At 38.4% G+C, this 558,446-nt stretch overlaps 21 protein-coding genes and 1 long non-coding RNA gene across 39 annotated transcripts; 11 read left to right on the top strand and 11 right to left on the bottom strand.

The window, feature by feature from the left end:
- Positions 1 to 25,082: 25,082 nt before the first annotated feature.
- Positions 25,083 to 53,688, top strand: itga4 (integrin alpha 4). Of its 4 annotated transcripts, XM_042001662.1 has the most exons (30): positions 25,083 to 25,099; positions 27,226 to 27,465; positions 28,226 to 28,423; positions 28,865 to 28,983; positions 29,241 to 29,338; positions 30,059 to 30,191; positions 31,516 to 31,583; positions 32,003 to 32,135; positions 35,862 to 35,947; positions 36,096 to 36,158; positions 36,233 to 36,373; positions 36,597 to 36,705; positions 39,426 to 39,520; positions 39,889 to 39,979; positions 40,102 to 40,147; positions 41,018 to 41,172; positions 41,263 to 41,417; positions 41,526 to 41,678; positions 42,119 to 42,195; positions 44,248 to 44,389; positions 44,783 to 44,887; positions 45,561 to 45,637; positions 45,902 to 45,991; positions 46,211 to 46,298; positions 49,724 to 49,831; positions 49,991 to 50,116; positions 50,366 to 50,491; positions 50,941 to 51,039; positions 51,282 to 51,401; positions 51,841 to 53,688. In XM_042001662.1, exons 2-30 carry the CDS (start codon positions 27,434 to 27,436, stop codon positions 51,949 to 51,951), a joined length of 3,144 nt encoding a protein of 1,047 aa, XP_041857596.1. In that variant the 5' UTR covers positions 25,083 to 25,099; positions 27,226 to 27,433; the 3' UTR covers positions 51,952 to 53,688. The 4 variants fall into 4 exon arrangements, with proteins under 4 accessions (XP_041857596.1, XP_041857598.1, XP_041857597.1 ...); XM_042001664.1 differs by lacking the exon at positions 25,083 to 25,099 and having other exon boundaries at positions 27,097 to 27,431; XM_042001663.1 differs by lacking the exon at positions 25,083 to 25,099 and having other exon boundaries at positions 27,097 to 27,441.
- An 8-nt stretch (positions 53,689 to 53,696) lies between these two features.
- cerkl (ceramide kinase-like) lies at positions 53,697 to 90,539 on the bottom strand. Its single transcript, XM_042001665.1, has 14 exons — positions 90,235 to 90,539; positions 88,970 to 89,079; positions 79,034 to 79,264; positions 68,777 to 68,908; positions 68,130 to 68,193; positions 65,298 to 65,428; positions 65,133 to 65,207; positions 61,070 to 61,247; positions 60,752 to 60,817; positions 60,588 to 60,613; positions 60,368 to 60,476; positions 60,140 to 60,236; positions 56,006 to 56,202; positions 53,697 to 54,093 (listed from the first exon to the last, which is right to left on the bottom strand). Exons 1-14 carry the CDS (start codon positions 90,390 to 90,392, stop codon positions 54,015 to 54,017), a joined length of 1,653 nt encoding a protein of 550 aa, XP_041857599.1. The 5' UTR covers positions 90,393 to 90,539; the 3' UTR covers positions 53,697 to 54,014.
- Positions 90,540 to 93,540: 3,001 nt separating this feature from the next.
- On the bottom strand, positions 93,541 to 99,015 carry neurod1 (neuronal differentiation 1). Its single transcript, XM_042001321.1, has 4 exons — positions 98,908 to 99,015; positions 97,221 to 97,494; positions 95,955 to 96,184; positions 93,541 to 94,614 (listed from the first exon to the last, which is right to left on the bottom strand). The coding sequence occupies exons 2-4, from the start codon at positions 97,481 to 97,483 to the stop codon at positions 94,055 to 94,057; spliced, it is 1,053 nt and encodes a 350-aa protein (XP_041857255.1). The 5' UTR covers positions 97,484 to 97,494; positions 98,908 to 99,015; the 3' UTR covers positions 93,541 to 94,054.
- A 7,172-nt stretch (positions 99,016 to 106,187) lies between these two features.
- Positions 106,188 to 152,877, top strand: itprid2 (ITPR interacting domain containing 2). 4 transcript variants are annotated; one of them, XM_042001319.1, is made up of 22 exons: positions 106,188 to 106,320; positions 121,395 to 121,499; positions 121,927 to 122,056; positions 123,736 to 123,785; positions 123,961 to 124,014; positions 128,192 to 128,231; positions 128,363 to 128,458; positions 131,494 to 131,641; positions 132,795 to 132,855; positions 140,960 to 141,067; positions 142,144 to 142,495; positions 142,801 to 142,993; positions 143,525 to 143,576; positions 144,879 to 144,958; positions 145,288 to 146,622; positions 146,695 to 147,063; positions 147,695 to 147,754; positions 148,559 to 148,683; positions 148,797 to 148,911; positions 149,016 to 149,081; positions 149,189 to 149,518; positions 151,126 to 152,877. In XM_042001319.1, the coding sequence occupies exons 2-22, from the start codon at positions 121,433 to 121,435 to the stop codon at positions 151,231 to 151,233; spliced, it is 3,939 nt and encodes a 1,312-aa protein (XP_041857253.1). In that variant the 5' UTR covers positions 106,188 to 106,320; positions 121,395 to 121,432; the 3' UTR covers positions 151,234 to 152,877. The 4 variants fall into 4 exon arrangements, with proteins under 4 accessions (XP_041857253.1, XP_041857252.1, XP_041857251.1 ...); XM_042001318.1 differs by having other exon boundaries at positions 145,294 to 147,063; XM_042001317.1 differs by having other exon boundaries at positions 145,288 to 147,063.
- A 2,198-nt stretch (positions 152,878 to 155,075) lies between these two features.
- Positions 155,076 to 181,008, top strand: cwc22 (CWC22 spliceosome associated protein homolog). Of its 2 annotated transcripts, none has more exons than XM_042002051.1 (20): positions 155,076 to 155,178; positions 156,351 to 156,407; positions 156,529 to 156,728; positions 158,931 to 159,286; positions 159,788 to 160,042; positions 160,250 to 160,378; positions 160,622 to 160,790; positions 163,671 to 163,724; positions 163,829 to 163,964; positions 164,414 to 164,620; positions 164,732 to 164,794; positions 164,878 to 164,973; positions 167,050 to 167,131; positions 167,504 to 167,564; positions 173,772 to 173,849; positions 175,000 to 175,152; positions 175,277 to 175,404; positions 175,746 to 175,847; positions 177,130 to 177,302; positions 179,941 to 181,008. In XM_042002051.1, exons 2-20 carry the CDS (start codon positions 156,353 to 156,355, stop codon positions 180,795 to 180,797), a joined length of 3,354 nt encoding a protein of 1,117 aa, XP_041857985.1. In that variant the 5' UTR covers positions 155,076 to 155,178; positions 156,351 to 156,352; the 3' UTR covers positions 180,798 to 181,008. The 2 variants fall into 2 exon arrangements, with proteins under 2 accessions (XP_041857985.1, XP_041857984.1); XM_042002050.1 differs by having other exon boundaries at positions 158,925 to 159,286.
- A 9,430-nt stretch (positions 181,009 to 190,438) lies between these two features.
- Positions 190,439 to 254,341, top strand: znf385b (zinc finger protein 385B). 4 transcript variants are annotated; one of them, XM_042002795.1, is made up of 11 exons: positions 190,439 to 190,686; positions 218,101 to 218,232; positions 218,326 to 218,469; positions 218,635 to 218,744; positions 244,559 to 244,696; positions 244,847 to 244,957; positions 249,609 to 249,780; positions 249,868 to 250,236; positions 251,681 to 251,865; positions 252,243 to 252,338; positions 252,992 to 254,341. In XM_042002795.1, the coding sequence occupies exons 2-11, from the start codon at positions 218,103 to 218,105 to the stop codon at positions 253,259 to 253,261; spliced, it is 1,725 nt and encodes a 574-aa protein (XP_041858729.1). In that variant the 5' UTR covers positions 190,439 to 190,686; positions 218,101 to 218,102; the 3' UTR covers positions 253,262 to 254,341. The 4 variants fall into 4 exon arrangements, with proteins under 4 accessions (XP_041858729.1, XP_041858730.1, XP_041858728.1 ...); XM_042002796.1 differs by having other exon boundaries at positions 218,632 to 218,744; positions 252,995 to 254,341; XM_042002794.1 differs by having other exon boundaries at positions 218,632 to 218,744.
- A 6,581-nt stretch (positions 254,342 to 260,922) lies between these two features.
- LOC121649813 lies at positions 260,923 to 271,776 on the top strand. Of its 3 annotated transcripts, none has more exons than XR_006012175.1 (6): positions 260,923 to 261,004; positions 265,852 to 266,077; positions 266,214 to 266,311; positions 267,361 to 267,429; positions 267,808 to 267,954; positions 271,459 to 271,776. XR_006012175.1 is itself a non-coding variant. In XM_042000892.1 (6 exons), the coding sequence occupies exons 2-6, from the start codon at positions 261,291 to 261,293 to the stop codon at positions 271,498 to 271,500; spliced, it is 777 nt and encodes a 258-aa protein (XP_041856826.1). In that variant the 5' UTR covers positions 260,923 to 261,004; positions 261,238 to 261,290; the 3' UTR covers positions 271,501 to 271,776. The 3 variants fall into 3 exon arrangements, 2 of the variants coding, with proteins under 2 accessions (XP_041856826.1, XP_041856827.1); XM_042000892.1 differs by adding an exon at positions 261,238 to 261,349 and having other exon boundaries at positions 265,852 to 266,311; XM_042000893.1 differs by having other exon boundaries at positions 265,852 to 266,311.
- A 7,347-nt stretch (positions 271,777 to 279,123) lies between these two features.
- On the top strand, positions 279,124 to 289,209 carry LOC121650480 (solute carrier family 22 member 4-like). Its single transcript, XM_042002015.1, has 11 exons — positions 279,124 to 279,766; positions 280,669 to 280,887; positions 282,427 to 282,530; positions 282,742 to 282,896; positions 283,027 to 283,198; positions 283,853 to 283,979; positions 284,062 to 284,150; positions 284,466 to 284,680; positions 286,444 to 286,626; positions 286,944 to 287,076; positions 288,893 to 289,209. Exons 1-11 carry the CDS (start codon positions 279,557 to 279,559, stop codon positions 288,987 to 288,989), a joined length of 1,704 nt encoding a protein of 567 aa, XP_041857949.1. The 5' UTR covers positions 279,124 to 279,556; the 3' UTR covers positions 288,990 to 289,209.
- A 2,436-nt stretch (positions 289,210 to 291,645) lies between these two features.
- sestd1 (SEC14 and spectrin domains 1) lies at positions 291,646 to 316,813 on the top strand. Its single transcript, XM_042001516.1, has 19 exons — positions 291,646 to 291,916; positions 294,473 to 294,542; positions 294,643 to 294,751; positions 297,714 to 297,804; positions 297,898 to 298,011; positions 302,764 to 302,877; positions 302,989 to 303,083; positions 303,177 to 303,232; positions 305,454 to 305,525; positions 308,179 to 308,336; positions 309,972 to 310,094; positions 310,435 to 310,629; positions 310,711 to 310,825; positions 310,917 to 311,082; positions 312,881 to 312,962; positions 313,053 to 313,175; positions 313,321 to 313,512; positions 315,161 to 315,264; positions 315,387 to 316,813. Exons 2-19 carry the CDS (start codon positions 294,473 to 294,475, stop codon positions 315,658 to 315,660), a joined length of 2,253 nt encoding a protein of 750 aa, XP_041857450.1. The 5' UTR covers positions 291,646 to 291,916; the 3' UTR covers positions 315,661 to 316,813.
- Positions 316,814 to 317,420: 607 nt separating this feature from the next.
- dnajc15 (DnaJ (Hsp40) homolog, subfamily C, member 15) lies at positions 317,421 to 321,734 on the bottom strand. The gene is made up of 6 exons (XM_042001517.1): positions 321,596 to 321,734; positions 319,852 to 319,903; positions 319,598 to 319,671; positions 319,299 to 319,375; positions 319,141 to 319,211; positions 317,421 to 318,674 (listed from the first exon to the last, which is right to left on the bottom strand). The coding sequence occupies exons 1-6, from the start codon at positions 321,695 to 321,697 to the stop codon at positions 318,604 to 318,606; spliced, it is 447 nt and encodes a 148-aa protein (XP_041857451.1). The 5' UTR covers positions 321,698 to 321,734; the 3' UTR covers positions 317,421 to 318,603.
- Positions 321,735 to 322,545: 811 nt separating this feature from the next.
- LOC121650507 (CD209 antigen-like protein C) lies at positions 322,546 to 328,665 on the top strand. Of its 2 annotated transcripts, none has more exons than XM_042002061.1 (7): positions 322,546 to 322,723; positions 322,806 to 322,913; positions 323,298 to 323,465; positions 325,374 to 325,498; positions 327,073 to 327,176; positions 327,533 to 327,668; positions 327,789 to 328,665. In XM_042002061.1, exons 1-7 carry the CDS (start codon positions 322,657 to 322,659, stop codon positions 327,804 to 327,806), a joined length of 726 nt encoding a protein of 241 aa, XP_041857995.1. In that variant the 5' UTR covers positions 322,546 to 322,656; the 3' UTR covers positions 327,807 to 328,665. The 2 variants fall into 2 exon arrangements, with proteins under 2 accessions (XP_041857995.1, XP_041857994.1); XM_042002060.1 differs by having other exon boundaries at positions 325,356 to 325,498.
- Positions 328,666 to 330,261: 1,596 nt separating this feature from the next.
- LOC121649729 (asialoglycoprotein receptor 2-like) lies at positions 330,262 to 341,939 on the top strand. The gene is made up of 5 exons (XM_042000728.1): positions 330,262 to 330,281; positions 331,926 to 332,051; positions 333,290 to 333,432; positions 340,081 to 340,178; positions 340,993 to 341,939. Exons 2-5 carry the CDS (start codon positions 331,970 to 331,972, stop codon positions 341,135 to 341,137), a joined length of 468 nt encoding a protein of 155 aa, XP_041856662.1. The 5' UTR covers positions 330,262 to 330,281; positions 331,926 to 331,969; the 3' UTR covers positions 341,138 to 341,939.
- A 1,674-nt stretch (positions 341,940 to 343,613) lies between these two features.
- Positions 343,614 to 366,632, bottom strand: LOC121650609 (CD209 antigen-like protein 2). Its single transcript, XM_042002176.1, has 6 exons — positions 366,518 to 366,632; positions 366,334 to 366,438; positions 350,596 to 350,817; positions 347,530 to 347,672; positions 344,608 to 344,711; positions 343,614 to 344,112 (listed from the first exon to the last, which is right to left on the bottom strand). Exons 1-6 carry the CDS (start codon positions 366,585 to 366,587, stop codon positions 343,959 to 343,961), a joined length of 798 nt encoding a protein of 265 aa, XP_041858110.1. The 5' UTR covers positions 366,588 to 366,632; the 3' UTR covers positions 343,614 to 343,958.
- Positions 366,633 to 370,425: 3,793 nt separating this feature from the next.
- On the bottom strand, positions 370,426 to 378,770 carry LOC121650219 (CD209 antigen-like protein C). Its single transcript, XM_042001607.1, has 6 exons — positions 378,588 to 378,770; positions 378,392 to 378,493; positions 374,289 to 374,450; positions 373,830 to 373,972; positions 372,036 to 372,139; positions 370,426 to 371,542 (listed from the first exon to the last, which is right to left on the bottom strand). The coding sequence occupies exons 1-6, from the start codon at positions 378,655 to 378,657 to the stop codon at positions 371,383 to 371,385; spliced, it is 741 nt and encodes a 246-aa protein (XP_041857541.1). The 5' UTR covers positions 378,658 to 378,770; the 3' UTR covers positions 370,426 to 371,382.
- An 8,143-nt stretch (positions 378,771 to 386,913) lies between these two features.
- LOC121650218 (CD209 antigen-like protein C) lies at positions 386,914 to 394,371 on the bottom strand. 2 transcript variants are annotated; one of them, XM_042001605.1, is made up of 6 exons: positions 394,287 to 394,371; positions 394,106 to 394,207; positions 391,946 to 392,122; positions 391,502 to 391,644; positions 388,524 to 388,627; positions 386,914 to 388,030 (listed from the first exon to the last, which is right to left on the bottom strand). In XM_042001605.1, the coding sequence occupies exons 1-6, from the start codon at positions 394,354 to 394,356 to the stop codon at positions 387,880 to 387,882; spliced, it is 747 nt and encodes a 248-aa protein (XP_041857539.1). In that variant the 5' UTR covers positions 394,357 to 394,371; the 3' UTR covers positions 386,914 to 387,879. The 2 variants fall into 2 exon arrangements, with proteins under 2 accessions (XP_041857539.1, XP_041857540.1); XM_042001606.1 differs by lacking the exon at positions 388,524 to 388,627.
- Positions 394,372 to 406,304: 11,933 nt separating this feature from the next.
- LOC121650220 (perlucin-like) lies at positions 406,305 to 422,436 on the bottom strand. Its single transcript, XM_042001608.1, has 6 exons — positions 422,363 to 422,436; positions 422,171 to 422,272; positions 415,461 to 415,622; positions 414,978 to 415,120; positions 407,088 to 407,191; positions 406,305 to 406,589 (listed from the first exon to the last, which is right to left on the bottom strand). The coding sequence occupies exons 1-6, from the start codon at positions 422,430 to 422,432 to the stop codon at positions 406,436 to 406,438; spliced, it is 735 nt and encodes a 244-aa protein (XP_041857542.1). The 5' UTR covers positions 422,433 to 422,436; the 3' UTR covers positions 406,305 to 406,435.
- Positions 422,437 to 442,926: 20,490 nt separating this feature from the next.
- Positions 442,927 to 448,578, bottom strand: LOC121650215 (CD209 antigen-like protein A). Its single transcript, XM_042001600.1, has 6 exons — positions 448,065 to 448,578; positions 447,881 to 447,985; positions 444,669 to 444,845; positions 444,202 to 444,344; positions 443,714 to 443,817; positions 442,927 to 443,213 (listed from the first exon to the last, which is right to left on the bottom strand). The coding sequence occupies exons 1-6, from the start codon at positions 448,132 to 448,134 to the stop codon at positions 443,060 to 443,062; spliced, it is 753 nt and encodes a 250-aa protein (XP_041857534.1). The 5' UTR covers positions 448,135 to 448,578; the 3' UTR covers positions 442,927 to 443,059.
- A 5,038-nt stretch (positions 448,579 to 453,616) lies between these two features.
- On the bottom strand, positions 453,617 to 489,816 carry LOC121650217 (CD209 antigen-like protein C). Of its 2 annotated transcripts, XM_042001604.1 has the most exons (8): positions 489,706 to 489,816; positions 487,510 to 487,618; positions 487,318 to 487,419; positions 485,766 to 485,942; positions 485,308 to 485,450; positions 480,000 to 480,103; positions 479,457 to 479,506; positions 453,617 to 453,744 (listed from the first exon to the last, which is right to left on the bottom strand). In XM_042001604.1, exons 2-8 carry the CDS (start codon positions 487,577 to 487,579, stop codon positions 453,704 to 453,706), a joined length of 687 nt encoding a protein of 228 aa, XP_041857538.1. In that variant the 5' UTR covers positions 487,580 to 487,618; positions 489,706 to 489,816; the 3' UTR covers positions 453,617 to 453,703. The 2 variants fall into 2 exon arrangements, with proteins under 2 accessions (XP_041857538.1, XP_041857536.1); XM_042001602.1 differs by lacking the exon at positions 453,617 to 453,744 and having other exon boundaries at positions 478,932 to 479,506.
- LOC121650216 (CD209 antigen-like protein C) lies at positions 455,412 to 468,152 on the bottom strand. Its single transcript, XM_042001601.1, has 6 exons — positions 468,038 to 468,152; positions 467,845 to 467,946; positions 464,511 to 464,687; positions 464,067 to 464,209; positions 456,924 to 457,027; positions 455,412 to 456,428 (listed from the first exon to the last, which is right to left on the bottom strand). Exons 1-6 carry the CDS (start codon positions 468,105 to 468,107, stop codon positions 456,278 to 456,280), a joined length of 747 nt encoding a protein of 248 aa, XP_041857535.1. The 5' UTR covers positions 468,108 to 468,152; the 3' UTR covers positions 455,412 to 456,277.
- Positions 489,817 to 502,549: 12,733 nt separating the features above from the next.
- Positions 502,550 to 503,153, top strand: LOC121650304. The gene is made up of 3 exons (XR_006012231.1): positions 502,550 to 502,645; positions 502,904 to 503,015; positions 503,095 to 503,153. It is a non-coding gene; the product is annotated as an uncharacterized LOC121650304 (long non-coding RNA).
- A 6,319-nt stretch (positions 503,154 to 509,472) lies between these two features.
- Positions 509,473 to 528,926, top strand: il1rl1 (interleukin 1 receptor-like 1). 2 transcript variants are annotated; one of them, XM_042001758.1, is made up of 12 exons: positions 509,476 to 509,632; positions 513,119 to 513,185; positions 513,542 to 513,788; positions 513,934 to 514,117; positions 515,007 to 515,157; positions 515,973 to 516,038; positions 516,334 to 516,460; positions 516,722 to 516,870; positions 516,965 to 517,102; positions 520,165 to 520,329; positions 524,906 to 525,051; positions 528,627 to 528,926. In XM_042001758.1, the coding sequence occupies exons 2-12, from the start codon at positions 513,122 to 513,124 to the stop codon at positions 528,873 to 528,875; spliced, it is 1,686 nt and encodes a 561-aa protein (XP_041857692.1). In that variant the 5' UTR covers positions 509,476 to 509,632; positions 513,119 to 513,121; the 3' UTR covers positions 528,876 to 528,926. The 2 variants fall into 2 exon arrangements, with proteins under 2 accessions (XP_041857693.1, XP_041857692.1); XM_042001759.1 differs by lacking the exons at positions 524,906 to 525,051; positions 528,627 to 528,926 and adding an exon at positions 522,176 to 522,422 and having other exon boundaries at positions 509,473 to 509,632.
- A 12,168-nt stretch (positions 528,927 to 541,094) lies between these two features.
- LOC121650302 (interleukin-1 receptor accessory protein-like 1-B) lies at positions 541,095 to 548,745 on the bottom strand. 2 transcript variants are annotated; one of them, XM_042001761.1, is made up of 9 exons: positions 548,059 to 548,745; positions 547,092 to 547,158; positions 546,489 to 546,735; positions 546,160 to 546,343; positions 544,865 to 545,015; positions 543,985 to 544,050; positions 543,598 to 543,724; positions 543,188 to 543,336; positions 541,095 to 543,093 (listed from the first exon to the last, which is right to left on the bottom strand). In XM_042001761.1, the coding sequence occupies exons 2-9, from the start codon at positions 547,153 to 547,155 to the stop codon at positions 542,945 to 542,947; spliced, it is 1,137 nt and encodes a 378-aa protein (XP_041857695.1). In that variant the 5' UTR covers positions 547,156 to 547,158; positions 548,059 to 548,745; the 3' UTR covers positions 541,095 to 542,944. The 2 variants fall into 2 exon arrangements, with proteins under 2 accessions (XP_041857695.1, XP_041857694.1); XM_042001760.1 differs by having other exon boundaries at positions 548,065 to 548,745.
- Between the last annotated feature and the right edge of the window lie 9,701 nt (positions 548,746 to 558,446).

The following is a 558,446-nucleotide window of genomic DNA, read 5'->3' as shown; positions in this document are numbered from 1 at the left end:
GTCTCAGTTAAAATGTTTGCTTTTGAGACTGAATAAACATTACATTTAAACAACTAGATGCATCTACAGATAATGTTTGTATGGTTTAATCACAGGGAAAATATATCCCTCCACAGCAGATTTTAAGCCCCATAATGGTGTGTCAACTTCAGATTTGTATGTGTGTTGTGTTTCCGACATGTTGGAGTCACAGCGACCCTCAGAGGGAAGCAGAGGCCCTTTCCTTTTTCTTCAAAGAGGGAAGCTGGAGGATGCGTAGGAGGGCTGAAGGAAGGCAGGAAGCCAGCTGTAGAAATGTGTGCGTGTGTTTTAGTTAGTGTGTTCAGGATGTTATTTTATCTCACTGACAAAACAGGTGAAGGGCTCAGCTCTTATTTTGACAGAAGGTCAACATACAGTACTTTTATTTTGATGTCCTTGATGTAAGTGAACTTCCTGTGATTTCAAGGAGAGCGTTTGGGAGAGAGCTTGCCAGAGGCAACGGGTACCAAAACCTCCCTCCACACTGTAGAGGAGCAAAGAGGAAGTTCTGTGAAGTTGCCGTGGTTACCAAAGAGTTTACAACCAAAAGGAGAAAGCAGTAGTTTTTGACTTCTGAGTAATTCAGGTTGGGTTTTTTTTCCAACCACAGACACTTTTCCTGTGACTTTCTCGGACAAAGTTAGAAACACAAAAAATTCTCACTATCAGACCAAAACGTTAAGTATCACTATCATTTTCAACCACAAGATTTACAAATGGATTTACATTAATATATAAATGGATGCTGGGATTGAAAATAAAGTAATTCTTTGCCATTTTTCATGAAGTATGTTTATGTAGTCCAACAGCTTTCTTGTTGGCTCCCTATGTTTCCCTTTACACAAATGTCACATCAGATTAGTCAAATGATTCATTTAGGAGTCAGAAATGAGTTAGCTCTCCAAGTTATTATTTAGCTTCACCCATTTATGAAGGCTACAACTTCCTCATGCAGCCAGCCTCCCAGCCTCGGGCCCTTTCCTGTTTCATTCCTTGTGCTCTCAGACCCCCATCAAGCCACTGTCAATTAAAGGCCACAAGAGCCCCCAAAAACTGAACAATAGGAATAAAAATCAAAGCTGAATTAGTGCGTAGACCTGCGATATGTCTCCACAATGCTTAGTAAATTTAAGAATCACACTCTCCTTCTTCCCTTGATGTTGTTTTACATTTAAGTTTAGGTTACCCCATCCAGAGAGCTCCTTGATTAGCAACTGTCATATGTTGAATCCAGGAAGTGCCCCTACACAAACAACTTTTTTTTTTTAACATGTTTTAGTAATTTAAAGACAGAGAGCTGAAAATTATGTCTGCTCAGTAGGAGAAACCCCACAAAAATTGTCACTGAATTCCAGAAAGCTAAAATAGCTGGCAATAGAAACATAAAATGATACCAATTCCCAAGCAAGGACCATGCCACAACAATGTCAGTGGTTAGCATTGCAGCCTCACAGCAAGAAGGTTGCTGGTTCAAGCCTCAGCTGGGGGGATGTTCGATCAGTGGCCTTTCTGTGCGGAGTTTGCATGTTCTCCCCGCGTATGTGTGGTTTCCCTCCAGGTCTTTATCCAGGCTTTATACCACCATCCAAAGACATGCATGTTAGGTTAATTAATCACTCTTAATTCTCCCTCGGAGTGAGTGTAGGTGGTTGTTTGTCTCTCTAAGTTGGCCCTGTGATGGACTGGTGTGCCCTGCCTCTCACCTGTTAAATGCTGGTGTAGGATCCAGCCTCCCCATGACCCTTAATTGGACAAAGCGGTAGAGAAAATGAATGAGCTTGGCACACAGTATGTGAATACATTAAACATCCCAACTCACAATGTTATATGAATTTTCGCATTAAAGGGGCAAAAAGCCAAATTTTCTACCTCTTTCCCCATCCCCAACACACTTCATCTGCGAACAAAAGTGCAAACACACTGAGCGAAACAATATGACCATTTTGTGGAACATGCCGAAGCAACTTATTACGTTTATGTTGTTAATTACTGTCCAGGAGAAGATCTAGCCGAGGTCTCAGACTGGAGAGAAGCGATACACATGAACGTACATGAAGCCATGGTCGGACTGGCTGGTAAACACGGGGCTCGAAAACAACACAGAGAGACGGTAACGTCTTGCTATACTCTAGATGAAATTACACCTGTAGTTGTTCACATAGCAATGTTTTAATTCTTTCAATCTAGAAATGATAAATTTATTACTCCTTTAAAGATGAAACCATATAGTTATTTTATTAACAACTGGAGCATATTTGTGGATGGTAGCACCATTTTTAAACTCTTTTCTACATGGAATCATATTGCAAACTGACTTGCAAACACACACAAAAACTTGATTTAAGAACAGAGGGGTGCATTCCTAAAGGGGCAATGAACCATTGTTGAGACTCATAACGCACTTTGTTTTGGTCTCCAAGCAGTGCATAACAACAAACCATGTGGTGAAATGATTTATCTAATTGCCCCTTTACCATATAAATATTACTCTTGAAATGACATTACTATGATGTTCTTGGAAGAGGGAATGAAAAAAAACTCATCTAATTTTCTTTTCTCAGTAACAAAAATACACCATTGTACTCCTGCTTTAAGGGAATATGTTTTAAAATTTTTTTTAAGTTTTGGGACACCTGATATCAAATGTATTCAAAAGGTTATTCTGAACTGATGTGCTCATTTTAAGACTGAGTTACTCAACAAAAAGAGCAGCCTCCTTCCTGGAAAGCTTTTCGTGTTATTGCAAAGCTAAGCTGCAGATCTTCCTGTTGTTGTCTGCTGTTTAAGGTACAGTCAAAAGGAGAAAAAATGCAGAAAAACTCAAATTATAAAATGTTACTGTTGATATTTTTACTTCAGCCTCTAAAGGTCATTGTGAAAGAATGTTGAACCCAAGTAAGTTAAAATCCCTACACACATCTACCATTCTGGTAAATAGAATAGAATAGAATAGAATAGAAATACTTTATTAATCCCTTCGGAGAGCCCTCAGGGAGCACTGCACATTTGGTCTGGTCATTCCCCATTTCTTATTTATTTTTTGTGCTTCCTCCAAGTTGCATCAGAAGCAAGATGACAGCACAGTCAGCAGGTGGGGCAGTACTGATCATTTGCTGAACTGCCCGTCCTGAGGCTGTATGCTGCTTTCCTGAAAAACACAAAAGACAAAGGTCATTTCATTACTGAATTTCTTTAACACAGTAAGAGAACCACAGTCTGTATTTAGTCACAGATTTAATGTCTGGGGTGGTAACGGAGTGACATAGTAGGATACACTGACTTGCCCTGCATGTTTTTAAGTAAAAAGAATCAACAATCACGGAATAAACATGGTAAAAAAAAAATTACTAAAAAAAACATTTATCAACAAAACACATGAGCATATTCTTCATTTCAAAGGGACAGAAAAATTACATTCTTGATAATGTGGAGGACAGTTTGAGCTTCGTGACACAAAGAAGCACCAACAAATGACCCTGAGCAGATCAAGATGGGCTGGCCGAAGTGGCCAGAAAACCTTGTGGCGTTTCCTCTGACTGGACTAGATTTCATGATGAAATACAGCTGTGTGTCAAAACACAACAACGCAGTGTAGTGTGGAGGACAGACAGTTCGTTAACATAAACAGCCACATCAGGGGGAATGGTGCTTCACCTCCAGCAGAGTCTGTTAATGAATCATCAGCAGTTGGAAGCCAGTCAGAGCGCCGTGGGAGACAACACAGCTGCTAATGTGAGAGTACTGTTAAAGTCACAGTAAGCCGTCTGACTTTATGCTGAAATTGTCATTTTCTGTCCTAAAGAAGACTGGATGGTGAATGAGTAAAAGAGAAAACTGAATGGTGGAAATGTGATTCCAGCTCCATGCTGTATGCTGACACTGTAAACTACGTACTGTGTAATGAGGCTGACGGCGCATTCTTGCAGCTAATTAACATCCTGTTCTGCTTTTTGTATCAACACATTATACAAGGTGTCAAACTGTGATCCTCACATGTTATTCTTGTAACAGATGTCATGTGAGACTTATATTTTGGGGTTTATCTGTGTAATAGTAAGTTTAGGATTTCTTTGCCAACATAAAACAAAGACTGTGGTCATACTTTCAATGTTACCATGATCGATTTAATGTTGATCTGATTACAATGACTCTGATTTGCTCCTGTAACTCTTGCATGTTTCGGCTCACTGTAAAATTGATTTTAAATGCAGTGCAGTTCATTACAAAGTCAAGTTTTGCAAACTGGTGCAAGGCTCCAGGTTAAATTGAGTTTTTTTTCACTGTAAAGACGATTTTAAATCAGCCCTAAAATTTATTTTACACAAAGTAACAATTAAAGATTGGAAACATATTTTTCAAACAGCACAAAATGCCTAAAATTGAGTGCAGACGGCAACAGATGAATCCAAAGTGTGCATGTTGAGTCTTAGGCTGTGTCCGAATGTGCACCCTACTCCCTACATAGTGCTCTTTATAGGGGTCCCGCCATTTTGTAGGGGTGTCTGAGTGTCGAGAAAGAAAAAAGTAGTGCACTCATATTTACCCACAATGCATCTTGAAAAGTAGTGAGCATTGATGGTCACTAGACGGGTCAATATAGACCACAATGCACTGCGGGCAGAAGCTCAACATGGCGCAAGGAAGCAAAAAAAACATTTTTTTTATTGGATAGATATGCAACAAAAAATAACATAGAACTTAAGGAATAAAAACAAAAATATTTACTCACAACTTTGGATTGGATTTGGAATGACGTCTTGACGCGTTGTGGTTGCCGTGGTGACGGCTGGTAGTCATGTGGTTTGTGGCGAGGAAAAAAAATGGCAGCTTCGTGTCCGAATCCCCAAGAGAATGAGTCACTATGTAGTGTGCTATATAGTGCAGCCCTATGTACTGAAGAGGGGTTAGGGAGTCGGGTGGGCACTCGGACACAGCCTTAGAGTTTTGTTTAGAATGACTGATTATCATAGGTGGGACTCAGATAATAAAATATTGTCAATAAAACTTTATCTATATAACATTTATTTTAAAATATGTTTTATATATCAGCAAATGAAATTACAATAAAATAAAACAATATAATAAAACAACAGGGCTTCATTCCACTAAATTAATTTCTCTACTGCACATTAATTTGACCATATTTAAGCTACTGTTCAGACTTTTGGGGCAACACATACATAACATCACTGCATCCATTAATCATACAACAAAAGAGAGCAGGCAATATTCAGAAAATGTTAAAGAAAGAGAGGGAAGATATCATTTAAAGGGCAATCTAAACATAAAAACGTAGAGTGCACGTACAACAAAGGGAACTTTTTGTGTGTCCATATGTGGTGTTCGGCTGTGGAATAGTTTGAGGAACTGAAGCAGAGTAGAAATTTAACCAGTTTAAATTAAAGTATAAAGAAATGGTCTTAGATCAATATAGGAATGATGACAGGGCTTGAATATTATCCTGGGTATATAGGATTTATGGTTGGACAAATATTTATTTATTTATTGTTAAAATATCACGTTTTTACTTAATTTCCAATGAAAATCATTGGTTGTCTTTAACATTACTGTTATTTTGTTTATTATTTTGATCCTAGAAGAGTTCTAAAGAAAAACTGACTGACACATAATTAAAAATGGAGAGGGGGTGGGATTTCAAAAAGATGTGTACTTCTACCCACTACTTTTCAGACTAGAAAGTGAAGCCTAACGAGCTGATGGAACATCTTGCAGGCTTAATTATTTGTGTTTACTTGTTTTGTTACATTTGTTTCATTGTCCCCCTGTTTGACAGGGTATGTCCTATTTTATGTTTCGCTAAAGTGTTATATATGATGAAATAAAAACACTTCAAATCGAAATTGAAAAAAATCATGATTAATCAAAAAAAAAGAAAAAAGAAAAATAAAAGAGAGTATATATGGAGCCTGGTATGTTGGCCATTTTCTTAAACACCCTTTGCAAGTCTAAAGCAGCACCAGCCAACTGTCAAATAGTAAATAGTGTTTGTTCTTCGGTTAAAGGTGCTTTTTATTAAAAATAAATTAACAATTTAACTACAAAAAAATCTATAGCTATGATGTTTTATCAATTAAAAAAAAAGATGTATTTTTAAGTTTGTTTGGTGCACCTCAATCAGTTTAAGTCCCATTGATAGTGCAACAAAGGCGTTAACTGAGCTTCATCCACATTATCTGGGTGTGTTGGTCCTGTTGCCTTTGACTTGGTCTTGTGATTACCTCTGCTCAGAGATTTATCAACTCTCACTCCCCCATTCCAACTGCAATCCAAATAAGAAACACAACAAGCCTCAAAGAAAGTCCCAGTAGGCTGCATGGGATGGGCACTGTGAAAAGGGCTTAAACAGACGTCAATATAGAACTCGGTATCATCCACTTTTTGATATGCATGTAAGAAACTCTATTTTATTGTTTCTGCCAGAAAACAAGCAAATCCACCCAATTAAACAACAAACAGAACAACACACACAAACATTTTCTTTAAAAAAACCATCATTATAAACCGCTCCTAACAACTTCATTGAGGTTAATATTGGGGGAAATCTAGTGTGGATTAAAATGGCTGCTTTGTTGAAGTCATACATGTTAGTCCCATGTTTTGTTTACCCATCTTCCTTCATGTATTATAATAATATCACCCAACTCCCTCCTCTGCTGCTTCCAAAGGAGCCATACTTCCTGTGGCCTCTGACCCCTCATAAGACATGTCCTCTGAACAAGCTCTTAAGACCTTCTATTGGACTGTGTCATAAATCAAAAATCAAATAGTGTTTCCTAATAGGCAACACTGAGTTGGAGGCAGGGATGATATGTAATGTAGTTGCTTAATAATCTGCTAATATTTTCACATGCTCTCCAGGGATTTATTTATCATGTTGGACTGGATTGAACAGATGAAGAGTGTTGTTAACAACAAGGAATAAATAGGAAAAGGGAGTAAAAGAGTAAGCGTCGAGTCGCCTGTCAGACGGGAGGAGGGAGTTTCTGCTATCAGACCATCTGACATGCAGTTCAGATAAACCATAAACCCAGCTTTAACTTCAGTCATCACATACAGAACCTTCATCAAACCTAACCTGTTCTCAACAGCTAATAAAAGTGGGTATTTCTTTGTTGGTTTAAATAGTTGTCCACATAAATCTTATCTCCCTTAATTGGACTAAAATGTCCTCCATCTGCCCGTACCTTCCTCTCTGAGCACACACTCCAGCACATGCAGGGGCTTCATCAGGGATGATATTAGTGTGAACCCGTTATAGCTTCCTTCCCCCAACACACATACGCCCACCACAGGAGGTCACAGATATGAAGCCAACAACTGGATCCGACACACACACAAACACACAAAAACCTTGTTGCCTGCCAGACAGGAAAAGATCTGACTCTCTCTCTCTCTCTCTGTGTGTGTGTGTGTGTGTGTGTGTGTGTGTGTGTAGTTACCAGAGATAAGCAGGTCAGGGCCAGAGAGAGATAAAACTCAGGATGACCCCCCCCCCCCCCCCCCCCCCCCAACTCCCCTTTACACACAAATACACATATACAGACAAACACACACACACTTTCTGTAACGGCTGCTTGAACCAACCAAATGGTCTCTCAGCCACCAGCTCGTTAACAGGCTATCTGTTTCCCTCCAGGAGAGAGTTTAACTTCAGCTCATTAACATTATTAATTGGTGCTCATTAGCTTAATGAAGCTTCAGGTTAATAGACAGAACAAAACCCCCAGTTCGCTGAAGTTTATGATATAGCCAATGAGTTTAAATGGCACTTTCACTCTGCACTGTAAATAAAAATGAACATTCAACAACGTAACCATGGCTGCAGAAAATGTGTGTATTATTAATGTCTGTTATGGACTGGGGAATGTTTTGTCTATTAAAGTACTTTCAGAAAGCAAGTGGTGGCCGCCGCTCCCTCCATTGTTTCCAGTCTAAACACAAATCCATCTGGTCATCAGTCCTGGCAACTTGTGGGCAGTTAGATGAATCTTATCCAAATGGACTTGACAGAGGTCACAGAAACTGCCTCTGAAATATAGCAGCACTGATTCGGTAGAGCTCCAGATTACATTTTAAGCATTCTTTTAATATCTGCTGATAGCACTTGAACTTCCACACCTTTGTAATCCACGCTGGTCTAAGGAGGGGGAGACTGAGACAAGAAGCAGTCCAAAATTCTGACATTTTCCAAATTATTCAGTGAGAAATGAACACAAAGATTCAAGTTTTGAGAAAAATTTGAATCAAAAATGTTTAGATAAAACAAAATTTTTAGTTCTCCACTCATTTCATGACAGTCTACCAGCTTTAATGCTTGAAATTAGAGGTTGAAACCAATCACACTCATTTTTCACTCTCCTTTTGCTAATCTGTTCTCACTCACAATTATTAGGGGTTAGGAGTTAGAAATACACGGATAGGTTTGGATATTACTAAATGCACAAAAATGGAAAGTATACATAAAGATTTTCTATTCAAAGGCTGTCTCACAATCTAACATGCATGCAGCCTTAAGAAAACGGAGGCAATAACATCTTGGAAATTTGTACTTATAATTTAATTTTATATATACAAATATATATATAAATATTTTATGGTGAAATTGAGCTCAGAAACATTGGCATTAAAAAATGTAGATGTTAATGACTGTTGGTCAACCACTCACTCTGTGCAAAGTAAGCAACTGTGCAAAGTAACTTTCAATTCTGGAAGCTCGTTGTTCATCGTCTTAATTTATTTCCATTACAATGTTGTATTTTAATAAACAGATGGAAGGACATCGGTAGGTACATTTAGTTTTTCTTGGTGAACAGAAAGTGTTAATCACAATGAAGCTAAGAATAAATATTGCAGATTATGTCAGTGTGTTTGCTGAGTTATAATGTAAAGGGAAAATATACTTCATGGCATTGATTTGAGAAATGCTTGTTGGAGACATTTTTGCTTTTATTCGACATGCTATTAGTACTCAGGTCCTTATGATACACATAAAATATAGTCTTACACTACCCTACCTCAAGTTTAGGCCTCAGATTTGAAATATCTTTTACCTTAAGCTATCAAAGTGTTAACAGATTAATATGTTTAAATATATAGAGGAAATTATTTTCCTATTTGTATTTAACTGGCACATCAAGGAATAGTTAGCATTGCTGCAGCTGCTGTAAGCTGTTCATGGAGTTAGCTTTAACCTCTTCATGCATCAAGTTAGGTTCAGCAGCTCCTAGCGTTGGTGTCAGGCCCCTCTAAAGGGTTATCGGTTATCTGAGGGATTGTCAAATGATTGATGGGAGTAGAAATTAGGAACAAAATAAAATTCTTATACAAGATGTTTTTGTTTAATACGATTTCCCTGCAACGCATGCAAATAGCACATCACCTTATATGTGCCATTTATTTACATTTGAATCGTATTACAGCATTACAATGAAACATGGTGCAAGGTGTTATCCTCTCAACATGTATAGCATGAAATAACAGTGAAACTACAACAAAATATAATAATAATAACATGACCTGCTGTGCTTTTTGAAGAGTCCAAGCGGTTTTAGTTTTTTTGTTTAGAGCTGTTATAACCTTACAGACTTTGCTTTTTTCTTTTATTCCAATGGTTTCATAAAATTATTTTAATCTTTAGCAACATGCTGTATTTTAGATGCTTCTGATCATGAGCTAAATGAAGAGGAGAAAATAACTAAACCTCAGGTCATGAAAAATTAGCATACTTAAAAAGTTTGACTTGTGTATATTTAAATGATTTATGCGAAACGACAGCATTACAGTGTCTTTTTATTAATAATTCATCATTTGATGTCTTATCTTTGATTCTCTGTGCTTTTGCTTATGTGCTGGGAAACCCTAGCTGTACTGTGACCCATGCAGTCACAAAATATCCTAAAACACCAGAGGCTAAAATCAGAGCAGTGAGCTGCTGTCCTGATGTCAACTTATGAGGCATAAATTATAGTCTTACCTGTCCTGTGAGGCTACACCGAACAACTGGGGGTGTTATATAAACGCAGCAGTGTCTACAGGTGACTGGTTATTAATTCTGAGGTTTCCTGTCAAACAGCAGCATCAGAATCAAGCTGCACAGAACGACCTTTAGCAGGAAGAACAAACTGTGTGCCAGATGCTTCTCGCTTCCTGTGAAGCACAATGGCTGTTGTTCCAGACAGGATGTGACATCATCACTGAGGACTTTGGGACAGGAAGTGGCTGAAGTGGATGACACTGTGATGTGGAGTTATCTGTGCATCTGTCTCCTGATCGGGTGACTGTCACAGCTGAGGTCAGAGATCAATCTGAGCAGCTAATTCCTACGTCGGAGTAGGATTTAAATATGTTCATGGCTGTATGTCCACCACAGACCCAGACTGAACGCTGAACATTACCAGGGCATGTTGTGTAAGTCAGTTTACAGTCACAGAGTGGATGAAAGGAAGTGTCACAATGTGTGGAAGGTTTGAAAATAGTTTACCAGAATTCCAACCACTGAATAAAAAAACATCATAGATAAAACTCTAGAAAGATTAAATCTTTTTCTTTTATTATTTTTTCAGTTAAAACAAAAGGTCTATTTTGGTGCTCTCAAAGTCAGAAGACCAGTGATTTCCAGAAGTGATCCTGAGCGCATGCAGTGATTTCCAGTAGAGAATCATACCCCTTTTTTAAATGTAGTGCTGAGGGCCAAAAGATCACAAGCATCTAGTTTTGATCTTTGGGCATTTCCCATGCACACAGAGATTCCTTCTGATTCTCTGAACCTTTTGATGATATTATACACTGTAGATAGTGGGATCTTCAAAGAATTTGCAATTTTACAATTGTTCCACAACTTTTAGATATAGTTTGTCACATATTGTAGAACCTTGGTCCATTTTTGACAGACAGATCAGTCATACTGGCCTATATGCAATTATCTTCTTTAGTTGTTAAATGGCCCTCCAGTTCTTTTTATTTGTGCCAATTACTTTTTCAGCCTCCTGCTGCCCCTGTTCCAACTTTTAAGAGATGTGTGGCTGACATCAAATTTAAAATGATTTTTTTTTTTTTTTTTTTTTTTTTAACACAGCAGCCCAACTCTTTGGAACCAAGATGGCTACCCCCTGCTCTGAGTCACCATCACCCAGCTCATCACAGCGCAACCCCAGATGCCTACTTCTCATCCTTCTTCCCTCAACTTCAATAAATCACTAAAGCTTACATCGTTGTGGTGTGGTTCATTGCTCTTGAAAGTTACGTTTTTAATACTCTGCTAATGCCTGCTGTTTTTATTTAGGTTCTTGAGACCACAGAGTCATAGAGTCACAGTTTCAGAGTGTCATTGTAATAAAGGAAAGTCCTGATTTGCAAATATTTTAATGGTGTTTTCATACATTGAATCCACATTCACATTTAATTTTAACCTTCTGGAAAATATAATTCACCTCAGCTGTCAGTAGTTTTAATTCTGTGGTTGATCCATACAAGCTACAAATATGGGAAATCATTATTTATGGTTAGTGTTAATTTATTTGGATACATTATTACTTGTAGAAAAATAAAAATATATACTTACAGTATAGTAATACAGTCTTTTTTACAAACTCTATTACAGTCTCTTTAAAACAATGTTGTATTTTTATGAACCTCCTTTTCTAAGAGGTTTACTTTTTAGGCATTAATATTACATGTGTTTTCTTACATCTAGTTCATGACATCCTGATGTTATACAAAATATTATTCCAAGTATTAAATTGAATTATGTCAAATCAGAAGGAAATGAGAACTTTTCACCCTTATGAAATACTTCTTATTTCTTATAAAGCTTGTTTAAATGGTTTGATCAGAAAATGTATTTGAAATGAATATATAGTAGATACCATTCAAAGAACAGCAACAGAAAAACTTACATTAACCTGTTTTAGCACTGAATGGTAAGATATCAGACCTCATCATATGTGGAAAATAATTTTGTTTTCACCATCTCTGCTGCTCATTTGTCACCGATCTGAGCTGAAGCAGAATAAATCCACATGTGTTTAGTTAGAAGTGTGAAGGCTTATGAATTGCTCCAATTGTTCCAACCATGAAAGACTGAAAAAAAGCCTGACTGAACTCACCACACACACCAGACTCCCAAGTCATGATACCATAACTTATCAGACTTACACGTATCTTCAAATTGTAAGTAGACCAGATAAGAAAAAAGATAAGAACAATCCATACAACATGCAGGATAATTGTTTTCACATGTCTTTGACATTTCTATGACTCCCAGCATCCAAGTCCTTTTCAAATATTTTGCAGTTTTATGTGATTTTGTCAAAGTTACATGAAGTCTACACAATCACAAGGTTTAATGTAAGTAAAGATCTTTATAAAATAAGAAAATACAACAATAATATCAGTAACACCTCCAAAGAAAGTAAAGCCAGTTTATCAATTTTTTTTGTTGTGCTCATATAAACAAGGCTTACGTAAAAGGAAATATCATGTTAGACCCTTAAAGGAAAAGTAACTCATACTTAATTTTCTCGTGACTTGCTCTACCCAACCAATAATAGTTTCACTAAACAAAAAAGCTACTGATTATTCCTGGATTTGTTTTTCTTTCACAAAAGATCTGTTATCAGAAAAAAAAATCCACAGGCTGCAAGGCAATCCCCATTCTGACAGTTCACGTTATTGTTGGTCTTTTGTTTTTTATATGGAGCTGTTAAGAACTATTAAGATGCCTCCAGGACATGAAGCTACGTAGAAGCAAAATAGAAGAAGTCTGTTAAAGTTGGTTGTGGAAAATGATAGCTGAAGAGCTCCAGACTGATTCAAAACAATCTTTAGCTGATCAGTGAACTACAGCTTGTTGGAAGCCATGGAGGACACTGACACATGCCAAAATGCATGACTAATGTTTAAAAAAACGTAGATAAGTGACAGTATGTCTGGGATGATCTTCAATGATCAGTAGATAGATTTGGCATTGCAGCCCAGAAAGAAAGTCCAACCAACAGTACAACTTGATGGAAGATCTGTCATGCTGTGGAGCTGCTAGTGCTGCAGACATGTGTTTACTCAAAGAGAAGGCAACAAGGCATTTTCCAACAAAATGTGTTAGCCAGTTAACAAATGGCAGGGAAAGAGTGAGAGAAACTACCAGCAGGCAGGGGCAAACAGCTTCTACATAGCTGCAAGAAATATTTAAAGACTGCGAAAGGTTTTGACACCATACATTCATGAAGGGTTCAAAATGTTTTTACAATTCTGTTATTGGATATCTTATCAAAAATGTTCAGATTATATAAAATTAGCTCACATAAAGAACTGTAGAATGATCAGGACTGCACAAACTCTGCGTTATGAGACTGAACTTTTAGATGAAGGTATTTGTGAATCTTAGTTTAGCTCAGGAGACATTTGACTCCATACAGAAAAAGACTGCTGAGGAGTCTGTCTCTTCAGTCAGTAGTGTGTGTGATCATATGTGTCCGAAGGCATCTTCTTTAGTAACAGCTTGTGCTGCCTGTGGGACAAGCACACACACATACACACACATGCACACACACAGTATAAATGCTGCAGGCCTGTAGCTCATTAAGGATTCAACATATGGCCACACAGACACAGACAAACACAGCAATCTAACTCTATGATCTTGTTATTAATTACTGTTATATTAAAAATGAGACACTCACAAAGTGATCTCTGACCCAGTTCACTAGACCGAGTTTATTTATGTTGAGTGTCACATTAAGGACTCCTGCAAACAGAGTTTAGATCTGTTTTCTGTTGTCAGGATTCTATTTAGAGTATTGAGGCAAAGCCATCTGAGTATGCTGTGTTACTCTGAGAGCTGTTTCTCTTCTCAGGATCCTCTTGAATTCTATTATAGTTCTTTCTATTTTGGGTCATTTTTCCATGTTTCCATCCAGTCCTCTAACACTGAAGACCTTGTGTCAGTCTGCAAAACCCTCATATATCCGGATGCAGTAACCACCACTGCTGGTGCACTGCTGTAAGAAGGCCTGTTAACAGTTCATTTTTGAGAAGATTCATGCACATGGACATCCATGTGCAGCAATGTGTGATACAACAGAATTAGAGTCTGACGATGTAATTTTTAAGTAAATGGCTTTAACAATCCGGAAATGAGTCACAAAGCATTTTATCGGCTGATACGGTTAACACACTGATAATAATGTAGATTCCATTAATGATAAATGACCATTTTTATGTGTCACATGCTACAAGATCTGAACAAATTCTTGACAGATGAGCCAGAACTTGATGAAGTTTGTGCTTTGAAAACAGCACACAGCTGAGGTATGGACCCAGCAGGGTGTCTGAAGGGGGCTTTTTATAACCAAGTCTGTAGCAACAAATCCATTAAATCCTATAAGTGATTGTAGGAACCAGATCAGAGATGTTCTAGCACATCTGGTGACATCGTGGTGTTTGTACATGGTTTAATCCTGCTCAGACCGACTTGTGCCGTTTAACTGTCCATAATAATCTGACTCCAGTTGAAGTTTGTCAGGTTGACCTGATCTGTTTTTTCATCCAGCACAGTAAAGTTAATCTATATGTCCCAGAGAAGAACAGTTACTCTTGTTGAATTAATCTCTTTATCTGACAGTGCAGAAAAATTTTGGGTTCAGCAGAACTTACTTTAAGTAGCACCAGAGAAGTTTTTGTTCCTGGGTTTCCCCTGAAGTTATGAAATAAAACACTACTGTTATAAAAACATGTTTCTGTTTGAGCCCTGCACATGGAAAAGCCATACGCCTGAATTATTTGTAATGCTCAAAAGAAAAGCAAAAATATCACAAGCAGCCACCAAAAAACTTAGGCAGTAACACAATTAAAAGTCAGTCTGATGTTTATCCTTTCCCTTTTCTTGCTTCTTGAGTCACTTTGCCCCATCTGCCATGGTGTACCCATGATAGCAAAACTGATATAGTTCTGTTTTTAATTTCTTTTATAAACGTTAATTACAAACATGGGTTTTTATGTGACTTTTGCAACAGAGTGGTTGGAAACGGATTTTGTGAATGATGCTATCTCAGCTCTTGTGTGTCGATAATAAATGTCAGATGCACAAAGTTTTAGATTCACACGCTTTTCTAGTGCTGCTTCAAGACCCAGCCAGAGGTACATCATTATGGAGAGAGACTGTTGATTTTTTCAGCTAAACAAACACACCCCTACTTTTAGTTCTCTTATCCCATTTAATGGACATGCAATCACAAGACACTAACAATTTAGATCCTTGACCACAGAAATGCTCCTGCAGTTTTACCCAGTCTAGAAATATCTTTTGAAGTAAAAAAAGTCGTTAAGATAACTTTGAAGAAAATGTTTTTCTGACTGCAACTCCTATTTTCACATTGTAGTATCACAGCTTAATATACACACTGTACATAAATGCTGAAACCACTCTTTCTCAGAGTTAAACTCAAAGACTCAAAAGTCATAACAGGGTACCATACTAACTAATTCATAACCAAAATCTATTTCTACATATTCATAAATGTGTAACATATGTGTAACAGATATCATCTGAATATTTGCAAAACTATTTTAAAAATGCACATTTTGCAACCTGGCTAGTATACAGCGAGGCACCATCTCTTTGTGGCCTGACATAAACTTACAAACTGAATCCCTAAAACACTGCACCTATAGATGGGTCCCTAACTCCAAAACTATGAGAGAATTTTTGAGGGTTTTTTATGCATTTCATTAGAAATTTTTAATGGGTAATTACAGTATTTAGTAAATAATTTGAGAAAAATTTTCAGTATTTTTTTGCTTTGATGGTAGAAAGTCATAACAGTCAAACTCTTTATTTCTTTTTTAGACTCTGGGTAGTTTTTTCAAACTTTTAAGGTGTATATCAGGCTCATTATGCTTTTGCAGTATGAATCATCTTCCAAAAAGATCCAAACCAGGTGCTTCCAGAAAGCAAAGGCCACCCCAGGCTTGGATCTTCCCACAGTGTTTTATGTGGGTTTGAGCCACTATGGTTTCACTCCCTTAGTTTGTTTCCTTAAATACACCCTTCTGTGACAGTCATAAATCGTTCACTGGGGTTCATTATTTAATAGGAGGGTTTTTCCATCATGATGAAATGCTGTTTTAACCCATCCCAAGGATTTGACCAAAGCGTGTCTTCTGAGGCCACTGCAAGACAGATCTCTTTTGGCTGGACTAAAGCTGACTTTTGAGTCTTTTGTTTAGCTCATTCTGTAACTGTGATGAAGTTTACAATCAAACCCTACTTAGTGAGCACTGCTTCTCTGGAAACATGAAGCACAGGTGAACATTTCCTCAAAGCTTCAGATGAGTCTATCGAAATTACTTTCACCAGCTGAAGGATCCAACTTATATGATCAACTCCACACATTTGCCTAAATTCTTTTTGATTTACTGAGGTTGCAAAAATCTTTCATGTAATCTTTCATGCTTTCCTTTCTGTTATTGCATTTTGGAAGAATTTGAAAGAAATTTACTTAATTTGTCTCTGAAACACATTTGCAGGCTATGTGTTACTGACTGCAGGATGTGCCCCCACAAACACCCAAACACACACACAGCGAGGCCTGATGGAACCAATTAGCAGACGTTATCATGGCCTGGAGACGTCACAAGCTGTTCACATACCCCCACCCTCCCCTGCTCCTGCCGGGGGGTCTTTCCTTGTATATGTGTGTGTGTGAGTGTATGTGTGTGTCACTTTACATACATCACTGCTAAAATATTTACAGTCCTCTGTTTTTTACAGTTTATATGACTGACCTACATTAATCAGTTTTTTTTTTTTTGTTTTTTTTTGGTGTGTGTGCATGTGAAATCATGGATAACTGTCAATGATCTCAGTCACAGGAACCTCTCCATATATGGTTGGAAACACAGTGCTTCACATTTTCTGTCTGAGAGTGTGTTCACACTGATGTCAGTTTATTTATATAGTGCATGTATAGACAATGACCGTTAACCAAAGAGCTGCACATCATCCCCACTCAAATTAAACAAACATTAAACCCGTGAGATTTGTCACAGCACACCTAATGTCACTCCCCCACAACTAAACTGGATCTTACTTCAAGATGTGAGACTGTAGGACTTTTTGTTGCCTTAAAATATCCCGTTTCTGGATCCAGAAGTGAAGCATCCCTCAATTATCCCATAGAAAATGTTGCATGAGTCACAGTTGGAGCAGCTCTTTCTCAGTTCAGTCATTGGTACAAATGACTAAGAAGCATGGTTCAGATTAAGACCTAAACCCACCTCTTGAGAAGAAAAACTTAACTAGACTTGAACTGAAGGATTTGCCTTGAAACAAAATAAAGACATTCTGATAGTACAGTGCTCAAAAACATCTTTAGGTGTTACATTGTGGATTTTGGTGACAGATGAACATGACAGCTTTTGAAATCAGAACATACATTTCTGTTGAGCCCTATACTGTCCTGTTGACAGCTGTGTAACAAGATATCTGGTGCATTGTACATGTTAATGTACATAAAATTAGCAGGAAATATGATTACTACAATTTCCAGCTTCTACATGTGTGAGCATTATCTAGTTGTCAAGCCTGAGATTGTATGTTAGTGGCCTTTACAATCCTGTTTTTTTGGGTCCAAGCTGTTCTTTTGTGACTTAGGCTTATTTAAGGCTAGTCAGCATCCTAAACTGTCACTTACTGGCTTGATACCTGTCACACCCATCTTTCCTAAGTGATAGATGATTGTATAAGGATGTTCAAGTAACCTGCCATGTAGTTTTAGAAATTGCCCCTCATTTTCCTGACAACTTACCAGATTGTTACCCATATTTTTCTAGAGAATCTTCATGTGGGGATATCATACACACAATTTATATATACATCAAAACATAAGGTGCATTCACACCTAATGGTCTGCTGGACTTGGTATGACTAGGGGTTGCAACATTCTTTAGGTACAAGTATGCTTTCACACTGCACTTACTGAAGAGACCGGACCTTTTGAATAATATGTTAGTCTTCTGCAAAAGCAGCACTACATCAAGCATTACTGAAGGAGAGGACAGGACAAAGAACGAAGAAAAAAACTCAATCACTAAGACATTAATGCAGGACAGCTTCTGTGTCCACCACATAAGAGCAAAACATGGAGCGGCATCAAATCCTAGAGGCCTTTGGTTTCACCATATTTTTGTCAGAATTTTTACCACATTCAACCACAGACTGCAAGCTATTTCTCCCGCTTATAATCCTCCACATGTTTTTTACTCCCCACCTTCCCTGTTGCGTTGTAGTCCACTTCCTATACTTGGTTCACTGGCATCAGACTGAGATCTACGTTTGTAGGCGGACCAGAACTCCCTTCTTTGATCCACATCAGAGCTCGGTCGTGCATTCACATCTCCCCAGTTGTACTGGACTTGAATCAGAAGGGCTTGTGAATGTGAACTAATGTATTTTTGCTGTCTTTGGGACAATGCAACTTTCGTTGCAATTTAGAGAATTTCTCTTCAGATTTCGAAGTTAAGTGACTTCTTTAACCTGCCCTGAAAATGTTATAATACACAGCACATTTATGAAAAATATGTGTCAAGGATACAATGCCGCTCATGGTTCAAGAATCTTTTTGATAATATTTTTGCACAATAAATGTTTAGCAGTATTTCTAGTCTGTATAAAACTAGTAAACACAAACATAAGATTTTATGAGCAGATTAAATTTGATCAAGCAACTGTAAGGATCTTGATTTGTTTACATCTGCAACGAGGAATCTCACTTAATTTCCACATGTGTGTTTTGGAGTTTTGTCGTTTTAGTTCTTGGGCTTCATCTCAAATATAAAAGACACTTCTTCAAGGACATTAATATGTATGGAGAAGATATAGGATTTGATAGAGGTGTCAAAGAAGTCCTCTGAACAGAGAAGGTGGGCTCAGGTATCACCTTACAATGGAACCTTGATTTGACTACAGACGATTTCACAACTTTTCACATGTTTGACCTTGTGACCAAAACTATTTTGGTCATGCAAAAACAACTCCCATGTGACAATGACTTGAACGCCCCACACAATGGTCAGGTGAGTACATTTCACACTTCACCCTCACTGATGAGCCAGAACTGAATTAGCATTTTTGGTAAGAGGTAAAATGTTTCAAGACCCAAAAAAGAAGATGTCCTGTTGCCTTTATTCAAACTTAGAATTAAAAGTGATGTTTACCGAATTGACTTGGGAAAACAATCCGAGTGTAACAAATGACAAGTCACAGCTTATAACATTAGCATGGCTTCGTTTTGATTGTATCAGTAATTCACTCTGAGTGTCCACAAACCCCTAGAGGAGGTCGCTTTATGCTGTGGCTGGTCCTGTCCAGCAGGAAACCAACAGCCAATCAAATGCATGTATTCTGTATTATGTTTTTTTATGAATCAAGTTCTTTTGTCTGCATTGGACCACTAAGGGAAATGTGGGCACGGTCAGTTGTTTCATGGAATAAACAGCCATTTCCTTCCATTTTCAGTAATGTCAGCAGCTACACCCACCTCCTCCACCCTACCCCATGTAGAGTCAACAGAGACACACACAAGCAAACATTCACTCTGAGATCAAAGCTTTGTGTCTGGTTCTGATCAGAGTAATCTGTAATCAATTGATGTAAACACAGATGGGGTCGTCTCTATTAGCGTGCCACAGATAACACATGCACGTCTAGATCAGCTAAACAAAAATACAAACACACTAAACATCACAATTCACTTGGAAACAAACAAATAATTTGAAATTTATTTGATGGATCAAAAACAGTTAGGTTGTAGCTTAAATAATAATGGTGTTCAAAATTTTAATAACTTCTTAATTAAATTGAAAGAACAACAGTTAAATAAATACATACACTTCAATCAAATTAACATCAAAACTTTTTTTTTTTTTTTTAACAGCCCAGTTCACAAATTACGTTAAACAACAACTGTCTTTGTTCAGATGCATAGTGAATAAATCTGATTTCAATTTTAGCTAAGTCTCTGTATATTATATTCTGTATATTCTCTGTGTTTTAACAACCACACATGTTGCTGATAGACATTGTTTTTATGTTGTTATGGCAACTGGACCTCTGTTGTTAAGTGATCTAATATCAGCTTTTAACAGGAAGTAGATTCTGTGCTGGTTTATTAGAAAAGTTGTTCTCTTGATATCACTGGAATACAGAAACAACCCTCTTACTCTTTCCTATCCAAAAAAAAAGTTGATCTTTTTAGAGTTTGCACACTCTAAATCAAAAGCCACTAAGATATCTGATTCCTCTTCTCCGATAAGTCTGATGACGATTGTTTCACAACATAAAAAGCATCTTGAGTGTTCAAGCAGATGCATGCACATTATTTTTAACACCTAGAGGTGGAAAAATGTTTCCTTATCAACAATGTTTCTGGTAAAAGCTACACATGCCAGTCTATTTCTTTAAACGACACAGGAGGCTGCCTTTCAATTTCACTGTGTTTCCAAAACTTAATAGGCTGTTGGATCTATTTCATTTCAGTCAGGTGTGTTGAAGCAGGAAACATTGAAAACCTGCAAGACAGCGGCCCTCGGGGATCAACTTTGGACACCCTTGTTTAAAGGCATCTGTAATTTCATGCATACAACAGAAATCTGGGAAAACAACAACAACTATAGGGAGCGTAATTTCAGCCAGGTTATAGTTTGTGTTAGAGGAAACAAAAAAATAACATGAAAATAGTCTTTCTCCAGAATGCACTGTCAATCATGATAAAATTTCACAGAACTCCTCCTAAAACTAAAAAAAAAAAAAAAAAAAAAAAACTAAAAATAAAAAGAGGGAACTGAGAAAGAACAGAGGAAGTATGAGCTGTTAGCTGTCAGCAAATTCATATCTGAAAAACACATGAAGACTGCAAGACCCACAAACAACATAGCTGTTTTCTTTATGTGAAAAAGACTAATAGCTCATCTTGGTTTTCTGGTTTCTCTCTTGGTCACTGATGGCTATCCACACAGACCAGAAAGTTCATCTTTATCTTACAGCAGCAGCTTACCTGCTTCAGATCTTCTGGATTCTCATCTACTGTGGTCTGTGACCTCTGATGAGTGGAGGTTCACAGCGACCTCAGTAAAGGGACCACTCACCTAAACAGATGCTATCAGGAACCCTGAATGGGCAGAACTACTATATTTATTTTAGTATGGAGGTTTGGTGGATACTTTGTGGCTTGTTTTTGTGTAAAGATTTGCATCTATGCAGAAACAGATGCAGCATAAATCATGACATTCTCATGTGGCATGAAAACGAAGAAGCAGTAGGTCACATCCTTTACCTGAGCTTAAATTACCAAACTAATCTTAAATAAAATTTGCAATTTTGAAAATGAAAGATGTTCAAACTGCCATACAGGAACAAGCGTTGCACAAAGATGCTGATGCATGTTTCCTTTTTTAAGAAAGATAACGACCTTTGAGCGATTTCAAGATCAGAGTTTTAGTTTGAATGGTATAATAGTATAGTAGTATAGATATAGTGGGCTCGCAGGATATTTTTATGAAATTTATGAAACTTAACATCTTGTTGTTAAATGGGATATGCTGAAATGTGAATCTTAGTCCGGGTAAAGTACCACATGTTGAGTGCTTTGTGAGACAGTAAAGTGCTACAAAGCATAAAAACCGCTGGTAAAAACATGTGAACATAGGCTACTTTTCACATTCTGTGGCTGTATTTTCTGGCTGCTTAACCATCCTATTTTATGTTATTAGTGTAATTACACTGTCACTGGTTACTGAAATCATGCTCTCTTACTTTATAGGCATGGTTTCATTATTGTCCATATTTTCTTTCATGTTATCTCGTGCTCCTGTTAGTTCCTTCGGTCTAATTCCAAAACTGCATTTATATTGAATTCTCCAGACATTCAGTGAAATTTATCAATGAAATGCATTTTATCTTTTTTAAATTCTTTTTTTTAAATATGGAAATCCAAGAAATCAGTCAGGTCTTTTATGTTTGGGGTGAAAGTGATGGATTGCATGGATTAACAGCAGCCTTGTACCTAGTAATAAATCTAGCTTAAAGTGTTATGTTTTACTTCAGTTGAACCATGCTGCTATCTTTATGAGTTCACAAGGTCAAAGGTCAACTCCCTTAATGTGAATTAGTGAAATAAAACCCCTTTCTAAAATTAGCAGGCAGCTGTTCAGTGAAATTTGCACATAAGGAAAAGCAAACAAAACAAAATCTGAATTGCAAGAACAAGATATCTGCTGGTTTGAGTCTTTCCAGTACTTCTTCATTTCTTTAAACATCTTTCCAGTGCTTTTTATTTATCACATTTAGCCTCAACTTCTCATATTTAAGAACAAGCACATAAGGATCTAATGAATCAATCAATATGACATATGAAATTAAATCATCATAAAATGAAAAAATAGATTAGCAATCCTAGTGCAAAATTAAAAAAGTATGCAGTCATATGGACCAGTGACAAGCCTTGCAGGGGCCCCTTGAATCAAAATCTTTCCTTGTCTGCACTAAAATAAAATGATGACAATCCATTTAACAGTGAATAAATTTCCCCTTTTTCAGCCAGTCAGCCCAGACAGAGGACTCCTTTAGACCTTTGAAAATATGTTGTCGTCAGCAGCTGACCTTAAAATCTAGGTGAAGATGAGAGATGAGGCCTCCCTGGATTGAACTGGTTGGTCCCGCACGTCTCAGATGCTCAGCTGGACTCCAGTCAGAATCAAAATCCAATTTATTGTCATTGCACAGGGTACAACAAGGTTGAGGTAGCAGTTCTCATTTGAAGATAAATAAAAAAAAATAGGACACAATATACAACACAATAAAAACATACACTACTGATAAAACAATAATAAACAAAATGAAATACTTTTAACATAAATATGGAGAATTTGGAGGATTTACTCCAATTTACTCAAATTATTATGTTTCCATGAATAGGTGTACTGGGTCAGTAAAGTGTTAAAGTAACACCCATATAAATAGGACCCACGGTTTCCCAGCTTAACGTTACCAGAAGCATCAGACTGCTCTTGCTGGCTTGTCCTCTTCATATACAAACACCATGTCTTTCTCAGGTAAGAGACATTATCCTGGTCACCCATTTAAAGAAAAGATAATCCATAGGACTGGATTCTCCAGTTCTGATGCTCACATGCCCAAGGTTAGTGCTTTTAGTGGTGGTCAACATGGTCACACTGACTGTCCTGCAGCTATGCAGCCCCATACACAACGAGCTGCAATGCACCATGGGTTCTGGCAAGTTTCTCAAAGAACAGCCTTAAAATTTTTAAGCAATTTGAGCTACAGTAGCTTTATATTTCCCCAGACAACATGAGTCAGCCTTTGTTCCTCACATGAATCAGTGAGCCTTGGCTGCCCATGATCCTGTCTCGGTTTCACCAGTTTTCCTTTTTTGGACTATTGTCGATCTACTCCCAGAACATCCCTCAAGTGCAGTTGAGGAGATGCTATGATCCAATTGTCTAGTTATTACAGTAACACACTTCTTAAATGCTCTCAAATCCTTACGCTTGCTCACTTTTCTCACCTTCAACTCATTAATTTCAACAACAGAATATTTACTTGGTTCTTATAATATTCCAGGTGCTATTGTTATGAGATATTCAATGTTTTGAAGGTTACCTGTTGTGTTTGCCTGCTATGTACATATTGATGGAAAACTGCTTGGCTTTTCTTGTCTTTGTGTGACAAGTCAAAATGACTACAAACATACTTTAAAACATGGAGGAGGATTTAGACTTCTTATAGTTCATAATAGGCAGAACGGACTTCCCCACGTTGTGATCAAACAATAACAAACTCAGAGGAGGAAACATGCCTTCCCCCCTTTTTTTCCAACACATGGACACAGACTAAGTGGGAGGGTGGGAACAGTAGCCGGCCAGATTCCAACATAATAACTGCAGGGTCATTAACAGGAAATACCAACAAACAAACTGAGTGAATGTGTATGCGCATGTGGAGCAGAGTTCCTGTCCGACATTCACCAAACCAGCATGTCTGTTCCATAAATGTGTTCAGTGTGTAGCTATTTTTATCATATTGGTCAAAATCAGGCTGATAGCAGATGTAATGCCACCGATTAATAGAGATGTTTTATGTAGAACATTCACTGCTGAACTGAAAGAAACCTCATTAGATTTTAAAATATAGTTTGTTCTATTTTTTTGTAATAATTTTTTTTGTTTTTAGTTTGTTTTCAAGATTTTTAGTGGACTTATACACACTAACAAGGAACAAAAATAAAACAAAATTCCCCACTTGTCTGTTCTTTGTGTGTCTGGTTTATTTATTGATGCCTGGTTGAAGGTCTGGAATGAATCACAGAGTGGTTTGAGTGCTTCAGTGACTTTTTCAGGACAAATATTCCTCCCGTGAACTTTAGCTAAACACAGCTAACACCAGCTGTTCATCACTTCAAGCTACTCCAAACTACTTATACAGTCATTGTTTACTGAGTTCAGTAACACCGAATGAGAACAGTTGGAATTAAAACACATTTCTTTAGCATAATTTATTTTTTAGCCACTATTTATACAAGATAGCTGGATGGATCAGTTGAGTAACTGCTGTTTTAGGTGACCTTTCAGTTTCCTCTTAAACAGACAAAGCAATTTAACAAATCTAACAGTGTACAAACTTTCAAACACCGTTAAAAGTGTAGATTATGTTTGAATTGTTCACCTGTTCTATTAACCTGTTGTTGTATGTGCAGATTGCTAAAGATGAGTGTCATATTGCTGCTTTGAGGAATCTATCCCAGCTAGACTCAACACAAATAACTTTACCAAATAAAGCATGTTTTTATGTTGACTTCTATCTCTGTAGACTGAATTGCTCAACTTCCTGTGACATGCACATATTTCAAGCTTTAACCAGTAAGTGAGACGGCATCCTTCCACTCCACTGTGGTCCACTGTGACACATCTCAACCAGTACTGGATTAACCTAATCATTTATTATGGGCTCTACTACAACTGTATCCAGTGAACACATTCTTCTTATAGGGTAGGTTCTTCTGATAAAACTAAGTCTTGGTTTCTTTGAAAGCTGAATAAAGTTGGGTGTTTCATTCAGATTTTAGTATCTAACATAGTACAGCTCAGCTAGCTCAAGATATTTAGACTGCTAAAAAAAACACCTAAACCCTGTTACCTTGCATCTGGTCAAATTGGTCCTATGCTGCCCCTACTGGTTACTCGCAGATAGCTGCTTGCGAACGCATAATGTTAATTTCTGAGGACGTGAACAAGCAACGCTTCAAACAAATGCAAAATATACGCGGTAGCCATGACAAACATAGGCATGATAGTTAAAAGTAAGTATAATTTTTATTTTTAATCTCAACCTACATGATTTAAACATTTTAATTTAAACTTTGATTTCACATACTTAGCTAAAAATGTTAATCATCTTCAGCCTGCTTATTTTAATGATTTGTCTAAAGTGTGTCAAATAGCAGGCCATGAAGTCTGCTGTACTAACTCTTAACAATGTGGAGATCCTACCAGCCATTTCTAATGCAGAACTCTGATGTAACGCTCAATGTTCACTGCTAGCAACAAATTATTGCACCAGTGCATTTAACACTTTTTACTTAGTATATTTACTTTTATTGTTCAGTGTGATATCTGAAATAGTTAAGCCTAAGGCTGTGCACAGTACTTTGGTCAACTATGTTGTTTTAAAAGTGCTCTACAAATAAAGTTGGATTGGATTGGAACACTTCTGTAATATAACAGCACCATAAGTCATTGCAGTGGTCAGAATTAAACTTTGATGTTGAACCCTGCACCAATCTGCATGTTGCAGTAATGCTGGCTGTCACTTTCTAAAACAATATTGATTTTCAACTGACTTCATCTTCTCTGGATAGTTTGTGATACAATAAAAGTTTTCTCCAAGCCACCCTTCTGAGCACAAACTTAACTAACTGGGGATCAAAATAAAAACAAAAACAGGACAATTCTGCCAGAACATCAGAAGTGATTATAATAACAGTAAATAAAACCCTTCCTTGTGACAATGAATTGCTTTGTTTTTTATGTTCAGTTTCCCACTTAAGACCCTGAATACAAAGTAAATATGAAAACAAATCAATAAACATGTATATTTAATAGAAGTGGAATTAAAAAAAAACATTAAGTTCCAAAAAATATAATAATAAATTTTCCTATCATTTCAAAGAAATTCCAACAATGAAAAGTAAGCTGACACTGATATTGCTGCTTAAGAACAAAATATCAATTCTGTTTTACTAATGATTTTAGAGGAAAACTAATCTGATTAACAGATTCATCTATTTCTTTCTTTCTTTCTTTTATTTTTTTTACACAGCTTTCTGTATTACTGGGTTAGTGAGAAGCCAAGCAAGATTACAGACCACACAATGGCTTAGACATCACACTGTGGCTTACCTCCATGTTGGTTTATACTTCTAAAACTATTTAGATATAAATAAAAAGTACGTGATTTCCGTTATAATTATGTACTATTTTAAATTAAGAGAAAAACAGCATTACTTTTGTTTAGAACTGTTAAAAAAGTAAAAGACCCTCCTGCATTATTTGTCTGTTCAGCTACACTTGAGAGGAAACCTCAGTGTTATTTGTTAGTTCATTTAACCAATTTCTTTATTAGTTAATAAAAAAAAACATATCTCTTAACTTCTTGTCAAACATAAAAAATAGCTTAAGATTAAATGTCTACGTTCTGACGTACATTTTATGTACGTTGTTGATTTTTTTGTACTGCATTTTGTTGATTACTCGTGTGCTTCAGCGTTCAGACAGTACAATTAAATTACAGCCACTCTCACTCCATTAACACTCTAGTGGTAAATGACGAGGAAACACCCATGCACGCGCACTGACGTACATTAGATGCATGCTCACCTCAGTTTGGGCGGGTCTTTGCAACAAGTGGGAGAGGAAACACCGTTACACGCGCGCGCTCACACGCTCTGAGAGAGAGCAGAGAGAGAGAGAGGGAGAGAGAGAGGGAGGGTCCTCGCGCGCTCAGTCAGTGCTTAGTGTTCATTCAAATGAAAGAAGTTTACTTTTCGCTAATTATTTCTTCTTTTATTCTGTTGTATTTTAATTTTTATCTCAGATAAAGTTTCTCTCTGTTCAAAGGATATAACAGCCTCGCGCGCAGCCGGTTTACGCACGAGACAGCGAAGAAGTGAGGAGCAACAGGAGGTTTTATGAAAGTCACGCTTTGAACGAGGAGGGTTTGAGGAGAGTAGCCCAACAAAGTGCGGCTCTTTTTAAACCAAGTGGACGCCCGGTCTGACCCGGGAGACCTGCTGTCTGACACCGGAGAAGCTCCCAGCTGAGCGGTATGATGACGTCCGAAACTTTGACCGTTAGTCGGTTAATGAATTAGTACATGAGCAGAAAATTGATACTCAACATGTTCATGTTCTTATATTTTATGTTTATCTGCTTATTTGGACATTTTATAAGATTGAAAAAGCAATTTTGAATGTCTTTTGTTTTAAATAAGAAATTAATTTTAACAGTGTAATCATATATAAACTGTAAATGTGTGATAGTGACTCAAGCTAGGGTTGATAAATAAACCACTATATAAAAATGGATCGTTTTAAAATTGTAACTCTTCAATTTAAAAAAAACGTGAATACTAAGAACAGTTTGATGAAACAAGCCAGTTCATAGGCATGATTTTATCAGACTAGTTTGGTTAGTCTGCATCGGTACTATCTGTACACTTTTTTAAAATATATTTTTAATTCTGACAAGAATTCATGTTGGATTACGTTTTTTTTAAAGAAGAGCTACAGCCCACATGTTTCTCAGAATCATGGTTGACAAGAGGAAATGAAATAGAAAATGTTGACAAAAATGTTGACAGTTCACCATTTTGGAAAAAATGCTCAGCTAATTTTTTAAAGACTTGGGGAATGCTAAGGGACAATGAGGTTTAAATCAGCAGAAACAGGATAAGTCTGACTGACACACTTAGACACACTTTCCCATTACATGTAATGAGAAAGTGTGTCCAAACTTTTGACTGGTACTGTATGTGAAGATAGAAACAACTTCTCAGGGTTTATAATCTGTGTATTGATTGTAATTGACTGATTACAGTGTCCTCTCTGTTCTCCTACAGTTTGTCCACTAACATGCGCTCCACAAGGGACAGCGTGGTGCTCTTTAACCAGATCCGAATCCTGGTTCAGGTCCTGATCCTGGTTTGTCCTGCCACAGGTTACAGTCTGGATCAGGAACACAGCCTAGAATTCAACGGCCCCCCTTCTTCCATGTTTGGATATTCAGTACTGCTGCACCGCCACAGAACTCACAGCTGGTCTGCATCTAAACTTTATTTCCATTATTGATTTACAAATCTCATATTGGTTTTTTACGGGTTTGCAGGTGGTCCTGTCAATTTGTTATTGAGTTTCTATTTATCTTCCCTAAAACATCTATTTGGAGGCTAAACCATATTTTAAAGCATGATGGTTTTTAATATTTATGATGGACCCTTTTTGTCTTGAACTTTGAATTTTAAATGGAAGATTTAAGGCTGCTGTCCTTATAGAAAAAATTGTAAAGTTAGACTTTAATTATCATATTAATGGTCTAAGTAGCCATCTTTGCACAGTGCAACCCTGTGTGTGTTTGTGAGCGTGTACACACTAATTAGCCAATTCTTGCCACTGAGAAGAGCTCTTTGATGCTTCACACACAGCACTCCATTCAGACAGAAAAACACATCAAGTCTTAACTGTCTGAACTTTCCTCTCAGGCTGGTAGTCGGAGCTCCAGTTGCAAACCTGTCTTCAAGGCCATCACTTCGATCTCCAGGAGCTGTTTTTCGCTGCAACATCACAGCTGAGCCCCATCATTGCCACCCTATGCCTGCTGGTCTGTTTGTGTTTGTGTTAAGTGTTTTCTCCATCATTACTTCTCCAAATTGCTCCAGTTTTTCTTATATCTGTTTATATGTGTCAGTTTTGTTATAAACTTTCTGAAATATGCAAATACTGCTTAGAAAATTAGGATTTGGTTGATGAACATATTGTTTTAATGAAATATGCTGTCTCACTGAGAGGTGACTGGGAAGATGGGAGTAAGTGTCCTGTCAAACATGATAAACAGTTTATTTATTTATGTGTTTGTAGAAGTGTCAAACTGTGGGAAGACATGTGAAGGTGAGAGTGATAATCAGTGGCTGGGCGTCAGCTTGTCAAGACAACCTGGAGAAAACGGACATGTCCTGGTAATGAACCCTACATTCTTTCTCTGAATGGTCATTAAGGCTACCTATGCTTTTTCTTATGACCACACATACACACACACACACACACACACACACACATATATATATATATATATATATATATATATATATATATATGCTAAATTTTACCTTTTTCTCACCACTGTTGGTGGCACTTAACTACTCAAAGCCAACACCATGAATGTTTTTCTGGAGAGAATTTTACTAAGACATTTTATCCATGCAGTCATGCTATACCAGTGCAACAAGAACGTTGGCAACAGTGCTGTTGGCAAGAGCGATGTGCTAAACTGTGCACATATTCTTCAATGCTGCTCAGTCAGTACCTCTGTTTAGGGTTCGGATGTGTACCATCGGCACCAAAACTTCAGCCCCCCATAGGCATCTAAGTATATCAAAGTGCATCAGTTCTTTCTTGAATGTGATATTTGAAAAGAACTTCTCTACTTTTGCTCCTACATGAGTAATAAGAATGGTGCAGCCTCTGTTTATTCTCTGTTTTACTGTTTTTCCCGGCTATAGTTTGCATGGATACAGCAGGGCTGAGAATGTTATACACACAAAAAAACAGTCTCAGTCATGAGTCATGAGTGCAACAACACTGCTGCTAACGTGTGACTTATTAATGAGTCCTTGTCACATGTTGTCTTTTTGTTGCATGCTGTGTGTGTGTGTGTGTTTTTGTGTGTGTGTGTTCAGGCATGTGCTCACCGGTGGAAGAACATCTACTTTTCCAGAAAAGATAGCCAGAGCAACAAGCTGCCCAACGGGGTCTGCTTTCGCTATGGCAGCGACCTGAGACACTCACAGCCCTTCATCCCTTGCTATAGAGGTAGAAACTCACAGCATGACTTCATCTACAAGTTTCTGTTGGCTAAAGAGGGAAATACTGAACCCACACATACCCATATATGCACAGTTATATGAGTACTGGGTAATTCTTGCAGTAAAATTTCCATTTATAAATGAATGTGAATGTCACTGGTTCCAAGCAGCTCAGCATTTCTGTAAAAAAGTTGTTTCTACTTTCCAGGCATACAAACAATACCTTTTTCTTAACTCTGACACCTCTCCTGAATTGGGCGCACTTTCTAATTTTGCAGTGCACCAGTCAGTACGCACTTCATGTTATAATGGAAAGAAACTTTAAAAAAATAATAAAAAACTGAGCACAATTTAATAAGTAAGATTAAAAGTTCAAAGAGCTGCAAGTAAAGGATGTCCCGTTGGCTGGAACTGTGACAAACTTGCATTTTCTACAAATGTTTGTACTGCGCCTGCAGATGAAAGGATTCATTCATTTTTATTGCAAATATATAAATGTGTAGTTCTCCAAAAATCTGCAAACAGAAAGCCAGCAGAACTGATGGTATACGATAATTGAATGTTAATTGACTTAAAGTTAACTTTAAGCTGAGAATTCAAATTCAGTTCAATTTTATTTATATAGCACATTTAAAAATCAAACTTCAGTTGACCAAAATGCTTCACTATAACAACCTTGTTGGCCAAGGTTGTTGAAGACCCAACTTTGGCCAGCAACATCCAATTTCATAACAAAAAAATAAAGCACCAGAAATATAATGTTTTCTATCTGTGATACTTCTAAGCAGTTTAAGTTTCACAATGTGTACTTTCTTCACAAAAGCTAATGAGCTCTTTCTAGCTATTGCTTTCAGAGCTGAAACACACAGCAGGGAAAACAAAACCAAGTCAACACTATTTTCAAGTTTTTCCATATTTTGAGTACCAGTCCAAATGTGCCGGTGGAAAGCTAAAATTAGTAGTCACACAGAAACACAGTGCAAATGTACTGTGCGTTCCAGTTCTTAGTCAGTAACTTGGCTGAGAAGGTAATTTTGGAGTAACATTTGTGTCAGCTTCAGGGGGTTGTTTGAGAGAAAAGACTTTAGTTTTACAGCTTAGGTTAGGATAAATTATTTAGAAAAATAAACAGGATAGAGTAAGGAGCTAGGGAGTAAATGTCATTGAATGTCCTCATAAAGATAAACAAACTTGTTTGTGTGTGTGTGTGTGTGTGTGCATTTGGGTGTGAAACCTGCAGCTGTTGAACCCCAGAAGGAAAACATTTAAATTTTCTCTTTTTCTTTGTTTGTTGACCTTAACCTTTTGGCACCCCTGTCTATCACTTACAGACCACCACAAGAATTTTGGTAAAGATTATGGATCATGCCAAGCGGGTATTTCCAACTTTCTAACGGAGGTCAGTAGTGCAAAGGCTAGTCTTTCTTATATCTGGTTTGTCTTTCCTGAACCATGAGCAGACTTTATGTGATCCATTCAGATGTGCATGGTGTTTTTGTGTACAGGAGCAATCTGCTTTGTTTTTTTTCATGTTCATCTTTTGCTGTTTAAATGAAGAAATTTCCCTTCTCTTGAAAATAGAACAGAGTTTGTTAGCTTATTGATTCACTGCTTCTACTTTAAGTCTGCTCATGTAAAACTTTGTGTGAGCCACTAACATGTCCAACTACAGTATGGTCAATTTAACATTTTGTTGTTATCTGCTCCATATTCCTGTATGTACGGGATTTTCCTGGTTAAGTAAAGGTTAAATAAAAAAAAAGTAACATAACTTTGGACAAAGAGTATATAATAATCCAGTAGATCGTTTTCTTTCAGGATTTGGTCATCATGGGGGCACCAGGAACATCTTATTGGACAGGTTCAGTTCTGGTCTACAACACATCCAGTAGAGGGATATCAGCGTATCTGGATGATGAAACTGGAGTTGTCAGCTTTGGGAGCTATTTGGGTAACTAATACACTTCTCACTGCACTTATATTTATAATGGTGTTTTTACAGTCCTGGAGTTTAACTACATTGTTACAGTGTGTTTCGTACTTTCACATTTTTACTGTACTATTGGTTCTCTAAAGTAGAAAAGAGAACCGAAAAGAAAAACAAAAGGAACCACTAAGAATATTTCATCACTTAAAAAAAACTACATGTATTACTAGTTAGGTCTGGGTATCACCACTAACTTTCTGAATCGATACGATTCACAATAACCTGATTAGTTTTAATTTTGATTAAATCCGATTCGCTTTGGTATTGATGAATTTACAGATATTTATGTAACAACACCAATTTTTCTTGAATAATAGACTCAGATAACTTTTTATTAAACACTGAGTCCGTTTACATGACCATCAAAATCATATATCTGGAAGTAATCAGATAATTGTAATCTGATATGACATGTCTATATGTACTTCTGAAATACAATATCTGAAAGATTGCTTTTCTATATTTACCAGTCCATTATCAGATTTATTTTGGATATGAATAATTTGGATGACTTCACTTCCTGTTATTTTCAAAACATGCCATGTTTGTTGACCACGGCGAAGCCCATGGTATTAGAGTTAATTGCTAACGTGAGCGGTAATAAGCTGCTAAAAAGTTTACGGGTAAATGAAAAAAATCTGAATTTGGCATTATCTCTGCGAGAAAAGCTGATTTGGGGCATTTAGTTGCTTTGTCATAGCTGTGAATATAATCCACCAAAAAGCATTTATGTTTCTTATTTATGAATTTTCTGATAGTTTTCTAGTGCAGTGTACCTGCACATGGTTCTTTATATAAAAATAAATAAATACAATAAAATAAATAGTCTTACATTTAGAATTGTTATCATTGGGTGTTCAGAAGCAAAGTTATTATGAGTGCTATTATAAAAATCCCAATTTGACATTATCTTGGCGAGAGAAGCTGATTTTGAACGGAAGCGAGACAGGCAACCTTTCAGTTGTGTACATTTGCTAAGATCTCACCAAACTTTGGTAAGCTAAGAGTAGTCTCTGTTGTCAACGGAAAGGAATTGATATTGGACTGATTACATTTGTGTAACTTTAAATTGATTAATCAATTATTTTCACCCAGCTCCATTACCCCTTATCACAGTTATCACAGTTAAGACCTGATCTACTTTGTGTCATATGTTGTGGATGTTTTTAGAACAATTTGGTCACAGAATAAGTTTTAACCATGTGGTTAACAGTGAATAACGCTGCATGCATGAAGCCACAGTGAGCTGTCTAAGTAAAGATACTATTAGATCACTAAGTGAGCAAAGGTGCCGTGTGAAAAAAAAAGTGTGACGTCTGTGGTTTCTGTTGCTTTAGCTTTCTCTGTTAATCTGAGGAACTTTGATAACACACTGAGCTGAGGAAGGAGAGTTTTTTTCTGCATATGCACATCTGTTTGCTACAACACACCACAGTGTATTTTCACAGGGTTTGTCTCATTTCACTTGCTGTTCTTTTTTAATTGTTCCATCTGTAGTCATATCCTGTTTAAAACAAGTCAGTGTTTACGAATGCACTTTCCAATGCCAACCAGGGTGTCCATCACTGACTGCAAAGAGATTTGAAAACACTGTTTCAAGCAGGTTCTGTTCAGCCCTACTAGGATTATTTTAATTCCTAAAAATATAGAACAATGAGTTCTGCTACAGTAGCACCAGTTTTTCATGGCTGGCCCAGCACCTTAGCAGCCAACAGTGAAAGAACTAACTCAGGTTGTGCTTTGAACCAGCTCTTGGAACTTAGTCCTGCTTTACTGTTTTTTCTGTCCAATTTTGTCAACCGTTTGGTTTGAATTGGGTCAGAACTCACAAATTTAAAAGAGCCAAAGTGTGTTTAAGTGAAGTTAAGTTTAAGAAATATTGTCATTTTATTTAGCAAGAAGACAGATAAACAATGGTCAGGTTTGTGCTGCATTTGCACACTATGCAAATTTAAGCACAATGTCATGTTTACTTGAACTGAACAGGAAGCAATGCAGAAAGCTGTATGTTTTGAGGATAGTGTTTTCTGTTTTCTGCCTATTCAAAAGAAAGCATCTTCATTTTTTTATGATTGCTCAGCCAGCACATATTAATACTGATATGTGGGTTACTGTCTTTTGCAAACACTGATGTTGGATTCAAGCGTTATTCCCTTGCAAGGAAAAATGTGCAGGTATTTAATTCTATGTTGAGTAAGGAAGTAGCAAACAGTTACAAGCCACATCACACCACACACTTCAACCAAAACCGCTGAATGTCGAAGCAACTTCAAACTAACAACCAGATTTGGTCACATAGTATCAGCCCAGTGAGTCACATTTCAACAAATTTATGTTTTGCCATGTAAAGTTTGATCCTCTCCAAACAGGGTTTAGATACCATGAAAGTGTATTAAAACAACTGAGTTTAAGTCAGTTTGAGTTGATTCATATGTTGATTTACAGTAACCAGAAAGTTAGCTGGAAATGGGGAAACAGTTAACACTGTGTTGTCAAAAGGTAATGGAACCAGGTCAGCTCCTCTAAAGCTCACCCATAAAACACATAAATATAAAGTTTTTCTTCAACCTTTACCAAAGACCATGATGTAAAAAATATTTATTAAAGGCAGATTGTTTGAGAGTTATGTGACTGCCCACATCTTGGCCATGTGACTTAACTGGAGTCTTGTTGTCACAGAAAAGCAATTTTTTACACAAAGTGGCATTTATTAATTTCATTGAAACAAACTTGAGAAACTAGAGTCTAGTTGTGCTGAGCCCAGTGATACACAAAGCTTTTCAGATAAGTGTTATCAATATGCATGTCAATCAACAGCCCATTATCTTGTTGGGGTGGTTTTAGCTCATGAGGAAGAGCAGTTGCCTTCCAACCTCAAGGTTGGTGGATTGATTTCCCTGACTACATGCTGAAATGTCCTTGAGCAAAAGTGCCAATTAGGGTATGAGTGTGTGTGTGAATGTGACAGGTAGTGTGTGAAGCACTTTGAGTGGTCAAGCTGACTGGAAAGCGCTGTAGTACAAAGCGTTATAAAGTACAAGTCTGTACTGGTGGAAATGGGCTGAAACACTACACAACATGATTAAAAAACAATACTAATTATAATAAAAACACTAGCATGTATAATCCTACTTATTGGTGCCATGTAGAATTTTCTTGGACGCTAATAAAAATTCAGTTATCTATCTCACATGGAAGAGATTATTTTTAAAAGCTGTGTAAAGTCAGAATTAGTGTTTGGTATTTATGGTCTGACCTCGTGGTTCACAGAAAGAAAACAGGAAAGTCACTGTATAGTTGTAAGTGACAAAAACCAACTTCCCCTCAAAGAGGAAGCTCTAACACTTAAAGACTAGATTCTGCAGCAGGGTTGGTGTTATTAAAATACTGTCAGCAACAATGGCAACTGTGAAAGTTAGCAGTAGTCTGCGCAGGTTTGCACAAAAAAACCTGCGGTGAATTGATTTTTGTTTTTTTTTCTCCTATAAACACCTGTCACAGTTTCCTTTTGAAATTTATCTATCTAAAAGCCTTCAACAAAATGCTTTAATATAACTCAAAAGTAGAAACAGTAGAATAAAATGTGCAGCATTTCCCTGGTGGAGTAGTATTTATTAAATCCAGTTTGTTTTTGGTATAGGAACTTTAATAAACATTGCAAAGGTAACATTGCCTCCTACTGTTGTTTAGGTTACTCTGTTGGAGCTGGTCACTTCCTGGGCCCTTCTTCTTTGGAGTTGGTGGGTGGAGCTCCACAATACATCCAGAGAGGCAAGGTAAGATCAGAGACCTTTTCTGTGTGTATACCAACTTTACTCAGTGTTTGTGTTTGCAACAGCAATACAGTATGTCTTTCCCTTTAGATTATTTTGTTAGTTATTACTAAGCTTCAGCATGTGCTTGTCGCACGTGTGCTTCTTGCAGGTCTTCATCTTTACAATAGACAAAAACCTGCTGCGTATCATCTCTGAAGTGTCTGGAAAAGAAGTAAGAAACCATTTGACATTAGCTTCCTCATTCAGAACGGTGAATCAATAAGCAACTAACATGTCTTTTTGTAGCTGGGATCTTACTTTGGCTCCAGTGTTTGTGTGGTGGATCTGAATGCTGATGGCCTGTCAGACCTGTTGGTGGGTGCTCCCATGGCAACAGGCACCATCAGAGAGGAGGGAAGTGTGCATGTGTACATCAACCAGGGGCAGGTAATAGCCTATATAAACTCAAACATGCATATTATTGATGATGAAAATATATTTATGACAATAGTGAGATCAGGCTTTGCTTTTTGTTGTTTTGATTAAACCTAGACAGCAGTGGGACCCTAAAACTCCAGTTGCTAAGTTTACAATTTTACTGATTTAACATGGCTTCCCTGACATTTCTATATGACCAAGATTTTGTCTCTTTCCCTAACAACTGGCTTAGGCAAAACTAGTGGAGACAGAGTTTCAGCTGAGAGGCAGCAATGCTTACGCTGCCCGGTTTGGAGAGACTATAGCAGACCTTGGAGACCTGGATGATGATGGTTACCCAGGTAACAATCACATTTAACCTATGATTTTTCTATAGTATTAAAAACAAAACTAACATAAATACAGCTGTTTGTATTATTGTAAATTTATCTGTAAGTCAGTCATTTTGCTATAATTTCTACAATGCTGCTTCTCGTATTTCTTTTAGTATAAATAATTTCATTGTCCAGTTAAACACGTAGTAAAGGTAGTAATGGATGCTACCATAAAGGCGGATGTAGTGGAAAAGGCAAAAATTGATAAAAAAAAAAGACAACCCAAAAATGTTTAGAACAGCAAAATAAATAAATACAATAAAATAATAATTCTGTTAATATTTTCTTTATTTTTTAGTTCAGTTTTTAAGTGTCTTTTTTTTTTAATTATGAGTCTGAAACATGTCACAACACTTTTAACTTTTTAAATATTTTTGTCCACACTCTTCATTAATAGACATTACTCTGACGGTAAGCTAGCAGATGATCATCCAGCAGCAGCTTTGTTAGTTTCATTTTCAGCCTGGTCATGAAACAGAGGTGAATGTCTTCTGCTCTGAATGCAGCTGCTGCTGCAAGAAGACAAAACCTCGTATGAGAGGGGTCTGCACAGCACCCACTCCTCATTTGGAGGAGTAAACTGCCTTGATTCACATCAGTCTCTAAAAGTCTCCAATGATACCAGAAAAACCCGCTAGATTTGTCGCAAGTCGCTTAAAAAAATCGCTAGAGGGGTCTGAAAACTCGCTAAATATAGCGACAAAGTCACTAAGTTGGTAATAAATTTCCCAAGACGCCTCTTTCCACATATAAGCCAGTCAGTCACAGTGGTCGTTCGTCCTCACTCACATGCACATTGGCTGTTGTCCTCTTCGTTGGTGTTCGTCTCCTTTTCTCGTCTTGAAGTTAGATTGAGTCGACAAACCAGCAGCTAAATTGCGCATTACTGTGAACTACTGGGCGGAAGAGGGGAGCAGAAGTTTGCGACAAAATAAATTCAATTATAACTACTACAAGAAAAAGACTGGCAAATGTATTGGTTGCCATTGTGCGAGTAGGTGAAAAATTCACTTGCACTGTCTCACATTTTAGTCACAAAATGCGACTATTTGGTTGCAGTCTGGAGCCCTGCTATCACACTATTAGTTCTGTCATTACTGATGCTACTGCTACCAGATTATACCCAACTGATCAGAAAGTGGCTCACGTTGAGCAGCTATGGGTTAACTTTTCTCCTCTAGGGCATTTCGACAGGGGTAATTAGGAAGGTTTAAGTGCTGCTTTTTTACTCTGCATAGATCTCTGGTCTCACCACAGTTTAAGGAAATATCAACTAATTTCTTTAGGGACTACTACTGTGGTTGCAAGTTGCAACTCGGGGCTCCAGCCCACCACTTCAACAGTAGCTGTCATAACTGTCAAGTGTCCCCTTTAACTCATTGCACTTATAAACAACACCATCAGTGTGGGTGTGTGTGAAGGGTGGAGTGTGTTATTAAGTTCATTAAACGGTAATGACAAACTGTTGCTGCTCTGTAACTAAACATGCCCTGTAATCTGCCACAGCTAGATAAAAAGCTGTGTGCCTGTGTTCATATTATTCATGTTGTGGGGACATTTACGTTTAGAAAGTCTCATGTGTGGGCTTGTCTCCCTTTTGGGAAGAAAAAAAGCTAAATGAACATCAGACATTTCTAAATGAAGACTCAGTCAGGTTTTGGTCATGGTTAGGGTTGAATGTACAAGTCAGTATAATGTCCTCTACAATGATGAAACCATGACTAAGCTGAAACGGTGTGTGTTTTAGTAATTCCTCCTTCATTAAAAAAAAAAAGAAAAAAGACTCAGACGTTCACCCTTAATTCCAATTAAGGAGTTAAACATGTTAAAAGTGACAAATGTTGAAAACAAGTGCTTAGGAAATTAAAGGTTAAAAACCCTTCATCTTAAATACTTTCATATATCCGAACATTTTTCAGCTGGAATGTAGCTCTAATTTAACCTTTAAAACTCTTTGAGATGGCTGACGCTCCTGAGCGCTATCACTTGTGAAACACTTGAGCTTACCCTTTGTTGATCTACGCACGTTTCCCAGGCATTTTAATCCCATCTGGGTAGTTTAAAATCCAGACTCATAATGTAGTGCTTATTCACCCTTTATATGATAAATTGACAATGATAGATCAAATTTTCATAATTAAAATTAAAATTGTTATTAGTTTGTTATAATTGTCCATTTTGATGCAGAAACTATGATGAAGCCACTTCCTGTCCTACTTGAGACATATAGCCTTATTTTTGCTATATGTATTGATACAATTTTAGATTGCAGCCATGCTACATTGATGGCCTATCTATCCATCGCTGTAATCCTGGCTTAAATAACTTAACTGGCTAATACATTATTGTAATGGTCTTTACAGATGCATGGTTAATTAATTAATCCATATTATTTTGTTTGAGATTTAACATTTTGTTAAGCGTCTCAACAGCGCTGAACTGTTGACTGGAGGATTGCTTGCTATACTGGAGACCACATTTTTTTCTGCAAATATGAAACAAATAGATAACTACACAAAACACAGTTGTTTTATTTTAGCAATCATTTTTTTTTATTTTCTGCAACAATTTTCTGAAACTATCAATTGTGTGGATGTAAATTTATCAAATATTATATGCAATTATGAGATCAGGGACAATAATACGGTAACATAGACTTTTGTGTGTTTCTGTGTGTGTGTGAGTAGATGTGGCCATTGGTGCCCCACAGGAAGATGATCTTAAAGGAGCCGTCTACATTTACAATGGCAGGAAGGAGGGCATTTCACCAACTCCGTCTCAGGTACAAATTTCAACAAGCGTTTGTGTTACTTTTGTTAAGACTTGTGTTATGTATACACTTTTACAGACACAATACAACATGCTTCATTTAATAACACTTAAGGAACTCAAAGGTTTGTTGAACACACTGAAAAAAATGCCAAGTGCTGGTGTTAAAGGCAACTTTGATGTCAATTTAATTTTATTTAAAACGTTTAAATATTGGACATAATTTAAAAGACTCTCTCGCTGTTTACTTTTAGGAATTAATAAAGTAGCAAGTAATTAAAATACTCTAGCAGATTTAGTATTCAAGCAATTCACTTGAGCAGATGTATTCTGAGGAATGGCACTGTATTATCCATATTATTGATTTGTGTGGTGTTTCAGAGGATTACTGGATCCTCCCTGGGTCGTGACCTGCTGATGTTTGGACAGTCACTAAGCTCTGGCACTGACATTGATGATAATGGCTACCAAGGTAAATAATTGAAATTATAAATTATTTAATGAATGAGTTCAAATATTAAATACCTTATTATTTCACTGCATTTGTGTAGTGAAATGTCTGTTTAATTCTAGTTACACTCTGTGTCTCTGCAGATGTGGCGGTTGGTGCTTTCCTGTCCGACTCAGCTGTTGTTCTCAGGTGAATATACTGAAGAATGTAGCTTCCTGTTCAAGCAACGCTTAAAAATGTCCTGTTTTTAAAGGGGTAGTGCATCCTAAAATGTGTTTTTTGAGCTGTAAACAACAGTGTTATTTAATTCAGATGAAAACCGCCCAAACTGCTGTTAAAATTAGTAATTTTTTATTTCTTTAAAAAAAATGGATTTTGTGGGTCAAAAATTACTTAGAACTACAGGGTAAAACCAGGTTTTGTTTTCATTACGTAGAGGTAAACTTGGTGCTCCTTTGCGTCACAAGAACATTTAAAAAACTTCACAGCCTCCTCCCTGCAGATGCAACAAAGGCAAGTCTTCGCCTTGCAGGCATAGAAACCATACCCACCGACACATATGTATGGATGTGAACTTTTTATCTGATGTAGATTCACTAGATTCAGACTTTTAGACTTTTACAAATTGTGGCAGCGGCAACTTCAAACAACACTTCCTGCACCTGCCTTAACCTGCCCCATGTCACCACAGCTTGCCACATCCTGCCAGAGCTGTTGCCACTGGCCAGCGCAACAGCGCTAGTGGCTCAGACTGATACAGTTTAGGACCACCTCCTTCCACCACTGCGTTGTGTAGCGGAGGGGGTTCTGGAGGGGAAAAGTCTCCTACCACAAAGACTGCTCTGTGGCTTAAGCTTGCTAGTGGCCACAGAGCTGCTATCTATCATTCAATAATATCTGCCTTTGTCTTTATGACCTGCTTAGTTGCAGTTGCAACCCTTGCAGTTTGCAAATTTTGGCAGTGGGTGGATTACCAGAAAATGCAGGGACTTACTTACGATATAGAAATATATTTTCCTTATTTTATAAATTCTATTTTTCTCTTGTGGTTCCCTCTAGGACCCGTCCAGTAATACAGGCGAAGGCATTTTTGATGCTTCCTGATCAGATTGACCAGCAAGTAGCACTGTGCCAAGACCATAGACCTCCGACTGTCTGCTTCAACGTAACTATCTGCTTCAGTGTCACATCCAGACGTTTCAGAGGAGCTATAGGTACTTTATATCCAGATTCTAACAAGACTGACAAGATTATGTTAGAAGCTAGTTTGAATCACTCTTTTGTTTTTCCACTTTTGTCCTCAGACCTTCAGTATAATTTGACTTCTGATGTCCTCCATAAACCGTCCTTCCCTCATCGCTTTTATTTCCACGGTAACGGTTCATCAAATAGCACAAGGGGCCGTGTAAGAGCTCGCCATGGCCATCTCACTTGTGCCACACATGTGGCCTATCAAAGGGTAATACACTCAAACATAAGCAAAAAAAAAACATGTTAATAAATGAGTGGATTAACTGTAGAGGTGCCAACATTGTTTAATCCTCATCTGTATCTGTTTCTTCCACAGAAAGATGTGAAGGACATTTATACTCCAGTTAAGTTTGAGGTTTCCTATGGTCTCAGAGAAACAAGCACCCATAGAGTCTCCACCAAAGTCTTCCCTCCACTGAAACCAATTCTGCAGAAGAGTGCGGGACATCACAATACCATCACCAACCAGGTACCAGCTAATTTAACTTGTTTAACGTGTTTGTCTTGTTCAGCACCGTCTGTTCACCAATAAATCAATCTTATTTAAAGGGAAGAAAACCAGCTGGTCTGAAGTCAGACACACAGCACCCAGTGAGAATGTCCTCCTGCTAATCCAGATGTGTTTACAGCTGCAATGCCTTTTCTGCAGCACATTGACTAACACGCTGCTCCTGTGTGTCCACCCCTCGCCCCCCCTGCCTCATAAAAGCAGGGCAGGAACAATTAACAAGGAGGAATTCACAGCTGGAGTTAGTCATGAGGTCATTATTATTAGTCATCTGTAACTGTGAGGTCAGGAGTCAGGGGTCACAGGAGCTGTGTGTAATGTCATCAGTGAGGGAATTATGACTGTTGAAATCATTCATTATCATCGGTGTCATAAACCGTCTGCTTCTTTCGCTCTGTTAGACTCAGTTTGCTCGTTCCTGCTCCCTGGTGAACTGTTCAACCAACATGCAGCTGAGAAGTGAACTTGTGCTGTCAAAGTAAGAACACACACACATTTATGCATACACACAAACATGACACCCAGACAGCAGGGATTCTGTGTGAATCAGAAGAAATTAACAAACAAAAATTGAACTAAAAAGAATATTAAGTTTTAGCTGGAAAATGTAAGTCACACACAGGTCACTAGAGTGATGGCTTTACTTCAGCTGTTTCATGTACAAGTTAAACAACACAAGCCATTTAGCTCTGATGGGAAAAAAACAAGGAGGTTTTTCCCCTCACAACACATGATAGTAATTAAGCTGCAGGCACACTGAGGAGAAATCATTTACAATCTTAGTCAGCATCTTTGCTTTTGTCTTTGTTGTAGCAAGACTGCTGGGGTTTTTATTACTTTGTTGATAGAGGTAAAGCAAAAAGACTAGAAATATAAAATTCACTACAGTATGAATTAAAATCGCAGTCACATATTTGTACATGTTCATAGCGTTTTCTTAGAGTGAAGTTAAGTTAAATCAATCTCATGTCTAAGAGTGCAGCAGAGTATTCAGCTTAACTTTGGCACACCACCACAGCAAAATAAAAGCCGCCATGCCTTCATAATTATTGTGATTATTATTATTAAAATTATGATTTTTTCAGATGTTACAAATGTAATTTATATTTTATGAATGGATCTATATGAACAAAAAGTATATATTTGAGCTGATTTACGGACCATAAATAAAATAAAAGAGTGACATTGTACTCAGGAAGTGTGACACAAGTCTCAAGTCCCTGTCCGGTACTGCTTCTTGCTTGAGAGTGGCGGCAAAGAGATGATAGAGCAGAGTAATTGTCATATAGAGAAGTGAGAACTTCTCGAGGCCACAAGAACAAGACAAAAGTTTGTTTTGATACAGTCAATTCATACTCAAGGAGAAACTTTGTCCACAACAGGCCGGGGATTACTGCAGGGGGTCTGTGTCATTATGTGCAATGAACAATTGACCTGGTTATTTCATATTTAATGTGACACTGTGTCTATAGCAGGGCAGGGTTGTGCACAGTGTTTGTGTCTTTAAATGCCAAATGTAATCTATACATTTTTCATACTTTCTCAGAAAGCATCTCAATCAGCTCTTCATTAAATAAGTCTCATAAGGAGACAAGTGGGGGGGAGAAAAATGGAGGGGCAGAGTATGGCTAGAGAGAGCAGCAGGGAAGCTATTGCTGACGTTCTGTACAGCAGAACCAGCAGAGCTCTTCAGAATCAGAATCCGATGTACTTTATTAATCCCAGACTTAGAAATTTCAGTGTTACTGCAGCATTATGAAATGACAGAAAAAAAAGAGTCAAAATAAACTGTAGGATGCAAAAATATTATATATAGATGGATATTTCTCCAGTTATCTGTTGGAGCTACTTCTGCAGTGTGGGGACCCGGCCACAGTAAAAAAAGAAATCCTGGAGGAAACCCTGTAATGTCATAAGGACTAAACACTGTTCCAGAGCTACAGGGGATGAGAGTTATTTGAATGGAAATCTAATTTCACCACCGAGATCTTCACCATCCCTCAAAGATATTTTTGATTAAATGTTGTAGCTGCTGCACCTCTTTTAAGTTGTGTTTTTAACTACCTCTCAACAAAGTCTCTCATCCCAAAGATCTCCACTGTCTTCCACTGCAGCTGATATCTGTTTTTCTCTGCAGCTTTGATGGGTTTCTTTTTTTTGTGTGTAGAAATAAGTGAACTAGTTCTTCAGTTGCTGCAGGCTCTGTTTGGAGCAGACCTCCAGCATTTAGCAGATTTGTTGAGAGTATTGTGTACTCAAGGACTACCATCACCAGCTGCAATCAAGGATGGTGGAGGTGGTGAACATACATGTTATGAAAGACTCACTGGCTGGCTGAAATAAAGGACCACAACTACACTGATCTGTATAAAACAGATTGTAGTCTGGGAGAAACACTGTAACTGAATGTTGATGTCATTATCTGTGATGGGAAAAGAAGTAATTATTTTTTAAAAATTGCTAAAATGTGTTTTCAGCATACGTTGCTTGCCCTGATTCTAACTCCAGCCATCTTGTACTTTATCATCAGTCAACAGGATTACTTTGCTCTGGGCTCTTCACAAACGATCATACTTAATACCTCTCTTCTGAACTCTGGAGATGACGCCTTCCTGCCTCGACTGACACTACGATTTCCCAAGTATATTCACTACATCAAAGTTCTGCAAAATGTGAGTTTAAAACTGTATACTTATAGTCTGCCTTACCATGTCAATCAACCCTTAATCTAATTTCATGCTACAGGTAGTTTTTGACAAAACAGCAAAGCACATCAATCTATTGCACAATACCAATATTAAAGAAAATGTTCTATTTTCTATGCCAAATATAATGTGTTTCTCATGATTAAAAACCAGCTTATTCTCCTCATGTTGCATTTATTCAGCTCTGACATGTTTAGAGGAGAGTGAAAGTCATTGATGACGCTGATATCAGTAACATGAAATTACAATTACATGCAGCATAATGTCCTGGAAATCCCCATTTTGGTCTGAGTCCAGCACAGGAATAGATAATTATGCTACAAGCAATATGAAGCATCATAAACTTAATGTGTGTATCAGCAGCAGGAAAACGTGGTCAGTTGTGATGTTACAGAGAAGATCAACTCTACAGAAGTGAGTGTTGACTGCAGCGTCACCAGCCTTGTACTTCCAGCCCACTCACAGGTAAGCCCCAACCAACCACTTGTAGTTATCTAAAATGTTTTATGACAACAATCAGACTGAAACATCAGTAGCTGGTCTGAGAGTCTGCACTTTAATGCAGGGCTGCGTTGAGCTGACTGGTAATGCCACATGTTTACTGGTCATTTTTATCCCGATCCTCAGGTTAGTATTGGCTGTTCAACATTACGCTGCAAAAATTTCCCCTAATGACAGCTCAGCCTGAGGTCACAGTTACACCATTACGACCAGGTTCCCCTTAAAGGGAAAAATATGTGTCAGTGCACAAAGGTCAGGATCAGTGTGACTCCAGTGTTGTTTAAAAAAGTTACTTGGTTTTTAATCAAAACGATAAATCATTGACAACTACGAATATTTACACAGAACTGGAGTATTTATTGGTCCTCAGCTCAGTTTCAGAAGGAATCTGGAGGTCAAATTCAGTGTGCCTGCACTTTCTGTTCTCTGTTTATTGTCTTTGTTTTTTTCTTTGGGGTGGTAAGGCGGTCATGTCTTCAAGTTTGTCAAGGAATCTGTTCTCAAATTTACTGCAGAGAAAATACAATATGGAATTTTCCTCACCATGAAAAACATTACAGTAATAGAACTATTAAAACTGAGAGTAAAAGGAATTAAAACATTTTTTAAAAATCTGCTTTTCTTATATCTTTTGTAGCTGAATTTGAGCTTTCTGTTGGATGTCAGTCAGAACAGCACACCTGGTGATATCAGCATTTACATCAACACCAGCAGGTAATGACCTCACCTTTTCCAGAGGTGAAGACAGTACTTTTCAACAAACTACTTCTTTTTCCTATTGAAGTCAAAGAGAGGAAGCTTTCAGAGTAATGCTGACACAGATTTCATCAACTACAATTTTTGTTGTGAGGATTTTTTTTTATATGTAGTGTAATATCACTGTTTCAGTTTTTGTAAGCAATTGTAAGTTCAGTCCAAAAAAAGATAATTAAGTTTGCAGGTTAAGTGTGATGAAAGATTAAATCTGTTTCTCTGCAGTGATAACTATGAGCTGGAGGAGTTACGCCATGACAATGCGATGAGGCAAACCCTTCGTCTCAAATACGGAGTCAGTGTCAACATCCATGGGTGAGTCAGCGTGAATAAACTAATACTTATGTACAGTATCATTTACTCATTTTATACTTTTGAAAAAGAATTAAAATCCCTGACAACACCATTAGATAGATTATAGGTGAATCGCAATGTAAGGAAGTTAAGAAGAAATGAATAAAATATTATTCTATGGTAAAAACAATACAGCAGTGTTATTGATGTCACCTCTAATGTTTGTCATTGTGTTTGCAGTTTTGTGACTCCCACTTCTTTTGTATTTGGAGATGAAGACGTGATTCCAGCTGACTGCTATCCCGAAAAATTCAACTACACATACAAGGTGAGTCAGTTTTGTGCAAACGTTTCCGTGTGTTACGAAAATGTTAAAGCGAATTCAGACTGGCAGCCAAATATGTAAACTGAGAGTTGTGCATGGTTGTGAACAGTGAAGATGGATGCTAGGTGGCAAAGTTCTTGCTCATACAGCACTTCTCAAAACTAGTAGTACAGATTAAGTTACATTTCAAACGCTTAATGCCAAACAAGCAGAATAACCATAAAACATAGGATACATGGTGACTAAATAAATGTTTACATTCAGTTTAAATGAACCCTTAACTACATGTTTTGACTGTTAAGCAACAGACCTTTGCCACAGCAGGTTGGCACATTTGTCATAGTAAAAAAGCACAGGTGTTTCTAATTATTAACTAACTGCTCCTGTGTTTCTCAGTATCTTTAAGCACATTGTCAAGTATCAAAACACATAAAATATTAATCACAGGGGTGATGGGAATCCGACACTGTGCAATTCCAGCGTGTGGCAATTGGTGATGGGAGAAAAAAAAAGCAGGATACATCCGTGCAAAGAAAAACAACATACAAAACAAATAGCCATCATTTAACCGTTATTGTTTCTCCGAACGCTTTCCCGTTGTTATCCCGTTGTTAATGACACTTCTGTGTTTTTCTGCTACCAGTTTGACAAAATTGTAACACTGGCTTTAGATTAGTCCATTAGTGGCATTTATGGCAAGCCTTACGGGAGCTGGTGCAAAACAATAAAAGAACCGGATACGTGTTTCTGCACATGATGCTTTTGAAAATTGATATATGCCGCAAGTGGAAAAAAAGTGTTTTCCCGGCATGAGTCAGACACCGTTCATACAGCAGCTGTGGGAGCTTTACATGTGACTTGTTTGCCAGGGGCTACAGTCACCTGGGGTATGTGGGTGCTTTGACACCCACACTTTTCATGATAAGAGGGTCCAACACCCACACTTATTTTGTTGTTTTGTCTTTTTAAAGTTTTGTGCAAACGTTGCTGCACTGACCAGGAAATAGGTGGCCCAAATGAGAACTATTTGTTTTTTTAAGGCTTAGAGTTTAGTAAATAATTAGCTTATTATCACAACTTAAGTGGTCATCAGACGTTAAATTTGGGAAATTATATATATATATATATATACATATATATATATATATATATATATATATATATATATATATATATATATATATATACATGTATATATATATATTGCTGTACCGTGTATGTAATAATGACATTTCAGATCATTTATAGCGGTGTCCGTTGAGGAACACCTTAAAAATGTTCAGCTCAAGATTTTTTTTTTTTTTTTGCCATCACCCCTGTAATCAAAATACTTTAAGTTATTAAACAGTTGTTGTTTTTTGGTGGCAATTAATATAATTTATCATATTAAACTAGCATTGAGTTTAACTGAAATTATTACGAATATTTGTTTCTAAAATATTCTAGACTCCTCTCTAATTTTCACTTGTTTGGGGCCTAGAAGACAAGTTTTGTTTATCTTCTTAACATCATGTAAATGCTTCTAATCTATATATTATGACCTTTCAAAGGTTTGCTTTAAATTGTTGAGCAGTTTATGTGGAAATGTAACTTCTCACATCACAGTAAGCCACCTTACTAAGAGTCAACATGCACAGTACTATACCCCTGAAACATTCATCATATATTTAATTCTTTGCACTGACTTTTACATCCACTTCTACTATTTGTCAAAATTAATTCCAGCTGGCAGCCCATTGCTGACCTTTTGAGGGAACTGAAACTGGAGATGGAAGAAGCTGTTGCAGCTCATATTCCAGTTGCCACATCCACTTTTATTAGGTTGCTATAAAAAGAGCAAACTTGGCTCAAAGGCTTACACAGTTTTAACACATCTTTACTTATTACAGTAATAAAGACTCTTGAGAACACAAAAGGAATTAACCCTTAAAAATTTAGTTTTATTAACTAGAAATAGCATTTCCAGGCTCTCAGTTGTGTTATTAAGTTGCAATCTGTTAATGAATAATCCTGCCTGCAATCGCGACACTAACACCCACTTCCACAAATATGTAAAAAGTAATCAAACCGGGGAAACTTTGTCATGTGATCGTGTCGTTCTTCTGTGTACATGTGCCAAATCAAAAATTCTTTTCTGAAACTCAAGCCAGAAGTTTGTTTTACTCTTCACTCTACAAATATGTTATAAGCTCCCCTATACTGTTTCTCTTTTCATCCTTGATTGCATGATATGTCCGTCGCAGTCTCGAAGTTTAATTCCACTCTTATGTGTCGAGCTGGGGCTATAAGGTGGCAAAGTCTGTTCTAACTTAACTGAATCCAGATGAAATACATCTTTCCAAGAAGAAGTGAGAAAGCTGAAGAGCACAGAAAGAAATCTGAAGCAAGAGGTGAAGGGTTACACAAGTGTTCATAAAACAAGGGAACGTTATTTACTGCAGTTTGGCTGCTATCTGTTGTGGAGGGTTTTAAATCTAGACAGGCGGGGGGCAGCCAAGTGAAGAATGTCATAAACTTCACTAAACAAAACCAAACAAGCCAGTGTAGCAAAGTGTCTAAAGAAAGAATCTAAAAACACAGAGATGAACAGTCATCTGGCAAATTTACTAACAATATATAGAAACATATTAACACTCATTGACCTTAAGCCTTTCATCTGTAGTGGTCATACAGTGGACACCAATTTAACCTCTTAACGCCTGAATGTAGTTAGAATTATATAAAAAAAATAATAAATACAGAAAAAAATCAGGGAAAAAAATGAATTTAACTAAATACATTTAAATATCAAATGTATTGATTAAAATTGATACTTAAAAGGAATATCATATAAAATATAAACATAAGTATGACTGAGTAAAAGCAAATAAATACATTAAATAAATTAGTTAGATAAAAAAGATACAAAATAAATAAAGGCCAGAAGTGGTTTATCACAAATTAGTGACAACAGGTGTTAAAGGGTTGAAAGTTATTTTATGGTATTTGGGTCAAAATGGCTAATTTGTTAATGAACCACTCTAGTAGACATTACTGACTCATCCAATACAATGCCACTCACTAAAAATAAGTACATTTATAATTTAGGATATTTGCATACAATATAATCACCACATATTCTTCAGTGATAGACAGGAAAAGAAAATGATACAGATATATCTTTGTGGAATTTTATATTATATAAATATGACAACATATTATATTTTAAAGATTTTTAAAGAATAAATAATAAGTACAAATAAAAAAAATAGTCAAATATGGTTAATAAAAAAATCACTGTGCATGTACAATTAAAACAGTGTATGTTAAAAAAAATGGCACTATTTTTTAATATTTCATTAATGAAGGGGTTAATACTTCCTTTCAGCCATTATAAAGCCCTGAACTAATTTTACTTGTTCTGGTTTGTTGGTGTTGTCTTCCTGCAGGTGTTAAACTCTGGTCCCAGTAGGTCAGTGGACACTGTGGTTGAAATTGGGCTGCCCAAGACCCTCGCCCCCTACCCACACAGGTTGTTGCAAGTGGTTGACTGGCAGGTACGGACATATTATTATTATTATTATTATTATTATTATTATTATTATTATTATTATTATTATTATTATTATTATTATTATTATTAGTAGTAGTAGTAGTAGTATTTAGTAGTAGTAGAGGTGGTGGTCTCATATTACATGTTCTCTCTCTTTTTTTAGACTTCACATGGTTCATGTTCGATCAGTGGCACGACTGAATCAGTTATCGACAACTGTGATGTCCCTCAGGCGTCCTTCATCAGACAACTCCTCTTCTTCTTTTCTCCCACCTCCACCCGCACAATGGTACACACTCAGAAGTTGAACTTCTATGGCTTCTACTGTACTATACTTCTACTAAAACTATGTAGGAAGCAGTTGTAGTTATAGTAAAGCTAATCGATTTTATAGTACAAAGGATTATGTTGGTGGCAATAAAGATTGGTGGAGTCATGACTTGGGCATTATGACTTCATTCAGATCCTCTTTAAATATTCATTGTGGACTGATCACATTTATTTGTAGTCACAAATTTCCTGTTTTATGTGTGTGCAGTTTTGTATCAACAAAGATCCGCTGTGTGAGTGGTTGGTGTGTCGTCTCGGCAACCTGGATGCAGGAAGAGATGCTACCATCCAACTGGAGATCAACCTAAACCCTGCTGTGCTGCTGCAAGCTCCGGTACAATACACACACACACTCACACACACACACAGTGTGACCAGAGAAATGAAAATGTTATTTCTTGAGTAGAGCTTTCTGCACAGGCAGTTTCACAGATTCATTCTGGTTTTACAGCACATGTTTTTTAATTAACTGTTTTTTACTTTAGTGGACAGAATCTGGTGTTTAAATTAATTTGGGTTGATCTTTACTCAGACACTCAACATTTCCAGTAAGACAATCAGTTTTGATTTAATATTTTATGAAAGCAGAATATCCCTACTGTCGAGGACACTCCTGCTCTCATGCAGAAACATGATACACATTCCTGCTCATAATTTCACATTGGGCTGATCTACAGGTGACAAAAGCAGGAATGTAAAAGTGAATCTGCCGAACCCTTGTGACAAACTAAAAAGTGAATATGAAAGCTCATCACTAACTTGTCTGGATTCTGTCTCTGTCAGGGTCGTCACGCAGTCATGAGGTTGCAGAGCACAGCAATTATGTCATCTCCCAGAGAAGACCCTCACACCCTCCTCATCCAGGATCAGCCAATCGCACAGGTAAAATGACCTGCAGCCAATCAGAACTAAGATCAGACAGCTTGGTTCAACGTGTAGGGGGACTCAGACTGAACCACGTGGCTCATGAGTTTGTTTGTTGTTCTCAGAGCTGATAATCAGAGCGTGATTCAACCTGGAGAACTCTACATTGTTTTACATCTTTTACTGCAGGCCTCCATCGAAGCCTTGTTTGAGAGTTGTAGATGTTAAATGTTCAAACATTTTATGTGTCGGCTTTCCAGGTGGTGGTGGAAGCTGATTTTACCCAGAAACCCTCAATGGCTGTGAAAATCTTCATCATTGTCATCAGTTTAGTTTTAGGGCTGATAATCCTGACAGCTCTCATCTTTTGTCTGTGGAAGGTAAATATGTGCTTTCAACACTTCAAAATCAGCTCTTTGTGCTGCAGGTATTCTCTTTATCCATTGTGAAAAAAGATTAAACCTCTGTTTATGATATGAAATCATCAGTAATAGCAGACCATCAGAAATGTGTCATAGGAAGAGATTTTGATATACTACAAGTAGGCTCCTTTATCCAGAGCTACCATCCTGACAGTTCAAGGAAAAGGATTTTACACTTGACTTAACTTAATTTACCGTATCTACCATGTAGCTTGTAGAAATGCTGGAAACCCAGGACTGAAATAATTTTTATATAAATATCCTGGGCCATTTAGAGTTCTGGGTGCTTTACCTCTTCAGTAAACACTACAATACTACTCCTGATAAACAAAAATGTCTTAGTATTAACCCTTTTTTAACACAGCTTTATGTCTCTGTTTTCTTGTCTGATTAACAGGCTGGTTTCTTTAAGAGAAATTACCAGAAACAGATAGAGGAGGAAGAGTTCAAGAGAGACAGCTGGGACTATGTTCCAAAACTGGACAAGAAAAGAGAGAGCACCATCTAACCCGGACTGCTGCCTCCTGTTGTGACCTCTGACCACAGAATATGAGGTGGAGTTTACATTGTAACTGAGCAACAGTTTCAGTGAGGCATTCAGTCAGTGCTGATGACATGGCTGAGACGCCGTTTACTGCAGATGAACATCATTCACCCAGAAGGTTGGAGTGTGACGGACAATTGCACCTGAATCTGACCGTGGCCTTTCAGTCTATTTTGTCTGATGTGCCTTTACAACAAAATAACATCATTTTGTTTGTATTTAACAAACAAAATAGCTTAAATGTAAAAAAAAAAAGACTGCTGCGTTGGATGGATGGAAAAAGTTGTGCAAGAAACATGAATTTGAAGCAGTCGATTCTGGACCAATCAGAAAGGTTTGGGGCTTGGGAGATGTGAATTTCACTCTGAAGAGAAAACAAACCAAAGAAAAAGACTTTCTGGTAATGTCAGAGGATGGAAACCTAACTTCTGATTGGCTCATAACTCTGGAAAACTTTGTTTTTGTCTGTATAGATTGACTATATTTTGTTTACCTGCTCACCAGAACACACACAGCGAAACTCACTGGTTGTGTTGCACCATTTGACACCTACAGGTCCCACTGGATGTTGTCCAGACAGAAGGTGATGACTAAAGGTGTGCAGGTAGCAGAACACAATACAACTGCTGTGCTCTGAAGGCTGGCGAAGTTGGAGACAGAAAATCTTTTCCCCTTTAAAGGGTCATAATTTAAACTCAGAATTTTATGGCTCATACTTATGAAAGTCAGTTAAATCTATGCATATTTTTTCTAGTAGTCACTCAGATTCAGCTGTCTCGGCAGCACCAAGATCTCCAATGTATTTAGTACAGAAAAGATTGAAATTGTAAAGAAAACACCCCTATAGGCTGATCACCAGCACTTGATATGAAGTAAAAAAAATAAAAAAAAATAAGAGGGTGATCACACCAACAGACTGGATGTATAGGAACAATGAGCAGCTACAGATGTTTTGAATCAAAGTGGGAAAAGATTACCGTTAGAAAAGGTTTGCTTCTTGAGAAGCTTCTCTTGGGAAAATCATGTCAATACAAGAATTAATTTTTATTTAATTTATATGGTGCTTTTCAAGATAGTTTGTGTGAATTTCAAGCTAAACTTCAGGGTGAAAATGCTGTAAAAGATGCAGCAGAATCAACAAACCACTTGAGCCACAGGGTTAAATAATGGAGGGTGACTTGATATCAGCATTTAAAAATATGTTTAATAGAAATGTGTTAAAATTATGGTTTTAACCTTTTGCATTCTGTGAATGCAAGCTGTTAAAAGAGATATTACCCCTTCCTTCAGTTTATGTAGTAGAACTAGTGATCACACAGACAGTTGTTCAGTGTTTTAAAATTTACTTTTTTCTTTTGAGAATTTTTTTATGCACTGGAGAGTCACACTGCTTTTATAAAAACTTTTCTATTGAAATTAAAGATTTCTATTTAAAGAACAAGTTTTTTTTATTATTATAATCACATCATCACATAAATAATAATAAAAAAAAGTCTTAAAAGAAAACGCTCAAAAACATTCAAATAGAAAACTTTCACATAAATAATCTATCCAGTCTGATTGTGGTTGGAACAATATTAAATGAAAAAGAGCTGTTCACTGGTTTTATTTAATTATTAAGAATTAAACTATGATGTCAGTCAAAAAAATAATAATTTGATCACATAAAGAAATAAATCTTTGTTTTCTGCCACTGAATTACACACTTCTTAAGATTAAACTGATTCAGACAAAAATGAGCTGTTAAAATATGGGTAATGTAAACATTGATGTCTTTTAATCTTTACTGGCCATTGTTGTAGCTAATTAATCAATCATAAAGCACAGTTTGTTTCAGAGATGAGGTTAAAGCTTGTTAGATTAAAACAAATAAATAAAAGAATTTACAAACATAAAGCTGTAAAACTTTTACTATTTTTCTATCGTGATAACATTGTGACCAAAAGGGGGCGCTGTTGAGTCATCGTGGTTGTTATGATGGTCTTTGTCTTTTTGACCTGAAAAGAAAGCAGCAGCCCCTGTTGTTTTCAGATGCAGCTGCATGAACTGGTCAACTCTGCCTCATCAACTTCTTCTCCATACAGTGTGATGAGTCTTGAGTGGACCCTGAATACACACATACACACACATACATGGTTACAGGTCGTGTTGGCTTTATGTAAAAATAAAGTAATACTTTATGTAAAGGGACAATTCATCCCAGAAACAATCCTTCAAATTTTAAAACTTCTTTTCAGTGAATAGCTTGCTATTATTTGAAGGTACAGCATGTGTGAATTACTGACCTCTCGCGGTAAAAATGGAAATAGAAATTACTTCAAACACACAGTTCCAAATGGACAGTGGCCAAAATTCTTCCAGACATAAACATGTTTTCATCTACAAGTGGATCCAGTGGCCTCAGGTGCAGCAATGACTGCACCACAGGTAACTACTGCTAAATTGTCTGCATGTACACCGTCTTCTTCTATGTGCCTTTCAAATGTCATTTATGCTCTAGCAGCTGCCAAGCAAAGCCGGTTCTGCAGAAATTTTAAACAGAAATTTCTGATGAAAGATGGAAAACCAGTCATCTATTGATGTGACCAGACCATTTTCATTCATTTACCTTAAAGCCTGTGGATGTCAGCAGGCAGACTGGAAATTTGGATTCTTAATAGATAAACATTTTGTTTAACCATTATTCGGTTTAAGTTTCAGATTATACTGCATTTGGATTTTCAATAGAGTGAGTGAAAGGGAGAGGAGCCATGTCTGTAAAATACATCTGCATAAAATTTAAACCATATGTTAGTCATTACATCATTTACATGCACAGTGAAGTTGAATTATCTTTATTGCTCAGTTGGCACATACTATCACACTATTTATGAACTGATTTATTGGCCAGAGCAAACCCGACCCTGCTACAGAAAGTGGCAGTGTGCACCTTTTCAGATTCCGATTACAAACCAAAATTATTTCCAGCCAATTGGTGCCATCTTGAGTGTTTAGTCAGAAATACTTATATTTCTTTACATTTAATACGCCCTTTACATTATTTAGTTTCAAATTATTTATTTATTTTTGACAAAGGAGACACAAGCCATCTCTTGTGGTTTTTCTATATTTTTGGACAGGCCTTTTTCATTACTTATGGATTGAAGCCTAGGATGGGGTAACATCCTAACATCAACTTTATATGGTGAAGTAATCTGACTTTGAACTGCATTTATCTGTGTGTGCAAATTATACTGTTAAAAATTATTTTGGTACAATTACAGTCAAGTAATATTTTTACATGATCAAGAAGTCTGGCTTTAGTCAAACTAACACATTAGTAAATAGAGGTTAAATAGTAAGGGTCCCAGCAAAGAGCTTTGTGGAGCTCCTTTTTATTTTTGTACAGGCTGGTGGAGACTAACAGCTCAGATTTTGTGTTTTATTCAACAAATATGGATTAAATAAAAGGAAAATTGCGATTCAGCTTTATGTATAAACATGGATATTCTTATATATTTTCATATATAAACAATACACTGCAGACACTGTTTCTAATTGGAATTTTGTACAATTTTTATATCAGCTAATATGTATGATTTCTGTACAAAATTAATATCTTCCAGGATTTCAGTTCAAGTATGCTTGTAATCTTCATTCCTCTTCTGTGGAGCTTAAGTGTGACTGATGAGCAGGACGCTGAATGCCAGCCTAAAGTAGGTCAAATAGAGGCAGTGATGAGGAAGAAAAAAACTTGTTTGGACTCACTCTGCATCTAATCTGGGATATCTTTTTTCTTTTTTTTAATTGAAGTAGAATTTATCAATCCAGAAAATACTCCAGAATCTGTAGTCTGGGTGAACTGACCCTTTAATAAAGATCTTCTGCTTTTCAATGTATTGATCTTTAGTTGAATTTTCAGTGAGGCAATTTAAAAATCCAATAAATGAATAACTAATATAAAAATAACTGCCCCCCTGGTAAATCCAGTGCATTATTATTTCAGCAGAGACATGACAGAAATAACAGATCATCCCACCTGATGAGCACTTCATTAGAGATCTCCACCAACTCTCCGTCGATGTTCCAGGGGAAGGTGGCTCCATCTGATTGGATAATGGGTGTGGTTTTGGAATCTCCCTCTTCCTCGCTGTCCTCCTCAGACCCGCCGATCAGTGAGCAGGGGCGGATCCTCACTGCTGACACAGCATGCGTCTCCACAAAGGAGAAGCTGAACTGCAGAGGGATGATCAGATGGTCAAACTGTGTGTTTGTATTTGTTTTTCCCACGGGATGCTGATCAAAAAAAAAATCAAACAGCATCGTTGAAGTTGGTCTTATTCACGGTTCATTCAATGTGTATTACCGTAACTTTGATATGTTGAAGACAAAACATTTGATCACCATAAGCTGTGTACCAGATAGAAGAATAATGCAAGGACAATCAATGGCGTTAACTGTTAACCGTCTGTGTGCATGATGAGAGATCCACTTAAACACAATGTAACAGAGAGAATTTCTTTGAGCCTGAATACCAGAAATGCTGAACTGCCTTCTGTCATGTACGCTCACTGATTAATCAGTTTTATAATAAAACACATAAAGACAGTTGTTTGACTCACTACGTTAATGATGAATAATTTCCTCCATAGCATCAACCTAAGGGGACTTCCTGTAAACGTAGGACATCAAATTTGGCCATAGTGGTAAAAAGTGATTTTAAAGGGTAAAGACTCAGTTTCAGGATCAGGGTTAAAGTTATGTTACGGTTTGGTTTAGGGCAACAGCTAGGGTTATACATTCAGTTATGATGGTAAGTGTTAGAGTAAAGGGCCAGAGAATGAATTGTGTCAACGGAGAGACCCTGCTGACATACAAACTAGACCCATATATGTGTGTGTGTGTGTGTGTGTGTGTGTGTGTGCGTGCGTGCCTGCAAATATCTGTGTGTGTTTACGTGTCAGAGCTAATCTGTGGAAGACATATAGGCTTGTTAAGATCCTCAGTAAGCAGCTTGTAAGTGTGACTGAGTTCCTTCCTGTTTGCGTTCTTCTGCTGTTAGACCATGGAGCTCCAACAGGGGGCAGCAGAGACCAACAGACTTTCTGTCTGTAGGTCGGTCTGTCTTTCCTTTCTTTCTTACAAGAGTCCAGTAGTGAAACTAAATCAATTTTCTTTTGTGCTCTATTTAAAAAATTTGACATCTAAGATAGTTGTGTTTATGTAGTATTTGAATTTCTTGGCAGATGTTCCATTTTTATTTTTATCTTTTTAATTTGACTATAAAAAAAAGACAGCAAACTGTAAGACAAAACCAAAACAAACCTGTCTGAAAATCTAGGTTAAAGAGATAGAGGCATTTATAACATTTTCTGTGGCTACGTATCGATCATGAAAACATTAGCATATTAATTCAGAAATAAAGCTAGAAGAACTCAGAGAGTGCAGACTCTGCAAAGCCTTTGGAATTTGCATTCATGGAGTCATTCCGGGTTATAAAATAAATATTTCCAAGCCAAAAATATTAAGTTTTAACCACAAACCTAGCCAGTGATTTAAATTATACATACATAAAAAAACAGGGATTTGGTCCATATCCAACACCTAGTAGTGATTAGAAGCACTTAGCATTCAGAGAGCTCAGACCTCTGTCAAGCCATTCTCTTTTATTTTTCTATTTTTCTTTTTTGCCAGTGAATTTTATTATTTATTATTTTATTTTTAATTAGAAGTGGGCAAAGTTATCCCTATCTCCCCAAAGTAAAGAATTATTTTTAAAAATTCATTGATCCAGGCAGTGATCTGGATCACTCCTAAAATCTAATCACTTGTTCCCTATTCCAATCAATCAAAATCTAATCAAAATCCATCCATAACTTTTTGAGTTATGTTGCTAACAGACAAACAGACAAATAATAATAATAATAAGGTAATAATTGCAGCTCTGTTTTAAGCTAATAAATTCTTTCCAAAACACAAAATTGACTGTAAATAACGTCCTGAGCCCAAATATGTTATATGTCTATCAAAGTTAGCAAGAATTTGTACTAAATGTTTATACGCTCCTCCACAGATACTCGCAAAATGGACTGATTTTGATAAAAAGTCACATTTGTTATTGTTTTTGTGTTCAGCTGAAGTTAATACAAAGCTATGTTTTTGTTGAAATATGTCTCTTTTTTGTTACGATTCATATATCTAGCAAATGCGTGAAGAAACAAATCCACAGAGATTCTGCTATAACTTTGGAAAAGTCTGACTTGACATGTCTGTCTTTTTGACCTCTTAATTGACAGACTGAAGCAGACACAATCCACCATGCAGACAAACAGGTGAGGTTCAAAAGTGGGATTCAAACCATAATAGATGCATGTTGGCAGGTTCACCCTAACGATCCAGCTTGTCATGTCCTCCACGTCTGTCGTTATCACAGAGGCTAACAGGATGTAGGTCAGTCAGTAAACAGCCTGTTTACTCTGCTGGACAGTAAACGGCACACTCAGTATTTTTAGAAAGTAGGTTAGTGTGTGGTCTCTCAGGCCATACTAGCCTGTGCTAAATCTGGCTAATCTACTCATTAACTGTCTTTTTCCTTTGCGAGAGGTGGATCTTTAAAATGGACCTGTCACGGGTGAGACACTGACTCCACACTGGAAGTTGTGGTTTGTAGGTGAACCTTCATTGGCCCTTTTCTGGCTCAAGTATGTTTGTGTCTGAGTTAAAGTAGAGATAATTTGCGTAGGAAAATCATGAATCATGAAATTAAAAAACACGTTTTTTTGTTCCCATTATTCATTAGACATTTTTAAACTCTTTACCTGCTAAATTCTCCACTTTGTTCCCCAGTTGGTCATTAAAAATGCACCTACTACTGGATTAACTAACTCTTTCCTCAAAGCCAGAAACATCTTGAGGTGTCCTTCAGCATCAGTGTTTTTACTAACTGGCCATGGCAATCACCTCCCAACTGGTTTTCTACAAGGTCTAAGGTATAAACTGTTCAAGCCTAGCTGGCATTTGATTCTAAGTGGCTGCATTTGTATGTTTAAATGTGATTAATAAGCATTCAGTTCTGTTTCAAATTACTGCAGTAGTTGGAGATTTTTATTGGCTCTGTCTCCAATCTGCATCAATGGGAACATAACACCTCAGTGCACATGCCAGGTTTAACTGAAAATGCTCCTGTCAGGGCAACAAGAGTGGGTCCCAAACACATTTGATTTGATTATACATTTGATTTGATATGCTAAAACTGGCAATGAGCTTTTAGAAGGAGTTTTCATGTAAACAAACAAACAAAAAAGCTGGTATTGTTTGCATATTTCTAAGTTTGTTTTTGTTATAGGTGCTCCTTATGATTCTCCACTTTTTTTTTTTTTTTTACAGAGGCCATAAGATGTTTTCTGATAAGTTTCTTTACAGGTGTAGCAGCTGGTTGTCTGGTTTTTCTGTTCAGGTTTTGATTGTATAATTGTTGCTGTGGCTTTCAGTCTTTTGTATCGTTGTCTTCTTTTTATTGTCATCAGTGTTTCTCTCTTCTGATCACTCTACCCCTTTCCATGTTCCCTCTATCCGGTTCAGCTATAACAAAGTTAAAGAGTAAAGAACAATAATCTAGTGTAGGGGTTGGCAACTACATTTGGCTGTAACCACATTTTTTCTGACTAACTGAATGGCGGGCCTCCACTATTGGTAAAAACTCCTGACAGAAAAACAGCAGAAACAGCTGGTAAACTTTCCACCTCCACACCAAGCCCAGGAGGCAGAGGAGAAGTGATTACTCCTGGATGAAGCTGCAGCTAGCTTCAGGTTTAGCTTCCTTCACCTCACCCTGCTGGAACTAGAAGAGCTGTGTGGTGTTTATTGCTAAAGCTGGTAGCAAAACATTCACCGCTGAACAGGAAGTATCTCTCAGCGACTTTCTCTGCTCCAACGTTCCCCCTTCCCTCCCCTGCGCTGTGCGTCTCTCTTTCTTATTGAGCTCGACCATTTTTAAAAACCTCGTCTCCACCAACGGGTCCGGGTCAGGACGGTGAGGGTGCGAATATTACTTAGCAAATTATCAAAGTCAAACATAAAAAGATTTGATAAATGAAACCGGACCAAACGTGACATCACCTTAATGTGCTGCAGAATTTACTGTGTGCAGATTGATCTGATTAATTGCTCTTACCAGTCCACTAGAGCTACTGTATCTCTTCAGGTGTTTGATGAACTCTGACCTGGATGCATTTCCTACTGTAATCAGTGATGCGCTGCCATTTGCCAAACTGTCAACAGGAAGTATTAGCAGAGATTAGCAGAAGCAGAAACATTATGAAATAACCAGCTGGGTGGGACGTTCAACCTCACAGCTCAAACTAATCAACTGTTTGTTGAACAGTCCTGTTGAACACTGGACCTGGTGTTTGGAGCCAATCCTTGAGGTGCATGTGGACTTAAACAGGGGATGGACATGATGCTGATGCTCAGATACAGGCCCTGATTGGTTCTCCAGGATTCCTCCCCTTCTGCAATGACGAATGAAAGAAAGCCAAACTTAAATCAGCCTAGTTGACAGCAACGGAAATCTAAATGGCTTGTTTTTAAAAAGTTTTTAATAAGAGAAAAATCTCACCAACCTGACTCTGGGTCTTGGTCCTGATCTCTGAGAGAGAGAGAATGGAGGAAAGAGAAAAATAAATTAATCACAAACAACTAGAGTCTGTCATCTGTTGAAACAACAACACACTGCCTGTATTTATACATTTACCGTTTACTCAAAATCTGTGTGTGTGTTTCTCACCGATGTCTAAACAAACTACTGTTTGACTTCTTTGCTGGTAAAAATGACAGCTGACAGTCCTCCGGGCTGAAAGACAGAAAAAGAAATGAGAGTTCTTACCCTGCAGTACTTTGAGTTAAATGCTGAATGTAAAAAGGTAAGACATTTTGTTTGTTAGCATGTTGAAAATACACTTATGTGGATCTTAGTTCAAGCCAAATAAAAAAAAAAATCATGATGTTATCTTTTAAAATTTTAAAGCCTGAACAAATGAACTGCACCCTGTCTGTATGACCCCTATCCCTTGACAACAAACAAATAATTACACTTGTATATCACCTTAGTTTGGCCAGTGTCTTCACCAGAGCGTATTCTCGCCTCCGGGACGATGACATCCACCTCTTCTTCTCTGCCCGTGCTAAGCTCCGCCCACCAAAACCAAACATGGCGGAGAAACCAAAACGCACCAACTGACCGAGAGACCAGAAGCTGCACATGTCCACCTGCTGCAGGTGACCTGCAAAGAATGTAAGAAGGCCTGCACTTAGATTCTAAATATTCAAGAGGGAAACACTCCAAATTTGGGCATAAGAGAGAGCCCTGTGTGTCTGTGTGTGTGTGTGGGTGTTTGTGCACATGTGTGCGTGTGTGTTTGTATTGATATTGATAAAGCATTTTGAAAGAGAGTGACCAGTTTCTGGTGATTAATGCTTCTCAGATTTTAATGTTAATTTTACGTGACCACTTGTGGATGTAAATGCATTTTCATGTGAATGGACATAACTATGTGTTTAGTTGCTATGAGGGTTATGAAAGTTCAAATAAGGGTTGAGTGTTAGAAGGGTGGAAATAATAAAGCCTCAATCATAAATACATGACTCAGTCAGTCATTATCTATTTTTTGATAGTTTTAGCTCTTGAGCACCTTTTATGAAGGTCTTCAGGTGTTCATTACATGTAAAAGCACTTTTTTAGTAAAGCAAAAGCGTCTTTCCTTCCATGCAAGTTTGTATTATGTTTTCATAAAATCTAAATGTAATGTTGATGCCATCATTGCAAAATCTAAATAAGGTCTTTAGAAATCTTGAGAAGGTCAGTGACATAAAAAAAAATTCTCAAAATATTTGAATAAAGCTCCAATGTGATGAAAAGTGGTGTTGCTACATTGAACCGAGACTAGCAGTAGCAGCAACTTTATCCCAATAGTGGACTGTCTGATGTAAAAAGAGACTTAAAGAACCATAAAATCTTATCACAAGATTTGCAAGAGTTGCAATGCAAGTAACTCTTTAAGCTGCTGGTGTCAAAGTGGGTGTGTCTATAATCAGAGGCTGTACTAATCTGATGTGCATGATGGCAAAAAAAAAACCCTTACTGTACCAAAAACAAACAAATTAAAAAAATAGAAAAATACAGTTTTCCAGTAAATAAAAAAAAAACAAAAAAAAAACAAACAAAACACACCTTTTGGAACTTTCACTCCTCTGGAGTGAAGAGGAGAATTTTATTTTTGCAGTTTCAGGGCGTGGGAAATGTGCTGTGCAAGAAACATTTTGCACAAAAAATGAAAAGTTCTGCAAGCAAATATTAAGAAACTGGAAGAAAGTTTTGTAAAATGTCCATGTTAGGTTAATTCTGTTACTGGTTTCTGAGGCCAAAAGAATCACCCACTTATTTATTTGTTGAATTAATGATTGAAAAGGCTGATTTAGGAAACTAAAATGTAAAATTATTCTAAACTTTATTTAATCTGTTCACAGATGCACTACACGTCCATTTACAAATAACACTGTTCACTATTTCCCTACAGCCTGTAAATGCAGCTTGAAGTACAGTACTAACTAGAATCAACAACAACCTGATTTCACCATCAGAACATTAAAGAGATGCTCGATAAGCTTTTAGACAAATATGCACAACCTGTCACATACCCAGTGCCGCACACACAAACACACACAGAGTCAGCATGCCATCTGGCCACATACCTGCTCTAACCTACTGAACTGCAGTGTCTGTCCAACTCACCGTCTCACTGACTGCCTGTCTGTCTCTCTGGACAGAATCTGATTTCCTCACCATATGGCGTGCTGTCAGTGTGTTTGCGTTTCTCTGTGTGTTCTGTAGGATTAAAGCTGGGACAGCCAGTGTGTTACTGAGATTAAACCTGCATCACTTCTTAATGGTCCAACTCCTGTTTATGATTATTCTTTAGTTAATAGTTAGGAAATAATTGGGTTTATTCGCTTTGTTGATGCCAGACGGGCTGGTCTGAGTATTCCAGAAACTGCTGGTCTACTGAGAGTTTTTACACACAACCATTTTTAGAGTTTACAGAAAAGGGTCTGAATAAGACAAAACAGCCAATGAGTGGCAGTTTCAGCATGAAGATGGCTTGCTCATGTCAGAGGTCAGAGGAGAATGGGCAGAGTGGTTGGAGATGATAGAAAGGCAAGAATAATTCATATAACCACTCATTACACCAAGGTATGCAGAATACCATCTCTAAATGCACAGCATGGCAAACTTTGAAGCAGATGGGTTACAGTAGCAGAAGACCACACGGGGTCCCACTCCTGTCAGCTAAGAACAGGAAACTGAGACTGTAGTTTACACAGACTCACCAAAACTTTACAATTGAAGATGGAAAAATCTTGCCTGGTCTCATGAGTCTCCATTTCAGCTGCCAAATCCAGATGGCAGGGTCAGAATTTGGTATAAACAACATGAAAAATAGATGAATCCTGCCTTGTATCAACACTTCATGTTGGTGGTGGTGTGTAATAGTGTGAGGGATATAATCTTGGTACACTTTGGGCCCTTTAGTACCAACTGACCATCATTTAAACACCACAGCCTATCTGAGTACTGTTGTTGACCATGTCTATCCATTTATGCCCACAGTGTACCATCATCTAGCAGGATAATGCACCATGTCACGAAGCTCAAAACATCACCAACTGGTTGCTTGAACATGACAATGAGTTTACTGTACCCCAGTGGCCCCCACAGTGACCAGATCTTAATCCAAAAGAAAACCCTTGGGATGTGGTGGAACGGGAGATTCTCATCATGGATGTGCAGCTGACAAGTCTGCAGCATCTGTGTGATGCTGTCATGTCAATATGGAGCAAAATCTCTGAGATTTGTTTTCAACACCCTGTTGAATCTATGTCGCAAAGAGTTGAGGACGTTCTGAAGGCAAAAAAATGGTCCAACTCGGTACTAGCAAGGCATACCTATTAAAGTGGCCAGTGAGTGTATATCAGGACAATGTGGTGATCACAGCTAATCTCACTTGGCATTTGTAATAACACCTTCCTGTCTGAGAATTTTAATTCTTACCTATTATTCAGGTGTTAGTCCTGTTAGTTACACTTAATATTCCAATCTGTCGTTGCTCTGTCTCTCTCTCTCTCTCTCTCTCTCTCTCATACACACACACACACATACACACACACAGACACTGCAGCTTCCAGTATCTAACAGTTACAATGAATCATCTCATCACAGTCTGTAAAACAAAACATCAACACATCCAGCTGCCAGCTGATTGTATGGCAGGTTTGCCTGAGAGGAGGTGGATAAAGGTGAGGAGGGTGTAGCTACTGTGAGCAGACTAAACCTGTGATTTAGTGAAACTGATCCTGCTGTTGGACATCTGTCTGCTCTTTTCAGAATCCAGTCTACCACCGTCTGTTTACTGGTTTGATTGTTGCTCTGTTGAAACAACAGCCAATCATATCATAGTTTAGTTGGATCAGAAGCTCTTGGCTGATTTCCTCTTAACTAAATTAAATTAAAATATAGATCTATTACATGTGGACGGTACAGAAATGGATAGGTGAATATGGATACACAGAACCCATACAAGGTTTAGAAAGCACCCCCAATAATGTGATAACAGATATAGTTAAGTAGCAATGATTCAGAATGACACCATTTTCAAGTCGCATTCATGCATCCCCTTTTGCTATTAAAAACCTGTGCATGCATACATTGATAATACATTGGGGACATGTATTCTCCAAAGACATATAAACAGGATTGCTGGGAAAAAAAGAAAAAAAAAACATAACAAACTTTAGAACACAAAAGTGCTCCTCCTACTGAAAAACATCCACTCTACAAGCCTAGAGTATTTAAACTCAGACAATTTTTAATAGATTTTTATGTTTTTATATAAATTACAAAAGGCCTGGCCCAGGGTATCTTAAAATCCAAGTATAGAGACTTACTAGGAGCAGGTAGAAACAATATGATCAATATGCTAATTAAATGCTCACATTTATTTATAATAATTCTGTGTAGATACAGAAGGTGAAGATGTAAGTTTAGAAGAGGCTAAACCCCTCACAACCAATGGCACTAGCAGGATTTAATTAAAGAAACAAATAGTCTGTACCTAGGACAATGTGAAGGGCTGCAGTAACAGGATCTCTAACTCCATGAACTGAACAGGAAACCACATCTGTAGAACCTGCAAAAATAATATGTATGTGTTAAAAGCATATCACATAATGCCCAGATGCCTTCACGCTGTGGATCCATAAAACGCTTTCTCTCTTACCAGCAGGTATGATTCCAAGTGGAAGCACTGGTTTCACTGGGTTTTCTGGAGTATCTGCATCCAGCTGAGCTCTGAGGACCAGAGCATGACACATCTCTGCCACCGATCCATCCCCACCAACACACACCACCCTGATGGACGGGTGGAAACACACCAGTGTCAGACAAGTGGAAAGGCAGGCAGGTGGAGAGAAACAAAGCAAAAATCCTCTAAACTTTTATGGTGCACGTGTAGCTATTCTCCTAATCTTAAACCTCAAAAAGAATAAATAAGAATTTCTTACCTCATAAAAAATGTAGTACAAACCCTGAATAATATTTTTGACCATTTAAGTATATATGTTGTGTGTAAATGTGTGTATTGTGTGTAATCTGAAGGGAAATCGTTTCGAAGGGAATCAAGGTCATGGGAGCACCATCTAACAAACTTTATGTCTTCAGACAAATCCGTTTTAGAAAATAAATCTAGCAATATTTAAAAAATAAGTTTTTCAATGTGTTTTCCTTTTTCATTAGAGTTTTAATCAATCTCATATCTCTCAAACTTGCTTGGATAGAAACAGCCCCCAACATTTTTTATTCCGTTTCCTTCCATCTCGTATTGCACAAACAAAAAGGACCCTCAGATGGGCAGATAGATAATAATCCTTTAGGCACAGGACTACAAGTCTTCCTGTATTTTTCATCAACTTAAGAGTCTGAAATCTTGTTTTTGGCTTTCATCTCATATATACCATGATATTAATTTCCATTCTTTTAATTTTTACCTCCGCCAAGGCGGAGGTTATGTATTTGATGGCACTGGTTTGTTTGTCTGTCACCAGCATAACACAAACTGTGGAACAAGTAATTAGATTTTGGGGGTGATCCAGATCACCGCCTGGATCCAGAACTTTTTATTAAAAAGGATTCTTTACTATCGGGAGAATAATTTTGCACACTTCTAACTCGAAAATAATGCCACATTCACTGGCAAAAAACAGAAAACCAGAAAGGCTTGGCAGAGGTCTGAGCTCTCTGAGTGTTTCTAGTTTTTCTTTATTCAGTCATAAAAATCTACCAATTTTCTTTTAAGAGATAATCACTACTAGGTATTCCATATGGAGCACATCCCAGTTTTGTTGGATATAAAATTTTAATATTTGTTGCTTGGAAATATTTACTTTACAACCTGAAACTGAGCTATGTCACAAGCAAATAACATTTATTTTTTCTTGCCATGCCATTCTTATACCTGTAATGGCTTAATTCTGTTTGATCCCCAGATTCAGAGCTTCGGTGGGTAAATAATAAAGGGGTGATCGAGCAACTTTGTCTGATTCCCCGTCCTAAGGTAAATGAGTGTGATATGGCTCTATTGACTTTAGTCATATACTGATGTAAAAGTTGAAAAAAAGGGCTTGTGAAACCTACATTCCTCAAGCATTCTGTACAAGAATTTCCAGAAAATCTTTACTTTCACTGTGAAAATGCATTAGATGACTTTACTTTAGGAAATATACAAAAAGACATGAAACATTTTAGAGTTATACTTATGCTCCACATGTTGAGTCTGAGGCTTTCGTCTAAAAAAGTTTGAGATCAAAGATCATAAAAGTTAATAGCTTTTGCTGTGTACATATACACAACAATAGCAATAGATGTGCACTTCTCAAATAAAAAGGTTGATTCTGAAGACAGCTTTGGAGCAGCTTTTAAATCATGTATTATTTACTTTAAAAATAATCTCACTATTATCTGCTGCTCATGTTGTGTTTATTATTATGGATTCAGGTTTTATTAGATGTTGTAGAAGATGAGGGGAGTTTTTGTTTGTATTATTAAACCAAAGCGATAAGCTTCATTTTCAGAGTTTGAGTTTGCAGTAAACTGGATACGAGTAGGACCCCCCCTCTCTCCTTGTGCATGGGATTACCTGGAGCTCTGGTCGCCACGGTGACAGCCAGCCTAATTGGCAAATGTAGGTTTCAACCAAATCCTCACCAGTGTAGCTTCACATACACACATATGCACATACACACACGCACACACACCCCCCCACACAAACACACGCCAAAACATTCAGCAGCTAGCTTAGCAACGCGGAGCTAATCTTCTCTAAGCACATAAAGCTTTATGAGAGCTGAGCACAAAAGCTGCTTACACACACACACACACACACACACACACACACACACACACACACACGCACACACACACAAACTCTCATCACAGATAGTGTGATGAGAGTTTGATCAATGCTTTAGTTAAGTTTTTTTCTTCAACAGCACAACAACTTTTGTACAAGTCTTTAATATTGCTGTTATTGTCACCTGATGGTGTTTCCTCAAATCTGTGCAGATGTGCGTGTATGTCTGAATGTGTGTGTGTGAGATCAGTCTGGGTCAGTGTGTTTTGGTGTCAGCCTCTTACAGGAAACTGTTGTTTGATTACATGGCTGACTGTGATCAGTTTTAACTTCAACCTTCAATGTGCTAACTTTAACCTTCAACTGAGTTTACCTTTGAGCTAAATTACCTTGAACACATCCCACTGTAACAAGATTTTGTTCAGTCACGCAATCGTGTCCAATTTATTTTAATTTCCTATTTTTGTTCATGATTTCAATCTGTCATCCTCCTGAAACATTTTATCTTCATCTAGTAATATCAACAAAATACTAAATAACCTGTCTAGATTCTCCAAGACACAATTTATATCAAAGAATGACCTCAGCATATTAGAACAGTGAACATGTTTAGCTATATCTTCAACTTTTTTCTGTAAGAACAGCACACTTTCCAAAATGTTTTTGCTTAAAAACAAGACATAATATATGACAGAAACAACTAACCCATCAAATTCATCCAGTTTGCATTCCTTCATCACTGAGAGAGCATGACCCTTCCTTTCGGTTACTGGAGAGACAGACAGTCAGACAGACATACAGACAGACAGGAGGACAGGTAAAACAGAGAGAGAGGGAAAAGGGAGATGTAAGCAGATGGAGAGACATCGAGATGGACAGAGATAAAGTGTTCATGCTTGTGTGTGGTCAGATGTACACAAGTGTGTGTTCGATAGCTGCCAAAAAAAGTGGGACAACGGATATCGCACCATCTGCTGAGAGGAGGAAGAGGAGGAGTAGCCATGTGAAAAAAGAAGAGGGGAGAAAACAACAGAAGAGCGAGGAGAGGAGGAAACAGGGAAGGAGAGGAGAAGAGAGGAAGCTGCCTCCCTCTGTCACAACAGATGGGCTAAGCCCCGCCCCTTGTATCAGGTTACCTAGCAACTAGAAACTGCCATTAGCTCTGACCTTTGCACTTCCATGTGCACACACAAACGCAAAGATTTTATATTGTCCTCTCTGATGCCCATAAAAAAATCTATGCAACAATTTTATTATTGTTAAACAGAGTTTTATTACATTAAGGTGACAAAAACTAATAACTAAACCTGTATGTCCATATTTGCTGTAAGTAAGTAAACAGACAGACTGACCTGTGATGTCAGTGCGGATGTCAGCCATCTTGAAAAGTGGAGCCACATGTTCTCTGTAGATGTGCACGGCCTCTTTTTTGTGGCTGCTGGGGTTGATGAACACCTTTAGATACCTGGGACGACTGCTGAACCCTGCGGACACAAACACATTCATCATGAAAGAATACGAAGATTTTCTTTCAGTTGTCAACATTGGATTGTCTGACTTCAGCGATGCTGGCAACACAGCTCTCAGGGGAAACAGCAGTGTCCAGTTCATAGGAAGCAGTCAGTGACCATGTTCAGTCCTTGGACTGACTTCTGAAAGCAAATCAACAGGAAAAGAATTGGAGTGTGAAGACAAAGACAAGGCAGGTGTGGTGATTAGTGATCTAGAACCCACTAAGAAAAACCTACTGTAAGATGTGAATCTGGTTCATTAGATGCAGTATGTTCATAATATCCTTTGCATCTTTAACATTGGTTGCTACAGAGGGTGTGTGGTTTAATAGTATCAGCTCCAAAATGCACCCACACAGACCCCCTAAACAGCTCATCATTAGGCAGATTTAGAGACCGCATTATGAATCCCCATAGACTCTCCCAGATCAATACACACACACCAGCTCCATTATCCAGCTCATGACTATAATCTGCTCCCAAAAGGCTGTGACCTCGCCCTGTTAATGACCCCACATGCAAACACAAAGTGCACCTCCTACTATCACTCCACCCTATGGTTCTGACCAGGTTCTCTAGAGATCCTGCAAAGAGCCACCCGACACCTCCAACACACTTCCCTCCAGTGGACCCCCACCACTCCACCCCACTGTCACCCCAAAAACACAGCTCTACCCACCTGCTGCAATTACTGAGCGGCAACCTTAATATACACTGATTTACAAATGTCACAACCCTGGAAATGGTAAGATAAAAATTGTTCACTATCCCTTTACCCAAAAAGTGTAATATGCTCTCAATTCAAAATCTAAAGACACAAAACAGTTTGAATTATGAGAGTTTCTATAGATAGTTAATGAAAGATGTCAAATAAGAGCACTGGGATAATCTATTATTAAAAGTGTTCATGAACGCATACGCATCAGGCTCAAACCAAAAAACATCTAGAAATTTTATAGGGTTCTGCAACAAATTAAAGGTAACTCAGTCCTTGTAAAACAGACAAGGGAAAAGAAAGGAAACTTAGTTCTAACTGAAGACGTTTGGGAACACCTATGTGAGATACAATGGAAAATTCAACACTATGGAGAGTTTTACTGGAAAAACCTTATTAGATGTTTCATCACTCTGCTCAGAATTATTTTTAGGCAGGAGGTATATAAAGCTTAAAACATTCCATTTGAGTTTATATCTTAATTCTTAGAAACTCTCCTAGCATTAAATTTCACCTCTAATGATAAATATTTGTTTCAGACCCTAAGTGCTGCTTGTATGAAAACCAGAACAAGGAAATGGTTAAAACCAGAAAAACCTACGGTGGATGAGTGACATAATTTATTAAATATTTAAGATGTAAACCATAACCTTGGCTATAAGAGGATGTGTTTCTAAAAAGATGGGAAAGATGGATTATATATGCTAACTCGGTTCAACAATCCTTTATTTAATGCTAAGTTTCAAGCCCCTACTTGCTTCTTATTTATTTATTTGTTTGTTTGTTTATATTACTTCATGACCCTTTTGGTGTACTTTTTCTTTAAAATCATAAAGATACACTCCAGTGTTGATGTTCAAAGGAGTTTAGTTCTTTCTTTATATTTTGTAGGTTCCAACACTTACATGATAGTGGTCATTTAGCTCTGTGTTATTTACACATTGCAAATACACTGTTGTGTGAATTTTGCAGATTACAACTAACATGCTGATGAATGAGAATGATGTAAGGCTATGTTAATGAACATGTGAACCATGGAAATCATAATAAAAAGAAAAGAGGCGTGACAGACAAAAAAAGGATTAGTTAGATGAAAAGATATTTGCATTTGCTCTTTGTTTAAGGACCCATAATAGCAGTCACAGTATGAAGGCGCACTAAGACTAAACAGTTCCAGCATCTACAGAACCCGAGGCAGTAAGTATCTTATTTGTTTTCAATTCATCTGAAGATGAAGTAGATATAAGCAGCAGTTTCATTTCCTTAAGTTCATTAAGTAAAAGTGACTGTTTTGGACACTTAATGATGCTATAATGGTATTATGGTAATTCTATTTCTAAGTGAATTTATGGAGTGAAATTTGTAATTGACATCAAACAGTTAGAAAACTGCAAACATCAGGACAAAACTGATCAAAATTACTCTTATTGCTGTTAGTTTAAGAATGTAGAAGAGTAAAATATAAAGCATTATTTTCAACATTTAAAGTCAGATAGGAAAATGATCTTTGTTTCTATTAAATTTAGACTGCAAATATGAAGATAATAACTATGTTATAGTTTGAGGACCTCAAAAGATTTGACCTGAAATTTTCTGACAATGTCTCAGACCTTTGTTTACCTGTTGTTCACATTTACGGTTAGCAGAGGTGATGTTCATTTCTAAGCTTTATAAGTATTTCCTTGATCCTGTTTTGACCACAGGAACTTTTTTCAAGGACAGGGAACCTTAGGACAGTGCTAGTTTCTAACCAACTCTGTTCCCACTACACAAGCCTCTCCAACAAAGCACTAAGAAGATCATTTCCATATTTTCCTATAAATGTACACAGTGTTTGAACCATGTACTGTATATCAACCTCACTTTTACCTTTTTAAAGAAAAAACAAGTACTGACAGTCCGACATGACGCAAATGGATCCCTTCTCTCTCTAACACAGTCTCACAGGGGATGATGTCATTGGTTTGTTGATATGTTTCTCAGAAGAAAGGCAAGCACACACATAGATGTGAAGAGGTCAAGTATCCATCAGGTCATTTCCCCAGTTTCAATCAGTGGCAGGTTGCCACAGAGCTGCTGAAACGTTACCATGGTAAACAATCCTGGCATCAGCAAGAAGGAGTGTTGAGTTTCCGACGGAGGACTTTAGTCTGGGTTGCTGAATGTTGTTGACAAAAACTGGGAGTCCATCTGAGGTCAGTGGTAACGTTTGAAGTGTTTTAAACATTTACTAATTTGATCCAGCATGACAAAAAGTTAACTAGCAATTACTTTGAAATTCAATGAAAAACTAAACATTTTTTTAAGTTTATATTGAGATATGAAAACTATATATATATATATATGTATACTTATATATAATGCATTTGAGCAGGGGTGGCCAATGTCGGTCCTCGAGATCCACAATCCTGCAGTTTTTCCATATTTCCCTGCTCCAGCGCACCTGACTCAAATTAAATGGATCCAACAGCCTATAAGGATCGGCACAATGACTCATTAGTTTAAGTCAGGTGTGTTTGAGCACGGAAATTTGGAAAACCTGAAAGGATTGTGGCTCTCGAGGACCGATGTTGGCCACCCCTGCATTTGAGCCTTACAGTGTTAAGGGTTTATACATAAAAACTATAATCAGGAGTGTTTCATGTAATTTGTCTACTGTACAGTGTAATCAATCAAACTCATCAAACTTTATTTATATAGCACCTTTCATGCACATGGCAACACAAAGTGCTGTGCACGATAAAAACAAATCATGCATATTCAATACATGATTTAAAAGCCTTCACATCAAAATTATAAGAAAATGTTTTTTTAAAAAAAGGCACACGTCACAATTGTACACACAGTCGCACACAAACTCACACACATACAAACCAAGCTTCATGCATACTCGCCCCGCCCACCCAGACCCTATTTTGTACAAAGATGAACTCCCATCACTAATAACTGTCTGAACTTATAATCATAAAAGTAGTAATAAAATGCAAACATCTGGCTCGACACTGCTGTGAGGAAACAATATCTTGGGGATCCAGTCACACCGGAAGCTGGCCCACCCATGACCACAGAGGGCGCCACCACAGGAACCCCCAATTTGTAGCAAAGAAAAGACGGTAAAATGAACTAATTCAGTGAGACAAATAATCTGCAATGAATGTCATGCCAGTCTGCAAAAGATCTGTTGTATTAGTTCAGTTAAAGGTCCCATATTATACACTTTATTCCCAATCTGAGACCATTCATTAATATCTAAATGAAATATTTCCGCCATGGTATGGACAAATCGACCCTCAGTTTGAGTGCAGCGGCTTCTCTTCACCTCCCTCTTTTTAGCAGCTTCAGAAATGTGCCGTTTATGGTGGGCGGAACCCTGGTGGAGCAGCTCAGCTGTTGGCTCCGCCCATCGCATCGCCCGTCATGAGGTGATTGACAGGTTAGGCCTTAGCGGTTACTAGACGCTGATTACAGCGTAGTGAAGGATAAACAAACGCCGGAACACCGGAACCCATTCCTGAAGAAGTTCGAGCAAGAAGACTAACAGGACGTTAGTGAAAGGTTAGTGTGACTTTTACTCGTCCAGCCAGTAAAATTTCAGCCATTCCATTAGTCCCTGTCTTGAATTTTTTCCCCCTTTTTTGTAACTATGTTCATGGATGATGCCCGTTCATGCCGCTCTCGTGAACAGCAGCGTTATGGCAACTGGTAGAGACGCTGTCGTTCTCCCTTACCAGTTTGAGCCAGAGTCGGACCCAGAAGGAGAGATATCTGAGGAGGGTCAAACTCTGCGGCTGCAGCAGGGAGTTTCTGCATGGTTAGTTGTAAATATTGTCTCTAAATATGTTGTCAAGTTTTTTTCATATTTGGTACAATGTAGCTAACGGCAGCTTTTTACTGTCACAAACACATACTGTGTCACTTTCTGAAAGTTTTTCAATATATTGTGGATAGGTGCACCTGTGGAAACTGTGAAACCATGCCAACAGAAGCTGAATGTGTTTGTTGCTTGGAGATCCCACAGGTAAGAACGCCAATACTAATATGAGAGCTAACTCGAGCCGGTAGGCGGGTCCATCGCTCTGTGGGGAGTGGTTATTGTCCCTTATGACGTCATAACGTACACGCTTTCAAACAAGCTCATTTCAGCGCTTACTTCCCTAGAGGTGGAGCAGGGGGGAGAGAGAGCGCCTGAAAGAGTTTCACACTTACGGGTCTCCTACACATGCGGGGGGACCAGTATGACTGTTCCAAAACCATTAAAAAGTGAATTTTGCATAATATGGGACCTTTAAGACAAAAGTTGTAGGCTGACTAATAAATGCCTGACAGGTGCTAGTGGATGAGTAGGAGTAAAAACAAAAATTTTGAAGTGATCCCAAGATCGCAAATATAAGTGACCAAAATGAGTTTGCGCCATAGGGTGGCCCAGCTCACAGTAGAGTTGCTGCTTCTCTGCATTGAGAGGAGCCAGATTAGGAGGAATCGCATGCAATGATGTAACTGTGTATATTTCTGGTATGCAAATAAATACACTAGCTAATGTTTTTTTCCCCTCCTCCATGAATAACTTTAACTAAAACAAAGGCAGTCTCCAAATATTTGACCACTGTTCAGCTGTCACAGCATTTTGCTGTAAATAACAAAGCAAGTTTCCTTACAAGCTAATAAAGTTTTCCCACTGAATATGAATATGAAAGAGACAAAGGATGGCAGGCAGTCTGTTCATCAAGACACTACAGAGGCACTTGGGTTTACAAACAGACCAGTTAATATATAACGCAAAGCTGTACACAGACACACATAGAAAGGGTCATAAAGTGGTTTATGGAGACATCCCCTGACTAATCTCTCCTTACTGTAAGAGACAGACTGAAGGACAAAAAGAGGACAATCTTTGCTGCACATGGATTTTGAGTTCTAAGTGCTGCTATAAAATAAAAGATTATGAATTAGGATGCATTTTGACATCAAATTACTGAAAGTTACCACATATCTAATGGTATTAATTTTAAGTACATTCAGTGAAATTAGTGGCATATGGATACTACCACAAACCCAGACATGTAGATATGCAAAACACCTTTGAAATGAGAAAAGACAAGCCAGCTGATGTGGAAGGAGTATCAATGGCACCTGCTGGCTTTGCTGAGCACAGTTTGGTGGCCCTGAGAGTTTCAGAGCCGCCAACTTGTCAGTCTGTCGAGCTATTAAACAACTGCAGTCAGTCTATCTCGCTGTCTGACCCCATGCATTCAAAGATTTTCTAAACAGCATAAATGCTCTCCTTTTGTGACCCTGACTGCCATTCACTTTCTGCACAGCACTCTGCAGCTGCTTTGCACAGCAAACACCAAAGAATGACGCCCTGAGTACAGGAAGTGGCCACTTTCTGCTTACCATTGTGCAAATGAATTTTCAAACCTCAACATTAAGAAGTGGTTGTAGTGTCAGCTACGGCTAGACTGCCCGCTTCGCGACGCCACAGTTCCCACAACAATACGCTTTTCACACTGACCTCTGGCTGGAAAATAGGCTTAATGTCCGCACAGCAGCGGAGCAACTGACTTTGTTTACCTTTCACACATACACACACATACGTGCAGACTTCTCTGCCGTGGTGTGTAAAGTCACAAAGGCCATCACAGTTTGATGTGCAGTGTGACCACTTGAGCTGACACACGACCTGTGAGCCATTCACATGTGAGTTTGAGGCCAAAGACACCCTCCTGAAGAAGTTGTGACTTTGCTGCAGAGCCTCATGGGTAATCTGATTTGATGGACTGACAGATGCACAGGCAGACAGGTGACCAGCGATAACATGTCAGACTGATGTCATGGTAAGAGAGCGACGGTAGCCTGAATGTTAACTTTGACCTCCTTATTTAGCAAAACTTGTAATGTCTCTGTTGAGGTCGATGTAGCTGGACGAACAGAGAGGAGCTAAAATGTAAAGTGAGCTTTCGTGAGTTAAATCCATACACACAGGACTCCAACATTTCTATTGTGTGTTAACTGTCAGCCAGGCTCTGCCCACTACAGTGCACCTGGAAACCAGTGCCTGGGAACGTCAGTCTGTAGTAACATCCAGGACTTCATTAAAAAGGTCCTGGCAGCAGGTGGTTGCTAGTTAGCTGACCTAATAACAAAGAAAGTTTAGCCAAACATGGACTATAACTGGTTCTGAAAATGATATTAACAAAGGGTAAGTATTGCTACTTAAACTCAGTCACAGACCAACCAAACATAGTCCAAATATGCATTTTCTTTCAGCTTTTGAACCATGTCTGGACTTCATACTTGCTTTAACCTTTGTCAAGGCCAGCATATGACACTTGGCCCATATAACAGTTGCTGTTTCTTTACCTGATCCATATATGTCAAAAGTAAGCAAGGTTATGGAATCACCACACACTAGGAGAATTCTAATTTCAGTATTTTGTAAATACCCCAAAAAGCTGGATGAAACTTTGTGTGTGTTTTTATCAGATCAAGCAGAGGAAAAAATTATTAAATGTAATTGCAATAGTAAACCACATGTGCATGTGCCTAAATTTGCAGATGAATCTATAATTAAAAGAGAGTGCTTGCAGAGCTCACAAAAGAGCAAGAAAAAGATGAAAATGATTACAAAAGTCTTTAAGAAGTTAATTCAACCTGGAGCGTGGCAAAAGATGTTGACCGTCCCCATTCTCCTGTTAACTAAACTTTGGGGCAAACACGAAACAAATGGGAAGTTTGTAAAATAGAAACATACAAGAAGATCTCAAGGCATCAGGACCAAAAACCTAAAGCAGTATCCCTGAAAACAGAAAAATGCACAATGACAGATATGAAAAACAAATAGAAACAGAAGTCAGTTTGCTTTGGGCAATGAGTTAAAGACAGAAATTTTGTTTGGAGCGTTTAAAAAAAACAGAAACAGAAAATCACTGCTAGAAAACCTGTCAGATTTTTTTCTAACAGCTTTTGAAGCTTTAAGATTAAAATAAAACATTTCAGTTCAATATTTCTACACTGCAGTGTTGAGGTGAGGTAAACTATAAAACTGGATGACAGCTTTACCTCTGCATTAAATATAAATTAATCTTACTTTTCCAACAATAACGATATGACTTCAGATTTATGTAACATATTAATCTGTATTCTCTTTCTTTCTTCTGTTCAATACCACTTTAAGCTCTTGTTATAAGTGTGGTATAAGCCATTTTTATTTACCTAAATATTTGATGGATACACACACATGTTCACATAGTCAGTATCTTAGCTAATCTCTTTTGCAGACGACATGATTCAGCTGCTGACAGCATGTTAGTAAGTACTGCTGAGCGTGTGTATATACGTGTGTGTGTGTGTAATCTGAATGTCTTTGTTCCTGTGGATTAGCAGATTAACTCTCTTGTCTGATGTAACTGTGACTCACTTCATTAAACTCAGTGATAGTCTGATAGTAAACTTTGAAATTTTATCTGAGCAGCTATCATAGTTTGTAGTTAAGAATAGGTTAACCCTGGGGTGTGTGAAGATGCAAGTGAAAGTCATCTATAGAGCTACAGTATGGAAAGATTGTGTTTTCATGTATATCTCAGCTTGCCTCTTAGAACAGCTACGGTGCTGACTCACCTTCTACAAAGAGCAGTGCTTGAAAATACTCAAAGAGCTTTCAGCCAACTAGCATTTAATATAAAACAATGCAGTATGGCAAGCTGACCACCAGCAACCTTTTGCATACCTCTCACTGGTTTAGGGTCCAAGAATAAATGAAAAATGTCGGCCATTTTATTGGACAGGATTTAGACAAGATAAAAAGCTATTTAATTTCGTGATGTAAGGGACATGAATAACAGCATTTGCAGATACATTTCACTAAAAATCACAAAAGACTAACTCACAGTTGAATAAAAAGACTAGACAACAGAATTTATTCTCTGGAGACAATGAGTCTCTGGACAAAATTGAATAAAAATCTATAAATAAAGGAGAGATACTGCATTTCTATTTACAACAAAGTGGCATGCCAACCGACCAGCACTGCATCCTCGAAATACTACTCAATCTTAAGTACCTAATTGTACTTTCATAGGTACAAAGGCTTGTCACTGGGGTGGATCCCTCAAAGCTGCTGCCATTGTAACCTCAACAATGCAGTTAATTCCTTACTGGCCTTCATAAGGTACAAACTGCATTGTTGAGGGTACAACAGCAGTATCTTCAAGAGTACCAACCCAGTGACAATCTTTTTTACCCCTAAAGGTACAGTTAGGTACTTTGTTTATTAAGAGTGCAAGTGCATTGGGTCTGTGTTCCTGCTACCCTGGCGCAGGACTTTGTGAACATGAGCAAAGACTTTAACCAGTATCAACTTTTTTAATCTGGATATGATGAAATAAAAGAAGAGGGAATTATTTTACTTTTTTTTTCACATGTATTAACTTGTATTCGGGTTACATCATACTACAAACTATCAATAGTAATCAATACAGTGTCTGCTATGCATTGTAACTAAAGATTGACTGACTGTATACAGTCAGTAACATCACATTCAGAAGTTTTAAAATGATGATACTAATGCTAAATTATGAATAATTTTAGAACTGGTGAATGTGATTTAAGAAGTCTTTTAATTTAATTAAATCTTGTTCAGGCTTTGGTTTCATGGTACACGATCCTGCACACCTTCAGGCATTTAAGTACATAGTGTAAGCAGGTTTTATGTCCAAAATGTGGTTTTGTAAAATGTTGTGGTGTTTTTGGTTTTGCTTTTGTGTTTCGTTCAGTTTTGAATGTCAGGGTACACGTCATCATTCCTTATCAAATAAATATAACAAACATAGTAAGTGTCTCAACAGTTAGCATATTGTGTCTAAGCCTCTTACTAAGTTCACTGCTACTGGTTTGACTGTAAACAGTCTTTAGAACAATTTCTTTCTCAATATTTTATGAAATATAACCTTTTAGTCATTTCTGTTTTTTTATTTCATCTTAGAAAATTGATGTTTAAATAGCAGCACAATCACCACAGACATGAAATATTTAAAGAGGTATTGCACCTTTCTCTATCCATCTGATGGGAACAGTGATTGTCCTTATAATAACAGCATTACTAAACAGTGTGTGTCTATAATCATCTTACCAAGTGACACTCACAGAAGCACTGAGTCATGTTTCCATTGTTCCATCTTATGTAACATAAACCGCCAATCTTACTATCAGCCAGGACTGTCTGACAAACTCTGTGTGGAGTTCAGTGCCTTTTAAATGAATACTTTCAAAGACCAGTGGAGGGTAATGGCAATCCCAGCTTCAAAACAGACAAAAACACATAAAACATCTGCTTTATTTATGCTGACGCTTAACACTGCACAATGATCTGAATGTGTGCATGTTACCTGAGAGGATCTCCTTCAGAGTGTTGAACCAGGTGTGTGTGTGTTCTGCAGAGGCGTTGTGCAGGTGCAGCGTGTCTTCCTCCAGCTTCCTCCCTCTCCTGCTACAGTAGAAAAGGGCCACACCGAGCACAGCGCCCCCCGACTGCTGGCCCGCCGCTCGCCGCCGCTTCACCCTCACTGCAAACACGTCCTGCAGATGCATTACACCTGGCTGCAGGACACTTGCTTCACCTGGAGAGACACACAAAGTTAACATCTGAGGAGAGATCAGCTAAAAACAGATAGGCAAGAATGCACCTTAGTGCTAACATTAATAAAGACTTAATAAATACACCATATAAAGACAATAATAAAGACAACATATTGTCAAGACTTCAACAGCCACATTAAGTTTAATAATATTACTGAGCAATATGTACTATATAGTTAAATTATCACAACTAATTATATATTTAAACTTTTTATTGGTGCCACTTGTAGGTTGGTAAAACATGAATGCTCAAACTGCAGCTGGTTACATAACATCATTTACAGTCTTCCTCACTAATCTATTGATCAGTGCAATGCTCAATGGCACCTGTCAATCATCATTGTAATCAGGATGGAATTGTGAAATCCTATTGGTCAACGTCAGAATAATCATCCGATCCTCTGAGGATAATATCAGCAGAGTTCAGATGGTACACTGAGTTGCATAACTCTCACACTCGCAACTTATCCATAACATGCGTGAGCCAAGATAGCACAATGTCACAGAGCCTGCTGGTCACCACATTGTCCAAATAGCCAACGGTACTAAAACAGAAGCGGAGATCCAAAAACAAGTTCTCAAAATTACAGATACAACTGCAAAAAAAGTTCCACTACCATTCGTTTTATGACAACATCTGAGTGAGACCAAGATTTTAGTCATTCTAAAATTTGCTCAACCTGTAAACTTCTGTTTGTGTGCAGGGCTGAAACCACAACTAAACTAGTTATTAAAAGAATTACCATCAAGCCTCATACTCATGACAATGACAACATATCGACTGCATCCAGGTTTTTTGGTAAAACATTTTTAACCTTTTTAGAATGATTAGAAATTGCTCAAACTACTGCTACCAGGCTTCTGACAAAATCCTCCAAGGTTTCTCATGTGACTCCAATCTTGATGCAACTGCACTGACTTCTGCTTTATTTCAGAGCACAATTCAAGATTCTTTTACTGACGTGGAGATCTCTTCACGGACAGGCACCAGCCTTTATCAGAGCGCTTTTGAAGCCATGTCTCCCTGGAAGATCCCAAAAGTCCTGTGACCAGGGCCTGCTGATGGTGCCCCATACAACGTGTAAAGTTTAAAGCTAAAGGAAACAGAGCTTTCTGTTCAGTGGCCCCCAGACTTTGGACCTCTCATCCTTTGGACTTGAGATCAGTGGACTCTGTGGTTAAGTCAGATAAAAAAAAACAACTTTTTAAATCTTTTCAATCTTTTTAAATCTGCTTTTTTAAAGTTTTTTGTTGCTTTTTACATTGTTGGCTCTTGTGAAGCACTTTGTCATTTTATATCTTGAGAGGTGCTATTTAAATAAAGTTTTACTTACTTTAAATAAATGTTTATTTAAAGACAACAGTTTGGCCTTTTCTTACAGGTTTCATACCTCTTGACAATTAAAAGAGGTAATCTCTCATTGGTCGGAAACAAAATGGAGACCATTTAACAGGAAGAATAACTACAATAACAGAAAATGGTTTAAACATCTGACTGATGATTTAAGGCCAAAATATAGCAATCTTTTTAACAGCAGACCAGTTCCTATAAGTATAAATTGACATCTAAAATAAAACCTTACATGATACATTTTAAAGGCTATCAAATACAGCTTGAGTGAAATCCTTAAATAGGAGTAGGACAAATAAATAAGAAATATAAAATAAGAAAATAAAATTAACAGTGTTGGATCAACGTGGGCATACAAGACTTCTAAAAAGGCTGAATATAATCTATGAAATTGAAATTTGTCATGATCAAAATTTGTTTTTAAAAGATGTACAGGCTTAAATAATAAATATTTTTTTAAATGCTCTATTGACCCCTGTTAAACATACATTCATACATATTATTCATTCATAGCAGTAAAACAGCCTGTACTGTTTTTTTTTTTTTTATATAACTTCCTTCTATTTTGAAGCTCAAACTAGCTTCAGGGCAGACAAATGCCACAACAGGCGGGCAAACATCTGCACAGGAAAGAAGTAACTCCTATGCGAGACATATTAATCCTCTTTAATCATCATCAGTAATATTTAAATCCAACTGATGCTTTTATTACAAATTATTCATCCTGATTTAAAGCATCAGAGGTTTTACAGACTGTACAGTTATGTAGAAAACACTGAACAGATGATGAAGCCCAAAACAAAATATAACCCATTTAATTAAACGCTGTTTATACTGTAACACATGCAATCTCATTGAAATGGTTCAAAGACCAGCTATACTAGGTTTCTACTACTAAGTTGTATATAAGATTTTGCTTTTATAGCACAATTTGTATTTTATGTTGTGTTATTTTATATTGCCCAACTATACATTGGTAACAAATGTAGTTAAAGTCTTATAAAAACACAACATAAATGTAAAGCGCTATGTTGGTCAGAGTTAAACACTCCTCAATGCTAGAAAACGAGACATTTAGGTCCTGCTTTGATTGTTTTAACCAACTAACGGTAATCAATAACATCAGCAGTAAAACACACAGGCAAGCATCTGCAACAGTGTAAAAGGCAAACATCTCAGGGCAGATGGATTTATCAGGAAACAGTTATAAATGATGATAGCCTAATAACCTCCCCCCTATGAAAGACCCTCCTGCAGCTATCAAACGCCAAATACTCCAAACCAGCAACACTTCTTCCCCCAGAGAGACCAGCTTCCATATGTCGAGGTCACAGCTATGTGTGGCAGTGCTCTGTTGCTTCCTTCTCCATGTTCTCTATGTATTCTGCTAATATTGTACATATTTCATGCTATTTCCTGGTGATAAATCAATACCTCTGGAGAGAAATCTAAACAGAAGAAGGGCTATGTCTTCAATTTAAATCACCCATACAGGCATGTTTAGTTGTAACGCTGCAGCTACAGGAGTGTTTGTTAGCTCTGAATACTACTCGTTAGTGAGTAAAAGTATTTTCAGTTAGGACTCTGACTCTGCCTCAGCAGTCATTGGATCTTTCTGTTTTTGCCCTCACATTTCTTTTTCCTTGTCCCTGAACACTTATTTTGGGTTTTTGTAGGAGAAAAGGTTTGTGCTCCAAAAATGTAAAAAAAATGGTTTCATTGTTTACATGTGCAATTTCTGCAAATCTGCATTTTGTCCTGTGTTTCTGTATTTTTGCCAAAATATCAATAGATATTCTGACAGGATAAAACCAAAAAAAATGGTAAAGTCAAGTCTTTTATCTTTTGGCCGACTCACAAAAGGCATAATTTTTACTGAGACATACTGTGTCCTTACACTGTGGGAATTATCGCTGAAACATAGTCAAACCACACAAGATACTAATTTAAAATGTTTTGAGACAAATTCTATTCTATTCTACATGCATTTTGCAGATGCTTTTCTCCAAAAAAACTTACATAAATTGTGAAAATATTGTTTTATGATATGTTTAGCAACTTACCATTGTCAATCCATCATCCAATCTGTATTAAGACAAACTAAAACAAGACAGAAATACATAATGATAAAAATAATAACACTGGTCACAAAAACAAGTTGGGATATTCATGAAATATTTATAAAAGACAAAAGAAGTAGTTAAAACCCAGTTTAGATGAGTAAAATAAGACAGAAACACTTCATGAAATTATAAATACACTCTTTTATAGAGATATATGTTTTAAGCCTGACGCCAGAGAGGATGTTAGAATTTCGTTCATACTGCCAGCTGGTTCCTCAGGAGACGAGCATGAAAACTAAAAGATCTTTCTCTTTTCTAGATTTTAGGAACAACAAGTAAACCAGAAGACCTTGAGCGAAGAGATCTGGTGGTATCGTAGGGAACCAGGAGATCTTTAATATAAGAGAGAGAAATGTCATTTAGGGCTTTATATGTGATGAGGAGGATTTTGAACTGTATTCTTAACGTAATTGGGAGCCATTGTAGGGAAGCCAAAACAGGTCTTATATAGTCTTACTTTATCTGAGCAAAGTTTCACTTGTATTTGCTAGCAGTGGAGGGGAGAGCAGGTAAGTTTGAATGCAGCACCTGTAAACAATAATCACATAGTGTACCTTTAAATTTCATACACTCTCCTTTTAGGTCTGGTCTGTTCTGGACAAACTCTTTGGCAGAATGTCGGCCATATTTGTATAATAAAAACATCTAGTGCAAAGAAAAGATTCGACAAAAGGTGTTGAAAGATGTGAGATAAATGCAGCATTAAGCAACCAAAACAAGGAAACAAAAAAGGCTAAATGAGCTCTGAGGTGCTGCAGACTAGGACTACTGCCACCATAGAGAATAATAAATACTAATCTCTTTATCTTTGTTTCTTTCTCTGCATTTATTTGCAATTAAAAATATCTGACTATGCAGATCTAAATTAAATATGTGGAAATACAAAAATCCAACAGAAATAAAGACAGATTTCCTTTTTATTTATTTATTTATTTTATCCACTTCAATAGAGATGATCTGTCCTGACAGGACCAACAGAGATGCTGCAAACACTTACACATACACACTCGGTTGGTTCCAGATGGAGGTAAGTTTCTCATCATGACCTCACAACCCACTGTGCCAACACACACACAGACATACATACACACTCAGCGGCAGTTCAGTCTCATGGTGACCAAACCATGTGGTCACTGTAGGGAGTTATAGATCATAGTTCACACACACACACACACATACACGCACACACACACACACACACACACATAAGACTTTTGCTTGTGTCACTCGAGAGAACGATTCATTCATTTCCTACAGACTAAGCCCTAAATCAAGCCTCCAGCACATGATTTAATAATTAATGTGACGGTTTCTTGTGTTTTGTCCCTAGAATGAGGTGGATTCTTAGTTGTATCTGTTCATTTATGACTCCACAGTATTATTTATAAAAGTACAAACATTAATACTCAACACAGAATTTTCAGTCCTGTTCAATGACTCTGCATTAGACTTGGCTCCGGCACCTCAGATGCAGCACCTCAGAGTTCAATAGACTTGGCTACTTAATGGCTCGGGCTCCGATTGGCATTAATATGAACACAGTATCTGGTTCCACATGCTAATTTCAGTCCAATTGCTGTGCTGCAAGGGTGGCATAGCTTCCTTTTTTCATACTGAAATATCCTTTACCAACAGTGTTATTTCACACTGAGGCTCTGAAACTGGCAGCAAAGACAATAAAATTAGTCAAAGTTGGTCAGTTTTACCTGTCCTTATAACCAGAGATTATTGTCCAACACAGTGTACAGGATAAAATGTAATGCCATCTTCTCATGTTGTTGCTTACTGGTCAATTCCCTGGAGAGTGGTAGTTGTTACAGGATGTAACTCGCAGCTTTCAGAGCACTGCGGGATAAACACACTGCTACTTTGGGGAAGGCTTTAGTCAGGTTGCTATCTGGTGGTTGTACTTGCTTTAAAAAGTTGTTTCAATGTGGTACTTCTTGCTGTCAAAGCTGTTTATTACAACATCTGAGCAGATAGAGATTCAGTGTTGTTGAACTTGTGTACTGTGTCACAATACACTGCAATGAAGGAAAATCTGGGGGAAAAAAGCTATTAAGAATATTTAAATATTATCTTCCTGAGGTGCCATTTCTTAAATATATAAATAATAATAATAATAATAATAAAAATAATAATAATAATAATAATAATAATAATAATAATTAAATATGTGTATTTATCGACAATTACTTTATATATAAAATAAAGGTTAATGGATCATACAAAACTGTTTTGTAACAGATTTTTAATTCAGAATCGGAAAACACAGCCTCAGCACAGTTACAGTTTTAGTAAATGTCACTTGTTTCCAGTGTAATAATATTCACCTGCATTATAAACCTGCCCACTCTCAAATTGTGGCCTTTAAGGGGAGAATCCAGTGTGGACAGAAATAGGAAAGGAATGGCAGCAAAAGGTTATGTTTATCTACAAAAATGTAAACTATTCATAAAAATATGAACTTTGCATAGCTGACAGTATCAGTAGTGTAGATGTGGATGTATGTCAGTGCAGTAAAGTATGAATAAACCAAACTGTCCACCAGTGGGGTGGCTGCTAGCAGGGGGATGAGAGCGAGCTGAGCCTTTTATAACCTGGATGCTCAAGTTCTCCAACCAAAACTAAATACCCACTCAGGTACACCAACATATACACAGAAGACACAAGCCAGTACCCAAACACCAGCAGGCAAAGCCAGGGCGTCAGAAGTTGACAACAATGGATCAGGCTCAAAAATGAATCATAAAACGGCAAACAAAATTTTAAATAGTATCCTATCAATCAAAATGTTTTGGTCATAAGCGGCATACAAGAAAAAGATCTTAGATAGATTAAGATGATGTAAATGGAGGGGACCTTACCAAGTTAGCAGGTGTGGTTTAAAATGTTATTTTACATCTTGTAGAACATCATCAGTGTACTTAGACATGACTAAATCTTCTGTAAATGCTTTTTTTTAAAAAAAAAGAAAACCTGCAAAAGAAAATAAAAATTTTGTAAATTTCCAACCATTACAGAAGGCTCTCCAGATAAACAGTGATTGTAAACTTTAAAACTGAATATTAACTCTTCTTCCTCATATAAACACAATATAAAATAAGTAAATAAAATACATTTTCTGTGCGTTCTACGGATTTCTATGTGTTAGCTTTGTTTGTCATTTTGCTGATCAGTCTTCATTTACAACAAAGTATTTTTAACTTCTGAAACACAAGTCCTCCCACACCAAACTGTACTGAAATCACTCTGCTTCTTTCAGTTTTTTAAGTTAAAAAAGCAAATTATTTTTCTTGTCTGCTGACAGTTTTGGCCGAGCATCATGTGAAATTCTTTCATTCTGCTCCACTGATTAAAAAAACACAGTCTGTGTGTCCAAAAACTCAGGTTTCACTTTTCTGACAGAGAGAAAGAGGATAAATTCATGGATAGAAATAAACAACAACAGTTGATCCATTTATATAGAAATATTTTATCATCAACACACACTCACACAGCATGCTGACAGGCTGGCTATGTGTATGTGTGTGTTAATCTCCTCACACTGAGAGACTCTAATAACCCCCCACGGGCTGAACCAACTGCTCTCTACTACTGCCAACACACACACACACAGACACACACACACACACAGTTCGAGCTTAATGACATTAACTTGGATGAAATACAACAAAACAGATTGGCTTCAGCCACACACACACACACACACACACACACACACACACACATACACACAGTGAATTTACACCTTCATCCTGCTTCACTACCCACTTCTGTTCTGTCTGAATGGATTTCAAACAAAAATCTACCAAACAACAGGACATTACCAAATAATACCGCAATGATACCAAGATATTACCACAACATGAGCAAACCAGCATCTGTTGGCATGTTAAGGATCCATTAACAAGCTCATTTTCAGCTTCTTCAGCTCTTCAGCTGCACATTTCCTCATACAAAAAGAACTCAAACAGTATCTATTTACATTTGTTGTAAGAAGATGGGGATGTAGCAATCCACAGTGTGAGAGATGGTGAAGGAAAAACTGATATTCTACAATCAGGAGGATTATGTTGACCAAGTATTCCTAACAACAAGTCCTAACAGCTTAAAAATATGTCTGTAAACTTTGCAAGATGAAGGCCGTGTATTTTTCCTAGACACAGCATTAGTGTACTGTAGCATGGTACATAAGTTGGGCAAGCTGATGGCAGAGAAGTTTGGATGCATTTCAGTTAGGTGGAAATGTTTTCAGCAATCCTCAGCTTGACTCTCAATGACACAGACTTACATGCTTCTCCACATATTTCGTGTCAATCTTCTCAGGATCTGTCCTATAAAACAAAATCACCCCTCCCTGTCAAACACAGCTGGCAACAGCACATGAACTAGACAGCAAAACCAAGCAGTGCACGTGTGACACAGGTAAACGCTGATCTGGTTAAAATATTTAAATCTAAAACATGCAGTCTAAAAGTGAGATGATTGCATATGTGAGACAAAGACAGCACTAGTTTACAATCTTATAATCATGAGGGGTTAATGTGGTTAACCCTACAAAGGACAGGGTGATGCTGTTTCATGGAATGAAATTTTAAGAGTCGTGCCATTAAAAAATCAGGAACTGGAACATCCATGGAAATTTGAAATTGCAATTTTCAAGGCTGAGTCTAATTTCTGACTTTTGTAAAGTTTGGACCTGCTGATCTTTTATTATTATTATTTTTATATTTTTTTTTTATAAAAATTCAACAGTAAGCAACAAGATTGACTATACGGGGCTATTACATTCTCTCCAAAACTGCAGGAGGTTTCAGGCCTTTCTCTCTGTCACTGCCAATCTAAAACAAAGTGCTCCATGTTATTGGACAAAGGGATTTGTACAATTAAAATTCAACTGAAAAGAAATCGAGAAAGTATACCCCTGTTAATTCTTTTTCACACACAAGATTATTGGTCCTTAGCTTTTTTTCTATGTTCTTAAAGATCTCAAAATAAAAAAGTAATTTTTTATAGACTTTGTTTTCTACAAATTTTCAACCTAAAATAATGTACCTCGATGTTTAAGATTATATTTACAAAGAAACTCAGAGTAAGACAAAAATTCAAATTAATGTTAGAACTTTGAGATTGTTAAGGGTGTACTCTGCAAACAAACACAGAAGTGTTACCTTTGTCAGCACATATAGTGCATACACCACTTTTCATGTGTAACATGGGGAAAATCAGCCATCAACAACTCTAGCTAAACATTTTCGCTTTTGATTCAAAGTAAATAAAAAAAATAAATGAATCAGATTGTCAAGAGGAGCCTTACCCATAGGCCTCCCCTTGGCAGAGCAAATTTATTCAGGACGATACAGCAACCAGATTATCATTTTGCTTGCTATGATGCTGGACAGGACAGGTTAAAAAAAATCTGCAGAACACCATCTACACTCAGAAAGTTGAGAAAAGACCACCTGAACGTTCTACGTGGAACACTGGAGTAATCAATCATGAGCAATTGAGTTTCTTTTTTTGTTTTGTTTTTGTTTTTGTTTTGTTTTTTGAGGTTGGACATGAGGTACGCAAAGAGATGAGGGCTCTCTCAGTGACTCTGCCCATGGTGGAGGGCTAGGCTGGCTCAGGAACAGCGTGAGTGCAGGAATTGCTAATTATCATTTAAGACTATCCAGTGTTCCAGTTGAAACAACTTCAGTTTTCATCATACAAGCAGCCTGCATTGACTCCCAGCTATCACAGACATTTAGCTCCAACAAAGACCAGTCTGCCCTGCTTTACTTTGGTAAATGAGACCTGGTGTTGATGACATCATGAAAGCTTGCAAGTCTCACTCAGTGAGTTAGTTTTTATACCTCAACACTATTTCACTGCTGTTTGGTATTCATACTATGAACATAAGGTTCATGAAACAACATGATAAGACCATATTAGGCAGGTTGTGTCAGAAGTGGGTTTATTAACACTTGCGAAGTCTAGACAGCTGTCCGCTACCGCAGTCGTAGACTTAGCAGAGTTTTTCATTAGAAGGAATCCAATTTGTGTCATATAGTAGATGTGTGTGCGTGGGTGTGTGCATGTGTCCAGATGTCAAGAAGAAGTTTCAGGTTGTCTAAACCGGACAGAACTTCTCTATTACATCCCTAGCTGCCCTACGCCAGCAGGATTACTGAGCACCATGACAACCTGTCCCCATGACAACTGACCTGTGGGGGTCTCCGGGAGAATGGGGGTCCAGGTCAATCTAGTTCTCGTGAGCAGGACGTCATGACTCTTCTTTCCCACTTTGAAGATCCCACGCAGCAACACAGTCTCACTGATACACATAAAGAAAATATCAACACAGTTTAGACATTTATCAATAATAAAACTGATGTACCAAACACCTGGCTGCAAAGTAGATGAAAGTGAAAATTTATTCATCTGGAATTTATATGTTCAGTCAATGAACAGCTTGATCAGTAATTTGGGGGAATAATATATTTTTTAAAATATGCATCTTATACTTTAGCATTAAGATGTACAAAAAAATTTGTTTTATTTTTACATGTGACAAAGAAGACCATTAAATTTAGAGATTTTGACACCAGAAACTATTTTGTTGTTGTTGTTGTTTTTAGGTTAAATGCTAAAAATAGATTATCATATAAAATTTTTCATTCAGCAAATAGACTTATAGAGAAATTTTTGCAAGCATAAGAGTTTCTGCTCAGTCAAACTGTCTGAATCTTCTCATAAGTGAAGAAACTAATTTGTAGTACAATACAGGAAAGTTTTTCTAAGAGAGTACAGGCTGTGTTGAAGAATAAATGTGGTCATACTAAATATTGACTTTTCAAGCTCATTAGAATTGTACAAACTCTGTTTTTGCCTTTTAGGTTGTTTTTCCATTGATTTTTGCATCCGATGATGAGGCTCTCTTATTGTTTTCACATTAAACATCTGCACCTTTGAGAATGATGTCAACATCACAGCAGCAGCAATTTTGGCTTTTCTTGTGTGCAGCAGGAAGAATCAGTGATGCACGGTGACAAAGACATTGGTGTCTTATTTATCATGTTGTCCTCTTCCTTTCTTTAGTTGATATTCTGTCTTCTTTCAGTCACATATTTTCACTGTAATGTTTCGAAACTTCAATATATCCAACAGCATGTGTGGTAGAACAGGTTTTTGTGGTTTCAATGTTTTCTGTAGAAACTGCACTACAACTCGGGCTAAAACATGATGAAAACAAAATATGCATTTTAAAATAAACTTGTGGCACATGTGGTATCCAGTGATAAGAATGAAATGCATTTTGGGTTCATTGATTGTGGTATAGCCACATGTAATACATTTCTAAATAGTACATTTTTATATTTGTTCAGGGGATTTGTGTTGGACATTGTAAACTCGGGTATTTCCGTCTTTATAATCAGTTTGTTTGAACTATTTTATGTTATTCTGTGGATGAACCCGAAGAACTACTCACCTCTGCTCTTCCTCCACCTGCTCCACTTGTTCCGACTTCTCCTCCTCCTCTTCCTCCTTCTCCTCCAGTCTCTTCTCTTTTTTCTTCTTTTTTTTCTTCTTCTTCTTCTTGCTGCTGTCTCTCTGCTCTCCCTTCAGCTCTTCTTCAGGCTCCGACATGTTCGATGAATAAACAAACAAACAAAGCAAACTCGGTGATTATGTGTTTGTTCCTCTCTGATAAACATGCAGTAAGCTGATCACGGTGTATTTCCGGGGTCTCGTCACTATGGCGACGGGTAGCGGCTTTAACGGGCTAACAGCTTGGACACGAGCAGATCCGCCATGCGCGCTCCTTTCAAGCAGGACCACGCGCACCGTGAGTGAACTAGTCGGTTTATTGCTGTGTCATTCTCAGTTGTTTGGTTAATATGGTAAGTTTATTTGAGGAAGCAAATACATTAATTTGCTTCCCCAAGATTTGTGTTTTGCTTTCGTAAAAAGAAGGGAGTAAACTAAAAAGTTTGCTAATAAATTTGTCATTTGTATCCATTGTCAATACAATAAAACATTATCCTACCTTTTAACGTGATTCAGGTATTCATTTTAAATATTTTTGCTTCTACAAGTTTAAACATTAAAATATTAGGACATGTGTTTTTATCAATTAAAACATCTGCCAAGTTAAAGTCAACAAAAAGCTATTTAATATCAGTTTGAGATACTATAAAATACTACTACAATGTGAATAGTTAAAGCATCTTCATAACTATCAGCATTTTAACCATCTGCACTAACAGTTGTTCTTTTAAAAAATGCATTAATACTTTTTGAAATGTAGACATCATTTATAGAAATGTAGATTCTCTAAATTTCCTCTGGAATTTGAAGCACTGAAACAAATGTATTTCTTCCCACATTTGCAGAAGATGTCTGGACCTAAACTCTGCATGAGTTCACATTTCACATTGTCCACAGTTTATTACTGCGCTTTCTTGAATTTGTTTAACATAATGTACATTTCTTGAGTGATTCTTAGAGAACCTGAGCGATTATGGTGCAAGTGTTGTGTAGATAGTGGAACATCTACTGCAAGGTGGTGCAGAAAACATGGCTATATGGGACTGTCACATGATGGTCGCCTGATTATGCCATCACTGTCTCTATGTTTCAGTGAATTGAAATGACATGAAAAAATACGTTATTAATCCCAGAGGGAAATTTGATTGATACTGTAATCCAAGAAATGGAGGAAATGTGGAGGAAAAGATATCTGCTGTACATGTTGCAAAAGGTTTATTTGAACTGAAATCATATTTTTTGATCAACATGACCAAATAGTGTCTAAACCAAATCAAACAGTAAATGTAAAAGTATAGCGTTGTTATCAGTAAAAGTTGCTGTTATGTATCACCACTTTGTGTTCAGAATAAATTAAGTTCAAAGGCAATCTTCACCAAGCATCATGACAATGCTTTAATAAAAAAGCCAGTGGTTGGCTGGCAAATCAGAATTCACTGCAGACTCCCCAAATGTTCATCAAGAAAATATGAAAGAACAAAGAACAATGATGGAGAAAAACCTTTTAAACTGTGATTATAACATGAATTTATGTTATCATAGAGACGATGAGCCCATGGGAGTTTATCCTGTCTTCAGCTACATCCACCAAAGACAAGCCCTTTTTATATCCTCCTTCGTGCTTTACTTTCTGAGTCAAAACCACTTCAGTCAATTTTCTGTACTAGGACTATGAAGCATCGCTCTTATTGCTATGACTACCTAGTCTAATATATCTATCATGATAGTTATGTACCCTTTGATTAGATTTAAGAGACACCTGCCAGCCAATCAGAGGGGAGGGCAGCTATGGTATAAATACCATGTTATGAGCTACACACAGCGTGTGCGTTGCTGACAGATGGCTGAGTTTAAGCTGCATTAATCAGTGTTATGATCAGCCGACAGACTGAAACACAAAACCGCATTCACAAAAGCAGCTGATGATACTTTTATTAGTACTGCTTTTATTTTTGCTTCTACTGCAATAGCTTTGTTCTAAGTATGATGACATGATCAAGACCCTCCACTACTGACAAAAAGCAGTTAATATTTTCTTGACAGTTGTCTATTATTTATATGTGAGAAGCAAGACACCCTGATACTAATTCTAGGATTAAAATTGCATCAATAAAACAGCCACCATGTATGATGATGCAATTCCAAATCTGTCTTGCTTGTAGTTTCAACTCCTTTCTTTATGACTACTTTACAATGACCTTTCTAATGAAGGAAAAAATTATTATTGTCGAATAATTATTGCCAAAAGGAAACTTTTAACTTCACTGTGTTTGACAGGGATGAATCTTTATGCTGCAGTCTTTCTCTCATTATTATTCCACTTTAACAGGGAGGCTAAATGGTGGGATATGGCCACCATATTGTCCCAGTTGACTTGCACACACACTCACGCACACACACTCAGCAGGACAGCATTGTGTATGGAGGGGGCTCTCATGCATAAACGAGATCATTTTCATAAATTAAAATCTCGCCTGCAGAACGAACATCTGTGCCCTTCACACACACACACACACACACATACAGTAATCCTGAATTTGTCCTTCAGACAGTGTGATAATGTTGTTAACGGGGTTTTATTTGTAAGGAGATATGTATCACTGGCAAAACCTGAACATCCCTGTCACATGGAAACCTTGTGAATACCTAACTCATCAAAGCTTGTTTTCGCTCATGGTGTGAATTCTGACATGGATGCCTGCACATATGCGCCTTGTTTTAAAGTTTAATACCTCCAAAGTTACAAATGGTCTTATTGCCATTTATTCATCCCCATAACAGCCCTTTTTTTGGAATATCAAATCAGATACTCAGGCTCCAAAGCAGTAAATCATATTTTTGCTAGATTTCTTATTTTCATGTCTAAAGTCCAAATATTTTTTAACATTTTAATGAGAAAAACAAGATATTCTGTCAGTGGATGAAGTCATCAGCCTTGAAATATAATCACATTTGTTAAATATTAATTACAAATAAGCACTCATCATCACATAATTGGTTATGTCTATTTTGTTGCTCAAACTGATGTTTATTTTGTTTATAGTTGTAATGTCTTTAAACATTTTACTACATTGTTTAATCTGTAAATTTAAATCTCCATAGATGTGTTTTATGATTATTCCTTTTTAAATCATGCCCAGTGTTTTTAAAAGAGACTACAGTGGCCTAGAAGCAGTAAAATGGTCAAAACAGAGGTGTTTTGGTCTGTGGCTGTGGTGTTGCAGATGAAAAGAGTCTTGCAGGGGAATCACGTGAATTTCCTTTTAATAAAAGGCCTTTATAAACATCTATCTTATAAAATATGAACAAGTCACATGAAATGTTAACGCTACAGGAACGTTATAAAAAGCGAAAAGTAAAAACCACAGAACAACATGAACACTTCAGCCCAACGCCGGCCCAACGCCGGCCCAGTGCCACCTCACACGCTGACCCAAAAATAGAGAAATCTTTACTCTTTCAACATTTGGAATTATCTGCTGAGCTTTGCTCAAGTTTTAACAAAATTGCATAGTTTTCTCCAGATTATTGCTCATTGATTATTGATTATTTTAAATGATAATATGGTTAATAGCAAGACATTCAAAGAGCATTTCAGTGTCACATTAGGAGTCACAGAGCCTGACGCAGACAGAAAGAAGAAAAGCATGGACAGACTGAAAAACGGCTATGAAATGGTAAAGATACACATGACTGTCCATCTCCCTTTATAACGGTCTCTCTGTCTTCATCAGTCTGTCAGTCCTTCATCTTCCTCTTTCTCAGGAGTCGTGGAAGATGGCATTCAGCTGGGCGTTCATCAGCCGCTCATGGTGAGAGTGTCCATCAAATCCCATCAGCTGTTCCACCTGCAGCTCGCCGCACCGTGGATTGGGCCCCCCGCTGCCGTAGATGGCGTGTCCTCCAGGTCCTCCACCCCCATAGTGCACGCTGAAGGAGAAGCTCTTGTCGTAGTCTGAGGCTGTGACACCCTCATGCTTAAAGGATGAGGAGAAGTTCCCGTTGATGCTGAGTGGTGGGCTGAGGGGTGGGTCAAATGCTGGACCGTCTGACACCAGGACGCCATCAAAGAAGGGCTCCAGGGGACCATAGGGCTGACCTTTGACCTGGTGGAAAATGTGGGAGGGGTCCATAGTGCCATAAGGGGGGCTGGGCAAGCCAGCCGTCAGCCCAGGGTTCTGGTAGGAGAAATGTCCGGGATAGGCGGCAGCACCAGTGGGGGGAAGATGAGTCGGGAGGTCGGGTGTCTGCTCTGGAAGGAAAGTCCGAGGGTTCAGCTGAAGGCAGCCTGCCACCAGGTTAGTGGTTGGCTGAGACAGACCTGAGAGCAGAGAGGAAATGATCAATCACTACTGATCAGGACGTATATCATCATTACTTCATAAATATCAATCCGTTATTACCTGTTTATGATTGTTAATAAATATGAATATTAGTTAATCAGTACCTCACTACGTTAGAAGGTGCCATTAAATACCAAATCATACTTCAAAGATTACTTCACATTAAAGTTTTAGTACAATAATCCATCCGTTAATGTTTTCCATGAATGGATGGACTTATATAAACAGTGATTTTTAATACCTGTTAATGGTTGTTAATAGGTAGAAATACCATTAACACTTAATAATGACAATACAGATGAATATTGCTTCACCAGTTAATATCTTTTCTTAATAGATGCTTTTATATTCCAGTACTTCTTAAGAAATATTAATGCTATACACATGAACATTTCTTATTATAACATATTTATTACGTCAGTTTATGATAAGATTATATCTGTTCACTGATTAGTACTTTTAAAATTTTTGTCATTTTTTTGTAATTTTTAACTTTTAATAAATACCAGCTATGTAATATATTCTTAAATTAACACTCTTTGTGCTTGTCTTAGTGATGATATTAAAACTCTGTTAGAAATTTCATTTTTGTATATTTGATAATTGCAAGTTGAATGTAAATATATAATTATAAAATAATAGTTGTGATATAACTTCTGATTAACATGTATCAGTTATAATACCTTGTTGATTAATGTATGTAAAGTGGTCAGTGTTATTAATTATCTTTAAGAAAATGTCAATACATTGGAGTCTAGAAGTTTTCCCACAAACTGAACCAATGTGAGGTAAACATTTCAGAAGTTTAAGCTCTTTTTACACTTACATCTAAAGTTTTACATCACATTTCATTGTGGTAATGTGCTTGTTAAAATAGACGTGTGACTTAGAAGGTTTAGACTTTGGAAAATGTGAATTTGTTTTTTGCATTTCACACTGAAGAAAATAAAATTGTATTTTTAAATTTTTTTAACAAAAATGAACCCTCAGCCAAGTGAATTATTCTCATACACTGAATAATCTCAAGAGGTTGAATCCTTCAGGAAAGCTGACACCTTTGGTTTTTTTACTCAGATATTTTCATAATTCCTGGATGCATTGTTTTTCAGTTTGGCAGTTTGGTGGTGGCCTCAGTATGAATATAGCAGAACAATAAGATGCTAAGCATTTTAGCATTTGCACCACTATCTCCATGCTCATGGCATCACAGATCCACTTTTAATTCTATAGCAAAATAAATAAAAGTGTTGTTCTACAAAGACTCTCCTTCTTTTAGTCTCTTATCACCAAAGACCAAACTCATTAAAGTGGTTTTTACCTTTGCAGAGCGCATGGACGAAGCTCATGAGGTCGGGTGCCTTGCCAGAACGCAAGATCTCACTCAAAGCCCAGATGTAGTTCTTGGCAAGGCGCAGTGTCTCGATTTTGGACAGTTTCTGGGTTTTGGAGTAACATGGAACTACTTTTCGCAGACTCTCCAGAGCATCATTCAGCCCGTGCATGCGGTTCCTTTCCCTGGCATTAGCTTTCATCCGACGGATCTTAAACCTGCAAACAGAGACCGCTTTCATTTAGCCAAATGATCATTTTATTATCAGATTTATAACTTATTCCCAATAATAACCTATATTAAGGAATCACGTGAGTGAGTGAGTTAGTGTAGGTTAATTAACAATCAGAAACTGTAACAAGTAGTACGTTAGCTCTTTTGCTCCATGGTTGCTGTTGTTTTTTCTAAGTGCTTGTGCTCCAGTTTCTTAATCAGATGGAAGTAGTCTTGAGTCATTAAAGGTATTTTTAGTTAAACCTCTAACATGTGAGGGGAAATCAATCTTACAACATCTGAATGCAAATTTTGAATAAATTCAAGATTTAAAGAAAAAATCAAATTAGATCACTGGTGATAACTTGTTTTTTATTTATGCTTTCCTAAGTCTATTTACAGCTTCATCCTGAGGCTGAATAATACCTGAGAGACTAAATCCAAGGGGTTTTTAACTGATTAAGCTGCAAATGTAGGGACAAGGTAAAATTACCACATAATACTTTAATACATTTTCATGACATAACCATAAATTAAACAGCCTCATCTTTATTTTTCAAGGACTTTAAATGATGTTTGTGTCTGGGCCAAGTTTGCAGATTTCCACCTATTCTATGCATTATAGGAGGATTCTACACCCATTTTCACACTGTTTGGCACTTTGTGACACTGGCTGTTTGTAACAAAGATGAGGCTGAACATACTTACATTTATCATATTAACCATTTAAATAAAGTGACAGTTGCAGGAAGTTTTATCTGTATGAATATTTCTTCTCAGTGGTCCATGTCTCCGAATTACAACTTACTGGCTTCTTGCTTAACTTTTAAAAAGTAGAAATTCTGTATCACTTTAACGTGTTTGAAATTGTAAAAAGAGCAACATTTAGATCTTTAAAATGTTATTTTTCTCTATAACTACATAACATGGCTGTATACAAATATGCTGTCTCATTAGATTTATGATAATGTCAACTCATCCAACATGTTTTTATGGAGAACTGAGAACCTATCAAACTTGTTATCAGAGGTTAAACCCTACCGCTGCAGACGAGCCTTCGTCATCTTTTTCTTCTTCGGTCCTCGTCTCTTGGGCTTGTTCTCGCCCTCTTCCTCCTCCTCCTCTTCTTCTTCTTCTTCGTCATCTTCCTCATCGTCGTCCTCCAGATGGTGGAGACGGTCCTCGTCCTCTTCCCCTCCTCCTGCTCCTCCTCCCTCCTCCATCTCTCTGTCTGAGGGGCTGCAGAGCTCGTGCTGCTCCTCCGACTCCGCGGACGCGTGTTCCTCCCGCACGGACCTGGTCATGATGCTGATCTCTGATAAACAAGAAATGTGTTTGTTTGAAAACAACATTTTAGCCTGAAACTGCATCATCATTTCTCTTTTGATCTGAGTAATAACAGCATAAGAATAATAACAGCATAAGAATAATCTTATATTCTTTCTTTGTGCAGTTAATTTGGAATATTTCTAAGTAGCAATAAAATGTTTTTTTTTTATCCAATGTTTAGCTTTTATGATTTTTGAGATATTTTTTTAGTTCAAACAATTGGGAATCTGGTCAGTTTATTTAAGTAAACATAATAAATCAATGGAGAAACTTTTTTCTTTCAGAATAAAATAAAAATTATCCAAGGAAAAAAAAAAAGTCAGACCGTGTAACATTTAACGAAGCTTGTTTTACATTCTCATATACCGGGCCTGTTTGCTTTATTTTAATACATAAAAATAACGTTAAATTAAATTTGTGAAGATTCGAAACATGGACTATAATCGTTTTCTTTTTTTTTTTAAATCTGCTGATACAAGAGACGGTAAAACTAATCGAGTCAATAAGCTAGAAAGCTGCAACGAAATAAAAATCTGTTTAAAAGAAAAACTACTTTATCTGCTTTAGTTTTTCTAACCTATGACCCTTTGGTGCTTAATCAGGCATTTAAAATATCATGAACACGTCGTAAAACACAGTAAAAATAGTTTAATCCAAAAAAAGGATAAATACCATAATTTTTTTGTTTTATAAAATCAATTTTCCCAGAGAAGAAAATAATATCGTCTAACAAAATCATTAGACTATAACCTGGTAAGACGTTAAATCTCATAATGATCAAATAGAAAAAAGAAAATAAATAAAAAAATTTCAGCCACCAAATTAATTTTTTTTTCTGGATAAAGATTTCGAAGATAAATTAAGCTGTAGGAGACGCTGTATAATACCAATAACAAGAATCCGTTCTTTTTTTCCCCTTCTCCTTCTGAGGACTGGTCGCGGACAGTCGGACAGACAGACAGACAGGTGAAAACAGGTGACGGAACAATATTCATATTGATTACAATTAAGCTAAAAAAAACTGATCAAAGTTATGGGAAACGCGTGTTTAAAACATTTGTTATAATTAAAATCACAGAAAAACGGCCGTTTTGAGGAGAAAAAGTGGCGCAAGTGAACTAAAACAGTAAAAGAATAAGGAAATGACAAGAGGAAACGTATCAAACTGATTTTAGATATGGATGATCAGGATTGTTTTTTTTTCCAACTCTGTCTTTGATATGAACCAAGACGAAATGTCCCGTTACTGAGGAGTTCAATTAGTTTGGCGTTAATTAATGAATAATCAATTAATGTAAAAATCAACCTAAAAATCTATTTAAAAATTCAAAAAGTCAGAAGTCCGTGAAACCGATCAATATATTTACAAATATACATTATTATTCTGTAGAAAACCTACCTGTTGTAACAAGCCGGAATCTGTCAAATTGCAGGCATCCCGCGCGCTCTGTCTGTGTCTGTGCGTGGCTGTACGTAATCTGATGTGAGCCCTCTGAATGATGTGTGTGTGGGATGCTGCGAGTTTTATACACGGCATCCTAAACGCACACACACAACACACACGCACAACAAGGACTGGGGGATAATTAGCATATAGAGGCCACACCCTAGCGGCACGCGCCATATGGCACCTACGTCATTAAAACGGCCCCGGGGATCACGTGACAAATCTTCCATTTGTATTAGCCAGGGACTCTCTCTCTCTCTCTCTCTCTCTCTCTCTTTATCTATCTATCTATCTATCTATCTATCTATCTATCTATCTATCTATCTATCTATCTATCTATCTATCTGAAAACACCTGAAGGGTTTGTGTGTGTGTGTGTGTGTGTGTGCGTTTCATTTGATGACTTTAAGTTTAAATAAAACAGGTGAGTAAAAGTGCATCATTTCAGTCATTGTGTTGTAGTGTGAAATGATAAAAAAATAAATAAATGAATAAATAATAATAATAAAAAAAGATGCCCATGATGTCCTTACCAGTGATGAAGATCAGCATCAGCTACGTCATAGTGTTGACAATGACTGAAGGTGATGATGATGATGATTTTGAAACCACTGATAGGATTTTGGTGGCGATTTTGATAATGACTGATAATTATTATTATGTCCATGACATAATATTGATATTGATCCTGATAGTATGATGGTGATTATCATGACTTTGTGGTTGATTTTAAATAATAAAATTGTAATGAACTAAATCAAAATGTTGAAGCTGAGTTTATTTTAATTCAAACTTCAAAACAGTTCAGCTTAACTATTTATATACTTGTCATTGGTCCACATACATGGCAGCTGCCATTTTTGTGCCAACGTTTTTACTATGGTGTCACTGAATGGACAAACAACTCTATGTGAGAAGGATAAACATTCTGAGCTTTAAAAATGCTGTACTGGCTTTGTTTGGTAGATGCTACACACTGCTTTGAATAAATAACACTTTAAAAAAATCCATAAAAGAGGACAGTTCAAAGGTACACAATTTAGAGGTATTTACCAGTGTAGTCATCACTGCACCTGAGACCACTGGATCCATTTGCAGATGAAAACATGTGTATGGAAGAATTTTGGCCACTGACAGCCACCATCAATTTACAACTGTGCTTTTACCACTTGATGTCAGTACTTCTTATGCAATGTAGCTTTTAATTACTTCAGTTCACAACTTAAGTAATCTTAGGCCAGAGGAAAAAAATGAAGATGATTATGTTCATTTTGATTATTCTTAAGATGCCAGCATTCATGATCAAAATAGTCAGAATAACATGTCAGCGAAAACGTTGCCATTTCCAGCTTATTGCAACCAAGAAACCAAACAATCTTTTTCATACAGCAAAAAAGCCCTCTGCATCTGTCTTCTGCATCATGTATATGTATAATTTGATCAGTTTTTCAGGGCACTTGTGGATCTGTTCCATCACGGAGCAAACAGAGTACCACCTGAAATCATGGGGGCAGCGTTGAGCAGTATAGTTGATGTGCGACCTGCAAAAGGAACAAAAAAAAAAAAAGAAAGGAAGAAGAGGCGATTTTTAACCCGCCACACAGAGCAAAGGCGTCTACTGCGCTGCGTCTTTTGATGTTTCTTTCTGAGAGCATTGTTTCCCATTATCTGAAACAGACGTCGAGGTAAACTCTGAACACTGGCCCGCCCTCTGGTGGATCCATTGGCAAACAACTGAAAACAAAAAGGACGCATAAAAGTATGAGGGTCGTGATGTTTGAAACAGACGTACCAAACATAAAATATCTCAAGACAAAAATAAGGCATTACTAAATCATGTTAAAACAACGGAATCAATCTTTATTTTGCTCTTCTTTGTGTCACTGTGATATTTCTCTGTTACACATAAAAAAAAACCACTTGGATGAGGTTAAAAAAAACATTGTCAGTCATTGAAGACACTATAACTGTCTTATAATAATTTTTATTGGTGGTACAGATATTTTCAACATTGTGATCCATTGCTAGATTACCAGCTCAGGTAACCCAACTCATCCAAAAGTTTTTGGGACAACTTATGTGTTAGCATGTTAGCGGGTTCCTGACTGAACATCAGTATGTGAAGAGTTCAGAGTGCGAACAAGTCGAGACTATGACTGCACTGGACAATCATTTGAGAGATTTTACTGAACCGACAACAGCCCCCAAAACAAGCAAGAGTAGCCTACACCTTAGGTTGCGCAACATATCCCTGGGAACAGTTGAATATGTTTGCAAAGTAATGTATGGCAATAATACAAAGTAGACATACAACCATTGGGGAGATTTTAATCTACAATCCCAGAATTCACATGTAAAAATCTTTGCCTGTTGGATGATGTTTGGCACACAATCGTGCATGTTATCAGAACATCTTCTGAGGAAAGTTGAGATTATGTATATATTGGTGTTTAAAACATAAAATGTTTCCTCCTAGGCTACTCTGTAGAGGGATATGTTGACATCATCACTCATCATTGCACTGAGTTTTGATCTAATTCCAGTAAAACTTGAGTAAAAATCAAGTCCTTCAGTCCTGGGACATCATCTCCACACTGGAGATAAGTTGCCAAAAAGCCATCAACATCTGATTTATGATTTGAAAAGATCATGACCCATTGCTGCCGCGTCGCTGTGACAGTGCCCTCTAGTGGCTGCTGTAATTACAAAAGGATTGTGTAGTTTACAGGAGGAGGTAGGGGTAGACAAAACGTTGTCATTGTCAATTAATATTGAACATTCATAGCCATAACAGGGTCATGTTTGGACATTCTGAATGTTCTCTAGAACAAGCTGTTTGAGAGTGACCATCTTATCCTCAGATACAAATTGACTGCATCTGTTGTACCATTGTGTAACCTCAGCTTTGTTTGATAATTATCATGGAGTTTGTTTTGACTAAATGCTGCAAAAATTTTGCAAGCAGAAAAAAAACTGAGGGGAAAATAGTTGTATTAAAAAAGTAAAAAAAAAAAAAAGCAAAGGTAGTCTTACCAACTTCCTCACATTCAGACAGGTAGAACTGCTGCATCAGTTCTGACCATTAGGAGAGAAACTGTGGACTTTGGGCCAGGCTGTTCTGCATTTAGAAGGTTGTTATAGCAATGTCAGACTGGTTGCTAGGTGGTTACCAGGTAACTCTGGAGGACTTGTATGTCTGCCCATCTATGTGGGGCCTTCTGACAGCTAATGGTTAACAGAATCTATGTCTCTGTTGCCCTGTTGCTCAGACTGATAAACATAAAGCTTCAGGTGTTATCAGTCAGATTGATATGATTTATTTCAATGGCGGCAATAAAAACAAGCTATATTATATTGCTTAAAATAAGCAGGAAAATTATAATTTGGGGGTATTTTAACATCTGGAAATGCAGTGTTGGAGCACATGTTTAAAAAGAGACAGGGGGAAAAAAGAGCAATAAATCAATGTTCCTTCTTTGTATTTCAAAGCAAAGTTAACAGCTTTGCAACTCACTGTTGAATAAGAACTGTTACTCTATACCAGAGGTTGTGCTTATGTTTGTGTAGAGAAGGTCAGGTTATCCTATTCATAAGGACACACACAATAGAATATCTAATAACATTAGACTCCATAGTAGTCACTTAACTAATCAAATGTATTGAAAAGCTTTGACCTAACTCCCATTAACAGCACCATAACAGCTTTATTTTGGCAAACAACATGCCATTTATTTAATTATGTATTTATTTATTATAAAACTAATATCTAAAACAGTTAAACTTGTTTATCAGATCAAAATAAACCCTTTATTTAAAAAAATCTGGTCATCAGTTTGGTCCCCCCAAAATACATGATCATAAAAATAAGAATATTCTTTGTTAAACACAAATACTATAACTGAATAGGTGAGCTATAAAAAAATTTTATATAGGATATTAGGACAGTCATTAAATCTGTGGGATAATTATTAAATATCTTTAACAGCTCAGATCAAGTCCATAAATCTGTAAATTTCACTCTTTTTTCATCTTTTGTTTGGAAACATCCCTCTTGTAAACAAATAAATACCAAACAGCACCAGAACAAGTTGTCACGTGACTTTAGGAGCTCTGGCTGTCTCATGTCCTTCCCAGTTTGACACCTGATATATTTTAAGTGTGTTTGTAAGAACTGGAGCTGCACCACCAGCGGCTTGTAGAAATGTTTAACATTTTATTAGAGTTTGGTTTCCATCTAGTGGTAGAATCTATGTACTGCAGGGAGGATTTTTTTGTTTTGCTTTGTTTGGGAATAACATCACTAAGGATATTTAACATAAAAATAAGTGGACTATTTGTAGTATAAGTAATCAAACTTCTTAATTTCTACAATTTACACAACTACTGCACAAAACAAAAAAGTAAAAAAAATCTTGAAGAAAATTATATGTATATATATATATATATATATATATATATATATATAATGCCCAGATTTTTAATGTATATATTTACTTTTTCTTTTCTTAATATTTAAATTGTTTTAAAGGGTTTTTTGGGGGGTCTAGTGGCCTTTAATTAAGCAGTAGCTGGACTGAAAGCTGGGTTGGAGAGAACGGGAAATGACCTGCAGCAAAGGTCCCCAGGCCGGCATTCAAACCTGGGCCAGCTGCAGCAAGGAGTGGTAGCCCATGTACATGCGGTGGCTACTTAACCAGTTACACACATCCTCTGTGATAATAATTTTAAATACAGGTTGTTGTTTTGTGTTGTTTTGTTTTGTTTTTTATTTGTCTGCTTAAATTTTCTATCTATCTATCTATCTATCTATCTATCTATCTATCTATCTATCTATCTATCTATCTATCTATCTGTCTGTCTGTCTGTCTGTCTGTCTGTCTGTCTGTCTGTCTGTCTCTCTCTCTCTCTCTGTGTGTGTGTGTGTGTGTGTGTGTGTGTGTGTGTGTGTGTGTGTGTGTGTGTGTGTGTGTGTGTGTGTGTGTGTGTGTTTGTGTGTGTTTGTGTGTGTGAAAGAGATCACTGCTATTTATTCTTAAAATCAGCATTTCTGATTATTGCTACCAACACTAATACAATACTACCAATGCTAGTTAAACTCCCACACAAGCACATGTCATTCTGCTTTATGAGGACAACAAAGATCCAGTCTGGCAGAGGGTGAAAACAACTATGAACTGAAAGGAATGAAAACAAACTCATCACTCGAAACCATAGGGCTGACATCAGTTGTTAAAGTTATTACAAAATTCTCAGAACTAAAGTCAAACTCTGTTAGACTCGTGGAACTGGTCTGGGTGTGTACAATTCCCAGTACCACCCACTGCTTCTGCCTGTAATTTTATCTTACCTGTAAGACATGCAACCACTGCCTTGCTGAAAAGATTGGGTGTGTCTGTGTGCTTCACTTTCCTAGAAAATATACTAATAAAAACTTCAATGCAAATGTGATCTCTGTCCCCATTGTCTCTGATCTCCTGTCCATCAACTAGTCAAAATTTCATTTATATCCATAAATCTCCAGTCTGTCAGAGGATGAAAATAACTTTTAACTGAAAGGGATGACTGCAAACTCATCACTCAAAAATCAAAGGCTGACATCAAGTGAACATCAAACACAGTGGCAAACTGAGACTGGGCTGAAGTGCACAGCAAGATCAGCTGGAAACAGGCTCCTACAGGCAGGACGAGACATATAAAACTAACCTTAATCAGTGAGAAGCAAAGACCTCAGGCTGGGGTGTGAAAAAGACCACAGGAACTGGACAGTAGAAGACTGGAGTAAGGTCATCGTCTCTAAGTCCAATTTTCAGCTTTGCCCAACACCTGGTGCTTTTATGGTTAGATAGAGACCTGGAGAAGCTTACAAGCTACAGTGTTTCGCACTGACTGTAGAATATAGAGGAGGATCAGTGATGATCAAAGTGTGCTTCAGCAAGGCTGGAATCAAGCAGATGTGTCGTTGTGAAGGATGCATTGATAAAAATACATACAAGATCCTTCTACAAAAACATTTCCTTCCTTATGCTAAACTGTGCTCGCCACCTCAGAGGATTACAGCAGGACAATCCTCCAGGCGAACCAAGGTCTGGATAGAGGACCACCACATCTGTCATGGCCAGCTCACTCTCCAGATCTGAACCCTGTTAAAAACTGCTGGAATGACATCAAAAGGAAGGTGGAAGGTCACAAACCATCAAGCAAAGAAGTTAGATATTTTTTCTTGTAAAAAGTAGAGTGGTAAAAAGTTAGCAGTGGTCTCTTATTTTTTTCCAGAGCTGTATAATAGGAATGTAACGATACATCAGTCTACATTGATACATTAATCATAAGATCAATGACCCAATGACAATGATCCAAAATGCAAACATCATTCAGTATTCAATACAATAACCCTTTATAAAACACACTTTATTTTTTATTTTATTTTTTAACTGTCCTCAGGTCTTCAGGAAGGTGATTCCCCAAACATGGACCACAGAATGAGAAAGTTCTCTCCCCATGCATTTTAGTTCTAATTTTGGGGATTATTAGAAGACTCTGTCTTAAGGACCTGAGGTTTCTTAATCCGGACGACCAAGATGACAAGAGCCGGAAAGCCAGTGAAATAATTTTAAGATTTATTATGAAACTGACAGGAAGCCAATGCAGAGACTTTAAAACTGGTGTTCTGCTTTCTTGCAGGGGCGGCAATAGTTTTATGTGCCACATCTGTGGTGTGTGTATACGTATCCACATACACACACCACTCATCACTCTGTCTTATTTGTATTAATTTGTCCTTGTCTGTCCGTTTTGTTTTGTTTTTTTTTGTCATGTAAAAAACATATGTCAGGATATAAGCAGCTGAAGTCTTTTCGTGTTTTATGTGAAATGCTATGAGCTTTGCTGATTTTTCAAGGTTTTTATGTAAAAGGAAGTGAAGAAACTTCACATTGCAGCTTCGCAGAAACATCATGCCATCTGAGTTAAAATGACACAAAGCACTTGTGATAAACTAAATCTTATCAAATAATTTGACAGAAAATTAGATCAACGTAACTGATTCCCTCAACAAGACCAGAACCACAAGACGTCGGAGTTGCTGCCACATGATTTATCACATAAGAATGAAATTAGAGTTCATCTGCACGACCCTCGTTTGTCCAGCAGGTGTCACTATTTCTCTTCTGCAGCCTGCAGAGGACACACCTCCTTTCTCCCTCCTCCTTCTCCTTCTCCTTCTCCTCCTCCTCCCTCCATGCTGCTGCTGTTGCTGGTTTCAGGAAGCGGAAGCAGGAATGTTGTGTGTGTGAATGTGTTTTTACAAAAGTTTGGGCAGTTTTGACAGTTTGGGATCAGAGACGCAAACGGCGGAGAAAAATGAAGGTGAGTAATCGGAGCTGCCGTGTTGCTGCTGTTCGCGTCCGTGGAGAATTAACTTTTTTCTTTCTCTCTTTTTTGAAAGTGTGGCTGCTGTCAGCGTGTCCTCTGAGTTAAACAGCTGAGCTGCAAGCTAGTCCATGTAGAGAAGAAAAGTTTGATGACAAGTCAGAGAGGCTCAGCATGTTTTAAAAACAGGAGTTAAAGAAGCCATACATGATGAAAGACGTGTTTTATTGAGCATATGTGTGTGTGTGTGTGTGTGTGTGTGTGTGTGTGGGTGGGTGGGTGGGTGGGTGGGTGGGTGGTAAACTGTTGTGTTGACAGGCTGGAGCTCTCCAGCAGAATTTCATGCGGACACATAAAACTCTTCCTGCTGCTGTTGGTTTTCTAAAAGTGTGTTTCCTCCGCCACTTGGTTTTTCTTTTTACACAGTTTTTCTATTTAACTGTTTGTAACGCACTATAATTCAGAGGAAAACATTTTCAACTCAAAATAATTATATTTTTTTTATCATTATATTAACTAAAATTCCTAATACAGATGGATAAGTGTGAGAAAAATAACCTTATCTGGCATCACGAACGACTTTACTTTACATGTGGCAAAGAAAATGACATTTTGTGGTTTTCTTCTCCATCAGCTCTTGAAATCTTAATATACAATCAGAAATTTGATCAAATGATAAATTTTCTTAAATGAAAAGCGTTATTTATTTGATATTAGGTGACATGTTTCTCTGCAACCCAGATACGTATGATACAATCTGTTGTGATAAAGGTTTAAGCCTAAATTTATTAAGTTTGTCTTATCAGTTCACATGTGATTATAATTAGGCTTGTTTGTGCACATTGACATGTGAAGAAATAGTTCAAGCCGATTTTAAGACTGCATCTCTCTTTAAGACCAGAACCATGAAATCTTAGATTGGAGATTAAATATTTAACTGTCACTCAGATTGTGTGATTATGTAATTGGGTCCATGGGAGGAAATTACCCTTTTAAAATGCAATAATCTACACAAGCAAACACAAATGTTTAGTTACCAGTAACTCAGAAGTAAATCATCCAGTCAATCTGACATGTTCTCAGAATTAGGCTGTGATTAATTTTATTGTACCCATTCTTTTAATGCAGTATAGTCATAAGCTGTAAACAAAAGATGGATGAAGTTAAACTGATGTTGTACATTAGCACGTAAATTGTTATTGTAGTCTCATGTTATTTGTCGTCTTGTTTCCTCTCTAGTTTGTGAGTTGGAAATTGCTCCCAGACAGTATTTTGGTGGATGTCTAAAGTCCTAAAATGCAGGATTTTTTGACTGGTATAAAAAAACTCTGACTTTGAAGTCTGAAGGAGGCATGGCATGTTAATCCTACACTTTAGATTGAATTAAAAATATCTACTTTGTCACAATCTAATTTAATTCTTATCTGACAGAAATAATTCAATAGAGTGTAATTTTTTAAGTAGACAATATTGATGTGTCACATGTCATTTTAGGTAAAGCAAGGAGGACATCTCATTTTTTTAAAATGCCTATTACCTCAAGTTAGAAAGTTTGGCATTTGACAGTTCTTGGCCTTTTTGTCGAAAGCAACAAGCATATTTTTATTGGGCAAGAGAGTGGGGCTGGAGAGTGATCATTGCAAGCCCAAAGGACAAAAATGTGTCTTTGAGGGCAAATATTAATTGTATTAAGCAAGTATATTGCAGTATACTGAACAAAATAAGCAAATCTTGCTATCTACTCCAGAATCCTTTATGTGAAAACATTTTTCACTGAGCATTTCATGAGAGAAATTGATATGTTTTTGAACAGGAGCCTATTTAATTTAGCACTATATATCTTTCTGACTTTAAAACTCCATGCTTCCGACTCATTTTGATGGCACAGTGATATTTGTTATGTGTCCCAGCAGCATCCCAAAGCTGAGAAACAGGCACTTTACAACTTTTTTCTCCCATTACAACACTTTGCTTTACAGCAGCATTTCACTTTATGTCACCGTGACATGCACTAGCAACTGGGTATCAACACACTGGCTGTTTTAATGTGCAGCATGAAAAGGACATTATCAGAGGAAGAGAGGAAAAGAAAGAGAGAAAGGGACAGAGCAAAAGATAAGATGAGTCAACATCAAACTAACTTTTACTTGTTGGAGATAGCTCAGAGAAGAGGCAGGATGCAAGTAAGATGCTGAATTAGTTGCCATTAGGGGGTGCCTCTGGGAAAATCTGCTGGTTCAGTAGTGGGGCTTTAAGCCAGAGATGTTTGGGAACCATCATGTAGTGGCCATCAATGGTAATGTACTTTATTCACTTTGGCCACACCTGAGTAAAGTATGTAATAAGTATGACCAAAAATAATTCTTTTAAGTGTAGAAGTATTCACTTCACACCAAAGAGGCCCTGTGAGGGCTCTAATTTTTCCACTACTGGCTCATCGTCACTGATGCGATAAAATACAAGCAGAAGTCAAATGACTGTCGGGTGACTTAATTTAGCGTAAAGCTGTAATGATACCCTTCATGACATTATGAGGATTGTTAAGGTCTTGTCTGCTGTAAAGAAATTGTCAGATAAATTCTGTGCAGGATAAAGTTAATTGTTTTCCTCTGAGTCGAACAGGAAATTACAATAATCTTAAATATTTTGAAATATTTCTGAAAAAAAGTAGAAATATCTTTGTGTGCTGCATCAGAGAATGGGTATAATTTAGTGACTTCATTGGTGCTTGTAATATGGCACTGATTCTTTTATTGGGGTAAATTATTTAAGTATTTCTTCCACCTCTGAGTTTGATCCCTGTCTGGATGTTGTCTAGATTTCCTTTTACTTTATTTTTTGGCTGCTATCTGTGTACTCATGTTTCTCAGGAGCACATTGGTACCTGAACCTGATTTTGGCTTATCATTCAACCTGTATTTGTTTTAGCACCTTTAGTAAAGGTCACTGCAGTTCAAAGCATTTTACAGGAAACTGTTCAGAGGACGGTAAAACAGTTTGAGGCAAACGTACATGAGAAGGAAAGTCTTTAATAATATGCAAAGGCTAACAATAAATGAAATCTGATCATGAAACTGTTTAAAATACAAAAACAGTAAATTCAATGTAGATCAAATGCAGACATAAAAGTTGTTTTAAATATATTTATCATTGTCACCTATTTATCTGATGGCTGCAACAATTAAATAATGATTATTTTGACTCAGGAGCTAAGATCCTTTAAAGAAATACTGTAACAATAAATGTTGAATCATTGTAGGTTAAGATATTGCATTCATAATCCAACTTTAGTTAAAGTATAGAGGCAAACTGTAGTTTAAATATAAAAAATAATATGCACCGAGTGTATTTAGTAATAGCTCATCGGGTTAATATATAAGCAAAAGAGGATGAATTTGCATACTTGAATGAATTTTCTGGAATTTTTAAAATTTTTACATTTTTTAGAGAAATATGAATAAGGGGGAAAAACAGGTCTGGGCAATATATCGAGATTTTCAAATATATCGAGACTTTATCAGACACAATATAGAAGGAGGGAATATCGTTTATATCGAGATAGCTTGTTTTAAGTTAAAAGCATCTTTTCTTTTGCATTTTGCACAGCTGTATTTTTGTTATGGTCATTGAAAAGAATTTTAATTTATTTTGTTTTAGAAGCATTTAATTTAATTTAATATAAATCTACTTTAATTTCAGTCAGCTGTTTTAATGCACATGTGCTGCTGAACCTTAATAAAAGTATTTTTAGCACTGAAGGCTGTAAATTAGTTCTGTCTCTTTGGATACATGACCCCCAAAAATAAAAGAAACAAAATTTTGAGACATATATCGTATATTGTGATTCAGGAAAAAAAATATTGAGATATAAGATTTGGTTCATATCGCCCATCCCTAAAAGATACCTACACACAGGGCCCCTGATTACCTTTCATGATAACGAAGCACCCAGAAAAGCTAAATTAAAAGTAAAAGATACATATCTGTAGTCGATGAATAGTAAATCCTTCTCACCATGTTTGATTTGTCTGATGTCTTTCAGAAACAGAATTTAAATTCTTGTCTTTTACTGTTTGGAGACATTTTAGGGAGTAAAACACAAACAACAGAAAATCTAACAGAGTAATTAAAGGGAAATTTATAATGCAGATTATCAAACCTCAAAAACAACATGGTTTAATAAGAGCACAGTATTTTCATTTTTATTTTAAATGTAAAAGATCTGAATCTTTACAAAACTTTGATCCAAAGTGTAGTTTCCTCCTAAATGTCCCAGAGAAATGAAGCTGCATAAACTGGAAACCACTTACGTTTGTATTTTGTAATTCAGTGCAATCTTCTAAGTACCGACATTATGTAGTGTTAAAATTTCCCCATGAGGAAACTGCTGTCTTCAAAGCTGAGAAAGCATAAATATATACTTAACTGCTGAAGAGTATTTTCATGTAACAGCTAGTTAACCTGGTTGGTTGATAACATTAGTCACAGTTACAATAAGCAGTCATGACAAGGTGTGTAGGTGTGTATGTGTGTGTATTCATGCTGATTATGATGATTCAGTAACTCAAATGGCCAGAGTTGTTTTTGTCTCCTCTTCATGATGCTCCATACATTTCCATTAGAGGCAGATCCTGACTGCAGGCAGACCAGTTCAGTTCAGTTCAGTCCGTGTCTACAAAGCTTCGTTTTTGTCTGTTTGCCATTGTTCTGCTGGAATACCCGCGTGTCCTCCAGAGAAAGGCATCACCTTGATAGTAATACAGGTGCATCTCAATAAATTAGAATATCACCAAAAAATAGATTTTGTTCTGAAACTAAATCAACTAAAAAACGTGAAACACATCTTTATATATTGAGTCATCACTCAGAGATTTTCTAGAATTCCTGTGTGTTAAAAATCCTTTTTTTTTTCTTTATCTTAAGATTAAACATTTCTGACATACTGAACTTTGAGTTTTCATGAGTTATAATCGTCATAAAATGTATCTGTGTGGGATGAATTTATATATCACGATGTGTTTCTCTTTTTGGATTGATTTAGTGCAAAACTATATATATATATTTTTTTTTTGGTGATAATCTGATTTATTGAGATGCACCTGTATTTGTCTTAGGGCTGCTCGATTATGGGAAAAATGATAATCACGATTATTTTGATTGAAATTGAGATTGCGATTATTTAACACAATTAGAGAAAGAGAGGGGGTGGTGTCAGTGTGACATTTGAAGTGTTGTCTGTGGTAATACAGACTAGTTTCTTTCCACCAGGTTTTTTAAATCCCGAGTTGTTCACTGTGTCAACTGAGAAAAAGTTCTGTTTGTTTATAACGTTTATCTCTCTGTGTCTCTGGATTATTTAGTCGCGACTCACAAAAATTGAACATTTTTCTATTTTCTCGTGTCGGGTCGCAAGCCCCCGTGAACGAGCACAACATTTCACTTGCGGGAATGTCACCTGCCGCTTGGCTGGAGGAGGGCAGCGATTTCCGTCTCATCACTCAAGTTTAATAGAAAATGAATGGAGAAGGAGCGACTTCGCCTCCCGTGTGTCCAGCCCATAACTGGCGAGATGTTTGCAACTGGGGCTGAATAAAACTAAAGCAGACGGGGCTGTGGGAGGAGGCTGTGGGAGGAGGCTGCAGCAGAGCGCTGCAATGTCTGCTGTGCTCGATTTGCAACTGAAAACAGCACAAGAGGAAACTGCGAAGGACAAAAATAATCGGATCCTTTCATTTTTATGATCGTTGAAAACCCAGATCGTAATCGCGATTAAAATTCAGTTAATTGCCCAGCCCTAATTTGTCTCTCCTAATTTCCAAATATGCATCTGGTATCTTAACACCTATTAAATTCAGCCATGCTACTTGGCATTAGTGCACCCCCTCACCATAACCCAGGCTGGCTTTTGCACCTTTTACTGATAACAACCTGCATGATTTGTCTCATCTTTAGCATGTAGAGGAGGAGGAAAGCAGATTAAATATGGGCTCATCCCACCACAGAACATTTGTCTACTGTCATTCTGTCCATCAGATGAGCTTGTGCCGAGAACTCTGCAATGTTTATGCACAGAATTGAAATACAGTTTCAGGTTACATTTCTGGTTTCAGCTGTGGACTGTGTTGAGTGAAAATGGTGATTCAAGGTAGTCCTGAGCATGAGTCATTATAATCATCGGCCCTTCTGTTATGTAATATCATGTGATATAATGTCAGTTAAGGCCATTATGACTGCATTTCTAAAACCAATCAACCCATCAATTACATGTAGTTTCTCAGTTATTTGCAAGATGGCTTGCACTTCCCCACTTTGGAAACCTTAATAATATTTTGAATGCATTGTTTTGCAGCCTGAGGTCTCAAAGGTCATGCACATTCACCAGTTTTATGTCCTTGGTCTGTACACACTGAGATTTCTCCAGACTTCCTAAATCTTTGCACAGTGTTCTGCACTGTAGTTGTTGGGATACTAAAATTCTTTGCATTTATTTAAACTTTATAGATAAATTTCTAAGCAAGTTTGTTACAAAGTGGTGATCCTCTGATCAACCTTACTTGGAAAGTCTAAAGCTGAATTTATACTCGCACGGCGTCTGCACACAGTTTGGCTCTCGTACTCGAGCACATGGTTACGGCGTCATTCTCTTCTGTGGTAACCACACAAATTCAACAAGAAGCTCTAGAAATCTGGAAACACGTAATCACAAACTGACCAATCCCAAGGGAGTACTTCCGCGTAACACATCAGGTCTGGAAGAGGTGCGCATCAAGCCTCTTTGCACTTGGTGCGAAATCAAACTAATGACTAAAATGGCTGCAAATAGCTGTGGAGGTGCAGCCATAACGTGGTGCATATGCACCCGGTAGAAATTGGGGGTCACGCAGATGCAGCTCGTGTATAAATCCAGCTTAAGTCTATGATCTCTTCACCTTTTTTATACCCAATCCTGACACCCTCATCTCCCATCAGTTAATCTGCTGATTGTAAAGTTTTCCAGGTTTAACGATTCACAGAAGTTGACACTTTATTTATTGGAATTTTGGGCCACATTTTTTGGGAAATTAGGTACATACATTATTGTTTTTTTAATGAAGCAAAGCAAAAAAACAAAAAAAACAAACTGATATTCCAGACATTGTTCAGCTGTGTTTTGGTGGCCAAGGATCATACTGAACATCTGAATAGATGTCAAACCTTAAGTGTTGTCCTGCATTTAGCTGTTATGGTGAAGCTGGAGTCTGTTCACAGTGTTACATTCGTGCAGTCCTGAACACCAAGTCTGGCTTCTCTCAGAGTCGACAGGTTAACTCAACAGTCAGGCTGAATATACTCAAGCAGTCATTGGGTCATCCTCTTCTGTCAGTGACATCCAGTTTACAATGAAATAAAACACAGAACAGCCAGAAAGTCCTCACATTTTCATTTTCAAATAGTTTATTGCGCTAGTGCATAACATAGATTTACAGCTTCTTACATGTGATAGTACTCAGAACATTTTTATAAATATTATTGGCGGAATTTACATTTATTTCTTTTTGCCACATCTATCTTCCCCCTAATAATAAATTCTTCAACAAAGCAACACACAAGTGAAAAACAGCATTAAACATCCAGTGCAATAAGAGACCTTGAGCTCCTCATTAGGTGTTGAAATAATTTCAGTCTATTTCTGGCAAAGCACAAATAGTAATAATAATAACAATTAAAATAAAAAAGTAGGTTGTGAGAGTTAGTCTTTTGGGACAGGAGATGTTCCCTGAAGAGATGAGTCATACAGAGATTTTTGAGATCATACCATAGTTGAGAAGAGCATGGATTTAAAGTGCCTTGGGATGGCAGTACCAGAGGAATGGAGTGGTTGAGATGTAAGTGAGGGCTGGGCAATATGACATTTCTGTTTGATGCTTGCACTGCAAGAACTGGTTCAGGTTTCTTGCAAACTTTGTTAACCACTAGCTTAGTTTTCGACAGGTGTAGTTGAAGGTGAACTCCTTTGATCCATATGGATATGTTAGATCAGGGATCCTCAAACCTGGTTCTTTACACCTGTGTCCTACATGTTTAGAAGTTTCTTTGCTGTAACACATCTGATTCAGATCAAGCTCTGAACAAGTCTGCTAATTACCTATTGATTTGAGTCAGGTGTGATCCAACAGGGAAAAACCTACAGGACACCAGCCCTCAAGTACCCCTGATTCCTTGGTAGAGAAAGCTGAGATTGGGAATGAAATCATGGGGTCATCTCGCTGGGAACACTGGTATATTTGGGTTTAATCTGCATAGCAGCGTTATGAGAAGCCATGCAAGCAGATGACTGGGGCTAAGTAGGTGACTCAAATGGCAAAGAGGTCCCAGTACAAAGGCTCAAAGCACCAAAGTAGAGAAGTGATGGGTTTAGGATGTTTAAAGGAACACTATTTACCAGGTTTGATCTAAACCCAGAGCGGGCCATGCCTGAAATCCCCAGCAGCTTAGAGTATACACAGAAAGATGCTGTGATTTACTGCGTCAAAAGCTGCAGAGAACGAGATGCGAACCAAGGATTGTGCATCAGTTCTAGATGCTTTTAGAGTCTCAGTTTAAGAAGGTAGAACCACCCCTGTTGAGTAGCCTTTCTTAAAGCTAAACTGATTTGAATCAAGGAGATGGCTCTACAAGAGGAAGCCTAAAACCTGTTTGAAAACCACCTTTTTGCTAATCTTAGAATGGAACAGAATTGGCTAAACCGTCAGATATTTCTCAACTTGACTTGTGGTCAGTGGGCTTTTTCAGCAGATGTGTTACCTGAGCCTCTTTGAATGTGGCTGGAAACATGCCTGAGGCTAGTGAAGCACTCATTACATGTGTAAATGCAGGTACAATGGGAGGAAAATGGCCTGAAGAAGGTTGTCCAATGGACATGCAATAGGAGTGTCAAGAGTTATGATACCCGACTCTGAATGAGAAAGGTAAATGATGAAAATGATGCTTCATTGACCAGGGAAGACTGTGGGATATTTGGGCTTCTTTGGCTTGTGGATGCTACATAGAAAGATAATGTGCCTTTAGCCAAAAAAGAGTGGTTATCACTAGTTGAATCAGAGAATTGACAGCTGATTGTCATCACCTCTTTAGAAAAGAATTTGGCAAAGTTGTGAGCGGAGAGGTTTGTGGCTGGAGGAGGACTGAAGAATGTCAGTGATGGTTCGGATCCTATCATTGTAAAAGAAGAGTATCATGGTTTGGGACTGTTTTGCTGCATCTAAGTTAGATTCTTCACCATCATTGATGGAACAATGAATTCTGTATTATCTTATCATGTTATTTTGTCAGCTTTCTAAGACTTTGGATGGTCATGGAGAAGAAACTGTTGATTGTACTGTGATTTGTAGCACCTGCCAGGGGGTAAAAGATCAAAAAAGTGATATGCAGGGTGTAAACACTCATACGATGGTTTTAGCTCTGGAGAGGTGGCGTAAGCAATGTCTTTCACAGAGGAAAGGGAGCAGTTCATGTAAGGAAAAACCCACCAATATCCCAGAAGTGGAATTTTTTTACACATGAATGGGACTTAAATTATTTTAAGCTGATGTACAGCACTGATCAACACTTTCTGGAAACACTTATTTGCAGTGATGGCTGCACAAACAGCATAGTTGTACATACTTTTACTGCTTTCAGATGTGTTGTACAGCATAATTTTATTAAAAATCAAGTATACCATGTTTGTTTTATTGCCTTCTCTTTATCTGCTTTTGGTATTCATGTGAGAAGCTTTAAAGGATCAGTTTTTGCAGCAATTGCTTCACTGATTGTCGGTATTTTTGCATCGATGGAGTGTAGAGAATATACATTCCAAAACAGTTGTTTGTATTTATTAAGTCAGTGGCTGGATGTATCTGTGTTTGTGTGTGCACAAACCAAACAATAATTTTTCTTTTATTATATAACAACAAGTTTAACAAATAAGAAAAGGGCAAATATTGGATTTTGATTAAACTAAGTAAGTTTCTGCACTGATATGATTAATTATCTGATGGTATCAATGTTAAAGTGCTAAACTGTCTATGCATTAAACATAGGTCAGGTCAAACCTCATCATTATATCTTCAGGTAATCAGTTAACCCCAGAGCCTCACACAGAAGCCAGAAGAAGACAGAAAGGAGTATCCCTCTAACATGCTTACAGCTTTGAATTTTCTGTAAAAATAAAAATGCTTGAACAATTAATGAATTGCACAAAGCATTAGTTGATTTGAGAAATTAATTTGTCAGTTGTTTAGCAGTCATCAGGTCTCAGGTCATGTTCACACTAAAGAAAGCACTTCACAAAGTGTGTTCCTATCTATACTTGTACGACAGTAAAAAGTTAATTAAATCAAATCTTTTATGGTGAGGCCTTGTTCCACCACTACGGTCCTCGACTGTGGAACAGCCTGCCAGAGAACCTCAGGTCTGCAGAGAAAGACGATGTTGTTAAAAACAGGCTCAAGACCTTTCTTTTTAGTGTAGCTTATAGCTGAATTTTATTTGATTTAGTTTAGATTTTCGCTCATTTAAACACATATTTTTCTATTATTTTAAATACCACCTATTTATGTGGCTTTCTGTTTTATTGTTTTACTGTTTTATTGTTTTATTATTTTGTTTTTACCCAGGTACACAGTTTTTATAAACTGTTTTATTTTATTTTATTTTATCTTTTTCCTGAACTCTTTTATCTGTATATTTATTCTTGTCACTCTAAAGCCTGGTACACACATAACGATTTTTTTAATCTTATGAGATTTTTTTATCTGGTCGAGACCTCACACGTGAAGATAAAAAAAAACTCAGTTTTGATCATAATGTGTGTGGATTGCTTCGAAAAATGTAATCACAGAACAACACACACGACTATGCTGTCCAGCAACTCATCTACAATCTAGTCCTCCGAGTCAGACAAACGTCGAAGCTTAGAAGAAGAACCATAGCAACAACTGGAAAACATGTAAGAGGATATATAGGACAAGGGAATGATGGTGGTCTTGGGACTGTTGTTAACAGACAAATACAGAAATGAATAAATAACAGACTGGAGACGGCGTGAACACGGACTTTATTTACTTCCTTGTTCCCCAGCCAGCTCGCTCTCTGATTGGCTACATTCCGTACCACGTCACCATCCACGCAGTCACAATGCATGAGTTGTCGGCGTTCCTCAGAAATCGGCTCTGAAATATTGAACATGTTTAATATTCCCAATGTCGGCTACGACCCGTTTCTGAGCGGATTATCGGGACAAATCTGCTCGTAACACACCTTAGACCAAATGATAATTGTACAGGGAAATCTCACGATGATCGGGCGTTTGTTATTCGTGGTCGGGAAGAGGCTAAATCTGGACAAAAACAGCCCAAAAATCGTTGTGTGTGTACCAGGCTTTATCAGTTATCAGTTCTTATTGTTTATAAGTTTATTTATTCTTGTTGTTACTTTTTAATTACAGTATTTTCCTCCTGGGGATCCTTCACACTGGTAGCTTTACTTGCTCTGTCTGCAGAGTTGTTGCCATGGTGACTGCCCTTGTCTGGGTGGCTGGGGGTCCTGCAGCCCTGTGGCTGTGGTGTGGACCGCGGCCTGCCCTGACCCGGGTGGTTCCGGTGGTGGCGCCCTCTGTGGTCATGGGTGGGCTGGCTTCCGGTGTCATTGGATCCCCAAGATATCGTTTCCTCCCAGCAGCGTCAAGCCAGATGTTTTCATTTAATTATTTCTTTTACTTAAATTCAGTTCAAAGACAGTAACTAGGGATGGGAGTTCATGTTGGTACAGAATGGGGTATGTGTGGGTGGGGGGAGTGTACATTCACTTTGTTTATATGTGTGAGTGTGTGTGCGAATGTGTGAACTATTATGAGGTGTGTGTTTTATCTTTTGTTCTATACTTTGGTGTGTGAAGGCTTTTAAATTTTGTTTTTAATATGCATGATTTGTTTTTATTATGTAAAGCACTTTGTGTTGCTTTGTGCATGAAAAGTGCTCTATAAATAAAATTTGATTTGATTTAAAAAGTTAATAACAGTTTATGCATTATAATGTGTAAAATATACTATGAAGTCTCAATTCTAAATCTGAAACACTCCCTGAATGTGCTCCCAAACAGTTACAACGTTGTTGTTTTTATCAATTTGTAGTGATTTCAGACACCCAAAATGTTTTTTTCAAGCTCAAAAGTGTTCTTTAATGTCTGCTGTTACAACACTCGAACCTCTTTAAGCCCTCTCTGAGTTTTAATAAGGAGTTGATGTGCTCATCTCTAATAATGGCGAGCACTTTGATGCATGTGTCAACTGGCTCCCTGCACGTTGCCTGCATGCATGTTTTTGCTCTCTCCAGTGTTTTGCATTTGGAAGAGAAAGGTCTAAAAATAAATCCATCCCCCCCACATCTCTCTTTGTCAGACAGGAAGTTGTTCTGTTTTTCACTCTAAACACTCGTTTCCTGTTTCACACGTTCTCATTCAGATTTGGCCGCACGCTCCTATAACTTTCTCCCTCTTCTTCTACCTTCCTCCTACTTAACCCAGTGAATCCGTCATGCTTCAGTTTTTTTTTTCTGTTCTTTATGAGGGGAGCTTATAGAGTCTTATGTCCAGTCAGTTGAATGCAGAATTACTCTTTTGCTCTCACGCTCTCCCTTTTTGCATGCAGTGAAAGGCTCTGCTGCAGAGCTGGGCTGACATTCATTAGAATGGGGACAAACTGGCAGAATAAAGTAAAGAAATAATAAGCATGTGTTCATTTTATTTAATAATCTGTGATATGAAGCACAGACGTCACCCATTTAAAGTTGAACTTTACAGCCCTTGTTACCTAGCATAATAAAGTTAGTTACATAACAATTAAGTACTTAAAGTGCAGAGTCCTGCTTTAACTCGATGATAAGTGTATCAGATATGGACAGTTATTGACGTTTTCCTTAGTATTGCTTAACATGCTGTACAAGTCAGAGGTCTGGAGTCGATTCCAATTCCCCATGCACTTGAGTCTCAAAAACAATCTGATTTTCTCTAGTTGTTCATTATTCATCCATTAGTCACACAGTAAAATTTTTGTTTGCTCGGATGAATACTTTTTGAGAAATGACCAATTTAGTGAGGGTGTATGTGTCAATTTTTGACATGATTTTCCTGCATCTTTATTTCTCTGCCATTTTCATGTGACAATATCTCACGAACTAAACCACACAGGAAGCTGATATTTGGCACAGTAATACACCACCTTCTCTCCCAGTATATACAAAAACATCAGTCATACGATGTGTCCCCTACCATTATATTAGGAGGGCGGTCCGCCCCCGCAAGAAGTTCAAGTAAATTTCATCTTCTCTCTAAATTTCCCTGAGGGCTCTCTGAAGGGATTAATAAAGTATTTCTATTCTATTCTATTCTATCGCGCATGGCAATACCCCCCTCCCATTCTAGTTTAAAGTTCAGTGATGACTCTTTCCCGGCATATAAAACAATTTTTATTTGGCAAGTTCCTCATTTCTAATTTTGATAACCAAATATGGGACAATTTCACCACTGATTATTATTGAAATTCCTCAATATTAGACCATTCTAGCTTGCTTCTGTGTTTTATTTGTTCATTATTAACCTAAAATATAATGACCATTCCATCAGAAATTCACATTTATTTGCCACAACATCAACATTGTCATGAACTTTTTTTTCCAAATCTCAAAGGCTGCACATTCACACAGTTCAGGAACTCACTTCTTCCAAATGGCTATTTCCAAAGTAAAGCCCACTTTCTATGAATTTTACCTTTTTTTTCAATTTTGAAGATAATCACACCAATGCACACGCACTTTACTATGGAAATAGCCATTTGGAATCAAAAGTAGAATTAATCCGATCAGGTATAATATCAGGTTCTCGTTGTCCAGTCTATATTTTCTGTTTTTTTTTTTTTTTTGTCAGACAGATATGAAAAAAGTCTTTTTGTTACCGTGACATGTTTCGACTACATCTGTAGTCTTCCTCACTAGAAATGTACAGTGTGCCTGTTGGAAAAAGGAACATCTGGGGATGAATTTTCACCAGATGTGTGTGGGTCATTTGTTGAAATGACATGGAATGACCCAGCTGCTGTGAACTCAACATGGCATCCTTAGGATGCAAAAACAGCATTTTCATAGGAAGTGGACTCTCACAGTCCAAAGGAAGTAAAAAAAAAAACATGAAGACTTCACAAGAACAAATACAGATCGGTTCACAACGAAACACAAAGAATAGACAGGATACTCAGTAAACATCTTAAAAAGCCAACCAGTTCTGGAGTAGTGTGTTCAGATGATACAGTTTGGGTAATCAGACAATTTACAAAACAAATAAGTGAATCAACAAGGATTTGACTAATTATAGGTCCTTTATATGTAAAATATAATGTGGGTGTGACAGTGTCAGTCAAGAGCAACATTTTTATATAAGTGAGAGGCTGTCTTTTACCTACATTATCACATTAGGGCCCTGGGGTTGACAGCTGTCCAGTGTTCATGGGACTTTTCCAGTTCAGCACGGCTTCTTTTTAATGCTGACACATTAGGACAACAGAGTGCTGAGTCACTGGTTAAATAAGTTGGGAAGCAGGTTCGTTCTAGCGTACATGTTTGCTTTCGTTGTAGGTAGATAGATAACGTTGTGTTGCTCGATTGATTGTAGCAGACCCAGAGAAACTTTTCAAACCAATGCTGTAGGAATTTCCTTCACTCATTTCAACACATTGTCATATTTTGGTCGCTTTTTACCCATTTCCATCAAGATACTGTACTACATTCAACTGGTGGCTTGTGCTGCATGTGTGAGACTGTATATTTTACGCTATTAGAACAACACACGGATCTGTCTACAAGACATGAACACAGTCTGATAAGTAGACTTGGCATGAAGCACCATGGATGGCTAACGATAACTGCATGAAACTTTCCAATTGCTCAAACACAGAGTTTAGTTGCCCTACTTAAGTGTTAATGTTGAGGCCTGTGTTTATTAAAGTGTGCGGTTCATGTTAAATACAGAAACAAAAAAATGCTTTTCTTTTGTTTCTTCAGGTATGTTACCTATTGCAGATCATCAGTCCTCTGGCTGAATGACCACATCTACACAAGCAGACATGGAGAGCGGAGTTCTGGGAATGGAAACTAACACCACTACGGGTTGGTAGTCTTACTTTTACATACTTAATCTGCTAAAATAAGCCAGTAAGGAAAAAGAAAATCGCTTGAATCATGTGGATAAATGGCTATACACTACCAGTCAAACATCTGGAGACACTTTTCTATTAAACCCAGTGGGTAAGTGTGTCCAAACGTTTGACCGGGTAGTGTATATAAAAGTTAACCTAGCAGTTTACATTTACTAAAATTTTATAATGAATACTGGCTTTTCTGCATCTTTCCTTTTTAACCTGGTTGATAACAACACTCTATTATCTGGGCAAAATCTCGGAGCTAATCTTGACTTTACTGCTATGTGTGTTTTACCTTAGTTTAGTTTCAGTTTGTTGGGTCAACTAACTATCAGACCGGATTGGTGACATCATAGCAGTCATCCTGACCCACATTTCACTTGATTGATCCTCAGATCCTTTAAAGACAGTCAGCATGGCTCATAAACGGCGACAGGCCTGGGCCGTAAGCAAAGACTCCATTGGACAAGGATCAAAATCAGAACACTGTGACCTCGAGATCGCCAGCTCGCTGCCTGAATGCAGGTATAGTATTCATTTACCACTTGATTAAATTATATCATAGTCATGTTTTATATCAGGTTTAAGCTGTTTTCTAAATGTCAGCACATGCTAAAGCAGTGCAGTCTTCTCAAGTGGATCCATACTGGTTTCTTTAAAGTAAAGCTGATAATATGTTTTTGTCTTAGACATTAATTAAATGAATTATAAAACTGATGGATGTGTAAGAAATGATCAACATAACTGAAAAAAGTGAAGTATGAAAAATGGGTAATATAAGCTTTATATCCTAACTAACTAGTTGATTGATAGCCAGGTTAACTGTGTTTGTTGTTCAATAGTTTTCCTGGTGTCTGGAAGTGTTTGTGTGCTGGAGAGGTCTTATCAGGAGCTGATGTTGGACCAATATACAGCCAACGCCTAGTCGTACAGCACACAGAACACGCACATAGGGAGCAGACTTATACCCAGCGATAGGGCACATAGAGCTGCTGAGGCGAATTGAAAGGCAGAAAGGGAAAGGAAGAAGCTGACAGAAGACGGAAAGAAAAGTAGAAAAAAAGGAGAGTAAACAGAGGAGTTCCTCTTGCTGAGTCAACACTGTTATCACACACATGCAGTTTTTACCGCTGTCGCTCACAAGCCTGTATGGCCCTCTGATTCGCACGTCACAACATCTCCACACTCTCATTACCAGTAGAATCTGAATCACCGGTTGCTATAGCAACAACTACAGGGCAGGGCCTGAAGCCAACATGGCTGCCAGTGGAAAGTAGAAGGACTAGCAAACACTGGTTGCGCATTGTTACACAACTTACACAACCGCGTGTGTGTGTGTGTGTGTGTCTGTGTGTCTGTGTGTGTGTGCTAAATAGTGGCATAAAGTTTGTCCCATTGATAAGAGCCACAGGTTGTATAACAGCTCAGTGTTACCAGAGGCTGGCTTCAGAGAGCAGTTTAGACCCGATAACTCACTGCTACTGTCAACTAGCCTCACCTGCAAGTTAGTTAGCCCGAGACAACTAGTCTGGTCAATAGAAGACCTGGGATAGATTACAAACGACAGGGATTTAGTTTGACTGGGAATTAGATTGGGTTACTTGGACTTAACCTAAAATGCACTTTGTCTTGGTTGTTAAAGCTAAATCTGACAGGCTAATGTTACTTAACTTTGTTTAACAGATAACCTAACTTACTGAACTTAAATTTGAGAGGCATGAAACTGGATTTATTATCTTGAGAAACTGTTAACTTGGATTACCTGGTCACAGCTTGGCAAGCAGTGAGTACTAGTGCACCAATATTGTGCCATTAGCCTGACAGTTAGCAGGTAGAGTTAACATTAGCCAGTTTAAGAGTTTTTAATTAGCTTTTAGTTTTTAATTAGTTAGTTTTTATTAATTTAGCTTTGAGATAGTAGATAAACAGTAAGTGTGAAAGACAGTCGCGAGCTACGTAAAGATACACTGCAGTGAAGGTTGACAAATAATGACGATCTTAAACGCTCGATTTCATCTTGATTGCGTCTTTTGGCAAATTGTATTTTATGATACAAAATACTGATAGATGCAGCTTTACGGTTTGTGTCATGTTTGCTTTTAACAAATAGTGACTGAACCAATTTTACTAAAAGAATGGTATGTTTGATTATGCTTTAAGTTAATGTATAACTCATACTTATCCTCTTTATGTCTGTTGTCCAGGACACCCCTCAGAGCCTCTCTAGATGATCAAAGTGCTTCTCCCAACAAAGGTAATCCACATTTTTGGTATGATCTTTATTACACTTTGAAAACCCCAAAATTTTAAGATGATTCAACCTCCTTTTTCTACATGTAAGTAAATAGTTTTCTTGAGTGCTTATGTGCTAAATGGGTTTCACAACTGTACCACTTAAAGTGTGTTTGTGTGTCTTTGCATGTGAACAGGAGCACCGAGGAACGGCTGCAGCTTTGAAGATGACCTTTTACTGGGAGCTGAAGGTTAGTTCAGAGGAAAACACACAATACAAATAAGATTAGCTATTTCTGCTCATTGTTTAATGCTTCCCTTAATTCTGTAATTTAATTTTGATTAAAATCTGATTCTCATCCATGGCACGTAAAGGAGTGTTGACATTTTGGTGTAAAATTTGTTCCCATTAAATTTGTCATAGTAATAGAGGGCAGCACGTGTGTGTAGTGGCTCCACCAATTATATAAAAAAAGATCAATTTCGTGAGAAGTACTATCTTTGTAATCATATAGCATATTTGTATAGAAAACATTCAGCGTTGTGCATGTGAAGTAGGGTTATGACTGTAAATGAAAGACGAAGCTGTGACAAACAAAACATCATCAGCCGAATCAACAGAGCATCTTGTGATGCTGCACTTCATTTTCGTTCCTAAGTCTTGTTTCTTCATGAAAAGTCAACAGTCATGAAGGTGTGGACACACACTGCATGCATGACTGACTCTTCTCTGAAAGCATGCGTGCTTTCATCGCGTCTGCGATCTCCTGTGAACACATCAGAAATGGAGGTGATGGCTACAAAGCATATAAGCTATGGGATTAACAATAGTAAGTAATGACCTGACTTTGAATCTGTGTGTGTTTGTGTGTGCTGTCAGAGGTCAGCTGGTGAATTCAGAGACTGAATAGGTGCTAATTATTTGATGGTTGGAATTTATGGAATTATGTAGAGTTGAACTTAAACAACCTGCATAGGAACAGATGTTTTAGGTGGATTTTTCTTTTATTTGTAGGTAAACAATGTGAAGAAATCTTCCACACCGTCTGAGTTTATTTTCTGTGATTGTTTCTAATGCAGCCGAAAGGCTAAATTACGTGCCGCATGATTGCAATTTTCCGGCTTTTCAATTTTTACCCTTTGTTTTCTGGTTTTATAGTCTTTATTTTTTTTCATTTTTTTTTTTAACTTCAGTCAGAAGAAACGTCTGAAGGTACTAAGTAGACATATTTGCTGTCAAAACGCCACTCTATGCTAGCAAATTTTCAATATCCACCAAAAGGAAGCTCTTTCAGTTACTTTGACAGAGCAAGTTTTAAAGACTGCATGTTAAACAGATGAAAGAACAAATAGTACAGCATTTAAACTTGAATGGTGTATTTTCTCAATACTCGAGCAATCCTATGATCTTTAGCCTGTTTTGTTATATTCTTACAGTGAGTACCTTGGTTGTTCTGAGCTATATGTGCCATTTTCTCATACTGTATTCACATACACTATAAGAACCAGAGGGTAAACAGATTTCAGAAATGATCAGAAATACTCCTGGAAGGGAGGTGGTATTTTTTAGGTTAGCTGGAGCTTTCATGGTAAGGTTTGCAGTGGTAAGCCTTTCTGATTGGTTGCTTATTCATAGCTGATAAAATCTATTAGCATTAAATATTAAATATTGAAACTCAGATATTCTTGCCCCTTTAATCAGCTGGGAATGGACTGGACAGGCCCACCGCAGACTGGCATTCATTGAGCTGCCTCTAAAATGATGGAGGAGAGTAAGCTCTGATTGTAACAAGAGAGGTGAATCTGATTGCATGGACTCTGGTGAAGACCAAAGAAGCAAACTCTGATCCCTTTGAAAACCGGGATCTCAGTTTGCTTGCAAGTGAACTCCTGTGCACTCACAGTGTGAAAGCAAAAATATATCATCCAGTGGACCAAATAAAGGAAATTACGTAGGAGGCAACGTACCATGTGTCAGATAACTGGCTGCCTCTCCTGCTGCTCATACTGAACAGATTTAGGTGAAAACTGCATTTGTTTGAACACCAAAGTAAAAACAGAAACTTCAACACTGAATAAATTTATTGTTGCTCCAATGTTTACTTGCAGTGAACAACATGTATTTATGGTCCTGGCCAGTCAATAAGACAGATTTTCTTCTACTTTTTTCTTGGTCAGTGAGCGTTTCAGGGAATATCGCCCCCTAGCAAGCAGTCGTTGTACCTGCATGACATCCAGACTTTCTGGCCCTCTTTAGTAAAGTGCTGTTTGAAAGCAAATCAAACGAAGGTGCAACAGTTTTCAGAAATTCCCACCCAGTCAAACAAAGTCCCCAAAATTATCCTGGTGTGAATGCGCCCTGAGCTAATCTCTGAACGCCTCACAGCTGTTGCATTCTAAGGCACAAATAAAAACCCACAGAACCTGTAGAAACATGTAACACTTCTATATTCTAGGTTTATATAGCTTATCAGATTTCCTTCTTAGATCACTTTAAAGGCTGAATATTTACCAGGATTCTGAGGACTGTCAGGAAGGAGCAAAACACTCTGGTGGGCCTAATCTTCCTACTCTATACTGTGCTTTAGACCCCATAGAAATGAAAAGGACCCAGGGCTGAAATAACCTTTAGCTTTTAAATGAATTCCCAGGCTCTGTAAGATCTGGGTCCTATTGGTCGAAATGTGCCTAGAGGTGGCTTTTGCTCTTGATACTAAAGACTTTAGAGATGTTGTGTATGAACAGTTCCTAATTGCTCATAATGATGTCAAACATTACCAGGAAAGAGTAAGAACAGAATAATGGATGAATGGGATGGAAGTAAATTAGTGAATTAAATAGTCCAGAGTGAATTTAGGTGAATAAGTATATTTGTCTGTGGGGCTGTGCTGTCGTCAGCTTTTGCTCCTTTAATCCAGCTGTCTGTCAGAGAAGAAAACATTGTGGATTTAAAGCCGTTCAGTGGAAATGAAGTGGAACAGAGAGATGCAGGAATGGTGGCAGCAAGACATGTCCCAACAGGTTCTTTGTAAATGTAAAAGTAAATATATTAGTCATACCTCCATTTGGGGATGATTTTCAGGTCTGTGACAGAAGAAAAGTTGACCAGCATCCAATTTAAACTTAAAAGCTGTAAGTAGTGGCAAATGAAAACATAAAAAAAAAACAACTGGTGCCTGATTTCAGACTGAAATAGAGGTTGTGTCTTTGTTAGCTGACGCTAGTTGTTTAGGAAATTGCAGCTACACCTTGCCCTTTTTCTGCTTAAACTAGTGTTAGCTCCTTAAGCTAATTGAAAACCTTCTGTAAGTGACTTGCAAATGAATGAAGGAGTAATATTTTGAAACATGTAGTCCCAAGTCATGGACTAGAAATCTTGTTGCTTTTGGATGCTCTCCTGTATTAAGTACAGAGAAATTTAAAATCTGCCCATGTTTGAATAAACTAAATTATTTGGCTGCTGAAAATGCATCTTTCCTGTCTTTAGATGGCTTTTAGCTCCTGGTAGACCGGATATTACAAGGAAGTATTACAATTAAAGTGGAGGAACAATATAAGCTTAGCTGTTTTCTAAGTAATGCTTCTACATTAGCAAGAGAAAATGCATTAAGGATGACAATGATCTAAAGAGTTTGGGAAAGAAGTAACAATGCCAGGCATTGAACAGTCTTGAATTAAACTAATCAGATTCTCCCACTAGTTTAATGGAACTTACATTAGCCTTAGATTTTCTAGTTTTTTGGTTTTAAGATCTTTGCAGAAGTACGAATGGCTGAACATGCTGTAGATTAAGCTAATAATCTCACTATTAAATTTATTCAGGCTACTTTTTTCCAGTTTACTCATGGAAAGGCTTACAAACACAACCCCAGTAACTCTTTTTCTACAGATTATTTTCTCCTTTTATTTTTCGATGCTAGCATGCTAGTTTGCCATTTAGCTGATCAAAAAGGTTGCAACCTCCTGCCATAAGACAGATTAGCGATTAAACTAAATTAATTAAATATATTAACCACAATTCATTCCTTTTACACTCATGCACAGATTATATAAAGGATTGTTGGAACTCTCATGCTAACAACTGCAGTTAACATTATCATCCATTATAGATTTTATTTGCCTTAGTTTTCTTGTGTTTTTATTTTTGGGGGATGGATTACAAAAAGAAAAAAAACTTTCTAACTCTTTATTTAAATTAAGTTTGGCTTTTGCTATTAGTAAGCAGCATACAGAAGCCAAGAGGTTTGTTCAGTCTGTTTTCCTGTGTCGTTTGTTAGATAAAAGGAGCAGCTTTAGAAATTCACCTTAAGCTTAGGAAGGAAATAACAAAGGCAGTTTTATTCATTTTATGGTTTGTTACCACAATGCAAATGTAGCATGTTAATGTTATAGAGACATGTTTCTTAATTTTTCATTTTGTCTCTGCAGCCAATAATCTTCAGTTCACTAACGATAAAGCTGAAACCTGGTGAGTTCTCTTGTATTTCATCCCTAACATTCAGTAAATGAAGTAGTAGCTGGTTGATTTTTTTAGATGTTCTCTCACTCTACCATGTCCTTGGATGCTAACGTTTCTCTTTGTTCATGCGTTGTGTTCAGTTTTGGTCTTCCAGCGGATCAGAAGAGGAGTCAGTTTAAAGAGAAGGGGAGAAGTATGAACTCCACTGGATCGGGGAAGAGTAGCAATGTGTCCAGGTCAGTTCATCCCATCACTTCTAAATCACAATCACTGAGGTTTCTGCAGGATGTAGACCAGTGATCTCAGGTGCAGAATAGTGGATACTGAGTGGGCTGTTGCAATAGTTAAAATCAATAAAATGTTTTGATACAATTCTGAAAAAATTTTTACGTCAGTTTTTGCATCTAAATTAGATTCTCATTTCTCTTAAAAAAACAAAACTTTGTATTTATAGTACACACACACACTAAAACTGAAAATTCAGTCTAGTATTTATACATTCAAACCCAGTCCAATTTGGATATTTATCTAATCTATGTAATAGGAGGATACAGTGGATAAATGGACTTATCAGCTATAAAATGTAAACTTTTCATGTTAGTCGTGTAGAACATTAGTAGTGGGAAGGAAGTTTAAACTAAGATCATATATAATAAAGCAAAAGTAGAACTTAAAGTATTTCTACCTATAACAACTATTTTAAGCAGTGAAAAAACCCTAAAGACTTGCAGTCATTTCTGTCCTACTGCACATTGATATCATGATGTGTGATCCTCTATCAATGGCATTTACAATGTGAGTGGAGTAGCAAGATGGTACCCACAAAACCAGATGCAGCATCTAGATCAGGGCTACTCAATTCGGTCCTACAAGGGCCTCAATCCAGCAGGTTTTCCATGTATCCCTGTACCAACACACCTGAGTCAAATTAGGTGGCTCTAACAGCCAATCAGGTTCTACACAATAACTCATTAATTTGACTCAGGTGTGTTGGTACAGGAATACATGGAAAACCTGCTGGATTGCGGCCCTCGTAGGACCGAATTGAGTAGCCCTGATCTAGATCAAGGGTCTCCAACTCCGGTCCTCGTGAGCTACTGTCCTGCAGGTTTTAGACTTCTCCCACTACAACACACCTCTGCACAAGCCTGTTAATGACCCAGTGATTTGAGTCAGGTGTGTTGCATCAGGGTAGAATCCAAAACCTGCAGGACAGTAGCTCACGAGGACTGGAGCTGGAGATCCCTGATCTAGATGTTATATATCTATACCTGTTTAAGGAATATGTCCTCATAACAACTCACCCAGATGGTGAATCCTTTTTTTTTGTGGCACATTTCCAAAAATCTTTACCAAAGTCATGGGGATAACTTTCTAATCCAAGACTCTTGTTTTTCACAACATATAAAACAGGTTTATTAGTCTTATGGTTATTATCCCTTGAGTCCATTCATAAATTAAATGGCCTTTGAGGCTCTGTCTCTTTAACACTGTGATTTTTACAAAGATAAAACACAGTTTGCATTTCAGCAGCTAACCAGTGATTAGGCTCTTTATTTACAATTTTCTTTTCATTCTGATAACAGGATGTTAGTAGAGAAAATGGGAGCACGACACCAAATAAAATAACAAGATTCTCAGGCTTTCATTTCTGTAACCTTGATAAGATAAATACTTGCACAACTAATTTGGCCAGTTAAGGTCATCGCTAGATTTATTCATTTATCTGAATTGTTTGCTTTTCGTCATTCAAAACAGCATAATTAAGTTTATACTAGTTTAGGTCATTATCTACCATGAGTCTGAAATATATTACCCCCTTTGGAAAAAAAGGGCAGTATTGTGGATTTTGTTTGCTTTTTGTTTAGTTGATTCTTATTATGTTTTTGCCTTGTAATACACGAGATACTCTTTAGATCCGTAAATCTTTTATGTCTATATTTTATATCTTTTATGAAATTCATATTAGCCCCAGGGTTTAGTCTCCTCTCTCCTACAGTTATAATTATATATGATCTGTATTACTTTTTTTAAACTACTGTAATATTTACAATTATAATACATAAAATGCCAGATTGGTGAATACCCAAATAGATTATACAAACAAACTAGTAAATCTGTTTCTGAGAAGTCTGTCACTTTTAATAACTTGTTAAAAGGAAATTCAGGTTGTCAGTATCGTAGCATCCCTCCAAAAATCCCTAGTCACAAGAGTTGATGAAAATCCAACCAATTCTTAAAGCACACAGTTATTTCCCAGAAAAGTAATTAAAAGTTCTACCAACCACCACAAAGTTGGGTATAAAAATAATCCACAGCTAAACAAATCAGATCAAATCAAATCTTACAAAAATCACAGTAACTATGTTGTGCATGACTTTGATTTTCAGGATAATGAAATTTCCACTTTAACTCTTGCTTTTCCAGTAGTTGCCTCAGATAAATAATCTTTCTTTTAACAGTCACTAAATTGGTACACATGAAATTATCTCCACTTATATCAGAGTAAAGCCTCGTTTCCAGCACCGGGTCAGGACGGTTAGGGTGCGGATATGGTTTGTAAACTGTAATCCTGTTGCGTTTCCACAGCCAACCGTAACCTTACTTGAGAGGCGGAGTATCAGCAGGATGGTGATAGATGCCTCAGCTATGTAATAGCATGATGCCATCGCAGAGCCTTCCTTGAAGTGGAACCAAAACACGGCTCAGAAACAAAGGTGGTCATCCAGCAGTTTGTGTCCTTCTTGGCGGTGCTTCGTGACGCCATTTTAAACGGAGATTTAATAAAACAAAGATAATATGTTGCTCTAAACAAGGAGCCGTTTCTGCTTTGTTTTTATGCCAGGCCACACATGAAGTGACTTTTTTTTTTCCAACCAATCAATGGATTGCATTGTGTCAAGCTCCACCCTTTTGGGTCGGTTTGGTTTGTACCCCAACAGAAGGGTCCCAACAGAGTGAACAGTAGTCCAGACTGAGCTTCACTTCATCCATAAAATAGCAGGATTCCCTGCAGCTGCTCAGGTTTCTTTGGGGCTCCAGCTGGGTTAGTTGAAGAGCAGATAGTGGTAGAAACCATTTGAAATGATAACTGCCTGAATACTGAGATAATTAACCTCATTATGAGACTCAACCCACTAACTGCATGCTTTGTATGAGATGTGCCAATGGGCTATTGTTTTAGATATGCTACAGCATTGAGACAAGGCCCTTCCTCCCCTGTGGACAGAGTGACTAAGTGGTGTACTAACTGCTGTGCATCTGTCCACAGTGTTTCAGAGTTACTGGACTTGTATGAGGAGGATCCTGAGGAAATTCTCCTAAATCTGGGTTTTGGTCAAGAAGAGCCTGACTTGTCTGCCAAGATTCCCTCCAGGTTCTTTAACAGCACCTCCTCAGCACGAGGCATCGACATCAAGGTACTACTGTCTTTAAAACAAATGTTTGGTGTTCTTTTAATATACATAGAACTGCACACAGTTTTAACAGGTTACGTTACACTGTTTATTAATATGAGGAAATTAAGGACAGAAACTAGGCTTTTATGACTAAAGAAAATCCACAACAAAGGTGCTTCAGATGCAGGGAGTTCAAAGCTTAATGAAAACAAACCAGATGGTCTTTACAGGAGCTGAGAACCCAGTTTCAAAAACAAATAGTAAAGAAGACTACAATACACAGCATAGAAATTCAAAGAAGAAGAGTAATACTAAAGAAAAATACAGTAAAACCTATGAAAAGCCTAAAGCCAAGGTTGACATTTAAACAAGGAAACAAAAAATATATATAAAAAATCTATTTACCTTGACAATAATTCAGTCACAATGTGCTTTTTTTATTCTCTATGATCACAGATGTGATACCAGAGCACCAACTGCTGCATGAAATTGGTCATACCCATTATAAACTAATGCTTCACAGCCATCAGTTTTACACGTGACCATGGCCATAGTCATATTCAGAGAGAAACAACCTGTTTCGACCAACTTGAATATCTCTCAGGATGAGAGCTGGTTCAGACGTATGCTTGTTCACAGTTCATGGTGCTCTGACCTGCCCTGTAGTCACAGTTAAAAGTCATGTGTCTATTGTACATAATACTCTATGATGATGCAGCTTTGTCTTTCTCTATGGATCAGAGGAAATGCAAACATTTTTGCAAAAAGTAACTCCCCTTAGGGAGCCTTATTGGCTTTGTAAGCAATGACTGTGTCCTTGTACTAACAAAAACAAGCCATGACTTTGACAGTCTGTCTCTTGTGTTTCACTACAATTTTTAAAATTGATCGTGTTTTAATAATGTTTTTCCCCACACTGGAACTTTATTTCTTGCATTTTATCTACTTTATTTTAGCCTTTTCTTTATAGAATATCTTTTATTTCTTTAAAAGTTTGTTTTTTTAATGCACTTGTCATTGCTTCCTGCACCCTGCTGTAATACTTTAAATGTTTTATGTATAGCACTTTGAATCGTCTTGTACATGAAATGTGCTATAAATAAATTTGCCTTGCCCTATCTTTAATCACTGATAATGTGTTCTAATGACATCACTTCCTGTTTTTTTTCTGTAGGTCTACCTAGGAGCTCAGATGCAACGCATGGAACTGGAGAACCCCAATTATGCTCTTACCAGTATGTACCTCCATACTATCTGTAGTGTCTGTGTGTTTACATGGTAGATCCTCAGCAGCTGAGCTGCTCAGTTAGCAAGTCTTTGTAATGAAAAGCTCAGTGGTTCATGTCCTAAACTGTAGATGGAGGAAGTGAAGCACAATGATTGTGTGCGTGCCCTTTTCCCAGTATTACTGGGCTGTTTTGTGGGGTCCTTCAGCTTTTTTTAGCTGTTCTGCCAACTGCCTGGACACTGCCAGCAAGAACAAAGATCTGTTTGTCCCAAAACACCCACAAACACACTGGCAGACACACATGATACACACACGCAGACCTGCCCCCCGACATCCTTTTTGTTTTCAGAGTTGTGTCTGCATGAAGCTACTGGCTCACTAATTGAGCACACACACAAACGCTCGCGCACACGCAGCTGATTCTCTTCTTCTTGACAGTTTAATGGTTCTGGTGCTTTAAAGCTCCTCTGTGTGTGAGAACAGGAATTACTACATAACTGAAAGTAATTAATGTCAGCAAAGGTTTGATTATTTTCACTTCTAAATGGCTGCTTGACCAGTTTGAAACTCATCAGTAGTCTTTGTTATTCGGAAGGGAACAGGAATTTTAATGAGTGTAAACTGATCTAAATATTTAGATAAAAATGGGATGAAATGCATGGTTTTCAAGCAAGCACTGGAGATGTTTCAGAGAGGATGCAGTGTGAGGATAATGCTGAACGATGTTCTGAATTTTCTAGAGTCTGTGATATTTTTCATTTCTGATCACATGTTCATGTCTCCCTACTTAAAAGCTTTAGTTTTTTAAGTTTAGTAGCTTTTTCAGGTCACTGGTGATCCAGGGCTTGTTGTTGGGGGGAATGGATGAAAACTCATCTAACAGTTTGTTTGTCCTGGGTACAGATCTTTTCCTTTACAAGTACATGTCCAAGATGACACCATCTGCTGCTGACGAGCACTTATATCTCCACCTTTGTTTATCCCCTCACTTCATTATCTTGATCTTCTCTAACAGACTTAAAGCAGTGTAGAAACACATTTTAATCCTAGATGAGTTCCTGCAGCAATGTTGCGATGTAACATGTAACACTGCATTCTCTGTATTCCTTTTGTGTACTTGTTGGCTAGCAATCTCACATTTCCAGTCCGAAATGTTGGAAGAATTATTTTTTTTTCTCTGACTTGGTCCTCACTGTTTCCTCTTCAACTCGTGCAGTATTTGGTGTGTTATTTTGCTCATTAGTTTGGTTTGGAGAGCATAATTAGTTAATCCTGGTGGTAAACAATTTTTTTTTCTGTTGCCAAGGATGCTCATCCTTAGAGATTCTGAATATTATTCAATGTATGACAAAAAATTACTTGAGCAGCATGTGTTTTCTCATCTACACCAGTGTGGAAAAAAATCTCTAAAAATTAGCGTGACAATGGATTATCCTAAAAATATTGACGGAAATACGATCTGATTCACTACAAATTGCTGCCACAGATGGTCCATTTGAGAATTGAAATTTATGAAAATTTGAAAAGATATGCATGCCGATAAAAGTTGCTGCTCCAGGCTCTTTTGTTGACCTGTGTATTGCTTTCCACTCACTGGTCCATATTATTGAGGCTTATAAATATACAGTAGCACTGATTTCCACTGTGTGTGTACCTTTCGCATCTCTCACTCCACCTATGCTGGATTTCTGCGTCTGAATAAGATCGGTTACGGCATCACTGGCATAAACGCCGCACAGATCCACAGACACGCACCTCTTTCAGGCCTGACGTGCACAACTGCTACGCAGACGGTTACGCGGAAGTAGTCTCTTGTAAATGGTCAATTTGGGATTACGTTTCTCCGCATTTCTGGATCTTCTCACTGAATTTGTGTGGTAACCCTCATTTTTAAAAACATCCAATAGATCAAGTAGATGAGAGGCTGATCGAATTATTTCTTCGTTTGCTTCCACAAGCTCATAAAAACGCTGTTTTGGACGCCATTGTTTTTAAAACAGGAAATACGTACTGGAACTGAAGTGAACCATCAGAAGAACTCCATCCTCTTGAGTTTACCAGCCGATACCACCCCTGCTGCCACCTTCAGATTAGGAAGAGAAACGCAACACGACACCAAAACGACGCGTACCCCCTACGCTCTAGTGCGAGAGCACTCTCACCAGCGTCATCTACTCTGTAACTAACCGCATGCAGACGCTGCACGAGTATAAATCCAGCTTTAGGTGGCACAAGTATTTTGTTCTTCTTTTCCGATTTTCTGGTGTTCATAAACAGATTTAGGTTTGACTTGAATTTGTGTTTCCTCTAACAGACCACAGCTCTTTTTTTCCGTCTTTTCGTTCTGTCTCCTGGCTTTTGCTTTTTGTTACTGGCTGTAGTAAAGGTATATAAAAATACACTGACCTGTTTAGTCTGCTCAACCAACCACACATTTGTTAAAGTTAGAATCACACATTCGACCACTACTACCACACATATTAGATTAAACACTTTTTGACACAAAAGTACTATCAAGCTCAAGTACATCAGACTTTTAAATACTTTAAGCTGACTTATCAGTGTGATGATGCAGATCATCAAGTAATTAAGATTCCTCACAAACTGTTTTTTACATTATAAGTCTACAAGGTAATTTATAAACGTCATGAACCATCTGTTCAGGGAACAGTTCAGTTCACTGGTCAAAGGTCACACACACACACACACACACATACACATTAACCTGAGTGTTGGATTCCTAAAACAAACACCCTCTCTAATGTAGGGCAGACAAGGCGTGGCTGCTGCATACATACCTCATGTTTTTCATCTTATCTGTGGATCACTGCTTTATCTTTAGATAACTTAATGACTTACAAGCTGTTTGGTGGCACAAATACCAAGATGTAGTGATTCATTTGACTCAGCAGAAGAGCAGAGGGAGCACATTTAGGCAAAAAAACAAGGCTTAAGGGCAGAAAACAACACAATCATTGAATGAAAATACATTTAAGGCCTGCTGAAAGAAAACAAAAGAACAGATTAAGAACTGCATCTGTCCCGCAAACACACTGGGGAAAAACTATCACTGTAGTTTTCCTTGAAAGGCTCTTTGGTCATCTATTTGAGTTGGAGCTATGATCAGTGTTGATCGTGACAGAATGGCCACGTTGCATTTAGTTTAATAATATTTACTTTGAATAAACCCATATGAGGTTTTGGAGTGGTCTTTAGCCACCTCGATCGAGCTGCTGTAACTCTCTAACCAGAAATAGCAGCGCACTATGTTTTGAAACTGATAAGTCATTGTTCCAGTGAGCTTTATATTTAGTACATTATCACACTACTGCACTACAAAGTCTCTCACGCACTGCCTACACGCTGTAGTTACTCATTTTTCACCTCACATCTAAAATGTGAGTGTATTTGCTGGGAACCAGAAAGGTAAGATGACCATTATCTAAATTTGTGATACTTGAGAGCTAATCATGTACACAAGGAACATTTGTTTAGTCATGCAACAGCATGAGACTTCCTCTTTTGGTTGATGGTGCAAACAAACCACCAGAGGACCTGTCTACATGAAACTAAGGAGGTCCAATTTTCTTTCTAAGATGAGCATTTAAACATACTGTAGTTTTATTGGGCTGCAAAAGGAACTGCATGTCGTCATGGATTAAATTATTCAACCCATCACACAGCAGTTAATGCTATTTTTGACTGTCCGATCACAGAAAAAATTAAACTCTGACATAGTTGTTTGCATGTTGCCAAATGACTTGCATAATCTTGTAAATTGCTTTTACAACTTGTTGTGAGATTGCCTCTTGAACTGTTCAGTACTTTGAAAACATACTTACCCACCAAGCAATCTGCTACAATTGGACTGAATTAAGTTTAAAAGTTTTTATTAAAGCCGCACAACTGAACTTTGACAGATTTTCTCAGTGAGCTGTAGGGCTGGGGCAATATATCGAGATTTTCAAATATATCAAGACTTTATCAGACACAATATAGAAGGAGGGAATCGTTTATATCGAGATAGCTTGTTTTGAGTTAAAAACATCTTTTCTTTTGCATTTTGCTCAGCTGTATTTTTGTAATGGTAATTAAAAAGTACTTTTTAAATATATTTTGTTTTAGGAGCATTTAATTTAATATAAATGTACTTTAATTTCAGTCAGCTGTTTTAATGCACATCTGCTGATGAACCTTAATTAAAGTATATTTAGGACTGAAGGCTGTAAATTAGAACTGTCTCTAGGTTACTTGACAAAAAAATATATATCGAGATATATATTGTATATCGCGATTCAGGTAAAACAAAAAAAATCGAGATATAAGATTTGGTTCATATCGCCCAGCCCCAGTGAGGTGCCCCATAATGACGGCTAATTTGGCTTCTATCTTGCATCCTACCTGTACTCTGAGCTCTCTCCAGCCGGCAAAAGTCACTCCAATGTTGAGTCTTGCCTCTTTCTCTTTCTTTTCATCTTTGTGATGAATTAGACATGGTGCATGTTCAAAACAGCTGGTGTGTTGATATCCTGTTGCTGACGTGTGATGTGGTGCTGTAAAGCTGTAAAGTGTAAAATTACGCAGTGTCACGGAAAAAAATATGTTCATAATACATGTTACTTTGCTATAAAAACAAGTCAGAAACGTACATTTTTAAAGTCGAAAAGTTACATAGTTTATAGAAGATATGCAACATCTTGGTGCAGATATTGAATGTCAGCCAGGGTTTGAATTACACTTTTCGGGGAAGCCTTATTTTCAGGTGTGCACCGTGACTTTGCAAATCAGCTTAAGACAAAGAGATAAATGATAAATTATCTAGAGATAAATTATGTGCTTTGTAGCAGCTAAATGTCTCTGATTGGATGTTATTTTGTAACTGATAATATATTTCTCAGTAGTAAAGAAAAAAATACAACTGAAGGCAGCAGCTTTCTCAATAGTTATTTAAGGACTGTGTTTGAAGAAATCTGCCTATTAGTGCTTTTGTAGACATGGAAACTGATGAAACTTAGTAAAGAATGAAAAGAGAGAATGAGAGAAAAGCTCAAATGCTGTTTTCTCTGCTCCAGACTCCTGCCGTAAATACTGCAATGCTACAAAGTTACAACCTTACATTTCCAGCGCTCCTGATGGAACGGGTTGTAGCATGTTGTTTAATAAACACTCCACATACTAAGAGCAATGTTTTGTCCTCACATCACAGTTGATTTAAATATGGTTTGATTTAAAACTATCTATTAACAGTGAAGTGTCAGACCCGTTTTTTTTTTTTGTGCGATTCCTGGAAGGGTTTTTATTTTTTCTCCCCAGAACATTCCCATACTCTTCCATTGGTTCCCTGGATCCCAGACACACACGTGTGTGTTGTTGTTTGTTATGTAAGCTCTGTTCTCACCATCAGAAAAAAAATTCTCCTGGGATGAAAAGAGAAAAAATATGGAGTATGCACCATTTTTGCTTATCCCTCACTTCCTGTTATAGGATCCTCGGAATGAGCATTAATGCAGAGTCAGCAGGAAACACACTTACACACAACTACTATCATCACACACAGCTGGCTGCTTTAATAAGAGAGTCTGTGGTCACGTAGAAATGGAAGTGACCTAACTATAATGTATGAAGGACAGACTTCTTTGCAGCTTCTTTTAAGTGTTCATCCACTGATCTTTTTCATGTAACAAAAAATTGGTTTCTTTAATTTTGACTTCTATTTTTGTACTATTTGTATTATATCAATTAACAAAAAAGCTTTTTTAATGCAGATTATTTTCATTAATTTACTATTGCTTCAGCTCCTTTAATGTTGTAATGATGCATCATGCTGTATTGCTTCCTCACCTATTTGCTGTTTTGTTTTGTTTTTTTTTTTTTGCATCTTTTTTAAAGCTGTTTTCGGAATTTCATGTGCAGCTTGGTTGTCTGAAGCTGGGCTGTTTATGGCTGCACAGAATGCAACTGCAATAAGCTGTAAACATACCATATCTGTCGTGGTTGCTTAGTGATGTAGAAGCAAACTTTGTAGTCACTTACACACTTAGTTGACTCTGTAATCACCTTTTGTCTTGCCATATTTGCTGTCTGTTTAAAATGTACCGATGGTTTACATTCCGTCTGTCAATGTCATTTAATGTTGCAGACGCTGTTATTATAGTAGTTTACTCTCATATAATAATTACAAGAAAATCATTCAGTCATTTAGCCTCTAATGAACTAAGAAAGTGCTTTTAAAATTCATGACCTGGAAAGGTGAAGAGGTGTGAGAATATGGTGAGGGTGCTGCAGAGCTGTATTTCAGGTGATGACACAAAAGTAAGTCAGGTGTTTACAGAGCAACAGGCAGAAGACTGAAGTCTGTGTTTCATAACGACTGACAAGTATTTAAACAGCGAGGGATGAAGGAGAGGTGAGGAGGAGGAAGAAGGAGGGCAAAGCAGGAAAGCATGCAAGTCATTATCCTGTTAGAGATGACACCCACAGCACAACTTACACAACCACAGAAAGAGGAGGAGGAAGGAGGGAGGAGCAGCTCTGACGTCTGTGTTGACTCTATGTGAGGCTTTCGTGTGTGTGTGTTTTACAAGAGAAGGTTATTAAATCACAATCTTTTATTTAATAAAACGGCATATCAATAGACCAATGAGAGAGCTCAGGTTTGCAATAGATTCTGTACCGAGATTAGTTTTCTGCTTCTTTTACTTAGTATGGTTGAAGCTAATTATTGCTGCTAACTTCTTGTTGCAACTTGTGTAATAAGCCCTTTAAAGTTTACAGTGAGTCTAATTTATATTTAAGACATCTGTTAAAGTTCTTTCATCTATAGCCCTTCACAGCAGAAGGTCACAAACACCTTTAATTTCTTTCCTTCAGGTCTGCAGGACAAAACATTTGTTTGACAAAGGTCTCCTGCAATAAAATGTATTAGAAATCCTGACCTTAAGCTTTTATTACTTCTTATCTGTTATTGTTTTACTAGTTTGTTGCAAGTAGAAGTAAACTCTCATCTGGAGCTGCAAAAAATTTCATTATCTAGAGACACTGTGATAGAAAACTGCTCGTCCAGTGTTGCTGCAGTTTAACAGGAAACACATAAAGCGGGGTATTACTGCAAGTCTGACTACATCATATAACAAAATTATATCTGGACTGGTACTGGTGATGTTTCTGGTTTTCTGTGGTGTCATAATGCTTTGAATTGTTTTAGCATTTTGCTGAAGTAACTCATATTTGAAATATATTTCCGGTCAGAATCTACATTTTAATTTTGGTTTGAGTGTTTCTAAGATTGTAAATCACCTGGACCTTTCTCCTGTGTCACTGCAGAAGTCAAAGTAACTCAGATAATCACTCTTTACAACCATGCTGAGTAAAAATGCATCTCCATTTTGCAACCTTGAGGTGAATGAACTGCAAAACACACCTACAAGTCCTGTGAAGCAGAAACGGAAATCTGATGCTGCAATTTACCAAAACCAAACAGTTAAGACTGGAAAAAATGCAACACTGAGGCTGCAGATGGTAGTTCATGGTCTTACACCAACAGCCTGAAACTATTAACCAAACCTGCCTCGAGTCCTCAGTCCAGGCTGCTGCTGGTGCTGTCATGGTGGGAGGAATGCTTTCTTGGCACACTTTCGGCCCCTTAATATCAGCCCGTCGTGGCTTAAATTCCTCAGCTCTTCTGAGTATGTTGCTGAGCATGTGCTTCGTGGCCACAGTTTACCTATATGTAAATGGATACTTCCTGCACAATAATATGTGATGTCACAAAGCAAAATTCATCTCAAACTGGTTTCATGAAAGTAAGAAAAACTTCTGTGCGGTTCAGTGGCCTCCGCAGTTACAAATCTGAATCCAGTGGAACATTTTTTGGGATGTAAAATTAAATATTGGCACCGCGACTTCAACACAGCTATAAGTTATGGACCAAGATGTTACAGGAGAGTTTCCAGGATCTTGCTGAGTAAAACCCTATCATGTGCTGCAACAGTTTGACAGCAGAGTGAGGTTTGATAAAGTGTGACTTAATGTCTGGGAGAGGGGGTCTGTTCTGTTTCTGTCTGTCGTTTTTCTGCTTTAAAAGTGAAGCCCTTTGTTTCTGTCTTTCTCAGGTCGTTTCCGTCAGATCGAGGTGTTTACGACAGTTGCTAATGAGTTTTTCCAGCTCTACAGTCAGGTTTCTGGACAGTCTGTACCACAAATCACCTCCAAGGAACAAAGTAACTATGGCAACCACACAAAAGGGCTGTCTGTCAGTAGTTTATGTTGCTGAAGAGCAGTGTTGTGCAAATTCATGCTTCTCGTGAACTTGTTCAAAGTTCATTTCATTCAGTATAAAATGAATCGTTCATGTTCATAGTTCAACATTTCAATTTTGGACTAGTTCATAGTTTATTTTAGTTGTTATAACCCTATATATATATATAATGAAAATGAAAGATTGTAGGAAAGGTCTTGCCCTTTCCTAGTGGCTTTTCTTTTAATGGCAAGGACTTGCAGCTATCCTCTCAAACTGGATGGATGCTTCAACTCCACGTCTCTTTAAATTAGAAGTCGATGAGGCCGATGTTCTAACTTGCTTTTTAAGTGCAGGCAATCATAACTTGCATCGAAATGTTAGGTTTTTACTGTCAGTATATTCAGCAGGCAGTACATAGTACACAAAGCATGTGATGCACGGGCTGCTTCTTTCCTTCCACCTCTGCTTGCCATTTCAGAGCAGGACTCCCCGACTTTGCGTTGTTGGTTTGCTATGCTAGAGTGTGCAATGCATGGTGGTTAACGTAGTATGAAGTCAGCGTAGCACCGGTAAAAATGTAGGCAGTGACTGTTACAGTAGTGTTCCCCAACCCTTGTCCTCAAGGTCCACTATCCTGCAGGTATTAGTTGTCTCTCTGCTGCTACACACCTGATTCAAATTAAATGGATCTCTGACAAACTCTACACAAGTCTGCTACTGAGCCATTAATTTGAGCCAGGTGTGTTGCAGCAGAGAAACATTGAAGTTGTGCAGGACAGTGGACCTTGAGGACCAGAGTTGGGATCCCTGTGTTACAGGACCTTACATAATCCGAACATTCACTTTCTTTATTTACAAATGCGTTGCGTTCAATTCAGCGTCCACAGAAAAACTGACTTATTCAATGAACGTGTTAATGCACAACACTGCTGTAGAGTAACTTAAACCCACAGGCAAGGACAGCTGAGACTGTTAAATAGCAGAATATACTTTGGTGAAAATTAAAAATGATAAAAATCTTTCTTTTTAGTAATCTTTGTTCTGTATTTCTCTTAGGTGAGGGAAAAGAAGGAGGAAGTGGTGGAGAGGAGAAGCCTGCTCCCTTAAAGAGAAACAACTCTGCTCTGAACGCCGCCACTGTCTTCAAGAGAAGAGTCAGCAGACGTAATCTGCTCGGGTCGACCTCCGAGTCACCTGACGCACCTAACCAGCACACGCAGCTAAACGGACATGCAGCCAGCCCTGACAACGCCAAAGGTTCAGAGCAGGACAGCCACGGTACAGACTCTGACCATCAGGGGGATACGGTTAGCCAGAAACACTTCCGCAGGAAAGACAACGTTGCACTACCGACGGTTACCGAGGAAGCCAGCGGGGACAAAGAGACAGAGCGACTGGTAGACGGCAGGTAGATTAAAACTTGATATTATTGAAATGCTGGAGCTGCTGGAGTTGGAGCTTCTCCTGATTACTTTATGTATGGTGGTCACATCCAAAAAGTCAGTCAGGGGTAAATCTGAGGTGTTGTGAGATGATGGAAAACAAAACAAATAATTTAGTTACACAGAATTGTAATTGGGTCATAAATTTTAGAGAAACCATAAAAATTCATATTTGCAGGTTAAGTTATGATTTTATAGTGGGTAAGAAATTAATATAAGAAATCGAAGTACCACTCACACTTTCCCACCTTGACTAACATCCATCGATCAGTTCTGAACAGAGCAGAAGGGGACCTGAGTGTCGGCTACAGTTAGCTGATCACCAGTCAGCCAACCAGAAACCAGAGGCGGAAGGAGCTCGGCTCAGCCTCCCCTTCACCCCCGACAAAGCTGTGTCCACCCTCACGCCGCCCCAGCTGGCCCAGCTCCGCACAGAAAACACCAACTCTTTTGACATGGAAGAGGTGAGGACTTCTCCAGGGATCTCCCACGTTTACTCATACTGATACCGTTTTTGATTACATCAGAGGGTAACCTCTTCTCCACCCACGGGTGTTCCAGTGTCATCACTGTCAAACCATTTCAGATAATGTTTAGTTTTGTCTGCTGTACCTGTAGTCAGTAAACATGCAGTCTGCTAGTCAAATTCATGCAAATAAAGGAAAAATCTTCTTCTGCTTATTTCAGAATGCCAGAAGGGAAATATAAGTTAATGTGTTTAGTTTATGCTGCAGCTTTGCAGCTTAAAACCAGAAGCACACAGCTGAGCTTGAATGGCTATTAAAAAAAACATTTATTTATGTTTAATGGATAAATAGCAATAGTTAAAGAACAGCTATCCTCATGGACGAGCATGTTGACCCATTGTCTCTGCATAATTCAAACAGTTATATGAAGTGTTTCTGAAAGGACACAGGTTTTTATGGTTAATGATGATACTAACCATGCACACCTCTTTGTTTCTTTCCTTTAAAGTGCTCTTATTTGTCTTTTAGATTCAGACTAATGACGATGAGACTCTACCAGGCAGAACATCCAGAACCACTGGTGAGTCTTCATTTAGGCTATGTCCACACGGCACAGAAGCCGGTTCAGGTGTGAAAACGGTGGCGAAAACTAGGAGAAAGGCTTCAACGTCTGCATGAAACCGCTGTAGTACATACTACAAGGCTGTGGGGGGCGCTACGATGATTAAAAATTAACACTCCAGAGCTAGAACAAGATGGAGCGCATGCGCAGATAATGACACATCTGCTTGCTCCCGCTGTTGATGGTACAGTAGCACAATACAGTGTGGTAAAAACTGTGCATTTTGGTGCTAAATCTGTACACAAGCCAGGACTGTCTGGAGCAGCACCACAATGCAGATGGTCACGGACGCCAATATTGTTGTTGTGTTTGGTCAATGTTCATCACACTGACGTCATATCCTCTTGTTGTGTGGTTACGCTGTCCACACAGTACCACAGACGTTAGAGGTGTCAAACCTATCCACCTTGGTACCAGGTTTCAGACATGATCGGTTTCATGGAGTCTAATCCCTGGTTTCGTAGGGATGAAAGGGTAGATTGCTAAAATACTTTTGCGGTTTTACTGCAATTCGGCGTTGTGAGGACGGCCCCTTAACTGTCTTGAAATGGTTTTTGTCTCACTCAAAGCAACAGCGTGTAGTTGGTTTATATGTTCTCTTGTTAGCAGAAGTTTACATTCAGCACTTTTCTTCACATCATGTAATATTATTATAATATAATATTATTAAAATATAATATTATTGTCAATGTTTACTGTACCTTTATGCATTTCCTTACTTAATCATCAATATTAAACATTTCATTTTCAAATAAATCCTCATTGATGTAAACATTGATGCAAACATTGATACTTTGGAGGGAATCCACTTATTTACAGCCAGTTACATTGGCATCCAAATGAGAAGGTCAGTAGAAACAATTGCAGTGACAGCTGTGGTTCAGCTTGAACACATTCATGCACATCCTCATGTTAGTATTGCTTTAAGGTAGACTCTAAAGAAAAACGAACCTCTGCTTAAATCTTTAACAAGCAGGGGCTGTTATATAAGCTGTTGTGGTGCCGCTGGGTTCCAAACCAATGTCCTTCTTAAATTTCTTCAGACCTAAACTCAATACTTCTTCAACAAATGAGATTAATGGTCTGAATTCCATAAATGTTTTTCTGTGTTACCCCTTAGATCTCAATGAGGACTGGCTTTTCTGCTTTTATGTCATCTTTTCATGTTCAGTATAAATGATTCTTCTCTGCCACCTTCAGGTTGTATGAAGTACTGCCGAAATAATCATGTTTCATTTGTTTTCTGTCTACACCTCTCAGACCTTTCAAGGACTGTCAGTCAGCAGTCTGACAGCAGTGGTTTTGCTGAAGAGCCCTCTGTCGACAACAGCTACCTCAAGGTTGGTTTGTGTTTTTGGTAGATTTAATCCCACCTATCATTGATTTTGTTGCATGGCTCCAACTCAGCACTAAAAAGCTGCTAACACTCTGCTGCATTACTGTAAATAACCACACATTTTCCTATCTGTTATGTCAGGAAAAGGTGCCATATTTTTACTATAGTTGTAGTATAAAAGAAATGATAATTGCATATTATTAAATAAAAAGTAGTCATATTTTTATTAGAGTTGTCTAAAGTACCGAAAAAATAAAACTCTATAAACAATTGTGTTAGGAGCTGAGCACCATTTACAACAATGAAAATGAACTTTTAACTAATCATACTCAGTTGCAGGAGAGTTGTGACAGCTGTGACAGCGAGACCACTGTGACATCACACCCTTCACAAGATGTGGCAACGCCTCATGCACTGGACCAACCCATGTTCGAGCTACCAGATGGCAGACAGGAAGAGGCGGAGCCTGCTGGTGCTACAGAGGCTGATGGGAGAAGAAACTCAAGAGAAGAGGACGTGCATGAAGGGAGTTCAGAACAGTTTCCACAGTATACGGCCCACCATCTCCCCACAAACAGACTTACAGGAGACCAGCAGGAGGAGACTCAGGAAGGGGAGCAAGTCGAGGCTACGGACAGGACTGATCCCAGCACAGAACCACAAACAGATGGTACCCAGAGTATGTCAGCTTCTGAGCCAGAACAACAACATGAATTAGAGCAAACAAGGAATCAGTCAGAACAAGAACCACAACACACAGAGCATCTGACTGAGACCATGGCAGACATGGATGCACCCACAGAGGGAGATAAGGACAAAGCCCCCACAGAGCACAAAATCCAGGATGATTTTTGTTCACTTTATCCTTCTCTTCCAGCCTCACCAGTTTTCAGTGCTCTAAACCGAGCCAAACAGAACCAGCTGAACCGGTCAGGCCAGCAAATCAGTCCCCAGATCAATGATGCACACCAAGCCCCAGGAGGGGGACGAGGAAGACGTGGTGTCTTTCCCATGCAGAGGTCCTCCTCCCTGCCCTCATCACTCCTCTCACCCAGAGTTGTGTCTTCTGTCAGGATCCAGTTTGGACGAGGACAGACATCCTGCACTACACCTAGTTACACCTATAAATATGCTCAGGATGGTGTAGATGGCACAAAAGAAGAGGAGGCTCTTAAGGAGGAGGAGGAAGAGGACGGTGGGCAAAACAACTGTCTGTCGACTCTGATTATAAACCCCAGCTATAATGAGAAACTACCAGCTTCTGTCCCTCCTAAACCCATCCCTCGCGACCTGATGCGGTCATCCTATTCCCTGCAGAGCTCCAGCCCTCCTCCTGATCTTTCATTGGGAGACCAAGTCCCTTCCCAGAGTGTTCCAGATCTTTCATTTAGCCAGCGGCAGCCTAACCAGTTCCCACAGAACATAGGCACCAACCAGAGGCAGCAAGGGTGGAATCCAGCGCAGATGATCTCAAACCCCAGCCCTTTAGCAGTGTTCTCTGACCCCACCCCCAACCATAGTCCAAGCTTTAACTCTAGCCCTTACCCCTTCAGTCTGAACCCTCATCTACAGCATCATTATGCAAGTCCTCCTAACCTCCACCACAACAATTCTTTGAACCACTACTCTAGTCTAACCAGTCTGCACCAACCTACTACTTCCCCAGCCCCCACACATGGCAGCCTCACCAATTTGCATCAGCACCATCCTTCCCTAGCTCCTCACTTACATCCTGTAACTCCCACAATGCACCACCAGAGCTATAACCATCCATATAGTCATCACTCACCTTATCACACACCTCCTCAGTTTGCCTCACCTTATCTTGGATACCATGGGTACACCATGAACCCCCACTTGCCGTTCCCCCACCCTGTCACTCAGTATCCACCACCGGCTCTAGAACCCAGCCTCCATCCGGGCTTAACTCATTCTGCTCCAGGCTTGCTTCCCGGCCTGGGATCTCTCCACAGCCCGGCTCAGAACTTTCACCCTGGTCTCACTCCTGCTGCTCCAGGTTCAGGACCTAGCCATACTCCATCCAGCACAGAGATGCAGCTGAGGAGGGTCCTGCATGAGATCAGGGGAACAGTTCAGAGTCTGAATCAGGTTGGTCTTCTTGAGTCACTTAACTTGCCTTTGGTTGTTGTTTACATTCTTTTTGCCAAACTTTATTTTTATTGCTCTAGTTCTTGTCATGTTGCTGTAGAAATAATCCCCCTGTAAGAAAAATCAAAGACCACAGAAGCTGTGGGTGTTGTAAGATTACTGGAGGTAACATTAAATTGGTTGCACCCATTATGCTACTGATATTCCCTTACTGCATCAGTAGGGGTAAAATCAAGAGGCCTTAATTCAACGTGGTAACTAAAGAGCTTTAGAGATCTGGTTGCTTTAGAAAAGAGACAGGTTAGCCATTTCCAATCTTTTGCTACGTTAACATCAATGACTAATTATAGCTGTGGAAGATGTTTAATTATTTAGTTTTTCTGCTTTCTCTAGAGTTTGTTTGAATTTTTATGGTTGGCTGTCTTGGTTGGTCATTAACATTTATGTGTAGTACTGTCTGTTTGGTGAGTAATTCTTAAACAAACTGAATCAGTTGACTTTTTAAAATCAGGTTTACAGTTTTATGTTAGACAACTGAGTGTAGCAGTCATGACATTCCTAACTATGTCATGTCTAACTGTCACCTTGATGTTCCATCTCTTGTCTTGACCTTGTTATCTTCACCATCTAGAGCCAAGATGACCCTCCAGGTGTGTTCGGTGACCACAGAGCAGCTGCTCCCACCCACCAGGTACTACAGCTGTATTCATGTCTGGAATAACAATTTCTGAATCTGAAGAGATTTTTTATCTGTTAGAGACCCCACACGAGAAAAGAAAAAAATCAGACTTTTACCATCCTTGGTTGGGAAGGGGCAAAATCTGGACAAAAACAGCCCGATAATCTTTATGTGTGTGCCCAGCTTTGGTGGTAGGGCTGGGAGATATGACCTAAAAATAAAATCTCAGATTTTTTTTAAACTAAATCTGATTTTAATAGATTTCTTTAGTTTTTCTTTCTTAAAAACATATTGAACTTATTAAAAACAATAGTAATCTTTAATGTTATTTATTTATTTATCTGTGATGTTTTTCTATCAGGATCCTTATCATATGGCATCCACTGTGGAAATACTTGAATCCAGAAGCAGTTGATCCTGAAGTTTTAGTGTATTTAACTTAATTCCATTTAAAAGTGACCTTCTTTCCCTGGGTCATTTTCAAGCAAAAGTAATAACCCCCCTGTGGTTCAACACTTGCACCCCCCACCTCCTACAGTACTCGCACACATGCACGCACCCCTCCACAGCCACACACACATTGAAGAGTAACACCTGTTCTTTTTCTTATTTATGTGTGCTTAAGCCGAGAGACTCCTTAAAATTTCATTATGCTTTCAACATGAGTGATGTGAGTTATGCACTTTAAGACTTCAAAGGCATATGCCATAAGTTTTTTTTGTTTGTTTTGTTTCCTTTCAGGTATCAACAGAGTGGTCTGTTGTTGTTGCTTTTATTAGTAAAGTGTGTATTTTTATTATTATTTTTTTTTCTCAGTCTTTGGCAGAGTTTCAGCAGAAGAGGCAATGTCTGAACGTCTTCCGCAATCAGATGACGGACCTCGAGATGTCAATCATGCGACAACAGGCTCTGGTGTATAAACACCTGAGCCCCGCTGACAGGTGACACATAAGGACAAGCGTACACGTGCTGCACAGTTACCTGGACCCAAAAGATACATGACACCGTGAAGCAAATGAAACCAATTTTGTGTCTGTTTCTGTGTTTTTTGCAGGCTTGAGATAGAGCATCTTCAGTCTCTGAGATCAGCGGTAAGAGAAGAACTCCAGGAGCTGGAACAACAGCTGGAAGACAGACTGATAGAGCTAACACGGCACTCGCGCTACAAAGTATGTCTAAGCATCAGAGATGTAAACATTACTCATACAAACCTGCCTATGCAACTCTTTATGACATGATGTGGCTGTAATGTAGTGCCTGCTGTCTACCTCAGGGTCTTCATAGAGGCAGTAGTGTTGACAGTCTGTCCACCTCATCTGCACTGAGAGCCATGGAGCCGGTTAGCAGACACACACACACTACCACACACATCAGTTATATAAAGCTAAAAATGTCAACATGTGTCTAATATGCAGCCTTTTCCTATGTCTCTTCGTGTCTATCCAGATGTCAGACCTCCTCAGGGAGCAGTTTTTCCTCCAATCAGAGCTCAGCTATGACGGCCGCGCCCCCTCAACAGACCCTTCCACTCGCTCCTCCAGTCCGGTCAGAGGAGAGGGAAGAGTAGATGTCAAGCAGAGGCCAGAAGTGTATCGGGCATCAATCAGCATAACCCCTGCTCCTCCTCCTCGTCCCAACATGAATACAGAGGAAGAAGAAGGGGAAAGGAGGAGGGACAGCGAGGGCGTTGAGGGAGGAAAAGTGGGTGGGGAAGAGGAGGAGGAAGAAGCAGCCGGAAGATTCAAAGTGAACAACTTTCAGCAGCTCATCCAAGAGGTAACCATCTAAAATAGGAGCAGTCTAATGCAGTGTATGGCTGCCAAGGCTGGGTGAAACATCTAAAATCCAGATGCATCCATCACTTCTAAGTTAGACTAAGCCCCTGGTAATAATTCCCATGCATTTTTCCTTACTTGATGAATTACCCTGCCTCAAACCTCAACAAATGTATTTAGAATTTAGTATAGCAATGATAAGCATGGCCCTAAATATGGTTATTTTCAAACATTTCTTTCCAAACTTTTATTTAACTAGGAGCGATTACTCTTAAGGTTAAAAATCTCTTTTGCTTGAATGTCTTAGCTCAGCCATACTTACAACAAACACAAAAATACATTAAACAATTACAAAGTTCCATCACAACAACAAGAAAACATATTGGTCAAATCTATAAACACTAGAAATAAAAAATAAAAAAAAGATATCAGACTATTTACATGACAATTCATTGCAACAGTTATCATAAATTTGCAAAGCAGTGATCAATAATAATATTTACAGCTGCATTTATAATATTTTATTCATTAAATGAAAGCAGCTCTTTAAGATTGGGGCAGTTTTAGAGCTTACTCCAAGTGCTGGAAGCTGCATATTTAAATACCTTTTCCCCTTGACTCAAGACAGGCTCTAGGTGCCGGTTAAAGGACCACATCTTTGGGGAGTAAAGGCAGTAACTTCCCATACTGTTTTTGGAGGACATAGATCTGTAGGTAGGATGGAAGGGTGCCAAAAGTAGTTAAATCAATGAGAATATGTCAGTTTTTAGCCTGCAGGGATGACAACCCAGAGCATCCAGCCTGAGAAAACAACATACAGTGAGTAGGAGTTTGAAGGTTTTTAATTAACTTCAGTACTCCATGGTGTGGCATGCATGTAAATGAGATTGCTATAATCCAGCACTGACATGAACATGACTAGATTAATTTTTGGCCTCAAACAAGAAATAATTGCTGGGTAGTGATAGCCTAATGTTATTTTACCTTAAAAAGTATTTAAACAATTAAAATTAAATAATTATTTGGAATTGCATTTATTTCCAGAAACAGACAAAGTCAATCTCAGCCCATAAACTTCACCTTTTAGGTCTTGATCTCACCACCAGCCCTCTTTCCAACTGGCAAATCTCACACAGAGCTCACTGTTTACACTGCCAGAGTCATGGCTGCCCTTGTTGCCCTCTCTTCAAGGTGCTCTGCAGCCCACCTGCACCCCAGCTCTGTTTCATGCTGAGTCAATGTCATGCATGTTGACATGTGGATATGATAATCTCTTTGACTGAAAGTGATCTCTGCTCAAAGTTAGATCTGTTTTAAACAAATCCATCATGTCCTAATATAAAGAAGGCTTCACTTTGTTTTTATAATAAAGTAATGCAATTAACTTTAAACTTAAAGTTTGCATCTTCTGGCATGTGATGTGGGAATACTCCTTAAAATTCTCTATCTGTGGCAGTGCACAAAGCTGAACCTGTGTTTACTTAACAAATTCTAAAACAATATTGTCCCATTTCTTTTTTTTATTCTTTTTTTTACATCCCTTTACAGAAAAAATGGCTCTGGATGTTGAAATTTTTTCTTAACCAGTTTTACTTTTTGTCTCCCAAGATTCGAGAGAGCGTTGCAAAGGAGGTCCGACGAGAGATCTACAACGAGCTGCTGGCTGCCGCATCTCCACGGAGCTCACCCCACCCTGCCAGGCAACCTCACCCATAGTCCTGACAGCAGCAGAGCACCGCTCCTTTCACATCCAGCCTTAATAACCACAACCTGATCAACACCACTGTCTTGTCTGTAACACTGTATAGCGGAGTAACACTGTGGAACACTGTGTCTGTAACACTGACGATGAACCAAACACGCCATCTACATGTGATAAACCCCACCCACTCCACCTGTGATTCCCCCTGCTGCTGGTAAAGAGCTTGTAATTAGTGAGAGGAATGAGGAAACATGAGGAATCTGTTTCCTTTTGTTGAGGTGGTGTGATGCATGTTGGGAAAGCCAGTCTGGATGATGAGGCATTTTCTATTTCTCATATCCTGTTTCCCTCTTTTATAAACTCTTGTGGACAAACTGGTACTACTGCCACTAATACTACTAGTGCTGCTGCCGATGCCCCTCTACTAATCCCAGTCCTGTGAATAATGTGCTTCAAGTTATTTTGATCCCAGTCTCCTAGATCAGGAACAGAGTCCATAATATTATAAATAGTAATCAGCTTTTTTTTTTTTTTAAAGTTTTTCGAACTGTATGTTTTGCAAGTTTAGGAGAAAATTATTGTTTAAAAAAAAACCAAAACAAAACAAAAAAAAACAAACCACACATATCACAAACTGAATGTAGCCAGTATTTAAAAGTGCATCAAAGAAAATACTGGTTCATCCTAATTTAAAAGATAAAATATATAATTGCTCTCTTCCTGCTGTTGTTCAGATTTTAAGACCTCTGTTTCTTAAGATTTGTGCTTCTTGCTCTTAAGTATTAAACAATACACTTGAATTTATTATGGGCTCCTCACAGTAATGAAAGTTGGCATTTGAATGATTTTACTGTCGCGCTAAATAATCCAGTTTTTAAAAGCACAATGCAAGAATAAACTGAAAACAGTGTGGCTATTGTTGGGAGGTTAATGCATGAAAATAAGGGTTAAGTTTCACAATGAGATAAAGGATTGTATGTTCATATCAGCTTTTAATGCTGTGAGCACCACAAAAGGATATTATGTCCCACTTGTTGATGGTGTTGGTGGTAAAGGTTGTAGAGACATATTTATATTTTCCATTAATTGAGCCTGTAACATGTCTTAAGACCTTAAAAAAGCCTTAATTGTCCCAAAATGTCTACACTTGTGCCTTCTTGTGAGGATTTGTATTTCTTAATCTGTGACAAGCCAGATAAAGTCAAACAGGGCTTATTTTTCCATTCAACGCTATTCATTCCATACCCATTTCAACTTAGTAGAAAAGGGTTAAAGATAGTTTTAAAGTCAACATTTGCATTACGATACATCATCATCACCATCATCATTATCATCGTCATCATACTTCTGCTCCTTTCATCTCCTACCGGTTGTCTCATCAAACAATCAAAGGATTTAAATATTTAAAGTACAACAACTTTAACATTTTAAAACCTGCGTTAAAATTATAAAACACTTTGGATGAATGGATGGATGAACAGAAGTCAGGACATAATAATTTGACCAATAGCATTTGCATCTGCACCTGCTTAATAAACAAGATGTAGCTAAGAAAATCCCATTTTTAAATTAATAAAAGGTGCTTTGTTTTCGGTTTTGAAATTATTCTAGCCGTTTCCCCTTATTTCCAGTCTTTGTGCCAAGCTAGGCTAAAAACCAGGTAATGTTTGCAGGTTAGCCTTTGCTTGGTCTGCGAGTTTGTTAAAACTGAGCAAGATATGGAAGGTAAACAGTGTGTGATGTCATGAGATGCTTGGGTTAAGAGGTTTCAGTATGTTGTGGTGACAGTGATGATGAGGACGATGATGTGACTGGTCAAACAAGCAGCTTGCTAAGCTAGCTTTAGCTCTGTTAGCATGTTAGCTTCACTTTAATGAAAAATGCATGCAATAATGTGAACACAATGATTTTATACTGAGATGGTAGATTTTTCAATAGATTACAGTGAACATTTAAGATAGATTTAAAACAAATGCTCTAGCTTGTTTGTTTATTGGGAGAAGATCTGTTGTCTTTGCACAGAATCTGCTGAAACACATTTTTTTAATCTATAGTCTTCAACATTTGTGCCTATGGGTAGTTTATCTGTGTTGCCATGTGATCATTTAAGCTTCCACAGACTCCCATTAGAATTTTGTTTGCTGGGAGCTGATCTGTGTGTATGTGGATGTTTGGAAACTAACTCAAAGCTCACAGGTTAGCTTCCTGATAAAAAGAAAGCATCCAGATACATTTCACAGTTTTCATGCTGCAAGTGCAGTTCCCATCATGTCACTGAAATAACTAAAAGATTGTATCTTTCATTCGTGAAAATGCCCAAAATTGTTATTAATGGGACCTTCTGAGCTTAGAGTAACATTTTTGCTTTCACTGATCACTAACTTCACCCTGTTGGACCAACACTCACATTTTTTGTTTTAGTTATTTAACTGATCAGAATTCTAATTACACTTTACTGTCTGAGTGTTGGTGGCTATTAATTTCTATCATTGTCTTATTTTGATGATGTTTATTTTGTACTGATGTGTTATAAGTGGGATGTAAGGAGGGTGTAGGGTCACTTTGTAGAGAGACGAATAATAAAGATGTATTTATTTTCAGTACAGATGAATGTGTGTGTTTATGTCTGGGTTAAAGAGATGTTAAATATTAAATCATGGTAAGAAAATCCAGTGAGGTTTATTCTATAAAACCTGCAAGAAAAGCAACATTTAACAATAGTTAAATGCGGATGTATTTCCACTTTATTTTTATTAATTTACATAAAAGTTATTTTCAAATATTTGTCTTGTTATATTTGTCAAATCATGGCACAATCTATATGTCAACTTTAATAAACTCTGAAGTGCTTAATATAGTCAAATATCATTGATTTCCCTCAAATTTTAGAAAATAAACTTGTGAAAGAATAGAAGAAAAATTGCTTAATTTGCACAGGAGCATAACAACATTAAAACAAAAGAGAAAGGAAAAGAAAGAACACCGGGTAAAAACAGTATTAAAACATGATCAAGTTTAAAAGAAACCGATGCAGATAAGGACTTTTTAAAATAAAAACTATTCAAATGCAGCAGAGAACAGGTGCGTTTTTAACTTGGATTTAAATAAACTGTGTTTCAACCGATCTGAAACACTCAGCCTATAGCAGCATAACTAAAGGGATGGCTAAGGGTCACCCAAACGTGTCCTAACAATAAACTTTATCAAAAGAAAGCTTTAAGCCTAATTTTAAAAGTAGAGATGGTGTCTACTTCCTAAACACAAACCGGGAGCTGGTTTCATAATTGAGGGGCCTGATAACTGAAGGCTCTGCCTCCCATTCTACTTTCAGAAACTCTTGAAATCCTAAATAAACCTACAGAACAAAAACCTCCACTGGGAAAATTGGGACCTGTGAAATCTTTAAAATTCAATGGAGAATTTAATGGAGTTTGGTCATGAAGAGCTGTATATGTATAAGTAAATGTAGCTTGTTCTTTTAAAATAACTCCAGGGATTCCAAATGTATTTAAAAAAAACGTCATTTTTTTAATTAAAATTACATTATTTTACATTATTAAACAGAAACTGTGGGAAATATTGAGGGTCAATGTGGGGTTGGTTGCCTTCCCCAATATGTCAACCTGTAGACTCAGGATGTTGTGGATCAAACAACTTTTTGGATTAGTTTAATCTTTTACAAATGGCATGAAGCAGTTTTTTTTCCCTAATTTATTGTTAGTGAAGTGAGACATTGAATTGAAGTAAGACCAAGCTATAAAACTTATCTAGCTTAGCTGTTACCCTGTTCACATCTTTGGAGGACCTAACAATTACGACCACTAGGGGGCGAAACGGCAAAAAAACGTTTAAGGTGAAACCCGGATACAATCTGTGACCCGGAAGTAAGGTTTGTAATCGTAGGAAGTTTTCCGCCAGAAAACGACACTGATTTAAGAAAAGACGAAATACAAAGACAGGTAAGATGATACTTATTATATCGAACATATCTTAATACAATTGCGAAAGAAGCTTTAAATTTATAGAAAGACAAAAAAATAATCATTGAGTTTTCATTAACAGACAATTGAAAGGGTCTTTTAGATTAGCTAGCCGGGATTTAAGTCGCACTAGCAGCCAAGCTAGCTTTAGCACATACAGAAACACATGGCGATAAAACTTGAGATGTTTGTCAGAAATGGTTGTGGTTGTGACTGACATTATTTTTAACATAACATGTCCACAGAACCCTTTAGTTACCAACTTAGACGCAAAGACCTGCTTATTTAGTTATTTACGGTCTAAGTTGTGATCACTACTGACATTGGTGCCTGCATTAGCTTTAGGTAAATCTAAGCTAGTTGAATAACTTTACATTAAACTGTCTTGAAATTTTATACCATTAAAGGGATAAGCAATCTCGTTGCTATCATTCTTATTAAATATCTGATTAGCTCTGACACAAAACAATTTAATATAACAAAAGGGACGTTACTTCCAGAAAAAGCCCTCGACAGCCATTTGGACTCTGTTAATGTTTATTTAAATATTATTCAAGTACAAATTTCCATTACATAATGTTCCACTGTCTGAAATTATTTAATCAATGTAGTCGTGTCTATTTTCTATTATTACCTGAGTTGATTGTGCTTGACTCGACCAAAACATGGATTCGTTAACTCACTCCGATCTAGTTTCAATTTATCTGAGTCATACTAATGCCACAAATGTTCAAACCCTATTTTTCAAATTGAAACTGCTCATAACTAGAGAATATATATGTATGACTTTATCAGAGTTTGTGAATTACTAAGAAATTAAAAGGATCGTTTGAAATATTGATCACAAAAAATAATCATTTCAGCATTCATTTTATTTAGTCACTAGAGCGGTTTTTGTGTGTTTTTAGTTGTTTTCAAAATGAATCCCTGTAATTGCCACCCATCCTTAAACATGTATCTCTAAAGTTGGAGTTTTTTTCCTGACAGACATAGACACTGAAAAGACATTTTGAAAGGTTTTTATGGCATTAAGGGAAATATGGGGTCGTTGACTACACACAAAAAAAGGCTTCATTGCTTGTTAGCTGAACTTTCCCGTTCTTATTAATAATGCAAATGATGTCTATGTGTGTTCTTTTTGTCTTTTTCAGGCATGGACTCTCCAGGCAGAAACCGAAGTCCCAGTCCTGTACCAAGAGAACAAAGTGGTATGTAAAACTTGCCACTATCATTTTATGTTTCCTTATGTGTAGTAAAAGTTGTTAGTTAGTTCTCCAGTTATACTAGCATTGACAATTGACTAAAATCTTTCGTTTTCTGATTCTGCAGGGTCCTCAGAGGATGAGTCCAGTCCATTAGCTGGGAGGCCCGAGCAGGCCAATGCAGCAGAGAGAAGCCCCACAGAGCAAACATCTCCTAAGGGCAAGTCTGCCCCCTCGAGTCCTGCCTCAAGCAGCTCAGACAGCAGCAGTGATGATGAGGATAAACAAGCACTGAGGAAGATAAGGAGCAGTGTGGCTCAGATAAAAGTAAGAAGACATTTCAGCAGATGTTTAAATCTGACATGTTTGCAAGCACTGAGGAGTGTGAAATAAGAGCTGAAAAGAGAAAGACTTGGACACTCCTGATCTCCAGGATTTGGCCTCTTAAATGGAAAACGTAGCAGTGGCTGGACTGGAGTAGAGCAGCATGTTTGGTCATCTGATAATATTTCCTTTTGTTGAACAGAACTTCCTAAAAAACAAAACAAGAAAATAAAACCAAATTAGTCTATTCGAAGCCGAGACACCCATTTTTATGAAAAAAGTACTCAGACAAAAAAAAAATATTCAGGAGGCTTATAATAATTCTGATACACACAGACGAGGATTGGGTGATAAAACGATTTAAAAAATTAGACTGCTAATAAAATAAAATCAATCTTGGTGAAGTAGACATTTTTAGTCTCTTCATTTAAAGCGTGACTCAGTTTGGTCCTGTGAGGGCTGCAGTCCTACAGGTTTTCAGTGTATCCCTGCTCCTCCAGCACACCTAAATTAAATGGATACAACACCCTATTAAGTTCTACACAATAACTCATTAATTTGAGTCAGGTGTGTTGGAGCAGGGATACACAGAAAACCTTGGACTGAATTGAATAGCCGTGGTCTAGCAAGCTGTGTATCCCTCAGCAGACTCTATTCCATTAGCCGATGGAAATTCACTTCTAAGTTGGTAGCTGACCACCAAGAAAAACCCGAAAGGGTTTTTTAAAAAAAAAAAAAAAGTACTTAAAAAACATTGAACTTCCAGCAGACTGAGGAAGGAACCTGATCAAAGGAGGAAATGAGTGTTGCCGAAGGGAGTCACAAAAGTGGGGGTAAGACAGTAACTGAACTTGAGAAAAAGGTGCCACTATGTCTGTAATATAGAAGTGGTTTGAATTCAGTAGAAAAGATGAAGAAGAGATTAAAACAATCTGCAAAGTTTGTCGTCTGTTGGTGAACACCAATTCAGGAAATATGGTAATGTGTTTGATCATCTGAAAAGGTATCACCCTGGCAACTACACAGAAAACATAAAATGCAGCCAGTGTAACTTGGTGCACCAGTTCCTGCAGTCTAAAACAAAAATAGAACAGCCATGTATTTTCGGGAAAGAGGAGCGCCATGGTGCTTCTGGGGTGTTTCAGAAACACTGTGCGGTGCCACTTGTGGAAGCACTCAGATTGACTAGAGTTGCTGCGATCAGCTGCGAAACTGCACATTAGCGACGTTCTACGTTCGGTGGAACTGAAGGGCTAGTGTCATTTGTGACTGCTCCCTCATGACAAGCATTTCAAATGAAGCAAAGATATTACAAAAGTACTAAACTGTTTTATAGTTTTACTATATTTGCTCTGTGTTGCAGTCAATATTATACTTTTGAAATTGGTCAAGATCAGTCAGTATAAAAAATAATAATGTTATATTCTTTTTTTCTTTTACGTTCTTCATATTGGCCAGCCCTAAGATATACATGCCTGGTTATTTTAGTAAACAGTTAATAATTATTTTATGTTTTCTAAACCTCTGCTCTAAGGCTCAGTGACTTACCAGTCTCAGTAACAGTCACTGGTGTTGTAATGGGTTTCGTTTATGATTGTGGGATGGTTTGACCTGAAACTATTTGAAATTTTAATGGAAGAGCTGGATTCTTTGGCAATTATGTCCTGGTTGCTTTTAGTAACCATTGTTTAGATGAGTTAAGGCTACATACTAGAGCATCAAGTCTTAAATGATGAAAGGGTTGTCACCGTGGTTTTGCACAGCCCAAGGTGACATCATTATCTGCGTATTGTTCAACCAATAATCCATAAAAAAGTGATAAGTTTGTATGATGACAACATGCCTGGATGGAGGCCTGGAAAAAATCAGCTGGTCTAATTCTCAAGGAAAAAAAAAACTCTGAAAAAAGATGCAGCTTACTGACTGACAGAATCACAAATTGAAGAGGACTTTCTGTCGACAACTGTCATCTGAGACATGAGCTCCTCAGTAACCTGCAGGCTTTTACTTAATGCAGGAGCTGAACCAGACCCACTCCACGCTGCAGGGTTGTTGCTTTCATTCAGCTTAAATCAGACTTAAAAACGGCAGCTTGGTTTGTGGTAGTCTCATTTTCTCAGAGAAGTCTTGGTTCGGATGGTTCCCGACCATCTGGAAAGAAAGAAGTAACACAAACACACCACTTATTTGTTGTTTCAGAGATCCAGATCCAGATCCAGAGAGCAAGACAGATCCAGGTCCCGGGAAGAAGACAGATCCAGTTCCAGAGAGAGAAATCGATCCAGATCCAGGGAAAATAACAGATCCAGGTCCAAAGAAAAAGACAGATCCCAATCCAGAGGAAGACACAGATCAACATCTACGGGTCGTGAAAGATCAAGATCCCGGTCCAGGGGACGAGACAGATCCAGGTCCAGGGGACGAGACAGATCCAGATCCAGGGGACGAGACAGATCTAGATCTAGAGGACGAGACAGGTCCCGGTCAAGAGGACGGGAGCGATCCAGATCCAGAGAGAGAGACCGGAACACAGACCACTTTGACAGAAGACGCTATGCTCGGTAAACCAGACCAACACAGTGTCATACATGCTGCTGACTTTTTATGTTAGTGCTAGGAAAGCCTGCAGCCTATACTTTAAACTGTGTTTAGGACATGGATGGATGGACTTCTTTTTTGTTCTTTGTATAAAGTCAGTATGATAACCTCCTTAATTAAAAACGCGGTACATGCTTGACTTAATTATTGACAAAATAAGGAAGATAAACTGATATAATCCAAAATTAAGCAGACACAAAATCACAAAGCCAATCTAAGTTAAATTGATAAAACTAGATACCTTCTTAATACATCTGCTTCGTAACAGCTTAAAACCTTTTTGATTAGCTGATTTAAATGTAATAGACAATGATGGATGAGATCAAGAGGTGCAAATTGAAGGTTTTTTTAAAAGCCCAGAAAGAATGAAACTTGCATGAAATGTGACCAGATTTGAGCTGCTAGGTGTTTCTCAGCTTCACAAAAGCCAGACATCAGTGATTTTTTTTTAAATTGTTCCATAGGAATCGTTATGATGATCGGCGTGATGATAGGGACGGGCGTTTTGACCGGCGAGCAAATCAAGATGCAGTGTCGGACCACAGGAGACGTGGTCGCTCAACCTCCCCTCCCACTGACAAGGAGCCAGTTGCAGCTGATGAGCCACCGGTTAAGAAGAAAAAGGAGGAGCTAGATCCAATCCTGACGAGGACAGGTGGCGCTTACATTCCTCCTGCCAGGCTACGCATGATGCAGCAGCAAATCACTGACAAAAGCAGGTAAAAGGGTGTTTAATCACTTTTATTTTAGGCTTTTAATTACAAGTAGTGTTTATTGCCTGCTCCTGTTATCCTTTTTTCATGGCAGCTTGTAGAGAGTTCATTTATGCTTTGAAATGATATAAATATTCTGCAGCCGCTGCAGTGAAATCTCAGCAGTTTATTCTTTACGTCAATTTAACCGCTGATATTCCGTTCCCTCTGCAGCCTGGCCTACCAGAGGATGAGCTGGGAAGCTCTGAAGAAGTCCATCAACGGTCTGATCAACAAAGTCAACGTGTCTAACATTGTCAACATCATCCAGGAGCTGCTGCAGGAAAACATTGTCAGGGGGAGGTGAACATTATCTCACAAACGCCTGCACAATTAATGCATATTAGTATTTGTGGTTTTAGCAACATGTAAAGTTAAACTGAGTTTATTTGGCTTGTCTATCCATTCTCCTTTAGGAGTAAACTTGAAAATAAATTATCAAATGGTTTAGATCAGATGAAATTTGTTCCCACAGTGTCTTTAAAGAGGAATAAAGTCTGGAGCTTGCATGCAGCCTGAAAAACTCCTCCCTGTTTGTCTTGTCAGGGGTTTGCTGGCTCGTTCAGTGCTGCAGGCTCAAGCAGCTTCTCCCATCTTCACTCATGTGTACGCTGCAGTTGTCGCCATCATCAACTCAAAGTTCCCCCAAATCGGAGAGCTGATTCTCAAACGCCTCATTCTGGCCTTCAGGAGGAGCTACCGCCGCAACCTCAAGGTACCTGCCTCCCTGTTATTGCGTCGTACATCATAATAACGGCAGTAACGACTAAAGCTGTGTTTTGATAGAAGGGGGGGGGGAGTATCTTAGGTAAGGTATCATTAACTGTTTAAAAAACAAATTCTGCCACAAGAGGGGAAATCAGACAAGTGTTTATCATTACATCCTGAAGTTTTGATTATGTAGTGGAGATGTATGGTTCACACCTGCTTAGCAGATCACTTTGACCTATAAAGCAACGTAGAAACTTTTGGGTTGGGGGGGCTGAATGTGTAGGATGGGGTAACATGGGACAAAATGGAGCCCAGAGAGATTGCTAGTAGGGCTGCACAATATATTGAAAATTTACATACAATCGTAAATGACAACAGCTGTGGCACTAGAGCACATGGAGTGAGCGTTTTAAACTCAAAAGGAACAAGAGGAGCGAGGAAAATGTGAATTCAGAAGAACTTATGGTTAAACAAAACTGCACATCGGCTATTTCGAACTACATTGGTTAGAAGAGAGATGACACTACAAACACAGCTACTCTGCAAGACATGTTGAATACTTGTGCCAACCACCGTAGGACACGTTTAATCTCCACTGCCACCTACAGGACAACCACAAGGACATAGATGAATCCAGCTGACGTTTTGTGTCTTGCGGTGCCTCTATTGCGAGTCCTAATTACCGTGTATCTGTTGATAAGGCAGCTCTATGGGTATCTGGACTGATGACATTAGACAGTGGTCCACTGTTACCAATGAGGACATCTTACCTGGCGTTATCAATGTTATTTTGTTTTTCATATTAGTCATCGGTCCATTAATGTGTAAAACTCTGCTTCATCTGACAGAAACTGCTTTTGGCAATCCACACTTAAATATAAAACAAATCTCCTTATAATTGATCAAAAGTTAGAAAAGAAACTGCTTCAAATTTTGTGAATTTTTATTCTATCTCTAGTATTTATACTGAAGGACTCCATAGTGCATAATCTGTTTGTTTCTGACCAAATGATTTTTAATAAGAAGACGGGTTACTAAAATCTAGCATCAGCTAAAACAACACTAACTGTGTTACTATAGCACAAGCTATAAAGTTCAGCAGACACTATTGTTTTGGTACTTCTGAAATACATGTAGATGTGTCAGATCAGATTATTCAGTAAAAAGGTTATCCGAGAACATCTTTAAGATAAAAGAAAATAGTTGATGTTACATAATTAACTGTAAATGAATCGATATCGAATAGGATTTAGTCGAAATTGAAATAGGCTTTTGTGAATTGAATCGATTCAGGAAATTAGTGACGATACCCAGCCCTATTATTTATTTTATCGCATATCATATCTTCATCGCAACTTTCAACAGTGTTATCACATATCTCATGTTTTCCTAAAATCGTGAAGGCCTAATTCCTACCTTTCTGACGGGGCCTCAACTTTGCCAGCAGCTGCCACTATTACGTGTGAATGAGTCGATAACGATGGTGGAAGCAGATCTACTTGTTTGGGCTTCATCTCTCCCCCGGAGTCAGGTCATTCATTAACTGAACTTGTACTATAAGCATAAAGTTCAGCTACATACTGGTGTCACAAACATGATCAGAAAGAAACATCAACACCTAAAACAATCAATTTACATAAAAGGTTTCCCTTAAAGACACATTTTCAAGTATTCCAGTGCGTACATTTGAAAAACATAAATTTAGTTTTTGAAGCCCCGATTTAAAAGAGATTCTGTTCTTATTTTAGTTTGTATTAAACAATTATTAAACTTTTAATGACTTCAAAATAATTTCTGTGGTAATGTGGTTCTGCATTGCTTGGGTGAGTGTTATTTTTCTGTTGTAAGGACAGGGAACCTTTTATTTAATTAAGTTGATTAAATAGAGTTTCCTGTTAATTATATTTAATGGTTCAGACTTTTGCAGTCTTCACGGTAGCAGGAATAAAGACGACTGCTCTGGAGAAAGGCAGCAGTGCTGCTAAATCTGCCTGTTATCAGTGACTTTGGGCTTGTTGTTCTGTTAAGTCTCTTGCAAATATCGCCAGTTGTGGGTTTTTGGGCTTGTTTTTCTCTGAGTGTAGTTGCTTATTTGGGCTTGTCCTACTTCTATTATGAAGGCCCCCTAAATTCTCTCACAGCTGTCCTAAATATCAGCTATTATGTGAGTCCAGACTATAAGAGGGGTGATCTAGGTCACAATTTCTGATAGCCATCAGAATGTGCCACCAGTCAGTCGTCTTCTAAGACATACATGCTAACTGAGATAGGCAGGCTAAAGCTAAAGCATGCTGTTAGCCGGCTAAAAACCAGGGTTGTGCTACACTCTCCCGTCTTGCCGCGGATATTGGATACCTGCCAATCATAAGGATACGCTCCTAATTATGCCAAATATCAAGATTAAATAACATCCAAATGGATGAGTTACAAAAAAAATTCACCCCCCCTCACAGTTGTCATGAAGGTAAACTTGACCTATTAATCCTGATTTATAAGGTAAAACGAATGAGAACTATAATTAGTGCTTGTGTTGTGAACAGACAGTCATGTTTCAGATATTCCTTGAAATGGGTGAAATCTCTAAAAATACCAGTTCTGTAAATAGAGGATCAATTTTAATCTAAGAGTAACGGCTTCACCCTTCTTCACAGACATGGAGATCTTCCAACTTAAACAGCTTGAGGCAATATGAGCTCAAAGTACCGAGATGAGAAAGAAACTGGAGCTCAATAAGAGAAATAACTGGCAGGACTGGGAACTTTTGAAAAAAGTCCAGATAGTTTTTGCAATCTGTTTAGCTGTTTGAGACAAATACATTTTCTTCTCACTGATTCTACGTGTGTTATAACTGTGTGTTAAAACTGGTAAATGTCTTGTTTTCCAGCAACAGTGCCTGACTGCCTCAAAGTTTGTGGCTCATCTCATCAACCAGAATGTGGTAGGTCTAGCTGCTGTGTAGACTGCAGGCTTGGGAGTAAATATCCAGCTCTAAGTAAGTGTGTTTACATCTGTCTTATGTTTTTACTCTTGGGTCTTTCTCAGGCCCATGAGGTTTTATGTCTGGAGATGCTCACTTTGCTCCTGGAGCGTCCGACCGATGACAGCGTGGAGGTCGCCATCTCCTTCCTGAAGGAGTGTGGACTCAAACTGACCGAAGTTTCCCCAAGAGGGATCAACGGTATGTTGTAGCAGTAGCAACTCTTCATCATCCTCATTGTCATAGAAAGCAACAAAAACTGATAATCTCAGTCGGAGCCGAAGTGCTGGCTGATCTTATAAATGAAGATTATGAAGGATTATTGTCTGGCAAACTTGAATTAAGTCCCTTGAATCATTTGAATCATTACAACAAGATAAATAGTTGATCAGTAAAAAGAATGATCATTTAGAAGAAGCTGATTTTTGGGTAAAATGAAAGTGTGAAGGCAGAAGGAGCTACTGTTTGTATGAGAACTGTCTTCCCCCGGAATAAAACTGCTTTGTGTCGCTTGGGACCTGGAAACTCCTGCAGTGGTTCCGGTTATATTTAAAGCCAGTGATTCTGCCATTCTGTGAATGAGACTAGGAAATATTACCGCAAATGACCTGAAAACGTCAACAAATTCCTTCTGTTTTTGTTTTTTCCAGCCATATTTGAGCGTCTCAGAAATGTCCTCCATGAGTCGTCTATAGATAAGAGAGTCCAGTACATGATCGAGGTTATGTTTGCTATCAGAAAGGATGGTTTTAAAGATCATCCAGTGATCCCAGAAGGCTTGGACCTGGTGGATGAGGACGACCAATTCACCCACATGCTGCCACTGGAGGATGAGTACAACACCGAGGATGTCCTTAGTAAGACTTAGAGAGGCATGGAGAGAGCTGGAGATTAACTTGGCTGCAAAATTCTCTGCAGAAATTAGTATGCACATATAGCAGCATTAATGTGTATGCACATGTTTACAGACGTGTTCAAGATGGACCCAAACTTCCTGGAGAATGAGGAGAAATATAAAACCATTAAAAGAGGTGAGGAAACATCAGACTCCGTACTTTCCAGTGAGCCGACACCTCCTTCACAGTTTAACCAATCATCTGTCGCTTCCTGTCAGATATCCTGGATGAGGGTAGCAGTGATTCAGGGGAGGAGGGAGACGGCAGTGACGAAGACGAGGACGATGAAGAGGAGAATGAGGAGGAAGGAGAAGGTAAGATTGATGAGGTTTTCTTACCTTAAAGTGATTCCACTCTATACACGATTCGACTAAAAGGCCAGAGAAACTGCTCTAATGTCGTCTAGTTGCATTGTGGGAATTGTAGGAGTTGGTGTTTTTGGAGCTTTATTCATTACTAGAAAACATAGATGTTTACAGTTTAAAACATTTGTGAATGTTGCTCTAAGCAGCACACTGAACAACATAAACAATCAGACATTGGTGAGATTTTAGATATTAAACAGGAGAATTGGAGGAGCACCAACCTCATGTTGCACTGATGTTGAGTGGGAGCCATGCAACATGAACGATCTTTGCACATGCTAGGAAGCACCATTGCTAACACTAAGCATGCAAAAATAATAGGGAAAAACTCAAGTTTACTTTTTTAGGTTCTACTTTTGCACATTTACTCATCAGATATTATTTTACATAGGACTGGGCGATTAATCGATAAAATCGATAAATCGAATTTTCCATTTGTGGAGATTTATTTTTATGAAAATCTGGATTTTTTTCCATAGTTAGTTAGCAGCTAACTTAGCCCTTCCTCCACACCAGAACGGTGTTTGTCTCACAGATTTTCAGTGAAGTGACCCTTTACTCATGCCTGGGATTTAGCTGTGTGTATAACTGCAGTGAGAAATGCTGCTCTCTTTGAGATGCAGAAGTCAACTCACAAACCCTAGTTAAGAGACAACTTTATCAGGGGAGTTATTCCTGCAGTGGATCCTGTATGATAAAGATCCGGATGGAAAGAGATCACGTGTACATTGTGTCGCATATTTCTATGTAAGATATTAGGTTGTTTATATGGTGGAAAATTTATGACATTATATGCTTTATTTTTGCTGGCATTCATCTATATAAACAAATGTTTTTAATAAGTTTATGTTTTGTAAAAGAAAGAAAGAAAAAAAAAAAAACTATTAAAATCGGATTTGGGTATAAAAAAATCAGAGATTTTATTTTTAGGCCATATCGCCCAGCCCTAATTTTACACAATATTATTTTTCAGAAGTTTAGATCATGATTCAAAGGTTATTTTTACTATAAATGTTTTTTCTTAGATGAAGCTAAAATAAAAATTTTCCTACTGTGTTCCAGGTGAATTTATTCTGACACAGTAACACACATCTTAATTTTGACCTGATTGTCTGTAATAATCTCACATGTTTCAGCTTTCTTTTGAGACCAAGATTATAGGCCAGGCAAGATTATTTGTATAGCACAGTTCAACAACAGGCTGATTAAAACTGCTTTACAGAATACAAGAAGCATAATTTATAACATTAAAAACAAAAGAAAAAGGAAAAAGGACAGTGGATTAAAAAAAAGTATTAAATATGATCCAGTTTAAAAATTCAAGCTTATACATACAGCCACTTTACTTGTGAAGATATACTTCTTTGGTATTTATTTTGAACAAAAATAACAAATAAACAGCAAAATTGTTTAAAAATAAAAAAGCGCAGGATGAAGTAATAAATGATTTATTTCTCCCCCCTTTCATTTAATTTGGGTATGTCATTTTGGACAGGAGGTCTGACTTCATGGCAAGGTTGAAGCTCAGAGTTTTATTGCTTTCTGGTGGTTTAGGCTGCCCACATGCTGCACTGGCGCTATGTTTTTTAAGTTAGTCTGATTGGCTATTATAACTCTGTTCTCTGACATTAATAGATTACGCTTTAGCCAAACAAAGACTTGGAGCCAATTTTCTTGGCTGGAAGATGATTCTCTGGCAGAATCGGAAAGAACTGGCTCTAATTTAGGCTCCGGCTTAAAGCCGGTGCTGGAACCGCTTTAGTGGAAAGGATGTTTGTAGATCAGCGCAACAAAAATCTATTTCAATGGATCTGCATCAGCAAAGCTTTTATTATGTAAAAGCAGTTTGAGTTTTTTCAGTTTTGCGACGACACAGAAATTGAGTTGCTGATTAAAAACAATTTGAACAATTAGAACTTAAAAATGTTCATTAATCTTATACAAATTATTTGTCTTATTCTATAATGAGCTTGATATTAACCAACCATTAAAGATGATGCATCTCTCTGGTTGTCTTCCCCTCAGATGAGAAGGTCACAATCTTCGACCAGACAGAAGTCAACCTGGTAGCTTTCAGAAGAACCATCTACCTTGCCATACAGTCCAGGTATGCATGGGCACTCAGAGAAAGACACACACTTATAAATACACGTTGGCACAGTTGGTGACTCAGTTTTCTCTCTGGGTGTTTGGCAGTTACTTACAGCTCCTGCTATATTTGATTGAGCTGGACTATTATCTAAAGCTGTGTTTAAAGTGCTGAGAGATGATCTGTCTTTGTGAGGACCAGTTTGAGTTTTAGGCATCAGGAGGGAGGGTTTTTTTGTCCAGTCCTGACACACCTACACATGGCTGTTGGCAGCTGTTAAGCTCTTTCAAGTATAATTATATTATGGTCCTCACAGCCTCGTTAGCAAGTCTGAAACAAAAACCTCCACATTTACAGATTGGTTTATTGATCTGTTTATTGTTTTTGCAGCTTGGACTTTGAGGAGTGTGCTCACAAACTGATTAAGATGGACTTTCCTGAGAGCCAGACCGTAAGTCCAATAAGAAAACACACACATATACACAATGATTACCTTCGTTTACCTCAGTGTTCAGTCATGAACCAGTGGTTTTCCTCTTAGAGTGAAGATAAAAACAATAGCGACACTAAAGTATGGGTGAATAAAACAACTTGACAACTGTTGTTAACAAGTTCTGTTAAAATGCAATGCTCGAAATGAGTGTGGAGAAGAATTGATCGAGGGAGTTAATCGCACAGCAATGCCCGCTATATTGAGGCACTATTAGCCATCTGAGGGCTGATATCCTCAGAGTGGCTTTATAGTGGAAGACAAAGAAAAGATTCTATAATATAGAATATATTTTGCTCAAGTTTGCAGTGACTTTGCTGATTCTGCACACATGTACCAATCTTTCTGTTGGATGAGTCCCAGTGAAGCCTTGCTGCACATTGACGTATCTCTGGGCAACAAGCTGAAGCTAAACCCTACATTGCCTTCTATGCATTCACTGACGTGATTGTAGTAAAAAAAAAGTTGTATTGGACTTTTGTGAATGAGAAATCCATTGTAAAGTGGCTTGTAAAACTTAGAAAATGCTAAAATCTGCTATGTAAGTGTGCAGCGACAACATATACCTCTTAGTCGGTAGTTTACACAAGTCGCATACCTTCTAACCATTGTGACACCAGATTGATATTCTTCAGATCAATCAGGAGAGGTTGAGGTTTGTTTAAAGCATATCCAAGTCTCAGCAGTACACATTCCTGAGATCTGCCAACAGATAGAGCTTAACAAAAGAAATAAGGCTCAACGTCATATCAGCCCCCATGCTTAGTTATATTCCTCTGTTTTGCACCTTCATGATCAGGTTTAGCCAAACCAAGCCAACTTTATTTATAAAGCACTTTACGACAGCAGCCACTGAACAAAGTGCTGAACATAAAATAACTAAAAATAATAAAAGATTAAATAATAAAAGACAAGACAATAAAATCAATACAATATAAAACAATACAAACAATAAAAGCAAACTCATACTCAAAAAAGGTTGTTTGTTCCTCCCAATGAGGAGTAGGAGGATGGAGTTACGGGGAAACCTGGTCCTAAAACTGATGATGAGAATTTGTTTGTAGTTTGTCATTTACGTTTTTAGTCAAGGGTCTACAGAAATGGCTTTTTCCTGGTGCCATCACTGAACTCAAGTTGTAGCTTTATTTTGCATATTTGTATTCTGTTTTCTGCTATAACAGACATTATTATCTGTTTGGTTGCATTAATACAGGTATATATTAACCTAAACATGAACTGACAACATAAGCTGATCCATCTACATTTTCTGATGTTGAAGACAGACAACTCTAAACTATTTAGTGGCATTACAGATGTTTACACGGGGATGTCTCATTTTATAGGAAAATACCTCAGCAGTCTTAATTTTCTAACTCAGGGCAGGGTTTTCCGCTACATAAATGATGGTGGCGCACCTCCATGCCTTAAGAATTATGTGTTTTATTTTTGTTTCAAATGTTACAAATGTAAATTATACTGTATGAATGGATCCATATGAACATAAAATCTATATATGTGCATATTTACAGACCATAATAAAAGTGTGAAATTATACTCAGGGAATATGACACTGCTCTGCAAATAATTTCATTTTGAAAAACAATTCTCAACTTCCTGTCCGGTTCTGCCGTGGCTCGCTCGCGATTGGCGGCAAAAAGATGACAGAGCGGCGTGATTGTCACACCCTCCATGAGAAATGAGAACTTCTCGAGACCGCAAGAACAAGAAAATTGTGCTATAGTCATAGCTATGATATAGCTATGTTATAGCTTCACTGGGGATTACTGGGGGGGGGGGTCTGTATCCTTTTGTTCAATTAACAAATTGACCTGGTTATTTCATATTTAATTTTTATTCATATTGTTATTCATATTTAATGTGAGGCTTCATCTGTGACAGGGCGGGGTTGTGCATTCAGTGGTGTCCATGTCTTTAAATACCAAATGTGATGTATACATTTTCATACTTTGTCAGCACCTCAGTCAGCTGTTCATTAAATAAGTATCATAAAGAGACTAGTGGGGGAGAGAAAAGTGGTGGCAGAGCCTAGAGCTCATCAGAGTCAGATGTACTTTATTAATCTGAGAAATGTCAGTGTTACAGCAGAATTATAAAATGACAGAGAAAAAAAAAGAGTAAAACTAAGATCCAAAAATACTATATTCTTGGCACACTTCATGCAAAACCCTCCCCCACAGTTCAAAAAATCCTGGAGGAAATCCTGCTGTAGGTAATTATTAAAGCAAGTGACTATAAGCAAGGCAGTGAAGAAATTCAGTTTACTCTTTGCTAATTACCTTGAGTACCTTGCAAATTCAATCATATAATACATGTTCTGTTTTACTTTCAGCAACAATAGAGCCATGCAGAGCTTTTTGTGTCATAAGAGTCTCATGAGCAAGTTAAAAATGAAAGATGATTGTGTTTGAGTTGGTTGAATAGCATCTTAAAACAGACCTTCCTCTCTGTAGCTTCAGTATTTGTCCAGCAGTGAGTCTCTTCACATCAGCAGCACAGAGGATGATAGAGGAGAGGATGGATGATGCCACAGGGCTGTCAGACAGGCTTGTAGCTTTTTTAAACCATGAATCCCAAAGCTGCACCAGTGATCAGCTCAGTGAGGCTGTTTTGAATGTTTTGAAACCAGTTTTCCATTTATTAGTCTACATGTCAAGAGAATAAACAAAGATTATTGGAAACAAGTTTAGCATAATTATCCCCTTTGCTGCAGGCATGCGAAGACTGTTGCCATTTTTGTATTTGCAAGGCCGATAAATTTGGTAATCACATTTCGTGTTCATCACAAAGCACAGTTTATGAATTAGTTGCATATTTATGACGAAGATGCACCTCTTTTTTAATCCACTTATCGTCTGAAAATGCCAAATTGGTTCAACTTCCTGAAAATGTGGTTTGTGGTGCTGTCTGACTAGATGACGCTGATAAAGTGACTAGAGATTAACAGAGGAAGAGACGATTTTTGCCTCTGTATTTGTGTGAATTAGAGGCTGACATTTTTTCAGGAATCCCATGGGTCACGGGATTCCCGCGGGATGGGAGTCAATTTTACTGTTAATCACGTGATTGGGACGGTACAGAATAAAAAGTTAACAGGAGTAGAAGGGAGAAGGAACCAAACGAAAACAAAAGAAAGAAAGGGGGGGGGGGGCCCGCAATTTTGTAGTTTTTGCTCAATAAACCCACACTGTAACCAAGTAAAAAACGAACTACACTACCCAGAAGCCAACACTGCTTACCGGTGTTGTGCCATAAACTGAATGTCTGATAGAAACTGATCAGGCGGCTGCCCAGCTTGTTAACGCTGCATCACACAGTTTCTCTCTCTGATCTGCGGCTGTTCCTCTCTTCATAAAACCCACATAACACGCAAATGCAAGTGACAGTGTGTCCATACTAACAAAGAAAGTCTGCTTTTGCAAGTGCTTTAACAGATTAATTACAGCACAACATTGTCCCATCAAGTGATTGTCTGCCAGAAACTGATTATGAGGTACTACTACGATACTAGTTGGTCAGTAATCTGTACGTTAACTCCTGAATGAAAGCGGACCACTTTCATAGATTCTGCATTTTATTGAAAAGAAATGTACTGCAATCAATTAAAAAAAAAAGCCATGACCAGTGGAAATGAAACTTTGTAATAGTTTCTGATTACAGCACCTCTGCAGCTGCAATTTATCCGTGTTATGTTGGTTTTATACCGAAAGGAACAGCCGCAGACCAGAGAGAAAACTGCTGCTCGGCGGCCGTCTCATCAATTTCTGGCAGACATTTAATTTATGGCACAACACCGGCCGCTGCTTCCCCACCGGAACTGAAATAAGAAAAGGAATGGAGTTAGCAAACACCCGCGGAGAAACCGATGTGGCAAAAAATGATTTACAACGCAAAGTTAGAAGTAATGACGTGTCTATTAGGTTGGTAGAACTGGTTAGAAAAGGCGGATATGTTAATGAATTTCACAAGAGTCGAGTGCGGCGGTGTCAACACAGTGTATGTCGCTTGTAAAACCTGTTTAGATAATGACATTTAGAAATGAGCGAAATACAATTTTATATGTTCTCTTTGGGTTTATTCAACTTTGGTAGACATGGTGTAAACCATGTACTGTTTTATTGTTGTTCCCTTTTTTTTTTTTATTGTAACTAAACTCAAAAAAAAAAAAAAGGAAAGCTAGAAACACTTACCAGCTGGTCTTAAAAAGGTGAGAAGCGGAGCCATTCTAAACGGGAGCAGGATGGGATCGGGAGTAATTTTATCAGGATTGGGACGGCCCAAGATTTTTTTCTGTGGGAGTGGGATGGGACAGGAGTGAAAATCCACTCCTGTGTCAACCTCTAGTGTGAGTGTGCTGCCATACTGTCTTCCACTTTTTAACAGCTTCACATCTGTGTGTGTGATCCTGAGGTCGAATGTAACAGTAAAAGTTGGTTTCAGACGCTGACAGCTGCAGGTCAGCTGCGTGTGTGAGAAACTTCACACGTCAGAGGAATATCAGCTGTTGTATCTTTATGAGGACACAACTGTGTGTTTGACAGCTTGTTGTGTGATGAGCAAAGCAACATCTTGTTTCTTGCCTGTCACTTTTTATCAGCAGTGTCGGAGCAGGTTGAAAATTTTTGTGATTTGCTTTTAAATGTTTCCAGATGACTTAAACTGAGACTTGAGAAATAAATGGGCTTAAATATGCACATATGATGAAATGCAAAGGCTCATGCAATAAGCCTTCATCTTCTCAGATGGGAATAGGAACGGTCACAGTAAATAATGAAACCATGTACACTATACTTGTACTGCATATTAGGCTTTGTATGAAAGCTATGACAATGAAAAGTAGTCCTGCACAGGATTAACCATAACTAAATGACTTACAGAGCCTCTAATGTTTACATGAACTTGAATGGCATTCAGAAGCGGCTTCTTTTGCTTTTCAGTTTGTCATGTTTATTTTTTGCTTCCAGCAGATTACAAGCCCTTTACTGCCAACTTCAGTTTGTCTTGTTCATTCATGGCAGTCATCCTGTCTTAAACATTAAATGTAACATCTCAGCACATCTTGGACTGAAGTTTAAGACATTATTTCAGCGGCTTGTAAACATGATGAGAAATAACACACACAATGAATATTTAATGCTGTAGAGGTGTTGTGATTACGAAGTTGTTTAAATACTTAGTTAATAGAAAGTTTAGGGCAGGGTTCTTCGACTCTGGTCGTCGGAGCCCCTGCCCTGCAGGTTTTAGCTCTTTCCTTGCTGGCATTCACCTGGTCCAAATTAACAGCTCGTTTGTAGGCTTGTGCACAAGCTGATAAAGTGTTTGTTTGAATTGGCTTTGTTGAAAAAGGGAAATAACTCAAAATTGCAGGGCAGTGGCCCCTCAAGAAACTTGAAGAACCCCGTTTTGTTTTTTTTGTATCGATTCAAGACCCTATTTGTGAGAATTAGCTTCTTTTGGCTCCATCAACTCAACTCTACCCAACTTTATTCACTGCCTGTGCAAAAGTCCTCAGCCACATCTAATTTTATATTCTCTTTATATTTTGCTTCTAAGGAGCCAAGCTTTGCTTGAAATATTTCAAGTGTCCCTGATTACCACGGCAGCTCTCCAGGCTTTGCTGCCTTTTTACTCATTTTCAGTCCAGTTCTTGTATCTGACCATTTTTTTTAACAAAATTTCTTGTTTAATTCATTTATCACTTTGAAATGATACTTAGAGATGCCACTAGTGCAGACAGCTGATGCTGAAGGGAATAATATGGTTTTGAAGTTTTTAGTTTCTAATTTATGGATTTGTTTTGTTTTCTAGCCTTTTTAAGAATTACATGATTTTTTTTCCCTTTATTTATATGCTTTATAATTTTGTCCTTGTATCACCTTACAATGATAAAATCCAGTTTGCTTGTTTTTCTGAGTACATTTTCTTCACTTTTTTTTGCTCTGTTCTGTGTCTTTTACTTAATCATCTCACAATTTCTGGTCCGCTCTGTAGATGAACTAATTTAACAGTTTGGTAATATTGTGGATTAAATGTGCAACTTCGTTGTATGTATAGAAGTTGTATCGAAGTCTATAAGTGTGCATGTCTGTATGGAACAATGATAGCTGATCTTGTCTGTATAGGTGACATGTTTTGTGTTTGTGTGAACAGAAAGAACTGTGTAACATGATCCTGGACTGCTGCGCTCAACAGAGGACCTACGAGAAGTTCTTCGGTCTGCTGGCCGGGGTGAGAAGCATCAACACATTAATATTGCTGTTCCTCTAAAAACATAATGTTGATTCAAAGGTTATCTTTTTTTGCTGCATGAAGCAGCAGACAGATTTATGTAATATTGTAACTGGGACAAATGGAAATTATTTGTCTCTTCACTAAGCTTGAATCTTCCTTGGGGTCCATAACCCAGTAAAGAGTGTCACAAGCGATGCCCCAGACCTTCTTTTCAGAGAGGTTATAAGAATTAGATTTCTACATGCTAAAAATCTTAGCTCATCTTGTAGATCATCAGAAGTCTGTATGAGAACGAACCATTTCAAACTCTGTTGTTACACAGAGGCTGGTTTTGGGTTTTCCTGGATTGCAGGAAGTATTTTTGAATGAGTGTGTCTATGACTCTGTACAGACAGTTGACTGATGCGTTTTCGATTTAAATGGCATGCCTCACAGACACATTCACTCAGTTAGAGCAACAAGCAGGTGCAGAGTCCCGACCCAAACAACAATCTGTGCAAAGACGCCCCCAGTGTGCAAACTGGAGGGCAGAGTTGGAAAAATTTCACTGTCACTGCAGATAAAACAGTCTGGTGGCACTCTGTAATGAATGTTGGACCTCTGCGTTCTCTCTCTTGCATCCATCGTTGAATGTGGAATTACTCAACTGTGAAGATGCCCTCATTCACCTAACAGCTGATTCTGTGTCAAAAAATACTTTTAGGAGAACGCACCATTTCTGCAGTCAGACAAAACATGCAATGCCAGGTTGCTCGCCCTCATACACAGCCTCCAGCAGTAAAGAAATTAGTACATAAATGAATGAATCAACCAACGGCTGGAAAGCCTTGCTGTGAGGGACCCATGTCTACCCAATTAAAAAATAAAAAAAAAATAATTCCATAACCATTTAAATTTTCTTCTCTGACCTGCTGATGTAATTGTACACAAGGACAACTAAGACCAGGGACCCCCAGAACTTTTAAAAGTAGAAGTTTGTAAGGGACTTTTACATAAGCTCAAAGTAAATAAATGTAATGAAAAACTTCAGCTAGACCAATGTGCTCCATCTTTCTCTGGTTTCTGGTTTTACCTATTTTTATCTTATCTACAGGAGAGCAGAGGGTAACATTTGAGTGTGTGTGTGTGTGTGTTTGTGTGTGTGTAGAGGTTTTGTCTGTTGAAGAAGGAGTACATGGAGAGTTTTGAGGCGATATTTTCAGAACAATATGACACCATTCACCGCCTGGAGACCAACAAACTGAGGAACGTGGCCCGACTGTTTGCTCACCTGCTCTACACAGACTCTGTACCATGGAGTGTAAGGACACACACAAACACTTTTAAACACACTCCAGCATGACAATTAAATCCATCCCAGTCTGAGTAAACTCAAATTAAGTCCAGTCTCATCTTTTGTTTCTATTTTCTTGCTTCTGGACCAGGTGTTGGAGTGCATTAGGATGAGTGAAGAGACCACGACGTCGTCGAGCAGAATTTTTGTGAAAATCCTTTTCCAGGAGCTCTGTGCCTACATGGGCCTCCCGAAACTTAACCAGAGGCTGAAAGACCAGTAAGAGGAGACACAGACACTCATTTAGAGACATGTTTTGTTTTTTAATGTTGATATTTTCTGTCCATTGAAAGATGAATAAATCTGCTGCTGTTATAAACTGTTGAATGTGAATCCCAGTTGAAGTTGTTAAGAAACTTCTTCAGGAATCTGGGGACATTCAGTGGCATGTAGAACCACGTTGGTTATAAGTGGCAAAGCAAAAGTCTTCTCATAAATGTTCAGAATTTTTTTAATATTGCAAAATAAAATACAGTGTAACCCAAATACGAACCAGGAATTGGGAGCAAATAAACAAAGCGGTCATACACACTGATTTAATGTGCCATCTTGTGTTACAGGACACTGCAGCCGTTCTTTGAAGGTCTCTTTCCTCGCGATAATCCCAGAAACACTCGCTTCGCCATTAATTTCTTCACCTCTATTGGTCTGGGAGGACTGACGTAAGTGGTACATGCCAACACCCTGATATTTTTATATTATTCAGTTTATTTTAAACTGACAATGCACATTTAGGACATTTCAGTTTGAGTTTAAAATGTAAATGTGCCATAGTAAGCAAATGAGCCTATTTTCAGCTGTAGTCCTTGGCAGTTCAACATAATATACAGTAAATGCATTACAAAAAAAACATTAAATTGTTAGCAATATAAAACAAGTACATTAAAGTATAAGATATATGGTAGGCCTGTTATTCGTAAGTGGAAGCTTGATTACTGAAATTTAGTTTTAAAAATTGGATAGCTGGTGCTCTTTATTCACTGGGAAGACTCTTCAGGTAGTTTTTGGCCCTTACTGAGTAAACTGGTTGCCCAGATTTACTGCGTCTCTAATGTACAACATTGTCTCCTCTGGAGCTTGATGCTGCTGATATCCTGCTTTTCAAACTCATGGAGTGGGGGAGGTGCAAGCCCATGTAATATCTTAAAAATAAGACGGACATCTAAAAATGTGAAAGATTATCAAGATTTTAAGTAAATTATATATATTTACAATATGACAGTGATGGTTACTGATGGGTTTTTGATCCAATGCCTCCAGTGTCTGTTTATAAAGGGCCTCTGTTAGTTTCAGAGTTGTCCTGTTTGCTTGAGACCAACTTGTAAAACAGGATATGTGGGAAAAGATCATGGCATGCAAGAAGAGGTTAGCTGCCTCTGCTGTTAAATATGGTCTGATGTTTTTTTTAAATTACCTAGGATAAATTTAATAGTATTGACTACCTGCTTTTTGGAGGTTAAATTGGGGTCGAAAATAATCCAAGGTATTTAAAATCAGATACAGCCATGAGCTTTTCTCCTTCGATAAAAACATCAGGTTGGTCCAAATCCTGACCCCTGGGGTACTCCAATATTTCACTTAATACATGTAAAATATATGTACTATCGATATGTATGCTTTGTTTCCTGTTAGGTAGATAAGAGCTCATCCATTTGATGGCATGTGTTGAAAAATTATAAAAATAGGATAGTTTTGTCTGATGGTTCACTGTATCAAAAGCCTTTTTAAGGTCGAAGAACTCTGCACCTGCCTCAACATCTTTATCCAGTTTTGATTTGATATTCTCTAAGAAGTAGCAGTTAGCTGTGTGTGTTTAGTGGTTGGTGCGGAAACCAAATTGCAGTGGATGTGGAGGAGTGTGGTCTAATTGTGAGCTATGTGTATCTGCATCATGGTGCGGATAGTGTGTACAGTGAACATAAAAAAACCCCTTTTATTCATCAGGGATGAACTGAGGGAACATCTGAAGAATGCACCAAAGATGATAATGACTCAGACCCAGGAAGTTGAATCCTCTGACTCTTCATCATCGTCATCATCCTCTTCCTCGTCCGACTCTTCCTCATCAGACTCTTCTAGTGAATCAGATTCAGACTCCTCCAGCAGCAGCAGCTCAGGTTTGTTCTCCCCCCCCCCGTCTGTTCACTTTGTAACCCACCCCAGTACTCCTGTATTTGAAAACACAAGGAACCATTTTTTCCTTTCATTTTTTGTCTTTTTAAATTTTTATCTAGAAAAGTCTTTGCACTGAATCTAAAGCTAGATACAAATGAGGAAGATTAGGCACTGTGTGGCTCTGTCAATGTAAGATTTTGGTTTCTTGAGCTCATATTTGGCTGTTAAAAAGATTTTTTTTGAGCTTCATCTGGGATGTAAAATACATACAGAGAACCTCTGATTTATCTTTAGAGCACAGAAGCTGTTGATTCGGACTAAACTGATGAGACATGTATGTTTAGGGTTGATTAGCTGTTGTGTTGCAGCTGTGGCATGATCACCAAAGTTGAACATGACCACTCCAAACATTGCTTATGATTTCAGTAGAACTGAAACAACACATGACAAAAACTGAACTGGCTCGGTGCTTGATGTATTTTCTAGCTGAACAGTGCAGATACACACAAGTTTGAGTTAAGCTAGTTTGACTTGGTCTTGTCTGAGTAGGGCTGGGCGATATGACCTAAATCTTATATCTCGATATTTTTTACCTGAATCACGATATTCGATATATATCTCGATATATTTAGGCCTGTCGCGATAAGCAATAAGTCAATTAATTGAACGATAAGAAAATAAGAGCACGATAAGTTTGCCGGCCGCGATAATTTTTATTAGTCCCCCCTTTACCATAGACTGTGTATGACAATAGGTTTCACTATGGAGTATTTCGACTAAACGCTCTGGTTTCTTGCGGAGTGATCTCTCTGGTGTCATACTTGACAGCAGCATGTTGCAGCACGAGCCGGTAAGCCGCATTTGTTTTGCAGGGCTGCCAACACGCAATGGCCGTGAGACTTGCGTATTTAAGTGGCTTCTCACGCTCTTGCGCTAAACCTCCGATTCTCATGCTGAAATATGTAAATAAGTCGAATGGAGAAATAATAGATGCAAGCACCTCCTCTTTTATCATTTCGCTGCTCCCCACATGTAAGCAGAACACACACATTCTAGCTTACGACGTCAGTACAAAGCCCCCACTTCCTGGTCTACCGTAATAACCCCTGTAATCCGCAGGCACATTACGCAAATAGAGTCAGCCTATATACTAGCGTATTTGACAAAATACACATTAAGAGCAATGCCAGCTAATCGAGAGGTTTGGGAGGATTCCCAGTGGGCCGCATTACTTTTGGGCCGGCGTCCCGGCGTATGTGAAAAGGCGCTTTTATTTATTTAGTTTATTGATCTTTGAAAATGTGTACTTGCATTATTATGGCATATGTCATTATATTAGTTGAGAATGGTCTCAAAATGACACATTAGAGCTTTGCGCAATATTATCGTTTATCCCGATAATTTCTGAGAAAATTTATCGTACAGCTAAATTTGTTATCGTGACAGGCCTAGATATATTTATTTTTGTCAAGTAACCAAAGAGACAGTTCTAATTTACAGCCTTCTTTGCTAAATATATTTTTATTAAGGATCAGCAGCAAATGTGCATTAAAACAGCTGACTAAAATTAAAGTACGTTTATATTAAATTAAATGTTCCTAAAACTAAATGAATTAAAAATACTTTTCAATGACCATAACAAAAATACAGCAGTGCAAAATGCAAAAGAAAAGATGCTTTTAACTCGAAACAAGCTGTCTTGATATAAACGATATTCCCTCCTTCTATATTGCGTCTGATAAAGTCTCGATATTTTTGAAAATCTCGATATATTGCCCACCCCTATGTCTGATTATACTTGAACAGGACAGGAGTTAATCACAGTATGTCAGATGCTGCGAGGCTGTCCACAGAAAATTTTTGCCATTTTTTACCTTTTCTGTGGGAGATTATTGTACATGTATGGGTAGCCAAATTGCATTCATGAGCATCTTTATGTTACTACTATGGTCATTTTGTCAGATGACATTTCAGCTGTGAATCAAGCTTTTATGAGCAGAGCAGCAGTCTGGAAATAAGTACAAAGCAACAAGTTGAGAAAAGCCAGCTTTTCAGTCATAGTTTCTGATGTGTTTAGCTTACTGCCAAAACCTCAGAAAAACTTTAATAAAGCAGCTTTATTGGGAATTTGTTTTTACAATAATATGCACGCTGTCACTCAGGATTATTCTGTGCAGTGAGCATCTAGGACTGTTTGACTCTAGTTGAATGTAAACATGTAGGAATGATGGGATAACGTTGATGCAGCTAGTCAGTGGAAAGAAAGTGACGTTTTATTGACCAGTGACTGCCTACGGGAAGAAACTGTTCATGATCATGCAGTGGTAGAAGTTGAAGTTCATTTTAGACATCTAGTTTTGGTCTGATTTTGCTTAACAGAAAGTCCTGCAAATAAAAGTGAGAATCTGAAAATTTTCCAGTTGTAACCTGAAGCTGCATGAACAAAAGAACCAAACCATGTTGCAGCCATAGTCAAAAAGTATCTGTGGCGTCATGAAGTAACTGTCTTACTTCCCATTAAGACATTAAGTCCCTGGTACTGTCATATGGGGAAAAATGAATGCATTCTTATTCATTATAAAAATGTCTAAACATTTTCTTATACACTTTGTCTTTGAACTTTTCTCATTTGTCCTCTAGACTCTGACAACAAACACCGCAAAAAGAAGAGGAAAGGACAAAGTGAGGAGAAGAAGAAGAAAGAAAAGGACAAAAAGAGGAAGGGGAAACCTGACAAGAGGCAAGGAGGACACAAGAATGACAAAGACGAGGACGACGGTGAGAAGCAAATCAGGAAGGACAAGAGAGGCCGTGCGCATGATTTTGACGAGCATGTGCGTGAGGACACCCGGCGGGGCAGACGAGACGAAAGGTCAGACAAAGAAGAACGCCGGGAGGAAGAGGAGAGGAAACGAAAAACAGGCAGGCAAAGAGACGGTGAGACAAACAGAGAGCCAGCAAGGGAGAGAGAGAACGAGGAGACGAGAGACAGAGGGGGGGAGCGAGCAAGGGAGAGAGACAACGAGGAAAAGTGGGAGAGAGAGAGAGAGCGAGCAAGGGAGAGAGACAACGAGGAAAAGAGAGAGAGAGAGCGAGGAAGGGAGAGAGACAACGAGGAAAAGAGGGAGCGAGGAAGGGAGAGAGACAATGAGGAAAAGAGGGAGCGAGGAAGGGAGAGAGACAACGAGGAAAAGAGGGAGCGAGGAAGGGAGAGAGACAACGAGGAAAAGAGGGAGCGAGGAAGGGAGAGAGACGACGAGGAAAAGAGGGAAAGAGAGAGGGAGCGAGGAAGGGAGAGAGACGACGAGGAAAAGAGGGAAAGAGAGAGGGAGCGAGCAAGGGAGAGAGACAATGAGGAGAGGAGGGAAAGAGAGCGGGAGCGAGCAAGGGAGAGAGACAATGAGGAGAAGAGGGAAAGAGAGCGGGAGCGAGAGAGAGACGGAGAAAGGAATAAAGAAAATAGAGACAGGAACAGAGAGGAGAGGAGGAGGAGATGAAACTTCATCCCTGTGGCAGCAGAAATGATGGACTGATGACTGACAGATGAGTGAAGCCTCCATCTTTCTCCTCTGTCATCCCTTTTTATCTCCTGTTTCTCTGCTGTTGTAAATTTTGGATGCATCTTTGTCCTTCTGTCTTTTTTCTATTGTTAATATTTGTTGATGAAATGAGTTTAAAAAATTAAAATTTGCTTTAGATGTTTTGTAATCTGTTACTCTTTCTGACTCTTAATCAGCCAAAAATTTATTGTGTGTTGTCTTTAAGTCAAATATTAACCCCTTCAGATCTTAAGATTGTCTTAATAAAAAAAAAAAAACATCTAACCATGCATGTGGATGCTGCATTAGACATTAAGCTCCTACTTTTCATTTGACCACTTTCTGCAGTCCCCACCTATCAGTGCAACAGCATCCCCCTGGAAAACAGGGAACCAACAGCTGAGGAAGAAACACTACGGAGCCTGAGGTGTTATTCCAAACATTTCTGGCCTCCAAACACCCCAAGCAACACTCATTAGACTTCTGTGAGAAGTCAGCCCAATCTACAGAGACCCTACCACATAACCTATAGGGTCCAACATATCTGTTGCTAATGACCTTGTACCAGATGCTCCAGGATACCCTCAGATTGTTTTCCACACCCTGACTGGTCAGAGCCCTTTGAGGGAGTATGAGGAAGACCTACTCCATTTCAGGTTCTAGTTATACATATGATTGTTATATGCTTACAAACTGTAGTACACACAGTTAATAATCCTGTTGGAATGAATACAGTAAGTGGGTAGAAGAATAATTTCAATCATTTTCAACATTTTGATTTCCCCCCTCAGATAAAGTTTGGAAAAAGACACCACACCTACTCCATCTTTTTGCTTGGTTTAATTCTTGGATACCAGTAGGATCATGAGTGTGTTGCTTATTCTCCTACACACTTGGCAAGGGAGCTAAGATAACCACATATTACTGTTTTACACATCCAGACTCAAATAAATGCACAAACCAATTGTATGAAGGTGTTTATGTAGTTTCTGAATTATAAAATACACTAAAATTGTTTAAAGCTCATCTGAGCTCTTCAACCACACTACACCCTCTTCCTATAAAGTCTCAAACTGTTTGGATTGTTGTTACATTTTTGCGAAATAGAAATAGTTTCTTAAAAAGAAGATGATTGCAAACAATCAAGTCAAGAGAAATGCTTGTCTGAGGGAATGTGTACTGTGAAAGCCAGGGATTAAACCACAGAACTTTTAATTGAGGCATAATCACACTTCCTCCTAAAACACAGCTCCTCTACTAACTTTGGATAACTTTTGTGAGCCTTGGTCTAAAAATCTTAAATTCTTGGTGATAAATGAAAAAAAATTGTCCTGTGAAAGATTTTATTTAATAAATATTAAGCCCCTGTGAAGTGGAAGATCCAACATGATCTTAACTTTACCAGAGGATTTGTGTCCACCTACCTCCAAGAAACATTTCTGAAAATCAAACGTGTGCATGAATGCACCTCCATCTGTAACATATTTGTTGAACTGCAGACACCTAAAAAGAATGGGTGCATATGTTTGTCCTCCACCTCTCCAACTTCCATGAAAATGGGTTGTTTTTGCATAATCCTGCAAACATATGAACAAAAAACAATTCTTTGGTGGAGGTAAAGAACAGTTGGAGTAATTTAGGTAATTTTTTCTCCCTACTTGCTGATTATATACATAAACATCTCCATGTAGAGAGGGTGGAGCTACATGGTGGGTTAATACTGAACATGTGTAGAATTAAAATCTTTTTTGATGCCTCTGAAGCGAATTACTCCCTCCTATCTGAACTGGTAGATGTTCTATGTCGGGTGTTACTTGAGTCTCTTTAAGAAGTCCTCAGAACTCTGTAGGACACACATACGTGTGATATTGACTACATGACTTCATTATTGTACTCTAAACATGCATTATGGTTTTCAATATTTTCAGTGTTTAGCTGCATCATTTATCTGCGTTTTGCACAATATGTGTGTTTTTATCTTTGTGTGTTTTCATACTGGTTTAATGGTCTTGTCCTTCAGCTCCCTCCAGCTGTATATTTGTCAAACACACACTGTTGTATCCTTGTACGACCTTGATGTGCAAGGTGAAAAGAGGAGATGTGAACGTGTGTGTTATGTGTAAGTGGGTCATTTCAAAGCCACGTTGTGATTGGCTGAATGTTCTGAGGAGTAGAGGGGTGTAATTGGTTTGCTTCCACAGCAAATACAGGAACAGATCCACGGGGACCTGCGAGGAACTCTGGGAAACCCACAGCAAGCCAAGCCCCTTATGCTGCAAAATACAGAGGGAAGAGGAGAAATGGGGGCGTGGATGGAGGATCAGTTTAAAGAGCTGGACTCCTTATGATTCAGCTTTGCATTTTTTAAATCGGAAATTATTTTAATCCTTCAGAAACTGAAAATTTGGCCACATCGGGGCAGCAAAATCAAACTAAACTCACAATTTGAAATGAAGAGCTCATCAAAAAGCAGGTGCTTAACTGTGTTTACATATCCAGCAATTTCAGAAAATCTTCACTTACAGATTTGTACAACTTCAAAATGAACTACTTTAGCTGTTTTTGCTCTCAGCAAAATCCAGAGTAAAAGTAAGAATACACACTTCAAACATATGATATTTTATATATATGAAACAAAATGGAAATGTAAAGAAATAAAAGGTAGTCAGTGCACTTTAGGCACTGTTGAATGAGGGCAGTTCTTCGAAAACAACCCTAAGATTTGCTGTTTAACCAAAAATAAATAAATGAAAAAGACTAAAGTGATGTTCTTAAACAGCTGGTATCTGCAGTTTTTTAGGAATGTTCTAGAGAACTATTTTTAGGGGAGGATTAATAAACAGTTGGTGTTCAAGTGAGTATGTAGGCCACATGGAGAGTATGTGAGGTTGAGTAAAAACTCTTTGCAGAGCTGCACCATGAGACAATGATATTTGAGACTAACGATGTGATGGAAAAAGACTGTTATCAAGCCTTAAGTTGTTTTTTAATATGCACCTGAAAGCCACAAATTCAGTTACATGAATCTCCTTAACTGTGAGTCCAAACAATGGTACGCTCTCATGGAATATACATTCAGTTTCTTCCAATAAAAACTGTAAATATCAGCTTTACCTGTTATAAAAACCATCATCACCAGTACATCATACCACAGTCACTGTGGATAAGGCTTAGCTAATCAAACTGAGTTAGTTCATCAGTTGAATAAATTAATATATAATTTGGAATAAATCAGGAAGGGGGAAAGAAAGAACAAAAAAAAAAAATATTTAGATTAAAATGTAAGCTAAATAAATACTGTCTGTTTTATCATCATATCAGACAGGTTTTCCAGTGGTAGTGCAATGCTTAGGAACCTTCCTAAACCAAACTCTGATCCAGTACACAGATGTTAGGACTGACATCATTAGAATTTACCTGTCTGTTATATATATGTATTGATTGTAGTGCACAGGTGCCACGCTGTGATTGGTGCAGCAGTTAACAGCTGGATAAGGACTGTCTGTCAAAGAACATGCTCAAAATAAAGATCGAAGATGTTGCTGCTGCAGGAGGAGGATTCACTCATCTTCTTTCTTATCAGCCACATACACACCCAAAAGCTCAGTAGTGACTGATGTAACTTGGTTTGCTGATAACAAGGAGTGTGTGGGGATGGGCTGCCAGTTCTGTTCTTTTTCTTCCTCTTTATGTTGGCTTGGGAGGTAAGTTATTGTATTTTAGTTTACTTAGGATAGGTTATCTTGGTTATATTTTAATTTTTTTGTTACTTGGCCTTTGCTCTACCTGAGGTATAATTGAACTCATCTATGAATATGAAATTAAATGAAAAAATACTTTATTAATCCAAAAAAAAAAAAAAAAGAAAAGAAATTGCAATTATATTCTGTATAGACAGCTTCTTTTCAAAGTGGTTCCAGGGTGGAAAAGGGAGTAAGTTAAACTTCGGAAGTTTCCAATCATGCTTTGGGTTTGTAGGGAAGTTGAATCACAGAAAGACCAGCAGGCAGAAGAGCTTTTCTCGCCACTGCAGTGTGAAATTTTGCATCTCTCTGGCGTCATGGTACTTTTCCATCAGTTTGAACTGAAGCATCTGTACTCATTTAATTAGGGACATTGAGGCTGTCAGGAGTTCATTCACAAGGTTGCTGTAAAGCTCTTTTGAGTTTGTGCTTTAAGAATAAAAAATGCTCTCAGATATTTTATGTATGAGTCTATAATACTAACACTTTATAGACTGTAGATCCTCTTCTGCTAAAGTAAGAACCTTGTAGCTTTCTTAATTTTTGCAGCAAATATGACACTACTGGACAAGGACTGAGAAAAACATGGATATTTACCAATATTCTTAATTAAGTATAGGTGTAATGGCCTAGCAGAGGGTGAAAAGTAGTAGGCCTACTCGAGTCATGCCAAGAGCTTGATATGTCAAATTAATTTAGGTGGAATGTAATCATTTCCAGATCAACAGCAACATGTTTTATTGTTTGAACTTCATGATTAAGCACATAGACTTGCACATAAAAGATGGTTTTCCTTGTTAGCATGGGAGCTATAGCTATCCATTTAATGGAAGCCTCTTGAATTTGAGGTTGGTTGAACATAAACATCTTCAATCTAAATGAGCTGTATGAAATGAAATGAATGAATGAAAAATACTTTATTAATCCCAAAGGGAAATTCAATATTGTAGTAGTAGTAATTTTTTAGTAAAAAAATCACATTAATTAATTAAGGGCTTTGTTCTTCAGCCTGATAGCTGCTGGAAGGAAGGATCTTCTGTATCTCTCTGTCTTGCATCGGACTTGAACAAGCCTCCCACTGAACACACTCTGTTGTTTCGTCACGGCGTTGTGTAGAGGGTGTGAAGGATCTTCCATTATCTTCGTCAGCTTGTACAGAATTCTTTTTTTGATGATCAACTCCAGCGGCTCCAGAGTTACTCCAAGCACAGAACCAGCTTTCTTGATCAGTTTGTTAATTCTTTTCAAGTCTCTGGTTCTGATGCCGCTGCCCCAGCAGATTGCTGCAAAGCTGATTGCACTTTCAACAACAGACCTGTAGAACATTTGCAACATTTTGGTGCAGACGTTAAAAGATCTCAGCTTCCTTAAGAAGTAGAGTCTGCTCTGACCTTTCTTGTAAATGTACTCAGTGTTGCTTTTCCACTCAAGTCTGTTGTCCAGCTGAACTCCAAGGTACTTGTATTCCTCCACCACCTCCACCTCCTCTCCCATGATGGAAACACTTCTATGTGTGTTCTTGTTCCTCCTGAAGTCAACAATCATCTCCTTTGTTTTCTTGGTATTCAAGATGAGATGATTGTCACCGCACCATTTCACAAACTGACCGACCAGTTCTCTGTACTCTGCTTCTTGTCCATCACTGATACACCCAACAACTGCTGAGTCATCAGAGTATTTCTGCAGATGACAGAACTCAGAGTTGTACTGGAAGTCTGAGGTGTACAGCGTGAATAGAAATGGTGAAAGTACAGTCCCTTGTGGTGTTCCAGTGCAGCTGACCACCATCTCAGACACACAACCTTTCAGTCTCACAAACTGTGGTCTGTTTGTGAGGTAGTCGTAAATCCAGGTGGTTGTGGAGGGATCCACCTGGAATTTCTGCAGCTTCTCACACAGCAGAGCAGGCTGAATCGTATTAAAAGCACTTGAGAAATCAAAGTGCTTTTAATACGATTCAGCCTGCTCTGGAGAGAGATTCTAACTTTAAGATGTATGGAAACATGCAATTTGAAACTGTGATAACAAAGATTGTGGAGGATTTGAGACCTCTGGTGAGTAGCCTAATTTGCCGGCTAGCTCACCAGCTAACAGCATCTTTAACAATGAACTGTTATCTTTAAAACAATAAAATAAAATAGTCAGCATCTCAGGTAGATATTATGAATTATAAGGAAAACCTGTTCCATTTAACATTTGCGTACTGGATCATTTTAGTTAAGGAAGCTGTGAGATGTTGACAGCAATGTTGATCACTGTGAAAGCAAAGATGGAGACAATAAGACATTAGGACCATTATTATCTGCAAGCAAAGCTGTTAGACAGATTCACCCTGTCACACCATGCCAGGTTCTAGAGGCACCCAATGTCAACATATCAGTGCCTCGTGAAACTGTTTTGACAGAGACACAGGACATGAAATTTATTTGTGGCTATGCCTAGAGTGGCGGTTCCACTGTGGATGCTTCAATACGCTCTGAGTACAAAAATGCCAGACATATTTTCATAATAAGCAGAACAACTGTGAGCCACTGAGCTTGTCTAGGACCAGCTGAGGGGGAAAAAAGGTGCGTGTAAAACCGAGCTCTCCGATTAGTAGTCTGTGCACACAGATTTGCAAATGAACTCTTTGCTTTGAGAACAAGAAATGGTGCATGAGTTTAGCACTGCTGCATTGATTTATTTGGTATGAATGCATGTGAGGATTCTCTCTGATCAGTCAGCACTATACTTTTTAAATTTTTTTTTTCTGTAGTCCAACTCACTTGGAACCTCAATTAAGAGGGTACAAAAGAAATACCATGCCTCAGGTACCCTTTACAATGGAAAAGACTGAGTTGTAATCCGTTTTCCATCTAAAGAATTGGGGACTGTAGGGAATTGCCACTGTCAGCCATTCAGATGCTGTTTTTGGGTGCTAGATAATAAAAATGTTTGGGGTTGCTGATGGGTTATTCAGCACGTTTCTAGCCAAGAATGATGTGTGTCTCTCAAACATGAACACATTCTTTCAGTTTGTAGGGTCACTATGGTCATTAAACTCTTACAAGTGAGGCAAAAACAAACAAATACTGGCCAGTTTTCAGAGCTTACCTCTGTTATAATAAATCAAATTACCTGTTTTTATTCTGCAGTATTCTCCTGGCTTGTTAGATGTCAGGGTAAACACAGCGATTCCCAGTTTGCCACATACTGATGCTTCTATTACCCAAATACCAAAAGATGTTTGGCCCAAATATAGCCCAAATGTACATTTTTATTTAGCCTGAATTTGACCAAATGTGTGTGTGGCTGCCAAAACTCAGCCACATGATCACCACATGTGGCCCACAGGAAAATTGCTGAAATCTATGTCCAGGCAGCCATCCCATATTGGGATCACTTCTGGCCCACAACATTCTTGTTGTAATCCAGTCCAGGCAAACATCTAACATCTGGACCTCATGTGGCCCACAGGAGACTTGTCATAATCCAAGCCAAGCTGGCAACTGATATCTGGTCCACTTCTGGCCCACACAACACTTGCCAATGCCATGACTGAGCCTTAAGTCCCAAAAGTAGCTCAGGTCCAGACGAAAAATGTCTGAAATCTGGATAGTTTTGAAAGTAAAGGGTAACCACTTATTGCCATGTTGTGATGTACACAATACTATTTAAAAGTAGTGGCAGGCAGAAGGGGCGGCAGTGGCTCAGGCGGTAGAGCAGGTCGTCCAATGATCGGAAGGTTGGCGGTTCGATTCCCACTCCCTCAGTCATCTGTCGTTGTGTCCTTGGGCAAGACACTTAACCCTCCTTGCCTCCAGTGTTGGCATCGCGTGTGGATGAATGTTCGGTGATGGTCGGAGAGGCCGTAGGCGCAGACTGGCAGCCACGTTTCCGTCAGCTTGCCCCAGGGCAGCTGTGGCTACACACGTAGCTTACCATCACCAGGTATGAGTGAGGAGTGGATGAATAATGGATTCACAATGTAAAGCGCTTTGGGTGCCTTGAAAAGCACTATATAAATCTAATCCATTATTATTATAAAAAAATTTCTATTTTCTTTTAGCAACAGTTTGTGAACATCTGGGACTTAAGAGATGAATTAGTGGACATTTGGAAAAAAGATTGTTTTCCATTTGTCCTTTTTGTTGTGTTTTGTATTTCATGATGTGCCAAAGCCAACACAGCATCAGTACTCTTCTATCACAAAGCCATGCTGTTCTTATAGGTGAATATCCAATTCAGTCTTGTCTTGCTGAAATATACAAGGCCTTCCCTGAAAAATACATCTAGATGTTGCTTTAAAATCTGTATACCATTCAGCACTGATAATAGATTTCCAGATATGAAAATTCCCAGTATCACAGACACTTCAAGTTCCCTCATATCTTTAGATATCCAGGCTTTTGAACTGACAGGAATAACAAGCTGGGTGCTCTGTCTCTTTTTTAGTCCAGAAAATGATCCATGATTTCCCCCAAAAATTTCATTTAATTAAATTAAAACAACCTAATTTTGATCCATCATCCACAAAGTAGTTTTCTACTTTCCTAGTATTTGTTAGAAACGAAAGAGAAAATTGCACTTTATATTCACATGTGGCTTCATACGGCATCATGAAGAGTTTTTTGCACATTGTTTAATTTTTACTTCTGAGACTCTGCCTCTCTAAGGTGCTCTTTTTTTTTATAGCTAATCATGCTGACCTGCCAATTAACCTAATTATTCATTAATCTTTCCAGAAATACCCACTATTAATTTGTTTTATTGTGAATAAAATGTTGGTTAATGAGTTTTGGAAATCCTAGAATTCTCGTTTTATTTGTAATTTACCCTGCATCCTAACTCTTTTGGATTTGGGGTCTTGAAATATTATCACCAGCAAAAAGCTGTTTTTTTTCCACTTTTGAAATCCAGCATGTGTGCTGTAAAATAGCATTTTGTGTTATTTTTTTTTTTGTTTTGTTTTTTTCTAAGAAAAAGAAAGTAGTGACAGAACACAAACCGTTGGGTGACAGATTAAAGGGAAAAACTTGAAACCTTGACCTCCACAGCGAAGGGCTCTGTTTTGCTGACTCCACTCAACTCCTCAGAAGGACAGTGGGGTCAGTGCTAATCAAATTTTTCTGAGTGATCACCTTTATCTTGATAAAACATTTTTATCTCGATGGGAGGGCTCTCTTTTTGGTTGATTTTGCCCCTATCCAAAGAGAGGTCACTGAATGGTTTGATGGGTCAGAATTCTGCAAATATTCTAAAAAGTCACGACATTTCAACCCAGTTGAAAAGGTCAAAAGTGACTTTAGAGTGTCAGTTAACATAAGTCTGTCCTGTCAGATACAGTTATTGTATAGGTATATAGGTAAAGGGTATAACCAGTAATTTTGGGTTTAGAGAGGCTTCATCTGTTCAGCCCCTGACTCTCCAACACCTGCAGATTAAGTATTTGACTTACAAATATTTAAGCTTATAGAAACCTGCAGACTCCTGTAACAGTAAGCTTCTTGGGGCTGCAGTTGCCAGAGTTTCTGATCTGGCCGGAGAAAAGTGACATGATCTTTTAAACATGACACCTCTTGACGTCAAGACCGGTGAGTTGACAGTAAATACAGCGAGGGGGTGAAAAATAATGTGTGTGTGTGCCAGCTCCACGTAGTGTTTATAGTTTTAACATAGATTTTTACCCCACCCCAAAAAAGACAAGGGAAGGAGGGGGGTGGGGTGGGGGGGACACCACGCACAGATGTGCAAATACTTTTTATTTAGTAAGAATTTGTTTATTATTTACAGTTTGTGCAGCCTTCTCTATGTGTGTATTGTTTGGGGAGGTAGATGGTACGCATGCGCAGTACCACCACTCCACTCTCAGCGCAGCGCGGCGCGCGCGGCTCTCTCGCTCTGACAGAGTTCGACAGTGTCCAGATACCTGACGGATGACGAGCTGGACGATGGATGACTGATCAATCAAACCACGCGCGGATTGACAGACTGGAGACACTGGTTCGCTCAGTATCGATTATTGGTGATTGATTAACAGCTGCCAGCGTGCTTGACCGGAGTTGAGCGCTTTAAACCAACAGGACTCTACTTTCTTCATTCATTCATCACCTCCTCCTCCTCCGGTAAGTCACCTTGCTCCCCTGTCTTCGTCTCTTTCACCCCCCTCGTCCTCTTTATTGTCTTTGTCGTTTCTTTTTCTCCGCTGGTTGAATGTTATGAACCGAGCAGCTGCATCAGCGGCTTAAACACACCGCCGCACCGGGAGCTGCCTGCCCGCTCGTCCGGATCACTTTCAGGCTTCTTTGTCAATCAGAGGAGAATCAAATCTGACTTTTTCCGATGTCGCTTCTCTTTCCGCTCTTCATCATTTTTGTGACTTGTGGTTTGATTTATTTATTTGTTTATTTTATTTATTATTTCCCCCCCATCATATCGTATTCTCTGTATGCCACTGTAAGATTAAATATAGTTAAATATAGGCTACATTAAATTTAATCTCTTGAAGCTGCCAGCAGTGAGAGAAACCAACACCTTTTACTTCAGAAATAAAATACAGTTGATCAGTCTTGGGGTCTGAAATATGCATATCCTTAAAGATGACATGTAAGAATATTCAATTTCAAGTAAAAATCATGCATTAAAAATATGACTTAAATATTTCTAAGTAACCACAGAGAGAAAAAAAAAAATCACAGTACTGATCTATTTAATACAGATGGTCTGCAGTTGGTACTGTCATGAGATATTGTTCTGGCTTTAAGCTGTTTTTAAGTTCTTTATCTTGAGGCAAAAACTAAAGACTTTATATAAAACCGATTTATTGATTTAAACATTTATGGTTTGGCTTGTAAAACCTTGATTTTTGAGTCTGAACCTCTAATTACCCCAGTTCATTGTAAATGTAAATGATATGAAAGGCTCTCACCAGTCAAGTTTTATTTAAATCTTTATGGAAAAAAATTAATTGTTTGCAGTGCACTAGCCATATTTCTTCAGTTTGGGGTGATTAAATAATCAAAGCTATTAAAGTAACACGGGAAATAATGTAAAATTGAAGTGTGCGAGGAAAATACAGACAACACACATCTACTGTACATAAAGGAGGTTGATAAGTTACAGCATTTGAAATGTAAACTAGATCTGATAAACAGATGACAAAATAATTAATTGATTTGCTTCTGAAATTAAATAAGAGTATTTATTTAAAAGAAACTATGCTGTGGTGAAAAAGTATCAGATCAACAGTAACTGAAGGGAAACATGGTCTGCCAAGGTCAGTACCTTCTCTCATGTCTTATAAAGACAGTGATTCAGTTATGTAGCAAAATGTAACTGTTCATTTTCCCTCATGCTCCATCTCTCAACCATGTTTTATAAAAATCTGCTCCATAGCTTTGCTGTGATTTTACTGACAGTCAAACCATATCCCACCAAACGAGAACAGAGACAGAGGAAAACTTTTCCATCACACATTTAAGACTCGCTGGAATACAGAAATAATCAGTAAAATAAAGTATCATGTAAAAGTTTGCATGCCATAAAAATGTCCTTATTTCAGAAAATAAGACAGTGGTTATTTATATATATTTTTTTTAATTGAGTGCACACTTTAAGTATCCTAAGCAAATATCAGAGGAAATTTGGGCGGTACGGAAACTACACGTTGTTGGTCTTTTTCCACTGCTTAGCAGTTAAGTCTGTCTAGGTATTTGTAAACAGAGACGAGAGAAGCAGTTGATTATCTAAAATTCATCAGCTGTGAGCACTAAGTGGCAGTTGTGGTTGCTATGGCGATGATGTGGCCAACATTAGTCTCCCTGAAATTTAAAGTCGATTCAAATTTAGTCGCATACCAACTTTTTTTATTTTTTATGTTTTACTGTAAGCACGTCCAAAGCTTTCTTACACTCATCAGTGTGACATTTGTGTATGGAAATCATAATTTTGTACTGGAGTCTAGGGGGACTGCTGGTATTCCTGCCATTTGGAGGCTTCTAGTATGTTTAGTATGGTTAAAGAGAAATGATTCTGCTAGATTAACAACTGTGGACACTGAATTTTTTGAATACCAGTTACACTCTGGCTCTAAAACATTTGGTGGGATTATTTTTATTGGGATATATATATATATATATATATATATATATATATATATATATATATTTGTGTGTGTGTGTGTTTGTGTGTATTTTTTATAAGTCTTTGAGAAGTCATATGTTTTTTGGTGATTAATAGTTTCTTGACAAATGAATGAAGCTTATTGTTTGCCATATTTCACATTTCATTACAAAATTTAGTGGGCTTTTATTTTACAGCAAGGATGCCCAGTGTCCTTAAGGGAAGCAGTCCTGTAGGTTTTACGTTTTCCTGACCCAACACACCTGATTCAAATTAAGCGGATCTCCACAACAGCTTGTTCTGCTGAAACCTGTTAACAACCCAGCAATCTGAGTCAGGTTTGTTGAAACAAACATTGAAAACCTGTCGTACAAAAAGCCCTCAGGGACAGGAAGTGGACATCCCTGCTTTACAGTCATCCCTCCAATAACTGCACTTTATGAGATATCACTTCAGTAATTTATTGTCACTGCAGAAAACACTGAGATAATATTAAAGTATATTTGACAAAACAATGAAAAGTGCAAAAAACCAAAGAGCCATACATTAGACCAGTGTTTCTCAATCTTGGTCCTCAGTACCCCCTGCTCTGCATGTTTTAGACTACAGCAAACCTGGTTCAGATTAATTGAACCGGGGGGGATGTTGGCTGGAACAGAGGAAGGGGGTGTACAGTGCAGCACAACCTGGTAATACAGACTGTGGTTTAGTCTACTAGTTCTGGCCTTGATTGACGTGCATCTCCTCCCTGAGGGGCAGCAGCTGAAGTCAAGTGGTTAAATCTGTAAGCTCATGAAGAGAGTAACTAAGAACTTTCTTCAAATCCTCTAAAGATTATCCTAACCACAAGGAATATAGAGTTTTTTCAGTGGTAAAATGACTAAGTTATTGAATATTTTCCTTAAAATACAAATATGAAGTGTGATGCAACAGAATTTACTGCTCCAAAGTAATAAAATATTGAGATCAGCCCAAACGTAATCAGCTAAAGCGATAAATTTTCCTCTCAAGTTCACGCATCAGTAATAATAATGATACAGTTTCTTCGAGTGCTTTAGATTTGTCTAATATTGTTACTTTAAGAGTTATAAAGTTTTTACAGTGCAATGATGCCTACATTTAAGAAATAAGCACAACATGGGGGAGGTAAAGCTGATATTCTTATATCCAAACGTGATTTATTTCATTAGTTTTTATGCTGCAGATGGGATTCTTGCCGATTTTTAGGCCCTGAACACACTCACACTCACAGCCTGCCATACTGTCCACCTAGGTGAAAATGAACAACATCTCTATGACAGATGGAGAGGATGAATCCAGACCATACAGACTCTGTGTGCGCTCATGTTTTTAGGTTTTGGTCTAAAGCCTCGTTCACCAATAGGAGATTTTTAACCTGGATTTTTCATGGTTGACAAATGTTAGAGGCTGCAGATAAATAGTACAGATCTGATTAACGTTCGCAGTTCAGTTGGCGGTCATCAATTTTTATGTGTAAAAGTTTGAAAGATGTGATTTGAAAGGCTCACTGAAGCCTTCCCAGCCTCTGACTGAACATCTAGCATGTTTGATATTCTGGAGCAGTTTGCAGGGAAGGTGTTATAACTGAATGGTCAGTGAGGAGCTGCAGCCATTCGAGCATGTGTTATACAGAGTCAGGTGACATGAGGTCCGGGTTAACCTGGAAAATATGGTAAACGAAACTACTGTGTACTCAGAAAATTAGGTAGGATTTGGTCGGTGAGAAGCCCATGTTAGTGAGATATAACAAGGAGAAAAGCTGATGCGTTCTCTTTAACCACCTGGTAAGCAAACAAAGTAAAAAATCTTGTAATGTGTAGTCACTGCTGCAGATCAGCCATGCTAGAGGAACACTTTATATGACTTTAAGAGGCCTAAACACAAGCGAAACACATTGTTGTAGTGTAAACAGCGTGACCACCCAACAGCACTGTGGTCTGAACTGGGTTTAGAGGTGTGACTTGAGTTAGGCTTAGTTTAGGGATTGACATGGAACTAGGTAATGATCAAGCTTAGAGGCAGGGTGAACAAATGGTAAAAAAAACAAACTTTTAGTAGTGCAAGTTCCTGTGCATGTGTGTCTGATAATGATTTCTAATCAGCTTGAACTCTTTAATCTCTGGATTCTTTAGCAGAAACAGACCTACAAATCAGCTTTTCCCGCAAAAGCTGCTCCATTCTCATTCTCTTTCCTTCTTTTTCTGCTTCTCTCAACTTTCCTTTTATTGTTGCTTCTATGACCTAAAAAGCAGAATATTCCATCTTTTCATTACTTATCTCCTCCATTTTTCTCTGTTGTCATTTCCTCTCTGTTCCTCCCTTCCTATTCCTTCCCTCCTTTAGCTTCCCATTTCCCCCCCCTCACCTCTACTTCTACTGCTTCTTCTTTGTGGCCTGAAAACTGCGTTTATATAATGTCTCCCATGTGGAATGAGCAAGACATCCATCCCTCTGTCCTTTTTTTCTTATTTTCCCTTAATTCCTTCCTTTGTTGCTTCCTTCCCTCTGTGCTTCCTTCTGTTTCCTGCTGTGGCCACCGCTGCTCTCTGATTGGATGTTTGGACTTTCTCTCAGTTTGTCTCCAACCTCTTTGTTTCTAATTAGAGCTTTTCAACTTGATTAAAGCAGAAAATGTTCTGTCAAAGACAGAGGAGGGATGCTGACAGGTTGATGTGGGAGCAGGAACATGTCACACTGAGCTAAACATCCAATCAGGAGAACAGGGAACAGATTAATGGGGGTTTAAATATAGTATGTAATGAAAGTTTCAATTGGTAAAAAAAAAAAAGTTAGCTATAAGTTAATACTTTCCCAGTAATGGATCCTAGCTACTCAACACATGTCTGTTCTCCTGAATCTGTTCAGGTTTTCAGTTTCATCCTGTTAAAAGGGAGTTTTTTCATCCTATTGTTGCCAAGTACTTGATTGGATGAAGCACGACAACCTCAGGTTAGCTTTTTTCAAGGAGGCACAGTAGAGGTAAGATGAGGTGAAAGTGAAGGTGCAGCTGTTTTCAGTCATCATTCTACCATACAATAACTTATACTGGCATTTCTACCACAATCGACAAATTTACAGCAATTAATGAGGAAAAAAGCGGCTTAAAACATTTATGGTTGTGCTTACAGAAAAAAAGAGCTGCAGCACGTTCTGATGAAAATGAGGCAACATTGGTTGATGCAATTGCTTGATTTCTATGAAACTTTGTGTAGGCCTCTGAGATATATCTGCTGCTAACCATGCACATTTACAACAATTGGACCTGAAAAAGGAAAAACTCATGTAGAAGTCATGATGTGACGCAGTGTGTGATGTTTTAATGCAATGGTTTCTCCTATATATCAATACAGATCTTTATTTTTCATGTTTTTGTCAGGGAAACTGAACTGAAGTGGCCAGCCAAGTTTAAGGTTACACTAAAGCTTTTGGGGAGGATGCCATCTAGTTGATGGAGTATTAGACACATTTGTCCAGTGAGAAATCAATGCTAGGCATCTCCTGTTCTCTAGGAGAATTATATTTAAATAAAAGAAGTTCTCTGTTCTCAGATGCTGGTACTGAATCAGTTTTGTACATCGTGTATCAGTTTTCCCCTCATAAATTATAAAAGAATATCTGACTCTTCTAAACTTTGCTTGATGCTGCACAATTTTCAGCCTGATTTTCAAACTTGCCAACACAGACAAAAGCCCCAAACCCCAACAAATCTGTTCAATTCCACCGATCACTATGTGTAAATGCCTTGTGTGGCTTGCTTGACATGTCTCAGGCTCTAACAGAGTATCTAGCACGGTGGACATTTGAGAGGAGTCAGAAAGCGGGGGGAACCAATGACAGCACAAGAGGTGGGTAAGGAGAAACAACAGCGTTCAACAACATAACAGCAAGCATGATGGCACAGAGCATAGCAAAGAAAGTACGGTTGGCCTTTGTCTGTGAAAAGCAGGATGCGGTTGGTATTTTGCTAAATCACCCGTGTCTCATTAATGACTCCAGCCTTCAACATCCTAAAAGACTGAAAAAAAAAACAGTGAGATGGCAGTGTAGTCTGCATCTTCCATCCTTTCCCCTGTTACTTCTTGCTTGTGTTTTCTTGATGATGCATAGTCTGGAGATCATTATAAACCCATTACAACTTCAAAACTCACAGGGCACGCAAATATGTGTAGTATACACTTTACAACAATACAGCAAATCAGAACATCTTGTAAAGTGAACTTGACAAAAGGAACTTCATTTGATATGAACTTCAAGCATTGTAACTCTGGCAGACCTTTTTACAGGCAGAGAAAAGCTATAATGCACTAAAGCAAGGGAAAGCACCAAGAGGATTAATGTGACCCCTTTAATCTTTATGGTGTTTATTATCTTTTATAATGCTTGTTTTTAAGGCAGGACTGGGCTTGGGCAGCCACAGTCTTTTTACTTTAAATGAGGCCAGATAAATCTGTCAAAGTTTAAGATTTTAAAAACCCTGGACACTTAGATGAATAAATCTGCTTCTGTGCTGTTGGACTACATTAAGACTCTGTAACAGTGCACTATTTTAATATATTAGCCTGCTGTTAAAGTTAAAACTTCTTGGATGACGCTAACCAAATGCCTAAAACTCAGCATTTACCAGCATTAACAGTATACAGTCTGAGGGGTCACTGGGATCACAGGATCCTACTTATTAAATGACTAAACCTCACAAAAGTATGAATAAAAGTCACACAAACAGGACAGTTAGGTAGGTTTGTCCTCCTGTAACACACTCACTCTTTTTCTCCTCCACACAAATCAATTTTACCTATTTATAGAGTATGACAGCATTACTACACACAGCGTTGTATGTGCATTGTTTGTGCCAGACTCCAGCAGTGGGCAGATTGAGAAGCAGCATGTTGTTACGTCAGGGCAGATTAGTTTGGAAACCTGCAGAGCACACACACAAAAGCACAGACTGTGGTTTCTAGTGCTAAATCTGTTGTAGCTCTGTGTGTTTATATTTGTGTACTGACAGCAGGCAGGTGTAATGAGCTCAACGTAACCTCTTTATACTTGTTATGTTAGAGCAGAGATTTACATCACAATTTAATTAAGAGTCACATTACATAAATATTAACTTTTATCAGTAAAGAGAAACAGTTGCTGACATTAGCGGTCGCTTAGCTTAGCTTAGCACCAAACAAAGGGAAAATGATCTACCTATCTCCACTGTTAAAGTTCATCAGTTAACATTATTTCTGTAAAACCCTACATTTAACAATGACAATGATGCAGGATTACATGTGGGATTGCTTTGTGGTTAAGAGTAGTATTTACAGTCTTTGTTAAGCTAAATTAGGCTAAGCTAGCATCTGATAACAGACACCAGATCCACCCTTGCCTCCATAAATCCAACTAAACTCAGCCATCAGCATTTTTGTTTGACTCATACTACCCACTGCGTAAATAAGTTATTTCTCTGTTGATTTTTTTTTTTTTTTTTGACGGACGCTGTCCAAAAACCGTGTTTGTTTTGACAGCAGCATAAACATCCTTATTTTCCTTCACAGTTCTCAGTCACTGTGCAATAACCCTGAGAGTATTGCAGTATGTGGAGTAGCTAGTTTGCAGTACAGAGTGCTAACAGCAAGCCACTTCATTACTCCCATTCTGTCCGGTGTGATTTATGAAGCTACCTGTGTGTGAGTGTGTGTGTGTGTGTGCATGCACCTGCTTCCTGTGTTGTCTCAGGAAACTTTTAATTAATGCCCTGTCTTATGACAAAGAGGAAGTGGTGACAGTAATGGAATGTGATTGGGTGATTATTATAAAGAAGAACATAAGATGCTTATTAAGGACCTGAACAAATGTGTGTTTGTGTGTGTGTCTGTGTGTGTATGGACAAAGTGCTTAAAGAAAAAGTAAATAGTGTTTGTGTGTGTGTGTGTGTGTGTGTGTGCGTGTGTGTGTGTGTGTGAGGGAGAAAGTGTTACATAAATGGGACGGCAGTGATGAAGTGTTTGCTCGTGACTTGTGTCTCTGAGGTATTACACACACATAGAGGTTATGAAGGTCACAATGAAACACACACTCTTACACACTGTACCATCACTTGGTAGGACACTAGAAGTTTAGCTTGTGAGACAATTAGACCATGTCCCCACCAAATATGACATTAATGTTAACTTTCTTTTTTTAGCAATAGCTAAATTTGCTCTACTCCATTATTTTCTGGTGTTTGTATCCATTGAAATCGTAGTAAATGACAGCCAGCCTGTGTTCTCTGCTGGTGAAACCTGAAAACAAGATGAAAAGACTGGCGCTGACCTTATATCTCCCATAATTGCCACCTAGCTTAGCACATGTGCACATGTCCAAAGGGCAAAAGAGAATAGACTTTCCGCTCGCAATCTCATTAGTTACATCCACTGGCTTTCTTTAAGTGGTTAATGAGAGTCTGTGGCTTATTAGGGTTTAGATGAGAGCACAAGACTAATGGTACAGTACCTTGTATGTAAGAACAATAGATCAGACACAATGAAACCACTTGCAGATTAAAGGAATAACATTAATGAAATATTCACCTTTCAATTATTTGAATGAAATCATGGTCCTGTAAAGGTCCTGTGATAACATTACGCAGATGTGTGCAACCTAAAAATTGTTCTTTAGGGAGTGTACTTCTCCCTTATTAGACAATGTTGTATGTGTCTAGAGACATGGAGTAAGATACATTTCAGGGATGATACATTTTAAATTCGATTCATGTCATCTCATTCAATTTGAATTGATTTGATGCTGTCTAACTCAGCTCTTAACATTTCTTTAACATAGATATTGATTATTTGTAAATGAGAACAAGCTATTTCTATGATTGTGGCAGTGGTAAGTTATCTTCAAACAGAAATATTTACATCTCTTTTTATATAGACTTCACTCACTCAGTGTGCACCAGCATTAGTAATGGTGCACACTCACTCCTACGTTTGCTGTAGTGTTGAGGCAGAAATTTTACTTTGACTCTGTGTAAGATGTGCAGCAATACCTTATTCAGTTTTATTGGTGGAATAGGTCAGTTTATGACACATTTGATCCATTAGACTTTCAGGGCTAAAATCAGTTCTGATTTGTGTCTGTTAATCGTTACACCCCAGTTCTAGGCACAGCTGGGACATTGAGGGGGTCCAGTTTGGTGGACTCAAGATTGGGTCTGCTTTTTGGAGGTGATATGATCCCATTTGCTTTACTGTGTCATTATCTTCAACTCTTGGCTGCAACAGTTTGCAGCCAAGTGTGAAGCAACTGGGTGAGAATCTGCATCTCTGAATTTGGGATAATAGTCCTCAGCTGTGAAAGGGTGGAGTATCTTATTTTGGTCAGGAATGAGATCCTGCCCCAAGTGCAGGAGTTCACAAGTGAGGGAGGAATGGATCGGGAGATCGACAGGTGGATTAGTATGGCATCTGCAGTGATGCAGACTTGGCATTGGTTTATCATAGTGAAGAAGGAGCTGAGCCAAAAGGTGAAGCTCTCAATTTACTGGTCAACCTACGTTTCTACCCTCACCTATGATCACGAGCTGCGGGTAGTGACCAAAAGAACAAGATCACGGAGACAAGCGGCCAAAATGAGTTTCTTCTGCAGGGTTTTTTGCACTCTCCCTTGGAAGCTCAGTCATCCAGGAGGGATTCAGTGTATAGCCGCAACTCCTCAACATTGAGAAGAACCAAATGAAGTGGCTTTGGCAACTGATTAAGATAAGGTGTCCTAGTATCCATCCATCTGGTTAAGACTGAACTAAAAGAAGTGGGCAGGGAAAAAGAAGTCTGGACTTCCCTGTTACAGCTGCTGCCCCTGAAGTCTGAGAACAGTTAAGCAATAGAAGGTGCATGCATGGATGGATGGATGGATGGATGGATGGATGGATCGATGGATGGACGGACGGATGGATGGATGGCATAACTATAAATCTGAGAGTATAACTTCCTGACTGTATGTTTTTTTTTAACTTTTGTCAAAAATTCCTCAATCACAACTCTTCAAAATTTCTAGCACTAGAAATAAAGCACAATAAATACTTGATCCATATTGCAGTTCTCATCAACCCCCTCAGTTAACATGCCACTCTTTGCTGCCCTTTAAGAAAGTGCTGCTGGTTTTCTCCCTACAAAATGAAAGGGGTTAAACCTCTTAACTCTCCCTCTTTCCACTCCCTAAAGGAGCTTTAAGGTTGTTAAAATCATCACAGTATCGGCTCGTTCCAACTCAAACAGGAGGAAATAGTGCATTTGTTGGGGATTAATCCACATTTAGTGCTTGGGTGATCATTTCCAGCAGTGGCATGGTGTAAATTGGATTGAGTCTAAATAAGAAGTGTTGAGCTCATGAAGATTGAAATTGAACGGTGCAATTTACTCCGTGATGTGTTTTATTGATTTTTTTTGTTGTGGCTCAGTGACACACATAGATAAAAGAGATAAATTAGATTGGGATGTTTACACAGTTGTTAGTAGGATCACTTTGGTATGGTATAAAGAAGACCAAAAACAGAAATTAGCTGTGAAGACATGACATGACAAACAGCTCTTGTGCGGCAGTAGTAAAAGTACAGAAAGTTAATCCAGTCAGCTACAAAGTCACTGTGTCCTAAATGTGAAGGTGATGGTTGTTCTTTTTATAGACACCGAGACACAACTTTACGCTCCACGTCCTCTCCTCTGTGATGTCACTGCCAGCTCTAAACTTGAGTTTGTACTCTGAGATAACTCAGTGAGAAGACAATTAAACTGCCCACCAAAGGTGTGTGTTTGTCTCGTGTTTCTTCTTCCATTAGTTGAGTGGAGCAGCTGTTGAATGTTTGATGAGTCAGCATGTTGAGAAGGAAGTGATGTCATAGCCATCTTCTCGTCTTTCGGTCTGAGTTCATGTTTTCTGGCTTCAAGTCCTTCACTGCTGCTGTGAAGACGGCTGATGTGCACAACGTAATTTCTGTTTAAACTCAACTAACAGATATCATGAATGTAGTAATTTGAGTCTACAGTTTTTTGCAGACTTTTCCTAAATAGTTCACTGACCCCAAACATCAGTCATGATCTATCAAAAAAACACACAACTGGTATGTTTCATCCTCTGGAGAATGTCGTTACTAATTTAACTGATGCACAAGCGAGCTGGTTCTGACCACAGGATGTCTACCAGATTTGTCTCAGTTGTAGACAAGCCGGCTTTAGATCAGCAGAGAAACACAACCTTGATCTGAATAATCCATTCATGTTGTACAAACATCTTCTACACGTGCTTCAGCTGATTAGGGTCTTCCAGGGCTGCAGCATTTCCCAGCAGGAACTGGGCTATCTATCATTTGCAGTAAGTTCAGGTTCTACAGTCTAATAACTATCTGCGCCTTTTTACAGCACACATCTTTAAATACGTTATCACCTCTTTTATTTTTATCATGCATTATTGAGTTAATCATTTATAATTATACATATATAATTCTCTCTTTAACTGTATAAATTGTTTGTTTTGTCACAGTGATAGTCTGAAGAGGAAAAATCTGATTTGTGAAGTGCACTGAATGAGACCAAAAGCTTTCTTCTGAAATACTTTAATTGCATTTCACCAGTGTTAGAGCCAAGAATGGTTTATCTGAAAGAGGCTAACTCTTAGTTTTTAGAATTTGCAGATCTCATAAACTCATATTTTATTCCCAACAGAACATGAACAACATAGTAGATATCACAACATATGAGAACTGAGACATTTTACCATTTTATGGAAATTTTTAGCTCATTTTCAACTTGATGGCAGCAACACAACATGCAGGATTTTAGATGCTCAACAGTCCTGGACCTTTGTTGCTGGACTTTTTGTTTCACGGTATGGCAAATATTTTCTATTGGTAAATCGTTTGCACTACAGACAGATCAGTTCAGCTCCTGGGTTCTTTCATGAAGCCATGTTGTTGTGTTGGATGGAGTATGTGGTTTAGCATTGTCTTGCTGAAATATGCAAGGCCTTCCCTGAAAGAAATGTTGACTGGATAGGAACAGATGTTTCCCTAAAAGCTCTATGTCCTTTTCAGCATTGATGGAGCCTTCACAGATGTGGAAGCAGCTCATGCCATATGCAGTTATGCAACTCCATACCATCAGCGATGCAGGCTTTTGAACTGTCCACTAATATCAGGCTGGATGCTCCTTCTTCTCTTTAGTGTGCAGGACAGAGCTTTCATGGTTTCCAAACAGAGGATTAAAAGTATTATTGATGCATCTTTTTTTCCCTGTGTGACTACTTGACGACTACTACTATCCAAGTAGAAACGTGTAATGTTATTCATTTAACGTGTAAGGGTTCTCATATTTGTCATGACAAACAACAAAGAAGAAAACTTGCTCATCTATTGGTTAAAGCAGGACAACTTCTGTTTTCACAACATAAGAGCAAAACATGAACCTGCGTCGAATCCCAGTGGTTGTGGGTCGACCATATTTCTACCAGAACTTTTACTGTGTTCTTACCTTGTTCAGAACTTTTACCTTGTTTTAACCTCCCCACAAGAACCGGACTTTCTGAGCAAACAAAGTTACCCACAGAATGTAAAGTCCATTCAGACGCTAAGTTTTAAAGCCGAGGGTACTAGTCGGATTACTTGCACAGCCATTGTGTCTGTTATATGCACGCCACAGACGATCCAGGCGCTGCACACCTGCAATATCGAGTTTTGACTTTCGTGTACCTCCGCATTGTGTTATTTAAGAAACAGATTTTTAAACATATAATTCTGAATCGTCTACATCCACATTGCGATGCATCTAAAAATGACTTTCCCCCCTCAACCCTTGTCCTCACATGTAGCTTCTTCTTTGCATGATAGAGTTGTGTTCACAGACAGCAATTTCTGGAAGTGTTCTTTACCTCACGCAATGATTTCCAGTAGAGAATGATGCCTTTTTTAAAATACAGTGCTGCTTGAGGGCTTGAAATTTACAAGCATACAATTTGGACTTTTGGGCTTTCCCCTTCACACAGAGATTCCTTTTGATTCTCTGAAACTTACACGACAGAACTTTAGCAGATTTTCTCAGTGACTTGCCCACGATTGACGGCTAATTCGGCATTCATCTTACATCCTACCTGTACTCAGAGCTCTTTTCAGCCAGTTAAAGACAGTCTTATCGTGACTCTTGTGTTATCTCTTGCTCTGTGCCTTTCTCGCTTTCTTTTTTTCTCTTCCTCCAGTAATACCTTTCATTTCTTTGCTGAATCAGTTGTGGTGCAAGTTCAAAAAGGCCGGTGTGTTTATATCCGCTTGGTAGCGTGTGACTTGGTGCTTAAGGGGAAATTCGGTTGCAACATTACGTAGCATCCTGGAAGAAAAAGTTGTGTAGTATGGTTTCTCAGCCGTGGGATACAGCTGGGAAGAAATTGTTCCAGAAATACACATAATAGATGTTATTGTACCATCGAACGAGTCCGGAAAGCAGAGTTTTAAGGTCAGAAAGTTATGTAATATGTCTTTAAAATGCAGTTTGTCAATGTGAACCTCTGCCCAACTTCACATCATAGAGGTTGTCTCTCTGAAATGCTCTTTTTTTTATATCCACTTGTGTTACTGACCTATGGCCAATTGCTCCAGCTGACCCACCAACGGCAACCCCTGCACTCCCAAGAAAGTCAAGTTAATTTTATCCTCCCCTGTTTATATCGCGCATGGTTATATGCCCTCCCTTCGCCCTTGCCACAGCCGTCATTTGACAACACCCGCCACCCGCCACCCGATTGCCAAAACCTAGGAGTAACACTGCAATATGTTTCACATTTAGGTTATGCTTGTTTATTATCAACAACCTCTGGTTATCTGGAGACAACACTATCCATGTGACCAATCTCAGCTCTTGCTGTGGCAATGTCATGTCTGTAGCTGCCAAAGGCCTGATGGGTAGTAAGCGGAGGTGCATGTCAGCTTATATCAGTGTCAGGCCCAGAGGCCCATGGGTTTAGGGGTCCCCTGGAGCCATATTTTATAAAGTGTGTTTATTATATGTGTTCAGAGGAGTGTCAGCATAGAACTGCTGTGGTAGGAAGCTGTCAGCAACTCCTGTGTGAACTTTCTGCTGAAGTTCAAACAAAAGCTGAGAATCCTGAAAATAGTTTGAAAATGTCTAAGAGAGGAAAAAGCTAGACATTTACAAAGACACAAAATTACTTTAAAATAAGTAGATCCAAAGCAACTGTAGAGATGTATACTGACCATAGATTCAAATAGATATAAAGACAGGCAAATGAAAAAGTGCAAGCACCAAACCAATAGTTGGCCGTTGGGCACTTCCCAAATATCCATACATATCTGCCTCTCTTGTATATTTAGTTTGTGCACCCAGTTGTCATTGTCAAACTTCGTTGGCCAGTTTTACATGTAGTATTAGAGTCCTGTCCATCACTAGTAAAGTCTTGACTCTGATTGGCTGTTTAGAGTAGCCAATGAGTGCAGGAGAAGGCAGGCTGCAGTAACTACAGAAAGCTAACAACTAATTTTAAGACATCACAAACTCTTCTATTTTGCCATCTTCAGTTCTCCAAAGAAGCAACACTTTCATGACGTTGACTTGCTGAGTAAAGAAACTGAAGATCAACTGAATAACATGACCATCTCTCTTTGACTTTGCAGAAAAACACAAAGCACATGCTTCGTTAACAAAATAAAAACCAAAACTATACAGTCTTCTGCTTCCTCTTGTATAATTTACTCTACCTCCCCCTTCTGCACTGGCGAATTATGTCTTGCCCAGATTGTATGTCTTTGGTGACAGTATCGTGGCCTGTTTATGTGCTGTTTTCTTCGATCTGTTGTGGTTAGGGATGGACCGATATGAAAATTTTGGCCGATACCGATATTAGTATTGTTGTTATGGCCGATAACCAATATTTACCAATGTCGATATATATATATATATATATATATATATATATATATATATATATATAGAATAGAATAGAATAGAATAGAATAGAATAGAAATACTTTATTAATCCCTTTGGAGAGTCCTCAGGGAAATTTGGGTACCAGCAGCTATACAACACCAACAGTAAAGCAGGATAAGCACAAGACACAATATATACAGGTTCAAAGCAAAACAGAGGCAACAAGGTGCAAGAAAAGCACAAATAGAATGCAATAAATAAAAATAATAAGTTAAGTAAGTTAAATAAAACAATATAAACAAGCATTGCACACAGTAGAGGTGGTACAGATTCCCAGTTCACTATTGCACATATAAGTTATTGCAACTGTTTGTATGGGTTATTGTGCATGTGTTGTATCAGGCGGACTACACACCTCCCTCTCCCCCCTCCTTCTCCCCCTCCTGCCTAATGCAGAGTTTGATGTACAGTTTGATGGCTCGGGGGACAAAGGAGTCTCTGAGCCAGTTGGTCCTACTCTTGGGGAGGAGCAGCCTGTTACTGGTCAGGCTTCTCTGTGCACTGATGACAGTGTGCAGAGGGTGACTGGCATCATTCACAATAGCCAGTAGTTTTTTTAGTGTTCTCCTCTCTGCCACTGTCACCAGGGAGTCCAGCTTCATGCCAACCACAGAGCCCGCCCGCCTGATGAGTTTTTCCAGCCTGTTAGCACACCTTTTTGTCATGTTACCCCCCCAGCAGACTATATAGTATATATATATATATATATATATATATATATATATATATATATATATATATACATATTTATATTTATATATATAGTTTCAAAGGTTTAAGATTAGCAAATTCTGTACAGAGTAAAAATGATGCAAACATTAAGGGTCCTAGCTTCCCGCCATTGTTTGTGAGCTTCTGGATGATGGTTTTTCAGATGACATAAAATTTGTGGTATTGAATGATTGCATCGTCCTCGCATCACTTCGACTTTGCAAATACTACATACTGCTTTTCAAGTATCTTCATTTGACACCATAAAAATTACCACACAGCTGACATTGCTTCTAGCTTCAGTTACATCCCACTACGTGGTGCTGCATCGCTGTCACATGTCCAAACATGGCCACATGGCCAAACCCCCCTCCTCCTCCCGACACACGTACACAAACAGCAAGTAGATGAAAATAAATCTTGGCTGTTAATATCGGTCCAGTTTTGCTCATCAGACCAATACAGATAGGTTAAAAAAATTACTAACATCGGCCGATACAGATATTAATGCCGATATATTGTGCATCCTTAGTTGCGGTGTGGAGACCCAGTAGGGAATCTGGTCACTGCTGGTCCTTCACATCAGGTTCAAGTATAGGAAGCCTTAAAGACATTAAAAACGACTAAAAGATGTGCCACAAAATAAGAAGGAAACACAAAATCTCAAAGCTAACTTTATGCTTGCTAGACCGTGCAAATGGTGGCACTTACTGAGTGATTTGTGTTGTCCATGGAGTTCCTGAATTTTGTACCTGCTGCATATTATAGTGCTGCTGCCTATAAATAATGAAAGCGTTGGAGGAAAGTGCAAGGAGGTCTGTCTTTACAGGCATCTACTCAACCGATCAAAAGCAGCAAAAGTTGCTTATTGCAGCTATTTCAGCATGCTTCAAGCAGAACAATCGTTCTGGTGCAGCACTGATATCACAATTTCCTGATGTATTGACTGCACTTGGAAGGAGTGGGAAGTCTCTGTCTCCTGATCAGTCTTATTGGACATTGAAGACTTGAACCAGTTCCATTACTTAATGAAAATGGCATCACTCCTTTGCTTTAGATTAGTTTGTCACCTCTTCTGTTTCAAAGGAACATCCACTACAAAGTTTGTGTATTCCGTACAGTGATGTCCACTTCAGTAACCGAGGTCAGAGGTAAAGAGAATTTTCTGAGATTTTTCAGGAGGGAGGGGGTGAAGTCAGGCAACAGAAACTCAGAAGAGTGCAAGTGCTAATCTCTATTATTAGACCACAGATTATACCAACTGAACTAAAACTCACACACAGACACCAATGCACACTTATCTGTGGATTATAATCCCAATCCCACAATCCCCTTCTGGCTCAACCAATCATGTCCCACCAAATCCTGCACAGCCTGCTGGGTAACCTACATGCAGCTAGTTGTGTGCTTGTTTGTGTGTGTGTGTGTGTGTGTGTGTGTGTGTATATTGTGTGTGTTTGTGTTAATCCTTGACTGTCTGTAATAGAGGAACATCTGGTTTATTTCTGATTCTGAAGTTCTCCATATCGAGCAGGAAACAAACAGAGTTGCAGATTTTTTGGTTTTATACACTCCTGAATGTCTTCACCTGAATTTAAAAAATAACTTTATTTACAATAACTGAGTTACATTTTTGTTTAAACAACTCTCCATCAGTGCTAAACTTAATAAAATTATTTTAAAAAAAACAAAATTGTTTTGGGGGATTTATCTACTTTTTATTAACAAATAAAAACCAAAAGACAAAATTAAAGATTCATTCATTCATTCTCTGTACCACTTGGTCCATTAAGGGTCGCGGGTAAGCTGGAGCCTATCCCAGCATTAACAGGTGAGAGGCAGGGTACACCCTGGACAGGTCACCAGTCCATTGCAGGGCCAACTCATAGGGGACAAACAACCATTCACACTTGCACACACTCCTAGGGAGAATTTAGAGTAATCAGTTAACCTAACATGCATGTCTTTGGACGGTGGGAGGAAGCCGGAGCACCCGGAGAGAACCCGCGCATACATGGGGAGAACATGCAAACTCCACACAGAAAGGCCACTGCCCTCACTGTTCGAAACTCCCCCCAGCCAAGATTCGAACTAGCGACCTTCTTGCTGTGAGGGCGACCTACTTGCTGTGATTATTAAAGATAAATTGTTGCATCATTATCAAACTACAGAGCCTGATTAGTAATAACTTATTCCACCATCCACAACAGCTGTTGCTCAGCTGAACATTTAATAAGAAGAAGTATTATGCATTACTCTCAGCCCTAACCTTGCCAGTTCTTAAATGAACCCAATTTAAAAGAACTAAATGAAACTAAATCAACATGAAATTACAACTAAGGCAAACTGTGAACATGCAATTAACAGCAACATAAAGAAGATGAGTTATTATAAGATTATTATGAGTCAGTTTCACAGTTAAGGGTTGTCTAGACACCATAAGCAATAACTGGAGCAATATGAGCATCCACAAAGCTGAGAGTTAACGTTCTATAAACAGGGATGTCGAGTAGAAGCCCGTGTATATTGATGGGCTGTCAAATCTTTTAAAACTTATAATTAGATGGTCTTGAATGTTATCTTAGCTATGTTTATATATGTTTGCTACTATTGTTATAGTCTGGGTATAGATGCTGCCATCAACTTTAATTAATACACAAACAATTAAAACAAAATAACAATAAAGGGGACTACAAGAGATGCTCAACCTCAACATTTTCATCTGTGCAAAATCGCAGGAGGCTGACAGTCTGATCCCACTTCATGTCTTCATTACTCCTCATATATGTGTCAATGAGTCAATGGGATTTACAGTTCTCTTGTACATCTCTGCCTCTTTGAGTGCAGGGAGGTGGTTCATTAGTATCGTGGGCCCTTGGCTCTTTATGAGCAGTTAATGCTTGCAGTTAAGACCTGGATTTTAGTAGAAGAGTCAAGATTCACCTTGAGCTGTAAGAGTCAGATCCTGATGGAGCAGAGGAGCTATTTAAAGACAGAACTGAAGTCACAGTGTCCTGTAGTGAAGGTTAGACAGAACAAGCTTGCTGTGCCTCATGCTCTCTGCATGTGTGCGTTTTATCCCTGCTGTGGTATGTAAACCATTAAACATGATGCCACATTAGAGGATTAAAAAACACAGAAATGTGCGCTACACCTGAGCCTGATCCATATTAAATCTCAGATTCTGTCAAAATGTTTTCGTTTTTAACAAAAGCAGTGAACACAAACACTCAACCACATTAAGCTAGATTTAATTACATCAGCTAAAGCTGGATAATTAGCAGTAACTCATGCTGCTGATCCAGATGCAGGACTAAATTGTGATTCTGATGTAGACTGATACCTCCCTTAATCAGATGGTGGTGGTGGGGGAGAGTATTTAAATCCTAGCGGCTGTTGATAAAAGTGGAAAAAGAAGAGAAACCCAAACCTGGACAGATAGGTGCGAGTGGACTGAGAACAGAAAATCTGCAGACTGCTTTTCATCTGTTGTGGCATGAGTGTATTACTGCCTGTAGACTCAGGAATCTGATCTCAAACTAACATTGTGGAGGCTTTGGGGAACAAGAAAAAAAAACAAAACATGAAAAGCCATGGTGCTGTCAGGGTAAAGACTGAGGGCAGGTCGAGGTTAAGGTTTCGGACAAGTCTTCAGGAAATCCATGTCTGTCATCATAATGTCGTCTATAGTGATGGAAACACAGCTGTGTGTGGATGAACTGACCACAGTGACATCAGAGTTGTGTTATTACTATGCATGGTTTCCATGACAACCAGAAAACAGACACAGAAGCCTGGATTGTCTGCAAACCTGTCTTTCCACCTGTCTGACTTGGGGTTTTACATTTTGTTTGTCTGTTCCTTCCATCCTATAACTGCTGCAACAATGATTATAGGTGTGCTGTAGCATCAGGAAATGTGACTGAAATAAACAATTAATTGTTACAAGACCTAAAGAAGTGTGAATACACTGTGATTGTCCTTGAAAAGCAGCCGTTTCATTTTCTCTGATTGCGCCAACATGCAACAAATCTCTAAACTAGAAAAGATTAAGAAAAAGAAAACATATTTATATCATGTTTCATTGTTTAGATAAACTACTCATGCCTATTTTATGAACTACCTTTTCTGAGTTTTTCTATCAAAAAATAATCTCATTCCTTGATATCCTTATCTGTGTCACTGTCTGAAGAAAGTGTAATAATCTGAATGGAGATCATGCATCCTCTTGCAGGGTTTCAGATTCACTACAGTGTGAAGCTGGTTGTTTTTAGCACTGCTTGTTTGCTTTATATACACTCACTGGCCACTTTATTAGTTACACCTTGGGTTGGACCCATTTTTGCCTTCAGATTTGCCGTATTTCTTTGAGGCACAGATTTTGTTCCATAGTGACAGTAACATCACAGATTTGTTGGCTGCATCCATGATGAGAATCCCCCTTTCCACCACATCCCAAAGCTGCTCTATTAGATTGACATTTGGTAAACTCATTGTCATTTATCATGTTTAAGAAATCAGATTTAGATGATTTGAGCTTTGTGACATGGTGCATTATCTTGCTGGAAGTAGCCATCAGAAGATGGTGCACTGTGGTCAAAAAGGAATGGAGACGGACAGCAGGAATAGTCAGGAAGGTGGTGGTCTTCAAATGATGCTCAGTTGGTACTATTGGCTGGAAATCTGCCAAGATAATATCGCCCACAACATTACACCACCACCAGCCTAATTTGTTGATACAAGGCAAGATGGATTCATGCTTTCATGTTGTTTATGCCAAATTCTGACCCTACCATCTGAATGTAGAAATGGAGACTCAGCCCAGGCAACGTTCTTCTTTTGTCCAATCTCACATGAGTCTGTGTGAACTGTAGACTTAGTTTTCTGTTCTAAGGTGAAAGGATTGGGACCTGGTGCGTCTTCTGCTGCTTTAGCCTATCTGCTTCAGGGTTGTATGTATTCTGAATTCAGAGATGGTATTCTGCATAACTTGGAGATAACCAGTGGTTATTTGCTTTTTAATCATTTCCAACTAGTCTGCCCATTCTCCTCTGAGCTAGAACCATCCATCTTGGTCCAGACAATTGTTGCTCATTGGATACTTTCTCTTTTCAGACCATTCTCTGTAAACCCAAGAGATGGTTGTGAGTTAAAATGCCAGTAGACCAGCTCGTTTGGCACCAACAACCTTGCCATGTGCAGTGCCCCCATTCTAAAGCTCGGTTTGAAGTTCAGCAAGTCTTTGTAACCATGTCTTCATGCACTGAGTTGCTGCCATGTGACTGGTTGATTAGCTATAAGTGGTAACAAGTAACTGAACCCTCATACCTAAAAAGGTGGGTGTGAGAATGTAATGCTGTTCATCACAAGGTTATAGAGCTGATATTTGGCTTTATTTCCACCATGCACCTGTAGTGATGTACAGTGTGTGTGGTGGCTCAGGTTTGATGGTTTGGTCTCCTGTTCACACATGATTCGGTAAAACAATGAATCCCAGATTGCTCTCTGTGGTTGCTGCCATGAGCAAGTGTATAGAAAGTGAAATATAAAGCTCATTGTGTATTTAAGAAACATGTATATTAGACTGGCTGCACATATTCAGATTAGAGGAATACTTTGTCCTGTATCACTTCTGGAACATTTATGGATTCATGATGTTGCTTTTGGTCCTGTCATGCCTTCATGGAATTTAAAAAAAAAAGACAAAATAGCCAAATATTTTAGACTAAGAGACCAAATCTTTTCTTTTCTACACATTCTCTCTTGTCAATGTCAGACTCAGTGATAACCACTAAATAAAATAGTTCTCTTCTGATAGGAAATGTTGTTATTTCACAGTATCCATGTCGTGAATAAAGAGCTGTTTGACCTGAATTTAGCCTGACAGGTTGGTCCTCCTCTCAACAAGCTCCATAAATCCAACCTTAAACTTACGCTTTCAGGTCAGAGCTGCTCCAGTTTAGGTTTTGAGGTCAGAAATTGAATAATTTCTTTAGATTTGACCCTGGAGCATGTTGGAGGTCATGTGCAGCTTGTGCAGAGGTACCACTGGAGAAACTGAAACATCTTCATTTCATATTAAGACATTTTGGAGTTTTGTTATACTGGTTTGGTTTTATATCAGAATCATGGCTGGTTTAAAGGAAAAGAAGGTTAAATGAAATATATGTTTTCTTGGTTGCTGTTGTGTTAAACCTCTTTCTGCAGAAATATGTGTCCACTGTCCCAGAAACTGCACAGCATGGGGTAATAGTTTGCCAAATAAATGTTTTACGAACTACTTTTTATGCAAATAAGACTAATAATAATCTAATGTCAAACTGGATGGAGACAAGACACACCTTATTATATATCACAAAAAGGTGTGAAACTGTATAAGAAATAGTTCAATATTAACTAACATGGAAATGTATTTATGTCTCCAAACACATTTTTAGGACGTTTCTGTTGATCTTGGGTCTCAGATTCTTGCCAAACATCAAACTGTGTCTCGCGATTTGTTGCAGCATCTCTGCTGCTGTTGGCCACTACCCTGTTAAATGTGTGTATATATATGTGTGTGTATTTCTTTGGTCACTGTTATTACCAGCTATTGGCCTCAGGGTGAGAGAGCCACTCTCAGACCCCTCTCTGTCTTTTCACATTTCCATTAGTTCCTTTGTCCTGTCGTCCCCTCAGGTTGCTGCATTTGTGTGTGTTTGTGCATGTGTGCGTGCGTGTCTTTCAGGGAATGGTGACATACATTAGTGCCCCCTGTCCCTTTATCTTTAACACTAGCAAGATTTAGGGCTTTCAACAATCGCATGAGACTTTCATTTGTCCACTCGCTGACATGAAGACTATAAGAACAAGAAAAGATATCTGAGGAGGAAAACCTTGTATCTTGGTGAGTTCCACTGTTGTCACATACATTGAAGGGCATCTTTGTGTTGAGTCGTGGCTCATAAAACATTTCATGGTACATAGATAACACATGTCTGGCAGTTCCTGAAAAGCTGACACACATTTTTGCACCTCGAAGTGTTTTAGTCTGCAGCAGAATAAAATAAACGCTGGACTGTGAGTGGATGTGATAACACCTAGATTGAAATGAGATACTCTTCTAACTCCGTTAACAACCTTTAAGAAAAGTCTTATCTGCCCAGGAAGTGTGTCACTTCATGCTGGCTATAGCTTTATCAGGTCGGTCTCACCAGAACATGTGTAATAGACACATTTATCAACATGTGCAAAACATCACAGCGTCACAATTGATGGGTATAAATTGTAAGATGTCAGTATATCCCCAAGGTTTTATCTTCTTTAGATCAGGATTCATTTAACATGATGGAAATTACAACCCATGAAGAGGAACATCCGCAAGCCTTCATGGTATCGATTTTTGTAATTGTATAACCTCTGTAATCTTACTAAGATCATGTACATGACTTGTAATTGGTACATTTACTCTAATCATGTCTGCAGGAGAACGCAAAAGATAAAAACTTGTCTGGGAACAGTGTTAAACAGGGAGCTCATAATGAAAAAAGTAGAAGACACTATGTTTTGCTAGGTGAGATGCTTAGCAAGTGGAAAGCAGCACAGACTGTTATAAATACTCTGGAGCAGGAGTGCCCAGTCCAGTCCTCGAGATCCTGCAACTTTTAGATTCATCCCTTCTCCAACACACCTGAATCAAATGAATGGCTCATTACCAGGCCTCTGCAGAGCTGAATATCATGCAGAAGAGGGAATTCAGCCATTTGATTCAAGTATTCAGGTGCGTTAGAGAAAGGATGGTTCTAAATGTTGCAGGATATAAATCTCCAGGATGGGACTTGGGCACCCCTGCTCTGGAGGATCTCTGGCTACGCAATACTAACTCACTGATTTTCAGATTTCTGATTTTCTAAACTCATTTCTAAGCGGCTCTCCATAAAATGTCAAGATGATATATTTCAGATGTTTGTTTGTGCCTCCAGAATTTGTCCGGAATTTTTTAGGGCTTCAGTTTATGTACGAAAACAGCTAAAGAAGCCGTTTACAGCTGGTCCTATCCTCTTGTGATTTCTCTGCTCTACATACAAACAAACAGCAAATCTTCAGCACACAGTTAGCTCTGGTTAGCAACATAAAAAGACATTGTAAAGTGCAAAATTGAATTTAGTCATTTAAATAACACCCTTATAGATTCACAAACGGATACATTTCAGATTCAAGTTTTGTTTTTCTTTTTTTTTTTTTGTTTCTTTTGTTTTGCCATCATCTGAGCAAATTATATTCACAGGAACAAACATCAGCTTCCACTCAGCAGTCCAGATGTGCTCATATATCCATGACAGCTCTGCTCCTCTGGATTTAGACGTCAAGGCACGGTCTGAGTTCAGCACTTTGACAGAGATGATGAACTCTCTTTCACCACAACATGAAAGACTCAGGTGTTTCTTTGAAGTCTTCTGGTCATTGAGAACCACAGACAGTAGACATTTCTCAATCTATTTCTTTTCAGTCAGGAATTATATTGTTGCTTGACTGCTGGATGTGTGTGTGTTTGTGTGTGTGTGGGGGATTATCACCCACAGCTGGCCTTTCTGATTACTGACTGCCTGGTCAGCCTGGATTAGACTCACACATTCACACACAATGTTATAGAAAGGTAAATGCACACATTTTCATTTTTATGTTGAACACTCAGTTCACTAACTTACTTTTTCTTTGTTTGCATTTTACTGTGTGCATGTGTGTTTGTGTGGGTGTGTGTTTGTGTGTGTGTAATTCCCAGCTCAATAGAGCAGATATATTTAATCCTTCCCCTGCTGAAGCTGATGTCAGCATCAGCTGGCTCTGTGTGTCTGTGTGTGTGTGTTTGTGTTTGTGTTTACAGGTGAGTGTACGTGTGCATTTTGCAGCAAATTCATCACTGTGACAGATTAACCAGCTGTTTGTGGAATTTAAAGTTGAATACTAACAACCAGCTGGAACACATTCAGTATTATGAATATCTATATACTTGCCTTAAACAATACTGCAGGTTGTTTCGTTGTCCTGCCTCAGAAGTTGAACATTTTTCTTTGTTTAGGTTTATGGCTTTGATCACTACAGTATTAATAGACCACAGTGCCTATTGTTGAGTTTTCTTTTTTCATGATTTTGGAGTGTCCGAAACAGTTGCTTAAAAGCTAGGTTTGAGTATGAAAAACAAAAACCGGGTGGGAACCAGTATGGGGTAATTTGAGCCTGTTAATCCTCAAAATCGCCCTTTTTTATTATTTTTTTTAGAAAATATACAAAAATGTCCAGACTTTTTCTTCAGTTGCTGCTCTTACATGCACATACACACAGCATGATATTTTCTACTGGGGATGCACACAAAGAGCTAGAAATGAAAGTGATGATTGTGAGGGAGAATTTGTCTTTTTTATGTCATATTGACATTATTGTAAAATGAGTAGAGCGCAATGTACAGAAAAGCATACGTAGCTCAACTCTAGCCAGCACATGCACTTGCAATAAACACTCCACAAGATTTTTTGCTGCATTTACACATTTTCTTACTCACTCATCTTTTAGAAATTTTACTACAGCTCATTTTGATGTCCACAAGAAGTCCAGTGCTACAGATATTCATGTTCTGTCATGCCACCTCTCTAGAAGATCTGTGGAAAGCTTTAAGTCCTCTAAGTCTTCTGTGTACTTAACAATTTGTTGTGACCTTGTTTAAAGTCTGCTGACTTTAAATGTTGTACATATGTAGAATACCTCTTGATGTAATTGCTGATCTATTGCAAAGTGGTCCTTCATACAAAAACTATAGTGGTAAAATGTGCACTGCCTCTGGAGTCAGGATTTTGGGGGAGAGAGAATTAGCAACTTATTATAACCAGCCCTTGTCTGAGAGATGTAAAAGATGGCCAGTGGGTGGTAGATCAATCAAATCCACTCTCTATGTCCTTCTTTACATACGAGGTGAATTAAAACCTGGAACTCATTGTCAATTATTACTTTTTCTTACTTATTTATTTTTACCCACCCATGGGTAAATCAGAGGTTTTGTAGTGCTTTTTGAAAGTTCAAATGGCTTCTTATTCACCATATAATGCACTAAAAACCCATCATATGGTACACCAAAAGCAAAGTGCAGAAACTACGCAATAAATCGGTCGACATAGAGCCAGCAGCTATGCCGTTACAGAGTGTGCTAATGCTAGCTGGTTTCCACTAATCCTAGCTACTGATATCTCTTGCTAACATTCGCTGCTCGTTATAGAACATACAAAGTTAAAGTCATGGATCCGCATGTCTAGATCCCTTTTTATATTCTTGTTCATTCTGAGGCTGTATTGTATAATGTTTCTAAATTCAAACTGTATAGAATCAAACCTTGGGCCTATAACCGCTGTTTACAAACTGTTTATTGAGGATTATTAAAAAGTTTTAGGTACAGTCAGTGTTTTCAGTGCTTGTGCAGCTTGACACAGTCCAAAAAAGCACACACTGATTAAAGTTAAATGCTGGTATAGTGTAGAGAATTGGTAATTGCAACATGTTCTCAACCAAAAGGAGCAAATGTTTCCTTTTTATAACCTCAGATTAGTTGTGCACCATCCCGTCCCTACTTTTTTTTTTTTGCTGAAGTGAACATCTAATGCATAATTAAACACTGCTGCAAACAACTACAGTTTGAAGTGCATCGGCAGCTGCCTAACTTTATCCCCCAGTGAACTCTTTTTACAGTGAACACTACTTAGTGAGTGATGGTGTGATTGTATTAATCACTTCATAACTACTTCACTGATCTACAAGCTACACCGGACTATGAGCTGTCATCAGTTCCTGCAAAGCAGCATATATTTGTAAGGTTTTCTTCATATTCAGTACCTCTCTGAAGCCATTCTACCATTCATGCACAAAATCATGTTGATGTTAGAAAGTTAAGCCCTCATTTGACTATTGCATAACTTCTGAGCAACATCTGCTATACTAGCGTGTGAAAATAAAAAGCCATGAGGGTTTCTTTCATGCCATTAAGGCCTTAATGAGCCGATCCCAATCCGATCCACGAGCCCAGAGTGAATATAAATGTACAGCTGTAACACATGTCACGACAATAAACCAAAACCAAAAGAGAAGAAAATGAGTGGATGTGTGTGTCCTGTCAGTGATCATGTGACTTGGCAAAGCTGTCAGGACAACAGATGGACGAAGTCATGGACTGACCTACACACACTGTATGCTAGACACACCAGCACACACACATGCATATGTCATCCTTCCTCTCTCCTCTTACTCATTACTTCATCACTCTCCCTGTGAGCATTTGATGCATCCGGTGTCATTCAGGTCTCACTCATGTCCGTTCGTCTATCTGTCCTTTTGTCTCAGAGAGTTTCTTTAAGGTCTTCTGTATATTTGGTGTCACCTTCACACTGGTTCTGTATTCAATGTCTATGTGTTGGAGAACTGATGTACAGTATTTGTTCCTTCTTGAGCGTTTTTGGTAATATTTCTTTTGTTATATATTCTTTATTTTCCACTAAATTCCGTGATGTGTTTTTTAAAATTGGTTTCTTTGGGTTTAAGGACACAACACTGTGTGGTTATGCTTAATTAAAAGTGACAAATGTATCAGAGTTACTATTCTACAATAGCCCCCACTTTCGAACTCTTCAGCTCTTTCCTCCCAAAAAGGAACCATCACTTTTTTATTTTAAAAAACTGTTTTTCTTAATTTTCTTCTTCTTCTTTTTCTTCAGAGATGAAGACTCCTGTCAGCCCCTCTCAGCTCCTGGATAGTGGGCAGATCTTTGCCTTTGGAGGAATGTGTCCGGAGCTGATGGACACACCCACAACCATCAGTCTCTCCATCCTGCAGACCTCATCTCCAGGTGATTGACATGCCTCATGTTTGACAATGTTTTAAATTTCCTGCTACGTCTCGTTCAGTCAGACTTATCCCTTCTTTCTTTTTTTAAACCCAGGTCAGGGCGGGGCCTACTCGCTGTGCGAGGTGTGTAACCTGCAGCTGACCTCAGCTGCTCAGGCCCAGCTGCATTACAATGGCAGGTCTCACCTCCGGAGGGTGAAACAGCTTCAGGCCGGAGAGCCAGGACAAACAGGAGCAGGTATGTTGCGCCAACCATGGAATTGTAGCATCAGCCATAACTCAATCCCTACGAGAGGATGTTAGAAGCAGCATTAGCTGCCATACTAACGGTATTAGCAGCAGGGGATTATTACTGCGGCTTCATGTGTGTTCATATTGATCTTATCGTCTTTGTCTCCAGCAGGGCCTCAGACCAGGTTGCTGCCCCAGCCCACAAGGCTCAGCTCCCAGCCTGCAGGACTAACTCCAACTCCTGGGTTGGGTCCAGGTCTCAGTGCTCCCTCCACCACGACTGCAGGTAGGACCACAGCTTCTACTGCTGCTATTACAACTTTTAGTGCCTTTTGCTGATGGCGAGCACTTAATCAAACATTTAATGTTGCCTTATATTTAAAATTAGCACCTAAACATGCTTTCAAGAGCACGGTTAAATTGCTCAATCCAGCCGCCATCACTGATAGACATGCAAATTGTCATGGTAACCAGGAGTCTGCAGCATGAGAGCGACTTTGGCTCATCCATCACTAACAGCTGCTATCCCCCTGGGAGAGGTCAGAGTGTGTGTGTGTGTGTGTGTGTGTGTGTGTGTGTGTGCATAGGCTCTCAGATTGGGCTTTAAAAGGAAAAACCATCTCTGCATTAACTCAGATCATTACTGCAGTTTTACTCCCAGCTTCTGAGTGTTCGCTCCGCCTCAACACCTGCCAGTCACCGTGGTGATTTCGGCAGTGTTTTAGCTGATGTGTGCTACTGTTTTAGAGTTTTTTTTTTATGTTTTCATTTTTTTTTGTTGTTGTAGAAAATCCTCATGCAGTATTTTCCATTGTTCCCTGATAACAAAAACCACTAAGTCTGATGATCTTCTCATCTCGCACCAGTAACCAGTTTTTTTATGTAACTTGTAAATACTGTATCTAATAATGTACTTGACACATTGGTACAAAATTCAGAATAAACAGACAGGCTTTGCACTGCCTTTTTCTTTAAAAGACAAATTCACACTATGTTGGATGCATTGGTTCAGCATCTCGTCCAAGGACACTTCAACATGTGGTCATCCAGTCACCCACCTTCCAACGGAAAGAAGACCAACCACTTTACCACATAACCAATTATTTTTGCACCAACTTTTCTACTTTTGTACATTAAATTTTAACACACATTTGCTATTTATCTACCACACAAACATCAAGATTGATTTGAACCTACATTGTTGGGACAGTATCACTTTCAATGACTCCTTGGTGTATCCGTCCCCACACAGCAGACATAACAAGATGTAATGATGTGACATAACTAAACAGAGAGAGGCTCTGATGTAATGTTGATGACAAAAATAGCCAGTAACTCACCACATGGATGGATGTGGGGCAGATAACGCTGCAGACAGGACAGATTCAGATAAGTTATTCCTTACAGTGGAAGTTGGAAGATATTTTCTAAGAGTACAATGTTTTGGCAAAAAGTGTTGCTTACATTATGCTGTAAGGATCATTTGACTGCATTTGTCCTTTGAGGAGTTATTTTTCTTACTTTTATCCTTTAAGTATATTTCAGAACCTACACTTTAAAAAAAACCTTTAATTAAGTAAAGAAGTTGAATTATTACTTCTTTTTTTTAACATTAAATATTTATATAAATTTGTACTTGAGTAAAAATTGTATGTACTTTTTCCTCTATTAATCCCCCTAAAAAACAAACAAACAAACAAATAAACAAACAAACAAACAAACAAACAAATAAATAAATAAATAAAAATAAAAACTGGCATCACCCCCCTTTGTTAAAATATACTATTGTCTTCAGCTAGACTCCAACTCCAACACATCCCTGCCTCCAACAGACAGCCTTTTAAAAAAAAAGTAGAACCGTCTACCTACTGAAGAAAAAACTAGCTCACTGCATTTTTCTCCAGAAGTCATTATTCTGTTCACTCTGTCTGAACATATTTAGTTCCTTCTATCCATCCATTGGCTATGCTGCAGGAAGGGCTGGAGCCTTTCTCAGCAACCGGTTGCCAGTCCATCACAGAGAGAGATAAACAACCACGCTCACTCCAGGGGAAAATTTAGAAACAGCAATAACTTAACATGCATGTTTTTGGACTGTGGGGAGAAGGAAGAGTATCTGGAGAGAACCCACTCACATAACTCCACACAAAAAGGCACATTCGATGTTTGAATCAGGAACCTTCTTGCTGTGGGGGGATGGTGAGTGTGTGTGTGTGTGTGTGTGTGTGTGTGTGTGTGTGTGTGTGTGTGTGTGTGTGTGTGTGTGTCATTGTGACTTGCAGTGTAAAACTACCTTGAGCAATGTAAGTACAGTCAATTTACCAGTTGAAGATGACAAAATCTCCATGAAAAGAAGAATTATTTTCTATAAACGTCCATAAACCTCCTGTTCCATAAACCATTTGACAGAATTAAAATTTAAGGCCCCTCTGCTTTTGCTTCAGTTTAAAGAATACAGATACCTCCATCTTTTTTATACACCGTCTGTATCCATACGCCAAAAACAGCAGCACTGTGAGTGTTTCCTGCTGGTGAAATTACAGCTGAACATCTTCAAATTTCCCAGTCCTCTGTTATTCACTGGTTTGGTGTGACTGGAACAGCTTCAGAGCATCATCAGCTATTCAGACCCAGTTTTTTTTTTTTTGAGTCAAACTGGTGGTCAATAGTGAGAACATGCTGTGAGATGTAGAATACTTAAAGTGGAGCAGGCAGCAGCAGGTCATTAAACTAGGACACGGTGCTGCTGATATTTCTCAAACATATTGCTCATATTTGCAATTAACCCAGTATCGCATTAGTCTGCACACAAATCTGCTGTTGTGACATCTTTATCATAATCTTCTTATACGACTATATTCCGGATTGTAAGTCAAACCTGCGATGCAAAGCTTTCGTTTGAAAATGCTTGTTTTTAGGGCCTGACTGAGGTTTTCTTCCATGCTTCAGAAAAAGAAACCTACACACAGTTTATTTCAGTACGTTGGTGGATGGTGTTAGACGAGACGGAGGAAACAAAGCGACAGTCTCACACTGACACACACACATACACCTGTGTATGCTAGTGTGTGTGCAGCAGCAGCTGTAATTACATACTGTGTCTCCATATCAGTGTGCAGGCTGCAATGAAACTGATTAAAGATTAAATCTCTCTACTGGACACACACACACACACACACCCCCCCCCCCCCCCCCCCCCCCCACACACACACACACACACAACTTAAGTGAGTGTGTCTTTCTCTCTGTCCATTATGTGACGTTTGCTTTGCCATGAAAAGCTCTTTGGCCTGAGCTCAGTTTTCCTCCAGGCCAAGAGGAGTGCTTGTGTGTGTGTATGTGGTTGTGCATTTGCACATTTGTGTGTGTGAAAGAGAGACTGAGTGCATGTGACAATGACCTGCCAGAGCAGCCTATCAGCAGTCAGGTCAGATGACATCAATGCTAATACACACTTTCATGAACTTTCACTTTCTCTGTTCCTCATCCTTTTTTTTTTTTCTTACATGAAATTCATGAAAATCAATAGTTGTGTATTGATTATTGTGCATTGTTTGACCTCTAGTTATCAATCAGTTGATTGTTTGGAAATCTCATGGCTGGTTTATATCTATGTATTTTTTTTTTCCTGGTTAAAATTATTAGCGTAGAATTTAACTTAAAGGGATAATTTGGGTTTATTGATGCTGGTTATCTAGCGTACTTTCCATTAATCGGGGCAGTAGACAGCAGTCAGACCACACTCAGTTTAGAGAATCAGAAAGTTTAGAGGTGAACAAAAAGCTACTTAGAAAGGGGCAACAATAAAAGAGATTTTTCACCTGTTTTTAAAAGGTGGGCTAATTTCAGCTGTGGGGTAGTTTAACAAAAAAATACAACTTCTCTGTGTTATGTGTATCAAATTACTCCTAAATCATTACATCCTGAAACATCCGTAGGACTTCTCAAATGTATCACATTACAAATAGGTACAGTTTTGCATCATTTTTCATTGTTTAAGGTTACTTTGTTGAGTTGTTTTGGTGCCTAAACAGGAACTTGCAAACCTGTAAAAATATTGGTTCGACAGGACTTAAAAGCCACTAAAACTGCAGAGTTTAGAGCAGGTCAAAGAGAAAATACAGCCATGTTGAGAAAGGAAGCACATTTTCTTTCAAATATAAGATTTCATGCATCAGAACATGTTTAAAAATCTTCTGATTGTTGTGAGCTCTTAAGATGAAATAAATATACTAAATCCAGCCTGAGATGAAAAGCAACACATGGAATAGTCACATCATTATTAATTAAATCTAAGCCAATAAGCGGAAATAGTGTGTTAAAAACATAATAAACTCCATTATTTAAAAGCTTACCATCACTTACCCCTCCTTCTTATATGGGCTTTGTTGCCTGTTTATAAGAAGTAACTGTTCTCAGTGCCAAATCTTACCACAGCCCACGGTGTCACAGTACTGACACCAAAGGGCACCTAATGTGTGTCTTAGGGACGATACAGACTTGACAGAATACACTAGCTAATACCCAGAGAGCTAGAATGAGTCAGTAAAATCATCATCTGTTAAGCCCCAAACACAGCTTTCACTTAAGTGTTGTTAAATGTATAATGTTGATCAAGATAATAAGATCAAGAGAAGTACCTTCTTCTCTTCGGCCCTGAGCATTCTTTCATTTTCAAAATTAATTTTGCAGTTTGGTTTATTAGACCACAGTAAGGTTTAGCACATTGCATCAGTCCATTTTAAATAAACTAAGTCAGGATTAAGACAGAAAGCAGTGTTTCTTATTTAAATGGTCTTTCCCTTTTTTTTTATTCTTCTGAAGCAGATATTTAACATAGTTTAGTAGACAAGCCTATCTATCTATCTATCTATCTATCTATCTATCTATCTATCTATCTATCTATCTATCTATCTATCTATCTATCTATCTATCTATCTATCTATCTATCTATCTATCTATCTATCTATCTGTCTGTCTGTCTGTCTGTCTGTCTGTCTGTCTGTCTGTCTCTCTAAGATGCTGCTGAACCATTTTTAAAAATGCTGGTATCATATTCACATTGAGTGGGAACTCCTCTGGAAAAAGGTTTGTAAACATAAAAATGGAAAACATTCTGACATTCACTTTTTACAAACATACTGGGTTACACTGTAAACTTTACAGTGGAAAGGATGAACGCCTTCTCTCTGAAGAGACCAGTTTTCATGTTTTTCTCAGTGACCACCAGGAGGCAGCACACACACTCTTGCACATGCTCAAGCAGGCACACACACTCTTAAACACACAAACTGACTTGCTAATGAAAGAAGTGAATTCCCATGATCCACATGCTCACTACAAGTTAAAAGATTATCTCACATGAGACTAATAATGTTTTCAGTATTATAGCTCCTCTTCCCTCCTCCTCTCCTCACCTCCTCTTTCTTTTTTTCCTTCTCCTTTCTCCTCTTCTGTATTCTCTTCTTTCATGCTTAATTTCTCTTCCCCCAGAAGACCTCATTTCTCCTGACTGAACGCCTCTTTCTAGCAGTGAAGACGCAGCTCACCTTTTCTCTTCTTTTTGGTTTTTTATGGGACTGTGTGTGTGAATATGTTTACACTAATTACCTCTCTTGGGCTGATAAAGGTCAGCTTGTTGTCCTGCTCATTCCCCATTCATAATGAACTGTGAAATACAGTTATTCATAGGCACAAATTGCAACCGTGTGTGTGCGTGAGAGAGATAGATGGAGGAGATTGAGCAGGTGTTGATGTGTGGTCCTTCATTGATGTATTCTGTAGTGTATGAATAGACCCTGCTGACGGATTCTTGCGCTCGTAGTGGCGTATGGTGATGACAACATGCTCAGTGGGGTGAGGGGGCTGGATGAGGGTATACAGCCCGACTGCATTTGAACGGTTGATGCTGTGCCCGCCTTACCCACGACCTGCACAACTAAACTAATGAACATGTCAGCGCGTTCAACACTATTCTAAGACACAGTACAAGACTCGAGATAACTTCAAGAGCTTGTACAGGGCTTTTACGACTAGTAGAGCTCTGGGAAATGACTGCTCAAATTCCTGAGAGATGTCACAACCAGTTGTGTTGGATTAGATAGATGAAGGGATTCCAGACCTCCAAAACTGTTAGTAAACTGGATTGATAGAGCATTTGGTGGTAGAACTAGTGGAACTACTGATGGATTACTACAACGTTGGACCAAGAAGGGTCAAGGTCTTGCTAAAGTTTTAGATGACATTTTAGTGATGGCGACCAAGCTGAAAAAAGTCTGTTGAAAAATGACCCACACAGACATGTTGCAGCTTTTATTGTGTCCCTGAATGTTGTTTTCTGGCAACCTTTGAAAGGAGTTGCAGTTAAAATCTTTAACTGGACAAAGGCTTTTGTTTAACCTAAACCAGACCTGGGACTGGGGTCCTTTATTCACTCTGCTGCTGTCTTGAGTGGTTTGTGTCATATCTCATCAGCCTCCCTGTGCTATAGCTGTCTGATTCAGTTGTGACAAAGTCATCCGCTGGCAGATATAAGGAGAAATGTCCTCTGTTTAAATACAATCCAATTTAGAGATTAATGGTAACATTGCTAACACCAGCAGCATTTTTTGCTTATAGGTTAATAAATGTCTCCTTTAGGGTGCGCCTCTTTAAATCAGCTTCACAGTAACAAGCAAACAAAAAATGGGCTCAACTTAATAACCTTTTAAACTTTTAACTTTAGATTACCACAGACTGAGCTAGTAGAAAAATTCCTGGGTGGTTATTATGTATTTGGCTGCGTTGGTCTGACTGCCTGTCAGCAATATAACTCAAAACTCATGGACGAACTTTGATAAATTTTCAAGAAATCTCAGAAATGGGATAGGTAACAGGTGGTTAGATTTTGGGGGTGATCTGGGTCACAACCTAGATACAGGAAATTTTTTAATAGTTCTTTACTATTGGGAGATAGGGATAATTTTGCCCTAAGAGCTTCTAATAAAAGAATAATGCAACACAATCATTGCCAAAAACAAATAATTACAAAGACAATGACTCGGTGCTTCTAGCACTGTTATTAAATATTATATATACTATATTAAAAATATTATAATATTTACTATCAGCACTACTGAGTGTTACTATGTAATCCTTGTCTTGCTGGACCTAACTACTGTTTTTAATACATTAGACCACAGTATTTTACTTTCATGCTTATAATACCAAGTAGGCATTTGTGGCACTGTTTTGGAGTGGTTTAAGTCTTATCTGGCTGATAAAATTTTCATGGCATGAATGCTTCCCTGCTTCTTTGTCATGCAGGGTCCCCCAGGGCTCAGATTTAGGGCCATTGCTTTTTTTCATATTTTCTTTTTCTAGGGCAGAGGTCCCCAACCCTGGTCCTCAAGGCCCACTATCCTGCAGGTCTTAGATATCTCTCTGCTCCAACACACCTGACCTAAGATTCTGTAGCTAAGGATCCCACCTCCGCTCACCAGCCAGTTTACACTGCAACTGACCTTCTCCTATGGATGGTGAGCCCATGTTAAAGAGAGGCCATGTTGCCTCTTTGGGCTGTGCCTTATGGGTCCGGGTCCCGACACCAGGTGCCTTCCATTGTGCCCTAGCTTGGTCCTGGCTCCAGAGAGGGGGTCTCCATGATTCATAACCCAGTGAGAGAAAGCTAAGTCCACTATTTTTCTTCATCATAGGTGGTCTTTGTCTGGTCCCTCACTTAGGACCTGTTCATCTTGGGTGACCCTACTAGGGGCAGAAAGCCTCTGACAACTGAGTTCCCAGGATCACTGGGATGTGCAAACCTCTCCACCCTGATAAGGTAGCTGCTTGAGAAGGGGAACGACCTGGATGAGGTGTCTTGTGCATCCGGTCAGAATCCCACAGGGCACATCTCGCTGGCAGGCGGCCCCGGGCAAGATCCAGGACATGCTGAAGGAATTATGACTCTCAGGTGCCCTGCGAACACCTTGGGATTCCTACAGATGAGCTGGAAGAAGTGGTGGAAGTCTAGGCTTCTTGGCTTAAGCTTTCGCCCATGTGACCCGACCTGGGATAAGTGATAGAAGACAGATAGATCGACAGCTGCTACAATCCTTCTGCCAGGCATAATCTTAGTGTAAGTCATACACCGAAGCGGCTCAGGTCTGCAAGACAGATCAAAACACTGGAACAACATAACATCCAGCCAGTGAGTGGTAGATGAGTCATAATCATGTTGTGATCCCTCCAATGTGTACAGTGTTAAACCTCAGTCTTTGTTGCTTTTCCATTTGTCTGAGTTTAATTAAAATATTTTAGAAGCTACCATTAATAACGATGGCCTATATGGATGTTCCGAGACACTTTTTTACATTTTATTCCATTTTTGGAAACACAGACTGGTGTTTTGCTTGAACATGGCTACTGATGTGCCTCCTATTCTAGTTGTCCCTTAACTGTCCACTATCTACCTGAAGTAGAAGGATATTAGCAAGTTAGGGTGTAACAAGGCATAGGGACAGTTCAAGGTATGTAATGTAGATAACTGATATAAACAGAGGATCTTACTCATTTCTATCTATAAGAGGGCTAAGGGGCTATTAGGCTATTATTATTGATTAATGCATCTTTGGTTGGAATATTTCAAATGTGATATAAAACTGGTCACCAAACAGGAACAAGTGAAGAATTCATAGTACCTGTAAAGTTTGAGAATTAATGGAACAGGTATGATTACAAGTTAAAGTCAAAGGTAGTAAAAAAAATTGTTTTTTGTTTTGGAACTATGGTGGGAGTAAAAGTCAAGACCAAGTGGAAGTATTATTATACAAAAGGGTTAAAGAGACTTGTCAACAATTGGTTAAGCTGGGATAAATACAACTAGTTTTGATGTAGTACAGCAGTTAAAGAAAAAAAATCTAAGAAATGTCTAGTTGAAAACTAGGAGAGGTAGATGAGATGTTAAAAAATACAGATGTTTATTTCTTTTTTCCTTTCCTTTCCCCCTCTTTTTTTATCGATATGAACTGGCTGAGAGTGTGAGCCACACAGACGGAGAGAGCAAGAAAGGGATTTCCAATGAGACAGAGGGACTGTCATCACTGTTTACCCTGAATAGCATCACCTCAGTGATTCACTCACACTGTAGACTCCGTCTCTGTTTGGCTGTGTCGGTCGCCCTCCTCTGCTCTCACACACGTGTCTCTACATTCACACACAAAGGCGGCGACCCTCCGCAGTTTGTTTTGAGTTTTCTCTTCGATGGTTTAAGTTATTGGGGGAACAGATGATTGAGCAAAAAAGGAAGGAGGAGGAGGCGGAGGAGGTGAGACAGCTGTCTTCCCGTCCATGATGTGGGGTAGTTTCCTGGGTCGAGGTAGGAAATCCTTCTGTTTATTTCTGTTTGAGCTACACATTCAGCCACCTAGAGTCGCAATTAAATTTTATTTTATTTTTATGTGGCTTCATCATTTCATTCACAATGTGTGCACACAGGTGTGTGCCATGTTAGTTTGTTTGTGAGGATTGCGTGTTCCAGAGGCCGTGACCTTGATGGGAACCTTAAACTGAGGTTTTAGACTGATGTTCAGGCTGAAAATTAGCACATAGTTGCCAGAGGATCAGAGGATGATGATGATGATTTTAGAATGGTTGCATACAAATCTGGACCAATGAATCTCATTTCGGGAGCTATTTAATCTGGAGTGCATAAGACTTCTGAATTAAAACAGCAGAAACTAGATAGGAATTGAAATGTCTGATAAGAAATTTAGTTGACAGTTTGAGGAGAAGATGTTATGACATGTGAAGAAAACTGAGTCTGACAGCAGCCTAACTGGTGATGTCTTGTGTTTTTTTTTTTTTTTTTTTTTTTTTTTTAGTATTTTCATATAAATTGAGCTTGTTTAAATATTTTATGGTGATAATTTTGTCAAAATAACTGTTATATAGTGCAATCAGACATCAGATAATTTTTGAAAAGCAACACAAATGTGAGCTTCTTATTGCTGTTGAGACAATTCAGGGGGTTTACACACAGAAAGATTCATAAACATCTTTTCAAAATGGGTTGATTAATATCTACAGGATTTATAATCTTTTTTTATTTCAGGAATTCCCATTCAGGATGTGCACAGTAAAAACGGATGAGATTTTTTCGGCTGTGGATATTTAGTATTTAAACACAAAAATTTGCTTTCTTCAGATCACTGCTACAAACTCTGCGACCGGCTGCGCTGCCTTCCCTTTCTCACTTTCTCGCTTCCTATGATGATCGTCTTATGCGTGCTTGACCTGAAAATCTGAATTCCTTGGCTCTCTTAGAGGAGGATATTTTTCCAGGAATGCCAGCACCAGCTATAGATTCTAGCGCCTTGTTCTTCCAGAAGATTCTTGGGCACAACTACTTTTAAAATTTAAGGAAGGCTGCAATTGGACAACTGAATCTTTTGCTTCTTCCTGTCTGCTTCTGACATTCCTCTCATTATAGGTAGCGTGACTGCTGTGATTACCCACACACTGCTGCTCATCTCCACAGCGCAACGTGTGCATTCATGAGACCCACAAAACGCACACAGTGGATTTCCTTGTACTGCGCTTGTCTCTTCTTATTTAAACTGATTAACCTCTTTCAGTGCGCTGTGGTGTGTGGACCACAGTTTGTTTACATGTGCCACAACTCTGCATGAGACAAACTCGGCTGTTTATAATACAAATGCGTCACAAATACAAAACATGTATCTGACCCCAAAGTTAAGTAGCAGCCAGCTGCTGCTAATTAAATGGTTTCAATAAACTGATTATCAGTCAGTATGAGCATATCTATAAAGATAGAAATTTGTCATTTTTCCGTTGTTGGACATTCAGCTGAGGATGAAAAACATTAAAAAATGACATTAGAGAAGTAATTATTGCTTTCTATCTGTTTTTGAAGGGTAGTAAGGCCATTTCCAAACAGTTTGGAGAAATATTTTTCCAGGCTGAAAATATTCAAGACAGCTGTTAATATTCCCAAGAACTGTCATCTTAAGAAAATACACTTGCTTTTTGACCTTGTATTCACGTAGACAACCAGCTCCATTGTGAGAGTAATTGTTTACATACTTGCTTTTGTATCTTATTACCACAGGATTCCACTAGGGGGCACATTAGAGAACGTAGGGTGTTAACAGAATTATAAACACAGCAACAGTAGACGAGGTTAATATTTGGTCATATTGAGATCACAGCAGATTGAAAGCAGATGTATAGTAAATGGTGTGTAAGGCCCCTAAAACAAGTATGCTGTGTCTTTGAAACCTTCCGCCATTTTTACAGCCATGCAACCTTTTAGTCGGTCGTACTGGTTCCTACGCTCTTACCCCATTGGTTACTCGCACATAAACATCAAAGCCATTGTTAGGCACGGTGGTGGAGGGCTGATGATTTGGACTTGGTTTGCAGCCACAAAACCAGAGCACCCTGCAGTTATTTATCCAGCCACGAATTCCTCTGTTTACTAAAATGCTCTAGTGTCAAATCTGAGGTCATCTGTCTGACAGTTATAACTTGGTCAAAACTGGATCATACAACAGGTTTTATGACCCAAAGCAAATCACCAAATTAACACAAAAGAATCAACATGTTCTAGTCAAAGTTTAGATGTCAGCCTGAATGAAATATTTAGTAGGTCCTTATGAGATATCTGAATAAATTAATGTGTGTAGATCTCAATGGACTAAGGCAAAATCGTAAAGAAAAATTACCAAAATTCCTCCATCAAGATGTGAGACTGACACAGAAATTTTCATTTCATCAGTTTCTTGCTGATAAAAGACTTTCTAGAAGATATTTAATCATGGGGTGTCAATTTTGTTAAAGAAATGTCAACACTGTGTACTATGTCATGTATTGTTGTTCATCTAAGGTTGTTTTTACTCAGTTTAAGACCTGGTAAGGACCAGAAGATTAATTATTATTTCTTACATAAAACCGTACAATTAAAAAAAAAAAAAAAGATTCACTTTCTTTTTTTCTTGTGACTGTAGTATTTCATAAACATTATTAATACTTGGGTAATATGAGACAAACACACAATGGATCAATAAATATTATTTATGATAGATGGCCCTTTAAACCATAGAAATTCAGAAGAAACAACAAAATAGGAAACTGGTTTCAAATATTGTCCTTTTTTAAACCATCCCAGATAGACTTAGACTTTAAATTTAGACTTTACATATATTATTTATTCTATTTTTTCTGTTTTAAATAATCTTGCTGCTGTTTCTTTAATCTATGCATATCTGAAGTCGAAGCAACAAAGTTTAATTCTGACAGGCGCTGTATCAGTGTGAATCTGAATGACACTAAAGTCTGTAAGTCTAATAAGTAGTTTGCAGTGTTTAACATTTTTATATACGGTTTTAACGTTGTTCTAATGAAATTTCTACTGCAAGTGATTGCGACTGTTCTACCTCTATTTTTTTCTACTGTTTACTACTGGGACCCAGACAGGAGGGCTCCTGCCTGCTTTCATATTCCTGATTGGTCTACTGTGTGTGTGTGTGTGTGTGTGTGTGTGTGTGTGTGTGTGTGTGTGTGTGTGTGCGCATTTGTTCATTTTGGATGAAGAAGGATCTGAATGTGACCTACTTAGACATACACACATTCGCATATACAGGCTTGTTATGCTAATGTGTGTGTTTCTCTGCATAATAATAATGCAGTGTGATGTCTAACGCTGCCATCAGCAAATCCCCTTTCTTTCTATGTTGCTCTATCATTCTCTCTCTCTTTGGGTAAGAAATGTTTAAGAAGCAGATGAAGGTAGGGAGATGGGTTCTCCTCCCTGTAGGATCACTGGTGTATTAATATCCCGTGTTCTTCCAGGCTTCATCTGTAGCCGCAGTCATGTCAGCTGCAGACTTTTCCGCATTGGGAAGCAGGTGAAGAACTACACTAAACTAGACTCCCAGAGGCAAAACAGGGCACATCAGGGCTTCACTTGTACCCACCTGAACCTTTTTAATGGCATATGTGAAAAATGAGGATGAATTTATGTTACTGAGTTTCCTCTGATGTTAATTATAATGGAAAATATACTGACAGATGATCTGCGTAAATCTGCGGGAAAATGCGGGAAAATGCTAGGATGTTATTAGCGTTGCTTAGCTTAGCTTAACAGTGGACGCAGAAAGAGAAAAGCCTAATGTGACTCTGCTTTAAGGTTAAACATGTAACTTCCAGCATAGCTAAAACACAAAAACTAGTAGTATATTCATATTCTTTTTCTCCTTTTTAAAGTAGATTGAGTGAAATACAGTATGTAGGATTTGTTACTATCTACCCTGAGTAAAAGCAGTCAGAGTGCTGTTAGTTATGCTTCCTTGAGACTGTGAAGGGAGCTAAGCTAACAGCTAATCGGAATGGGGCGGAAGAGTAATCTTCTTTATCTAAAATAACTTCAACTTCTGAGCAAAAAAAAAAAACAAAAAAGAGGAAGTTTTTGTTTAAATTATACACTCCAGAAAGTTGTTTAGCAAGGAGTTATGTTGGGCATATCTGTGAAGATGCAGAAGAACTTGGTGGAGAAAATAGTGACAAATACATTGAATTCAAACACAATGAATTCAGTCTGATTTTTCCTTTACCTTAATGTTATTTAAAGGTAAATTGTGTACCTTCAGCTATGAATGAGAGGTTTTTTTTTTATCTTTATATTTAAGGAAAGGTTCACAGTTTTTACCTGAGAGGCCATTTCTGGCTCTTACTGGGTACTTTTTTGCAATATTGGGTAAAGAAATTATTTAATACCTATTGTAATTTATGAAAGTAGGTAATGCACAAGTGGAATTTGTGATGACTGAGTTCCAATAAAATGAAAAATACATGAGCAATAGCAGGAACTTCCACAAATGGAATTCTTTCCTCAAACAAATTTTTAAAAACTTGTTGTGAAAAAGTATAAACTTTTCCATGTTAGATTACCTTTTTACCAGTAAATAGGACAGGGCACCCCATAGTGACTGTAGGGATGGTGTCACCTTGAAGTTCATTTAGAATGGAGAAGAAATTGATGATGAGATGAGTGGGGCTCCTTTTCCCCAGCTGTGCAACACATTATCATTTCTTCAGTAATTCCCTCTTGACCCAACCTGCTCCTGCTGCTAATCTGTTCTGAAACATGTGTGCAGTAGCTTCACCAAAAGAAACTCATAGCTCCAAAAAAGCCACAGATGTTCTTGACATTTGTATATTTGTTTTTATTTTAATTTCTCCTGGCTGCAGACACAGAGGTAATTAGTAACTGCCTTGCAGTAGTTTCCTGGTTTATGTTGTATTCCAGCTTAAATATTCAAGTTTCTCATCACATCTTTCATCCTTGTTTCTGAAATGTGCATGTACAAACAAAAAACATAGCATGCAAAACCATGCAAACTCACTCACTGACCTACTTGAATCCTCTGGAGACTTATTCTGTAGTAACTACTACTTCTTATCTTTGACCATAACTTTACCCTAAAATAAGATGTTTTAGAAATTTAGGATTAGCTGTTTGTCTCCAGCAGGAGGGGACATCCTCACAATATGAGTGTGTTCAAAGATCAATGTCCTCGCAACAAGAGTTATACAATATAAATATGCACACACACATTGTAATAGGAGATGTGTGAACCAACAACTGCTCTCTGATCTCATCGCATACACACAACAGCAAAGTAATTTAATCTTTAAACCTCCAGTATAATCTGTAAGTAGTGTGTGGACATCTTTTCTCTCTCCATCTCTTTCGTTCCCTGGGGATAGAGTTCCCTCTCTCTGGAGGAAATGGCAGTAGCGGGATTAAAAAGTAACACACACACATTCAGAGAAACACACATCTGATGCTGGTTCGTGGGTTCAGATGGCGATGACACATGCCACTCTTGCTCCGGTCACCTGATACATTCTCTCTCCCTTGCACACACAAACTCAAAGTAAGCGGTGGGTGTGTGTGGCTGTTCTTTGGTTCGTAAAAATACGACAGCTGTGGAACACGGTCGAGTAGAACCGAGAGATACAGAAAGAAGAGGAAGAAAGGCGGAAATCTGAATCTGGATCAGGATAAAAATTAAAAAAAGACTTTTGGTTCAGGTAGGACCTTTATTTAAAATCTATATCACCGTCTTCATAGACATCATCCTCTTCGTCAGTCTTCATCAGCTCATGCTGTCTGTATTTCTGTTGCTGTTGTTTTCACTTTAATTCCATGTGTTTGAATGATTTTACAGTCTGATTAGCAGCACCAGATGTTTCTCTTTATTCTGTACAAATTGGATATAAGCTCAAATAAATGGATGAAGATAAACTGATGTTTATACCACATCAAACACTGTTCTTCTCTAAACCAGGCTGGTAGAAATTTGTGTAAAATAGTTTTTAAAACAAGGAATCAGTCCAGATTATTCTCATTCTTTATAGATATATATTCACATCATGTGGTTGGATGAAATCTTAAACCGTTCAGTCCATCCTACTTAAAAATGTACTGTGCATACTGATGCTTATCTTGGATGTTTCAGTCTTCTAGTGCAGAAGAATGCATGTGCATGAGTTTGACACTAGAAGACAGTTTTTAACATGCTGCAGCAACCGCAGCTGGAAATCAAGCCCTGTGGCGCAATCAGAAAACTCATTGGTTATCAGTTGATTCTGTGCCTCTAATAGCACAACAAGTTATTTTGGGCTTTGAAATAGCCAGTGAATATAAGTCTGTGAATATAAGTCTTTTTTAAATCCAGATAAATTTTAAAAAGAAGTTGACAAATGGCTTAATCCTCATCAGACCATAGCTAATAATTTTCAAGAACTTGATTTGGCCTCTGTAGTAAGCCTCTTCTGCTCTCCAATTGACCTGCATACAACCAAAGCCTGCAGTGACGTGATTGGTCAATATAACTCAAACTATCAATAGACCAGAAGGTTTGCTACCAAAATCTTGTTTCTTGCCTACAAATGAATTAGATTCACACTACCTGAAGGTACAGTATAACCGTGGGGTGCTATCCCATGCTTATTCCAAAGAAGTGTCTCAAGTTCAAGGTAGTTCAAGTCTTGCTTCTATGCGGTATTCACACATTCTTTCATTCTCTGACCGCTTGGTCCATTACGGGTCGCGGGTAAGCTGCAGCTTATCCCAGCATTTTAGCAGGTGAGAGGCAGGGTACACCCTGGACAGGTCACCAGTCCATCGCAGAGCCAACACATAACACATAAGAAGCAATAACATTCTTGCTTATGAGGGATCTGCTGAACCTGGTTTAGCAGTAATCATATGAAGAGGATCCTGTAATGCCAAACAAGAAGACAGTACTAATTTAGTTGGTTATGTCATTATTAGTTTTGATTATCTAAACTCAGACATTCTTGAGGGGGAGCAGAACATTTATTCTTTAGTTCACAGTAGCGTTTTGAGAAGAAGCAGCACAATATTCTGACTCTGACATCAATAAAAGAAATACGAAAAAATATCATGCTCTTGTTTAAAGAATTACTTCCATTTGGCTGGTATCCTTTGCATTTTCAAGCTACACCACTGAACTATAAAGGTTTTCAAACTTTGGTGCTCCCTAACGAAGACTCATTTGGCGTTATTGTCAATGTCTATTAAAAAGTGAAGTACAAATAATAGGGAGTAACAAATGGAAAACCTTTAACAGGTCAGCAGAAAGAAAAATGAAGCTGCAGCTTTTATCACTGTGCACACTCGATCAACTAGCTTTGTTGCTGCAAATACTTGTTGTTTGGACTTGTTCTGGAGATATTACAGAGGCCTGAGTAAAATCTGCATTTGTTCTGCATTCCCTAAAATTTTTAAAACATTCAGAATCCAAAGAATGTGTGAAAATGGCTAAATTAAAATCTATGTGAATGCCAAAACAAAGGCTTTCCAAGCAGGTTTTCCCAGGAGAAGATAGCTTTGCAAGTCAGGTAGTTTACAGCAGATGTTTTATAGTATAAGCCTGTAGATTCTGTTGCCAAAAAAAGACTAAAAGGAAACAAATTCCCAATGCATTGTATCTCTGCAGTTCAGTACAGAATCCATCAGTACTTAGCAGAACGATGTCTTTGGTTATATGAATTGTACCCCATAAGTTGGTTTCCTTGATCCACCACTTGCTTTTTTGTCATAGATGGTACCCCAAGCAAACACATCTGCAAGTCACATCTGACCCAAGTGCCCTCTAGCCATTTAAATTATTACCTGAGGATGCTGAGGATGCTGCTCTTAGTTTCATTCATTCTCAGCACTCCAAAGCATGTTTGCAGCTAAAGTGGTACAACAATTTGCTCCTGTTGCCTCCTCCAGGGACAACTTAAGCTCAGCAGCATTTGCCGTAAATAGTTGTTTGGTCCACGTCTGACCTTTTAAAACCAAAGCATATTCAAGAAACAGATACTGCTCCTTTTTCAGCAGAAGTTCTTCTTTGTCATCATCTTCAACTTTATCGTCTGCTACAGCTTTACTTCTGAAAAATTCTCCAGCCATTTTTACCAATAAGCATCTCCAGTAACACAGGTGCTCTGCTGCATGCGTGTTTGGTGGTGAAAAGGGTCCCCCCCCTTAAACTGCTTCCCATTGTTCTACTTTCCTAATGTTATTTCAGCTGTGTAACCCAGTGTTTGTCATAAAAGTCAAATTCATAAAAAAAAAAGAAAAGAAAACAAAAAACAAAAAGAAAAGAAAAACAAAACTTGCAGATAAAGCATGCCAGGCACAAAGCATTAAATGTAGATAAGTATGAATGGCATCTGTAAAGGCTGCAGCAATGCATCATTATAAGGAAAAATGTAGGCTATAACATAAAGTGCAGCAAACAGTAAGATCACATTGAACACACACCGCAGCTCTTCTTCACACTAAAAATAAGATGCTCTGTGTGCCAGTTTTATGCTGCTACTGTAACTGAAAGTGTTGTGTGAAACTCAGTATGTCAGTTTTTGATGTATACTCCAGGAGGCCTCAAGTGATTAAATATCAACCACGTTTCTAGTTACCACACCCACTAGATACTGATCCATGCAGGTCAGATTGGTTACAGGAGGCTCACTCTGCAACTCACAGTGCAGCAGAACACTGTGTGAGATTTTCCTTCATGTGGGCTTCCAAGCTGAGCTAACTGTGAGTGTAAATATGTGTTTCTGGTTGTGTGTGTGTGTGTATGAGAGAGAGAACGAAAGGTGTGAATGCCAGAAATGACTGTGACTGCTGCCAGAATCATAAATCTGACCGCTGCAGAAGAAACTGGACTGACCAGCAGGACGCTTGATGCTACAAATGAGAGGAAGGATTAGAATCAGTTTATAGGGCATTTAATCCCAGCAGCTGCTGATGTCAGGAAAAGGACACACAACGAAAGAAGCTGGGATCATCTAAATGTGTGGAACTTAAAGTAATGATGATTAATGCTTCCCCATGCTAAGAAAGTAATACTATTTGAACATTTCTAATCATATATTAAATATGTATCATGTATTCTTGAGAAAGACAAAAGTATACTGTGAAAAACTAATTAGCCAGGTGAGCTGGGATGCTAGCAGCTAGCTTTCAGTCATGTGAGTTTTTAAAAGTTGCCTCATCAGCTTCCACGGGTTTCCTGAATGGATAAATTGGTTTTCTGCTTACTGCGTCCAGGTCTGTAAGAATGGATATCAACTCAGTTCTAGTATCCAACTAATGTGGAGTACACATCCAGTATAAATTTGTTAAAATCCAGCCGTGGTGGTGTGGTGGTGGTGTGTCTCTATCTGTGTTGGCCCTGTGATGGTGACCTGTCCAGGTTGTACCCTGCCTCTCACCTGCTAAAATGCTGGGATACGCTCCAGCTTCCCCGTGACCCGTAGTGGACAAAGCGGCACAGATAATGACTGAATGAATAGTCTAATCTACTGAACCTATATTTAACTGTAAAAATTGTGCTCTTCTATTCTTATATCTGACTGACAAACAAGTCAAAATTTAAAAACAATATATTGCAGTATAGTGCTGTCTTTTATGAGTTATTTTTATATCTAACTGTTCCATTATGAAACTGTCTACTTCAGACCTACATGACTCTTATAACAGATAGATCTAAAGATTGTTGTTCTCATCCCAGGTATGACTAACTTTAATGTCTTTTGCCAGTATGACAATATAAACTTTATATTTTTAACTTTAGGAGGCCCTTCCGTGAGTGGTTTAACAAGTACTCTATGCTCCTGAATACTGCAAAGATGAAGGAGTGGGTCGTGGATTTTTACAGGACAAGGTCCAAGAGTCAGCCACTGTGGATTCAGAATGCAAACATTGAGGTGGTGGAGAGCTACAAGTATCTGGATGCCCACTTAAACCACCCTGGACTGGTCTAAGAATATGGAGTTTCTCTACAAAAAGGGACAGAGCCGTCTTATTTCCTCAGGAGATCGAGGTCCTTCATTGTCTGCAACTAGATGCTCCATGTTTTACCAGTCTGTGGGGTGCAAGGTCACTCTTCTATGCTACTGTCTAACTGGGGAAGCAGCATTAAACAGAAGAACAAGACGAGGCTGGACAAACTGGTAAAAAAAGGCTTCTGCAGTGGTGGGTCTAAGACTGGACTCACTATGCACTGTGGTGGAGAGATGCACATTGAAAAAGGTGCAGGCAGTGTTGGACAACAGAGTACATCCTCTTTGCTGGTCAAAGGAGCAGTCGCAGTGAACGCCTTATTTCTCTCTGGTGTAGGAAAGAGAGATTTAGGCACTCGTTTGTCCCTGCTGCCATCCAGCACTTCAGTCTTTATGTTTGGCCCTTCCTACACCTTTTTTTCCTCCATTTATTGTCTGATTGCACTGTTAACTGTACTTTTTATTTTGTGGTTGCACAACTTTTAGTGAATTTTTATCTACTTATTTATCTTTTTAACTGTGCGTCTGACTAATTTTGATGGTACGCTCACATTCATTAAGCACATTCCAGGAGTCATCGTTACCCTGCATAAAGTGAGAAAGTTCTCACTTTATTCACTGGAGAGAGCTCAGAGAAGAGGCTGGATGTAAGATGGATGCAGAATTGGCCTTTGTTAGACGGCACCAAAGTTTTATTTGTTAAGAGTGTGTTCCTCTTGTGATTAACTTTCTGTCCTTGCTGCTCTCCTAGTCTTAGTGCTGACTGCCACACAAGTGTGTAGCTGCTGTCATCAGTATGCTTAGTAAATATATTGTCTGGATTCCATTGCTTATTTGCCTGGTTGTCGTCTTAGTTTTCCTCTTGGTTCCTGCCCCATGTTTACCTCAATGTTAGATTCCAGTCCTTTTTATGGACGTTATGGTTTTCCCGCCCTACACCAGTTTTGGTTATCAACTTATAAGTTGTAAGTAATTTTTCTCTCTGCCTTTTAATTGGCCGTCTTCTGCTTTGTGTTCTGCATTTGGATCCTCCACCACCTTTCACCTTTGATAGGTCTGTGTATAAACTGTATTAAACTTGCTACAGTAGTTTTAATTAGAAACTCTCCAAACCACTCTACAGTATTATACAAATTCAAACCAGTAGATGCATCTTTTGTGGTCTGAACCAGTTCGTACCAGTGTAAGACCAGTTTAACTGTCTTACCATATCTGTGTCAATTGTTCTTAAAGGTACAGTGTGTAAGAATTACTGACATCTAGGGGTAAGAATGGGCATAGGAATTACTTCAAATGCCAAGCACAGTTGTGAATGGACGGTGGGCGTCAGTGGCCAAAGTTAATTTTCTTCTCTGAATATTACACTGGACCAATTAGTCACTATGTAGATAAGTATAACTCTAAAATCTAAATGAAAGTGTCATCTAAAGAATCTCAACGGAGAGTTTATTTACACTTAGTGCTGCCAATAATAGATCGTCTGGCCAATCACCAACAGCCTCAAATAAGTGCTGGATCATTGCTTTGATGTTAGCTGGTTTTCATGCCAGTTTATAGACTTTTTCCATGTGAAGCAGCATTAGATCAGTATTTATAGCAGCTTCTTAGAACAGAAACTTACTGTAAGAGAGAAGGGTCACCATGTGTGCTTGTGTACGTGTATGTGTGGGTTGTAACCAGATCTCATAGGACAGAAGGACAGAATTAAGACTACTCTGTCACCATGCTATTCATTACTCTCACACGTTCTAAAGGATATCTTCAGCTCTTATAGATCATAAATAAAATGAGACCACGCTGAAGGGTAAACGTGATGCTTTTCAGTGTGCAAATTTGATTTTGGAAAATTATCAGTGTTCAGAATAAAATCTGTGTTTGAGTGTGGTGTTGATGGATGCTAAAACATTCACTGTGAAAAAAAGGTCAGACAGTAGTGAGACAGCTTAGGATACAGGGTTTGTAAAGGCTTAAAGAGTTTTGAGGAAGACATAAATAGTCCTTCAGGATGTTAAAGGGGTCCTTGAAGTGGTTTAAGATGTCTTTAATCAGCTTTGAGGGGTTCCTGAAGAGGTTTTAAGGGGCCTTTAGTCTCAGTGTAAGGCTGTAACACTTTCAGTCTCCCAGAATTCAACAGCCAACTCAAATATGGTGCTGATAGCTTGAAGAAAGTAAAGGTGTTTATTGCTAGTGAGGTCACAGGGAAAAGGGGAGCTGGAAGGTGTCCTTGAAAAGAGTACTCGGTTGATCTGCCCTTCTGGCAATTTTCTTTTAAGTAGTTTCATTGTTGGTTCTTGTGCTATTTAAAACTTTTAAGCTTGGGCTCAGTTTGGTCTAAATTGTGATTCATTGTTTATACTCTTTAAACAGTGCCTTGTTGTCTCATGTGTTCAGGGCTTTTAAAAAGTTTGATCACACTAAAAGGCTCATCTGAGACAGGAGACTGGACAAAATATTAGATTTTTTTGTCTCATCTGCTTCACTGATGAAACAGTTCCAGCTGTTTTTGCTCACCTGTCCCTCAGTGGTCTTCTCTCCTGAATCTGTCACAATACTTCATACTAGATAATTAGTCGGGGATTGAGAAGTGTTTGTGAGCCTATACGAGTTTGTCACAAGCATTCACACACTGGCAGCTGATCGAACTTCTGGTTTGTCTCTGATATGGGTCATTTGTTTGGGACGTGAAAATTAGACTTAATCTCTTGTAATATGAGCTGGGCTTTAATAAAGGGCCCAGTCTTAGTAAGAGACCTCCAGTGATTAGCCTGGATCATTTTGGTATTTTGGTGGCAGGTTCAGCTGGTTCTCATAATGTCTCAATGATGTTTTGGAGCACTTTAGGGTAATTCATGTGGTCTTCATTGTGGTAGCTTGAGGATGAAGTATGGTAAATTTTGAGCTGTGGTTCTGCTTTGATTCTTGTGGTTCTCTCGAGTGTTTTTAAATCTTCTTGTAGACGTTTTAGTCGTTCAGCTGGTTCTTGTAATGCTTGAGTTACTCCTTGAAGCATTTTAAGTTGATTTGAAATGGTCCACATAGTCATTTAATAAGATTAAAGTGGTGCTAAAACTTTTAAGGCTTCATTACGCCCAAATTGAAGTGCACAGGTTGTTTGTGGGAAGTCCGAAGGTTCTGTTGTTTCCAGGGTTCTTGCAGTGTTGATGTTGGTTTGTGATATTTGTTGAGAGTAGTCCTTCAGAAGACTGATTTTTAAGAAGTTGTTTAGGTTTTACAGGATTCTATCTATGACAGGACATTTTTTAACATGGACTTCTCTGCTAAAACTTCTAATTCAGCCCAACTCTCCCCAGACTCCTTTAACCATCATCCACAAATGCTGAGAGCGTCGTATCATATTTCAAAGCCCTAAATGCTACTAAGTACACACAGTGTAGTAATGCTGACAGTGCACCCGTTAGTGTGCAGTAAATCACCATCTGTACTCACTTATTACAAGCTGTCAGTCCAACAGAAAACTAATCCAACATACTAAAATAGATTAAGAATTAAAAGGTGGTGAAATGACTTTTTGTTTAATTTATTGACTTTATGAAGTAATGACAGATTCAGTAGTGTTACATCTTCATCATGACTACAGGAGGCAAAGCTTTCATTCTGGCAGATCCACCAAGCTGACACATAACGCCATCATTAAAAATAGACACCACCCTGTATTTACTATCACAAATAATCTCCCAGCTAATAGCAGCTGATCCGGGCAGCTATCTGAGCTATTGTGTGTCCGGTTTCATGCGCTCGATTACAACACTGTGTTGTGTCATGTTGTTCTGAGCTTTCTAATGAGCTGTAGACGTAAATACAGACACTGACTCACCGATCTGTTGTATGAGGATAAACTCAGAATGCAGCAGAGGGCTGCACAGCTCATCTACAGCTACATCTCTCTCACACACTGACAAACAAATTTTTGGGGGTACAAGTAAGGCAGATCTTTTAATCCAGTTAATTCAGATTATTTTTAAACTGTATTTGAAATCCTCATCTTCCAGAATTAGAACTGGATTTCATGCACAGGTTATAATGCATTTAGATTGTGTTGGTATGGATTGTAAAGTATTAAGTTTGGGTAGTGGTAGGCTATGGTGAAATTAAAAGTGATTATAACAGACTACTGTAAATTTAGACGATTCATGAGGTAAATATAGGATTTAAAAATACCTTTTAGAATGGATTATTGTTAGATAAGTGATAGCCAAATGGATCAGAATTGGTTTGTAGTGGGTTGGAATGAGCCGTTGTCAATTTAGATGTTATGAGGAATTAGCTGTGGTTTAGCATTGGATATACACATTTGAATTGGTCTAGAATGGATTAGTTTGGGATCCAGTTCATTTCAAATGTATATCAGTGAGTTAAAGTTAATTCTGGATGGCTTATAAAACAGGCCGGTGTGAGTTATGATGGGTCCTGGATGGGTTGGAATAAAATACCAGATATTCAGAGTAAATCACAATAACTTCTCATGGATTTAGGAAAGGTGCCTAGAGTTTAATTGGGTTGAAAGATTCTTATTTTATGTATGCGGTGGGTTGCAGATAGTGCATTAAAATTAATACAATTGGTTTAAAGTGAATACAGAATTGTCTGAATAGGTTATAGCTCTTTGAGAATGGATTAAAACTGGTCATAATGTGTACATAAATTGTATCAGTGGTTTATTGTACAGTGATAATGAACACTTTAGATGGTTAAACTGGTTTATGATGTTTGTAAAATGGAATATAATGGGTTTGACGAATATACAATACCAGTAAGACTCCATTTTTTTCATCCACCGCCTTTTCCATCAGTGCCAGGGCTGATTCAGTTGTCGTGTTTCCACCCACACCCTGTTGTTATGAAAGAATTCTCTGCAGGGCCTCTACAAGCTGTGAGTATAGACACGCACAGATTTATAGATGGCAGAAATGCACTCATGTTCGTTGGATACAAACTGTTAGTCACAATATGTACTGTTCATGTAACACCTCCTCGTTTGAGGAGGAAACAAACGCAGCCGGCGGCAGGTGGATTCACACTTTGGATTTTTCAGTCTTTTGCTCAAATAACTCACTATTCACATAAATGTGCACAAACAACGTGCTACTATTGCAAATAAAGGCCGAGGTTGTCATCACTTTAGATGTAATTATTTCTTTTTATTGTACAACCATTTTGTTGTGCAATAGTATCTTGATGTGGTCAGTGTGGGTCCTGTTTTAGGTGTCCTGGTTTGTGCACTTTTTGCCTCTTTAAATGGAAATGAAGAGCATGGAGCTGCTCTTACTGGCCCTGTGGCAACTGGACACAAACTCATTATGTCAGCCACTTATGCACCTTCCTCTTCTCCCTGGTCTCTCCATATTATTACCTTTCTCTGCCTCCAGCAGCTGCCGCTCCACATGGCCTTTTTCCATATGTTCCCCATAATTTTGTAAAGCAGAGAACCTGCTCAGTTCTCCAGGTTGTAACATCATGAGCACAAAGGATGTTTTTTCTCCATTTGTTTTTTCCAAGGCTTTGTCAAGAAGTGTTCATATCTCTTGGATGTCTGAACATCCAAACCACCAGATTTTAGAAATGTTTTCTTTCTGATTATTGACCATTCATCTTCCAGTTTATGATGCTTTGGCTCAGAGATTAAGTCAAAATAAGATTATGTGAGATGAAGTCATCCATCCATCCATAGTCATAGTCAGATTATATCAAAATCTTTTGAAAATCAATTCATGGTTATTTTGTAAGGTATCAACACCAGTTTGTTGATACTTTGAAAAAAGTACCAATAACTTATTAATCAAATGGCTCCAGACCTTCGGCTGTTTCATCAATGATGTCTGGAGATAAAATGCAAAATTTTCATTGTTATAATACTAGCGATATGTAGCACAGTTTAAAAACAAACAAATAAACAATTATTTACAGTTTGTTATTAAAATTAGTGGGTTGATTATCTTGGAATAATATGTAAACACTAAGGAAGGTAGGAAGGTGTGCAAGATAAATAAGTAAACAATTGCCTGCAGTGATTCTTACATTTACTTTCTGCATTATTTCTCTGGAGACAGACAGGAGCAATTTAGTGATATTATTTATGTAAAAGAAAGACTATAGAAGCAAAGCTGGGCAGAAGATCTCTCGTTTTTGTTTTTGTTTTTTTTTTAAATAATGCGTAAGAACATTTCTGAACTGTTTGTAAATGACATTCCTCAAAGAAAAAATGAAGCTTATGTTGACCCTGTTCAGAGGTGACATCAACATGTCTGGGCTCAGGAGCCTCCGGGGTGAACCATCACAGCGTGAAATTGTGTACTGTGGTCAGACCAAACATCTTTTTTTCTTTTGAAGGAAATGGATGCTGTGTCTGGGATAGACCGATAATCTGTCCATTATGTACCCTGCCTCTCACCTAACAGCTGTTGGGTTAGTGTAGATGGATGGAGGGATGGATGGATGGACAGACAGATGGATGGATATTGTACTCTGGGCTAAAATAAAAAGTACTGTCTTCAGCTAAAGGCTCAAAGGACAGTGATGGTTTCAGACTGTATTAGTGCTCTTGGCAAAGTTCATTCACATTTCTGTGGTGGCAGCATTAATGAAGAAAAGTTTACAGAATGCTCCAGAGCACAAAGAAATTCTGCTTTCAGTTTTTTATATAAGTAAAACTCACTTGTTTTATTCTTCAGAAAACTGGCTATTAGAATTATTCCATCTCTCTGTTTCCAGGAAGTGGCGGCGGTGCAGTGGGCGGGGCATTGCCAGGGCTCATAGGTGCCACTGGTCCCTCGGTGATGATGAAACCGTTCATGCCATTTCCAGTTGAGACGACGTCACCAGTTGGACTTTTCCCGAACTTCAACACGGTACATGAGTGTGTGCATTGTGTGTTTGTTTATCAGCAGTGTGTTGTAGCTGCAGGGTGTACATAGTGACTGTAGAAAAAAAAAAAATACATCTGTCATCACTGTTGCTGCACAGCTGGTGACTTTTTGACATATGTGTGTCTTATGCAGATGGACCCGGTGCAGAAGGCTGTCATCAACCACACCTTTGGTGTTACCATGGTACCAAAAAAGAAACAAGTCATCTCCTGTAACGTCTGCCAGCTGAGGTTTAATTCTGATGTATGTATGTGTGTACATTATGTGTTGTTGTTGCTGGTAAATACAAGCATAAATTAATGCTACATTTTAGAGGAGAGACACAAAACACATTTTCTTAGATTTAGCTTAGTTGAAATTATTCAACCTACAGCTGAAGTTAAATTCAGATGAAAGATGTCTGTGCTTGAAGAAGACAGACATAAAACTTATCAGTTTGAAAAAAGTGCCAGTCAGTTAGCCGAGACTCACAAGTACGTGTCTCAGGCATTAACGCCTTCACTCCTCATTCATTTTGAATGCAGTAGTGTTTCGCTTGGCAGAAATTATTTCTGGGCTCTTTGTTAGGAAGTTAGGCAGGTTTTTTTCACTGCAGCAGAAATGCCAGCCAATCAAACGGCACGACATGTTGCAAAGTTATATTATTCTGGTAAACATCCAGGTGGTTTTGGTCACCTAAATATAATAGGAGACAGGCTGGATAATCCCTCGCCATCACTGAGCATCACACCATCTGTGTTGGATGTGTCTTTTCTGCAGACCAAAATATATTTATTTCTCATGAACAATTAAAAATCAGATCAAAGGAGGAGGCCAGATCATCCATTTCTGTCTTTGAAAACTTTTACTCTGGTTTTTAATATTTACACTGGTTTGAGGCGTTTTTGCTCTCTCACTTTCCTCCAGACTGTTTTTATATTGGGCCTTTTAACTTCCTTGGCCATTTTAAACTCTGTTCCATATAAATGCTTTATGCACCTTTCATTTGATGATGGAAAAATATTGATGGAAATGCTCCTTGATCTCTAATGCAGCATGAAGTAGATATCCAATGTCTTAATGATGGAAAGCAAAACCAACAGTGTAAGTCATTCTGTCTCAGTTTTTTCTGCAAACGTGGGCAAAACATCTTGGAGTTAAATGTAATCTGGACTAAAGCAGTCAGTAATTAATGACTTTATTGAACTGGCGAGTTAATGTACTTGCAAATTATTCTATGAGTGTCTATTTGTTTTTACACATTGCATTGTTTTGAAAACTCAAAAGTTCTGAATAGTAAGAAAATTATTCAGTGTGACTTAAAAATTAAAAGGTGGCAATGTAATTGATTGAGGCTTATGTTTAGCTGTTATTTTAAAAAAATGTCTGCAGAAAACTACCGTAGGAAATATGATCTTATTGGTTTATTACAGCTGAGCTAGTTTGGGAGTTACTGTAGCTGTTCCTTGAGCACATCAGGTGTTAACACCTGCTCCTCTGCTGTATTATAACACAATAGTTTGTAAATGACACTCGTCTCATTCATGACTGCTGAGAGGCAACGAGCTTCCTCGTTAGTGACATGTCAGTCAATCATGACTAATGTATGAGCCAGTTAAATTATTCATGAGTGAACTTGAAAACAGGAATCAGTGCAGATGAGATGGGGGGAGGGAAAAAGAGAAGCATTAACTGTATAATAAGCTGAGTAAAAGTTGAGTCATGCAGACTGTAGACAGTCACATAAGGGCAGTACTCTAGTGAGCTCATACACTGTTTCTCTGCATGGAAACACCTAACACACTGCATGAGCTCATGAAAAGGTCACACTCTTCATTACACATTAATGCAGGTGTAAATACATACACATGATCGGGATCAGAAAGCTTTCAGATCACCCAGACCACACCTGGAGGTGAGGAGTTGGTGTGAGGGTGTGTTGTGACAACCAAATATTTGTCGTTGAGAGAGGAGAGGCCAATATTACCTCTATAGATCCCACACACTTCTATGACTGCTTTGCACCTGCAATGTTGTGTTATTTAGTCCTTATTGGGTTTATGGTAAAGTCCTACTGATCCTTCCTTTTATTACTGATTCTCAGTCTTTGTGACTTTGGAAGAATCTCAGTGCCGAAGATTTTTAACCAATATTTGCCTCAACTTGCATTGCTCATTGTAAATATGCTACAATTGGCATCTGTCCATTGACTTGTGTTACCCTCACAGTTTACTTCCTGTTTATTTTCAACATATAACAATTATCTTGGCTTTGCTTTCTGCTTTCTTCAGTGAAATTCAATTAATTGATAATTGCAGTAATAGGGGCATACCCATCAGTTTTAATTGGTCTTATTTGCCACCATAATCTCTAAACAGTTCTTGGTTTTGGACCAGCAAAGAGTTGGCATTTCTCTTGAAGTATTTTTCCTGGCAGATAGCTGGTTGGAGCTTAAGCAAAGGAGCCTTTGGCTCCAAACCAGGACTAAAAACCTGCCTCTGCGGGTTATTGTTTTCCTGGCCTCATTGTATTGATACACCTTCTTACTTGCAATGCATAAAGATGGATGCACTTTTTCTTGGTTCATCACTCTTAAGTGCAGCCCTAAGACAATCTCATGACAATTAAACAGTGGAAATACTTCCCCATTTTAATCAGTCCAGATGTCCACTCAGGTGGTGTGACAGCTGGTGTCTCATATGCACTATAGCAATCGCCTGCAACCACAACCTGAAACCTATTTTACGCTTCGGGTCTGTTTTCCTTCTTCTGTGTGTGTGTTATTACAGTGATTATGCACCATGGGCTTCCAAAACACAGATGACCTATACCCAGTGCTGTGCCTCAGCACCCTTAGCTTCAGAGCTGCTGTGCTGCTTGTTTGTTAATGTGCTGTTCATACAGTACCACATCTTCAGACACACAATGTCAGTCCTATTTGGACAGCAGCAGCAGCTAAAACTTAGATGGATGTCAGTGGAGTGGAGCAGGGTTGAATACTATAACTAATGACAAATAGCTGGGCTTTTTATTTGAAAATAAATATATATATATATATATATATATATATATATATATATATATATATATATATATGTGTGTGTGTGTGTGTGTGTGTGTGTGTGTGTGGGTGGACAGGATCTTACCTACTTGTTTAAGGAATACAGTTTTAGTCTTCAGATCAGCGTTTTGACTTTTGTCCTCTTGTTTTCTGAAGCCCAGCGATCTGGGTCTGACTGAGAACCCAAGGACACATGTGTCCATGTGGCTCTGGTTGCTCTGCTCTGAAGGATGCACTGCTTTGTTCTCTATTTGACTCTGAATGAGCCCAAAACAAGATGATGCTGATTTAAGATTCAAAACTAGTGGCTGACATAAAATGAATATGAATTTGTTCCTTGAATTATTAGATAAAATGAAAGTAAGAATTTTTCTTATCATGGAGTCGCCCCCTGCTGGTTGTTTCTAAATATTGCAGTTTAATTGCATATCTATGGTTCACTAAAGTGATTAAGACTTTGCAGTTGTAAATGAATGTTTGCAAATAATTTTATAGTTTGTATTTGTAGATTAATCTTTATCACGCTGTAAAAATAATCTGCCTGAAAAAGGATTTGCATGGTTGTAAAAGATTTATGTCTGTAAAGAAAAATAGAAGTGTTTTTGCAAACCCTGACTTTCAGCCTTTTTTACAGGGTGACCATTGATTTACAAATACAAATTGAAATATTTGCAAAAATTCATTTACAACTGCAAAGTCTTTGTGACTTTGCATTGAGCCCATACACACCTGTTTCACTTTTTATACCCAAAGTTTATGTCCATCTTTTACAGTCTAAGACCCAAACATAGTATAACTTAGTAATAAGCTGTCAAAGATTCAGTTCTTTGAATCGTATCAGATGTGTCCAAATGAACACCAAAACTAAACTGAGTTAAGAAGAAAAACTAAGTGAAAGTCAGCAGCAGTTTAGACAAGAAAGTCAGTAAAAGACAGAATAATCCCAGAAAATCTGAAAATGGCAGATAAGTAGTAACTGGCTGAGAACACAGGTGGGATGATGAGTTCACAGTTGGCACAGGTGCAAACACTCAGACAGTCACACAGGTGAATTCAATCAGATAATAACAAGGATCAGAAGTAAAACAATATGAGACAAAAAATAAGAAACAAGAAACTGACTAAACCCAGAACCTTTTATACCAGCTTTTTTTATGTTTGCTAAATCAGGAAAGTAGTAAAGTCTCTGTTGTAAACAATTAAGAAGAAGATGTGGAGGAGTGTAAAAAATGTTGCCTCTGATTCAGCTTTGATGTTTTTTGCCCATCATGAGTCAGACTGTGTTGTAATGCTGAATTATTGGTAAAAATGGCAAATGGACTTGTACTTATATAGCGCTCTTCCAGTCAGTTTGACCCCTCAAAGCGCTTTACACTACATATTCACACACACTCATACCTCGATAAGCATATCGGGAGTCAACGTAAGTGTCTTGCCTAAGGAAAATCCGACATGTAGTCAGTGGAAGCCTGGAATTGATCCACATACCTTCCGGTTGGAAGATGACTGCAAGACGACATGTTTTAGCAACATGCTGCTGAATAGTTTTACTATAAGAACATGTCATTTCAAATTAAACCTTTGAATTAGACCCACAATGAGAAATTATAGTCTGAGAATCTAGTAAAAGAGTGAAAACACAGGAAATGACATCAGCACCAGACAGTAGAAAAGTAAAAACAAACCCATGGATGTTTTGGTTTACTAGCCTTCGTCTGGGTGTCAAACCCTCGGATTTATGCCTGTCCTATCCAAAGAGCACCTGAATAAATATTGTCTAAATCCAGGAAGTGATCCAACACAAAAATACTTTTTGACACAGTAAATAAAACGTTCCTGTCTGTGCTTGTTCAGTCTCAGGCTGAGGCTCATTACAGAGGCAGCCGTCATGCCAAGAAGCTCAAATCTCAAGAAAACAAGGCGAAGGCCAAGCTGTCAGTCACTGCAGAGACCAATGGGAGCAGCTGTGGTCATGCTGGCCCCGCCCCTCCTACCTCAGCGAACAGCAGCACCAATCAGCAAACAGGTTGATTTTTACCACCAATAAAACTGATCTGAAGACTTACAGGTTATGGTTTTAACTCTAAAACGGATTTATTTCTTCCTCCTATAGAACTATTATCCAGCTTTGCCGACTCCTCATCTCCTGTCAAGCCTTTCCTCCTCACCTCCACCTCCCCTCTCTCCTCTTCCTCCCCCTCCTCCAGCAGAGCAGGCAGTGAGCCCCCTCCATCCAGCCCCCCGTCTGCTCTGCCAGCCCCTGGCCTCTCAAATTCTTCCTCTACGTCTTCTTCTAAATCTTCTCCTCCAGTTCCTGTCACTCCCTCCTTTTCTTCTGCTCCTCCTCCTTCCAAGACCTCCTCCTCCCAGGATACTCCTCTCTCAGTGGAGTCAGAGGAGGAGAAGGCGAAGAAGCTGCTGTACTGCTCTCTGTGTAAAGTCGCCGTCAACTCTCTGTCACAGCTGGAGGCTCATAACGCAGGTGAGGAGGAACCAGATGTGAAGCCATCTGGGTTGTAACTTTAATACCTTTGATTTTACACATTATTATTAAAGTTTAATATTTCACTAAAAATCCCCAAAATAAGGAGTTTTAAAGAATTTCCACAAAAAATCAACCTAAGCCACAACTGCGAGGTCACTTTGGGATCCTTATAATACATCAATCAATTCAGATTTGGAGGGTTCAAGCCTCATCTTCATTTCCACCCAGTGATTCAGATAATGTTGCCTTCACTGTACTTCAGCAGTGGGAAGCCAAAACTCTTTCTCTTTCTTTTTGCTTTGCTGTCAACAGTAGATTCTAATCAGCTGATACATGATACACACTGTATAAGGTAATAATAATGCTCTGCCTATAACATTTCCAACATTTAAGGTGTCTACTTAATCTAAATTCTTATTTTTGGTATCTTTGATTTCACTCCCAGTCATAATAGTGGACATTTTTAATTCTAATTTGTGATTAAATTTGGCATCCCTCTTGCCTCTTGTCTCTTCTCTGAGCTCTCTTCATCAACTCAGTCTGATTTTCACTCGTTTCTCTTGCTGTTACTTTCTCTTTCTTTTCCTTACTTCCTCCAGTAATGTCCTCTTTGCATTTCTTTGCTGGATCAGCTATGGTGTACGTTTAAAACGATCATTGTGTTGAAATCCAGTTTCCAGTCCTAACCTATGTCTTGGCGCTTTAAAGCAAAATGCAGTTGTAATGGGATGACCTGGACGCTGCAGGGGCAACGACAACTCCAGGAATGTACATAATGACTGTCGGGGTGCCATCAAAACAAGTCAGAAGCACAAAGTTTTAAGGTCAAAAACATATATGTAAACATCAGTGAATTATTACCCATTTACGGTAAGCAATAGCTTTTAATGTCAGCTGCTGAAAACTTAAAATACAGTCAAATGGTTTGATGGAAGTCTAAGGTTTAGTGAGCCTCATCAGGTCGCTGTAATGTTACTAAAGTTGTAGCGTGAGCTCTCAGGCTATGTACTGCATGCTATCTCATATGGTCTCAGGGTGCTGCAAGGATTATTGAGAGCAACTTGTGTCCAAATTTAGGTTTGCATGGCAGCTCAAAGCTTCAGGACAAATCTCAAATAAGACACGCCCAGCAGAGGAGATGAGTTTCTCACCTCGCCCTCTAAAACTGACTGCTATAACCAGAGGTGTAAAGACATGATGGAAATGGAGATGCTGTATCTTTGTGGTATTTTGACTAAAGCATATCATGGACACTTCATGAAATGTATGCCAAGTTGTAGTAAAAAAGAGGGTGGGGAAGTTATATGTCACCTTTTTATTAATCCTCAACAGGCTCCATTTCCCTGCAGGTTGATTACCATAGTTAAAACCTGAAATCAGTAGCTGCTTGTGACAAACTAGAGTTCTTTCTCATATTTCACAAAATTTTCTCCTTTTTCAGGTTCAAAGCACAAAACTATGCTGGAGGCTCGAAGCGGCGCCGGGCCGATCAAAGCTTACCCTCGACCGGGAGCCAAGCTGAAAAATGGCAGCAGCTCAGGACTGAAGGGCTCGGGCCTGCAGAACAAAACCTTCCACTGCCAGATCTGCGACGTCCACGTCAACTCTGAGATCCAGCTTAAACAGGTAGCAGCTCACAGGTCCTACCGGCCTGCTGCATCTGCTGCTGTCTCAGTGTGTCTCATCAAAACAGAGCCTCTGCTTGTTAGGAAGCAGTGTGTTTTCTGCTGGAAAACTAGTAAATGTGCTATTTTAATAGTAAAATATCTTGTTTTATTATGTGATTTCATTTTAAAGAGCTCACATAAGAACATCAATTAAACATGAGCTTGTTTCTGGTCACTGCTGATACTTTGTTGCTTTCAACATATTTTGTCTAAAGTTGTGTTGAGTCCTGGTTTGATGATTTGCCTTGCACCGCTAGCAGTCAGACAGGACACATCTCTCTGTCTGCTGTCTGGTTTCTGTGCTCAGCCTTTTCTGTCTTGTTGTTGTTGTTGCAGCACATCTCCAGCAGGAGGCACAAAGACAGAGTAGCAGGAAAACCCACCAAACCCAAATACAGCCCTTATAACAAACAGCAGCGTAGCTCACTCACTGTAAGTGTCTCTCTCCCTCTCTCTCTCTCTCTCTCTCTCTCTCTCTCTCTCTCTCACACACACTCACACACACACACACTCAGATCAATCACTCAATCAGCACAATACTTCAGATTTAATTTTCTTTTTTATCTCTCCTTGTCACATTTCCTTCCCTCCCCCTTCCATCCTAACTCTTTCTTCTCCTTGTCACACAACCTTTCTCCTGTCCTTATTTTTCTATTTCTTTTTTCCTTGTTTCCTTGTCTCTTTTCCTCTAATCTCCACATTTTCTTGTCTGCTTATTTTCTATCGTCTGTTCACTTCTTGTCCCATCATATTCTTTCCCGTCTCGCCTCTTCTTGTTTTTTATTTGTCTTATTCAACCTCCTTTTCTCCTTTCTTTGTCTAATCTCCTTCCCTCTTATTCTGTTTCCTTGCTTTCTTGTTTTCTCTGCCCTTCTTTCCTTGTACTCTCATCTATTTCTTGTTTCCTTTTTTATTTATCTCCTTTCTTTTCCCCCTCTTTGTATCATCCTGTTTCCTCGATACCATATTCAATCTCACCAACTTCCTTTGGTTTCTTTCCTTGTTGACTCTACATCTCTCTTAATATTTCTTAATTTCTTCCCTTCCTTTTTTCTTCTCTCCTTTCCTTATGTCCTTGTTTTCAGAAGGATATGGCAAAGCCCTCCATGTCTCCCTCCTTCCTCTCTGCTCCTTTTCCTCCTCCTTCCTCTCCTCTCCCACCCACCATCTCCCTACCTCCCTCCTCTCTGTCCTCCTCACCTCTCCTCTCTCCCACCTCCTCACCCCTCACCCCTGCCATCTCTCTTCACCACCGCCCTCCAGCATCCTCGTCCCTCTTTACCGCCTCCTTCCTGCGTCCAGCTCCTGGACCTGTCAGAACAAACCAAGGATCGATTCTCTTCGCACCGTACTGATGACTGCAGAGACTTTGGGGAATCGAACCACCAACCTTTGGCCTCTGGCCTGCTATTTGTTGGAACTTCAGGGGAAGCATCATCTCTCATGGTTTCTGCCTCCTCACCTGACTGAGGCCTCACACAGAGACATGAGAGGACAAAACCTCCTCCTTCTCCTTCTGCCTGGATTAGAGTTCTGTAATTCAAAGCTGACCCAAAGCAAGCGTGGAGGTGGAGCTGTTGCTTTAAATGAACCACACAACTCCATCAGTAGCTGAGCGGTTCATGTAAACATGGAAATTTTCTGGAAAAGATACAGAATTATCCAGCATTGTCTAGATAGCAATAAGTGAACATTTCTTATATCGCTATGCTCAACAATCACTCGATACCAGTGGTCCACCTCAAGGAAAATTTGGAGAAAAATTTAAACTTGTGCGAGAAAAATAGGGGATTTTCATGCTAGTAGCCGCCTGAAAAGCCAAGAAAGTTTTTTTAATTGACTTGAATTGATTGAGATGATGAGAAAGAAAATGTAAAGCAATTCTAAACCTGCACTCTCAAAAAAGCTGATAACGACACACTGGTGCCACTCAGCTATAGACGCCTCTTGTTTTACAAAAACATGGACAAGACAGTCTGGACCCTGAGCCCAGCTCAGGCTGGGCCATCAACATGAAGAGGAGAATGATGTTCTTCCTCATTCTGAAGGAGCAAACCAGCACAAACATGATGTCCCTGCTTCATCTTTCTAACATGCATCATCTTGAGATGGAAAAAATAAATAAAAGATAAAGGATATCCATGAGGATAAAGCCGGCAGCATGTCATATTTTTCTAATAGCCCCACTGTGGATGTAAACCTGTAGAAAATTATTCATTTTAATTCACTGTTTGAAAACATTTGGCAGATTTGAAAAATGCACATTTTCAAATCTGCCTTAGACCCCAGACATTTTTAATGGATTTATTGCAAATGAAAAGAGACAGATTTATTTTTAACTTTATTACAAAGCAGTCTAAACAGGGTGGATAAATATCTGTTTTCAGCTTGTCTGGTTGGGTTACAGTCAGTGATTCGATATTACTATTGGAAAACAAATATATATATATATATATATATATATATATATATACACACATGATAATGATGATAAAGAATAATTGATGTCATATGACCCAAAAATATACCTGTGCCCCCCCCCCCCCTGCATTCTTGATGGCAGCTACAGCAAAAGTGGGAAATAACCTGAACTTTCTTTAAAGATTGCAGTGAAAAAAGAACAAATAAGCTTAATTCCTTAAAAGACAAAAGAAAGAAAGAAAAATATATAAGCAATAAATTTTAAAACCACAACAGAAGAAGTGATCCAGGACAGTTTTATTATTCTGTCACTGCTGATTTAACCGGTGGTATATTTGGACCAATGACCTCTGATGTCCTCTCTGTCTGACATCACTGACGTTGTCCCTGTTGTCTCCTCAGCCTGAAACTGACTCACTTGGTCCTGGATTACCTCCTGGTTTTGTAGTTAAAAAATACGACTTATATTGGTTTTGTTTCCCTGAATCTTCCAGCTGTCTCTGTACCTTCTGGAGCTTGAAGCATCTGAGCAGAACCTCTACTAAGAACTTTTCCTAAACACATAAATGCACACACCACTTTTCCCTTAAATAAGATTACTCACTTTCCATGGTCAAAACAAACTACTGGGTATTTTTTTTTATTTAAATTTTTTTTTGTTTGTTTTTGTTATTCCAATACTTTATTTTATCGTATATGTTGTGACTATAAAAGAAAGTTTTTTCCCGACTTTCAAACATCTGCTGCTGAACAAACATCTGGTTTATATCTCAAAGCTTCACATCAACAAAACCTTTAGAATTCAACGATCCAGTTATTTTTCCTTAAGTCAAACCAATGTAACCAAAATAAATAACCTTAATATCCACTTCATAGCTTTATTATCAGTTTTCAGCTACATCTCAGGGGTATGGGTGAACAGGGATCACAGTTAGTTATCTTTGTTGTTTTATTGTCCGTTAACCTAGTATACCAGGTCTTCTCACCCTTGTTACCATCTAACAAAATGCTGTGAAAGATTAATGTTTTTGCAGAAAGTACAAAAGACTTAAGTTGAAATGCAGTTTTCAGCTTATATTGCCATTTTAAATGTTACGCCGGTGTATTAATTTTCATTACTTAGTAAGTACATTAACTAACTATGCTGCTTTTGTGTCTTTTTTTCTTATTTATGCAGGCATTAATTCTCTTTATTAAACTTATTATCTCCTCCCTCTCTCTAAAATAGCTCCATGAGTTATTAGCAGTGAAGAAACTACCTAAAACTACGATTAAAGAATAAGTGACCTCTAGTGGTCATGAAAGGAACTGCATGTGACATGTAAAAGTGGCATCCACTAAGGTGGTGGTGGCATTTTCAACTTTAACCAAGTTGTTACAGTTTCTAATCTTACCTAAATAATTTTACTCCCTTACTCCCAAAATGGCATCCATATTTGTAACAGCCACATTGTATAAAGAAGCTCTTACCAGCATCCTTTTCCAACCCTGACCAGGTAGTTTTGATTTCAGACTTAGTCCAAGTGATGTTATTGTCAAAGCCCATCCAAGAAGTGGCAAAAATGTAACTCAGAAGTGGAAAAAACTGTAGCAAAATGTAGGTTTCAAACATATGTCCCACAGTTTAAGATGCATAAAAGGAAGGTGCAGTCAAAAATGCAGTGCAGCAACATACATTTAACATTCAACCACAGATTTCTGAATAAAAACTAAGTTAAGCTAAGTTAAAAAAGAAAAGCAAAAAAAAAAAAAAAACAACAAAAAAAACCCAACAAATCTTCCACGCAGTCGACCTTATACTTATTATATTGCCCATATTGTATGTAAACAGAGGTAGTATTTATTGCTGTGTGTAAACAGACGGCAAAAAAATTATTTGAGGTTGTTTAGTGTGGTTACAGCCATAGGATAAAAACTGTTTTTCAGTCTGTTCTAGCTCTGATAGATCTGTACCTCCTTCCTGATGGTAACAGTTCAAACAGGGAATGTCCATGGTATGATGTGTCCTTTAGGATATGTTGTGCTTTCCTGAGGCAGCGGGAACTGTGTAGCTCTTCCAGTGTGGGGAGAGGGCATCCAATGATCTTCTGGGCCGTGTTTATGACCCTCTGGAGCGCTGTCTGCTGAGCCACAGTGCAGCTGAAGAACCAGACAGCTTTCTTTGGTGCACCGGTAGAATGACAGCAGCAGTCTCTGGCTGACATTGTTTTTCCTCAGTACCCTGAGGAAGTAGAGTCTCTGCTGAGCCATCTTCCGCAGCTCATGGGTGTTTGTGCTCCGGGTCAGGTCCTCCTCAATATGGACCCCCAAGAGCCAGATGTCCTCTACCCTCTCTACACAGTCCCCCCTAATGTGAAGTGGTAAAATGTCCGTTTTATTCCTCCTGTAGTCGATAACCAGTTCCTTAGTATTTGTGGTGTTTAGGAGCAGGTTATTCTCCTTTCACCACACTAACAGCTGCTCCAACCCCAACATCAACCAGTCTGTCTGTCCAACTCCAACTGGTGGGAGTCGAAGCTTGGAGGCAGGAGTGATGTGATGTGACTACGAACCAGTTTCTCAAAACACTTCATCACCACTGGTGTGAGTGCTACTGGCTGGTAGTAACTCAGGCTGGAAGTGTGAGGTTTCTTTGGCAGGGGGACTATAATGGAGGATTTCAGACATGGAGGGACTGTGGCCTGGGCCAGGGACTGGTTGAAAATCCTGGTAAAGATTCCAGCCAGCTGATCCGCACAGTCCTTCAGCACCCGTCCCGGGACACCATCAGGTCCCGCGGCCTTCCTTGGGTTGACAGCCCCTCAGTGTGCACCTAACCTCACGTTCTTCAACATTGAGGGTTAAGCTGCTGTGGACTGTGAGGTATGGTGTGGCTGCCTCTGAAAACTTCACCTCAAAACGGGCAAAGAAGAGGTTGCGCTCCTCTGCCAGCACGGCAACTCCTTCAGCAGCTCCAGGGCTGGTCCTGTAGTTAGTGAGCTGCTGGACTCCCTGCCACACCTGCCTGCTGTTGTTGTTGGCCAGGTGTTCCTCGATCCTCCTCTTTTAGTCCTGTTTGGAACCTTTGGTGGACACGAGCAGATGGTTCTCTTCAGCTCTTTTACAATTTGGGTTGTTTGACACTCATGAAAAGCTTTACATACCTTCAGAAACCATAGAAAACAATGGTGACAGTGAGGTGTAAAGGTCTTTCTCATTGAACAGGCACAACTTTGGGACAACTACCTTCTCAGACAGTTAAGACTCATTTAAGGAATTAAGCAATTCTATTAAAAATCCAGCTGGTTGGGAGATGAGAGTGCAGCTTTGATCATGGTGACCAGTGAGTTAAAGGAAAATATGATGTTTTATGAAAAGCCAGTATGAGCAAGAGGAACAATTCCACTGACCAATAATTAAGAAAGATAAGAAATGGGCATTTGATGTTTATGTAAAAACTAAAGTTAAAAAAGGGGTATTTACCTTTAATGAGGAATATACTTTTCTTTGTTCATGACTTCATTTGAACTTAATATTTTGCATTTTATTGTTGTTTAAATGGCTATAAAAACTTCTGGCCAGAGGACAACAGTAAAAGTTCAGTAATGTATTTGTGTCGTCGGGCTGATTAAACTATATCTGCTAATAGGATCCACCAGAGTTTTTATATGAATATTGCTCATCTTGAACAGGCATTTCATTGTGTAAATGTAGCCTGCTTTGGACAGTGCTTTGCAGAGCTTGAACACCATAACAAAAATGCTAAGAACATGAGCTGAAATCCTATTTTAACTTCTCAAATGATGTCAGCATCAGTAATATTTTTTTAAGCATTAGATGTTTTCTATTGTTTCCCAGAGTCACTACTTTGTTTTCTGTTTTCCTGCCTCTTCCTGAGTAACTTGAAGCAGTTCTGTCTTCCAGTATCGAACAAACAGGTTAAGGACATAGTGTGTGTATGTCTGTGTGTTAATCTATGCACAATTCACTCTCTCATGTCTCCAATCAACATGTATAATAAAAAAAAAGTGTCAAATCTGGGTTGATGCTGATTAAGCTTGATTTAAAGTTTGATTTATGGAAAATGAAGCTCCCAGCTGTTAACACGAACTTCTTCTTATGTCTGATGATGTCATTTTGATGCAATAATGTACAGATCAGCTGCTGCTTTTATATTCTCTCTGCTTCAGTGACCCTGAGGCCTGGAAGGCTTGAATACTGCAACCCTAGAGTGACGTTAACAGAGATGCACTGTTTAAACTAAGATTGTGTGTTTGCGTGTGTGTCTATGTTTGTGTGTTTGGAATAAGCGTCAACTATATGATTCAATCACGTTGCTTCCAGAGTAACTCGAATGCCATGTAAACGCTGAAATAATGCAAATTTCACACACGCTATTCGATACAAGGCTTCTCACTGGACCTGGCAGAGTGGGTTTTGTATTTTTAACACATCTGAGTTCAGTATGAAACATAAAACTTGATGTTATTTACCTGGTCACCTATGAATTGCTTATCTTTCAAATTTGAAACTGTAGAAAGAATTTAATTAAAAGATTAAGAAAGATGAAGAAAGAGTAACTAAAACACAAGTTTAGATTCAATCAATTGGCCAATTCAAACTTTCCAGAGACAATTACAAGCTGCTTGGTTAGGATGGTCAACTTGAGACAAAAAACAGTCCTTTTAAGGTATTTTTTTGTATTTCAGCTCTGAACTGATCCTTTCTCAAATGTGTTAAAAAACAATACTTCCTGCAAAAGATTTATGTACAGTATTTATTTAGCTTGTTTTTTTTTATGAGAATAATAATGACATGCAAATATGCAAATGAAATTTTGTCAGGTTAAAATGTAAAGTAACATTTCATTTATCATTTCATTTCTGTAATAAATTGTTTCTTCTTTTGTTTGTTTTAATTAAAAATGGCTGTACATCCTAAATGGCTGGTGGGCTATTGTTTCACTAATTCCCTGTGCATCTCAATTCACTCGCTATCACTCTTTTATCTTCCCTCTTTACTCTTGTATTACTTTTTCCACACATACTTGTTCACTTATTTAGTAACACATTGATATTAGCTCAGTTTTACCTTTACAACTGTTCTACATTCATGTTCTGTAGTTGATTTATTCATTACTGCCATTTAAAAAAAAAAATCTTTACTCAGGAGCAGCAGGCAGGAACACTGAAATCCATCAGTTTGTCATTTTTCCTTCCCCAAGGTTTATTTTTTTATCATTTCATTATGCACACTGAAACTGATTTACTTTATTGCCTTGCCCTGTTGTCTTATGTCGATAAAAAGTTATTTTATTTTTAAAGTTTTCCCTTGTTTTCTTGTGCCTGTTGGTGCCAGTAACACCAGTAGGTCAAATGAGTTTTTAGTTAAACCAAGTAGTTACTCAGTGAGACGTTTCCTTTTACATTCAAAGCAAAGCAAGTTTATTTGTACAGCACAATTCAACAACATGGGGATTCATAGGGCTTTACAAAGACATTAACAACATAAGAATATATGAAGCATAATTTAAAATTAAAAGACAAAAAGGGAAGAACATAAACTAAGCATAATGAATTTTTTTAAATTCAGCTTAAGAGAGACAGTCCAGATTTGGATTTACATACAAACCACTGAAATGCAGAGAGAGAGACACAGTACTGTCTAATATTCGGTGTTGTATTCATTGTTGACTTTAAGTACTGACATTACATGCTGCATGGCTGGCTTTAATAATTAGATGAAAGTAAGCCCTAACAAGCTAATCATTTAACCTTACAAAAGTGAATTGTATGGGTGCTTATCAGTAAGAAATATAGAGGCTAATGAGGAACACAATGTCCGATCTTTAATAGCTAGCCTGTTGGTTGAGATGGTGCTGGTTACACTTATTTAATCAGTCAAACATGACTTAATCGTCACTTAAATCAACATTAACATAACAATGCATTCACTGACAAAAGTATATGTGCATAAAAATTATGTGTTTATTTAGTTTTCACCCTCAGTAATACGATCGCTGCTGTCTGTTCCGTAGCAGAGTATGGCAGCGCGGGGTTTGTTTGGAACTATTGGAGGCTCCGCTCTTACAACGAAGTCAACGGATGTCGCAACTCTGACAGCTATCGACGGCTCTGTATTGGGCGCGTCATGAAGCACGTGACTTCCGCATTCCATTCTTTCTATCGGAGTTAATGGAAGCGTCGTCTCTCTGTAGACCACTCCTAACGCAGCTATTATTTCCCGCCATTGAGCCCTGAAAACGTCAATCCATGAAGACTCTCCATGTTATTAGAAACAATAATAACTTAAGCCCATATGTTTATTTTATGATATTGTCCCCCCCCCCCCCCCCCCCCCTTTTTTTTTGCTGTATGTTTATTTAATTTCCATTAGGTTCTAGCTGTCTGATGTTATACTATTGGATTTTGACAATATTCATACAGTTCAGTTCTCAATGTTTTTTTTTCTTGCTTTTTTATTTCTCTTCACTTGCTGTTCGGAGTTATTGGAATTGTTATTCAATGTTTTATTATGCCTTTTTGTATTTTCGAAAAAGTTTAATAAAGAAAGAATTAAAAAAAAAAAAAAAAAAATTTCCTGCCATTGAGGATCTGAGTTCAAGATCAAAAGACGTTTAGACACTGGACAGTGACCGTTTTTTATCATTTCATCACTGGACTTCAGAAATTAGCAAGGTAAGTTTGCTTATTAAAAGGGACATTTCATGCAAAAATAAATTTTTAAGTGTTAGAAAGAGTCTTCTATGCTGTTCTAAGTCACCAGACCAATAACTTAAAAAAAAAAAAAAAAAAAAAAAATACAGAGGAAAACGGGCTGTCTGGATTGACTACATATGTCAGGGTCATGTTCCAGGAAAAACACAGAAAAATAATAAATAAAATAAAATAAAGAAGCCGTTGGTCTGCAGCGCTTTGGACTGTTTTACCAACCTGAACCCGTTCAACCAGAACTCTCCAACAAATGACACCAAGAAGAGCCTCAGCTCCAGAGGCTGTGGACGAACTTCAGACCAGGAGAATGTAAGTATGTGGGAAATTATTCAGATTTTTTTCTTTGGTATCCCCCTGAGTCTGAAATAAAGAAGAAAGAAGAGTATTTGTCCTTTTAAATATCTAATGCTAACAGCTAATGTTGATGCTAGCGGCTTTAATGAAACTGTTATTTTTACTCTCTGAACGTTCATGTTACAGTTACTTCATTCATTTGTTACTCGGTGATTTTGAGTGAAAACATTTGATTCTGTGGATCTGAAAACCTGCAACTGAACAAGGTGTGGTTTCTAGATGCTTCCAGTACAGAAACTCAGCATTAGCGGTCTGTTAGCCGTTAGGCCTCTGTGTGTATGATCCACCATCAGAACGATTGGTGGAAAATGTTCGACTAAAACAGTTTTTATTGACCATAAATGCAAATAATACAAATCCTCTGTCCCTGGACAGAAGTACTCATAGGTTATTCAGTATAATTAAATAAAGGGCAGGGCTGGGCAATATATTGAGATTTTCAAGTATATCAAGACTTTCACATGCAATATAGAATAATGGAATATCGTTTATACTAAGATAGCTTGTTTTAAGTTAAAACTATTTTCTTTTTTGCATTTTGCACAAATGTAATTTTTTTTAAATTAATTCTGTTTTAAGAGTATTTAATTTAATATACAACTACTTTAATTTCAGTCAACTGTTTTAAAGTATATTTAGCACTGAAGTAGAGATGTGACGTTCATGAACGAATCGATTCTTTTGAACGGCTCTGGTAAATGACCGATGAGAATCGAGTCACAGTAGTGAGCCGTTCGTTTGAGATCCGTTCATTTTTATATACAAATTGCCCACGCAATGTGACATGGAAGTCTGATTTCCGACATGCTCAATTCACCTGAATGCATCGCAGAGCAGCTCTAGGGTGGAGCTAAAGGTAATGCGGGAACAACGAAGTAAACACTACGGTACAAAAGGGGATTAATTAATGAGCATTGCCGAACTCGGGGGGGGGGGAAAGAAAACAAAAAAACAAAACAAAACAAAAAAAACTCTCCAATAAGATGCGCAAACGGAGCAGCATTTGGATGCACTTTTCTGTTGAAAGCCAAGGTAAGGCAAAGTGCAATATTTGCCAGAAAAGCCTATCTTTCAAGTCAGTCAATTTTGCGTGGAAGCTAATTGTAGCCAGCTCAGTTTTATTTGTGCCACAAAGTCTTGTTAAGTATGGGGATATGGGGCTACGGTAACCATGGAAACACAAGCCAACTTAAATATAATAACCAATATTTCAAGATAATTCCCACCAACAGAGTCTATATTAGTGGGGTGTGCCAGTTTTAATTTAAATTTTACCATATAATCACTACCACTGATTATTCCCTTTATAAATATGAGTTACCCTGCAATCTTTAAAAGAAAAAAAAAAACAAAACAAAAATGAACGAGCCAGTCTTTTGAATGGCTCTTTGGAAGGAACGGATCCTCAAGATCCGGCTCCCTTCAAAGAGCCATAAATCCCATCTCTACACTGAAGGCTGTAAATTAAAACAGTCTCTTTGGTAAAAAAAAAAAAAAAACAACAAAAACCAACCAATCAAACAAAAAACAATTATATCAAGATAAATATTTTATGTCATGATTTAGGTAAAAAAAAAAAAGAAAAAAAAAAACATTCAATTTGGTTCATATCATCCAGTCCTCATACAGTTACACAGGAAATTTTCGGTAGCCTTATTTTCTGATGTATATATCAAATGCTATTCTTTTAATTTAGGAAACCCTGGGAAAATTAAAAGTAACATGAAAATGGACTATTTTTAGAGCTCCCCTGTAATTCTAACCCTGATTAAATATTTTTACCCCAACATCAACCAGTCTGTCAGTTATTAAGGCTTTGTGGTCAGGTCAGGGATTAACATCTACAATCTCCACGTTTATCTTTCAGGCTACCTGGTTGTCCTGAATGTTAACAGTAACAGTCAGTGTAAATACAATTTATAAATGAATATAGTAAAGGAAGTAATTATAGTTGTAATTATAATATTATATAGAGAGCATAATAAGTAAAATTTCTTCCACATTGTCTCCAACCAGCAGCATCTTCTGCAGACCTGATTAACAGAATGAATTTCCTTCAAAGAGAGGATGATGAAGAGTAAAGTGGAGTCAGTCTTCAGTAAGTTTTAAATCTTTAGTAAGTTTTACCAGCCATTTATTGACTATAAACTAATAATTTGCATTTATATTCTACAATATACTGTTCTGTAACAAGATAATTAAACACAAAAGAAGAGTCTGAATCATGAATGGAGCACTAAATGTTCTAGTTCAATGACAGCTTGTACCTAAACGGTCCTCTTCATCATCCTGTTCACATTTATACATCATCAGACCAAGACCACACATGACAAGTTATTGACACATTTTATGTTGTGGTTTACCCACCGCTGTTATTAGATTTTGTTTAAATAAATAGCTCAGAATCACCATCACATGATGAAACACCCTACATTCATGTTATATTATCAGTAGCATGAACACAAACTATAGAAACAAAATCTACCAGCAGTGGTGGTAAACCAGAATATAAAATAACTAGTCATGTGTCAGGTGTGGTCTGGGTCTGATGATGTCTAAACATGAACAGGAGGAAGAAAAAAACTGTTCAGGTAAATGGTAAATGGTCTGTATTTATATAGCGCTTTTACCCAAAGCGCTTTATAATATACGTCACATTCACCCATTAACACACACATTCACACACTGATGGCGGAAGCTGCCATGCAAGACCACGACCCATCAGGAGCAATTCAGCTGTACAAGCTGTCAGTGAACCAGAACATTTAGTGCTCCATTTAGGTTCAGACACTTCATTTTTGTTTTTTTATTTTGTGGTTAATCATCTTGTTGGAAAAGAGCACGTTGTGCAATAAAACTTCAAATTTGAACTGTTGTACATGTACATGTTCACCTGTAGACGTTAGTGGATTAAATTCTGACATACAGCCAAATTCTCCCTAACTTTAAGTGAGTATGTGTGTATGTGATGATATTTTCTGTAGGACAGAATTGGAGGATGACCTGGATCTGATTTTAATTTATTTTACCTTCTATGATCCAACATCCAGATATGGAGGAGCTGATGGAGAGTCTGATCCTAGATGATGTCTCCGCACAGGCTGATCAGCCTGACAAAGCTGGAAGTGATTACGTGTCCAGGTTCATTTCAGGACTGGCCTGAACCTGATGGATCCTGAGGACAGAACCACTCATTCTTTGGGCCAGAAAGCTCCAGCAGCAGCTAACAGAGCTCCTGTTGGCCTGGAACAGCTCAACAAGCATATACTGTTTACCAGTAAATGATGATCCACATTTCTGTCACTACCATCCCCTTTATTCATCCTTCTGTTGTGATTAAATGTGAAAAAAAAGATAGCTATTTAAAGTTAGGTTTAAGGGAGCTGATTATTTCATTAAAAACAAGGCTGTATTTGTTGGTGAAATACACGGTTCTATTTCTAATTTTGTTCATTTAAAATAAAACTTTGGTCCAAGTATTCAGCTGTCTCTTCTCTCACTGGCAGGAAAGAACTGTTTAACAAGATGAAAAACCTAACTACAACAGGGAATTGTAATTTATTCTGTTTACTATATTTGATAAATGATATAACACGTACATATAGAAGGTGATGCTTTTTCCTCTGATATGTAAATGGGCCCACCTGGTTACTAATTTTAGCCATTTCCTGTGTATTTTTTAGTTTTATTTTTAACCATTTTAAATAGAAGCCCATAATGCCACTTATAAATAAAGAATATTGACAAAGTATCTCATATTTATGAGATTCAAAATCACATGGTTAATGGACTGTACTTGTAGTGCTTTTCCAGTCATGTTGACTACTTTACATGTCACATTCACACACACACACAGTCATACCCAGATAATCACATCAGGATGCAACATGGGTTTTAGTGTCTTGCCCAAGGACACTTTGGCATAGAATAGAATCGATCCGCTGACTTCCTCTTGAGCAATACACACACACACACTTGTTGTTACAGTATCATATCAGTTAAAGTTGACCTTATTCATCAGTTAAACTTTTGTCTCATTAAATTATAATTCTGTCGTGTTAAAAAAAGTTATAATTAAGATTAAACCTAGTTATCAGATGAAAATTCATAATTGAGAGAAAAAGTTGGGATATTGAAAGTAATTTTTATTTTTTAACCTTATAAAAAAAATCTGAATTTTAAGATAAGTTATGAAAAAGAAAAAAAAAGAGATTCAAGATCATGAAAAAAGTTGTGATACATCAGTTATGATGAGTCATAATTATGAGAAAGTTATTACTATGAGATTAAATCTTGTAATTATGAGAAAAACAATCCTGATAAAAAGTCATTCTGAGATGTCATAATATAACATAACTTAATTATTATTATTTTAATCTCCAAGGCTATGTGCCAAAGCTCAGTTACTTGTGAATATTTAGGTAATAACTTTATCTCTGTTCTTCTTGTCTTTGCAGGATGGCGTTGAAAGGAATACTTTCCCAGAAGATCCCTGGGCCGTTTTTCAAACCTCCCCCCCTGTTCATCCATGTTCTTTGCAGTAAAGAAGACAAACGTGTCATTAGTTGGGATTTTATTGACGGCTCTGCAACCCCTTGTTGCACAAAAATAAACAAATGTATTGCTGTTACAGATGGCCAATTTGTGACCAAAGTTACCCTTTTTGAAGAGCTGGCCCATAAGGTAGTTGACAACAGAAATTATTACCTTAAAGGATATGAGCTCAGGGGAACATCACCTCCCTACACCTTATGGGTAACACGAGAAACAAAGTTTTATCGTACGTCCCCTGTCCACGTGACACCTGATTTGTTTGCAGAGGGCGAAAAGCTTTTAAATCCTGAGTCAAGGGCCATCCCTCTGGGAATCACTGGAGAGGTCCAGGGTTTCCTAACCATTGAAGGGCGAGTCGTTTTGGTAAGTTCTACATTAAAATGAAAAATATTTACCTAATACGCTGACATTAATCAACATCACCACTTATCAGTGCATTCCTGATCCTGTTTTAATTGTGGAATAAAGATGAATAAAATCAGTGAAGAAAAATGTTATTTTCCAGAAAAAACAGTATAAAAACTGGTTAGCCCAGTGGTTCTCAAACTTTATCTACTATGCCCCCTTTGCAGGAATGCCTATCACTGATCCAAAAACAATAAAGTTTGATAAATATAACAAAAAAGTGCATGTATTTTGGCATAAGTGAGCTCAAGCTCAAGCTTGCAACGTGCTGGTGGCCTGCTGAAAGGATGCTTCATCAAGTCGAAATTTAACAGATGGAGGCCGATCACAGATGAGAATATATGGATTGGGTCCAGATTTGGCTGGGAGAATCGCGTGGGTAGTGGGTTTATGCTGATTATCATAACGGGTGAGGTGTGGGTTCAGGTTTCAAAAATTGGACCCATGCAGGAGTCTGCTGAAAGATAGAAATTTAATTCATTCAGCTCTCAAACTACGAGGCTGAGATGGGCCAGTTTAACATCATTCACAATTTCTTCTAGTTCAGGGGCAATACGACTTTTTATTTCATTTCCTGTTTGTGGTAACCAAGCATGTTTTCATCTTTCTTCCTAAAAGTTTTATCTTCAAAACTGGAGTCTTACAGACGTGAGGGAAATTTAATAACAAACACATTTACTGTTAAACCAAGAGCAAGATTCTCCATATCTCTCTCACTCTTTGATGCAGTTTGGTTCGGTAAACCCTGATCTCTGTTCTGCAGTTTTTCTTCTTATGTCTTTTGGTGGTTGGGAAAACCGATTTAGTGCATTACTGTCGCCGAGTGGTCTGGAGTGTGGATCAAAACGTTTCCAAGAACCCAAGTTTTAAAAACATCAGTTTGTCTGCTACATTTTCCCAATCACATGCGGGGCATATGTCATGTTGCCGCCCCCCAGTTTGAAAACCACTTAGTTAACCTAAATATGAATGGTGTTATGGACACTTTAATCTGTTTTGTTATTTAGATGTCAGAAGTCAAGAAAATAAGCATAAGAAGAGGGGATGTACCAATGAGGAGAGTACAGATTGAGGAGGTAAGAAGGGACCAAAAAGGAGGCGTGGGTGAGAAAAAGACATCTATATGGCTTCTTCCCTGTTGTTTCAGCAATGGTTTTAATGCAAATCAGTATGTAGTAATATTAAACATATAAGATTGAACGAGTTCAACAGAGCATACATTTGCATTGCTTCCAAACAAGTCAACTAGTTTTCTCTGATTGTTTTAAATCCCACTAAGTTTAAAGTTTGTGGACAGTGGAGTTAAAGCATGTGTTAAATTTACCATAATAAAAACTTTAACATTTTTTACCCCTATAACGTTTTTACCCGTATCTGAACTTAAACTACTTATATTAAAATTATTGTGGGTAGTCTTTGAGAAGTATAACATTATTAAAATATTTTTTGTACAGAAAGATACACAGGTCACAGTAACTCTCTGGAGGGAGGCTACCATGGAGAAAATTGAACTCGGGAAACGTATAAAGATAACACACCTGAAACTGTCCAGTAGGCCCTATAGGGACCAGCTTCAGAGTACTAGGTATTCAACATTGGAGGTAAGTATTTAAATAGCCAAATGATAACATAAACCAAGTATAACAATGAAGGCAGAACAGTAAGGAGTATTTATTTTGCAAATAAATCAACTGAAGCATCAAAATACTTAAACATTTTAAGTTATTTGTCACATGCACATACAAGATGGCAGTGAAATGCAGTCGTACATGGTTCCGAGGCTGTGCACACCTATTTAACACCAGTAAGAAACAACAAGGAATAAACTGAAAAGACATAAAAATTTTAAATTTAACAAGCCACATTTTTGTCATTATCCCCAAAAAAGCATTAATTATTTGTGGGTGCAAATGTAATGTTTACATACATGCGGCTCCTTCAACAGATCATAATTCACCCAACACTGACTTATTATGCCATAACAATAACAAATAATAATATGAGGTGTCCTCTGAACCTTGTACCTTGTATACATACCATATTGTTACGAGGACGTAACACATATATATGTGTGATGTATTATATATAGGGATGCACTGATATGAACATTTTGGCCAATATCCGATACTAATATTGTTATGACCGATAACCGATATTGTTACAAAGTAACAATTATGCAAACTGATTTTTTTAATGTCTTCCTATATTTTTAAAACCGGTTTTACTTCCAATCACTCAGGTAGCCATGCACCTGCAGGAAAGTAGACAAATGTATAATGTCTGATAAATTACCAGCAATCTGGACATTACATTATCTTTCACCTCTTCAGAGCTTTGTTGAACTTTGCTCTGAGCAGATGACCAATGCTAAAGGTCAACCTTAAGAGTGCAGTGAAGCATTACTGAAAGATTAGTATGTTTTTTCATTTAAGTAATTCTGTTATTTTACTAACTCTATAGAATTTACAGCACATTAATAAAAATTTAAAAACTCTTTTCACAAAGGATCTTAACAGGCTTTGGTTATTAAATAAAAGACGGTCTGATATTACTATAGCTGCACACTGCATCTGCTGTTGTATCATCAAGTTTTCCTCCAGAATTTCATCATGCATGTTAAGCAGCAACTGTCCACCCTTGTTGTTTGCTCTAATCTTCTTATGTAGCTTTGTTGCTGTGTGTCATTTTTCTCCACTTCCTTCTGGTGTATAGTTATTGTTGCTAGAGTGGTCTTTGTTGTGCAGAATCCTGTCGGTGTCAGCTGCCTTGCTCAACAACCATTTTAGCGCCCCAACAGAGGGAATCAAATCTACTGCAGTAGCCAAATGTGAGCCTAATACATTTGTTTAAATTAAGTGAAAAGCACAGTCGTGTTTTAAACAAGGGTCCACTGGTGTGCATTTAAACATGCAGGAAGCTCGTGATCTGCTCCATACACACCAAGTGCATGCTTCTGATCCAGTAGACTTTTCATCTTATAAAATGTACTATTCCATCTGGTTGCTACATCTTGTTGTAGCATCTTGGTTTTCATGCCTAACTGTTGCTGTATGTCTTTTAGCCGAGAGGTGGCAAGTTGAGAATGGCGTAAATGTCTGACTATTTTCCTTCCAGCTTGCTTTATTGGGCTGTAACTGTGGCTGCTGCTTTGGTTTTTGCCTGGTGGTTAACATTGGGGGGCGTTAGCATCCCATCATTGTTTGTGAGCTTCTGGATGGCAGTTTTTCAGATGACATATCAAATTTGAGGTGTTGAATGATTGACTCAGCATCCTCGCATCACTTTGACTTTGCAAATATTGCTTTTCGAGTATCTTCTTTTGACACCGTGAAAAATGACCACACCGCTGGCATTGCTTCTCCGCAGTTAAACACCCCACAATGCAGTGTTATATCACTGTCACATGTCCAAACAAACGCCGCATGGCCAAACCCCCTCCTCCTCCCCATACACATATACAAACAGCAATCAGATATAAATATCAGCTGTTAATATCGGCCCAGCTTTGCTCATCAAACTGATACTGATATGTTAAAAAACGACTAACATCAGCCAATACCGATATTAATGTTGAGATATCATTCATCCCTAATTATATATATATAAATAAATATGTAATTGAATTAGTGGCATTATTCATTCATTATCTCTACCTCTTTGTCCATTACGGGTCACAGGTAAGCTGGAGCCTGTCCCAGCATTTTAGAGAATGAGACAAACAACTGTTCACACACAAACACACACACATTTATTCACTCCTAGGGAGATTTAGTCACCAGTTAGCCTCACATCATGTCTTTGGACGGTGAGAGGAAGCCAGAGTACCTGGAGTGAACCCAAACATACACACGAAGAACATGCAAACTCCACACAGAAAGGTCACCGCCCCCCAGGTTCAAACCTCCCCCCAGCCGAGGCTCGAACCAGCCTCGAACCTTCTTGCTGTGAGGCTGCGGTGCTAACCACCACGCCACCGTGCTGCTAGTGCATTAGTCGCATTAGTATTTGTATTTTGTATGTGCCACCTTATTTCAACGCAGTTACCAACATGTGATGTGTTGCGAAAGAGGTTTTACTTATTTTGTGTTTTATTGTGATTTTGTATTGTGTTTTATTTCTAATTTATTGAATTTTGTATTCTGTTGTGCAAACATACAAGACATTTCTAATTGTTCTCTTTTTAAATGATGACTTATAATGAGCCTAATGGATAAACAAAGAACAAACTTAAAAATATTATGTTACATCGTCGACTTGAAGCCTTCAGGTTTCATTTCATTTCAGTGTGTAAAAGGAAGCTGCTGCTATAGTCGAAGTTTCTAAAGGTTAAGGGGCAATTGGAAGAAACTGATCATTAGAGTACAAAAAATCATTTTAAAACTAAAAGTCACTGACAGTAATATTGATGCACCTCCCATGAAACTACACACATTGTCACAGATCTCACTTTAAACTGACATGACCTCTTGTAGAATTAGACATGTTTGAGATAACTCAGGCCTGTACCAATATCAGTGCATACTGGTGAGATTTGTCTTTGTCTTGATTGTAACTTGTCCTGACACAGTTTTCATTACAAATGAGTCCAAAAGGCAGTATGAAGAAACAGCTCTCAAATGCTCAAACATTTTATTCAAGAAATTATTCAACTAGAGCTTTAATGGTAGTTCAAAAGGGAATACCTAGAAAAAAATTCTCAAATACTTTTATCATGTTTTACTCGAGGGGTCAAAGGAGAAAAAGCTGATGCAATCTGACAAGGAGACACAACAAACTGTTATACAGAGAAGGGTTATCAGCAAAACTAACAGATGTGAAGCAATCATCAGACTGAATACAAATGAAAGCAGGGAACGCATGCAAATAAACAAAAACAAAAACTTGTTCTCACCAGGAAACATCTAAAAAATGAAGCAGAACATCCATCGTAATGCTTATTGATGAAAGCATAGACCACACTTTATTTTAGTTGATGGCCCCACACTGTTGCTGATGCACCTGATGCTCACTTTATACGACTACTTCTACTGTCTGTGTCATGTCTAATCAACAGTTTAAATGACAGATTTTTAGTTAAACTCCTCTCACCTCCCCTCTTTCCACAGGTCTGTCCCGTTCCCTCTGTTCTCCCTGCTGGGAGGAGCTAAAATGCATATAGAGTAGTCGAGTGGAAGAACTGTGTGTGTTCAACATGGTAAATGAGATAAGGGAACAGTGTTTCACTATATGGTTGTCAGATTATCTTGTGCCTTGGTGTCTCGCTGTCTGGCCATTTTGTTTCTCAGGTATGCCTGTTGTGTTTTTGTTCTCCAGTTTGAGAACTCATATTGTTTATGTTCCTGTAGTGTTTCCAGATTTTGCCTGTTTGCTCACTGATTGAAGTGCTTTATCTAAGCTTTTTAAAATAAATCTCATCTTATGGATTTTCTCTTTCTGTGTCCTGCATTTTGTTGTAACTTCATCATAGATATAGTTTATTCTCAAGCTGATATAACAGAGAGCATAAAGACTCAAATCTCATAATCTCACCAAAATTTGACAAGTTTTTTTTTTTTTGTAATCCATTGTTTAGCTATAAAGAGGTTTGTTTATTAGCTATAATGTTGGTAAGTCTTATGAGACTAAACATATGCAGTTGATGGACCTTTGTTGACAAGAGGGCTCAAGACAACCAGTATGGATAATGAAACCTGCAGACAATGTGGAGGGTGAATGTAAAAAGGAACCACACAAATTATTAAATCTGTTTAAACAAAACGCACCAGCTACAGAAACCATTTACTTTCTCCGCCCCAATAGGGCATTGATATTTTATATACTTTCAGTGTGATAGGGCAACAACCTTGGATGAATAATCCTGACGGGAAACTGCTCCTCCTTTTTCTGGTAACACATAATTTACATAGCTTCTAAAAAGAAACAAAGAATAATTTGTGTTTCACAGGTTTATTCTTAGCCTGAATAAGCATCTGAGTGGATGTTTATTTAGAGCTGCAATTTAATATTTTTAGTAGTTTTTCCTCCACAGATACTGTATTTCCACACATCTTGAACCCCTTGAAGACAAATAAGGACGGTGAATAGTTCAGTCCTGAATAAACTGGTAATACAGAGGCTGAACAGAAAACTGGACTGGACTGGAAGCTGTTAACTGGATTGATCATTTACTGCACACCAAGGATCTGCTGCTCTGTGGAAATGAATTATAAGTCCAGTTAAATTTTTACAAGATGACGGTGTAATCCTGCTCATACGTTGCTCAAACCAGTGAAATAATTGATAAGTAGCCGACTGCTAAGTGATTCTGTGTGACTTTTACATACAAATCAATCTTAATTTATAAAGTGCTTTTTATGCAGAAAGCAACACAACATGCTTAACATTATAGAAACATATAAAAATATGTTACATAAAATAAAACAAGCCTCACACATAAAATTTAAAGCCACCCACCTCATTATAATCTCTAACACACACAATCACATTCACACACACACACCCACATACACAAACAAAACACGTTCATTTTTACTGGAAGCAAGTCCACAGAGGGCCTCACCACAGGGACCATCCAGACTAAGGCAGGCCAGAGTCTACGGCTGTGGTGTGGACTCCCAGCCACCCACACAAGGGTGATCACCATGGCAACAACCTTGTGGACTAAGCAGATGTGGAGGGTCTTCATGAGGAAAACACTGGAATTATAAGTAAAAACAAAATCAAATAAACCTAAAAACACAAAGAACAGATAAGACAGCCAAGAATAAAGATATAGATAAAAGAGTTAATAAAGATAATAAAATAAAACTTCCACAGTTGAGGATCACAATGATGGAAAGAGGCCTTCCTATAAGCTTTAGTTCTAACTTTTGGAACAATTAAAAGTCTGGTACCAGAAGACCTCAGGGCTCAGGAGTTAAAGTCAGGTCAGATAAATAAGAAGTCCCAAGACCATCAGGACATTTATAAACCACTAAAAGAACCTTAAAATATAAATAAGAAAACAGATTAGAGGGAAGAGTTGTATTAAAGCAAAAAGAAAAAAAGATGAGGAAAGCAGACTGAAGAAAAAAAGCTTCTCACCAGTTCCTCTGCAGTCCATTATTCTCGCAAATAACTCCCCAGATTATTTGTTTGTGTGGGAAATAATTACCTGGAATCTGATCTAAGGAGAACTGCACATGAAGTATAAACAGGTTTAAATTCAAACTTTAAACAAGTTATGTAATTTCCCAAACTAAACCAAGAAGTGAAAAGGTTTTGTGATAACATGTTGTTGAGCATGTGTCCAAGACAACCAGCCAAACAGTGTTCCTTTAGGTGACGGTAGCCTCATTAAACCCGTCTATTTCAGCCCATTTTGATTTCTAATCCCATCTAAAAGGCTAAACTCGTTCTGAAGTGTTAAACTGTTGCTGTGAGAAAGGACTGAGTGTGACTGTGCCATCCAACCCCTCCTTCCTCATGAAGGATTTTAATAAAATAATTTTGTTGGAAGGATTGTGTGGTTTGTTAAAGAAAAGACATTTGCTCTCACGTGGAAACGTTCATAACGTAGGGTTTAATGTAATGGTCATTTTGATTGGAAAACTTTTCCCCTAAAAATATTAATTTAGTATTAATAAATATAAAAATGAAAAGAAAAATGACAGCATTTTAAGACAAATAATAAATGTTTCTCATTAGACGATTAATGATGAGTCTGTGTAGTTTAACCTTCATTTGTTGCAATTATATAGAAAATAAAAATATAGTGATATTTTGCTAATTATTAAAAGTTTAAGTTAACATAAACTTTAAAATAATAAACTGCTTTTAAAAAATGTGTTCACAAATTTCACTATACGATTAATTAACAAAATTTTGTTAAAAAAATGGACTTTGGTCATCTATTAAGTTTTAATCAGAGAGATCAAATTCTGGGATCTCACTACAATCAGTATTCAAAGTTACAATAAAATTAGCAGGCATTTAAAAAAACTGTTTTACTGTAGAAATGTTACAGTATATGCTTTTAAAGAAATAAAAAATTCTCAATTGGTCTGTAGCTATTTATTAAAGAATAAATCTAACACAGGACAAAGATCTAGGTTAAATGATGAAACACAAGACTAAAAACTGTAAAATAACATTTCAGTTTATATAAACCATCCGTGTATAAACAATTACAATGAACTCTTTCTATTATACAATAAATATAACAATGTTACTTGCTTGTGCAGCAGCATCTATCCATTTATAACTTTGTGTCATGAACTGTTTATGTAGGCTTTAAACAGCGTGTTTGCTGTAAATAAAGACATTATACTGTCTCCTTTCCTGAATCATCTACGGGTGTTTTTATTGTTTCAGTTCATACAGCAACAAATAGTAACAACTGTTAATGAAGAAAAGGCAAAACAAGTTCATTTAGCAACAAGTTATTTTAAATAGAAGCACAATTTAAATTCTAGTCGGCTCTCTGAAGTTTCCAAGGATACTGAACATATCAGGCTGATTTCTTTCACACTTAATGGAACAATGGAAGCACCTTTGAGAATGCATTTTGTATTCTCTGCTTCTTATAATCTCTCACAATATGAATACTCTCCTTCACTCTGTCCTGGAGCTTTGCCATAGTTGATCCCTTTGTTTGCATTAGTTTTGTTCCAGTTTTTCCCTGGTTTTCCATTTTGTGTGTAGTTTTGGATTTTGGATTCCCTGCTTTGACAGTGCCCTTGGTTTCCTGTCTGTGATCTAAACTCTCAGTGCCTTTATTCAGTTGCTTAAGTCCAACTCCCTCAACCATGGTACGTGACACTTTAACCCACTTCAAAAGACACACAAACCCACTTTCCATGTTTTCTAAGCATGTTTCATGTTTAACATCATGTGATTGACCCAGACAGTTTAATCTATTTCCCCTCTAACTCCTGAAAGGCTGCTTAGTTGCTTTAACATTATAAATGTTTCAGACTTTTGTGCTACTAAGTGATGATACAGCAAGCTGCTCCCATATGTTCATCCTTCTACTTCTATTGAAGACAAACTGCCATTTCCCAACTAAAGTCATCTTCTAGACAACTAAAGTTACATATGAGAGGTCCATTTTTGCACCAGGACTGTACAGTTTTGTTTTTGGCTGTTTATTTATTTATTTATTGCAATCTGCATCCTGTTGTTAAATTGCTTCAGTTTTTTAATTATTGTACTTTTTTTCAAGTCCCCTCTTGATTCATGACAGAACTGCATATTTGCCTGAATCTTAGACATCCTGGAATCCTCTGAGCTGTTTTGCAGCTTTAAAAGGATCTTTGCCATGGCAGTAACTATCTGCCCATCAGCAGCATATCACTTACTTCTCATCTTTGGAGCTACAGCTGTTTAAAGTTGGGAATAAGAATACTTTTTTACTGTGATAAGGTATATCATCCAACTGGTCCAAACTGCCTGTTTTGAAAGGAGCTCAGTGATTTTTTTGTTTATCTTCCACCATGAATCTGTCCAGTCTGGTTATAGTTGGTGGTTTCAGTATACATATTGATGATGGCTCTGACCTCTGTGCATGTGTCTTGGCCCCACACATGCCAAAGTTCAAACCCTGGACCTCGTGTTTACTGTACGTTTGACTATTGACTGCATTAGCTCTGAAGACATTTCTTTTTAATCTCTGATCATCACTGTATTCTTTTAACTTGTCCTTTCCTGCGTTGCTCTCTCCTGTTTGTCCTGAGGTCAGTTCAGCTGTTTTTCTGGTGCTTTAAATACTGCCTTATGCTGATGTTGACTTTCAGAAGATCTTTTTAATACTTCTTATTTGTGCATTTCAGAAAAAGTCTGTCCAGTTAAAACTTGGCTAACTGTTTTAAAGTCTTCTCCCTGGATAAATGAAAGTATTCACTGACTTAAATGTTTTTGTGGGAGAGTTGAGGAAAACTGGCTTGCAAGTTCATTTGCTTCATTTCAAGGATCTTCAGTCTTTTGTAACAATACTGTTAGAGATGTGAGGGCTGCATATTTCTCAAACCTGATTTCAAAGGTCAAAAAGTAATTCTAGGGTGCTATTCAGCACTAGTAGTGATTACTCCTACTTCTCCTACTGCTTTAATCTTCCCAAATGAGAACTGTAAAGAATTCATTGTCTTTTTTATTGATATAGTTAGTAACACAAGTTTTATTTGTCCCTCAGCATTTTTAATGTCTGTTTTATACATTTTCTATCATTTGAATTCAATTCAATTCAATTCAATTCAATTCAATTCAACTCAATTCAATAAACTTTATTAGTCCCTGAGGGTATAAAGAAAAGAGAAGAAAAATCAGATATATGTAAGATAAAAAAAAACAACAGGTAACACTGAGATGTAAACATTTTAAAATATATACTACTTAATCTGAGCTGGTGAGTTTAGTTGGCTCTGTGAAAGCCTCCTCCTCTCGACGTGTTATCGACTACATCCCTGTTCCAAGATGTCTTTCAGCCTATTGATCCTGTGTGCTCAGTATAATTAACTCCACCCTGATGTCCAGTCCAGTCCCTGTTTATTTCAAGTATGCTGTCATCAACCTTTCTTTTTTTTTTTAAACAAACAAACAAAAGAACAAGCTGGATCTGTTTCTTTTCAGCATCTAGACCTATTTCGAAAACACCATTTATTGCAAAAATTTTGGGAACAGTTGTATCTGAGCAGCTTACAGCTGTTTTAGAGAAGCACAACATTCTGGATCATTTTCAGTCTGGACTTGACTTCGGTCCTTGATCATCACATTATGCTCAATAGGCTGATTTACTGGGATGGTTTATCAGAATCCGCTTTGAAATGGTTTTCCTCCTCTCACTGGTTGATCATTTTCTGTGACTGCTAAATCCTTATCCTTTACTTATGGTGTCCCACAAGGGGTTATTTTGGGGCCTTTATTGTTTCTTTTATATCTCTCTCTTCTACACATTTTAAGCTTTTTAAATTACATCTTCTATCATTGCTTTGCTGATGATAAACAGTTGTAGATGTCTTTTAAACTCCACAGTGTTTTTAAGATTCAGATCTTTCTCAGGTACTTGGACTCAGAAATCGGGTGGCTAAAACTTTTCCTGATAGATTTCTGCTTAAAACTCTCTCGGCCTACTTGCCTCTTATGTTAAACCTTCAGTTAGGAACCTCTGTGTAACTCTGGAGTCGGAGCGAATCATTGGTTCGCTCCTGGTTTTATCATTTCTAAAATATAGCCAAGCTGTGTCACATTGTGTCTAACCCTGACGGCTCATTTATGCTGCCTTTATGTGCATAATAAGTGTGTCCATGTCAAACATCACTGATCTCATACTTTTATGCATCCCTTACATTGTTATGGTTGTTAGCCAATACACCCAACACAGGGCAGTGCATTGTTCAGAGTTCCCCTCCAAGTTTCAACGTCAGTTTCAAACATGTCGCAGTGGAGGAGATCATGATAGTGTAAATTCTCAGAAAAAAACAAAACAAAAACAATACAAAACAGAAAAAGACTTAGCACAGCAAACTGGGTTGGTATGTGTGGTCATTAAATACTGTATATCACAGCTTCTTCCGTTCTTGTACGTTTTGCAGTTTGCACATTAGCTGTACTGCTGTACTGTGGTTTCCAGTAGTACTTCTTCGTTTACTCCATCAGGGAACAGATCCACAAGTGACCCAAAAATTTACTAAATTACGTTAAAGGGAAGACAAAGTGCTCTGTATCTGTCTGTATCTGTCGTTTGCACAGAGCATAAAGGAGTCTTGAATTGTTTTGTGGAGGAAATTTCATAGTTTAGCTTCCCTTCCTGATCTGCTCTTACTTGTATCCCTGAAGACTGTCTATCTTTTCATTCCCTCGTCCTGTATATCCTCTCCCATGCTGTGTGTTGTGTTTTCTGGTTGTTGTTATGTTTCTTCTTCATTTTTTGCTATGGTTATTCTTCTTCGTTTTTGTTTGGTGACGTTTGATCACGTGAGATGTCCGGCTCAGAGGTCTAGATTGCAGATAAGTTGTGGAACAGTATCGTTATGTGTGTGTTGTTCCGTGATCAGATTATCTGAGCACACCACACACACAGTACGATCAAAACTGTTAAATACCTGAATTTTTATCTTTACATGTAAGGTCTCGAAGAGATAAAAAATCTCGTAAGATTTAGAAGATCCTTATGTGTGTAGCAGGCTTAACACAGCTAAAGGTGACAAAGCCTTTGCAACAGTGACTCCTCTCTGGTACTCTCTTCCTTTGAGCCTGAGCTCCATCGGGGATCTCATCTTTTTATAATTGCTTTGGCTTTGCTTTTGTTGTTGTGATCTATATATGTTTTTCATGTATTTCTTGTGCTCTTTATTTTGATAGATATTATTCTTTACATGCTCTGTTCAGTCTACAGGAAGTTTTCTTGTGTGCTGATTGATAAAAAACACAAAAAGTGATTTTTTTTTTTATATTTGCTTTTTATTTATCACTTATTTACTCGTCATATTGATAACTGGAAATCAATGTGAATGACTGTTCTGTAACATGTGAGCTCTTTAGTCTAAACTGACTCTGAAACAACACACAGGCCGTTTGAAACACTCAATACAGAGTTGACTTTGAGGACTGGTTATATGACCCAAGCAGCTCTTTTGGTGCTGAAACATACAGTATGTAGAGATTTTGCAATTTCTCACAATGCCAATCATTTATCTTAAAATTCAGGTTGTGCAGGTAAACTAATTAATTTATGTTAAAAGTATGCTCCTGTGCACAGTTTCCTTTTCAAGCCTTGCATTAATTTTTTTTATATCTTTTAAACTTCGTCTTACTTCCTGTTAGTTTGCCACAGAGTTTCTTCCTACACTATTTGCTCTCCTGTTCTATAGTTTCAATACAAGCTAAGACTTTTTAGAGGAGGAGAACGAGGGGGAGGATGAGAGGTGGAGTTCATTGGTCTAGGCTGGAATAAAGGAGGTGTGGAGCTGCAGAGACACTGACTCTGCTGCCAGAGGTCCACTAGTTTCATCTGTGAGCGTTTAGTTTGTGTTATGAGCTTGAAGTAGCAATACTTATATTCAGTATATTATACCTGCTGCAGTAATATTCAGTGTTATTTTCACATCTATACAATCTATATATTGTTCTGCAGTCATAATGACAAATGTCGCTGTGATCACACAGTAATTAAATTATTTACTTTCACTTTAGAAGCAGAGAGTAGCAGAGCACCAAAACATTAAGAAAATGGAGAATTATGAGGAATCTGTGTCGTTTTTGGGAAACTGGGGTCCGTTCCAGAAGAGAATTTTCTTCATACTCTGCCTCACCTGCATTCCATGTGGAACCAACATCCTGTCCGTCATCTTCCTGCTGGCCAGCCCCCCTCACCACTGCCAGATCCCTAGCGGCAACAACCTGAGCCAAGACTGGATCCAGGCCATCATCCCAGTACAGGTCAGAACTAAAAATCAAGTGAGTTAAAGCTGACTCACTCTGGATGGAATTAATTAAGGGAGTTCAATAAAATGTATCCAGTTAAACATCTAGTAACCAAGTGGCAAAGATATAGCAGCAAAGGAGCCACAATTTTTCCTTCCACGTGGAGACCAAAAACAGAACAAACAGACTCATTACTGGGCTTAAATTTGTCAGGTGGCCACACATGTGACTCTAAATGAGTGAGGAGGTTTTTATGCAACTCTCAGGAGTGTAACATATGAGATTTGTTTGTTTTGCCTCAACATGTGATGTTATTGCAGATTTAAGTTGATCAAAACTGTTTGAAAAAGTTGAATATTTGAAAAAAATGCCTTCCTTTGTTGTAAAAATCATACAGATGAAGATGTATTTAAACAATTAGACCATAAAAAAAAAGGTTTTTATTTACTGGTTTGGTGATATTTTCTAATTTAGTTGTTAATTTTTTTGCCCTTTTAAAAGGTTTAAAATCTGTGATAAGAAATCCCAGCCCCCTACTCCTCCTGGTTTCTGATCCTGCAAATTGTCAATAAAGTCTTATCCTCGTGTTAGTTCTTGATTCTGTATCACAATCACCTGAACTCTGACACAAGTTTTTCTGGTGCACTAAACGATCCAGATGTGATTTGTAAAGATCAGCAGTGATGTTTGTGAAGCTTTGTGTCAACTGTTTTCTTTAGAAACTGCAGTTAGCATTAGAGTTCTGGCATATTATTGTTGAGGCATTTTAGTAAAAGTATATTGCATAATGTAGTTCAAATATCTCATATGCAAATGTTATATTTTAATAATTTACATTTATTTATTTAAATTTAATTTAATTTACCTCGCTTAACAAGTTGTGAATCATAATGACATTTTTTTTTTCTGGACAGCAGGTGGACGGGCAGCCGGAGAGAAGCAGCTGCAGCCGGTATGAACTGGATCAGGTGATGAACCTGTCCATGCTGGGACTCAGGCCCAGCTCAGAGTGGACCCAGAACCAGTCTGGGTCCCAGTCGGGATCAGAAGTCCTGATGTTCAACCTAAGGCAGGAAGGATGTAAAGATGGATGGACCTACAGTACTGAGTACTACCAGTCTACTGTTGTCACTGAGGTACTGCTGCTAATGTGGGAGCAACAGCAGTATGTCTGTGAATGTTAATATAGTTATTTTTAGTGTTTTAGCCTATTGAGCCATTGCCTGTTTTACATTACAGCTTAGACTGCAGCATGTTTAACAAGGAAGGAGTTTGTTCAGGACGTGTTTTTTCTGTTAAAATCACGGAGGGCTGCTGACCTTTCTCAGTGCCCACCAATCATTGACTTGCCTTAAAAACTGAACAAACCCAAAGAAACAAACTGGAAATGACTGGATCAGGGTCTCCTGCATATGTCATCTGTCTCAGAAGTGGCTGCTAAAGCTAAAACTGATTTTAAACAAAGGGAAACATGACTGTGTGTCTCTTCTGCATTCCCTAACACCATGATAATAATCCAAAGAGTTATGAAGATGAAGTCAGTCAAACATAGTCTGTTTTTCTACTGTCGGCTTAAAAAAAAACGTTTTTTAAGCTTTAATCATTTGTACTTTAACAATTCAAAATAAAGAGTGCTATGTTAAAAAAAACTCCTTTAAATCAAATCTGCACAATTATTTTATTACAGACCACATCAGAACTTAAACAGAAGTATTTTCTGGTGTCCCTGCAGCCTTTACAGCCAGATTTACAATTGTTTTAATTCAACCTTTAGGATGAAGGTGAGAGGAGAATTCCAACTTAGAAAAGCTAAAAAAAAAAAAAATCTGTGTTTCATCCCTCCATTTTTTACACCCACTTATTCCAAGGTTGGATCACAGGGGTTGCTGGAGCCTATTCCAGCTGCTACTAGGCATGTTGACGGTCTGTCACAGCGAGACAAAGAAACCACTCATTGTTTAGAAGTACCAAAAAAACTAACATATAAACCCACGCATACAAAGGTGCAAAGATGCAAACTCCCTACAGGAGCCAAGATTCAAACCAGGAACCTTCATGCTGTGAGATGATGGTCATAACGACCAATATATCAGCTTTGCACATGATTTATGCAACATAACTTTTCTCTAGATAATTTTGCACATATATGTGTAATATAAGAGCAGGATTCCTCTTTTTTAACAGGAGCTAACTGGATAGCTGTTCATTAATCTGACAACCAACCATGTGGAAGAAAAAACTAATAGAAGCACAGAACTGAGACAAAGAACCAGGCTATCAAGAAGACAGCTCTCAAAAATCCTTGAAACTTAGCAATAAATCTTAGTTAATAGATCAGTGAGAGGAAGTCAACTAACAGATCTTTCACCACTTTAACAGACTTTAACAAACCAACTCAGTCTGGAGGGGGAAATGCTGTCCAGCTGATGTCCCAAAGCCAACAAAACCTGGCAACTGGGAGCTGAAACCAGCAGCTTGGTCAGAAAAAGGCTCAGAGTGGAGTTGAACTGAGAGTCATTACTGAATGTTGTAGGTTGGGGAAGTGAAGGAAAGTGAAGGACACCCCCAGTAAAAACATACTGGGGATACAAAAGGATGAAAATCTAATACAGACTCTACTGTAATGTATTATTTCCTGTTGCATTTTCATGTTTGCTTCACGTTCTGTCTTCCAGTTTGGCCTGGTGTGCAGCGAGCAGTGGAAACAGCCTCTGACCTCTCTCTTGTACTTCTTGGGAGGACTTTGCGGATGCTTCATCTCTGGAGAGATTTCTGACAGGTACTCTTCATTCTTTCAAATCAGGTGAAGATGAAGTGATTTGTAAAATTAAGTGTCTCTCCAAAACCCAGTCCAGTGAGAGCAGCATCATGTTCTGCCATTGTGATTCCAGCTGCCAACAGTTTCTTATGTAATTCCTTAACAAATATCTACCCAGAGGACCTTGCATCTTGCTGCTGTGGTTGATTACTCTCTCGTATGTTTGCTGCAGGTTTGGTAGGAAGCCTGTGCTGTTCGGTTCCATTGCCATACTCGGTGTCTTCAGCAGTGCTTTGTCTTTCGCTCCGTCCTGGCCCGTCTTCACTGTGCTTTTCTTCATGCTGGGTCTGGGTCAGATTACATGCTACATAGCGGTGTTTGTACTAGGTAGGTGTTATTGTGACCTCTGAACTTTATCCTTGTTCATTCTGTGTTTCTTATTGCACAGAATTGTTCATTCACATTTGTGTGGTAAACTGAAAGGAGACACAGAACTTTTAAAATCTTTCCTCTGCAGGATCAGAGATCTTAATTGGTTCAACCAGAGTCCTGTTCTCCAGTCTGTGCCTGCCTTTCATATATGTATTTGCCATGATGCTGCTGCCTGGCACTGCCTACTTCTTCAGGAACTGGAGACAACTGTCGCTCTTAATGGCTGTGCCTGGTTTGGCCTGTCTCCCCCTCTGGTGGTAAGATAACCACAGCACATACAAAACACAGATTTTCTGTTCCATAAAAAGAGAAAAAGGGATCAGTAGTCTGACTATTTGGACTATGGCACAAAATGGTTTCAACAGCTAAACATACTGATTTTGTAAAAGAGAACGAAAGCATATGATAAGAGTTCTTATGAAATCAATTTGAGAAAAAACATAATTAAAAAGTCTAAATATGTAAATGAATTTTTACCTTAGAGTTTTTCCAGAGCTTAAACATTTAGCTGACTGGCAGTAAACATTGCCCCCATAAGAGATGTCAGTTAAAACAGTTGAAAGGATTATAAAAGTCCTTTAACACCAAAGAAAACCAAATTTTATTTATAAAGCACTTTTCATACATAAGTAGCACAAAGTGCTTTATGTAATAAAATGCACATAAAAGCAAAGTTTGTAAATTGAAAAGATTAACAATTAAATATCCTCACCTACTCGTTACTAATAAGATAACAGCCCCTCTCCACGAAAGGAACCTTATTCTGACTTGACACTTTGTTTCCATTTGGCCATGTCCCCATGCTCCTATCTGATGAATGAAGGGCATTTCATTGATTTTAATGATTATATCTTTTTTTTTATTTATTTATTTTTTGTCTGAATCTACATTTGTGTCTGGTTGACCACCAGGTTTGTTCCAGAGTCTCCTCGCTGGCTGGTGTCCCGCAGGCGTTTGAAGGAGGCAGAACTTCTGCTGAGGTTGGCAGCTCTGGAGAACCGAGTGGATGCTCCCCTGGTCATCTTCCCCTCAGCCACTGTAAGAACCTTGAACCTGATCCTTGGTCCATACAGATGACAACGGACTGTGGTCATTTTGCTGAAGTTTTGTTTCTATGCAGCTTGACGATAAAAGCCAGAGCCTCGGCTTTCTGAATCTGCTGAAAACCTCGAATATTCGACATGTCACACTAACAATGTGGATCATCTGGTGAGTTAAAAGTACATTTCATTAGCAACAATTTTCTTTCAAGAACTACAGGGATGAAACCTTTCTCTGACCCCTTGAGTCAAGCGCTACTAGACAAACTAATATTATTAAGCTGGTTTGAAAGTAACACGTATATAAAGCTGTTAAATAATTGTAGTTACTGTATAAAGTTTTGCAAAGTGGAAATAGCCATGACAAGTAAACATATGTTGAATATTTCATGTGTGTAACCTACTCATTTATTTTCTATCACCACCCTTCATTGATGCTGTTTTTTTTTTGGGATTTTCAGTCTAGTTCTCTTGTGTTTGGCAGGTTTTCTACGAGTGTCAGCTACTTTGGATTGTCCTTCAACACATCCAGTCTCAGTGGCAACCCCTACTTCAACTACTTCCTGCTGTCAGCAGTTGAGATTCCAGCATACCTTATCAGCTGGATGGCGGCATGCCGCCTTTCTCGTCGCCTTTCGTTTATCAGCTTCTCTCTGCTGGGAGCGGTAGCACTGCTCTTAATCCAGATCACTCTAAACAGTGAGTTTGTGTAGCATATATTTTAACTTCCCCACTGATTTTCTTCTTTGTCTTTCTGTTAACATACCTCTGTAAATATATATACCCCACCAAAGAAAGTTTTTTGTAAATGTATCTCATTAAAAATAGCTTTTAAAAAACTTTTTCAGGTTAATGTAATACACTTTTGTAGGCAAGAACCCCAATAACTCCTCTCCAAAAAACCTGTTTTTAAACTCTAAAGTCTTTAAACTCAAATAAATAAATTTATGTAAAAACAACTTAAAATGAGGTGTGCTCTCTTTAGAATTGCTAGCCTTAAATTTGCTGTAACTCAGAACATTATTATGGAATTTACAAAAAAACTCAAGTCGAGTTCTCACCATCTGATAGCTTGAACTATACATACTCCTCTTAAGTAACTGTGTGAAACATGAGGCTCCTGAAATGCCTCTAGTTTCCACCAATGCAGAAGCCCTCTACTTGTTTTCAGCATGGAATTAGCTGGATTGCATCTGGAATTATTGCTCCTGTGCAATTAAAATAATAAATAAATAAATAAATAAATACTGATTTACCACTGAAGTTCTTTGCCATTTTGATGTACTGGGATTGTTTTCACACAGAATTAGACAAAAACAACTTCTCATCTCACCAGTGGTCAACAATCATGCTAGCTTTAGACGTGTCCACAACATTTTCAGCCGTAGTTACAACACACAAGAAAATGGGCTAAACTAACTGAACGTGAAGCTCTGGCTAACTTTTTATTGTTTCAGGCTGACTTTTAAAGTGAGAACTTTGGTTTTCTGGAAGGTGATATAGTTTCTCTTAGGTTGGACTGTATGAGGTACTTATCCTTCATATTAGCATGCTTCTGGTTTAGAGACATGAATGTCTTCATAATTTTATCGTGGTGCATTCTAAATATGCAGTGAAAATTTAAATATTCTGTTAACTGGATTCAAAGTATCCCACAAAACCATATCAACACCTTAATGCAATGAGAAGAAAAAACGTTGGTTTATGATCTAGTAGACTCAGCAGCACCAAAACCTGCCATACAAATGTAAATAATATTCAAATTATTTTCAGGTTTGTTTTTGTAGTTGTTCATGTTATGAATTAATATCACCATTAGATGTTATATGAGTGAGAATTATCTTGTCTTGTCTTATGCTGATTAAACATAATCCTTTCATCATAGTTGCAGGCAGTAGACAAATTATTTGTAGTATGAGAAGAATGCGTTAATTCTTTTATTATTCATGTGAACATAGTAGGAAACAAAAAAATGACATATTTAAACTGAAATATTTTGCTAATGATACTGTACGCAGTCGTAATGATAAATGTCACTGGACCCAACGATGAGGAGGAAACAGCCAATCATCCCGATACAGTGAAGTACATTTCTAATGTAGGAGCTTTCCTCCAAAACAAAGAAACAGTTTAGAAAGCCATTTTCTTTACTTCAACCTAAATTAACGTTCCAACAGGTAAGTTTACTACTAAAAGGTGTTCTAATTAGGTTTCAGCCAAGAAAGAAATATTTTCCAAATTGTTGGACTGGTGATTTCTTTGTTTGCCATTTCATGTAGATGTCACAAGGATTTTTTTTATTGTGATCCATTTACTTCATTTTCCTGGATCTTTGGCATGAGCGCATGAACTTTTGTGCAAGATAAAATCTTTAATGTAAGTGTTTGGATAATTAAAGTATGCATGCTTCAACATGCTCTGTTTCCCACTTACTGAACTTGTAGCCATTCTCTTCCCTGCAGGTCAACCAGGTATCACTATGGCCCTGGTGCTGCTGGGTAAATTTGGCATACTGGTTGGATCCGGGGTGTTATACATATATACCGGAGAGCTGTCTCCCACAGTCATCAGGAATACAGCTATGTCATCCTGTGCTATGTTCTCCAGAGTGGGGTCATCTATTTCCCCATACCTGCTGGAGCTGGGTGAGACCTGAATCCATACATCAGCCACCAAATGTTAAACAGGAATAAGAAATTCAGTCTTAAATCTTTAAGCCATCAATTCTGATGTATTGACAATTAGATGTATTCATTTAATAAAGTTCTGCATAATAAATCGTACCAGCCTCCCAGTGGGTTTAGCTATGAGGTCGGTTGGTTATTCAATTAGAACTAATTCTTAGCTGCTGCTTTTTCAGTCTGAACTGATGCGAACTGATATGTTAATGCTCACAAAACTGGCAAACCGGGGAAGGCTGAACTCAGTGATCTGACATGATGTGGTTTGGTTTCTTCTCCAGCTGTATTCCAGCGGCTGCTGCCATGGATCGTCATAGCTTCTCTGTCACTTCTCAGTGTTCTGCTTTGCATCTTTCTGCCAGAGACGTTCAGACAGCCACTGCCTGACACCATCCAGCAGATGCGGGTCACAAAGTGAGTCTGCACAGTGTTATTATACTGTAAGATCAAAGTTATGCTGCTTTTGCAGGGGCACAGTAACAATGTGTGTTACGGTGAGCTTGATACATATATATTAGGAGGCTTGGATAGAGCTCAGGTGACTGAATGTTGTTGTTTCAAGGGCATTGCAGCACTGTCATGAATGTCACTGCACAGTGGGGCTGATATTCCTACCACAGCAGGATGGTTTGGGGCTCTGATTGGAATGTATTCAACATACAATGTGACTTAAACATAAACATTACTAATGTAATAATGTATGGAATATGGCTTCATTATAGTTAGAACTACTATTAACCTTTTCGGTCAAGCATATACTCTTGTTAAAAATGACAGTTCACTGTCTTACATTTTTTTTCATTGGAACATAATAACAATAATAATAATAATAATAATAATAATAATAATAATACAAAAAAACTACAAAAAAACAAACAAACAAACAAAAAAAAAATTTGAGCACTACCTGACAGCACCTGGGTCCAACTGGACTCACAGCAGTCTGACTATCACTTAATTATGACGTCCCATCTTGTTTGAATTCTTGCTTGTGCTGTTCTTACTCTCAGATGTAAGTCACTTTGGATAAAAGTGTCTGCTAAATGACTGTAGAATAGAATAAAATAATAAATAAATAAGAAAGTAAGTAAGTATATATATATATGTATATATGTTCAATACAGCCACAAATGAAAAACGTCATATTTCAGATAAGATAAGAAAAGATTTATTCATTCCCTGCTACAAAACATCACATACATTCACAAAAAAAAAAAAAAAAGATCAAAAACAACTATATAGTGCAACATGATAAAAAGAAAACTTGCAGAAATAAATATATTAAAAACATGGTTTAAGACAAAAAGCTACAGGTGTTCATTAAAAAAATCTGACAGCTGCAGGAACGAAAGACCTTCTGAAACTTATGGGCATGACAAGACTTTCGCTGAAAGGACTTTTAAGACTATTAAAAGCATCTTGTAGAGGATGCTTTTTAAGGAATAGAATTGTTCTCAATTTGGACCTCGTTCTTTTAGCCAGACTGAAGTTCAGCGAGTCAGGGGTGATGTCAGTCACAGACCCAGCTTTAACTTGTTGATCTTATTTTTATCATCTACACAAATGCTGCTCCCCCACAGCACAGCATGTGTCAACTTGGTGCCAGTAGGGATGCCAGTATGATTTTGGAAAGCATTTGTTATTACCCATTTATGTAGGAAGGGTTAAAAGTTCACTACACTGAGTCCATCAGTCTACTTTGGAAGAGAAAGCCTCTTCTTGCTAAAAAGAACAGACTTTGACCAGAAAGCGTAGCACAGCAAAACCAACCAAACACCTCATACCAGCTGTCAACCACAGTGGTGTAGGGATGATGGTTTAGACCTTTTTTCTTTTGTAGCCACAAAAGCATCTTGTAGTCATTAAGTGGACTGTAAACTGTTTAGATTACCAAAACATTTTAAAAGTCAAATACGAGGCTATTTGTCTGACAGCTAAAAGGTGGCTGAAACTGGATCATGCAACAGGGCAATAAACCCAAATTTAAGATGCAAATGGCTGCAAAACGAAAGAAGTTGCAATGCAGAGCTTTTTTTCTTACAGTCTGTTTCTTTAATTTCCCTGTTTTCAAGTAATGACACAATGCGCTATATCATGTGTTATTGTTCATCTGAGGTTTTATTGAACAGATTTTAAGACCTGTTAAGGAACTACCAATTATTAAGGAATTGTTTGATGCAGATGAACTCACCAACTGATTCAGCTCTCCTTATTTTGCTCTCAATTTCAGGTGGCTATGGGCTTCTGCATCTCCTCCAGAGGATGAAGGAAAATCTACAAAATATCAGAGTACTTCACCTGACATTATCTGCACAACTCACTTATAAGACTCTCAAATGAAGGAAACTGCTGTTAACAAAATAGCCAAAAAGTTAACTGTTTTGCACAAGATTTACATTTTTGCACATGGATGAATGTAAGGCAGTTGTGACTTTGATATTTCAGTAAGGTATGTTTTGCTTAATCTTCCCTGGAGAATCTGGCCCTGCTTTGGAGCAACTCTTTCTCTAGGAAAAGTTTTGGGGCATTACCTCTTGTGAAACTAAAGTGGCTTTTGTTAAAAAAAAAAATAAAAATAAAAAAAAGGTAATAAGGTAATATTTCTGACCTGAGGATGGATTTTCTAACTTTTTAGTCAGCCTGAATGAATCTAGGTTTGGTGATGTTAAGTTGTTTAGATTATTAAATAAATTCTATGTTGCCGTACACAAACAATTCCCTGCAGTTCCTCTAGACACAAAACCACTGAACCAAATCTTCTTCTTTATTTATTTAATTTAATTACTTTTTTTATTTTCAATGTTATTTTTACTGTGTAAATTCTGTTCAGTGTCCTCATCGTGGTGGCATTAGTTTAAATGTCCACCTCCAGTGATACGTTCACAGCATCTCATGACAACAGTTTGTTGTCTTTCCATGCACCAGTGACTGAGTGTTGTGAGACAGTTGGAGAACAAAGGAAACTCTTGCAGAAAAAGTACAGTCACTGCATTTTTTTCCCCATTAAAACCAGAACACTGCAGTAAAATTTAACCAGGGGTGGTTAAATTTTACTTCACTTGAGATGTAGTGTGTTGTGCTTCTCTTTTGAACTGAAATGCTTTGAGATTGTGAGCATGATACAAATCCTAGTCTCATATCAAACAGGTAAAAATTGGGAAGTACAGAGAACTATAAATATTTACAATAATGCAGTATGATATGAAAAAAAATTAATTAATGTATAGTAAAATGTGGAACTTGACTAGAATGTCAGTGGGGAGGCAGGAGCAGAGCTGAAAGACTGACAGTTTGGCTACATAAAGTCTTTTTTTTAAATTGTGTACAGATTTTATGTTTTTTTTTTCCTGTTTAAATTACACAAATATGAAGTAGTGTATATGTGTAATGTACTGTATGAATAATTTAAATCAAATTATGTAATTTAAAAAAGCTAATTTCCACTATTTGATAAACAATGCTCTTACATGATTATCTCATAGAATGAATCTTTCATAGTACCAGTATTCTCTCTATATTTAACTTCATTGTTACTATTAATGACTTATACAGTACATTTGAACATATATGTCCCTAAGGTCTGGTTTTCTGGTTTCTGAGGAAACCCAAATCTCTCAATGGGCTGAACTAAGGAGGGAGTGACCTGTATGTCTGTAGTCCCGCCCCGGAAACATGACATCAGTTTGTCAAGTTTCACAGAAGAAAAGCAGTGAGTCCTTCAAAATACAAACATGAAAACCATACCCACCCCACCAAAAAAAAAAAAAAAAAAAAAAGCTCTTATGTCAGCTTAACCAAACTGAAATATACTAGTTTTTACTATCAGGAGAATTATCATGAAGAATCTTTCCAGAAATTATTTTGTTGCCGAGACTATGGTAACTATTTTAAACAGTACTTGGCTTATGTTTTTGATAGTCAAAAATATTAAACTCATCAGGTGAAATGTCTCTACCTCGATATCATGCATTCACACAAATTCAGAGACATCCACACTTCTTGAATTCTATGACTTTTGGTTTCCTGCTTTGGCTCTATCAGGTTAACAGCTTCAGCTCTTAGTGAGAATCCAATTAATCTGACAGCAAACTTCCAGCAGAGGTTTTTGTTTTATCATTTTCTTGTGGGATGATAGGAAACAATCAGATTTCCAAATAAGAATAAGCTAGACTGTTGAGGACTTCATGCAACTAACAAAGATTTTTATTTTTAATTTTATTTTACATTTTCTTGGAAGCCAGTGTAGAGAGGTCAACACAAGAGTGGGGCAGTCATGATATTAGCAAAGAGCACTCACAGTAATGATTATTATCACTAGCACTCTATCAACAGAAATTTCTAAATTCATTATTCAGAATTAGGATCAGATATACTTTATGAATCTCAGGAGGAAATTAATGCACCACAGTGCTCCTTAAACAAGCAAACATAATGAAATACAGGAAGATTTTAATATAAAATAGAAAAATAAAAGTAGAAGTAAGATGTAAAATAAGATGCTGAACAAGATAAATATACAATAAAGACATTATTAATAAGATTAGATTAATATTTGCAATATTTAATAGATTTTATTATAGAATTTTGTCAGTATAATCATTTTCTAATTATATCACAATTATCCTCAGTATTAACAAAGCACCTCTTCAGTGGATCAACGTGATCTCTGGACAAAATTTGATGCAGCAAATTGGAGCAATTGAAGGATTTACATTTAACTGTTTAAACACCTGGCTGTGTATACATTCGCAGGAAGACCCCATACTGTTGAGGTCAGAAATGGGCCTTAAAAATTGGTTTATTCTGGATTTTTTTAAGGTAAAAAGAGGCCACGCTATAATAGTTATCTAATGAAGATAACAATAGTTTATATTTTCTACCTTTCTACCGTGAAAACGTTTTTTTTTCGCCAGTCAGCACAGTGAGACTTTTATTTTGAAACTCACGTTTTTCTACCGGAAGTCGCGCTCTTCGATTCGACTTTACTGAGGCTGCGCAGTGCATTGAGCTCCAACGGGTGCTTGCTTTCTGTTAACACTGTTGTTTTAGACGAACGGGGAACAAATTGAGCTCTTCATTGTTTTCAATGGAAAACAAACACACTCTTCGCTGATAAATCTGCCTCAGAGGAAAAAGAGGAGGAGGAGACAGAGAGGAAGAGCTGCGGAGTGACAAGGAAAGACGGAGGAAAAGAGGGGGAGGACTGGAAGGAGAAAATTGGGACAGTGGAAAATGCTGCGGATTTGACTAAAAGGTAAGAAAATCCGCCGGATCAATACTTATTGCTCATTGATTCCTAAGTTGTCGATGTTGGGCGGGTCGGGGCTGCGGGGAGGGGGTTTCAGACGCAGAGGCAGTAGACTGCAGCTGAATGTAGGTCATTGTGTCTGTGGGTCGAACCGAACCGAGCTGAGGCAAACAGAGCTGAGCCATGCCGGGCCGTCCTGCAGCGGCAGTAAAGGCCGCAGGAAGGCTGAAGAAGAAGAGGAGGAGGAAGGTGAAATCCTGCAGTGGGAATTACTGACTTGTGTTGCAGTTCTCACCAAAATTACTTCTATTTGCTGCTGTTAGAAATAATGAGAATAAGTCATAGTCACGTTTGTGGGAAAAAATTAACCCCATTCAAATACTAACACTGAAAATATCAGTAACTGACTTGAAGTGACTTAAATAAATGATTTTCACTGCTAAGGAAGTAAACTTTAAATTCAAACATTTTATTTTCAGGAATTTTACTTAACTAATTACTTTACCAGGACTTTGTTGACATGATTTATTTAGATTTCTCTGACCAAATAAGGAAACAACCCCACAACTTACTCACAGTTTTAAAACTGACATGGTTAAATCCAGATTTTAAAGAAAAACGTAACAGTTTATATTTTGTGTTGATTCTCACCCATTCAACTCAGTGAACAGAGCAGAGATGTTTGTTTAAAAGTGGCTCTAATTTACTTGCTTGCCTAAACAAATAAAACAAAACGCAGAGGCCACAGGCATGACACAGCTGCAAATAAAATACTTTACACTTTACACCTGTGAAGGTCTTGAAACACCCCTCATTTCTTTTAAATTGTCTGGAAAATGGGCAGTGGCTGTAGTGATTTACAGTACAAATAGAAGCTGTATGATGCTAAAAAAAACTTGAACATCCATATTTTATATATATCTTGTTTTTCCTTCAACACACCCTGAACCCGGTTAGACAAGCCATTTCTTTAAGTAGTCTTCAGAAATAGTTCTCCAGACTTCTTGAAGAATTTCCCAGAGCTCTTCTTTGGATGTTGCTTCCCTTTTATTCTGTCCTCTGTCAAGATGATCAGTAAAGTTAAGATCTCAGCTCTGGGGAGGACTAATTGCTCCATAAAACCTGTTGTTTCTGATTGGTCCAGTTCTGCCACTTGGCATAGTTCAGCCTTTCCTCCTCATGTTCCTTCTTTAAGATTTGTTTTCTCACTGCCACCCTTCCATCAGTGGACAGTAGATTGATCAACTGATTCATCTCTCAGGTCCCGTGTCAGGTTTTGCTGGATATTCCTTTTTATTCTTAAGGGCTTTAGTGTGAAGTAGCTTGTAGTCTCACAGCATGAGAGCTGTCTTGTTTTTCTTTGCTAGGCTTTGCCTGCATTTTGGCTTGTCACCTTCCACCTTGTTTATAGTTATGCATGTTCGGATTGTTTTTATCCATTTCTTAAGAACACGACTTTCAGATACTGTTACTCTAAAGTAGACGGCTTCTCTTCTCCTCTGCTTGTCCAGTTTCTCCAAATGTTTTAATGACACATCCCTCACCGTGCTGAGATATGCCACTACATCACATTTTGGTTGCAAAAAATATGATTTCATGCTAAACTGTCTTATCTTTGAATTTTTTTTTATAGATGCAATCAGGGAAACTGTAACAAATAATGTGACAGCCTTCTTGTAACAAAGTGTCTGTAGATATAATCTGAAATAGGTTATTTGCTAAGTTGTGTGTGCATAGACACAACACTGGCTCATGTCTGTAGTTAGGTGCCTTTTTAATGCTTGAATGGTTTACAGATCAGTTTTGAAAAGCAACAATAACAACAACGCATTGAATGAAGACTTTTGCACGGTGTTGTATGTGTTATGTTACTTAATACTCCACACTGCCTGATTCCAAAATGGCAGAAAACGTTTGTCTTTAAAACCAAACCACAGAATAAGAGATGACGGGTTTATAAAACAATTTCAGGCCTGAGCTGGCTGAGCTGCGAGAACAATCCAAAGTGCAGAGTGAGTGTTAAAACAACACAGATGTTGAAATGACTGCTAAACTGACAGAAATGTAAACCAGCCAATTTACTGGCTGACTGCTCTGATTGCAACTGATGAAACAGTCGGTAAATCACTGGCCGAGCTGAAAACAACAGTCTGAGTCTGCGGGGAGAATCACCAGTAGAGTGATGAAAAAAACACACTGCTGTCTTCAGCTGGGGTTTCCTGCCTGTCTGTCCTGCTGCGAAAGGCATTTTAGTCATGTTTCAGTCAAGGCAGACCCTGAAGATGTTTTTTTTTTTTTATTTTATTTTATTTCTTTTATCAACTTGCATGTGCAGAGCTGTCTGAGCTTGTGGACTAGTTTCCACTCACCTGATTTCTCCAAGTAAGCCTGCTTTTAGCTACAGATGGGATTTTCATATCCTTTGATATTAAAATCATGTCAGGAAGTGACCTTTTTCTTGACAGTAATGTGGTGTTATGAGTCTGAAAATGTCCTCGCGAGTGAGGCGAAAAACCTCTTGTGATTCGTTTCTTTAACTTTCTTCAATATGTGCTTCTGCAGATGTCAAACGTTACCATGGACGCGACCGCCATCCTCCCCATCCTCAAGAAGAAGCTGGCCTTTCTGTCAGGTAAAGCTTATTTAACCATGAGACGTGAGCACATTTTTCCTTAGAGCCGGATCTCTGTCATTGGTAATTTAGTGTTTCTAAACATCTGTGTGTCTCTTAGGGGGCAAAGACCGGCGCAGTGGTCTGATCCTGACCATCCCTCTCAATTCTGATCAGACCAGCATGGAGGAGCTCAGCGCCACACTGGACTACCTGCTCAGCATCCCCAGGTAAAGCACACATGCACACACAGGAAATCTAATGTGTGTCTGTGTGTACTTTTTTGTAATGCGTTTGAAAAAATTTGGGTTAAACTTGTTGGTGAAAAGCTGCTGGAAATAAACCCCGTGTCTTCCAGTGTAAGAACCAAACATGTTCGGATTTACTGCAGAAAGCTTGAAAGATGGTTTAACTTTATTACAACTTGTGTTTGACTGCGTCGGCCTGAATATGTGGTTCAGCCACTGAGAGTTGGTGCTGATCCCCCTTTTAGGTCTCACAAGTCATGTGTTGAACTGGGTCAGCTTAATAAAATTCCACTGCAAAAAAAACAAAACAAACAAATAACAGAACAGCGTACCCAGCATGTAATAAAACCCTGTTCTTCACTGTTAGGTCATACACTTGTGTTTGGTTCAAGCTTTTGCGAGATGTTTGCTCATGTGGAAGACTTTTCACTGAGGTTGAGACGTGCATTTTGGAAATGGCTGAGCTGTTGCTGATGCATTCAGGGACCAAAATGGGGACAAAAAAGCCGGCAAGGTTTCAAAATTGGGACGCAAAAGATTAAAGAAAGTAGAGCAAAGTGTCATTTTGAGTCATTTATTTATTTGGTTAAGTGAACTATATATATATGCTCATGAGGATTTGCTGTAAATAGAAAAGCAATATTTCCCCATTCGGAAAGGGTCAGTGAATGCAACATGATTTAAAGTTGAGGCTGGATTTTTCTCCTCTGACCTGTGAAGGTAACTAAGTAATCCATTTCACATCTGAAGGAGATATTTTCACATCTGGTTGGCCTCAAAGTTCCCTCTTTTTTTTCCTTTTTATTTTTAAGTCCAGCAGTAATTCCAGCCACCCAAACATAGACTCTAAAACAGAGGACATTATTTTTTTATTGTTCGTATGTTCCATCTAAAGGCACTTTCCAGATATAAATATGAATAACTTACATTTCAGTTCTTTTTGTTTTGTTTCTTTAAGCATCACTTATGTTAATTTGTACTCACTAAATCATCTACTGACAACACAGCAGCAATTTAGAAAGAACTGGAATAGATAGTCACAGAAATTATGTCCCAAGTTATAAAACAAGGTCTAAAATATAGTTTACTGAAATTATGTTGAAAAATAATTCTTCCAGTCAGCTTATTTATGGTTTTAAGTCTTGACATCCAGCAGCTGTGGCATCGGCATCACCTTTACAGCTGCAATAAAGAATAAGAGGGTCAGTATGCAAAGTTTTAAAAAGTGGTGTAGCAGCAGATGGCATGTAAAGATATGTTGGTCACAACTTTTAAACCACTGAAGGTGAGTGAATAACATTGAGCATCTTATTATAATGAATAATTGTGCTGGATAAGTCCTGTATTCATGTGGATTTTACTTTTCCAATTACCAACATAAACATTTGGTCCATTTAAATTAAACTGGAAAAAACAAAGAATAAAAAATTAAACCACTAATTTTTAAAATGTCATGTTAATTTATTTGTCAAATTAAAATAGTTACAACTGTTTTAAAAGACCCAGATAATGTAGTAAAAGGTGAAATAACTTGTGAGTGTATATGCTCTGCTTGACTTAAATGAGCTAAATCATGCTACATGCTTCAAAGTTCCATATTTGTCTATTTTTGTGAAAGCAGGAGTGTATGTTTATATATATCTTGTTTTTCCTTCAACACACCCTGAACCCGGTTAGACAAGCCATTTCTTTAAGTAGTCTTCAGAAATAGTTCTCCAGACTTCTTGAAGAATTTCCCAGAGCTCTTCTTTGGATGTTGCTTCCCTTTTATTCTGTCCTCTGTCAAGATGATCAGTAAAGTTAAGATCTCAGCTCTGGGGAGGACTAATTGCTCCATAAAACCTGTTGTTTCTGATTGGTCCAGTTCTGCCACTTGGCATAGTTCAGCCTTTCCTCCTCATGTTCCTTCTTTAAGATTTGTTTTCTCACTGCCACCCTTCAAAGTTCCATATTTGTCTATTTTTGTGAAAGCAGGAGTGTATTAATACATCGAAATTCCCATCAAAGCTGCTTTTATTCACATAAGTTTAGTTTCTGTTGCCACATGGTCAATAATGTTAGAAATTGTGAGTGAAAGCAGCCAATTAAAGCATTTCCAGACTATCATACTGTTCTAAAAAAATCATGATTTTTTTTCTTTTATCTTTTCTTCTAATAACCACAGCAGCATCTGGCAAAATTAGAATTCAGACAAAATGTGCGTAGTGGGTCTGGCTATACTTAGATGCACAACGATCACAATGACCAGGTAAACTCTAACCATAGTTTGACTGAAATGGGCGTATACCCATGTTGATTTGTTGCCTGCTGCCAATGGAGTCTGCACACCCTGATGTTAGCAGGATCCCTCACAGGACAATGCAACCCCTCCACATTTCAGACAAGCCGTTGATTGAGCCTCTAAACTCCCCATAACCTGATGTGTCAGAACAGGCGACACCCGATGAAACTACACCCTGCTTCCCACAGGACCTAAAAGATCTGCTGCTAGCATCCCAGACTCGGACACCACAGAAGATCTCAAGAGATGTCAGGTGGTTTTAATCATATAGCAACCCAGTTTATAGTGGAATAATGACCAGAAAACCAAATCACACTCCCTTTTTGTGTTGTAATCAGATGATTTGCAGTTCATAGTTATAGGCTGGCCATGTGTGGTTGTTGGTGTAGCTGAGTTCCTCCTGTGCAGTTTGGTGGTGACCCTCCTCATTTTCCTGCACATATGATTTTATTTTGCAGCTCCAAGAATAAAAATAATTCTCACTTTATTCAAAAACAAGTGTCCAATTATAAGAACAGTTCCTTCCAGTCTAACTTACTGGAGACCCACTTAATTTACACAAACACAGTTTGGAAAAAGAGCAATAATATGAGTGTAAACTGTGTGTAAATGTTGGTGTGTCCTTTTCGGTCAGTAAAAATGCATATTTCGTCTCTCTGTCAGTGATAAGTGTAAGGCCCGAGGCTTCACTGTCATCGTGGACGGGCGGAAATCTCAGTGGAACATTGTGAAGACTGTGGTGCTCATGTTGCAGGTACAAGCCCATTTAACATCCCAGTATTCCCATCACCGACTTAATTTAAGTTTGTCTAGATTTTTAATGGTAATGGTGTGGGTGCTGTTTCAGAATGTGATCCCAGCCGAGGTGTCACTGGTCTGTGTGGTGAAACCCGACGAATTCTGGGACAAAAAGGTCACACACTTTTGCTTCTGGAAGGAAAAAGACAGACTGGGCTTCGAGGTGAGTCTTTCTGAGATGTTCACATCAAACCAGCCACATTTGTTTGTGTGTTTATGCTTTCTGAATGTCCTCCTAACCTGACATGATTTTTTGAATAAGAGGTCCTTGTGGCTTTATGGTTTAAAAAGGAGTCAGTCTCATGTAAATCAGAGATTTCCATACTTTAGTGTCTTCATTGTCTCTCATTATTAAACCATTTTTAACAACAATTATGTGCAAATGTCTAAGCAAGTAGAGCCAACTAAAGAACCCATGTTAAATTTCATATTATTTAATTGCTGGTATAAAGCAAACTGATGCATTTATATTAACCTTAAACGTCATCAATGATCCTGAGAACTGCTGGAATCCTGAGTTGGATCAATGAGGGGTGTGTGTGTATGTGTGTGTGTGTGTGTGTGTGTGTGTGTGTGTGTGTGTCCTTGCATGGGTATGTGAGATTTTGTCCAGCCTCTTCTATTACAACAGATGGTTTTACCGACTGAGATCAGTAGTCTGACCCAGATTTCTGCAGCCAAGTTGGCTCTATGATTGTTGCTACGGTAACCAGATCAAATTGGTTGGTCTGTACTCATTTGAAAGTTGTTATAGAAAGATAATCCATCACAGTTAATCTTTTTAGATGATGTAGTTTTTTTTTTTTTAACAAATTTGAGTTATCTGTTTGAGCTGAGAGCAGAGACTGATGGTGCGTTCAAGGACACTGATAATCAAATTTTAGCATAGCAAAATGGCTTTAATTCAATAAAGAATACAAAATCTAATTATTTTCTTCATAGTGTTCTTCTCTATGTTTAGGTTTAAATAATTTAAGATAACAAAGTCTGAAGAGAAGAAATTGTGGGTGGTTTGATTAATTACATCTGCTGTGTTTCTCATCATCCTAATTTCATTCCACTACTTGCCCATGAAGACACACACAGCTGCTGGAAAGGAGATTCCAGCTGAAATGTGACTTATCTCATTTGAGGAGTATGTTTGTGGATGACACAGCGGGGTGTGTGTCGTACAGCTGCTCGCGCTTCTAATCTAGCCTTTTAAATAAACACACACTGTGAGCAGAGTCCAGGTTTACTGTCGGCATCTGCTTCAGTGACAACTGGAAGACAGATTCCCGACCAGCTGTCTCTTTAGGGTTATTTGTGAAGCAGGCCTTCATATGGTTGTTGTTTAAATAACTTTTTCAAATGATACAACAATGATTATGGATCAGTGTAAATAAACAGACATTTGCATTATTGCTTAATGTCTAAATTTTTGAAATGATAAATAGACTTATCTTAAACTGTATTAGCTCATAGGCGACCCACAAACAACGTTCTGCGCCCAGATTTAGAAATCACTGAGAAAAGCTGAGGCAGATCTTTGTCTTGTGATCCAAGGAAAAAACAAAAACCAAACACATGATTTAATCTGAGATCTGGTATTGTAAAGTTGTAAAGAAAATTTTGGAAATAAAACAGGAGCCTTGTTATACAGCAGTAACTTTCAGCAAAGTGACACTGCAATTTATTCACTTCATTAGCTCTTAAGAGTTAATAAATCCACTGGAAAGAAAGTATTTGACTTTGTAGATGTTAGAGATGAGTTATGTGGTATACAGCCATGTCTACAGTAAATAAAACAACCTTGTCACAAAGCATATAATTAGCATCACAATCATCATGGTAATGACACCTTAGTGCTGAGTGGACAAATGGTATCATCCCTCAGCCCAGTCCTAGAGAATATGTTTATGTATTTATGTGGACATTCAGTGAGTGCAGTTAGGATTTTGTGTCACATCAGAGCATTTCTACCCTGTAACTATATATTAGCAAGGCACGAGTTAAGTTTTCAGGTATTGATGTTGTGTCTAAAAGATGTGATCTTACCCAAAAGTTGAAATCCTCGTGGATTGTTTGCAATTGGGACAACTGTTTTATCTTTCTTTTAGTTTTGAATGGCAATAGTTGAAATCACAATACCTGTCTATTGATAATGATCATAATGATACATTTTAATCAGGCTTCCATCACAGCACTGGAAAAGCACTGGTCAAAGTGTTCAATGACTTTCAATCAATTAGGTTACTGATTCTGGTCATGTATCAGTCCTGGTTCTGCTGGATCTCACTGCATTTGTATTTGCAGATCACAGAATTCTGTTGCACAGACTGGAAAATTGGGTTTTGCAGAGTTCCATAATTGTTTCAGGTCTTATTTAAAAGGGGATGAAGTTATTTTGTTATAATCTGCAGCTATGAATCTGAGCGAGTGGCTATGAGTTTTGGAGTTCCTCAGGGGTCAGTTCTTGGACATCTTCTGGTCAACTTGTATAAGTATCCTCTGGGTCAATTATTACAGAAATTTAATAACAATCATCGTTATGCAGATGATACACAACTTTATGTGTCTTTGTCACCAGACGACTGCTGCCCAACAGACTTACTGTGTCAGTGTCTGGAGCAAATAAACACCTGGATGAGGGAGAATTTTCTACAATTAAATGAAGACAAATCTAAGATTATTCTGTCTGGTAGCAAATATAAGATGGTCAGCATTGGTGAACACCATAAGATTAAGGCTTTTAAAAATCACTAACCAAATTCATAACCTTGGTGTGTTACTAGACTCACATCAGATTTTCAACAGCCATGTCAAAGCTGTCATCAAGGCAGCTTTTTACCAGCTCATAAACATAAACAGAATTAAAAGTTTTGTATCCCAAAAAGAAAAGGAGAAACTCAGCCATGCATTCATCTCCAGTAGACTGGATTACTGTCACAAAAAGAGCATTAAACATCTGGAGCTCATCCAGAACCCTGCTGAAAGAGTTTTAACCAGGACTAACAGATCTGAACTCATCACACCAGTTTGAAAATCTTTACACTGGCAACAGAATAGATTTTAAAACCCTACTTGTATTCTACAAATCCCAGAACGGTTTAGACCAAGAATACATAATATACTGAAATCTAGCGGGGCTCTGAGATTCAAGGACTAAATCAGCTAGTCCAGACCAGAATCCATACAAAACATGGAGAAGGATCTTTTAGCTGTTATGCTGCAAACAAGAGTCAAACAGCCAGTGGAGATTAAGCTTTCACCAGATGTAGATGCTTTTAAGTCTAAGTTTAAAACATTTCTTTTCTCATGCACCTTTGCGTCATGAGTTTGCATAGCCTCAAACAACGACTGGAAAAGGTGTTTAAGAAAATGAAGGCTACTGAGATTTTGAAAACAAAGCGCCAGAGTTAATGTGACAGAACTGCATCGTGTCAGCCATCGGAGCTTCAATCACATGAGCTGCTCTCTGTTTGTGTAACACTGGTATTCAAATGAGTTGCATAAGAATGAAGGAACTGCGATCAATCTATAAATCATCTGTCATTACTGCAGTCTCATTTCACGGAGTAAATACTGGCTCATGAACTATTTGTATAACAGTGTTAAAGAGAAAACTTGCTTTTAATATTGCTGCTCCAATTACACCCTTCATAATTCTTTTGTAAAAGGCAAAGAGTCATGGAATATGCTTTAATATGAGCGCACAATAACATTTCTTTATTAAGTTATTCAATTTAGCCTTTATTTAATTTAGTGTAAACTTTATTAAATTTCTTTCATTTAATTTAATAAAGAAAAAAGCAGATGTTAGGCAGCAATTAAATTAATTGGCTAAATGAAGCTATAATAATAAGTTCTTTGATTTTTACAATCAGGCTCATGCTAGAGCATTAGTAATGAAGAGGACTCAGCAGCTGTTCAAATAAATAAATATTTTGGCCCAGTTTTTCATACATGAGCCAGAACGAATATGAATATAAACTCAGAGTGAAAACAATATTTCTGAACTACAGTTTGCAGATTATTTGTGTGTTTCTTTCATGGTTACCGAAAAGATGACTGGTTTGAATGAATAAAAAATAAAAATATATTCTTGTGGAGGAAACATCTTTTTAAGGTTTTCTAAAAGAACACATGGCCTAGCATGAAAATTAAACATGTGTAATAAACATCCCATATTCTGAATGATGGTTTTTTTGCGATATTGCCCAGACAATAAACATAGCACAAAAATGAAGTAAATTTGTGTTTGATATTGTTTGATGTGTTTTTTTGTTTTTTGTTTTTTTTTAAGAACCCTATACTGGTGGGAAACTTGTTTATTTTTCTTTTAAATGGTGCCACATTTCTAAGGAAAATGCATCTGTTGGTTGAACAGCTGAGTATGTGGATTGCACCCATGAAACAAATCTTCTCTGCCAATTCCAGTTTATTCTGCTGCTGACGCTTGTTTTGAGCTTCTGTTAGCCCAAGTCCTGAAAATTAGGTGCCTGATTGTTGCCCGAATAGCTGCATCTGTGAGGAAGGACCCTGCTGCAGCAGTATTTATTCCCATAAGGCATCATTACAACAAAGAAATAATTAACCAAACACACATTTCCTTACTTTTTGTGCTAAGTTTAAAATAGATGTTGCTAAATTGAAAGGTCTTCTATGTGGAGTCATTCAGACTCTGAATATTTGGTTTCATTCCTGCTGGATCCATCATATTTTCCTGTATTCTGAGCACACTTAAAAGTTCAACTCCTTTTTTTAAAACTTTAGTTTGTCTTTAGTTGAGCTTTAGTTTTTAAATGGACCAAACTACAAATTTCTGTGTAACTTTATAAGTTGTAATACACAAACATTTTAGCCAGACTATAGAGGAACTGTTTCCTGCCAGTGCACTCATATGTTGCTCGTTGGTGTTTGTGCTTCCTGTCAGGTGATCCTGGTTTCGGCCAATAAGTTGACTCGTTACATCGAACCCTGTCAGCTGACGGATGATTTTGGGGGAAGTCTGGAGTATGACCACAGTGACTGGCTGAACAAAAGACTGGTAACTAGATTATTAAAATAGATTTAAGTCTCTCCTTTTTTTTAAGTGTTTAGAGCTTAAAATGTTTGTTGCCATGGTAACCAGACATGAAGCATTTGTCATTCATTGCAGGTCTTTGAGAAGTTCACAAAGGAGTCGACATCACTGCTGGATGAGCTAACTATTATCAACGACAGTGACAAGAGCAGCTCTGTTGACAAGGAAAAGTAGGCACTCTTGTGCACGTGGACACACACTCAGAAAACCCTGCACGCACACACGGCTACAGTTTGAGTATACCGTCTTTCTGTCCTTTGCAGATCTGCTGACTGTGCTCTCTTGCCATCCTTTGACCCTGAAACTGTTCTGCAGACTGGTAAATATAATTTTCTTTGATTTTAAACCTCATTCAGACTCGTATGAGAGACATACAGACACCACTAAATCAACTCTAACTCTTCTGTAATTGATAAAATTTTGATAATACAAACTATGATGATTTTGAATTTAACAGGAAAAGTTATATACTAAGCCAGAGTTTCCGTTCAGGGAACCTCTTTTAAGATAAAAAAATAACCAAATCAAGGACTAACGTACATTTTTTGTATTGTACAGCGATGACTTCAGTATCTGTTATAAAATGCGGAACACAATGATAAACTGCATGAAGGTTTCAGGTCAAGTGAGCAGAGTGAGGATAAAGGATTCTTTAATGAAGCGCAGACATTATGCTCCACTGAACAATCTCTTTATTGTCCTCAAGATGCAAACATGCTCTCCTCTAATACAATGAAAAATTATTATAGCAGAGTTCTTTTACAAAAACATGACAGCGACTGTCTGCTTTAATTTGTGAAGATAATAACAAATAAACAACAAATAAAACATCACTGACAGAAACATTTTATGTCTAAAAGGAAAAATAACCTTGTGATTTATGATGCTGTTGCATGTATACTGGGATGGATACCACTATGCATCATTAGTGCAGTTATAGAAAGTTTTCACCTGGGAATAGAAACCTTTTTTCAGCACCAGATATTTTCACTTCCAGTATGAAAGCACCAGCTCCATGAATGAAATTAACACTGGCTGAGATCCTTTTAGTGCTTCTGGATGGCAGAATGGCAATAAACAAGCATGCGCAACAGCAGGACCTTCCCTCAAGTGGAATGCAGCTAACATTTTTGATTTGCACATTTCTGAAATGGGTGTATATGAAGGCTGCAATTTAGAGGACTTTTTGCTTTTGTTCCCCCCGAAAAAAAAAAACAAAAACAAAAATACTCTAACTAGCATGCACAAATCAAATCGAACTTTATTTACAAAGCACTTTTCACCGCGATAACCGCAGCAACAACCGCAGCATGGAGGATCCCCATGAGGAAAACACTGGAGTTAAAACAAAGAATAAATAACCTTAAGAAACAATAAGAACATCTATGAGCAGCAATATAAAAATACACATAAAGGACTTCATAAATAATAATGAAGTTAAATAAAATGAAAATAAAATAAATATATATAAAATAAGATCAAATAACATTCAGTTAAAAGCTAAGCTAAAAAGCACTTCTTTTTAAAAGCATCAACAGTCTCTGCAGCCCTGAGGGCCGTAAACAGACGAGGGCCATAATGATGAAGAGGCCTCGTCGTATGTTTTGGTCCTTACTTTGGGAACAACTAAAATGTCAGTACCAGTGGACCTCAGGGCCCGTTAGGGCTCATAATTTAAAAGCAAGTCAGATAAATAAGAAGCTCCAAGACCATTAGGACATTTAGAAACCACTAACCTGAAACACACAGGGAGCCATTGCAGCGATTTTAAAACGTGTGTAAAGCAGAAGTAGAATGCAGCCCTCACTAATACATTATAAATTAGCCCCATATATTAAAGTATTTGTTGACATTTAAATGACAAACTCCTCCTCCGCCACTTATCACTTCTTCCCGGGTCATCGCCCGGCTGAGGGTTAAGGAGCGGACCCACTGATACGCCGCTATGCTGCCTCACTTTGGTCCTTATAATGAGTAAAGGTGAGCACTGGTTGTTAAAGCTAGTCTATTTTGCAGCAATAAAGAGTGGCTGATGTGTAAATTGGGCTTTAAAATGGACCTTAAAAGTTGTGAACCTCTCCCACAAGAGAGTTAAAATAAAAAAATAAAGTAACAAAAACAAACTGGTGTATACAGGCAAAATCATAACTGAAACATCTCTAAGCTCTGCTTAGTGAATGAAAATCCTCACCAGTAGATCCAAACAGCTAAACTAAGTGATGATGTGACCTGTGACCGGTAGGAGGAGAGGAGGAGGTGTTGATACTAACAGGCTCATCTGCCACCCAGACCCACAGCCAAACAGACACTAATGACGGAGGCCTGTTGGGTAGATTTGTTCACTGTACACAGCAGACTGTGTGTTTGTGAGTTGGGCGGAGGTGAAAAGAGTCTTTGTTTCCTGGTACCACCCTCCTCTCTCTACCAGCTCCTTTCATAACATAACAGCATGTAAACAAATACTGATGCATTATTGTTTCCACATAGCCTTTTATGACAGCCTTTTACATCTCAGCCTGCCTCCATCTGTCTGTCTGCAGGTCATGAGCTGCTGTCGGAGCTGCAGCAGCGTCGTTTTAACGGCTCAGAGGGAGGAGGAGGAGGACAAGCAGGTGAGAAGGCAGCTGTCACTTATAAAGATGTCATTGCACAGAGACAGATGGGTGAATAGATGGATGAAAGGAGGCATGTTATTTCTGCTGTTTTTACATAATACATAGGAAATGACAGCGTGACCCAGTGGAAGTTCTGGGTAGTGTAGATGGATACTAAAAACCACAAGATGTCAGTGGGGCTTAGGAGGAAATTGGCTGTTAATTCAATTCACAATGACTTAAGTAGCACAAGTAACATTAGAAATTTGCTGGACTAACATATAGTAAGGTGAGATGCAAGGCACAGCAAGGTGAGCAAGAAAAACATGGCCCACCTCTTTAAACATGACAACCTTCAAAAAGAAAAACATGAAGAGCCTTTAATTACAGTGTTCTGCTGATTTCTGCTGAACAGGTTCACAGAAATCATGAGGTTGGGCAGAAACATGAGACAATGGGGTCTGTTGTGAGTAAATAGTTGTTATACAAGCTGTTTTAAATGGAACTTTCTCCATCCAATGTGCCATCTTTATGCACATTTTTGTTTTATTTTACTTCAGGCTATTAGCACTCTATCAGCTACAGCACATCTACAGTTCATGCTGAGGCATTACCACCCCTTCCTGTTTTGATGAATCAACTCTGGAAAGTTACAGTATATTTAGATGGAAGCCCAGCTAATGTATTCTCACATGTTTTTTTACTTCACAACCTAATGCTAATATTTTTTTTATTTTCTGTTTATTTATTTTTTGCTGCATTTCATCATCGTTTTTACTATTTTTACTATTATTTTATTAAATGTTTTGGATTTTTTACTTTCTTTCCTTTTTAAATCTTATTTTATATGGTGACCTTGAGTTTCCTGGAAGGCACCTTTAAATAAAATATATTATTATAATTATTTAATGGTGATAATAATACTTTTTAATTACAGAATTAGCTGTAATTAATTATTCTGCTATGTCAAAATCAGGATCATTTACACGTTTTTTATTCTTATCTCCAGAAATCAGCCTTTTCTAGAGAAAACCACCAACTATACCTGCTTAGCAGAAGATAGCAAGCTTTGTTTTCTAGTGATCACAAGATGATCAAGATGAGCTTGAAAATGAGCTCTTATGTACATAATTTATTTAGTAAATGTAGTACCTCTTCAAAGTCTATAACGGTAAGTTAAGACATGCATGTTTAAATTCTGTTCACATACTGGCAATGGCTAAACAAACAAAGTTAAAGTGTTATCTTGGTTTATGAAGAAACCAAGATAATTATCCCAGTTATTAGCAAGCGAGAGGCAGCCTGTGATAACAAATAACTTATCCCAAAAAAACTCAACCATTCTCCACAGTTTTGTCTATTATAACTAATATCAAGATTAAAGATAGAAAGATAGAAAATGTTGTATAAACAAAAGGTTTCATTATGTCCACTGTAAAAAACGGTTCTGCATTGCAACACAAGCAAAAATGATGGATATAAAAATAAATAAATAAATATAAATATAAAAATATTTTTCCCTGTTTCGTCGATGTTTTCGAGCTACATTAGCAGCTCTGTCCTGTTGGATAAAATTAACGTATACCCAAATTCATTGATTAACCAAATATATATATATATATATATATATATATATATTTTTTTTTTTTTAAAGTAAATGAAAACATATTGTTTAAATATCAGATAGGCTAGTGGGCTAATCTTTTTCTTATTGCTTCAGTTGGCAGGACGAGAGACCTGTTAGTTTTATCACCAGCCTGCTTCCATATTATTTTGTAGCAGTTGCTTAAGACACGTGTGTGTGTGTGTGTGTGTGTGTGTATATATATATATATATATATATATATATATATATATATATGTGTGTGAGAGAGAGAGTTTGAAAGTCAGCTCAATACAATTTCAAGTCAGCCTGAGACATTTTCTGATGATTCGGGGAGTTAAAAGTGGCAGAAAGTATTAAGCTGGCTACATTTGGCTCAACAAATTATCACAACTAAAATAAGTAGCTTCTTTTTTGTCTTAATCAGGTTCTGATTAGTGTAGAATAATAGATTATGTTATTAACTTTGAAATAGTTATACAAACTTAGTAATATGAAACACTGTAAATTTGACAGGGATATGTGATATTAAGTGTTTCTGTGTTTCACATGTTCAGAGTATTTATCTTGTATTTCAAGAAGTCGGAGCAAATAAATCAATAAAATCTTTTCCGATAGGGTTTATACTTCATTATGATATTGAAGTATTCAATTTCCTTGTAGAGCCATGAAATTGCCATTGAATACCTTTGGACTTTCTGTCAGACCTCAACATCCAGCAGAAGTAAAGTGAATGTGTTAAGCCAGGTGCAGAAATCTGCTAAAAACTGTAAAACAAGACTGTTTAAACTTTAAACTACTGGTATCATATAAAGCAGCTGTGTTTAATACTCACCTACATTTTTCATGACATGAACAAGTAGCACATTTATCACAAGCTTTTGCAAACACTTTTCAGTATAAATAGGTGGACATGCTTTTATTGATACAGACTGCTAAAGAACAGGTATTTTCAGTAACCTGAAAAGAGCCATTTCAGGCCCATTTTGTACAAGTAGATGTGTGATAAGGACCTAACCTAACCCCATAGGTACTTTGCCTGATCTGTCTTTTAACCCTGACCATTAGCTCCGGCCTGGTGCCCCATGGAAGAGGAGCTGCTGGCTCAGCCTCAGGTGATGAAGCTATTGGATTCGCTAAGGGAGCAGTACACCAGATATCAGGAGCTCTGCAGGCTGCGAAACAAGCGCACCCAACTAGATGAGATCCATGCCAAGGTCATGCAGGTAAAGCCAATCTGCATCAGTACAGTGATTTAATCTATAAACACGAAGTGTACTTTAAAATCTAATTGGTAAACAATGTTTGTCTGCTCTTTTGATGCCAAAAGTTTGTTAAAATCTCAATTAATGTATTTTTTTCCTCCCACGCTGAATAAAATTTGAGATTTTTGTGGTAGTAAAGACAGACAGCAAAGTGATTCAAAGTTGGAGTTGTTCCTGAACAGTGTAGGAAAATAAAAAATATACATTTCTCTATTACTCTTCAGCCTATTCAACACATTTGACCTACTCAGAAAAGGTGTCAGTGAGCAGCCTCAATGCCCTACTGCTCTTCAGTACAAGTATTAGATTCTCTGATGACTGGAGGTCCTGCAGCCACAGGGACTGATGGGTAACAACCACCATCTTGGAAATGAGCCTGGGGTTGCTATAGTAACTGTAGCATATCGGTCACTAGCCTGGAGGATTTGAGGTGGGGGTTGGCCTAGTTCTGGATCGAATTGTGCGTGCATGTGTGTGTTGTATATGCGCTTTAAGACATCACTGACCTGATAAATAAAATCAAGTCATGATCTTGACATGTACCGTCTGCACAGTTACATGTGTTACTACGCTGAGAAGGATGGTGGTTAAGATTTCAACTTTAACTCAACTCATTCCAGATCATTTTGTAATAGACAGCCACACCAACAGACTTTTGATCACATCCACAAAACATTGTTATTGACACCAGCACATCCATAGTTTCACCAATCAGCTATATATGTTTAAAATGCATAAGAAGACAGAAAATCTTACTCTTAATTTCTGACTATTGGCTTTTAAATGGACTCCAGTTTAATTCATAAATCCATATTTTCTTGTTGTGGTGTCACGTTTTGACATCAGCATCCTATTAAGTTTCTCCACACCTCACATCTTGAATAGGTTGTCTTTGTTCCAAACATAGTTTGTGGTGTTTAAAAGATAAGGGTCTGCACCACACAGAGGGGGCCCTCATGGAGTTCAGTTAAGTAAAAAGTGGGATTCTGTGATTTCGACTTGGGAATGAACTATTCTTCAGAGGGGACGAGCTGGTCCAAAACAAGGCAGCAAAAATGTACATACAGGAAACATGAAGAGACAACTTAACCTATGTTAGAGGAGTTGTATGTGCATGGATTATGTGTGAGCTGCATCATAAAGTTGCAAGTGAAGCCTTAGAGCCCCCTGCTGGTCACTCCACTGTACTGCAGAGGAACGTCTGCTGAAACTGAGGACGTTTGCTCTTGAAAGTTGTTTGCTTGATCCCCAGCTTCTGTGGCCAATAGGGTAATGTGTGTGGGCAAGATATGACTCCCTATAACATATATATAAAATATTGTTTACACACAAGAAACTTTTGGCATTTTGACATGTTGCAGTACGAAAACACATGTAAATGATACAATTAATGGTGGCTGCATTCATTTTCTGTCTTCTTGCTCATTGTTGGAAGTGGCAAACTTTTCATCTTGCCTGTTAATGGAAACAGGCATGTAACTCTGACCTTATCATCAGATAAGAAACAAATTCCTGTTCATGAAACTGTACATGTTCTTTAAATCTTTCCTCTAACTTCTGACATAGGTCCGTATTTCACACTTATTTTTCTCTCAGGTGGTGACCTGGCTGCAGGGTCCTGGTTCAGAGCTGCTCAAGACTCAGCAAGCAATTGGAGACTCAATGCGAACAGCTCAGGCCCTGCAGCAGAAACACGAGGAGATCGAGAGCCAGCACAGCGTAAGGAAACACACACACATCACACGACAGACTGACAACTTAAATTTGGAGTTAATTACAGATCTGAAGGGAGTTTGTACTCTGAAAAGAGACCACATTAACTGCAGTTCAACTGTAAAAGTTCCAAAAATAAATCCTCGGTATACATTTCACATGCCTCTAATTTTTGAAGCCTGCAGTCTGATTGAAGTCTTTCCAGTGACACCATATCTGCTGCACATGTTAATTCAAGATGAACAGACTGGATTTTGTTACAACCAGAAAATACCTTTAAAAATAGCTCAAATTTCCTCTTGCTCATAGAAATGTCTCTTTTCTTTGTTTCTCTGTGTGTGTACAGGAATGGTTTGCAGTGTATGTGGAGTTGAACCAACAGATTGCTGCCTTGCTCAGTGCCGGGGAGGAGGAGGAAGTGGCTGAGCTGAAGTCGTTACAGCAGCAGCTCAGCGACGTCTGCTACAGACAGGCGGCTCATCTGGAGAGCCGACAGAACGTCCTACAGGCGGCGCACAGCTTCCACAGCACCACGCAGGAGGTAACACTCAGAAACTGGACCAGGCTACCTTGGCTATATCAACCAAAATATGAAGTAATTTGTATGAATCTGTGTCTGCAGCTGTCCCAGCAGTTGGACGGGCTACTGGGCATGCTCTGTGCTGACGTGGCTCCTGCTGATGGAGCATCGATTCAACAAAACCTCAAACTGCTGGAGGAGAAGCTGCAGACTGTTGGTTTGTGCTCTACGTCGCCTTCTCTTCTTATTTTCCTCCAAACGTTCCTGTGCGTTTTTATATGTTTTTTTATTTATCTTCTCCATTGCAGAAGCAGGACTCACCTCACTGCGTCAGAAGGGGGGGCTGTTGCTGGAGCAGATGTGCAGCCAGCCGTCCTGGGCTGTAGAGGAGCCGGAGAGTCCAGCTGGAGAGCAGCAGGACAACGTTCAGCACATTCAGGGTGTGATGGAAGAGATGCAGCTCCGGAAGCAGAGGTGGATCAACTCTCGTTTTTGTCTTTTAGTTTAATTTTTCGGAAGCAAAGGGTCTGCTGTTTAAGACATGACATGATGAGCCAGACCAACATTTGTTTCTGAACACTTGTTTGATGAACTTTTCTGAATGACAGATTGCCAACTTTTTACAGGCAACAAACACTTTCCTTCCTGTCTAGTTTCAAATGTCAAACATCCCATTCCTGCTCTTAAACATGTTTTGATTAAAGTAGCTCCAGGATTTTAAAATTTAAATTTTTTATGCAGGTTCAGACTATAAGTAAGTAAGTTTGTTCTGTCAAGGCATCATCTATATAACACATTAAAAACAATATAAGTTTATTTCCATCCAATGTAAAATGTTAAAACAATCAACATGACTCTTAGAATTTCAATTTCTGATATGAGGGAATAGCAGATCAATATAAATAAAGGAAAAATAGCACATTTTATGCAGTTAGAGTAAAAACAACTAGAATAGAATAGAATAAAACAACCAACAAAATGAAAAAAAAAATTACACAGATTTTCGTAGGACTAGAAATAAGAATAAGTTGGTGTAACACATAAATCTGGGTGTTCACCTGCACAACAAATCACGCTGGAATGCAACGCTGATGTGAGGTAGATTAGCTTCTTAAATGTCTGCACCAATAGGTTGCATGTCTTTTATAAGTCTGTTGTGGAAAAGCAATTTCCTTTGTAGTCATCTTTTGGGGCAGCAGCTCAGAACAAACTGATAAAGAAAACTGACTGTGCTGGGAACTGCTGTAGAGCCACTAGAGCTTATTATACAGAGAAGGATGTTGCAAAAGCTGTTTTAAAATTATGGGCAACACTTCAAATCAAACAAAGTGTGTTCAGTCAGAGGCTTCTTCAGCTCCACTGCAACAAAGACCAGAACAAGAGGTCATTTCTGCACACAGATTTAACTTTACAAAATCTTCCTAAATTATAATTGGATCATGCTTAGTTATGTTTTAGAAAAGGTTGTGTATTTCATCCAGATAGCCATGTCTCAGTTTGGGAGGGTGATAAATGGTAAGAAGTAGTAGAACATGGAAATAATGGATGGATAGCTCAGTTGGCTCTGCCTCCCATGCGGGAAAGTTTGAATCCCCCAGGGGACGAATATTTATACCTTCCAGTTGGGTCCTAAGGCAAGACCACCGTAAGTCACTTTGGGTGAAAAGCATCAGCTAAATCAGTGGTTCCCAACCTGACGTCGAACACAGGGAGTCCCTGAGGCTTTGAACATTAGAGCTATTGTAATTAATATCCACAAATTGTCCCTATTTTAATGAATAAAAGTAAGGCTGTATGTTGTTCATTTAACTTTGGCTTTATCAAAGGACAGGACTCAACCAGAATACATTATTTATGGCGAGAATCTTACTTTTGAAAGCCCAAAACCAAACATGGTTTTAACACAGGGTGGAGCAGGGGGATGTGGCACTTTAGTATATACATGATGAAGGGGGTATCTGAGGAAAAAAGGTTGGGAACCACTGAGCTAAAAGACTGTAATGTAATGATAAGACCCAAATATTCCAAACTGAGACAATTGATCAAAATGTTTATTTATAAATGTGTATATATTTTTTAACTGCAACAGAGAAGTTATTTGTATCTGAAGTCTCACAGCCATTGATGTGTGTAATCAGGTTCATGCTACAGTGGGATGCTTCTTGTTGAATGAGGACTTCTTGTTCTGGTCATTTATATACTGAAATAATCACTGCTGCCTGTAGAGTTTCGTTTATGAGGGCATTTATTTATTTGTGTGTGTGTGTTGCAGGTGTGAAGATATGGTGGACGTGAGGAGGCTGAAGATGCTTCAGATGGTCCAGCTGTTTAAATGTGAAGAAGATGCTTTACAGGTCAGACTCCCACAAACACAATGATACCCACACACACACTTGTGTGCACATCCTGTATGTGTTGAAACGATGACCTGTGCTTGTGCTCAGGCTGTAGAATGGCTCAGTGAGTTGTTGGACGCCTTGTTGAAGACGCACGTCAGACTGGGTGACGACTCCCAGGAGACCAGGACCATGTTGGATAAACACAGGAAGTTTGTGGATGTCGCTCAGGTGGGAAAGCATCTGAAAATATCTGGGAAAACAATAAAAACATATTAATCCATCTAATAGTTGTGAACATATTTTAAGTTTGTACAGGAGATAATTAAAAGACAGGCTGATATTATTTGTCTTATCGACTTTTCTTGTCCCTCAGAGCACCTATGATTACGGGCGTCAGCTGCTTCAAGCGACCGTGGTGCTCTGTCAGTCCCTGCGCTGTACGACTCGTTCGTCTGGGGACACTCTGCCACGACTCAACCGGGTCTGGAAGCAGTTCACGGTCAGCGGAGACGAGAGGCAGCAGAGACTTGAGCTGGCTCTGAACTTCCACACAGCCGCTGAAAGGGTGAGATTTCCTTCCAGGTCTTAGCTCATATTTTCTGTCTCTATCGAGTAAAGATTAAAGTCAACCTGTTGATGCCAAATTTATGACCTTCTACAAGTACTACATGTATTTTTGGCTTAATCATATAATTGCATTCAAAAGTTTGTGTGAAAATTTGCTGAGTCAGCTGAGGATGGTTAATAAATGATCTACAAAATAAAACAACATTTATTTCAATATTGTAAGAGAGAGCCAATTAATTGTTTTATTCTCTGCAACTTTAGAGTAAAAACATGGAAAAAATGTGAGCACTAAAAGATTTGGGCTCATAGTTGTCCTTCACAAAGGCTACTCCATCAGGATCCTAAACACACCAAAAATGTCCACAATGAATTAACTCGTTATGTCCAAGATGAAGGTTTGTATTTGCTCCCTCAGCTCCTGGCCCAAACCCGGTCTAAAATTTCTATATAGATTTACAAAGATCTGTTTTTTTTTTTTTTTTTTTTACAGGAAGAATCCTCAAACAACAACTTAATTCATAGCTGTGTCACATATCTTTGTGCAGGTGGAAGAAAGGGGTTATTCCTAATTCCTAATTCTTCCCCTTGGCTTTATATCTCCATATAGCACAGAGTAGCGTCCTTTTCCACTGCTGAACTTTGACAGATTTTCCGTGACACACCTTCTAACGACTGCTAATTCTGCCTCCATCTTGCATCCTTCCTGTATTCTGAGATCTCTCTAGCCAGTAAAAGTCAATCCAATATTGACTCTTGTCTTGTTTCTTGCTCTGTCCCTTTCTCTTTTTCTTTTCCTCTCTTCCTCACATTATGTCATCTTGCATTTCTTTAATGAATCAGTTGTGCACATTCAAAACAGGCAGTGTGTTGATATCCAGTTGCTAGCCTGTGACGCAGTAAAGTGGAAGTCAGCTTTAAAATGATGCAGCGTCCTGGAAGAAAACATTGTGAAGTGCAGTTTTTAGCTTGAGACGCTGCTTGGAAATGATGGCTGCAGGAATATAATAATAAATTTAACTGTGCCATAATTTTTTAATTGTATGGATGCTTTTATATTTAGATTCAGTTAAGAGACAGTAGCTAGGGATGGGAGCTCATGTTTGTACAGAATGGGGTATGGGTGGGTGGGGGGAGGGTACATGTGCTATGTTTATGTGTGCGAGTGAGTGTGTCTGAGATTGTGTGAAAGAGACACTATGAGGTGTGATTTAATTTCCTGTTGTATACTCTGGTGTGTGAAGGCTTTTAAATTTTGTTTTTAATTTGCATAATTTGTTTTTATTATGTAAAGCACTTTGTGTTAAAATTTTATTTGATCAAAACGAGCCAGAAACATATTTTAAGATCAGAAAGTTATAGAGCTACTTAAAGCATCAGTAAGCAATAGTCACCAGGCCGTCCAAATGGTCCCAAAGTCTGAAGGGCTAGATGGCGACTGCTACTTGATCCTCAAAGGAAATAGGACATGTTACCTCTGCATGTAAAGTTAGGGTCAAGTGAAGGAATTAGAATTGAGCTCTACTATCACCGATCATACTTCGGGCCTTTTGTTTTCCTTGTAAATGCAACAGCAGGACAGAACAGGATCTGCACCACATGATCACTGAATGCATTATGTGCCTGGTATTTTTTTTATGACTTTTTAGGTGCTGCAGCAGGAAAATGTGGAGGCGGAGTCCTTGGATGAAGTTGATTCTTCAGGGAGAGCTTTGCTGGACCGACTCACCATGCCTGTTATCTTCCCTGATGGGTACAAACACACTACGTTACATTTAATGAGCTCTCCTCGTTATATACCCAGTCTCATACTTGTAGTTAATGATCGTTGTACCATACAGTACAAACTCCTAACTCAAGCTGTTGTCTTTTCAGAAGCGAGCAGTTCTTTGGTAGCCCCAGCGACACCGCGGCAGCAGCGGAGGGCGTCAGAGAGCGCCTCCTGCTGGTGGAAGAGCGTCGGCTGCAGCTGCAAGAGGCGAGGCTTCATAATGGCGAAGAGGAGGAGGAGGAGGAGGTGCTAAACGGGCAGGAGGGAAGGTTAGATGTAATCGGAGAGGAACTGAGTGAGAAAGAAGAGCAAGATGAGGAGGAGGAGGAGGCAGGACGACACGATGAAGACTTGGAGCGGGCTACACAGGACTGCTAATGGATCTCTGATGTTAAACCAAGCAGCCTTAATGAAGCTTGTAAGTGAAGGGCTGCAGATCTTTTTCCACCAAGACCTTTGAAGAGTTTTCTCTGAGAGAACGCCCTCTGAGGTTGTTCTACCCACCTGCAGCAGTACATTTATCTTTACTCCTAACTATTTCTTTATATTAAGCCTAAATTGCCTCGGTGCTTAATCTTTCGTGCAAAAAGATAAACGTGTTGGATGTGATTTCTCAGTCATGCTTTCACTCCTTAGAAACGTAACAAAATGTAAAAAACTGGAATTATTTACTGGAAGAGTTCATCCTTATCTCTCTGCTCTGTTTAAGATAATAATCTGTAAAGTTATCACTTAGGGATGCTCCTAACATGTACCCTCGAAAACCGCCTCCTCCTTATTCAACAACATGAACAGAGCCTTCATGGTGCTTACTCCTGCTTCTACAGTCCTTTACATTTTCACCTATAGATATCTGTCTGATGGATTTTAAACGCTTGGACAGAAACCAGAAATCCCCAGAAAACTGACATATTCAGTTTGACAAGAAAGAAACACAACATCAAATAAGCTGTTTTAAAGTTGGACCTTCATATTCGGTGTAAGATATCTGCCTTATTTCTGGCTGCAGTAGAGAGCAGAGTTACGATCACATTCATGGTGCAACTGGACGTGTTTCCAAGAAAGGAAAAGTTTCCTGAAGCAATCACAACCAGGCTGAAAAAATTAAGCTGACATGAATGTGGAAAAAAAAAAAAAACTTTGAGCGGCTGATTGCGATTGGCTTCAAGCGCAAAAAAAAAAAAAAAAAATCAGGTCTCTAAAGCTTTTTTGACCTCTAGTTACAAGGGTTGTAAATTTTGCATTTACAGGTGAGCTATCCAGTAAATCCATTAAAAAAAAGTTCAGCCTTCAAAATTATGAACCACAAACTAACTGGGTGACTCTGACTTTTATATGCAGGCTTTGAATAAGCCATCTCTTAAGGACAGGTTATCACCAAATGTTGCATCCATAATGCCAGCAAAGCATCATCATTTAAAGAATGTGATCATAAAATTAAAATATTTGGGTATATCTGAGCAGCTTGGTGGCATTTCCATTCTGCTTTATGCAACGAGGGCTTTCATCTGGCTTTATGGGACCAGATTGTGCTGATGGCATAGCCAGATTGTGAAAACTCCCTGCAGTGAATTTTTACAGTCTAGAAATGAAGAGATCCTGTACTTGGCCCTGAATCTTGTGGGACCACAGCTGCTACAAATCTAAACAATGATGAGGTGTAACAGCTGTCTCAGTGCCTGCACAGATGATATTACGGTAGCTTTTATTAGGATTCTTTCTTACCAAAAGGCTAGGATTTAATGTGTTCTTGTTTTTATAATGTAAATTGGGAGTGTTTTTTTTAACACTGCTGGGGACCTGATCTACTGAGGATTTTGGTTATCGGTCAAAGTGGAAACGCACAATAAAAACAGAAAAACTGGATTTTCAGGATGAATTTAAATTTCATTTTCAGGCCCGTAGAGTCAAGTGTATCTTGTTAAAATAGCCTCACATTCGTGATACCAACTGTTGTAAAGATCCGAGAGGCTCCACCTTAAGAAACCACCTGCTCCCCCATGCTACTCGCTCCGGTCCAGACTGACCACCAGGGCTGATGTGTTGGTGACGGCAGCTCAGTGTCCAGCACTGAGTGGTGGATATTTGCAGAGGGCAGATCATTTTTATATTTATTTGATCTTTTTTTTTTTTAAAAAAAAAAAGCCAACTTTTCTGTAACTGGTTGGTATTTTTGACCAGTAACTGCTGCTGTAAGTGTTAATGGCTGCGTCTTGCTTTCTGTCTTTACGGTTCGACGACAGAGTGACATCAACACAACATCCTGCTTTAAATAAAGACGTATTTAAACATTCTGCTCACAGTGGCCATTTATTGTGTATTTTGTCTAATTAAAAAAAAAAAGTCATCAATAAATCTTGAATTAATAAAGTATTGACACAGAGCGTTAATAGAGGCCTGACAGCTGCATTCCTGGTGCGACACCAGTGTACCAGTTCATACTCTGCACTCAGTTCTCACAATATCTGCACAGCAAACTTCCTGAACATGCGAAGCATCCTCAAAGAGATGAAACTAATGTAACTTTGTCAAGCTGTTAGGTATATTCAAGTTTTATACCTGATATTTTAAGATACAGGTATTTTACTTGAGTATTTCCACCTGATACCACTTTATAATGCTGTTTTTCTCTCACCAGTATGGGTAAGAATATTCAGAGTACTTGTAAAAAAAATAGTCAAATAAATTGTTTTGCATACTTTTTTTAAAAGTATTTCCCAAGATGAGAGGAACTGATAAATCAATGCATGGGCAGTTTCACATGATACAAGATGAGTTACAACTTTAAAACTTAACATTTCATATACACACTAAGGAAGACATTTTTACTCGACCTCAATCTTTTTAAAACTGCTCTTTCCGCACAATCATTACATCATTCTGATATAAACACTCAGTCATGTAAGTTTACTAATAAAGTTTATTTACACTTTTACCACCTCCACATTAACTGTTTAAATATAGAAACACTTAAATGTATCCCTTTATTGTGGCTTAAATAAAACTATATAACATGCTGACACTAAAACCAGATGAGCTGCATTCTAACCTGCTACCACTTGAGGGCGACGCTGCAGCTTTTACAATCACCGCCTTCACTTTTAACTGAAAACGGTCAGTATCTTCACCTGTGGTCATTATACTTGTGTATTCTCAGGGCTAGCAACCAGACAATGAATTTCTCATGAGAGCATCGTTTCAGCCGTCTTCCAGGAGCCTAAGTGGAAGCCTCGCTGTGGTGCTGATGTAGATGCTGATGGAGCAACACTGCAGAGCTGATGGGGAGATGGAAGTCTTTAAAGTGCTGGATGTCAGGGAGGGTCATCGGTGGCTTTCCTTATCCAGAAGGTCTTTTGCTTCATTGATCTTTGTTGCGAGATATGGTGACCCGCCTACACACAGACAGAAACATGTTTGAATCTGATTCTAATGATTAAATGTAAATAATTTAACATTATCAACATGGGGTAGCCAAAGTTAGTCGTTATGCTTTTTACGAACGTAACTGTTTGAGATTTTCAATGTGAAGTTGATTTCTTTAACCAGCAACATTAATTGGTAATTAACACAGTTTAATTATTAGTTTCCTGTTAGATATTTGAGGAAATGCATTTTTTTATCATCCTCACTCTTGATTAAATACTCATCGTTAATTTCTTAAATTTTAGTGTCAAACTTTTGTTCATATTCTTTTATAATGATAATCTATTTGCACTGACGTTTTACTTCACACACAAAAATAACAGACCAGTACAAGCTGCAGTCTGACAGATTTAGTCAACCTGAGGACCAGAGACGGATTTAAATCTGGTTAAAGAAAACTTTAGCTGTAGGACAGATTCAGACTTTCCCCATTACCTTTATCTGGATGGTTCAGGATCATGATCCTCCGATGCGCCTCACGTACTTTGGCCTTTGTGCTGGTTGGGCTGCATATAACACAAATGATCAATTTTAAATCCGACTTTCCTCTGACACAGAAAAATGTGGCTCATGTTAAGACAGACAATCACTACCTAATTCCAAGAATGAGGCTGGCTTCTCGCCTGGACATCTTCTGCTCAAAACCTCCTTTGTAATATGATGAGAAGGCCTGAAGTGACAAAATAGTTAGTTTTTAAGGTTTGTTATTCGTTCCCTCTAGAAGGACATGGCTGTTTCTGTTCATTTTTTTAATCTGTAAATAAATACATATGCATATAGCTGTATATATGCACAGGAGGCACACATTATCAGAATCTAAGGTGTGGATTGACTGAATCAAGCCAGAGATGCAGGTCACAGCAGATGTACTGAAGGTTATTTAATGACTCACTGATGAGGGCATCTTTTTGACAGTTTCAGAGAAAACTTGCCCAAGAGGCTTCCACAACTGGAATGCATAACGTCCTGTGGATCAAACACAAGTTATTTGAAGCACAAAAATGTCCAGCATGCATCAGTAAAGATTTAGTTTTACATTTTTACACCTAAAATGATGAACATCAGCTTTAGCATCATAAACGATGGTGAATGAAAAGCAATGATGCACATCCACATAATTATATAGGGACATCAAATCATCCTTACCTGCAAATGCTGCAGCAGCAACACCGAGACCAACTGCAATTAAAGTCCCACCCTGTTGAGATAATAATCACCATCCAGGTTAAGACTGCTTGTACAACACAGCCACGTGCAGCAGCTTCAATCTGCCACATGTCGCCAACTGTTCACAGAGGAAGAAGCTGGATTTTTATCTGACAGCTATTTGTGTAAAGTTACCTCCCCAGTAAAGATAAGGAACCGAAATGATGATGTAAGTTAGGCAATGGATGGAAATTACCTCTATAAGCGATAAAATGCTTATTAGGACTTGTGGAAATGGAATAACAGCACCTGATCTTCTGCCAAATGATCTATACCTAAAACTGTTACATATCAAAATGGTTTCGAACTCTAGATCTTAAACACCAGGTGTAATAACAGTGTTTTTTTTTCTAATTGCCTACAAAATGAGCAATTTGTAAATGCGGACAATAATAACTGAATATGGCATATATAACATTAAAAAAACATAATACATGTCTTTCAACCCTCTGCACTATATGAGAATTTAAACTTCGAACAAAAAAGTAAGGAAATGTGTGTTTGGTTGATTTATTTCTTCCCCTTTAATAAACAAATTGGTATCGTATTATACATGACTGGAAAGCCTGATTAGTCATCTTTACAACGAGGTAAACTTATGAGGATCGTGCTTCTGTGGAACGAGCAATGTAGCTAAACATGTACACAGTGTTCACAGATAATGTGCCAAAACCTGTAATATTCTCGTTGGTGCTCACGCTTTGTTTTGAGTTGCTTGGGGGATTGGATGATTGCACTCTCCCATAGAATGAAGGAAAAACAAAACAAGAAAACAACACATTTTGCATTTTGCTCTGGAATGACCGCCCATTCCTCAAACAGGAGTTGTTGAGGGTCAACCAGCGTGGTTATGTTGGTCACTGTAGCACATACATCATAACAAGCTGGTCCCTGCAGTGTTTGGCTGGGGTTGAGGTCTGGACTTGCAGCAGCCCATTTCATCCTCTCCACTCCCAAATTCTGAAGGTACTCTGTGATGATCCTGCCTTTAGGAGTGAGAGAGTTGTCACCCTGGATGATAAAGATGGGTCCTAAATTTTCATTTTGATATAGTTGGTGCCAATCATACGTCTGTTACTGACACACCTGGCAGCATCTGAATTTTGGGAGCACTACTCCTACATTTAGCAGTGTTGCTCATTTCAGAGAAGCACAATCATTACAAATTATACCTCATTGTAGAGGCAACTAATAAGACTTTCCACATATGTATTTCCTTACCTTACATGCCATTTGTTTACTGATATTTGCATATCAAAGATGTACAGCAATCAGAAATCAATATTTTTGTTATACTTGATAGATCGATCGATCGATAGATGGATAGAACTTTATTTTTTGTCCTAAATATTAGAATCTTGTTTTTCCAAGTACACTGACGTTAGTTGGGTATCTGTAGGTGACGTCCTTCATTATGAAGGACTCTTACATCAGCCTCGCATGTGTGTGTTAGCCCAATAACATGAAAAACTGTCACCCCGAATGTTTCCTAATTATAATATACTTGTTGAATACCCAGTTTAGAGCACCCGTCTCAGTTCATTAGTTTCCTATGGCTAATGTATATGACGTAAGACCGTGAAGTGCCGTTAGCGGTCATGGAGGTGGCTGAACACAGACTTTGACCAATAAAATCTTCGTGTTTTTCTCTGCACAGCTAAACAGCTTTAAATTATACACTTACCAGCTGCCTGTCTATCTCTGCGTCACTCCTGACGCTTGATTTAGGAGAATATTCAGCGTATCGCATCAAGTCATCCACGGTAGTTCCACCGGCGTTCGCCATGTTGCCACTCTGACGTTGGAGGTGTGTCCGTGTCTACATCCGGTTAATATTTTCAAAATAAAACTAAAAGACCCAGAAACGCTACAACTACTTCCTGTGAGTGAGAGTTGCCATCATAGACGTACAATGACAAATGCCATGAGCACGACGTGCCGATTGGGCGAAATGTTCATGGTAAAGGGGCACTGCAGCTCGTTTCATCAGATAATTCGACTGGCTCTAATAATTGCCGCTACTTAAATGTTTGTTTCATTCAGTTAAGAAACTGCCTAAGCCAGAATACTTTTTAACTGAGTACGAGATACTGAGGAAGTATTCACCCCTACTAGCATTTCCCCCCCTTTTTTCTTTGCAAATTAATCTGTAATTCAAATGGGTTTGTGAGATTTTATGAAGGAAGAAAGTCTAAATTGTTAAAATTAAATGGAAAAAAATTAAATAAATAACCTGTAAACTGATACCTCTTTGAATGATCTTACAAATGATTTTCATAATCTATTTGACTTCCTTACTAATTAAAGTGAAGAAGAAGAAAAACAGATACATAAATGGGTTTAGTTGTTTACATGAAATACTAAATATATAAAAATCTGAGTCACTTGGTTGGAAAAACTTGGTATTTAGATTGATTAAGTTTGTTAATTTAGAGATAATTATTATTCCCATAAATGTTCTCAAAATTACATTGAAATGATGACCTCGGAAGATTTTTTTTAATTTAATCTATACATCTGGGTAAAAAAAAAAAAATCTATAAAAACGTTAAATGGAAATGATGAGAGATTTTACCAACTAACTACACAGCTGTAAATAAAATTCAGGCTCAGCAATTCCTATGAAAGTGACTTTTATCACCTCTGATGTGCATCTCCTCAAGTTTAAGGAAGTAAATGAAGAGGTACTGACACTACTATAATTGCAGTCACGGTGCTGTAGAGCTCACAACATCCTTACAAGCAATGGAGAGAGAAAATACTAGTGCTGAATGCAGATCACTCAACCAAATACCTTCACTTAATGATGCAAGTAAGATTGAACTGCTTTTATTATCTTTGGTAATACTAACTGTTGAAGAGTTTGTTGGTTTTATTGTTTGTATTATTTTCAGGTAAGGGTTCAAGGTGGTGTAAGAGAAGCTTCCATTTGAGACTAATTTTCTTTCTGGGCCTCCTGAGTGTTTCACTGTTGGCTGGAGTCTGCATCCTTGATGTCCAATGTAAGACTAGTGTTTTATTTAGTCTAAAATGAACTCTAAATCTCAACAGGCTGATGGAGCAAAAGTTTTGCCTGCGAGTTTCAGATGACGTGTCGATTTTCAGTACATTTTGCAAATTAAACACAGTAAAAAGGATAAAAACTTAAAAATTCAAACAGTGTTAACAAATGTAAGATTATAGTAAGATTACTTTCTTATTCACAGAGACACTTTAAAGTAGATTTTTAGTTTTTCCTTTCTTGTATTATTTCCTATTTTATATCAACATCTTTAACTGGATTTGGAAAATATCTAGCTATTTTGAATTTGGGCTAAAATATATTGTATAATATGAATATATAAGGTCTCTTGTATTTCATAAACATGCATTTTGATTTATCTCAGATCGTAAAACCATTGCAGAGCTATCTTCCATCAGTAACAACCTGACTGAGTATCTGCAGGCCAGTAAAAAAAGTATTTCCTCCCTGATTAATGAGAAAATCCAGCTGAAGATTCTTGTCACTGAAAGCAGTCAAGAGCTGATCAGACTTCAGAGCTCGTCACATCAGGGTGAGTCATGATAACCTCCTTTCATCTTCATACTTGATTTGGTAGAAATTTCCTTAATACTTTATTTGAGGACCACTGGAAAAATTGTGACATCTATGAGTAAGATTGGTCTTCAAACCATTGTGCGATTGTTTAAAATTATTCATGTATTCATTTATGCAAAGAGTAGCATTTGAATTAAGAAAATATCAATGTAGAAAATTAAAGCAGTTGTGAAATGACGGCGGGACATGGAGAGGCAAGATAGAAAATATGTGCCACACCCGCACTTTCCCCATATGTTTTTAGGGTCCGAGCCATACGAAGTATGGAAGGACCCTATTGTTCCTGAAATGTTTATTCTCCTCCTCCTAAGCGCTTCGACCCCAAATATGACCCCCTAAACACCCATTAAAAGTTGTGAAACTTGGCACATACATCAAGCCCGGCGAAAATCGCGATATTCTAAGGTCCGCATACACTTCAATGCAAAAGTGGCTCAACAGCGCCACCTAGACACCCAAAAAAATCACACAATGAATGGGGTCCTAAAAGTCTACTTCGACGTAGGAAGACGAAACTCGGCACACACGTGTAACACCCCAAGCTGAGCAAAAAAGTCAACCGAACACCTGTCGCCATGGCAACAGGGTGCCCGCCATCTTGGCGTTTTCGTCCATTTTTTCCCATTTTTTGCACTTTACACACATCGTATTTGAACGAACTAGTCTGAGGGGATTCGTGCGATTGACTCCAGACTTGGTGGGAAGCTTCCTGACAAGTTGGGGACCAAACGCTATTCAAATCTTTCTAATAGCAGAAAGCGTGTTACCGTGGCAACCGACAGAAAATGACCTTCTCGCCATGAAACACGGTTTGCTCATATCTCCATAGAAATACATGGGATCTGCACCAAACTTGACAGGATTCATACACGTTGGGTCCTTAACGCATTACACCACCTGTTGTCATGACAACATCGGGTGGCGGGGTCCAGGACGCTCGGACCCGATGGATGCCGCTTGCGGCTTTAATTATTTATTTATTTTTTATCCTGCGTTTTGCACCAACGTGTCTGCTCTAGTGACTCTCTGGTCATTGTATTTGTTTATGGTTTAGCTGAAAATGAGGAAACTAGTGGTTCGTGATTCACACCGTCACATATTTACCCCAAAGTATTGTTTTAGCTAGGACCGTCTCTAACACAGTAGGTATCTGGTAGTAGACAGGGTTTATACTTCAGATATGCAGGGGTGGATCTAGAAAAATTTTGATGGGGGGCCAGGCTGGAGCACTGATCAGAAAAAGGGGGGCACAAATGAGAACTTTTTTTAGGTGTAGATTTTATGAAATATTGAACTGGTTATTACAACTACAGTGTTCATCTAATTTTAAAAAAAAGGTGAAGAAAAACGTGTAAAACAAACAGCCAGTGATATAATTCATCAACAGGTGTTTATTTTGAGTGATGCTGCTGTAGGACTTTTATCACTGTTGCACAAACACTTACACTTCAACAATAAAAAGGAAAAATGTGTTTTTAGTCAAATCATCAGTTTTATCAGAGTTTCTTCATCTGTGTTGGCTGTTTAACTTTAGTCGTCAAATCTGGTGGTTTTATGACAGAAATGATCACCATGGAGACGTTTGGTGAGATGATCATATCACCCCTTATATCACCCGGTCACATAGCTGCAATGTTGTTGTGTGTAGTCATGTACCGGGACCGGTACGTCTGCATCTTAAGGGGTTAAATTATGATCCAAAACATGGTAAAGATGATTTAGAACAACATATAGAAGTACATTACATGCTGCATTTACTGACCATTGTATATATATATATATATATATATATATATATATATATATATATAAATTTTTGTTTTTTTGTGTGTCGTCTTTCTTCCAGAAAATGAATGCCCTACAGAATGGATCAAGTTCAGTGGTTCCTACTATTTTGTCTCAAGTGAGTCTGGTACCTGGGATGAAGGCACTGAGGACTGCAGAAACAGTGAAGCAGACCTAGTGGTAATAGAAAGCATTAAAGAACAGGTGCAGCATGTCTTTGCTTTTGTACAGTTGATGAATATTGACATTAATATCCCTTTTAAGATTAGCTATGCTTTAGTTTGCCATTTTTTAAAACAATCTACGAAATATGTTTACATTTCCATGTAACCTAATGTGTGTAATGTCTCAGCTTAAATAATGAAACTAAGAAATCATCTTAAAGATGTAATTCAAAATTTCACATAGACTGTAACATGGTCTGAACAGCACTGATAACCATGTGCTCTGAACGATGCAGTGCAAAGAGACCAGCGCATGACAGAAATACACTTTGTTGTGTATCAGAATTAAAATGTAAACGTTACTGACACCAAGTGTCAGTAGCACTGCCTAAAAATACAGGCAGGCAAGGCAAAGCAAGTTTATTTGTATCACACATATAATGTACAAGACAATTTAAAGTGTTTTACATAATTACATTCAAAGTGTTACAACAGGGTGCAGTATAAGCATTAAAAAGTACATAAAATAACATGAAAAGAGAAACAAAATCATATTAAAGACATTACTTAAAGGGGTTGTAAAAGTCATAATAAAGTCATTTAAAATAAGTAAAATAAATTAAAACAGTTAAACACAGGCAACAGTCTAGATAAGTCCAAAGATACTATCCAGATTTTATAGATAAGTGCATGAGAAAATAAATGTTTTTAACATGATTTTAAAGTGTCTACATTTGGTGATAAAATGGTGATGATGGCAGAAGATTAAAGCATAAGAATTATGCAAAGTTGACATAGAATTTAACGGGAAATGAGAATGCTCTAATAAATCATAAAACCACAAGATAAAAAGAAAAGTTAGTGAAGTGTGTGTTAGTCTATGTATGTATGTGTTATGTATGAATTAATATTACTCGCAAAAGACAGTTAAATATGTTAAGTTTTGTAACTGGTTTAAAAACAAAGAACAAAACAGAATAAAAACCATGTAAATATTGAAAAATAGCATTAATTTATCCCTAAATTACTAGCAGCTTAGACTCAACACCCGTTTGAAATATGATTTGTGTACATATTTCTCAATACCTACAGCTCAGGCAGGAAAACAGCTACATCATAATTGAACCATTTAAGTGGTTTCATGTACTCAGAGGGTGTTTTCAGAGTAAGAAAATCACATCATTGAGCTGCAAACTTTAGTGTTAGCTAACAGTAGCTAGCATTAGCACACTCTTGTAGCTGCTGTTCCAGTGACCAGGGCATGATGGTCCGTTTTGATCGCTGTAGTGTGTCCAGCTTCTGTACACTACTTTTTGTGTACCGTTTGACAGGTCTGTGCGTTGCACTTTTTAGTGAATGGGAAATTTCAAACGGCAGCACAACGTGGCTGACTCACCCTAGTAGGCAAATGAACCGCTGCTAACTGGAGAGTGCATGTGTTTGTTTAACACCTAGCTCTAAAATCATAGATCATTTGTTTATTTTTGTATTTAGTTTTGAGTGACAAATATTTTTAACAAACCAACAATTATCTGAATAAATATGAAATGTTTGGACATAACATTTAAGCTCACTTTTTTCAAACTAAACTATGTTTTTCTTTTTGTTCAACAGCTGTTTGTCTCAAACTTAACTACAAAACAAGCTTGGATTGGTTTAACTGACAGAGAAGAGGAAGGGACCTGGAAATGGGTTGACGGAACTCCACTGACTCTTAAGTAAGTCTTAGGATTTAGAAAGCACATTGCTTTAAATCTTGTCTTATTAACTAGAGCTATTTTAACTCACCAAATCTCACAAATGTATAGCATGTTCATGTGCAGATGTGGTCTTATAGGTGGAATGAAATGCCCGTGAGTGGAGTCAAATAAGTAAACAGCTAAATGCTTTATTGAGTAACAAACAGGTTCTAATTCCCAGTGGATTCATCATGCAAATGAAATGTTTTAGTCACATGAAATCATTATGAAAACTGAACTTCTTCTATACTGTCAAAGTATTGCTAGTAGTTTTAGCTTCTTTTCTTTGCCAAATACTAAGACTGTTACTATTTTGTTGTTTGCTGACCTGCTAGGATGTGGGCAAGAGCTCAGCCTGATAATGGTGGTGAACTCCCAGGGATGGATAATGAGGACTGTGCACATTTGAGAACTGATAACTTTTGGAATGATTTGTCATGTACAGTGCCTCTAAGATGGATCTGTGAAAAGGTAACGTGATCTTAATGTTTACTTCATTTCATGATCAAATAATAAATGTTTTAGCCATGATTGTGTTTTTGATCCCACTCGCCACCCTGTCATTAAAACTTCTGTTTAATTCTTTTGCAGAAGATGTTTGAAAGATAAAAACATAACAGCAAGTGGCAACAGACACTCCAAGCAAGTATGAGTATCTACTTTGTTCCTGCCTGTTCACTTTTAGGGGTTGGGAGTTACAAATGCAAGTTTAGAATTAGATGTTTATGAGTACATGGTTTGGGTTGCAAAACTATTAACTGGAACAAAGAATTTAATGCTCTTTGGTTGTGAATTTGCCATGTGATAGGACAAAGGTGAAATAAGATGTGAAACAACCAGGGACTGTGCATGCCAACCAATGTTCCAGAGTCCTAGTTCCTGGTTAAACTGGGCAGGACTGTGGAAAACGGGCTTTGCTATCCTTTCATTTGGCCTTATGCTCTTTTAAGACCAACATCAGCATAAAATAATGATGCTTGTGGGCAGTTAATACTCCTGGTTGAGTGGAAGAATTGCAAATAAGAGCATAGCAGAAACTTAAAGATGCTAGAAAAGTAAACTTCTAGCTGAATGCCATACTTAATATTTAGAGCATCATCAGCCTTCATGATTATTTTCATTATTTGTGTCTACTTTTGCCTGCCCACAATAAATACTGCAGACCAATGTACTCTCTTGTATTTTGATGGAACACCACAAAATCTCCAAATAAACTAAACCCACTCTCTAAAAATAGCCCTTTTTTTTCCAATTTAGTAACACTGGAAAACCCCAATTATTTTTTATTTTCAAGTTGTTTAAAGAATTTCTTGTCTTATTCGTAAGCAGAAAAGACCTTAAGGGCTCTGATTATGTAAAGACCTTTAAATGTTTTCTTCTGAGAAGTTTACAGTGTAAATATCTTCTTATGCTGTCATCTTCACTTGTATCCTGTTATGCTTTTCTTATATTTCATAGATTGCTAATAAACAGAGCTAAATGGTTAATAACATCCTGTGTGACTCTATTACTCCAAATAAAGAATTCAGTGTGGTTGCTGAAGTGTGAGTTAATACCTTTTCAACAGTTGATTTTTATATTTTATGAATGTCTGTAGCCTATATGACAGAAACTTCCAAAAGGTATTGCCAAACCAATAAGCTCTAAATGTAGGATATTTTAACTTAATTTACATGCCTTTTACAAATTGTGTAATAGCTGCTGGAAATAGGTCATTACGAAAGTTTTTCCTACTTGCTTCATAATCATCATGCAAGTTAGCAAGTTTATTTTTTATCATCACTTTGACTTCTGAGTTACCGCGCCTTATCAGATTTAGCCAACAAGGTTTTAATCCATTTTTATCTGTGTTCCTCTGCAGTAGAGCTGGCCTGTAGTTAGATAGTTGATGTTAATGAAGAACTACAAATTCTGAAGTATGAAAAACCCATGAATCAAAATCCAAAATAATCTTTTACCGATTCAGAGTGGATGTCATCATAAAACCCAAACTTACAGAGAATACATATGGGCTTTAACATGAGAAAGCTGATTCATAATGTCTCTATTGTTTGCATTGAGAGGGAAATGACAACATAATTTATCCTCCAGAACAATTTATTTTACTCTCTTAAAAATCTGACAGTACAAATAAAAATGCAGATTCTGTTGAATATCCCAACATTAATAGGTTTGTTGAGCAGCAACTGCAAGTAGAAAGTGAAATCTTCTTAAAAACTACTTTACTGAGCATCTTTTATTTCCTGTCACAAGTGAGATAACATGACATCTGATCAAAGTGCTGCTGGAGGTACTGAAATACTTAAATAAAATACACAGGAATTTAAATGTACTATGACACGATACATGCATTAACATATAATTACTGGCCTCTACAGTTTGATGTATTATTGTATATATAATATCTGAAATCATTCTTTGTGTTACTGCATTATTGTTAAAAGTGAAAACGGGGACGAAAAATAATCTGAGGACTTGAGAGGTTATAAATAAACAAAAACAACATCTGAAACACAAATCTGTTTTTAGCTCTTAGACTTTTTTACAGACCTCTGGCTTGTGGTGAGAGTCTGAATATCTAAACGTATCTAAAACACTACCTAAAGCTGTCAGTGACTATTGGACTGTTGAAAATGTGAGCTCAACTACACACACGGCTTTTTGTAAAACCTGAAAGGAACCTAAAAGTTTTTCCACAGCTTTTAATAGCATGTTTGATCTTAGAAAAAATTCTAAAAGTGTCTGCACTCTAAAAAGCCTACTTACATAGTCTCAGGATGTGCTTCCTGTTAGAAGAAGAACAGAATTGCATCATTTGCATGAACTATTAACACTGATTCTGCAAAAGTCCCTCAGAAGAATTTCCATTTGAGCGATGGAGGAACTCAAGACAGGTGAGCGTCCAGACACACAGATAGACTGCATTAAATGCCACAATATTACTATTAGTGTAAGACTGACTGTTATAATTTCTCTGCTCAGGTACCAGAAGTTATAACAAATGGGTTTGTAGAGGTGCTGTTGTCTTATTTGGACTGCTGAGTGTTATCCTGCTGGTTCGGTTCATCTGCCTTGGTTTCTATTGTAAGTCTGGTTCACACCAGTGTGAACATCTGAATCTGAAGGTCAACTTGTTCAAATCCTGATTGCTTTGGTTCAAAAGATGCAAACACTAATCTGGTTTTCACTTTTCTTTTTTCAAATTCAAGGTTCAATTTATTCAGCTTTGACATTTCTTGTTACTTTTTCCCCCAAAGACTGAAAAAATGTAGAGAGCAAGATAAAATGCTAAGGAACTAATACAAAACAAATCTAATAGAAAAAAATAAGATAAAATAAAATAAGACAAGGATAAACTTGAGAATAAATCTGAGACCAAACTGTTATGTGGGATCTGAGTGGTATTAGGCTTTTTTAAAACTTTCTAATCCAGTTTTTGGCCTTGGTGAATAACGTGGACTTCAGCTTTTCTGTATTCATATAAATTACACTTATTATTACAACGATACATGACAAATTCCTCCTTTTTTAAAGCGCTCTACCTTCTTTGTGCATGAACTGCTTGAAATGAACAATCTGAACTTTACAGAGAGACATTGATAATATTGCAGTTACTTTCTCAACCAATCGGTCATATGTGCAGAAATGGTCACTTTTGTAACCAGGAACTTTTGCAGTGTTTGACCTTTCTGGAGCTATGAGTTATGAGATGTTTAAAATTAGAGGCACAAAAAAAGAAAAACACGTTTTTGGGAGCACATTTATCTGACACTAAATGATGATGCTAAAACTAGTAAAGATGTGATGATGATTAAGCTATAAAGGTGTTTTAATGAACGGCCCAGAGTCTGTCCTGCAGATTACAACAGAGAACAGAGTCAGAGCATGGCTTATCTCCCTGACGTCACTTAACATCTGAAAGGAGTCCTTCTTAAAACTGTTCCCCTATAAACCTAAACTTATAATCTAAACGTATAACCTATAATTAACTTATAAAACTAAAATAAAACAACAGGTTCATTTTAGCACTTGCATAAGACTATGATATTTATTAACTGCTGTCTCCAATGATTGAGTCACATTTAGACTTTGCAAACTATCATCCTGATTTGTAACAGGCTCATCCACTGACAACGTACGGGCCATCAGCTGATTGTGTATCTCTGTGGTTGGCTACATTTATCTCTGTTATCCTTCAAAAATATGTGGTTTATATAAAGGGCAGAAGTGTTGAGAAATTGTTGTCACAGTGGAAAAAAGACGAAGAGAACTTTTTATGATAAGACATGCCATCACTTTTTTGTGTAGGAAAAGTCTCATGTGAAGACCGGCCCATTATCAGCTCCATAATTGTGATTTTATTCGTAGAGGCTATCACAATTCTACTAATAAACCTGATGTAAATATTGAAAATTTCTGGATCATTTTCTATTTTTCTTGTCTTTCTGTTCTTTTGTACATTAAGTAATTAATTATTTAAAAAATATATATGAATTTGACTCATAATTCACATCATTGTGTTAGAGTTCTTTCTAGAATGTGATATATTTATTATCTAGAGAGACGTGGCCATCATAACTCTGTTTATTGGTGAAAGACCATGATGATTGGGTATCTCTGTGGTTTGTATTTAATTTACTGAAAGAACTTTCATAAAGATCTTTGATCCATCAAATTGCATGGAAAATATTTATAATTTTAAATGCACTAAGGTGTTTTTGTTTTCAGATCATGAGCATCTCCAGAGTTATCGTGACAGCGTTTCCTCCCTGATGAAAGACAGAGACCTTCTGAAAGCAAACCTCTCTGAAATGGCTGAAAAGCTGAACAGACTTCACAGACTTTTCAAACAAAGTAAGTCTTTAAAAAAAAGTGATTAAGGGGTGAATTCTGGCTTTGATGCTGCTGCGTCAGCAGATGGTGGCTAATCTGAATGCACTTTCCACAACAGACTTCTAGAAGATATGAAACATGTTGGTGCAGATGTTGAATGATCTCAGCCTGCTGAAGTCAGCTCTGTCCCTCTTTGTAGATGCTTCTGTGTTGCATTTCCAGTCTAGTCTGTCAAATTCCCAGATTCCTGTATTCCTCCATTTCTTCTCTGAGGATGTAAATGGCTTTGTTTACTCCCATTCCTCCTAAAATCTACAATCATGTCTTCTCTTTTGTGTTCAATGTGAAATAATTGTTTTCCCATCATCCCACAAATTAACTGATCAGTTCTCTGTACTCAGCTTCTTGTTCATACAAATACCCCTCATCTGCTAGGTGCTGGCTCCAAAACAGAATCAATCCCCACAGACTCCCATGTTAAAAAGATCAACATCACAGCAGAAATAAACATGTTTAAAGCTTGGTACAAAAATCCATTTTAGGATTAATAGGTCAAGTTTACCTTCATGACAACTGTGTGGGGGTTAATTTTTTTCTAACTCATCCATTTGGATGTTATCTTCAAATTCGGCATAATTAGGGGCGTGTCCTTTTGATTGACATGTATCTAATATCCACGGCAAGAAGGGAGAGTGCAGCACAACCGTGGTTTTTAGCCGGCTAACAGCGCGCCTTAGCTTTAGCCCGCCTACCTCCGTTAGCTGGTTAGCTACCGTTAGCTCCAGGTTAGCTCGGTTAGCCCTTAGCTACAGGCAGCTTGGAGTTTGATGGGTGTCAATCATCCACCCCCACCTTTATACTCTGCTTCTCAGCTCCATCTCTTTGCCCATTTTTGTATTTTCTGGGAATGACGATACATGTGACACTGCCAAGATGGCGATGGTGGGAACTGCCCAATGAGCTTTAAGTCAGCTCTTCAGAAACCTACAGGTGACATCATGGGGGCTCCGTCCATCTTTTATAGTCTATGGTTCTGACAGAGCACAAAGTCCGTACATGCAAGTGAACATACACATAAGTGGCAACCAGACAAGTGTTAAGTTACACTACTGACACCAAACTAGGTGACACTGATCCACTAAGCATTATAATGACCCTCAGGGGTCATTTGCTGTAAAAACAAAATCACATCTGCAGAACTAACATCAGAAATCATAGAGTTGCTGATCTGTAATGTTCTTTTGGGATGTTTCTTCCAGACAAAACGTGTCCAGCTGGATGGAGCAGGTTCAGTTGTTCATGTTACATCTTGTCAAATCGGTCCAGCCCCTGGCATGAAGGCAGAGAGTTCTGCAGGAACAGAGGAGCCGATCTGGTGGTGATAGAAAATAATGAAGAACAGGTACAACATATCTGTATTGTAATGATTGACTGTGAGGGCCCAGAAATTCAGCCACACACAGGAGTAGGAATATAAAGAAACCAGATTTATTGAGCAAAATGGGCAAGAGTCTGGTGAGACTTAAATGAAGCAGTCTGGCAGATGGGGTACTTATCCAAGACAATAGGCGAGGCTCGGGGTCCAGAAGCAAAGCATGGGTCAAAATCCAGAAATCCAAAAAAATCCAGGCAAGAGGACCAAGGTACTTTTTGACAGTTTGTTTTCCTGGTATAAAAGGCACTTGCAGAAACCAAAAACAGACTGTTTTTTCGTTTTTTCGTTTTGTGCAAAAAACGAAAAAACGAGGAAACGGTTCATTTTTCCGTTTTTCGTTTTGCACAATAAAACCCAAAAACCGGAAAACAGTTCGTTTTTTGTTTTTTCGTTTTTGGCCAAGAAATGAAATTACCAATCTATATTTTGTTTCATTTGTGGGCGGGACTTCGAAGCCCGCCGGTGCTGTGCCCTCCAAAATAAGAGTTACTACTCAATGGATGAAGAAACTTTCGTTATGTTGCCTGCCCCCGTATGCACCGATTCTAAATTTAAGTGGGTCTTGTAGGCCCTACACGCCTACACGGGGTACAGGAAATAAGCGTTCATTGGCGGTGAGAAAAAAAAGTGTTTATTTATATTTGGCAGACAGGATATAGGTGTGTGTGGTGTGCATGGACGTGTCTGTGGAGCTGGAGCTGTGGATCGCGGCAGCAGGTCTTCAGATCAGACTCAGGTTATTCATCCCCGATCTGATCAGCAGTCCCTGCCAGATGGATGCTTTTTCTCCTGCGGTTATCAGCCATCTATGCTGTCTTTTCTTATAGCTAAGGCTGTATCTGTCCGCTGCCCACCCGCTGTGTTCCAGCTCCGGTCGGCTCGATGAGAAGAAAATTGCCTGCTCTCATCAGACAACTGTGCGTGTGATATTTCAAGCTCGTTCACGTGAACACGGGGGCTCGCGACGCGACTCAAAAAAGTTTCAGCATTTTCCAACTTTTGTCGATGTTGCAGGTAACTACTAAAAGCAATCAGAGAACAGAGACATTTTTACCTGGAGGATCAGATCAGCTGATCATTTATTTTGTCTCTTATTTTTGTGGAAACCAGTGTTTCACTAATCAGACCCCAGGATAACATTCATTAGGAAGCCCTGCTGGCGGACAGGTTTCCCTCCACACTACCACAGCTTGAGCTGTGGAGATTTTTCACCTGGAGATTTTGTGATCCAGGATCAGAGAACAGCTGAAATCAGGATGGTGAATGACTTTTTGTGTCTACACATCAATATCCAAATTAAATTAAGCTGTTAAATATCTAAATAATTGACAACAGAGATGTAGCAGTGGTTCAGGCAAGTTTGATAGCATATTGTGCAAGTTCTGCAAAAAACCTCTTAGATTGGCCAAATATATAGCCTATTGCATTGTTAAAGGGTGTTTGTTTTTTTCATGTTAATAAGCGACACAGATAAGCTGGACCACACATCATTTATCTTGACAAGGTATCCTGACAGTTTAGCTTAAATTCATATATCTTTCTCTCTGTGGGCTTTTACTGACACTGTTACACTGTTAAATGTAACATGGTTATCATTGTGACACCAACCAATGTAGGAGCACAACTGTGACTGAATGTTTTTATTAAATAAAAGGTCCCGCATCTCCATTAACGCTGCTCTTCTTTTGTTTGTGATTATAAGTGTAATAGCTGCAGTTTGCCAGCAGAGGGAGTTTGTCCCAAGGTGAGCGCTGGGTGTGGTGGTTTGTTGGGAGGCGCCTCCTTTGATCCTTTGTGCTGCTTTGGTGTTTGAGATATGAAGATTATTTCAATATTGGTCTGACATCATGCAGCTAACTGACCTCCCCGTATAATTTTTAAAAGGTTGAAGTTTTCAGACAATGTTTTCCTGTAAATCGGCATGAAATTTATTGAATTAGGAGAGCCAGTTCACTGCAACTGTCCCAGGCCCTGACACAAGATGGCCACCCTGTCGACACTTAAAAAAACAAACAACAAACTTAATTTTGAGGACAAGAGTATAAAGACTGCATCAACACTGGCCCACGCGGGAGAACTGTTGATGAAGGCAGCCCAACTTGTCAACAACTGCTTGTTGCATGAAACACATGTGCTAAGATAAACATTTAGTAGCCTTGATGCACAGCAGGGCTCAACTGGAACAAAAGTCAGCTCGTGCAATTTGAGACCTGACTAGCTCAAGTATTGATAGAAAAATGATCAAACCTACGAACAAAAACAAACTTGTTGCAACTGCACTTGTCTTGTTGGTGTAGTATTTTGTAGGCTTACTTGTCTATATCGTGTATAGGTATATATTATTGTGTATATTGTAATATATATATTACACCATCTTCCCAGTCCCCTTCCTCTACAATACTTAGCAGAAACCAAAAGGTTGATTGGTCAACTTAACCTTCTGAACAATGTAGGCCTAAAACATTTGATGGAATCCTGAAATTAGGACAGTGAAGAATAGGTGAGACATGTTGAAGAATATCATAATAATAAAATTACAGATTTAGCCATATTTTCATAGAATATTTATTCAACACAAAATAAACAGCACATTTTCTCCAACAAGGCAACCTTTAAAAAGTGAAAGGAGGCAGAGAAAAAAGAAGGGTAAGAAAAATGAACACTTGATGGACTTAAGGTCAGTTTAGAGAAGTGCGGGGAAATATTTGCATAGGCCTACTGCTCTTACTTCGAGGAACCTCCTGGACAAACAATGAACAAAGTGTGGTGGGACTGTAGGCCTACAAGAAGCCACAGGAAGCTTCGCGACATGCCCATGATATACCAGCAGATATTGAATAAACTTCCCTTCCGGATGGGATTTGTTTTGACCATTTCACAGCTGCCTGGCCGTTCACAGAAAGGCTCGGCAACTACCGCTGCTGGAGCAGTATGTGCCGCTCCGTGGAAGTGGTTGACAGTTTACCATTTTAAGCTCTAGTCGCCTCTCATAATAGGCTAGACGTGTAGTGCTCAGTTGAGAGCGCAATGAGACCGAGAACATGAAAAATCTTAAAACAATCAGATCTCCGAGAGAAAAACGCAAAATCTGGAAGGTTCAACTTCATGGCTGTCACCGGTGAGAAAACTCCTTTTTTAACAAGAAATGATCTGAGTTTCCTCAGCAAATGAAGGAGCTGTTGTGCCTTTTTGTAAACAGAGTCAAAGGACAGTCCAACATCTTTTTCTATTCTCAAATATCTGATAGACTACACCTGCTCCACTAACTGACCCTGGATGTTGAGTGGTTGGTTCAGGGCAGGTGGGAGCTGTCCTCTGAGCCCACAGCAAAGTTCCTTAGTCTTGGAGATGTTTCGCTCCAGTGACCTCTCACCTGGATTCTCCCCTCCTTTTCCTCATCGGCTGTGAACAGCAGCGATAATAACCAGTCAAGTTCTCAGGACTTTTCAAGGGCAGTTGCTCAAACCTGAAAAAGGGGCAATCTGAGGTAGCCCTCTGATAATGTTGACAGTGAGGGGAATTTAAAAAAAAAAGTTCTGGCAAGACATACAAAGGCATGGCCATATTTTATCCAGTGGCCACGCATTATTAGAGTGTATCAACAAATAATTGACATGTGGGATCAAGATAACCAAAAAAATAATAATTAACATTGGCCAGTCATTACATAAACAACTTGAACCATATCCACATGTCTCCAAATTCACTGCCAAGACACAGGGATTTAGGGATTTTTCATATAATACCCTTTGCCTATATGTGACTAGTAAAAGTTTTTCCATCACTCTGATTCCAAATGTAACACTTGTAAATGATCATGAACATAATTCTTTTCTCCAGTTCATCCTCCATGTAGTATTGAGGCTAGACACAAAACCTGGTACATCCATTTCTAAAACTTGCACAGGTTGTTGTCTAACCAAAAACGAACAAAAGCCTTCAAAAAACATAAAAAAAACAACAATTTTTTGTTTAACAATAAGCAAGCTCTGGCCCTGACACACAACAGGAGCTTAAGCTTCAGATCTGACACACCAGATATTTCTCTTTATCTACACATATCTTCTCACAATGTCAATGAGATCCTTTATTGGTCAAATTAAAATTCAAGAGAGAAAATGAAATATAAAAAAACCCTTTTTGTTAAAAGTATTGGTCCATGATAAAGATAGGCTTCAACAGTGATGCCCATCCTGTGGCATGAGACCCCTCAAGGCAGGCCAACAGGGGGTTCCCAAAAGCTTTGACAGCTTAGAAGATATGATTTAAGGACATACATATAGCCTACAGTAAATTTCGGGGAAAACACCACCATGGGAAGTCGCTGAGAAAAAGGCTTAGAATACGGTACTTTCCCGGTCCAAAAGGGAGACTGATTCAGTAGGTAGCCTACTTAAAGTGACTTGATTGAAGGGGACTAAAATTAACAACCCAAGTGTCTGTGTCACGAGCCCTGCATGTCTGAGATAGGCCCTGTATTTTTATGATATGAGCAGTATGCGCCTCCCAACAAACCACCACACCCAGCGCTCACCTTGGGACAAACTCCCTCTGCTGGCAAACTGCAGCTATTACACTTATAATCACAAACAAAAGAAGAGCAGCGTTAATGGAGATGCGGGACCTTTTATTTAATAAAAACATTCAGTCACAGTTGTGCTCCTACATTGGTTGGTGTCACAATGATAACCATGTTACATTTAACAGTGTAACAGTGTCAGTAAAAGCCCACAGAGAGAAAGATATATGAATTTAAGCTAAACTGTCAGGATACCTTGTCAAGATAAATGATGTGTGGTCCAGCTTATCTGTGTCGCTTATTAACATGAAAAAAACAAACACCCTTTAACAATGCAATAGGCTATATATTTGGCCAATCTAAGAGGTTTTTTGCAGAACTTGCACAATATGCTATCAAACTTGCCTGAACCACTGCTACATCTCTGTTGTCAATTATTTAGATATTTAACAGCTTAATTTAATTTGGATATTGATGTGTAGACACAAAAAGTCATTCACCATCCTGATTTCAGCTGTTCTCTGATCCTGGATCACAAAATCTCCAGGTGAAAAATCTCCACAGCTCAAGCTGTGGTAGTGTGGAGGGAAACCTGTCCGCCAGCAGGGCTTCCTAATGAATGTTATCCTGGGGTCTGATTAGTGAAACACTGGTTTCCACAAAAATAAGAGACAAAATAAATGATCAGCTGATCTGATCCTCCAGGTAAAAATGTCTCTGTTCTCTGATTGCTTTTAGTAGTTACCTGCAACATCGACAAAAGTTGGAAAATGCTGAAACTTTTTTGAGTCGCGTCGCGAGCCCCCGTGTTCACGTGAACGAGCTTGAAATATCACACGCACAGTTGTCTGATGAGAGCAGGCAATTTTCTTCTCATCGAGCCGACCGGAGCTGGAACACAGCGGGTGGGCAGCGGACAGATACAGCCTTAGCTATAAGAAAAGACAGCATAGATGGCTGATAACCGCAGGAGAAAAAGCATCCATCTGGCAGGGACTGCTGATCAGATCGGGGATGAATAACCTGAGTCTGATCTGAAGACCTGCTGCCGCGATCCACAGCTCCAGCTCCACAGACACGTCCATGCACACCACACACACCTATATCCTGTCTGCCAAATATAAATAAACACTTTTTTTTCTCACCGCCAATGAACGCTTATTTCCTGTACCCCGTGTAGGCGTGTAGGGCCTACAAGACCCACTTAAATTTAGAATCGGTGCATACGGGGGCAGGCAACATAACGAAAGTTTCTTCATCCATTGAGTAGTAACTCTTATTTTGGAGGGCACAGCACCGGCGGGCTTCGAAGTCCCGCCCACAAATGAAACAAAATATAGATTGGTAATTTCATTTCTTGGCCAAAAACGAAAAAACAAAAAACGAACTGTTTTCCAATTTTTGGGTTTTATTGTGCAAAACGAAAAACGGAAAAATGAACCGTTTCCTCGTTTTTTCGTTTTTTGCACAAAACGAAAAAACGAAAAAACTGTCTGTTTTTGGTTTCTGCAAGTGCCTTTTATACCAGGAAAACAAACTGTCAAAAAGTACCTTGGTCGAAAACAGTAGACAATGTGGAGACAATAACTGAATGCTGGATTTCAACTTGGCAAGGTGCTGTTGCTGATAATCTGGCAGAGAAGGAGCGACTGAATAGAAATTAAGTAGTGCAGTGACAGAGAAACCAAGTAGCAATTTGGGAAACCCAAGTGGACTGATTAACCTGTCAGAGCAGGAACCATGGCAGAAGCAGATTAGCAATTAGACAAACCCAGGTAACCTAAATCTACTGATGAGCCCAGGCAGGGCAGAGAACATGACATGTATGTGCATTATTATGTTTACGAACAATTATGAAAAATCAATCAGGCTTAAATATTTCATGTACATTATCTTGCTTGGTTAGAAAAATAAATAAATAAAAGCTGCAGAGAAGATTCAGAACTTTCCAAAGATGCTTTAATGAAGCACAAAACGTCCACTTTTAAAAAATATTTCCATTACTGTAGTTTCATTTGAACTTTTATTAGATTTGTCTAGAAAAACAGTAAAAGCACATACTTATGTTGTTTTGTTGTTGTTTTTCTGTTGGACAGGAATATCTCTCTAAGTTCACTGACAAACCATTTTGGATGGGTCTGAATTCTGAAACAGGGATTTGGAAATGGGTAGACGGAAGTCCATTAATTCTGACGTAAGTCTTCAGCACTGACAATACAAAGTTCAATTTAAAGCTGAATTAGGTGTCCAGGCAAAAATCCTTAAAATGAAACATTTTCTCTGGCCACACAGGAGGAGTAAACTTTACCAACAAAAGTAGTTCAGTATTAGATTTAATCTGAACTTGTGTTTGACCATTAAAAACCACTTTCTTAGCTTTTTATTTTATTTATTTATTTATTTATTTAATTTGAACTGCATCCAGTCATTATTTATGACATTTCTTGCTAATATGCAGTGAGTTTGGTAACCAATTTAGCTTAAAAACATCTGTTTGCTGTGGAGAAAAGAAAGTGGTCAGATCACTCAGACAAATCTGATTTTGGTTTTCTGTTGTGTGAAATACTTTCTACTTAATACTTCTTTTGGTATTTCATTAGCAGAGTGTTTAATCAATCTAAAGCCCATACTTGCAATGCACAGTCCCACATAGTAAGATATTTTGGGGTCTCTGCAGACAGCACAAGTGGGGTCTGATGTGGTCTACTGCATAAAATGTCACACAGGTCTTGGCACAAGCTGATGTGAAAACTATGAATTAGCTAGGGCAACCTACTTTAGAATTAGTTGACTACATCAATGAACATGTGGGTAGAAATGTTCCTGCAGCAGTGCTGAACTCACTGCAAAAGTTCCTCATTATTTAAGTTGTTTGAATATCTGTGCATTAAAGCAATAATTATATCAATACACATTTTTGAGAAAAACAAGTTAAAGCCAACTTGCTGGTGTTTCTTGTCTTGTTAAATAATCTTGTTAAATAAAAAGTAATGATGGTTTTTTCACAGAAAATGGGCGACAGGTCAACCTGATAATGGTGGTGGAAAACCAGAATACGGTGAGGAGAACTGTGCCCATGTCAAACTCAATAAATACTGGAATGACTTATCATGTAAAGTTTATCTGCGGTGGCTCTGTGAAAAGCTGATTTAATACTGTTATCTGATTTACATGAAGATCTCTGTGCTCTCTGTGCTTCCCCTCTCAATTTCTTCAAGGCATCAAAACACTCACAACATCTGATAAATTTCACAGATGCAAGTCTTCTTTAGCTGAACAACAATCAAGTTTAGCAATGGATCATCACTAAACAAACCCCTCCTCCAGACCTGACATACACTTAAAGCCCAAATAACTGGAACGTCACCAGATTTGGGGCAAATAAGTAAAGTTATTCACATCCAGTTGAAGGAAGCGTTTTTTAAAGACAACTTCTATAAATCCTTGATTTAATACATTTTCGATGTAATTACCTTAAAGGACAACAATTTGCATTTTAAGTCTATATTTATTATACAGTTTGAACGTTGTGAATGTTTTGATAAACATAAAAAACTCTTTGCCACCTTCCAAATATTTTTTGGTATTAACTGTAATTCAGTGTAATTCATTGAATTTGTGAGCATAAAAAAAAAGAAAAAAATATATGTTTTTTCTCTTTCCAGTAACTTTGTATAGTGTCTGTTTTTTAATGGTAAAATGACTCATTTGCAAAAGTCTAATTTGCACAATAGCTGCTGTACTTTTCTTTAACTTCCACTGTACTGTTTCAATAATAATTATTTATTTGTTGTGATCATATCCTCACTGGAGTAAATAACTGGAATGTTCAGACTTTCTGTCATTGAAATGTATTTGCACTTGTCTTTGGTGGATGGTGGATTTGTCAGATAATGCTGTGGTTGTGAATCGTCTATGGTTTGGAAAAAAGTGAGAATGATGGCTGGAGGTGGTGAAATTTAAAAAAAAGACACATTATTAAATTATAACTTTGTCAGGACTTTACAGCTCCCCCAGATGAATTTGTATTTGTATAGCACATTTCATGTACAAGTCAATTCAAAGTGTTTTACATAAAACATTACAGCAGGGTGCAGAAAGCAATACAAGTGCATTAAAAAGGTTCTGGTTCCACTTCCTAAACTGCCCACGTCGAAGGAACTCAGAGTCATCATCTCAAAGGAAGTCTTCTGTCTTCTTCCGGTCAGTATTGTCTCCGATCATTGCCCCCAGTTCATTTCCCGGTTTTGGAAGGAGTTTTGCACCCTTCTGGGGATTCGGGTGGACCTTTCATCTGGGTTTCATCCCCAGATGAATGGTCAGACGGAGAAACTCATCTAGGAGGTAGAGACTAAACTGCACGTTATGCGAACAGGATCCTGCTATGTGGTCCCAGAACCTGCCGTGGGTGGAATATGCCATAAACCATTTACCTTCCAGGATCCTGTGTGATCTGTTTAACCTGGTGACTGGATTCCAAACTGTCAACTACTGGATCCCTTTCTGGACTCTCTATTCCACAGCAGTGCCTGGACCCTGATGCCACTTCCGACATAAAGCTGCTTCCTTCCTGCCTCCACTCTTCCCAGTGCTCAAATAAAACTGTTTAAAACTTATCACCGTCTGTGGGCTAAATTTCCGGGTCTCTCTGAGACGATCATTACAACAATTAGAACAACAGAGAAATTAACGACAACAGGGAAATGTTAAGAACTGTTAGAATTAAGAGCAGTAAGTAATTATAATTAAAAGTATTCTGATTATTCATAGGAGTGTTCAGCTCTGGTCCTGAAGGGCCACAGTCCTGCAGGTTTCCTTGTGTCTCTGCTCCAACACACCTGAGGTATGAAAGTATGGAGAACTGATTGAACTGAATTCAAATTTGTAGTAACCTGCTTATAAAAGGCTGGGTTACCCTTAGGTACATTTTAACAGTCACTTTTCACATTAATATTAAAGTTTTTAGATAAATAAAAAAAGTTTATATAAAAACATTGGTGAAAGGGTTCAAACTGTTAACACATAATGCAGATATCACCATGAAGCTTTCTTGGTGATAACTGAAATATTTTTTTGTGATGAACGTGTTATAATGAAATATGATTTATTATAGAAGTTTCATAAACAACAGAAATACAGGCCACACAGCATGATACAAAACAGTCTGTATCAGATCATTTCTTGCACATCTTCAACAAATTAGATCAGTATTAAGACTTCATTTAGTCTTAACTCTACAACTTGGTCATTTTAACCACACAATGCAAAAACATGTCTTGGTGAGTTCTGCTTGCTTTGGGGAAATACAGATGATGGGTCATTCCAAGGTTTTCCTTTCAATTTAGAAAACTTTCCCACTTTTAGAGAAATGGCATAAATGTTTGTATAACTGACCACATGATGAAATGTGAACCTGAATTTAGGTTGAACACATAAACACATCACATTTCAGATGCTTTTTATTTACTAAATCACTTAATCTGCCCAGCTATGTTTCACAGGTCCATCTGAAAGCTGAAGATCTAGTCTTCATACAATGAATGTGAAACATAAAGCTCATAAATCTTAATCCAACACTGCTGCATGAATCAAATGGCCACAAAAACTTAAGCAATTTTACAAACTGTGCAAGTTGAAGAGCTGGTTTGTTTATGATAATTAAATATAATTTAAAACCTTGATGTGGTGAGTTTTTATATATGTAAGTTAATTTATGCCATCAGATCTTTCTATTCAAATGCATAAGATATTATATAGCATGAAAAACAACAACAATAAAGCAGGAATTCATTGTGCTGCTAAAAACAAATATTCTGTTTGAAAACAAGAAGGAATATTTCGTGCTCTGAAGCAACACTTACTAAATGTTTATAAATGTGTTTTAAAGTTGCATCTTTTTGGTAACAGTTTCCGTAGAAACAAAACAAACTATAGCTATAGCTGTAAAGATTTACAAATATTCCCTTTAAGCAGATTATGTTGGTCTTTTTTCACAGATCCACCAGATAGAAGCTGTACATTTAACATCATTCCAAGCGTTCCTGTTATAATCTATAAGTTGCACACAGTCCTCCTCACCCCACTCAGGGTTTCCACCACCATTATCAGGCTGATGTGTATTCCAGTTCCTGGAAAGTCAGAAAACAGCTAAATTATTACAAAAAATGATCAAGTTTACATGAGAATGGAAATAGAAACATTTTAGTTTATAAGCAAGAAAGAAAAGGCTGTTATGACAAGACGACTTCTGCGTGTGGCAGGTACCTGCATTTTTATTCTCTCTCCAGTCAGTGATTAAACCCCAATAAATACTTCAAAGTTTAATCTTCTAAAATATTTCCCTATGCCTTAAATGACGTAGTAAATCTAGTGAATATGTACATTAACCTCAGTTGCATCTCCACTACTGCCCTGGTTGCTGCTGCTCATCTTTGACTCGGCACTGTTTGGTTTGACTGCATCAGCAGCTAATAATGTGTTGCTGAATACTAACACAAACTCTGACGTTCCACCTTCCAAGCTGACACGTTCTAAGGAATGGACTAAAGACAATTAACACAAAAGATGAGAGCAACGACAACAACAACAAAAAATAAATACCCCTGAACAAAATGAACACATACGTTAGAGTCAGGTTAGTTCCATCCACCCATTTCCAGATCCCTTCTCTTTCTTTGTCACTTAAACCAATCCAGGATTTTCCTTTGGTGAATTCAGAGATAAATTTCTGTTTGGAAGAAGCAAAAAATTATTTTTGTAATGTAGTGTGAACAACAAGGAAAAACTAAATATAGTTAAGGGTTTTTAACCAGATAAAATTAGGATTGCAGCTTAAAACCATGTGTGGCCATGATGGGGCCATTACTGTCACTCAGGCACTGAAACTGATTTCTTATTGTTTTCCTGCATACCAAAACTGCATCATATACAAATATTTCTTTTTGGCCATTCTTATTTAGAAACACAACACAAGCTTCACCTTGTTTAAGTATACTATATTCATGCTTGTACAAGTGCACACAGTGGTACACTTCTATTGGCACTCCAGGGACTCCAATCGGCATTTTGCAGGCCTCAGTCCACCTCTGTAACCACTAGGCTACCACTCCCTCAATCATGGTTAAAGTTCATGAAGTAGTTACAAATATGCAATGCTTAGCTTCTTTTTAGTATTCATCTTGTTTATATATGAATGTTGGCCAGTTTTTTTATGCATAAAAATTGGTGAAATGAAAATCGGCATTTTAATATTATTATTTTATTTGATTAATTCACCATTTGTTTATTTGAGCTCTAAAATAAAGTATAATAAGTAGTGTAAATAAAACTGATTAATTTGATAATATTTTTGTTTATGGTTCAATTGCACAGGAGCTTAGAATTTGACCATTTTAAGAAGAAGAAATCTTTATTTAACAGCACATATTTAAAGGAAATAAGCCACAATTGGCCCTCTGCTTTCTCTAATGACACTAGGAGCAGTGGGCTGCCATGTTTCAGCACCCAGAGAATAGTTTGGGGTTAGGGGCCTTGCTCAGGGGCCGACCGTGGTTCACTTTTTTTTTTTTTTTTTTACCATTCCTTGAACATAGACTTGAATATAGGCCAAGTTCATTTATTAAGATTATTATTAAACATTAGATTTTAAAAAAAGTACATAGTGGTCAAGGCACTGAAGCAGAATACGGTTGTCCACAGTGTTAAAAACTGAGATCAAGAAGAAATAAGACTGAGCTGTTGTGGCTGTCAGGGTTGATTTTAATTTCATTACCAACTCGGACAGGGGCTGTTTCTGTGCTGTGGTTCACTCTAAAACCAGACTGATATACATCAAATAGATGGTTTTGTATCAGATGGCTACGTAAGTCCTCATATACAACTTTTTTATTTAAATTTTACCCATCAATGGAACATTTGAAATAGGCCTTTAATTACCAATAACAAGTGGATCTAGGTTGGGCTATTTTAACAATGTCTGAGTCTGAGTCGACTCAGGCCGCTGTTTGTGCTTTACAGGATTTCTGGTTCATGGTATTCTGCCTCATTCTATCGTGTCTGTAATGTTAGTGTCTGTGCTGAAGGACAAGGCTGGTAATAGTATAGACAATTATCAACCTATTGCACTAGCCAGTATCTTGTCTAACGTACTGGAGAAAATACTCTTAACAGTAGAAATGTATATTCTTAATACTGACAATCAGTTTGGCTTTCAAAGAAAACACGGTACTGATCTATGTTTATATGCACTTACTGAGATTTTACTTAAGTACACAAGCCATAATTCATCAGTATTTCTATGGTTTATTGATGCATCTAAGACATTTGATAGAATCAGTCAAGAAAAATTCTTTTTGGTGAGACTTTTAGCCTTTTGGTATGCCCATCAAATATTCCAGGTCAAACAGAATAATGTTTTTTTTTTTACCATCCTCGTCCTGCTCAGTACATATAGTGCTGGTTTAGAGCAAATATTGAAGGTGTGTTCTCAGTATGGCATAGATTATGATATAGAATATAAAGCTAATGAAAGCCAAATAATAATAGAAGCATTGGGGATAGGAATTAAACTTTTCCTATCTTTTATTTGTCTGACTGTCTGCATATGTGTGAGGAAATTAAGTACTTAAGTACATGCGTTTTGTATGTGTGTGAGCGCATGTGTGTGATTGTGTGTGTGAGTGTGAAAGACACAAATATGAGGTATGTTATAATTTCCTGCTATATGCTCTGGTGTGTGAAGGCTTTAAATTTTTTTTTTTTAATATGCATAATTTGTTTTTATTATGTAAAGCATTTTGTGTTGCTTTGTGTATGAAAAGCTCTCTATATATTTGATTTGATTTGATCTTGTTCACGAGTGAGGGAAGATAGGAGTAGAAGATCGACAGGTGTCCTAAATGAGTTTTCTTCTGCAGGGTGGCTGGGCTCTCTCTTAGAAAAAGGTGAGAAGCTTATTTATCCAGGAGGCGCTTGAAATAGAAGCACTGCTACTCTGCATGGAGCAGATGAGGTGGCTCGGGGATCTGGTTAGGACACATCCTGGGGAGGATTTCCAGGTATGTCCCACCAGGAGGAGACCCTGGGGAAGACAGAGGACATGCTGGAGGACTGCCAGGGAATGCCTAGGAATTCCCCCGGAAGAGCCTAAAGAAGTGGCAAGGGAGCGGGAAGTCTGGGTCTCTGCTTAGGTGACCTAAACCCAGATGGATGGATGGATGGATGGGAAAATATGAAAACACCTTCAAATATTTATTTGTAGAAGATTGTTTATAAACAGTTCAGTGATTATTCTCATACATTTGTTAACAAACTGGAGGTCAAAATTCGTTGATTTTATTTTTGCTTTTAAGATATTAAAGGAAATGGAGTCGAGGCAGCTTTAAGTTTAATGGAATTTTTAAATATTGACTCATTTGTAAATTATATTAACACAAACTAGGAGTTTTATTGAAACATGTAATTATAATTCATGAGATAAGAAGTTTACATTTTTTCCTTGTTTATTTGCAGCACATAAATAATTAAAGTGTAAAAGAATATTTCACCTGTTCTTCATCGCTGTCTATCACCACCAGATCTGCTCCTCTGCCTCTGCAGTCTTCTCTGCCTTGATCCCAGGAACCAGATGTTGTAGAAAGGAGGTAACAAGAACAGATGAACATCCTCCATCCTGCAGGACATGTTTTCTCTGAAACATATAGATATATACATTTTTTTTTTTTAACTTTTTATTTTACTTTTTACATTATAAGGTTTAACAGTGAACATTTAAACAGTCCCTGACATGTACACAGCTTTACAATACCATTACTAATGAAAATAAAATAATGCTTTTGTTTTCCCAAAAACAATTCGTCACATTCGTGAAACAAAATCTGCAGGACAAGGCATTTTAAAAATCATCCCCTTCACTTTACAGATACAACAAACCATTTTTAGCAAGTTACCAGATGCTTTTCAACACAACGCCACCTTTGATTAAAAAGACCAGTGTTCATTTGTAGAATAGAGGTCATATGTTCCATAATATATACCTGTTTGACTCTCTGTTTCCATTCAGTTATAGTTGGGGGTTTCAAAGCTTTCCAATTCACAGTTATTATTTTTTTTGCAACCAATAACAATATACGTAGAATATATATTTGATTTGTACTGAAAACATTGTTCGATATAGCGCCTAGTAAATAAAACAGAGGGCCTGATGGGACCTCCATCTCCAAAATTTTCTCAAGCTCCTCCTTGACGCTTTTCCAGTATGCCTGAATAACAGGGCAGTCCCAGAATATGTGTGTGTGGTCGCCCACTTTCCCACAATTTCTCCAACAAAGTGCCGCTGAAGGTTTTTTTTTACAAAATTAGAGATTACCAGAGGGGTATGAAAATATCTAACCTTTAATTTCCAGTCAAATTCTCTCCATGATTGACTATTAATACCTCTATGGCTGCCTTTACATAAGTTGTCCCATAATTAATCTTCTATTAAAATATTTAACTCCAATTCCCATTTCTCTTTTATATTCCACGTATTCTGGGTAACATCAAGCGAAAGCCTCTTATATAAATTGGAAACATGTCCTCTTGTTGGAAATTTCTTTTCTATAATAGTAATAAAGTAGTTTTCCACCACATTTGGATCTTTACAAATTCTCTCTTTCTCTTTATGGTTCATAATATAATGCCTAATTTGGAGATATCTATACATATCATTTACTGGAAGATCAAACTGTTCCTTAATCTGAGAGAAAGACTTAAAAGCTGTTTCTGTAAATAATTGGTTAAGAGTGGTGAGACCTTTAGTGGCCCATCCTCTGAATCCATGGTCCCACGTGGAGGGGGGAAACTCTATATTACCCACTATTGGCATAGCTCGAGATAGTGATCCTGTGTCATTTAACATTTTCTTAACTTCCATCCAGACCTTCAGAGTATGTTTTATCCTTTCATTCCCAATTTTTAGTTTAATAACAGATTTTGAATCAATAAAAGGCAAGGTTGACAATAATATACCCTGGTTTCATTTTGCTCGATTCGATTCCAAGTTGATTCCTCGTCTCCTCCAATCCAAGTGACTATAGCAGTTAATTGAGCTGCCCAAAAATAATGTTTTAAATTAGGTAAAGCTAATCCTCCTTTATCTTTTGGCAGATAAAGTGTCTTAAGTCTTATTCTAGGCCTCTTGTGCTGCCAAATAAATTGAGAGATTAATTTATTTAGCATGTTAAAAACAGAAATTGGAACTCTTATGGGTAAAGATTGGAACAAGAAGAGAAGACGAGGAAGCAAATTCATCTTTATAGTTTCAACTCTGCCTAATAGAGAGAGCGGGAGGACTTCCCAACGCATCAGATCGTTCTTTAATTGTTTTATTAACTTAGCATAATTAGCATCATACAATTTAGAGGGGTGAGGTATAATCCCCAAACATCATCTGCGAAGAGAGCAATTTTGTGAACTGTACCTTCTCCATCTGTTATTCCTTGAACCTGCATATTTTGGCATATGGCCTCAGCCAACGGTTCTATGCTTAGAGCAAAAAGGACAGGTGACAATAAGTCCCCCTGTCGCACTCCTCTCTCCACCTTAAAAAAATGAGAGCAGTGTCTGTTAACTCTTACTGTTGATACTGGATTTTTATATAGGAAATTAAACCATTTAACAAATTTCTCACCAAAGCCCATTTCAGTGAGAGCCCTAATTCTTTCATCATATTTGTTAAGCTTTTGGACAGTCTGGATTGTGGTTTAGTCATTATGGGTAATTTATCTAATTTATTATTAACTACACAATTAAAGTCACCCCCTATAAGCATCAATCCCTCACCCCACTCTGCTAACAAATGAGGAATCTTTTTAAAAAAATGTGGGCAGTCCTCATTCGGCGCGTAGACGATTAAAATAGTTATCTTAAGTCCTGCAACTGTACCAACTACCATAACATATCGACCCTCTCCATCCCGAAAGATCTTTTCATTATTATAGTACACACTTCTATTAAATAATATGGATACCCCTCTCTTTTTCCCCCCCTCCACATGAAGCACTGTAAACTTGGTCAACCCATTCTCTTTTCAATTTTAGGTGTTCTATTTCCAATAAGTGTGTCTCTTGAAGTAAAGTAAACATTGCATCTTTTTTAACTGTCCTAAAATCTTTTTCCTCTTTATAGGGTTGTTGATTCCTTTTATATTATAGGTAATGATGTTCATAGAAGACATTGTCATTATATTTTATCAAATTGTATTGCCTTGTCTCTTTACAAACTACACCTGATAAAAAATAAAGAAAAACGAAACCTGGCTGTGCAAACTCAAACAGAACACATTTGGTCTTACATGTCAGGGAGAACAAAATAAAAACATGATACATACATTTTTGGTAATATTATTTACTGTTGTTGCTGTTTAAGAAGAAACATGTTCAAAAGGCCAGTTGCATTAGTAAGGTAGATCCACTCCTCCACTCAGCCAGACGTTTTATGTTGAGAAAAGTTTTTTGTGTTGTTGGTTTCTGTGGTCTTTTATTCAGAAGAACAACAGAAAATGTAGGTAGAGAAAGGGGGGTGACATGCAGCAAGGGGCAGACTTTGAAACTACATCTGTCAATGAATTTCAGTTTCCATACACGGGGCTCGTTTCCATTTCTCAGCAACATGAAAGGACACACTTTGTGTGGACAAATGTTTGTTCAGTCCTTCAGTTAGTTCATTGAGGTTGGCTTTTAGCTGGTTTCTCTCTTCTGTCAGTGAGGACAGATTGTCCTTACTGGCCTGAAGACGCTCATTCAGTTGGTCTTGGATGGCGGAGAGATTTGCAGCCATCTCACCCGAGATATGATCTGAAATTAGTCAAAGCACATGCTTGTTGATGAAAATAGTAACGTAGTTCTAATCTACTTCACAGGGACAGAATTTAAAGCATACAACTCTGATTAGAGGCTTATATAATATTAATATTTAATTATTAATATTTCATGGCAGGATGGGTATCAGACATTCAGCTGTGGAAAATCCCCCAAACAAAATATTTCCTCTTCATGTCAAAGCTGAGTAAGAAAACAGCAAATGCAGATAACGTTAATACGATGTAAAAATTATGAATGTCCCAGTGATACATTTAATGTCACTAACAATTACTGTCAGAAAACATTGCTATTTCAACACTCTTTATTTTACTGAGACCACAAAAGAAAATACATGTCCATCTTTTTATTAAACCTAAAAACTGCTGTCGATGTGGTGATGTTGCGCCCTCCGCTCCGTCAGATAGGGAGAGGTACGTGGTTCTTGTGGGAGCTAAAATGAGAGACGGAGGCGCAGCCGACGTCTTCACTTCATTCCGCTTTATTCCACAGCAAAAAGAACAACGTCATCACCGTGCATGCGCACAACACAACTCTTTTCTAGTCAACAGCAATCGATCATGCAATCATTGAACTCTTATTAAATTGTTAATATTGTACATAGTCATTTTTCCCTTTGTAACAATAATGAAAAACCCATTATGAAATATTACTCTTTTAACTCTTGTAATTTCACTATTAAATACTTTCCAACTGTGTATGATACTCTTTTTACACATTTTTAGCATTTTTAACCTGTATTTTTAACCGGTCACACACTCCCCCTCAAACAAAATGTTGTCCCCAACATCAGAACCTAAATACAAGAACCACTAGGTCACGTTACCACTGTCATAATGCATATTTGAATGACAACCCATTAACTGAAAAAAAGGGTTTACAGGCTGGAACTCCTCATACATTCTGGTTGAGTAAAACTCATTCAGCCTCTAGTGTTCATACCACTTTTAAGTGTATACTGTGTATTCTGTAGTAATACCAACACAGTCCATTGTAATTAAATCACAGTGTTTCCCTAACTTTTTTTCTCTGTAAATACAGTCTCAATGAAATACCCCAAATTAAATTTCTGAGTTTAAGAACATTTACTCCAGTTCAGGTAGGTGAAATTCTAAGCAAACCATTAACATTTTCCTTAACACACTTGGAAACCGTGATGATATACACCATAAACCCATGGTATCATTTGTTCTGGAAGATAAGGTAGAGTTTGTATGCTGTAACAAGTCGGTGTACCCAGTCTATCATAAGTGAATACTTTCGGTTTCCTCAAGGCACGTCTGGGTCTCTGATCTACTGTAGCACCAAGATCACTGTAGGTAGGTGACAGATTCGGGTGTGATGAAGAAAAGCATTGCTCCACAGGCTGATCATCCACCTGATCAATGTCATCCTCTGACGGCTGATCAAATTCTGCAACTTCACAAAGTTTCTAAAGAATGTTATCAGTGGTGTGATGAGAGAGGAGAGCTCACTAAATATTATCTGGGTACAAGTCGTTCTCCCTTCTCAGTGAAACATAAGTCAAGGTTGTTAATAATACAAAGTGTAAATAATAGAGTTTAAGGGCTATGTGTATAAATTTTCCATTACAAGGTTCTGTTTCCTGCAGTACTTCTCCAGATTGAGTTACCTCCTGGTGAGCTGGTTCTGTCACACGGCAACAGGAGATTACGGTGTAAAGTCCTGGATCTGCCTTTTCCCCTCTCAGGTTTCAGTTCATAAACAGGAATGTCCTTGCTTATTTGACGAACCCCTGTGTGTACCACATCCTCCCAGTGGTTTCTCAGTTTACCAGTACCCCCAGGTGGAGTCACGTTCCTGACTAAAACATGGTCACCAGGCAACAGGGTAGAATACCTGCTCTTACTGTCATACAGCCTCTTACTCCGAGCAGAAGCTTTGCTTGCATTTTGTCGTGTGACTTCATAAGCATCTTTCATTCCACTTTTGCACGTAGCCCTGATAATTACTGTCACTGTGATCTACATTTGGTGATAAACCGAACAACATGTCCAATGGTAATAGTGGTGACTGTCCATAAAGTAAGTAAAAAGGAGAAAACTCTGTCACTTCACTTTTAGTAGCGTTATAAGCAAAGATCAGTTTGTTTAGTGAGTCCTTCCAGTTACTCTTCTGTTTCTCGGTGAGTGTCTTTAACATCTGGATCAAAGTCCGGTTAAACCGTTCGACCTGACCATTTCCTTGTGGATGGTATGGACTAGTTCTCGAACCTGCAATACCACAATACTTATTAAGTTGAGCAAAAAGTTGATTCTTGAACTCACCACCTTGATCATGGTGAAGTCTCAGAGGAAATCCAAACTTTAAGGCGTAGTCGTTGAAGATCTTCTCTGCCGCTGTTTTGCCAGATTTGTTTGTGGTGGCATAAGCTTGGGTGAACTGCGTAAAGTGGTCAGCAACAACAAGTACATACTCATAACCACCTGTACATTTGTCCAAGTGCATAAAGTCAATAGAAACAAGCTTGAAAGGCTGAGTAGTGAATATGTTTGTAATTGGAGCTCTAGTCTCATGGCTTGGTCTCTTTTTTTTTGAGGCACACACACTTCCTCATTACATAGTCCTCTTGTTCTCTCTGCCAGGACGATACTTCACGGTGAAATGGAAATCGGCAAGTTCTGCAACCCATCTACACCCTGTAGCATTCAACTTAGCTGTGGACAGAACATAAGTCAACGGATTATTGTCACTAAACACAGTGAAGAATGGTGCATAGTACAAGTAGTCCCGAAACTTTTCCGTAACTGCCCATTTGAGTGCCAGGAATTCTAACTTTCCCGCATGCAAGTTTTTCTCAGCTGCAGTTAGAGTTCTTGAGCCATTAGCAATTACAAGGAGTATGCCATTTTGTCTCTGATACAATACAGCTCCTAATCCCTGGTTGGAGGCATCTGTATGTAAAACAAAGGGTTGTGTAAAATCTGGAAAACCAAGAATAGGAGGCTGAACTAAACAGTTAGTAAACTAAACTGAACAACTGTTCTAAAACTGACTGGTGTACATCACTCCATTGAATAGGAGTACTTGAGGGTACATTGTTCTGTTTCAGATTTCCCTTCCTTGTGTAAGGCTGACTCTCCACTTTCAAAGGGGCTTTAAGCAAGTCATATAAAGGGCTAGCAATACGAGAGAAATCTCTGATATACTGTCTGTAGTAGGTCAGCAGTCCTAGAATTTCTCTAAGCTCACCAACAGTACCTGGTTGCTTCTTTTTCAGGGCTAGCACTGCAGCTGTATCTGTTGGGTCCATTTTACTTCCCTCAGTGGAGACAATCCTGCCATGGTATCTCACCTCTGGTTTGAAAAAGTCACATTTCCGTGGTTTGAGTTTTATTCCATTGTCTCTAAGACGTCGTAATACTTTCCTGACGTCCTCAACATGGTCCTTAAAAGTCCTGCTGAATACCAGAATGTCATCGAGATAAGGAACACATATCTCGTCCCGCAGTCCTTCCAGGCATTGTTCCATACACCGCTTGAATTACGCTGGTGCGTTCATGAGGCCGAAAGGGATCCTAATCCATTCGTAAAGATCCCAGGGAGTCACAAAGGCAGTTAGGTGTCTGCTCTCCTTGGACATGAACCCCTGGTGATATGCCTTTCCCTGGTCCAGCAGTGAAAAGATGGTGTTCCCCCCAGACTGTCCATCACGTCCTGTACCCTAGGTATAGGGTGCCGATCTGGATGTGTCTTGCGATTGAGCTCTCTGTAATCGACGCATAAACGCAGCGAACCATCCTTTTTTCTTACTCACACAACAGGAGATGAGTAGGAAGAGGCGGACCTCTCCACCCATCCCTGGGCTATCAAGTCCCGTAAGTAGTCCTTCATCTCTTTGTACAGTGGTTTTGGTACAGAGATATACGTTCTTGAAACTGGCTCTGTATCTTTTAACAAAATGTCCATTTGCAGATTCTTCACACAACCTATGTCATCATCAGTTTTTGAAAACGACCCTGATTCCTCTTTTAACATCTGCTGGACAAGCTTAGGTTCGTTTTCATCCAGATGAAACAGGTCGACGGGCGGGTCCCATTGCTCACTAGTGAGAGTACTTTCTGTGGTGTCCTGGGTGTGGATCTTATTGACAGCAGCGGCCGGAGGATCTCTCCTGAAGATGTCCAGGGGATAGACAGACCCCACTGACTGCACAGTTCTAACGGTGGTTCTCCCTGATAGTGTAATGTCATGGTAGGCTGGGTTTTGTACACAAACTGTAATCTTTGGAACAGACCTTGCTTTCACTGTAACTAATGTGTCACAGAACTCTAATCCATCTGGCCACTGTGGATTTTCACAAGGTTCAAAAACCAGTGTAATGTCCTCTTTAAATGCCTTAGCTTGTACCTTACATTCAGTAAACACAGAACTCTGACTAGGTACAGTCACTCTCTCATTTGTTGTTTTCACATTGTACTCGTGCATTTGTTCCACACTAACTGCTTTTATAAAAGTAGTGGCTTGGGTTTTCTTAAGATGTGGGAAAGCTAACTTCACTGCTTTCAGAAGTTTCTCCTTTTCCCTTGAATTAGCTCCATTTTTCATACTTTCTGAAACTAAGTGCTCGATAACATTAAATCCAATAATTGGACACTGTTGCTGGTTACCTTTAAGCACTAGAACAGGTATAAGTAACTCAGAGTCATTAGCTGTCAGTTTAAATGGTACTCAGTCCAACCCACATATGGCATGTTTGTACCATTAGCTGCTTCAAGATTAAGTGGTTCATGTGGGTTGATCAGCTCACTCACATTTCTTATTAGCACCCCCTTTAAGTTAGCTTCTTTCCATGACTCATCTACAGCACAAACTTGTGAACCAGAGTCCCAAAGTGCTTCAACCTTTTTGTTCCCTAAGAAACACCTAATGACACATTTCCTTCCCACCAACTGTCTAATAGAAGATATTTTATCCTTTTCACATGGTTTCTTTTTAAGCATTTTCTCAGAGGACTTCATATTCCCCTTATGAACACTGCCACAGGTGTAAGGTTTACATTTCGTTTAATGTATTGCCCAGTGCTCTCCTTGGCACTTCTTGGAGCAGTAGAAAGCATTTTTACACACCGAACAACATTTCAAACCCAACATTAGCAACACTGGGACCTTTTAATGCCACTGGTCACACCACGTCCCGTTGGAGTGACGCCTTCTAGTTTAAAGGGTTACCTCGGGCTGGTCTCACTGGCCTCTGTGCCCTGCATCCTGTTCGAAAATGTTCATTGCTACCACATCTAAAACAGTAGCAACATAACTCTTCACCTGCTTGAATACAAGAATAACACCTTGGTTGTGCGCGGGGCACATGGTACCGCTGAGGGGCGAAACGCTGCTGAAACTGGGCAGTACCTCTCATCGGGCCCAAGCCAGGTACTGGGTGATGTGGCTGAAGAGCTGCTGGAGGGTACTGTTGAGGGTAGTATTGCTGAGCAGATGGGTTCAGCTGGTACGATGGAAGTGACGTGGAGGTTGCCATTGAACAGTGGTTTTCAGGTCCTCCACTGTTTGGTTGTGGCGTGGCTGTAGACTTTTGGATGGTTTCTGATTTGCGGCACCTCCGCTTGTAAATCCTTTAAAAACGCGATCTCAGACCGTATCTCTTTGATGTCAGACGGCAGATCAGGTGACGAGGTATCTGGGTTTTGTTTTTGGGCAGTTCTTTTCTCAGTAGGCGCTGGGGTGCCACTAGGATCAACAGCATTCACAGTGGTCATGCGCTGAGGACCAGCATGTTTCTTCTTATCTTGTCGTTCCTTTTCATTTGCACATGCTATATTTATTTTCTCCAACAAAACTTAATCAGATGTGATGGGCTGAAGAAGGTATGGCTGCATGTCGCTTTTTACGTTATCACTCTGCAACCCCATTAAGATGGTGTGCAGGAACAAACTCTGGACCAAGACCGGATCATATTTTAGTCCGGATTCAGCTTCTTGGGATGCGAACAGAATCTTCTGGCAAAGGTCCATGGTTCTCAGAAGGAAATTCTGTGGGGTCTCCTTGCTGCTTTGCACCTCTGATGACAGCTGTTTATACAGTTCAGTGGCCCCTCTCTCCTGGTAATGAGCTCTTCAGATCCTCCGCAGGGCAGGAAGAGTAAGATCACTTTTTCCTTCCAAGTAGCTCCTCAGCTGTAATCTGGGTGTGATGGCACAAATCACTGCATCAATTATCTCATCTTCCGGGTAGCTTTTACTGAGCCCACTCTCAATCTGCTTGGCCAGACTCAAAAACGTGAGCTTGTCTTTTTGTCCTGGCTCCCCTATTTGGCCTGATATCTTAAAGTCTTTGCTCCACATAGAGCTATCTGAGGGTGCTAAATTGCGTTTCTGTATTGGTGTGTTCGGTAGACTCAGTTCCTTATTCATTAGCTGCTGTATAGCTTCCTCTTTGGCTTGAAGTGTGGTCCGCAGTTCATTTACATCTTTCTGCAGATCTTTTTCATCCTTTTCATCTGCTGATTCCTTTATGTGGAGCAGATGGGACATTCCTTCGTCTTCGAACTCAGCTAAATCAGCTTTTTCAACATAATCGGTGACAAGTGTGATTAGCTGACCTCAAGTTTTACCGGCAAGTTGCTCCTTCCCCAGTCCAGATAGTTGTAGTTCATTGCATATGTCTAGCAGTTGTTCAACATTTAATCCGTATAATGCACCCTTGATATCCAACTGTATTTTCTCCATGGTAACTCTTATTAAATTGTTAATATTGTACATAGTCATTTTTCCTTTTGTAACAATAATGAAAAACCCATTATGAAATATTACTCTTTTAACTCTTGTAATTTCACTATTAAATACTTTCCAACATTTTTGCCGGTTGTGAGCGCAATCTGTCAGTCAGCGATGCTGCTGCATCTTGGCCATGCCCACCACCAGATGTGCAGCGCACACACAGACAAGTTTTCATTCATTCATAGATGAATGATGGCAGCAGTGTCAACGAAGGGGTTCAGTGGTCGGAAGCAACAAAACAATATATGCAGATATTTTAACTAATCCATCATAATTTCACTGGCAGAACAGGTCAAGTTGAGCATTTGTTCCTCATCCATTGCTCATATTTTGGCATGTGTATGTTCAGAGTGTAGTATCGCACTTCAGAAAATTCTCAGAAATGAAGCAACAATTACCATTATCTCGGTTAAACCTATCAGTCTGGTAAAAGATCTGGTTATTATGCAAAAGCACTTCAGTTAACTTGTTTTATGAATTGCAATACTTGTTGTAACCTGTCAACCTTGATTCCAGGTTTTAATACATATTATTGACCTAAATTAATTTGTTTAAGACTAATACTTTTTTATTTGACTAAAATTAGACTAAAACCTTTTTGAGTTTTCGTCGACTAAAACTATCAAATTTAGAAATGGCTAAAATGTGACTAAAACTAATAAGCTTTTTGTCCTGAAGACTAAACCTAATACTAAAACTGAGGTTTCTGCCAAAAACAACACTGAAATCAACAAGCTGTGAGCTATCAAAGGTATTTTCCAATGTTTGATTGAGAAAAGGAGGTGCTATTCAACAGCAGAACCCTCGTTCTGTCCATATTCAGGCTGGGGAAACTTTGCAGTTAATTATTGAGAAAAATACTCACAATGGACACCAAGGACGATGAGTCCAGCCAGCAGGCAAACACTCAGGATCCCCAGACAGAGAATAACAGCCAAATAAGTCTTCTTCTTGGAGCTGCTGGAGCCTAAGCAGAGAAAATAAATGTGAATCTAATGAATTAATAAAACATTAATAATGACAGACAAGAAAATACATCTTTATCAGCTCATTCTTACCTCTGGGATCTGTTGCAGGAGCTGGGCAGGCATGTTTGTCAAAGGCAACATTTTCATATATTTCTTCCATTGCTTGAAAGAATGCTGGCTTTTGATCAGACTGTCAGGTCTGCAGTTACACATTAAGTAAAGTGCTGTGGGTTTTGGTTTATATTTATAGCCCTTTTAAAAAGGAAGTCATGTATTCAGAGGTGACAGTCACTGTCACAATCTAAAGAGCTATTTTCACAGTATAGATGCATTTGTACAGGAAGCTTTAATGTACTTTTTTTTCTATTAGAGCATATATACATGCTTGTGCAACCAAAATACCGAGTTTGTACATTTAAGTGAATCACATCGCATTTTTCAAAGAAAAACATTCAGTTTAGTTTTGACACAGACCAGCATATGTTAGCTTACTGCATGTCTTACATAAATAAGATAACACAGACTCTCTGCACCTGTTGCTCTGTATAATACTGCAGACAGAAAACTTGCATAAAGTGTGGAAAGAAAAGTTTGACACCTTAAATGACTTAATGATTTCCATGAATTACAGTCTTTAAGCTTTCACTGTTGCAAGAAATTGACCAAATATAAAAAGCCAAAATGTTTATTCACTTAAAAAAATAATTTAATAGAAATAAAGTTCTGAGTAAAGACCAGAAAAAACAAAATATACAACAGTATTGACTAAAACATTATTTTCATTCACTGCTGTTTGTCTGTGTTAAACTGAGCTGCATCAGGAGTTGTCACACATATACATTGTGAAAGTATTGCAGCTTTAATTTCAGCCATCCATTAGACATGGTGTTCACTGCACAGATCTTCCACTGAAACAGTTTTTTTTCTTGTGTAACAGCTGTGGTCATAGTGGGGAGAAAAAAAAAACCAGAAGTCTAAACAAAGCCCTTTTTACATGACAACTTGAACAAGAAATTAGCTGTTGAAAACTAAACATTTTATTCTTAATTCAGTAAAAATATCCTTTGAGTTTCTTATAAAATCAAGTATACCAGTGAAACCAAAACCTACAACAGTAATGATAGAAATATATTTCATCACCTCTTATTTACTGAGCTGCATCATTAATTGACATTTCACATTTAAATTGTGAAACTATTGCAGATTCAGTTTAAGACCATTTTTAAGTAGTGAGAAGGTCACATGTCAGATGTGATAGGAACAGCTTTCACAGCAAAGATCTACTGAAACTGGATATTTTGTTCTGTTTAACAGCGGTGTATCAGTGGTCAGAGTAGAGAGAAAAATACAGCGGTCTAAACTAAGTCCTTTTCACATCAGCTTTGTGAGAAATTTAGTAAGTCCATAAAAGTATTAACATATACAATAATATAAAAGAAGCAACATTTCTCTTTTTCCGTTAAAACCCATGCAAATGGACAGAAAATTGTGATTGTTGGACCCGAAACTGCTCCCAAAAGACAATGAGAAACTATTTTATTTATTTATTTTTTTTAAACTTGGTGGATTTAAGTTTTGAGTCAGGACAGCAAAGGTAAGACATTTTACGACTATTTTACAAAACTGAGACATATATTGGGCCTTCTTTTTCCTCTGGTTCAGTAAATGTGAATAATTTGTGTTACTTTTTTAGACTACGTGAAACTGGGAGATATTCCACCAACGTAGCTAAAGAAACGCTCTGAATTAAGGCTCAAGTCCTTCCACTAATACATTTCAGCTGCATCTAATTGAGGCCAATTCAAGCTAGGCTTACATAGCCTGGCTATGTGGGAGGTCTTGAAGAATGTAGGAAGCCCTGATGAGTGGATGGTGGAAAAGAGGAGCTGGCAGAAAAAGAGAGCAAGCCGAGAGCTGTAATTTTCGCAGCAGCTGAACAAAGAATGCTGATGGAGATCAGTGACATACGGTGAGGTTCATGGCTGCTGAGGCACTGACGCCTCTGGAGTCAGATTTACAATTTTAAGAACCGAAAAGAGCATTTTATTTAACTATTCCTCCAACAGAATGCAACTATGTCCCCTTGAGGTGAGAGACTACTGCCTGCCTCACCTGCTGACTTTTCTCTGCACTTATTGTACGGTCAGCACATAAAATTGTCTCACATATACATTAAACACACTACACAGACTGTGGAGAGTCATGTTGTATAAGAAATATTTCTGTAAAGTTCATATTGGCGATATTCTGAGGAACAGAAACAGGCATGCACAGGGCTCAAATTACACCGGAGCTTTTGAGGGAGCCTCTGTAGGGTGTGCACCGTGACTTTGCACTTCATGTGCACGCGCATATACAGTCATGTATGCATGTAGCGCAGTCAAAAATATGGTTAAAACCAATCCTGATACGCCAACCCAGTATTTCAACCTTTCCAGCATGATGTGATGATCCACAGTATCAAATGCTGAGTTCAAATTTAGCAACAGTAACAGAGAGCACTCTCTAGCATAGCTCTGCCTCAGGATGCCACTAGATACTCTAAGAAGGGCTGTTTCAGAATGAGTCCGGTGGAAACCTACGGAAGCGTGAAGCTGTCACCCAAATAAAAAAAGTGGGACCTTATCACGTTATAACTTGATACTTTATTGTAAAAACGTGAAAAGTATCACGTTACAGCATGATACGTTTTGTGGTTCAAACGTGGACTATAAATTTGTCGTTGTATGGGGAAACTGTGTGTGCTACGTCCAGAGAAATTACTAATTTACTAAATGGGATTAAGTTTTACTTCATTGGAGAGATTTGATGAAGCTTGGAGGACACTGTGATATTGTTGACGTTGCACCCTTAAAGTAGACAGGACCACGTCTTTGTGTCGACAACTTACTTCTCCCAATCCCAGCGGTGCATATAGCCTTTATAATTTTCATTTTTACTGTCAGGAGACAACATGCTATTAAGTAAAAGCAGCGCACACACTCTATTGCAACTCAGACACATGCACGCACCGTCTCCCTGCGTGCAGGCAGGTGACGCACCGTGTTGCTTATAACTGTCTTGTGTACAATAATAAACCAAGTGCACCAGCCTCTTAACGACCCATTATTTGAGTCAGGTGTGCTGCAGTATGGACATACTGAAAACCTGCAGGACACTGGCTCAAGAGGTCCCAAGTTGGGGATGCCTGCTTTGGCAATTCAAACACACACGCACGTACCGTCTCACTGTGCGCAGGCAGGTGACCTACCGTGATCCTCATAACTGTCCCACATTTCTGTATGTACAACAATAAACCAGAGTAGAACAATTAATCACTGCCAAAAAGAAGTAAAATGTTTCTGCTTGATAAACATATTTTGCATAAAATTTATTTTGCTCCAATATAGGTCGTAACAACATCTGCATAAAGTACAGGCACGTTTTTACAATAAACATATCACGTTATAACGTGATAAGGTCCCTTTTTTTTATTTTATTCGGGTGACAGCTCCACGCTTTGGTAGAAACCAGACTGGACAGCATTTTTTTTTTAAATAAACAGGGTCATGACCAGACAGCAGGGAGGAGTTATAGTGAGGAGACAGCGGCCAATAGACTGAAGGACAGCTTTAAACGGGGATTATTGGTAACATGTTAAGAGAGCAAGAAGATGATTTCACTGACCCAGCTAACTTGAAAAATTAGACATAAAACAGGTTAAAAAAAAAAAAAAAAAAAAAATTACCGGCCGAGCTGGACTGGGAATAGACATTTTACATGTAAAGAGAGAGATGCTGCTTCTGAAATTGCTGACTTAAAAAAAATAGAAGAAAGTTTTCACAATCTTTGAGAAAATTAGGGCAGCAGTTGAAGCAGGAGTAACAATGTCACCAATAGTGTTAAATAATAATTTAGGATTACCTCTGCTTTTTAAAAACTGGTTAGATAAATATCCAGGCCTCACATCCCTAACTACTGTTAAAAGAAACCAAAGGTCCTTTAAGTAGATGAACTTGTAGTCCAGTTTTCCTCCAAAGGCGTTGAGCCTTTCTACAGGAGCGTTTTAGACAAAGAATACTATCATTTATCCAGGGGGACGGTCTTAGAGTTAACAAGAGTTAGTCATGTTGTGACTGGACAGACCTTGTCTAAAATGAACAAACAGTATGTCATGATTCGGATGTTTGGACTCAAAAATACTCAGGTTCCCAGGGATAGGTATATGATCTTTATTGTACAGAGATGAATAATGAGATTGTGCAATCCGGCTTTTCTCCACTCTGAGGTCTGTGAACATACAAGGTGGAAGTTAGGAGGCAGGCAGCTGATGAGAACTCTGAGAGGAATTGAGAGTCCACGTACCAGCAGTGGGAATCCAACGGGGCGCAGGGTGTTGAATCCTGGGGTTGGAGAAGGGCCGCCAGGGGAAAGACTGCGGAAGGAAAGCTGCTGAACAGAGGAGAGGTTAATGGAGGGATACAGGTTGCTGGCAGGAGCACCTGAATGAGAGGACCGCAGAGGCAGGGTGTGAATGGTCCGGTTGGGGGCAGATATATCAGTCCGTGATCCGAAATCCAATCCTGTTTGACAAGCCAGGGGTCAGAAAGCCAAGTAATCCAAATTAACAACCAAAGCAGAGTATCAGACAGGGAGCAGGCAGAATCAGAATCCAGGTCCAAAGTCAGATCAGCGTCAGGCGGGCAGGCAGACAGGATAATTCAGGCGGGATACGTGCAGGGAAGAACCAAGACGATCTGGCACTGGAGGAATGTTGCAGGGCTGTATAAATAGTGCTTGGGACAGGTGAAGCGCATCAGCCCTAATCAAGAGCTGGTGGAGCTGAGGCGTTCAGGGCGGCTGGAAAAACTGAGCCTCACACCACAGATCATGACACAGTAACTATTACAAAGATCAATTGAATGATCAGCATCATCATCAGGAGATAAAACCAAATTAAAACATTTACAAACACGTTAGGAGTAGAGAAGTTAAGGATGCGAGAGCTTCATGACAAATGGTGGGAGAGACACAGGGAAATGCAGACTAAAGAGAATACAGTGATGATCAGAAAAAATGTCCTCAGAGCAAATAGTCAATATTAAAACCAAAAGTAAAAACAGGTCCAGGGTGTAACCCTTAGCATGTGTGGCTCCAAATACATGCTGAGTGAAATTAAGAGACCATAGCACTAATAAAACCATGAACAAAAACATCAGTCATTGTCAATATGAATATTTTAATCAACTACAAGCAAACTAGACAGTTTCATGGTGGAAGACAAAAAATAAATAAAAATAAATAAATAAATAAATAAATAATAATAAAAAAACCAACAACTCCTCCTCCTCCTCCACGAGGCTGACTAATGAAAGAGTATTCAACAGGAAAGTTTTATTTGCTAAAGATCGAGCATCATCATCGAGAAGAGACATCTTAAGAATCCCTATGATTGTGAATGACTGGTCAGTTCATGATAGGTGGGCTTGTAAGGCACTTTTCTATTGCTTATTTTATCTTTATTTCAAAATCTACAAGATAATTTTCAGCAACAAAAAATTTTATTCACTGTGCTGCTCCAAGGGAAGGGCATTATGCTGTTACTCAATCAACATGCAAACACTGATGTGCTAAAAAGAAGTTTTCAGATTATCAACAAATTTATTTAGATTTATTTTCCTTGAATTTTGTGGGGTGGAAACATATTTCTTTCTGTTTTGTATGCAGCAATAATTTCAGTTTCAATAAATGGGGATGATATTATTGCCCCAGCAAAGTCAATTTTTAAAACACATGACAGGACTCACTCTGTTTCGCCACACCTTCTCTCTCTTCAGTCCCCTGTGCTTAGCTCCATCCCTTGGTGTAGGTGGAGTACTGTGACCTTGTCGTTTTGGGGGTTGGTATGTGCCGGGGGTCTGGGCCTGCCTGAATGTGCTGCCATGGTGTGGGTTGGTGCATGCCCTGGTGTCTGGTTGCTGCCCTGGGACCCAGGGTATGGCCCGGGGGCTGGAGGGGTGTAGGGGTTTGAAGGGGGTCTGAGTGGGATTCGGGGGATTATAGGAGGAGGTTTTGGGGTGTGAGACAGGGATGTTTGTATGTTGTGTGTGTGTCTATGCTGTGGATGATTTGCGTGTAGGTGTAGGTTTGTGTATGTGTGTGTGTATGCATATACTAGGATGAGTGGGAGTGTATAATATCATAGGTGAGTATGTGGGGTGGGGAGGGATGACATGACCCTGTGGGAGGGGCCTGGGTGGGTCTGGGGGTGGTGCGCCGTGGATCTCCTACCAACATGGGTATCTGGTGGGTGAGTGTCTTCTGGGGTCGGTGGCGGCTCGTTGGCTGCAGTCATGGGTCATGGGGGGCGGCTGCCTCTGGCCTGTCTTGCCCTGGGGAGCCTCCTGGGGAACGGGGGTGCCTAGTGCTGCTAGCAGCTCACCATCCTGAAGGAGGTTCTCTTCCCTTCGGATTTACATCCCAGGACCCCTCTTCTTGCCCGCTCTCTCCATTTCTCCTACATACACACACACACACACACACACAGGGATTTGGGAGGCATGCACGTCATGCTGGGTGTAGCCTAGGGGGCCACTGTCCTCTGGTCTGCCTGGTGTGTCCCCCATGGGGCATGGTGGGTGGGTTATGTGTGACGTGACTGTGTGATAGTGAGTGCTTGTGGGTACGGCACAGGAGAGAGTGTGAGTGTGGGTTTATATGGGGTGGAGATTGGAGTAGGTGGAGGGTGGGGTAGGGGGGGTTCGATGACACCCTGGTTCCCAGGGTGTGCGGCTGGAATATCGGGATGAGTGCTGGCCTACGGATTGAAGAGTCGTTGCCTTCACTCTGATGTTTTTGTCTCCTTTCTTCTTTCCCTCTTGCTTCTTTTTGCTATTTTCCATCTTTTTCTGTCCCCTCCAGTCAGGTCCAGCAAGATTACGTAGATTCCGTGATTCAAAGTAAATAAATAAATGAATCAGATTATCAAGAGCAGCCTTAACCATAGGCTTCCCCTTGGCAGAGCAAATTTGTTCAGTACGATACAGCAACCAGATTATCATTTTGCTTGCTATGATGCTGAACAGGACAGGTTTAAAAAAAAAAAACAAACAAACAAAAAAAAAAAAAACATGCTTTTCAATGCAAACAGTTATGCATTCATACTGATAATGTTTCCTATTTTGGTCGGTCTATCTGAACTCTTTACCCTTTTTTTATGGCAGTTTTACTAAGTAACCAAAATATATAAAATAAAAATAAGATATTTGCTAACACCAAACATAATTCAATGCAACTTAAAAAAAGACGATAAACAGTAAATGGTGCAAGTGTAATAGCAGATTCAGTGATGAATAATGACAGTACTACACAGCGAGTGTTAAACAATACTGCTGTGCATATATGAGCCAGTTGTGCAAGTCGTATCTACAACGATCAGATGCCTGATGCATGGTTTGGTTTGTGGTGAACTTGAAAAGCTAAAATCACACGGTGTACCTCTGCCTTTAGTAGATAATTATACTCCTGATAATCAAAATAAAGATTAAAAGTATAAAAATCTTTGTGCTCACAGCACAATCATAGCATTCATGTAAAGAAACATTAATGCTATCGTCTTAAAATCAACAAGTTATGTGTTTTTCAGAGAAATCTCAAGACTATTTAGTTATTTTGTCATGTGTAATTTAGAAAGGTAGGATGTTATTCAAAGTCTGCTTGCAGAATGTTAGTTTTGTCTATATTAAGTCTGGTCAAACTTGGTGGTTAACTAATGACACAAAGACTCACAGTGGACACCAAGGACGATGAGTCCAGCCAGCAGGCAAACACTCAGGAGCCCCAGGCAGAAGATAACAGCTAGATAAAACCTCTTCTTCTTAGCATTGCTTGAGTCTGAGCAGAGACAAATTAAACATGAATTCAGTAAATTCTCCAGCATGAGCAATGACAGACAGAAAACTATATTGCTTACATTTGGGATGGGTTGTGGGAATTGAGCAGACAGGTTGGCCATAGTCAATATTGGCATACGTTTCCTCCATTGCTCATGAGGCTGCTGACTTTTTACCAGACTTTCTGCAGTACCAGCTGAGGTATGGGCTTATTGTGAAACCAGTGTGAGTTTCCGTTTATGTTTTCCCCTAATACAGGAAGTTCTATATTCAGAAGTGACCCTTGTGGTATCATAGTTTGCACGATAAGTTTTGTTTAGTGGGGGTTTTCAGTAGAAGCTTAGCTGATCTCTAAGGATGGATTCTTTAAAGTTTAAAGTTTTTAATTATAGAGACATTAGACTGATGACTTATAACAACCGCTGTAAAACTGTGCTCATATTACATGCTTGTGTGGCCCAAATCACCGTTTTGAAAATTTCATTTTATTTTGTCACTTTTTGTTTTTAGGAGAAAATAATACATGCCAATAATCAAGAAGCAAACTTCACACTGCAGTGCCAATGCAAGAAATGCAACTATACAAGTACTGAACATGAAATTAAATGAAAAAGAACATGGTATTCATTAAAACAAATTATCTTATTAACCCCTCACCCCAATTTCAAGAACACCCGACCTACACTGCCTCCTGTTGGCTAACAGTAAAACTGGGATCAGTTGAGCCCTGTCCATACAGGCCGAGGGTATTTAAAGAGCGAGATAGAGAAAGAGAATCTACAGAGATGGATGGAGAAAGATATAAATAGAGACAGAGTTCCTTTTTGGTAACCATGGCTTGGCCTTGTATTGATGACCCTCCAGAGGGAATACACTTAATTCAAAGGGGCATTCAGGCCAACAGCCCCATGGGTTTTCAGGTACAAGACCCCCACCGGTAGCAGTGGTCTCTGACATCGTCTTGGTATCTACAGTGCAACATATTGACAGCTCAAAACATTTTGAACAAACACATTTCTTAAAATATATTCATGTAGATATTTGTGGAAAATGTAAAAATAAAAATGTATACATCTCCTACTGGTTCTGTAAGGTGTAAGATGTTACTTTAAGAGATTTCAATTCCCGGCGACAACAACACACTGAGAAGCACAGATGTGTAAGAAGTAATACATTGTTACGATGAGTCCGACAGGCAAGAGTTTCTGGACCCACGGTGCAGACACTGAGCAACCAGGAGACAGACGGTGATCAATTAAGAAAGGGGTTTTAATGTTGACCAGAAAATTAACAGGATGATCTGTTTTCCAAATCCAAGATCCTCAGAGGTTCGCTGCTGACTGGACTGGCAAGCAAGCTGGCAGAGTCGGACGGGTGGTTGGTTGGAGCCAGGGACAAGGAAGTGGATTATATGGAGGAAAACAGTCCAGGAGGTTGCAGGCAGACAGGACAGGCAGGATCCACGACACCAGGAGTCTAAATACAAAAATGACGTTAGACATGAACTTGTTGAGGCAGAGAAGCAAGAAAGGCCACGATATACCAGATGGGTAACTGGACGATCCGGCGAGGAATGCAGAAAGGTCCGGTGTTTAAATACTGTGGACAGTTGATTGGTGGATGAGTTCCTGGTGTGATGATCTGCCCAGGTGGGATGATTGCTGCTGCTGAACTTCTCCAGGTAGAAAACAGACATGACGCACAAGACAGACAGAGGGAGCCAGATGCACACACTAGGATAATCTGAGAACACATATACACAGGGGAGACAGACAGGAACCCTAACATACATTTCTAAAAGAAAATAGCACTTTGAAATGTGATTCGTTTAGAAACATAAAAAGAAAAAAAGTCATTTGTGATGCTGTGCCAGTCCCTTCACTAACTGCCTTGGGATACCAGAAAGTCCAGTCCAGATCAAGAATAATGCTCAGGGATTTGTTTAGAATTCATGATCACAGGTAACCGTCCAGGTCCCACAACACGCAATAAGCGCACAGCAGTAAAATCATTAAATATGGGGTTACCTGATTTGCATCCTATGACAGTTCTTTTAGTCTCATTATGTTGTGGAAATTTAACACAGTTATGCCATGGAAGAAGAAAAAAACAAAAAACAAAAAAGAAAACACACACACACACACACACACACACACACACACACACACACACACACACACACACACACACACACACACACACACACACACACACACACACACACACACACACACACACACAAAAACCAAACAAACAAACAAAAAACAAAACAAAACATAAAAAAATTGAGCAAGCATTACCAGACTGAAGCAGACAGGTACAAAAAACTCCAGGAAGATAGAAAACTGGTTAACAGACAGATGAGAAGGACTGGAAACGTTCAGGAGTAAACTCTGACGATCTGGCAGCGAGCAGCAGAGACTCCTCCTCATCTAGGGAGCAACACAGGTGGAAAGCGTTAGCAATCAGGGTAAAGCGATCAGTCAGAGGTAAGATGCCTTCAGAGGTGGCTGGGAAATCCTACCTCCAGCCTAAAACTGTCAGTTTTGCATGTCTCATTAAAATGTGTGTATGTATGCAGATGTCTTAAGATCATCTGACTCAGTTCATTGTTCCTTCATTTGTAAATTAAAAGCAACCAGATACCTTTCTTTTCTGATCTGCTTACAATCACTTTACTTATCAGACATTATACCAGATCAAAGAAAATATTATTTAGTTAATAAAACAGTTAATGTGGTGTACCACAGAGTACGACAGCCAACCTGTAAACAAGCTGAGATTGTTGTTGCTTTGTGTCTGTAAACACCCCATCCTGACAGCCACCAGGACAGGAGCAGCAGTAATCATTTGGGAATAATAAGTATGCAAAACTTAACATGTTCAGTCTGAAGCACACGTTTCTGCCACATTAAACATATATGTGTGGTTTGGATGGTATTTCTATCTGTTTTAAATCTGAGGAGAACAAATCTGTCCTCTGATTCAGTTTTTAAAATGTTGAAAAGCAGATTTTCTCCATAATGTAATATAACGATAGAGTAATCATACAAGAAGCTGTGAACCACACTGAAAGTTTCAGACGCTCGTTCAGTCAGCTTTGGAAGGATGCTGAGTTTGCAGCGAGAGTTTGAAGAGTTAAAACCTTAAAGCATTTTAACATGTTATCAAATAAAAATCTCAAACTGTTCACCTGTGCATCTGTGTTCAGAGGCGCTCCAGCTGGCTTCTGCTCTTCTTCAGATGCATTTTGGGAACTGACATATCTTTTAGGATGGTGGTGATGCAGTCAATTTCACCACAAAATAAAGAAGTGAGGAAACCCCTTACGTCTTTTTATTTCTTTATCTTTTACTACCCTGATGTCTGGACAACTCAGATATGGAAGTGAAAAAGGAGACAGAGGTCTGTATGACCAGAAGATTCCTAGAATAACCCTTTCATAAATATCTGTATTAAAAGGTAAAAATCATCTGTAGTTTGAAAAAAAAGTGAGAATGATGGATGGAGGTGGTGAAATTTTAAAAAGGACAAAGGATTACATTAGAATTCTGTCAGGACTTTAGCAGCTTCCACAGAAGAATCTATAGAAATGACAGAGGAAATACCCTGATTTAGATTATATTGAGGGTATAATTAGAACAACTTACACACAAAGAAATTAATGACAATATGGAAAAGTTAAGAACTGTTAGAATTAAGAGCAGTAAGTAATTATAGTTAAAAGTATTCTGATTATTTATATGAGTGTTCAGCTCTGGTCCTGAAGGGCCACAGTCCTGCAGGTTTCCTTGTGTCTCTGCTCCAACACACCTGAGGTATGAAAGTATGGAGAACTGATTGAAATGAATTCTAATTTATAGTAACCTGCTTATAAAAAGGCTGGGTTACCCTTATATACATTTTAACATTCACTTTTCACATTAATATTAAAGGTTTTAGATAAATAAAAAAAGTTTATATTAAAACATTGGTGAAAGGGTTCAAACTGTTTACACATAATGCAGATATCACCATGAAGCTTTCTTGGTGATAACTGAAATATTTTTTGTACTGAAATTGTTCTTTAATTTTATAATGAAATATGATTTATTATAGCAGTTTCATAGACAACAGAAATACAGGCCACACAGCATGATACTAAACAGTCTGTATCAGATCATTTCTTGCACATCTTCAACAAATTAGATCAGTATTAAAACTTCATTTAGTCTTAACTCTACAACTTGGTCATTTTAACCACACAATGCAAAAACATGTTTTGGTGAGTTCTGCTTGCTTTGGGGAAATATGGATGATGGGTCATTCCAAGGTTTTCCTTGCAATTTAGAAAACTTTCCCACTTTTAGAGAAATGGCATAAATGTTTGTATAACTGACCACATGATGAAATGTGAACCTGAAGTTGAACAAATAAACACATCACATTTCAGACGCTATTTATTTACTAAATCTCTTAATCTGCCCAGCTATGTTTCACAGGTCCATCTGAAAGCTGAAGATCTAGTCTTCATACAATGAATGTGAAGCATAAAGCTCATAAATCTTAATCCAACACTGCTGCATGAATCAAATGGCCACAAGAACTTAAGCAGTTTTACAAACTGTGCAAGTTGAAGAGCTGGTTTGTTTATGATAATTAAATATCATTTAAACCCCTGATGTGGTGAGTTTTTATATATGTAAGTTAATTTATGCCATCAGATCTTTCTATTCAAATGCATAAGATATTATATAGCATGAAAAACAACAACAATAAAGCAGGAATTCATTGTGCTGCTAAAAACAAATATTCTGTTTGAGAACAAGAAGGAATATTTCGTGCTCTGAAGCAACACTTACTAAATGTTTATAAATGTGTTTTAAAGTTGCATCTTTTTGGTAACAGTTTCTGTAGAAACAAAACAAACTATAGCTATAGCTGTAAAGATTTACAAATATTCCTTTTAAGCAGATTGTGTTGGTCTTTTTTCACAGATCCACCAGATAGAAGCTCTACAGTTACGATCATTCCAAGTGTTCCTGTTAGGTCTAAGTTCCACACAGTCCTCCTCACCCCACTGAGGGTCTCCACCACCATTATCAGGCTGATTTGTGTCCCAGTTCCTGGAAGTTCAGAAAACAGCTAAATTATTACACAAAATTATCAAGTTTACATGAGAATGGAAAGAGAAACATTTTAGTTTATAAGCAAGAAAGAAAAAGCTGTTTTGACAAGACGACTTCTGTGTATTGCAGGTACCTGCGTTTTTATTCTCTCTCCAGTCAGTGATTAAACCCCAAAAACCTCAATAAATACTTAAGTGTTTAATCGACTGTGAAACATGTCCCACACCTTAAATGACGTAGTAAATCTAGTGAATATGTACATTAACCTCAGTTGCATCTCCACTACTGCCCTGGTTGCTGCTGCTCATCTTTGACTCGTCACTGTTTGGTTTGACTGCATCAGCAGCTAATAATGTGTTGCTGAATACTAACACAAACTCTGACGTTCCACCTTCCAAGCTGACACGTTCTAAGGAATGGACTAAAGACAACTGAGAATAAGATGAGAACAACGACAACAAAAGTAGCACTGAACAAAATGAAAACGTACGTTAGAGTCAGGTTAGTTCCATCCACCCATTTCCAGGTTCCTTCTGTTTCTTTGTCACTTAAACCAATCCAGTAGAATCCGTTGGCGAATTTAGAGAGAAATTTCTGTTTGGAAGAGGTAAAGAAAAGTTTTGTATTATGTTGTGAGCAACAAGGTAAAAAAACTAAATATACATATAGGTTTTATAACCAGAAAAAATTAGGATTGCAGCCTACAAACTTTTTCTTAGAGGTGTGGCCATGATGGGGCCATTACTGTCACTCAGGCACTGATACTGATTTCTTATTATTTTCCTGCATACCAAAATCTATCATATACAAACTCAATGTCCTTCAACAACACAGCACAGCATGAAAACACAAGCTATAAGGGCTATGTTGCAGATTAAATCAATTTAAAACTAAAGGTTTACAGTTCAAAACTAACTTGTGAGGATAGAAATGTTTTAAGTCTGCATTTAAAAGAAGATACTGGTGTAGTGGACCTGAGTTCATGTGGTTGGGAATTCCAAATGGTAGGACCGTAGTAACTGAAAGGACCATGAGCTGATTTTGACTGTATTCTGGGAATACAGAGTAGACCTTTATCTCAAGGATCTGTTTGGTGTTTATTCAGTGAGCATGTTGGAGATGTAAAAAAAAGCTGTGCCATTCAAAGCTATACAACAATAAGTAAAATTTATGTATGTGAGTGTGTATGTGTGTGATTGAGTGTGAAAGAGACAAGTTTCAGATGTGTTATCAATTTTCTGCTATATACTCTGGTGTGTGAAGGCTTTTAAATTTTATTTTTAATATACACAGTTTGTGTTTTTATATGTAAATAAATTTTTGTTGTTTTATGCATGAAAAGCTCTCTATGAATAAAATTTGATTTGATCTTGTTCATGACTGAGGAAAGATAGGAGCAGAAGATTGACAAGAGTCCTACATGAGTTTTTTTCTGCAGGGTGGCTGGGCTTTCTCTTAGAAAAAGGTGAGAAGCTTATTTATCCAGGAGGCGCTTGAAGTAGAAGCACTGCTACTCTGCATGGAGCAGATGAGGTGGCTTCTGGTTGGGACACATCCTGGGGAGGTTTGCCACTAGGAGGAGATCCTGGGGAATGTGACTGGCCAGGGAATGCCTTGGAATTCTCCTGGATGAGCCTAAAAATTGGCAAGGGAGATGGAAGTCTGGGTCTCTGCTTAAGTGACCTTAAGATGGATGGATGGATGGATGGATGGATGGATGGGAAAATATGAAAACACCTTCAAATATTTGTTTGTAGAACATTGTTAATAAACAGTTCAGTGATTATTCTCATACATTTGTTGACTAACTGGAGGTGAAATTTTAAAGATTTTATTTTGTTTTTAAGATCTCACAGAGAGATGGAGTTATACGGAAACATGGAGCTGTCATCCAAATATAAAAAAAACCTTTAAAACTTTAACGTTATAATGTGATAGTTTATTGTAAGAACATAGCCTGTACTGTATGCAGATGTTGTTGCAACCTATATTAGAGCAAAATAAATCTAATCTCATTTCAGTACTTTTTGCCAATGATTATTCGTTCTAACGACAAATATAATTTATAGTCCAAGTTTTCAACACAAAACGTATCACGTTATAACGTGATAGAGTTGAGTTAGTTTAATGGAGTTTCTAAATATTGACTCATTTGTAAATTATATTAACACAAACTAGGAGTTTTATTGAAACATGTAATTTTAATTCATGAGATAAAAACTTTACATTTTTCCCTTTTTTATTTGCAACACATAAATAGTTAAAGTGTAAAAGAACATTTCACCTGTTCTTCATCGTTGTCTATCACCACCAGATCTGCTCCTCTGCCTCTGCAGTCTTCTCTGCCTTGATCCCAGGAACCAGATTTTTTAGAAAGGAGGTAACAAGAACAGCTGGACATCTTCCATCCTGCAGGACATGTTTTCTCTGAAACATATAGATATATACATTTTTTGGTAATATCTATTACTTACTGTTGTTGCTGTTTAAGAAGAAACATGTTTTAAAGGCCAGTTGCATTAGTAAGGTAGATCCCCTCCTCCACTCAGCCACAGAAGTTTTATGTTAAGTTAAGTTTTTTGTGTTTTTGGTTTCTGTGGTCTTTTAATTCAGAAAAAGGGGGATGACATGCAGCAAGGGGCAGACTTTGAAACTAGATCTGTGTCAATGAATTTCAGTTTTCAATCACGGGCTTGTTTACATTTCTCAGCAACATGAAAGGACTCACTTTGTGTGTACAAACCTTTAAGCTTGTTCACTTCTTCAGTTAGTTGACTGAGGTTGGCTTTTAGCTGGTTTCTCTCTTCTGTCAGGGAGGACAGATTGTCCTTACTGGCCTGAAGACGCTCACTCAGATGGTCTTGGTTGGCGAAGAGATCTGCAGCCATCTCACCAGAGATATGATCTGAAATTAGTGCAAACACATGCTTATTGATTAAAATAGTAACGTAGTTCTGATCAAAATGTGTCTGTATTTTAGTCAAAGGTCAGAATGTTTTCTAATTCTATACCACAGAAACAATTGGAATGAGAGTTTGGACCATTCTCACTGACGTCCCACGTTCGTGTTCGCTGCCACGTTGGGTGGCAAAAAGCTAGCTGGGACCTGCTTCTGCTAAAGTGATTAACTGTTTCTCCTCAGGGATGTCGCTAGCAGACCTTTTCCAAACCACTTCAACAGAAGGCATATATGATATTAATATTTAATTATTAATTATTAATATTTCGTGGCAGGATGGGTATCAGACCTTCAGCTGTGGAAAATGCCCCAAACAAAGTATTTCCTCTTCATGTCAAAGCCGAGTAAGAAAACAGCAGATGCAGATAACGTTAATTAGAAATGTCCCAGTGATACATTTAACGTTACTAACAATTACTGTCAGAAAACATTGCTATTTAAAGACTGTTTATTTTACTGAGACCACAAAAGAAAATACATGTCCATCTTTTCATTAACACTAAAAAAAGCCGTCGACGTGGTGATCCGCTGTGAAGGTTGAATTTGTCTAATATCCAACCAGTTTCACCGTGTTTGACTGTCCTCCAGGTTACACATGCACAAGGTTTTTGTATTTCTTGTTGAGTGAACAACAATATCTGTTCAAGAATTAAACAAATGAACAATATAATTTTTAAAAACTTTAACATAATTTCTACTTCTTGATTCCCCTGATAATTGCAATGTAGTTATGAGCAATTTTCATTTGCTGTGAAGAAGGAAATATTGCTGCTCTGGTCTTGGTCTATTAAAATGGCTCACATCTTCAAATGTTTTCATAAAAGATGACGATGACAAATTTATTTCGTTGACAAACTTTTTTCATGACAATAACGAGACAGTGATGAGTTAAACATGGCTCTCTGATGGCTAAAACATGACAAGACTTTTGTGAGATTTTGTTGACGAAACGAGATGAAAATGTTCGAGAGCTGATTGTCCAACATTAAAAAATGCACATTTTTGCCTGTTGTGAGCGCAATCTGTCAATCAGCGATGCAGCTGCATCTTGGCCACACCCACCACCAGACGTGCAGCGCACACTCAGACAAGAAGTTCATTCATTTATAGATAAATGATGGCGGCAGCATCGTCGAGGGGTTCGGTGATCGGAAGCAACAAAACAATATGTGGACGTATTTTAACTATGATCCATCATAATTTCACTGGCAGACCAGGTCTAGTTGAGCATTTGTTCCTCATCCATTGCTCATATTTTTGCCATTTATGTTCAGGGTGGAGTATTGCACTTTAGAAAATTCTCAGAAATAAAGCCACAGTTACCAAAGTAAGGATGTTGTTCTTTGTTTGTGTGTGTGTGTAATTAATTCCACAGTTAGCACTTATGTGTGCAATGCATAACCCTAAGTAGATCAGAAATTATTTGCTGTTGGTTGGTGTCAAGCCCGGCTCGTGAGAGCTTGACAAACAAGGAAGCGGGACAACGAGGGATGCCAATTAAAGTATAGTTTATTAAGAAAAGGTGACCAAAGTAAATAAACGAAGCGTAACAGTGTAGCCTATGTGTATAATCTGTAGCATCAGTAGTGTATGGGAGTGTTGGTTGTGGGGAGGTGTTGTGTGGGAAAACTAAAGTGAATAAACTAATGAGTGCACAAACAAAGGAAAAGGAGTGCTGCAGGGGAGCAGGCTGGCGCGAGCAGAGAGCCCCGCAGGTGGAGAAGGCCTGGTATTTAAGCCCAAACGGGCCACGCCCCCGCCAGGTACCGCGGGAGAACCGGAGCAGCATACTGGCCACCTGAGAAACGGAGGACAGAGGCGGAGAGAAGGAGGAGGAGGCAGAACAAGAGACAGAGCTGGAAGCAACCAGTAAAGTCCCCAGAGACGGACAAAATACAGCCCGCTCTGGGGTTGTCACAGTTGGGAAACCTTCTAAGTCTAAAACCATTCATTGTAATTTTGTAATTATTGATGAAAATAGCCAAACAACAACCTCACAATGTGTTGCTATATGTTGAACTGCTGTTTTTTTGTATGATATTTTTGTATGATGAAGTATGGCATGAATTCATGAAAAAAGTTGAAATATAGAAATAAAAACTTTCTGCCCAACAGCAGTTAAGTATAGCACGGCAGCATTGCATCCCTGTTGATGGAAAAGTCTCGGCTACAGCTATCAGTCTGGTTAAAGATCTGGTTATTATGCAAAAGCATTAATAATAATAATAGATTAGATTTATATAGCGCTTTTCAAGGCACCCAAAGCACTTTACATTGTGAATCCATTATTCATCCACTCCTCACTCATACCTGGTGATGGTAAGCTACGTGTGTAGCCACAGCTGCCCCGGGGCAAGCTGACGGAAACGTGGCTGCCAGTCTGCGCCTACGGCCTCTCCGACCATCACCGAATATTCATCTGCACATTCATACACCAGCAATGCCAACACTGGAGGCATGGAGGGTTAAGTGTCTTGCCCAAGGACACAACGACAGATGACTGCGAGAGTGAGAATCGAACCGCCGACCTTCCGCTCATTGGACGACCTGCTTAACGACACTTAGCCATCTTCCCCTCTTTCAAATGTTCTTTCTCCTGGACGATTCACACATGTAAATCACCTGAGCCAGACGTTTTCCTCCATTTCGGATGCAAGATAACATTCCTGCCACAGCTGGACTCTGTTAAGAAGTGTCAAGAAATAATCATTTTTCCTTGCTGAATTGGTTTTAAACTAAATCCTTAAACTGCATTAAATGTTTGATTTCTGTGATAATGACTGGTTTAAAATGATTCCACATATTAAGAAGCACAAATTGCTTACATTATTGTAATTCAGCGTTGTTTTTGTGATTATTATGAATGGAATCAGGGTCTCTTCAGACGTTGAATTTGCTATTTCAGATATGACACTAAATCAATAATTTTTATTAAAATACCCACTCAGGTTTTCTCTTCTGAGCTGTGAATCAGTTAAGTATATTTCTACAGAAGAGTGGTGCCCCCTTTACAAAGCAAATTTAAACAAAATAAAATGATCCTTTCATGAATAGTCATATTAATTTCTAACCTTAAAATTTCACTTTAATGTCGAGGCATTATGCTACAATCTGCTATTTTCTTTTGTGATATTTTTGTATGAAGAAGTAGGGCATCAATTCATGAAAAAAGTTGAAATATAGAAATAAAAGCCCAACAGCAGTTAAGTATAGCACGGCAGCATTGCATCCCTGTTGATGGGAAAGTCTCAGCTAAAGCTATTAGTCTGGTAAAAGATCTGGTTATTATGCAAAAGCATTAAGGTTAACTTGTTTTATGAATTGTAATACTTGTTGTAACCTGTCAACCTTGATTCCACTTTTTAATACGTATTATTGACCTAAATTAATTTGTTTAAAGACTAATACTTTTTTATTTCACTAAAACTAGACTAAAGCTTTTTGAGTTTTCATCGACTAAAACTATCAAATTTAGAAATGACTAAAATGTGACTAAAACTAATAAGCTTTTTTGTCCTGATGACTAAAACTAAGACTAAAACAGATCAACAAGCTGTGAGCTATGAGCTGTGAGCAAGCTGTGAGCAAGACACCGAACCCCTACTTGCTCCTGATGGGTCTTGGTTAGCGCCCTGCATGGCAGCTTCCGCCATCAGTGTGTGAATGTGTGTGTGAATGGGTGAATGTGACGTATATGTAAAGCGCTTTGGATAAAAGCGCTATATAAGTACAGACCATTGACCATTTACCATTTACCATTTAGCTATCAAAGATAGTTTCTCATGTTTGATTGAGAAAAGGATGGTGCTATTCAACAGCAGAACCCTCATTCTGTCCATATTCAGGCTGGGGAAACTTTGCAGTTAATTATTGAGAAAAGTACTCACGATGGACACCAAGGACGATGAGTCCAGCCAGCAGGCAAACACTCAGGACCCCCAGACAGAGAATAACAGCCAAATAAACCCTCCTTTTAGAGCTGCTGGAGCCTAAGCAGAGAAAATAAATGTGAATCTAATCAATTCTACAACATTAATAATGACAGACAAGAAACTATCTACATCTTTATCAGCTCATTCTTACCTCTGGGATCTGTTGCAGGAGCTGGGCAGGCATGTTTGTCAAAGGCAACATTCTCATATATTTCTTCCATTGCTTGAAAGAATGCTGGTTTTTGACCAGACTGTCAGGTCTGCAGTTACACATTAAGTAAAGTGCTGTGGGCATTGGTTTATATTTATGGCCCTTTTAAAAAGGAAGTCATGTATTCAGAGATGACGATCACTGTCACAATCTAAAGTGCTAATTCCACAGTATAGATGCAATTTTACAGGAAACTTTCTTAATGGATTTGTTTTTCTATTAGAGCATATATACATCAGGAGTTGTCACACATGTAAATTGTGAAAGTATTGCAGCTTTAATTTCAGCCATCCATTAGACATGGTGTTCACTTCAAAGATCTTCCACTGAAACAGTTTTTTTTTTCTTGTGTAACAGCTGCGGTCAGAGTGGGGAGGGGAAAAAAACAGAAGTCTAAACAAAGTCCTTTTTACATCACAAGCTGAACAAGAAATTAGCTGTTGAAAACTAAACATTTTATTCTTCTTAATTCAGTAAAAATATCTTTCGAGTTTCTTGTAAAATCAAGTATACCAGTGAAATGGAAACCTACAACAGTAATAATAGAAATATATTTTATCATCTCTTTTTTACTGAGCTGCATCATTAATTGACATGCATTTAAATTGTGAAACTGTTGCAGGTTCAGTTTAAGACCATTTTTAAGTAGTGAGAATGTCACATGTCAGATGTGGTAGGAACAGCTTTCACAGCAAAGATCTACTGAAACTGGATATTTTGTTCTGTTTAACAGCGGTGTATCAGTGGTCAGAGTAGAGAGAAAAATGCAGAAGTCTAAACTAAGTCCTTTTCACATCAGCTTTGTGAGAAATTTAGTAAGTAAGTCCACAAAAGTATTGACGTATACAATAATATAAAAGAAGCAACATTTCTCTTTTTCCATTAAAACCGATGCAAATGGACAGAAAATTGTCATTTTTGGACCCAAAACTGAAACATACACTGGGTCTTCTTTTGCCTCTGGTTTGTTAAATGAAACTTAGAGTTTTGGAATCTGTGAGATGTGAGCTTTCAGCAGAGGTGTTGTTCATGTGTTCATGCCTTCGGGTGGACACAGAGAGCCATAATTTCTTTTATTTTTTCGGACTATGTGAACCTGGTCTATTAATTTTTGTTGCCCTGTGTTTGGTGGTCATAGAAATGGTTTTACTGAGCTGTTAGCTGAGATTCTGGACTTTCTGTGGATACTACATATGTTTATAGTTACATTTACAGACCTGACGTTACACCCGAAAAACCGGATAATAACCCCTTAACTCCCGGTCATGGAGAGTGCAGGTGCATTTATAGGCCAGAAATCTGGTAAATGAACCACTAAAGGTGCATGGATGGAAGTTATTGTGCATATAGTGAATATTTCTCTCTCCTCACCTTCCAGAAGCTGTGAAATTCTAATCCTTTCTGTCTGTTCACCTGATGCTGATATTCATCACATACTGTTCCTTCAGTGTTTAGAAGGAAGCAGCTTCACAGCTTTAAATTCATCCATCCATGCACCTTCAGTGCTTCATTATCCAGATTTCTGGCCTATAAACTCTCTAAACTTTCATTTTTTGTTTGACTGCACCTGCAGCCTCCGCTACCGGGAGTTAAGGGTTAACATCTCGTTCCGGGTGTAGCGTAAGGTCTGTAGATGTAACTATAAACATGTGTGGTATCCACAGAAAGTCCAGAATCTCAGCTACCAGCTCAGTAAAACCATTTCTATCACCACCAAACACAGTTAAGACAACAAACAATTTAAAGAGCAGCTGCACAAAGTCCGAAAAAATTGTAAACACAAAAGATGTCTCCCCGTGTTCACCCCACGGCATGAACACGAACAAACGACTCCTCTACTGAAAGCTCACATCTCACACATTCCACAGCTGGAAGTTTCATCTCGCTATGACCAAGATTCACCGAACCAGAGGCAGAAGAAGACCCGATTTATGCTGCAAGTTTGTAAAAGTGAGAAAGCATGTCTTACCTTTGCTGTCTTGTATAAATTAAAACCGTATTTATTAAAAAAAATAATAATACATAAAAAGTTTCCAGACCAAAAATCACGATGTTCTGTCCATCTGCATGTATTTTGACAGAAAACGTCTCTTCATTTTAATAAACCCGCTCTCTCCTGATTACATCAGACGCACCGCTGCAGCAGGGAAGAGAGACATGGACGCCATGTTTCTGTCATCAAAACCAGTGGCCAGAAAAAAAAAAAAAATAAATTAACGCGAGATTAAAAAAATTGACGGCGTTAATTAAGCATTGCGTTAACGCTCAATTAACGCGTTAACGTGCCCAGCACTAATATTTATGTATATATATATATATATATATATATATATATATATATATATATATATATATATATATATATATACGTATATATATAATTGTCCCCACGCCTCTGTGGGCGGTCTCTCATCCAACCAAGCTCGCTTCCCGATGTCTGAGGTTTGTCCTGGGATCTGCTGTAGCCACTCTTCCAGTTTGGTGGAACTGTTCCCTTCAGGGGATCCTTCTGGATCATGATTGTCCAGCCTTCAGTTAGCCATTCAGGGTGGGTCCCATCTTTTAGCAGCTGGGTCATTTGTGCTGCCAGGCGCTGTGGTCTGCTCTTAGATCCATCAGCCACTGTGCACCGCTGTTGTGGGATGCCTCCTTCTCCCATATGCCTTTCCAGTATTGTTCAGCCTCCAGCATTGGCGGGTCTGCCCTGTTGTTATTACCCTGCCATTGAGAGTAAATTTTAGCTGGTTGAGTTGAGAACAGCCGGTTTATTCGCCTTGCTTCAATTTCTCTCGTGTACCTATTTAGGCGGGTGGCCAAGGCTTGGAGTCATTGTTTGGCAGTTTCTGTTGCTTCAGGTGAATATGTATCCTTATGGTTGCTCTTTGGTTGATAGCCAAGCACCTCAAGGATCACTGCTGCTGAGGTGTAGATCAGCTCACTGGTCATTGTAGGAATCGTTCTCAAGGCTGCACTCACATCTTCCAGGAGACTTTCCCATGGTGCTTCACTCAGCCTCTGTAATTGGCGTCGGGGTTGCCTGATATTCATTTTTGCCATGATCTTATCTCTTAGGTCAGTCGCTGCCTCGCTCAGCATGATTGTGCTTATTGGGGCTTCGTACCCAATCTCTGGATGGGGAGTTTTTGTTACCCTGGTGTCCTGGCTCCCTCTTGCCGTAGCATTTGTGTTGTACCTCGTCAGTCACAAGCTGTGATACCATCTGTGGATGTTGGAACATTAAGCTACTAGTTGTTTGGCAGTGAATGTTGATTGTGGGTTTTGAAGATTCCATATTTCCCTATATATATATATATATATATATATATATATATATATATATAGAAGGTCGCCGGTTCGAATCTTGGCTGGGGGGAGGTTCGAACCTTGAGGACGGTGGCCTTTCTGTGTGGAGTTTGCATGTTCTCCCCATGTATGCATGGGTTCTCTCCGGGTTCTCCGGCTTCCTCCCACCGTCCAAAGACATGCATGATAGGTTAATTGGTTATTCTAAATTCTCCCTAGGAGAGAGTGTGCGTGTGAATGGTTGTTTGTCTATTTGTGTTGGCTCTGCGACAGACTGGTGACCTGTCCAGGGTGTACCCTGCCTCTCACCTGTTAAAATGCTGGGAAAGGCTCCAGCTCACCCGCGGCCCGTAATGGAATAAGGGGTCAAGATAATGGATAGATGGATATATATATATATATATATATATATATATATATATATATATATATATATATATATATATGTGTGTGTGTGTGTGTGAGTTCATGATCACAGGTAACAGTCCAAGTCCCACAACACGCAATAAAAAGTGCACAGTAATAAAATCATTAGTATTGGTTACCTGATCATACTGTAAAAACTCTAGGCAATGTTTTGCATCCTGTGAAAGAAATTTTACTTCTTATGCTGTATATTTTATAATCACACCTATAATCACTTACTTTATTATATACATGATTCATTCATTTATTAATTGTATTCACATTGATTGTTCCTATATTACATTTTATATTACACTTTTCCAATTGTTCACTTCTACATTTGTGCATGTTAAGTTCACTGAGGACAGGGTGACCCCATCTTCCTCAGACCTCTAATAGTGGGTACAGGCTGGCACTTGCTAAGACATACATCTGGAAGATACTTAAACTCTTTAAAGTATCTTTAAAGAGGCTCCACTTTGTCTGATCTTATCTGGTCAGGATGACCTCCAATTGTCAACAGAAAGGCCTAAAACCTTTTGTCTTTTCCTGGTCCGGTTGTCTTTTCCAACTTCATGCGAGTTGGAACGACCACTCTCATTACTTGCAAGTAATTTGTCTTCGTTCATTTTCCTTTAATACATTTAGTTATACTTTTACTTATTCCAGACTCTTGATAAATTTTTCTACAACACATCCCATGACAGTTCTTTTAGTGTCATTATGTTGAGGAAATACATTGCAATTATTCCATTAAAAAACTCCTGTAAACTCCAATTTGCTGCATTTTCTTTATATAACAGTAGGCCTTCTTTAAAAGGACAAGGAAATTTAGCAGAAAATGCAGTTAATAACAACATTTCATGAGATTGAAAATTTTAATTGTTGCTAAGCACAATCACTGTTAGCAGCAGAATTATAAACACTGTTGGCACCAATGTTCATAAGCACAAGTCAGCTGGCATTTAAAGGAGAAGAACAGAAAACAGTGACCATGAATCTTGTTAAAAATAAATCACACAAGCTTGTTATAGTTGGGAAACACTGGTTGACTCTGGAGCATTACGATAAAAGCTAAGAAAATACTCTATTCATCCTGTAGATGGGAAATTCAGGTGTTACAGCAGCAGGTAGCAGTACAGCAGAAAATGAATATTAAAATATGAGTAGAAAAGTAGATTTTACAATAAAAACAGAAAGATGTCTCCAGACTGTTAAAGCTGGTTAAAAGGGATTCCAAACACTGAGGAAATTGTAGGGTTTTTGAGAGGAGGAGATTCTGCTAGCGATTGTGCAACATTACATTTTGACAACAAATTTAGGGAAAACATCACAAAAGGATTGATTAGCTTATATTGGATCACATTTAGTTTTTATAGATTATGGGAAACAAAAGTCTGAGCAAGCCGTGAGACACTATTGCCAGGGTAACTCCTGAGCGGCCTCTGAGTATAAAAGTTTGAGAACGGAGCTGGTGGTGCCTGTAAGATTTATTTTCCTTTCTTTATTTAGTTGTTCTTTAAATAGCCTTGCAAAATGCAGATATTAAAGTTAATCATAAACTTCATCCAGGAACATCAGAGGAACTGTCTCGGTCTGCAGCTGCAGATAAACACCACAACCTGCAGGACCTAGACAACCGAGCTGCTTTCTGATAACCATCAGCAGAGAATCTTAATGATTTTAAACTTGGTTAATTGCAATTAAATTCTTGTGTTTCTTTCAGGTGCAACCTCTCCAAAGCTGGAGGGTAGTGTGCCAGAAGAGGAGCAGACTGAAACCGAACAGTATTGAGAAAATACTTTAAAATAAAAATCTATGACACATCTTATTGTTGCCAAAGCATTTTTCTCATAATACAAGATTCAAAGTGTTTGTCATCTGCACAGAAGGAAGTTTCCCTGAACAATGAAATTCTTACTTTGCCATCCACACTGAATGCCATAAGATTATAAATTAAAAAAATCTTTAGAAAACACCTAGATATAAGATAAAAACAGTAAATAATCTTATGTACATAGATGTGCAGTGTGCTACATAAACTGTTGAACAGTGAACAATTTTAATACTACTGTATAAAATACTAACATAATCAGTATCCCCCGTAGCACAAGCATCCCTTCCTCCATACGTTCCCTTTATACTGCGAGTAGACTACTACTGTCATCATTACACATTGGTGTATTTTAAGTGACACCACAATTCTGTTTCCTTAACTAATCTTACCTAATGACCCCTCTTTATCATTTACATGAACAACAGAAAATATTCACTCATGGTAGAAAAAGTATCCTTTATTGAACAATTATTAAAAGATGAGACAGGGATGACGTGCAGTGTGGAAGCCACATCAACGTTTTCTTTGTGATGCATCAGACGCCCACAGCCAGCAGATGAAGTTCTTTGACCTGGTCAAATGATTCAGAACAGTAAGCCATTTTCAGGCATTTGGGTCAAATTTAACTCAATTAATGAGGCCTCAGTTTCACCATCTCTAACCATAGGGCGATGTCTTGGGTATATGACGTTCCAGCAGAAATGATGCGATCCTGATCTGGAATCTCCTCTGGGAAGCTGCGAGCAACTGCTGAACAAGAGATTACTGTAAGGAGAACTAGAGAGTTAACAGCACCGGGTAATTCTGATTCAGGGAGAGCACACCAAGAGGTCCATTATTTCCTTTTATTCATCCAAAACTTAAATAAGCTTGGCCCAGAATCCAAATCCAATCCGTTAAACAATCCAAAGTTCAAAATCCGAGAGATCCACACACACACACACACACACACACACACACACACACACACACACAAACAAACAAACAAAAAAACAAAAACAAACAAACAAAAAAAAAAATAGAGCAAACATCACCAGGCTGAAGCAGACAGGTACAAAAAACTCCAGGAAGATAGAAAACTGGTTAACAGACAGATGAGAAAGGCTGGAAACGTTCAGAAGTAAACTCTGACGATCTGGCGGCGAGCAGCAGAGACTCCTCCTCATCTAGGGAGCAACACAGATGGAAAGCGTTAGCAATCAGGGTAAAGCAATCAGTCAGAGGTAAGATGCCTTCAGAGGTGGCTGGGAAATCCTACCTCCAGCCTAAAACTGTCAGTTTTGCATGTCTCATTAAAATGTGTGTATGCAGATGTCTTAAGATCATCTGACTCAATTCATTGTTCCTTCATTTGTAAATTAAAAGCAACCAGATACCTTTCTTTTCTGATCTGCTTACAATCACTTTACTTATCAGACATTATACCAGATTAAAGAAAATATTATTTAGTTAATAAAACAGTTAATGTGGTGTACCACAAAGTATGACAGCCAACCTGTAAACAAGCTGAGATTGTTGTTGCTTTGTGTCTGTATACACCCCATCCTGACAGCCACCAGGACAGGAGCAGCAGTAATCATTTGGGAATAATAAGTATGCAAAACTTAACATGTTCAGTCTGAAGCACATGTTTCTGCCACATTAAACATATATGTGTGGTTTGGATGTTATTTCTTTCTATTTTAGGTTTGAGGAGAACAAATCTGTCCTCTGATTCAGTTTTTAAAATGTTGAAAAACAGACTTTCTCCATAATGTAATATAACGATAGAGTAATCATACAAGAAGCTGTGAACCACACTGAAAGTTTCAGACGCTCGTTCAGTCAGCTTTGGAAGGATACTGAGTTTGCAGCGAGAGTTTGAAGAGTTAAAACCTTAAAGCATTTTCACATGTTATCAAATAAAAACCTCAAAGTGTTCACCTGTGCATCTGTGTTCAGAGGTGCTCCAGCTGGCTTCTGCTCTTCTTCAGATGCATTTTGGGAACTGAAATATATTTTAGGATGGTGGTGATGCAGTCAATTTCACCACAAAATAAAGAAGTGAGGAAACCCCTTACATCTTTGTTTTATTTCTTTATCTTTTACTACCCTGATGTCTGGACAACTCAGATATGGAAGTGAAAAAGGAGACAGAGGTCTATATGACCAGAAGATTCCTAGAATAACCCTTTCATAAATATCTGTATTAAAAGGTAAAAATCATCTGTAGTTTGAAAAAAAAGTGAGAATGATGGATGGAGGTGGTGAAATTTTAAAAAGGACAAAGGATTACATTAGAATTCTGTCAGGACTTTGACAGCTTCCACAGAAGAATCTATAGAAATGACAGAGGAAATACCCTGATTTAGATTATATTGAGAGTATAATTAGAACAACTTACACATAAAGAAATTAATGACAATATGGAAAAGTTAAGAACTGTTAGAATTAAGAGCAGTAAGTAATTATAGTTAAAAGTATTCTGATTATTTATATGAGTGTTCAGCTCTGGTCCTGAAGGGCCACAGTCCTGCAGGTTTCCTTGTGTCCCTGCTCCAACACACCTGAGGTATGAAAGTATGGAGAACTGATTGAAATGAATTCTAATTTATAGTAACCTGCTTATAAAAAGGCTGGGTTACCCTTATATACATTTTAACATTCACTTTTCACATTAATATTAAAGGTTTTAGATAAATAAAAAAAGTTTATATTAAAACATTGGTGAAAGGGTTCAAACTGTTTACACATAATGCAGATATCACCATGAAGCTTTCTTGGTGATAACTGAAATATTTTTTGTACTGAAATTGTTCTTTAATTTTATAATGAAATATGATTTATTATAGCAGTTTCATAGACAACAGAAATACAGGCCACACAGCATGATACTAAACAGTCTGTATCAGATCATTTCTTGCACATCTTCAACAAATTAGATCAGTATTAAAACTTCATTTAGTCTTAACTCTACAACTTGGTCATTTTAACCACACAATGCAAAAACATGTTTTGGTGAGTTCTGCTTGCTTTGGGGAAATATGGATGATGGGTCATTCCAAGGTTTTCCTTGCTATTTAGAAAACTTTCCCACTTTTAGAGAAATGGCATAAATGTTTGTATAACTGACCACATGATGAAATGTGAACCTGAAGTTGAACAAATAAACACATCACATTTCAGACGCTATTTATTTACTAAATCTCTTAATCTGCCCAGCTATGTTTCACAGGTCCATCTGAAAGCTGAAGATCTAGTCTTCATACAATGAATGTGAAGCATAAAGCTCATAAATCTTAATCCAACACTGCTGCATGAATCAAATGGCCACAAGAACTTAAGCAGTTTTACAAACTGTGCAAGTTGAAGAGCTGGTTTGTTTATGATAATTAAATATCATTTAAACCCCTGATGTGGTGAGTTTTTATAAATGTAAGTTGATTTATGCCATCAGATCTTTCTATTCAAATGCATAAGATATTATATAGCATGAAAAACAACAACAATAAAGCAGGAATTCATTGTGCTGCTAAAAACAAATATTCTGTTTGAAAACAAGAAGGAATATTTCGTGCTCTGAAGCAACACTTACTAAATGTTTATAAATGTGTTTTAAAGTTGCATCTTTTTGGTAACAGTTTCTGTAGAAACAAAACAAACTATAGCTATAGCTGTAAAGATTTACAAATATTCCCTTTAAGCAGATTATATTGGCCTTTTTTCACAGATCCACCGCACAGAAGCTGTACATGGAAGATCATTCCAAGTGTTCCTGTTAGGTCTAAGTTCCACACAGTCCTCCTCACCCCACTGAGGGTCTCCACCACCATTATCAGGCTGATTTGTGTCCCACTTCCTGGAAGTTCAGAAAACAGCAAAATTATTACAAAAAATTATCAAGTTAACATGAGAATGGAAAGAGAAACATTTTAGTTTATAAGCAAGAAAGAAAAAGCTGTTTTGACAAGACGACTTCTGTGTATTGCAGGTACCTGCATTTTTATTCTCTCTCCAGTTAGTAATTAAACCCCAAAAACCTCAGTAAATACTTAAAAGTTTAATCGACTGTAAAACATGTCCCATGCCTTAAATGACGTAGTAAATCTAGTGAAAATGTACATTAACCTCAGTTGCATCTCCACTACTGCCCTGGTTGCTGCTGCTCATCTTTGACTCGTCACTGTTTGGTTTGACTGCATCAGCAGCTAATAATGTGTTGCTGAATACTAACACAAACTCTGATGTCCCACCCTCCAAGCTGACATGTTCTAAGGAATGGACTAAAGACAACTGAGAATAAGATGAGAACAACGACAACAAAAGTAGCACTGAACAAAAGGAACATGTACGTTAGAGTCAGGTTAGTTCCATCCACCCATTTCCAGGTCCCTTCTGTTTCTATGTCACTTAAACCAATCCAGCAGAGTTCGTTGGCAAATTTAGAGAGAAATTCCTGTTTGGAAGAAGCAAAAAAGAATTTTTGTAATGTAGTGTGAGCAACAGGGAAAAAACTAAATATAGTTAAGGGTTTTTAACCAGATAAAATTAGGATTGCAGCTTAAAACCATGTGTGGCCATGATGGGGCCATTACTGTCACTCAGGCACTGAAACTGATTTCTTATTGTTTTCCTGCATACCAAAACTTCATCATATACAAATATTTCTTTTTGGTCATTCTTATTTAGAAACACAACACAAGCATCACCTTGTTTAAGAAGACTGTGTTCATGCTTGCACAGGGCCCACAGTGGTTCACTTCTATTAGCACTCTGGTGGCTCCTCTGTAACCACTAGGCTACCACTCCCTGTATTATGGTTAAAGTACATGAAGTAGTTACAAATATGTAATGCTTAGCTTCTTTTTTTAGTATTCATCTTGTTCATATATGAATGTTGGCCAGTTTTTTTATGCATATTAATGATGCAAATATTTTATATTACCTTTTTGATCTGTCTAAAATTATTCTATTTCCTTCATTATTTTATTTGATTAATTTACTATTTATTTGAGCTCAAAAATAAAGAATAATAAGTAGTGTAAGTGAAATTGATGAATTTGAAAATATTTCTATTTATGGTCCAATTGCACAAGAGCTTATAATTTGACCATTTTAAGAAGAAGAAATCTTTATTTAACAGCACATATTTCAAGGAAATAAGCCACAATTGGCCCTCTGCTTTCACTAGTGACACTAGGAGCAGTGGACTGCCAAGTTCCAGCACCCAGAGAGTAGTTTGGGGTTAAGAGCCTTGCTCAGGGGCCGACCGTGGTTCACTTTTTTTTTTTACCATTCCTTGAACATAGACTTGAATATATGCCAAGTTAATTTATATAGCACATTTCATACAACAAGTGCAAACTCAATGTGCTTCAACAACACAGCACAGCATTACATAAGAAATACAAGTAAAATTAAAAAAACATTAGATTTTAAAAAAAGTACACAGTGCTCAAGGTGCTGAAACAGAATTCGGTCTTCCACAGTGTCAAAAACTGAGATCAAGAAGAATGAAGACTGAGCTGGTGTGGCTGTCAGGGTTGATTTTAATTTCATTACCAACTCAGACAGGGGCTGTTTCTGTGCTGTGGTTCACTCTAAAACCAGACTGATACACATGAAATAGATAGTTTTGTAGCAGACGGCTAAGTAATTGCTCATATACAACTTTTTTTTAAAAATTTTGCCTATTAATCGAACATTTGAAATAGGCCGTTAATTACCAATAACAAGTGGATCTAGGTTTGGCTTTTTTTTTTAACTATTTTTGAGTCTGAGCCTGAGTCTATGTTTGTGCTTTACAGGATTTCTGGTTCATGGTATTCTGCCTCATTCTATCATGTCTGTAATGTTAGTGTCTGTGCTGAAGGACAAGGCTGGTAGACTCAATAATATAGACAATTATCGACTTATTGTATTAGCCAGGATCTTGTCTAAAGTACTGGAGAGAATACTCCCAACAGTAGAAATGTATATTCTTACTACTGACAATCAGTTTGGCTTTAAAAGAAAACACAATACTGACCTGTGTATATATGCACTTACAGAGATTTTACTTTAGTACACAAGCCATAATTCGTCAGTATTTCTATGCTTAATTGACATATCAAAGACATTTGATGGAATTAATCATGAAACATTATTTTTGAAATTACCTCCCTGAGCCACCTTATCATGGTGGAGGAGTTTGTGCATCCTGTTGTATTTTTGCCATCAACCTTTCCTATCTTTTATTTGTCTGACTGTCTGCATGTGTGTGAGGAAATTAAGTACTTAAGTTATATCATATCTGATGACTGGAGGGATGACAAAGGTAATGACATGCTCATAAAGAAAATTTCTATGTGTTCTGATTCTTTAAAGTAGTCCCTGTTCTGAACCTATGTCACACCATTTTATACTGGTCAGCCATGGTCAAACTACAGGAAAATTAGTATGCAGAAGCTTGAGGTAGATGCAATGACTTTTCTTCAAAGTGACTTATATCTGAGAGTGGGCAGTAGCATAAGGGTCTTGCCCAAGGACCCAACTGGAAGGTGTATTCAGCCCATTGTAATATGTCCCCTGTGGGATTTGAACTTAGAGATGGATTTTCCTGCTATATACTCTGGTGTGTGAAGGCTTTTAAATTTTATTTTTAATATGCATAATTTGTTTTTATTACGTAAAGAATTTTGTGTTGCTTTGTTGATTTTCTTCTGCAGGGTGGCTGGGCTCTCCCGTAGAAAAAGGTGAGAAGCTTATTTATCCAGGAGGGGCTTGAAGTAGAAGCACTGCTACTCTGCATGGAGCAGATGAGGTGGCTCGGGCATCTGGTTAGGACACATCCTGGGGAGGATTTCCGGGTATGTCCCACCAGGAGGAGATCCTGGAGAAGACAGAGGACACGCTGGAGGACTGCCGGAGAATGCCTTGGAATTCCCCCGGAAGAGCATAAAGAAGTGGTCTCTGCTTAGGTGACCTAAACCCGGATGGATGGACTGACTGGCGGACAGACGAACGGGAAAATATGAAAACTCCTTCAAATATTTATTTGTAGAACATTGTTTATAAACAGTTCAGTGATTATTCTCATACATTTGTTGACAAACTGGAGGTCAAAATTCGTTGATTTTACTTTTGCTTTTAAGATATTAAAGGAGAGATGGAGTTGGGGAAGCTTTATGTTTAATGGAATTTTTAAATATTGACTCATTTGTAAATTATATTAACACAAACTAGGAGTTTTATTGAAACATGTAATTATAATTTATGAGATAAAAACTTTACATTTTTTCCTTTTTTATTTGCAACACATAAATAGTTAAAGTGTAAAAGAACATTTCACCTGTTCTTCATCGTTGTCTATCACCACCAGATCTGCTCCTCTGCCTCTGCAGTCTTCTCTGCCTCGATCCCAGGAACCAGATGTTGTAGAAAGGAGGTAACAAGAAAAAGTGGACATCCTCCATCCTGCAGGACATGTTTTCTCTGAAACATATAGATATATACATTTTTTGGTAATATCTATTACTTATTGTTGTTGCTGTTTAAGAAGAAACATGTTTTAAAGGCCAGTTGCATTAGTAAGGTAGATCCCCTCCTCCACTCAGCCACAGAAGTTTAATGTAGAGAAAAGTTTTTTGTGTTTTTGGTTTCTGTGGTCTTTTATTCAGAAAAAGGGGGATGACATGCAGCAAGGGGCAGACTTTGAAACTAGATCTGTGTCAATGAATTTCAGTTTTCATACACGGGGCTCGTTTCCATTTCTCAGCAACATGAAAGGACTCACTTTGTGTGGACAAATGTTTAAGCTTGTTCATTTCTTCAGTTAGTTGACTGAGGTTGGCTTTTAGCTGGTTTCTCTCTTCTGTCAGGGAGGACAGATTGTCCTTACTGGCCTGAAGACGCTCACTCAGATGGTCTTGGATGGTGAAGAGATCTGCAGCCATCTCACCCGAGATATGATCTGAAATTAGTGCAAACACATGCTTGTTGATTAAAATAGTAACGTAGTACTAATGAAAATGTCTGTATTTTAGTCAAAGGTCAGAATGTTTTCTAATTCTATACCACAGAAACAATTGGAATGAGAGTTTGGACCATTCTCACTGACGTCCCACGTTCGTGTTCGCTGCCACGTTGGGTGGCAAAAAGCTAGCTGGGATTGCTTCTGCTAAAGTGATTAACAGTTTCTCCTCAGGGATGTCGCTAGCAGACTTCACACTTTCCAAACCACTTCAACACTTATGTGGTCAAGTCAGACAGCAATAGTTTGACAAAAATTGTAGCTGTTGGTGCTTAAAATCTGTATGATTTTCCAAATTCCTGGTTAAAAAACTCCTCATCTTGACATTTAAAACTACCTAGTCAATTGACAGTCGCACCACACAGGGACATAATTTAAAGCATACAACTCAGATTAGAGGCTTATATAATATTAATATTTAATAATTCATTATTAATATTTCATGGCAGAATGGGTAGCAGACCTTCAGCTGTGGAAAATGCCCCAAACAAAGTATTTCTCTTCACGTCAAAGCTGAGTAAGAAAACAGCAGATGCAGATAAAGTTAATACGATGTATAAATTAGGAATGTCCCAGTGATACATTTAACGTTACTAACAATTACTGTCAGAAAACATTGCTATTTAAAGACTGTTTATTTTACTGAGACCACAAAAGAAAATACATGTCCATCTTTTCATTAACATTAAAAAACGGCGTTGACGTGGTGATCCTCGGTGAAGGCTGAATTTGTCTAATATCCAACCAGTTTCACCGTGTTTGACTGTCCTCCCGGTTACACATGCACAAGGTTTTTGTATTTCTTGTTGAATAAACAACAGTATCTGTTGTTTTTTGCCATTTTTGACTGTTGTGAGCATAATCTTTCAATCAGCGATGCTGCTGCATCTTGGCCACGCCCACCACCACCAATGAGAAGTTCATTAATTCATAGGTGAATGATGGCGGCAGCATCGACGAAGGGGTTCAGTGGTCGGAAGCAACGAAACAATATGTGGACGTATTTTAACTATGATCCATCATAATTTCATTGGCAGACCAGGTCAAGTTGAGCATTTGTTCCTCATCCATTGCTCATATTTTTGCCATGTGTATGTTCAGGGTGGAGTATTGCACTTCAGAAAATTCTCAGAAATAAAGCCACAGTTACCAAAGTAAGGATGTTGTTGCTCTTTTCTTTTTTTGTGTAATTGATTCCACAGTTAACACTTTATCTGTGCAACACATAACCCTAAGTAGATCAGAAGGTATTTGCTGTTGGTTGGGAAAGGAGGTAACAGGGATAATTGAACCTGATCCATCCTGCAGGACACTTGTTCTCTGAAACCAACATTTATTCATATCTATTACTGGTTGATGCTTCTAGGAGTAACCAAAATATAGCAAATAAAAATAAGATATTTGCTAACACCAAACATAATTCAATGCAACTCAAAAAAAGACAATAAACAGTAAATGGTGCACATGTAATAGCAGATTCAGTGATAAATAATGACTACTACACGGTGAGTGATAAACAATACTGCTGTGCATATATGAGCCAGTTGTGCAAGTCGTATCTACAACGATCAGATGCCTGATGCATGGTTTGGTTTGCGGTGAACTTGTACAACAGCTAAAATCACACGGTGTACCTCTGCCTTTAGTAGATAATTATACTCCTGATAATCAAAACAAAGATTAAAAGTATAAAAATATTTGTGCTCACAGCACAATCATAGCATTCATGTAAAGAAACATTAATACTATCGTCTTAAAATCAACAAGTTGTGTTTTTCAGAAAAATCTCATGACTATTTAGTTATTTTGTCATGTTTAATTTAGAAAGGTAGGATGTTATTCAAAATCTGGTTGCAGAATGTTAGTTTTGTCCATATTAAGTCTGGTCAAACTTGGTGGTTAACTAATGACACAAAGACTCACAGTGGACACCAAGGACGATGAGTCCAGCCAGCAGGCAAACACTCAGGAGCCCCAGGCAGAAGATAACAGCTAGATAAAACCTCTTCTTAGGGCTGCTTGAGCCTGAGCAGAGACAAATTAAACATGAATTCAATAAATTCTCCAGCATGAATAATGACGGACAGAAAACTATATTGCTTACCTTTGGGATGGGTTGTAGGAATTGAGCAGACAGATTGACCATAGTTTATATTGGCATATGTTTCCTCCATTGCTCATGAAGATGCTGACTTTTTACCAGACTTTCTGCAGTACCAGCTGAGGTATGGGCTTATTGTGAAACCAGTTTGAGTTTCTGTTTATAATCTTTTCCCCTAATACAGGAAGTCCTATATTCAGAAGTGACCCTTGTGGTATCATAGTTTGCACGATAAGTTTTGTTTAGTGGGGGTTTTCAGTAGTAGCTTAGCTGATCTCTAAGGATGGATTCTTTCTCCAGGGAACTTGATGAAGAAACTGTTTAAAGTTTTTAATTATAGAGACATTAATTAGACTGATGACTTATAACTACCCCTGTAAAACTGTGCTCATATTACATGCTTGTGTGGCCCAAATCACTGTTTTTGCTTTTCAGTGAGTCAAACCATGTTTTTATATATAGGTGTATTATTGATTTTGTCACTTTTTATTTTATAAGTCTCAGTAATAAATCCCATTAATCAAGCAGTAAACTTTTTCTTTGCGTGTGTACCTGTGTCATCTGTGTGTCTGTATGTAGATCTGTATTTGTATAACTGTGTATCACAGCTAAAGGACAGGACATAGAATACATTCAGCATGCATGTGATTTAAGAATGATCATCAAAATGTGATAATGCATTTAAATAATTGAATAACCCAACCCTATTACAATCAAACACATAGCGGGATCGAGTGTGATGCGGTTATGATTTTATTTGCCCAGTATGAATGCCTCTCTCTAACAGACAGAGAGACCATTGGCATGCATGAGACTCAGGGGTCCTCCCCACGATGCCGAATTGCAGTAAGACCGCAAAAGTATTTTAGCAATCCACCCTTTCATCCCCACAAAACCAGGGATTAGCCTCCATCAAACTGATTATATCTGAAACCAGGTACCAAGGTGGATAGGTTCGAAAACTTTACTGCCTGTGGTATTGTGAGGATAGTTTTACCACACATGACTTCATTGTGCACCAAACACCACAACAATAATGGCATCCGTGACCAGCTGTGTTGTTTTTTTGGGGGTGTGGGGCGTCAATTGTGCCCTGGCTCCTGGGGTGTGTGGCTTGAACTTTGGGATGGTCGTTTGGGGGGCCTGGTCCTCCTGGGCATATTGCAAACACTCTGCCTCGGAGAAGGGCTTCTGGGCACTTGGGGCCCTGGGCCCTGTGTTCTGCCGCCCTGGATGGCCAATACCCGGCGGGGTCAGCAGCTGCTGATCTTGGCCCGCTGGGGCCTGTGCCCTGTGGCCCCGTGGTTTTGTTGCTTCTATCCACTGTATCTTTATCTCCTTTTTGTTTTTTTCTTCTTTTTTTTTTACTTCTGTTAACTATTCTTCTTTTTCTTTTTTTTTCTTCTCCTGTCCCCTCTTGTCAGGTCCGGCAAGATTACATAAATTCCCTATATTAAAAATTAAGATTAAATAAGATAAATCAAGAGGAGCCTTATACCCAAACATTTGTAGTTTTCCTTTTTTATATTCAAAGTACACTTTCACTGAAGGTCACATGGGACATGGCAAAATAAATGTCCCAAATATATTCGTAAAATCTGTCATGATAAAATCATGAAAATGTCATGATTTTTTTTCTATCATAATAAAAAAATAAAATAAAAAAGTTCATAAAATAAATATTAATATTTTCTACTGAATTCCTGATCAAATACGGGACAAAAATCCCAGATAAGCCAGTGGCGAGATGTGCCTCACCTCTGACTGCGTGATCCATTACAAACTCAGTTGCATGACGCTTGCCCAGGGTTCAAATTATGGGGGAGCTAAGGGGAGCTTGGCTCCCCTGAAAGGCACAGAAGCTCTCCTAAAAACATTCAGTCAATACTTTGAAGGGGAGCCCTAAAAATAGTTCCCTTTCAGGTTAGATTTAATTTTTCAAAAAGGTTCGTGATATGTCTTGGAAAGAAAAGCATTACTTTATCAGCTTTGTGTTTTATTTATTCATTTAATTTAATTAATTAAATCCTCCAAATGTGATCCATTCTGTTTCCTTTAGCATCGTGGACAGCAGAGTTGTTTGTTTGTAGCGTGCTGTGAGTGTCCACACAAAAAACAAATGCTTTCTTTAGTGGCTGTTAAAAGAAGAAAAGAAGAGGGTTTCTTTTGTTGTAACCATATTTTTGACTGCACTACATGCACTAATGTATATGTGGTTGCACATGATGTGCTAAGTCACACTGCACACCCTACAAAGGCTCCCTAAAAAGCTCTGGTGTAATTTGAGCCCTGCCTGTTTCTGTTCCTCAGAATATTGGCAATATGAACTTTACAGAAACATTTTTTATACACCATGACTCTCCAAAGACTGTGTAATGTCTTTAATATATATGTGAGGGTATTTTTTCTGCTAACCGTACAATAAAGTGCAGAGAAAAGTCAGCAGGTGAGGCAGGCAGAACTCTGCCTCACCTCAAGGGGGCATAGTTGCATGCTGTTAGATGAACAGTGAAATAAAATGCGCTTTTCAGTTCTAAATCTTACTCCAGAGAAGTTTACCTTTCCTGTCTTGCCTCAAAACTTAAATCCACCAAAAAAAACTGCATTTAGTTTAATTAAATAAATAAATAGTTTTTCATTGTCTTTTGGGAGCAGTTTTGGGTCCAACAATCACAATTTTTTGTCCATTTGCATTGTTTTAACAGACAAAGAGAAATATTGCTTCTTTTATATTATTGTATACGTCAATACTTTTATGGACTTACTAAATTTCTCACAAAGCTGATGTGAAAAGGACTTAGTTTAGACTTCTGTATTTTTCTCTCTACTCTGACCACTGATACACAGCTGTTAAACAAAGCAAAATATCCAGTTTCAGTAGATCTTTTCTGTCAAAGCTGTTCCTACCACCTCTGACATGTGACATTCTCACTACTTGTCAATTAATGATGCAGCTCAGTAAATAAGAGGTGATGAAATATATTTCTATCATTACTGTTGTAGGTTTTGGTTTCACTGGTATACTTGATTTTATAAGAAACTCAAAGGATATTTTTACTGAATTAAGAATAAAATATTTAGTTTTCAACAGCTGATTTCTTGTTCAACTTGTCCACAATATTTCTCACAAAGCTGATGTAAAAAGGATTTTGTTTAGACTTCTGTTTTTTTTTCTCCCCACTATGACCACAGCTGTTACACAAGAAAAAAAACTGTTTCAGTAGAAGATCTTTGCAGTAAACACCATGTCTAATGGATGGCTGAAACTAAAGCTGCAATACTTTCACAGTTTACATGTGTGGCAACTCCTGATGCAGCTCAGTTTAACACAAACAACGGTGAATGAAAATAACGTTTTAGTCAATACTGTTGTATATTTTATTTTTTTCTGGTCTTTACTCAGAACTTTATTTTTATTCAATTATTTTTAAAAGTTAATAAATGTTTTGGCTTTTTATATTTAGTCAATTTCTCTAATGGAAATCATTAAGTCATTTAAGGTGTGTTGTCAAACTATTCTTTCCACACTTTATGCAAGTTTTCTGTCTGCAGTAATAATACAGAGCAATAGGTGCAGAGAGTCTGTGTTAACTAATTTATGTAAGACATGCATTAAGCTAACATATGCTGGTCTGTGTCAAAACTAAACTGAATGTTTTTCTTTGGAAAATGTGATGTGATTCACTTAAATGTACAAACAAACGTACAAATGTATCCTGGTTGCACAAGCATGTATATAGGCTCTAACAGAAAAAAAAGTCCATTAAGAAAGTTTCCTGTACAAATGCATCTATACTGTGGAAATACTTTAAAGGTCCCATATTATACACTTTATTCCCAATCTGAGACCATTCATTAATATCTAAATGAAATATTTCCGCCATGGTATGGACAAATCGACCCTCAGTTTGAGTGCAGCGGCTTCTCTTCACCTCCCTCTTTTTAGCAGCTTCAGAAATGTGCCGTTTATGGTGGGCGGAACCCTGGTGGAGCAGCTCAGCTGTTGGCTCCGCCCATCGCATTGCCCGTCATGAGGTGATTGACAGGTTAGGCCTTAGCGGTTACTAGACGCTGATTACAGCGTAATATATTTTCAAGCTATCAGACTAATAAGGCCGAAACGATAAAATAACTGCCAGCTCTTACCTCTCCAGCTGTGTCACGGACAGTTGGTATTGAACCTGGCTTCAGCTTCAAACGGTTGGCGAAGCCTGCTTTCCATGCCCCCATGTTGTGGAAACAGTCCTCTTTGAAATGCTGGCCACAGACAATCAAAACCTTTGGAAGTTTTCCGGGTACATTTCCTCCAAAAATAAAATTAATCCACTCAGTCCTCGTGGGTTCAGTGGATGGAAGTAAAAAAACGTTTTCGTGTTCATTTATGCAGCCACAAACAGAACAGTGCTTCTGTCGCTTAGCCATGTCCGCTAACGAGGGTTGCCGAAGAGGGAAAAACACTGGGCGCTAGGTGATTTTTAGAGGGCAGGCTTTGAGAGCCGGTAGACGGGTCCATCGCTCTGTGGGGAGTGGTTATTGTCCCTTATGACGTCATAACGTACACGCTTTCAAACAAGCTCATTTCAGCGCTTACTTCCCTAGAGGTGGAGCAGGGGGGAGAGAGAGCACCTGAAAGAGTTTCACACTTACGGGTCTCCTACACATGCGGGGGTACCAGTATGACTGTTCCAAAACCATTAAAAAGTGAATTTTGCATAATATGGGACCTTTAAAATATGTGTTTTCAAACTGAACTAAATATTAAAACTAACTGAGGAATGTGTACTGCAGATTATGACAGTGATTGTCACCTCTGAATACATGACTTCCTTTTTAAAAGGGCCATAAATATAAACCAAAACCCACAGCACTTTTACTTAATGTGTAACTACAGACCTGACAGTCTGGTCAAAAACCAGCATTCTTTCAAGCAATGGAAGAAATGTATGAAAATGTTGCCTTTGACAACTGTGCCTGCCCAGCTCCTGCAATAGATCCCAGAGGTAAGAATGAGCTGATAAAGATGTAGATAGTTTCTTGTCTGTCATTATTAATGTTGTAGAATTGATTAGATTCACATTTATTTTCTCTGCTTAGGCTCCATCAGCTCTAAAAGGAGGGTTTATTTGGCTGTTATTCTCTGTGTGGTTGTCCTGAGTGTTTGCCTGCTGGCTGGACTCATCGTCCTTGGGGTCCATCGTGAGTATTTTTCTCAATAATTAACTGCAAAGTTTCCCCAGCCTGCATATGGACCGAATGAGGGTTCTGCTGTTGAATAGCACCATCCTTTTCTCAATCAAACATGAGAAACTATCTTTGATAGCTCACAGCTTGTTGATCTGTTTTAGTCTTAGTTTTAGTCACCAGGACAAAAAAGCTTATTAGTTTTAGTCACATTTTAGTCATTTCTAAATTTGATAGTTTTAGTCGATGAAAACTCAAAAAGTTTTAGTCTAGTTTTAGTGAAATAAAAAAGTATTAGTCTTTAAACAAATTAATTTAGGTCAATAATACGTATTAAAAAGTGGAATCAAGGTTGACAGGTTACAACAAGTATTACAATTAATAAAACAAGTTAACCTTAATGCTTTTGCATAATAACCAGATCTTTTACCAGACTAATAGCTTTAGCTGAGACTTTCCCATCAACAGGGATGCAATGCTGCCGTGCTATACTTAACTGCTGTTGGGCTTTTATTTCTATATTTCAACTTTTTTCATGAATTGATGCCCTACTTCATCATACAAAAATATCACAAAAGAAAATAGCAGATTGTAGCATAATGCCTCGACATTAAAGTGAAATTTTAAGGTTAGAAATTAATATGACTATTCATGAAAGGATCATTTTATTTTGTTTAAATTTGCTTTGTAAAGGGGGCACCACTCTTCTGCCAATGATACGATAAGGGACCCTTATCGTATCATTGGCTTGTCACCTGTCACTCGCTGAGTTACAATGCAAAATGGAACAGAAAACTATATTATTGGTCTAATTAATTAGATTAGATTAGGTCTAATATTACATATTATTTAATATGTGTATACTGAATTTTATTTTATGCGCTGCATAGATTTTCTTGTGCGCCGATAATGTGCGAGCAGTGCGCGTGCAGCTTAGAGGGAACATTGGTCTCCACCCACCTGTAGCTGCTGTCAGACGTGGGTTATTGGTACCAACACGATTCAAGGCACATGATCATGTCACAGCAAGATTTGAGCTAAATATATATATATATATATATATATATATATATATATATATATATATATACATACATATAATGGTTCATATGATTTCCTATGAAATATATTGTGAGATCAGCCTGAGGTGTGTGTGTGTGTGTATTTAGATAAAATATGTCCTGCAGGATGGAGGATGTTCAGTTGTTCCTGTTACCTCTTTTCAACAAGATCTGGTTCCTGGGGTGAAGGCAGACTGCAAAAGCAAAGAGCAGATCTAATGGTGATCGACAGAGAAGAAGAACAGGTGAAATGTTTAAATATTTAATTTTCTTTGCATATAAATATTAATTCACTGTTTTATCTTTGTTGTTGTAATCAACTATATTAGCCTTTTTTTTAAACTTGGTATCAGATCGATACCAAATCTTGCAGTCTCGCTCACCCCTACTGACCAGGGCTCATCATACTGGACCTCTCAGCTGCATTTGACACAGTTGACACACAATTCTACACCTACAGATTTACATAGACTCGGGAAGCATCCCTAGATGGTTGCATTCTTACCTGACAAGAAGGACTGAATATGTGAACCCATGAGACGCTAAATCAAAGCCCCACTATGTCACCTATTGGGCTCCTCTGGGGTCAGTCCTTGTCTTATTATCTACATTCTCCCCCTGAGCCACATCATCATCAGACATAGAATATCTTTCCACTGCTCTGCTGCCAAAACTTATCTCTGTCTCCCTTAGACCCCTCCTCCTCTGCAGCTGGACCACCAGCTCTCACGAGCTAAAGACACGGATGATCCAAAATGTTTTCCTACTTAACAGCTGGAGAAAACTGAGGCCAAACTCAGTGGTTCTCCACACCAGCTCCAATCTACCTCTGTCACCAGCATCTCACCTTCTGCTCAGATCATTCCCCTCTCCTCCACTGTTACTAACCCAGAAGTCAGATTTAACTATGAGCTCTCATTTGATCAGCACATTTAACAACTCTGTAAAACTTTATTCTTTCATTTAGACAGTTTAGTGAAACTCCCCCCTCCCTCTCCCTGACTGATACTGAGAAGCTTGTCCATGTCTTGTCTTCATACTGTAATGCTCCTTGTCAGGATTCCTGGCAGGAGCCTGCAGAGGCTTCAATACATCCAGAACAGTGCTGCCAGGATCCTGGCAAAGAGATGAGGGTTTCACCACACCACCCCATGCCTCCACCTGGGGGTGGAGCACTTTGTTGTGCATTTTCATCTGAATGATTTCATTGCTTCTTAACATGAATGGATTTTGTTTTTCTTCATACTGAACACAGATTTCTTTCTGAATTCACCAAAACCGCTACTTGGATCGGCTTAAGTGACAAAGAAGAAGAGGGGACCTGGAGATGACCAGCCTGAGTCTAACATGAGTGCCCTTTTTCTGTTCGTTTGAACAGAACAAATAAAAGACCAGGTACACAAAGTCTGAAAAAATATGTAAACACAAATTTTGGCTCCCTGTGTCTACATGACGGCATGAACATGGACAAATTACTCCTTTACTGAAAGTTCACATCTCACAGATTCCAAAACTGTTTAATTTATCGAACCAGAGACAAAAGAAGCCCAGTTATTGCTTCATGTTTGTAAAACACAGTCGTAAAACGTCTTATCTTTGCTGTCTTGCCTCAAAACTGAAATCCACCAGCTGCATTTAGCTAAAAGAAAAATAAATAAATAGTTTCTCATTGTCTTTTGGGAGCAGTTTACCATCACAATTTTCTGTCCATTTACATGGTTTTAAGGGACAAAGAGAAATGTTGCTTCTTTTTCTTTTTTCTTAAGTACCAGCCAGAAAATGTCTCTTCATTTTAACAATCTCCTGATTGTTTACGTCAGACACACTGCTGTAGCAGGACAAGTTCAACTTCAATGTACAGTCTCTGAGGCAACCATGGTGGGGAAAAAGCACATATGAGGCAGAAAACAGCCACAAGTACAAATATAAAATAACTTTTTAGTATCTTTACTTAATATTTAAAACCATCAGTGCACTCTTTAGTAATTGTTTAGCCAAATCAATAAATTATCTTATCTTTACATATGAGCATAACATGGAAGATTCCTGGTTTCTGCTACTACAGACACACACACACACAGACACACACACACACACACACACACGTCTTTTTGTCTTTGTGTGGACCTCTTTCCCAGAGTTAATTGTGAGGACCCCTACTTCCACTATAGGTGGGATGGTGCAAACAACAACGCTATCACCAGGTGGGAGTAAAGAGTCAGAATGTCACTTCAAATGTCAAAACACTCAAAGTAAAAAATATTTTTCTTATATAGTTGTGAGGACTGATGCCGAGTAGATTAGACCAATGTGTTTCTCCCCTATCTCTGAAAGTTTCAGAGTTTTATTTAACTAAAACAAATTGTGCATTACAGTTTTTTTTCCAATGGGAGCTTTTCACACTTATTTTGTTTTTGTTTAAGCTTATGTTATGTCTGTTAATATATATCCAATATTTTGTGTCCATATAATAAACTTTGTTATAACTGTCCAGAAATCTCATTTGAAATAAAATAAATTGTACTCACAGATTAAACAATGCCAGTTAAGCTGTATAATGCCATGGCAACAGCTTCCCACATTGCCCTGTCCCACCTGGAGAAAGGTTGCATGACTAATAGTCTGGTGCATAGATAACAACCGGGTCCTTCACACATCCAGAACAAAGGAGATCGTCATAGATTTTTACGAGGAATAAGAGGAAAACAGACACTGTTGTTGAGTGGGTCTCCAGCTTTCAGATTTGGGTAACTTCAGCACCACCTCAGTACACTTTAATATTAAATATTTTAGACGAAGTCAGATTAAATTCTCTCTCTATTTACTAGATATGGACTAATCTCAAAGACATGTCACAACATTCAGTTCTAGCATGGTGCTGAATGGCTGCTGCAGTAGCTCTAATAATACTGAGTCATCAATCTTAAGATTTTCAAAGCCTTTTTTTTAATTAAAACACCATTTTTTCTTTTATTTATTAAAAAAAAAATACTTTCAGGCAGGTTTGAATGTATTTCTGCTGGAATGAGTTTGTAATCATGCCAACGAAAAGCTGTTTACATGTTTGAGCAGCTGACTGAACCTTACAGACCCTGTTAATGCCTGAAAAAAAAAAGGCCAAAAACAGTTAAGTTGAAGAGGAGATAGAAATAAATAAAGGATAAAGGATCGATCATGTAAAGGTAAAGGTAAAGACAAATGTAAAGGATGTAAAGGATACAACTAAATGTATTTGTTAAACAACTTTGAAAAAAAAAAAAAAAACTCAATAAAAATGTAATAAAAATAAAAATGAGCTGTTCCCATTAAAAAACATTTAACCTAAAACTACAAGTAGCCATTTTTACTCTTGAACATCTGTAGAATTTTAATGCTTTTATAGAACTTGGTCCTGCTGCCATTGTACAACAAACACACAAAAAGAACTGCTTGTCTTCTTTTTAGTGTTGTGATGGAGTTGTACACCTGGTTTTTGATGTCTCTCCAAGTCCGTGTTCGTAGAGAAGGTTCTGCCTGCAGTCTTCTGGCATGACTCCTGACAGGAACTTTTCTTAGAATAATGAAGTTTCCCAAGTTTTACCTGCTGCCAGGTACGCTTTTGCTGTTAAGATTGCTTCTGTTGAAATGTAACTGGGCAAAATTAATGTAGGTCACACACACGTGTACACACACAATAATGTATTCACAAAGTATGATGATGAATACAACAGAATAAAATAGAACTTTACTGTAATTGCAACAAGTGCAATGAAATGACAAATATGCATATTGATTATTAGGTTGTTAATAAAATGAGCAGGGCCAGTACATCTTATATAGAGACAAACAAACAGATTTATAACATAAGAGGAGACCAGAAATAAACGAGGACAGTGAAATCAACATGTAACAACTGATGATGGTATGAAACTTGTATAACTTGTGCATTTAGTCTGTCAGTCTTCCCTTGCTTTATTAATCACGGCTGTATTACCTTTTCTGGTGATGACACTTTGAAAGTCCTCATACATCTCAATCAGTGACGTGCGGTCAGGAGAAGCGGGTAAGGCGGTGCCTCATCTGTCATAAAAATGCATTTTCATTATGACTCTACACAAAAATCTCAGAGTTTGAGGATTTTCCTGATCAAATATGAGGCAGAAATCCCAGGTAAGGGAGTGGCGAGCTATGCCTCTCCGACTGCGTGATCCGATACAACCTGGGCTGCATGACGCATGCCCGTTTCTGTTCCTAAACATTATATAACATTACAGTCATTTAGCAGACACTTTTATCCAAAGCGACTTAACAACGGTTAGGCAGTGACATTAAGAGTCTTACCTAAGGACCCAACTGGAAGGTGTTATTTTCGTTCCCTGGGGAATATCACAAATATGAACTTTCCAGAAATATTTGTTATGCAACATGACTCTCCACAGTCTGTATAATGTATAATGAAAGTATGGAGAACTGATTGAATTAAATTCAAATTTATAGTAACCTGCTTATAAAAGACTGGGTTACCTTTAGATACTTTTTAACAATCACTTTTCACATTAATATTAAAGTTTTTAGATAAATAAAAAAAAAAAGTTTATATAAAAACATTGGTGAAAGGGTTCAAACTGTTAACACATAATGCAGATATCACCATGAAGCTTTCTTGGTGATAACTGAAATATTTTTTTTGTGATGAACGTGTTATAATGAAATATGATTTATTATAGCAGTTTCATAGACAACAGAAATACAGGCCACACAGCATGATACAAAACAGTCTGTATCAGATCATTTATTGCACATCTTCAACAAATTAGATCAGTATTAAGACTTCATTTAGTCTTAACTCTACAACTTGGTCATTTTAACCACACAATGCAAAAACATGTCTTGGTGAGTTCTGCTTGCTTTGGGAAATACGGATGATGGGTCATTCCAAGGTTTTCCTTGCAATTTAGAAAACTTTCCCACTTTTAGAGAAATGGTATAAATGTTTGTATAACTGACCACATGATGAAATGTGAACCTGAATTTAGGTTGAACACATAAACACATCACATTTCAGACGCTATTTATTTACTAAATCACTTAATCTGCCCAGCTATGTTTCACAGGTCCATCTGAAAGCTGAAGATCTAGTCTTCATACAATGAATGTGAAACATAAAGCTCATAAATCTTAATCCAACACTGCTGCATGAATCAAATGGCCACAAGAACTTAAGCAGTTTTACAAACTGTGCAAGTTGAAGAGCTGGTTTGTTTATGGCAATTAAATATCATTTAAAACCCTGATGTGGTGAGTTTTTATATATGTAAGTTAATTTATGCCATCAGATCTTTCTATTCAAATGCATAAGATATTATATAGCATGAAAAACGACAACAATAAAGCAGGAATTCATTGTGCTGCTAAAAATAAATATTCTGTTTGAAAACAAGAAGGAATATTTCGTGCTCTGAAGCAACACTTACTAAATGTTTATAAATGTGTTTTAAGGTTGCATCGTTTAGTAACAGTTTCTCTAGAAACATATGGAAGCGATTCTGTACCTTATTTTAATTTAAAATGAATTAACAGAAATGCTTTTTCATTTTCAGAATATAGCTGCAGTTTTGACTCATAAATTTCAAATGGAATTTTCATACCTATTTGCTGGGGCATCTTTGGAAAATTAAATCTTAAATGTCCTTTTCTTCATCATTTGAATTAAGTTACAAAATGAGCAGTTTTGGAGAAGAAAATGAAAATGCAGTTTGTATTATTTATTATTCATTTTATTTAGTCAAAAAATGCAGCTATATTCTGAAAATGGAAAAGCATTTCTGTTAATCTATTTTAAATTGAAATAAGGCACAGAATTGCTTCCAGAGAAACAAAACAAACTATAGCTATAACTGTAAAGATTTACAAGTATTCCCGTTAAGCAGATTATATTGGTCCTTTTTCACAGATCCACTGCATAGGTTTTTCACAATTAAAATCATTCCAAATGGTCCTGTTAGAATCTGTAAGTTGCACACAGTCCTCCTCACCCCACTTTCCACTGCTACCACCATTATCCGGCTGATTTGTGTCCCAGTTCCTGGAAGTTCAGAAAACAGCTAAATTATTACACAAAATTATCAAGTTTACATGAGAATGGAAAGAGAAACATTTTAGTTTATAAGCAAGAAAGAAAAAGCTGTTTTGACAAGACAACTTCTGTGTGTGGCAGGTAACTACCTTTTTATTCTCTCTCCAGTTAGTAATTAAACCCCGAAAACCTCAATAAATACTTAAGTGTTTAATTCTCTGATATATTTCCCCATGCCTTAAATGACGTAGTAAATCTAGTGAATATGTACATTAACCTCAGTTGCATCTCCACTACTGCCCTGGTTGCTGCTGCTCATCTTTGACTCGTTACTGTTTGGTTTGACTGCATCAGCAGCTAATAATGTGTTGCTGAATGTTAACACAAACTCTGATGTCCCACCTTCCAAGCTGACATGTTCTAAGGAATGGACTAAAGACAAATAACATAAAAGATGAGAACAACAACAACAACAGAAAAGTAACACTGAACAAAATGAACACGTACTTTAGAGTCAGGGTTGTTCCATCCACCCATTTCCAGGTCCCTTCTGTTTCTTTGTCACTTAAACCAATCCAACAGTTTCCTTTGACAAATGCAGAGAGAAATTTCTGTTTGGAAAAAGCAAAAAAGAAGTTTTGTAATGTAGTGTGAACAACAAGGAAAAAAACTACATATACATATGGTATTACAACCAGATAAAATTAGTATTGCAGCCTAAAAATATGTGTGGCCATGATGAGGCCGTTACTATCACTCAGGCACTGAAACTGATTTCTAATTATTTTCAAAAACTGTATAAAGATACTTATCTTTTGGCCCTTCTTATTTACAAACACAACACAAGCAACACCTTGTTTGCTCAAGGGCCCACTGTGGTTCATTTCTATTGGCACCAGGGGCTCGAGCCTTGGTTCTGCAGGCCTAAGTCCACCTTTTACCCATTATGCTACCACTACTTCATTTATGGTTAATATGGTTATGGTCAGGTAGTACATGAAGTAGTAACAAATATACAATGCTTAGCTCATTTTAAATTATTCATCTTGTTTATATATGAGTGTTGGTCAGTTTTTTTTCATGCATATTAATGATGCAAATATTTTATATTACCTTTTTGATTTGTCTAAGATTATTAATTTATTTTTTTCCCATATTTCCTTTACTATTTTATTTGATTAATTCACTATTTTTTTATTTCATCTCTAAAGTAGAATATATTAAGTAGTGTAAACTGATAAATTTGATAATATTTCTGTTTATGGTCCAATTGCACAGGAGCTTAAAATTTTACCATTTTAAGAATAAGAAGAAATCTTTATTTAGCAGCACATATTTCAAGGAAATGAGTCAGCATTAGCCCTCTGCTTTTGGCATATCCCTAATGACACTAGGAGAAGTGGGCTGCCATATTCTAGCACCCAGAGAGTAGTTTGGGGTTAAGGGCCTTGCTCAGGGGCCCACCGTGATTCACCTTTTTTTACCATTCCTTGAACATAGACTTGAACATAGGCCAAGTTAATTTATCCAGCACATTTCATACAACAAACACAAACTCAATGTGCTTCAACAACACAGCACAGCATTACATAAGCAATTCAAGTAAGATTAAAAAACATTAGATTTAAAAAAAACTACACAATGCTCAAGGCACTGAAGCAGGATACAGTTGTCCACAGTGTCAAAAACGGAGATCAAGAAGAATGAAGACTGAGCTGTTGTGGCTGTCAGGGTTGATTTTTAAGGTCATTACCAACTTGGACAAGGGCTGTTTCTGTGCTGTGGTTCACTCTAAAACCAGACTGATACACATCAAATAGTTTTGTAGCAGATGGCTACGTAAGTGCTCATACACAAATTTTTCTAGAATTTTCCCCAATTAATGGAATGTTTGAAATTGGCCTGTAATTGGATCTAGGTCGGGCTTTTTTTGGAGTCTGAGCCTGAGTCTATGTCAGCCATAGTCTCAGGCCGCTGTTTGTGTTTTACTGGATTTCTGGTTCATGGTATTCTGCCTCACTCTCTCATGCCTGTGCCTTTCAGTGCCTGTGGTGAAGGACAAGGCTGGTAGACTCAGTGATATAGACAATATATTTTATTGCACTATTGTATTAGTCAGTATCTTGTCTAACGTACTGGAGAGAATAATCTTAACAGTAGAAATGTATATTCTTGCTACTGACAATCAGTTTGGCTTTAAAAGAAAACACAATACTGACCTGTGTATATATGCACTTACAGAGATTTTACTTTAGTACACAAGCCATAATTCGTCAGTATTTCTATGCTTAATTGACATATCAAAGACATTTGATGGAATTAATCATGAAACATTATTTTTGAAATTACCTCCCTGAGCCACCTTATCATGGTGGAGGAGTTTGTGCATCCTGACGATCATAGAGGCTATGTTGTCGGGGACTCATGCCCCTGGTAGGGTCACCCATGGCAAACAGGTGTCTAGGGGAGGGACCAGACGAAGTGCGGCTCAAATCATCCCTATGATGATGAGAAAGCAAGGACCAAGGTTTCCCTTGCCTAGACGTGGGTCACTGAGGCTAGTGCTTGGTTGCTGAGCCTTTGCCCATGGGGCCCAGTCGGGCTCAGCCCGAAAGCGTGACATGGGCCTCCCCTCCTGTGGGCTCTCCACCTACAGGAGGGGCCATAGGGGTCGGGTGCAGTGTGAGCTGGGCGGCTGCCAGAGGCGGGAATCCTGGCGGTCTGACCCTCGGCTGCAAAAGCTAGCTCTAGGGACGTGGAATGCTACCTCGCCGGGGGGGAAGGAGCCTGAGCTGGTGCGCGAGGTTGAGCGGTTCGGGCTGGATATAGTTGGACTCACGTCGACGCACGGCTCTGGCTCTGGAACCACTGTCCTTGAGAGGGGCGCCGAGCAGGTGTGGGCATGCTCATTGCCCCCCGACTTGGCGCCTATACGTTGGAGTTTACCCCGGTGGACGAAGGGTAGCCTCCCTCTGCCTTCGGGTGGGGGGACGGGTCCTGACTGTTGTTTAAGCTTAGGCACCAAATAGCAGTTCAGAGTACCCACCCTTTTTGGAGTCCTTGGAGAAGGTGTTGGAGAGCATTCCTTCTGAGGACTCCCTCGTTCTGCTGGGGGACTTCAATGCCCACGTGGGCAATGACAGCGAGACCTGGAGAGGCGTGATTGGGAGGAGCGCCCCCCCCAATCTAAATTCGAGTGGTGTTTTGTTGTCGGACTTCTGTGCTTGTCATGGACTGTCCATAACGAACACCTTGTTCAGACAAAAGAGTGCCCACATGTGCACCAGGACACTCTAGGCCGCAGTTTGATGATGGACTTTGTAGTCGTGTCGTCGGACTTGCAGCTGCATGTTCTGGAAACTCAGGTGAAGAGAGGGGCGGAGCTGTCAACTGATCACCACCTGGTGGTGAGTTGGCTCAGATGGTGGGGGAGGATGCCGGTCAGGCCTGGCAGACCCAAACGTGTTGTGAGGGTCTGCTGGGAACGTCTGGCAGAGTCCCCTGTCAGAAAGAGTTTCAACTTCCATCTCCAGCAGAGCTTCAACCATGTCCCGGGTAAGGCGGGGGACATTGAGTCCGTAAGATCGTCGGTGTCTGTCGTGGTGGTAACCCTCAAACTCGTTGTTGGACACCGGCAGTAAGGGATGCCATCAAGCTGAAGAAGGAGTCCTATCGGGCTTTTTTGGCCTGTGGGACTCCAGAGGCAGCTGATGGGTATCGGCGGGCTAAGCGGAGCACAGCTTTGGTGGTCACTAAGGCAAAAACTCAGGCATGGGAGGAGTTTGGAGAGGCCATGGAGAATGACTTCCAGATGGCTTCAAGGAGATTCTTGTCCACCATCCGGCAGCTCAGGAGGGGAAAGCAGTGCTCCAGCAACACTGTGTACAGTGGGGATGGGGGGCTGCTGACCTCGACTCGGGACGTTGTGAGGAGGTGGAGGGAATACTTTGAAGACCTTCTCAATCCCACCAACACGTCTTCCGATGAGGAAGCAGAGCCTGGAGTAGCTGGTGCTGGTTCTCCCATCTCTGGGGCTGAGGTTGCTGAGGTGGTTAAAAAACTCCTCAGTGGCAAGGCCCTGAGGGTGGATGAGGTCCGCCCAGAGTTCCTTAGAGCTCTAGATGCTGTAGGGCTGTCTTGGCTGACATGCATCTGCAGCATCGCGTGGACATTGGGGACAGTTCCCCTGGACTGGCAGACTGTGGTGGTGGTCCCCCTCTTCAAAAAGGGGGACCAGAAGGTGTGCCCCAACTACAGGGGGATCACACTCCTCAGCCTCCCCGGTAAGGTCTATTCAGGGATGCTGGAGAGGAGGGTCTGTCAGATAGTCAAACCTCGGATTGAGGAGAAGCAGTGTGGTTTTCGTCCCGTCGTGGAACAGTGGACCAGCTCTACACCCTCTTGAGGGTCTTTGGGAGTTTGCCCAACCGATCTACATGTGCTTTGTGAACTTGGAGAAGGCACTGACCGTGTCCCCTGGGGACTCCTCCTGTGGGGGGTATTTGGGGAGTATGGAGCGCCGGACCCACTTGTACGACCTGTCCCTGTACGACCGGTGTCAGAGCTTGGTCCGCATTGCTGGCAGTAAATCAGAATCGTTTCCAGTGCGGGTTGGACTCTGCCAAGGCTGCCCTTTGTCACTGATTCTGTTCATAACTTTTGTGGACAGAATTTCTAGGCGCAGCCGAGGTGTTGAGGGGATCCAGTTCGGTGGCCTCAGTATTGAGTCTCTGCTCTTTGCGGATGATGTGGTTCTGTTGGCTTCATCGGGCCGTGATCTTCAGCTCTCACTGGAGCGATTCGCAGCCTAGTGTGAAGCGGTTGGGATGAGAATCCGCACCTCCAAGTCTGAGACCATGGTCCTCAGCCAGAAAAGGGTGGAGTGCTCTCTCCGGGTCTGCAATAGGGTCCTGCCCCAAGTGGAGGAGTTCATGTATCTCGGGGTCTTGTTCACGAGTGAGGGAAGGATGGAGCGGGAGATCGACAGGCGGATCGGTGCGGAGTCTGCAGTGATGCAGACTCTGCATCGGTCTGTCGTGGTGAAGAAGGCGCTGAGCCAAAAGACAAAGTTCTCAATTTACCGGTCGATCTATGTTCCTACCCTCACCTATGGTCACGAGCTGTGGGTAGTGACCGAAAGAACAAGATCGCGAATACAAGCGGCTGAAATGAGTTTTCTCCGCGGGGTGACCGGGCTCTCCCTTAGAGATAGGGTGAGAAGCTCGGTGATCCGGGAGGGGCTCAGAATAGAGCCACTGCTCCTCCACATCAGCCAGATGAGGTGGCTCGGGCATCTGGTCAGGATGCCTCCTGGACGCCTCCCTGGTGAAGTGTTCCGGGCACATCCCACTGGAAAGAGGCCCCGAGGAAGACCCAGGACAAGCTGAATGGACTACATCTCTCGGCTGGCCTGGGAAAGCCTTGGGATCCCCTTCAGATGAGCTGGTGAATTGGGCCGGGGAGAGGGAAGTCTGGGTTTCCCTGCTTAGGCATCTGCCTCCGCAACCTGATTCCGGATAAGCAGCAGAAGATGGATGGATGGATGGATAGATAGGTATTCCTACATTTTTGGTGAGAGTTTTAGCCTTTTGGTATGCCTATCAAACATTCCAGGTCAAATGGAACAATGTTGTATTTTCACCATCCCCATCCTGCTCAGTCCATATGGTGCTGGTTTAGAACAAATTTTGAAGGTGTGTTTTCAGTATGGCATAGATTATGATATAAAATATAATGCTAATGAAAGCCAAATAATGATAGAAGCACCTGGGGATATTAATTCAACTTTTCCTGTCTTTTATTTGACTGACTGTCCTCTGCATGTGTGTGAGGAAATTAAGTACTTTAGTTGAATGAATGAAATGAATGAAAAATACTTTATTAATCCCAAAGGGAAATTCAATTATTAGTTTATTATTATTATTATTATTATTATTATTATTATTATTAGTTATGCCATATCTGACGACTGGAGGGATGACAGAGACATCTATCAACAGCGCTGTAAAAATTTATGCTCAAGCTAACATGCTGATAAGGAATTTTCTACGGATACCAAAAGTTATGTGCCTTTTCAAAGTTTTGTATTACCAGACAATCAAAAACACTTTTAAAAAACGTGGGAGGCATAGCATCAAGAGCACAACTTGCAGAGCTTAGCTGATGTAGCACTTTTTGGAGTTCATGGTTTTGTATAGGACTAAAACTGGAGAGAGTGATACAGTATGGTACTGTGGAGTTGAAGAGCAGCGAGTTTAACCAGCACACAAAGGCACAATATTGTTTCTAATGTTGGCAATTTTAACTTCGAAGTAAGAGGCAAATTCATTGCATTTTCCTGAGGAGTAGGGCTCAGCAGGTATTGGCCTTGGGAGATTGACCAGTTCATTAGTTGTACTAAACAGGAACATGGAATTATGTATATTTTCAGCAATATTGGAGAAAAATATTGCTGTCTAGATCTTTTTATTTTGGTTTAATATTTGCTGATTTGTTCTCTTTAATTAATATAATCATCTTGCAGCATAGTTTTGTACCATTTGTGTTCAGACTTCAGTAGGCTCTTTTTAGTGCTTTCACACTGCATATATTCCTCCATGGTGCTTTTAACTTAAGCAGAGATGTCTTTATTTTGAGTGGATCAATATATAAAATTCATGTCACTGACAGGTTGAAAGTATTGAATAAGTTATCACATAAAGACAGCAAGGACTGGTCAGAACCACGTTTGAAATTAAAGACAGACTATGACCTGAGTATATTTCAAAATAAACTTGTTGGATGTGACTGCACACATGGGGCATCTTTTTATTGATTGCAATCTAGGCTGGCGTATGGTGGTCAGAGGCATATCAAAGAAAATACAGAAATGATCTGATATCACAGCATCTAGAAAGAAGTTTATGGATAAATCAAGGCCTTTAGAGATGACTAGTCAAGAGAGTGACCGTGACTGTGAGTAGGGCCAGCTACACGCTGTGTGAGATCAAACGTTGACAACATGTCAGTAAACCACTGGGCAAAATTATCTGAAATGTTGTCAATATATATTATTATTATATTGAAATCACTGGAGATAAGGACAGAGTCATGTTTAAAAGAGATCTTAGATAATAGCTCAACAATTTCTTTTACAAAGTAATTTCTTGGTAGAAGCTAAACTGTTAGTATTAGACAGGGATACAGATTCCATAACAAAGGCTAAGTACACCAACGTAGAGTAGCTACCAAAGAAGACATTTTTACATAATATATTATCAGAGAATATAGCAGCAACCTTGCCACCCCTCATGTTCTCCCTGGAACAATGCAGGGATGAAAATTTGGGAGGAGATGCTTCAATTAGTTCCTTGCTACCAGTTACATCAAGTCATGTCTCTAAAAAAACAATACAATTAAGCTTGTCAGAAATGATAAAATCATTAATGATAAAAGTCTTATTGATAAGAGATCTGACATTAAGAAGCGCAAACTTTAAGGTAGTAGGTGACAAGGAAACCGGAACACTGTGTGTTAAGTAAGCTAGATTGTTCTTATTTGCAGCATTAAAACAGCGGTATAGAACAATGAGTTCTAGTGGGATAGGCATGCCTGGATTTGGTGGCACCGTTAGCTGAGATTTGTGGAGAAGGAGCCTCCCATGGGCAGGAGGAGTCATGCCAATCTAGAATATCAAATTTATTCTCCAGCTGAATGCTAAAGTAAGAGGGTGCATGACTAGTGCAGTCTCTCTCCTGCTGAGATCACAGAGGGACCTGGAGTTGTGGTGGGAAGGAGTGGAGCAGACCAGCGTTTTAGCTGGCGTCAGGGAGCCCCATGAGGTTGGTTTCCACTCCATGGTGTCCACGCTTATTCCAGCTTGATGCATGCAAGCTAAGAGTATGCTTAGAGTGGGGAGAAGGTGAGAACAGGAGCTGATGGAGATCTGTGCAACTCTCTTCCCACTTTTTTATCGCTTTTTTGCATAATTTGTGTCCAGGTTCAAAGAGAAACGTGGAAGCAAAAAAACAAAACAAAAACAAGCTGGTTTCAGGTCTGAGAAGTTTGTGACTGTGAAAGATGAGACGACAAAATACAGGAATATTAAAAGGTACATACAGCTTAATTATTTTCATTTCTGCTCCCATGACAACAGACCATTGGCATCAGCCAGTTGAGATGTTCATCTCATCTGTAGTTTGAGTCACACCAATGACACGGAGTTTCCATACATTGCTTTTTTTATGCATAATGGAAGCATCATTAAATAGGTTGATTTTTTGTTCATTACTCTGACCTCACATTTGAATTTTTTAATATTCACTCATTTGTATATTATATTAATACAAACTATTGCTTGTAATAATTGTTTCATAATTGAAACATGTAATTATAATTCATGAGATAAAAAGATTTCACCTGTTCTTCATCGTTGTCTATCACCACCAGATCTGCTCCTCTGCCTCTGCAGTCTTCTCTGCCTTGATCCCAGGAACCAGATTTTGTAGAAAGGAGGTAACAAGAAAAAGTGGACATCCTCCATCCTGCAGGACATGTTTTCTCTGAAACATATAGATATATACATTTTTTAGCAATACCTATTACTTACTGTTGTTGCTGTTTAAGAAGAAACATGTTTAAAAGGCCAGTTGCATTAGTAAGGTAGATCCCCTCCTCCACTCAGCCACAGAAGTTTTATGTTGAGAAAAGTTTTTTGTGTTTTTGGTTTCTGTGGTCTTTTGAATAAAAGAACAATAGGAAATGTAGGTAGAGAAAGGGGGATGACATGCAGCAAGGGGCAGACTTTGAAACTAGATCTTCGTCAATGAATTTCAGTTTCCATACACGGGGCTCGTTTCCATTTCTCAGCAACATGAAAGGACTCACTTTGAGTGTACAAACCTTTAAGCTTGTTCATTTCTTCAGTTAGTTGACTGAGGTTGGCTTTTAGCTGGTTTCTCTCTTCTGTCAGGGAGGACAGATTGTCCTTACTGGCCTGAAGACGCTCACTCAGTTGGTCTTGGATGACAAAGAGATCTGCAGCCATCTCACCCGAGATATGATCTGAAATTAGTCAAAACACATGCTTGTTGATGAAAATAGTAACGTAGTTCTGATCAAAATGTGTCTGTATTTTAATCAAAGGTCAGAATGTTTTCTAATTTTGTTTGACACTAATGAAATATGTTCAATTGGAATGGTATGCCTATGTATGTTTACTTGATGTTTTTTTTATATTTTCGTTATTATTACATATTCATTTTCAAGTTGGAGCTGATGCATAAGTGTTGTGTATCATGTCATTTGTAAAATAAAGAGCTAGGAGCTGAAGCTGATCTGCTGCCGATATGTTTTCTCATATGTGCTTTCATTAAGCTGGTATCATGGAACACTCGAACCAACATTACTGCTTTCACTTAGCTAATTCTGCAATACCAGCTTAAGAATATGTGTAAGGACATTTTAGCTATGTTTAAATGAACAAATATTTAATCTGTTTAATTAAAATAAATCTGATCAGAGTTTACAGCTGACATGTTTGCATGGGAAAAGTGGTCCAATCAGTATTGACATGATGAACATATTTAATATGATTGTAACGCTTTTGACAAGCGCAATGTGTACTAGTTGGGAAGAAAAAGTTCTTTTTTTTTCATTTTGAACCTTTTGACTTTCAGTTACAAACAAAAAGCATATCCACCACAGTCCTGTTCTGTTTAGATTCTACCACGTTTCAAGTCTTCCCTGAACTTTATTATATCATGTAACTCCCACGTGGTTCAAGCATGTGCACAAACAACATACACCACAGAACTGATTTGAATGCATCTATGGACCATTCTCACTGATATCACAGGGTCAGTTGTTGAAAAATTTAATCCAGATAAAACTATCCGGATTTGGGAATCCCATTTTTCAGGATGAAGAATCATGTAATCCTTCCTTTTATCCCGGCTGTTCAAAGCAACATTGGATTCGATCACTCAGATCCAGAATCCCATTTTTCAGGATTACTAGATCCAGATTACCAGCATTTAAATGAGTGTGGGCTTCCAGTAAAGAGCAACAGGTAGACGAGGCGGTATGGGGTTACTTTAAATAAGTTTCACTTTTAGACAACACACAGCAATCACAAACATACACTTCTATGTATAATTGTATGACCTCTCATCAGAGCAACAACAAATATAAAATTAATCTGTTAAGAACTACATTGTGGATATTCTGGAAACGTCTTCACAAAGCACAACAGCCCTCTCTGTGACAATGTTAATTACGCACTGGAGTCCCATGGTGAGGAATTGGACCAACCTTTGGCTTTCTGTCGGAATGAGTGACAGAATGAGGGGGGCATCGGGGGTCCTGGTGGGCAGTGGGGGGTGGAGTCTGCTTTCCTCCTCGCTCTCTCCCCTCCTGCTGGGGCTCCTTTGGGGTGTGTGGGGGAGCTGTGCCTTGGGCACAACCAGGATATGTGTGTGCAACCTGGGGCTTTCTGGTCCCCTGGTGTTGTGGCGTGGGCTGCTGGGAATGGGTGGGCGTCCATAGTGCTGATGCGTTGGACTCTTGGCCGGGCTGGGCCTTTGCCCTTCTGCCCTTGGGTGGTCTTGGGGAGGTGGGGGCACCTACAGCGGCAAACTGTGGAGTTGGCTGCCTGGGAGAGAGATCTCTCTCCCGGCTGTGCCCCTCCCTGAGCCCCTCTCCTTCCCCGCCACCCCACATCATACACACCACACATAGGCCACTGTGGGGCGGGTGGAGGCGGTGGGTTTGGCTGAGGGGTCCCCATTGGGATCCCCCGATGGACCCCTGCGACTGCCTGCCCCACTAGATTTTAATCACACCCTAGAGATCAATACACATTTAGGGCCTCAGGGGGACGGGCACATGGGCTGTAGGTGGGTGCACAGGAGCCACCAATGTGGCCCTATTTCCATCCCCTCCTTTTGTGACCTCTCTCCCCCTGATTTTATTTACACGTTAGACACTACCACATCTAACAGCATTGCATTACACACATAACACACACACTCACACACACTGAGGGAGCCCTGAGGGGGTCCTGCTGCGGGGGAGATGGAGGGCTATGGCTACTGTGTCGTCCACAAATCTGTTAGGGCAGTAAGCAAGCTGTAAGAGATCCACAGTGACAGGAACTAGAGAGTTAATGTGCATGCACACTAAAGAAGAGCTACAGGTCTGTAGTCATTCAGGGTGGATACGTTTGATTTTTTAAAACTGGTATGATGATAGAGGATTTAAAAATGTGTGGGACTACAGTTTGCTTAAGGGACAAATTGAAAATGTCTGGTGTACACATCTGCTAGCTTCAGAGCCCTCATGCCCTGAGCATTTTAGGTGACACACCATCTGGACCCACAGCTTTACAGGGGTTCACCTGCTTCAGAGCCCTCAGGACATGTGAGTAAGTCACCAGAGGAGCCTTCTGGGTTGCAGGGAAGTTTTGCTGGAGTATCTGTGTTTGATCTATCAAATTTGGCATAAAACCTGTTAAGAGAGTCTGGGAGATCCATGTGCTTAATCTCTGTGCTGTTCGCACTTGTCCTGTAGTTAGTGACGGCTCTTATACCTCACCACATTTAGGAGTTAACGTTACTAACACTAAATGAACTAAATGAAAAATGAAAAACATATGTTCAAGAATTAAATGAACAATATAATTTTTAAAAACTTTAACATAAATTGTACTCTTATCTTTTTGCTTGCTGTCATCTTTCAAACTTTTCCAGATCATCCTTCTGCCTTTTTGATTCCCCCGACGATTGCAATGTAGATATGCTCAATTTTTTATTTATTTATTTTTTATTGCGAACTAAAATTTTAAAACAAAGTAAAAATTTGTAACAAAAACAACAACAAAAAAAACCCCAAAACAAAACAAACAAACAAACAAACAAACAAAAAAAAAAAAAACAAGCTTTCAAAGTTCGAAAAAGGTTTTGGAAGAAGTTGAGCACTTTTCTAGTCCAAAACCTTTTATCAATAACAACTTAAATACTGACACTTTCACAGCATCTCTGAATAATAAAACACATTTGTCCTACAACAATATCACTTACACAACACACAATGTTACTACACACAATAAATCATAATGTACAATATACATAGCTTTTAACAGATATCATTATTAGCTTCATATCCTTTAATTATCTCATCTTTTATCTTTTGTTTGACTTTTACTATTGATTGACATGTTTTTATATCCTCAGAGTTGAACTCCTCTTGTGGAAATACAGTGAAGTTTAGCATTTGTTCTCAGAGCTGGTTTTTTGAACATGTATGTTCCTCTCAGACTGAATTTACTCTCCCTTAACTGGAAAAGCTTTTGGATACTTTTAGGCAATTGTTCATTTTTAACTTTGTGCATAATTTGAAGAATCTTGAATTTTAACAGGTATTCAAATTTCAATATTTTCAATTTGATGAACAGAGAATTAGCTGCTTCTGTAGGTGAAATTTGTAATTATTCTTATGGCTTTTTTTTTTTAAGAAGAAAGACTGAATTTATTGTTGACTTTTATGTGTTCCCTCACACTTCAACACAATAGGTCATGTATGGTAGTATGAAGGAGCAACACAAGGTGAACAATGATGACGGATTTAACAAATATTTAACTTTATAAAGAACAGAAATTATTTTACATTTTTTTTTAGTTAAGATAATTTATATGTTTCTTCCAACTTGGTTTTTCATCTATCAATATACCAAGAAATTTTAATTCTGACACTCTTTCAAGTTCTATTTAATTTTTTACAAGTTTCTTATTAGTGTTGATTGGTCTATTCCCAAATATTATATATTTAGTTTTACTGAAATTTAATGTTAATTTATTTACATCAAACCAACTCTTCAGTTTATTAAGTTAATTTCCTACAGTCTCCAAAAGCGCTTTCAAATTGTAGCCACAACAATACAGATTAGGATCATCTGCAAACAAAACAGTTTCTAACAAACTGGACACTTCACATACATTATTAATAAACAAAATAAATAATAATTTTCCCAAAACCGAACCTTGAGGAACTCTAAACTTTATTCTCATTGATTTTGATTGAACTTGATTCATTTCAACATATTGTTAAGCCAGCTGAAGGCCACTCCTCTAACTGCATATATTTGAAGTTTCTTTATCAATAATACATGATCTACTGAATCAAAAGCTTTTTTTAATCCAAAAAAGAAAACAAATCCCAATGGCATACTGTTTCTTTTCAGTTGCAGTAGTTAACTCTTCCACAAACTCTGAGGGCTAATGAGGAGGTTTGTTTTTTCTAAAGCCGTATTGTTGATCATGTAAAATATTGTGTTTAGTTAGAAAGTTGTCCAATCTGATATAAAATATTTTTTTCCAATATTTTAGAGAACTGAGGAAGTAAAGAAATTTGCATGTAGTTGGAAAGTTTATGTTTTTCACCAGCTTTAAATATTGGTCCAACCTTTGCTGTTTTCATTTCATTTACTTGGGAAATTTCCTGTTTTTAAAGACTGATTGCAAATGTAGGTACAAAGTTTCACTACATAATCAATTATATTTTTTACAAATGCCACATCAATATTATTACAGTCTTCAGAATGTTTGCTTTTGAAACCTTTAAATATATCTATATCTGTTTCTCATCAGTTTCTTTTAAAAAGCATCATGTCCATGATTTCTAAAATTTATTCTATTTATGCTATTTATATTTTTAGATTGTTTTATTTCTCTCATCAGGTCAGATCCAGTATTTACAAAATATTTGTTGAATTCATCAGCAATCAAGGCCATATTTTCTTTGGTCTCATAATTTGTATTTAAAAAGTAAGTAGGAAGGTTAGATCTATCATTTCCATTTTTAATATTTGTATTTAATACTTTCCATGCTTTCTTTATATTATTCTTGTTGTTTTCTAGTATTTTTGTATAGTAATTCCTTTTTACTATTTCTTATAAATTTGGTTAGTTTATTTTTCTATAACATGTATTTGAATTCTATTTTGCTGGTCCTCTTCATTAAAAGTCTTTATATAACTTTGTTTTTTTGTTTTGTTTTGTTTTTTTTGCAAGCATTTAAAAATGCTTTTTGTAAGCCAAGGTTTTTTTAGCTGTGTTTTTGTTTACTATTTTCATCACAAGAGGACAACGTTTATCATAAAGATTTATTATTACTGTTATAAAAGCATGGTAGGCTTCATCAACATCATCCACGGAGACCTTATTCCAATTAAAGCTCTTTAGTTCATTTTTAAGTGCCTGTATTGATTGTTCTTGTATTTGTCTATTGTCTACTATTTTGTACCTTAGTAGATCATGCTTTTTCTTATTGATTTGCATTATTGCAAATACTGGCAGATGGTCCCTAGAGTCATGAATAATTAATCCACAATTCATTTTCTGATTAACTATATTTGTAAAAAATATCAATGCGGCACTATTTGTAGTTATGCGAGTTGGTCTTGTGATTGTTGGGTACAAACTTATGCTATACACTGAGTTAATGAAATCATCAATGGTCTTTAGATCAATATTAAAATCCCCACAGAGAAATAGCATTATCTTGTCAGTTATTTTATCATACATACCAACTATCACTTCTCTGAAAGTATCAGTCCCAGGAGCTCCGTATACACAGCTTATCATTAGATCTTTAGAGTTTTCTATCTCCATTTTAACTGTGACACATTCCATGAGGTTATCAATTGCTATTGAGAAGTTCTCATTTTTTTACTTTTGTACATTTTATTAATATATAAAGCAACCCCACCTCCCTTTTTGTGTTATCTATGTGTAGAAAACATCTCATATCCATCCAGGTCAACAGAAGATATTTGCTCCTGGTGTAGCCATGTCTCAGACATGGCTGTGGCTGTAAATCGGTTTTTGAACCGACTTAAACACTTTTCTATTTTTGGAATATTAGAAGTCGGGCTTCAACAATTAAAATGTATGATTGATAACATTCCCTCAGTTTCCTTTTTTTTTTTTTTCTTTTGTTTTTTGTTTTTTGTTAAATAATTCTTTTGTATTCACAATCTTTCTATAAATCAATAAAAAAATATATTGTCAGTCTCTACGTTGTTTTCAATATCATGTTCTTTATGGTCGGTAAATTGATATGTTGCCAGTCTTAAAGTTTCCTTTTCGGGGTTGAAGTCTCCTTGTGAGTCACAGTTACCTGTTTGAAATGTATGACTCATCTTGTGGTGTGGCATGTGTTGGTGATAAGTATATTTTTGCCACCATGCCTTCCTCCTCACTGATCTCCTTTAAACTTGTCCAGCTCTGTAATGCTTTTAATGAGAAGTACTGCTCAGGTGCCCCATTCAGTTTTATGAAAATTTCACAGTTATTTGTCCATGTTGAATGTATTTTGCTTTGTTTCTACATTCTTCCAAATTAAATTTACATCATGCTGTGAAGAAGGAAATATTGCTGCTGTGGTCTTGGTCTATTAAAATGGTTCACATCTTCAAATCAACAAGCCGTGAGCTATCAAAAATAATTTCTTATGTTTGATTCAGAAAAGGAGGTGCTATTCAACAGCAGAACCCTCATTCTGTCTATATTCAGGCTGGGGAAACTTTGCAGTTAATTATTGAGAAAAATACTCACAATGGACACCAAGGACGATGAGTCCAGCCAGCAGGCAAACACTCAGGACGCCCAGACAGAGAATTACAGCCAAATAAACTCTCCTCTTAGAGCTGCTGGAGCCTAAGCAGAGAAAATAAATGTGAATCTAATCAATTCTACAACATTAATAATGACAGACAAGAAACTACATCTTTATCAGCTCATTCTTACCTCTGGGATCTGTTGCAGGAGCTGGACAGGCATGCTTTTTACAGGCAACATTCTCATATACTTCCTCCATTGCTTGAAATAATGCTGGTTTTTGACCAGACTGTCAGGTCTGCAGTTACAGATTAAGTAAAAGTGCTGTGGGCATTGGTTTACATTTATAGATCTATTACAAAGGAAGTCACACATTCAGAGGTGACGTACACGTTACAATCTGCAGTACACATTCTTGTGAGTTTTAGTATTAGGTATAAGATATAAGACACATATCTTGACATATTTCCACAGTAAAGATGCTTTTTACAGGAAACTTTCCTAATGGACATTTTTTTCTTCAATTAGACAGACATTAATTGGACTTGTGCCTTATAATTTTTTTCTAGCAACCAGAATACAGTGTTTTTACATTTAAGTGAATCACATCACATTTTTCAAAGAAAAACATTCAGCATATGTTAGCTTAATGCATGTCTTACTTTAATAAGTTAACACAGACTCTCTGCACCTGTTGCTCTGTATATTACTGCAGACAGAAAACTTGCATAAAGTGTGGAAAGAAAAGTTTAATAACAACACTGACAAGCATAACCTTAAATGACTTAATGATTTCCATGAATTACAGTCTGTAAGCTTTTATTGTTGCAAGAAATTGACTTAAAAAAAAACATTTTTTCACTTTTTAAAAATAATTAAATAATTTAATAATAACAATTTAAAGAAAGTTCTGAGTAGAGACCAAAGAAAGAAAAATACAACAGTATTGACAAAAATGTTATTTTCATTTACCTTTGTTTAATTGTTTGTGTTAAACTCAGCTGCATCAGGAGTTGTCACACATGGAAACTGTGAAAGTATTGCAGTTTCATTTAAACATATTTCAATGAGGAAGCCTTTTATTAGACAGGGTGTTCACTACAAAAATCTTCCACTGAAACTGACTTTTTTTTTCTTCTGTAACAGCTGTGGTCAGAGTGGAGAAAAAAAAAGAACAAAGTCTAAACAAAGTCCTTTTTCACATCAGCTTTGTGAGAAATGTTGTGGACAAGTTTAACCAGAAATCAGCTGTTGAAAACTATGTTAGGAAGCACTAGCTCCCTCCTGCATTTTGTTATTCTTGTGTGCAAAGGTGAATCATGGGCACCTAACATTCACTGTTTTTTTTCTTGTTTGTATCAATCATTTCCTGTCAAAGTGTTGTTCTTCTAAGTGAAGAATTTGTCATTGTTCAATGAGGAGGCCTGTCTACCATGGAGCTTTCTTACAGATTGTATGTGGATGTAATGAGAAGTTGAAGGGAAAGGATTGTACTAAATATGTTGGATTTTCTAAAATTCTGTTTTGAATTGTTCCTGTGTATACTGCTGACTTAAGCTCATGAGCACATAAGAATATGTTTCAAGATCATGATGTTTTGTTAATGAGCTTGTTACCTTATTTTTTTCAGAAGTCTGCTGTGATAGGTCTGTTGGAATTGAGAGGGTGGGGCCTTGGGTAATAAATAGGAAGTGCTGCCAAGCAGACTGGTTGGACTGCCCAGAGGGATGAAGTTTGTTTGGTGTGCAGAATGGCCAAATAAATTGTGTTTTTTTCCCATACCAAATGAAAATGGATTTATTCTTCCCATGCTCACACATCGTCTTGCCACAAACTAAACATTTTATTCTTCTTAATTTGGTAAAAATATCTTTTGAGTTTCTTATAAAATCAAGTATACCAGTGAAACACAACCTGCAACAGTAATAATAGAAATATATTTTACCACCTCTTTTTTCTGTGCTGCATTATTAATTGACATGCATTTAAACTGTGAAACTGTTGCACCTTCTGTTTAAGACTATTTTTAAGTAGTGAGAAGGTCACATGTCAGATGTGATAGGAATAGCTTTCACAGCAAAGATCTACTGAAACTGGATATTTTGTTCTGTTTAACAGCGGTGTATCAGTGGTCAGAGTAGAGAGAAAAATACAGAAGTCTAAATTAAGTCCTTTTCACATCAGCTTTGTGAGAAATTTACTAAGTGAGTTCATAACAGTATTGACTAATTCTACATATACTACAAATACATGTATCACTGCAAGTTATTCACAGCTTTGCCTGTTGTGTGTGTGATAAAGGGTCATATTTAAAATTGACAGTATTGTGTGTATAAAAAGATATAATTGGTTCCTTTAGCTCAAAACTTAGTCTCACTTAATTATTTGAAATTTGAAACCAACAGACTGGCTGAAATTCTGTGACCAACATGTTTAAAAATCCACAGCCAGTGTTGTGTTTATTCAGCTTCATTCAGTACAAAACAAGAAAAACTGAGCTGTAACGTGGAGGTGAGGGTGAACATGAGCTCAGAGGTCCTCTTTTGCTACCACTTAATAATTTGGTTAGGCACATTAATGCATTTTATTATCACGTTATGACCTTTAATTTTTTTTAATCACACGTTCACAAAGTTGTTTTTTTTTTAAACTTCTTGCTCACCAGCTCTAAACACTGTTAAACCACATGCAGAAACTTGCAGTCCAGGCCTCTTCCTCCATATCTTGTCACAATGAACCCTTGTTAGCTCATTGTGTGTTTTGATGACTGCAAAGACAGGTGGATTGGTAAACATATATAATTTCTTAAGACAAACATGGAAGGTGTATGCAGAGTTTATGGTTTATTGGTTCATGGTACGAGTGTGTGTGTGTGTGTGTGTGTGTGTGTGTGTGTAGTAGCAGAAACCAGGAATCTTCCATGTTATGCTCATCTGCAAAGAAAATATAGATTTAATTGGTTTGGCTAAACAATTACTAAAGAGTGCACTGATGGTTTTAAAAATTAATTAAAGATACTAAAAAGTTATTTAATATTTGTACTTTATGTCCACGTGGTTTTCGATAGTTTTGGTTAATGATTGGTTGGATTATTTAGTATGATTTTTGATTGGTTTGGGTTTGTGTAAATATATGTATAGTCTCTGGTAAAACTTTTAATGTAAAAATTTCCAGTATATTTTTTGTATATATCTGTCTTTGGAAACCCATGTAAATTGTATGATCCAATTAAGCTTGTCTAATATATAAGCAGTCAGTTGTAGCCATTCTGGTTGGTTGGTGTAGGGTACCTTGGTGAAAATGTCGGCAATAAAGTAATTTAACATCACGTCCTGTCATTCTGCCTCATATGTGCTTTTTCCCCACCATGGTTGCCTCCGAGACTGTACACTGAAGTTGAACTTGTCCTGCTACAGCAGTGTGTCTGACGTAAACAATCAGGATAGAGAGGGTTTGTTAAAATGAAGAGACATTTTCTGGCTTGTACTTAAGAAAAAAGAAAAAGAAGCAACATTTTATCTCTGTGTTTTACAAACATGAAGCAAAAATGTCTTTTGTCTCTGGTGCAATAAATTAAGCTTACAGTTTTGGAATTTGTGAGATGTGAGCTTTCAGTAAAGGAATTGTTTGTCCATGTTCAGGTGGACACAGAGACCCATAATTTGTGTTTATGAATGTTTTCAGACTTTGTGTACCTGGTGTTGTAATTGTTTGTTGTATTAACTGTGTTTGGTGGTCATAGAAATGGTTTTACTGAGCTGTTAGTTGAGATTCTGGACTTTCTGTGGATACCACACATGTTTATAGTTACATGTACAGACCTGACATTAAACCCGAAAAACCGGATGTTAACCCCTTAACTCCTGGTAGTGGAGAGTGCAGGTGCAAGACGTTAAGCTAAGAATGCAAAGTTAGAGAATTTATAGGCAAGAAATCTGGTTAATGAACCATCAAAGGTGCATGGATGGAATTATTGTGCATATTGTTAATGTTTCTCTCTCCTAACCATCTAGAAGCTGTGAGATTCTAATCCTGCTTTCTGTCTGTTCACCTGATGCTGATATTCATCACATATTGTTCCTTCTGTGTTTAGAAGGAAGCAGCTTCCCAGATTTTAATACCCCCTTCTGACTTTTTACCTTTTAGTTAGTAAATCCTTAAACATTTCATCCTTGTTTGTCATAAATATGTAATTTTATATATATTAAGAAATGTTTAAACTGTTGTTAAATCTGTTCATGTGTTTAGTGCAACCTGTAGCAACCTTTCCAATCCAAAGAACCATTTTCCCTCAGCCCAGCTAAATAAAACTCGTTTAGACCTTTTGAAAAAACACAACTTATAATTTTTGATAAATATCTACTATAGGAGTGATGTTGTCATTTTTGAAGATCCACATTTTCATTTCTATTTTTTGGTTTTAGAATAAAGAAAAACATTAAACTTTTACAAAAAGAGGATACATAGACTTTCTTCTATGGGATGTAGATATTTGTGGCTCAGTGGGTAGAATGGTCGTCTTGTAGCCTGAGGGTTGCCTGTTCGATCCTCGGCCTGTGGAGCTCATGTCGAGGTGTCCCTGAGCAAGACACTGAACCCCAAATTGCTCCTGATGGGTCGTGGTTGAGCACCCTGCATGGCAGCTTCTGCCATCAGTGGGTGAATGTGTGTGTGAATGTGATGTATGACGTATATTGTATTTTTTGTATTGTATTTATATAGCACTTTGGGTAAAAGCTCTATATAAATACAGACCATATATATATATATGTTTGTGGTACAATCACGACTGATTAATCGCTGCATTTTGCAGGTAGCAGTCCAAGTAGAAAATGAATATTAAAATATAAGAGCAGAAAAATAAATCTTACAATAAAAATAAAAAACAATAATGTACAGAATTACAGTAAAAATAATAGAATAAGACAGAAAAATTACAGTAATCTAATCACATATTGCACAGTAATGGAGTAATTTAGTGAAATGTAAAGGGGGTGTTCATCAGACACTAACAAGTGTATGCTGTTGTGATCATAAATAGACTGATGTGGTGAAAAAGCATGTGAAAGGAAACACGTGTGTCCTTTACAACAAATAACTGTTGAACAGTCAGCATGTTTGTCAGTACCTTTTTTAAAAGTTATTTATAAATAAAATTGACTTGGCTTGATGGGTGGTGGAATGAAGGACCTCCTAAGTGCACCTTCCTGCACTGAGGGTGCAGCAACCTGTTGCTGAAGGAGCTGAGGGACCTCACAGTTTAATGTAGTGGGTGGGAGGTGTTGTCCAGGATTATTGTCAACATAGCCAACATCCTCCTTTTCACTACTTTCTCTACAAAGTCCTGGAGACTGTCCAGGACTTAGCTGACCAATTTGTTCTACTGTTTCCGTCCCCCTCAGTGCTCCCACAGACCCAGCAAACCACTGCATAAAACACTGCAGAGGCCACCAGTGTCATAGAAAGTCCTCGTGTTGTGGAAAATAAACTTTAACTCATATCAGGAAAAAGGACTCAAGGCAGACGATTCTGGCAGCAGAAAAATCCCTCTAGGTTTATTTAGGTTCACAAGTAAAATCAGAATACAACTTTCATCATCAGCACAAGGAGGGAAAATCCACCATTACAGCGTTTTTCATAGAGCCTTAAAATCCTCTAGAGTGAGAGCCTCTTCTTGTCTGTTTCCTTAATAACTCATTTAAAATGCGTGAAGTGGCAGCTTTTTATTTAGTTTACTTAAACAGCGTCATCTATTCAAATACAAAAAACAGTACTTATCAATACTTATGTTTAAAATGACTTAACAAATAAATCAATCTCAGATATCTTGTAAAGCATTTTAAAATATTTTTCTTATGCAGAGCATGTTGGTTCTTTTTCACAGATCCACTGCACAGAAGTTTTACATTTAATATTATTCCAATAGTTCCTGTCATAATCTATGATATGCACATCTAATTATACAGTGGGTCTTTACCACCATTATCAGGCTGGTTTATATCCCATGTCCTAGCAGGTCGGAGAAAAGCAGAATTATCTTAAAAAAAATATTTGGGCTTGACAAAAGAATGCAATGATAAACATTTCTAGTATAAGCGAGAAAGGGTAAGACTACAGAAGTGTACGGAAGTTTTAAGAAACCCCCTCCCCCCAAAAAAATGTAACCTGATCACGTTTTAACTTGATAATTTATATTAAAATGTAAACTGTATCACATAATAATTTTTGTATTTTACTGTAACAACATTAAATGTATCTCATCTTGATAAAGTTTCATGTGAAAACGTGAAATGTGTCACACTATAATGTAGTTTATTACTGTCAGGTGTTTGAGTCGGCAAATTGTTTCTCCCTGTAGTACATAAATATAATTTTAATTGTAGTTTTCAGAAGATATGAAGGACATAGGCATAAGCACTTGTAAATGTCAACTAAGAACAACACACACATATATCCACTGTGTGCAGGCAGTTAACTTACCATGGGTATCTGTTCCACATTCCCACTGTACATTCAGCTATAAATCAGAGTAGAAAAATAAATTCTCTACATTTGTCACTGAATTTGGCAAGTAAAGGAGCGAACGATGAGTCACTGAAAGCTAACAGAAACTCTGACATTGTACCCTGCAAGCTAAAGCTTTCTATGGAGAACAAAAAAGAAAGAAAAAAAAAGAAAAAACAAACAAACAGAAAAAGAGCACTCATGTTAGACTCAGGCTGGTCATCTCCAGGTCCCCTCTTCTTCTTTGTCACTTAAGCCGATCCAAGTAGCGGTTTTGGTGAATTCAGAAAGAAATCTGTGTTCAATATAAAGAAAACCAAAATCCATTCATGTTAAGAAGCAATGAAATCATAAAGATGAAAATGCACAACAAAGTGCTCCATCCCCAGGTGGAGGCATGGGGTGGTGTGGTGAAACCCTCATCTCTTCGTCAGGATCCTGGCTGCACTGTTCTGGATGTATTGAAGCCTCTGCAGGCTCCTGCCAGGAATCCTGACAAGGAGCATTACAGTATGAAGACAAGACATGGACAAGCTTCTCAGTATCAGTCAGGGAGAGGGAGGGGGGAGTTTCACTAAACTGTCTAAATGAAAGAATAAAGTTTTACAGAGTTGTTAAATGTGCTGATCAAATGATAGCTCATAGTCAAATCTGACTTCTGGGTTGGTAACAGTGGAGGAGAGGGGAATGATCTGAGCAGAAGGTGAGATGCTGGTGACAGAGGTAGATTGGAGCTGGTGTGGAGAACCACTGAGTTTGGCCTCAGTTTTCTCCAGCTGTTAAGTGGGAAAAAGTTTTGGATCATCCGTGTCTTTAGCTCGTGAGAGCTGGTGGTCCAGCTGCAGAGGAGGAGGGGTCTAAGGGAGACAGAGATAAGTTTTGGCAGCAGAATAGTGGGAAGATATTCTATGTCTGATGATGATGTGGCTCAGGGGGAGAATGTAGATAATAAGACAAGGACTGACCCCAGAGGAGCCCAATAGGTGACATAGTGGGGCTTTGATTTAGCGTCTCATGGGTTCACATATTCAGTCCTTCTTGTCAGGTAAGAATGCAACCATCTAGGGATGCTTCCCGAGTCTAATGTAAATCTGTAGGTGTAGAATTGTGTGTCAACTGTGTCAAATGCAGCTGAGAAGTCCAGTATGATGAGCCCTGGTCAGTAGGGGTGAGCGAGACTGCAAGATTTGGTATCGATCTGATACCAAGTTAAAAAAAGGGCTAATATCGTTGATTACAACAACAAAGATAAAACCGTGAATTAATATTTATATGCAAAGAAAAATAAATATTTAAACATTTCGCCTGTTCTTCTTCTCTGTCGATCACCATTAGATCTGCTCTTTTGCTTTTGCAGTCTGCCTTCACCCCAGGAACCAGATCTTGTTGAAAAGAGGTAACAGGAACAACTGAACATCCTCCATCCTGCAGGACATATTTTATCTAAAAATACACACACACACACACACACACACACACAAACACACACACACACACCTCAGGCTGCTCTCACAAATGGTTCAAATGACACTCTGTAGAATTCACTACAACAGTAACATTTTTTTTATTTCAGCTGAGTTGATTTTGTGTGCACAGTAACACTCTTAACATGACAGTTACATGTAATATGTTATACTTTGAACTATGTTGACCCTTATAAACAATACAAAAATAATATATTGTAGCGGTTGCTGTGGTCGGTCCTCTGGGGGTGGACGTATTTGCATGTTTCCTATCATGCATCGTGGTACTCTAAGTTAAGTGTATGTGTGATTCCTTCAAACATTCCCTGGGATTTACAGTAGAAAAAGTAAAACATGTATGTTTATATTATATATATATATATATATAAATATAATATAAAGATAATATATACATATTGGTACCAGCAACCCACGTCTGACAGCAGCTTCAGGTGGGTGGAGACATGTAGAAACTCAGGGTTTCTTATAATAATCCTACAAGGAGGTTTAAAATTAAGTTCAAAATTTAAATTTATTTATGAAGCACATTTAAAACAACTGCTGTGGGCCACAGTACTGTACAACAATAGTAGCCACAAGAATAAAAGTCATTTTTAGTAAAATTAATGAAAAAAGAGAAATTTTTAAAAAATTTTCCTTCCGCCTTCGGGTGGGGGGGCGTTTCATGACTGTTGCTTGTACTTATGCACCAAATAGCAGGTCAGAGTACTCCCCCTTTTTGGAGTCTTTGGAGGGGGTGTTCTGGGGACTCCCTCGTTCTGCTGGGGGACTTCAATGCTCACGTGGGCAATGACAGCGAGACCTGGAAGGGCGTGATTGGGACCCCATGATCTAAATCCGAATGGAGTTTTGTTGTTGGACTTCTGTGCTTGTCATGGACTGTCCATAATGAACACCTTGTTCAGACATAAGAGTGTCCACATGTACACTTGGCACCAGGACACTCTAGGCCGCAGTTCGATAATCGACTTTGTAGTCGTGTCGTCGGACTTGCAGCCGCATGTTCTGGACACTCAGGTGAGGAGAGAGGCGGAGCTGTCAACTGATCACCACCTGGTGGTGAGTTGGCTCAGATGGTGGGGAAGGATGCGGGTCAGGCCTGGCAGACCCAAGTGTGTTGTGAGGGTCTGCTGGGAACGTCTGGCAGAGTCCCCTGTCAGAAAGAGTTTCAACTCCCATCTCCGGCAGAGCTTCAACCATGTCCCGGGTGAGGCGGGGGACATTGAGTCTGAATGGGCTGTGTTCCGTGCCTCTATTGTCGAGGCGGCCAGCTGCAGCTGTGGCCGTAAGGTCGTCGGTGCCTGTCCTGGCAGTAACCCCAGAACTTGTTGGTGGACACCTGCAGTAAGGGATGCCGTCAAGCTGAAGAAGGAGTCCTATCGGGCCTTTTTGGCCTGTGGGACTCCAGAGGCAGCTGATGGGTATCTGCGGGCTAAGCGGAGAGCAGCTTCGGTGGTCGCTAAGGCAAAAGCTCGGGCATGGGAGGAGTTTGGAGAAGCCATGGAGAATGACTTCCGGACGGCTTCGAAGAGATTCTGGTCCACCATCCGGCGGCTCAGGAGGGGAAAGCAGTGCTCCGTCAACACTGTGTACAGTGGGGATGGGGGCCTGCTGACCTCGACTCGGGACGTTGTGAGGCGGTGGAGGGAATGCTTCGAAGACCTTCTCAATCCCACCAACACGTCTTCCGATGAGGAAGCAGAGCCTGGAGTAGCTGGTGCTGGTTCTCCCATCTCTGGGGCTGAGGTTGCTGAGGTGGTTAAAAAGCTCCTCAGTGGCAAGGCCCACTTAGGCGGCAAGGCCCCGGGGGGTAGATGAGGTCCGCCCAGAATTCCTTAGGGCTCTAGATGCTGTAGGGCTGTCTTGGCTGACATGCCTATGCAGCATTGCGTGGACATTGGGGACAGTTCCCCTGGACTTGCAGACTGGGGTGGTGGTCCCCCTCTTCAAAAAGGGGGACCAGAGGGTGTGCTCCAACTACAGGGGGATCACACTCCTCAGCCTCCCAGGTAAGGTCTATTCAGGGGTGCTTGAGAGGAGGGTCCGTCGGATAGTCGAACCTTGGATTGAGGAGGAGCAGTGTGGTTTTCGTCCCGTTCGTGGAACAGTGGACCAGCTCTACACCCTCTTCAGGGTCTTTGAGGGGGCATGGGAGTTTGCCCAACCAATCTACATGTGCTTTGTGGACTTGGAGAAGGCATTCGACCGTGTCCCCTGAGGACTCCTGTGGAGGGTACTCCGAGAGTATGGAGTGTCCGGTCCCTGTACGGCCGGTGTCAGAGCTTGGTCAGCATTGCCGGCAGTAAATCAGAATCATTTCCAGTGCGGGCTGCCCTTTGTCACAGATTCTGTGTATATATATATATATATATATATATATATATATATATATATATATATATATATATATATATATATATGTGTGTGTGTGTGTGTGTATATATATATATATATATATATGACTTCTGGCTCCATGACAGCCAGAAGTCATGTGACCAGCCAAACGAGTGCTTGATGACACTCGTTTGGTTGGCTCTACGCCTGCTTAAATATGTCGCCCCCCTCAGCTGATTGGCTGGTACCGCAAACACTTACCTTATACTGCCACATATATATACAGATTTGACTAGTTGAGACTCTCATTTCCAAGAGTGACCTCTCCAAATAGAGGTAGGCTGCGACTACAAATATCTCACTTATGAATGACCACCAGCTCACAATTCAGTTTCTGTTTAAGTTTATTCACACACACCCATTTTCACAAAAATCCACCTTTACATAGGGGTTAAGCTATGAGTTATGTGTGAATCACATCTCCCTAAGAAGCTACTACAAGCTTTTAGAAGGGAGTCTGAGTACATAAAGACAAAATAATGAAAAATACGAGTAATAACAAGAGGAAAGAAAAATAAAACATGACACGTTACGACATCCTCATACAGCACCAATGTACCTACATTCAACATACATTAAACATGAGACACATTACTTTTCCATACCAGGTGAATTTAGGATAATAGTTTTTAAAGTATATATGCGCTGATTAATTTAGTCTTTAACCTATTTTTAAAGGTGAAGATGGATTTCAACACTTTCAATTTTCTCGTCGAGCCCATTCCAAATCTGCAGGCCCCTGCATGCAATGCTCAGGTTAGTGTTAATGTGTCTTCTTCTTTTACCATTGAGATATTTTTTTTGTCGTCATGAGTGTGGCAAAGTAAAGGAAGTAAAGTTATGTTAAGATACTGGTGAGCAGGATAAGACTCAATCTTGACTCTGTCACATGATGAAGAGGTCATCTAAACCCCACTGACCTATAATTGTGGGTTACTGAGCTCATTTAATCTATGTAAACAGTGAAAATGTAACTATTTCATGAAACGATGGCACACTATGTGAATCTCTGCAGTTATTTTTCTGTTCAGAAGCAAAAGAAACAAACAAACAACATGCTGAAAACATGTATGTTAACAAAATGAATAGATTAAATGTACGGTATTTTGTATTTCTTGTTATGGCTGCACTACTTTAGTAAATGGTAAATTATACAGAATTTTCTGAATAAACTATTTTCTTTAGTAGTCCAGGAAATGTAAAAATGACTTAGTTTACACTTCTGTGTTTCTCTCCCCACTCTGACCACTGATACAAGGCTCTTAAACATGAAGAGAAATACAGTTTCAGTAGAAGATTGTTGCTGTGAAAGTTCTTATCATGTCTAACATGCAGTTTCTCACTGCTGAAAATACATTTTTAACTGAAACTGAAAAACGTTCACAGTTCACGTTCATGACAGTTACTGATGCAGCTTAATTTCACACAGATGTGACAGACAGGTAAATGCAGACAATATATTTCTTTGAGTACTGTTGTGCATTTAGTTTTTTTTTCTGAGGCCAATCACCACCAAGATGCAGAGGGAGTGGGCGTATCCTACTGGAATTGCCTCCAATTGCAGAGATGCAACCGGGCAGCAACATTTACTTGATTACAACCACAGGCTGCAGACCTGCGCTCATAACAAACTGGTATTCACCCACCTTTTTTCATGGAACTTAAATCTTTTTGAAAAAATTAAATTGAATAAGATTTTTATTTTTAATACCTGATTAGTTTCCTGCAGACAATGAAATCTTCAAGTCCGGAGTTCATGGAGCTCATCAAAGCATATAAAGTTATCATCCGTTATGTTTGTCTTATCATGAAACTTTTTTGTTTTTACAGTTGAGGTTTTCTGCCTTTCCAGTGATGCACAAAGCTGCTACAACAAGTAAATCCAATTCTGAGGAAGATATTTCCTCTTTTTAATCATAACAATCTTATTTATTTCATTATATTTTTTGAGAACTGTTTTTCTTAATGAAAAATAATGAACTTGTCATGATCACGGTTTATGTTCTTCATGTTCATGCTTTTGTTTTATGTAAAGCACTTTGAATGAATGAATGAATGAATGAAAAATACTTTATTAATCCCAAAGGGAAATTCAATTGTCCTGCATATGAAATGTGCCGTACAAATAAACTGTCTTGCATTGGTCTGATTTGCTCATTCACCTCACCTGTGCCTAGTTAGTCCTTTAGTGTATTTAAGTCCATTGGTTTCAGTTTGTCTTTGCCAGAACACTGTTTACAGTTTACTTGCTGTTAGATGTACTCCATGCTGTGTTTACTATTGTTAGTCCAGGTTATTTCAGTGTTTTTTGCATCCAGAGTCTTTTATGTTGAGTTTATTTTCATCTTATTAAAGCTTTTTACCTTGTGATGGCAGAAATGGAACGCTCAGGAGATCAAATCGTTTGGAACAATTGTTCTGGGGAAAATAATTGATCTTTTGGGCACTCTGAACCCATTACCACGGTGACATCTGGTGGCCAAAAAACAAAATGATTTCAAAATATCTCAATAAACTGAAATGTTTTCATGTGTTAGGGGTCATTTAATCTGTAACTTCTTTGTGTTGGTTGCTCCTGTACACAGGGGTATAGCAAGCTTTTAAAAGTGTGGGGGTGTGATTTGTTACTTCAACACTGACAAATACTGTTTTTCCAAATTTCACATTTGATGACCCCTTAAGTTTTAAGCAGACTTTTAATAAACATTTAGGCCTAAAATTCTCGTTTGTGCCATCCTTTTCCTGGACAGTGCATTTCAATACTCGTCCCTGCATATAAATCCTATCACCTGTCAACCACCTGGTTGGAGAAGGTGCTGCTCTGATTTGGATTTCAGAACCTGTTCATAATTTCCCTTTGTGGCAAACCGTGGGTGAACGCCAACTGGGGAATTTCACCCCAGTAAATATAAAAGGAACCACGGGTTTTTAGGCACCAGGACAGCAGATTGTGTTTAATAAATTTAAGTTTTTTTAGGCAACCCAAACTTAAAATGACAAAACAAAAGCTGCTAGTAACCCCCTTCAGTTGCCACAGGCCCGAGGCCCTGAATGACCCCAAAAGACAGCAGCTGCTGATTCAAAACTAGAATCAAAATCAAAGTGAAAATGGTTCTTATTATGTGGTCTTCCATATTGTAGATGAATAAAAAAGAAGCAGGAACTGTAGTTTGTTTTCTTCTGCTAGATGTAAATATGTACATCCCAATCCCCTGATCTGAAGTGAAATTAAATAAATGCGATTAAACGTGTTTTCCATGTAAGCCTGACTTCAGAATTACTGTTTCCATGTGAATGAATGAATGAATGAATGAATGAATGAATGAATGAATGAAATGAATGAATGAATGAATGAATGAATGAAAATGAAATGAATGAATGAAAAATACTTTATTAATCCCAAAGGGAAATTCAATATTGTAGTAGTAGTAATTTTTTAGTAAAAAAATCACATTAATTAATTAAGGGCTTTGTTCTTCAGCCTGATAGCTGCTGGAAGGAAGGATCTTCTGTATCTCTCTGTCTTGCATCGGACTTGAACAAGCCTCCCACTGAACACACTCTGTTGTTTCGTCACGTCGTTGTGTAGAGGGTGTGAAGGATCTTCCATTATCTTCGTCAGCTTGTACAGAATTCTTTTTTTGATGATCAACTCCAGCGGCTCCAGAGTTACTCCAAGCACAGAACCGGCTTTCTTGATCAGTTTGTTAATTCTTTTCAAGTCTCTGGTTCTGATGCCGCTGCCCCAGCAGATTGCTGCAAAGCTGATTGCACTTTCAACAACAGACCTGTAGCACATTTGCAACATTTTGGTGCAGACGTTAAAAGATCTCAGCTTCCTTAAGAAGTAGAGTCTGCTCTGACCTTTCTTGTAAATGTACTCAGTGTTGCTTTTCCACTCAAGTCTGTTGTCCAGCTGAACTCCAAGGTACTTGTATTCCTCCACCACCTCCACCTCCTCTCCCATGATGGAAACACTTCTATGTGTGTTCTTGTTCCGCCTGAAGTCAACAATCATCTCCTTTGTTTTCTTGGTATTCAAGATGAGATGATTGTCACCGCACCATTTCACAAACTGACCGACCAGTTCTCTGTACTCTGCTTCTTGTCCATCACTGATACACCCAACAACTGCTGAGTCATCAGAGTATTTCTGCAGATGACAGAACTCAGAGTTGTACTGGAAGTCTGAGGTGTACAGCGTGAATAGAAATGGTGAAAGTACAGTCCCTTGTGGTGTTCCAGTGCAGCTGACCACCATCTCAGACACACAACCTTTCAGTCTCACAAACTGTGGTCTGTTTGTGAGGTAGTCGTAAATCCAGGTGGTTGTGGAGGGATCCACCTGGAATTTCTGCAGCTTCTCACACAGCAGAGCAGGCTGAATCGTATTAAAAGCACTTGAGAAATCAAAGAACATGACCCTCAAAGTGCTGCCTGATTGGTCCAGATGAGAGTGGGCTCTCTGAAGCAGGTATATGATGGCATCTTCAACCCCAAGCCCATTACGGTATGCAAACTGTAGTGGGTCCTGAAAGGTCTTCACCTGCTTGCTGAGGTGAGTCAGTAAGAGTCTCTCCAGGACTTTCATGACGTGAGATGTCAGGGCGACTGGTCTGTAGTCTTTTGGTTCAGCTGGTTGTGGTTTTTTAGGCACTGGAACAAGGCAGGATGTTTTCCACAGCACCGGGATTCTTTTCTGGCTCAGGCTGGTGTTGAACAGGTGCTGGAGAATCGGACATAGCTGTTTTGAGCAGGTCTTGAGAACTCTGGGACTGACACCATCTGGACCTGCAGCCTTGTTCTGGTTCAGTTTCACCAGTTGTTGCATGACTTGGTTACAGGAGACAGACAGAGTGGAGGTGGAGGCAGAGGAGGTTTCAGGAAGTCCTGATGTGGAGGGAGATGAGGTTGTGTCCAGGTCCTTGACTGAGCTGCAGGGTGACAGAGTGGAGGTGTGACAGGAAAGCTGTGGGCTCATGGAGGGTGTGTGGCTAGTTGGGGTTGAAGCAGGAGGTGAGCTAAACCTATTGAAGAACATGTTCAGTTCATTCGCTCTGTCCAGACCTCCATCAGTCTGATCCTCCTTTATCCCGAAGCCAGTGATCTTCTTCATTCCTGACCACACATCCCTCACATTGTTTTTCTGAAGCTTACTTTCCAACTTCTTCCTGTAGTCCTCCTTGCACTTCTTCATTTGTGTTTTAAGTTGTTTTTGTGTGGACTTCAATAACTCCCTGTCTCCATCCCTAAAAGCTTTCTTTTTGATGTTCAGCAGCTTTTTCAGGTCACTGGTGATCCAGGGTTTGTTATTGGGGAAGCACCTCACTGTTCTTGTTGGAATGGTGCTGTCCACACAGAATTTAATATAATCTGTCACACACTCAGTCAAGGCATTGATGTCATCTCCATGAGGTTCACATAGGACGTTCCAGTCTGTAGCCTCGAAGCATCCTCTCAGAGCATCTTCAGCTTCATTAGACCAGGTTCTAATAGCCTTTCTAATGACTGGTTGTTGCTGAACGATGGGCTTGTAGGAGGAGGAGAGAAGAACTAGGTTATGGTCTGATCTTCCTAAAGGTGGCAGGGCAAAGGAGCTGTATGCATTTTTAATATTTGCATAAAATAAGTCCAACGTTTTGTTTTCTCTGGTGGAGCAGCTGACAAACTGTTGGAAAGTTGGTAGAGTTGCAGAGAGGGAGATGTTGTTAAAATCTCCAGAGATCGCCACAAATGCGTTTGGATGTTGTGTTTGAAGCCTGGCCACTACAGAGTTAATGACATCACAGGCTGCGTCTGGAGCGGTACCAGGTAATATATATACCGCTACCAGAATAACGCATGTGAACTCTCTGGGTAAATAATACGGGCGGAGACTCACAGCTAGCAGTTCAATGTCTCTTTTGCAGATCTTCTCTTTAACAGTGACATGTTCAGGATGACACCAGCGCTGGTTTACCAGCACCGCAATTCCACCTCCCTTCAGCTTCCCGCTGAGTTGGTTATTGCGGTCTGCACGGACCGTCCTGAAGCCGTGTACAGACGCATTACAATGCAAAGGAGAATACTATAATTCTGAATTATTTCTGAATAATAACACATTTATTCTGCAGAACTGCTCTGTGGGTGTGTGCCTCCAAGCAGGAGCTGTTGAGGATGGCTAATTGGTGACAACATTTCAAGATTAATTTCTCTGCTATGGTTTGTTATAGCATTTCTATAGGTGATCGGGGATATCCACCGATGTTGTGGCCAACGACCCCGTAGCCAACCCGCGAAGAGCCCACAAGCCTTTGATGTCATAAAATTTCATTTTTATTTCTGAGACGGCTTTTTCTTGTGATCCATCAGAGTTGACTGCAGCAGTTGCCTTCGCCATTTCCGATATCTTATATTTAATTCATTTTACATTTTATTTTACATTTTTTATTTTTTTTTTATAATTGAGCATTTAAAGTTAATGATTTCTTACATGTAGGATTTAACATTTTTTTACTTTGAATAGTTTTATTTTCTGCCATCTTGTGTTTTTAAACCTTTTTTTATTTTTGTGTTTTGCTTTTAAACTCTACAAAAACTATTTGTGTATTAGTGCTACATTCAGTGAGGTTTAGACCTCTGAAAGCTCTTAATTGTGTGGGTGGGCAGGGCTTAACTGGGTGGTAGCCACCCTCTTGCTTCTGTCTGTGGAGGCTGGGAAAGGCCAACAACAATAATAATATCATTTTAAGACCATATTGTTAAACAAGGAAAAAAAACATTTTCTTATATTTTTATTGAATTACACACACAAGATAAATTTGCACACAAAGACACTAGGCCATGGCTACTGACTTCAGTCCTACGAGGGCCACTATGTATCCCTACTCCAACACACCTGACTCAAATTAGAGTCACTGTAATAGGCTGTTTGAACAATTTAACCCGTTAAGGCCTGACCCATGAAAAAATTGGTCAGAAAAGTCAAATTTTTTTTAATATGAGGTCTTTATTTGGCCCATTAACAAAATGTAACAAAAATTTTAATTAACATTTTTGGGGGGATATCTAGCATTTATTACCATGTGATATATTAAAAATATTATAATATGGTTTTCTGCTTCTGGGTATCTATTAGTGGACAGAAGACAAGTATCAAATTGTGTTCAACAGGATTTTGAGCAAAGTTTATACCATAAATTGAAGCAAAATGTCTCAGAAACTGTGACAAATATGCCACGCCGGGCTCTTATGGGTTTATTTGATTCAGTTGTGCGGAAGCGGGGATTGAGAAGCCCTGCACTAGCCCCTGATTTCATACAACAAACAAAAACAAAAAAATAAAACAAATTGCTTTCGCAAACACTGCAAAGGCATAGTAAGTAACCCTTATATAGCAACTTTCAAGATAAAGAATCACAAGATGCTTCACAATAAAACAAAACAAGCATGAAAAAAAGTTTAGACAAAAGCAAGTTTAACAAGATATGAGTCCACATATCTCAGATCAAGAGAAAAGGAGTTCCAGAGAGCAGGAGCCACTGCTGCAAAGCACTTTCACCTTTGGTTTTTAACTGGGTATGCTGCACAGCTAGCAAACCCTGATCACATAACCTCAGGGATCTGCTAGGGACATATGGCTGCAAAAGTTCACTGATATAATGTGGGGCTTGACCAGTGTTGGGGTAGTAACTCTAAAAAAGCAATTAGTTACTAGTTACTCATTACTTCTTTAAATTGTAATGAAATTACTTAACTAGTTACTGCGTTTGAAAAGTAATGTCACCACTTATTACTTTACTATTTCTTAATTCACCGTGTAGACATGGACAAACATCATAGCCAAATCATCACTGTCTGTCTACATAGTCTTTACTGTATATTGTAAACAAAATTACTTTAAAACCACAAGAACAACATCCCTGTCTGTGGGAAGAAATGGGCACACTTGTCTCATGATAATTTTATCTTGTATTTTTCTATACCTGGGTGATTCAATAGTCCACAGGGGGAGCATGTCTCCTACAATGAACCTTTCAACTAGCTTGTTAATTTCTCTTTTCCGGCTGCTGCACTCCAGGAAAAGCTGAAAAAAGCTTAACTTGTTTAGGCGGGTCGGCTGCTGAAGGACTCCTTCCACTGAGCAGGATCTTTCACCACAGGTTTGGACTGAAACTGGACTGAACTAAAATTAATGTGAATATTGCCACTGACCAAAAGCCCCTGTCTGTCTCCAGCTCCATTTTTCTTTGTCCTTAGTTGACGCACAATCAGCTACGTCATGCAAATGAATCTCTTTGGCAACGTGCCCACGCAAGCACACACACCTGCAGCAGCATGCGTGTACCATTTAAAACAGATCAGAACTTTACACACAGGCAAACACGGCTCGAGTAACGCAGAAAAAACACGTTACTGTAGTCCAGTAAAGTAATTTTGTTACCGATATTTTAAGTGTAATGAACTACTTTGTTACCCAAAAAGTTACTTTGTAATGAGTTACGCCCAACACTATGCAGAGTTCTATGTTAAAAACTGAATTTTGTAAAGTACTCTGTAGTAGATTGGGGGCCAGTTTTGCTGAGCTAACAAGTATTTAGGAGTCTTGCAGCAGTGTTAAGTGAAAACAGAGTTAGAGTAGACCAGGTGTGAAGATATAAAAGCATGTATGATCATTCCCAGCTCAAAATGTGACACAATAAGGCTTAGCTTAGCAATATTTTTAAATGATACCAAGAGCTGATTTAACATGGGTGTCTAAAGTCAGTGCTGAGTCATGGGACACCCCCAGGTTCCTGATTGACGGTTTTACACAGGAGATGAGTGGGCCAAAAGACTGGACTATGTTTGGCAGAAAACAATCAGGGGTAAAGACAAGGATTAAGTTGCAGGAAATTTTCATTCATCCAACTTTTGACAGACTCTAAGCACTTGAGCAAGATCTGTAGTTTCAAAATATCCTGGGATTTAAAAGAAATATAAAGCTGAATATCATCTGCATAACGATGATAAGAGACATTGTGAAAAGAACTTAAAATATGTGGAAGAGGGAGCGGATATAAAAGGAATAATAAAGGCCCCAAAACAAACCCCTTTGGCATACCATAGGCAAGAGATGAAAGCGAGGAGCTGAATTTAGCAGTAGCCACAGAAAATGATTGTCTATATAAATAAGAGGAAAACCATTTTAAAGCCAATCCTGATACACCAACCCAGTATTTCAACCTTTCCAGCATGATGTGATGATCAACAACATCAAATGCTGAGGTAAAATCTAGCAACAGTAACAGAGAGCACTCTCCAGCATAGCTCTACCTCAGGATGACACTAGATACTCTGAGAAGGGTTGTTTCAGTTGAATGAGCCCGGTGGAAACCAGGCTGGAACTTAATCAAGAACTATGTTCTTCAAGGACTGCTGTAAGCCATTTGGCCACAACAGTTTCTAAATCTTAGCAATGAAAGGCAGTTTTGAAATGGATTGGTAGCTCCTAAAAAGAGAGCGATTGAGTTTTTTTTTTTTTTTTTAAAGAGGGTGGATGACAGCATTTTTAAAATAAACAGGGACATGACCAGACAGCAGGGAGGAGTTATAGTGAGGAGACAGGGGCCAATAGACTGAAGGACAGCTTTGAACAGGGATTATTGGTAACATGTTAAGAGAGCAAGATGATTTCACTGACCCAACTAACTTGAAAAAAAACAAAAAAAAAAACATCTAAAATTACCGGCCGAGCTGGACTGGGAATAGACATTTTACATGTAAAGGGAGAGATGTTGCTTCTAAAATTTCTGACTTTAAAAAAAAGAAAGTTTTCACAGTCTTTGAGAAAATTAGGACAGCAGTTGAAGCAGGAGTAACAATGTCACAAACAAACAGTAACTATTAAAATGATCAACTGAATGATCAGCATCATCATCAGGAGATAAAACCAAATTGAAACATTTACAAACATGCTAGGAGTAGAGAAGTTAAGGATGCGAGAGCTGACTTCATAATTCAACAGGAAAGTTTTATTTGCTAAAGATCGAGCATCACCATCTTAAGAATCCCTGTGCCAGATTTATCAGATGACGGCATAGCCTCCCTCTGCCTGAAGACGAGCATGTGAAGAAGAATAACAAAATAAATGGGTGATTGGTGAATGACTGGTCAGTTCATGATAGGTGGGCTTGTAAGGCACTTTTCTATTGCTTATTTTATCTTTATTTCAAAATCTACAAGATAATTTTCAGCAACAATAAATTTAATTCACTGTGCTGCTGCAAGGGCAGGGCATTATGCTGTTACTCAATCAACATGCAAACATTGATGTGTTTAAAAGAAGTTTTCAGATTATCAACAAATCTGTTAGTTCAGCTCCAAAAAAAAGAGACATTGTATTACTGGCGTATTACTGGTGTATTACTGGTGTAGCATGACACATGCTTATAAATTTGTTGATCCTTTTTAGCTACAGGTGCTGAATAATAAAAATAAAAAGTTATCTTTGATGGTAAAGCTTTTGCAGTTATTTTCAAATCAGCTACATTGGAAGCTTTTCACAGATCCACTGCAAAGAAGCTGCACATGATAAATCATTCCAAAGTGTGCTGTCATGTGTCCTGATATGTGCACAGTCCTCTTCACCCCACTTTGGGTCGTCATTGCCATTGTCTGGTTGTTCACTTGCCCAGAACCTGAAATAAAAACATTCAACCACAGAATCAAATGAGAAATATTTCTATTGTACAAAAGAAAAGAAATGCCAAGACAACAATGACTGGAACTTAAGTAGGTTGTAAATATGACCACTCTTTGAACCTGGAGCCTGAAGGTGGCCAAAACAATAAAACATTATTTTAAAGCCATTTTGTTTGACAGTGAGATACAAGTTCCCATATTTTATTCATTTATGCACACAAGATAAATTTGTACACAGACCAAACTTTCATGGAGAACTATGACGCTAACTCACGTCATACATCACAGAAACAATTAGATGAGTGTATACACGATTATTTTCTCCTGCTTAACCGATCCTAAAAAGCTTTAAACCAGCCCTCTCGATCATATTGAAACTTCTTTCCAATCGAAGCTGATCAGCTGACATGCTTACATGACACATTTTTATTCTGGTTAGATGTTTGATCAGATTAAAAGTAGGTAGTGTCAGCACTGAATCAAAGTGAAAACTTACGTCAGATTCAAGGGACTTCCATCCACCCACCTCCAGGTCCCCTCAGTTTCCATGTCATTTAAACCAATCCAAGTTGGTTTCTTGGTGAATATAGAGAAAAATGTCTGTTCAACATGAAGAACAATATATTTAATTTTGAATCACAATGCAGTACTTCACGTTACCAGTTTTATCTAGATATGTACAATTTAATATCCTCACAAATGTTTCACTAAGAATAAATTTAATAACTATATCAACATTGTTTTAAAAAAAGAAATATAATAATACAATTAATGTGATTAAAGATACTTTGAGAAAATTAAAATACTTGTTAACAAACACAAAAGATCTCTGTCTTTGGTCTGCAAGTTCAGTTTTGATTAGTGTTTTTAAAATATTTAAATGGCCGTTATACTAAAACATAACAGGTGCTAAATACGAAAATATACAAATAGTTCAATACACAACATTTAAGACATTTAAACTGGAGTCTAGAAACTCTTTACCTGTTCTTCATCGTTGTCTATCACCACCAGATCTGCTCCTCTGCCTCTGCAGTCTTCTCTGCCTTGATCCCAGGAACCAGATGTTGTAGAAAGGAGGTAACAAGAACAGCTGAACATCTTCCATCCTGCAGGACATGTTTTCTCTGAAACATATAGATATATACATTTTTTGGTAATATCTATTACTTATTGTTGTTGCTGTTTAAGAAGAAACATGTTTAAAAGGCCAGTTGCATTAGTAAGGTAGATCCCCTCCTCCACTCAGCCACAGAAGTTTAATATTAAGTAAAGTTTTTGTGTTTTTGGTTTCTGTGATCTTTTATTCAAAAGAACATCAGGAAATGTAGCTAGAGAAAGGGGGATGACATGCAGCAAGGGGCAGACTTTGAAACTAGATCTGTGTCAATGAATTTCAGTTTTCATACAGGCGGCTCGTTTACATTTCTCAGTAACATGAAAGGACTCACTTTGTGTGGACAAATGTTTAAGCTTGTTCATTTCTTCAGTTAGTTTACTGAGGTTGGCTTTTAGCTGGTTTCTCTCTTCTGTCAGGGAGGACAGATTGTCCTTACTGGCCTGAAGACGCTCACTCAGATGGTCTTGGTTGGCGAAGGGATCTGCAGCCATCTCACCAGAGATATGATCTGAAATTAGTCAAAACACATGCTTGTTGATTAAAATAGTAACGTAGTTCTGATCAAAATGTTTCTGTATTTTAGTCAAAGGTCAGAATGTTTTCTAATTCTGTTTGACACTAATGAAATATGTTCAACTAGAATGACACTTGTATGACCATGAATGTTTACTCGATGTTTACTCAATACTAAAATATAAAACAGACGTTTTTTAACACAAAGAAAATAAAATTATTGAACCCGATCCATCCTGCAGGACACTTGTTCCCTGAAACCAACATTTATTCATATCTATTACTGGTTGACGCTTCTATTCAAGAACAAAACTGATGCTGAAAATGTTATTGTTTATTAAAAGGTAGATCCCTTCCTTTACCCAGCCACAAAGCTTTTTTTTTTGTTTTTTTCCTTTTTGTTTTCCTTATTTTCCCTTTATTTGTTATTTGGTCATGAAGGTTAGCTTGTCATTTGTCAACTGGTCTGAAGGAAAACGTTTTTCAGCAGCAACTTAAGCTAGTAAGGTATTTTACTTTCTAATAACTTATTAGTGGAGATGCACAGACGTATCTGCTTAACATTGGTTCTGTCTGACATTTTGCTTGTTGACTCCAGTCAGCCTATATTGACAATGTTCCAAATAATTGTGTCTACTAGGTGACTTGGGTGACATTAATATGGCAATTAACTCTGCACACATGATACGCACAGCATTATGCATCGCAAAGAAAACTATCCCTGTGAACTGGAAAACCAAAAATAATCTGTGTATTCAGCAGTTTAGGAATCTCTTAGTAGACCACATCAGTAGTGAGACAATGTCTGACTCCTCAAAGAACCATTTAGCTGAATCTCATTCCTACTGGTCCCCTGTGCTTAGCTCCATCACTTGGTGTAGGTGGAGCACTGTGACCTTGTCGTTTTGGGGGTTGGAAAATGGCCAGAAGTGACCGGTGGTTGCGGGTTCTTCATGGTTTCCCGGGACCGGGCTGCTCTGCGGTGGGGGTGGCTCTGGGTCCGGCCCTGTCGGGGCTGTGGGCGCCAGCGGTTGGGGTCGCTTCATGGCGGGAGGGTGAGGCAACTGGTGGTGCCTGGGTCGGTGGGCGTTGGCCCTGGGCTGTGCTATTCTGGGGTGGGGTGGGAAAGGGTTCTGGGCTCTGGTGCCTGGGGGTGGTCCCCCCTCCCTCCGGGGTGGTGAGGTGTGTATGTGCCGGGGGTCTGGGCCTGCCTGGATGTGCTGCCATGGTGTGGGTTGGTGCATGCCTTGGTGGCTGGTTGCCGCCCCGGGACCCAGGGTATGGGGTGTAGGAGGGGTGTAGGGGTTTGAAGGGGGTTTGAAGGGGTTATAAGGGCAGGTGCTGGGGTGTGACACAGGGATGTTTGTATGTTCTGTGTGTGTCTATGCTGTGGATGATATGTGTGTGGGTAGGTTTGTGTGTGTGTGTGTGTATGCATATACTAGGATGAGTGGGAGTGTGCAAGATCATAGGTGAGTAGGTGGGCTGGGGAGGGATGACATAATCCTGAGGGAGGGGCCTGTGTGGGTCTGGGCGTGGTGCGTCATGGATCAGGGCTCCCGCTACCATCCTTCTGCTCCTCTCCTTCCCCCCTGGGTGTCTGGTGGGTGGGTGTCTTCTGGGGTCCGTGGCGGCTCATTGGCTGCAGTTGCAACGTGGCCTGGTCATGGGGGGCGGCTGCCTCTGGCCTGTCATGCCCTGGGGGGCCTCCTGGGGAACAGGGGTGCCTAGTGCTGCTAGCAGCTCACCATCCGGAGGGAGGTTCTCTTCCCTTCGGACTTACATCCCCAGACCCCTCTTCTTCCCCGCTCTCTCCATTTCTCCTACATACTCTGCATGCTGACAGTCACTGAGTTGTCCAGTGGGTTTATACACTAAGAGATAATTCTTTTTTTTTCCTGTGAGTATCTGGTAGCTGTTATGCTACTTTCATGATATGTCTTTTTGATTTGGTTATTATTTAAGAACTCTTAATGAATAGAAGCTCTGTTTTGGTTTGTTATTTTGTAAAAGTTGTAGGAAATTTTCTGGTGTGTTCATGTACAGGTGTAACAGTTTGTTGTCTGGTGATGGTGTGGATTGAAGAGTCGTTGCCTTCTCTCTGTGATGTTTTGTCTCCTTTCTTCTTTCCCTTTTGCTTCTCTTTGCTATTTTCCATATTTTTCTGTCCCCTCCGGTCAGGCCCAGCAACATTACATAGATTCCGTGATGCAAAGTAAATAAATGAATCAGATTATCAAGAGGAGCCTTGCCCATAGGCTTCCCCTTGGCAGAGCAAATTTGTTCAGCACAATACAGCAACCAGATTATCATTTTGCTTGCTATGATGCTGGACAGGACAGATTTAAAAAAACAAAAAACAAAATACAAACAAAAAAAACAAAAACAAAACAAAAAAATTCATTCATACTGATAATGTTTCCTATTTTGGTCGGTCTATCTGAACTCTTTACACTTTTTTTATGGCAGTTTTACTAAGTAACCAAAATATATGAAATAAAAATAAGATATTTGCTAACACCAAACATAATTCAATGCAACTTAAAAACAAAAGACAACAGTAAATGGTGCAAGTGTAATAGCAGATTCAGTGATGAATAATGACAGTACTACACAGTGAGTGGTAAACAATATTGCTGTGCATTTATGAGCCAGTTGTGCAAGTCGTATCTACAACGATCAGATGCCTGATGCATGGTTTGGTTTGCGGTGAACTTGTACAACAGCTAAAATCACACGGTGTACCTCTGCCTTTAGTAGATAATTATACTCCTGATAATAAAGACTAAAAGTATAAAAATCATGCGCTCACAGCACAATTAAGAGCATTCATTAATTAATGCTATCATTAATACTATCGTCTTAAAATCAACAAGTTATGTGTTTTTCAGAGAAATCTCATGACTAGTTATTTTGTCATGTTTAATTTAGTAAGGTATAATGTCATTCAAAGTCTGGCTGCAGAATGTTAGTTTTGTCTATATTAAGTCTGGTCAAACTCGGTGGTTAACTAATGACACAAAGACTCACAGTGGACACCAAGGACGATGAGTCCAGCCAGCAGGCAAACACTCAGGAGCCCCAGGCAGAAGATAACAGCTAGATAAAACCTCTTCTTCTTAGGGTTGCTTGAGCCTGAGCAGAGACAAATTAAACATGAATTTAGTAAATTCTCCAGCATGAATAATGACAGACAGAAAACTATATTGCTTACCTTTGGGATGGGTTGCAGGAATTGAGCAGACAGGTTGGCCATAGTCAATATTGGAATATATTTCCTCCATTGCTCATGAAGATGCTGACTTTTTACCAGACTTTCTGCAGTACCAGCTGAGGTATGGGCTTATTGCGAAACCAGTTTGAGTTTCCATTAATGTTTTCTACCTAATACAGGAAGTCCTATATTTAGAAGTGACCCTTGTGGTAGTTTATAGTTTCCACTATAAGTTTTGTTTAGTGGGGGTTTTCAGTAGAAGCTTAGCTGATCTCTAAGGATGGATTCTTTCTCCAGGGAACTTGATGAGAAACTGATTAAAGTTTTTAATTCATAGAGACATTAGACTGATGACATACCGATGTAAAACTGTGCTTATATTACATACTTGTGTGGCCCAAATCACTATTTATGCTTTTCAGTGAGTCAAACCATGTTTTTAAAAATGTATGATTTCTTTATTTTGTCACTTTTTTTTTAGGAAAAAATAATACATACCAGTAATCAAGAAGCAAACTTCACACCGCAGTGCCAATGCAACTAAAGAAATACAACTATACAAGTACTGAACATGAAATTAATTGAAAAAGAACATGGTATTCATTAAAACTAATTAATACCTTATTAACCCCTCACCCTAATTTCAAGAACACCTGACCTACACTGCCTCCCTCCGGTTAGCTAACAGTAAAACTGGGATCAGTTGAGCGTATTTAAAGAGCGAGATAGAGAATCTAAAGAGATGGATGGAGAAAGATATAAATAGAGACAGAGTTCCTTTTTGGTAACCATGGCTTGGCCTTGTATTGATGACCCAGCAGAGGGCATACGCTTAACTCAACGGGCATTTATGCCACCAGCCCCATGGGTTTTTAGGGACAAGACCCCCACCAGTAGCAGTGGTCTCTGACATCGTCTTGGTATCTACAGTGCAACATATTAACAGCTCAACACGTTTTGAACAAACACATTTCTTCAAAGATATCAATTAATGAAGATATTTGTGGAAAATGTAAGAATAAATAAAATGTATACATCTCTTACTGGTTCTGTAAGGGTATCCAATTCCCGGCAACACCAACACACTGAGAAGCACAGATGTGTGAAAAGTAACACATTTCTCAAAGAAAATAGCACTTTAAAATGCGATTCGTTTAGAAACCTAAAAGGAAAAAAGTCAGACGTGATGCTGTGCCAGTCCCTTCAGAAAATGCCTTGGGATACCAGACAGTCCAGTCCAGATCCAGAATACTCCGGGTTGTCCTTGGCCCGCCAGTTATCAACTAGGAGGTGCTCCAGCAGGACTCTTCACACCGCAGTCCGAGCCGTAATTCACAAACCGGCAAACTCCAATTGGCTGCAGTTTCCTTAGCAGGACTTCTATTAAGAAGGGGAAAAGGAAATTTAGCAGAAAATGCAATTAATTGCGACATTTCATGCGATTAAGAATTTTAATAGTTGCTCAGCACAATCACAGAGCAGCTGAATTATTAAACACTGTTGGCACCGATGTTCATAAGCACAAGTCAGCTGGCATTTAAAGGAGAAGAGAAAACAGTGACCATGAATCCTGTTAAACATAAATCATACAAGCTTGACCAGAGTCAACCAGTCAACACTAACCAGCATTACGACAAAATACTGAAGCACACGTTTCTGCCACATTAAACATATATGTGTGGTTTGGATGGTATTTCTATCGATTTTAAATCTGAGGAGAACAAATCTGTCCTCTGATTCAGTTTTTTTTTTTTTTTTTTTTGTCCTGTCCAGCATCATAGCAAGCAAAATGATAATCTGGTTGCTGTATCATGCTGAACAAATTTGCTCTGCCAAGGGGAGGCCTATGGGCAAGGCTCCTCTTGATAATCTGATTCATTTGTTTATTTACTTTGCATCACGGAATCTATGTAATCTTGCTGGACCTGACTGGAGGGGATAGAAAAAGATGGAAAATAGCAAAAAGATGCAAAAGGGAAAGAAGAAAGGAGACAAAAACATCACAGAGTGAAGGCAACGACCCCTTCAATCCACACCATCACCAGACAACAACCTGTTACACCTGTACATGAACACACCAGAAAATTTCCAACAACTTTTGCAAAAAACAAAACAAACACACACACACAAAAAAAAAAAACAAACAAAACAAAACAAAAACAAAAACTGCTAGTCATTAAGAGTTTTTAAATAACCAAATCAAAAAGACATATCATGAAAGTAGCATAACAGCGACCAGATACTAAGTCACAGGAAATATATATATATATATATATATATATATATATATATATATGTATATATATCTTAGTATATAAACCTACTGGACAACTCAGTGACTGTGTCAGCATGCAGAGGATGAGGAATGAGGAGTGATCAGTGATGAGGAGTGGTGAGTGAGATCGTGCAAATGCGACCACGCCTCTACGGAGGTCAGAGGCAGACCAGGGCAGCCCAGAGACCTGGGCCCTCAGCAGCAGCCCTAGAGCACTAATCCAAGCTACCCCACCTCGAAGACGACTCCAGCCCCACCCAAAGGGCGGCAGAGGAGCCCCAGCAAGAGCCCCCCACGGTCTTGAGGCACAGGTCCCAGTGGGCCAAGATCAGCAGCCGCCGGCCACCCAGGTCAGGCCACACTCAGGAGCCCCAGGCAGAAGATAACAGCTAAATAACACCTCCTCTTCTTAGGGTTGCTTGAGCCTGAGCAGAGACAAATTAAACATGAATTCAGTAAATTCTCCAGCATAAATAATGACAGACAGAAAACTATATTGCTTACCTTTGGGATGGGTTGCAGGAATTGAGCAGCAAGGTTATTATAGTTAACGAAAACTAACGAAAAAACGAAAACTAAAATTAAAAAACATTCTCGTTAACTGAAATAAAAATAAAAACGAGAGTTTTTAAAAAAACGAAAACTAACTGAAACTGTATTGTGTGTTTACAAAACGAACTAAAACGAACTAAAATGAAAGTAAAAATGTCCTTCGTTTTCGTTTTTTGTAAATTTATTTCATAGATAAGGCCTCGGGGTTGATATGAAATCTATTTACTTCGCTCTGCCGGATTTACGCCAGGTGTCTGCGTCGTACGGTCGTGACGTCACGTGTCAACAGCGTGTCCGCGAGCGCCGCTAGCGTGATGCTACGGAGAAAGTTAGGAGAAAGCGAAGAGAGTCCTATTTGGGATTTCTTTCGTTATGACCATGTCAAAGATAAAGTGTCTTGAAGAAGAAGCAGGTGGTTCAATATGTGGAAGGAAAAACCACGAATCTGAAAATCCATTTGAAAAGCTGCACATGAAGGTTAACCAAAAGCACCTGGACCAGGTAGCCTTTCTGCCCCCCTACACGGAAAGATAAGCTTCAGCCAGGCCGAGCAGTAGAGATGTGACGTTCATGAACGAATCGATTCTTTTGAACGACTCTTTTAAATGAACGATGGGAACCGATTCACAGCTGTGAGCCGTTCATTTGTGAGCCATTCTTTTTATATACAAATTTTTGACACTGCCTTCATCAAATCAAATCAAATCTAACTTTATAAAGCGCTTTTCATGCCATAGGCAACACAAAGTTCTTTACATGATTAAAAGCATAAGAATAAAAACAATGAAATCTTTCACACAGTCACACGCACACACATATACACACACACACACCAAGCCCAACCCCCCCCCCCCCCCTTCCAGCTAAAAATGACTGAATGAATAAGTAAATGAATAAATATGTAAATAAGAAGTAGTACAGTTGAGTAAAATGAAAATAAAATGAATAACGTGTGACACAGAAGTCTGATATCCAACACTCTCCATTCATGTGAAGCATCTGTGGGCAGAGAGTATTGTTTAGAAACAAATACTGTGAGTTCTATCCAAAACATTTACTAGAATTTGCGCTGAATGCTCAGGTTTATCCTTTTTTATCTATATTTTTCCTATAATTTTTTAATCTTGTATAGTAGATTTTATATAGGTACATATTTTGATTGTTTGTCATTCTTATATATTGTGAAATTTTGTAAGATATTGTGAGAATGAGCCAGTCTTTTGAATGGCTCTTTGAAAGGAACGGCTCCTCAAGATCCGGCTCCCTTCAAAGAGCCATAAATCCCATCTCTACCGAGCAGCATGGGGAGGGAACGTGAGTCACAGACACACTCTCAGTTACACACACACACACGCGCGCGCGCGCAGAAACAGACCTACACACATAGTCACCCACAACATCTTGAAAAGCTGAATTTTAGAGGCTTAAACTCGTTTTTGTTTACAATGTTGGACAGCAGGTTATGTATGTTTAGAATAGAAGGCAAGGCAGTTTATTTGTACAACACATTTCATGTACAGGACAATTCAAAGTGCTTTACATAAAACAAAAGCATTACAGATATTAAGAAATAATAAAAGACAGCAACACATAGCAAGAATCACAATAAAATTATAAATTATATTAAAATGATTAAAAGCAAGATAAGTTAAAAATTTAACATGCAGATTTCATGCATAGGCGCATGAGAAAATAAATGTTTTTAACCTGGATTTAAAAATGTCTACATTTGGGGAAAGTTTAATCTCCACTGGCTGTTTGTTCCACTTGTTTGCAGCAAAACAGCTAAATGCTGCTTCTCCATGTTTAGTCTGGACTCTGGTCTGGTCTCTGGTCTGGTTTCTGGTCTGGACTCTGGTCTGGTCTCTGGTCTGGACTCTGATCTGGTCTCTGGTCTGGTCTCTGGTTGGGACTCTGATCTGGACTCTGGTCTGGACTCTGGTCTGGACTAGTTGACCAGAGTCTTTGGATCTAAGACCTCTGCTAGGTTTATATTCTCTGAACATATCACAGATGTATTCTGGGCCTAAACCATTTTGGGATGTAAACAAGCAGAAGGGTTTTAAAATCTATTCTGTGACTGACTGGAAGCCAGTGTAAAGATTTCAAAACTGGTGTGATGTGTTCATATCTCTTAGTCCTGGTTAAAACTCTAGCAGCAGCGTTCTGGATGAGCTGCAGATGTTTAATGCTCTTTTTAGGAAGTCCTGTTAAAAGACCGTTACAGTAATCCAGCCTACTGGAGATGAATACATGGATGAGTTTCTCTTGGTCTTCCTGGGAGACTAAACTTTTAATTCTGAAAAGAAAAGAAAAGCACATCAGCATCCAGCTGATTTATGAGTATCTTAACCAGCTGCTGGCTCTGTGTTCTCCCATGTCCAGTATAACATGTGAGGTCTTGTACTGATAATCAGCTGCAGTGACTTGTTCTAAAGCTGCTGCACCTTTAGTGCAGTTCTTTATGTAGGTAATTATTAATTGTTTCAATGAACTCTAATTTAGAAAAAACAAACAAAAAACTAAAACTAACACTAAAACTAATAAAAACTAAACTAAAACTAAGCATTTTTTAAAAACGAAAACTAATAAAAACTAGAAAATGTGCTCTAAAAACTAATAAAACTAACTGAATTTGAAAAGAAAAAGTCAAAACGAAATAAAAACTAAAACTAATAAAAAATCCAAAACTATTATAACCTTGTTGAGCAGACAGGTTGGCCATAGTCAATATTGGTATACGCGTCCTCCATTGCTCATGAAGATGCTGCCTTTTTACCAGACTTTCTGCAGTACCAGCTGAGGTACGTGCTTATTGCGAAACCAGTTTGAGTTTCCATTTATGTTTTCTACCTAATACAGGAAGTCCTATATTTAGAAGTGACCCTTGTGGTATCATAGTTTGCACTATATCTTTTATTTAGTGGGGGTTTTCAGTAGAAGCTTAAACCCAGCCTAAAACTGTCAGTTTTGCATGCCTTATTAAAATGTGTGTATGTATGCAGATGTCTTAAGATCCTCTGCCTCAGTTCATTTTTCCGTCATTTGTAAATTAAAAGCAACCAGATACCTTTCTTTTCTGAACTGCTTACAATCACTTTAGTTATCAGACATTATACCAGATTAAAGAAAATATTATTTAGTTAATAAAACAGTTAATGTGGTGTACCACAGAGTACGACAGCCAACCTGTAAACAAGCTGAGATTGTTGTTGCTTTGTATCTGTATACACCCCATCCTGACAGCCACCAGGACAGGAGCAGCAGTAATCATTTGGGAATAATAAGTATGCAAAACTTAACATGTTCAATCTGAAGCACATGTTTCTGCCACATTCAAAATATATTTGTGGTTTGGATGGTATTTCTATCTGTTTTAAATCTGAGGAGAACAAATCTGTCCTCTGATTCAGTTTTTAAATTTTTTAAAAAAGCAGATTTTCTCCATAATGTAATATAACAATAGAGTAATTATACAAGAAGCTGTGAACTACACCGAAAGTTTCAGACGCTCGTTCAGTCAGCTTTGGAAGGATGCTGAGTTTGCAGCGAGAGTTTGAAGAGTTAAAACCTTAAAGCATTTTAACACGTTATAAATAAAAATCTCAAAGAGTTCACCTGTGCATCTGTGTTCAGAGGCGCTCCAGCTGGCTTCTGCTCTTCTTCAGATGCATTTTGGGAACTGAAATATCTTTTAGGATGGTGGTGGTGCAGTCAATTTCACCACAAAATAAAGAAGTGAGGAAACCCCTTACGTCTTTGTTTTATTTCTTTATCTTTTACTACCCTGACGTCTGGACAACTCAGATATGGAAGTGAAAATGGAGAGGTCTGTATGACCAGAAGATTCCTGGAATAACCCTTTCATAAATATCTGTATTAGTTAAAATCAACTGTACTTTGAAAAAAAAGTGAGAATGATGGATAGAAATTTTGGTGAAATTTTCAAAAGGACAAAAGATTACATTAGAAATTCTGTCAGGACTTTAACAGCTTCCCCAGAAGAATTTATAGAACTGACAGAGGAAATACCCTGATTTAGATTATATTGAGAGTATAATTAGATCAACTTACACATAAAGAAATTAATGAAAATAGTCAAAAGTTAAGAACTGTTAGAATTAAGAGCAGTTAGTAATTATAGTTAAAAGTATTCTGATTATTTATATGAGTGTTCAGCTCTGGTCCTGAAGGGCCACAGTCCTGCAGGTTTCCTTGTGTCTCTGCTCCAACACACCTGAGGTATGAAAGTATGGAGAACTGATTGAACTACATTCAAATTTATAGTAACCTGCTTATAAAAGGCTGGGTTACCCTTAGATACATTTTAACAGTCACTTTTCACATTAATATGAAAGGTTTTAGATAAATAATAAAAAAAAGTTTATATAAAAACATTGGTGAAAGGGTTCAAACTGTTAACATATAATGCAGATATCACCATGAAGCTTTCTTGGTGATAACTGAAATACTTTTTGTAATGAAAGTGTTTTATATTTTTTTAATGAAATATGATTTATTATAGCAGTTTCATAGACAACAGAAATACAGGCCACACAGCATGATACAAAACAGTCTGTATCAGATCATTTCTTGCACATCTTCAACAAATTAGATCAGTATTAAAACTTCATTTAGTCTTAACTCTACAACTTGGTCATTTTAACCACACAATGCAAAAACATGTCTTAGTGAGTTCTGCTTGCTTTTGGGAAATACGGATGATGGGTCATTCCAAGGTTTTTCTTGCAATTTAGAAAACTTTCCCACTTTTAGACAAATGGCATAAATGTTTGTGTAACTGACCACATGATGAAATGTGAACCTGAATTTAGGTTGAACACATAAACACATCACATTTCAGATGCTTTTTATTTACTAAATCACTTAATCTGCCCAGCTATGTTTCACAGGTCCATCTGAAAGCTGAAGATCTAGTCTTCATACAATGAATGTGAAGCATAAAGCTCATAAATCTTAATCCAACACTGCTGCATGATTAAAATGGCCACAAGAACTTAAGCAGTTTTACAAACTGTGCAAGCTGAAGAGCTGGTTTGTTTATGGCAATTAAATATAATTTAAAACCCTGATGTGGTGAGTTTTTATATATGTAAGTTAATTTATGCCATCAGATCTTTCTATTCAAATGCATAAGATATTATATAGCATGAAAAACAACAACAATAAAGCAGGAATTCATTGTGCTGCTAAAAACAAATATTCTGTTTGAAAACAAGAAGGAATATTTCGTGCTCTGAAGCAACACTTACTAAATGTTTATAAATGTGTTTTAAAGTTGCATCTTTTTGGTAACAGTTTCTGTAGAAACAAAACAAACTATAGCTATAGCTGTAAAGATTTACAAATATTCCCTTTAAGCAGATTATATTGGTCCTTTTTCACAGATCCACCACATAGAAGCTGTACAGTTAACATCATTCCAACTTTTCATGCCAAAATTTCTAAGTTGCACACAGTCCTCATCACCCCACTGAGGGTCTCCACCATTATCAGGCTGATTTGTGTCCCAATTCCTGGAAGTTCAGAAAACAGCTAAATTATTACACAAAATTATCAAGTTTATATGAGAATGGAACGAGAAACATTTTAGTTTATAAGCAAAAAGAAAGAAAAAGCTGTTTTGACAAGACGACTTTTGTGTGTGGCAGGTACCTGCATTTTTATTCTCTCTCTAGTTAGTAATTAAACCCCAAAAACCTCAGTAAATACTTAAAAGTTTAATCTTCTAAAATATTTCCCCACACCTTAAATGATGTAGTAAATCTAGTGAATATGTACATTAACCTCAGTTGCATCTCCACTACTGCCCTGGTTGCTGCTGCTCATCTTTGGCTCGTCACTGTTTGGTTTGACTGCATCAGCAGCTAATAATGTGTTGCTGAATACTAACACAAACTCTGATGTTCCACCTTCCAAGCTGACACGTTCTAAGGAATGGACTAAAGACAACTGAGAATAAGATGAGAACAACGACAACAAAAGTAGCACTGAACAAAATGAACACGTACGTTAGAATCAGGCTAGTTCCATCCACCCATTTCCAGATCCCTTCTCTTTCTTTGTCACTTAAACCAATCCAGCAGAGTTCTTTGGCAAATTTAGAGAGAAATTCCTGTTTGGAAGAAGCAAAAAAGAATTTTTGTAATGTAGTGTGAACAACAAAGAAAAAACTAAATATAGTTAAGGGTTTATAACCAGATAAAAGTAGGATTGCAGCTTAAAACCATGTGTGGCCATGATGGGGCCATTACTATCACTCAGGCACTGAAAATGAGTTATTTTCCTGCATACCAAAACTGCATCACATACAAATATTTCTTTTTGGCCATTCTTATTTAGAAACGCAACACAAGCATCACCTTGTTTAAGAAGACTGTGTTCATGCTTGCACAAGGGCCCACAGTGGTTCACTTCTATTAGCACTCTGGGGGCTCCTCTGTAACCACGGTGTAACCCAGCAGAGAAAACGACTTCTTTACCCTTTTATTTGTCACAATACAACTGTGTACTTTTATTTTGGAAAAAGGAAATGTAATTCTCTCCCTCACTTGTTTTCCTGTTCGGGTGGTCATGTTGTGTGATAGTGGCTTTCCGACTGGTTAAGAGTAACGTTAGTCCCGCCTTCCAGGCAGTGGGCTTAATCGTGCACTAGCTCATGTTTTTGCACTTGGAGAGTGAGCGAGGCAGGCAGTAGACGGTCTGCACTAAGCTGTATGAGTTACTACGGAAGCGTGGAGCTGTCACCAAAAAAGAAAAAAAAAAAAATCGGACCTTATCACGTTATAACGTGATATGTTTATTGTAAAAACGTAAAACGTATCACGTTATAATGCGATAAGTTTATTATAAAAACGTGAAACCTATCACGTTAAAACGTGATAAATTTATTATAAGAACATAGCCTGTACTGTATGCAGATGTTGTTACGACCTATATTGGAGCAAAATACATTTTATGGAAAATATGCTCATCAAGCAGAAACATTTTAGTTCTTTTTGACAATGATTAATTGTTCTACTCTGGTTTATTGTTGATCATTGTCAAAAAGAACTGAAATGTTTCTGCTTGATGAGTATATTTTCCATACAATGTATTTTGCTCCAATATAGGTCGTAACAACATCTGCATACAGTACAGGCTGTGTTCTTATAATAAACTTATCACGTTATAACGTGGTAAGGTCCGATTTTTTTTTATTTGGGTGGCAGCTCCACGCTTCCGTAGTTCATCAATACTGACATGACAAATAATTTTATTCTATGGTGATATAAACATAGAAACAGGTCTTGATTACACCCTAATTTCACTCAGGCTCCATATCAGACACTGTTGTGGAAACTGTGGCAACAGCTTCCTTTGTACATTGGAGTGGATGGTATATCGTTCAATCTTTGGCATTCCCACATGGAATAAAGTCTTCAGTATGTGTAGCCTGCCAAAAGTCCAGTCCATTTCCCTCATGTACTCTGCCACCTTGTGGTGATTCAGTAACAGCAGCTGTGTAAGGAAATAGAATATTAGAAGTTTTCCTGCGCTGTACTGATGAAACCACTTTTCTAGACTCCATTTACATTTACTATTGAGAAAACTGCACAAAATGACCTACCCACTGGAAAAATCTGAATGAAAATCTTGATTTTCCGCTTTGGCAGATTAAGTTGTTCACCATGTTATATGACGGCTTGGCACAGATAGATTTCAGACGTTCAACGTAACTTAGCCAGCAAGGAATAATGGCTATGAACAGTTCACAGCACTGTGATCACTGTGAACAATCATTATAATCCTGGTTACTTGTTACCCACTAGGCTTTAATATCTATCTATCTATCTATCTATCTATCTATCTATCTATCTATCTATCTATCTATCTATCTATCTATCTATCTATCTATCTATCTATCTATCTATCTATCTATCTATCTATCTTTATTATTATTATTATTGTCATCGAACATAATAATATTGTTTTGTACGAGTCAACGCAGTATGTGCTTGCACAATGCTACGTGTTAATCTAGGCTTTTAATTTGAAAGAATTATTCTAACTTCCAGGCTGCCTGTTAACATGTCTTCATCTTTCAATTCAGAAGGAAAAATTAAAAAAAGGAATTACCAAAATCCAAAAACAGGGCGGATTTTAAATTAGGTTGTTCTTGTTTTTCGTCTTTGAATTCTGGTAAAAGGCAAGGAAAATCGATTCTGTTTATCCGTTTTTCCGATTTTGATTGTAAATGAAAAAACAGAATATCGACGGTACTTCAATTTTTCCAATTTTGGTTTAAAACGAAAAAACGAATTGCCTGAACGTACACGGACCGTGCACCCCTCTCATTAGACATATGTACGTAGATAATAGTCATTAATATGCTGGCCAGTTCTTAATAATTGTTAGTGGTTCATTGATCCCGTTTTTCATGCTATGTTGCTACAGGTTATATTTCTAAGTAGCAGAGTGTTAACAGGACATGATGGTCAAAGCAGGACAGAAAGACTGTACTGAGCCTAATGTTTATATAGGTGTGTGTACTATCCCACATGTGAAGACGGTGACAGTGGAGGACAAAAAAAGGTGTTCGCGTGTTCTTCATACCAATATAATGCTCTGACTTTTCTAATGTGAATATTCATTCTCGTTATAGATTTGTAATTTTATGTTGTAAGATTTCAGATGTTTCATAACTTTATTGCTAAAAGAATCTTTGGAATTTGGATCATTTCTAACCTTGATTAGAAAAGTATTTTTTCAAGAAACAGAACACTTCTGGTTCTGTCAGCCTACTGTGTCTGTGTGAATGAATGAAATACAACTGCTATTTTAATGTTCTGGCTTGCTGTGTGTATAACAGGTGAAGAGATGCTGCACCTTGGATGAGTTTAAGTGCTTGTTATAATGCAACAGTTTTGTACAGTGTGGATGGCAACAATTATCAATAAATAATCCTCAAGAAAGGCCACTGCCTCAAGGTTCGAACCCCCCCAGCACAGATTCAAACCAGCGACCTTCTTGCTGTGAGGCTGCGGTGATAACCACCACACCACCATGCAGCCCAGTTCCTTTATGAACTGTCCATAGCTAATAGCTATGTATGTTATAGCTTTATATGTTTGCTACTTTGTTCAGGTTTTTCATGATGGTGGTACTTGGTGAACTCGATATTTTCTCAGGTGGTACATACTGTAAAAAGTTTGAGAACCACTGCTCTATAGGATTCAAGATCTCCAGCAATTACCACCAGAGAGTTCCTCTGCTTCGAGTTTCAAAGAGACTGAAACCAGATGTTTGATGGACGTGTAAACATCTGCTTTTGGATGGTGGAACATCATCCTCCACAACGCTCCTGATCATGCGTTTTATTGAGAGGACAAGACCAAAGACCACAAGAAAACTGTATGACTCTGGCCCAGTTCCGTGGTGGCGTGGCCACTGGGCTGAGGTGGGTGGTGGGGGCCAGAGGTTGGAAAACCATCCAGGTCTGCTGACCAGAGACAGAACATCCATGTGGTGAGAAGGGTCATTGGGCATAAAATCAAAAGGCGGTTTGCCATCTGACTGATCCCCGGCAGAGCTGACTCGGAGATGGAAGCAGTCATGTGACCATGTGACCCTGACGGTGAGACCGTTCTGATTTCATACCATAAATAGTTCATGATTTTATACAAAACTCTGTTAATACACTGAAGTTTAACAGATCTTATCTTTTATGAAGAGAAGATGCTAAAAGCAAACGAAAGACAGCTTCAGTTCTAGAGTAGGTCTGCACATAAGACTAGTTCACAGCTGGAACAAGAGACACATACATGTACACACACATTTACATGAACGAACACACACGCTCACTGCAATGAAGTATCTGCTTGCTACTGACGACATGACAACATCACATGACATGACATGATGAACTACTACCCCTGTCTTGTTTTGAAAACAGAGAACATGTTTAGCGAGCTGGTGGCAACAACCTTTCCACAGTTATCCAACACTGATCGGCTCATTGTTTTAAAAGAAAGAGAAATTAGTAAAACGAGATGAAAATAATATTTTCTTTATTTGATCCCTTCAGATGCATCCTAACGGTGATTCACTGACACATGAATTTATATTTCCTCTAGATTACCGTCTAACCGCTGACTCAGGATCTGATAAGATGGTATCTCTCTCATTCTTACAGCTGAAGCAGTGAGAGTGAGTAAAACCTTCCTGCCAGAGGTGTAAATGCCAACATACTGATCCTTATGTGCATTTATGTAAATACCGAATGGCAGTGTCCCTGCTTGGTTCTCTGTGGTGATGCAAGCTGCAAGTCCCCTGATTTCCTGAGAACTTTAAGTGTGTGCGTGATTTGCACAAAAACTGCTCGTGTGTCTCTGGGTCCTGATAATTTTATTTTTGCTCACATTTGGTTTAAGTTAAGGTTTTGAATATCTTTGTTTCCAGAATTTATAATAAACCTGAAACAGCTTCCATTTTGCTCTTAAAAAGGCTGCATAATAACTTTGACCCGTGGTCTCATGTGTGAACCATAACATGCCGCATTTAGGGGTTATTTGCAGCCACATCCAAATATACTGGAATGATTTTCTGTGATCTGTCATGGCTCATTGGTAAATTAAAATAGATAACATGGCTCTTTGAGATCAAGATCTCAAACATATATATATATATATATATATATATATATATATATATATATATATATATATATATAAAAGAAGAAAAATACATGCTATTTTACTTTTAAGAATCAACACTGAAGGCCTGATCTATATTTCAATCAAGCAAACTAAGGATTTGAAATCTGTCAAAGAAAAAAAGAGGATGGATTAATAAACAGTTTGCTTAGAGGAAAATAAATCCCTGGCACTTAGAGAAAATGGTGATTAATAAATGGTAAAAAAAAAAAAAAAAAAAAAAAAAAAAAAAAAAAAAATTAAAAGAGCTCCTCTTTTAACTGTCAGCAAATAACCAGATGGAAATTAGTTAAAGTAAAAGAAAGGAAACTTGAAAAACTAGTTCCACAAACCTACATTAATATAGATAAAATAGTTTTTTTTGGTTGTTGTTGTTTTCTGCAATAACATGGGAAAGTGCACTGTAAGAATTAATACAGAGGTACCGGGAGAAAATACAAACTATTTCATAATAATGTGATATCCATGGATGTTTTAAACTGATTCTCTTGTAAAATAAAATAAAGGATTTGCAAAAGAACAAAAGAGAAAAAGCTGCTTGAGCAAAATCTGGCTAATGATGGACACATAATTAACAGAAATTCAAATTGGCCTCATGTACATATGATCTTGGAGTTTAAAGAATTGATTAAGAAAACTTCAGCAGACTTCATGTCTTTCCAAAACGATGCCATATTGGCCTTCAAGGATCCTCCTACATGCAAGGAAAACCTACCTGCTCTGATTTGGCTTTTCTGCGCAGAACGAGTGACGTAACTGACAAAGTTCTGACTGACCTGAACGAACAGACTGACGTTTACTTGACCTTTTCCTTCCAGCAGGATTTTCTTACTCTGCTTCCACACAGGGATGGTTGCTGTGTTTCATAATGCTGCTAACTCTGATGTTATTAACCAGAAACACCTTTATTTTCCTGATAAGCAGGACTGATGACGTGGATGTGCCTACAGGAAAAGACGTCTACACTAAAATCTCTTTTGAATATGTGTGTGTGCCTTTTGAAAATCAAACATGATATTGACCCTGTGACATTCTGGGATAAACTTTTACAGGCTGATGATGGCTGCTTTCACAGGGGTGATACCGGAGCAGTGGCCTTCAGGATCAAGTCGTACAATTTGGTTATTTTATAATAACTTGTTTTTCTAGATTACAGGAACAAGCAGATTTTATAATAAATATCTGACATGTTTATGTTGGCATGTGCATGTATGACACTATCCTGTGGTTTGAGTGAATGTTGATGTGTTTTAGAATGTTTGTTTGTCCACATCTTTCTAAAAAGCTGGTTGCTCTGGCGACGCAGACACCAGTCTAAAAACCGGACGGTAAGCTGGTTTTGGACGTGTCTCGGGTTGCTGACCTTGGCAGGCACCGTTACTTCTGTCTGTCTCACTCTGCCGTCTCTCGCTCGACGTCTCCCTACTTCTCCTCCTCGCTCCCTCTCTCCTCTGCCCCTCCCTTCACACTCTCTGCTTTGCATGCTGACGGCTCTCTACCTCCTCCTGACCTGTATGAGGATGTGTAACCGGACAAGGTTGAACCTCAGTCCATTTCAGGTTCTCTCTAGCAGGCCTCCTGGTCTTGGAACTAAGCCTGCCCAACCTGGAATCGTCAATGGTGAGGATTCAGTGTTGGTTTATTCCGAAACCTTTTCCTTGTGCTTTCTGAGGCTTTACAGGTGGTGACATCAGCTCTCCCAAAATCAGCTGAGGATGGTTTTCACACACACTGATGCAGGGTGGCTGGACTGTAGGTGAGGACCCCAGAGGGAGCATTGAACGGCTCAGAGGTTCACGGGTCCTTACCAGGGGCCCCTGTGGGAGGTCTTCCTGGCCAGCCACTGCAACCGTGCACCAGCACCAGCGGGAAATCTTCAATCTTCACCGCCCCCCTCCATCTCCATCTCTGGGGTAGATCTCGACTCATCTGATCCACCAGGATGAAGCAACATGGGTTGTCCTGTCCCCTTTTCCCTGAGTGGTGACAACTAGTAACAACCATGGCCTACGGGAGCTTGAATGCAGATGTTATGGAGCCATACTCATCTGCTTCATTTCTTTTCTTCTTCACATGGAGGCTGACAGCCACAGGAGTGGGTGAAACGTCACCTGATTGATCATCATGATGAGCAAACTCGTTCTGGCTGAGCAAACCACTCTGAAATTCACAAATTCCAGCTGTTCTGTCTGTCCCCTGATCCCCTTTGCTACACCTGAGCATCATCGTTTTATCTTAGGACTTCCTCACGCTGTAATATTATTTCCTGCAAATTGTGTTTTTATTGTGAAAACAGATTTCCATGTCACATGTCTGATGTAGTCCTCATTTGTAAATTATATTAACACAAACTAGGAGTTTTATTGAAACATGTAATTATAATTCATGAGATAAAAACTTTACATTTTTTTTCTTTTATTTGCAACACATAAATAGTTAAAGTGGAAAAGAACATTTCACCTGTTCTTCAGCGCTGTCTATCACCACCAGATCTCCTCCTCTGCCTCTGCAGTCTTCTCTGCCTTGATCCCAGGAACCAGATTTTGTAGAAAGGAGGTAACAAGAAAAAGTGGACATCCTCCATCCTGCAGGACATGTTTTCTCTGAAACATATAGATATATACATTTTTTGGTAATATCTATTACTTACTGTTGTTGCTGTTTAAAAAGAAACATGTTTTAAAGGCCAGTTGCATTAGTAAGGTAGATCCCCTCCTCCACTCAGCCACAGAAGTTTTATGTTAAGTAAAGTTTTTTGTGTTTTTGGTTTCTGTGGTCTTTTATTCAGACAAAGGGGGATGACATGCAGCAAGGGGCAGACTTTGAAACTAGATCTGTGTCAATGAATTTCAGTTTCCATACACAGGGCTCGTTTACATTTCTCAGCAACATGAAAGGACTCACTTTGTGTGGACAAATGTTTAAGCTTGTTCATTTCTTCAGTTAGTTGACTGAGGTTGGCTTTTAGCTGGTTTCTCTCTTCTGTCAGGGAGGCCAGATGGTCCTTACTGGCCCGAAGACGCGCATTCAGTTGGTCTTGGATGGCGAAGAGATCTGCAGCCATCTCACCCGAGATATGATCTGAAATTAGTCAAAACACATGCTTGTTTTGCGACAGACTGGTGACTTGTCCATGGTCTACCCTGCCTCTCACCTGTTAAAATGCTGGGATAGGCTCCAGCTCACCCGCGACCCGTAATCGACCAAGTGGTCAAGAAAATGAATAAATGAACATGCTTGTTGATTAAAATAGTAACGTAGTACTAATCAAAATGTCTGTATTTTAGTCAAAGGTCAGAATGTTTTCTAATTCTATACCACAGAAACAACTGGAATGAGAGTTTGGACCATTCTCACTGATGTCCCACGTTCGTGTTCGCTGCCACGTTGGGTGGCAAAAAGCTAGCTGGGACCTGCTTCTGCTAAAGTGATGAACTGTTTCTCCTCAGGGATGTCACTAGCAGACTTCAGACTTTCCAAACCACTTCAACACTTATGTGGTCAAGGCAGACAGCAATATATTGACAAAAATTGTACCTGTTGGTCAGAGTGCGAACCATACCGTGGGCTTAGGGGGAGCCGCTTTTTTGCATTTCCTATCTTTTTTCGGCAAGTAAGAACATGATGCCAGCTGATATTACAGCTTGCCCTACAGAACATAAGCGTGCCAATACATAATGGTTAACAGCTCTTATGCAACAATAATACATAACAGGTGCAAATGTCCCTTGCAAAAAAAAATTTTACCACTCTTTTTGCGAAGATCAACTTACATAGTTAATATTCCCCACATATCACACACGTACACAGCGATGCTTGCCATACACAATATAATGAGCAATGATAGTTTCCCATATTGTAAATAGTTAAAGCAGGTCTTACCTTTTACGCATTTACTTTTATTTTGTATTTAACGTAGATCTACAGGAAGTTTAACTTGGAGCGCCGCCAAGCTTCAGTGGTCACAATAATTATAGCATCCATAGTCATGCTTTAGGCTACAGTGAATTTGTGAGCAATCAACATACATTTTATTGTCAGTATTATATAGCTCCCCCAACATTTCATAAATCCTGTTTCTAGGGGAGCTCGTGTTTCATTAAGGGGAGCTATAGCTCCCCCAGCTCCCCTGTGGTTCGCACCCTGCTGTTGGTGCTGAAAATCCTTGTGATTTTCTAAATTCCTGGTTCAAAAACTCCTTATCTTGACTTTTAAAAATACCTAGTCAATTGACAGTTGCACTTCACAGGGACAGAATTTAAAGCATACAACTCAGATTAGAGGCTCATATAATATTAATATTTAATTATTAATTATTAATATTTCGTGGCAGGATGGGTATCAGACCTTCAGCTGTGGAAAATGCCCCAAACAAAGTATTCCTCTTCATGTCAAAGCTGAGTAAGAAAACAGCAGATGCAGATAACGTTAATACGATGTATAAATTAGGAATGTCCCAGTGATACATTTAACGTTACTAACAATTACTGTCAGAAAACATTGCTATTTTTACTGAGACCACAGAAGATAATACATGTCCATCTTTTCAATAACACTAAAAACTGCCGTCGACGTGGTGATCCGCGGTGAAGGTTCAGTTTGTCTAATATCCAACCAGTTTCACTGTGGTCCCATGTAAGAAGCTTGAGAATGTTTTGTTCATTTGCTGCTTCACAAAAAACAATTACGTATAAAATTATTAATTGACTGTCCTCTCGGTTACACATGAACAAGGTTTTTGTATTTCTTGTTGAATGAACAACAATATCTGTTCAAGAATTAAATGAACAATATAATTTTTAAAAACTTTAACGTAATTTGTGCTTCTTCTTTATTTCCCTGATCATTGCAATGTAGTTATGATCAATTTTCATTTGCTGTGAAGAAGGAAATATTGCTGCTGTGGTCTTGGTCTATTAAAATGGTTCACATCTTCAAATGTTTTCATAAAAGATGATGACGACAAATTTATTTAATTGACAAACGTTTTTTATGACAATAACGAGACAGTGATGAGCTAAACATGGCTCTCTGATGACTAAAACATGACGCGACTTTTGTGAGATTTTGTTGATGAAACGAGATGAAAATGTTCGAGGTCTGATTGTCCGACATTTAAAAATGCACAACATTTTTGCCTGTTGTGAGCGTAATCTGTCAATCAGCGATGCTGCTGCATCTTGGCCACGCCCACCACCAGACGTGCAGCGCACACACAGACGAGAAGTTTATTCACTCATAGATGAATGATGGCGGCAGCATCGACGAAGGGGTTCAGTGGTCGGAAGCAACGAAACAATATATGGACGTATTTTAACTACGATCCATCATAATTTCACTGGCAGACCAGGTCAAGTTGAGCATTTGTTCCTCGTCCATTGCTCATATTTTTGCCATGTGTATGTTCAGGGTGGAGTATTGCACTTTAGAAAATTCTCAGAAATAAAACCACAGTTACCAAAGTAAAAATGTTGTTCTTTGTTTTTTTGGTGTAGTTGATTCCACAGTTAGCACTTATGTGTGCAATGCATAACCCTAAGTAGATCAGAAAGTATTTGCTGTTGGTTGGGAAACCTTCTAAGTCTAAAACCATTCATTTTAATTTTGTAATTACTGATGAAAATAACCCAAAACAACCTCACAATGTGTTGCTATATGTTGATCTGCTGTTTTCTTGTGTGACATTTTTGTATGATGAAGTAGGGCATCAATTCATGAAAAAAGTTGAAATATAGAAATAAAAGCTTTCTGCCCAACAGCAGTTAAGTATAGCATGTCAGCATTGCATCCCTGTTGATGGAAAAGTCTCAGCTAAAGCTATCAGTCTGGTTAAAGATCCGGTTATTATGCAAATGCATTAAGGTTAACTTGTTTTATTAATTGTAATACTTGTTGTAACCTGTCAACCTTGATTCCACTTTTTAATACGTATTATTGACCTAAATTAATTTGTTTAAAAACTAATACTTTATTATTTGACTAAAACTAGACTAAAACGTTTTTGAGTTTTCGTCGACTAAAACTGGACTAAAACTATCAAATTTAGAAATGACTAAAACTAAAGGTTGTCCTGAAGACTAAAGCTAAGACTAAAACAGACCAACAAGCCGTGAGCTATCAAAGATAGTTTCTTATGTTTGATTGAGAAAAGGATGGTGCTATTCAACAGCAAAACCCTCATTCTGTCCATATTCAGGCTGGTGAAACTTTGCAGTTAATTATTGAGAAAAATACTCACGTTGGACACCAAGGACGATGAGTCCAGCCAGCAGGCAAACACTCAGGATCCCCAGACAGAGAATAACAGCCAAATAAGTCTTCTTCTTGGAGCTGCTGGAGCCTAAGCAGAGAAAATAAATGTGAATCTAATGAATTAATAAAACATTAATAATGACAGACAAGAAAATACATCTTTATCAGCTCATTCTTACCTCTGGGATCTGTTGCAGGAGCTGGGCAGGCATGTTTGTCAAAGGCAGCATTCTCATATATTTCTTCCATTGCTTGAAAGAATGCTGGTTTTTGACCAGACTGTCAGGTCTGCAGTTACACATTAAGTAAAGTGCTGTGGGTTTTGGTTTATATTTATGGCCCTTTTAAAAAGGAAGTCATGTATTCAGAGGTGACAGTCACTGTCACAATCTAAAGAGCTATTTTCACAGTATAGATGCATTTGTACAGGAAACTTTATTGCACTTTTTTTTCTATTAGAGCCTATATACATGCTTGTGCAACCAAAATACCGAGTTTGTACATTTAAGTGAATCACATCGCATTTTTCAAAGAAAAACATTCAGTTTAGCTTTGGCACAGACCAGCATATGTTAGCTTAATGTATGTCTTACATAAATTAGTTAACACAGACTCTCTGCACCTGTTGCTCTGTATAAAACTGCAGACAGAAAACTTGCATAAAGTGTGGAAAGAAGTTTGACAACACACCTCAAATGACTTAATGATTTCCATGAATTACAGTCTTTAAGCTTTCATTGTTTCAAGAAACTGACCAAACATAAAAAGCCAAAACGCTTATTCACTTTTAAAAGTAATTTAATAGAAATAAAGCTCTGAGTAGAGACTAGAAAAAAAACAAAATATACAACAGTATTGACTAAAACGTTATTTTCATTCACCGTTGTTTGTGTTAAACTGAGCTGCATCAGGAGTTGCCACACATGTAAACTGTGAAAGTATTGCAGCTTTAGTTTCAGCCGTCCATTAGACATGGTGTTTACTGCAAAGATCTTCTACTGAAACAGTTTTTTTTGTTGTGTAACAGCTGTGGTCATAGTGGGGAGGAAAAAAAAAACAGAAGTCTAAACAAAGTCCTTTTCACATCAGCTTTGTGAGAAATAATGTGGACAAGTTGAACAAAAAATTAGCTGTTGAAAACTAAACATTTTATTCTTAATTCAGTAAAAATATCTTTCGAGTTTCTTGTAAAATCAAGTATACCAGTGAAATCAAAACCTACAACAGTAATGATAGAAATATATTTTATCACCTCTTTTTTACTCAGCTGCATCATTAATTGACATGCATTTAAATTGTGAAACTGTTGCAGATTCAGTTTAAGACCATTTTTAAGTAGTGAGAATGTCACATGTCAGATGTGATAGGAACAGCTTTCACAGAAAAGATCTACTGAAACTGAATATTTTGTTCTGTTTAACAGCGGTTTATCAGTGGTCAGAGTAGAGAGAAAAATACAGAAGTCTAAACTAAGTCCTTTTCACATCAGCTTTGTGAGAAATTTAGTAAGTAAGTCCACAAAAGTATTGACATATATAATAATATAAAAGAAGCAACATTCCGTTAAAACCGATGCAAATGGACAGAAAATTGTAATTTTTGGACCCAAAACTGAAGCATACACTGGGTCTTCTTTTGCCTCTGGTTTGTTAAATGAAACTTAGAGTTTTGGAATCTGTGAGATGTGAGCTTTCAGCAGAGGTGTTGTTCATGTGTTCATGCCTTCGGGTGGACACAGAGAGCCATAGATTCTGTTACTTTTTCGGACTATGTGAATCTGGTCTATTAATTTTTGTTGTCCTATGTTTGGTGGTCATAGAAATGGTTTTACTGAGCTGTTAGCTGAGATTCTGGACATTCTGTGGATACCACATATGTTTATAGTTACATTTACAGACCTGACGTTACACCCGAAAAACCGGATGTTAACCCCTTAACTCCCGGTAGTGGAGAGTGCAGGTGCATTTATAGGCCAGAAATCTGCTAAATGAACCACAAAAGGTGCATGGATGGAAGTTATTGTGCATATAGTGAATGTTTCTCTCTCCTCACAATCTAGAAGCTGTGAGATTCTAATCCTGCTTTCTGTCTGTTCACCTGATGCTGATATTCATCACATATTGTTCCTTCTGTGTTTAGAAGGAAGCTGCTTCACAGCTTGTAATTCATCCTGCTGAATTTTTACCTTTTAGTTAGTAAATCCTTAAACATTTCATCCTTGTTTGTGATAAATATGTAATTTTATATATATTAAGAAATGTTTAAACTGCTGCTGTTTAAAGAAAAAACTGCTGTTAAATCTGTTCATGTGTTTGGTGCAACCTGTAGCAATCTTTCCAATCCAAAGAACCATTTTCCCTCAGCCCAGCTAAATTATGTTATGTTATGTTGTTGTGTTGTGATTTTTGAAGATCCACATTTTCATTTCTATTTTTTGATTTTAGAATAAAGAAAGTTACTGCCGGCAATGCTGACCAAGCTCTGACACCGGTCGTACAGGGACCGGACAGCTCTTACAAGCGAGTCCGGCACTGCATACTCCCGGAGTACCCCCCACAGGAGTCCCCGGGGAACACGGTCAAATGCCTTCTCCAAATCCACAAAACACATGTAGATTGGTTGATTGTTACGGCCCCTGGCCTGTCAGTCTGGTGATGGAGCCTGTCAGCATGATGATGAAAAGTGGATGCAGCTGTGCCTCGCTGAGAAGATGATGATCTCCACCAGGAGCTGCTCTTCTCCTCCCCTCTCCCCCGCCGGGATTGGTCAACGGCCGCGCTGGGACTTCCTGGAAGGGGCGGAGCTTCGGGCACAAAAGCCGGCAGTCTCCTTCACTCAGGGCGACTGTGTTCTTGGGCATGCAGTTCGCCAGCTTGGCTAGAGACTATTCTGTGTGTTATCCCTGTGTGGGTTTGTACTGGCTGTAGTGTTTGTAAGAGCTTTTTCCTTTTGACAGATTCTTGGTTTAAAGAAAAGACTGTCTGTGGTTTTCAGTTTGTTCTTATTTGGTTTATAGGTAATTTGTATTTTGGTTTGGATTGTTAACGGTAGAGAGTACCCTCAATAGGAGGAGGTTTAAGTTAGTTATTCTGTTTGTTTTGTATAATATTATTGTTAACCTGAGAAAGGACACTTTATGTTGGTTTTATAGCCGGACATGGTATATTTTTGTTTATAGGAATTCCTTTTGTTTAGTAGAACCCAGTATTTGTACTTTTGTTTATAGGAATTTGTGTTTATTGAATAAATACTTTATTTTATACCATTTTGAGGATGTCCGGTCCGTTTTTGTTAGTGACCCTTATCCCCTGGACAAAAGGGGGTCATAACAAATTTTATATATATATATATATATATATATATATATATATATATATATATATATAATTTGTCCCCTCTCCTCCGTGGGCGGTCTTTCATCCAACCAAGCTCGCGTCCTCTACCAGAGGCCTGGGAGCTTGAGGGTTCTGTGCAGTATCTTGGCTGTTCCTAGGACTGCACTCTTCTGGACCGAGATGTCTGAGGTTTGTCGTGGGATCTGTTGTAGCCACTCTTCCAGTTTGGGGGTTACTGCCCTAAGTGCTCCGATGACCACGGGCACCGCTGTTGCCTTCACTTTCCAGGCATTCTCAAGCTCTTCTTTCAGGCCTTGGTATTTCTCCAGTTTCTCATGTTCCTTTTTCCTGATGTTGCAATCGCTTGGTTTTGCGATGTGAACCACAACGGCTTTTCTCTGCTGTTTGTCCATCACCACAATGTCGGGCTGGTTTGCCATTACCATTTTGTCGGTCTGGATCTGGAAGTCCCACAGGAGATGTTTCCCATCTTGACCTCGGGGCTTCCAGTCTGTACTCTGCACAGATGTTCCTGTACACTATACTAGCCACTTGGTTATGGCGCTCCTTGTAAGCTTTCCCTGCCAGCAACTTACACCCTGCAGTTATGTGCTAGATTGTCTTAGGGGCCTCTTTGCACAGTCTACACCTGGGGTCTTGTCTTGTATGTTAGAGCTTGTCCTCTATTGCTCTGGTGCTCAAGGCCTGATCCTGTGCAGCTATGATCAGTGCCTCTGAGCTGTCTTTCAGTCCAGCCCTTTCTAGCCATTGGTAGGATTTCTCGATATCAGCCACTTCAGTTATCTGTCGGTGGTACATCCCATGGAGGGACTTTTCTTCCCATGATGGTTCTTCCATCACCACATGATCTTTTTTTCACTGCCTGAGACATTCACCGAGCACTTCGTCCGTTGAGACCATTTTCCTGATATATTATATATTCTGACACTGACTAGTCCTCTGCCTCCTTCCTTGCGCTTAGTGTACAGTCTCAGAGTGCTGGATTTGGGTTGGAACCCTCCATGCATGGTCAGGAGCTTTTGTGTTTTCACATCTGTGGTCTGAATCTCTTCCTTTGGCCAGCTTATTATTCCCGCAAGGTATCTGATGACCGGCAGGGCATAGCTGTTAATTGCCTGGACCTTGTTCTTGCCATTGAGCCTCCTTAGGACTTGCCTTACTCGTTGGAGGTATTTGGCTGTGGCTGCTTTCTTGTGGTCTGTTCGAGGTTGCCATTTGCTTGTGGGATTCCAAGGTACTTGTAGCTGCCCCCAATGTCTGCTATTCTGCCATCTGGGAGTGAGACCCCTTCTGTATGGACTACCTTCCATCTCTTTGTCACCCTCCGCCCACACTTCTCAAGTCTGAATGACATTCCGATGTCATTGCTGTAGATCCTGGTTGTGTGGATCAGTGAGTCAATGTCTTGCTCGTTCTTGGCATACAGCTTGATGTCATCCATGTAGAGGAGGTGACTGATGGTGGACCCATTCCTGAGTCAGTATCCATAGCCAGTCTTGGTGATTATTTGGCTGAGGGGGTTCAGACCTATGCAGAACAGCACAGGGGACAGGGCATCTCCTTGGAATATGCCACATTTGATGGACACTTGTGCAATTGGCTTGCAGTAGACCTCAAGGGTGGTCTTCCACTGCCGCATTGAGTTTGCAATGAAGGCTCTTAGAGTTCTGTTGATGTTATACATCTCCAAGCATTCCATGATCCATGTGTGTGGCATTGAGTCATAGGCTTTCTTGTAATCAATCCAAGCAGTGAACAGATTGGTATTCCTGGATCTGCAGACCCGAGCGACTATTCTATCTGCCAGTAGCTGGCGTTTTGCTCTTCTGGTATTTTTACCAATGCCCTTCTGTGCTGTGCTCATGTATTGATCCATGTGCCCACTTATCTTAGCCGCTATGATGCCTGACATGAGCTTCCATGTAGTGGGGAGACGGGTTATTGGCTGATAGTTGGATGGAACTGTTCCCCTCAGGGGATCCTTCTGGATCATGATTGTCCAGCCTTCAGTTAGCCATTCAGGGTGGGTCCCATCTTTTAGCAGCTGGATCATTTGTGCTGCCAGGCGCTCATGGAGTGCAGTTAGCTTCTTCAGCCAGTAGGTGTGAACCATGTCAGGCCCTGGTGCTGTCCAGTTCTTCATACCTGAGACTCTTTGTTGAATGTCTGCCACTGTGATGGCTACTGGTTCTTGTTCAGGGAGGTTGCTGTGGTCTGCTCTTAGATCCATCAGCCACTGTGCACCGCTGTTGTGTGATGCCTCCTTCTCCCATATGCCTTTCCAGTATTGTTCAGTCTCCAGCATTGGCTGGTCTGCCCTATTGTTATTACCCTGCCATTGAGCGTACACTTTAGCTGGTTGAGTTGAGAACAGCCGGTTTATTTGCCTTGCTTCAATTTCTCTCGTGTACCTATTTAGGCGGGTGGCCAAGGCTTGGAGTCGTTGTTTGGCAGTTTCTGTTGCTTCAGGTGGATATGTATCTTTATGGTTGCTCTTTGGTTGATAGCCAAGCACCTCAAGGATCACTGCTGCTGAGGTGTAGATCAGCTCATTGGTTTCAGTGATGGTCATTGTAGGAATCGTTCTCAAGGCTGCATTCACATCTTCCAGGAGACTTTCCCATGGTGCTTCACACAGCCTCTGTAATTGGCGTCGGGGTTGCCTGATGTTCATTTTTGCCATGATCTTATATAATTGTATTCACATTGACCTCTGATAGTGGGTACAGGCTGGCACTTGCTAAGACATACATCTGGAAGATACTTAAACTCTTTAAAGATAGCATAGGTTGTTTATGACTCCAGCTTGTAGATTTAATAATAATAGATTAGATTTATATAGCGCTTTTCAAGGCACCCAAAGCACTTTACATTGTGAATCCATTATTCATCCACTCCTCACTCATACCTGGTGATGGTAAGCTACGTGTGTAGCCACAGCTGCCCTGGGGCAGGCTGACGGAAACGTGGCTGCCAGTCTGCGTCTACGGCCTCTCCGACCATCGCTGAACATTCATCCACACATTCATACACCAGAGATGCCAACACTGGAGGCAAGGAGGGTTAAGTGTCTTGCCCAAGGACACAACGACAGATGACTGCGGGAGATGACCGCCGACCTTCCGCTCATTGGACAACCTGCTCTACCGCCTGAGCCACTGCCGCCCTAAGATTTATACATCTAACTCCAGGGTCTGAGGGAGAAGAGGCTCCACTTTGTCTGGTCTTATCTGGTCAGGATGACCTCCAATTGTCAACAGAAAGGTATAAAACCTTTTGTCTTTTCCTGGTCCGGTAGTCTCTTCCAACTTCATGCAAGTTGGAAAGACCACTCTCATTACTTGCAAGTAATTTGCAAGTAAATAAATTTTTGTTATACTTTTACTTATTCCGACTCTTGATAAATTTTTTTACAACACATCCTATGACAGTTCTTTTAGTGTCATAATGTTGTGGAAATACATTGCAATTATTCCATTAAAAAAACTCCTGTAAACTCCAATTTGCTGCATTTATATAACAGTAGGCCTTCTTTTAAAGAACAAGGACATTTTGCAGAAAATGCAGTTAATAACAACATTTCATGCGAAAATTTTAATTGTTGCTCAGCACAGTCACTGTTTGCAGCAGAATTATAAACACTGTTGGCATCAATGTTCATAAGCACAAGTCAGCTGGCATTTAAAGGAGAAGAACAGAAAACAGTGACCATGAATCCTGTTAAAAATAAATCACATAAGCTTGTTATAGTTGGGAAACACTGGTTGACTGGAACATTACGATAAAAGCTAAGAAAATACTCTATTCATCCTGTAGATGGGAAATTCAGGTGTTACAGCAGCAGGTAGCAGTACAGCAGAAAATGAATATTAAAATACGAGTAGAAAAGTAGATTTTACAATAAAAGACAGAAAGATGTCTCCAGACTGTTAAAGCTGGTTAAAAGGGATTCCAAACACTGAGGGAATTGTAGGGTTTTTGAGAGGAGGAGATTCTGCTAGCGATTGTGCGACATTACATTTTGACAACAAATTTAGGGAAAACATCACAAAAGGATTAGCTTATATTGGATCACATTTAGCTTTTATAGATTATGGGAAACAAAAGTCTGAGTGAGATGCTGTTGCCAGGGTAACTGCTGAGAGGCCTCTGAGTATAAAAGTGTAAGAACGGAGCGGGCGGTGCCTGTAAGATTTTTTTTCCTTTCTTTATTTAGTTGTTTTTTTAAATAGCCTTGCAAAATGCAGTTATTAAAGTTAACCATAAACTTCATCCTGGAACATCAGAGGAACTGTCTCGGTCTGCAGCTGCAGATAAACACCACAACATGCAGGACCTAGACAACCGAGCTGCTTTCTGATCACCATCAGCAGAGAATCTTAATGAGTTTAAACCTGGTTAATTGCAATTTTATTCTTGTGTTTCTTTCAGGTGCAACCTCTCCAAAGCTGGAGGGTAGTGTGCCAGAAGAGGAGCAGACTGAAACCGAACAATATTGAGAAAATACTTAAAAAAAAAAAAAAAAAATGTACGACACATCTTATAGTTGCCAAAGCATTTTTCTCATAATACAAGATTTAAAGTGTTTGTCATTTGCACAGAAGGAAGTTTCCCTGAACAATGAAATTCTTACTTTTACATCCACATTGAATGCCATAAGATTATAAATTAAAAAATCTTTAGAAAACACCTAGGTAGAAGATAAAAACAGTAAATAATCTTATGTACATAGATGTGCAGTGTGCTACATAAACTGTTGAACAGTGAACAATTTTAATACAACTGTATAAAATTACTAACACAATCAGTATCCTCGTAGCACAAGCATCCCTTCCTCCATACGTTCCCGTTATAATGCAAGTAGACTACTACTGTCATCATTACACATTGGTGTATTTTGAGTGACACCACAATTCTGTTTCCTTAACTAATCTTACCTAATAACCCCTTTTTATCATTTACATGAACAAAAAAAAAATATTCACTCATGGTAGAAAAAGTATCCTTTATTGAACAATTATTAAGATGAGACAGGGATGACGTGCAGTGTGGAAGCCACATCAACGTTTTCTTTGTGATGCATCATACACCCACAGCCAGCAGATGAAGCTCTTTGACCTGGTCAAATGATTCAGAACAGTAAGCCATTTTCAGGCATTTGGGTCAAATATAACTCGATTAATGAGGCCTCAGTTTCACCATCTCTAACTATAGGACGATGTCTCGGGTATATAACGTACCAGCAGAAATGATGCGATCCTGATCTGGAATCTCCTCTGGGAAGCTGCGAGCAACTGCTGAACAGGAGATTACTGTAAGAAGAACTAGAGAGTTAACAGCACCGGGTAATTCTGATTCAGGGAGAGCACACCAAGAGGTCCATTATTTCCTTCTATTCATCCAAAACTTAAATAAGCTTGGCCCAGAATCCAAATCCAATCCGTTAAACAATCCAAAGTTCAAAATCCGAGAGATCCACACACACACACACAAACAAACAAACAAACAAAAAAACAAAAACAAAAAAAAAAAAAAAAAAAAAAAAATAGAGCAAGCATTACCAGGCTGAAGCAGGCAGGTACAAAAAACTCCAGGAAGATAGAAAACCGGTTAACAGACAGATGAGAAGGGCTGGAAACGTTCAGGAGTAAACTCTGACGATCTGACAGCGAGCAGCAGAGACTCCTCCTCATCAAGATGCCTTCAGAGGCGGCTGGGAAATCCTACTCCCAGCCTAAAACTGTCAGTTTTGCATGCCTCATTAAAATGTGTGTATGCAGATGTCTTAAGATCCTCTGACTCAGTTCATTGTAGATACCTTTCTTTTCTGATCTGCTTACAATCACTTTACTTATCAGACATTATACCAGATTAAAGAAAATATTATTTAGTTAATAAAACAGTTAATGTGGTGTACCACAAAGTACGACAGCCAACCTGTAAACAAGCTGAGATTGTTGTTGCTTTGTGTCTGTAAACACCCCATCCTGACACCCACCAGGACAGGGGCAGCAGTAATCATTTGGGAATAATAAGTATGCAAAACTTAACATGTTCAGTCTGAAGCACATGTTTCTGCCACATTAAAAATATATTTGTGGTTTGGATGGTATTTCTATCTGTTTTAAATCTGAGGAGAACAAATCTGTCCTCTGATTCAGTTTTTAAATTTTTTAAAAAAGTAGACTTTCTCCATAATGTAATATAGCGATAGAGTAATTATACAAGAAGCTGTGAACTACACCGAAAGTTTCAGACGCTAGTTCAGTCAGCTTTGGAAGGATACTGAGTTTGCAGCGAGAGTTTGAAGAGTTAAAACCTTAAAGCATTTTAACACGTTATCAAATAAAAATCTCAAAGTGTTCACCTGTGCATCTGTGTTCAGAGGCGCTCCAGCTGGCTTCTGCTCTTCTTCAGATGCATTTTGGGAACTGAAATATCTTTTAGGATGGTGGTGATGCAGTCAATTTTACCACAAAATAAAGAAGTGAGGAAACCCCTTACGTCTTTGTTTTATTTCTTTATCTTTTACTACCCTGACGTCTGGACAACTCAGATATGGAAGTGAAAAAGGAGACAGAGGTCTGTATGACCAGAAGATTCCTGGAATAACCCTTTCATAAATATCTGTATTAAAAGGTAAAAATCATCTGTAGTTTGAAAAAGAAAGTGAGAATGATGGATGGAGGTGGTGAAATTTTAAAAAGGACAAAGGATTACATTAGAAATTCTGTCAGGACTTTGACAGCTTCCACAGAAGAATTTATAGAAATGACAGAGGAAATACCCTGATTTAGATTATATTGAGAGTTTAATTAGAACAACTTACACACAAAGAAATTAATGACAATATGGAAAAGTTAAGAACTGTTAGAATTAAGAGCAGTAAGTAATTATAGTTAAAAGTATTCTGATTATTTATATGAGTGTTCAGCTCTGGTCCTGAAGGGCCACAGTCCTGCAGGTTTCCTTGTGTCTCTGCTCCAACACACCTGAGGTATGAAAGTATGGAGAACTGATTGAACTAAATTCAGATTTATAGTAACCTGCTTATAAAAGGCTGGGTTACCCTTAGATACATTTTAACAGTCACTTTTCACATTAATATTAAAGGTTTTAGATAAATAATAAAAAAAAGTTTATATAAAAACATTGGTGAAAGGGTTCAAACTGTTAACACATAATGCAGATATCACCACGAAGCTTTCTTGGTGATAACTGAAATACTTTTTGTTCTGAAATTGTTTTATATTTTTTTAATGAAATATGATTTATTATAGCAGTTTCATAGACAACAGAAATACAGGCCACACAGCATGATACAAAACAATCTGTATCAGATCATTTCTTGCACATCTTCAACAAATTAGATCAGTATTAAGACTTCATTTAGTCTTAACTCTACAACTTGGTCATTTTAACCACACAATGCAAAAACATGTCTTAGTGAGTTCTGCTTGCTTTGGGGAAATACGGATGATGGGTCATTCCAAGGTTTTCCTTGCTATTTAGAAAACTTTCCCACTTTCAGAGAAATGGCATAAATGTTTGTATAACTGACCACATGATGAAATGTGAACCTGAATTTAGGTTGAACAAATAAACACATCACATTTCAAACGCTATTTATTTACTAAATCACTTAATCTGCCCAGCTATGTTTCACAGGTCCATCTGAAAGCTGAAGATCTAGTCTTCATACAATCAATGTGAAACATAAAGCTCATAAATCTTAATCCAACACTGCTGCATGAATCAAATGGCCACAAGAACTTAAGCAGTTTTACAAACTGTGCAAGTTGAAGAGCTGGTTTGTTTATGATAATTAAATATAATTTAAAACCCTGATGTGGTGAGTTTTTATATATGTAAGTTGATTTATGCCATCAGATCTTTCTATTCAAATGCATAAGATATTATATAGCATGAAAAACAACAACAATAAAGCAGGAATTCATTGTGCTGCTAAAAACAAATATTCTGTTTGAGAACAAGAAGGAATATTTCGTGCTCTGAAGCAACACTTACTAAATGTTTATAAATGTGTTTTAAAGTTGCATCTTTTTGGTAACAGTTTCTGTAGAAACAAAACAAACGATAGCTATAGCTGTAAAGATTTACAAATATTCCCTTTAAGCAGATTATATTGGTCTTTTTTCACAGATCCACCACATAGAAGCTGTACAGTTAACATCATTCCAAGCGTTCCTGTTGGGTCTAAGTTCCACACAGTCCTCCTCACCCCACTGAGGGTCTCCACCACCATTATCAGGCTGATTTGTGTCCCAGTTCCTGGAAGTTCAGAAAACAGCTTAATTATTACAAAAAATTATCAAGTTTACATGAGAATGGAAAGAGAAACATTTTAGTTTATAAGCAAGAAAGAAAAAGCTGTTTTGACAAGACGACTTTTGTGTATTGCAGGTACCTGCATATTTATTCTCTCTCTAGTTAGTAATTAAACCCCAAAAACCTCAGTAAATACTTAAAAGTTTAATCGACTGTAAAACATGCCCCATGCCTTAAATGACGTAGTAAATCTAGTGAATATGTACATTAACCTCAGTTGCATCTCCACTACTGCCCTGGTTGCTGCTGCTCATCTTTGACTCGTCACTGTTTGGTTTGACTGCATCAGCAGCTAATAATGTGTTGCTGAATACTAACACAAACTCTGATGTCCCACCTTCCAAGCTGACATGGTCTAAGCAATGGACTAAAGACAACTGAGAATAAGATGAGAACAACGACAACAAAAGTAGCACTGAACAAAATGAACACGTACGTTAGAGTCAGGTTAGTTCCATCCACCCATTTCCAGGTTCCTTCTGTTTCTTTGTCACTTAAACCAATCCAGCATTTTCCTTTGGCGAATTTAGTGAGAAATTCCTGTTTGGTAAAAGCAAAAAAGAAGTTTTGTAATGTAGTGTGAACAACAAGGAAAAAACTAAATATAGTTAAGGGTTTATAACCAGATAAAATTAGTACTGCAGCCTAAAAACATGTGTGGCCATGATGGGGCCATTACTATCACTCAGGCACTGAAATTGATTTCTAATTATTTTCTTATATATCAAAAACTGCATGAAAGTATTCCTTTTTGGCCATTCTTATTTAGAAACACAACACAAGCTTCACCTTGTTTAAGTATACTATATTCATGCTTGTACAAGCGTCCACGGCACTCCGGGGGCTCCAACCTGGGTTCTGCAGACCTCAGTCCACCTCTGTAACCACTAGGCCACCTCAGTCATGGTTAAAGTACATGAAGTAGTCACAAATATGCAATGCTTAGCTTAGAATTCATCTTGTTTATATATGAATGTTGGCCAGTTTTTATTATTCTTTTCATGCATATCAACAATGTAAATATTTTATATTACCTTTTTGATCTGTCTAAAATTATTCTATTTCCTTTATTATTTGATTTGATTAATTCACTATTTGTTAATTTGCACTCTAAAGAAAAGTATAGTAAGTAGTGTAAATGAAAATTATGAATTTTATTTTATTTTATTTTTATGTTTAAGGTTATAATTTTACCATTTTAAGAAGAAGAAGAAGAAATTTTTATTTAGCAGCACATGTTTCAAGGAAATAAGCCACAATTGGCCCTCTGCTTTCACTAATGACACTTGGAGCAGTGGGCTGCCATGTTCCAGCACCCAGAGAGTAGTTTGGGTTTAAGGGCCTTGCTCAAGGGCTGACCGTGGTTCACTTTTTTTTACCATTCCTTGAACAAAGACTTGAACATAGGCCAAGTTCATTTATATAGCCCATTTCATACAACAAGCGCAAACTCAATGTGCTTCAACAACACAGCACAGCATTACATAAGCAATACAAGTAAGATTAAAAACATTAGATTTAAAAAAAGTACACAGTGCTCAAGGCACTGAAGCAGGATGCAGTTGTCCACAGTGTCAAAAACTGAGATCAAGAAGAGCTAAGACTGAGCTGTTGTGGCTGTCAGGGTTGATTTTAAGGTCATTACCAACTCAGACAGGGGCTGTTTCTGTGCTGTGGTTCACTCTAAAACCAGACTGATACACATCAAATAGATGGTTTTGTAGCAGACGGCTATGTAAGTGCTCATGTACAACTTTTTCTAAAATTTAACCCATTAATGCAATGTTTGAAATAGGCCTGTAATTACCAATAACAAGTGGATCTAGGTTGGGCTATTTTAACAATGTCTGAGTCTGAGCCTGAGTATGTCAGACATAGACTCAGGCCGCTGTTTGTGCTTTACAGGATTTCTGGTTCATGGTAACAGGAGTTCACGATTGCCGACATAGTTGCGTTCTGGTGGACACAAACCTTTAGAGAAAAAAGCACAAGGGTGAATTTTGGAATCGTCAGGACATCGCTGGGACAACACCGCACCCACCCCGTAATCAGATGCATCAACTTCCACGATAAATTGTCTTGCTGGGTCCGGCATGCGTAGAACAGGAGCCGAGGTGAACCGCTGTTTTAATGAGGTGAAAGCTGCATCAGCCTTGCTTGTCCAAGAGTAAGGCCTCTTGGTAGAGGTTAACCAGTATAAAGGAGCAGAGATGGAATTGTAGTTCTTGATGAATTTTCAGTAGAAATTGGCAAAACCGAGGAACTGTTGTAACTGCTTATGGTTCTGAGGCGTGGGCCACTCCCGGACAGCAGAAACCTTGGCGGGATCCATCCTGAAACCCCCTGCAGGGATTATGTGGCCCAGGAAGGAGACTGAGGAGCTGTGGAATTCACACTTTTCTGCTTTTACGTAGAGCTGGTGTTGGAGGAGGCGCTGCAAAACAGTACGGACGTGAAAGACATGTTCCTCTAGACTCTGGGAAAAGATGAGGATGTCGTCAAGATAAACAAAAACAAACTTATTCAGCAAATCCCTCAAGACATCGTTAACCAGTGCTTGGAAGACAGCGGGGGCGTTTGTTAGACCAAAAGGCATTACCAGGTATTCATAATGCCCAGTCGGAGTGTTGAAAGCAGTTTTCCATTCATCTCCTTCCCGGATGCGTACCAGATGGTATGCATTACGTAGGTCCAGTTAGGTGAAGATAATGGCGTTCTGTAACAGCTCTAATGCTGTGGACATGAGAGGCAGAGGGTAACGATTCTTTATGGTTATATTGTTCAGACCACGATAATCAATGCAGGGATGAAGCGTGCCGTCCTTCTCCACAAAAAAGAAGCCTGCCCCTGCTGGAGAAGAGGAAGAGCGAATCAGGCCTGACGAGAGAGACTCAGAAATATATTTGTCCATAGCTTCCTTTTCTGGAGCGGATAGGGAGTAGATTCTACCACAGGGTGGCATGGAACCAGGGAGAAGATCTATTGCACAGTCGTATGGTCGATGCAGAGGCAAAAAGGTAGCACGGACCTTATTAAAAACCTCTTTAAGGTCGTGGTATTGAGGAGGAACCTGTGTGAGACTGGGGGTAGCTGGACTCTGACGGCTCTGGTGTTTGATCTGGTGTTGCAGGGAAAGAGCGCAAGCAGGTAGTCAGGCAGTTAACTCCCCAGTTTATTATTTTGCTCTCCCGCCAGTCGATGTGTGGGTTGTGTTGTTGGAGTCAGGTTATGCCGAAAATGACAGGAATCTGAGGTGAATCAATTACATAGAAGCTGATGTTTCATGGTGATTGTGAGCAAAAATGACAGGCACGGGTTGAGTCTTCTTGGCAACTTTGTGTAACAGGTGATTATCCAAAGCTCGGACTGAAACGGGTTCCGAGAGAGGGGAAAAAATACCCAGTTGTTCGGCCACCTGTCGGTCAATGAATTCTGCGTCGACCCCGGAATCAATAAAAACTGCAAGTGTGTGTTTCTGTTCAGCCGTTGTGATTTGGATGTGAAAAATAGGACGGGAGACAGATGAATCTAACAGAATCCGGCTCAGCAGGGTCCCAACGACCCCTGCTGAGCCCTCCCCTTTTACTGGACAGGATCGTATTATGAGCCCTGGTTGACCACAATATAAACAGAGTCTATTTGCTACTCTCCGATCTCGTTCTGCCAGAGACAGTTTAGACCGGCCGAGCTGCATGGGCTCAGGGTCATTGGGAGCTGTGGGGGCATTGTCCGTGACAGCCTGGGAGTTTATCAGGGGATCTGAACCTACTCACCCCGATGCTTCTACCTCCCTCTCACCGTCTCTCTCAAAGTCGCTGGTCGATTCGTGTCGCGACATCCATGAGGGAATTAAGGTCCTGACCTGCTCGCCTGGGAGAGAGAAAGAAGATTCCTCGAGGCTTCCAGTTCTGGTCTAACCGGATCAAAAACCTGACGTAGCTCCTCTGAGAACCTTTTAAACGTGATTATGGCAGGGGAGCCCCTCTCCCATTCTGCTGTGCCCCAATGCCTGGCTTCACCAGAGAGTAAGGAGACCACGTAAGTGACCTTTGCCTTCTCTGATGGGAATGAGGATGGTTCCAGGTTCATGTGAGTACCATTCTGGGGGCGCCATCCGGGGGTTCCGGTCCCGGGATTACTAGTGGGGCGGTAGGAAGAGGTGACGGACTTGTTCCTCTGGATTCAGAGCTCGTTAAGGCTATCCAGGTCAAAAAACAGATCAGGAACAGGTTGGCAGGAGTTACCAGACAGGGGGCAGGCAGAATCAGGATATCCAGGTCCAAAAACAGGTCGCAGATCAGAGAACAGGTTGGCAGGCAGAAGATCAGGACTGGAAGCGTGCAGGGATAAACCGAGACGATCTGGCAGGGGAGAGTTGTCACAGGCTGGTATTTGAAGTGCATAGCGCAGGTGGAGCGCATCAGCAAACAACTGTGCTGGAGGGAGAATGCCTTCAGGGACAGCTGGGAAATCCCAGCGCCAGCTATGCATCGTGACAGTCATCTGGCAGCCCTTAACTGACCTTAAGTAAGGTATTACTTAACATTAGTAGCCTTACTTCTAAGCCTTAACAAACATGAGAGCTTCATAAGCATTACTTAACCATAGTTAATTACTGAATGATTTTTGGACCCTTATTGTAAAGTGTAAAGATTTATCCCTTTGCTAATACTTTATAAATGCTCAACAGCCTCATAAGCCTTACTTTTATCGTCACTGAATGCTTTTGTGGACCCTTACTGTAAAGTGTAAACATTTATCCCCTTTAGAAATGCATAAGAGTGGTATATAAAGTATTACTTAGTCATTATTTGTTAACATGTATTTTAGGAAATCACATGCAAAGCATTTTATACATTTTATTTAAAAGTAAGGGATACATGCACTTTGTACAGGAGTGTGTGAGTGTGACTGTGTGTGAAAGAGACAAGTATGAGGTGCGTTTTAATTTCCTGCTATATACTCTGGTGTGGGAATGATTTTATATTTTAATATGATTAATTTTTTTATTATTATGTAAAGCATTTTGTGTTGCTTTGTGCATGGAAAGCTCTTTAAATTTGATTTGATCTTGTTCACAAGTGTGGGAAGATAGGAGCAGAAGATCAACAGGTGTCCTAAAGGAGTTTTCTTCTGCAGGGTGGCTGGGCTCTCCCTTAGAAAAAGGTGAGAAGCTTATTTATCCAGGAAGGGCTTCAAGTAGAAGCACTGCTACTCTGCATGGAGCAGATAAGGTGGCTCAGGCATCTGGTTAGGACACATCCTGGGGAGGATTTCCATGTATGCCTGACCAGGAGGAGATCCCGGGGAAGACAGAGGACACGCTAGAGGACTGCCGGGGAATGCATAAGAATTCCCCCGGAAGAGCCTAAAGAAGTGGCAAGGGAGAGGGAAGTCTGGGTCTCTGCTTAAGTGACCATAACCCAGATGGACGGATGGACGGGAAAATATGAAACCACCTTCAAATATTTATTTGTAGAACATTGTTTTATAAACAGTTCAGTGATTATTATTATACATTTGTTGACAAACTGGAGATAGAAATTCACAGATTTTTTGTTTTTAAAATCTCGAGATGGAGTTGAGGCAGTTTTATGTTTAATGGAATTTTTAAATATTCACTATTAACACAAACTAGGAGTTTTATTGAAACATGTAATTATAATTCATGAGATAAAAACTTTACATTTTTTCCTTTTTTATTTGCAACACATAAATAGTTAAAGTGTAAAAGAACATTTCACCTGTTCTTCATCGTTGTCTATCACCACCAGATCTGCTCCTCTGCCTCTGCAGCCTTCTCTGCCTTGATCCCAGGAACCAGATGTTGTAGAAAAGAGGTAACAAGAACAGCTGAACATCTTCCATCCTGCAGGACATGTTTTCTCTGAAATATATAGATATATACATTTTTTGGTAATATTATTTACTGTTGTTGCTGTTTAAGAAGAAACATGTTTAAAAGGCCAGTTGCATTAGTAAGGTAGATCCCCTCCTCCACTCAGCCACAGAAGTTTAATGTACAGAAAAGTTTTGTCTTTTTGGTTTCTGGGTCTTTTATTCAAAAGAACAGGAAATGTAGGTAGAGAAAGGGGGATGACATGCAGCAAGGGGCAGACTTTGAAACTAGATCTTCGTCAATGAATTTCAATTTCCACACACGGGGCTCATTTCCATTTCTCAGCAACATGAAAGGACTCACTTTGTGTGGACAAATGTTTAAGCTTGTTCAGTTCTTCAGTTAGTTTACTGAGGTTGGCTTTTAGCTGGTTTCTCTCTTCTGTCAGGGAGGACAGATTGTCCTTACTGGCCTGAAGATGCTCACTCAGATCATTTTTGATGGCGAAGAGATCTGCAGCCATCTCACCCGAGATATGATCTGAAATTAGTCAAAACACATACTTCTTGATGAAAATAGTAACGTAGTTCTGATCAAAATGTTTCTGTATTTTAGTCAAAGGTCAGAATGTTTTCTAATTCTGTTTGACACTAATGAAATATGTTCAACTAGAATGACGCATGTATGACCATGAATGTTTACTAAATTTTTTTTATTACGTATTCTTTTTCAAGCTGAAACTGATATCATTGTATCATGCCATTTGTAAAAGTACCATGTAAAAGGCATGTGTAGCATGTAGCATGTAGCACTGGAGCTCCATTCCTTAGCTGTGTGGACTTAAGGATCTATGTTATTGATTGTTGACAATTTGGCCAAATACCGATCCCGGGCTACCTCGATAAGCTTGTCCCTGTACGGTATCCTCTCATCATTCTTGTTTTTATTCATATTGGCGACTGAGTAAATGGTTTTAAAAACGTGCTACTAACTAAAATGCTGCTCTTTGTGTTGCTTGTTTATATCTGAGATGTATTCAAAAAGCTAGTTAGGTCCACTTGTCAGACAAAGATCATATATGGAATTATATTTGTGTTTTTATTATGAAAAAATATAAAATTTAAATAAAGCAATGCATTTAAAAAAAAAAAAAAGGAGAAACAGAACACACACACAAACACACAAAAAAAATGGACTGCTTAAATTAAACATTTTTACCAAAATATCCCCCAAATGAAATACCTCGATTAAAGTTACTTACATCTGTTCCTCTTGCCATTTTCATATAAAATACAAAGCCCAAATTTATCTCTGATGTGACATGCCCAACATGTTTAAAGTAATGAACTTGATAAAAGGTACCAAAGAACACAACACTTTAATATAAAACAGACGTTTTTTAACACATCAAAGAAAATAAAATTAACATAGAATTCAAGACCAGAGAAATTTGTAAGAGTAAGTACTTCTTGAAAACCTAATCTACTAATATCCCTGCAGCGGTGGAATTTAGTGGGGACTCCGTTGTGTTAGTGAAATATTATGATTAAGTGAGAACTTGTCATGACACAAACTTTGCAACGATGGTCAGGAAAATTAAAAATGGATGGTATCACTCCTTCCTTTAAACGAGTTGACTGTCCAGTCCTGTCAAAGTCCTCTGGTTCATCCCGTGTCCATCTTTTCATTAACACTAAAAACTGCCCTCCCTCTAACAACTCCCCTGATAATTACAATGTAGTTATGATCAATTTTCATCATGCCGTGAAGAAAGAAATATTGCTGCTGTGGTCTTGGTCTATTAAAATGGTTCACATCTTTCTAATCAAAATGCTCTGAGCTATTAAAGAACCCTCATTCTGTCCATATTCAGGCTGGAGAAACTTTGCAGTTAATTATTGAGAAAAATACTTACGATGGACACCAAGGACGATGAGTCCAGCCAGCAGGCAAACACTCAGGACTCCCAGACAGAGAATAACAGCCAAATAAACCCTCCTTTTAGAGCTGCTGGAGCCTAAGCAGAGAAAATAGATATGAATCTAATCAATTCTATAACATTAATAATGACAGACAAGAAAATACATCTTTATCAGCTCATTCTTACCTCTGGGATCTGTTGCAGGAGCTGGGCAGGCACAGTTGTCAAAGGCAACATTTTCATATATTTCTTCCATTGCTTGAACGAATGCTGGCTTTTGACCAGACTGCCGGGTCTGCAGTTACAGGTTAAGTAAAACTGCTGTGGTTTTGGTTTATATTTATGGCCCTTTTAGTCATTCAGAGGTGACGATCTCTGTCACAATCTGCAGTTCACATGCCTCAGTTAGTTTTAGTATTCATTTTTGGTTTAAGACACATATCTTGAAGTATTTCCACTGTAAAGATGCTTTTTAACAGAAAACTTTCTGAATGGACATTTTTTTCTTCTATTAAAACAATCTTAACTGGTCTTGTATCTTATAATTTTAGAAGCCTGCAACCAGAATACAGTGTTTTTACATTTAAGTGAATGACATCACATTTTTCAAAGAAAAATATTCAGCATATGTTAGCTTAATGCATGTCTTACATACATCTGCACCTGTTGCTCTGTATATTACTGCAGACAGAAAACTTGCATAAAGTGTGAAAACAAATGTTTAATGACAACACTGACAAGCATAACCTTAAATGACTTAATGATTCCCATGAATTACAGTCTGGAAGCTTTTATTGTCGCAAGAAATTGGCAAAAAAAACAAAAAAAAACAAACATTTATTCACTTTTTAAAAATATTAATATAATTTAATAAAAATAATTTTAACAAAGTTATGAGTAGAGACCAGAGAAACAAAATATACAACAGTACTGACTAAAACGTTATTTTCATTTACCTTTGTTTAATTGTTTGTGTTAAACTGAGCTGCATCAGGAGTTGTCACACATGGAAACTGTGAAAGTATTGCAGTTTCATTTTAATATAATTTGATGAGGAAGTCTTTTATTAGAAAGGGCGTTCACTACAAAAATTTTCCACTGAAACTGACTCTGTTTTTCTTGTGTAACAGCTGTGGTCAGAGTGGGGAGGAAAAAAACAACGTAAGTCATTTTTGTTGGTTGGTTAAAGGTGAAAATGTCAGTAATAAAGTAATTTAATGTCACATCCTGTCATTCTGCCTCATATGTGCTTTTTCCCCACCATGGTTGCCTCCGAGACTGTACACTGAAGTTGAACTTGTCCTGCTACAGAAGTGTGTCTGACGTAAACAATCAGGAGAGAGAGGGTTTGTTAAAATGAAGAGACATTTTCTGGCTGGTACACAAGAAAAAAGAAAACGAAGCAACGTTTCTCTTTGTCCCTTAAAACCATGCAAATGGATAGAAAATTGTGATGGTAAACTGCAAAAGACAATGAGAAACTATTTATTTATTTATTTTTCTTTTAACTAAATGTGGTTTTATTCTGGTGGATTTAAGTTTTGAGGCAAGACAGCAAAGATAAGACGTTTTACGACTGTGTTTTACAAACGTGAAGCAAAAACTGGGCCTTCTTTTGTCTCTTCAATAAATTTAACTTACAGTTTTGGAATCTTTGATATGTGAGCTTTCAGTAAAGGAGTTTTTTGTCCATGTTCATGCCATCAGGAGGACACATAATTTGTGTTTACGAATGTTTTCAGACTTTGTGTACCTGGTGTTGTAGAGATAGTGGAGAGTGCGGGCGCAAGAGGTTAAGCTAAGAATGCAAAGTTAGAGAGTTTATAGGCAAGAAATCTGGTTAATGAAGCACTAAAGATACATGGAAGGAAGTTATTGTTCATATAGTGAATATTTCTCTCTCCTCACCATCTAGAAGCTGTGAGATTCTAATCCTGCTTTCTGTCTGTTCCCTTGATGCAGATATTAAACACATATTGTTCCTTCTGTGTTTAGAAGGAAGCAGCTTCACAGCTTTAAATTCATCCTTCTGACTTTTTACCTTTTAGTTGGTAAGTCCTTAAACATTTCATCCTTCTTTGTCATAAATATTTAATTTTTTATATATTAAGAAGTGATTAAACTGCTGCTGTTTAAAGAGAAAACTGCTGTTAAATCTGTTCATTTGTTTAGTGCAGGGGTCTGCAACCTTGCTCCATTTCCCTCAACCACCTAAATACAACCGCAAATGTTACAAGACCTTTTGAAAAAAACACAACTTATAATTTTTGATAAATATCTACTTTAGGAATGATGTTGTCATTTTTGAAGATCCACATTTTCATTTCTATTTTTTGGTTTTAGAATAAAGAAAAACATTAAACTTTTACAAAAAGAGGATACATAGACTTTCTTCTATGGGATGTAGATATTTGTGGCTCAGTGGGTAGAATGGTCGTCTTGTAGTCTGAGGGTTGCCTATTCGATCCTCGGCCTGTGGAGCTCATATTGAGGTGTCTCTGAGCAAGACACCGAACCCCAAACCCCACCTAACTCCTGATGGGTCGTGGTTGAGCACCATGCATGGCAGCTTCTGCCATCATTGTGTGAATGTGATGTATGACGTATATTGTATTTTTTGTATTGTATTTATTTCATGTGATTAATCGCGATTAAAAATTTTAATCATTGTTATAGTTGGGAAACACTGGTTGACTCTGGAGCGATATGATGAAAGCTAAGATAAGAAAATACTCTAGTCATCCTTTAGATGTTAAATTCAGGTGTTACAGCAGCAGGTAGCAGTCCAAGTAGAAAATGAATATTAAAATATTAGAGTAGAAAAATAAAAAACAATAATGTACAGAATTACAGTAAAAATAATAGAATAAGACATAAAAAAAACAGTAATCTAATCACATATTGCACAGTAATGGAGTAATTTAGTGAAATGTAAAGGGGGGTGTTCATCAGACACTAACAAGTGTATGCTGTTGTGATCATAAATAGACTGATGTGGTGAAAAAGCATGTGAAAGGAAACACGTGTGTCCTTTACAACAAATAACTGTTGAAAGTCAGCATGTTGGTCAGTACCTGTTTTTAAAGTTATTTATAAATAAAATTGACTTGGCTTGATGGGTGGTGGAATGAAGGACCTCCTAAGTGCACCTTCCTGCACTGAGGGTGCAGCAGCCTGTTACTGAAGGAGCTGAGAGACCTCGCAGTTTAATGTAGTTAGTGGGAGGTGTTTTCCAGGATTATTGTCAACATAGCCAACATCCTCCTTTTCACTACTTCCTCTACAAAGTAGTATTCAAATACAAAAGACTTAATTTAGAAAGAAAACAATACTTATCAATACTTATGTTTAAAATAATTTAATAAATAAATAAATCTCAGATATCTTGTAAAGCATTTATAAATATTTTCCTTAAGCAGAGCATGTTGGTTCTTTTTCATAGATCCACTGCATAGAAATTGTACATTTAATATCATTTCAATAGTTCCTGTCATAATCTATGATATGCATACAGTCCTCCTCATCATACAGTGGATCTCCACCACCATTATCAGGCTGGTTTATATCCCATGTCCTAGCAAGTCATAAAACAGCAGTATTATTATAATAAATAATTTGGATTGACAAAAGAATGCAAGGATAAACATTTTCTAACATAAGATAAGAAAGATGGGACATAGGCATAAGCACTTGTAAATGTCAACCAAGAACAACACACACATATGAACTGTGTGCAGGCAGTTAACTTACCATGGGTATCTGTCCCACATTCCCACTGTACATTCAGCTATAAATCAGAGTAGAAAAATAAATTCTCTACATTTGTCCCTGAATTTGGCAAGTAAAGGATCGAACGATGAGTCACTGAAAGCTAACAGAAACTCTGACATTGTACCCTGCAAGCTAAAGCTTTCTATAGAGAATAAAAAAGAAAGAAAAAAAAAAAGAAAAAACAAACGAACAGAAAAAGAGCACTCATGTTAGACTCAGGCTGGTCATCTCCAGGTCCCCTCTTCTTCTTTGTCACTTAAGCCAATCCAAGTAGCGGTTTTGGTGAATTCAGAAAGAAATCTGTGTTCAATATAAAGAAAACCAAAATCCATTCATGTTAAGAAGCAATGAAATCATAAAGATGAAAACGCACAACAAAGTGCTCCACCCCAGGTGGAGGCATGGGGTGGTGTGGTGAAACCCTCATCTCTTTGTCAGGATCCTGGCTGCACTGTTCTGGATGTATTGAAGCCTCTGCAGGCTCCTGCCAGGAATCCTGACAAGGAGCATTACAGTATGAAGACAAGACATGGACAAGCTTCTCAGTATCAGTCAGGGAGAGGGAGAGGGGAGTTTCACTAAACTGTCTAAATGAAAGAATAAAGTTTTACAGAGTTGTTAAATGTGCTGATCAAATGATAGCTTATAGTCAAATCTGACTTCTGGGTTAGTAACAGTGGAGGAGAGGGGAATGATCTGAGCAGAAGGTGAGATGCTGGTGACAGAGGTAGATTGGAGCTGGTGTGGAGAACCACTGAGTTTGGCCTCAGTTTTCTCCAGCTGTTAAGTGGGAAAAAGTTTTTATATCATCCATGTCTTTAGCTCGTGAGAGCTGGTGGTCCAGCTGCAGAGGAGGAGGGGTCTAAGGGAGAGAGAGCTAAGTATCGTCAGCAGAGTAGTGGAAAGATATTCTATGTCTGATGATAATGTGGCTGAGGGGGAGCATGTAGATAATAAGACAAGGACTGACCCCAGAGGAACCCAACAGGTGACATAGTTGGGGCTTTGATTTAGCCTCTCATGGGTTTACACATTCAGTCCTTCTTGTCAGGTAAGAATGCAACCATCTAGGGATGCTTCCCGAGTCTAAATGTAAATCTGTAGGTGTAGAATTGTGTGTCAGCTGTGTCAAATGCAGCTGAGAGGTCCAGGATGATGAGCCCTGGTCAGTAGGGGTGAGCGAGACTGCAAGATTTGGTATCGATCTGATACCAAGTTAAAAAAAGGGCTAATATTGTTGATTACAGCAACAAAGATAAAACCGTGAATTAATATTTATATGCAAAGAAAATTAAATATTTAAACATTTCACCTGTTCTTCTTCTCTGTCGATCACCATTAGATCTGCTCTTTGCTTTTGCAGTCTGCCTTCACCCCAGCAACCAGATCTTGTTGAAAAGAGGTAACAGGAACAACTGACCATCCTCCATCCTGCAGGACATATTTTATCTAAATACACACACACACACACACACCTCAGGCTGCTCTCACAAATGGTTCATATGATTTCCTATGAAAAAGAGTGCACAGATAGTCGTACATATAACTGTGAAATTGCAGAATGGGGGGGCAATCTGAGGTTTTAAAAGAGACGCGTCATGGTTCACTGCAGTGATTGAGCTTCTGACATGTTCAATGACACTCTGTAACTGTCACTACAACAGTAACATTTTTTTTTATCTCAGATGAGCTGATTTTGTGTGCACAGTAACACTCTTAACATGACAATGTAATATGTTACATGTAATATGTTATACTATGAACTATGACCCTTATAAACAATACAAAAATAATATATTGTAGCGGTTGCTGTGGTCGGTCCTCTGGGGGTGGATTTATTTGCATATTTCCTAACATGCATTGTGGTACTCTAAGTTAAGTGTATGTGTGATTCCTTCAAACTTTCCCTGTGATTTACAGCAGAAAAAGTAAAACATGTCTGTTTAGAACTTGTTTTCCAGGCAGAAAGTATTTAACAACTTAAATGAGTACTTGCTAGTTCTGATGTCTGTAAGAAACGATTTTTCTTCTGCAGTCTGATGATCTGTGATGGTAAAGGGTTAAATTAGTGCCCAAATATAAGTACGTTGTGACATAATCACGTGCCTTGAATCATATTGGTACCAACAACCCACGTCTGATAGCAGCTTCAGGTGGGTGGAGACATGTAGAAAATCAGAGTTTCTTGTAGTAAACCTACAAGGAGGTTTAAATTAAGTTCAAAATTTATTTATGGAGCACATTTAAAACAACTGCTGTGGGCCACAGTACTGTACAACAATAGTAGTCACAAGAATAAAATTAATTTTTAGTAAAACTAAAAAAAGAGAGAAATTTTTAAAAGTAAGATTAAAGAAATGAAAACAAACTCTGCTTTTATAATACACCAATGGTAAGACTTTTCCTTCTGGAATGGAAAACTGAGTTTCCCTAAAATGAGGGTTAACATATTCAGTTTCAACACAACCCGCTTCCTGGATCAGGCCCTTGATTTTCCTAGTAAATTTGTAAGATTCCAACATTCCCATTTCTGAGACGGTAAACAACTGTTTGATGTTAAATTGCATGATTTTCTTTTCAGTGCCTATCTGTCTTTTTAAAGTTGTGTTTGCTTTCTTTTTTTTTTAAAAAAGGTTTTTGTATCTATCGTTATTGATTATTTTGCAGCAAGTTCATTTAGGTGGTACTGCTGTGCTCCACATTCTTCACCCATATAGTTGGAATAAGAAGATGATTGTCATGGTTCGTCTAATAAGAATCAGACTTCCCAGCTTCCCTGAACGCACCATCTTTCCCCACACTGATTGTTGATGCGCTTCACCTGTACGGCGCTCTTTAAATACCTGCCTGTGACAACTTCTCTCCGCCAGATTATAGAGGACGTAAAGTGACATAATGAATTAATTAAATATATCATTCAATAATAACTTAAATGTGTCATTAAATAATTAAAATGATAATGAAATACATAAATCTATGTACATAAATGTGCAGTGTGCTATAAACTGTTGTGCCACATTTAACAACGATCAGCTATGCAAAAGAAAACAACACATGAGGTAGACAATAACACGCATTTCCAATATCTATTATAAATAATAAGACACATAAAACAGTTAACAATTTTATTACAACTGTATAAAATAACTAACACAGTCACTATACCCATTGCACAAACACTCCTTCCCTCATGCCTTCCCTCTTAGTAGACTACCATCACTACAGATTGGTTGACTTAAGTTACACCACAATTCGGTTACCTAAACAAATGTTACCTAATACCCCTCCTTGTTATTTATATGAACAACAGAAAATAAATATTCACTCAGAAGGTAGATTACGTATCGTTTATTGAACATGTATTCAAAGTTGAGATAGGGATGACAGATGTGAGGTGTCAATGCTGTCCTTCTGATACACCAGACTCCCACAGCCAGCAGATAGAGCTCTTTGGTTTGGTCAAATGATTCAGAACACTAAGCCATTTTCAAGCATTTGGGTCAAAGTTGGCTCGATGATTAATGAGGCCTCGGTTTCACCATCCCTAGTGACGGTGGCAGAGTTAAGGATTCTGTCTGGCCTGCATCACCTGCAGCTCACGCAATCAGGCTCATCTGCTCCACCTGGGTCTCATCAGCACTCACTCTCCTCACCTGTTCATCACCCTATATAATCCCTCCTCAGTGTCTGCTTCCCTGCCAGATGGTCATTTACCTTCCTTGTGAGATACCCTGTAGTAATCATTGTCTTGTTCTAGATCTCTGTTGTCGACCTTGCTGCCACTCACGGACTCCCCGTTGCCTGATCCCTGCTGGATTTTTCTGATCTCTGCCTACCTGGGTTTGACCTCTTTCTGGACCGACCTCCGCTTTCTGCCCAACCCGACTTCCTGGACCTGGTTGCTGTGCCTGCCATCAACCCGCTCCCTTCCTGCTTCTAGTCTTCTAGCGTCAAATAAACTGTTCAAACTCATCACCGTGTGTGGGCTGAATTTCCGGGTCTTAATAAAGTTAAGTCTAAGTCTCTTAGTCTAAGGAGGAGCTTCTCAAAGAGGTAAAGGAACAAGTTAAAAGAAAATGACAAGAGCAATGCTTTCTGAATTTAGAGAAAAGGGCAGAACAGTTGACAGTGGCCCTAGGCCACAGTCCAAAGACCATAATTACAGAGCTAGAGCTGCAGGTGCCACTCCTAGGTACAGGTGGGATTCACAAGGATGCCCAATTTGTGTTGTCCGTAATGCGGTTGGGCACTTCAGTTGTAATTGCCCTTTCAGAGCAGCCACACAGGATGTTTAGTGTCCCCAGCCACTGTAGGTCAGGTGTCTTTACTCCCTACCATTGACCCACCTAGCCCCCGGCTTCAAGAACAGTTTTCTGGAACTTGCCTGCATGTAACAGTAAAGGTAGAGGGTGAAGAGGTCCAGTGTCTATTGGATACAGGTTACGCTCTTCAGCGAGAGCTTTTTGTAGAGAACTCTTCTTGCGGGCTATATATTTGCTTGCTGTGCTGTCCCTTTCTTGCTTCTCCTCCCTTCTTCCAGTTGTGACTGTCCCTCTGTTCTCTTCCTTCCACCATTGATCTAAAAATAAGGAGACAAAGAAACTTTACAGCCCACCCCCAGCTGTGATCCATTCTCTCAATCAGCCCTCAGCCAGACCCGCACGTACACACGCCACCCAGTGACATTAGCATGAAGCTAGATTTACTGCAAAGGATGTCATTAGTCGAATTGAAGCTAGCCAGTGACTGAGTGCCAAGAACATACACGCACCTACATATACACAAGAGGTTAGTTTTCTCAGGGCTAAAAAGTGCACAGCAAACCTGACTGTCATTATGATAATGTAGTACCAGCATAAAAATAATGGTTAAATAATTACAAATGAAAATTATTTTTAAAAGTATATAAACTATAATAAAAGGCTTGTCCACTAATGAAATGACCTGGTTTGTGGTCTGGTATATTTTTTCTTGGCTAGGAACAGCAACTGAACTTAAACTGGTTACCAGACCACCGCACAGAGACAAGAGACAGCCCGGCTTGTTGTGTTAACTTTATTGCAAGACAACAGACAGAACTAACAACTTTTTATATTCTGTTTTCAGCCTCATTCTGTTGTTAGCTTGACAACACCAGCTCCTGCAGTGCGCAGTAAACCATTTTTTAAACTGATAAGCTTCTGTTTCATGTCACAATGCATGTAAAATAAGTTAATAATAACAATAATAATAATAATAATAATAATAAGTGGACTGATTAAAAGATTTGGACCCAGGAAACTCCACTTCCCAGCCTCATGTTAAAATAAACTAATCAGCTTTATCAAACACAATGAAAAAAATCAATAAATAAAAAAATCCACACACAAAAAGGTTCCTTCCAAAACCAGCTATTTGCAGTTAATATCCACATCTGAATAGTAGGAAAGGCAAATTTATTTATACAGCACTTTTCATGTACAAGACAATTCAAAGTGCTTTACATAAAATATTAAAAGCATTACGACGGGGTGCAGGAAACAACAACAAGTGTATTAAAAACAAACTCTTAAAAAACAACAACAAAAAAGAAATTAAATAAAAGCAGAAAGAAAAAAGCTAAAATAAAATAGAAAAAATGCAAGAAATAAAGATCCAATGTGAGGAATTAACAGTTGTTTTGATTATAGGCAGCAAACAGACAACACGAAACACTTTTATAAAAAAAAAAGGCAATAAATTTAACACTTTTTTTGGATATTGTCTTTATGTTTTATTCTACCAGATGGTCCAGTGGATTACAGTCACCTGCCAGAGTCTCTGCGCTATATCAAGAGGAAACAAGGAGCTCTTAGATGGAAGAAAGCCTTTGTTGGAAGTAGAAAACTCACCAAATTTTACTCAAACAGAAATTTCTGGAAGAATCTGAGGTATCACATGCCTCCGGTGTCTGCAAAACATTGCCAGACTATTGTCTAAACTCCCTTCTAAAAGAAACTGGGCAGAAAGACTGTCTAGGTAAGTGGCTCTAGAAAGAAACAGTAAAAAAAAACAACACACACACCTGTTAATTTCGTTTAGTTTCCACTCTCCACACTGGCAGTGTTTCCAGGGACTTTCAGACACACACACACACACACACACACATGCATGCACACATACACACAGAGAGAGAGAGAGAGAGAGAGAGAGAGAGAGAGAGAGAGAGAGAGAGAGAGAGAGAGAGAGAAAAGTTGGTTCAAAATCTGAAGTTGGTTTTTTAGCTGGAGGAAATGAGTAGTTCCTGTTTATGAACCATGACTCTGTCAGTGGGCAAAGGCTGGGTTCCCCTGAACTCCAAACCAAGTAATCAATAATCAATAAGTTTAAGAAAGGGAAGAAGGGATACCATGACAGTAAAAAGAAAATAAAAAAAGACGGGTAAAAGTGGAGATAGACGTGGCACCAAGGTTCTGAGACTCCAGAGCCAAAACCAGGTGAGAAACTACATAACAAACATGTTTTCAAATGGTTTTAGTAAACACTTCTTAGCACATATCACCACAAATCCAATTAATCCTCATTTAAAACTGATGCAGTACATTCATTTTTTCATTTTCTTTTTCATTTTCTTAAGTGGGTTTGTGTGAAATACTGATGAGCAGTTAATATTTTACTAGTACTAAACAGCCGTCAGAGCACTCTTAGTTTAGAGAACCAGGAGGGAATTTGCATGGGGAAGCCCAGCAAAGAGCTCTCCACACCACTCAAGATCAAATCTTCTCCATGTAAAAACGTAAAGGTTGCAGGGCAAAGGCCCTCGAGGACCAGAATTTGATATCCCTGTTATAGTCCTTGACCTTACATGTCCCTAATACTTAAAATAGTTCGAATGTAATTATATTTTTCTACTTTTCTCTAAAATATAAAATAAGTCAGCACTTACAAATGATCCAAGGTAAACTTGGTTTCTTATATACACTGTATGTAACCAGACAGTGAGTTCAGAGGAATTACACAGCAGGTTCTGGGGCATATTGTGCAGTGCTGTCAGAGGAAAATATAAAAAGATGGTGCTGGAGGGGTCCTTTTAATAGCACAATGCCTTTTGATCACACTGATAAAGGTATTTTTCAAGGGAATTTGCCTGCATTCTTTTCATAGTATTCTTATATAATGTGGAGACTTCTATTAATTGAAAACTAAAAATATGCTAGTAAAAGGTTTGACTTTTGAGAGATGATCTTGGCAGCCTACTAGTGATTTTTGATACTAAAGGCCAAACCTCAAGAATTTTAGAAAACATTTCAAAGCTTTGGCTGCCAAATTCATGTTGACAATTTTAGATAAAAGAAAAGAAAAGAAAAGAAAAGAAAAGAAAAGAAAAGAAAAGAAAAGAAAAGAAAAAAAATATCACTGCAAAATGAAAGAAGAACAGTTTAGTTGATGCTGTACATCCTGCCGTTAGTTTACAAAGCAGTGAATGGTTTAGGGCCAAAATACATTCAGGAGCTTCTGGTTTGTTATGAACCAGCCACATTCCTCAGGTCATCAGGGTGAAATCTACTTTCTGTCCCCAGAATCAGAACCAGACTGGGAGAGGCAGCGTTCAGGTTTTATGCTCTTCATACGTAAAACAAACAAAAAGAAAAGTGCAGGTTTAAATCAGGGTTAAAAATGTTTCTATTTGCTGCCTTTTTTCAACATAACTGTTAATTCCTCATACTGGAACTTTTATTTCTTGCATCTTATTTTATTTTAGCTTTTCTGTTATATATGCAGTTATTTTTTTAAATAGTTTTCATAAAGGATAAAAGCTAGCTCCTTCTTATGTGCCTCAGAAGTTGGAAAGCATTTTACATTGTGCACACACTGCCTTTCACAACACAAGCATCAGATATTTTCTTTGTATCTTGCACAATCACTTCCTGTTCAGTTTTTCAGAGAAGTCTCTTATCTTATTTGCCTTATCTTCTTATAACTCAACATCCTGTTAACTTGAAATGTATTGCCCGGTTTTACAGATGAAGTTTCCTTTCTATTATATGTTGCTGGCCTGCCCATGTGCAGAAAAAACTCAATGCACTGCAACTTAAGAAACATGCATGCAAAGAGAGAAAACACCAGCCTATTAATATATCAGTTAAGACATGCAAATTGAGAAGCAGGAGGAGAAATGTCATAATGGTGCAGATTTGAAACAGGATGCAGATAGCGTTCTGTAGTAGAGCAAAAACATTGATGATGATTATGAACCAATAAAATTGAAGCTGGTATAAAAAGAAAAGACAGTGACTCTGTGGCTTGTCATGACTCAAAAGTAGGCTGCCTATAACTCGGCCAGTGAGTAGATTTCTCATGCAAGGGGAATATCTCAAAACTTGAGATTGCTTCGTTGAAAATCTTAATTTAAATCCATTCACTGCTCACATTTTGGTGGATTGAGAAAAAAATGGCAGCTGCTAGCAGAAATACTAGAACCAAATACAACACAGCTAAATAGAAAGGGATTTCTTGTACTTGTATAGCAGTATGTGAAAAGTTTAGAACGTTTGTGACAATATTTAGCCTGTATATAAGTGCAAGCTAACAGAAATGCTTGCTTTAAGCACTGTCATGTTTAAGGGTGAATGTTAAGGATGGAGGGTTATTGAATGCAGCCTTACTTTATCTGTCATATACAGAATGTTGATGTGATTATTATGATAGCACATGGTCTCTGAGTTAGTGGAATTCTCCTACTAATGCACTCATCACAATTTTTACAGGTCCTTTAAGATGAATGCAAGAAGGAAGGAGGAGGTATCACAAGTGAGGCTTTTCACCAGAAAAAAACTTTACGACATGGGTTAACTTGTAAAACCTTCAGTGAAATTGTGAAACGTTAAAATGAAATTTTCTCTATAATCCCCAAGATATTAAGTTTTAACTGACTGTCTGTTGAAACATTTGGTACCTGAGAGCATGAAAGCAGTGAAGAGGCATCTGAGCACAGCAATGTTTACTATGGTCAAGATCACTTTTATTCCTATAGCACATTTCCAACAAAGAAGAAGTCTTTACAAATACAACTAAATAAATAAAATATACATCAGTATTGCCTTAAAGTGACTGAAAATAAGACTAAGAAAACAAATTAAAGTAAGAAAATGTTTGAATCAACTTGTGCTAGAAGCCAGGAGGAAGTAAAATGTTAAACTGGATCCTGTAAATAACAGGAAGCCAGTGTAGACGCCAACACTGGGGTTATATCTGCCTTCAGTTTTGTACGAGTCAGCAGACAAGCAGTCACATTATAAAACTCCCACAAGGTTCTGTTTTAGGTCCCTTGTTATTTAAAGTTCTAAAGTTTATTTCAAACATCTTCTTTCATTTACAATATTTGCATCTTTACATTTCATGTCTGAAAAGGAGTGGGCAGAAGTACAAACTTATATAGATTGTAAAGTATAAACTTGTATAGACTGTCTGTAGACTTACAGTCTATATATAAATAATTTTGGTAAAAATGTCCAAAATGCAATTTTCATTTCTACGCAGACGTCTCCGTCATTTATGTGAGGAAACTTTGTTGGAGGCTATGAAATGTTTGAAAATTGCTTTTAATAAAACTGAAGCCCAACTCCTACATTTGAGGCTTGTGCTTATGCACAATGGGTTGTGGTTGAGCGCCTTGCATGGCAGCTTCCGCCATCAGTGTGTGAATGTGTGTGTGAATGGGTGAATGTGATGTATAATGTAAAGCGCTTTGGGTATCATCCCAGGTACAGTAAAGCGCTATATAAATATGGACCATTTACCATTTACCATTTATGCACAATTGATGATGATTTTAAATGAATCAAAAGACCTTACTGTCCTACTGTTTGCATGTCTCATGCAATTAAAATACCTGTTTTTTTTTCTTTTGTGTGTCTGTGTTTTTTTTTTTTTTTGTTGTTTTTTTTTTTTGTTTTTGTTTTTGACAGTTTGACTTCTTGACCTTACATTAACAACCTGGTCGAAAAACTAAAAGTAAGACTGAGCTTCTGTTGCATACACAAGTCATGTTTTTCTTTTATTTCTAAAAAAGGCTTGTTGCTGCAACGTTTTGCCATTGTTGGACTGCGGAAATGTACTTTACATGAATTTCAGTGCAACCTTATTACAAATTCTGGATACTGTGTACCATGCTGCTTTGAGATTTATTACTGGGTATAAACAATCCTGCAGGTTTTCGATGTGTCCCTGCTCCAAAACCATCTGACTCAAATTAGTGAGTCATTGTGCAAAACTTAATAGGCTGTTCTGTGCTGGAGATAACTCTGGAGCCACTGGAGCTGATTGTCCAGAAAAGAATGTTGCACAGTCTGCTGAAAATAACAAGAGATTCCTCACATCCTCTACACAACACAGTGAAGAAACAACAAAGCATGTTCAATCAGAGAATTCTTCAACTCCAATTCAAGACAGAAAGGTATATATGTATATATATATATATATATATATATATATATATATATATATATACAGTATAGAGAGAGAGAGAGAGAGAGAGGGGGGGGGGGTGTTCTCTCTTTTATTTATTTATTTTTATTTTATTTAAAGATATTTTAGGACATCCTCTGTTAAATGTGGACAAAGCAATGCCATTAAAGGTTAAATAGATCAGTCCCTGCCTACAAAGGCAGTAAAATCAGCAGTGAAATTAAATGTTTCTATGTTTCTATTAGATGTTATTATCCGGGCTTAAGCAAAGAAATCTAGGGCTCTGGGAAAGTGTGATGAGCTGGTGTAAGGTCAACCAGAAGTTGGGGTCACATATCTTTTTAGGTCTGATTGTATCATGTCAGGAAGAGTGCAAGGTACAAGTGGAGACACTCCGCAGAGCAGTCATACCAAGAAATTGAGGTTGATTGATAAGTTAAGATTTTGTTTTTGTTCTTCGACACTCCTCTGCATCAAAAGGAGCCAGGTCTTCTCACCTGGCTCCTCTCAATCTAGTCAGGCCTGAAGCATTCCCAGGCCACCTGAGAGATAAGTTTCAAGTTTCAACAAGCTTGATTGTCATTGTACAAAAATACAATGAAAATGCACTCCCTCCGGCGTGTCCTGGGTCTTCCATGACTTTCTTGAATTAACCCTGACTTTCTCCTCCTCTTTAGCTGCAGCCTGCAGACTGAAGGAAGTGTCAGACATGGCGTGTCCTTTTCTTGACGAGCCAGTTGACATCAAAGCACAATTACTCAGCAGATATCTATGTCAGGAAAGGATGATCAGACCCTGCTTGGATGTTTTATCATTCCCTCATGATTATTAGTTTGAGCGTTACCGTTTTTCTGCACAGTCGATCATGTATCTGAACAATATTCTCAGCTCTCATATTGTTCGTATGACACATCGTGGACATGCTCTCAGTTCGGAGCAAGTTCTTTGTGTTAGTTTTTTTTTTTTTTTTTTCTTCCCCCCCAACGGGAATTATCTTTATAACTTCGGTGATGCTGAGCATATTTCAAAGGCAACAGTCTGTCGGGCTGTAAAAACTGTCACTCTGAAACGTTCCCAAGTCACAGACCCACAAGATACCTCAAAGAAGAATTCCACAGAATTGCAGGTATTTGTCTAAGCAATAATGAACTTATTTTTAAGTTTGGAACACATCAGTTAATTTGATATATTTTAGGGTTTCCGGGTGTGATTGGCTGCATAGATGGGACTCAGATTCCTATCACAGCTCCTTCAGGAGATGAAGGAGATTATGTGAATAGGAAGTCTTTCCACAGCATTAATGTGCAGATAAATAGCAACCTTTAGAATCCGAGATACTTCACATTACAGCTACTGCAGCTAATTACTGTTCTGTGCTTTGAAGATCATATGTGATGCAGCCTACATCATCTGTAATGTGGAAGCAAAGTGGCCTGGGTCTGTGCACGACTCTCGAGTCTTTCCTGAGTGTACACTGAGCGCTAGATTTTCTCATGGTGAGTTATATAAATTAAAATCAATATTTTGTTTGACATATCACAATTTAAAAATGTTATATTGTATCCTGTATTATAGGAGAGTTTAATGGTTATCTGCTGGGTTGCTGACCCCTTACCCTGATCCTGAGCCCGGCCCGCAGCATCGTTACAACCTGGTTTACTTAAGGCCCACTTCCAGTGCCTTCGTAGACTCAGAGTGGCCAAAGATAGGGCATGTGACATTATTGTGGCATGTGTCATTCTCCACAACATTGCCACAATGAGAGAAGAGGAATGTCTGACTCAGCCACTGAATGCACCTGATAATGAACATCCTGACCACCCCAGGATGGAAGAGCAGTCAGAGACACGATATGCTGGCATTTTGAGTGACCCATCGCTTCCCCAGTGTCAAATAAAAACATAAAGAAATAAAGACATTTTGCTGTTGGGTTGCACCTGCATATTAAAAATACACACACATGGGTGACACATCAAATAAACCTGAATAAATGAGTGATGAAACACAAATGCAGATACTACCAACAAGTTGACTGCATGGGAAATCTATGCACTTAACATCCATTCATGCTCTGTAGCATGTAAAAATGCTGAGTTGATTCTGATTTTGTATCAGGAAGACAAGAAGGAAATAAATGACTTTCAAAAAGGGTTGATTGTCAGGCCCCAGGTGGCAGCTTCAGTCACAAAAATGCTGAACTAGCTGATGTTTCAATGGCAACAGTGACTGAAGTGACATCTGCATTTAGATATATGCAGAAACATCAGTAAATGGGGTCAGACATGATGGTCTACAGCACATTTGATGACCGTGATGCTTGTGCATTAGTGGAATATGGAAGGGAAAAAGAGCAACTCCCCATTAGGTAACTGTCACTGTAGGATGTGATCAGACTGCCAACGAGAACAATCTGCCTACAACTAGGGACATTTTAGTAGGGTTACAGTGCATAAACAATTACAAAACACCAAATTAAGAAATATCTTTTGAGAATATTAATACCAAGATACATTGAAGTAGAGATACAAATGTTTAATAAGTGGAACACTCAACATAAAAATAGAATAGAAAGGGCAGGGATGAAGCTTATTGGTGACAAGGGACCGCTGAAACAGGATTGCCCCTACCCCAGTATCAGAGACATCAACCTCCGCAATATATTGAAGAGAAGGATCAGGTTGGTGCAAAACAGAGGCAGAGGTGAAACTGTTTTTTAATTTCTGGAAGGCCCGTTCTGCTGCCTCCGTCCAGAGGAATGGTCTCTTTGTAGATGTTAATTGTGTTAGCGGTGCAGCAATCTGGCTGAAATCTCGAATAAAACGTCTCTAAAAATTGGCAAAACCCAGGAAACGCTGGACCTGCTTAACTGAGGAAGGAGTCAGCCAGTCAACCACTGCCTTTATTTTATCAAGATCTGTCTTCATCTGCCCACCTGCAAAAATGTAGCCCAAAAAAGAAATGAAAGGGACGTGGAATTCACACTTTTCAGCCTTGGCATAAAGTCTGTTCTCCTGTAGTCTCTGGAGAACCAGTTGGACATGGTCTGTGTGGTCCTGTGGAGACCGAGGAAAAAAAAATCTGGATATCATCCAAATAGACTAACACAAACCTGTCCAGAAAATCCTTCAGGATGTCGGTAATCAAGGCCTGAAGAGCAGGAGCATTAGTGAGACCAAACGGCATGATGCAGTATTCAAAATGACTCAAAGGGGTCTTGAATGCGGTTTTCCATTCATCACCTTTTCGGATTCTGCCCAGGTGGAATGCATTTCTCAGATCCAACTTTGAGAAGATGGTAGCATCTTGAAGTGCTTCAAAGGTGGAGTCGATTAGAGTAAGGGGATACTTGTTACGGATAGTGATGTTATTTAGACCTCTATAGTCTATAGTAGTAATACAGGGACGGAGGGTCTTATCCTTCTTTTCCACGAAGAAAAATCCTGCACCCAGGGGAGATGAAGATGGTTGGATGATGCCAGAAGCTAAGGACTCCTTAATTTATTTCTCCATAGCTTGTCTTTCTGGTTTGGACAGATTATATGGACAACTACAAGGCAACGGGGCTCCTGGTAACAGGGCGATAGAACAATCGTAAGGACAGCGAGGAGGAAGGGACTACGCTTTACTCTTGCTGAACACCTCTGATAAATTATGATACTCTGAGGGGACAGTCGATAGATCTGGAGGGCATGTAGCTTCAGACGGAGCTGGATCAGAGGGTATAAGAGCAGAATGGAGACATGTTTGATGAGTAAGTACTCCAATTTGCTATGTTACTCTGGTTCCAGTTGATATGAGGGTTATGAATCCTTAACCAAGGATGTCCCAAAAACAGGGGAGTGTCCAGAGAGGGAATTACATAGAGCTGGATAGATTCAACATGGTTGACAAAACCAGTGTCGGGGGTTACCTTGGCAAAAAGACGGCCGTCTAAGGCATTGGCAGTGAGGGGTGCGGTCAAAGGGAGTCGGGTAATTCCCATCTCTGAGGCTAGGGTGACATTGAGGAAACAGGCTTCTGCACCAGAGTCAATAAGGGCTGAAACAGGAAAAGGTTGTTCATTAACACAAATGGTCACTTTAAGCCGAGTATTTTCGGGGATCTTAGGATTACAAGAGGACAGGCCCACCAGTGCTCCAATCCTCACTGGCGGGCCTGCTCTTTGGCTGAACCGGACAGGAATGGATGAAATGACCAGCTCTGCCACAATAGAGACACTCCCCCATCTGTAACCTCTGACGCTCGGTTTGGGTAAGGAGGGCACGACCGAGCTGCATAGGTTCATCCACAGGCGAGGGAGGAGCTGGAGTAACCGGCATCTCTGCGGCAGCTGTGAAATTCAGGACAGAATTTGCCTTTCTCTTCAACGGTTATCAATGCGAATGGCAATAGAAACCAGTTCATCGAAAGACGGAGGAGTGTCACGGGCAGCCAGCTCATCCTTCACTCTTTCAGCCAAACTGTTCAGAAAAAGATCGTAGAGAGCGTCATCATTCCAATCAGACTCTGTAGCCAAAGTGCGGAACTCAGTGGAACGTTCCGCTACACTGATGTTTACCTGTTTGAGTGAAAGGAGGTTCTTGGCAGCATCTCTGCCGCTTACTGAAAGATCAAAAGTTTTTTTCATTTCCTGAGCAAAAGTATAGGGCATAAGTGTGGCCCTGAGAGGTGGGTCTGTTCAAAAATGCATCAGCTCAAGAGAGCGCTTTTTTAATCCACTAAGTTAGTTACATAATGTATCTTAGCTGTGTTGCTAGCATATGATTGTGTCTTCTGAATCACTGCAGTAGGAAACTGCGACATTTTCCCAATTCACCTGAATACTTTCACGGATCAAGTATATGAATTTTTCTTACCGAGTATGCGGCAGAAAGATCAGCAGAGGCGGAAGGAGCAGTAGTTGGAGGATTCCCCAGCGATGATTGAGCAAAGCTCCTCTTTATTTGTGTCAGTTCTTGTAGAATTGCTTGCTGCTGATCCCCAATGTACAAGATATCCTGTGTGTCTTGTCCCAGTGACACACCTTGGTTGGCGAGGATCTGATGAAGCCTGTCCAGCTGAGGGTCTGGCTTAGCGTCAGCTGGGTCCATTCTTAAGCCGGATCATTCTGTCATAGTGGAAGCTGTGAGGACCCAAAAGCAGATGAGAAGCCTTGAAATCACAAGTGTTTTATTGACAAAGTAACATGCTGGCGTCGGGGCAGGCTGGCAGACAGTGGGGCAGGCAAAAGAACAGTAGAGTCATCAGAGACAGTGGATTGGCAGGAGAACTTCTGAACAGAGTGGAACCACAGTAAAGCAAACAAGGGGAGAGTTTCACTCCAGGAGGAAATTACACATCATCATTATTAAGTGTGGCTTTGCATCTTCACCAGGTGTTACACCGACTCATCAGAATCAGGAGAGATGAATGAGTTTCTATTCTCTTATTTGTTAGATCATTATACTGTAACACATAAATGTTCCACAGCAGACATTTACTTTTAGTAAACACCCGCTCCTCTTTCTGGACGGTCCACCGACGACGTCTCATCACCGCTTCTTGTTCGTCTTTCTTCCATCAGAGGAAACGTCTCAGTCTACAGCTGCAGAGGAAAACCACCACCTGCAGGACCTTAGACACCAAGCTGGTTTCTGATCAGCATAAGCAGAGAATTTAATGATTTTAAACTTGGTTAATTACAGTTTTGTTCTTGTGTTTCTTCCAGGTGCAACCTCTCCAAAGCTGGAGAGGTAGTGTGCCAGAAGAGGAGTAGACTGAAGCCTAACAGAAAATACGTTTTTAAATAAAAATCTATGACACATCACAATGTTGCCAAAGTTTTTTTTTTTCTCATAATACATTTCAAGATTCAAAGTACCCCATGTACAGGGGGAGGAAACTGGAACAGAGGGCACGAAAACTCTTCACAGGAAAAACCCTCAATAAAGGTTTGACACAAGACCTACTTACCCTGGAGGTACATTGCTAACAGTCCCACATTTTACTCGTTCCAGTTTAATAGGTGTGAAATTCAATGTGGGAAAACTAATTATCTGATATTCTGACGAATTCTCATAAAGAAAACAACCACAGAAATAAAGCTGACACTAGCAGGAAACTATGCTATATGATGCATATAACTTCAAGTTGTTGACTTGCTTTATTCAAAGGGCTTTACATTGTGAAAACATTGAATCTGGTTTAAATCCAGTGGCTCCATCTGTTCTCCCTCCATTGACCTTTCCTTCCTGAAGACTACAGCTCCTCAACCCAGCTGTTCAGGTTTGAATCCAGCCTAGGGCTCTTTACTGCTTGTCACCCCTTTACTCTTCGATCTCCGTTCCTGTCCAGCTACTGCTTAAGTTCAGTAGCGCCACAAAGTCTAAAGAAAATGGACCTGGCCTAAAACTTGAGTCACAAGTCAGTGCTGTGGTTAGGTATGTTTTTTTTTTTTGTTTGTTTTTCTTTTAGGTGATGCAGTTGACCAACATCACATCCCTCCTGTCTAGACACCGTCAGATTGATTCATGCTGTTATTACCCTTTATTATTATTATAACTCACTTTTTTCTTAAAATTAGCCCTTCCCTCTCCCAAAACGCTGCTGCATGACTTTTGTGTTCAGAGCCTGGAAAGCGTGGCTATGAAATTACACGACTGTCATCAAGAACATTTTAATTTGTCTTTGAAGGGCCCACGGCTTGTTTTTCCATGTGTAGGATTCACGCACTTCACGTATTGTGTAGAAAGAAAATCCTGTTAGCACGTTAGCCTCAGGTGGGAGTTTGTAAGCATTACTACCTTTCTAGAACTTGGCAGAATGTGTTTTTTCTCTCAGCTGGCATTTCACCACCCTTATCTAACACCTGCACTTATCTAGCATCTTGTTAGTGATCATTGTCCATAGTTTCACTTGAAGTCAAGTGTGAAAAGGTGTCATGATTCATCTTAAAGAATCTACTCCAAACTCTCGAGAAAGCAGCCTCTCGGATGGAGTTTGGTGCAGTGGAGACTGCAAAGAGCTCTATATTTAGGACACCAATCACTCATTAACAGGTGGATGTTTCAGCACGGGTGAGCCAACTCATCAGGCCAGGATTCTTTTCCTCCATCATAATGATAAAGACACACATTTGAGAATCACAATGTTAAAATCTTCACTTAACAGAGGACAAAGACATTACCTCCTACATACATACTGTTTTAAATATCCCAAGGGGACTGATGGCACCTTTACACACTTGGCATTAAGTGAAACTATGAACAATGGTCACTCTAACCAAACCTCCGATGAATCAGCAATGATCATAGACTCTATCACCATCATCTGTGACTTCCAGACTGATGACTCACATTCATGAGTCACCATCATGCCCTTGCCCACCTCAGTGGCAAGCCTGACACTACCAGCAGAATACTGATTAAGTAAGTTCCACTTTAACGTGGCCCAATATTTTCATTGTTTTCATTTACTGCTTTTTTTTTTATACCGTCAGCGTTTGTTTTGTTCTCTCAGGCACTTCAACCACAGTAGGTTGTTAGGTAAGAACCTAGGTTTCTTTTTTACCTAACCACAGTTAGGTAAAAATACACTAAGACTTGTTAGAAAGCACTTTTCACCTTTACGGGGATGAGGACTCCTTCTTCATCAGGTAATCAATTTATCTATAAAATTGGCGCTCATCTTTATAGATAAAAATAATTGTCCATTTACTGATTAACCCTGAGATCAAACTTGCTGTATACAGCTTAGTTGTGTCATTTATAGCCTCTTTAAAGTTTCATTTGTTTCTGTAGAAAGTCCTTTCTGCAGCTCCCTCTGCAGCCATTTATACAATGTTATTTAAATGACAGATACTTTCTGGAGGTTCTAGTTGACCTTTAGTTAAATTAAGCAGTGGCAAAGCTGAGGGGTTTGGACTAGACTGTTCACAATGAACAGACATCAAAGCAACACCCTCATACAGACAGCAGTGCAAGCTTGCGTGAGCATTGCTATTTCCGCAATGCAGCAGTAGCGTCTCCCCCTGTTGTGCTCAGCTGGTGAACAGCAGATATAAAACCCTCAGAAGGAGCGCAACAGTTAAGCAAGACTGTTACTTCACTTTAGCTGTAACTGAGGCACATACAAGGTAAGCACATGGTTACTTATTAGTATTCTTGTGCTGTTTAATTGCAACTACAATGTTCTGTTAGAAGACTATAAGGTTTATATATATATACATATATATATATATATATATATTATTCTTAAGGATTTAATATATGCAACTAGTTACAGATGATATATGTGCTGAAAAAGTACATGTTAATTAATTCATGCATTTTATCTATTGTGTACATCAGTTAAAAAAGTAAATTTGCCTACATTTGATTTATTAAATTACATTAATCAGTTAATAGTAACACACTGTGATCCAACCAGAGCCCATCAGGTGTTGTGGAAACATGTCATTCTGTGTTTATGCCAAACTAAGAAATATGAGGTAATACCATATGTTGTTTATGTGGTTATTAAGTTGCTACAAGTGTTATGTGGTAATGTGATAATCAAACTGTAGCTACAATTAATTTTTACAAATGAAGCAGTGTCATTATTAGCAAAAATGTTGCAAAGTGGTTGAAGTAAGGACTCCAACAGAAAGATTTAGGTAGGCAGAGAATAACAAGCAAAAGATTAGCTTAATCTCACTGTGATTAAAAAAAAAAAAAAAAAAAACCTTTCAGGACAGAAACTTAATCCTACATTTCACAACAGTATCAAGAAATGCTGACTGAAAGGAATGAGATTGAAAAAGAACAAAGGAAACCTGGGATAAGTTAAATATAGAGATGTAGGAACTAACAAAACAAAGAGGGATGTGTGTAGCACTTAGCAAACTAGGACCTGTTGTACAAAAGAAATGAATACAAGCAATGCTAGAATAAACCCAATAATAACAGGCACAATTACGCAAAAAGGAATAAGAATCTACTGACTTCTACAACATTCCAAACACTCAGATGTGATTTTCCTGACTTCGCAAAAAGCCCAAGCCAAACTAAAGAGGAAAAGAACGTCACAGAAGTGGCATATTATTAGAACTTCATTCTAGAACTAGAACTATATGCTATATTTATATGTGAGGGAGGTTTTCTTGCACAGTTAACAACTTCCTAAGACGTCAAAAAGACAAGTCTGCACATATGCAAGGTTTCTGCTGCAGGAAAGACGCCTTGCTTTTGAGTTCTGTAGATAATTGTCCTAATAGATCAATAGAAAACAGAATTTCCAACTTCCAACTGAGAGAAAGTTGCCAATTAGAAGTTGGATTTCCAAGTTTGTCCAAGACAGAAGCACAAAGTACTCTGATAGTGCGGAAGGGTGTGAGTGAAATGTGAACCTGGTTAGAGAGCTGGATTCCTAAACACAGAAAGACTGGATTTAATCCGAATTATGCTATAAGAACGGGCAGGCCATTTTCCAAGATAACTGATTAGTCAGGAAGTGATGCTAATCTGTTAAACAGAACATAACCTACTTCAGAGCAGGTTAGTCATCCCAGGTCAGTTACCATGGTGATTACCCCGGTAAGAAGTAAACCAGCATTGTAGTAAGGAAACCCCGGGTTAACCCCAAAGTTACTTGGATAATAGAAAATCCAGCCTCGTAGTATAGTGTACAGCTTAGTATACTGTACAGCTTTGTAGTATATACATACATATATATATATATATATATATATATATATATATATATATATATATTGTAATGTAAATATATGTGTATCTCAACAGGTTATCTGATCACTGGCAGGGCATAGCAGTTAATTGCCCATACCTTGCTTTTGTCATTGAGCTGACTTCTCAGGACTTGCTTTACTCGTTGCAGATATTAAACTGTTACAGCTTCCTTTGTGCCCTATTCCTGGTTGCCATTTGCCTATGGCATGCTAAGGAACCTGTAGAACTGTTCATCATCTGCTATTCTGCCCTCTGGGAGTGCAATGCCCTCTGTATGGACTACCATCCCTCTCTTTGTTACCATTTGGCCACATTTCTCCAGTCATAATGGCATTTCAGGAAGTCCCTGCTGTAGATCCTAGTGGTATGGATCAGTGAGTCAGTGTCTCATGCACTCAGTGTACAGCTTGATGTCATCTGTATAGACGAGGTCTATGCAGAACAGTAGTGGGGACAGAGCATCTTCTTGGTATATACCACATTTAATGGAGACTTGCACGACAAGCTTGAAGTTGGCCTCAAGGGTGGTCTGCCACAGCCTCAATGAGTTTGCAATGAAGGCTCTTAGAATGTTGTTAATCTTGTACAGCTGCAGGCATTCCAGGTTCCATGTATGTAGCATTGAATCACAGTCTTTCTCGTAATCAATCCAGGCAATGCACCGCTTTGTCTGCCTGGTTTTGCAGTCTTGGGCGGCAACTCTGTCAACCAGCAGCTGGTGTTTTGCTCCTCTGATATTTTTACCAATGTCTTTCTGTGCCTCTGTCATGTATTGATCCATGTGCCCACTTATCTTAGCTGCTATAATGCCAGACAAGAGCTATCAATCAATAGTTGGATGGGACTGTTCCCTTCTGGGGATCTTTCAGTATCAGGACTGTTCACCCTTTGGTCAGCCATTCAGGGTCAGTCCCAGATTTTGAAAATATCAGAAAAACAATATTTTCTTGAACATAGCTTTTAAAATCATTAAGTTATTTTTCTCCCCAGCTGTGACATAGTCAGATCGTCAGATAGTCTTTTCTGAAGCATTTTTTTTTTACTTCAATGGAAACCATTGTGTGGTTGAGGAAAGAATTTTGCAGGAATTACTCAACTTGGTTTGCGTGGTCGTCTCTCTTTCTCAATGGCTAAAAGTATCTTTTTTGGAGTATTTAAACCAACTTCATTTAGATGTGTTACTGCCAACAAATAAAAAAAAAATCTAATATTTCCCATGAAATGGTAAAATGTCTCAGTTTCATCATCTGGTTTGTGTTTTATCTTGTGTTTTGTGGGACTAAAATATGGGTTATGAAATTTGCAATGACTAAATTCTGTTTTTATCTATATTTTACTCAACATCAAAACTTTTTGGAAAAGTCTTGATGCTAAAAAAAAAAAAGTTAGGTCTGTGTTTATTCTAACCCATTCCTGACAACTTGAGTGGGTAAATTGTAATATGTTGAGGTAACAAAAAGGAGAAAAGGATGGGGGCCAAGCAGGGCAGGATTGGATCTTTGTACAGGCTGGTCAGGCAAAGTAAACTGAGTATTTGTGCCTGTGTAAACTCAAAGGAACACTTCAGTTTTATACAACTTTGAAAAACAAAGCATCAAAAGGAAACACTAATGCAGTTAAATTTCCTGCTGACAGTCATCTCACATGGCTGAACTGTGTCCTTCAAACAACCACTTTGTCATCTGATAAGAACTTTCCACTTATTTAACAACTGTGATTATCTCACTGCTCTACAAAGATAGTTTTTAGAGAAAGTTTCCTGTTTCAGCATTGTGACATGTTTTCTTAAAGGGCTAAGAGTGAATCAATAGGTCAATTTGCAGCCAAACAGAGAAGTGGTTATTGCTTCACAAAAATGTCAAACTGTGTGAAATGTTTTTTTTTGTCGCTTTCAGCAAATGGATGCATCCCTGCTTCTCTTCTTCATTGCTGGAGTGATATCCATATCTGAAATCAGACCAGGTAGTGTGCATGTTGTTATGAGGAATGCAAACACAAAACAGTGGATTAAAACATCAGTTCATGGTTTGACTGTAGGATGGCAATTCCTGTAACAGAAGACGGAGTGCAGATAAAAGGCATGATGCAGAGAGAGAAGGAGTGTTGCGATTGGTCAAAGTTGCATTAAAGTTGTGGTGATTGGATAAAATTGCAGGGCATGCAGAATTTGCAGCGGTTGGTGAATTTGCATTAATAGTTGCAAACGCAACGTCTCAAATTCCTGGACGGATTGATTAGTACTTTTGTGTTAATTCTATATGTATTTATTAAAAAATGAATATTTTTCCTTTAACAATCATCTTTATTCTAATTTTCAGAGGCAATGAAGTCTGAATGCTTTAAAACAAAATTGGAAATTTTTAAGCTTATTGAAGGTGAAGCTTTTTACTTTGAGCCTTACACTCTGGATGACCCTAAACTACCTGATGAAGAGTTTATGTGGTACAAAAATGGCTCACAGATTGAGGAAATAACCACAGATGAGAATAACGAAATACATTACCATGGAGGAGGACTCTTTTTCTTAAATGTGAAGATTGCTAATTCTGGCAATTACACCGCCAAGTAAGAACACTGTTTGTAATTTATCAAGAAACTGCTTATTGTTTTACCATTTACATGGCATGTTTTTGTGTTTCAAGCTCTAAAATCTATTCTATTCTTTGAGATTATCTGTTAATATGGGCACCCCTTTTTGCCTCTGCTACAGACACACACAGTCTTCAGGGAAATGTACCATCTACAATGCAAAAGTTGAAGTCTACAGTGCAAGCTATCAAGGGAACCTAAACTATCTAGCCATTAAAAACTCAGACCAAAATAAAAAGATTACATGTCCACAACGTATAAAGACAACATGTGAAAACTTCGTGGGAAACTTCACCTGGTACAAGGTACGGCCACCTGTAATTATAGTGACACCTGCTGTCATAGTGAAAAGCAGTTACGTTTTAGTTTCCAATTAGTAACTTAATGTGACTTTGAAAACTGATTTGATTTCATACGTTAGCAAACTTGTTTATTAAATTATTTACAGGTTTATTTAGATGGTGAGGATATTTTAGAAACATAGATTGCTTGCAGCATTGATTAAGAGGATGATGAGGGCCTGCAATTACAGGAAATGATTGAACTGGCAAGCATGACAGTTTTATATTGAAATGAATTTATCGCATGATGCTATAAAGAAGTCAGCATTCTTCTCTAGTACCTGCTCTTGCAAATATAACATTATTTAAAAATAAAATTTGAAGGGTGGAGAAAGTTTTTAGTCATTAACAGAGTATTTGTTGAAAGAAGAAAAGAAATCTTAGCAGCTGCAGCCCTAAGTAGTGTGTTACAAAGAAACAAGATATAAAGTAATGAATTTCTGCTCTAATGCAGCTTTGTAATAGCAACTGACCCTTATCTTAGCTAGTGCTGCAAGATATTTGATATTTATGGTAATGTGCATATGATAAAGGCAGTATTCCTCTGAAAACTAAAGTACTGCTTGTTAAATACAACAGCTATTATTTAGATTGTTAAACTAGACTTTTCTAAATGTTCATTCATACTTGACTCATTAATTACATTTAACAAGTCAAGCATGTTAACAACTTTGGGAACTGAAATTCATTTTTTCTTTTTTTATTTTATTCAAACTTCATTCAGTTTCGATCAGCATGCAGCTCTATAGTGATATACAAACAAAGAAAAGTCATCACATGGGAACTTGAAACTGCTTTTGTTTTGATCTATTTTAACTTGTAATTAATTGATTTGCGTCCCCTGTTGATTCAGGACAGCAATCTTCTTCCGGGAGAACATTCCAGTAACGTGTGGGTAACAAATGCTACCAAGGACGATGAAGGCATCTACACCTGTGTTTGCACCTGGACACACCATCACAGGATGTACAACTCATCAGCTACTAGGGAGCTAATTCTTCTAGGTTAGAGACCGATTCTACAGGATTTAGTTAATATTTAGTGAGTATTCAGCTGCTCCTGAGAGTCCCGAAGACAAAGATGAAACTTGAAGGGGACCGTGCATTTGCTGTTACTGCCCCTAAATTGTGAAATAATCTGCCACTCCACATTATACAGACCTCTTCTCTGCCTGAGCTTAAGTCTCTTGGTAAAACCCCCCTTTTCTCTTTTCTCTTTGCCCTTTGACTCCTCTTGAGATGCTGATTTTATTCATTGATTTATTTATTGATTTTATTGTGTTTAGTATTACTCATGTTTTTTTTTATATTATGTCTTAGCTTATTTTGTTGTTTTATGCTTCATGTACGATGCTACTTATGTTTTTAACTGCAATGTTTGTACAGGACTTTGGTCCTCTGTAGTTTTAAAGTGCTAACCAATAGAGGAAATGGAAACAACCAGATGCAAAACAGAGACAAAAAGATAGTAACAGACACAGAGGGATAGATATAGATATACATATAAACATAGATATAGATATAGATATGGGATTAGATATAGATATCGATGAACTGAGACAGACAGATAAAGACAAAGAAGACTGAGTGATACTGAAACAGTGGTCTATGTGGATTTTGGTCCTTTGCTTGTCCATAGTTTTGACAGACAAAACAACACTTTCTGCTCTGAATGCATGAATTAGACCAGAGCACTCTTCAGCTTAATCTGTTTATTCCTGCATACATGGATAGTTTTTACACTGTAATGTGAATACTGCCCAATATCCAGTCAAGACTGAGCGAAATGGAGAACTCATCACTGTGTCTTCTTTTTTCAGAGCAAGTTTCCCATCGTGACGTAGAAATCCTCTCTCCAACTGAAAAGGAGCAGTTTGCTGATAAAGGTAGCCAAAGTTTAGCTAACAACCATCATATTGTAACAAATACAGTGCTTGTGTTAACTTATTGTAGAGTTCAGGTTTGAATGAATTTGTGTAATTTCATGTGTTGTAATTTAGCAGCGGCTGTGAGTCAGTGCTGCAAAGTTCAAACTGCCTCCAGATGTCTGACCGTCCTCTTTGTGAGAAGACTCAATAAAATAAATGAGAAATTGTTGCCAGGACAATGAATCTCTTGAAACTGGAAGTTGTGTGAATGCACGGCGAAGATTAAACCTCTCTCATATATTCTGTCTTTCAGGCTTCAGGATCAAGTTAAATTGCTCAATTTTCTGTGGGAAACATACAACAAAACACTGTGATGCAAGCTGGCTTGTTAATGGGAAGGAAATCAGTCAAATGGATGGTTACAGTCAAACCTCCACAACGTAAGCCTGTATATTATATTCCTTTCTAAACTGTCAGTGTATTTTAAAAACAACTTAGAAAATTTTAATGGAGTATGTTTGGAGTACAAGGAGAAACCCTGCACATTCACATCTATCAAGTTATGTTTGTTTATTTGAAGTTAATACAATTAGGATTTTTCTTTACTGATTATAAGGTGGAGTGAATCTTTTTCCTCTTGCTAACCAGCAATATTATTTGATCTTCTTTTTCAATAAACTAAATTTTGTGTCCTTTGATAGAATAATTCAGGAGCCTTCAATGAATACTATCAGCACCGCCACACTGACAATTGAAAAAGTATCAGCTGAAGATTTCCAACGCGAGTTTAAGTGCATTGGCAAGGGCTTGTACAAAGGAAATTATACTATCTTAACGCTCAAGCAAAGAGGTCAGTCCAGAGGACCTAATTTACAGCAAATGATAGACTATAAATGTTTTGTGGTATTTGTTGACAATATGCACATTTTTTATTTTTCTTCTAGAGTCAGCCTTTCCTCTGGTCATTGGAACAGTGTGTGTGTTGTTAATCTGTGTGTTTGCCGTTGTCCTGGTCAAATACTTTGCGATTGACCTTGCTCTGCTCCTCAGACCCTACTTCATGCGGGGTTGCCATGACAAAGGTAAAGAGTAAATGATTATTCCTTTAAACAAATAAAAAATATATATAATCCACATAAAACAATGAAGGAAAAAGTCCTCACATCTTGCTGGTTGGGGGCTCTATAGTTAAACATTCATACATTGTGATATACCAAAGAGATGAGTTGCTAGCGGAAGCTGTAAGAAGTTTTCAGCTGCTACAGCAGGAACATACTAAACAAATGTAATGTGGTAATATGTTCAGTTTCTGTTACTGTATTAGAAATGCACTGGCAGGTTTTGTATGCATGCAGCTGTTAGCTGCCACAGGTTTGGGCCTGCCCTGATGCTGTGGTTGGAAGTTGCAGCTTTTAGACAGATGCTAGCATTTATGCATGTCTTATATTGTTAAGAGCATTACGGAGATACTTACACTTGCATGTGACTTTTTAAAATTAGCTTCCTCTTCCTGAGAGTTTTGTGTTTAAAAGTACTGGTCAAAGGATATATAAGCAAAACAAGTTATCTTATTCATGGCTTTACACCCCACTGAACAAGGAAAAAGGTCTAGAGTCATTTTAGCCCATTTTTGTTTATTTATTTTTTTTTATTTTATTTTTACAGGTCTTGGTGTGTATCACTACAAATTTAAATGGATCTATCTCACCTGTTGGCTACTTACTAAAGCCCTCAATGAGTTAATTAATGTCACTTAATTCATGTCATTCATGTCACTTAAATCACTTTCACATTCAAAGAGTCTGTGAAGTTTACAAGGAAACAAACTGACCACAAAGCTTCACAGAACAACAATACCAAAACAATATGAAAGAATTAAAGCAACTCAAAAGAGAACTAAATTAACAAATAAGATAAACATAACAGAGACTACATGAGGCCAAAACTAGACATCAAAAAACCACAAAGAAATGTAAAATGAGCAAAATGCAACAAACAAGCAGAAGCAAATGCACATTGAAACAAAATTACTTGCATTTAATCTTCAAGATAAAAGTTGAAGCTGTTTTATTTTTTTATTTTAGTGCTCTGAATTAGTTTTATCATCAACGTTCACATTCATCAACCACACACGAAGCTATGAGGGGCCGTTTGAGACATTATTCAGAATTACCCTCTCACAGACACATGTGAAATTTAAGTCATTCACACATTATACTGAAACCTCTCATATATTATACTGAAATTATTCACACATTATAGTAAAGCCTGTCATACACCATACTGAAATCTGCTCTAATATACTATACTGAAATGCTCTCAGATACTATAATAAAATCTCCTCTTAAATACTATACTGAAATCATTCACACACTATAGTCAAATTTCTAAAATCACATTTCACTAACATGTATGAAAGGAATTCTACTAGTGTGTGTGAGAGCAAATTTCACTTGGAAAGGAAGTCATTTCAGTTGAAACGGATGTCACGTAGTAGAAAAAAACAGGAGCACATTTTCAAAACAAACCGAAGAAGAAGAAGTTGGAGAACATCATGACAGATGTTTTGCGAAGACTTGTGCTGTATTACTATCTGTTCAGTAGCCTGGAAGTAATCTCAGTGAAGCAGCTGGCATCTCCAATACTATTCTAGCCTCAGCAGAGACTATTACGGGTTAAAGCGACATCAGCCGGACAACCGACAGTAGTGAGTCTGAATGGGGACATGCCTCAGCCATTGGTATATACAGTGCTGTTAAATGAAGACCTGGACAGCACTGTAAGTCATATCCTGGAGAATACTCTAAATGCAGATGAAAAGTATGTTGTCCAGTGCTGTCCAGGTCTTCCTTTGCCATCACTGCATATCTTAATGGCTGAATTATGCTAGGTGGCTAGTTAACGTGTTCTCATTCAGACTTGCTACTGTCAGTTATCCGGTTGCTATCGTGTTAGACCTAACCCTTCTAATAGTATCTGCTGAAGCCAGTATAGTATTGAAAAAGCCAGCTGCTTCACTTAGTCATCATAAACTCATCACCACATCAATAGAATTAAACAATCCCACTGCCATTGAACAGAAGCTACACCTGCTTGTTTCTGCAAACAAGATGACAAGTTGAAAATGTCTGTGTCCCGGCCACAAATTTTAATATAATGTTATAAATACAACAACACAGTTACTATCTCAGTTACATAAGCACGGTGCTTCAACACCGACTTAAACACTGACAAATGAAAACAGTAACATAGGGTTGAGAACTTCCTTTATCAAACACTGAGTCAAGGATGAGACAAGGAGCTGCATTTCAGTATAGTGTATAAGAGCATTTCAGTATAGTATATGAGAGGAAATTTCAGTATAGTATATAAGAGCATTTCAGTATAGTGTTTAAGAGCATTTCAGTATAGTATATGAAAGGAAATTTCAGTATAATATATAAGAGGCAGTTTCAGTATAGTATATAAGAGCATTTCAGTATAGTGTTTAAGAGCATTTCAGTATAGTATATGAAAGGAAATTTCAGTATAATATATAAGAGGCAGTTTCAGTATAGTGTATGAGAGGTTTTACTATAATGTGTGCCCATCATATGAAGCTGTGGTTACATCCTAAAAGAAAACTGAGTAAAAAACGTTGTCGATAGTTAAATTACAGCACTCTTGCACTTTAAAGTTGCGCTACTGGACCTTAGCAGATTTTCTTACTTTGGCCCTGCCTAATGAAGGCTAATTCGGCATCTAACTTGCGTCCTGTCTCTTCTCTGAGCTCCCACCAGCCAGTAAAAGTTATTCTAATGTTGACTCTTGTCTTACCTCTTGCTCTGACACTTCTTCTCACTTTTTCTCATCCTGTATTTCTTTGATGGATCAGCCACAGTGTGCATTAAAAAAAGTTAGTGTGTTGATATTCAGTTGCTGGAATGTACTGTAAGGTGAAATGCTGATTTAAAGTCACAGTGTCCTGGGAATAAAAGGTTTGAAGCATAGTTTTTCTGCTTCGGGACAGTGTGTGCTAAGGGTGGAACGATCATAATAAATGTCACAGTGCTATCAAAGCGAGTCAGAAACAAATATTTTTAAGGTCAGAAAGATGCATAGTGCGACTTTAATGAATACATAACAGACTTTCTGTGTTTCCCAGATGCGAGATTGTACGATGCTTATGTGGTTTATCAATCACAGAGCTTGGACAAAGTCACAGAGGACAAACTCTCCAGCTTTGTTACAAAGATTTTACCCTCTGTCCTCGAGGATAAGTGCGGATATCGACTCTTCATCCAGGGAAGAGATGACGTACCGGGGGAAGGTAAGCATTAGTGATGCGCGGGCCGCCTCCTAACCCGCGGGTCCCGCGGGTTACCCGCGGGTCGGGTTGGGGCGGGTCAAAGAAATTTCGCTTCACTGCCGGGCGGGTTGGTGTGGTTTACTATTCTGAAATATCTAGTTCTATCTATTAATTTTATTTTTTGTCAAACTGAAAGTAAAGACCTTAATCAGTGTCTACATTTTGTTACTATAATATGTAAGACAAAATATTTATCAGTTATTTAAACACAGGTCACGTTTTGTAACGTAATGTCCACGTAGGCGCGTAGTAGGCTACGCAGGCTACGTGCAGAAAGCGCCATGCAGATAAGCAACAAAAGATGGAAGAAGAAGTGTTGAATAACATTCGTTCGGGAGTTTACGTCCTTAAAAAGAAGAAAGTATGAGGGACGAGAAATGACAAAACAAGAAATAAATATAAAAATAAATATATACACATATAAATAAATAAATGCACAAATAAATGTATAAATGCATAAATAAATAAATATAAAAATAAATAAATATACATATAAATAAATAAATGCACAAATAAATGTGTAAATGCATATATAAATAAATATAAATACAAATAAATACATAAATACATAAATATTTTTATTCCTTTTTGTGTATTTATACATTTATGTATTTATTCATTTATTTATTTCTACATTTTTTTATTTCTACATTTATCTATTTCTACATTCATTTATTTCTACTTTTATTTATTTATTGCTACATTTATTTATGTATTTCTGCATTTCTACATTTATTTATTTCTTCATTTCTGTCTCCGTATGTTAATTAGGTGGGCGGTTCTAACATTTCTCTGCAGCGCGATAGGTTGGAGAGGTGCGTATGCTCCCATCTACTGCTACTGCCTAGATTCGAGTGTATGAGTTGTTGTTTTGGTTGGTCAATTTGCTAGGCCTACGAATGGAAAGTTCTTTTGCAGCCGTCGCCAATGACTTAAGGTCATTGCGAATGATATCGAACAAAATGAAGCAAACGACTACCTCCAGTTTCGTTTGGCACGGATCATGGAGGATTTAGTTCAGCTCCAAGCTGAGATGGATGTGGAGGTTGACTCGGCTGCATTGGACAGTCTGGAGGAAGTTCCATGTACGTTCAGGCAAATTTTTCGTTTTAAACCAAAATCGGAAAAACGGAAGTATCGTCGTTTTTCTGTTTTTTCATTTACAATCAAAATTGGAAAAACGGATAAACAGAACCAATTTTCCTCTCCTATTACCAGAATTCAAAGACGACAAACAACAACAACCTAATTTAAAATCCACCCTGTTTTTGGATTTTGGTAATTCCTTTTTTTTATTTTTCCTTCTGAATTGAAAGATGATGACATGTTAACAGGCGGCCCGGAAGTTAGAATATTTCTTTCAAATTAAAAGCCTAGATTAACACGTAGCATTGTGCAAGCACATACGTTAACTCATACAAAACAATATTAATATGTTCGTTCGGGCAGACAGCGACCCCGAGATAATAATAATAATAACAGATAGAAATTAAAGCCTAGTGGGTAACAAGTAACCAGGATTATAATGATTGTTAACAGTGATCACAGTGCTGTGAACTATTCATAGCTATTATTCCTTGATGGCTAAGTTACGTTGAACGTCTGCAATTTATCTGTGCCAAGCCGTCATATAACATGGTGAACAACTTAATCTGCCAAAGCGGAAAATCAGCATTTTCATTCAGATTTTTTCAGTGGGTAGGTCATTTTGTGTAGTTTTCTCAATAGTAAATGTAAATGGAGTCTAGAAAAGTTGTTTCATCAGTACAGCGCAGGAAAACTTCTAATATTCTATTTCTTTACACAGCTGCTGTTACTGAATCACCACAAGGTGGCAGAGGAAGGAAATGGACTGGATTTTTGGCAGGCTACACATACTGAAGACTTTATTCCATGTGGGAATGCCAAAGATTGAACAATATACCATCCAGTCCGATGTACAAAGAAGGCTGTTGCCACAGTTTCCACAACAGTGCCTGATATGGAGCCTGAGTGAAATTAGGGTGTAATCAAGACCTGTTTCTATGTTTATGTCACCATAGAATAAGCGTGGAGCTGTCACCCAAAAAAAAAAAAAAAAAAAAAAAAAATCGGACCATATCACGTTATAACGTGATAAGTTTATTATAAGAACATAGCCTGTACTGTATGCAGATGTTGTTACGGCCTATATTGGAGCAAAATACATTTTATGGAAAATATACTCATCAAGCAGAAACATTTCAGTTCTTTTTGACAACGATTAATTGTTCTACTCTGGTTTATTGTTGTAAATGTGGGACAGTTATGAGAAACACGTAGGTCACCTGCCTGCGCACAGTGAGACGGTGCGTGCCTGTGTGTCTGAATTGACACAGAGCAGGCATCCCCAACTGGGGGGGCTGCAGGTTTTCAGTATGTCCATACTGCAGCACACCTGACTCAAATAATGGGTCGTTAAGAGGCTGGTGCAGAACTGGTTTATTATTGTACACAAGACCGTTATAAGCAACACGGTGCGTCACCTGCCTGCACGCAGTGAGACGGTGCGTGCGTGTGTCTGAGTTGCAGTAGAGTTTAGTTAATAACTTGTCTCCTGACAATAAAAATGAAAATTATGAAGGCTATATGCACCGCTGGGACTGGGAGAAATACGTTGCCGACACAAAGACGTGGTCCTGTCTACTTAAAGGGTGCAACGTCAACAAGTGTCCTCCAAGCTTCATCAAATCTCTCCAATGAAGTAAAACGTAATCCTATGTAGTAAATTAGGAATTTCTCTGGAAATAATAAACCAGTCTTAACGACCCATTACTACATGGTTTGGAGGACACTCAACAGTTCACAGCACTGTGATCACTGTGAACAATCATTATAATCCTGGTTACTTGTTACCCACTAGGCTTTAATTTCTATCTATTATTATTATTATTATCTCAGGGTCGCTGTCTGCCCGAATGAACATATTAATATTGTTGTGTATGAGTCAACGCAGTATGTGCTTGCACGAAGCTACGCGTTAATCTAGGCTTTTAATTTGAAAGAATTATTTTAACTTCCGGGCCGCCTGTTAACATGTCTTCATCTTTCAATTCAGAAGGAAAAATTAAAAAAAGGAACTACCAAAATCCAAAAACGGGACGGATTTTTAATTTAGTTCTTCTTATTTTTCGTCTTTGAATTCTGGTGATAGGAAAGGAAAATCGGTTCTGTTTATCCGTTTTTCCGATTTTGATTGTAAATGAATAAACAGAAAAACGACGATACTTCCGTTTTTCCGATTTTGGTTTAAAACGAAAAAACGAATTGCCTGAACGTACACGGACCCTTCTGTCATTTCTCTGCTAAGTTTCGCGGTTAAATCTGGCAGCAACCAGCGAAAAATAGGCTTCACTGCCACACCGTGGATGAAAGCGTGAACAGGCGAATGCATTCATGTGAATCCGTGTATGAATCCTTTGCTTCTGTCTGATTGTCACAGTTAACCAATCGTGCTGCAGAGAAATGTTAGAACCGCCCACCTAATTAACATACGGAGACAGAAATGAAGAAATAAATAAATGTAGAAATGCAGAAATACATAAATAAATGTAGCAATAAATAAATAAAAGTAGAAATAAATGAATGTAGAAATAGATAAATGTAGAAATAAAAAAATGTAGAAATAAATAAATGAATAAATACATAAATGTATAAATACACAAAAAGGAATAAAAATATTTATGTATTTATGTATTTATTTGTATTTATATTTATTTATATATGCATTTACACATTTATTTGTGCATTTATTTATTTATATGTATATTTATTTATTTTTATATTTATTTATTTATGCATTTATACATTTATTTGTGCATTTATTTATTTATATGTGTATATATTTATTTTTATATTTATTTCTTGTTTTGTCATTTCTCGTCCCTCATACTTAAAAAGAAGAAAGAGGGTCAAATGGCTAAATCACAGGTTTGGGACAGGTTCAACGAGGTAATCAGTGCAGACAACAGCAGCAGCATTGGCTATGTGCTTTATAACACTTAAACGCTTTAAAACACTTTATTTATTTGCCTATTTATGTTTATAGGCTTAACGTTCAAATGAAAATACATTTTGTGTTGCCAGTTTCCAGTGCCAATTTAGAAGACCATATGCACCTTTCTCAGACTAAATAAAAGCATTCGTCAATATCATAACATGTGTTTTAATGGGGCGGGTCGGGTCGGGTTAAAAAAATAGAAGCGGAGGTGCGGGGCGGTTTGGTGCGGTCCAAATTTTTTAAAAGAGCGGGACCCGCGGGTCGGAAAAAAACCCGACCCGCGCATCACTAGTAAGCATCTCATCTCCTTGCTTTTGTCAGTTTGGACCTCCTTCTTCTCATTGTTTTCCACAATTTATGAAAGACAGCAATGTCATATAGAAATTCAAATGTTAAATTCCATGTTCCTTCCTTTTCTTTAATTCCTTTGACTATTCCTTTCAGCATATGTTTAAAGGACTGAAGATAAGCACCAACTATATATAAACCTACATGAAAATGTTTTGTCTGATCCAACAGATCATCTGGAGCAGGTGGAGGAATGCATAAGGCAGAGCAGGAGGTTGTTGGTCATCCTCACCCCGAATGTAGGGTCAGGATTTGAGATGACAGACAAATGTCTCACTTCACCTGAAACCTCAGACATAGTAGGGTTTGACTGGCAGGTAAGACTTCTGGAGAAATTGTTATTTTTTTGGTGGGAAATCATTGTAGTTTTGAGTACATTTACATTAACTGACATGAAAGTGACTTAACAGAGTACAAATTCATGTATACTAATTCTCTGTAATATGTTGTTGGATTGTTACCTATCCAGACCTAAATGTACGGTGGGGGGGAAGTGCACAATATTACATAGAGTAAAATACTTTAACATTTTCACGATGCACATTTACATCATAGAAACCATGTTTGCATTTACAAAACAGAAGTATAATGCTGAAACATTTTTACCATGGGCTAAACAACTTCATATTTCAGAAAAAAACAATTGTACAAACCATGAAACACTTTTACAAGTTCAGGAAACACAATTACAAAGTTATGACCAGTTATTTCACCAAAATCTGTGACCCATCAGAATCTGTGACCAACGGGGGTGATAGTGAACATTTTTCTGCAAGTACTTCTTAGACAAGCACATTCTTAAAAACACATGTTTTGAAGTCTGAATTCATTATAATCCAGGTAAAGTCACATATTCTGATATCTATGAGAAATTGTGACCTCTGTCACCCCTTTAGTCTGGACTATAATGTGATCCTCACAAAGCCAGGATCACAGAGGTCACCATTTCTGATAACTATCAGAATGTGTGGCTTTACTGTACTTGCATTATAATGAACTCAAACCTCATAGTGTTTTCAGGACTTTGTTTGTCTTCTAAAGCTGGGTACACACATAAAGATTAGTGGGCTGTTTTGTCATGATTTTGCCCCTTCAACAAGGACGGCAAAGGTGCGTTAAGAGTGAATTTGTCCTGACAATCGGCTCCGAATGGGGCGTGGCCGACAATCGCAAGCATTAAACATGTTCAATATTTACAATCAAAAATATTCACATGTGTGGAAATCTGACGACTCCTGAATTGTGACTCTGGGAATTGTGACATGGAACAGAATGCAGGCAATCAGAGAGCGAGCTGACTGAGGAGCAAGGAAGGATATAAAGTCCTGTTCATGTTGTCTTCAGTCTGTTAGTTTTTCAGTTTTTGCCTGTTGCTTGAACACTATAGACAAAGGCTTAGACCAAAGTAACAAAAGTTGAAGCTTGAAGCAAAGCGCTGCTTTGCACTTCAGTTGCAATTCGGCATTACAATTGCTCCTGCACACTACACACTATTTCATACATTAGACACTTCGTTTATGAATGAAATCTCATGGGTACCGTTGGGAAAACACATCTATTCAAAAAACAAAAGACACTGGGTGACTTAAAACACTTAGAAACACACCTGAAAACACTGTCTTACAAAACTGATCACCAATCTGCCAACCACAAATAGGCCTTAGTTGAGCCATTTTCAGAACTTTGCAAGCATGAAGGCAGGGAGAGCAACAGGTAGAGGCAGAGGAAGAGGAAGACAAAGAGAGAGAGGAGTAGGACATGGTTGAACAATATTTCAGATTATATTAGAGGAACGTTAGTAGATCATGTGATAAATCATGGCCTGACAATGATGGAAGCTGGGCAGAGTCCATCCACATGTAAGCCGGTTCACAGTTGCATCCATCATAAGGACATTCAGACTGGAAAACAGGTGTGTCTTCAACTCTCCACTCCACCCTGTAGCTACAGTATTTACAGTACTGTACTGTAAAGTATAGTTTATAGTACTGAGTTGATATCATTTGTAACCTTTCAGCACTTTCATTTGTGGTTGTTGTGAAAACATTTTTTTTTTGTAAAGTGTTGCATTGAGCTTCACAGAATGTTACCTGATGAACTCAATAGAAACAGTGAAAATTAAAGACTGCAGTGTTTTATATAAAGTACACTAGTATAGTAGTGTGTTACTGCTAGGCTGAACGTGTATTCGTATGATGCAAGTGTGTATTATTTTGTCACAGTTTGTGACATTTTGACGAAGGATTGTTAGGTTTTGATAGCAGAGTTTCAATTCAACACAGATGTGAATAGTTTATTTCGCAGTGTTGTTTCTTGTGTGCTTGTGTGTAAAAGTGTTCAAGCAACAGGAAAAAGCTGTAATTATAGTCACAGCACCACCATCATTACTTCATCAGGTATTTCCTCTTCCATGCTGGGTGTTGTGTTTTTCGGTTGTTGCCATGTTTCTTCTTTTTCATTTTTGTTCGATCATGTTTGATTACGCAAGATTTCTGTTTAAGTTTAAGGATTGTGAAAGTGTTTCATGTTTTGTACAGTTGTCTTATCTGAACTGTAAAATTGTTCAGTCCTTGGTAAAAGTGTTTTAAGCATTGTTTTGTAAATGTAAACATGGTTTCTATGTCTGTCACGAACATGTAAAAGTGTTTCTCTTTGTGTAATTTTGATTTGTACTTCCTGGCCACGCTATAAATGACAGTGGTAATGAAATGAACAGTAGTTTTGGGGGAGAAAATTGCAGTTGATACTTCTGTAATGTTAATGGTTATTTTTGCTCATTACTTATTTTATTTTTACTTTATTTACAATGAATACATTTATTTTATATGGACTGGTTAGTCACTTTAATAGGTACACCTTTTCAGTTGCTTGTTAACACAAAATCAACCAATCACATGGCAGCACCTCAGTGAATTTACTCAATACTGTCTTACTCAATACATCCTTTATAATACTGTAGCATTTATAAGATAAATATTTACATGGGTGTTACATCCCCAGGCCGTCCGCCTGAGAATGTATGTAAAAGCATGAATGAATGCTATGACTGATTGACTGGAATTGGATCCGGCTGGAGAGACCCGCCCGCCATGCTGAGGATTGGACAGCGTCGTTCACTTCTGGGTCCTTTGGCACCGCCCACTATTGGATTGGACAGCTTGCACCGCACCTCCACCAGCCTGGCCCAATCAGATCGCTGCTGGAGCCATAAGAAGGAGCTGCCAACGTCAATCGAGGCAGCTGTGATTCATTGGACTCACAGTGTGCCAAGCTCTGGGATTGTGATAGACGCTGGTCTGTGTTTTGGATTTGTGGTAAAACCTGAGTGGTTTGTTAAGCTTTGAGATTCCCTTATTTTGGTTGTTTGCACTATTGTGCTAGTACTTAAGAGTTGAGAAAAGACACTCCTCTTTTGTGAATATTTTGAGTTTGTATAGAAGATTTTGGTTTCTATTTAAAAGAGCTTTGGTTTTTTATTTCTTTAGGAGATCTTTTGGTTTGTTTTGTGATATCCTCGTTAAAGAGTTGAAGATTGTTTTTTGTTATTTTGGTTAACGGCAATTTACCTAATTAAGGACACCTTTTGTTTGGCTGTTTGTTTCTTTTGTTACCAGATAGGATATATAACCTGAGATAGGACACCCTTTGTTTGTATTTGTTTTGTTTGAACCCAGTTTTTGTATAATAAATTATTGTTATTTTTATATATCCTCCCTTTGGTCTGGTTCGTTCAAGTTGTTATCGTCCCAAATCCTCTAGATCTGAGAAGGGGACGTAACAATGGGTGATAATATTTGTATGTTTAAACTGTTCACATTTTTATGAGGAGGATATAAAAGTCATAAAACCTCAGAAAAGGAAATAAATCAAATTACTTTTCATCCTTCTTTAGGTCGGGCTCCACCATGCGCTGGTCCAGACAGAGACAAATGTGATTCTGATCCAGCTGGGGGACATTGGACCACAAGGGTACACACACCTTCCTCCTGGCTTACAGCACCTGATTCGTGAGAGCGCTCCCATTAAGTGGCGAGAAGACTCGCAGAGGGCCTCAGCTTGGAACTCTAATTTTTGGAAGAGAGTGCGATACTTGATGCCAATCACACCTGCCAAAAAAAATGTATTGTCTGGTATTGTCTGAAACATTGTTTAATTTTGACTTGTAGTAAATAAAAGCTGAGGAGGGTCTTGATGTGCCGGTCCTGTGAATGAAATTTGAAAGACGTGATTTTTAAGAAGGATGCAATTATGTGCAGAGGTTACTGTAGTTTTTAGATTCAGTTTATTTTTCTATTTCCCTGTTGCTTATCCTCTGTTGATAATGAAATATATATTACGGGTAAAATAGAGAAGCAAAATTATGACTGAGTACAAAATGACAATGTTTTACTGAAGCTTTCATATTCAACATGTATTCAGTATTTTGTTTCCTTGGACAGTGTGTGTCTGCACGCAGGAGTAATGCTGGAAATCCCATTACTGACAGAACTGTCTTTAAGCAATTTCATCTCTCTTAAGACAGCATCTTTGTCCTCAGACATCATTATTCCAACCTACATGACCAGCCTAATGTAGAATATTTATATGGTGTTCTTGTTTTGGATCCTAAAAAACTCCATTGATTGAAATATATAATCTCTCTCACTGTTACTTTCCTGGATGTTTTGTACAATATTTTTTTAAAGATTTGCTAATATAAATATTTTTATAATCAGTCAACATTGTCATTGCTAAAACAAGTTGGGTCAGTGGCTGTATAAGGATTGTTTTTACACCCTAATTCTTCTTTGCACATGTGTTGTAGAAAATTTAATTACCAAAAGTCTGGGTGAGAGAAATTTAACTAAATTTATTAAGGAAAAAGAACAGACAAATACCTGCAGTAAGGAGAGCATCTGCCTCACATAAATTCAGAGGAGACTCTGGGGAGGCAAGAGAAAAACAAATAGTTACACATTTCTATATAAAGAATCCTCTTTCCTAAAGACCTTGGGCGGACACACAACTTCCAGGACTGCCGTCAAAGCAACCTCACATAGTTGTGTCTCCACAAGAACCAGTGTGACTAAGGGTCTGAAGGAGGACCAGATAAAGGTCATCTTACCCTTGTTTAACAGAGCATTTGCATTTGAAGAGAATAAACCTTAAAAGTAAATTAAAGCATGAAAACTAAAAACGTACAATGTAAAAAGTGTAACATAGTAACAATCAACGAATAAATGTTTAAATTTAAAATTTTTCTCATATATCATCTCAGATATACTCAGTTCAAAGTGAGTTATTAACAGACTTCTGCAGAAGTTTTTTTTTTTTTTTTGTTTGTTTGCTTTTTCTAACTGAATGTAATACACTTTTGTAAATACTTGGTTATATATAAAAACAAAAAAGGGGGAAAAAAGTTTAAGCCTGGTTTTTCATCTGATCATATTGTTTGTGTGGTTGCATTTGCCTTAAACTCACCCACAGGGCATTGTCATGTACACCCTAAATATATCAAGCAAAAACGGTTGCTCTACTGTAAACTTAGTCCGCTGATCTGCCATGATACAGTGGCAGATCAGTGGAGTAACCGTAGCAACAGATTCCTCTCGCACTGAACTTAACGGTTCTGAACCGTCAGTGTGTGCATCGACTGCAGTGTGCAGCTGCATGCATCCACACTGATCATTAGCAGCAGCAGGGAGGCTTTAACCTAAGGAAACACTATCTGTATAAGACAAATTTGATCAACTATTTAAAAAAAAAACTCCATACTGCTACAGCTGCACTAGTTTCTGTGCTCGATCCAAGTGAACATTTTTAATTCTGCCCTGTAAGAGAAGAGAAAATCAACGATTATTTATTCAGACTCCTTAAAATAGAGCGCTACCGCAGGTCCTTCATTTCCACTGCTGTCAGACTGTACAACTTATCTGTATAGTCATAATACTGTGCAATATTTATTTATATTTTACTGTGCAATACCCCCCATTATCAGTATCACCATATTCTTCATATCCCACCATCACCATGTAAATATGTATATAGTCCGTGAGGTTGTTTTCTTTTGCACTGTCAATTATATATATGTGTGTATATATATATATATATATATATATATATATATATTATATTATATTATATTATATTTATAATGCTACATATTTTTTGCTTTTCTTAGACTTCTTTTCTTGTAAATAATTTATATTGCACCTTCTTGTTGTGATGCATGTCCACTTTATTCTGTCTGCTTTCTGCACTTTATTCTGTAACAAGAGCTGCTGTAACGAGTGAATTTCTCCACTGTGAGATTAATAAAGTCTAATCTAATCTAATCTCATCTAATCTCTCTATGATCTTTTCCTGAACAGTTTTGGCTGAAAGAGTGAAGGATGAGCTTGCTGTCCGTGACACTCCTCAGTCCTTTGACGAAATTGTTTCCCTTACCTTTCGCATTGATAACCGCTGGAGATAAAGACAAAGAAATAAACCTTCTGTCCTTAATTTCACAGCTGCAGCCGAGATGCCAGTTACTCTGGCTCCTCCCTCGTCTTTGGATGAATCTATGCAGCTCGGTCGTACCCGCCTGACCCAAACCGAGCATCAGAGGAGGTTACAGATGGGGGAGTGTCTCTATTGTGGCAGAGCTGGTCATTTCATCCATTCTTGTCCAGTTCGGCCAAAAGAGCAGGCCCGCCAGTGAGAACTACGGCACTGATGGGCCTGTCCTCTTGTGATCCTAAGACCCCCGCCAATACTCAGCTTAACGCGACCGTTTGTGTTAATGGACAATCTTTTCCTGTTTCAGCTCACATTTACTCTGGTGCAGAAGCCTGTTTTCTCGATGTTACCCTGGCCTCAGAGATGGGAATTTCCCTATTCCATTTGACAGCACTGGTTCCTGAAAAGGTTATAGGAACTGCAAAAGGTTCTTACAGTCGGAAAGAGTACAAAGGAGCACAGGCCAATGTCAGGAGAACGGTGAGGTATTTGAAGAGGGAATATTGGAGGACCTTCTGTAACTCTGTGGGAAGGCCTAGAGAGACTAAGCTTGAAAAGGTTTGGAATGTGATTAAAAAGATGAATGGCTTTAAGATGAAATATAGATATCAAGTTTTGACTGATGGTGAAACCTTAGCTGTAACAAATGAGGAAAAGGCTGAACTGCTGGCTCTGACCTTTGTCAAAATCCACAGTTTTGACAATCATCCAGGTCATCACATGATGAGGTGACGATGGATGTGAAGTTTTGAATGTGCCTTTTGGGAAGGATGAATTAACTCAGGCGATGAGGAAATCACTCATCACTCATTTATTCAGGTTTATTTGATGTGTCACCCATGTGTGTGTATTTTTAATATGCAGGTGCAACCCAGCAGCAAAATATCTTTATTTCTTTATGTTTCTATTTGACACTGGGGAAGCAATGGGTCACTCAAAATGACAGCATATCGTGTCTCTGTCTGCTCTTCCATCCTGGGGTGGTCAGGATGTTCATTATCAGGTGCATTCAGTGGCTGAGTCAGACATTCCTCTTCTCTCATTGTGGCAATGTTGTGGAGAATGACACATGCCACAATAATGTCACATACCCTATCTGGGGCGACTCTGAGTTTACGAAGGCACTGGAAGTGGGCCTTAAGCATCCCAATAGTCATTTCTACCCTGGCTCAAGTCCTGCAGTGAACCAGGTTGTAACAATGCTGCGGGCCGGGCTCAGGATCAGGGTAAGGGGTCAGCAACCCAGCAGATAACCATTAAACTCTCCTATAATACAGGACACAATATAACATTTTGAAATTGTAATATGTCAAACAAAATATTGATTTTAATTTATATAACTCACCACGAGAAAATCTAGCGCCCAGTGTACACTCAGGAAAGACTCGAGAGTCGTGCACAGACCCAGGCCACTTTGCTTCCACATTACAGATGATGTAGGCTGCATCACATATGATCTTCAAAGCACAGAACAGTAATTAGCTGCAGTAGCTGTAATGTGAAGTATCTTGGATTCTAAAGGTTACTATTTATCTGCACATTAATGCTGTGGAAAGATTCCCTATTCACATAATCTCCTTCATCTCCTGAAGGAGCTGTGATAGGAATCTGAGTCCCATCTATGCAGCCAATCACGCCCGGAAACCCTAAAATATATCAAATTAACTGATGTGTTCCAAACTTTAAATAAGTTCATTATTGCTTAGTAAATGACAACACCTGAGAGACCTTGAAGATTAGATAAAAGTATTCTGAGCTTTGTTCTAGGATTTGCTTCCATGAACCAACTGATTGTAAAGTTCATCATTCACAGTTCACAGTTTCTGATACTTTCCTTGCAATTTTAGTGTTTAATGGACATTTTTTTAGAAGCCAAGAAAGTATTGATCATATATGCCCATCAGAACTCTGGATCATTTAGTGCTGCAGCCAAAAATGCTGCTGTAGAGGTTTTGACAGCTCAGGGCTGCACAGTGGAAGTGGAAGAGTTTTAAAGTCACTGCTACTGCTGAGGACATCAAAGGTATATTCTACTGGCTGGTGGGAGTCTAAAAATTTTATTGTAAAATAATTTTAGGCATAAAGGGGTCATCAAGGAAGCAGAGAACAAAACAGAATAATTTAGGACACTTAAAGAGAGGGGGAAAGAAACCAGAGTCTGACCAGCTTAACTGAAACATATAAAACCACCTCATTTCCAATAAATAAAGTAAGTACAAACCACTAAAAAAGTATTGACTGTTTTCTAATTTCATAGGTATAACCAAGAAATTATTACATATATGGAAATAAAAGAAATTAGAAAAAAATTAAGAATGAGCTATAAGTACACATACAGCACATGGCAGCTGCCATTTTGTGTCACCATTTTTACACGGTAGATTTAAACATTATACTGTAGTGAAACATGTAAATCTGAGGGAGAAGAGTGGCAGAAAAAAGAAAAATATCAGAGTTTCTAAGATGTGAGAGTCATTTTTTTCATAAATATGTTCTGGAACAAGATTTATTGTCATCTTCTTGATGTGTCAGGACTGGTCAGGGTGTATGTAAGTGGGTGGGTGGAGGAAGGGTGAGGTGGGTGACCAGAGTACGGCAGGAATGGTTGGTGGTGCCCTGGTTCCCGGGTAGAACCTTGAGGTGGGCACTGGCACTCGCCATTAGGGCCCTGCGCTCTTGTCTGGTGTCTTCTTTTGGTTTGTTCTTCTCTCCACTCTCCTTTTAATTTCTGTTCACTCCTTATCCTTTTCTTTGACCCCTTCGGTCAGTCCAGGGATATTATGTAAATTTAGTAATAAACAGTTATTACAATATATAAATTAATTTAAAAATATGAATAAAAACATCAGACTATTAAGAGAAGCTCCCTTTGGCAAAGCAAATTTGTTCAGCACAACACATCAGCCAGACCATGATTCTGCTGCTACCATGCTGGACAAGACGAGTAGAAAAAACAAAAAAAAAAAAAAAGAAGATGATTTCATACTGCTAATGTTGAGGTCTGAACTCCGGGTAGGATTAATCACGCTGTAACAACTGCTGAGACTGATTTTTGTCCAGTTCAGCTGTCATTTGGAGTCTTATATATTCAATTGCTTTTATAGTGATATTAAATCCTAACATACTACATTGCCACAGTAGCTATATAATCAAATACTTATGTTGCATTAGACTTAACATCACAAGCTCCTTCTGTAAAATATTTACTGTAAAGAAACAACAGCTGTTTTTCTGTTTTTTCAGAAGTGTTTTTCCGACATCACTGGAGCTCAACATTACTAAGACCAAGGAGCTGTGCTGTGCTGAGACAACTCTCCATCACCTCTGTTCAGACCACTCAGTCTCCAGGGCCAATAGGGGAAGCAGGTCCAGGTTCCTAAATACCTTAGAACTCAAACTGACACTTGCCTGTCAAAAAACATGCTGACACTGTCTACAAAAAGCTGAGCAGCGCCTCCACCTGCTCAGGAAGCTCTGGGCTTTCTGGGACAGCAAGGACATTTTAACTGTGGTGTACAAGTCAACATACTCACCTTCAACATTTCCTCCTGGTTCAGCCACCTCACCATGAAACATAGAACAAAACTCCTCTGCATAATCAGTCAGGCCCGTGACATAATCAACTCATCCCAAACGCCTCTGGCAAACCTATTCAGCCACTCGATGACCAGGAAAGCCACCCTGATCATCGGGGACCCCTCCCACCCACTCTACAGTTGCTACCTTCAGGCAGACCTTATAAAGTTCCACTGAAGCCGTAATCAAATTTCTAAGAGAGCAAAGGAAATTGTACTATAGTGAAAGTCATTTTCTTTTTTTAAATTAGTTTTCATTTAGAACTGAATTTTTAAATATAATGAAACAATTTTAAAACCATTTAGAGAGGAATTCAAATGTGGTTGAGAGAGGCAATGATGTCCGTGATGGCATCCTCAGAAAGTGAAGTGAAAGGAGACAGATTAGTAAAAAAAAAAAAAAAAACTGATCATCAAAGACCAGAAAATAATACAATGCTGCTATCTACTGGCCCAATATAATCATGCCTCAGTAAACCTGAGGCTTACTGGAATTTTTCATGTCTTCCAGAAAAAAACGACAATATCTTCACATGCAAAAACACACCAAACCTGAATTTTTCTAATTTCACAGACTTAACTACGAATTAAAAAGCAGAATGTTAGATGCTTTTTTATGCAGCTTACTTATCTATTTATCTCAATCTAAAAACTGATTAAGGGTTGGCGTAATAGCTAAATTTGATCATAGTAAAAAAAAAAAAACATCACAAATCATAAAAATTTAATCATTAAAAAATACATATATTATATGTAAAATTAAGGTGCAAAGAATAAGCTAAACAAAAGAAAACACAAGATGAAAACATCAAAACACATTTTACAGAGACCAGAATAATAAACTGAATGAGGGCTTGAGAGTAAAAGAGAGTAAAAGCAGAACCAGGTCTACATATATATATATACATATATATATATATATATATATATGTATATATATATATATATATATATACGTGTGTGTGTGTGTGTGTGTGTGTGTGTGTGTGTGTGTGTGTGTGTGTGTGTGTGTAATGTAAAATTAATGCCTCTGGTTGCTATGGTTCTTATGGTTGTCTGGCAACAGAGTTGCTTTGGTTCCTTTGATCTGTGATGTCATCATCTATGATGTCCTGATGTCATAGTTTGAAATGTGGAAATCTCTAACAAAAGAATTTATTTGCCTTTGGACATCCGTGAATTCAGACAAACATTTACTGTTCAATTCCGTTATTCAGACAAACATGGATTGCTGCGGTTTATTTAACCTTGTGGGAGCCATCGTAAAAGATGCAGTGAAAAGAATTGCCACATCATGTTGTGGAAGAAGAGAAAGAGAAAATAATGCACGTGAAGCTATCACTGTAGACGGTGAAGGTAACTTTGTACCAGTAGTTTCTCAGAGTTATCTAAATGATGGGACTGCCACAGAAGGTGTCGAACAGGAAAGACACGATGGATTTATAAACACGGTTTCAAGGCAAGAGAATAATTTTGTTCAACAACCGTCTTGCAGTCAAATCTTAGAAAGATCTTGCAGTCAAGATTCGACGGATGACACGAGTGAAAGTTCATCGTCACAGACCAGCCTCTTCGATTCGGATAGTGAAACAGATGTTGGTGACGAATTTAGCGAAGATGGGGATCTGACAGAATTTTTGGCAAATACATTTCAACATGCCAGACAAATTTCTGAAAATGGGATCTCTAACTTAGATCAAAGGAATGCAGAAAGCATGAGAGATGAACCCCTGCATCAGGAAAGAAACAATGGATTTATAAACACAGTTTCAAGGCAGGAGGATAATTTTGTTCAACAACTATCTTTCAGACAAATCTTAGAAAGATCTTGCAGTCAAGATTCGACGGATGACACAAGTGACAGTTCATCGTCACAGACCAGCCTCTTTGATTCGGACAGTGAAACAGATTTTAGTGACGAATTTAGCGAAGATGAGGATCAGACAGAATTTTTGGCAAATACATTTCAACATGCCAGACAAATTTCTGAAAATGGAATCTCTAACTTAGATCAAAGGAATGCAGAAAGCATGAGAGATGAACCCCTGCATCAGGAAAGAAACAATGGATTTATAAACACAGTTTCAAGGCAGGAGGATAATTTTGTTCAACAACTATCTTTCAGACAAATCTTAGAAAGATCTTGCAGTCAAGATTCGACGGATGACACAAGTGACAGTTCATCGTCACAGACCAGCCTCTTTGATTCGGACAGTGAAACAGATTTTAGTGACGAATTTAGCGAAGATGAGGATCAGACAGAATTTTTGGCAAATACATTTCAACATGTCAGACAAATTTCTGAAAATGGGATCTCTAACTTAGATCAAAGGAATGCAGAAAGCATGAGAGATGAACCCCTGCATCAGGAAAGAAACAATGGATTTATAAACACAGTTTCAAGGCAGGAGGATAATTTTGTTCAAGAACCATCTTGCAGTCAAATCTTGGAAAGATCTTGCAGTCAAGATTCGACGGATGACTCGAGTGACAGTTTATCGTCACAGACCGGCCTCTTCAATTTGGATAGTGAAACAGATGTTAGAGACGAATTTAACGAAGATGGGGATCTGACAGAATTTTTGGCAAATACATTTCAACATGCCAGACAAATTTCTGAAAATGGGATCTCTAACTTAGATCAAAGAAATGCAGAAAGCATGAGAGATGAACCCCTGCATCAGGAAAGAAACAATGGATTTATGAACACAGTTTCAAGGCAAGAGCATAATTTTGTTCAACAACCGTCTTGCAGACAAATCTTGGAAAGATCTCTCAGTCAAGATTCGACGGATGACACAAGTAAAACTTTGACACAAAAAAGTCTTTTTGAACCAGACAACCTTACAAGGACTGGTGAAGAAAGCATACAAGCTGGGGATCTGACAATATCTGTGGCAAATACATCTGAAGATTCCACAGAATTCCTAAAGTATTTAGTTTTTCTCTTTTACTTATTTTTGGTTTTTATTATTATTTTCTTTATATAGAAGGGGCACCATGTGCTATTTAATACATAAATGTTCCCATCGTGTCACAAGTTGGTATAAATACACTGAAGAGCTGATAAGGAACGTATGAAGTAAAAGAGAAAATCAAACCAGGTGAAAACAAGCCAAACAGAATACATTACACAACAGGAATGAACTTCCAAAATACTAAAGGAAATCCAACAATACAATGAATCCATAATACAGCAAAACCAAACCAAAGCAAACAGAACCACAAAACAAAATTAGCAAAAACACAACTAAAAAAACCAATCCAAAAGCCACGGATCATGGCACAGTGTACCAGAGTGAGGTTAAGTTTCAAAAGTTTCAAAGGCACATTTTAAAAGGACCTCAAAACAAGACAATAGAAAAACAAAAATACCCAATGCTCTTTTTAAACGAAAAAGGTGACATGAGTACAAGAAAATCTACAGAAGAGCATTAGTGAACAATGAAGAATAGAAAAAAGAATTCTGAGAAAAGTCAGAATTCTGACTTTAATCTCAGAATTCTACAGTTTTTTTCTTCAGTGGCCCATAAATATCTAAAGAAGACCTCAAACAAGTAAGGCAAAGCAAGGCAGGGCAGTTTATTTGTTCAAAAGGCAGCAACAAATAACAAGAATCACAATAAAATCATAAATTACATTAAAATTATTAAAAGCAGGATAAGTTAAAAAGTTACCGTGCAGAATTCATGCATAGGCACATGAAAAAAAAATGTTTTTAACCTGGATGTAAAAATGTCTACATTTTTTTTAAATTGGTGTAATATCCTGCCATACTGTCAATATTATTTTTAATGCCTGACAATTTAAATTTCCAAGAACTTTGGTTTGGTTTTTTTCAATAAAAACCTTAACTCAAATTGTGGTCATTTTTTTACATATGTATTTGTATTAAAAAATGGCATACACACAAAAAATTCAAACCAAAGTCAGGGTGAACAGTCAAATTGGCTCATCTTTATTGATAAATTTACACCATTAGATAGAATGCAATGATGCGCAAACAATAAATGATATGCTAGACTGTTATTCCTCCTCATGGCTAAAATACTGTTGAGGCAAAAAGTTACTCTGTCAAGGATGAGGAGTCTGTTCTGAAGTGAAAAGTGATTACAAGTTTATTGAACACAGGATTAAAATACAAAGAGTAGAAAGAATAGAAAGAATAGAACCGCAATTCCAGAGAGACTGTTCAGAGGTCTGACAGCACAGAGATCTGAACAGAATCTGATAAGAAACACACAGGCAGCATCTTTTAAGCAGAATGATCACGTCACAGCACATCATATATCTTGTAAGATAAAAACAAAGAGACTGTCTGTTCTTCACACAGGATTAGACACTTATTGAGCACATAAACAACCCCAGTGACATTAAGGCAGGATGCCCTGCTGGGTCATCCTGAAGATATCTGGCTAGTATCCAGATAAGTCACACAGGTCAGTGTGAACTGTTCTAAGGAATGCATCAACTTACGATAGCAACAGGCTACTCAGCATTAATCTCTGTTACCAAAAACTTAAACAATCTGTTTACCTTGTATAGCACAATATTAAAGGGAATATATGAAATTTCCACAACAATACTCAATTAAAGCTGACCTGATGTCAGACCCTTCAACATTGGCATTGTCAGGTATTGCTTGTACTGAAGGCTGACGGTGATCCGTTATGTCTGGGAGCTCAAAGTAATCGCCATGCTCCTCACAAATGTTGTGGAGAACACAGCAGGTCATGGCCATTTTCTGGCACAGCTCTAGTTTGCAGTCATTTCTTTTGAGAAGTGATCTCCACCATCCTATTGATCTCCCAAAAGCCATTTCCACAACTGACATGTAGTAGTTTCGCTGTTCACGGGTGAGTCTACCTGTGTCCGAGAAGGGTTTCATAAGCCACTTTTGTAAAGGGTAAGCGGGATCACCAATCAGGTAATGTCCAACTTCACAGTCAGAAATTGCGACCTTATTTTGCTCTAGTGCTGAGAAGTCCCCACAAATCAGACTGACGCAGGATTCTTGCATCATGCACACTCCCTGGAAAGCCAACACACACATCCCAAAAGAGTCCTTTTCCATCCACCACTGCTTGCGGAACAATTGAATGCCATCCTTTGTGGTTGTAGTAGTACCCGGGATAATTTTCTGGTGCAGTGATAGGAATATGGCTGCCATGTATAGCACCCACACACTGGGGGGCTCTCCAGTGGTTTTTAAAATATGTGGCCATGTCCAGTAACCTTGCTGGATCAGGAGTCCGGAGATGCACAGGAAGAAGCAATTTAATGGCAGCATTGCAGAAATCCTGGACACAGTTGAACACCGTGCTCAGACCTACACCGAAAAGATGGCTGATGGTCCTGTATTCACCACTGATAGACAGCTTCCAGATAGCAGAGCTCTGGCTCTAGCACCAAAACTGACACCGAACCAGTTCATCTTTGGCCAAAATGCCCTACTACTGGGTCCAGGCTTGATCTCAGAACAGCTGTCAGTAGTAGCAAAACTACAGCAAAGACCCTGAACGCATCATGGCGTGTTATCTTTGTTGTGAATTCTGCTGCTGCTCCGTAAGCCTCCTGCACATCCTCCAGTGCTCTGCTCTGCCAGGACAGATGATCTAAGCGGAGGATGAAGAGGGGGAGCCCTGTATTTCTTGGTAGATGGTGGTTGCTGGGGTCCAGACCGGGATAGAGACATCCTTTGAAGACCTTGGGTGATGTGAAGAAGAGGGTCTGGTGAGGGGGGGGAGCTGGGAGTTGATCCCCTCTGTTGTGTCCTTCGCTCTTATCTGTACACTCATGTTTGAGTTTGCCATCCCAACAGCATGACGCAAGTGCACCAAGTAATCTGCATCCAGTTAGATTTGGATGCACACCATCAGATCTGAGTCGCTCCTTATAGTTCCAAAATATATTGAAGTTATCAATTAACGTTATCCCATGGGCGATACATGCATTTGACAACCATGTGTTCAGGCCAAGAAGTCTACTGAAAAGTTCAATTCATTTACCTGCAGTAGGAATGCAGCCTGTGTGAACATGATGTGCTCCATACTGACACAATCTCTCCAACAGCAGAGAAAAGTCTTTCTTCAGGATCTCGGAGCCAGTTTTCCTCCTCAGAATATCAAAAGACCCCGTGTGGACAATAATTTTCATACCATGTGGATGTGAAAACAGAATTGTCGGCAAGATCTCTGTCTGTTCTACATCTCTGCTGTTTGTAACAAAACAAACGGGGTAAAATTATGTGGAGTTGAGTTGATTGTAGTTGGGCATTTTGTCTCACAGTAATGATGGAAGCAGCTAGATTTCTTTTTTGTTTTGAACAGCAGCTGATACAAGCAGGTCAGTGTTTCCCCTTTTATATGGGATGGATAACTAAGTCTAGACTGGTTGGCTGTCAATTAACGGTAAGTTAAGAGCCATCATTCCTGTTTCTATACAGACACACACACAATTTATATTTCTGTTGTGGATAATCTAAATTTAAAAGGTTTGACTTTTTAAAATTTTTGTTTAATGAGTGACCAAAAGTCTAGTTTAAATTAATACACTATTTATTAAGTAACGACGTTATTTTTTACTCAAAATACTAGAAAATATCAAATCCAATCAAATTTGATTTATAAAGACCTTTTACATACATAAGTAGTACAAAATGCTTTATACAAAAAACAATGTTTGCAATTAAAAATACACACCTACTCTCACTCACACACACACACACAAACACTCCCCACCCCATCCCTCAACATAATAAGATGTTAAGAGATGGCACTGCTTGGCAGAAAATAGAACCACAACTAATAAAACATGTTATATGCCACATTTATCTTGAAGTCATCAATAAGTAATGATAAAATTTTAATGAGAAGGGATTTACCACCACTGCATATATCATTAGTTAATCATTTAGACTTGGGCATCACCATGTGGCTACTTTTTGGAGCCACATGGTGGCGTCAGTGAAGTAAACAGTGATTCAGCAATGATGGAAATGTGTATCCTATTGAGGAGGTATTTTTCAGCTCATTGGTTAGACCTGTGGTGTTTTTTCTGATCAGATAAGAAAAGAAAGATTAATTTCTGATGGTAGATTAATTTATTTAGAGCAGCTGGTTTTATATAAAAACGTTTTAATACACTTGTGTGACATATCTGTGATAAATGGACTGAATTAATGCAGTGATTTTACAGCCTTAATAATCCTTTTTACACAACCACTTTCAACCATTCAAGGAGTCTACTGTGATCAGGAAGTTTACGAGGAACCAAACTGCCCACAAAGCTTCACAGAACAATTATGCAAAACAATATGATCTAAAAGGAGGATTAAAGCAACTCAAAAGAGAAAGAAATTTGCCCATAAGAGAAACATAACAGAGACGAAATTAAGCAAAACAATGAAAACTGGACCACAAAACAACCACAAAAAAATGTAAAATGAGCAAAATGCTCAAGCAGAAGTTAATGCACACTGAAACAAACTGACTTGCATTTATTCTTTAACTAACGGAAGTAAATTAACTCATTGGGGCTTTAGTAAGTAGCCAACAAGTGAGATAGATCTATTTAAATTTGTAGTGATACATCCCAAGGGCTGTTAAAATAAAATAAAAATAAAAAAATTAAAAAATGGGCTAAAATGACTCTGGACCTCTAGTGGGGTGTAAAACCATGAATAAGATAACTTGTTTTGCTCATATCTCCTTTGACCAGTACTTTTAAACACAAAACTCTCAAGAAGAGGAAGCTAGATTTTAAAAAGTCACATGCAAGTATCTCTGTAATGCTCTCAACAATATAAGACATGCATAAATGCTAGCATCTGTCTAACAGCTGCAACTTCCAACCACAGCATCAGGGCAGGCCCAAACCTGTGGCAGCTAACAGCTGCATGCATACAAAACCTACCAGTGCATTTCTAATACAGTAACAGAAACTGAACATATTACCACATTACATCTGTTTAGTATGTTCCTGCTGTAGCAGCTGAAAACTTCTTACAGCTTCCACTAGCAACTCATCTCTTTGGTATATCACAATGTATGAATGTTTAACTATAGAGCCCCCAACCAGCAAGATGTGAGGACTTTTTCCTTCATTGTTTTATGTGGATTATATATATTTTTTATTTGTTTAAAGGAATAATCATTTACTCTTTACCTTTGTCATGGCAACCCCGCATGAAGTAGGGTCTGAGGAGCAGAGCGAGGTCAATCGCAAAGTATTTGACCAGGACAACGGCAAACACACAGATTAACAACACACACACTGTTCCAATGACCAGAGGAAAGGCTGACTCTAGAAGAAAAATAAAAAATGTGCATATTGTCAACAAATACCACAAAACATTTATAGTCTATCATTTGCTGTAAATTAGGTCCTCTGGACTGACCTCTTTGCTTGAGCGTTAAGATAGTATCATTTCCTTTGTACAAGCCCTTGCCAATGCACTTAAACTCGCGTTGGAAATCTTCAGCTGATACTTTTTCAATTGTCAGTGTGGCGGTGCTGATAGTATTCATTGAAGGTTCCTGAATTACTCTATCAAAGGACACAAAACTTGGTTTATTGAAAAAGAAGATCAAATAATATTGCTGGTTAGCAAGAGGAAAAAGATTCACTCCACCTTATAATCAGTAAAGAAAAATCCTAATTGTATTAACTTCAAATAAACAAACATAACTTGATAGATGTGAATGTGCAGGGTTTCTCCTTGTACTCCAAACATACTCCATTAAATTTTTCTAAGCTGTTTTTAAAATACACTGACAGTTTAGAAAGGAATATAATAAACAGTCTTACGTTGTGGAGGTTTGATTGTAACCATCCATTTGACTGATTTCCTTCCCATTAACACGCCAGCTTGCATCACAGTGTTTTGTTGTATGTTTCCCACAGAAAATTGAGCAATTTAACTTAATGCTGAAGCCTGAAAGACAGAATATATGAGAGAGGTTTCATCTTCGCCGTGCATTCACACAACTTCCAGTTTAATTTCTCATTTATTTTATTGAGTCTTCTCACAAAGACATCTGGAGGCAGTTTGAACTTTGCAGCACTGACTCACAGCCGCTGCTAAATTACAACACATGAAATTACACAAATTCATTCAAACCTGAACTTTACAATAAACTAACACAAGCACTGTATTTGTTACAATATGAAGGTTGTTAGCTAAACTTTGGCTACCTTTATCAGCAAACTGCTCCTTTTCAGTTGGAGAGAGGATTTCTACGTCACGATGGGAAACTTGCTCTGAAAAAAGAAGACACAGTGATGAGTTCTCCATTTCGGTCAATCTTGACTGGATATTGGGCAGTATTCACATTACAGTGTAAAAACTATCCATGTATGCAGGAATAAACAGATTAAGCTGAAGAGTGCTCTGGTCTAATTCATGCATTCAGAGCAGAAAGTGTTGTTTTGTCTGTCAAAACTATGGACAAGCAAAGGACCAAAATCCACATAGACCACTGTTTCAGTATCACTCAGTCTTCTTTGTCTTTATCTGTCTGTCTCAGTTCATCGATATCTATATCTAATCCCATATCTATATCTATATCTATATTTATATGTATATCTATAACTATCCCTCTGTGTCTGTTACTATCTTTTTGTCTCTGTTTTGCATCTGGTTGTTTCCATTTCCTTTATTGGTTAGCACTTTAAAACTACAGAGGACCAAAGTCCTGTACAAACATTGCAGTTAAAAACATAAGTAGCATCGTACATGAAGCATAAAACAACAAAATAAGCTAAGACATAATATAAAAAAAACATGAGTAATACTAAACACAATAAAATCAATAAATAAATCAATGAATAAAATCAGCATCTCAAGAGGAGTCAAAGGTCAAAGAGAAAAGAGAAAAGGGGGGTTTTACCAAGAGACTTAAGCTCAGGCAGAGAAGAGGCCTGTATAATGTGGAGTGACAGATTATTTCACAATTTAGGGGCAGTAACAGCAAATGCACAGTCCCCTTCAAGTTTCATCTTTGTCTTCGGGACTCTCAGGAGCAGCTGAATACTCACTAAATATTAACTAAATCCTGTAGAATTGGTCTCTAACCTAGAAGAATTAGCTCTCTAGTAGCTGATGAGTTGTACATCCTGTGATGGTGTGTCCAGGTGCAAACACAGGTGTAGATGCCTTCATCGTCCTTGGTAGCATTTGTTACCCACACGTTACTGGAATGTTCTCCCGGAAGAAGATTGCTGTCCTGAATCAACAGGGGACGCAAATCAATTAATTACAAGTTAAAATAGATCAAAACAAAAGCAGTTTCAAGTTCCCATGTGATGACTTTTCTTTGTTTGTATATCACTATAGAGCTGCATGCTGATCGAAACTGAATGAAGTTTGAATAAAATAAAAAAAAGAAAAAATGAATTTCAGTTCCCAAAGTTGTTAACATGCTTGACTTGTTAAATGTAATTAATGAGTCAAGTATGAATGAACATTTAGAAAAGTCTAGTTTAACAATCTAAATAATAGCTGTTGTATTTAACAAGCAGTACTTTAGTTTTCAGAGGAATACTGCCTTTATCATATGCACATTACCATAAATATCAAATATCTTGCAGCACTAGCTAAGATAAGGGTCAGTTGCTATTACAAAGCTGCATTAGAGCAGAAATTCATTACTTTATATCTTGTTTCTTTGTAACACACTACTTAGGGCTGCAGCTGCTAAGATTTCTTTTCTTCTTTCAACAAATACTCTGTTAATGACTAAAAACTTTCTCCAACCTTCAAATTTTATTTTTAAATAATGTTATATTTGCAAGAGCAGGTAATAGAGAATAATGCTGACTTCTTTATAGCATCATGCAATAAATTCATTTCAATATAAAACTGTCATGCTTGCCAGTTCAATCATTTCCTGTAATTGCAGGCCCTCATCATCCTCTTAATCAATGCTGCAAGCAATCTATGTTTCTAAAATATCCTCACCATCTAAATAAACCTGTAAATAATTTAATAAACAAGTTTGCTAACGTATGAAATCAAATCAGTTTTGAATGAATGAATGAATGAAAAATACTTTATTAATCCCTTTGCAGGGAAATTCATGTTTTCAGTACAACCCATCCAAGACTAGACAAAACAACATATGACACAAACAGAACAGGCATACTGACGGAGCAGCCGTTTCTACAGCGCTCCTTGTCTTAGATATAGGTGAAAGGTAACATTAGGGGAGTAAGATGTAGCTGGAGAGGATAAAAAAGGCATCTCCACACTGGGCCTAAGGGCCCATTATTGAGAGTTTTCAAAGTCACATTAAGTTACTAATTGGAAACTAAAACGTAACTGCTTTTCACTATGACAGCAGGTGTCACTATAATTACAGGTGGCTGTACCTTGTACCAGGTGAAGTTTCCCACGAAGTTTTCACATGTTGTCTTTATACGTTGTGGACATGGAATCTTTTTATTTTGGTCTGAGTTTTTAATGGCTAGATAGTTTAGTTTCCCTTGATAGCTTGCACTGTAGACTTCAACTTTTGCATTGTAGATGGTACATTTCCCTGAAGGCTGTGTGTGTCTGTAGCAGAGGCAAAAAGGGGTGCCCATATTAACAGATAATCTCAAAGAATAGAATAGATTTTAGAGCTTGAAACACAAAAACATGCCATGTAAATGGTAAAACAATAAGCAGTTTCTTGATAAATTACAAACAGTGTTCTTACTTGGCGGTGTAATTGCCAGAATCAGCAACCTTCACATTTAAGAAAAAGAGTCCTCCTCCATGGTAATGTATTTCGTTATTCTCATCTGTGGTTATTTCCTCAATCTGTGAGCCATTTTTGTACCACATAAACTCTGCATCAGGTAGTTTAGGGTCATCCAGAGTGAAAGGCTCAAAGTAAAAAGCTTCACCTTCAATAAGCTTAAAAATTTCCAATTTTGTTTTAAAGCATTCAGACTTCATTGCCTCTGAAAATTAGAATAAAGATGATTGTTAAAGGAAAAATATTCATTTTTTAATAAATACATATAGAATTAACACAAAAGTACTAATCAATCCCTCCAGGAATTTGAGACGTTGCTTTTGCAACTATTAATGCAAATTCACCAACCGCTGCAAATTCTGCATGCCCTGCAATTTTATCCAATCACCACAACTTTAATGCAACTTTGACCAATCGCAACACTCCTTCTCTCTCTGCATCATGCCTTTTATCTGCACTCCGTCTTCTGTTACAGGAATTGCCATCCTACAGTCAAACCATGAACTGATGTTTTAATCCACTGTTTTGTGTTTGCATTCCTCATAACAACATGCACACTACCTGGTCTGATTTCAGATATGGATATCACTCCAGCAATGAAGAAGAGAAGCAGGGATGCATCCATTTGCTGAAAGCGACAAAAAAAACATTTCACACAGTTTGACATTTTTGTGAAGCAATAACCACTTCTCTGTTTGGCTGCAAATTGACCTATTGATTCACTCTTAGCCCTTTAAGAAAACATGTCACAATGCTGAAACAGGAAACTTTCTCTAAAAACTATCTTTGTAGAGCAGTGAGATAATCACAGTTGTTAAATAAGTGGAAAGTTCTTATCAGATGACAAAGTGGTTGTTTGAAGGACACAGTTCAGCCATGTGAGATGGCTGTCAGCAGGAAATTTAACTGCATTAGTGTTTCCTTTTGATGCTTTGTTTTTCAAAGTTGTATAAAACTGAAGTGTTCCTTTGAGTTTACACAGGCACAAATACTCAGTTTACTTTGCCTGACCAGCCTGTACAAAGATCCAACCCTGCCCTGCTTGGCCCCCATCCTTTTCTCCTGTTTGTTACCTCAACGTATTACAATTTACCCACTCAAGTTGTCAGGAATGGGTTAGAATAAACACCTAACTTTTTTTGAGCATCAAGACTTGAAATCCACAACCCCTTTTCCAAAATGTTGTGATGCTGAGTAACGTGTAAATAAAAACAGAATTTAGTTATTGCAAATGTCATAACCCATATTTTAGTCCCATAAAACACAAGATAAACAACAAACCAGATGATTAAACATTGTACCATTTCATGGGAAATATGAGTTTGTTGGCAGTAACACAACTAAATAAAGTTCAAATGTTCTAAAAATAATGCTTTAAGTCACTGAGAAAGAATGCCCCACACAAACCAAGATATATATATATATATATATATATATATATACATACATACATGAAAACCTTATAGCCTAACAGAACATTGTAGTTGCTAATAAGTACTAATAAGTACTAATGTAACCATGTGCTTACCTTTACCTTGTATGTGCCTCAGTTACTGCTGAAGTAAAGTGAGAATCAGTCTTGCTTAACTTTTGAGGTCCTCCTGAGGGTTTTATATCTGCTGTTCACCCGCTGAGCACAGCAGAGCAGAGAGACGCTACTGTTGCTAAGCCTCATATCATGAAAATAGCAACGTTCGCACAAGCTTGTACTGCTGTCCTTATGTGGGCGTTGCATTGATGTCTGTTCATTGTGAACAGTGTCAGTCTAGCCCAAACCCCTCAGCTTTACCACTGCTTAACTTAACTAAAGGTTAACTAGAACCTCCAGAAAGTATCTTGCTTTAGCTTTAAGGCTATCTACCTGCCTTTGTATGGAAAAATACTTCCTTTTCATATTATTTTAATTGGCAACTTTTGGCACACAGTGACATGAGTCAGGAAAGCAGCAAGAAACTGTGTCATGATAACTAATATTACTCATTCAGGTTTGTTACGACCCGATTCAGGGGCATGATTGGGCCTAACAAAAGATGACGCCAGGGACAGATGATAAAGGTAAAATAAAACCATTTTATTAAAACTCCGTGAACGATGAGTGAAACCTGTAACATAAATACACGAAATAAACAAGTGCTGGGGTTAGCGGACCTGCTGAAAGAAACAAACCAAAACATATCCCAAAATCCACCGAGTGCAAACCACAACATAACTGCCATCTCGGCCCTCTCTCTTTTCCTCTCACCCCCCTGACTGGCCTCGGCCTTTTCAGCTGTATAGCTCAACAAGCTGCAGTCTGATTGGCCACGCCTGGACCAATCAGAGGAGCGGAGACGGAGGTATGCCGGCTCCAGCCTTTCCAAGCAGCGCTCCTTAATCAGTCACCAGTGATTGAAACAATCCACAGTTGCCCGCAATAAGCGGCGGCGGTAACAAGTTTCATGGGGGTTATTTAGACCAAAAAAAGACCTCTCTTGTAGTGTTGATTTTAAAGCCTGGTATACCTGGTTCAGAAGTGGGTAGCTTTATTATCGCAGTGAGCCATACAGTGATCACTTCATCTCTTTCATTTCACTAAGGAGACTTTAATCAATCTGCAATAAATGAATACAAATAGAAGATTGTGTAAGCTAAATAAAAGTCTATTTAAATTACATGATTTAAATAACATTGTATAAATGGCTGCAGAGGGAGCTGCAGAAAGGACTTTCTACAGAAACAAATGAAACTTTAAAGAGGCTATAAATGACACAACTAAGCTGTACACAGCAAGTTTGATCTCAGGGTTAATCAGTAAATGGACAATTATTTTTATCTATAAAGATGAGGGCCAATTTTATAGATAAATTGATTACCTGATGAAGAAGGCGTCCTCATCCTCGTAAAGGTGAAAAGTGCTTTCTGACAATTCTTAGTGTATTTTTACCTATTGTGGTTAGGTAAAAAAGAAACCTAGGTTCTTACCTAACAGCCTACTGTGGTTGAAGTGCCTGAGAGAACAAAACAAACGCTGACGGTAAAAAAAAAAAAAGCAGTAAATGAAAACAATGAAAATATTGGGCCACGTTAAAGTGGAACTTACTTAATCAGTATTCTGCTGGTAGTGTCAGGCTTGCCACTGAGGTGGGCAAGGGCATGATGGTGACTCATGAATGTGAGTCATCAGTCTGGAAGTCACAGATGATGGTGATAGAGTCTATGATCATTGCTGATTCATCGGAGGTTTGGTTAGAGTGACCATTGTTCATAGTTTCACTTAATGCCAAGTGTGTAAAGGTGCCATCAGTCCCCTTGGGATATTTAAAACAGTATGTATGTAGGAGGTAATGTCTTTGTCCTCTGTTAAGTGAAGATTTTAACATTGTGATTCTCAAATGTGTGTCTTTATCATTATGATGGAGGAAAAGAATCCTGGCCTGATGAGTTGGCTCACCCGTGCTGAAACATCCACCTGTTAATGAGTGATTGGTGTCCTAAATATAGAGCTCTTTGCAGTCTCCACTGCACCAAACTCCATCCGAGAGGCTGCTTTCTCGAGAGTTTGGAGTAGATTCTTTAAGATGAATCATGACACCTTTTCACACTTGACTTCAAGTGAAACTATGGACAATGATCACTAACAAGATGCTAGATAAGTGCAGGTGTTAGATAAGGGTGGTGAAATGCCAGCTGAGAGAAAAAACACATTCTGCCAAGTTCTAGAAAGGTAGTAATGCTTACAAACTCCCACCTGAGGCTAACGTGCTAACAGGATTTTCTTTCTACACAATACATGAAGTGTGTGAGGGGGTAGGTAAATGCAAACTATGACTGCTTGTGTACATAACTTAAATTTAAATTTTTTGTAGAAGCAACGGCTGAATACTTTTGGTTACCCAATAAATAATTGTGTCAATATAAGGTATCATTAACCCTATTAGCTGCTATTACACTCAGTGTAACCACGATTTTACTAAAAATGCATTAACATGCCTAATGCTAACACAACACAGACATCTTTCACCACTTGAGGGACAGTCATTCCCTTTTAAGTGTCGGTACACCCTCGTGTAGACTTATTCATAGTCTTGTGGAAAAGTTGGTGTGTCTTACAGGGTGTTAAAACTATCCTCAGTGAAGTGTAACAAATAAACCCAGAATTTTTTATGGCTGAGTTGCAGGCCAAGGAAAACAAACTGCATTCACTAATCCAAGATTGATGGGTCTTTTGGGAAGCTGACAATAAATTTCACTAGAAAACATCTCAACAAAAAACAGAATGTTGTACTCTGAGAGGTAGTGGTGGATCACTTGTTTCTTGATGTTAAAATGACCACAGGTGTGGTAGAAAAATGTGAGTTTTGATTATAAGTTTGTTAATTTTTTCTTAGCTTTGGATGGCAATTTGAACACTACACATGGAAAAACATGTCATGGGCCCTTCAAAGACAAACTAGAATGTTCTTTGTGTGTAATTTCATAGCCACACTTTCCAGGGTCTGAACACAAACGTCATGCAGCAGCGTTTTGGGAGAGGGAAGGGCCAATTTCAAGAAAAAAGTGGGTTATAATAATAATACAGGGTAATAACAGCATGAATCAATCTGATGGTGTCTAGACAGGAGGGATGTGATGTTGGTCAACTGCATCTGCTAAAAGAAAAACAAACAAACAAACAAAAAAAAAACATACCTAACCACAGCACTGACTTGTGACTCAAGTTTTAGGCCAGGTCCATTTTCTTTAGACTTTGTGGCGCTACTGAACTTAAGCAGTAGCTGGACAGGAACGGAGATTGAAGAGTAAAGGGGTGGCAAGCAGTAAAAAGCCCTATAGGCTGGAGTCAAACCTGGACAGCTGGGTTGAGGAGCTGTAGTCTTCAGGAAGGAAAGGTCAATGGAGGGAGAACAGATGGAGCCACTGGATTTAAACCAGATTCAATGTTTTCACAATGTAAAGCCCTTTGAATAAAGCAAGTGAACAACTTGAAGTTATATGCATCATATAGCATATAGCATAGCATATATGTTATATGCATCAAATAGCACATAGCATAGCATATAGCACGTTCTGTTAGCTTGCACTTATATACAGGCTAAATACTGTCACTAACATTCTAAACTTTTCACATACTGCTATACAAGTACAAGAAAAGACTCTAATCAGCTGTGTTGTATTTGGTTCTAGTATTTCTGCTAGCAGCTGCCATTTTTTTCTCAATCCACAAAAATATGAGAAGTGAGTTTTCAACGAAGCAATGAGATATTCCGCTTGCATGAGAAATCTATTCACTGATCCCAGGTGCTGTAAGTCAATCTCTCCAAATGATCACTCTTAACTCGCCATTATAGATCACTGACAGTAGAACACACTGCTCGTCTCACCACAGCCTCTACACCTAGATCGATGTATTTTTTTCTGTTTCACCACTCTTCTCACTTTTCACTTTTCTCTATCTTTCTATTTCACGTCTTCACTGTTAATTGTAATCCAGCTCGTAATATCAGCAGCGCACGCAACACCGTCAGGACGCACAGCCGCACCATACATGATACATATAAACACTCGCGTTTACTGTATGAGAGAACACGCATTAAGGTAGACTACATATACGGACATTTAACATACGGACAAACGCGCGCAATCAGGCTGCATGCAAACACGCGCGAACACGCAAGAGGGGCGCACAAAGACACACGCGTCAGTAACACGCATGAAGCATTAAACCGTTCACAATAACCATGTTAAAAATCGTCTGTTGGAATGTACATGGAGCCGGTTCCAGGGAGAAGAGGTTGAAGATCTTTAATAAATTACAGGAGCTGCAGGCTGACATTGTCTTACTACAAGAGACTCATTTAACAAACTCAACCATAGATCTTCTTAAAACAGCTCAGTTTCCTCATGTTTATTCAGCTTGTTACAATTCTAGGCAGAGAGGAGTAGCTACTCTTATTAATAAGAGACTAAATTTTGACATAGATAGCACAGTAGTGGATCCGGAAGGCAGATTTCTGATAACTTTATTATCTATTTGTAATATCAAATTATGTATTACCAATGTGTACGGCCCCCAATGCAGATGATCCCTCCTTTTTCCACTCCCTGTTTGCTACACTCCAGAATTATTCAGATAACAGAATAGTGCTAGCTGGTGATTTTAATGTAGTCTTGACTGAACAAGATCGCTGCAGCACATCAGGTAGTCATCGAGTCTGGCAGTCGTCAGAAACTATCAAACAGTACATGAAGGATTTTGGTCTTTGCGATGCTTGGCGCTCTCACCATCCTAAAACTAAGAGAATACACCTTCTTCTCTTCAGTTCACCACTCCTTCTCTAGACTAGATTATATTTTAAATAGTAATTCACTAATGGGCGACATTTCAGAGACTCAGATACATCCAATCAGCATCAGCGATCACGCACCAGTTTCATTCAGTCTGAGAATCAAAAATAATAAACCGATTGGTAAAAGCTGGAGATTTAACACCTCTTTATTGAAAGATCTTGAGTTTATGATTATTTTTAAAAAAGAATGGTCAATTTATATAGAAAAAAATGACATGCCTGAAACTTCAGCGTGTCTCCTTTGGGAAGCAGGAAAAGCAGTAATGCGAGGGAAAATAATTTCCTTCTCCTCACATAAGAAGAAGAAGGAAACAGCAAGAGTTTTAGAATTAGAACTCAGGATTAAATCATTGGAGGAGGCTTACCGCATTTCCCCCGAAGAGCACACAATGAATAATATAAGGAAAACTAAATTGCAGCTTAAAGAAATTATAGATAAAAAAACACAGTTTTTAGTGCAAAGACTTCGCTTGGAGAACTTTGAACATAGTAACAAATCTGGAAAGTTTTTAGCAAATCAACTAAAAACAAACAAGGAGAAAACAACAATCTCCTCTGTTAAAGATCAAGACGGAAACATCAGCCATGACCCAGACAAGATAAATGACACGTTTAGAAGCTTCTATAAAACATTATATGAATCACAGATTAATCCAACAGATGAACATATTGAACAATTTTTAAACAACATTAATCTACCAAAACTAAAAAATGAAAATAAAATAAATTTAGATGCACCTATTACTGTAGATGAACTCCACGAAGCTCTCCAACATATGCCCAACAATAAAGCCCCGGGTCCAGATGGTTACTCAGCAGAATTTTACAAGGAATTCTGGACAACGCTAGCTCCTACATTTTATAATATGTTGTTAGAAATACAGGAAAAACAAAAAACACCGCAAAATATGAACTTAGCTAATATAACACTATTGCTAAAACCAGGCAAAGACCCCACACTTCCATCCAGTTACCGTCCCATATCTTTAATAAATGTAGACCTGAAAATAATTAGTAAAGCTCTTGCCAGAAGGATAGAAAAAATAAACCCCTCTTATAATACATCCGGACCAGACAGGTTTTATAAAAGGTCGACATTCATCTACTAACACGCGTAGACTAATTAACCTCATAGATTACTCTACTTTACATAATCTAGAATCCACAATCATTTCTCTAGATGCAGAAAAAGCCTTCGACAGGGTAACTGGAAGTTTCTATTTGCAACACTAGACAAATTTGGGTTTGGACCTGCTTTCATAGAGTGGATTAAAATATTATATAATAACCCAAATGCATGTGTGAAAACCAACGATCAAACTTCTCCAAGCTTTCACTTACAGAGAGGCACCAGACAGGGCTGTCCACTCTCCCCCTCACTTTTTGCCATTTTCATAGAGCCGTTAGCAGCTGCTATTAGACAAAAATATAGAAATTAAAGGAATCCAGGGCAAAAACATAGAACATAAAATAAGTCTTTATGCAGATGATATATTACTTTTCCTTCAGAACTCACAAACATCACTCTCTGAGACAATCACAGTTATTAATAAGTTCTCATCAATATCTGATTATTCTATTAACTGGTCTAAGACTACAGCCATGTCCATCAACTGTGACCTACAAAACATCCCTAATATCAAAATACAGACAGGAAACATTAGATATTTAGGTATAAATATTTCCCCCAGATTATCAGATTTAACAAAATTAAACTATGTTCAGCTACTAAAAACAATAGAAGATGATCTCTTACGGTGGAGGCGCTTACCCATCTCACTAATGGGGAGAGTTGCCACCATTAAGATGATGATTCTACCTAAAGTTAATTATTTATTTTCAATGATACCCACTAAACCCTCCACCAGTTGGTTTAAATCTCTGGACTCTTTCATATCCAAGTTTCTTTGGAAAAACAAGCCGTCACGTATCAGTCTTAAAACCTTACAGCAGACTAAAGATAGAGGAGGACTGGACCTACCAAACTTTAATCACTACTTTATAGCTAACAGGCTGCAGTACATCTCAATGTGGCTCAAACCCAGTTATCTGGATGAGCCGTGGCTAGATGGGGAGCAGGCCTTGTGTGAGGACTTAGTCATCTCTGACCTGCCGTTCATCAGCTCAACCATTAAACCATATAAGTGCTTTAAAAGCCTTAACATCCGTTTTTCCTTAATGGCTTGGTGGGAATTCTGTAAGATAACCAGATCTTCCCTCTTTCCATGTAGACTTACACCCATCTGGAACAACCCTGACATCCTGCAGAACAAAAAGATGATAAACTTCACTCAATGGAAGACTAAAGGAATACAACAGTTAGGACAGATAATAGAAAATGGAAACTTTGTATCTCTCAACACAATTGTCTCACAGTATGGAATCAACAGCAATAAATTCTTAGAGTACCACCAACTAAAATCAATTATATGTAAGAAGTATACCCCTGTACAGTTAGACTTGCAGCTTCCTGTCAGAATAGCAGAATTCTTGAATCTTAATACTCCAAAATTATTATCAAAAATATATAGATTACTTGCAAAGCTAGAAGACAGGATATCTCTCCCAACTTCAAAATGGGAAGATGATTTATCTAATAACTTTGATCAGAAAAGATGGTCACAAATATGTTTAAACACTTTTAAAATGACTCAGAATTCAAATATACAACTAATACAATTCAAAATTCTCCATAGAACTCATTATACAGGACACAGGATGTTCAGGATGGGCCTTTCACCATCAGATATCTGCCCACACTGCTCTGAGAACACTTCTGATAGCTACATCCATGCGCTGTGGTCCTGCACACCTGTCCAAAGGTTCTGGATTAAGGTGTGTGAAGATCTCTCAAAATGGTTTAAAACCAGTTTTTCTGCAAACCCCACACTTTGCCTACTGGGCGACCTGGGTGACACTAACATAGGAATACACTCCATAAACTTGGTCCTCGCAGTCTTATGCATCGCAAAGAAAACTATCCTTGTGAACTGGAAAGATAAGAATAATTTGTCTATCCAGCAGTTTAGAAATCTCCTGTTAGATCACATCAGCATTGAGACAATGTCTGCCTCCTCCAGGAACCAATCAGATGACTTTCATTCCCTCTGGTCCCCTGTGACTGGCTACATCACCTAATGTAGGTGGAGGATTGCGGCTTCGCTGGGATGGGGGTGGATATGGGTGGGGGGTCCCTGGTGGCTTCGGGTCTCCGGTTGTCTCCTGGGTGGGGATCTCGGCTGCTCCGCTGCTGGGTCGGCTGGGGGTTCCGGTCTGGGCGGGCGGCATTGGGTGGGCCCCGGGGTGGGACTACCCCGTGGCGGTGGGGGGTGGCTGCCGGGGTGCCTGGGTCGGTGTCCGTCGGCCCCTGGCCGGGTGGCCGGTCGGGCCCGGGGTGGGCCGGGTGGGGGCCCCGGGCTCTGGGGTGTCGGGTCTCCCCCCTCTCCTGGGGGTGGGGGGTCTGCCGCTGCTGGGGGGGCTGGGCCTGTCCGGATGTGCCGTGCCGGGGGTTGGTCCGTGCCCTGGTGCTTGGTCGCAGCCCCGGAACCTGGGTGGGGGTGTGTTTGTATATAGGTGGGTGTGTGTGTGTGTGTGTGTCTGTAGGTATGCGGGTGTGTGGGTGGGTGTAGAGGGATGTGTGTGCTGTATGTGTGTGTGGGTGTGTATGAAGGTCTAGGTGTGTGCGTGTATGTGTGTGTGAGTGGTGTGCGGGTGTGTGTGTGGAGGTCTATGTGGGATGTGTGTGTGGGTGTGTGTGAAGGTGTGTATATATGAGTGTGTGCACGTGGAGGTCGAGGTGTGTGTGGAGGAGTGAAGGAGTGGGTGGAGGCGTGAGTATGTATGGAGGTGCTTGTGTGTATATGCAGGTATGTATGTGAGTGCGTGTGTAGTGGTGTATGTGTATGGAGGGGTATGAGAGTGTGTGTGTGTATGTGGGCACCGGTGTGTGTGTTTATAGGTATGTGCGTGAAGTGTGTGTGTGGAGGTATGTGCACGTATTGAGGTGTTGGTGTGTGAGAGGGTGTGTGAGTGGCTGGGGTAAAAAAAAAAAAAAAAAAAAGTGTGTGCGTTTGCAGGGGGTTAGGACGTGTCCTCTGGGGGGCGCCCTGGCCGGGTGTTGGGGGCGTGGGCCTGGGGTTCCCTTCCTTTGCCTCGCCCCCCTCCCACTCAGAAAGAGGAAAGTGGCCCCTTGGGCTGGTGGCTGGCCCCTGGGGGGGTTCGTGGCGTGCCTGGGTTGGGGTGCCTGCTCCGGGCCTGTGACGCCCTTCGGGGCCGGCGGGGGACGGGGGCGCCCTAAGCCACTGGCGGGTCGTCTTCCAGGGGAGAGGCTTACTCCCCTCTGGACCTACATCTCCTGACCCCTCCCCTCCCCCACTCTTCACTACATACACAGGTAGGGCTGTGGGAGGTGTGCTTGTTGCGCTGGGCGGGGCAGGGGGGTCATCATAGTGGCCCTGTTGCTTCGCCGAGCGGCAGCATGCCTCCCAGCTTTTAATTCCACTTAGTCACTGAGCACAAATAACATTTGCAACATACAAACACGTTTTGGGGGGTGGAACATGCGAGGTCAGGTGGGTGGGACTGCTCAGGTGGCCCCACCCCCTCCTCAATGCAGTTACTGCCCCCCAATTTTAACCCTCTTTTTTTAATTGCAAACAGCACATAATATATTCCATCACTAGTGGGGGAGGGAGGGGGGATGGGGTCTTCAAGCGCCCCTGTCTCCATGGATGGCCCGGGGGCGGGGCGGGCCGGGTGGCCTGTCGAGTTGGCCCGGGGCGTAGGCGGGCTGTCCCGGCGGGTTTTGGCTGCTGGCCCTGGGGGGAAGGTGCTGTTTTGGGGGTGGGGAGTGGGGGGCGGGGTGGGGGGTTGGGGGCCTGGCTCGTGTCTCCTTGCCTCCTGGCTGGGGCTGTCCCCCCGTGGCGTGGGGTGGCGGGAGGATGGTGGTGGGGGGATGGTGTTTGTGTGTGTGTGTGTTGGGGGGGGGGGGGGGAGTGGTGTGGGTGTGGGGGGATGGGTGGTGGAGGGATGGTGTGTGGGAGGGTGGGGTGTGTGGTGGTGGATGTGTTGTGTGTGGGAGGGGGGGTGGTGTGGGTGTGGGAGGATGAATGGTGGAGGGATGATGTATGTGTGGGAGGATGGGGTATGTGTGGGAGAATGTATGGTGCAGGGATGGGGGAGTGTGTGGGAGGATGGATGGTGGAAGGATGGTGTGTGTGCGGGAGGATGGATGGTGTATGGGAGGGAGGATGGTGTGTGTGTGGGGGAGTGGTGTATGTTTGGGAGAGTGGGTGATGGAGGGGTGGTGTGTGTGTGTGGGAGGATGGGGTACGTGAAGGTGGATGTTTGGTGTAGGAGAATGATGTATGTGTGGGAGGATGGGTAGTGGAAGGAAGGTGTGTGTGTGTGTATGGGAGGTGTGAAGGTGGATGAATGGTGTGTGAGAGGGAGGATGGTGTATGTGTGGGAGGATGAGTGGTGGAGGGATGATGTGTGTGTGGGAGGATGGGATAGGTGTGGGAGAGTGTATGGTGGAAGGATGGTGAGTGTGTGGGAGGAAGGATGGTGTGTGTGTGGAAGGATGGATGGT

This window comes from Melanotaenia boesemani, chromosome 12 (assembly GCF_017639745.1).
Source record: "Melanotaenia boesemani isolate fMelBoe1 chromosome 12, fMelBoe1.pri, whole genome shotgun sequence".
NCBI classification, from domain to species: Eukaryota; Metazoa; Chordata; class Actinopteri; order Atheriniformes; family Melanotaeniidae; genus Melanotaenia; species Melanotaenia boesemani.
This window is presented reverse-complemented; position numbering and strand designations above follow the sequence as displayed.

What these genes read in the sequence shown, in the direction of transcription:
- itga4 (XM_042001662.1), top strand. Translation starts at nt 27,434, where the DNA reads ATGATGACGTCCGAAACTTTGACCGTTAGTCG. An exon ending in GAAACTTTGACCGTTAGTCG is followed by an intron (nt 27,466 to 28,225) that starts GTTAATGAATTA and finishes GTTCTCCTACAG; the next exon opens with TTTGTCCACTAACATGCGCT. An exon ending in TGTACATCAACCAGGGGCAG is followed by an intron (nt 36,374 to 36,596) that starts GTAATAGCCTAT and finishes CAACTGGCTTAG; the next exon opens with GCAAAACTAGTGGAGACAGA.
- cerkl (XM_042001665.1), bottom strand. Translation starts at nt 90,392, where the DNA reads ATGTCGGAGCCTGAAGAAGAGCTGAAGGGAGAGCAGAGAGACAGCAGC. An exon ending in ACAGTAGCTCTAGTGGACTG is followed by an intron (nt 56,203 to 60,139) that starts GTAAGAGCAATT and finishes ATCCCTCTGCAG; the next exon opens with TTCAGCTTCTCCTTTGTGGA. An exon ending in TCTAATGAAGTGCTCATCAG is followed by an intron (nt 54,094 to 56,005) that starts GTGGGATGATCT and finishes GTGTGTATTCAG; the next exon opens with GGTCCACTCAAGACTCATCA.
- neurod1 (XM_042001321.1), bottom strand. Translation starts at nt 97,483, where the DNA reads ATGACCAGGTCCGTGCGGGAGGAACACGCGTCCGCGGAGTCGGAGGAG. An exon ending in ACGAAGGCTCGTCTGCAGCG is followed by an intron (nt 96,185 to 97,220) that starts GTAGGGTTTAAC and finishes CTCTGTTTGCAG; the next exon opens with GTTTAAGATCCGTCGGATGA. An exon ending in CGTCCATGCGCTCTGCAAAG is followed by an intron (nt 94,615 to 95,954) that starts GTAAAAACCACT and finishes CTCTGCTCTCAG; the next exon opens with GTCTGTCTCAGCCAACCACT.
- itprid2 (XM_042001317.1), top strand. Translation starts at nt 121,433, where the DNA reads ATGACCACATCTACACAAGCAGACATGGAGAGCGGAGTTCTGGGAATG. An exon ending in AGCTCGCTGCCTGAATGCAG is followed by an intron (nt 122,057 to 123,735) that starts GTATAGTATTCA and finishes TCTGTTGTCCAG; the next exon opens with GACACCCCTCAGAGCCTCTC. An exon ending in CACGGCACTCGCGCTACAAA is followed by an intron (nt 148,912 to 149,015) that starts GTATGTCTAAGC and finishes TGTCTACCTCAG; the next exon opens with GGTCTTCATAGAGGCAGTAG.
- cwc22 (XM_042002050.1), top strand. Translation starts at nt 156,353, where the DNA reads ATGGACTCTCCAGGCAGAAACCGAAGTCCCAGTCCTGTACCAAGAGAA. An exon ending in GCTACCGCCGCAACCTCAAG is followed by an intron (nt 160,791 to 163,670) that starts GTACCTGCCTCC and finishes CTTGTTTTCCAG; the next exon opens with CAACAGTGCCTGACTGCCTC. An exon ending in GAATGAGGAGGAAGGAGAAG is followed by an intron (nt 164,974 to 167,049) that starts GTAAGATTGATG and finishes TCTTCCCCTCAG; the next exon opens with ATGAGAAGGTCACAATCTTC.
- znf385b (XM_042002794.1), top strand. Translation starts at nt 218,103, where the DNA reads ATGAAGACTCCTGTCAGCCCCTCTCAGCTCCTGGATAGTGGGCAGATC. An exon ending in CCTGCAGACCTCATCTCCAG is followed by an intron (nt 218,233 to 218,325) that starts GTGATTGACATG and finishes TTTTAAACCCAG; the next exon opens with GTCAGGGCGGGGCCTACTCG. An exon ending in GCTGGAGGCTCATAACGCAG is followed by an intron (nt 250,237 to 251,680) that starts GTGAGGAGGAAC and finishes CTCCTTTTTCAG; the next exon opens with GTTCAAAGCACAAAACTATG.
- LOC121649813 (XM_042000892.1), top strand. Translation starts at nt 261,291, where the DNA reads ATGACACCAAGAAGAGCCTCAGCTCCAGAGGCTGTGGACGAACTTCAG. An exon ending in GAACTTCAGACCAGGAGAAT is followed by an intron (nt 261,350 to 265,851) that starts GTAAGTATGTGG and finishes TTGTCTTTGCAG; the next exon opens with GATGGCGTTGAAAGGAATAC. An exon ending in CTAGGTATTCAACATTGGAG is followed by an intron (nt 267,955 to 271,458) that starts GTAAGTATTTAA and finishes CTCTTTCCACAG; the next exon opens with GTCTGTCCCGTTCCCTCTGT.
- LOC121650480 (XM_042002015.1), top strand. Translation starts at nt 279,557, where the DNA reads ATGGAGAATTATGAGGAATCTGTGTCGTTTTTGGGAAACTGGGGTCCG. An exon ending in CATAGCGGTGTTTGTACTAG is followed by an intron (nt 282,897 to 283,026) that starts GTAGGTGTTATT and finishes TTTCCTCTGCAG; the next exon opens with GATCAGAGATCTTAATTGGT. An exon ending in GCCTGTCTCCCCCTCTGGTG is followed by an intron (nt 283,199 to 283,852) that starts GTAAGATAACCA and finishes GTTGACCACCAG; the next exon opens with GTTTGTTCCAGAGTCTCCTC.
- sestd1 (XM_042001516.1), top strand. Translation starts at nt 294,473, where the DNA reads ATGTCAAACGTTACCATGGACGCGACCGCCATCCTCCCCATCCTCAAG. An exon ending in AGCTCTGTTGACAAGGAAAA is followed by an intron (nt 303,084 to 303,176) that starts GTAGGCACTCTT and finishes TGTCCTTTGCAG; the next exon opens with ATCTGCTGACTGTGCTCTCT. An exon ending in TCCACAGCACCACGCAGGAG is followed by an intron (nt 310,630 to 310,710) that starts GTAACACTCAGA and finishes CTGTGTCTGCAG; the next exon opens with CTGTCCCAGCAGTTGGACGG.
- dnajc15 (XM_042001517.1), bottom strand. Translation starts at nt 321,697, where the DNA reads ATGGCGAACGCCGGTGGAACTACCGTGGATGACTTGATGCGATACGCT. An exon ending in TCAAAAAGATGCCCTCATCA is followed by an intron (nt 319,376 to 319,597) that starts GTGAGTCATTAA and finishes TTGTCACTTCAG; the next exon opens with GCCTTCTCATCATATTACAA. An exon ending in CCTGAACCATCCAGATAAAG is followed by an intron (nt 318,675 to 319,140) that starts GTAATGGGGAAA and finishes GTCTGTGTGTAG; the next exon opens with GCGGGTCACCATATCTCGCA.
- LOC121650507 (XM_042002060.1), top strand. Translation starts at nt 322,657, where the DNA reads ATGGAGAGAGAAAATACTAGTGCTGAATGCAGATCACTCAACCAAATA. An exon ending in TAGAAAGCATTAAAGAACAG is followed by an intron (nt 325,499 to 327,072) that starts GTGCAGCATGTC and finishes TTTGTTCAACAG; the next exon opens with CTGTTTGTCTCAAACTTAAC. An exon ending in GGAACTCCACTGACTCTTAA is followed by an intron (nt 327,177 to 327,532) that starts GTAAGTCTTAGG and finishes CTGACCTGCTAG; the next exon opens with GATGTGGGCAAGAGCTCAGC.
- LOC121649729 (XM_042000728.1), top strand. Translation starts at nt 331,970, where the DNA reads ATGAAAGACAGAGACCTTCTGAAAGCAAACCTCTCTGAAATGGCTGAA. An exon ending in TAGAAAATAATGAAGAACAG is followed by an intron (nt 333,433 to 340,080) that starts GTACAACATATC and finishes TCTGTTGGACAG; the next exon opens with GAATATCTCTCTAAGTTCAC. An exon ending in GGAAGTCCATTAATTCTGAC is followed by an intron (nt 340,179 to 340,992) that starts GTAAGTCTTCAG and finishes GTTTTTTCACAG; the next exon opens with AAAATGGGCGACAGGTCAAC.
- LOC121650609 (XM_042002176.1), bottom strand. Translation starts at nt 366,587, where the DNA reads ATGGAGGAAACGTATGCCAATATTGACTATGGCCAACCTGTCTGCTCA. An exon ending in CATCGTCCTTGGTGTCCACT is followed by an intron (nt 350,818 to 366,333) that starts GTGAGTCTTTGT and finishes GACTAATTTCAG; the next exon opens with ATCATATCTCGGGTGAGATG. An exon ending in GGAACTAACCTGACTCTAAC is followed by an intron (nt 344,113 to 344,607) that starts GTATGTGTTCAT and finishes CTGACTTTCCAG; the next exon opens with GAACTGGAATACACATCAGC.
- LOC121650219 (XM_042001607.1), bottom strand. Translation starts at nt 378,657, where the DNA reads ATGGAAGAAATATATGAGAATGTTGCCTTTGACAAACATGCCTGCCCA. An exon ending in CATCGTCCTTGGTGTCCATC is followed by an intron (nt 374,451 to 378,391) that starts GTGAGTACTTTT and finishes CACTAATTTCAG; the next exon opens with ATCATATCTCTGGTGAGATG. An exon ending in TAGACAACGATGAAGAACAG is followed by an intron (nt 372,140 to 373,829) that starts GTGAAATGTTCT and finishes TCTTCCAAACAG; the next exon opens with AAATTTCTCTCTAAATTCGC.
- LOC121650218 (XM_042001605.1), bottom strand. Translation starts at nt 394,356, where the DNA reads ATGGAGGAAACATATGCCAATATAAACTATGGTCAATCTGTCTGCTCA. An exon ending in TCCTACAACCCATCCCAAAG is followed by an intron (nt 394,208 to 394,286) that starts GTAAGCAATATA and finishes GTCTCTGCTCAG; the next exon opens with GCTCAAGCAGCCCTAAGAAG. An exon ending in TAAACATTTGTCCACACAAA is followed by an intron (nt 391,645 to 391,945) that starts GTGAGTCCTTTC and finishes TATATGTTTCAG; the next exon opens with AGAAAACATGTCCTGCAGGA.
- LOC121650220 (XM_042001608.1), bottom strand. Translation starts at nt 422,432, where the DNA reads ATGGAGGAAGTATATGAGAATGTTGCCTGTAAAAAGCATGCCTGTCCA. An exon ending in TCCTGCAACAGATCCCAGAG is followed by an intron (nt 422,273 to 422,362) that starts GTAAGAATGAGC and finishes TTCTCTGCTTAG; the next exon opens with GCTCCAGCAGCTCTAAGAGG. An exon ending in GGAACAACCCTGACTCTAAA is followed by an intron (nt 406,590 to 407,087) that starts GTACGTGTTCAT and finishes CTGAACTTCCAG; the next exon opens with GAACTGGGACACAAATCAGC.
- LOC121650215 (XM_042001600.1), bottom strand. Translation starts at nt 448,134, where the DNA reads ATGGAGGAAATATATTCCAATATTGACTATGGCCAACCTGTCTGCTCA. An exon ending in TCCTGCAACCCATCCCAAAG is followed by an intron (nt 447,986 to 448,064) that starts GTAAGCAATATA and finishes GTCTCTGCTCAG; the next exon opens with GCTCAAGCAACCCTAAGAAG. An exon ending in TAGACAACGATGAAGAACAG is followed by an intron (nt 443,818 to 444,201) that starts GTAAAGAGTTTC and finishes CATGTTGAACAG; the next exon opens with ACATTTTTCTCTATATTCAC.
- LOC121650216 (XM_042001601.1), bottom strand. Translation starts at nt 468,107, where the DNA reads ATGGAAGAAATATATGAGAATGCTGCCTTTGACAAACATGCCTGCCCA. An exon ending in TAAACATTTGTCCACACAAA is followed by an intron (nt 464,210 to 464,510) that starts GTGAGTCCTTTC and finishes TATATGTTTCAG; the next exon opens with AGAAAACATGTCCTGCAGGA. An exon ending in GGAACTAGCCTGATTCTAAC is followed by an intron (nt 456,429 to 456,923) that starts GTACGTGTTCAT and finishes CTGAACTTCCAG; the next exon opens with GAATTGGGACACAAATCAGC.
- LOC121650217 (XM_042001602.1), bottom strand. Translation starts at nt 487,579, where the DNA reads ATGGAAGAAATATATGAAAATGTTGCCTTTGACAACTGTGCCTGCCCA. An exon ending in TCCTGCAACAGATCCCAGAG is followed by an intron (nt 487,420 to 487,509) that starts GTAAGAATGAGC and finishes TTCTCTGCTTAG; the next exon opens with GCTCCAGCAGCTCTAAAAGG. An exon ending in GGAACTAACCTGACTCTAAC is followed by an intron (nt 479,507 to 479,999) that starts GTACGTGTTCAT and finishes CTGAACTTCCAG; the next exon opens with GAACTGGGACACAAATCAGC.
- il1rl1 (XM_042001758.1), top strand. Translation starts at nt 513,122, where the DNA reads ATGGATGCATCCCTGCTTCTCTTCTTCATTGCTGGAGTGATATCCATA. An exon ending in TACAGTCAAACCTCCACAAC is followed by an intron (nt 516,461 to 516,721) that starts GTAAGCCTGTAT and finishes GTCCTTTGATAG; the next exon opens with AATAATTCAGGAGCCTTCAA. An exon ending in GCGGGGTTGCCATGACAAAG is followed by an intron (nt 517,103 to 520,164) that starts GTAAAGAGTAAA and finishes TGTGTTTCCCAG; the next exon opens with ATGCGAGATTGTACGATGCT.
- LOC121650302 (XM_042001761.1), bottom strand. Translation starts at nt 547,155, where the DNA reads ATGGATGCATCCCTGCTTCTCTTCTTCATTGCTGGAGTGATATCCATA. An exon ending in CATATCTGAAATCAGACCAG is followed by an intron (nt 546,736 to 547,091) that starts GTAGTGTGCATG and finishes TCTAATTTTCAG; the next exon opens with AGGCAATGAAGTCTGAATGC. An exon ending in CTTAACGCTCAAGCAAAGAG is followed by an intron (nt 543,094 to 543,187) that starts GTCAGTCCAGAG and finishes TTTTTCTTCTAG; the next exon opens with AGTCAGCCTTTCCTCTGGTC.